Genomic DNA, 563,124 nt, shown 5'->3' with positions numbered 1-563,124 from the left:
CGGCAAGAGCTCGGGGGTTTTCTGAAAAGCAAATACTGGAAGCACAGACTGCATAGGAATTGATTGCAAGAGACACTGTGGGCTTCCCACAACGGTGAGCTGTAGGGTAACAGCCGTGTCCCTCCCTGGGGTGACTTGTGGGCTGTTGGCTTTGTCTGCCATCAGAGTGGCCTGTGGACAGCCATCACCTCATCCCCTGCCGCCTGCCTTGCCTGCTCTACTGCACTTTTCCTTATGGAGAGCTGCTGCATTTGAGGATCAGCCTTACAGAACCTACCACGCTGCTCGCACTGCCCCAGTGTCAGGATGGATTTGGTTTAAATTCAAATGCTGTGGGTCTCTGTTGCTTGCAGAAGGTCTGGCTCTCACTTTAATCTCCTGTGCAAGTGGCTTTGGCAGACACGGTGCACAAAGACGTAGGAGGCAGCCGGCAGCTCCCTGTAAAAGCAAAACATGTTTTGATGGGAGGAAAAACCTACAACGGTGCAAGAGAGCTGGGCACGTGCATCTGCTGCCACAGCTGCCCCGTTCTGCCCACATCCCGTGTATCTGCATACTTTATGCAGTCTTACGTTACTTAGGAATTGCTCCAGGGCTGGGTTATATGGGTGACTAGAATGCAGGGTATTTTTAGGTATGATAATTTATGCATGTTATTGTTTCTTCGTTTACAGCTAGCTGTTCAAATGTTGAAGAACTTCCTGGTATCTGAACAGGCTGATTTTCCTTTCTTGCAAAGACAGCAGATGGAAGGAAACAAACACTTCTCTGCAGAAGAAGCTGAAGTTTAACCACAGCATTCTAACAAGCACAGCATTTTCTTTTTCTCTGTGTTGAAGAGATTAGAGCCAACAGCGCCCAGAGACCAGGGCTTTCACTACCGGGAACTGCTTGGGAGCACTGGGATTTTTTTCCTAAAAATAGCAACAATTAAAAAATTATCTGCATAAAGGACTCTCTCTCCAAATCCTGTAATTAAAGAGTTTTTTTAATATCCACCATCTGTCACCTCTTCCTGCTCCAGCATGTTCCACTTACCTTCTCACGCCTATTTGTAAGAAAAGGAGAAACAAGATTCCACGTTGGAGAGATCTGAAGGGGAGCTGCTCTTTTCTGCAAGCCCCGCTCACTGCTTAGCTCTCTCAGCAGCACCCAAATCCCAGTTAGGAGTTTGTTGGGGTGTCACAGCAAGCTGACGCGCTCGGGCAATGCATGAACAGGCAGCTCCAGAGAGCACGCATGCCAGCCCCTTCCCGTTTTTGCAGATGAGGCTCCCATGGGAAAGCTGGCAGAGCTTCACTCTCTCCTCACCGGAGTTAAAAACTGCTAGGCTATGCAGTAAGGGGGGATTTAATCTGGATAGCAAGATTAAATTAACCATTGGTTAATCGTGATTTCTCCGGTAAGCTGAAGAAATAATGGAGTGACAAAGATCACTGGTGAAATCAGTGAGCTAGGACTCCAAAAATCAGGCTCAGACAGAATTGGCTACACTAGATTAAGGTAATTTGGAGCTCAGCTGTCTGCCTTGCCCCATTCTCAGTCAGCACAAACTTGGCTTCATCATGCAATATCTGAACCTCAGTTCTGCTGCTGAATTTCAGAAGAAGAGAAGTCCTGTTGGGAGTGTCTTCCACCGCAGTGCTGCTGCTATCTTCGTTCCCCTTCGTTACAATACCTGTGGCTTATTGGGGCGTAATTTTGTGCACCAGTAAACAAGGCACTGCTTACGAAGAGCTCAGCCTGGGCTGTAAGAGCGTGTGTGGTTGTGCTCGCTGTGTGGGTCCTCCTCGTTACGGCAGACCTGACCTGATCGAGCGGCTTTTGTTGTTACAACAGGCAGTCATGGAAAATTGCAGCTGCGTGCGTGTTCAAAGCTGCGTACAGTGATCCACGCCTGCATCTGCCGTGCCAGGGAACCTGCTATCTGCCGAGGCTGGCCAAGGTGTGGTGCAGCCTGTTTGGCCAGGGGCTGTCCTGGGGCCCCCAAGTGCTTTTAGAGGCTGTGTCAGAGCGTGTTTGACCAGGCAGCATAAAGGCAGGCACGTCCAGAGGTGTGAAGCCATGCTGCCTGTGAAACAGCTGGGGTTCATGCTTGCATAGACCAGTCATCACCAATTCGGTTTCTCTGAAGAGGCAGCAAAACCAGAACGACCCAACGAGGCCCTGAGCTGCTGCAGATACATCAGTAACATGGTTTTAAACCAACTTGAGATAAGAATAATACTGTACTCTGTCAATAAAGCTTTGAACTGGCAAAAAGCTGAAAGATGATTCAAATACAACATGGTAGTGAGTACAAAATATTAAGAAACTGAGGAGCATCGAGGTATATCGTGGTGTCTCAAAGCAAAGATAACTTCCTATCAGTAGATTGCTAGGAACAATTGACAACCATATCAAAGTTAACGTAAGAGAGACCCATCTCCTGTTTCTTGCCCTTCCTTTACATTTTCACGGCTGCAGACATCTTTCATGATGTTTTGGGGAGGAACATCTGTTAGGCAGTATTTATTAATCCTTAACAAATCTCTTCAGCCTAATTATACAACTATAATTCAGGATGTTATTCCACAGTGTGAAAACAAGACATGACACGTATGTATATTCAAACCCTGTGATTCCATTTCTTGCATATCGAGTATGTATGCCTCTAGGGGCACAGGAATACTCCTCACTTTATTATTTATAGTTGATGACAAAAAAGTTTTTTCAGTAAGAATGTAAATGTACCGACAACCAGTGAACACTACAAACAGCTACTGGGACGGAAGGAACCAAGCGGACGGCAGCAGCTCAGCTCCCAGCCATGCTGAAGCACTCAGGTTTTTGTGGGCAGCACGGTGAAGTTTCTGTTGATACCAGCAGCCTTTGGATCAGAGTTGTCATAAAGTTTCTGTCTTCCTTGAGCCCAGCATTGTGAATGGGTGCATAATCCGGCCTTTTAATGAACACTGTCACTTTTTCTTAACCCACCAGTTGCAGCCTGCTTGCATGTGATTAAGCTATTAAACTGGAGAGCTTCAGAGGTACAATCTGACCCATTAGCTCATGTGAACATTTTTTCTTTGCTTCTTTCTTAATTGTGTCATTTATCACTAAAAGATTAGAAGAACGATCTAGTTTAAATGTCCTGCTTATTTCTTATTAGTCTAGCTTTAAAATGCTCTGCCTTTGAGGTTTATTATTTAGCTTTTAAGGTTCAATATTTATTACAAAGTGTAGATTAAAAGCATTCCCTTTATTGCTCAGTCCTACACAATAATTAAAGGAACACTTGCACAGCACTAGGATTTCAGAAGACTCACAGTACTGCAATTCTGTAATACTTTCAATTACTTTCAAATACTTTCACAGTGCATCCCGTGTGGAAGTCACTAAAAAGCAATGACTTCAATCTTCAGAACGTCTCTTGGGAGAAAAGACATTTTGCACTAGAGGAAAAGTCAAAAAACAGAGAGGCGTGAAGTGATTTGCCTAAAACCATGTGGGAAATTAAAGCAGAACCAGTCATGCACTGTAACCACAGCATCATCTTTCTACAGAGCTTCCCCACCTAAGAAAATAAAATATATACACAGAAAGCAGCTGGAAGAAATTGCCATTGCCCCTCCTGATTAGTCTTGCTCAGACTAGATGGCTAATTAGCTTCCAGCTGTCCCCAAAATGGCTTTGACACAAACTGTTTCACCGTTTCTTCAGGATACTTTGCAGCATCTTTTCTGAGGACGCGTACAGGTTGCTTCTTATTTTAGTCTCTACGATGTCCAAGTCAATCAGTGTACAGCTAATTACCACTGGCTATAGCCTTACTTAGGGATATAATCCCACATCAATGGTAAGTAAATCCATGCATGTCATCAGCACAGCTTCTTACTGCAGAGAGATTCTTAGTGCAAATTGTGAATCTTGTGGAAAGGTGAAACCAGAGAGTCTGTCAGTGCCTGCAGCTCTCATTCCAGCTCCTTCAAAGGTATCTATCTCTGTTGCAAGAAACCTGCATTCTCCTTGTGTCTCCAGCATTTCTCAGGAGCCACTCTTTGAGGTTACGCCTGGCTAAAATCCTTTACAATTCCTGCCTCTCATTCAACGTGAGGACTGTGATGTTCATTCATCTCGCTAAGACATCAGTGAACTATCTACTCCTGCAAAGGCAAAATGCAGAAAAAAAAATAAATCCAACCTGATGATGGTACTGAATAATGAGCATTAAGGCATGTATTTATGACTGAGTATGCAGTTCAAAACCATGTCCTCAGTTTTAAATGCTTGCGACTCTGAATTTGCGGCTTGGAATCCCAGCGGGGCTGATTCAGCCTTCCTCATCCTAAAGCTGATATATTTAAGTCTCATCAACCTTAGGGATTGATGTGGGTAGTTTTGTACAAGCCTGACTATAGCTGAACTATGCATGTAGAAAATAAAGGTTACACAAGCTGGGAAGTCTCTTAACCAATGTAACATTCAAGGCAAAAACTCCCTGAATAATCAAACTTCTGTCTCTGCATGGTTTCCTACGCATGCTTCTTTTGGAATGAGATTTTGAATCTGCAACGCCATCTGCGTTGTGTGGATATGAAAGATCTGACGGCGCTTTCGGAGGAGTTGGCCAACATCTCATGTTTGCTTCAGCTGCAGTGCAGCACGTTGCAGGCCTCTTCTCTGCCTGCCGGGAACGGTGGTGCGGACACGTATTGGCATAACGATGTGGTGTTGGTGACAGGGATAGCTGATGGGTGTATATCGTAGAATCATATCATAGAATCCTAGAATGGTTTGGGTTGGAAGTGACCTTAAAGCTCATCCAGTGCCACCCCCTGCCCTGGGCAGGGACACCTCCCACCACACCAGGTTGCTCCAAGCCCCGTCCAACCTGGCCTTGAACCCCTCCAGGGATGGGGCAGCCACAGCTCCACTGGGCTCCAGCCCCCTGATCATCTTCATGGCCTGCTGTGGACCTGCTCCAACAGGTCCATGTCCTTCTTATGTTGGGGGCCCAAGAGCTGGATGCAGCACTGCAGGAGGGTCTCCCCAGAGTGGAGCAGAGGGGCAGCTGACACACAAGAGGGAAGGGATGCCATCCAGAGGGACCTGGACAGTCTCGAGAAGTGGGCCTGTGCAAACGTCATGGGGTTCAACAAGGGCAAGTGCAAGGTCCTGCACATGGGTCGGGTCAACCCCAAGCACAAATCCAGGCTGGGCAGAGAATGGCTGGAGAGCAGCCCTGAGGAGAAGGACTTACGGGTGCTGGTGGATGAGAAGCCCCACATGAGCCAGCAACATGCGCTGGCAGCCCAGAAACCCCCCACAGCCTGGGCTGCATCCCCAGCAGCGTGGGCAGCAGGGCAAGGGGGGGATTCTGCCCCTCTGCTCCGCTCTGGGGAGACCCCCCTGCAGTGCTGCCTCCAGCTCTGGGGCACCAACAGCAGAAGGACACGGAGCTGTTGGAGCGGGGCCAGAGGAGGCCCCGGAGATGCTGGGAGGGCTGGAGCCCCTCTGCTGTGAGGACAGGCTGAGAGAGCTGGGGGGGTTCAGCCTGGAGAAGAGAAGGCTCCGGGGAGACCTTGGAGCCCCTTCCAGTCCCTCAAGGGGCTCCAGGGGAGCTGGGGAGGGACTCTGGAGCAGGGAGGGGAGCCATGGGACGCAGGGGAATGGTTTTAAAATGAAAGAGGGGAGATTTAGATGAGATCTCAGGAAGAAATTGTTTGCTGTGAGGGTGGTGAGCCCCTGGCCCAGGTTGCCCAGAGAAGCTGTGGCTGCCCCATCCCTGGAGGTGTTCAAGGCCAGGTTGGACGGGGCTTGGAGCAACCTGGTGTGGTGGGAGGTGTCCCTGCCCAGGGCAGGGGGTGGCACTGGGTGAGCTTTAAATTTCCTTCCCACCCAAACCATTCCATCGTTCCATGGTTCTGTGACCGCTCCCCTGAGTGCTGCCCCGCCCGGGCGGCCCCGGCTGCCGGCAGGACGCGGCCCCGGGCGGGCGGGGCGGGAGGCGGGCGCGACCGAGCGTGACGGGCGGAGGGCGGGAGCGGAGCCCGCAGCGAGGAGCCACCCGGTGCCTCCGCCTCCGCAGCGCCCGTCGGGAGGCGGCCGGGCAGCGCCGCCGCCGAGCCCCCCCCGCCCGCTCCCTCGCCCGCCCTCGCCCCGCCGAGCGCCATGGCGGCCGCGGCCGCCGAGCCCAGCAGCGGCCGGTACCAGCAGGTGAGGGGGGCGGCGGGCTCCGTAGGCCGCGCCGGGGAGGACGGACGGCGGGGCCGCGCGGTGGGTCCGGAGGCGCTGGCGCCGCCTCCCGCCGCGGACGGGGCCCGCGGACGGGCGGCGCCTCAGCCCCGGCCCGAAGCCGGGCGTCTCCCGGGGCCTAGGGCCGGGTCGGGCCTGCGGGCGCGGCCGCCGCTGTCCCGCTGCGGGGAGGCGGGGGGAGCGCGGCGGCGAGCGGGCCCGCGGCCCCCGGCGGCGCCCGGGGCGGAGGCCTCGGCTGTCGCTGAGGCGCTGGGGGCCGGGCCGGGGCCGCGCTGCCCCAGGCCTCTCCCGGCGCCGGTGCGACCTTGTGCGCAGGGCGCTGTCCCCGCCGGTTCGAGGAGGGAACTTGTTCTGCTTTGTCTTGAAATTAGCGTTAATTCGATTTATCTCTTACATGTGGACCCCTCTGGCTCGGATTGAAATCCCTGTAGGCCGGAGACTGGCCTTAACTGAGCTCCCTCGTAAATTTGGGGTCGTTCTTCCTTCCCGGCCTCCTGAACGAGAGGACGTGTCCTGCCATCAGCGCCAGCCTTGCAGAGGGGGTTCAGGGTCGGTGGGGTCCTGCTCTGTGACCCAGATCATGCGCGTTTCTGTCTTTTCTTGCTTAAAGTAAGGGAGAGAAATCCCTCTAAACGGTACACAATACCGAGGTTCCCATAAAAAAACCACTGTGTTATGATTTGGCCTTGGCAGCGTTTTCAGCGTGGGTAGGCTCACTCTCTTCAGGATATGAGATGCACCTTCCCGTTGGGAAGGGATATTAATCTCATCATGACAGCTGGAGGTCTCTGTTTTTTACATACTAGAAATGTAAAAGTGAAGTAAAACTTAAGTATTATTTTTTCTTTGACTCTGTGTAATACAGATGTGCTCACTTACAAAGACAATTATCTTTCTTGTTGTTCTCGGAAATGGTAGGTACAGATAACCAGGCCTTTTCACTTATCACCTTTCCTACCAGAGTCCTGCTGTTAGTATCGGACCCCGACAAACGCCTTCACAAATGTCTCTTACAAAGGGATCTAGCTTCCCATCGCCTTGAGCCCCTGGGGATACGTGACGGCACGTGTCAAAGGACGCTGTTGCCTCGTTCTTCAGCGACTCTGTACCTGACCGATATGCCCAGTCCTGGTTTTCCTTAAAGAGAAAAGTGTAAAGCTGCTGTTTCGCTAGCTCCTGCTAACACATCCGACAGCCAGCAGACACCGCGCTCGCTGCAGAGTGTGACTGCCTGGTGCTGCAGAGATTAGGGAGGCAGGCTGGGCCCCAAAGGATTTATACTGCCAAAGACAAACAGATAACGGAGGCCCCGTGAAATGACTGATGTAACTGGAGTGCGGAATCAGAAACTCACATATAAATATATTTACTTTTGTGTAGCAGTTTAGAAATTGCTGCTTTTTTCCTTGCCCTCTGCCAGGAAACTGGTATTCCTATTGTTGTAAGGTGTGTTACTGCTGAACTGGCTCTTAGTGCTTGTGTTGCTCCAAAAATCTCTGCAAGCTATTGAAACTAAGGATTCGGGACTGATATTTGGATGAAGAGGAGATGAGAGGGTGGGTCAGTCTCTACAGCATTGAATGTGTCATTTTTTTTTCCATACATCGAAATATATGGAAAATTGTACGTGAATGTACAATTAACGAACATTACATGTTTCAACGAGGAGGGACTTGTAGTGAATTGATAACCTTAATGACTAAAGCTAATAGAGGATCCAGTAAGTAGGGGTAGCTTGTAGAAATTCAGAACAAGCTCATTTAATCTTTAAGTTACTGGATTATGAGGCAGTGGAGGAGAACGGAGAATTTTAAAACTTGATAATTTTTTTGAGGGGGAAAGAGGGGTAATGGGGTAGTGGGGTTTGTCACATCACTGGCGGTTCCTGTACAGCTAGAGGTGATGCACTGTCTGAGCATGCCAGAGTCCAGTAACTCCGGCTCCGGGAAGTGTTACTGGTGTTAGACCTGTGTGTAGGAGCTGCGCTGTTGAGGTGTGGGCACTATTTGAACCTGTAAGATATTTGTAGGATTCTCTGAGTTTGTGTATTTTCAGGGAATGAGGTGATAGTTAATGAGGATAAACCGAGGACAAGAGAAATGTATAACTGAGTTGGGAACCTGTGCATTTATCCTTCTGCCCTGTTCCTTGGCTCATGTGGCCCTGCAGATGGGGGGTGTGGGGTGGGCCGTGTGCCCCCAGGAGCTGCCTCTGCTGCAAACTCACAGTTGGTGACCTTTCACTGATTCGTGCGGTGTTAAAGGGATGTACGATGGCATACGATTTATTTCCTAAAGCTAACTTTATAGCCCTTGTGCTTTGTTCGGGCATTAGATAATCTGATAAAAAAATAGCCTGTGATGACGCCTGTGGATGATGTAGCGGTCTGATCTGATACACCGAGGAAGTGCAGCTTGATGAAGAATAAAGCTAAAACTCCAGAGCCACGATCTCGGCTTCCCCCGGCCCCTTTCGTCGGGAGCATGGTCTGGGCAATGGGGGCAGATGCTGGCTTCGGTTCCTACTCTGCTTGTGGAGGTGGGAATGGGAGATTTTTGGAAGGCAGGAATCGTTATTCTGGGCAGTGCTGGGTCCCAAAAAGGGACACTGGGAGGCTGTTGTCATTCAGACTTGCCTTTGGGAAAGTTATACAGGGATGTCGTTGGGATTAAGTGTTTAAAGCCTTTTGAGCGTAACCCCTGGATTGTGAGTTCAGTGGCAGAACTGTATTTCATCCTCGGAATAGAAACTGGCCTCCATTCCGGAAAAAATAGCCAGGCTTTTAATAGGTTTATTTACACTGTATGTTAACCGAGGCATGCTTTTTACTTGAAGCGTTTGAAAATATATGTGATGTATATGAGTAATGTAAACGCACTTAGAAAACGGTGGGTGTGTTGAATAATGAAGACATATTCCATTTTTAGTGATATTTCTTCCTGTTCCACTTGTTGAAGGCTTACATGGATCATTTTGTAAAGGATGGTGTCCATAGGAAACATAAGGAAGAAAGATTTTTCCGTTTGTTTAGTTTTCTTTCTTGCTGAAGATACAGTGTGAATACCGTTTAAATCCGTGAAGGACCACAGTGCTTACTTAATATCTGGGAAGGCTGGAGTGAAATAGGAAGGCGGATGTCAGTTGTCACCTTGTGCTTACCTTGAGCTTGTATTTTATTTTTTTTTCAGTTGAAATGGGCATGCAGATTGAAACTAAAAGATGAGAATATACCATGTTTTTTGTAATGTAGGTATTTAGAATTGGTAATGTCAGTGGCTACTTGTTTCCTTGGTGAGGTCCTGGTAGCATGCAGAAGATGTGCTTGCCAAAGGTACAGGCATCTGATACGACTGGTCAGGAAATTTCCAGGGTAGGTCATTTTCACATTTTTTTCTTTTTTTTTTGTGTAAGTAGGGTAGGAGGTGCCTGTAACAGTAAAGATTTTTTTAAAGAAGTTGCAGAGTGAAGTCTGGTCTCTTGCACAGCCACTGCTCCTATGTTCTGCTGCAGCTGGTGGGGGCCACACGCTTTTCCTGAAGCTGCCTGATGTCCAGCCCGGTCTGTGTTCAGGTGACTGAAATCTCACTGGTTTGTTCTGAAACACCCACTTCTGTAGGCAATGGCACCTGTCAGGTGAGTGCGCAGGGTTTTAGTGTTTCTATGGGAAAAAGTAATTATAGAATGAAAATAGATTCCATCTTTAAAACTCAAAGGACTTGGGAAATGCTGTTGAACAGTAGTAGTCCAGTCTTATCATGTAGCTTGTGTAACAGCAGAAAATGGCCTTGCATGCAAGCTTTTTAAAAAAAAAATATTATCATCTTGGGTATCAGGATTGTGTTGGACTCGTATCTGGGCTTCTTTGGTGACTTTTCTGTCATCACTGAAATTCAGTGGGGCTCAGTAGTCCCCATCTGGGACGCAGATGTAGGAACAGTCCCTCAGGCCATCGGTTGTTATGTGGCCCACAGGAGGTGTGGTACCTCTTTGTGTGGGCTTGGCATCGTGTTTCGAAGGGAGCCGTACCGAAAGCAAGCAGCAAAAGTGGTGTGTGTGTGTGAATTCTGATTCTTTGTCATTGGGACTAATAAGAAAATTTCATTATTAAGATGTATCTATTCGTTCTGTTTCTGCCTCTTCTTGTGAGATAGACAAATTTGATATATGGTGGCACAATGGGATTTTTTTTTTTTGAAGATAGTTAACATTCTTCATATGAGAATTAAAAAAAATGTGGTACTTTAAAATGTTTAAAAGATACAGAATTCTTTCTGTGATGTCTTAATGTCCAGAAAAAAGGTTAATGTGATCCTAAATACTACAGTAAGGCCTTACGCGTTGTCAAGCGTTTGAAGTTTAATTACAGCTATCTAAGATTTAAACCTACTTCTTGTGTATTAAGACCTTGAACACGCAAACCCAAGGACAGTCTGTACACAGGTTTGTACTGGCCCCAGTGCTTGTTTACAGTCTTGCCAGACCAGTATAATTCCCCGTTTGAACAGGGGCAGGGGAATTAGATCAGCGTGTTTCCCAGGGCTGAGGTGTATTTCCATGTTGTCAGGCCATTAACTGCAGTGAGTCAGTGAAGAACGACATCCTCGTGAGCACGGATTGTGTTTTTGATGGACATAAAGCTGTTTTGATTGGTGTTTTTACCTTGGTAGCTGGGAGGGTCGTTGCAAACGTACCCTTCAGTTGGATGCTCCCACTGGTTTCTGGTCCTTGCCCTGTGTGTCCCACTGCCTGGGTGCAGCTCTGTGCTTGCTGCAGGGCAGGGAGCTGGTCCAGCTGGGGGGAGAAGAAGCGTTTTTTGTGAGGGGGGAGTGGAGGCACGTTTTTCAGCCCTTTATTAAAATGAAAGAGTAGCTCAGGTTGGCAGAGACCTTGGGAGGTCACTCCCCAGAGCTGGGCTGTGCTCGGGGCCCTGGGGAGAATTGATTCCACAGTGGGAGGCTTGGGCAGGGGCATCAGCATCTCCCGGTGCAGGGAGAAGCCTGGGGAGGGTTTGGTTAGACAGTGCGGCTGCCAAGCGTGTCCCCCAGAGTCACACTGCACACACCTGGGTGCAGGTAGCTGGGGGAGACACGCCATTCGTGCTCTCACTCTCCATCGGTTAAACGAGCTGGAAGTGCCCATGGGAGAAAACAGTTATTTGCTCATCAAGGAAAGGAGAGGGCTGATGCATGTGGGTTGACTTGTCTAATAGCTTATCGTTACTCCTGCTGATTAATAAGCTGATATTAAGTTATAGGAATCTGCAACAGCATTGGGCAAAAGTCAGGATTTCAAATCAGAGTATGTTTAAAGTGAAGCGTAAGTCAATAAAAATAAGTCTCCTCTTCTTCAGGGTTGGCAGCAATTTTCATTTGCTTCCAAAGGGCCAGAGAGATGGAAAGAGAAAAGTAAGGGGTGTTGCAATGGGAATGAAGTGTAACCTTTTTGCGGGCAGGCTTTGCCTTGGCAGAGTAATCTCAATTTTAGTAGTGATACACATTTCTATTTATTTATTTATTTTAACGTTTTCTTGCAAAGGTTATAACTTCGTTGTTCTGGAAAAAATCAATCCTATCACCTTTTAAAAAAAAAATATTGATTCTCTTTCTGTCGTTAGCCTAAATATCTGCCTTTTTTGAAATCTCAGAGAAACCCTAGTAACAACAAAAATGAGATCCGATTAGGGTTATCTTCAGTCTAGAATTCCTGTGGGATTTCTGTGCAGTTCTGCCTTGTGTGCCAGAATAAGAATCGAAATGCAGTAAACCTTGATGATACATAGCTGAGTTAATATATTACTGATGATACATTGCTAAGGCAAAGTTTGTAGTAATGCTGATTTAGTGTAGAGAATATTTGCATGCAGCCTAAGGACTTGGGGCAAGGGAAAGAAAAAAAAAAAATCCAAAACTGTGTCAGCAGCCTATGTGCTAAGTTTAGAAAATTTGGAAGAATTAACAGACATATTTAATGGAAATGCTTTCTTCAAAGTTTACACCAAAGTATTTCAAAACGTTTTGTAAGTTTTAAACTTTAATGCTACTGTGCTGTGTGTATTTACACGTGATGTGTCTCAAGCAGGGGGAAGTGGCGATGTCTTCTCACAGCCAAGATTCTGATGGTGTTTGTTGGGGGGGGGGGGGAAAAGTCCCAGGGATTTATCCTGTTCTGCCAGGCAACTTTCTGTTGTTATATCAATCCAGTGAAAAAATCACAGCCAAACTTCTGTTTTCATAACTGTACGCGTTGCTGTAAAGGCTGTCTACTTTTTAAGGCCACAAATACAAGAATCCTGCTTTAAAGGCTAAAATCCACCAGTGACTCAAAGAATATCCCACAGCCTCAGCAAAACAGACTTCAGCCAAACGCCGCTTTCATCAGGTTCTCCGGGTTCTGAAGACTCTTGGCAGTGGCTTGGAGGGGGGGGAATTGCCCGCCGTCCCGAGTAGCGCAGCCTTCCTCTTCCTCATTGCATGTACCCGGTGCTGCAGACGGCGTCTGGGCCACGCAGGGAGCATGGTGCAGCAGTGCTGGGCCACGCGAGGCGAAGGATGACTCATTCTTCCTGTCACATGAACCCGGACTGCTTTGCTAATAAGCACTTAGTTGAATTTTAGATGCCTGGAATCATTAAAAAGGCTGGAAGGCATTTGTGTACCTTGTCCATTAGAAGAAGAATCTGTTCTCTGTAACTGTATACCTTCTACAGCCTCTAGCTCAACTTTAAAAAGTCACTACATTTTTTGTGTCATTACCTGAATTGTAATGGTTTGAAGCCAGCAGTAAGTTCATGTGGCTTTCTCCCGCACAAGGTAGTTGTAAGAATACATGTTTCTTTTTACTGTTGAAGGAAGAACCTTGTAAGAATTCCAGTGGTAGGAATTAATCCTCTTTTGTTTTGTCTCTTGCAGTGTTGTCACATCTAGTGTTTTCCTTTTGCCCTCCTTGGTGATTTGACTGTTAGGTTGTATATGTCTTTTTTTCTTACAAACATCAGGGGTTTAATTTCTGCCACCCCTGATGAGAAGAGTAGGTGATGCAGGGCATGCGGTACCCAGAGACTGTCCCTAGTCTGTCGGAGCCTTTCCTCCGTCGCTAACAGACTAGGTCTTGTGTAGGTGGAAGAAAAAAAGGGGAGAAGTATTGAATTTTCATGGATAGACTAAAAATAAGCATGGTAGAGAATTACCTAAAAATTCATAGATTACAGAGCTGGAGAGACTGAATCAACTGGTTTGACTCTGCATTTTACTGGGTTATTCCTTAGGTTGCCCCTCTCGTGCTGTGTGCAGGCTGCTCTTGAATTTCTATAGCAGTGCGCTCTTTTTTTTTTTTTTTTAATTTTTTTTAAAGCTTATTTTAATAGGCAATTACTTCACAAGTTAGTTTGCATTTTCTACTAATGACTGAACTCCATGGGGTTTATAAAAAAAAAAAAAAGGTATTTTTATTTCTTGGTAAGGGCTCATGCTGAATTAGCTGGTTTGAAAAAGATGAAGATGAATTTCTGTTGTAGGAGTTTCTGCAGCTTATCATGTTAATTGCTTGGTGCCCTGAGGCTAATTAAAGCTGCAGCCATTGAGGCAGGTACCTGCCACCTCCACCCTGGTTTGTGTGGGTGCACATCTGGCTAGAGCCAGCATTTTAGATGTCTCCTGCCGGCAGCCACAGCATCTGTGCTGGGAGGTGCTCTTGGTGTAATACGGATTAAGTTTTCATCCGGATCACTTCATTTCTCCTCCTTCAAGGAGGCAGTTCAGCTTTGTGCCACGTGGGGAGTCCTTACCCAGAGAGCTTGGGGCTGACCAGCTCCCTCTTTTTTTTTTTTTTTTTCTTTTCTTTTTTTTTCCACCTCTCCTGTTTGGAAAATGTGACTGGGCAGAGGATGGAGACTTGCTGTTCGAGTAGCGAGGTGAGCTTCGCCTGCCAGTGAAAGAGCGGAGGGCTGGGATGGGCTGTTGGTATGGTACAGCTGAGTGGGTGACAGTGCTGCTGAATCTTTTCCAGTGCTTCACAGTGTCATTTCTTCCCTTTCCCCTCTTGGCCAACCCCTTGGACCTGCCAGCAGAAACGCTTGTGTCGTCGCCTGTTAACCCAAGTCATTTCAGCCTTACTCGGTTAATGTCCTTTAACAGCAGGTGTGTTTAAAATCTTTTTGATGTAACTGGCGTAGGGAGCCATGACACGCCAGCTACGCTGGCAGCCTCCACGCGGAGGAGGTGGAAGGCTGCGGGATGTTGTGTCCGGCTGCAGTGCGAGGAGGAACCATGGGCTTGCAGCTCCCCGTCCTGTGCATGCTCCCGGGTGTGCAGCGGGTGGAGGCGTGCGGCTGTCGGTTAACGGTGAGACAATCCACGCTCTTCTCAGAAAACTGAGTAGTGGGACTTGGATGTCTCTCAGTTCAGACACGCAGCTGTGGTTGGGATGCAAATGTCCAATGAGTTGCACTCCATACATCTGAAAAAGTTTTGGCTTTGCTTTGACTTTCAGAGGGGACATGGATGTAGTCTGGTCTTTGATCATAGGCAGCAAAAGGAATAAAAACCCAAGAGGCAAAATGGTTATGTGTAAACCAAGACCTTCATTTAGAAGTGTGAGCTGATTTGTTGGTTGTTGTTTTGTTTTGTTTTTTGCTCCTGATGAAACATACAAGTAAAATAAGAACATATCCCCATCCCCCTGCATGAAATGCTTAGGAAGGACTTGAGTGGCAACATATCTGTCCAAAGAAAAGAAAGCAAAATGTCATGGATGGCTTCACAAGGGTTAGCAGGGGTGTGCAGGAGGGATAGTTCAAGAAGACATTAAGGAAGAAGTTGCAGGGTTGTTGCTGTTTTGTGGTGACTGCGAAAGAGGGTAATGTCTCTCTGTTCAGGCAAGTGGTTCAGTCCCAAGGTGCTTTTTTGAAATGAGTTGTCTTTCTGCATCAAAATTCGCTTTCTTTGGTGATGAGATGAGAAATGGGAAGAAGAAAAAACCAAAACGGTGGCAGTTGATCTGTAAATTCCTTTCTGGTGTGTTCTGCTTTGAACGCTTCTGGCCTGGTATTGTCAGCGCCTCTGATCAAAGCCCGTGTTTGTGTTACCTGCTTCGTGCAAGTGACACTCTGTATTTGATAAGCTGTGTGGTTATTTATACAGAGCCTGTGGGAAGCACAGTGCCAAAAATAAACTGTCTCCTTTTCAATAATACAGTGCGAAAGGTTGAAGGGAAATGGCAAGCTTCATACTTATATGTGTCATTATGTAATGTATCCATGAAAAACCCCTTCCTTAGCAAAGCCACAGGCAGCAACGGAGTCTTTTGTTGGGTGTCTCCTGCTGTTTCTGCGACTAAAACAGATGCAACTGCAGCTCCTAAGCAGTGTGAGCTGAGGAATCTGAGGAAGTGCCAGGGAAATGGAAAGGTACTGAAAAGATGTCTGCTGTGCTTTGTCGAAGTCCAGGTGTGTGAGGATATGACTTAAAAACACATTAAAACTGAGATGGCATATTGATCATTTCAAGTGGGAGTGCTTCGGAGGGAAGCTGAGCAGCTGCTCGAGTGTCCCATGGTGACGTAGAACAGTCCTCTTCCAGAAGAATCTGTTGGGTGCAATTAAAGCTACAGGGGTAATTTGACAGAATTTGAGAAACCCCATTAACCTCTCTCGTGTGTGGGTCTGTTCAGCTGCAGAATGAAGAGGAGCCAGGCGAGACTGCGGCAGTGGTGAATGATGCCCCTCCGCCTTACAGCAGCATTTCTGCAGAGAATACAGGTAAATGTAACTGAGAGGAAATAGCTAGGTTCGCTCTCTGGTCTTGCTTAATTGTTCTCCTTATTGACGGATGGCATTGCAGCATCCTTACCAAGGCTGCGAAGGATCAGAATTGATCCAGAGAGAGACTATTGTTACTTGTGGTTTAGAAGATGCGTTTTGGCTGCATTCATCTGATGTCATGCCATCAAGCAGTGTTCAAGTTGCATTTCACAGTGTTCTCAGTAGATTGAAGGCAGTTAAAAATCAAAGTGCTACGAGGATTTGTGGTTCTCCTCATTATTTGGCATTTGGATGATGCTGTGCTCCTTCCAAAAGGGACTTGTTACTTAAAAGCAATTAAAGAATTCACTCTTTCTGCAGTTTTCAATAACTAAGGACTTGGTCATAAGGATGACCTTCTGAACCATCGTACTGTCATGTCACTAATAGCTTTTAGCAAAACAGCTTGTTTTATATATCCGACAGTTTTATTTATAACAGCTTGGTTACATATCAGAGTATTTTGACTTAGGTAATTCTTTTCACTTTTTCCCTCCATAAGTTTCATAGTCAATTACTCAAATAAGATTTGTGAATCAAATGCAACGTACTGTCAGTCCCTCAAACAGCCAGCCAGGTTTGGATAACCATAAGCTTTTACTAACCGTAAAGGTGTCCCATTAGCTCTGGTTCCTTAGTGCATCTCGGCAACAGGCTCAGAAGTGCTATGTTTGATTTCTGTTCCAATCCCGCTTCCCCTCCATCAGAAAACACTTTGGAGTCTCTCTCTGGAAAAATGGGTCACCAGTGGCCTGAGATCTGCAGTGATCCTTTTTTGACTCACTCAAACAGCTTGCATTTGGAAATATGACTACTTCTGTTTATTGAAGTCGGGAGGGACACAGCATATATCTTTATTTTAAAAATAAGTACAGCCAAGCATGTTAAAGTAGTGCTCTGTGTATTACTTTATATTAGATAAGATGCTCCCGTGTTTTTTTGCTTTCTGGTTTGGGATGGCAGGAGGCTGGAAGGGTGGGGAGGGGACAGGAGGAGCAGGATTCAGCAGTGTGGGATAGTGGGGTATTTTGAAGTCATCTGAAATGCTTCTCATTCCCAACATGGTGTTCTTAAGGAACTAACAAGATACCTTCTATGTAACTTTTTTTTTTTTCAGCTTATTTTGACTACAAGGATGAGTCAGGATTTCCAAAGCCTCCATCTTACAATGTGGCCACAACACTGCCTAGCTATGATGAGGCAGAGAGAACCAAGGCTGAAGCTACAATTCCCTTGGTTCCAGGAAGGGTGAGTGCGCTTGGCTGGCTCTGTCCTTTGCGTTTCTTCTCTAGAATTTCTGGTTTGACTCCTGCCCATCAAGTGTCATGACCATGACTTTTTTTTTTTTTTAAAAGCTTTTCTGGGGTGGTGATATTACACACTTCAGAGTTCTGTAGCTGATTTGGTTGTTGGGTTTGGGTTTGTTTTTTTTTTTTTTTTTAAATTATCCTCTGGGCGGCTATGATGATGTAAGACATCTCAGTAATGCCAGCATGTGCTGTCCACATTAGTTTGGCAAGCTGACAGAGGAACTGTCCTGTAGCCCTGTGCACTGTCACTGTTTTTTAAAAAGAATATTTAGGATTAATTGTTCAGCTATCTAGCATATCTACATTTGATACTCCCGCTGCTTATTTAGTTGACTTTTCCAGAGGTCGGTGTAGCTGATACAAGGCTAAAATCATTGTCAGAATAATTATTTTTTAATTTTTTTGTGTGTTTTTTTCAGCATTCTCTCTTGTTCAGCTTCTTCCTCCACCCCTGCTAGCATTAGTTGTCTGCTGCTCATTATATTTCTTCATAGAAGCCAAATTCCTTGCTGAGATGATAAGTTTAATTTTTTTGATGAGTAAGGGAATTCATTAAAGTGAGAACAAGAACATGCCCAATCATGACCATCTTTAAAAAAAAAAAAAAAAAAAAAAAAATTAAAATACTGCCACTGAGGTAGTATTTCATGCCCTGTATCATCTCAGGATGAGAAGCAGGAATTTTTCCTGTTTGCATTTGGAGCTATTTGAGATTTAGGATTCCCCTCTGCCCCCACAGGGGGCTTTCCTTAAATGTAAACAAAGTGCTTTGTATCCCTCCATCATACACCGCTTTTTGCGGGCTATACAGTTTGCTGGTCCTTTTTTGAAGAGCCATGTGCCTAAATGGAATTGCTGTATGGACTGGAATGACTCAAATCCACCCCCGTCTTGCCTCCCTTTGCTTTACAGGATGACGACTTTGTGACACGGGATGATTTTGACGACACCGACCAGCTGAGGATAGGAAATGACGGCATTTTCATGCTAACTTTCTTCAGTAAGTACATGATGGAACTTAACTTTTTTTCAGGCAGTGACCCAAAATATCTGGAGTTATTTTCACACTTAGGTTTATGTAGCATCAGGAAAAACCTGTGTGCAAGGGTTTTATGGTTTGTTTGGTTTTTTTTTTCCCCTTTGGAATATAAAGAGGGTTTGACCTGCTGCTTTTCTCCTGCTTTTAGTGGCGTTCCTCTTCAACTGGATTGGATTTTTCCTGTCTTTCTGTCTGACTACTTCAGCTGCAGGACGATACGGGGCCATTTCTGGGTTTGGTCTTTCTCTTATTAAGTGGATCCTTATTGTCAGGGTAAGTTGTTTAGTGCAAAAACATGTACATGGACACTGGTGTTGTTTTCCCTAGCTTGTTTTTATCTCCCTTATGCTGAAGTTAGTTATAAACTTAGCTTTTTATAACAAAATAGATTTTGAGCCCCTTATTCACTGAGAACAGAGCTTTTTTCATGATTCTGTCCTGTTTGTATGCTGGAATTATTATTGCAATAAAAGAGAACAAAGATTGCTCACCCAAGTATGGCACTCTCTGACAGAACCACAGTATTGGATCAAAATGTGTTTGTGTGTTGAGCAGTAACAGTGATCTCTGATCTTTGTAAAACATGTATCCAGGCAAAGCAAGGTCTGCCGTTAGCATAGGGATGTTTCTCTCCAGTATGATGTGCCTTAGGTGCTCCTCTGAAAAAAAATAATTCTCTAAAACGTGGGATAACCGTGAGTGTGATTGATGAGAAGAGGGAAACAAGGACTTGAAAGTTAGGAAGCGTGAGGTTTGCTTTTCGTTTGGGGAAGAAGAGGCAGCCACTGCTTTGTCACATGGATGGGAGAAGCCCTCTGGTGCCCTCTGGTGTGATGTGCCTGCGGCACAAGCAGCAGGGGATCAGGAGGAAACACATTTTCCCGTTTTATTTCCGTATAAACTCAGTTAAAACATCCACTGGGCTCTGCTCCACCAGATCACACGGGGAGAGGAAGGGGGTGACTGATCAGAACTGGTTTGTGTTATGGGAACCTGGCTGCCCCTGCTGGGCACAGAGCTCTGCCTACAGAAGCAAGTAAGGCTGACGTAGTATTTTTAAAACTTGAAGGGGAAGAAAGAGAAACCTTTCCAGGAAAAAAAAAAAGGTACGGATGTGCTGATGCTGGAAGGAATGGAAAAAAATCCAGCTATTTATTGGAGGGACTGTGAGAAAATATGAAAAAAGCTTTATTTGGAGCTCACGGAAAGAAGGTGTCTATGAAGATGGCACACAGACATTCCAGGCCAAATTTTGAATTTCAAGCAAACGATACTAGTTGTGCACAAGTAGAAGTAGAGAGCATTAGTGTTAGGGCTGTCACTTCATAGCTAATTTGTTTGGGCTAGGAACTGTAATTTGTAAATCCAGCATCTGTTAACTTTTTCTGTAGAAAGTTAAGATTTTTGGGGTCACCTTGTAACAGTGGTGTTAACTATTTGCTGGATTAAGTGGTGTGGCAGTGAAACAGGTGACCTTAACTGTGGATTTGATTTAAACCTTGATAACAAGCTTACCTTTCCTTAGGTTTTTAAACTTGAATAGAATGAAAACAAAAAAACTACACTGTATTTATCACTGACATAGTGAACTTCAGTGCTCTAATAGTGTCAGTGCCTTTTATAGGCAGTAATTTTTCCCAATAGAAAATCTTGTCAGAGGGTTCCACAGGTCTGGGATTTCTTTTTTAACTATACTTTTGTTGGATATACTGTCCAGCCTTACAGTGTAATTAGCGTGGTACAGCATGCACTGCTGTAAACCTGCTCTTCCCTTTCAGAAGCTGCAACTGTGGTTTATAAGCATTAAAGATGTCAGGGAAAATAGGAGTATTTGCTCAGTGGTGCCTTTCTGCTCCACTGCTTGCGGGAGTTTATGGCTGGGTATTAAGTCTGTTCCATTCCCCTTGATTAGAGTTGGTCTGACATGTGTAGAAAAACCTTAAATGCAAGTTTGTGGAGATGGTTTGTTCCCTGCAGTCTGTGCAGGTGATGAAGTGTAGCACTCTCTACGCAATTGGTGAGAATAGATTTGGGTTCAGAAATCGACATGTATGGTCTAACTTGTTGTTTGTGTGGGTTTGTTCTTTTTTTCAGTTCTCCACCTATTTTCCGGGTTACTTTGATGGCCAGTACTGGCTTTGGTGGGTCTTCCTTGTACTAGGTGAGTGTTTGTTCTGGGGGGAAGAGGGAATGCATGCTTCAAACTCCGTGAAGTGCAGTGAGGGCTTTTGAGAGCATAGCTTTACTGGCTACTGAAATATGTGTGCGTAGATGTAAGGTTGAAATGTCACCCTCAGAGTACTCATCCTCTTATTGAATGAAAGCCTGCTATGTTTTAAAGGTACACGTAAACACTGTCCCTTTGTTGTCATTTCTTGGTGGCAGCATCCTATTTATCATCCAGAAGGAGTAAGGAAGAGAACAAAGCTTGTTTTCATAGTAACTGATGTTGTATCTATTCTTAAATAGAAGAGTGGGTTGAGGTTGTTCATTTTGGGTTTTTTTTCTTTTTTCTCCTCCTTTGGAAGTAACTGGATCTTATTTGGAGGCAAATGTTTTGTGACTGGCTAAGGAAAGTTTGTTTTTGAAGTTGCATGAAATTGAAAGGTTAGGTGTTATTGGTACCAGAAAAATGCTTGTCTTTAATCAGCTGTTGTGCATCCCAGTGACTTAGTTCCCTCTGTACTAGGAGTGGTGTGTTGAACTGCTTGTTTTCTTATTGAAGAAGCAAAATCTGTGTTAACTGGACAAACGTGTTTCTTTCATCTAGGTTTTCTGCTGTTTCTCAGAGGATTTATTAATTATGCAAAGGTTAGGAAGATGCCAGATACGTTTTCCACTCTGCCCAGAACCAGAGTTCTCTTTATTTACTAAAGGTAAACTTTCTGCTTTCCTGAATTTGTTCTGTTTTGTTTTAACTCCAATTTAGTGACTCGTTTAGGCTAGACTTTTCTTTGATTGGCTATTTTTAGAAAACAAGGCAGGAGAAAACAGTTGTTTCTTGGCATCCCGTGTGCAGCTCCTGTTTCTACAGAGTCCAGACTGACCTGGTGGGAAGCAGAGGAATACTTGACATTTCTTCCTGAGCTTTTGCTTTGAGGAACTGAATATTCATTAGATTGCATTACTTGAACTGTAGGAACAAAATCTTTGCCCCTTGGTGTTGCGCTGTATTTGGCAGGTGCCTCTTTCAGAATAAATAGCATACGTGGTATGTCCTAAACATGAGTAAAGGTCACAAAATGTTCTTAGAAGATTGTACCAGTGTCTTTGGCTTATGTCCCAGAAAGAACAATTTGTCTGAATTTTGCTTGCTGTTTAAAGTTTTTGCCAAGTTCCTGAAGAAATTAAACTCTTGCACACCTTTGCTCTTTGAAAACCCCTGCCACATACCTGAACTACTGTCCTGCCTGAGCATCCTTCAAAAACATTAATGCCAAAAAGCCTTTTGCTTTAAGGCCGAACCTTAACATTTCTGCTGCCTTAATGGGACTTTAAAGGAGGAGGCTTAAGTAGCTGAACCCTTCTAGCATAATTTCCTGCTTACAGCAGATAATGGCCTTGCATTAACTGTCCCTCCCTGAGGGGAAGGAAATCCTGTAATAGGTTGCTTCCCAGATGGCAAGTGCAACACGATGCTCCCTTTAGAAATATCATAATAACACTAGATTTCCCCAAGATGGGATTGAGGCAATTGCAGCTGTGACAGCGGTATAAAGAAACCAAACAAACCCCAGCGCTAAATTGGGGGTCATTAAATTGTTCAGATTTTAAAGCCGAGGTTTGATTTTCCAAATGCACTTTCCTTTTATTAGAAACTGCAAATTGCGTAAGATTCTGCTGCTTTTCTACTCTGTAGAGAGAACGTGCTACACAAAACGGGCATTGTGCAGTGTTTTCCAGCTTGAGTTTTCCACTGGTGATAGTGTATAAAAATAGTTCAGTCAATTTATTTAAGTGTTTTGGTTCTGTTTAACAAAGTTATGGTTTATGACCTCCTCCAGGATTTGTAATATCCTCTCAAATTCCTGCTGAGTCACCAGCGGGTTTATTTCCCCCAGTTGTATGGTCACGTAGTGTGAGCGTTTAGGCAACAGCTTTATCGTCTGTAGTTTGTTCTTACTGAACTTCTTTTTTTTTTTTTTTTTTTTTTTTTTAATTTTGCTTCTTTGCTGAAACTTAATTTTTCATTTATTAAGGAGCTGTGTGGTTTCTTGTTGCACAGGCTTTTCCTACATTTGGGATTTGAAATTATAGAGACCTTACTTGACTCCTTGCTTGTGAGGATGGAGGTGTAGAGTTTGTTAAATTTTTAAAATTTTTTTTTTTGTCATTTTAGAGCTTTCAAAAAGCACTCTCAGATATATTGAGATAAATGTCCAGAATAATTTCTAAATATTACAACTTCGACACTTCTCCTGAAAATAAATCTTTAATCCAAAATTCTGAGCAGGGAAACCACAAAAGACTTGGATTTTCAGTGTATTATTGTTCTGAAGACTAGATTTTTCTCTGTTGGGCTTAATGAAAAGAGCATGGTGAATGAACACTTTCATTTTAGAGCAGGAATACACTTTAGAAAATTAGGAGGAGAGGAGTAATTAGTGCAAACCAGCAAATAATAACTGTGAAAATGAATGTAATGGCAAGCTTGGTGTTTCCTGTTCCATCTGTGTGTGCCGGTAATGGACATTATCCCATGAGCACATCGGCTGTGGGTGGTTTCTGTTGGATCTGGGGTTCCAGCGGTTGTGTCCAGTGTGGACGGGCAGGCGCTTGGTGTCGGACCAGGACACTTGGTACAAAGATAAAAACCTCACAATTATCCTGGCAGGATGCAGCAACTGAAGACTGAGTCAAATTTTCTTCGCATAGTGCAAATGCAGCGTAACTTCAGACACCTGTATATTTTTCTGCTAGTGTTTCTAAGAGCATTGTCTGATTTGGTGTCTGTTTTCCCCTACGGAATTTTAACTCTTTAAAACTATAAAATATGCACAAAACTACTGAGTGTTTTGCTAGAGTCACGTCATTGTGTACTGAGATACTTTATAAGCCTTAGACATCCTGCACTCTTTGTGAACTACATCCTTCTGTTATCCGAAATAACAATCTAACTATAGTTTCAATATTCAATATCCTTCTCCGACAGATGTTTTCTGGCAAATGTCTTCCTGCGTTAGTGAATTCTCCCTCAAGAAGCAGCAGGACACCTGCAGGAAGTGAATCAAGACTTTGGAGCAGAAGAAAAAATAGTCACCTGCTTTAAAATAAATGAAAATAAAAGTACTGTTGGAAAAAAAAAGTACAAGAAAAAAAAAGGAGAAGCATTTCTTTCTATTTGTTTCTAGGTGTAAAATTTTAATAATTAATGCAGAATACTGTAACCATTGAATCATTAGTGGCTAATGTTTGACAAAGCTATTGCAGTCCAGTCCGTGCCGTGCTAATGAAGCCTTCCGTAGTTTGTGCTGTAGTGATGCGGGTCGCCTGAGCCCTGGCCCCGGGGCCAGCAGGGGACAGACTTGCTTTGTGTCCTCCTCCGGCCCGGCAGGATCGGGGATGGACGTGCTGGGAGCAGGGATGGATGCGGCAGGAGCCGGGATGGATGCTCTGGGGAGTGGGAGCGATGGCCTTGCCACGGCTCCCCACCTTTCTGCGGCTTCCAGCCAGTGCCCGAAAGGAAAAGCGGGTCTGTGCGGTATGGATCCCTGAGGTGGAACTGGGAGAGAGTATTACTTTGAAGGTGGCACAAGTATTAGGGTTTTTTTTTTTTAATAGTCTATATTCTCAATGTTGTAGCATACTTTGCTTTCATACTACCTACTTTTTGGACTATCTAGGGATTTTCACAGTACACATTGATAGTGTAAAAATGAAAGATCACGTTGCAACTTTGTATAAAAAAAATTACCTTGCAAAACAAAGGCCTTTTTTTTTTTTTTGTTTTTTTTTTTTTTTGTTTTGTTCCCCCCCCACTTCGGCTTGGGACTTTTGAGACAATTCCTAACGTACCTGTAATTCTTGCTTTTCTAATTTGTGTTAGCAGAGACTATGATGTGTTATAAATGTAGATTGAATGTGCACTTCTGTGCTTTCTGCCAAGTGGTAATTCACTTTGGAGTTTTACTATGTTAAAACTGTAAATATAGCAGAACATTAATAAATGTCACTTATGTAGCAAATTTTCCTGTAGAGCAGTGTTTAATTTAGTTTCAATGCTTTATTGCACCTGTTTATTGATTACAAATGCAGATGATCTGTGCGAATTTCATGACTTTTCCTGAGAAGGTGTAACGCAAATCTCCATTTCGAGGTGTCTGGCTTCCCCTTTGTAACCAGGGCTTCAAACCCAGAGACAGTCTTTGGCGTCAGCCTGGCAGATCAGGAAACGGCGATTCCCTACATTTTTGGGGGAGTGTTGGGTTTTTCTTGTTCTCACATATATAACTTACCCGCCTCATGAAAGGGTTTGTTGGTGGTTTTGGTTCATGGCTGAACTCCGATGTATAGTCCTCGCAAACAAGCAGTCGGGGCTGACAAAGACAGATGGAGGTTACGCAGAGGCTTCCCTTTTTAAACAAGAATAAGTGTACACAGAGAGAATTATTAAGTTTATCCTGTGAGGCAAAATCTGCAGCACTAGGGAACTCTGAATCACATTTGCCCAAACTTGGTAGATCAGCCTTGTGTTTACTCTCCGGGCATCTGGGCCTTATTTGGTCTTGTATATTCGGAGAACTTGGAATATTTGGCATTCCTGTTCCTCTTCATTGGGTGGCCTGCCGCTGCAGACACCTAGAGCTGAGATGTTCCTCCGCAGACGGCGGTTCCGGGAGCGCAGGGAGGGATGCCATGCCCAGAGCGGGGGGCTGATGGCTCTGAAGACCCCCGCGGTTGTGGTTGGCAGGGGTTAGCACCGCCTCCAGGCTCAAATAATTATTTTGGGTCTGTGACAGCTCAGCCACTTTATCCCACGTAAGTGGCAGGTCTGTGGTCATCTGCAGTGACCCACTAAATCCCTTTGGCCTTCCTGCCTGCGCTTTGCCAGCCAGGTTGTTCTCTCTTCCAGCACTGTGAACCTCTGGGCAGGTTCAGACAGGATTCAGGCTCCATCTCCCGGGAACGGGTTTCATCTTTTGAGTGTGGAAAGCAGCATTCTGCGTCCTTCTCTGGAGAGGGAGCAGCTGGACAGACTCAGCCCTTGCCATGGGCAAGACTTGTCACTTCCATGGCGGTTTTAAAATGTGCTGCCTCGCGTGGTGACCTTTGCGGAAGACTCAGTGATGGGATTTTGCTGGAGCTTGCTGGGGTGAGATGGTTTGTGTCACACCTTTTGTACTGCGTGCGCCTAAAGTGGCATCTCTGAAATGTCAGTGTCACATCACTACTCCCCCTGTTTTAGATTTGCTTCCGCTTTGATGCATTTTGATAACCCCAGAATTTCTTGGACTCTGACCGTCTCTCTGAGCCTTACCCGGCTGTGATGAGCACGCTGAAACGCGTGGATGCAGCCTCTGAGCGAGGGACTGACCTGAACGAAGGCAGGACCTCTCCTTTGGCCGTTGGCCTTGGAGGGGATAACAAGAAATGCCAATAGAGATGGAGATTTTGTAGCAAATCACCCTAAATTTAATAGTCTCACCATTTCTATGCAAGAAGCATCAAGCTCTCTAGTATCGCTTTTAGCCAGCTGTGCCTGGAAGAGGGATGGGGCTTTGTGGGCTGTTGAGGGCACGCACAGGATGTGCCTGGGTGGGACGAGAGCTCCGAGGGACACACATTGCTCCCTGCTGCCCGCCCTGGGGCTTGTGCTTGGCCCTGGCCCAGCTCCCAGGTGCTTTGGGGGCTTCCAGGTCCCTCCTGCCACAGTGGGGTCCTGGCAGCCATCCTGGCACTGGGTGCTGGGGTGAGCCAGCGGCTCTGCAGAAACGCCGGTTGTTCCCGATGAAGGCAGAGGTTGGTGTGAGCCAGGATGGGAGATGTCGGTGGGGACGGCGTGGCTGCTGGCACAGGTCATTCCATGGCAAGTCTCAAAATGATAGAACTCTTCTGCATCAGTAACAATCTTGTTTAGAAAAGCTCGTCTGTGTTACAGAGGAGTTGCTTTTCTTTTGGTCCAAATACCAGAATTGTTTGTCCAATTCGATTTTTTAAAAATATTTTGCAATCATTTGAAAGTCGCTCGAAGGTTATTTTTCCAGGTCTTGTAGGAAGCACGTCTTGAGAGCTGATTTCCAGCTCCCATGAAAGCAGGAGAGCAGCCCGAGGGCAGAGGGATCCAATAAGGGAGGACAGCACGTGCTGGAGGAAACCAGCTCTGCCTGTGGAGAAGGCAGGACGGCCGTGGAGGAAAGGAATGGGATCTGCCCATTGTCTGGGCTCTTCCGCCCGCTCCGCTCCGGCGGGAGCTCGGCCTCCAGTGAAAAGATTGGTGCTAATTGTCCGTGGCATCCATGTGAAACAGAGGATTAAGCTGAGGAATAAAACCCCTAAATGGGAGACCTCCCAGTTACTTAAAAAAGCCTTTTTTCCCCCTCTCCTCTTGCTCTGGCTGATGCACAATTATATTTCCAAGAAGCTGATAAATATTGCCAGATTTAGGAATGATTTCTAGAAACCCTTTTGCAAGTAAAGCAAAAGTCCTTTCTCACAAGCAAAACGCTGCAGTGAATTCATTGCTTTGTGTTTTGGCCACACAAAGCCCAGGACTGACTCATTTTGGGTGGCTTCGTTAGTGGAAATGATTCCCGGGCTGGATTGCCGTGCCCCTGGGCTGCTGCGCTCTCCTCTTTTCAGATACTGGTGCGGGCGGAGGGGATGCCCCGGAGATCCTGAGGCAGGGGGTGGTAGGAAGCACCTGGAAGGGCCAGAAGAAGTAATTCAGCCAAACTCTGCAGCCCAGCCCAGGGCTGTGGTGCCTCCCTGTACCCAGACCCTGTCTGGAGGGGCTGGGGGACGTGCTGATGTCTTTTTACACGATGAATTAAGTTTTTATAGTACCTACTGTTGTTTCCATTGCCTCGTCTTTAAAAGATGGCATAGCTTTAATCGGAAGGAAAGAGAAAGAAACATGTTGCAAAAATACACACGATAAGCCAAACCCGGCAGCAGTTGGATTAATGAACCTTTCTAAAAACTCCTCAAATGCAGAACATTTCCAAGGCCGTTTTAGTGGTGACACTTATCACTCACCACATCAAACCATCCCGCAGTGTGGGTACCGGCAGCGCCCTGGCGCTCACCCAGCCCGCTCCTGTTACCGCCCGAGTCCATTCCCTGCTCCATCTGGGAAGTTTACATCCATTCAGCGGCTGTTTCTCAACACCAGGTCAGTAAAGTTGCATATCTTTTCATTTCAGATTGCTCCTTTCGTCCAAAGGGTTGTACTAGGAGTCTTTCTTACCGCGTGTATTGCTGAGAAAATACGGTGAGAGTTACCGTGACCTTGGACAATGAGGAGTTTCTCTCTCCTCCAAATAGTCCTTAGCCGGTTTCCTTGCAAAATAATTGTGTATCGTTTGTTTGGATAATCTCGTGTGTGTAAACACCAATGAACATTTTGGTGTGGCTTTGTTTTCTTTCTTTTTTTTTTCAAATTCAAACCAACAAAAGCCATGCTCAAACCGTCCCGCTGGGTGTGTTATTTTTGCAGTTCGTCCCGTGGGGTGTTTGCTGTGTCCCCGCAGCAGAGCGTGCTGCGCTGGCCCCCGTGCCCTCTGGTCCGTGTGCTCTATGAAGAAACTTTAATTAACGTCCTAGGCCTGCTTTGCCTTCACGAGTCTCATAAACGTACGAAAATGCAAGAAAAAGTAACGGTGAAGTTCATGGTTTTCTCGTTCATTAACTGTTGGATGTCTATAGCAAGTTCCCATTCCTGTGAGGTGCTGGGGTTCCAGAGGGGTGTCGAGCTCCGGCACGGCCGTGTCCGTCGGTGTTCCTGTGAGGAAGGCAGAGGGGCGTCCAGTCCGTCCCTGTGTCCCCAGGAGCAGCTCGTGGCTGGAGCGGGTCCCCGGTGCCTTGGTCGCCCTGCAGGGACGGAGGTGGGATAACCACCGCGCACCCGCCCCGGCGCTTCGCCCAGCGCAAAAATCCCGGTCGGCTGCTGGCCAGATGTGGCTCTGGAGGTAGAATTAGATGTACAGAGTTTGGGTGGTGGAAAAGAGATGGCGGAATGATCACCTGAAGGCTTCCCCATACGGCAGCCTTCCCATTGTGTGGCTACCAGAAGCAATTAGAGACAAGCCAGGTGATCAAACCGGGCAGATTTTGCTGAGGTTTACAATAAAATGTAAGGTTATAAAAGCACCACACGATGTGGCTGCAGTTGGAGTCATCCTGCCCCCGCTGGGGGTTGGATTCCACCCATCCCGCAGCCGGGAGAGGGGACGCGGAGCCTCTCCCGCACGCGGCTCCCCATCCCTGCTCCCACCCTGCCATGAGGTTCCTGCGGCAGCAGCTGGTGAGGGGAAACGAGGTGCCAAAACGGAGACTTAATCCACAAGCACCTAAATAACGCAGCCTCCTGGTGACTGGGGCTCAGGCGATGGCGAGAGCGCCGTACCCAGCTGGTGGCAAATCTATCCAGGCGCTTACGTACAAAATACGCCCCGTGCGTTTATCTGTGCTTCGGGTTTTTCTCCACCTTGATGAACTGAATTCCCAGGGAAGGGCCGCAGGGGGTTGGATCGAGCTGCTTTTGGGCACCCCCAGGTGAGGGAGATTCTAGGGTAAAAGACGGCACCTTTGGGACACGCGAGCGGTGCTGCTGCGGGAGAGGGGCCCCGCGGGGCTGTGGCCGCTGGGTCCCTGTGAGCACGGGCTGCTCCTGGGGCAGGAGGGACAGGGGAGAGCCCCCCAGGACCCTGCGCCCCACCGGGATCTCACCCCGCTTCAGCTGCTTGCATGTGCCCGCACCGCTGGGGCACTCAGGATGAAGATTTCCATTTTGCTTTTTTTTCTACAATTTTGGGGGAATGGACAAAAGCCAGGCAGCGAAGGAAAATACCAGGGTTTAGTCATTGTTTAACGCAAAAAATCAATCACAGGATGTATCCTAGAAATGATTTTTCAATCATAGGACGTACACAGACACAAGCATTATTTTGCTAATCTTAAAATATGTTAATAAAACCTAATAGCAATGGATATAAGAAATAAAGCAAAAGGCAGGCGTCTCTGCCGGGGTCTGGAGCATCAGAAGGGGGCTGCGCCGGGAGCCAAAGGGTGCTGTAGTCCCCAGGGGCGAGTAAAACACCCGCCGTGACCCAGCGCCAAGTGGAGCAAAGTACAAGCACACTCTGGACTGCTTTTTTTTTAAAGTTGAATTACTCAATAGAAGTTATGTTAAGTAAGAAATCAGTGTTACCAAAATATCCACCATCTCTCGGTGAGCTCTAATGGGCCCCTGAACTGTAACTTTGGGTGTTTGTCAGCTGGAGCCCCCTGGGCACCAGGAGACAGTCCTTGGAACATCTTTTGAGCAGTGGTGGGTGCTGTGTCAGGGTGGTGGGTGCTGTGTCAGGGTGGTGGGTGCTGTGCCGGGGTGGTGGGCGAGGGCAGGTGCCTCCTGCCCATGGGCATCACCCCGGAGTGGCGTCACCTGCAGCAGCTGCCGGGTCCGGAGGTGACACGAGGGACTTTGTGGGGCAAAATGCCCCACACCCGCATGGACAAAGCAGACTGAAGAGCCGATGAGAAGCAAAGCCCATCTTTGACCAGATTTTGTGTTTGTTTTTGTTGTTGCTTTAACTGAAGTGGCTGCAGCGCGGTAATTAAAGGCTCAGTGTCTCTAATTGGAACAGGTTTAAACTCGAGGTCAAAATCCCTTCTGGCACTTCCTCTGCCTAATAACCATCAACAGAAATCAAACAAATCCAACTGGCTCCAGCCCCTAATCTGCGACCAGCAAAGGTCGCGGCGGCGATAAGGGAGCGCGGCGGTGGCAGACAGCCCTGCGTGGCAGCACCCGCACCGCGGGGCCGACAGCCGAGCGCCCGGGGCAGACCAGGACGGGTCATCGGCCACGTGCCAGTGCCGGGGGATGAGTGACGGTGTGGCAGCCCCTGGCTGCGTGGGTTGGAGCCGACGCTGCCGGGCTGGGGGATGGAGAGAGGATAGGGCACCCTGTGTGTGAGTGAGCAGCACTGGGACGGGCGCTCAGCATCGCTCGGCGCGGCCGTTTCACCAAAACGCCTGTTTTCTTTGAGCAGATGAAGAAACCGAGGCGGTGACGGGGGATGGAGAAGGAGCATTTGTTACCAAGTGGGGGTTCCCGGGCGGCCGGCGGGGGTTGTGCAGGGTGCGGGGCTGCACCCCCAGCCCACCCACCGCTGCCGCTTCCTGCCACCGCCCGAGGTCACTGCCCTCGCCAGGCCGCCACTTTAACTGCTTTTCTAATTATGCCCTAATCTGGACCTTTAAAGTGATCTGGGAGGAGAAAAAAAAGAAAAAAGAAAGAAGAAAAAAGAAAAGGGGTTGCAGATGTTCAATGGTCAAGTACCATGAGGCTGGGATGCAGCCGGGTGTGTGCGGGGCCATCCCTCCCTGCTGCGGGTCTGCCGTCCTTGCTGGGATGCCTGAAGGAACTTTTGCCTACATATTGCATTGTTTTAATGTTTTGGGGCTCTTTGTCACTGCTCTTCTCTCCACCAGTCCCTGTACACACTCATGTTGTGCTGGCCAGGTTAAAGGTATCTGGTGGTGAGTTATGGCACTGTGCCCTGTGTTCACTTTGGAGGGTTCACTTTCAACACAAAGACGGTCCCTGTGCTGTGCCCGTCTGAAAACTGGGGCTGCCCTGGGTTTGCTGCAGTGGCCATTTACCAAATGTACTCTGTCATGGGATGGAAACACAAGGTCCTGGGCTGGGAGCAAGGTGGTGGCTGCTCCGTTGGGTTTGTGGCATGTGGCTCCTCCAAACAGCATCGTCCTGCCCCAAAACCAGCCGTTCCTGCTGCGGGTGTCAGGGGAGGGAGAAGCTGAGGCCGCCCTCCTGGTGCCACCGTGAGAGAGGGTCTGGCGGCAAAAAGATCACAGTGCGGGGCTGGGGCTGGGGCTGTGGGCCGCACTGTGACCGCAGACACGGCTCCTGCGCTGGCGTCACCGCTTCTGATGGGTGCACAGAGCAGCCAAAAAATGGAAAAAACGCAAGAGCGGTGCTGCCGTGTGAGGCCATGCCGTGCCATGGGAGCCGGCGGTGCTGCAGGGAGCTGTGCCGGGCTGTGCCGTGCTGCAGGATGCCCTCCGAGGCCGCACGGTGCCGTGGCTGGAAGGCAGCGGCTGAGCCCCTCCATGGCCACCCAGGAGCCTGCGACACAGCTGCAACCACTGCCGACTCCCTCCCACAGCTGCCACCGGGGCAGGAGTGCTCAAAAGACCCAGCTGTGGGTGGGTGTTACCTGGTCTGGGGCTTCTGTGCCTGCAGCAGGCGATGGGGAGCGCTGCTGGGGGGAAGGCAGCTCCCCCTGCCCCAGCAGACAGGCTGTGACCTGCGGCAGCGGCCTTTGGTGTGGGCCGCGCTCCTTATTTGTGCAAGGGCAGGCTTGAGTTATTTCTCCAAGTTGCACGGAGGTAAGTGGGACCAGCACAAAATCTTACTGGTAGCGTGGAGCGCTGTTGGGATTTGCCCCTCGGCTCGGGAGCTGGGGGTGAAGCTATTGATGGCGCTGGGTTACTGCCGGGGCAGCCGCTGGCAGCAGCACCCCGCGGCTCAGGAACGGGGCAGCAGAAACACAGCGACTTAACTCTACCCAAAGCCCTAACTCTGACTTTGCAAAAAAACCACAAAACCAAAACCCCAAAGACCTAGCCCACCGATGCCTGGCAAATCTAAAGATTGGATGGAGTCTGCAGGTGCAAGCAGTGATGTAAAGAATAACAGAGCTTGGCTTTGACATGATGGTGTTTTAAAACTCCCCCCAAAAAAGTAAATTTAAACCACCGGAACAACTGTATGTTATAATATAAAGTACAGGACAGTGACTGCAGTAACAGTGAGTGAACTGGGGTTCACTTTGGAATAATTAGCCGGTGTAGATGTGAGCTGGTTCTCCTGAGTTTGGCTGGGAGCTCTTCGTGCCAACACCCTGGGTTGAGCCGGGACTGGTCTCTCCTCAGCCCAGCCCCTGGTTTCAGGATCGGGCCAGGGGCTGGGCACAGGGGGACCGTGGAGCCTGGAAGGGTAAATTCTCTTCCAGTTTCCAGAGGAGAGAGATGAGGAGTGGGATCCTGCACTGGCCAGTGCTTGGTCTGGGCTACCAGTGCAGAGCTGTGGCTCCTGACAGCCTCCTCCTGCTCTTCCCAGGGATGTCACTGAAGGATGCTGCCAGCTATTTCACTAATTCTTCATTTTCAGGTGTCTCCGTGGGAGGTGATGGGCCAGGTCCCGGCGGAGGAGGCTGCAGACCTGGCTGGCTGAGCCGGCGGAGGTGAGCACAGCACCGACGCGGAGGGGCCGAGTGCCCGGTTCGTACCTCGGGGCGGCCGCCTCTGCTCACGCCTGCACGGGGGCAAGCGAGGCCGGGCTTTGGGGCTCGGGTCTGAGCAAAGCACAGCTGTAGATGCTGCTGCCCTTGGCAAACGCCCGGGGAGGAGGAGACAGCAGAGGAAGGCTCTGTCTGCTGCCTTTCCCCTCAGTGATCTCCTCTTTGTCCCCACAGTGTCCCTTTATTGGGACGTGGCTTAAATCTCCCCCCAGGAAGGCACCCGCGTTCCTCTGCTGAAGGTGCGTTTGGGCAGGAGGCAGGACTGACTGAAACCAAAGGGTTATTTTGGCCCGTCTCTCATAAACCAGGCTTTGAAAGTTCAGCAAGTGCCAAGAGCGGAGATGCAATTACGAAAGCTTGCTTTTTTGGAGATGCAATACTTCTATTAAGCAAGCGCTCTGTTTATGTCCCTGCTAATTGAAGTAAATTGCTTTCTGCAATCAAATTGGGAAGTTCCCCTTCCGATCATGATGCGAGCTGTGCTTTAGTACATGATTTCCAGTATTTAGTCTGCTTTTAGTGCTCTCCCTTTAATTAATTCCGTGTATTCAGTCGATTTCTGCGAGCCTGTGGTGGCGGTGTTTGAAGGGCTCGTTGCTCTGTAGAACGGGAGGGAGACGGCGGGGATTTTTCTGTCGTGCGTTTCTGTTCCTCGTCCCCCAGCCGCTGTTCCCGGGTGCGTCCCTGAGGTAGAGCTCGGGTAATTCTGAGGCTGGCTTCGTTCAGCCATTAAACCCCAGCAGCGGTCGGCGCCCTGAGTGTGGGCTGCCGGATCCCTATGGGCTATGGGCTCAGCAGGAGGAGAAATATTTTTATTCTGGTCCAGCAGAAAATTACTATTCCAGATTAGAAATTAAGACCATCGAGTAGGCATGAGTCATTCTATTTGCTGCGGTCGCAGTTTTTCCTCTCATTAATCTCACGGCCTGTTTTCACTGCTGCACTCTGAATGGGAGAGAAGGCTCCTAACCATAATGTAAATGTCGTCTCCCCACTCTAGCGGCTCTCGTCTGCTGCTCCTTGGGCCGTGCAAAATTGCCAGTATCCCTTTTTCATTTTAATTCTTTCCGTTCTGTAGAGTATCTCGATGTTGTCCCAAGTGTTTTGCAATAGCTGTATTGAAAAACAATGCCTTATCTACAAGCAAACATACACCATTTTAATTTAACTAGTTCAACGCCCCGTTTCAGATTAATATTGTTTTATTTTGTTGGATTTTGAATTGGCATAAAACTTAAAGGAAAAAAGCACTCTTGAACTGAAAGAAGAAAATGCACAAAAGATTTCACACCTACACAACTAAACCAGTTGCTTTTGCTTCTGAAGCCAAAGCGGTGCCGGTCTCTGAGGATGCAAATCCCTGATGCAGAGGGACTCGGCAGGGTGAACCGTCTGTGGGGGAGCAGTGAGACACAGACGGGGAGGGGACAGGGATGGTGTCCCAGTGCTGGCTTTGTGGCTCTCCTCTGGCTCTCAACTCAGCACGGCACTTGCAGGGCCACGCGAGCTCTTGGTCCACCTTGGAAGCTGGTTGTGTGGATTGAGGAGTTCAGTTTTGTCCTGTGGTTTCAAAGTCTAAAGCCAAATCCATCCCTGGGACAATCCCACCATAGGCACTGATGCCGAATAGGCACATCCCAGGATTTTGCTTTTGCTTGCGGTAAGAGCAGATTTGGGTTCCTCGTGGTGACTTGAATTATTGTCTCTGTGGCCAGTAGTCAGAAGAGAGGAGCCAGTTGTATTCTGGACTGCAACAGCCCTGTGCTGTGATGACATGATCAAAACATTAAGGATCCTGCTTCTTGGGGAAATGCAGGAATCCAAAACATCTGGTAAGTTTGTTTGTGCTTGTGTTGCCTTCCTTCGTGCCTTTGTTCATCCCTTCCAATTACTGCTTCTAAGTATAAACTTAAAACAGAGACTAGGCTGAGTTTGTGGGGAACATATGGACAAATGGAAAATAAACAGCGTGAGGAATTCCTGGCTAATGAGCTCTTGGATGATAAGATACCACCAAAAAAAAAAACCAAACCAAAAAGAGTGGTCTGAGCTTCAGCTCTGTCATATCATGAGAAGAAAATTTCACTAATGATACCCAACACCACTTTGATGCTGCACAGTAGCATATCTCTCTTAGGGTCTTCTCGGGCTCCAGCCTGCTGAGGACACAATTGTCTGTTGTCTGCTCTGGGCCGGTACTTGAAGGCTCGTTCCAGCCATAAGGGCTGGATTCAGGCCATTACAATGGTTTTCAGCCACCAGCTGGGCTGGGCCAGGCCCCTGGAGCCTCCTGGTAGAGCCTCAGCCCAGGTGATGGAGGAGTCGCATCTTCCCACCATCACCCGCCAGTGGCACTGGCTCCGTGCTGGCTTTCCACGAACAGCACGTGTTTCCCCTTTTGGCCTCTCTTGATACGTATGCAATTAATTACTGCAGTTGAACAACAGGAACCCGGTCCTTCCTCCTCAAGTTCAAGGTTTGCGTCTCTCTTTCTTCCTGGCAGAAGAATAGATGCTTCCTTACACTTGAGGCAAGAGTCTCCCTACTAGCTTTGCTATTTATTTGTGCTTAGGTGGCTGGTTGCAGTATTTTTGGTTGTGGGGCTTATTGGAATACTGTATTATCAGTTTCACCCACTGCAAGTCAAGGTGTACATCTCTGCCCAGCGTAGGCACCCAGACCTCATCCTCAGTGCTTCTGGAGCTCCCGTGACCGTTAAAATCTCCTGGAGCAAACGGAAGGCAAGCGCCTCGCATCTGAGTGCGTGTCTTGTTTTCCAGCACGGTGATTTATGCTGACAGATTCTTTGTAAGTTCAAGGAAATGGTGTTTTCCCATCCAAACACCCCTGGGGACAGTGGAGGGGACAAACGCGGAGGCCACGCAGGAGATGCCCATGCATGAGGTCCCGTGTCCCCATGGGGCGAGCAGGGACCGCGACCTTGCTGGGTGTCACTGCTTTGGTTCCCAACTCCTTCTGCTGGTGCCCGGAGCTTCCATGGCAGATGGTCACAGATACTGGTGGGACAGCCACAGACACTGGTGGAGGAGGCTGTCCCTGCGGCGGGACGTCTGGCTGTGGGGCAGGGGACAGCCGGGACGCTGCCCACGGGGAGAGGAGCTGTCGAGTGGGGAAGGGGATTGTACTGGGGGACGAAGGTGTCCGGGGATGGGAGGGATCCGAGCGGGCGGCACGGCAGGTGGAAAAGGGAGACAAAAGGATGAAAGCCCTGAAAATAAAAGCAAAGAATAGAAACGTTTCGCAGGAGCATGTGTAAGCGTCGAGGAGTTTCTGCCCCAGCAGCTGGTGTGGGACTGTAGGACTGCGCCGGGCACGGCTGGGGGCTGGCCGTGGGGTTTTTTTGGAGGGGAATATCTTCCAAGCCACTCCTGTGATATGAAATAGCAACTGTTCAATAAATGCAGCGCTAGGCCATTTCCTTTCAGAGGGCAGGAATGCAGTATAAATGCCTCTATCGTTCTCTCCTCTCTGGCCAAGACACTATTTAAGCATTAAACCATGCCGACGAGAATGAGGTGGCAGGTTTTGATCCAACTCGAAAACAATTAGTTAAAAATCAAAGAAGCAAGCGCATTGTTTGTTACTGGTTTATGCTTTTTTCCAGGGGAAACTGGGATTCTTTAATTGGCTCAGCTGGAGAAAAAAAAACCCAGATCAAACAGCGAGTGAGCTGGAACAACAAAGGAATGTCCTGGTATTTCTTTTTCCAAGTTTAGAAATGGAAGTCAGGGCAGCCTTGGGATTTGTGGAAATTCCTCTGTGCATTGTTCGGAGGTAGAGGAAGTGGTTTAAAGTTTAGCTACTGGTTTCTGCATTGCAAAGCGGGGGTCGGTTTCCACTTACCCACCTCAGGTTGCCCCTGGTGTGGCTGGCAAGGCTGGGAGTGGGGCTGGTTGCTTGGCACCGAGGGGCCGGGAACATCTCCCTCCTGCCCAAGGCAGCTGGGCAAAGCCCCGGGGGGGTTCACGGGGACCCCTGGCTGCCGAGCCCCCCGTCCCACTCTGGGGGCTCTGCCGTGGCAGGCAGCCTAGGAAAATAAGTGGAAACATTTTTCCATTCCTGCTGGTGTTTCTTTCTTCCAGCTGCTTGGCACAATCAGAGTCAGAAAAGTTGTTTTCAGTCCACTATCAGCTTCGTGAAGAACTTGTCTCATTTCTACACGGAGCAGTTCATGTAGATAAAGATCACGCTCTCATATTTTTACCGCCTGCGTCCCCAAGCCATTAGGGTCATTAGATTAAAAAAAGCTTAGAAGACCCACAGGTAGGTTATAAATATATTGGGGGGTGAAGAGAAGAGAGATCCTGGTTTAAAGCACAGATGCTGTTTGTTTTTCCTGTTACAGTATAGATGTTTTAGAGGTGGTTTTTGGTAGGTTTTTTTTTTTTTTTTAATATTCTTTATTTTTTTTGGGACGGCATGCCCGTGTGGCTGGAGGGTAGAGGCTGTTCTCTGCTGGCCGGAATGGAGTTGAGTGAGGCTGGGAGGCAGGACATGAAATGGGATGCGCCGACCTCAGGGTCCCCTGGGGGGGGATGTCCCCCCGCCGGGCAGGAAGCGAGAGCCCCGTCGGCTCCTGCCAAGAAAAACCTCTCCAGAACGGCCTCTCCGCTCTGCTGAGACCAGATGATTCTCCCTCTGCCACGGCCCCGCTCTCTCCGGTGGGATGGATGTTATTTTCCCATGAGGGCTGTCCCCAGGTTGGGGATGGGGACGCCTCCTGTCCCCCCAGGCCATGCTGCTGCTCTGGTGTAGGGAGGGCTTTATAGCTGTTGCCCCTCACTGCTGGCAGTTACTGGGGTGATGCCCTGGGGCTCCGAAGGCAGGGGCAGATCTCGGATCATCTGAGCTGGCCGGGGCCGAAGCTGTGGCATCCGATGGGTCCCGCAGAGGCAGCCCTGGCTGGCACCACGTTGTCCTTCCCCGCATGCCGACGCTGCGTCCTGCGCCGGGGCTGAGCGTGGTTCCCACAGAACCCCGGCATAGGCTCTCGGGGAGGTTTTCCCCAGAGCTGGCAGGGTGTCAGTGGGGCTGTACTGACCTGCCAAGGCCCACGAGGCTCCTCCATACCATCTCCCGCCCCGGGACCTCCCCTGACTCCACAGGCCAACCTTGCAGCCGTGGCCCAAGAACACCAACCTTTGTCCAAATAAGGGATCGGGGCACAACAGGGCTATTGACGGATGAGCGAGTGGGATTTTTTTTTCTATTTTTTTTTTTTTCTAAATATCTTGTGCCCCTGGGCTCTGCTGGAGGGCTGCAGCTGCCTGCGTCGGTGTTTCCAGATCGGTCACCCCTGCACAAAGGTGCCCCAAGAGCAGCTCTGCCCACAGGGACTCTTTATCAGGGAGTGTAATGATAGGAGATGGGGTAACGGCTTCAAACTGAAAGAGGGGAGATTTAGATTGGATATTAGGAAGAAATTCTTTGCTGTGAGGGTGGTGAGCCCCTGGCCCAGGTTGCCCAGAGAAGCTGTGGCTGCCCCATCCCTGGAGGGGTTCAAGGCCAGGTTGGACGGGGCTTGGAGCAACCTGGTGTGGTGGGAGGTGTCCCTGCCCAGGGCAGGGGGTGGCACTGGATGATCTTTAAGGTCTCTTCTAACCTGAACCATTCCATGATAGGTTTTCTCATTGTCAACTCCATAACAGTGAATGATTTTTAAGTGGGCATTTTTACAAATATATCTTTTCCATACATGGTTGATTTTTTTTTAAATTTTTTTTTGTTCCAATGTTTTAACGTCGCTTATTCCTACAGCCAGTGAAGTGCTTTGGAAGTTAATATGAAACAGTACTACATTTTTGTGTGTTTTGGGTTATTTGTCTAGGCTTTTATTAGGCTTGTCATGCAAGTCATCACGCAAAAATGTAAAAGAAAAAAATTGTGTGTGTCAGTAGTGGGGACCAAACCCAAGACCCATCAATACATGATGCGGGGAATTGTTCTTTGTTTTTCAGGGAAATTAAGTCCCGGTATGGGGAAGCCCTCAGGGCGATGAGTGGTACCTATTGTTTTATTCATGCTCTGTCAGCCCTGCCTCTCCCAGTGCCCGCCACATGCTCCGCGTTACGGATGTACTGAAACCGGGATGTGCCTGATGCCACGTGTGAGAGGGGCTTTGAGACCTCAGCAGATCCCAGGGCACCCACACCAGGGTTTTTTTCCACGGGGTTATATATGAATCTGGGCCTGCGGGCATGGCTTTGATTTCGGGCTGGCCCAGCACTGGGACAAACAGCACGAACTCGATACCTGGAGCGAGGGTCCCCTGCAAGGCCACCCTCGTGTCTGCGTGGCGTGGGCCATGCCATCCTCCGGCTTGCTGAGGGAGCAGAGATGCGTTTTCGGGTGGGCGAGTTTCCCAGCACCTTTGCTAACACGTGATCAACTTTGTGTGAAACAGGAGAAAAGCAAATAAAAAAACTAGGAGAGGAGGAGAGGAGTCGTTTTGTGCGCGAGTAGTGCTTCGGCTCCCCTGCCTCTGGCTGAGGCAGAAAAGGGAATTAATTTGTTCCCACAGCTAAAAAGCAGTTGGAGGTGTCGGGAGCCGGCGGGGAGGCTGGAGCTCGGTGCAGGGCAGGGAGCCCCGGCGTGGCCCCCCCGCCCCTGCTGCTCCCAGCCAGGTGTGGGGCGTGCGGATCATTTTGGTGGCAGTCCGGGTTGTGGGGAGGGTGACGGCATTGGGCTCCCCAGCTCTATACTCCGTTGTCATACAAGTGGTCATATAGTGGAGGAACCTAATACTGAAAGAACAGGCCCATTGCAACACCCCAGAAGTCGCAACTCGTGGGGATGCTGAAAAAATTTACACTATTTTGGTTTTATTTTAACTATCTCTTTAATAATCCTGGGGGAATAGAGAGGTTTCTGCAACATTTCCCGATAACTGCCAGTCTATATAAAGCTGGAAGTTTCAAGTGGCGCTGCTGGCTCTGTGCGGAACGTGCGTCTGTCGCTGCGGCATGGCTCACGTCGGGCACCGGGCTGGATGCTACGGCTGCTTCTGCAGTAAATCACACCCACCTAGGAGCTCTTGAGGGGTAGAAATCTGTAGTACAGATTTTTACAGTGTGCATATGAGTGAAAGAGACTTCCTTGACATTAGAGGGTACAACTTTCTGAATGATTCAATCTGAACGAAGAGTTCAGCTCCAGGCACCTGTCTCACGGAGGCACCGTCCTCCCTTTGGGTACAGCGGGTTCGGTGCCCCGGAGTTGCTGCTCCTTCTGCAGCCATTTGCAGTGGTACAGAGTAGCTGTAAGAATCCTGGTTTGGTTCCACTCCATATCTCACACTGTTAGTATTGAAATAGTTTTTTGTCGGTGCTTTTAGCGTCCCCGGCGGCGGGGTCTCTGCCTCTCCCCAAGCCCCTGCCCTGGGCACGGGGCTCCTCCGGCGAAGGAGATGCTGCTGGTGATGAAAGGGGCAGCTGAAGCATGTCCTCCAGTTAGCGCAAACATAAAATTATAACACTTATGGTTGACATTTCAGGGGTTTTTAACTCCCCTGTTTCTTCCAAAGTCTGTAATTTTGGGGGTAGCCTTTTTGTTGTAGCGTAATCATTATTATAATAATTTTACTTCCAGTGCTTGTGGCATGGAAACCAAGAAATCCAGAGGGAGCAGGAAAACTGTTTTGAGAACTGGCAGGAGGAACCGTGTGAAGTGAACGGAAATCTCAGTGGAGGTGTGCTGCTGAGAGCCCCCGCCACGCGGGCCCCGCTCCCGGCTGTGGGAGCAGCACCCGCTGCTCCGCTCTGTCCTTCCCTTGCGGCTCTACAAACTACGGAACTGGTCAGTGGCCAGCGGCGTTTCCCCAGGAAGAAGGCAAGGAGGGAATTTTGGCAGCGAAACCACAAGATTTAGTCTCCCTTGAGCTTTCGGCAGTGCTCGACACCGTCGCGTCGAGGCGCTGTGTGGGGTTACGTACCGTTCTCCCAAAGGCTCGGTATCGCCTTTTAGTATCAAATGCCGTTTTAGAGCATCTTGCAATCTTTGTTTGTATTTTTATCTCTGCACACAAAGTTGGTACTGAAAGTCCCCACAGATGCAAATGTGTTCAGCCAGTGTGTTCCTTGCAGCTTGGATGAGCTGCTCAAGGCTGGCCCTGCTCTGAGTGAGTCTGGGTGGCTTCTCTTGGAGCCATCCGGGATCCTCTGGTGTGTGAGGCTTTCACATAAAAATCCAAAAAAGCTTGTTGTTCCTGGTTCTAGTTTGTGTATTCCAGTTTTAGCCAGGAAGCATGGGCTGAGCATCCTTCCCTCAGATTAGAGGAAGCATTTGCACAGGCTCTGCCCACCCAAAGGGTGATGCTCTTTGCTCCTGGGGGGTCCTGCAGTGTCTGTCCTTTGCCGGGGGGGGGGGGACTGCACCGTCCTGCAAACCCACCAGTGACCTGGAGGGGAGACTGGGGCTCTGAAGTCAGGGCAAAGCTCAGGGTGATGGTGGCTGTGCGTGGAGGTGTGATGCAGTGGTTGGCATCCCGATGTGGTGGGGTGCCCTCGATGGAGCAGAACGGACACACTGGGAGAGGTTAAAAATGCTAAGATTAAAAAAATTATATTTAAGAAAGAAAATCCTTGTTTGCTGAAGGGAGAAAGGAAGGAGGATGGGGAGAAGTTGTTTGTTAATAATAAAGAATGAGCTTTTTACAAAGCCCTCGTGTCCAAAGCTCTTTAACTTTTCCTGGCATTTCCCATCCATTCCATTGTTAAGCCCTCTGCTGTCGGAAAACAGCGCCGGGCCAAGGCGCTCGGTGATCTCACTGCGAAGGCTTCTGCAGTCGCCTCTGTTTACGCGCCTTGCAGCATTTACTCCTCAGATTTGGTTTCCTACTTTGAAGAAAAAAAGGACAAAAAAAAAAAAAAAAGAAAGAAAGAGGAAAAAAAATATCTTTCATTTGTGCAGCGGGCTCCCCCCGCGCCGGGCACTGGGGCTGTGAGGAAAATAGCACCTCGGTGGTTTGCGAGGAGAGGATGGACCACAGCGGATTCCCACAATTTATAAGAGGAGACAGGAAGGCCTTAGTGACTCATAAACACTAACAGATTCTGTGTATGAGTTTCTCTTTGTTGTTTGTTATCCTTAATTTCATGGTTTTCCTTCTTTTGAGCATGTTTGTATATTTTAGAGGATGCCATCATTTTGTCAGGACACTTTGTGTGTGGTTCCCACACAGGAGCAATGTTGTCTGCCTGACGGCCGTGCTCAGAAAAATAAAAAAAGCAGCCAGTGGAAACCCTTGAGGGCTCTGTTTGGTGCCACATCCTGACATGCGGGTCCTGGGACAGTGAGAAGGAGCGGGAGGGACGTTTCCCTGCCGTGTCTCAGCCGTTGCTTTCCACCGCAGGGGCTGGGACCTCGCGAAGGGGAGCAGCTCCGAGGCTTGCCCTCAAAGCTCCCCAGTTCAACAACCCTAAATCCATCGTTCCTTGGTCACTTGCATGGCGCAGGGAGGGTAAGGGCACGCCGGCCAAGGCCACCCGGGCCTTTTCCCATCCCTCCTAGGATGGCTGTGCCCCCCAGGCTCGGCGCTGGGCTCTCGGCCCCGCTCTCTCTGAAGCACCCGAAGGTGGGGTGCAGCTCCGGGGATGGGGAGGTGGTTGTCCCAGCAAAGGTGGCAAAGTTTTTCCTAATTAATTAAAAATAGTTATTTGTCAGAGGGATGGGATGAGTTTCCCTGGAGCGAAGGAGGTCTTTATTGCTTGGTGTGGACATTTGTGTTGCCGGGCACATCCTGCCTTATACAGGTGCCCATTTTCCTCTTCCCCTTGCCCTCCCACCAAAACCTCCCCCTCCTCTGCCGTCGCAGGGGTTGATGCCCATGCTTTGCCTCAGCGTTGGAGATCGTTTAATCCCGCTGGGAAGCCAGCGTGTTGTAAGGCACTCAGAAGTCCCTTTTCAGGTGAGACATTTAATTGATGTAAGATATTATTTAATGAAGTGATGTAGCTGCCAGCAGCTGGGATCACTGAGCTGTGGTGGTCAGACCCCGTGCGTGAGGGGCAGCTCTTGGCTGCGGGTACGTCCCCGTGTACGCAACGGTCTGAAAGACCTTTTCTCTCCTCTGGATTTGGGGACAATAACAGCGCAGCTGTTTAAATAGGCTCGAAATTTCAGAAACACACAAGTAAGCACTAAACTTTCCCAAGGTGGCTGAGTAATCTTGTTTGCTTTAGCATTTTAGTCCCCCAATTACCCAAGTGAAGGATATTGCCTCTTTAAACAGAGTTCAAAAAGCCCAAGAATTTTTTATAAATAGCTCACATCCTCTTGATAACAACCAGGCTGCTATTTATTGCCCACTTCCCCTCAGACAGACAGGTCGGAGTATTTAAAATCGCACTTCCCATGAAATCCAGAGGAACTTGGTTTTTTAGGTTCCTACAATTGTTTGTCATTCTGGGTTTCCTTTGCAGTTCACAGCGTTTAGCCAGGCTCACCCTGAAAAGGAGCCGGCCGAGGGATCGTTAAGATATATTGCTGCCTCGCCGGAGTCCTAACCTGCATTTTCCACTCACTTCTTTGGGACCGGCAGAAAAGCCCATCACTTCCCAGCAGTGTGGGGTCTTTCCAATTCAGGGTTTTTTTTTTTTATCTTGGGACCTCGGTGCATGCTCTCCGGCCTTATTTTACATCCCCACCTCCTATTCACTCAGAAACCGTGTGGCCAAAACTCTCTCTCCTGGGTGAGAGCGGATGGGTGCCGCGTCCCGATGCTCCGGTGAAGAGGGATGCTGCGGGTGGCAGGGACCTCACCGGGGGCATCGTTGCTTTTCTCAGAGTTTTAGGCAGATCTCTGCCGGTGAACTGGGATTTGTCCTGTCCCTAATTCCCAGTAGCTGAACATCCCCCAGCTAGAGCTTTGCTGCATTTCAGTTGCTCTGAAATACAGCCGGGGAGTTTCTTAGCAGTGGATACAGACACCCATGTAAAGGAAAAAATAAATTTGGTAGTTGTCTTTATAAGGATTATTTATGTGAATATCAGGAGCGCTGGTTCGTGCCAGCCTTGAAGCTGTTTGCAGAAGGGCAGCAGCGCCATGAGACTGGTGAAAACAGAATGGAAACTCCTCATCCTCGAACACGAGAGATGATAAAAATCTGGGTTTGGTGGAGCCCTGGGCACTTTAGACCATAGACCCCCACATAGGGTCTAAAGTGGAGAATCTGTGCTAACAGTTCATTCTTTGTGAAAAGCAATTAAACACCGTATCAACAACAATGGATTTTTTTATTCGTGTATTCATGCTTTACTGTGTCTTTGGGCAAGACGGGTCCAGGGAAGAGGCAACGTGAACCGTTTCCTTCCCAGCTCAGAGCAGGACATTTCACAGTGGAGGATTTTGCTGCTCCGCGCACGGTCAGACGCTCCAGCACGGTAATTGGAGCGAGGGGACGTGGTGCAGAACGTCCCAGTTTCATGCTCCGAGAATATCATGTTTCTGATTAGGAAAACCCAGTTACATAATGGCATCACATAATCACAAACATACCTGGCACCGAGCGGAGCTTGGTTTTATGATTTATTCATAAGAATGTCTTCATGCATAAATTTCTATTTATTCCCCTGTTGTAAGGGGAGAAAAATCGTCAATGAAAGCTGCAGCGCTGCAGAGCAAGCGGGCAGCACGTGTTCCAATTGAGCCTCAGTTCAGGTATACAGAAAAAGAAATTATTTCATAATTCTTGGGCCTTTGTGCTTGGGAGGACAAACCCCGCTTGGGTTTGCGGAGCCAAGCCAGGCTGGGAAGGGAGCGGGAGATGCTGGGGGGGATGCTCACCCTGCCCCATCCCTTGCTGGGGCTGCCCCCAGGGATGCTGCCCCACGGCCTGTGTAGGCTGGTGGGTGACGGTCTGGCAGAAGCATATAGAAACCTGAGAGGCTGGAAATCCTGGCCGCTCGGTTCAGAAACTCTGCCCTATCCCCTTTGCTGTTTTCTGGGTTTAGTAGGCAGTGGGGATTGCTGGGTGGGGGGAGCGCTGAGTCCCGAGCTGTCGTTCAGCCCAAGCTGCTGCCGGGTGACTGCTGACCCAGTGCAAAATAGATGCAGCTGTCTTTTTTTTCTTTTCTTTTTTTTTTTTTTAAAAAAAAATCTTATGAAGAATATCTCCTCTAGTCATGCCTTTGACGGCTCTTTTGCAGCTTGCTGGTTATTTTTTTAACCTGTGATAACCCCTGAGGAAGTATCAGAAGCCTTGGTGTGCCCAGGTTGGGTGCCCAGGGCTGCTTTCCCCAGGGCTATGATGGGCTCCGGTGGACCAAGCAGCTTCTGTGAACCCCTTTCACCCCAATTCTGCCTCCAAACCCAGTACCCGGTGTCCCTCTCGGGCCCCCGGGGTCTGTTGAAGGCGCGGGTGGCTCCATGCCCCTCGTCCCGGAGGTGGCCAAGGCTGAGCCCCACTGGCGTGGGGTGCAAGAGGAGGGGAGAGATCCGCATCTCCCTGCTGGAAGGCTTTGCCTTGACCTTTACAGCCGTCTCGTAATGGCCCTGAAAAGGAAGCACTGGCTTTGTGTGGGAGCACAGGTGCCCTCTGAAGGGTCGTGGTTCTTCTCGGCTCTTTGAGGAGATCCTTAAAGTTTTACAGCGCTCGGTGGGGGTCGGAGCGGGCAGCCCGGTGATTCGCTGTCTCACACAGGAGGTTATTGTCATTAGGAAGTAAAACAAAATGTGAAGGCAATTTATCTTTATCCTGGCCATTTGTCTGCTGCTCACAAAAGGCCAAACTTCATCCGTGGGTGACATGTGCTGGTCTGTGGATCCCCTGCGAGGAGCCGGCTCCTTGTCCGGATGGGGCTTGGGACTCAGGGCTCTCCTTCCTGCTGTCATGCCCGTTCACCACTGGTGTCTAATCTTGGCAATAGAAATTATTTATTACTGGGAAAGAAGCGCCGCGGGAGCTGGTACCCGCCTGTGAGCAGCGCAGCCCTCCTCAGTGCCGCAGCCAGGCTCCTGCTTGCCATGCTTGCCCCAGCATCATGCCTGGAAATTCAAGACAGGAAAGAAAAGCTCCTGAACCAGCAGCATCATCATGGATGTGGTTCTGCTGACTTTTAATAACCTTTTTTTTATTTAAAAGACATACCAGACCTTGAATCCCTTATCTAATGTCCATGTAAACAGAGCAGAGGTGCTCACTGAGGGGAATGGCACTGAATAACCCCACTCCGGCTCCGTGTGCGTACCTGTAGACCTGCAGGCATGTGTACGTGCGGTGGGACAACATTTCTAGAATTGCAAAGAACTGAAAAAAAAAAATATCCCTTCCTGGAGAAGCTTGGGCGGGTTGGTGTTGCAGCCCCCCATGAACCGCACCTGGGGGACGGGTTCTGCCCTGGCCCCGGGGCTGAGGGCGAGCGGTGCTGGGCACGTGGCCTGGGCGGGCCGCATCCTGCGGGTCCCCCATGGCAGGGTGCTGAGCAAGCCCTGCACCCCTTGAGCCCCAGCTTTCCACCGGGCAGCCGATGCCCACTGCAATTCCTGCCTTTTCCTGGATCCCGCCGCGTCTATTGTTCCCCTCGCTCTTGCAGAGGCGTCTCAGCATGGAAGAATGCGTCCTGCTCCCTGGCCAAAAAACAAACCACCTCCCAGCTGCCAGTGAATGAAAAGCCCCATCTTCAGGGCTTTATTTAGTCTTTGGTGTGAAGCCATATAATCGCTGCGTTTGTCTTCGAGGATGGATGCAACTTTGGCCCAGCGTCACTTGTTTGCTCTCCCCGTCCCCTCTTCCCGCTGCTGGCAGCGCCGACAAACCTCACATCTCATCGCCGGTGGCTTTTTTTTTTTAAACCTTTGGAAAAATCTCAGCAGGTTTATTAAGTACATATTTTAGCAAAATAGCTTTAAAGGAAACTTTAAAATTAGCTTTTTAGCTCATTTCTATAAGTTTCAGCCCATTCACTCAGAATTAATGCATTGCTTAATGGGTATTTTGGATGCTCTGATTCACTAGAAATTCTCTTTCTGGTCCGACCTCCAAGAGCTGTGGTTGCTTCGGAGCAGACAGTGAACTGGGAAGTCTGTTATTCTTTTAGCTCTGTATCTCTCTTTGCCACCTTATAACCTGTGCTCGTGCTGTTGGAATTGGTTCCCTTCAATGGCCAATTATTGAAAATGGTGTAAAAAATGATTTAAAAGAGGTGATAATTCTGATTGAAAAAATATTGCTTTAACATCTACTAGCCAAATCAACAAGAGTCCTCTGGTTCGCTTCCAGCAGAGAGACGTGAACGATGAGCTGATATTTTTAATGCTTTATGTGCAAGACATCAGTCAGTGTTGCCAAACTCTGATTTAAATTTATACATCCTGGCTCAGTCTGTTTGTTAAAAAACCAAAAACAACACACCACCACCAGCATAACAAATTCAGCGTCTTCTCCTTATTGCAGATTTTTTGGCATCAGATGTCATGATCTGTACAGTGTAGTTATTGTCTCTTTATCTGATCCAGTGACTAACTCAGCATTATTTTTTCAATAGTATTGTTTCAGGCCAGGTAAAGCACTCAGGTTACCTTCGCGGATGACACAAAACGTGGCGTGTCTTTTAATGAGTCATAGCTCCATAGTGCGTGCAAATAAATAACAGGAATGGTGAAAAATAACCTGGATAGTTTATTTTTAGCAGTCAAATGTGATGCTGGTGAGGTGGGAGGCAGCAGCCGAGGCCAGGGGGAGGTTGGGGTTTGTGTCCCGGTGGATGGGAGCCATGGATGCTCGGAATCCAGCCAGGGCACCGGCAACCGCTGTCGGCAGCACAGCCCCACCGGGGTAAATCATGCTGTAGGAGCAGCTCTGACTTTTTGTCTCTAAAAATAAATAATGGTGAAGGAAACAATGCCCGGCTCTTTGGTGAGGCGGCTGTAAGCAAGTGGCTGCTTGCATTGGCACGTGAGCGGCTCGGTGCTGTCCTCGGCGCGCTGTATGCTTGGTGCCGGTGGCTGGGTCCCCCCCACGCCACCGGCTAGTGGGGCTGGGGCCACATCCTGCCCTGCACGGCCCTTCCCGGGGGGAGTCTGGGGCACCGCCGTAGCTGCGGAGAGCTAATATCGGTGTCAATGCGGGAAGGGTTTTGAATGACTTGGGGAAATGAAGAGGGTTTTCTGTCCCCTCCTGCTCCCTGCGTGCAGAGGTGCCCCTCATCGTGGGTGCCCGAGGGTTGCAGGCACGGGTGGGTGATGGGGGGGATGCGGAGCCCTGCAGAGCACCTTGGGGGCAGCTGAGAGCTCCCCTCCTGTCCTGGACGCTCATAAATTAGGAAAATTATGCCTGCCTGAGGCCATGTACTTATGGTTTTACGAACATTTGAATGAGAGCAAGAGGAGGAGCGGGAGGGGAGAGCCCCCTGGCCTTTTCCTCTGACCTCCAGCCCTGTCCTGCATGGTCCGTCCGTCCTCGCTCCCTCGGGGTGGCTGTGGCGCTCGAGCGGACCCGTCTCGAACTGCCTGGTGTGCAAATACCACAAGCTCTGCTCCTGGCAATGAGAAGCACGACAGGAGGGAGCGGGTCGAGGGAGGCTCTGTGGGATGTGCCTCTCTGCAAAATCCCTCTCCGCGGTGGGTACCACTGACTTTGTGGGTTTTTTTTAATCTCCAGTCAAATTTTTGTACTACATGTTGAGCTCTGGCCCTGTGGAAGAAGCAGCCTGACTTCAGTGCAAGTCTCCCGGGCATATGTTATAGGTGGAGGGAAGGAGAGAATTGCTCCTACAAGTGGACGGAGTAGGGTATTCTCGCTGAGGCTCTTCCCAGCTGCAGGTGACTTGAAGAATATTTAAATGATGTGCACCCTGATGAGCCAGGCTGTAGGGCAGAACAGCCCCAGCATCGCCCTGAGGTCCTCAGCTGGAATAAAATGGGGCTGGAGAGCATCCTGGCGAGGGGCTGTGTGCCTTTGGGGCTCCCCCCAGCAGCGGGGCTCCCCTCGCTGAGGTGCGGGGGGCTCGGGGTGCCTCTTCCCCTGGGAAGCTCTGCCCCGGCCACGGCTTTCCCGTGTGGCACCGGTGGATATCACAACCAACACTGGTGCATAGCGGGATCTGCGATTCCCCTTCCGGTGGGGGGTGTCCGCACCCCCGCGCCAGCGTCCCCGGGGCCAGCGTGCCATCTGTATTACGAGTTCTCCCACCCGGGCTCTCCACTCCCTCGATCGCTCCTGCTGTGCGTAGTATCAAATATCTGATTTTGGGCTACTCTCTGCTTGTATTTTTAGAATAATTGCTATAAACATTCTTTGGGATTTTTTTTTCTAAAAACCACAACAGCCATTTATATATTTAACAATATATATTTATATATATATATATAATTTCTAGATCAGTACATTCATCAGTACTTGTTTTTCTTCACAAACAGAAGAACTCTTACAATAGTAGACTTTCTAAAATAAATACTATTAAAATAGAGCTTCAAAATAAATATTCTATACAAAGAAAACCTTCTGTGGTAACTTTTCAGGGTGTGTATGTGGTGGGGTGGCAACAGGAGAAGGGGGAAACCTCTATCGGCTTGTCGGAGCGTGGGAGGGGAGAGGAACACCCCGTGCTGCGAAAGGGCGAGGGCTCGTCGGGGTGGGAAACCCGGTGCCCGGGGAGCAACGGTGTGAATTTTGTAGCTGGTCCTTGTGCCCGGCAGGTGCTGCGACATAGGGTGCCGTGATGGTTTACTCGGCTGTTGAAGCCACTCTGCTGATGGTGAGCTCCAGCTCCGGGGACATGGTGTGGCATTGCCAATGCGTCATAAAGTCACCCCTTCTTGCTCTCTGGGCTTCTGTGTGTGGGCAGAGGACAACACCCGGATACGAACGTGCTGCAGCAATTAGCAGTTGAAGGTGGTAAAGTCTAATTGCTCTGCCATCCTCCTCCTCCTCCTCCTCCAGAGCTGCTTTGCGGTGGCACAGCACCGGTCCCGAGGAGCCTGCCCTCCTCTCTTGCCTTCATGGCGCCACCGCACCGTGCCAACACGGCCGGAGAGCGCACATCCCTGTGCTAATTAGCAGCCGTTCGTCAGTTTGCAAGGAGGGCACACGACCTGCAGGGAGGATGGCCAGAGCTGCCCCCTCCCTGCCCTCGCCGGGGCTGGGTTACACGGCACCGTGCCCGCGGTACGGCTGAGGGGTGGCAGGAGACCCAAGTACCTTAAAAAGGGATGGGGAACAGAGGCGTTGGGGGGGGGAAAAAGAAGGGAATAAAGACATTATTGACCGGAGACGTACCCTCCGCCAGCCCCGTGGTGCAGCACCACCGGCAGAGCCCCCGCTTCGGCTGCCCCGAGCCTTTCCGAGCCCTCTGCAAAGAGCTCAGTGAGTTTTTGCCGTGTGTTGGGCCAGGAGGTGATGGAGCAGAGTCCGGCCGCTGCGCCGGGAGGAGAGGGAGGGTCGCTCTGCTACATTTACCACTGCTCTAACACATCCACTAACGCTTTACAGCCTTCCAGCGCGGGATCGGCTTACACCATAGCAGGATTTATATATTAAAAGAAACCAACAGAGAAATAGTTTACAGCTATGTACAATGAAAGGAAATCCATAGGGGATTGCTGGGTGTATATACATGAGTGTAGATTGGCACAGTGGCGACCACTCCAGCGTTGTATTTGCTTGCAAGGACCATGCATCTAAACCACGGGCTTTGCTATTGCAGTTTTTCAGCACAGATCCCCCAGGAACAGCCAAGGACAGAGGGTCAAAAAGGCAAAACAACCATAGGTGGAGGCCGTTTGGATATGTATGGTCCCAGCAGAGGAGGGCAGCAGGTAAATAGCTCTCCTGCTGCGTTTTGTAGCCTGTTTGCATCATAGGAAAAGGTTTTCTCTTATTAAATACAATACCTTATACATTCGACCAACAGCTCAGCTAGTTTGGGGTTGGTTTTCCTTTTACCCTTTCCCTTCTCATTTGTGCAAGCTAACAGATACAGCTCTGGATCCCCACCTGCTTCCTTCTTTCTGGTGTCCCCATACAGTCAAGACGAGGATAAACCATAGGAATTGGTATCTGGTGACAGATGTAGTATCCCTTTTCCTATGATTTATCAGACACAAGCTAGCAAATGTTATAAATATAGAAAGTTGGTTGTTTTTTTTTTTTTAAATTCTCCATTCAATAAATATCTACAATTTAGCTTAACTAAACCCCAAGTCATCCAGGTTAAATGAATTCCTAAAACAAAAGACACCAGAACTCCCATCAGCATGCTCCTGCCAACCCTTACGCTCCAACTGTATTGCGGCCAAGCAAATGGGATTCCTGGAAATGCTACATGAGCTCTGCCTATTGCTTATCTAATTAGAGATGACATTTCACTGTCACTGCTGTGCATTTACTGAGGAAATTTCCTCTAATTAAAAAAAAAAAAAAAGAGAGACTAGATCAGTTTTCTGCATGCAACAAGTACCTACCTACATATTACAGTGTTGCATGTTTGGACAAAGATTTTTCTTTAGCACCTTGTAGTTGTCAAGATAAAGGGGTTACTGCATCTCATGAGAACGCAGAACTGGCCCTAGGATGAGTGCACGGACAAAGCCAGTGATATTCACTGACTGAAAACCACGGGCAAATTTCTTAAATACGTTCTCTTCCCTCCCCTGGCTTTCCCTAGCATTTGTTAATACTAAAATAAACATTAAAAGCACTCTCTACATTTAAAAAGACACACTTTTGGACAGAGGAGGCAAAAGTTGAACAGCAGCAATAGAGATGGGGGAACGGGCTGTACTTCAAGCGAATGCCATTCTTCCCCAAGACAAAAAAAAATTAAAAAGAACTTAATATTTAATGAGCAAAGAAGAGCTTGTTCCAGGAGAGGAGGTACTGGATTGATATCCCTATAAAAATACACCTATGTGTGTCCTATGCTTAGGTTTTTGTGACTTCTTAACAGAGCTTGAGAGGTTTAGAGAAGCAAACACTGAACGTCTTCACTTTGTGGAAATTAAGCCGCCCTTTGCTCCAGCAGTGGGGAGCAAGCGGCGTGCTGGGGAAACGGGATTCGACCACCATCCTTCTGGAGCGGGTTTGTAGTGTTGATGTAAAATTAATATTCCATTGAGTGAAACCTGATGCTACGGATCAGCTTACAGGGAGAACGACACGGTGTTGACACAACCGCCTGAACGCATTCTTCCCATGGAGGGAGCAACCCTGCTACCATCTTGCTTTAAAAAAGAGGGTCCAAATCAACGTGGCCGGGTGGGTTCCAAGAAAGCTGAATGTCTGAATGTTAAGAGACCCTTAAGCAAGTGAACTGTATTTTTACTTCTGGCTCAAAATCTTTGAGGGACACAGAAAGCTTTTGAGAAACACGTACTTTGTGTGCAACTGGCCCTTCTAACGGTGTGCGGGTGGGGAAGGAGGGAGTGAACCCGTTGCCTTCAGCAGGCTGCTGGGAGCAAACTGGAGTTTGGAAGGAAAGCAAAACCAAGCATCCCACCCTGAACGCGAATCCAGTGCAGCTTTCTGCAGAAGGGAGTAGGTATTGCTGGTGCGGCCGTGCCTGCCAAGCGAGCAGTTAATGGTTCTTGTGGTATGCAGGCATGGTGAGCAGCCGTCCGTCCCTCCGAACCGGGAGTTTTTAAGCAGCTGTACTTCACGATATACGTAGGTTTTCAGCCTTCACTCTACATTATTAAGATTCCTCCTTTGGCCCCATCTATTTAAATTCTGACCAGTTCCAAAACCCTGAATAACCCAAAGTGCTTCAGTTTGTGGAAACAGTTGCTTCTGCTTTCTCCGAAGGCAAAAGGCTAATGTCATCCTCAGAACACAGGTTATTAAAAAGAGCCAACGCCACCCCCCGTCCTCCCAAACTATCAAAAGGGCTTTTCTGGCCTGCTTCCTTTGCTCTCCGGCAGTGCCTTGCAAATGACACTGTTTGTGTTTTTGCATCTGCATCCGGGCCGGCTCACTTGGTCGTAGCATCTCTGGGACAGCTTGACGCAGCCGGTGGCTGGCAGGTAGCAGAGCAAGCAAGGGAGCACCAGGGAGAGGGCGCTCATGAAGGACCAGCGGGCGCAGCAGTTTGAGTGGGAGCCGGAGCAGGGGTGGTCAGCACACGTGCCCTCGTCATCCTCGTTGGTGCAGTGGTAGAAGACGCCCTTGACGAGACACATGCAGGTGGAGTAGTTGACCAGGTTCTGTGCCGAGCAGAGGCACTCTTGGTTGCACACCCAGCAGGAAGGCAGAGTCCGGGGCAGCGCGCACTCCTTACACTTGCATTTCCCACAGGCTTCGCACAGTAGAAAGTGCTTGTCCAGTTCCTGAGACACGGGTCCCTTCAGGTCCAGGGGTTTGCAGTTAATCACCTTGGGCTGTATGCGAACCGCTCGGGGGGAGGACTGCTCCGCCACAGGTGCTGGGGCCATGTGGTCCAAGAGCCTTTGGTCTGAAGACGTGCTGCTGCTGCTGCTGATGGAGCTGGGACGCCCGCTGAAGGAAATCCAGGGGTGGGTGACATCCTGCTCACACCGCTGCAGGTGCTGGTTGGTCAAGACCAGTTCATGGGGGGCTCGGGGACGCTTCTGGGCTGCCAGCTGGGAAGCGGTGGGGTTGTCGGTGTAATCGTTCTCGATGTGAGTTGTCTTCATTTGGTCAATCGGCAGGATGGTGAGCGGATGCTGCAGCCGCCCATAGGGGATCCGGCTGTCCAGCAAGGGCTGGACCATCACAGAGTTGGGGACAACGGTGATGTTGTGGGGAATCCGGGGCTCCATTGATAAAGCAGTCTGATTACTGGTGAAAAATCTGCTCTTAAGTGTCCTGGGGGAAGGAAAGGAGAAAGAAAAAGGGGTGGGGGAGAGAAAGAGCACATGGTTATTGAGTTACCCTGTGGCCTCAGCCCAAACAGGACTCTTTACTGAGGCTGGTTATTATGCAGAAGGTCTTACAAGGTAAAATTGTGTGCGAGGGAGTCAGAGCACTCGCCCTGGTGTAAAGTGCATCACCCTTCCTTTGCTATCGTGCTCCTCTCCCTAACCTTGGCCATATACAGCTCCTCTGATCCTGTGAGGGCTACCACTACGGTGGGCCCCTCAAGTGCCCAACCATCATTTTTACTGAGGAAAAGCACATCTTAGGGTTACTGGTGTACATTCACACGTATTTTTGTGAGCAAACTGCCTGAAATGCCTTATCTAAGGTTCGGGGTTTTTCCTCAGTTGACTCCGATCCCTAAAAAACCTGATGCAAAATCGTGGCTCGCGGGAGCCTTGGCTCGATACGAAAACGCTGCGGAGCGCGGGGCTGAGCGCTTGTCCTCGCTAACCCAGGACCTGCCTGCGGGAGGGTGGCTCGGCTTCGGCAGGGAAGTGTCCCGTCTCCAGCGGGAGCTGCTGGTTTCAAAGGCTGCTTTCAGCCCTGCTGCGGGAGGTGGAAGCTCTCGCTCAGCAGCTTGTCCGGTTGCAAACCAGGGTGGGAGTGGACAGGTCCAGGGCTCAGACTTGACATGTCACCTCGCGCAGGTAATGAGGCACTCTTCGTCAAAACACTAAGTGGACTAATATCTAGTTGAAGCGCTGGTTACTAGCTATGCTAGCTAAGCTGTGTACTGCCGCAGTCTCTAATTTCATTGAAAGAGTGCAATTTATCCTGGAGTCGATCCAAAGATTCAGCAGCGGCGTAGGACAAGAAACCACAGGAAGTAACTAAACTTAAATCAAAGAACGGAAACGACTCGGTTCAAATTTAGAAAGTGCACATTGTTTTCTAGTAGATGTGCCATTTCCTCACGGGGTGACCTTTATTCATCAATAATATAATGTTGGAGATCAGTTTAAAGAAGCGGGGAGTAAAGCTTCAGAGCGAGTTGCAGGAGGGGAAAAGCTTCTGGTATCAAGCAAAAGGAAATAGCGAACAGCCTAAGGCATTGCCAGTTGTTTGTCTTCAGACAAACAAATTAACCTTTTCCAACAGCATGAAGGATTTTAATGTTACAGTAGCCTGAAAAAAGTCAGGAAAAAACTGCATCCAGCTACGACCAACTCACACATGAGAAATGTGTGTGTGTGACTAAATGTACAGCTCTCCTGCAAGAGCATATCCCCCCCCGCCAAATTTAATACAGTGCTACAAAAATTGGAGCAGGAACTAATTATGCATTTTTGGAAGGAGAAAGGGAAGTGCATTTTTACCCACTGAAAAACGTTACTAGAGTCCACTGTTACATTGGTAAATCGTTGCTTGGATAGATCACTTGGCATCTGAGGGGCTGAAGCTCTGCCAGTTCTCCTGAGATGGATGGGAGAGGGGCTGCCGCCGGGGCAGGGAGGCCGGAGCAGCAGCGCCTGCTCAGCACGGCACATACTGCTCAGGACGAGCAGGAAGAAGCGCTTTATCTAGCAGTAATGAATCATTATTGTAATGCAGCTCCTTATGCTGTTGCTCTTCACTAGTTAAAATTCTCTGCTGGGTCTTGGCCATTCATGCAAATTTTTTTTTTCATTATTCATAGCTCATTGACATCCTGACTCGAGAAACAAGAGAGTTTTTAAAGCATCTATTCTTATTTACCGTATGTAAAAAATAAAAAGAAGCAATGATTCTGACAACTGTGGGACATGCAGAGGGAAAAATTGATTCTCTTTTGTACATCAGAATCCAGCGTCACAATATAAAAAATAGTTCAATAGATAAAAGTGCTTCAAGCCAGAGTTTAACAAAATAGCCAGTTCTGCATCGGCTGGGTGCTGTGTTTGCAGGAAGACTTTGACTTCACAGTTGTTTTGTTATTTTTAAGGAGAGAGATGCAGCTGTTTTGGCTGGCCAGGGTAAGTGCAGCAGTGCAGATCTTAGCTGGGAGGTCGCTGGAGGAAATGGTGGCACGCTGAGCGATGCTCCGAGCCTGTCTGTCTGCTCGGGCATGTCACCGGCAGCGCTGCCTTCGTTGCCCCTCCAGAATTTTTAAATAACCTCCAGCACGGGGCTCTGTGCTCTGGCCTAACCTCGGTCCCACTTGTTACCAAGTCTCTGGAGTCTGGTCCATCCGCAGAAGGTTTAGCCTGGGTGCGTGGACCGTTATTTATTCCAAGGTGCGCTGTGTGCCAGCGCCTGTGTTGAGCAGAGCTCTTTAGCCCTTAGGCAGCATCCGCCGCCTCTGCCGATGCGGCGAGGCTGGTGCGATGCTGCTTTTCCCCGACACGGCAGCTCTGAGCCAGGGTGGCATGTTGAGGGTGTCCTGCATCGCTGGTGGCACCCGTGGGGAGCCCCTCGCCCCGGCAAGCAGCAAGCGGGAGGGCCCCCCCCAATTCCTGAGGACAGGAGCTGGCATTTGCGCTTTCCGTTAACTCTGTAGTTGCACATTCTGCAATGGTGCTGAGCTGGCAATGATGTCATGTAGCAGTTAGGTCATCAGGTTAATTTGGAGCGGGATTATAGCCACCAGCACTCTTAAAACACCCAACCCCCTGGTACACAGACATGGCCATATGCGGGCAGACATTAAGAGATGGCTTAACTGAGATAATGCTAATCAGGATTTCCGAGTCGATTATCACAGAAAGGAGATGAACCCTGGACCAAACACCACACTTTGGGATAGTTAATGCTGAAAATTATTCATAATCTATTTTCATTATAATGCTGTTTCAAATTGTCTAACAGGCAAACTACTGCAGAGCAAGGGGAATGGAAGCCCTGGCTCGGCAAACTCAAAGACCCAGCAGATATTTGGGCACAAGATCTACTTGGATAAAACCTCTGGAGAGAAGACAGCCAAATAAGACCCAGGTCTCCTAATTCCCAGATCCCTGCTCTGGACATAAGGTCTCTCTTGCTGAAGATCACCTTGAAAACACCATACATACACACCCCACCAGTTTTTGGTGCTAGGACACATGGTCCTTCAACTTCTGCCCTGCCTTCTTACTCCTGAGCAGAGGGTTTCCACAGTTAACTGCTCTCCCCTTTTGAGCTACACTTAAGGGACATAAATTTCTGATATTTATGGAATTTTCCAAGGACCGTGACTACATTGCTGCTGATGGTCTTGTTGCTAGAAGTTTCAGCGGTGCAGTGAGATTGCTGGTGACAGATCCAGGTCAAACATCTCCAGTGCTGAACTAGAGAGTGAGCTGGGTGGCGTTCGTTGTGCAAGGAGGTTCTCCTCCATTGGGATCTGCTCAGGTGACAATGACAATATTTTATGGTGTGGTTGCTTCAGTTTTTGTGTCTGCGTGCTTCCACTGGCACGTGCCTTGAGCACACCTTTCCCTGAGCTGTTTCTGCTTTAAGCTTTATGTCTGCATCCCATGAAAAGAAAAACTTCAGCAAAACGTACTAGGTAGCTGTGTATGTGCACAGCGCTCCAGCTCTCATGGCAGAGAAGAGGAATCCAGGGAAGTTCTCAGGTTAAGGACTCGTGCTGGATCAGAAGCAAGTCAAGAAGCCAAACTGCTCCCGTGACGCCTTGCAGGCTGAGGTGTGCCTGCCTGGGTATGTGGATGGATCCTGGGGACTTCCTTGTAAGATCCCCAAAGGCATCAGAACTTGACCATTTTTGGTTGGCGTGTTCCCCACAGGGACCTACGTAGCTGCAACAAGTCTGAAACTGTTCCAGGATGACAGGAACAGCACAAGCAATTCAGCCTTTGAAAGGCAGTTGGTTTGCAGGCAGATATAAGGATACGAGATACTCCTGTAAACAATCACGAGGTAAGATGTCCACTCAGCAGCAGGAAAGCTCATTCCCACTGCAGAAGCAAGACGCCTTGCCCTTTTTCACCTCCCTTTCCATCTCCCTGCCAGGAAACCTTCATGCACACAGGGCGTTTGTCAGCAAGGACAACATTGCCTTGGGCAGCAACGTTGGTATCTTAGAAACTGCAGCTTCTGTTCCAGCCACGTCTCCCCTCAAAATTAGTGTTTGGGGTGACCTGGCAGAACTTAAGACCTTGAAAGGGGTGTAACCTTGGGACTCTGCATTGGCTCTGAAGTCCTGTGCAGGTGAGCAAGGTGGGGTTCATAGTGGTCAACTGTGTCTTGTAGTTGCTGGCATTGGCTCAGAGGTTGAAGTGACCGAATTCAGCGTATGGCACATGGAAGTGGCCACTGCATGTCTGAAGCAGCCCTAGGTAGAAGTGGTGACAAACGTGAGCAACTTTGGTTGGGAAGGAAAGCAAGAACGAACAGGCTGAGATGTCCATGTCCCCCTTTCCCCACCTTTAGAGGGCCTGAAGCTGCCTGTGGCGGCCAGTCTGGCTAACCAAGAAGGGGCTGGTTATTAAAGATTAGCTGCACGTGTCAAACCCCCTAAGAAAGAACATTTCTGCTCAAAGGGCTCATCTGCTGTGGTAAGAAAGGCCTGAAGTCCATTCTTACCAGTGTTGTGAACAGATCTTCTCTTTCTGGCAATGGCAGTTGTGTGCTGCTTGCAGACACTGAATTAATTGCTCAGATTGAACAGATTTATTATAACAAGATGTGTCATTTGAAGAAAACTGAAGCTTAAAAAGAAGAAAAATGGAAGAAGAGATAATAACAAAGCAGAGTAGAAGATTTAAGATACTTAAGCACCATAACTTTGCAGAAGCTACGAAGCTTTATGTAGTGCCTTTGCTGGCCACTGCGCTAACCCAGCCTGACTGTAAATTGCATTTTAATTGAGGAAAAAATGCCATACAGAATACTTGTAAACAAGGTTAGTTAATCTTGGATCACCAGTAATTACAGACATATTATAGCATTAATGTAGGCACAAATTCACTGGTTGCAATTGTACAGGCAATTTTCTGAATGTAGACAACAGGAAGAAAAATTCATGATTATGTTCTTACATTTATTCATTCTTTAGAGGTCGGTGAAACAATGAAGTTCTTTTCAAAGCAGAAATGTCAACAAACTCCCATGTAGAGAAAATTTCTCTTCCCCCATGCCATCCAGGGACTGTATGGTTGCTCACCACATACAATTTTCAAGTCAAAATATACTTCCTTCCAAGTGAGCAAAATTGGATTCAAAAGTCAAGTTCATAAGTGTGCTGCAGTGCTTGTTTCATCTCTTCATCAAGATACTGCCAATTTAAAATTACTATTGTACTAGATAATTACAAGTCCTAAAGCTGTAGGAAACCAACCGTTATTTTAAAGTGTTTTGGTATTACTTCAGAGTCGAAAGTTTTGTAAGATTCTTTAGTCATATGACATTAAAACAGAAGTGATCTTATATTTGAATAGGATTTTGAACTTGTCTATGTAATTTTATAGAAAGCTACCTCCTTGTAGGCAATTCCATGAGAAAGTCATATAAACCCCCAGGAAAGCTCATTCTCATTAATGTCTGCAGAACAATTTCTGAAGCAATAAGGTTCCAGTACTTTTATTTTCCAAGTGGAGTTGAATAACTTGTCTTCCAGTTACTAAAAAAACAAAATGTATCTTGACTTACATGTCTAATGAGTGCAGACATATATAGTGTTTATAACTGGCTCGGTTACCTATTAGTTAATAATTTTAATAAGTTCTTTCTCACATGTTTTATGACATTCTAGATGTATGCAGTAACAAAAGAATAGTGAGAATAGGGGACTTGGAGCCCAGAATCGGGTCCCGTATGGAAGCAATTCTGTAAATCCCAGCCCTGAGAAGCGCTGGTGTGACCCTGACACATCCCCCGTGCCCACAGCCCTGGGGAAGGCAACAGGAAAATGGGAAAACATGCTCCCATGACCCACCTCCTGCCCACCCTGCACCAGGTACGAGGTACTGCAGCTTTGCCCAATGCAAGGCTGAAAGATGCAGAAAATGTCAATGTGCAGATGCTGATGTGCTGAGTCTGAACTCAGTCTTAGATGTCGTAGGACAGAAATGCCCCAAACGTGGTGCCTGGAGCGTGTTTGCTAATAGACAGACCACCAGTGTGATCAGAGAAGTAACGTAGCCACCGTCAGCTCTTTCTATCCTTTGTAATCTGCAAGTACCAGATGAGGGGTCACTTTACCCCCTTCTAATGAATTACGCCTTAATTACACCTCACGAGCAGCCTGTGCCTTCTGTTGTGTCTGAGCAGCACCGGTGTCAGGGAAGAGCTGTTTGCGTCGGCAATCCAGGCCTTCTCCTGGGAGCGCTGGCACCGCATTGTCCCCTGCGTGTTCTGTAATGGTGTGGGTGCCCCCTCTCTTGAGCCTGGAATGTTGGGGAGCTGCTGAACATGCAGCTGGGGCAGTGCTGCCCATCGCTGGGGCAGTGGTGGCTGGCTCCGAAACATCTCTAATGGTTATAATGGTACTAGGTGGGATGGAGAGTAATGGTATGGAAAGAGTTGCCTTCTGCCTTCTTACCATAACCTAGAGAAGCTTTTCTAGCAGGGTAAAACAAACTTGAGTTTTCAATAAGGTTTCCAAGAATTTTCCAAATCCTGAAGCACCACAAGCTATTGTGAAGAAGGGATAAAAATTTGCCGGAGAGAGATGCCGGGCACTGGGGCTGCATTAGGGTCTGATCTTCTTGCTGGAGTTTTGCTTTGGGTCAGCGATGGTGAGGGGATGGACCAGAGACCTCTGGACCTCCTCACCTAACAGCAGGATCACACCTCCTCTTGGTTACTATGCTACTAGACCTGTTATTATCCATGCAAAAGCTGAATTACAGTCTCTGAAAGAGACGTGACAATCACCTCTTCAAGATTAACATATTTGTAGTAATAGTTGCCGTAAACGTACTGCAGAAATTTGCCTATTTTCTTTGCTATATGGGAAATGTGAATTTCTGAGACAATGGGGCAACAGGAAGACAATTAAAAAACAATAGAATCTTTACAGATACATCTGCATACAAAGAAATTATCATAATTGAAAACAATATACTTTGAAGTAGTATAATGTCAAGGGAGGCCATATATTCCAAGGCCTGTGCAAGTCAATGCCGTTCAGAATTGATGGTAAACAATGCAAAATTCCTTTTATGCTTTTAGAACAGCCATGACTATTCTCTCTCCTGAGGTGGTTTGGTTACACAGACGAGAAAACCTTGTCTAGGAAGTGTTGATGACGGCTGCATCCCCCGCTTTGGGGATGTGCACAAGCCCTGCCTCGCTGGCTCTGGCACTGCGCTGGAGGCCAGGACTCCCAGCAGTTTATAGGCGTTTGGAGAAGAAAGAAATACCCTGGACACACACTGAAAATGAATCCAGGGTGTCTGGTGTAAGACCTGTCCTTGCTATCAAAAAATACTTGCAAATTGAAGATCCATAGGGCTTCATAGAGTATATGCACCATGTGGGGCTGGCCTGGTGGAGCAGCGAGCTGGGACCAGGCAGGTGCTCGGCCAGGACTCGCTCCCACCACAGCAAACAAGAGGGATCAATAAAGGACTCAATCCCAAGTCCCCACAGAGGAGGAGCTGGTCACAGGGGAACGAATTCTGCCATTGCCTTTGTCTGGAATTAAGGACATCCTCTTGTCCAGACCTCCCGGCAGCGACGAGGGACATGCTGCTACTGACGGAAATCAAAAGGTTCAATAAAAGCTTTTAATGAGGGAAGACGACACTGGAAGTTAAAGGAGACCTTTCAGTAAGCATATGTTTTTAATGTGCGATTAAGAATAATATATAACGTCGGAGTTCATTAAGACTGAGTTAGGCTGTCTGAATTTTGAGTCAAGCTGTAAATGCTTTAAAAAAAAAAAGAAGCTTTTTTCTATAGTGTGTATTAATATTAACAAAATATTGATGTTAATTCTTTTTATTCCTTGTCTTAGCAGCCTTATCTATCTAAGGACAGCTAGAATTTTCTCTACAAGTAACAAGGGAAAAAAAATTAGAAAGCTTATTAGGGAAACCTGCCATTTTTAAAACGAGACACTAAATTCTTGCCAGAGCGTGGAAATTCAGAAGCTGGGAAATGAGACCTGTAGACTTCCAAGAAGCTGTCTCTGTCCAGCTAAAGCCTGTTCCTGTGATGCGAGTGAATAAAGCACATTTTGGCCTAGTAATGTGCAGATCTCTAGGGACTCAAATTTCTTAGTCAAGGCTTTTTATTGGCTAAGAACATTTATTTTAAGGCCAGAAAACTAAGCTCAGATATGATCTAATAAGCTAATGGTACTAAGTGATAACCGTATTAGAAGGATTTTGTATTTTCTTAAGGAAATACATTGTATCACATTTGAAAAGAATAAAAAACAAACAATATTTGTGCAACTGTTTGCCTATGAAGAGGCAGTTTTCAGTACTGGGCCGAATTTGGGAAATTGTATAGCAATATGATCAATGAATTTTTTGATTTTACAGTTAATATTTGGAACACTATCAGAACTAATTGGAATATGGAATATCAGAACTAATTGCAATATTTGGAAAACTAATCAGAATTAATTATTGCTGTAGTGTTGCAAGGGTTGTAAATTTAATTTCACTGAAGTCTGATAACAGGATTTTTTTTTGGGGGGGGGAGGGTAGGGGGGAATTGCTTTTTGAGATGTTGCATTTCCCAGTATGATTTGGGAATTAGTCACGATTCCATGAAAACAGCTTTTGTTTTGCTGTTTCAGGAGGAGAACAAATAATTTCTCCCCTGCGCATACCTCACAGGGAATTTCAAAAGGACTGCAGTATTCAGAAATAGTCCTTTTAATTTTATAATACCAATATAGAGTCCCTTCTAGCAACAGAAAACACAGTAGCCCATGGAAAACGGCACATTTATCAATGAGACATCCCCAGTGGGGTTCCAATAACTGAGAACAACCCCTCCTCCTGCTATCATTCATTTTTATATGGAGAAGGGGGAAGCCAGTCATCAGGATCATTGTGATTCAGTGCACAAATTGGAGCTTTATTCTTTAACCCAAAATAAAGAGAGAGGGGGGAAGCCTTAATATTGGGAAAGCTGGGTTTCTCTTTACCTAATTAAACAGCAATTCCTGAGCTGATTTTTGACATCCTGTACCCTTAGCATGGCAGGGAAGAAAGGCAGCAGCTGAAGAAGTTTTAAAGAATCTAGAACGTGCCTTTTCTACTCCGGATAATTCAGTGGTGCTTTTCCTTTTCTCTTTCTTTCTCTCCTTCACCTTTTAAAGAAAAAACTTATGGCTATAAAAGATTTAAATCAAGAAATCAGACCTGTGGGCACTTGAAGAAAGAGTGAAGCCTTTTCGTCCTGTGATTAATGCTTGTATTCATTTCCACTTCCATTTCCAAGGTCTGCATTTCCAGTCCTGCTTTCCTCTAAGACCTTTGTGCCTTTTATATGCCCTTTTCTGTTTTTCCCATTCCCCTTCTGATAATGAATTTTCAGAACATGTCGTCTCTAGGCTTGTCTTTCTCCTGTGACGCCAGGACTGGTACCAGAAAATAAAATCCTGGCTTATCTTTGCTACGCAGTTCGTAGAGAAGAGCACCAAGACAGGTTTTTCTTCCATATATAATGTATTTCATATACCTTTATGAAATTATTCTAGGTACACATTTTTATTACTTATCTAGCCTTTAAAATATATAATCCACCCAGATTTAAAACCAAAGCAACCAAGTGTACAGCAAGACAGGGAAGAGAACAGTGATGGAATAAGGCAACGAGGCCAAAAAAAGAAAAAAAAAAAAGACAGTTGCATGAAATAAAATGCTAAAGAGCAAAGGTCATGCAGGAAAGATCTGACACACCAGTGGTTGATCTCTGAAGTGTCCTATTATGGAGACAGCTCAGAACTACTTGACACTAACAAGACACAAGGCTTTGGAAAAAGAGAGGAAATGCGTATAATCAGTTCTCATATTCCAAAGCAAGAAATATTCAATTCTTACTTGTCTGCCCAGGTAACCATGTATTTGTGCTCCTTTTTTGGGGAAGGAAGAAGGGATGAAGGAGAAGACATCCCATCAACAGAAAGAGGAGCCTTATTCTGCTGTAAAAGCCCTGCAAATAAACCCAACGCAAGCATGGTGAAGCCTGCCTGCCATATACATACACCAAATGCAGATGTTGATGAAAGAACACAGAAGAGAGGTATAAATAAGAAAGACAGGAACACAAATGCAAATTCTGCAAGAAACAGGATATTTCTTCAGAATACAAAGTCTCCTTTAGGTTGTGAAGCACCAGGCAGCTATCCACTGTATATAATTATAGATAATTGCTGTTAGAAAAGTCATAGTCAGAAACATGCTTATGATCAGTGATCTTCAAGGCACTAGATGAATACATCTAGAAAGAGCGCAAGATTTTCCCTCAGGGAGCAGGCTTTATTTTTTCTAGTTAAAAATATTTAACATTTGCTAGCAAACACAGATCTCGTACTTACTTTAAGTAATTCAGCTAAGACCATCTCTCCACAGGCGAGTTAATCCTAAATCCGAGGCGGACGAGGGGGGCTGGACCTGGGAAAATCCTGGCAGAAGCCGCTGGAGCTGCGGGAAGGGACCTGCGAGCGCGGCGCTGTCAGCGGCAGCCGCGATGCTGCAACCGCCGCTGCCTGGGAAAATGGCTATTTTATGAATGGGAGGGCAGCGCCTCCTTCTGCGCATGCGCGGCCTCCCGACTCTATGAATGGGTGGGCACCGGGGCGCCACCGCGCATGCTCGGCTGCCTTTTTTATGAATGGGGGGCTGGAGAGGAACTTGTTGCGAGTTGCGGAGGACGGAGACGGCTTGCGCTTTTTTTTTTCCTTTTTTTTCCTCCTTTTTTTTTTTTCTTCTTTTTTTTTTTTTTATGAATGGAGGGTAGCGGCAGCTGCGCATGCACCGCGCCCCCCGCCCGGGGCTGGAGGTAACGGCGGTGGCCGCCGCCGCGGTGGAAGTGGGGGGCACCGCGCTCCCGGCCGTTGGGGGGACCCCACCGACCCCCCCCCCTTCCCCTGCGGGCTGCCCCGGCCACCCCTCTGCTGGTATCGCCGGTAGCCGAGAGGATGTCCCCAGCCCTTAGCAGAGCCCGTCTGTGCCTCCCCGGCCGCTGGAGCCGCCCCCGCCTCCCGTCGCTGTGGAGCGGGGCGGGGGGCGGCAGGTCGGTGGGAGGCGGGGAGGGGCGGGCGGCCGTGCTACCCCTCTGCCGGTATCGGGGGGAGCGGGGCCGTGTGAGGCTGGAGGCTTTGGCGAGCCCCGGTTTTGGGGTGTGCGCCTGTGAATCGAGGAGGTGTTGGTGCTGTTCCACGATCCTATGATTTTCCTTCAGTGCCCGGCTTCATTTTCCTGTTTTTAGACCTGCGGTTCGTGCCTTTTACTGCAGTGTTGTCACACACACGCGTCCTTCCCTTGTGCGATTTGCCGGCAATAGCTGTATGAAAATGTAAGCCAAAGCCATAGCTATATTTGCATGTCACATATGCAATATAAAGATTTATTTTATGGCTCTTGTTTCTTGAGATGGTAGAAGAGGTAGCGCAGAGCTGTGCAGGTTACACAAAACCACCAAGAGCAAGGAGATGGTCTGGCTTGGTGGAAGTGAGGTGATTTCTGTGCTGTTCTCTGCTTTGCAATTTTTACCATGTTTAGCTTTTTGTAATTCTTGTTGGACCTCATCTGCAGGCAACCCGGGGCAGGCCCTCAGGGCCAGATTTTTGAATGAGCTTTAGCAAGTAACTGCTGTTCTGCCGTTGGGTGTTGAGCTTCCCCGAAAACCTTGCCCTCACTGTGTGCTGAGAGCTCTGAAATGTCCTTCTGTGCTTCGGTTCCCATTCAGCAAATGGAGAATCTCTCTCCGTTCTCAGCTGGTGCAGAAGCAGCTACAGGCTGGGTCTCTCCTCATGGGTGCTCTGGGATCCTCAGAGGCAGGTTGCTTCACACTGAAAATGCATTAAGAATAACAGTGTATTTTTAATGTGTGTGAAGAGACATATTCAGAGTACAAACCCAAGCCCCTTCTCATTTCCTGCCATATTTATGGCACGTATACTGAAAAGCTTGCACAGCACTGAAAAAATGTCTGTGTTGTTTATTCGGTGCTAATACGAACATTGTCTGTTACTGCAGCTAAACCCCACAGAAAAGGTTTCTCTCTCTGAGAGCGTCTGCTCTAAGACTGATTGTTTAGTTACGTATGTGTTTGTCTCTGAGGGCAGAGACCTTTCCAAGTGGGAGCAGTGTTCATGGGTCACGGGCAAATGCAATTTAACAAGGAAAGGACGGAAGAAGGAGACTCGCTAAAGAACAGCTTATCTGAGTGGTACATAAAATGTTACTAGATTTCAAGTATACAAGACTGATGCTTGCTTTTCAGAATAAATAGAATATGGTTGTTAAAGTTGCTTTGTTATTGGTCATGTTCTTTGCAAAATAATACTGCTTGAAGGATAGGCAAGCATAGGAATTCTTGTCTGTGATTTTGAAAACTGGCAAATAAATGGATAATGGAAGGAAATGCAATTTTTAAAAAGGTTACGTAGAGGAAAAAATAATAATAATAAAAAAATCTCACAGTATTTAGTGCTGGAAACTAGCTCAAAGCAGAGAGACTCAAATGCCTGGGCAAAAAAAATCTGCTCTGACCCCATCATTTTTCAACAGCCATGTGTGCATAAATTCTGACTCTTGATTTGAGTTTTGCTGTAGCTTTGCAGTAGTGTGAGAGTTGAGCATCTCATAATGAAAGGCTTTTCTACATGAATGCTGAGTTCTGTATTTCAGGGGCACATCTACAATAGACACAGGGGAAGCCCTTTGTTGCAGTACAGTGAGCATCTTCCCACGAGCCCCTGGCCGCCTATGTGGCAACTGCAGACTGCTATGCAGTAGCAAAGAAGGCTGACACTGTAATTACACACTAGTTACAGGCAAAGCACAGCTAGCCAGCACGCTTTTGACAAAAGCCCTAGCAATAAACTGAAGAGAGGAAATAAAAATTATTATTCATGTGTGTGTGGAGGGCTGAGGAGGAAATGGGGTCTGGCCATACGGCTCTAGGGAGAGAAAACGTGGAGCGAGAGAACTCAGAATATTGCTGGTATCACTGCAAACTGTATGAAACCTTTTTAAGCACAGAATTCTGTAATGGGCAATCTTTGAGTTAATCCATTTCTTCTTCCTTCTGCCTCTATCCCTAGCACATATTTAAAACATATTTGGTGTTCTTCCCTATGGACAGAGGTGTTTCTTGCTGGAGTTTATCATGTTTGCTACGCAGCAAGAACGGCTGCTTTGGACTGGAACTGTGGGTCCCTCCCAGCTGCCGTTCCTGTTTGTGCCAGCGGGACCCAGTTTGGGTTGGGATTCAGAGGCTGAACCGTGGGTGACCGAAGCGAAGCCCCAGCACCAGGGTGGTGTGCTGGTTGTCTGCTCTCTGGAACCTCCTGGCTCTTTCCTCCTCCTGTTCGCAAAGAGAAGCCGAGAAGATGCACTCGCTGCCGCGCTGGGGTGGGATGTGCGTGGGAGGGCTGGTGTCTCCCCCCACCTCTGCCGCCCCCCTGGTGCTCTGCTCTGCTTCGCAAATCTCCTTGTTCTGCTGTAAAAAGAAGATTGTGCTGCTGCCTGCGAGGGTGAGACTGTCCTTGTAGCGAGGGCTCTGTGGGGTTGATAAAGACTGCCAGGGAGGAGCGTCACGTTATCATCCTGGGACTCTGGAAGCCGAGGCTTCAGGAGAAATACCACTTATCCCAAGACATGTAATACACTTATACATGTTGGCAGTACCAGTGATGCAGAACTCTACGTTCCTTTCTTGTGCAGGAAATTAGTTGCTTATTCATTTCATGCACATTTACACCCTGAAATGGCTGTAGATTTTTGAATGTGATTTCTTCACTGGGATGAATTGTGGCAGTGCTGCAACTGCATTGCCTGTAAATACTTTGATTTTATTCTTGCATATCCTTGGAAAAGCTGAAAAGTTGCCTGCGCTTTGTGATAGAGGCTGCACCCTTATCTTCTGTAGGGCTTTGTGTTACTTTATCTGTCAGGATCAGGTAATATTATTTGTTTTACTGAAACAGTATGGAGCAGCAGAATGACTAATACTACCTGTGCCTGGAACCTCCACCATTTGCCTGTCTTTTTCCTTTCCAATGAGAACAGAAAATACTCATCATCATCTTCTAGATAAACCCTTTTGCAGTCAACTTCTGATGCCCTGCAATTAGGGGAAGAGCTGTGATGCTATGAAGGGACTACAGTAAGATGACATCTGAAATGGACGTTTTGTACCCCACTCTGCTAACCACTGCTGATCCTGTAAGGTGCATGTTATTAGTTACTTGCATTTGTATTTACTATTGCTATTCGTTACTTGTAAAGCCCTGAGAGTCTCGGGTACTTAACAGCTACTACCCTGCTAAAGCAACGGTGGATGATCTCTTCCCACAGCCACCGGACAGCATCGCCCGGGTGGTGCTGAGCAACCACTTCTGCTCCTCACCCCTGCCAGCGGGACGAGTGTCTTCAGATGTCAGATACCCTTCTGGCCATGTCCCTTAAAGTGCTGTGCCTCGCCAGGCCACAATCCAGCCACCAAACCGTGCGCAGCGCAGGTCAGGTATCCCGGTTGTACGTGTGTGCCTGGAAGAGGGAACGGGGCCGGTTTGGAGGATGGGGTTTCTCAGCAGCTCACACCTGGGGACAGCTGGAGGGCAGTTTTCTCCCTGACTACCTGAGGCAGCAGATGGCGTTGCATGAAGCAGCCATGTGTGTGAGCGCTGAGCAGAGTCACAGATACAGAATATTTAAGGGGCTTTCACACGAAGGCTGTATAGCCCGCTCTGTGCAGCACACTCATAACCCGCCTCTGGAAGCACACAGGGGTTTTGGGGCTCACAGGTTGGGTTTGCCTTAGAGGAATGTGTGTTACTGCCCATGTTTTTAAGGTTGTATTCCTTTTTTCCCTACCTTTTTAAATTAAAAAAGAGTTCCCCTTACAGCCAGGCACATTAGATGGAACACGGGCTTATTCCTCTGAGCTTTCAAATTTGCATTTTTCACTGTCCCAAAATTATTGTATAAAGATTTAATAAAATGCGGCGGGCTGAACCCTGGGCCTGGTTCAGAGGGGTCAGGCTCCTCGGCCAAGTTTTCTTCTTTTGAAGTGCACTGCCGCCTGCCCGGCCCGAGAGTGCTGGCTCCGTGGGGAGCACCGGGCAATGGCCAGTGGCCGGCTCCTGGGCTTGCCTTGGGGCAGCTCAGGTTGGAACGTGGGTCTCTGGATCCGCCTCTTCTGCGAGGCCGGGCTGGCAGGGCTCCAGGAAGGGCGTGTGTGTCTTGGCCAAAAGCTGGCGGTTTAAGGAAATGCACGGTTCCTAATCTACCATCAGAAAAAAGCAAATATGCAGGCAATTTAGTAAAGTGAAAGTGCAACCCCCCGGGGAATGCACGGCTTGTGCTTCTGAGATGTTTTGAATGCGTAGCCATGTTCTGTCTTAAATCTTTGGTCACTTGGCATTTTACTATCTTTAAGCTGGATCAAGAGCACATGTGTAGGCTTCATCTGCTGAGGTTTTCATGTACCTCCAAATCCTTTCTGGTTGGGGTTTCTAGGCTTATGGTAAGGCAGGGTGAGAGCAGCACTCCTGCGTGAAGAAGTCGCTAATTCCCTGCCCAAACTGATACTGCATATGGAATTTTCTAATTTGCTTGCAGTGGGTTCAACCACAGAAGAGGTGGTTTTTAAACTTGGCCTCGCCCCTGGAAACCAAAGGATGTCCTTATGGGTGGTTTTGCCATATGTTAGAGATACAAGGAGGAGAACTTTTTCCTTCTCATTATTTACTTAACCATTTCTGTGTATGTTATAAGGATGGAAACCGTAGATTAAAATTTCCTATGAAAAATGAGAAAAGGGATTTTCAGTTTTTTATCACCTAACTCTTAGAAGTAGTTCATAAAACCTGGATAACTGGATCTTTATCTTTTAATCCACTGAGGTGACACGCCCCTTGCATGGAAATGCATTGCTGCAAAATCCATCCAAGGCAGCATCGTGTATTTCTGATTGTCTGACACTTGTGATGCTTCTAGCCGTAGGCAGAGTAGGAAAAATTGGACCTACTGATGAATTTACTGATGTATTGTGGCAAACATTTGTCATAGATATGTTAGGTAAATTGTTTGGATGTTGCTATAGGAATTCTCCTCCCCTTGTGCACCACTAACGGCAGTTACTGTGCTGGTCTATCTCGCCTGGAAATAAATAAGAGAAGGTAGGTGTGGAATAGCAAAAATATTGGGGAAATGGTGACCGCTGCCTTGGCAGCAGTACTGTGGGCTGTCGGTCCCAGCCTGAACCGGGTCTGTGTCGAGACGCCAAAGAGAAATCAGGTGCTGCAAAGCAGATGCCAAACCGAAAACAGAAGTGCCTGCTTCCATGCAGAGATATTAGGCTTGGGTGCAGTTCTTGCAGGGCTGTGTTTGCGAGCTTTAGCAGATTAGTGGGATCTGGGAGGACTGGAAGTGATCGAGCCTATTGCTCCCCAGGGAGATACCACTTCTCAGGAGCTGCCTTCTGGGTCCCACCCTAGCCTCCGTGGGAAGGGAGAGAGAAGCCCATTCTCGTAACCCAGAGAGATGGACGGATGTGGAAGCAGACCCCATATTTCTGGTGGGTGAAGGGGAGTGCCAGTCCCATTCATGCAGCGATAAATCATGAAAGAGTGTTTCTGAGCGTTATCTTGCTGCCTTGAAACATCCTGGCCCGTGGTGGGGGCTTCTCCCTGGCAGCCGGGCTCCCTGACATGGGGGCAGCACATCTCCTCTTCTGGTTATGAAATTACTTTATAAGCTTTGTAATCCACCCTGGAGGTGACTAAGTATCGTTATCTCTGCTATAAATGAAGCTATCGCTGTTGTCCGCTTCTGCGGCACAGATGAAAGGCCTGGATTTCCTCCTCTCTTATCAGGCACCTGTTGCTTGTATCCAGACATTACTCACATCCTTTAGGTCACATCTTGTTTTGCATAATTAGCACCAACTGCGTTTCATTTCCTTCCTTCTCTCGCAGTCTTGCTCTGTGGCCTTACCTGGCTATGGGAACATTCCGAGTTATTTTTGAGTATTAACACAAGGAATGGCAATCAGCTTCGGGGGCATCGGCTCATAAAAGATGAGAATATTTTAGTTTGGTATAAGGGATGTTCTTTAGTCTTGAACTGGTGCTTTGGCCACAGTTTGGGGTGGGAAATTCCATACAAGTTCCTGATGAGTGGCTTAAAAAAAAAAAAATGAAGCACACCTACAGAAAAGTCTGTGGAGCAATCGCAGGCTGCAGTTGGAAAGTTGTGCTCAGAAAATGGCAAGTCCTCTGTCTGCGGCGGCTTTGCCTCAGAGGGGGGAGCTGGGTGATGGAGAGCTGCGCGACATGCTCTGAGGCGGGTCGGGATGTTACCAAGGGGAACCATATTCCAAAACAAGTGTCACTGTCGGGTATTTTTGGGAGATTTCCAGCACTGACACCACCTGTACATCCAGGGTTTGAGGTGGGAACCATAACACCAGCACTCTTGCTTGCTGCAGTAACTCATGATTCACTTGTGTTTGGTAATTCACTTCAGCTTTTAATAACTATTGACCTGATTTTACATGAATAATGTGGTGCTTAGGAACAATTGTAGTAACTGAACCTACACCATTAACTAAAACAAGCTCATGCTCAGTGAGGTACTATAAAAGCGCATAAAGTGTGAAGCAAAAGGTAATGAGGAGTTTGGAAAGATGGTCTGTGTGAGGAAGATGGAAAAATGGGATTCTTCAATGGAGGGGCAAAAAAGGAGATCCTGAATGAGCAAAGAGAATCCAGGGCAAAAACTCTGCCTGTCCTTCTACACCCCACCCAGTCTCCCTGACTTGCCCTCTCTCCTAGGAATGCCAGCAGCAGCTCTTTCCTTTGCCTCTTGCTGGCCTGTTGCTTCTTCCATTTCCGCTCAGATTAGGTACAAGCAGGAAACAGAACGTGATTCTTGCAGCTATCAAGTCAAAAATCAAGATCAGGGCTAGCGTTTCTTCTGCACTCAGGTGACAATAGCAAGCTCTTGCTCAACAGCTTCTCTTGAAAAGGGGTTTTCATAAGCTGTGGTTAAGTTTGACTGGTCCCCCCACTCAATGGCAAAAATTATTTTACTATTTTTTCTTATGCACTTAAATCTGTATATATTATATTTACCTTATACTTCAGCATGGTATATATGTGTATGTGTCTGACATAGGACTGGGCAGAACCACGTTATTTTGCCTGTGATCCCAAAGAATATCTAACTGCTCAGTATTAAAGTGACAGGATGCTGCGGGCACATATAAACCTCTGGGCACTGGCAGTTAACTGTCATTGATGGGATAAAAACCCCATTCAGGAATTATTTGGATTATTGGGTTGTAGGTTTGCATGTAAGGTTTTTTTTGAGGATCAGGTATGATACTTCTTTATTTTTTGCAATTCTATCCTACTATCTGGCAACTTTAATTCCACCTGAGTGTACCGTCTTTTGCAGTTGCTTTTCAAAGTTTTGCTGGTTTGATGTAGTTTTCTGATTCATGTTTGCTGCGTGCTGGCTTAGTCTCTTAGTCTCAAAATCTGAACTCAGGATATCAGAGCAATTTGCTATTCACTGGGATAAAAAATTCCATTGAGGTAAATGCAAATTCTGAAGCTGATTCCTTACCAGAATACAGATTTCTTTAGACTGGCTGTTCTGCACAACTGCAGCTTGCGCAGGTAGAAATCCTTGGGGTAGAGAGCAGATAGGGCTCGGTTGTGACGAATAAAGAAGATTCTGAAGCTGTTGTGATTGTTCCTGCTGCCCAACTGGCAGAACGACAGCGCTTGTCATCAGGCAGAGACTCTGTAAATCTAAGATATGGATTTTCCCATCATAGGCTCCAGGTCTGAAACTGGATCCACTCAGCCTCCGCGGATGGGCTGTGGGTTATTTTCCAATCTACAGGACTTGGGCACTTGATAGTAGACTGGTGAGGGCCCTATGGGAAATACTTCTGTTTCTGATTGAATAGATCATCTTGAGGACCATAAATTGTGAATATTTCTATTTTTTTTCCTGAGTATTTATTTACAGTTCAGGTCAATAATCTCCAGAAACACAATTCTGCTTACAAACGAAATTCCTGGGCTGCCTTCCCAGGCGTTCCCATGTGACTCAAGCATTTTTAGCAACTAAGTGAACAAATGCAAACATATTTTCAGGGCGGTGGAAGTGTTGCTATCCATATTCCCTCTGAGTGCCTGGGAGACCTGGCCCCAGGTCTCCTGAAAGGTGACAAGGAGGATGTCCCTTCTGTGGAGCATCCTGTGTTGAGGGAGGGCTTGCAATGGAATGCCAGGTCTGCGCAGGGATGTTGGCCATCCTGCAACTTAATAATGCAAATATAGTGCTTTCTCTGTCCCATGGCCCCACTGGAGCTTTGTCCCCCCGGCTGCACGGGGACGCAGGAGTGGGGTGGGCAGGGGGCCATGGGGACAGCCCGTCCCCGCTCTCCCAGCAGTGCAGGCTGTGACGGTGGCGTTCAGCCCAGAAGGTTTTAACAAATCTACTGCTGAAGTACCCCGAATCGTGTCCCCCCTCCTTGGGCCCGCCTGAGGCTTCACTCTTGTCCCTTTGGTCACCGTCCCTTTGGGCGAATGTGCCCAGCTGCTGCCAGATGTGGCCAATGCCCCCGGTTGGCAGAATGTAGTCCCCTGGCACGGCGCAGCCTCTTGTCTCGGTTGGGTCTGGAACAGCTGGGGATTGTCTTTCTAATGGATTTATAGGCTTGTAATGGTTGGTATATATCTATTTTTTTCAAATGCAAAGGAAGAACTGGTGCTACCAGCCTGTTACCTGCCGGCACACCTTTCTCAAAGCCCTCCCAGTTTGCTTGTGACTAAGAAAATGAATTTTCATATGGAGGAAATTGTGTTCCCTGGCAAACAAAGAAACATCATGGAAAAGCACTGACATTAAAAGTCAGAGTGACTATAAAGCGGTGCTTTGCCAGCCCTCTTGGTGTTTGTATTGCTATAGCATGCCAGTTTGAGCCTGAAAAATCGAAGTATTGGGATTGTTCTCACTTCTCTGGCACCAGTCTATAAAGAGAGATACGAATTATTGACAGCAGCCTGAAAAAATGCTGCATCCTTCCCTGAAACCCTCGCTAATACTGAGTTATATTTTGGATAGAAAAAGCTATAGCGCTTTCCTAAAAAGCCAGATAGTTTTTCACTGCGAGGCTCCATTTTTAGAAATGATGTAATTAACGAACAGCAAAGCAAACACTTAAACATCAGCTTTTTTTTTTTTTGCACATATGAAGTGATCAAAAGCAAACAGCAAATCCAGCTTTATTTTTGCAGGAATAAAATCTATACCTTCCACCTGATACAGACAGGGATGCTGGTCACTAGTAGCCATACTGCATGAATTGTATTGCCATAAAACCTCAAATAAGTTACTGTTATGTTATTTTTCCTTCCTTTTCCCTTCTGTAGAATTGAGCTCGCCCTGAAAAAAAGACTACAGCAGAATGATCTCTGAGGTCTCTTCAGTTAAATAACTTATTTTCAGCTTTAAAATATTTTTTGTGGGCAATTAGTTTTGATTTGTTGGGTAAGATGTTGGGGCCATTTCTTTAAAAAGAGCTGAAGTCCTACAACGCGAATGTATAAATCACTTGAGCTTTCAAGTGTTTGATTGCCAAGGCAGCGCTAATGTTTCTTTCCTGTTGCATTTCTGGGCTTAAGTTTATGAAACTTGTAGCAAAAAGGAACATACTGAATTCCAATTTAGCTGCTGCAGTAGTTAGCAGTATGTCTGTTAACTAATTTCTGTTATTTCTGAGGTTAAGGTTTAAAATGCAAGGACTTCACTGGAGATGGTGTCTGGACGCTGCAGATAGCTAGGTGGCTGTGCTGATGGAAAACAATTGTGTGGTTTTGTTTTTGTTTTTTGTTTTTTGTTTTTTTTTTTTTTAATATTATGAAACCATTCTGTATTGTAGTTCTTTGCTGTTTTCCCAGGATTGGTGGTGATTAACTGTGTATTTTAACCACAGCTCCTTTGTGCCCTGTAACACTCATAGGGTTTGATGTGGCTCCTATTTCCATCCCCGTACGGTAATATTTAACTGGTTTTAATTTTTGTACATATAATACATATTACAATAGAAAAGGATGAAATGTAACATTTCATTAATGATTTATAACTCCTGAAATAAGCTGCAAGACAAAATATTCCTCCAAGGCAAGGTTCCTTCAGGAAAGTAACATTCCTCAAGCAACCGGTGCCAGTTTGTTCCCAGTTAACCCTTCGCGTGAACTTCCCAGCGGGTTGGTGGGTGTTGGCTCGCCCTGGCTGGGTGCTGGGCAGCTTTGCAGTTGCACCTTGCTGTGGGAAAGCCTCAGGTAACGCAGAAATCAAAATACCTCCTTATGGAGAGGTGTCAAGCGAAGGTCCCTCTTCTCCCTCCCTGTCCCGTGTGAATGGCTGGAGCGGGAGAAGGACGCCTGCATCCCTCTGGCTTCTCACTGGCCCGCTGAAGGCACTGCCTTCCCCAGAGCTTTTTCCAGCTGTATCTGTTGCTCTAATAAATTATCTCACCTCTGCCAGCCAAGCTGGCTTTAGCACAAAGTACCAGTATAAAATGAAGCCCTGCAGCTCGCTGCCATCCTTAGGAGAGTTTTCCTCGCTCAGCATCTGACCCTCGACGGCTGGGGGGAGCCGAGCTGGTGTGGGTCCTGATTCAACTCATCAAGTGAATTTACAAACAAGAAATCAAAATAAAGCAGCCGAGCGGGGGGGCTGCACCTCGCCCCCAGACCCACGTTGGTGAGGGGGGCTCTGTCTCTCCCTGCAGGATCAGCTCCCATCCTCCTGTTGCTCCATCCCACGTGCATTTACTCTTCCACAGGGTAGGGCAGTAGAATAAAATTAACTCAGCCCTTCCCTCTTTGAAGTATTGCTGGGTATTACAGAGTCACATACTTGTATATAATTACCATATTCTGACACTTAAATATTTTCCTGACCAATTTCCTCCTGTCCCTGCTTTGAAAATACCCAGATTAGATCCATTAAAAAGTTATAGACTGGAAAATATATGATTTCCAAGGATTTTTTTTTTAACACTTAAAACCCACTTTTCTTTGCTGCCTTAACCTGTTACCTTTCACAGAATTACTGGGGTTTGGTGGTGGTTTTTATTTTTTCCCCTCTTTCTTTAAAAATCTCAACCCCCCGGCTCCCCTAATGCTGTATATCAAAATGTTATGACAGTTCTGCTGGGCCGCGTCCAGCAGTCCATGCTCTGTCAAAATACCCATCGCTTCCTCAAGTTTTGCCTAATTAATGGTGCAGTAATGTGGAAACTTAAAACAGCAACAGAAAGGAAAGTTAAATGATTTGCCTTTAATGGATCTCAAAAAGCTTTTTTTCTTGCTTTGTTACTCATAAAAATCTTTTTTGGGCACCCTCATGTTCTTCCTTTCTGCTGTCACTAGTTCTCTTCGGAGTGTTTCTTTCTTCCCGCGAGTCGGTGATCTTATTGATGTGGGGTACTCACAGCCTACGGACGAGCAGTCGGGGCGACGAATTTCAGGCGACATATTTCCTCAGCATAGTAATTAGCCCCGGCTGCTGATGAACAAAACCAGATAGTATTTGAAATTAATAAGTGCTTGCTTCTGCAAGACTTGCTTTTCTGACCTTGCGGAGGGGAGGTGGGGCAGCACTGCATGGGTTCTGCAGTATTGAGGTTAAGGTTGGGAGGAGGATGCGTGGAAAGGCGAAAACGCGGGGCTGGGGGTGAGGGGTGCCGGCAGCTTGGGGCTGGCTGGGCTTTGGAGCTGCCAGCTCCCGTCACCTCTCCGCAGGCTGCAGCTCCTCCTCAGCCCTTCCCAGCAGCCACGTCTCCAGGCCAGCCTTGGGTACCCCTGATGGCGGGGATGTCTCTGCCACACCGTTCTTAATCACCAGGATATTCCTGCACCTCGAAATCCATGTCCTCTGCTGCAGCTTAATGCTGTTACATCTTGTTCGGTTCCCACTTGCTAATTAATGTACCTAATTCATGTTCAGTTGATAGCATCCTTTTGTTTCTGTCCCTCCTCAGCTTTCTGTTCTTTGGGTAGAATATGGGTAGTTTGTGTAAAGCATCCTCCTGAGCCTCATATTCTGGCTGGGATGGAGAGTAGAAGTCAGGCTGTAGAGCTTGGAGCAGGAGGAGAGGTGGGCTCCTTGAAGACCACCAGGGACTAGAGCATCTCTGTGCTGGGGCTGTTCATCTCCAGGGGCTGTTCAGCCTGGAGAAGAGCAGACTGAGAGGGGATCTCATCAATGCTCAGCAATATCTACAGGGCAGGTAGCGAGAGGATGGGGCCAGGCTCTTCTCAGTGGTGCCCAGTGACAGGACAAGGGGCAATGGGCACAAACTGGAACATGGGAAATTTTGTCTCAGCACGAGGAAAAACTTCTTTACTTTGAGGGTGGCAGAGCCCTGGCACAGGCTGCCCAGGGAGGTGTGGAGTCTCCTTCTCTGGAGATATTCAAACCCCACCTGGACATGTTCCTGTGCCACCTGCTCTGGGTGACCCTGCTCTGGCAGGGGGTTGGACCGGATGATCTCCAGAGGTCCCTGACAGACTGTGATTCTCTTGTTTCTTTTAAAATGGGAAGTTAAATTAAATGGTCGACAATGAACAGGATCTGATTAAGAGGAGGTCTGTACAGACCCTGTTTCAAAGAGGGTTTCTCCCCCAGGGTGCCCTGCAGAGCCGTGTTGGCATCATTGGGAGCCTCCACCAGCCCCAGGTCAAGGGCACCGGCTCGGTTCCAGCCCGGGGCTGTGATGGAGCTGGGTGACGACACTTGGGAGGACATGGGGACAAGTGAGTGGAGTTTGCTGATCCTGTTTTATGGTGTTTTGGTTAGCTTAAAAATATTTTGTTGTGAGAAACTCCAGATGGATATGAATGTTCTCAGGGGTGGAGGGAACAAGTGGAGGGAGAAAGTTAGTCATCGTCCTGGCAGGCGAGAGCCGATGAGGGCAAGCACTGAATGATGCACATGGGCAAAAATAGCCTGAATTTCAAATGTAATGGGACGTGACAGTCAAGTTCCTCAGAGGGAAAATACTATGAAGTCCTTGTGCACGTCTTCACTGAAGCTTTGGTGCGCAGTGTAGGAGCTTTTCTTATCTGTGGCATAAATGGAAAATGTTTGGGAAATGGAAAACAAAAGAAGAGAAAAATACATAAGGGCTTATTGGCCCAGAGTTGCAGGAGTTATGAGATTTGTATTTCAGTCCAATCTAACCCCCCACTTTTTCAGTTTAAAAGTGAAGTCTACTGTCCATTGAGACTATTGAGTTATGTACAATACTCTTTGAAAGGGTTAATGTCAGAAGGGAAAAGTTGTTTGTAGAGACTTTGACCTGTTTATTTGTTGTCTTTGCAAACTTCATTAAGGTGTGTGTTGAAAGAGAATTGAGATTTCACCTCAAAACTTGTGTTAATTATCAAAGTCCTCAGAAGTGGAGTGGTTAAAGTCTGGAAATGACTCTGAATTTCAAAATCAAATCAAATTTTGCCACCCCCAAACTGTTGGGAATGTTAAATTCTGATAGTTGACCTGCTAATTAATATCCCTGACAGGAGCTTGGCAGTCAATGGGGCAGGGAGCCCTCATCATTTTTTGTCATATCTAGACAAATTCAGTGATACGATTAATAAAATGAGGTGGATTTGTCCTACTGATAAGATCCCAGGGGTTTTTTAGACAGGAGCCCTCGTCCAGCTGCTGTGGACTCAGCGGAAGGGCTCTGAGGTCGGAAGCTCCAAAGGGTGCCGGGAAGGTTTTGCTGTTGCTCTTCGGCAATTTATAGTGAAATTTGTAGAGTGGTGAAACCCGAAGTTGAATGGGAACCACCTCCTTATTCCCCTTCTGTTTTCTGCAGCCTGAGCAGGAGTCCTAGCGCTGAGCCAATACTTTTCTAAAAAAATACACTTTTAGGGGGATGTCACGTGTCCTTCTTTTGTCCCAGGTTCTCTTATTAACCCTGAAATGACTTGTCAAAGATGCTAATGTTACTTCTGCTTTGTCCAGCAGGAACCCAGTAAGATTGTTTAAGGACAACCCTACCTAGGGCCTTTCTTGCACTTGTGCGTCCCGCTGATTCCTGCGGTGTATCTGTGTTAGTAATGGGCTTTCTTTTATTGCTCTGTATTTGACGATCTTAGTGCTTACAAACACGAATTTAATGTGAATGCTGCAGTATCCCAAAAAGCGCTCAGTGTTTTGTCAGTAGGACATTTGTGATAGGCGTGTTCTGGACGTGGTTTATCCCCATTTAAGGCTTTCATGCTTTAGGGATTGGATAGGCTTTTTTTAACGGAACAGTGTGTATCTCCAGTGGAAGTGTTTTTGTTTTCAAAGTCAAACAGCACGTTGTGGACACATGGAAGTGTGTGGCTTTCAAAAAACAAACCACTATTTATGGATGCTTAAACAGCTAGCGTAGGCCAGTTTGGTGTATTTTTAGCAGCAAAGTAGAGAGTTCACCATTTGATACAGGGGGATTAGGATTTGATGAAGACTTCAATTTCAGGTTTTGTCATTTGTTGCTTGGAGATGGAAAAGTCCTGGACTATTAAGCTACTGTCTCTCTAGTCCTGGAATAGCAAGTTAAAATCTCCCAGGAGAAATTGGGATCTCATGCTACTCAACAGCCCCGCTCAAGCAATTGCGTTGTAAGCTGATCCTAAGTGTGATCTTAGCCCCAAACAAAGTCAAGTCCTAGTCTTTGGCCTTGTTAGTGGCTTGTGGGTTATAAAATAGGATTGTTGTGCATGAAAATCTATCTAATTATAACTACTTTTATTATTAAAATAATGTTATTAAGACATCTAATATTACTTTAAAGAGAATGATCAACATGGTCTCTTCATCTCTTTCTTTTTGGAGGACATGCTCACACTCCTAATTAAAATGTTACTATTCATAGGCATGTGTGTAGTCAGCGCCTAACAACAGCCTGGGATTTAATGCATGCACAGGTTAAATTAATCTGTGATTTTTCTGGAGAGCGGTGCATCAGTATCCCAAGATGAGGAGAGGATTTCCTACGTGCCGTTGTACTTTGGTTTGGGGACGAAGCGTTGGTTCTGTAGCTGCGTGAACTGCCACTCACTGTAGGCACAACGTGGTGTGTGACAATGGAATAACTGTACAAACAGTGCTGGGTTCTTAATGTAAAAAAAAAAAAATGCAGCAAGGAATTTTTAGCACGTTGTCATGCAGCACTCTCTGTTTCCTGGCTTGTACATTCAAGCTGTGTAATAATATTTATATACAAATGCTGACTGTGATTTTCCACCCCGGAAAAAGGAGATGTCATTTAAAAGTGCTGTGTGTGATGTAAAGCAGAGGTTTTTGACTTGCGTACTTGCATATGGTGTGGGTGTGTATTTTAATTGTTTGAAAAGAGATCATTTAAAAAAATATAACATTCTTGCTACATAAGCACATTCTCCTGAAGTAAAGGTCATTTTGCTATTTCAAAGTTGCTCTTGGAAGGGAGGGGAGGTGCTTCATGTTGTCTGTCCCCTGTTCCTGCCTTCTGAAACTTTCTGAAAAACATTAAGTAAGTAATTGTTGGGCTGAAGCAGCTCTTAGACCGTGTTCGAGCTGGGATCCAGTGACGTGAGAGCTGCAATCATGACTAAATGTGCGTTGGCACATGGAAGGGAGTTTTTCCCCCCGAAGAACCACGCTATTCCATCTCCCCGGAACTGACACCTGCGTCCTGCAAACACGCAGACTCGTTTTACTGTGTGAATGATCACATTGAGTCTCTTAAGCTTTTCTGGAGCTGGGATTCATAAGCAGTTCCAAGGCAAAATTGCTGCTTTTCGGCTCCAGCCAAGGAAACTGTTCTGACATCTTGCCAGTTACCAGCACACTTCTGATCCTGGTATCCTGGGGCCTTAGTTTTAATGTCGAAATCTCTGCTCCTGACAATCTTAGTGGACTGTACGTGTAGAAAATAATGACACGCCAAGCTGAGGTGTGTACGTTCATCTTCTGATGCACACTTGACCAAAGAAGGTTGGATCACAGCTTTGTTTTATCCTGCTGCGATGACAGAATCCAGATGTGAGGATCCTAAATCTTTAATGTTCCTGTTTTTCTCCTTCGTAAACTCCTTGAAGCGAGGGCTGTCGTTCCAGACCCCAGGGTGTAGCAGGGCCTTACACCTCTCTGGCTCTGGAATAACGGAGTCATTGGGCTACAAGAGTACCTATGCTGAAGTCGCATTTCCAGATAATCCCTCAACAAAGAGTGATGCTCCCTGTTGACAGCAAAACACAGAGGTCCAGAGAATGATAAGGTATTGTAATAAATGATAGGTGGCATAAAAACCCATCCGCTGACGCGCTGTGAGACCTGCAGGTAACCAAGCTCCGCTCCATGCACAGCATCGCTCCCTGGCCAGCGTTCCTGCTGCACCCCTGTCCTCCTGGTCTGAAATGTGAGTATTCTCAAGTTGGACATCTCTAATCCTGAAAGAGCTCTGCTGTGAAAATGCTGCTGTGATGCACGTGGGTGTTCATAGGCACAGCCCAGCTCTACCTGCAGTCGTAGAGCAAGGCCAGCGCTTCTGGGCAGGCTGTACGTGCCTTAAGCCCTCGTTAACTCTGCCCTGAGTAGAAATATGGGTCTTTTTAGATGAATAGTCTTTAGCCTCTGGTCTCCTGACTGCTCTCTGGACCCTCGCTGCGCAGCTGGATGTGGAGGTGGCAGAGGATGCTCCACCATGGTGCTGCATCTGCGAGGGGTTGGTGGCTCCTGATGCTGCTGGCTTTCTGCGGGGCCTTTGGTTGCCTGGGTGGAGGTATGGCTTATCCAGGGCAGCCGGAGCCTATTTCAGACATTTGTAGTGGTTTTTTTGTTGTACATTTAAGTTATAGATACTGCTTGATATAGAGTAAGTGGGATCCCATTTCCTCCCTCTCCTTTCCCAAAAGAAAGGAAGCACCGTACCATTTGAAGGAATGCAGTTGAGCTGGCCCTGGACCCAAGCGTGGCTCATTTTGACAGTACGTTTGCTTTTCTTCTTTAAACTCAGGAATTCTGCATTCTGGTAATTTGTGTGACTAGATGTGTGACTTTGTCACATTAACAATAACAGCGTTTGTGCCCCCGTGCCACGGCAGGCATGCGGTTTGTGTTTTGCTTGGCTTGCCTGCGGACATCTTACGAATTTTCCATTTTGTGAAGAATAAGGACACTTTGTGCTCTCAAAACAACTTCGCTCATTAGGTTTTGCAGTGCACTGCCTGCCCTGAGCTCAGACCTGCAGGGAAACGAGCATCTCTGATTGCTCCTTGTGCATGTGTATTTTCTTAAGTTTCAAAATATCTAGCCAACAGTTTATCCTGAAGCTGGTCAGTAAAGCCTTTTGGATGGGACTGCTGGTCCCCGAGCACCTGCTGGGGGTCTGGGTGGGAATGGTGGAGCCCTGGAGAGGGCGGGTGGGTTGTGGCATGGCATTTTCCCAACAACAGGTTGTCTGCCTTTCTCAACAAGGGCAAGATGGAGCAGCTGAAGTTTGGTCAACGATCATGGTATTAGTTTTTTGCAGATTGCTTGATTCTGATTCCCTTCGGAATGGTATTTTTAAAAGAAAAAAGTAGAAATAGTTTTATGTGCTAAGTTCAACAGACATTTAGAAAAATACTGTTCCAGATCCACAACACACAAGTGCTCTTTAGCAGTCGGTGCAAGAGCTGCCCGTTGCTGTTGGGATGGCTGTAAGCAGGGTCGTGTTGTCAGCGGGGTTCGTGGCAGCAAAGCTCAAACGAGGGCCAGGGCTTTGCCCAGGATGAGCACTCATTTGGTGGCTCTGGGACCTGCTACGGCAGGTTTCATTCCTACGGGGTTTCATTCCTGTTGGGATTCATATTCCATGATCCGAGATTTGTGTGTTTGTGCACTGGGTGTCCAGGTGTTGCTCAGGCTCCCCGGTGTGTCAACCGTGCGTTAAGCAACTATCTAACTTGCCTTATTTTCAAGTGTTTCTGAGTGACTGCCAGCACGGAGCAGGCGCTTGCTCTTGCTTGAACTGTTCCCCTGCTTTATGCAGTTGAGAGAGAGCTGCACAGAGCTCCAGCGACGCATTAATTAGCGATCAATAGAAACTGGCTGATTCTGCAATATTGCCGATACAAGCATTCTGTTCTCTTCCGTGGAGTCAGGACTTTTGGGACGGCCTGACAGCGATTGGGGTTACACCCAGGGCAGGGGGCTGTGCTGACCCGCCTCCCACCAGTGTGGAATCCTGTGTTGGAAAGGAGGTGGAGGTGGCAACCGCTGTGTGTCCCAGCCCGGGAGGACGCTCACAGGGATTGCCTGTCCTGCTTGGCTTTGGTGGCGAGGAATGCAGCGAGGGATTTGGGAAGCTGGGCAGGGTCCAGTTAGGCTGGTGGTGTCCAACGAGCCATGGCACCCCAGTGGGCCATGTCGTTACCTCTGCTGAGAAAATGAGTCTTCAGGGAGCAAAAGGCTACCCAAATAAAGAGATGTATTAACTGTCCATTTCCAATGGGCTTTATCTCCAGGTGGGATCTCTTGGCCTAAACAACAGCTGCCCGGGAGGGGGACACTGGTTTTGCACAAGCAGAGGAACTCGGCTTTAAAATCCTGGGCTGGACGGGACAGCGAGTGCCAGCACTTCCTACCCTAACACATTCAAAAGCAGTTTTAAATCGGATTAGGATTTTAACAAACACTTCATGGTTTGCTATCGGCAGGGAAGATCAAAGTCCAAGAAAGACTCTTCAGCTGTTTGCTTTTCCTTTATGTAGAAACTTCACTGTGGCCGCCCTAAAAAAAATAAATATCATTAAATACAATAAAAAAAAATCCTGTCTCAGAAAAGAAAATTACTTGACCACGGCCTAAAATAAGGTGTTCATTATCTGCTGACATTTTTTGCCCCATTTCCCGCTTTACTGAGCTCCCTCCCAGAGATGGTGCAGGGAGCAGGTCTGGGATCCCAGCTCCAGCTGGGACATCCTGAGCCTGGACCATGTATTTGCATTAACGGGCTCAGTCATCGCAATTCCTGGGCAAAAAATGAGATCCAGCATTTACTCCACTGAAAAACACAGTAGTGTGGTGTCTCTCTAGAAAAGAGGGCTGCTGCAGTAGGGCGTGGATTTGTGTATGGACTTTCTTTTGCTCTTTGGCGGAAATCTTTTTAAAATAAGAGCAGTTTGTGTGCATATCCCTGTTTGAGATGACCAGGGGCTTATCCTGCCAGGGGGAGGCTCAAGGTCCATGGGCTATGATACCCACCATTTGTTTGTTGGCTAATACCCGTTTTCTCCTCCTCATGTAACGTGGTTTAGTTTAGAATGTGAACTAAATGCAGAATGAGGATTAAACTGTGCAAGCACTGATGGATGTTTTGTAGGTGATGCTTTGCAGAAAATCATTAATTTGAAATGTTGGAATAGCAAAGAACATTTTTCAGGCTTTTCAGATGTACCATATTGTGGAAAAGAGGCTCGGAACAGATGTACTCATAGTTTATTCCATTTATCATATTAAAAATAAAGAAAAGACAATTTCAGCTCATTTACTGCTTTATTAGTTCAAATAAACAGCTTTTCTAATCAATGTGTATGGCAAACACAATGCTTTCATAATTGGCTGTAGTGGTTCCAAAATTAATGAGACTGTCCTTGTTTATTGTCTGGTAATGAGTCAGACAGTTAATACATTGGTCTAACCCTACCCTTCTCTTATTTATTTTAGTATAGGAAAAATTATACTCTTCTTTTTAAATTTTAAAGTGTTTGAGGGTTCTTTTTTCCACCCATCCATTTGAGAAAATGCAGCTAGAGATGAGAAGGGCTGTACAGGAAATGTTCGCGAAGGCAGGGATCTAAACTATATCTAAGGGAGTCTTTTGCTCTTATTTATCTAGAGGTATTTATTGATTTTTCTTTTTCCCTTCCTTTCCAAAAATACTGATTTAATTTATGAAGTGATAGAAGAGGCTGGAAGAATAATTTTACCTACGAGAATGCAGCATTGTCCAACTAATTGCCCAGGAAACAGAGAAAAGATCTGCTGATCTACCCCTGCAGATGTTTCTCATCTGGAATACAGACCGATCCTAGCCATTTTTTTTTGATTACTGTTTATTTTGATGCTTTATTACACTGCCATTAGCAGGAAGGAAACAGCGCACAGAAATCCAGCAAGATGCTATTTGTACTTTGCTAACATTTATTCAGTAACAATTTGGAGTTTAACCCCTTTCTCCCCCTTTTCTTTCTATGCTTGTGAGCCCTTGTTTCCATTCCTTCACCGGGAACAATAAACCGTGCTGATGGCTATATGGGCTGATATCCATCGCGGTTGTTATTAAACTACCTGAAACTTTATAGATACGTTAATGCTCATTTCCAGAGTGTAGCTAATAAGGACCTGTTGGCTTTTTTTGCCACCTAGTGCTTCTGTCCCTGCATTACTGTGAAAGGTTGGTATGTGCGAGGAGTGAGGAACCATGTGCTGCAGCCTTCCCGGCCAGACGCCTCTTTGCCTTCTCACAGAAGTTTCCTTGCACCGGCCGAATAAACTTAAACCTTCTGTGTTTTGCTTGAGAGCTACCGAGGGCTGGGGCAAACCTGTCATTTACTGAATGGGTAGAAGTGAGCTTATATAGTACCTCTTGCTTTTGGAGTCATTGTGATCTGGATTTTAATCCTTCTTTATGAAAGACGCTGAACTTGCTGGTATTTTCTGTGTTTGATAGGGTGATACATGTTCCCACTACGGACAGAGCTTCAGATCATTTAGCTGTGCACATGGAGCATCTTTGTCCTCTGGATCGGTAGCCAGTCATGCTCTGATACACCTACGCCGTCATTCCACATGATTAAAAATGTCTGGAAAATTAAATATAGGCAGAGCCAACAATCCCATGCTACTTTATTTCTCCAGATTTCAGTTGTACACGTTAATGTGTAAGGTGAGTATACCTGTATCTATTGCATACACAGGCATTTACACCCACAGATACACATGTAATTTAAGGCGATGCTGTGCTTATAGCTGAAAATGGCCAGAATCACATCTGTATTTAAATTGGGTGGTTGTGAGAAATGCAGTCCGATCGGAGTTGTGTGTGTGTGTACTGAGGGGCGGGGGAAGCCCTCCTTTCCCCGCGCAGGTTCTGGCTTTGAGCAAACCCCGCGGTATAATGGAGCTGTTCTGCTCCAGCGGGGAGCAGGAAGGTGGGTGGATTAGGAAAAATTTTATATTGGTAATTTTTTTTCCACTGGGACATGTCACATTCAAGTCCCACCATTGCTTTACAGCTTACCAGGCTACTCACCCATCCCTCCCTGCGAGCGGCGGATGTGCGGCTGTCTGTCTGTCCGTCTGTCTGTGGCTGTGGGTCCAAGGCAGGGCTCTGGTCATGTTGGGAGGCTGCGTGGGTCAGAGCTCCGCAAAGCTTTAGTGGGAGGATGGCTCTGGGTTAGAGCAGCACCAACAGACTCCTGCAATGGGAAATATATTGCCTTTTGGTACCTGGCTATGGCATCCAGACCTCCCAACATTTCATAATGCACAAATGGAAAAGTGGCACTTAAAATGAATTTATTCAGGTGGGAGCACTGTAAAACACAAAAATAAGGCTTTTGAATTGCTGCACATATGTTTGAGTGTCAATGAAAAGCTTTTTATTTGGTTGTAGAGCCAGACTTTCAGAAGCCAATGTGCCTTGTGGTCTGGAACCGAGAGTTACGGGTAGCAGATCGGAACGGGACACGGCACAGCGAGAGGGGATGGCCAGTGAAGCTGCACAGCGGCAAGGCAAGAAAATGTTTGGGCATCTCATAGAAGGGGGCGACATGAGAGGGGCAGAACCCAAACTGAAATTCCTTTGGGATTAATATGTAAGTTTTAATTTGCATGCCATCATTTCTTTTCACTTTTCTTCCTGCTGCTTGCCAGCCTGCTCAGAGCAGCCGCTGTGTGCCATGCAGTGGGATTACTCAGGCTGCTGCCGGGCAGCGCGGGGGCATCGGCTTCGGCAGCTCTTCAGCTCCGTTCAGCTGGAGAAGCTGCCTGTGCTCTGCAGACAAAGCAGAAGAGAACCGTAAAACAAGGGTGGAGATACAGGGAGAGCGAGCAGGCGCGGTTTTCCTTTGACTGCTTATTTAACTTGACACTGTCCTTAAACATAAGGTCATTTTATAGCCTGCCTGAGGGCTGCCAGGCGGAGGAAGTTACCTTGTGAAGGAAGGAACTAGCCCATACTGTCTAAATATTGTCGATTGTGTACTGAATGGAGGCCATGCCTTGAGGAATCTCAATAGTAGCTCTTTGTGCCCCTGGCTGCCTCCTGCCAAAGTACTTTCCATAATTAGGCGTAAAATATATTTACATTCCTGTTGTCTTTGGTCCCGGACACACACCTGTATGTGTGCGTACATACATGTATGAGGTGCAAGCATATACATCCCTATGCATTTAGAATATATGCTCCTGCCCAGCGCTTGTGAGAGCTGCCGCAGCAAACGGTGGAGGTAACGGGGATGTGTGCTTTGAGACAGTCCGGGGTCCTGACTGTGAGAGGCAGGAGAAATCCATTGGATTCATCCCTCTGCCAAGCAAGAGTATAATCCCCATATAGAGAGATACTGTATTTTGTCTGAATCGGAAGGTCTGGACTGAATGCTCCCTTTTAAAATTCATTGACGTTTGCATGGAAACCAGAAAAATGGGCTTAAGTCAAGAATGCAATAACCTCACTTAAAACTGCTCTCCATGGCAGACACTCATCCGCTTACAGCCTTTCTGCTTGCGTGAAGATAAATGGTGGAGTAAAATACTGTGTATAGCTCTATCACCAGCATATTTATAATACAGAGGTTGATGTACAACAGCTTGTCTGTGCGCGTTTCTCCCTGTCCCTCCACGATATCGAGCAGACAGACATTGATTAGTTCAGTTCGGGGAGGGTGGGGGGGGAAGTTGTGCAGGACAACTGGATACATCAGCAAAGAGATTCCTGAAACGTGTCCAAGGAAGTACTGAGCGGTCACGTGGCGCTGGCTCCGTGCCTGCTTCCAGCTGCCGAGTTTCATTAGAAGACAGCCAAAATACATTAATTAGTCTTCTAACGTAGCTTTCCTGTGCAGGCGATGCTATAACTTTCACAGCCATGCTGTCGGGACAGAAGACCTGGTCTGTATAATGTGTGAATGATGGCCATGATGCAACCCCCGTGTCAGGATGTGTCCCCACCGTGGTAGTGGGGTCATGCTGGGGAGACAGGGCAGGGGAGGCAGCGTGGTCCAGATTTGGGCTTTCCCAAAGTTCAGTCCCAAAATTGCTGTCTCCTCACACAGATCTTGACAGCAATAATTTTAGACAAATACTCTCAGATGGATAAATCTGTATTCCTATCTGTATGGCGGTCAGAAGAGCCACTCAAATGTACAGAGTGATCCTCACTCCTATTGTAAAACTACTTGTAATAATTCTGCAGAAATTCAAGCAAAAAGTCATGCTCGGTCTAATCGTGAGTTTACTTTTTCTCCGGATGCTTTCTGAGCTTTCAGGCGCTTAATGGAAACACCAGTACTCGCACTTGGAGGGCAGGCCGGAAAGTTTGCGTGGGCTTGTGTGTGTGCCAGGGAGTCACTTTTTTTTGTCCATCGGAAGCCTATTTCCATTATGCTTTTGTCAGACTTTGCCTCCATATAGGGGGATTTGGGCTTTCTGTGTCAAAGTGCTCTGCAAATGTTATCCAAGACCTTTACCTCTAGTGAATGCTGTAGTTTGTACCAGGAACACCTACAAGCCATTGACCAGGAGGGAGGAAGGCAGGGCTGGTGCTCTTGCCCTTTGAGGGAAATGTCTGATGACTTATTTTTTTTTCTTAATTCTTTCCTCCCTCTGCATTCACCATTTCAGATGCACGCTCATGCACATGTTCTCTTTAACAGCCTGTTTTTCCTCTAACCACTTCCAGCTCCAAAACCTCTCTGCATCTTCTCAATGTAAATACATTTTAGCTGGCCCAGCGCAGGCTGGGGAGACAGTAGTGACCTTCAGCTGAGAGCAAAGCATTAGAATTTGACCTAGTTTGCTGAAGAGTGGGTTTGGCGGTAGCAGGGAGGCCGCCGAGCTCTCTCCGTCCCTGCCTTCCTCTTGGTGAAGGTCCTTGGGAAGCTCTGGGGCCAACGGAGCAATATGGGGGAGATGCCCCATGAAAGCGGGAGAGCAGAGCTTACAGAGGGTGAAAACCTCAGGGCTTGAGGTTTAGATGATGTTTGGGTAGCTAAGATGCAGGCAGGCTGGGCACCGGGTTTCTCGGCAGCGCCAGCTTTTATGTTTGTAGCTTTAGATGTTTGAACGCGCCTTAAAAATTCTGCTGTAGGTTAGTAACACAAAATGCCCCTCACGAAACACTCGTTTTTCATTTAACTATGTAAAATTTTTCTCTTTGGTCACTTTACTCAAGCCTGCTTGTGTGAAGGCAGCTGCTGCCGAAGGAGCCAGGCCGCCGCGGCGCTTGGTGCTTGGGTGCACCCAGAAGAGCCGTGGCTGCTTTGCCAGATTTGCTTGTCCTCTGTAAGATCTTCTGGGTAGGATGGCTATTGCTTTGCTTGGGCGTTGACAACGCATGGCATCACAAAGGGCCTGGCCTCTCTTTTGAACACTTTAAGAGGACAATCCTAAGCACAGAGGGGCTATCAGCCCCGAATCTCATTCTCCTTTGAGTGTGTGTGTGTGTATATATGTATACTTAAATTGAAGCTTAACCATGTTGCTGAGTCACAATTACAATTCCTTTATCCATGAATTCTGAGGTCTGTGGAGTTGTGTGTATGAGTGGCTTTGGCCAAGTTATTTTCTCTGTAGATTGAAAGTTTGGTGCCGCTAACATCGGTCGGGGCAGTAACTTATAAATGCTGTGTGGGTGGGGATTCACCAGAACTCATCTGTCAATGGATGCAGTTAATGCAGGGTAATGCAATAGTTCAGTTTTTATCTACATAAAAAGTCAGCCAGTTATTGATTGAAATGCAAGCAACTTTGTGGTTTGTGCAGGGTTTCAGTAAGTTGGCTTAAACCCACATCTCTGAGCAGTGCAAGCAGGGAAATTAATGGCTGCACATTAAGCACTTTGAAAAACTCCAATGCAAGGTTCCACCTGGGTGCAAGCGTGTCTGTGTCTGCGTACACACTGTTCGTGAGAAGCGACGGCCAGATTTTACCTCCAGAGACCTGCTCTGGCTTAAATTGCAGAGCAGAGAGATTGAGCTCCTAGCATAACCAACAGATGCCGGACAAATCGGACAAAATCAAGAGAAATAATTTGAACATGGATATTGTAGTGGGTTTTTTTAAAGACCAAGCAGGGAGGAGTGTATTAAATGGGGATAACTTAATAAATGCACAGTAGAACCGTAATAGCTATTTAGACTTCGTGATTTTCTGCAGTACTGGTTTCTCAGGAGCACCGTGGGGTGGCCCCTTTGGAAATATATTTATCTTTTGTTAGGGGACATGTGTCTTTAAAACAAAGTTCTCCCCTTATCTCAAGTTTAAAGTGCAAAATTCCCAGGTTGGAAGCAAGTTAAAATTTCCTGTTCCAGCTGCGTCTGCATTCAGTCTCAGGAGCAGATACTTGGCTGTAATTTAAAAAAACATTAAAAAAAAAAAAAGTAATTGGTATTGCAGGTAAAAAGGAGCAACTGAGGAAAAACATTCTTTCAAAAGCCCCTCAAGCAGTTTTCAGGATAATTTGCACTTATTTCCGAATAACTCCTACCACTGGTCAGCCTTTAAAAATAACAAAACCAAAACCAACCCCACATCCCTGCTGATAACCACCGCGGACTTGCTTATAGCTTATCTAATGCCTGAACATCTGTTTCTCCCTTGCCTAGAGGTTCTCTTGCGATGAGTTAATGCAATTCCCTACACAAAGGTTAAATAAAGTTGAGCGGCTCCGGCCGGTGGCGTCGTGCCACGGAGGAGGCCTGCGCCGCAAAAACAGCTTCGCCGCAGAAATGTCCAAGTCTAATTCAGAAGGAAACTCGGGTGGGGGGGGAATAAAAAAAAGTCACCTTGGGCTGCAGCTCTGAGCCATCTAGTTTGAGGGGAAGATATTTTAATATGGAAAGTGCAATGAGAGAAATGTGCTTTGCTGGGGGTGAAGAGCTGGTGCTGGGGCATCCGCTTCCTTCTGCTTGGGCAGTTGCTGTTGTCGCAGGCAGCTCCCGGCTCCGCTGCTTTCGGCATCAGCGGGAAGTGCCGGGATCTATTTAAATTCTTCTTTCCACTAGAGCATGAGTTGGCCCTGTGAGCAGAGCTGCCTGTGACAGGACCTGGGCAGGGTGCATTAGCGGATGGTACAGCTGGGGTTATGGACTCATAGAATGGTTTGGGTTGGAAGGGACCTTTAAAGGCCATCCAGTGCCACCCCCGGCCCTGGGCAGGGACACCTCCCACCACACCAGGCTGCTCCAAGCCCCGTCCAACCTGGCCTTGAACCCCTCCAGGGATGGGGCAGCCACAGCTTCTCTGGGCAACCTGGGCCAGGGGCTCACCACCCTCACAGCAAACAATTTCTTCCTATCTAATATAAATATAGAATATTTAATCTAAACTTTACTTACTTTGCTTTCCCACTCCCGCTCAGGGCCGAACCTGTGCATCCCACGTGCTGCACAGACACAGCCCCGCGGATGGGCACGATGGGAGTTGATGGCAGAGGTGGCCCAGCAGTGGGGGAGCGGGGGGATGGGGAGACTGTGACTTTGGCTTCTAAGAGTGAGGGGAGACTCCTTGATGCTGGGAGAAATAAAGTTAGTGCGATTTGATGGAATAACACCTGTTTGCTGGCAGAGTTATTTAGAAGGAGGGTTTTTTTTTTTGTGGTTTTTTTTCCTTTGGTTTTTTTTTTGTTTTTTAAGAAAAAAACCCCTCCTTGTAACTTTGATCACAATGAATTACACAGTCTGCCTGATCCAGGAAATATCAAGTGTATATAATCCTGTAGCACAGATTCTCTATTTAAGTAGCTGTAAATGCAGAATTATATGGTCGCATGTAATCCTTTCTTTGGTCTTTCTGTCTCCCCCTGACAGGCAGATCCAATAACACCCAGTGGCGATCCCACAGCACGTGGCACAGGTGCTATCTGTCATGGCAAATAGTTAGCATCATGTTCGAGCCATCCCTCTTCAGAAGAAGAAATCTCTTCCTTGCGTGTTGGGGTGGGTTTTTCACGAGAAGAAGCAGCCCATCCCCGTCCTGCCCGGCTGCTGGGCACTGGGGTTTGTGTAACAGAACCCCCCCGGGGACCCTCAGGGCTCAGCACTTCGGGAGTGGGGAGGGTTGGTTGGGGTCAAGGACGTCCAGCGCAGCTTGTGGTGACGTTTCAGTATCAAACTGCTCAAATACTGGGAGTTGGGACGTATCTCCACATCAGAGGATTGGGTTAGAATTCAAGGGTTAGAGTTCATAACACTTAAACCTGCAATACGTTTCTATTTACTTGCATTAGTTCATTATTATTATCATTTAATTAGTTTTTGTGTGTTTTCAGCTTTTTTATTTTCCGTTGTTCTGTACTAACCATTGCAGTTAGAAATCTTTTTAAAACTTAAATTAAGATTTTGCCCATGCCATAGGATCCCAACTTTCAGGACTTTAAGAATATCTCCATCTCCTGAGATTTAAAATAAAATTATAAAAGAGGGCACCAGGATTTATTTAAATGTAAGTGACACAGATTTGAGATAGAATAACCAGTGAATAGAGTTAATAATACCGTAAATCTTGCATCTAGCAACTACTTCAAAATAGCCGTGTGTCTTCTCTCTTTAGAATAATTGGGTTATTGGCTGAAGAGCTGCTCTTGCAATAGGACTGATTTGGGCCGGGCAGTTGCCTTTGGCCAGCCCAGACAAACTGGCGGCATTGTGGTTTTGGATACAGAGAGGCCAAATTAAATCCCCCCGGTGGGAGGCAGACAGTCAGGAGCAGGGACAGGACCTAAGCGTGTGCTGCTCATCCCTTCTTCCCCGGGGTCAGCTGCCTCTTCTGGCGTTGTCTTCCTAGATCTCGGGGGTAGGTGGGAGATGGGGATGGCCTTTGGCATGAAGGACTTGGGATGAAGGATGAAGCTTGATGAGGCTCTGAGCAACCTGATCTAGTTAAAGATGCCCCTGTTGACTGCAGGGGGGTTGAACTAGATGGCCTTTAAAGGTCCCTTCCAACCCAACACATTCTATGACTTCCCAGCCAGTGGCTCCTCTGTTTCCCCTCTCTCTTTGCCCGCCTGTGGTGCCTGGGGAGGAGAAGGTTGGGTATCCTCCCACCGGGTTGTAGAGCCCAGAACTCAGCATGTTCGTCAAGAATGAGGGCTGCTGCCTGTGTCTGCCTGCGTGTCCCCAGCGAGTTGCTGACAAACACCGTGTCCACACTTTTACTTTTCTCTCCGTTCCTTCCGTCACGGCTTTCGGCTCCTCCGGCTCCCGCATCCTGTGAGGCTGCACTTCACACGCAGCAGCAGGAGGAGCATCAAAGAGGAGACCCTGAAAGAAAACGCTGCTTTATGACATGTCTTCAAAGCGCCTTTTAAAAAGTTCAAAGGATGCGAGGAAAGGAGGGGATCAAAATCAAAGGAAGGTTGGGGGGAGGGACATTAAGGCCTCAGAGGAACTTGATGGCATGTTTTCTGTAACGCTTTCAATGCCAAAATCATGAGGGTTCCCAGCACTGGCTCTTCTCTTGCCATCAGTCTCCTCCTTTACTTGCACCAGTTTCGGTGCAGCTCGGCAGCTTCCAGGAGCTCTGCCCCGCACACAGGTATACGGGGCACCCACAATTGCACTTTCTGTGATGAATTTCACGTAAGACCAAACCTTCCCATTCTGTTACCTCCAGGCCAGGAGATACTTGTTCTGCAGCGGCTGGGGAGCCCTGGGCTGACAGAAGAGCTGCTCACCCCTGGGGAAGGACAGCAATGAGACGTGATGGCCATGTGTGTGTATCCTGCTCTGTCAACAGGTTCGAGATGATTTCTCCTTTTCTTCTCCCAGTGCCTGCCTCTGACAAACTGCAGCTCCTGGACAAGGAGTTGAATTGCCATCTATGGAAACCTCCTGGGGAACTGGGCTCACCTTTAATGAAAAGCTTTTTTTTTTTTTTTTTCCTCCTCTTTTTCTTCCAGAAATGCATCTCTTACTGTTTTCTATTGCAGGGCCAAAATATTTAATCCATGTTTGGGAGATTCCCGTTATTGGAAAGGGACCTTTCTTCCTGAGCAAAGATTGTGGGTCTGACTCTAAGCAAGAAAAGAGAAGCAAAGCCAGCGCCTCCATATGACCACCCCAGGTACCCTCTAGGGTCTCAGCTTTACTTATAAAGACAGGGAAGAAACCCAAATAAATGACATGTGTACTTCTTAATATTCCATTAGCTCTCATAGTTTGATCATTTTCCTGCTTCTCTCTGCCTATTTTTTAAACAGTATAGTAAAAAAGTGGTGTATGAGGCAAGGGAAAGAAGTTGGGCTATTTTTGACCCAGGATCAAACCCTCTTTACTGATGGGCATGTGCCCACTGAGGTGACCGGGAACCACTTCACTGCTGTGGGGAGCAGAGAGGGGCCCAGGGCTGAAATTAAAAGGGGCAGGGATGTACAGTGCTTAACAGTTTCGCCAGGCTGGGCTACAATTTTGGGAGCTTTCAGGCTTGTCTGTTCAAATGGAAGTGTAAAGACCAAGAAGACAAATTAATTATCTGAGAGAAGAAAGTGGATACTGATGGAGGGGTGAAAGGCTCACGCTCAAAGGAGCTGGGAGAGTTTCCTTGGCGTTCCTTGAGCTGTGGAGGAGCAGCCCGTGGATCCGTTTGCTTCTAACCAGGTTTAAACCATCAGCCAACAAATACATTTCCTGTGTAGGGGTGATGGTGGTTCCTCATCCGGCTGCTTTTCCAGGGTTCATAGAGTCAACACGCGTGTATAGGTCCTGCAGCAATGCTCAATCCTTGTCCCACCCAGGTAAGCTCGCCTAAATGAAGCGCTTTTCCCACAGATGCTTCCCAGGGCAAAGTTGGAAAACTATTGCTGGACGCCCTTCTCATTAACTCAGTCTCCTGTTTTTTTTATATACTGAACTATGCACCTTGCGCTGTGCTTTTTGGTTTAGGCAGTCATCCAAAAATAGTCAACAGTGGTGCGTATGTGGGAGAGAAAATTCAGTGTGTGCTGTACTGTTGTGGAGGTCTCGAACTGTGGTGTGTGGGCGGTGGTCTGGAGAACAACTACTGCAATGAAACAAATTAAATTACTTGTCTTTCACCCAGCGAGATCCTGCTTTCACTAAATATCACTGCAAAGGGCACCTCAAGGTGAAATTCAGTAAGTGTTTAATATGTCTCAGCAAAAAGATAGTTTACAGTTTTATTCATTTGTAACTATAAGGGGGGATTTAAAGCATGTAGAGTAACTAATCAGATTGGAACTTTCTTTAGAGACTGGGGCTGAGACCCGTAAGGTTTGTTTACAAGAGGGGATTTACATCTAAGTGAGATCCTTTAATATAAGCTCTTTATATAAATTGGAATGAAGCGGGCATGTCTCAGTGAACCGTTGGCTTTATTTCCCTCGCGGCCATCGAGGCCGTGCGGGAGGATTTCCTTTCCAAATATGCCGTCAGCAGTGGGGACATTTGCACAGTCACGTCTTGGGCTGGGGGCTGGGGCACGGCAGGACTGTCCCGGCAGTGCCTGGTGGGCAGCGCGGGGGAAGGAGCCCCACGGGCTTACCAACCCAACAGCTTCTCTCTCAGCATCCCATAATAGCATACACGTTAAAGGATGTGACGGGCGTTTAGGAGGTTATTAATGGCTTCCCACGGGAACTGGGAGCCTTGTGATTTCCATCCGTCTCACCCAGGGTCCAGAAATAGAAAAGGGGCTCTTCTGTGTTCCCCCACGTCTTGCTCAGCTGTGGGTCTACCAACAGTAACGTGGGCTGCGGTGGGAAAGGCTCTCGGTGCTGGGATGTGTTTTCCCTGCTGGAGGCTGGGGGGAAAGCGGTGAGTCAGCAGAGCTGCAGATGTCTGTCCGTGATGTCAGTGCTTCCTCCTGGCTCCTCTCTTCTCCTCTCCCAAACGCTGGGCATTTGGGTGGTAGGACAGAGCTGTTTGCTCCTGGGGCAGTAGCGAAGACTTGGTGTTCGATGGCAGCACCAAGGTGGGGCATTCAGAAATGGAAAGGTAGATGAGATGTTAATTTGATAGATTTAAAGTGGTTGGGTCATGCTCTGTGGTGTCCCCCAGAGCAAGGGGGGAGACTCACCACCAGCCTACACACAGGTTCAGACCCTTCAGAGTCATTTGAACCCTGCTTTGAAGAGGCAAGGGGGACACCACCCAAAACATGTCATGCGTCTCCTCCACGGGAATGGACACAATCATTTAATGTAAGGCAATTTCTTGGCTCTGATGTGGGGAGTTTTCATGCTTCTCTGAGCTTAAAAAGCTGGAGCAGCCTGTGTTGGGCCATGAAAATTGGGGTCTGTGCTGTGGTCAGCTGCAGGGTCCTGTCCCTCAGCCTGGAGACGACTCGTACCCCTCGGCAGGGCTTGCTGCGCAAGTTGCGGGCTGCAAGGGGAAAATAAAGCTTCCGTATAAACAAACAAAACAAGACTTTTCCTCAGAGCTCAGCAAGGACAAACTGTCCCCAGATGCCAACCTCGGTACCTCTTAAATCATTCTGACTTGTTCCAGTTTTGGCCGTATCGAGCTTAACGGGTTTGGGACACTTAATAGTGGCTGGGTTGAGGGGGAGAGGAGAAAGACGCCACTGCGGGGAAGAGGCTTTGATGTTCGGGCTGCACATGTGCCGGGGTGGCAGCGTGGGCTGACGTCCCTGCTGCCACTTGCCTGCACCCCCAAGGACAAATCCTCACGTATTGCAGGAAATCGCGTGGCTGTGCCCGCAGCACGGCATGGCACGCTGCAGGGGGGCTCGGCCATGGCATGCGGTGCCTTGCCCAGCTCTTGCCCCTGTGTTGTTGCAGCAATGCTTTCATCAAAACCTGCTTTTCTGCACCTGATTCCCGATTCCCACGGCACTGCCCTCGGCATCACCTGGAGCAGCCAGCGCAGCAGGACGCCGGCAGAGGAGAGGCAGCTAGGCCATGCACGTCTGCCTCCAAAGGGTCTATAGCGTTTGAGCTGACAGGCGTAAAGCCTGGCATCCTGTCAGCGTTTCGGATGGTGACCTTTATTAGGTGCAGGGGTAACCAGCACTCCCTGGGCCATTGGGAGCAGCCTGGTTTGCACGGCCGCAAGCATCGCGCCCGCCAAGCCGCTGGGTTTCCACCCATGGACATTGCCCTTCATTTGGAAACTCGTCCCAGTGCTGCATCCCAAAGCTGTGGTGAGTGTGGTGCACGCCGGCCCTCTGGGGGGGTCCTGCCATGGGACCACGCACCGGGGGAAATGCATCCCAGCGGCGGCAGCTCTCCCAGCCCTGCGTTTTCCTCACCCTGCTCCCTGGGGTGGTGGTCGCAGCTGAAGGTGGTGGTGGTGTGCCCAGAAGTGCTGAGGTTGCTGGTATTTCCTTGCAGTTTGCTGGGAGAGCGTATATAACTCTACTAAGTAGAGATTTTAGGTGTTTTGGTTTTTTCCCCTTTTCCCCACCTGAAAATCCGCGGCTGTTGGTGTAAATTCCCGAGCGCCACCCGTTGCAGGTGGGCTGCAGCGTGGCCTCTGTCTCAGGTCTGTGAGGGGTTTTATTTTGTTTCATTTTATTTTCGTGAGTGTTGCTAAGAGATGATTCCCCATGGAAGCTGCTAGACCTACACAGATGCAAAACTGATGTAAAGGGGAGGGGAGACTCCCTGAAACTCTGACAGCAAGCACCGCAAATGGCAATCTGTTTGGGAATCCTCAGCCACTTATACACAGGCACTTGCAAGAAAACCAGTGCTGCGCACAGGGAATTGCCATTTCTCGGTGAGGATGACGGTGCGCAGCACCTCCCGGCACGGCTGCCTATTTCAAATATTCTTTTGTAATGAAACTGTTTTTCTGTGCTTTTCTTAGGCTGCAAATGGTTATGCAAATTCCTAAATATTTTCCTACTTCCTTTTTCAGATGTCTAACATTATGTATTATTTTCTGATACTTACCTAACTCGGGAAATCTGTTTTCCATCTCATTTCAGCCAAGTTTTTCTTTTTAACTGGTCCTTCCCAGTATTTTCCTTTAACACTTTTGGTTAGCTGAGTGAACTTTGCAATGTGAGGATAAACGAAAGTGAAAATGTATTGCTTGTCACATACTTGCTGTTTAGAGAGGGTTTTCTTTTTCCCCCCTCTGGATTTGAAGAGAGAGATATAAATCATTGATTTAAAAACAGGGTAATTTAACAAGATTATAGGAGAGAGAAAATCCACTTCCTACCCAAAGTAACAGTCTCTTAGCTTTCTCCACCTACACAAGCCATATGCATCCTCTGAGCTGCCTCAGATCCTCTTTTGTGTTTTTCTGGCAAGACTGTGGTATAATAATTAAAGTCCATATGCAAAGCTTTCTCCGTGGAGCCCACGGTGGGTCTTTTAATTACTTTGTAATTGGTCGGAGAGTTACCATCCCTCAACCCCCAGCCTGCTCCGCTGTGTTTGAAAAGCCCCAGACCTGAAGGGATATTGAAAGCTCCCACTCCCAGGTCGGAGGGATGAGTTCAAGGGCTGCCTTTTCTTCCCATCTCCCTTTTTAACAAACATGAGCAAACTGGGCTTTTCTTTGCCGGGAGTGAAGCTCTGGGATGGGCAGAGCAGCGGGATGCTGGGCTGCATCCGTGCAGGGAAACAGCGGGATGCTGGGCTGCATCCGTGCAGGGAAACAGCGGGATGCTGGGCTGCATCCGTGCAGGGAAACAGTGGGATGCTGGGCTGCATCCATGCTGGGGGGCAGCGGGATGCTGGGCTACATCAGTGCAGGGGCAGTGGGATGCCGTATCCAAAGGGCTCCATACCAGTGCAGAGAGATGGAGCGAGGGAGGGCAAAGGGAGCACTGAATACTGGCTGAAGTTGCTCATTTCCAGTCGCAGGGAGCCTTTGTGCTGACCCCGGCATAACAGAGCTCCTCGCTCGGAGCACTGGAACACCTAAAACTCGGGCATCATTTGGGCTTGGTCACATCATCCAAATTTATTTTGCCCTTGCAGGGATGGTCCCCCTTCTCCTGAGGGGCGAAGCGGTGATAGCTCCCAGGTGTTCCGCAGCGCTGGATGCAGAGGCTGCGTGAGTGCAGAGCGATTACTGAGAGCCTTAGGAACAGGTACAGTAGTAGTTCTGGGCAGGTACTGCGTGAGACACCGTCAAACTAATATATATCCAGTTCTTGTGATTCCTGTGCTTGTTGGGAGTCGGGACTCTCACCAGATACAGGGGCTAGAATCAATAACTTTTAATAAACGTAACAAACCTCACACAATCATTTGATTCTGGGAGCTGGAATTCAAAAAAACCAGTTCTCGTAAAACAAACATAGGCGTCGCTTTGGTTGTCAGCTTAGCAGTAACTCGTCACAGAAAAAAGCGTCTTGGAGCCTGCCTAACTCCAAGTGGCAGGACAGGGATCCAGTAATGAATTTTCAATGAAACGTTTTTCTAATTATAGCAGATTATTTTTACAAACATTTTCCTGGGAAGAGAGTCTGAAACTAGAGCCAAAAAGGTGGAAGGCTGGGATGTAGAGAGTGCCTGAAAAAAAAATAATTAAAAAATGGACTGCATGCTAATTTTTTTTAATTTTCAGGCCAACTCGTTCTTCAAAATGCAGAAGAGCGTGCTGCTGAGCTCCTTCAACAACCGCAGTGGATGCTGGTGTAAAGTTGCAACTGGCCTTGTATGAGTGTCCTTGTATGTGTAAACTTCAGATTCATGCGTTCTAATGAACTTTGTTCAAATATGACCAGTTTGTGTCAATTGAAAAATTGGAATAGCTCATAATGGTGCCATCGAACGCAGCTTTTCCCTTTCCTCTCCTGCTGCCGGGGGGTGGGCGGCGGAGGGGTGAAGGGCAGAGATGCGCAGCCAGCAGCCAGTGAATGGAAATCCCTGCCCGACCCGAGCACGATCTCATGCCTGATGGCCCCAGGCGTGAGTGATTTCATCTTTGCTTTCTTCTCCAAAGGTTGCAAATAACTTCTATTCTTTTTCCAGAACAGAGCCACCTGCCTGGTTGCAGACGCTCTCGATTTTGTGTGAAAAGAATGGGTAATTATTAGTTATCACGAAGAGAAGTGTAAGCACCCATCCCTGGGTGCCCCATGCCATACAAACATGACGGCAGCGGGTGTTAGTGCCAATGGGGACGGTTCGGCTGCGGGCAGGCTCGGTGCCGCCGGCATTCCAGGGGAGATTTCCCCCACCACTGCCCTGGGAGCGCGGGGGCTTGCGGTGAGGTGCTGTTTGTGTGCGCGCCTTTCTTCTCCTGCCTCTTATGCTCGGCTGGGGAATTTAATTAGAAGTTAGCCACAGAAAAATCCATAATACTTTACATATAGGTGGTGCGAGCTGTGTGTAACTGAAGAATAATTGTAATGAAAACCTTAACGTTGTTCATCAGAAAGGAGTTAGTTGATTATTTCTAAAAGAAAAAAGAAAAGCCCAGCCCCCACCCAAACCCCCCAAGAACAGACCCCCACGGAAGGTTTTGCAGCCTGAGCCCGGGGGGTGCAGCAGCGGTGCCGGAGGACGTGGTGGGGTGGGTGGCTTTGGTCAGGGCTGTGCGGGGTTATCGGCACCCCGCGCAGGGCACGGAGCAAAGGTGGGCTCAGGGAGCCTTGGAGTAATACAGGCAATGGGTGTTTTCTGGGATGCGCTAATTTGCTTAATGAGGAATTTGAGGTAAAATTGTCTCAGGTGCTGGAAACTCATCTGTAAGCCCACCCTGACCGCGGTCTCTTGGCAAACCGCTGCGATTGCTCTTATTAAAGCACCTAAGGGTTAAAGATGGATGCTTCCCCCCACCCCCTCGCCCCCCCAGTCAGCAAAGGTAATTACACCACCATCTATTTAGCTGCAAAAGAATTTGCCATTGAGTAGATAGGGCCCTGCTTCACCAGAGCCCTTCAGCCGCCCAACAATATCGCATTACCCAGATTGCATAAAGAGCGCGAGCGATTTCCGCTGGCGGGTCCATAATGGAGGTATCTCTTTACAAAGCCCCCACTTCAGGCCAGCTGAATGCCTCCGCCGAGCCTCAGAAATCCCGCAGCCCTAATCCCTTTAGCAACAAAGATCTGTTTCTTTGCTTAGCATGAAGTAGACCTCAGAGGCCGGTGTGTGCCTTGGCCTGTAGGCCAAAAGCCTCCTGTTTACAATTTCCCTATTCCTGTTTTTAATGTTGTTCTGAGAGCAGCCACAAAGGGCCGGTTTTGTCCAGCAGGAACAAGGGAGCTATTAGAGAGGGACGGAGGAAGGAAGGAAGGGAGATCCAAAAGGAGCAGCCCAGGAGGGATTAGCATACACAGCTGTTCCCTCAGGGACAGGAGCTTTATGCTTTTTATAATTTCCCTCTCATTTACATTTTTTAATATCTGGTTTCCTTGTTTCCAGCCCCCCTCCCCTCCACATCTTCAGGACCATCTGCCCGTTTTATTGGATTTCTTGTTTGTCAGGCGGGTGCATCCAGCCCAGCGTGCTCACCGGCGCCGGGGTTAAATCCTGCAATCCCTATCAGCCAGGCTTCACTGGTTTTGCTCACTTTAAGCCCTCTCTCCTGCCTTCTTCATCCTATACCACGTCCCTCCATCCAGCCCTGTTGTCCGGCGGTGGCAGGAGCTGCCCCGGAGGCAGCGGGTCAGGAAGGACACGCCGAGCATCCCCGGGGCGGGATGACCATGGCTGAGGGTTTTTGGTCCCTGAATGCACATTGTTCTTGACTCTGCCAAGGCCAGAGGGGAGAATAGCCGAGCTGTTTACAATATTGTTTCATAGACTGCTAAAAAGCAGCCGTCTGTTTTCCAGAAGTGCAATGAAACATTTATGAGTACGGGCCGTGGTGCAGCTCGCTGCTGCCCGAGCTCTGCGGGGGAGAAGGGGCACTTCGTTTTTACGTGCATCACATCCCAGATAATATAGGCTATTGGCCAAGGAATTAACAGGACACATAGATGGGATTTTTCACTGTCCTCTGACAAGGTGGATATCTCCCAGGTACCCTGATTTGCAGGGGGTCTGAGCCGTACCGCTGCTGGTGAGTCCCTTTACAGCTACGGAGCTCCGAAAACCTGTGCCAGCCCTACCTATGCTAATTCACACTAGCCATCTTAAATCTGGACATTTGATTGAAAACGAATGAAGAGCACAGCAGGTTTTTTTTTTCTTCTGTGCAAGAGGAGAGGTCTCTCTCACAAGAGGCCTTTCCACTTTTATGGCTCCATTTTGGTCATTTCCAGTGTGGCAGCTTGTTTCTCATGTGGAAGTTACAGCAGGTCCTTCCAAATAATGACCTGTTTATTTCCCAACACAAGATCACTCCAAAGCTCATTAAGGTTGTTAAAAGATATTTGTTTTAGGCAAATGGATGCTCTAACCAGAATTGTAACCTGGCTGTAGCTAAATGCAGGAATAAATCAGAATTTGAGTTTTACTGTAATGTCTATGAATGTTTCACTGTATCTTCGGCATAAGGGATCCCATTGTACGTATTTAGGATGTCTACAGCTTTTACGTGGTTTCGTCTACATTTCGCAGGATTTAATATTTGAAGTTCCTTCTAGGGATTGTATCAAAGGAAAAGCTGGATTTGAACTCCATTCAGAAAGTTTTTCACATATTCAGAATTACTTAGTGCTTATAAAAGTAATTTGCTCCTGTGGAATATGTTTAATATATCTCCTGGAAATGGGGTGTTTTGTCCCGTTCGGCAGGAGCCTGGGCTGTGAGCGGGACCTGGGCGGCGGAGCAGGGCTGTGGTTAACATCCTCCCGACTCGCTCAGGGACGTCCAGCCTAAACCCTTCCTTCCTGCCCAAAGTGGAATTATCATTAACTCGTAACTAGTTTTCAAGAAGAACTTTTTTTTTTTTTTTTGGTAGGCTGTGGAGTTCTTCCAAGAATTTTTCAATTTTTACAAATGAAAATACAGTCTCAATCAGATGCCAACTAAAATGCACTTACTTTATACCAGCTAGCCAAGGCAGCGCACCACAAGCTCAGCAATGCGACCTTTAAAATAGCCTTTCTAGAACGAGCTGGGAAGAACACTTTCTAAAAAGCCACAATTGCAGCTACTCTTATTACTCATAATATCCTTGATGGAGAGGAACTTAAAAATAATACTTAAGGAACTTTAAGCTTCAACAGCCCCCAGTAGACTTAGTTTATGTGCAGCGCAGGCTTCCTTCATGGGATTATAGACTTGGGACTCTGATTATAGTGTTGATGATAATGTACATTTTCTAAATCATTGCTTGCGCGAGAATAAAATAAAACACAAGGAGTGAAGCCTTTGCTTCACTTTTCTCATGCAAATGAATGGACCAGTGATTTAGCATTTGTTTCTAAAAGCAGATACGCATTTCCATGTTTTCTCCACGTATTTATTAAAATAACAAGTAGTACATACATACATATGTAAAATGCGTTCGGACAATACTACTTTGAGCCATCAGTCTAAATGGTGCTTTGTAGATGCATAATTGCATATTACTTTCTGTGATTTTTATAGTATTCCAAGCTGTGCTGAGCTGCTATTTAATTAAAACTGCCACTTGGGATCCAATTTCTTTAGGTTTTGCGTATGGAAATCTGAACCCCAATGTATATATTTTCATTAATATCATGCCTGTGGCACACAGAGCTGTCTTGCAGGTGTTCCTGACCCCGCACCCATCTTCTGCTTGCAAAGCTGGCGTTAGGATGCTGAGCAGGATCGGGGCCCTACCAAGGTCAAGAGATCAAAACAACATTCAATACAATTTACTTTAGTAGAACCAGCAAAGGTTTTGCCCCAACAGTGTGAGGACACTTTAGTCTTGATTGAACAGCGTTTTTTTTTTTTTATAACTGTGAATTTTCTGTTCTTAAATTGGTTCCAGTACATAAGTTAAGCTATGGGTAAAAATTGTCCTGCCTCTGCAACTCCTTTAGGGTGGAAACAAGATATGTCTTCCTTAAAACTCTTTATTTTTACTTGCTTTTCCATTCTTCTTGTTACCAAGCGTGTACTGGTATTCAAATTTGTCACCTTGTAAAGATGTGGTTCTGCTGAGACCCTCTGGACCCCCGCCAGCAGCAGGACATGGAGGGATTTGAGCCAGGACCCCCGAGCAGCACCCAGCTCCCGGCTCTGATCCCACTCATTCCCACGCTGGACACAACTCGCTCAGCCCTACCTTTCCTCCAGGTAATACTTGATTTCCAAACCCTCTTGTTTCTGGCTGCTCGATCTCTTTCTTCAGTTTATTTTTACCCTATGAGGGGCTGTGCCCAGGGTGGGCAGCCGGTCCCTTCCCTGGGGGCTGCGGGGGGGCCGTTCCTGGCAGGACCCCCGGCTGCTCTGCTCCCGGCGAGCCCTCTGTGACACCCACTGAGGTGACATGGATGGCTTTTCCAGCGGGGCTGGATGGGGACCACCAGTTTTGTTCTCCCGGGCGATGGCTGCTGGCTCCTCGAGCGCATTGTTCTGCGCTGGCAGGAACAAATTAGGGCCTTGTCTTTGCTCCAGGGAATTTCCGCTCCTCTCTGGATGGGGCACCCAGCTACAGAAAGTGCCCGTCTGCTCCCGCAGCAGCGAATCTCGACACCCACACATGGGGCCAGTGTCCTGGGGTGGGGTGGTTTTTTGGGTTGACTTGGGAAGCTTGCCTGTACAAAATGAATGAATAAATAAGTAATTTGCAGCTGTCTGGAGAGCTGGAACACCTCCATGCTTTGGCCAGGGTTTTGAAAGTTGATGGGGAGAAGGGCTGTTGAGCTGTCTCCTCCTTCATCCCTGCTAAAACTCCCCCCGAACTTTGGCAACCTATGGGAATTCGGGAAAGGATGCTGGTGGAGACCTTGGGATGAGCCTGTGCTGGTGACTGCTCTGTGGCCTCCGAGCAGAACGTCTGTACCAGAGGCACCAGGCTCTCCCAGTAAGGATAGAGGGGGGTGCTGTGGCAGTGGGCACCAGATCTGGAGAGGAGAAGCTTTCCCTTCTTTGCATGTGTTTGCTGAGGGAGCCTGGAGGAAATCAAATAGCAAATCTGAGTGTTTGGTGGAGGAGGGAAAGCTGGAGCCTGGAGTGAAGGCAGCCTGGAAAATCGTGGGGTGTTTGTGAGCCTGAGGGGGCAGAGGGGGATGAGAAGGGCTGGGACAGTGCCCGGAAGATGGGAGGAGGCAGAGAGTGTGGAAAGCAGCTGGGAAGAAGCCTTCTTTGCAGGAAGCCAAGTTGTTATTATTAGTGCTCAGTTTCCTGGACAAAAGATTCTTGTCTATTTAAATACTTCTGCTTCGCGGAGTCACAGTTCTCCAGACACAATAGGATTTGCCTTTTCTCCCCGACGTTTTAGTTTTTCCGTTTGTGGCAGGTGGTTTAAGGCTTCTGCGTGCTGTCGAGTAAGTCATTCGCAGGCTGCTGCGTGGACTCGCTTCACCTGGGGACCGGGGAAAGGCAACCCTGGGGACGAGGGGTTTGCTTCTTGTGTCCCACTGCATCTGCCGGGGAGATGCTGCTCCTCCACAGAAATGCAAATGCTGCTGGTAGAGAGAGTGAGATCTATCAGATTTGAATAAAAAAGGGAAAAGCATAAAAATTCATAAAAAAAATGAAACATCTAGAGATAATCCCTTATCACCCATCTTATTAAACCTCCCTGGGCCATCCCCAGGCTTCCTTAGCCGAAGTGCTGACGATGGCAGGTTTTATGCTCCGGCAGCAAGGTGCAGAATCTCACTAATGCCTAATGATCTCAGCTAATGGCTCATTTGCATTATTCTTTCCATCCAGGGATGCACAAAGAATGCAAGGGGTTTGAAAACAAAAAGGTGGGAGGTGTCCCTGCCCATGGCAGAGGGGTTGGAACTAGATGATCCTTTAAGGTCCCTTCCAACCCAAACCATTCGATGATTGTATGAAATTGCTGCTGTGTGGGTAAGAGATCCAGGATTTGTGAAAGGTGATGTACACACATGTGCTAGAGCCATCCTTTTGGTGAGTTAAATGATGTTCTGGCCCTGCCATCCCCACTTGCTCTTCTCTGCCTGCTTCACCAGTTCAGCCAGATTGTTTTTCACAGAAATTCCAGACCGTTTTCTGTGACAGCAGTTAGAAATACTTTTTCTTTCTGTGTCAAAATGTGAACATCTTCCCCCAAATCATATCTGACAGCAAGAGTATGAAATTTTCATGTAGAATCCTGATTATTTTTTTTTCCTAGATTCAGGTATCTTGAGTTTAGTATCAGATGTATCCCTCGAATAGAAATGGGACTCTTGTTCCACAAAAGGCAGGGAGACACTGCGCTCTGCTCACTTCCTGATTATAATTGTTGCGTGTTCCAAGCCCTTTGTCCTGAATGTATGACGAATATAAATATATATTTATACTTAAGTTACCACAAAAGTGCAAATGTACTTAAAGCCGTGTAAGCGCGCTGCGGTGGGACTCATGCCTGTCACGCAGGACAGACAGGATGCACAGCTGCTGAACCACTAAAAGCACGTACCGAACGTCTCGGCATAGACAGTGGGAAGGGTTTCTCTGTTGGGATTCTGGAAAACTGAATAATCATTCACTCATGGCGAATGAATAAATAAAGCCAACCTACAATCAAGCCAGTTAGATTTTATTTTATTTTTTATCATACAGCACCCTAGTTTTGAACGGTAACAACAGCCATTCTTCCAATGATAGACACTTGGGGATGAGCTGTCAATGTTTTATAGGAGCGAATTTGGTATGGCAATTTTTTTCATGGTAGGTAAAGCTACAGCTGTATATGGCTTTACGCCACATCGATGTTATGTCAGCCCCAACAAGCGTAACTAATACTTTTATTTCATAGCTGTCTGTGGTGGTGTGCCCTGTGCTGGACTCGTGTTTCTGCAGTGGGCTCAGTCCGGTGTCCTCAGCATTGCCTACAGCCCTCAGAGCACGGCGGTGCTGGTCCCCTCGACGCGTGGTTCAGGTCCCAGCAAAGATGGAGCTCCTCTGTCCTTGGGATGAACTGGTCACTCCGCCTCCTGCTCCAGCGGCGGGATGCTTTGCCGGCAGGTAGCGGAGCAGTTTGACTACTGGAGTGTGTGAGCGCTGAGGTTAGCAGGGGAAGGCAATATCTGTTACTGGACCCGATGCCAGCGCTGGTGAAATGGAGGTGGTTTCAGTGGCCAGGCTTTCAGTGGGTCCCTGCGTTCGGTCTGGCTGGAAGCTCACAAGCACTCGTCTTCCCAGCCAAGGGACGCCGCCCCCGGGCCCTTATCTCTCAGGGAAGTGCAATAGTTGGATGGTTTTCTGTGCAGCTTTGTAATTTTTCTAGCGCTTGTCAGGCAGGGCTCTGGCACGCTTCAGTTTTCCTCGTGCCGCAGCTGAGCTCGCCCGGTGGGAGCGATGCAAATGTGCAGACGCCTCAGTGAGCTGTGCCTCTGCCCCCTCGCCCCGGGAGGTGACGGGCTGCCACGACTGCCTGTCCTGGGGCAAGGACAGGTGCCCAGGGACCCCTACCAGCCCGTGGATAAAAAAAAGTGACACACTCGCTATAACTGACAGCATTTCCATCATCAGGAGAAGCAACTGTCTGAGCGCAAGCACGTGGTTCTGAGGAAGAGCTGGGACAAGAGGGACCCCGGCTGTAACGTCCCGCTCATCCCCTGATGGGGTGAAGTGGCGTTAGAGAACTTGTGACTTGTAAATACCGCCGTCCCTTGGATGTACCACCCAGAGTATGGATCGGGAAGGGGCTTGGCAGTTTGCACCTGAGCATGCGTTTCATCTAGAGGTGGGGTTTTTACTAGCGTGAGATCATTTCAGGTCCCTCACAAGTGTCGGTTTTGTTGCCTGTGTATTGTCAGTTGTTCTTGGTGGTACAAATGAGCACCACAAGCAGCAGTGTCGGGAGGCTCTGGGGAGCCGTGGGCAAGCTGGCATAATGGTATCCCGTGCCATGCTGAAGGCAGCAGGTACTGAGTGCAGGCGAATGCATTCGTGTGGAAGCCCATGTGCAGATCCACAGCGTTAAATCACCGTGGCTCCCTAGGCTGTCCCTGAAAGGTTTTAACTGTTCAGAAATAAGAAATCAAAGTAGCAGGTATTTTCTTACTTATCCACACAGCAGGCATCGTTAGGGACTTCAATGGGCATTTTCTTACTTACCCGTGCTCCAGGCGTCATTAGGGATTTCATTTTGCTTTGCATCTGGCTTTGTACAGAAGTTTCTGCAAAATGTAAAAGCCTCTAGTAAAAGTAGCCTTAAGCATCTGCAAAATTTGGTAACCAATGAAAACTCCCCCATGCTCTCCTCTCCTTCCTTTTAACCTCCCTGTGCAATTCTAGGAGCATTTGAGTGTGTGTGTGGGGAGCCTGGGCAGAGGCAGGGCTGTGAGCCGCCCTCCCGCAGCTCCAGAGAATCATAGAATTGCCAAGGTTGGAAGGGACCTTTCAGATCGTCTAATCCAAGATCTAATCTACTCCAGCCTGGGTCATCCTGCCAGGAGTCGCTGGGCAGTCTGGTTTCCCCCAATGTGCCCACAGCAGGAGGACAATTCCTTTCATACCCCTCTTCACAAATAAGCCTCTGGAGTACCGAGTCTTAAGAAAGGCCAAAATATTTCACTCTAAACTATGCCTCATCTTCCACCTAAACAGGGACATGGTAATAACACCCTGCTGTCTCCTGTGAAGTGCTCAGGGAAACAGGAATAAAAGCACCTGTAAGTGTAAAGTATCATTATTTGGCAGCTGCTGCCGTCCTCCTCCTCTGCCTGCGCCGTGTCAGCCGCTCCTTGGTATAAAGGCTGCAGGCAACATCCAGAGCTTCTCCGAGTGGAAATGAGAAATGCTTTGCTAGAAACGATAGCTCTGGGTGCATTTTTTTCTGCTTTTGTGATATCCACGTATGAGCCAAAGCCTGTGATTCGGCAGGAATTTTGCCTGGAGGGCTGCAGAGCCCAATGTGGGGATGCTGAGGACGCGTTGCACAAACCCCATGTTTTCTGTGACGCTCTGGGATTCCTGGCTGCACCCTGGCTTCGCACAGCATTTGCTCCGGTGTCTCCTTTGCCTTCTCCTTTAGCAGTTTGGCTGCTTGCTGTCCTCCTCGCCCCTGGCCCGGGGAGTGACAGCCGGGGACCTTTGCAGGGACAGAGCTCCCGGGGCCGGCGTGGGGACAGTCACCAGAGGGCAGTTGATGGTGTTTCCCCTTGCTTTTCTCCTAAGCCGTTTGTTGGGCTGTGTGGTTGACAGGCTTCCATGCACATCAGGCAGACAAGCCAGACATCCTGTTCCTTTAGTTAGTTTTCTTTTCTCTTTTTTCCTTTTTTATTTTTCACTCTGAAATTTAGGATATATCTAAATATTCTTCCAGCTGCCCAGGTCAATCTCCAAACAGACTCCAGAAACCCTCATTTCCCTTCCACTTTATGCTTTTACGCCTGCTGAAGAAGCAGATGCCTGATTTGGGGGCAATTGCCCAACAAGTGAGAATGACTTGGCTTGCTTTTATTTTATTTTTGTTATTTGTAATAAGAAGTGGAGCCAAACCAATATCCGGCTGGACGATGCTCTCCTGCCTGGAGCCCCGGAGAGGTTTGGATGTGCAGCTCGCTGCGTGCTGAGACCCGTTTCAAACATGGGCCAGCTCAAAACTGCAGCTCTGTGTCTCCCCGTCGCAGTTTTGGCCTCTTCTCATGTCTTTGCTCTGCGCGAGGGATGAAGAGTGGCTGCTGTGTGGTGCAGGGACAGAAAAGGATGGGACTAACACTCAGAAGTGCGCCGTTTTTCCTGGTCTGTGACCCAAAACTTCCTGCAGTCTTGCTGGCTGAATACAGTGCCGTTTGCTGGCATAAAATTAGGATATAGAGTTACCTTTTTTTCCTTTTCTTTTTCCTTTCCTTTTCTTTTTCCTTTCCTTTTCTTTTTCCTTTCCTTTTCTTTTTCCTTTCCTTTTCTTTTTCCTTTCCTTTTCTTTTTCCTTTCCTTTTCTTTTTCCTTTCCTTTTCTTTTTCCTTTCCTTTTCTTTTTCCTTTCCTTTTCTTTTTCCTTTCCTTTTCTTTTTCCTTTCCTTTTCTTTTTCCTTTCCTTTTCTTTTTCCTTTCCTTTTCTTTTTCCTATTATTTTTTCCTATTTTTCACCCTTTCCCCCTTTCCCCCTTCTTTCCCTTTTCCCCTTTCTTTCCCTTTATTTCTCCTTCTTTCCCTTTTCCCCTTTCTTTCCCTTTATTTCTCCTTCTTTCCCTTTTCCCCTTTCTTTCCCTTTATTTCTCCTTCTTTCCCTTTTCCCCTTTCTTTCCCTTTATTTCTCCTTCTTTCCCTTTTCCCCTTTCTTTCCCTTTATTTCTCCTTCTTTCCCTTTCCTCTTTTTCCTTTCCTCTTTTTTCTCTCTTTTCTTTCCTCTCCTCTTTTTTTTCTTTCCTCTCCTCTTTTTTTTTTCCTCCCCTCCCCTCCCCTCCCCTCCCCTCTCCTCTTTTTTCTGGAAACGCCATGCTTTTACCTTTCCCCACTTTCCATTTCCTGGGCATACCAAACTAGCTCATGCCAGAGCTTGCCCGTGGCAGTAGGAGCCCAAGGACTAAGGGACTTTGCACTTCAGACCAGCTCTGCCTCTCGCCACGCCAGGGGAGCTGATGGCTGTGGGGACAGTGGTGGCTCCTAGGTGACTGTGGAGTGCGTGTCAGCCCTGGTGATATGCTGAACCACCCAAGCAAATCATCTTAAAATAGGCTTCATACGTGATGCAGAAGAACCCAAGCAAAACACACAATCCAGCCAAACCCAAATTTATGCTTGTGGTCACTGAAGCCTGTGAGATCAATTTTTTGTTTACTTAAAACTGATTTCAAAGAGGTTTCGGTTTGTTTGTTTGTTGTTTTTTTTTTTTTTTTCCTTTTAATTCTCATTCTTGATCCTTGGGTTGGGAGATGGTCATGCCGGTGATGGTGGCTCAGCACCATTCCAGCTGGGGCCGAGCATCCTGCTGTCACCCCCAGGCAGCCAAAAGGCAGGGGGGTGGGCAGGGGGGCGGGCAGGGGGGCAGGCACCGTCCCGGGCACTGTGCCTTCACACCTGGGTAACTGTGGTCGCTGCCCACAGGAGCAGGCCGTGCCCCCCCAGGAGGCGGAAGGAGGGCAGGCAAAACCATGGGGTCCTTCTGGAAAAGCAGTGGTGCTTTGGAGTCGCTGCCCTTCCATGAGGTCACCAGCAAAGGAGCTTCTCATGAGACAGAACCAGGGCATAGTTTGGAGCCAGGACTAAGTTTTTTGGGAAAAAAAAAAGGTCTCCGGGGGACCTCTGCCCTGTGGAAGTGTTTCAGTGCTGGTGTTTTGTCTGTATCCCCCCCCGTGAGAGGGAGAGGAAACATCTCCAGTTTACAATGTTGGAGTGTCTGTCCCATGGTTACGCTGAATCTCTGGGGTGGGCCATGGTCGGGTTTTGCTCCAAAGTCATGGACTAACGTCCCAGTGCCCACAAAGGCACTTCAGACACAGGCAAAAGCAGCTGGTGGGTAGAAAAATGCCTGTTTCCGGACTAAACTCTGTGTGTAAATGCTCTGTCCCAGAAGACGCAGAATTTAGGTCCTGGGGAGGCTGGTGAGCACGGTTACACCCCGCAGAGCGGGACCTGTGGTCACTGCTCTGTTGGCACATCCCAGCAATCACCCCCAGCGATTCTCTTATTTCCATGAAAATGTGTAAAAATAGATCTGAGCATAGTTGTTTGGTTTTCGGGTTTTTTTTGTAATTATTTCTAACTTTTGAAAAGGCTGAAGCTAGCAAGTGTTAAAAGCACCAGTTCTGTTTAAAAAAAGAAAAGGAAATAAAGCCAACAAACAAAAAAAAATATCCCAAACCCCACAAAGCCTCTGCAGAGCTGGCAGAAGCAGGAGCACAATAATAGCAGCGATGGCTGATTTAGTCTTCTGTGTCAGCCCACATATGCTGGGTTTACCCCAGCAGGATGGGAAAGCCTAGAAAGTCGCACACGGACATATTTCAGGACAAACCGTATAGAAAATAAACGCAGGGGATAAATAAAGGGAGGGCAGGAAGCGATGGTTTCCCAGGACAGAAACCAGAGGTGATGGTGGTCGCAGCCCCCCGGCACCCCACCACCGGCAGCGCCACTTGGGACCCGGCCCGGCTGGGGCAGGGAAGTGCCCACCTATTTTATATTTTTCAGGAATCCCTGGCAGCGAGCTGTGTGGCCCCCATGTGAGCTGAGAATTGCCTGCAGCCCTTGGCATTTCAACTGGCCGGGTCCCCGCGGGGCTGGAGCCAGCAGCTTTGTTGTTGGCCAGAACCCGTCGTCCCTCCGAGCAGTGATGTGGTGAGCGCACGCCGATGCCAAGCCCAGATGGAGTTGTACCCCGGTGCAGATTCCTTCCTCTGGGTCCCGCGCTTTCTTCTTTTCTTCTTCCTTTTGATACTTACTTATTTGCAGATTTGTCAGAGTTAAAGGGTTGCATCCTGGTGACGGTTTGTGTTGGCCCCGTAGATAAATGCCAGCTTTGCCTGGGGCTGCTGGACGCGTGGAAATGGCACCGGCGAGACAGCGAGCGTTTCTAAACAGGCTTAATTAAATCTGAGCGACGGTCTTGTGCAGGCTGCTGGATCCCTCCTGTCCCTGAAAAGCGCTGCAGGAAAGCTGGGTTTTCTTGTCGCTGAGCTGGCCTCGTTGGAGCAGGGCCGCTTGGGGACCCCACGCCACGGGTGGCATGAGGACGGCAGGGGAACGGTGACAGGGGCAGCAGAAACCCCCGCTGTGTGAGGCGGAGGGAGCACAGGCTGGGGGTTCAGTGCTGGCGGCTTAGGGGAAAAAACATTGAATTTGTGCTTGTGAATGGAAATGGCTTTGGGTGAAAGTCCCGGAGAGGACAGGGGTGGACGGTGCTGCTGCTGTCGTGTTGTTTGTCCGTGCAGAACCTCACTGCCACTGACAAAGTCATTGTGCGCGGCCTAATTGCTTTTGGATGATGTTCAGGCACCAAAGTGGGGCAGAAGCAACTCTCCAGGCTGGCTTTTAACTCTTTTATGGGGCTGTAACTTTTGGGTTGGTTGAGGGGGGGTGAGCTGGGAGAGGTGGGCAGCAGCGGGGCTGGAGCCTGCGGCGGGCAGCACCGGAGCCCTGGGGACACGGGCAGCAGGGACGTTAGCCGTGAGGTGCAACCAGAAAAAGTATTTTACAGATCTAAAAGAAAAACAAGGGTTAAAACCTGCGAAGGCGAAGAGAAAGGTTGGGAGTGATGGGCCGGAGCAGCCCCTGGCTGGGGAACAGGCTGAGCCACGGAGCTGTGTTGACCGCGCTGGCGTCCATAGCACGTGCACTAAATAAATACATTAACATCTAACAGGCATGACGAGGGAAGAAGGTACTTTATAGAAACACAGCCCCAGAGCCTATAGCACTAATTGCCCGGGCAGGCCGGGGGAGCGGATGTGTTTAAGAGCTGCGGGGACCTTTCTCTGCTCTTTGGTGGAGACAGTGTTAATCGGACAGGCTTAGCAGCGTGCGGCGGATGTCAGGGAGGAACAGAAGGGCTGTTAAGCACGAGGAAATTGCTTGCTGTCTAGATGGGCTTAACACAATATAAACTACACGGTACGCACAGAAAGTTAAAGCCTGAAATGGGGAACGAGCTGGAGTTACCCAGCACAGCCGTGCGGACGGGAGCGGAGGGTGAGGTTTTCCTGCCCGGTGTCGTTGGAGCCAGCGCTGAAGCACAGCGGCCACGCACCGGCCTCTGCCTTCGGGCAGAAAGGCATCGGCAGTGCTTCAGAGCCTGCGAGATGCTTGAGTTGCCTTTCCCTTCCTGCTACTTTGCCACCATCCCTTTTTTTCACAATAAGATTTCGGAATGGAAGGAACCCATCTAGAAAGGAGCCTGGGAGCAGAGGCGACCCAAGCCGGAGCGCGCAGGCTTTCTGCCGGCTGCCTTCGGGGTCGGCTCTGCCCATCGCGCTCGCTTTGCTCGGATGCATCGGGTGCATCCCTCTCTCCCTCCCTCCCTCCATCTTTACCTGGGCCATGCCGAGCACTGCCGCGGCCGACATCCCCCTGTATACAGGGAATGTTTCCCAGTTCCTGAACTGGGAGGCAGGACTGCAGCGTCTTTGCTCCTTGCTTGGCAGCCCCCAGCCTGGCTCAGCTGGGGGTTGTGAACTGTCCCCGTTCATGCCTTCCTGGCTGTGCCCTTTATTTGTTTGTTCTCTGTGAAAGTCACCCTACAAAACCTTCCTTTCCTAAATTCCTCTCTTGCTCCTGCTGGATTACACCTGGTGTATGGAGGAACCTGGGTGGGGAAACCCGAGTTTTCCCATCTCCGGAGTGTTGATCCGGGCAGGTGTGATAAGGGCAGGCTCTGCCTGCCTTATGGATGCCCGTCTCAACTCTTGCTTAGAAAGGTTGTTTGGCTAGAAAAAAATATGGTTGTTTTGTATTGGGGAAGTTGGAGAAAACCCGTCCAGACTCTGAGGAAAATTGGTAAAACCGTATTTTAGTTGTAATTCATCACTGCAGTGCCTTGTTTTGGAATTGCACCGTTGGCTACTGTGCATCTCGCCAAAGATGCTGTGATACTGCCCCACAGCCTTCCTGCCGGTTTTCATTTGGTTTAGAAAAGCAATTAAAAGAGGGTAAAAAAAGAAGCAGGGGAGTTACTGACTCTCCTTACAAGAATAAAGGGTTTAGGCCAAACCTACTGCTATGAAACTAAACAGAATTTCAGTTTTTTATTGCAAGTTCTTCCCGTATATTGAATTTCCGTGCTCGGTGACAAGGACGGATCCGCCTGAGTGAGCAGCGATTGGATGCAGATGGCTTTGAGTTGCGATTGGTTTTGTGTTGTAAAGCTGGAACTGGCCTTGGAGGGGAGGGTTTGGACCTGAGCTTGAGGCCTTGTTCTCTAAAGAGCAAAAACCTTGCAGCCTGATTTATCTGAGTTGTTTGCTTTTCATGGCTGTGCCTAAATTTTTTCCTCCTTTTTAATTCCTGGGCTTAAGGTGTGTTTTTAATGCAACAAGCTGGCAATTGGAGTTGTCATTCCAAAGGCTTGACTTGCGTTGACTGGCATTTGCGTGCAGATCTGGACACAGGCTCTTGTCTAACAGGTGCATTTTTTCCAGATACCTCCCTAATTCGCCCCAGAAACGCTTCCCGGGGCTGCTCTGCCTGCGCGGTGCGGGGGGGAGCCCATAACCCCTCGGACCGGTTGTGGCTCCGTGGGGATGCTGCTGCTCCTGGGCTGCGGCATGGCGTGGTCCCCTGCCCGGGGCGCCCAGGGGAGCCGGTGCCCACAGGGGGAACACAGCCCCCGCACTTAATGCTGCTCCCCCCGTTGTTCTCTCCCCCACTCCCCCGCGTTCCCCAGTTGCAGGTGGCCGCTCGCGTGGGAGCAGGCATGGCGAAGCCCACGGCAACCACCGCGTACAGAGCACGAGCCGTAAACTGAGACTCATTTGGCACCGAGTTCAGTCATAAAGGATAAATGTGCTTTATGGTCGCATTCAGGATGTAGCTGTAATGGCTAAATAAAACCATACCCCAAGTGATGGAAGATGTCAGTGATGGCCCTGGGGAACCGGGTTTTCGTGCAAGCAAATGGTGACTATTGCAAGTCACTGTTCAGAGAACAGGGAAAAGCACTGAATGAATGGCGGGAGAGCGCAGAGAAGGGGGGAGGTGGGTGTGCTGGTGAGGGACGTTCACGGTGAGTTGACATCAGCAGCGAGGAGCCCCTGCGTTTGTCAGTAACGGTGTCATTCCCTCTGTGCCGCAGGTGACCGTGCAGGTGCATGGCCCAAGAGAGGAAGAGACGAGCCTCACGGTTGCTCCAGGTCTGGTAAAGCCGGCTGTGCACAGCCACGCTGCAGGATCAGGCCACGCTGGTTCCTCGAGGCTGGAGCCTGGGTGCTCAGGAGACGCCAGAGCCCTGAGCAATGAGTGCATGGAGCAGGTAGGACGCAGGGGCTCGTCCCTTCTACCAGGGAACTGGTTTCTCACTAGCTTCGCCTCAAGAGGTATTTATCTCCTTTTTGCAGTGGGGAAACTGAGGCACAAAGGTGGTTGCTGAGACTGGGCACAGTTTTGGTTATGCCAGTAGATCTGAGAAGCATCCCCCCTCTCTGCTGGGGTCTCACGAGCTAAAATTTGTTAATACCTGATAAATCTTGGAGGTGCCCTGGGAAGAAGTGCTTGGGGAGAGCAAGCAATAGGCAGCACACAGAGAAGGTTTCCACCACTGGGTGCTCCCCTGCTCATCCCCACGTGAGTTTGCCACCGAAGTGGGTCTTTGCATGGCCCTTCTGTGTGGGGAGAGGGGATAGCGCAGGATGGTGCTGGGGCTGGGAGCACGCCCTGGGCTGCTCAGCACCTCAGCAATGCAACCGCTGCTCTTCGTACGCTGGCGTTGCGGCTCCTCCCGTGAGTCGGCTCCTCAGCCCCAGGGGTCCGGGACAGGGGAAGCGAGGAAGGAGCCTGCCTGCCAGCAGCCTCGGCAGACCCAAGATGTTTTTCTAATAACATCCAGATGGATCCACAGAAGTTGTTAGCATCCCAGAAGGAAAAAAGAAAGAACATCAGCTGCAGGATGAGTGGGGTTTGAATGGTTTAGGAAGGGCAGCCTGGAAAAGAAGCCCGTTGCTGGCTTCCCAGATGCCACGGGAGGATCTGAAATAACAAATGCTTCCCCTGGAGCCCTGCACAGGCACGGCCGGGAGCAGCACCCTGCCCAGCAGTGCCGTAACAGAGCCTTTCCTTCCAGCATTAGGCCCCTGTTTGCTAATTTGTGTCTAGAAACTTCTTTTAATTGAGGCATGTGTCAGAGGTCAGCTCTTTGGGTACATGTGAGTGCAGGTGCCCACCTGCCCCCTTCCCAGCTCCTGTCCTGCAAAGAGGAAATTCATTTTGGGATAAGAGGGGGAGGCATTCTGCAGGGAAATAAATGGACTGGGGGGGCGGGGAGTGGGTTGAGCTTGTCCCAGACATACCCACTGCCCGGGACCCCCTGCTGTGAGGCTGCACGGGGCAGACGTGAGCCCTGGCAGTGGGGTGGGAGGTGTTTTGGGGGTCACTGTGTGCACCAGGGCTCCCCTGTGCATTTGGTGGTGACAGCAGACAGTCCCAGGGGAAAAGCCTCGGGGGTGAGGGGGGGTGAAGATGCCCTGTGCCTCGGGTGATAAATGCATCATGGCCCAGCTCCGGAAACAGGGCAGGGGAGGATGTGAGCGACAGAGGATTCATATCCCGGAAACTCCGCAGTGTAACAGCTCGGGAATTCGGCATGATAAATGCATTTGCCTGTACTGTTGCAGACAAGCTGCTTAATGTGGGAAGCAGAGTTTCCTGCAGCACCGAGTTAGTATGGAAGGGAAAACCCTGGGAGCCAGGAATGTCCGGGGAGAATTAAGCAGGTAAACCCATTACCAGTGACCACCTCTTTGTGCGGGGATTACGCTGAGGTTTAAGCTGCAGCTTCCTGATGCTCAGTGTCTCGGGAGGAGCAAGGGCTGCAAGCGGGGGCCTCTCGCTCCCTCCCTCCCTATCCTTGAGGGGCTCGACCCCAGAGCTGGGATTAGCGACTGCCACAAGCCACCCGCACCAGCCAGAACTAATTGCTGCACGTGCTTAGAAACGGCTCAACCTGTGCAAACCGTGGTGATGCTTCGAGGCAGAGGTTTGCCATACCTTCCTCCATTCTTCCTATTGCGACTTTCACCATGGAAACTGCTCCTTTTTAAATAGCTGGTTTGTACTGTCCCAGGGCCCCGACCAGAGGTTTACCCCAACTCCCCCCGTAGCTCAGAGTGCTGCAGACGCTGGTTCTAAAACCAGAGTCGCGGCACACGTGGGAACAGACGTGCTGTCCCAAGAGCTTATTTCAGTCAGCACACCATGAAAGGGTTTGGCACAACCCGCGGTCTGTGCTCAAGGAAGGACGAGGATGGTGGGGAGGGAGGTCTGGGGTGCAGCGGGGGGCTGCTGGGGATGGGCTGTGTGGAGGGTGGGGGCACGGACAGTGCTGCTGTGCCCCGGCGCCAGGCAGAGCTGCAGGGATGAGCATCGCCAAGAGCCAGGCTGAGGCGGTGGCTGCGGGGGTTCCCTCAGTCCTTGCTGGAGCCTCAGAGGGGCCGATGCTCCATGGCACGGTGGGGTCCTGCAGCCCTGGTCCTGGTCACCCACTGCTGTGCCATCCCGCGGCACTCGCAGCCTCACCCGCCCCGAGACGTGTGTGTCCTCCGGCAGCCTTTCCAAAATGCCAGCCACAGGAAAGCAGTGGAAACCCAAGCTTTCCTTTTGCTTGGATTCCCATCAGTTCCCAGAGCTTAATAATAGATTATTTCAGGCTTCCTTGCTTCAGTTGTTTTGGCTTTTCGGGCTGGGGCCGAGCGCTGTCTCACGGGCCAAGCAGCCCTCTGGCTTAGAGGAAGAGGAAGGAGAAGCTACTTTGTGGGATGAGGGTTTTGCCTGTGATCAAACCCTCCCTCCAGGCTTGCCAGGAGCGTAACCCCGCTCTACCCACCCCGCTCCCCAGGGGGGTCCCTCACCAGCGCTGGTGCCATGGGGGGCTGCAGCGGGGGGCACCCGGGGTGGGAGCAGCACCCGGTGCCCCGGGCTGGCCTCCCCCAAGGGGATGGGGGGCCGGGAGGCAGCGGGGGACCCGTCGCTTCCCGGGGCCCTTTAGGCTCCGTCTGGCTCCATTTGTCAGCCAGATGCCGATCCAGATGTTGGCGCTTCGCTGTCTGCCCGCTGGCAGCGGCACGGCGCGGGGGGGGGGAGGTGCCCCGGCCCCCCCCCCGCCTCTCCCCGGCCCCGCCGCGCCTCCGCACCGCCATCTCCTGGGCATCCCCGGCATGGGGACAGCCCAGCCGGGCGCTTTGGGGAGGGAAAGCGCGATTCCTGTGTGCCCGGCACCGGGCGAGCCGGGACTGGGCGGTTTTTTTATTTTCTTTGTTACTTGGTGAACTCCCCCGCCCCAGGAGCTCGTCCCTGCCTGCCCCTGGAATCCTGGAATCCTAGAATGGTTTGGGTTAGGAGGGATATTTAAAGGCCATCTAGTCCACCCCCTGCCCTGGGCAGGGACACCTCCCACCACACCAGGTCACTCCAAGCCCCGTCCAACCTGGCCTTGAACCCCTCCAGGGATGGGGCAGCCACAGCTTCTCTGGGCAACCTGGGCCAGGGGCTCACCACCCTCTCAGCAAAGAATTTCTTCCTGATACTTAATCTAAATCTCCCCCCTTTCAGTGTAAAACCGTTCCCCCTCCTCCTATGGCTCCCCTCCCTGATCCAGAGTCCCTCCCCAGCTCCCCTGGAGCCCCTTGAGGGACTGGAAGGGGCTCCAAGGTCTCCCCGGAGCCTTCTCTTCTCCAGGCTGAACCCCCCCAGCTCTCTCAGCCTGTCCTCACAGCAGAGGGGCTCCAGCCCTCCCAGCATCTCCGGGGCCTCCTCTGGCCCCGCTCCAACAGCTCCATGTCTTTCTGCTGTTGGTGCCCCAGAGCTGGAGGCAGCACTGCAGGGGGGTCTCCCCAGAGCGGAGCAGAGGGGCAGAATCACCCCCTCGCCCTGCTGCCCACGCTGCTGGGGATGCAGCCCAGGCTGCGGGGGGTTTCTGGGCTGCCAGCGCACATTGCCGGCTCATGTGGAGCTTCTCATCCATCAAGTCCTTCTGAGGGCTGCTCTCCATCCCTTCATCCCCCAGACTGTGCTGATACTGGGGGTTGCTTCAACGCAGGTGCTGTGTCCTGCTTGACAATTGAAGGCGAAACAGAAGCAGCCCTGCTGCTCGCCTTCGCGGCGCTTCCTTGGCTGAAGATGCTGAACCGTCCCTGATAACAGGCCGGTCTTGCTCTCTCCTAAACCCACTGCTGGGTGCTGTAGCTGTTTCCAGGGTCTGTGCTGGGTTTCATGCTGCAGGCTGGGCACTCTGCAGCCTTTCTGCAGACCCTTGGTCCCCACAGTCTGACGCTGCAGCAGCCCTGGGCTGTGATGAGCTCAATGAGTGCCATGAAGACAGTCCTTTTGTTGCCAAAAAGTCTGGTGCTCACGGGAATAACGTCCCCAGAGACCCAGGGGCCGTGAGGGGCGGCAGTGGGCAGGACATCTGCCTTGCCTTTAAAGGGAGCTGGTGATGGACTGAAGGACCACTGGTCCATCTGTCCTGCAAAGCAGAGGTGTTACTACCTCGCAGCCCAGCCCGGCTCTGCCACCCAGCCCTGCCCAGCTTTTACCTTTCTAGGGCATTTTCATGTCACACATGCAGAACATATGGGAGCCATTAGAGCCAGATTTACGTTCTTCCCTAACGAATGGCAGCATGTCACAGAGTTGTTTATTTAATGTGTGATATTTTTAAAAAACAGCTTCAGCTCTCCTAGTGCAATAGTTTGTGTAACTTTTCATGCCCTTCTTCCTGGTGCAGGGTAAACAGTTAGCAGGAACTGGCAGTCAGGTTTTAAATCTCCGCAGAGGACTCCCGAGCTGAACAGAAGGAGGGAGTGGGCAAGATTCTGAGCCCTCTGCAGTTTGGTGAGCCCTGGCTGATGGCGCGGTGTCGAGGTTGCAGTCTGTTAAGATCTCTGCAGATTTTAGATCGAGCTGACGAACCCCTGTGCCGCGCAGCCCTTTGTTGCCCTTCCCCTGTCTGAGCCCTTCTGGATTGGGCAGGTGTGGAACAAAAGGGCTGATCAGGGATTCCCTCAACCCAAAAGGTTTGAGAGGTGCGGAGGCAAAAATACGACTTTGGAGAGCCCTGGTGAAGTTGTGTGTGCGGATGCCACAGACCTCAGCACTGGGAGAAGGGGTTTTGTGGGATCGCATAGGACCCTACATTCCCTGCACCACCTCTTCCTCCCACTTCTTTAGGATGTGGAAGCCTGCAAGAACCTGGCAAGATCCGCCAGGAAACAGCACTAGGTCGTAGCTGAAAAAGGCTGAAATCTACCCCATGGGATGCCCTTGGCTGCTGCTGGATTTGAATGCTGTAAATTTAACTGCACATCCCAACACCACCACCCCTTCCCTGCCCCGCTGTGCCTCCCCAGCTCACCCTCTCGAGCAGCAGCGCTTGCTTTTCCTTCCCTCCGACACGCTCCAGAAACCCTCTCGCAGCAGACTTGCTCTCACTACGCTCACTGGGAAAGAGCTTCAAGTCTAATGATTTTATTAAATCTTCTAAGTCCTTTTTATTTTTCCCCCCTCACCTCTCACCCTAAGGACAAAACTCTCCAAAGCGAGCGTGGTTTCTCTGGGTAATGTCATCCTTGCTTGTTCGTCTGTCTGAAGCAATTACCGTGGCTTCCTTGGGGATTATTTTTCAGACAAAGTGTTGACATTTTTCCCCAGTTGGGCGTCAAGTGTGTACCTGCGGTGGTGATTTCTGAGCGGCAGAAGTCTGACGAGAGGAATGCCCTGCGGTTAATGAGGTGTCGGAACACAGCACGGCTAAATCCGGCATTACGCTTTCCAACTTTCCAGTTTAATTAGAAATCTGGATCTCCTGGTCATGCGTTATTTCATTTTTTGCCTTGAGTGACAGCCCAGCTTTTCAGAGGAAGGCGACTGCAGTGTTTAGGTAAGGTGGTGATGCTGTTGGCTGTCCACATCGCTCTGTCTTGCCCAGCTTTGTGTTTGCCGTTGGAACATCGTCTGTAGCCTTTCCCAGGTGCCAGTCCCACCAGAGAAACGGTCCAGGGACAACAGCGGTGGCTGGGTCCTTCTCTCGTTCTTTCTCCTCCTGCAGCTCCTTGGCCTAAATCCAGGGTTTTGGCAGATATTCAGTCCTTACTGGACACTGCCAGGTACTGGTTTAAGTGTCAGACTTCTCAACTCTCATCCACTGAATTAAGCAATTACACGTTCGAAGCAGCACGGAAGGGGTTCAGCCTGCTGAGGGAACCGTGTCCCTGCAGGTGCAGGACATGGGCACAGGTAAGGACGATGATGATGCCCCCATGGGGCAGCCCTTGTCAGCTGAAGGGCTGCAGAGAGTCATGCATCTGCTCCTCTCCCACCACTGGCCTGAACCTTCACTGAGAACCGAGAGAGTGTGCTTTACCTCACCGCCCAGGTAATTAAAAGCGTGTGCATGGTTTGTGGTGGCAGCAGAGCTAATGAATCATTACTTGTTCACCTTTTATACTGGGAGTGGGATTGTGTACGCTTGGCATGAGTTATGTTACACGTGCTTACATGTGTAAAATAAGGGAACATTGGAAAACAATCACAGGGGTTTGCCAAGTTAGGGATATCATGCTAGCTTACCTGTGATATGGGGATACTGAAAAAAACCCAAAGTTATCCTACTGCTGTGCTTTATTTTGGTTGGGGGGGGAGGCACCTGTGCGGAGTAGATTTTTTGCAAGCATTATTTTCTTCTTTCTTATAATTAAAATGTTTTAGTTGGTATAGGCAGTAAAAATGTGCCTTTTTGGCTGTTGAGGGTTCTCAGTGAAAACTGGAAATGGATATTTGTGGTCCTTCAAGCATTCGGTGTGCACATAGTAAATACCTGCAAGACCATTCATCTGCCCCCGCCGTGGGCAGCTATAGGGAGGCTTGGCTCTGCGAAAGACAAGAGAAGCAGGTCACATCCCACTGCCCTCCAGGAGGAGCAGGAATCGCCTTTTGCCTTGATCTCCACACGGTTCCTCCAGAGGAGAAACAGCACGGAAGGGCCGTGGCAGCAGAGAGGTGGCTGGAGGGTGCCGGGTGCTGGTGGCCGTGGCTGGTGGCCATGGGTGGGCGATGGTCCCTGGGCTGACAGGCTCCGCAGCTGCTGTGCTGCCGAAGCTCCGTGCGCTCCTTCCCCGCCGATCCCGCACCGTCTGCCTGGGAGGGATTAACGTGATGCCATCAGCACTGGGGAAAAGATATCAGCGCCAGCAATTGCCAAAGTTCAGGAGTACAGTAATTAGCAGAGCAATTCTAAAGTGGTAATTAGTGGCTAATTACTGCAGCAGAAATACGCAAGGCACGGTGCCTTTTATTCCTCTCTCCTGTGTAGAGATGGCTTATCTGGGGTTTGCCGGGAGCAGGGAGCACTTATCCCATGTCCCTGTCCCCAGTAGCAGGAATGGAAAAAGTGGTGGGGGGACCCCAGATGGGATGACCTGGAGACCATGGCAGCCGTGAGGGTGACCTCAGTCTGTTCTCCAAAGCAAAGGCCCCGGGGCTGTGCCAGAAACATGTACTTTGGACTCACACCAGCTGCCAGAGGCCGGGCTGTCACTGTCCCTCCGTCCCATGGGGCCAGGCAGGTCCCCCCAGCTCCCCAGGTTCCCCCCCAAGAGCTCAACGCGGTGGCCGGTGGGGGCTGCCGGCTCATTTATCACTTTCAAATCAGGATGAGATAATGGATCAACCTGCGCTGCTGGCTGTGGGGCAGGTGACCATCCCGGGCCACGTTTGCTCAGGAGCAGCGTGCGTCCTGCAGCCACGGCAGCAAGGTGCTGCCGCCGGGGAAGGGAGCCGGCGGTACCTAAGCAGCAGGGAAAAATAGATTGTGGTATCTAATTAGCAGCTGCCGCAGGCCTTGTCTCCGTGTTCCCAGAAGGTGCCGGGTGTGTGCACAGGAGGAGGCTGAGCGCAGCCAGCAGCGCCGGGGCTGTGGAAACAGGAAAGGTGTTGGTGTTCCCTCCCCAGCAAGTTTGGGACGGAAAGGTGAGCTCCGTTGTTGGGCTCTGAAATACCCTGTGTGGCTCAGCTCGGAGGGGAAATGGTCACTGCGATGCTGGGGGGAGCAGCTGTAACGCTCCTGCCAAATACCCCTGCAGTGTCCAAGGGTCTATTATTCAAAAATCAAGGTAAAATGAATTAGATTACCCATCTTTTCCAAACTGAACAGGAGTGCTTTTCACCACTGACCCAGAATTATTATTTCAACAATGTAATATTTAACTACCTTGAGTTACACTATGGACCTGAATGCCTTTTTTTTAACTCTTTACTGCTGAATAAGGAAAGTCAGGCCCAACAGGCGGGACCGTAGGAGGAGAGGCGTTAGGAAAAGTGTTTATGAGTTGTGAGGATCAGTGCCTGTCCCCAGCCCGGCTTGTGGCCCAGGGTAAAGGAGAGGATAAAGTTCACCTCACCCCTCAGCCAGGTGAAGTGCATCAACTCCTGGTTTTCCTTGGTATTTTTTTTCCCATTCACCAGAACTGCAAAATTGGGATTGTTACTGCAGAAACAATAGTGAGTGCACAGGCCGTGGCCATCCCTCCCTGCAGCGGGAGCGGCGTCTCCAGCGTCACACCAGGCTGCGTCACCCACCGCGGCACAGGGTCCCCCAGCTCCCTCTGCGGGCGTCCCCCATCCGGTGTCCCTGCTCGGGTGCTGCCACCGGAGAGACTGGCTCTTGTGTCTCATCACAGAGCTCAGCCTTCTGGTGAAGAAGCACCATGCTCCATTTTCACCTCCCTTCCTCTGAGAAATTTACTTTTTTACTCAAGCGCCCTTTAATTTAAGACCAAATATAACTTGCTGCAATATTTCCTTATCAAACTTTATTGTCCTGCCACCGTACCAGCATATTTCATTTACAGCTCAAAACCTCATCCCAAGCCCGGCAGAAGGACTGAGCCGAGCATGGGTTTTGGCAGTGATGCCAGGGTTGTGCCGTGCCGCAGCTCCGGCTGCGCACAAGTGCAGGATCCTGTGCTTTTCCTTCCTGGGCTGCCGAATCCGTCCCATCAACCGCAGCACCCCTGGCTATGGCTCAGCCACAGCCGGGCCGTGACAAGTCATGCAGATGCAATGGAGTTAAACCTATTCCTGATTTACTTTTTAATGCGATATCACCAGAAAAGGTTAGTTAAAGGTTTTGGGCTACTGTACACATGAGGAAATTTGCCGTATGGGAAAATGCATTTGCTGCTCAGCACAAAGCGATTAGGGAAGCGCTCGCTCAGCAGGGCTTTGCCCTGGGGGTGCCTGGGTTGACCTGTCCCCCCATGCAGCTCCTGCCTGGTCACCGTCTGTGGGTGCCCGGGGTGGACGGGGAAGGACGAGCCGGGGCAGAGTGTGGTGCTCGCGAGATGCTCTCGCCTGGCAGGAGCGGCTCTTGAGCTGCTCAGGGGATCTGCTTTGTGCTGCGAGGGGAGAAACCCAGCTTCACAGAGGGTTTGGGAGCCACCGAGGGGCCCCAGTGCCATTTTTAGAGCCCCATTTAGCCATACACTGGTGGTTCACCCCTGGGAACGGGGTGCAATGCATCGCCACCGTCACACAGCTTGTCCCTGCTGTACCATCACACCCTCAACGTGGCTCACTCCCACTCTGCCCCATCCTCACTGCGACAACGTCAAGGGGCTTACTTCATGAGTTACTTACGAACAGACTGTAGAAGAGACAGATTTACTCAATAAATAAATACAAATAACATATGGCAGGTACTAGCATGAAATATAACCATATTCACGTGGTAAGGGAGGCTAGGAGGTCTAGGGCTCGGAGCTTTTGGCTGATGCTAGTTTCGTTTCATACGCCAAGGATGCCGGCAAGCATTTAATGGACTGATAGTGCAATCTCAAATTGCTTGAAGGGCCTATTAGAAGCTACATACTTAGATGGATAAATATGTTAATGCAGAGTATCCAGGGAGGTTTTGCGTTAGAATGGCTGGGGACGGTAGAATTGTGCGTTTCCCGGGTGTCCTGGGGGTGCCCTGGGCCCATTTCTGGGTGCCTGCCTGGGGCAGGTTTGTGGGTGTCCCTGGGGGCTGCAGCCTGGTGATGGCAGAGCGCAGGGGGCAGCAGGGGGACTGGAGACCCTGTGAGGGTGTCGGGGCTTTTCCCCTCCTCTGCAAAGCTTCACGTGGTGCCGGGGAGCTCTGCTTGGGCTATCTGTGGTAAAGCCTTTACCTAAAGCTCAGAGATCTAACGTTTGGCTCTGTTATGTTGGCCAAGAAGAGAGCGAGTGAGGGAAAAGAAGGCGGCGGTGAGTGGGTTTCGGGGCTCGGGTTGTCTCTGAGCTCCCCGGATGGCGTTTAGTCGTCCGAGACGGACAATGGGAGGAAGAGGATCGCCTTCTGGCCGTAGTGAGTCCGCGGCCCCAGCTTGCTGCTCCCGTTCTTCTTCAGGCCTACAAACCAGTTCTTATCCGCGTGCTTTTTGGAGACGTACGTGTTGTAATGGTTTTCTTCGATCCTTTCAAGGAACAGGCACTCCTCGCCCAGTAACTGCTGAAAGAGAGCCCGGGGTAACGACAGTGAGACGGGGCGATGCCCCAGGGAGAAGGATGATCCCAGCTCAAGCACTCCCTGGCTAGGATGCTGTCCAGACCCACCTCTGACATCTTCGTGCCCCAGTAAAGTTCATATTTAAGGCGTGGAGGTAAGTAGCCTTTATTTAGCCCCCTGGGCTACTCCTGCAGTAACTTGTCCATGACCTGGGTATTTTATTGGGCAGTAACCGAGCCCAGCTCTGCTCTGACAGCCCGTTCTACTCTGGCACTGAGCTGTGTGGTGGCGGCTGTGGGTTCAAGGCAGGAGCAGGGGGAACAAACCAGCCCCTTGGTGAGGCTAAGCTGCCTACCACCAGGATTATGTATCACACACTTTGCTATAAATGGAACTATTCCCAAAGACCCAGCATCTTAAGGGGGCCTACAAGAAAGCTGGTGAGGGACTTTTTAGGATGTCGGGTAATGGTAGGACTAGAGGGAATGGATTAAAACTAGAGATGGGTCAATTCAGACTGGATGGTAGGAAGTTCTTCACCATGAGGGTGGTGAGACACTGGAACAGGTTGCCCAGAGAGGTGGTGGAAGCCCCGTCCCTGGAATTTTTTAAGGCCAGGCTGGATGGGGCTCTGAGCAACCTGATCCAGTGGGAGGTGTCCCTGCCCATGGCAGGGGGTTGGAACTAGATGATCTTTAAGGTCCCTTCCAACCCTAACGATTCTACGATTCTGTGATTATTTTCAGTGATGCCATGCCCTGCAGTTCCTGGGCAAAGGTGGGGAAAGCTCCTGCCTTGCACAATCCTGCTCACACCAGGATCTTGTGGATGCTGTCACTGCCTCCAGCAAGGGCTCGGTGCAACCGGGATGAGGAGGAAAATTGTGTGGAAGTCTTTGCTGAGTGGCTGTGGGCCATTGCCTGGGGCTGATCCTGCTGGCAGCCCTGCTCGCAGCCCTGCGCCACACGGCAGAGCTGGGGAGGGGCAGTGGGAGGCAGGCAGGGGTCTGGGCAAGGCAATGCTGGGGCCGGACGAGCTGGGATGGAGGTACCGGGGGTCCCCCCGCAGGCCCCCTTGCAGGGCTGGCAGCTGCCGAGGGGATGCAAAGCAGCTGCCACTCCAGATATGAAATACAATCTTTGTCAAGTGTCAGATATCAAATACAATATTTGTCAAGAGACAGGGCAGTAAATGCTGTTATTTGATTATTTATTTATTCCCCCCCAAAATAAAGCCGGATGAAGAGCGGCCGCCCAGCTGCCAAAATAACAGACAGAGGCTAATTGTCGCTTGCGGTTGGCATTACTCAGAGCTATGAGATTTCTGCAAACCTCAGACCCGCTCTGTGTCTGGTCCCACATAAACCTCCTACTTACCGAGCCGTAGAGCAGCCCGTTGGTGTCCATCGCCAGGTACTGCCCAGACTGCGTGCTCTTTATATACACCTCTCCCACGCTTTCCGCGCTTAGCTGGAGTTGGACTGTAAGTAAAAATAAAACAACAATAACAACAAAAAAAAACCCAAAGGAAAACAGGAAAAGGGGAGAAACAAACAAACAGATTGTCAGAGATAATGTCGTAGCTGCTAGGAAAGTTAGCAGGGTATTTTTGTTCTGAAGCCTGGCTTATAAAGAGTTTATAGGGAAGAGTACAGCGTGTAATAGAAATATCTCCTTGTAGCCTCTCCTTCAAAGAAAGCCCACAGCCATGCTTTAGGAACCAAAGACCATTTTTTCCCCTATTTTACATCAAAGGAAGGGCAGCCTTTTGGTTAGGATGCTGGAATGGGACACAGGAGATTGGGGTTTTAATTCTGGCTCTAATTTACAAATTTCTCATGTGGTTTTGACAAGACACTTAAGGAGTGACACATGAAGAAGTATTTCGAGAGCTAAACCAGCAACGGGCAGACGTCAGATGCCGGCTTTGCAAAACCCTGATCCAAGGCATCCCATCCAGCAGTGTGCTGCGTCTGGCGCTATCTGGTGTGTCGTAGGCGGGTAGTGGAGAAATACAAAGGGCTGATCTTCATCCTAAAAAATACCTCCCGGAGGCAGCCGCGCGCCATGTCTCAGGTTGCCCCAGTTTGCGGTGCTAACGTGAATTGGGTCCTAAACGGAGACCGGAGCCTGGCAGGGGGCGATGGGTGCATGGTGATGCTGTGTTGCTTCATGCAGCCCATCAGACACCAGCTTTCCGTCCACGATGCTGGATCTCAACTAGAGACTCCGGGGCAAAAAAAGCTCCTTATTGGTCTTGTACTGTGGGAGGGGAGCAGGTCGGCTCTAGGCCAGGGTGTCTGGGCCACCTCCCTCCTCTGCTCAGCATCCTGCACCTAGCGCAGCAGATTTAACCTTTCTATTTTTCCAGTTACTTTTTTTTGCCCCTTGGGTTCCTTTTTTTCTTACTTTGGTAATTACAGGAGTCTTGGAAAATGATTAGAACTTGGCTCAAGTTCTTGTTTAACGTATTTATCAGGAAGAGGCAAGGGAAAAGGCCGTTTGGTTGGAGAGAAGCTTTGGGCGGACAGCCCTGCGTGCTCAGAGAGGGTCCTGTGCTGCTCCCATGGGTGGGAGGAGAACCGAGGGCTGAGCAATTGGCGGCCCCACGAGCACGTGCAGAGGGCTGCTGTTATATCCAGAGTGTGACCTGCAAAATCCAGCTCTTCCAAATGAGCATTTCCATCTCCTAGTCAGCTTTTTCCCCGAGTTTAGACTATTGAGATTTGTAACAGAAATATTTAGGTTGGTTTGAGTGAACTACGAACAGATGCCTCAGCTCCAGCTCCTTCTTTTTTAATTTGTCCTTACTTGGACGAGGTAAAAGGTAATGTTACCTCTTGGCATGGCAGATACCCCCATCCCAGTGAAATCTTTGCTGTAATGGTTCACATTCTTCGTTTTTTGGCATTTCCTGCTCAGTAAATTACGCTTAATGAGTAAATTGCATGGGTGCAGGTTTGCAGTGATGTGCGGTCCCCATCCCGTCTTGCACTCGCTGCAGGGCTGCAGCCAAGGAGGTGGCCAAGGAGAAGCCCAGCAAGAGACATGATCTCATTTAGTGGAGGGACCCTGCAGGTGCCGATGGGGACATTAAGGTCTCTGGCTGCAGAGGGAGGGCGAATGGCAAGTGTGGAGGAAGAAGCTCATGCACAAGTTCTTGCATTTTTTGCAGGTCTGTACAGATATTTCCTTCCATGCAGTAATGGGACGAAACAAAGGAAATAAGGCTGTCTGTGGAAACGAGCATAGGCTTCATCCTTGAAGGTCTGCAATGTCCTGGTAAGTTTTCTTTTCCCTTTACAGGGCAAGCTCGGGATGCCCACACACGACAGCAGAGGACACGGTGAGGGAATCCTTACATAGGGCTGGATGATGAGGGTTCAGAGTGAGCAACTTCTGTTCTTCTGAGAGGTCCTCCCTGATGCTGGGGATAGTGCCTGGCAAGGTGATTTAAGATAAAAAATACAAATCCTTTATATTTGTCTGGAAGAAAATGCACGTGGGCACGGGCAGTTTGCAGAGCACGGCTGTGGGTTCATGCTGGCTCCCGGATGAGCCGCAGGCATTCCCATGCCTTGTCCCTCCCCAGGGTCTGCTCTCCCTGCTGTCACACCTAGGTTTCCTGTAAGGATCTGGGTGTAAGCAGCTTCCCACGGCGCAGGTCACGGTGCGGGGAGTGGTGCTGAGCATCTCTGGTGTTTGCCCGGCGCGGGGACAGGACCTGCGGGCAGCCGTCGGTGCTCAGAGGCAGGGGACCTCGCCGTCAGGGCTGCTCCGCTGGCACGCAGCCCTGCCAGGAGTTTCCTCTGTAAATATTTGCACGTTCAGATATCCAAGTTTAAAAGATCGTTTACAGGAGGTTCCTTTCTGGCAGAGGTTTCCAAACAGGTGGCCCCAGGCCAGCAGCCGGCGAGGTGCGAGCGTGCCGGGGCGCGGATGCCATGTGCAGGAGTGCTGCCTGCGCTCGCTGCCTGCCTGCCTGCACGGTGTGGCTGTAGGGACCAGCGGCTGGAGGGGAAACACTCACTCCAGGGTGACAGGCTCACTTTGCCAGGGAAATAGGCTGGGCTGTGTGGCAGCATCCGTATCGCGAGATGGTGGGCTCGAGGCTGGGGCGCAGGCGCTGGACACTCCTGTCCTCAGTGGCACCCTGTGTCCCAGGAGATGTCACCTTGCCACCGGCTCTGCAAACCTGTGCTGAGGTCCCCAGGGCACACGGGCATCTCTGCGTCCCCCTTCGGACTCCAGCACCATCTCAGCTCTGGCAAAGTGTGGCAGAGATGCTGGGTGAGCTCGTCCAACCTCTCCAGCTTGTGGGTCCTGGGAGTCCGGTCCTGTCTCCTGCAGGTGCTTTGGGTCGGCTCCTGCTCTGCCTCTCGAGGGGTTTGAAAAGGGTTTAGTGCCCGGTTCATTCCGGGCTGGAGGCTGCCTGCCCCGCGCTGTGTTTGTCCGGCCTCGGTGAGCTCATCCTCGCCCGTGCCCCCGCGCTGCCGTGTGCGGCACGAGTGGTGGGGAGACGGCATTTGTAATTAAAACTCTGCTATAAACCGCCTTTCGTTAAAACAACAATAACAAGAAGAAAGGGTAAGTTTGGGGGAGAAAGCCACATGTACGCTTGTGGTTTAAAGAAAATAAAAGTGCTTTTCTTAGAATTTGCAAGGCGGACTTGGCTCCTCCCAGCCTGATTCTAACCAGCCTGGCTGGTCCCAGTTATATTCCAGTAAATGTTGAGGATATGGTGTACCCAGAGTCTTCTGCCGAGAACCGAGAGCTCCGGCGTGCGGCCGTGGGGAAGAGCCCGGCCCCGCTGCCCGCAGAGCCGTGGGGAGCTTTTGCTCTCCTCGGGCACCGGTTTAAAAAATCCTCTAAGCATTTTGGAAGTGCAAGAGCCCTGAAAGCTTAAAACTTCCCAACCAGTTCCTTGGATTTTGTGTCTTTGTCCTTGCACGCCCGTTTTCTCTTTAGTCTGAGTGGTTTGCCAGGGGTTTGCTCTGCACAGCCCCGCTGGTCCCCGCTGCCGGGGAGAGAGCTCCTGCTGCCTTTGGTGACGTGCACGACTACTGAATAGGACAAACATCCACCTTTCCTTGCTGCACAGGATAATACTGCTAATTTTTGATATTAAGGTTTGCCCTATGTCAGATAGTCTGCAGCACTTTATAGCAGCATTTACAAAAATGGCATTTTTTGGCGAGCGAGCCCTGCCAGCTTCCTGGGGTAGACTTTGATACCAGTTTTGGAGAACGAACATGCTCCTAGAAAGGCAGTGGGATGGGCAAATGGTAGGACAAGTGTTGGCAGTTCATCCCAGCAGCAGGTCCCCACTGTCCCATGGACTGGAGCCACCAGCATCACCCGTGGCAGGGAACAGGGACAGGCAAGAGGGGACTCTGGCCATGGATGGCCTGTTAAATCATACATAAAATGTATTGTAACTGTTTCAGCATACAATAGGCCATACTTGTTTTCAGAAAAAAAAGTGAATGGTAACACGAGTGCATTTCTAAAGCCGTAAGTCACAAAATAACCCCCTCTCACCTGATTCTTGCCTCTGCCAGGCTTTTGCAACCTGCAGGAATTTAATTTGCTGCATAAGGGGAGAGGGAAGTTCCCGAAGGCGAGGGGTAGCTGTATGCAGGGCATACAGATAAAATCCTTCTGCAGGCGGAGGAGTCTGGGCCCGACCTGCTGCTCTGGCTGGCGATTTCATGCCCCAGGATGCCCAGTTTGCACAGCCCCGCTGTTGTGCTGACTCCTCCAGCCCAGAGGAAATGCAAAGATACCACAGAACTATGTGCCATGGCTGCATGTGTGGGGGACGCGAGGCTGCTCCTAAGCCTTTTTTCCCAGCTGCCATCTCAGCGCGCAGGCCAGCCGCTCTGCAATTAGCGCTTCGGTCCTGCGTCGTCTGCCTGCCTGCGATTACGTTGATGACCGGTTTCATATTTAATACTTCTGCAGGTGTGAAATAGCATATGTACCGTGCCTCCCCGGGCTCTGCCTACTGGCTGCAGTGTGTCTGGTGCCTGTGCTGACTCCTGGAAGGTGTGTGCCCACCAGGAGGGACAGAGCCCCGGTACAGGGCACGTCTTCCCCAGCTCCCCCCTTCCTGGCTGATAAAATTGTAGGAGCGAGAAGAGCACCAAAAAGTCCCATTTGCTTACTGTGCTGGTCGCTTCGGTCCCTGGTCCCATCCACTTTGCCGTCTGGGAGGATGCGTAGGAAGTGGCCCCCGTTGCTGCAGTACAGGAGTTTGGGTTTCTTGTAGTTCCCCGGCGGGAGGTTGAACTTTTCGGTGAGGGCGGTGAAGGTGGTGATTTCCCCTTCGGCCATCTCTCAGCCTCTCCCAGCTGCTGGGCTGCAAGAGACGCGGCGGTGTATGGCAGGGGCAGTGGCACCAAGTGCTTGGCACAGGCTGCTGCCACCAGGCTATTAAAGGGAGGAGAGGGAGCCCGGTGGTCCCTGTCTGTCCCCGGGCTGGCCGCGGGGCAGGGGATTCACACCTTTGCGGCTGATGGCACAGCCCCAACGGTGATGCTCCTCCAGCGTGGGAGGTGGCGGGTGGGGGGGGGGGTCGTCTCCTCGCTGGGTGTAGCTGGGCGGCAGGGACTCTGTCCTTTTAATTTTATCGCAGTAAATTCTGTTTTCTTTCTACCTTCTATTGACGTACGTACTAAAATTATACGCTCAAAAAAATAGTTTGAAAAACGCCCAGTGTCTGATCGAAAGCCACAAGAGACAGGAAGGGAGCCCAGGTTAATAACTCTCTCCGCTATTATAACTTTCAAACACGATTATGACTAGGTATTGCAACACGTACTGCATGCCAGATAGCAAATATTACTTCATATCTTGGCACTCTGCATCTCACCTGGCCAAGGCACACACATGCTAAAGATCAGAACAAGCGTTAGGTATCGTGGGAGGTGGACGGGGGGCAGGAGGCTGTCCTGGGGAAGCATTTACCCGTGCGCTGATCAATAGGATACAGAAAAAAGGACTTTTGAGTCTAGATTATACCATGCTTGTGCACCCTTGCATCCCAGTAACAGTGGTTAAAAGGCAAAGCTCTGGGTGATTCAGGAGCGGGGCACGGCGCATTCCCAGCTGCACAGGAGCACCAAGCACCCTCTCCTGAGAGTGCTCCTTCCCGCGGGGCTCCTCTGTCTTCCCCCCCCCGGGAGACTGGAGAAACGCACGGGGATCGCATCGAAACCCCATTTTGCACAACACCGTGCCGTCACGATCCACGTTTAAGCAGCCACTGTGCCAAAACCCGAAGGCATCATCAGCCCGATAAGAGAAAAATGCTGTGAATGCCGGAGGTGAGAACTGCTGCTGCAGCCGGCGGATCAGGAGGTGCCGGGTGTGGGTGGGGACCAGAGTCCCACGCGTATTCCAGGTATGTTCAAATTAATCTGAATGTTTCTAGCCTACAAACTACATTTTAAATCTCCCATGAATATGCTGACTTTCATATACAACGTTCCGCAGCGCTTATAGAGAAGTGGATTTATGAACAGAAAAAGACAGGGCACAGTATAAATCTAGATACGGGAAATTACTTTAAATGTCTTGTGTTCCCAAGCTATATTATGGAAAATATTATATAGTCACTGTTTATATAAATTTATATATTTATAGATGGTAAAAATGTCTCTTTAGCACCGAGTTGTGCTACTGGTAGGTTAGGACGGAGCCAGTTTCACACTGTGTGGGTTTGCCGTGGTACTTAGAGTGACCTGGGAGATATTGACTGCAACTCTTTGCAGTACACACACACACACACATATATGCATATAATATCTAAACACCTGGCTGTAAACTCTTAAGTATTTAAATTTGGAAACACAGCTGCAAGGAGGGGAAACTACTCCTTCAAGTGGATCCCAAAAGCTTGCAGAAGACAAAAATGGCTGCAAGTTGGACTGCTAAAAGCTGAAACCTTGGCCATAAAGACTTCATCGCTATCGCTGAAAACACAGCCAGCCATAGCAACCAGCTTTGGTGAGCACAGAGACTTCATCCCTTACCCTCAGGCATGTCCCCCTGTGGTTTCTACCAGAACAGAGAGATTTCCTAGGACAGGAAAACAACCGTCAAGCAAAAAAACATTCCCTGCCATCCCAGGCCTCAGTTCCTTCTGGTGGTTGTTGGTTCATAACAGCTTCTCTTTCCTCCTGACTATCAGCCCAGGTTTTGCTGCAGATGGAGGTGTTAAATCCCTAATACAACAGCTGATCACAGAGCCAAAATGCAGGGACAAATTATTTTAAACTTTTCCCCACTGCCATTTCTCCAGAACCATTTGGATCTTGTTTGGTAAGTCACCTTTGCTGGACCAACGCTACCAAGTGTTACTTTATCAGCCCAGCGCTTCCTCAGCTGTACGCTGGTTTGCACTGAAGGCTGTTCTGGTTCTTACCTGGGTTTAAAAATCCGTATTGCACATCTCCCCAAAGCTCACTTTTGCTCTGGAGCTATTTGCAAAGCCCAAAGTATCAACGCTTTCCCAGGGGGTCTGGCCAAGTTTCACAGCCGCCTGTGCGGATGCCCCTGCTCCTGAATCGCACAGAGCTGGGGCCGTCTCAGCGCCCGTGAGTTCAGGTTTTGTGTATTTGGAAGTTGTGAAGTTTTGCAGATCCCCCATTCGACACAGACCGGGTTTTTGGGGAGTGGTTTCTGCAGGTGATAGCACAGGTTAGCCCCACCGTCCTGCGGTGAGGTTGGTGAAGCAACCCACGAGAGCTCAGAAGCTTTATGGCTCCTGGTGCCTTTCCAAAGCAGGTGATGGACTAGCTAAGTAGAGCTTCAAAATCCTTCTTGAACACAGTTCTCAGGCAGGTGAAATTAGGTATTTCTCAGAGTGTCTGGTCCCCAAATTTATTTTTCTGTCAAGAGCTCATACTTTTCTTGTGGTAGTTCAGTTTTTAATGCCAACTGTCTGCCAAGCTTTCTCTGAACCGAAGCCCTCAAGTCATTCAACGTGGTCCACAAGGCTTTAGTGCTTTACTGAGCATTAGTCAAGACCAGCGGCATTGCGTAATTTCCTGGAACCAAAGCTTTTCTTGAACCTTTATCTGAGAGCAAAAGGCACTCAGAAGCCTCCTGGGTTGATGATGGATGGAAGGGAGAAACAAATATCCCAAAGCCAAGAGCTCAGATCAGGATCTCGGCAAACTTACGCTGCAGCCAGCACGAGCGAGGAGCGGGCAGGATGCTCCCCGTGCTCACATGAAGGTCTGCGCATTCAAGGGCATCCAGGGATGGCTTTAACAGAGCAGCCCCACTGGCAATGGCTTCTTCATTTACACATATTTCCTTTAAGGTTTTTTTGCTATTTTTAGAATTAATTCAGTGCTCGCCAGCTGCCTTTGATTCCACAAGAGAAGCTGAATGAACACTATTTTCCACTCCCATTGTCTCTCCTTGCTAAATACTATTGCTGTTCTCATACTTTTATGACCGTGGGGTCGGCACTCTACACACCACCACTCATGGCCCTACTATTATACTTTTGGCAGGAACATGTTAGGTTTTTATGGGAATTAAAAAGCATGAGTGAGAGAGAGAACCTGAACCAAAGACAACATAAAGGGCCTTATTTCTTTGGGTAGAAGCCCAACAAAATTATTAAATCGCTCAAAGCAGAACAGAAAGCAGCTCTCTCCAAGATGCTAAGCTGAGAGACACCACGCTCCAGCGGTTACTTAGTGACCCATGGAGAAAGGAAAATATTCCAAGAGGAGGTTGCTGTAAAAGGGGGATGGCTGCTGTTGACACTGCTGGTTGCACTAGGACAGTAAGTTGGAGTCCCGGTTGGAGAGTGTTTGTCCAAGACCAGCTGTGTTCACGGCTTTTTCCTCCTGCCCCTGTGTAACATGCTCATCCTCTTCACTCCTGTAGCTTTCCTGTGCTCTATTGCCTAAGAGAAAACCACCACTGGTTGAGAATGAATGGCATCATCACCGGGAGCTGGACCCAGGGCATCTGCTCCAGGGTGGCCCCAGCTCCATCTTCAGGCATCAGAGCAGAAGGTCCCACCAGCAGCCTGGGGACACTCGGTTCTTCCTCCCGGGCTGTGGAAGGAGATGTCAGAACCCCAAAAGATCAGAAATAGCTTTCTGAAGAAAAAAAAAAAAGGACTTAAAAAGTGAGTTAAACCTGAATGTTAACTTTAACTAGGTCCTACTGACCTTTGGTGGCTGGAGCACTGCAGCGTGCGTGCTCCTTCCAGCAGCGAGGGGAGATGAGCCCTGCGCGGGACCGGAATAGCTGTGAAATTCTGAGAAGTTTGGGTTTGGTTCCAAACTTTATCACCGACCGCTGCCGTGGCCAAACCAGTGGCTTTGATGTGAAATCCCAAACTCTGCAGGCATCTGAGTCTGAACACTGAGGGCCGGTTACGCTGCCAATAACAAGCAAACTCTGTGTGAGCTCCAAAATAGCAGTGCACGCTGGGGGCCATGGAAAAGGAGCGAGGTCCTTTTCCCTTCCCATTTTAAAATTATTGCAGACTTCACTCAATAGTACACTCAATAGTGTTCTTCCCTTTGCTTGCATTACAAAGGCGGCCTTGATGAGAATTTTGGCAACTTGGGGGATTGCTAATGGCCCAAAAGTTTTTTGCATGTCTGGATTGCCAGGTCACACTCAGACCGGGCTGTTTGTGGCTTCAAGGGTATTCTTGTGGCTCTCTTGTGGCTCCTGTGACACAAATTTAGTGGCCAGCTAAGACTAACCTCCCAGCAGTACAGTGAGCGCCCCACGTTTTCGGTAGCAGCCTCAGCAGAGGAGCCAAGTGGAGAAGAGCCACGCTGGGTCCCATGGGGCTCCCAGCAGAGCTGGGCACCATCTGGGCATGTCCCTCTGCCTGGAGGACTGTCCCTGCCGTGGTCCCTGCTCCCCAGGGGAACTAATTCCACGCCTTCTCTGGCCAGCCCTCTGTACACATGCAGTAGCTGCAGACCACAAGGATGGGAAGTTGTTGCTTCTCACCTGGGAGATGAGCATCTTCCACAACCATCCACAAACCTTCACCCACCAGTTAAACTTGTTAGTAGCTTAATGAGCCATCTCATCAGAGGCTACCTAGACCAAGAGCGGTGAGGAACTGGGGGGGAGAAAAAGTCCCTTGCCCTGTTGCTAAAATTTTTCTGCCTGTTTTTCTCTCATGCCCATTTCTCCAACACGTCCTTTCTGCTCCTTTTTCTTTTGACTCCTCCTGACTTGCTTGAACAGATCCGTTTTCCTGAGATGGATTGCAGGAATTTTGCATGTTCAGGTTGCACCAGACGCTGGTGGAGCCCAGCACGGTGTCTGCAGCTGAGCACGCTGGATCGTCAGCACAGCCTCCTCCCAACTCTGACGCCCAGACGGTGCCTCTGTCCCACGGTTTGTCCCTGAGGCTGTCAGGTGACCAGTTAAGGTGAGCCTATATTTTTTCCTCAAGTATAAAATACCCGGCTACTACAAGGAGGAAACCAGAAGTATCTCACCTACCATGGGTTAAAACAAGGTTGGAGACTGACTCATATACATTAAAATTGTCCTTGGCTTTGTATACAATCCTTTATATAGGACTGGAAAGAAATGCTGTGGATGGCCTCTGTTAAGCACTCCTTCAGAACAAGTGTGGATGCGTTGATGAAAAGTGCAGTTAATCCCAGTTGTCATCTATCTGATCAGATAAAGATCATCCAGCAAACTCCAAGTGGGCGAGAAGCCAACTAAACCCAGGAGTCCTCTAAGGTTTTGTCAGACTTCAGTTAATGAGACCAGTGTCTCCTGAATCGGGCTCTGGTGAGTTCAGTGGAAACACTGCAGTTGGTTTCACTTTAGAAAGCGTCATTTTCTCCATTAAAGCAGAAATCATGTTTCTTCCAGGGCGTGTGACTCAGCTGTGACCAGTCCGTGTTGCCTCCTGATGGGCTCCTTTCCCGTTCCCACCTTTGACTGCAGCCACCTGCAGAGAGCAGGCGCTTCCCAGGCAGTTCAGACACGACAGATGGGAACGGGAAGCACTTACAACAGGTAGAATATTTTTTAGAAATTCAGGTTCTGGCTTTCCTCCGCCCATTGCCTGTCCCGAGGCATTCCTGAAGCACCCTGTGCTCAGTGCTGGGTGACAGGTTTGGCTTTGGGGCGATCCAAGAACTGCCTGAGCGTGCAAACATCTCGCGGATAAAGAGGGATTGTATTCCTCATGAGTTTTAGAGATCCTTCGCGTGGGATGGATTTCCTCACCCAGGAAAGGATTAGAGATCAGCGAGAGGTTTCCTTGAGCCCCGGTTGCTCCAGGAGCTACAGCACAGTGGGTCTGGGGTGATCACCAGCACCGCCAGCCTGCAAGGGCTGCCCCCTCCCAAGGGCTGGCGGTGCGAGGCACGGCTTGAATTCCTTCCACTATGAATCCTCTAAGAAGCAGTTAATAAATGATTAGGCAAAGCCTAGATATATAATGGATCTTTTTGTGCATATCAGCGGAATGCATTGGCTCGTTTCTAGTCAGTGTTTATGGCAAGATGATTTTATCTCTAGTAATATGATTAACTGCTTAATGAAATATTTACCAGTCAGGTTTTACCCTTTGTAAGTGGAATATGCGGTATAAAGTGTGGGCAAAACTCTAGAAATTAATTTAACTAAGGCCTGCTGTCATCATCTCCACCAGAAATCACAGTCATTCCAGTTAGGTCACACTGGATTTGTGTTGGGTAAAACAGACAGGAGTGTAAACGTGAAACTTCTGGCAATTTACTGAGTGGGTATCACTAATGGCAAGAGTGAGCGAGTTCTTTGCGGAAAAAAAAGGCTGATGATAAACACCAGGAGCATCACAGTAAAGACAGATTAAGAAAAGGCTGTGTCCTGCCCGGGGGGAAGGGACGGGGGGGGGCTCAGTTACGAACTGCAGCAGAGAGTAACCCACCACCATCCCTCGGGGCAGCATTTAAAAATAAATGACTGTACTAGAGAAGGGCATCTGGCTCCTGGTGAGGAGAGAAATCCTATACTATTCGGAATGCCCTGGGGGAACCCTACGCCACTGGGCCACTGCCAGCCCCTGAGAAACGCATGTTCAGGGGTCAGGTCCCCACGGCTGCCCTCCTCCAGCCCCCCCAGCCCCCTCGCACCTTGGCAGCCCCAGACGGACGCTGTGGCACTGCCCCGGCCCCGGAGAGGAGCCCTGCCCAACCCGAGGTGCCTCTGTACCGCGCCGGAGAGGCATGAGGCCAGTGAGGCTGTATTTAGCCATTTTATGCCATCCCAACGTTGTTTTAGCTCCTGTCTCATCTTTCTGCAGAGCAGAGAGGGCCGCGGGGATGTGTGTGTGTCCTGGGGGCAGAACTGCAGGGGTGAGGACCTCCCTGAGCCTGCCAACAGCCAGACGTCTTGCTTTAAAGTCATGCGTGACTTTGTGTGGCTTTGAGGCTGGGACACCCCAGCTTCTTCTTTAAGCTGGGACATCTACTGCAACATCTCAGCAAACTGGTGGTATCCGTGGGGAGACAGGAAAACAAGGTGATGATCCGCTTTCTAATTATCTTCCAGCCTCTCCCACCTCCCCACCCACGCCCTTTTGCAATCTGGTGATTAATTTAATTACGGTTCCAGATCCAGGAGCTGATCCAGCCGGAGAGCAGGAGCTTTGCCAGGAGGGTCTTGCCCCATGTGTCCTGTCCAGGTTCAGACCAAGACCATGGACGTGTACATGAGCAACGCTGGCTGCAGAAGCAAATCCCATTGCCTCATGTGAGGGATTGAAGCGCTAGCTCCTGGAGCAAGCCAGATGCGTGGGAACTGCCGCATGGAAAGAACACACTGGACAAGAAGTTGCAAAAGCTCAGTCTCTCCAGCAAAGGATGGGGTAGAAGATGTGTTACACCCAGAGCATCCAACACCTCTGGGTGTTGCAGTGGGAGATAATGCAATTGCCTGGTTATTGGGAGGAGCCCGGGGGTGGCTGCTGCTCCCCTGCCCCGTCCCTGGCTCCCTCCTTCCCTCCCCAGGAGAGCTCGGCTTTATTTTAAGACACCGTTCAGGGGTGAGGCCGGTCCAGCGCAGGCGATGCTTTCATTGCAGCACGCTCTGCGCTGGAGCTGCGGCTCTTCCCTGGGGACCGGGGTTGGAGCAAGGACCGTGGGCCCAGGGTTGGGCTGCCAGGGCCGTGGCCGTCACCGCTGTGCCCGTGCTGGCTCGGGTGACAGCCGGGAGCAGCCTGTGACCCAGGGCACCCAGTGCTCGCCCCCTCATCCCAGGGGATTTGTGGTGGGCACCTCTAGCTCTGCTGCCCCAGTAGCACTGCAACAGGCATCCTAATTACAAAAGGCAATTAGTGGAGTGACACCGAGGGCTTCCCCTTCCCTCCAGGAGGCAGCATGCACTCCCTGCCTTTTACAAGTGCCCTTTTCCCCCTCGCAGGCTCACGCTGAGACCAACATAAAGCATCATCCCTTCCCCTGTGCTTTGCTGCAGCGCTGCTTCCCGGCACCTTGCTCCTGCGGACCGAGATGCGCAAGCACGGAGCAGCCACTAACATGTGCCACGAGTTACTCAGTCCTCATGGTCTCATCTCTGGCACCCGAGGAGGATGGCTGTGGGCCACCGAGGCTGCTGAGGACTCAGAGATGATGATCCAGGTACAGGTACCTTCTTTTGGGCGTTTTCCACCAGGCAGCGGGTGGTTAAGTGCAGGGCTGTGCTCGCCTCTCCTCCCTGTCTCTGCCTGTGTTTGCGTCCCAGGGGAAAAGCTTCTGGAGGGAGTGGAAATCACAAGGGACACTGTAAAAACTAATTGCTTGTTGCAGGTTGAAATGTTTTGTGGTGAAGCAGGAAACCCTTCTGGGCAGGGGGCACTTGGCATGCCCTGGTGTGGTGACGGAGGGGTGAAGTGGCATCTCTCCCCTCGGCTCCTGACCCCAGGCGTGGGGGGGTCCCTGCAGCAGGGACCCCATCCACACCCTGCTCAGGACCCACTTCCCGGCAGGCAGGGAGGTTGGGCGGGGAGGTTAAGCTGGGTGACACTTCGCTTGGCTTGTGAATGTCACCGGCCGCCCGCCCCCACTGTCGTTGCAGGACACTGGGCAAAATGTCAGACCACAAAGCGGGAGCGTCGGGGCTGTCTGGGCTGGGGCTGCAGGTGTGGCTGCGCCCACGGACAGATGGACGGACAGACGGCAGTGCCGGCCGTCGCCGCTCCTGGCCATGAGCAAGCTTCTCATGGCTTTGTTTTCCTGCTCTGGTTATGGGCGCTTTTCTCCAGCTCTCCTCCCTTCTCTCTGTCTCTGGGAGCATTTCAGTGCGGGAGATGCAAACGCCTGGCTGCTTGCAGTGGGGAGCTGCTCTGTTCGCCGGCCAGCTCTGCCCAGTAAAAACAGCAGCTGACACCAAATGACAGGTTCTAGCCCTGAAATTTTGCTCTATTCAATGCTCTTATGCCAAGGGGCTGATCTGGTTCTCCTGTTGTATCATATTCTGTCTGAGCCCTGGTCCCACCCCAAGCAAAACCTGCTGCTGATGTCCCCATCTCAGGTACGTGCCTGGTCACTGCTACTCTTCCTCCCCCTCTATCAGCCTCGAGCCCTCGCCAATCTCTCAGTGCTCAGACGGGTCCGAAACCTCAGTGTGCTGCTGCTAATAAGGCATGAGGCTTGGATTAGGAGCAAAAAGCAGGAATTTTCACGTGGTGTCGGATGCAACGCTTCCTGCAGCTGGCCCTCTGAAGGGTGGCCAAGCTCCATCAAGCGCTGGCTCAGGCTTCAAAACTGGGATTTGAGTTTGGGTTCAGACTTTATACCACGTCCATCCCCGAAGAAGCAGAGGATGCTGGAATTGAGGGTTTCATCTCCAGGCCAAGTGAAACCCCACATCCATCCTGGTGGTTAACCATCAGTAGACATATCATCACTCAGAAATCAAACTTCCTCCGGCATAGTTTCAGTCTTGGTTGTTCCAAGGAAAATCACTTGGTTTCTGGGTTCACCATAAGCTCAGCAGTGATTTACCAGGCTGAAAACGCGCAGGCAGTTAATTATGTTCATTCTGAAATATTTGTATAGGGACTATATAGCTTGTCTTCTTAAGTTCTAAGAAAAACTGGCTGGAAGAATTCTGTTCTTAATTCTGCTGCTTGATATTGATCTTATTTTATATTTAGCACCTGGTAGCTGATGCCCAACTTTTTGCTCTGAGTTGCCTGAGTAAATAGCTTGGGCTGTGTTTTCCTGTGCACGCTGTTGCTCAATAACTTAACAATGCAACAAAAGCTTGAGATAATAATTGCTATTACCAGGAAAATCCTCCAATAAATAATAATTTTCTTATCTGCATGACTTTAGGGCTGGAGAAAACGCCTTACGGTGTGAAAGTGCAGTGCATGAGAGCATGCAAGGAGAGTTTCAAATGAAAGATCGGAGCAAGGCAAGATTCAAAGCTGAATCTTGTTAAGTGCAGATGAGATGATCAGCAAAAAACCCCAGAATAATTAGCCGTGGACAACTAGCCACTGGAGTAAACTCGTGAGAGAAGCTGCGCATCTCCACCTCTCGCTGTCTGTAGAGCCAGACAGGTCTCTGCTTTGACCCGTGATCTTTAGGCAAAAATGGGGGGTTCTCAGGTGAAGGCAGTGGGTGGCTCTGGAGGCCCATGACCACCAGGCTGTCCCTTTGCCATCCTCCTTTCCAGCCTAGAAAGGAGCATGAATCACACACCAGGACGTGCCAGGTCTTGCTAGAAGATACAGCCCTAATTCTGGTCCTCCCTGTCCCAGACAGGGTTGTACGGAGGCACCTGCGTCCCTAAAGAGGTGGGCACCAATTTGGTCCTTGCTGTGCCGTCTGTGAAGAAGGCAGCGCGACCGCGGCTGGGTGTCACGGGCAGAAGCTGCCAAGCCCGTCTCAGACACTGCCGCCAGTTTGTTTCCACAACGGTACCCTCAGAGGCAAGGGGATATTTTTTTGAAGGCTCTTCTACCCTTTCTCATCTCTGTAAACAACAAACCACCATAAAAAGCACGTCGCAGGCGAGAGGTCTGCAATTTTAACTACCTGACGGAACTCAGCTGCTGTCCCGAGCGCTTTGCGGAGCTGTTGGCGGAGGGGACACCCACGCCGTTTATTTCCAGCTCCCCAGTGGGCAGCCTAGAGACACGGGGATGTTTGTCCTGCCCGGAGTTTCCACAGCTGGTTTAGGGGAAAGCCGTGGGGTCAGGCTGGCCCACAGGGATGCAGCCGGGGATCCTAGTGATGACGGGAGGCAGAGAGATGCCCTGGGTCATCTAAGTAGAAAAAAAAACCCAACCTAAACCAAAAAACTTTTGGACAAAAAAGGCAGCCTTGTGGCTCCCATGGGATGTGAGCATTGCTGTCCCCGCCGCACCGTGACAGTGCCGGGGCATGGAATAACCGGAGTGCCGGGAGCAGGCTGCAGTGATCTGCTTGCAGGGACTTCACATGCTGATGTTAATGTTTTACATGTTTACGGAGTGTATCCGTCCCAGTGCAATTCATAAGAGATTCATCCTAGCTCAGCTGAATTTTAAAAAATTACATAAATGCCCCCCAGAATAGGCAGTGTTCCCCTTTGAAACCTGGCTGGTCTTGGGGCACAAACGTGGTCCAAACCGTGCTGGCACACAATAACATCCCCCCAAACGCCGGATGCTGCCAGCTGCCCGCCCCAGTCGGCAGGAGCCAGTCACCGGGCCCCAAGGCACCTGCTCGCGGAAGCCCTGGGATGCAGCAGCCCGCCCGGAGAGGGGCCAGGGATGCAGCCAGGGGTACACACCATGGCGCCGCCATGTGCCAGCTCCATGGGCTGGGGAACAGCGGCTGCCGTCCCTGCCTGCCTGGCCAGGGGTGCCACGGCTGGGACCCCAACGGGTTTTTGTCTTTTTCTTGCTCAGGAGCCGCGTGCTCAGCCCCTGTGCTGGGGTGCAGGGTCCCCAAGGAGTAAATGAGCATCCCCCGACCGCCCGCACCATTCCCTGCGCTTTGGGTGGCACCCACAGAGGATCGCACCCGCAGCAGGTTTGGTGTAAGGTACAACCCCCCCCACTGGTAGTTTAGGAGTTAGTTAGGAAACTCTTCCCATCAGTCGGAAGCTTTTTAGAACACCCTGTAGCAAAGGGAGTATTAAGGAAGGGGAAGGGAGGGTGTTTTACTCGATGTTAAATGCCTGTATTTTATGTCCAAGATTTGACTTGCAATTGAAACTCAAGTATAAAGGGAGATGGAAATTCCAGTGGAAAATGTACCCAATTGAGTAGAATTCTTATGTGTAACATAAACATGCCCTGTGAGGATGTGCAGCTGTTAGAGAATTAATGAGTGACCTCTCTGGGGAAAAATATAATCAGAGTGGGTGAAAGGCAGGGCAGTTTTGGGGAGCTGCCAGGCCGCGGCTGTGGGAACGGCCCCGCACAAGGTCTGGGGGAGGTTTGGAAACGTGTGGAGGGGACAGGGTGGTCCTTCTCCTGCTTGGACGGTGCAGGGATGCAGAAGGTCGCTTGTGCCCATGGCCGCGTGTGTGCCACTGTCCCAGGCAGCGTGTGGCAGGGCAGATGTCGTCCGGCACTAAGCTCCAACCACCAGCATCGCTGTCAGGGGGCTGTATGGCGCGCAGAGAGTCCCTGTCAGAAGCAATAGCTTGGATCTGGAGTTCATCTGCTGCTGCACAGGCTGGATTTGTCACGGTAAAGATCTCCCCCTCCTGACCGCCCGGGCAGCACGGGACGAGAGCAAGCGTGTGAGAGAACTCGCTTGGGCTCCTGCTCGTGTTCTCTGTGAGCCAAACCCACATCAGACAGGCTCGGCGTGCAATTCGGGGGCCACCCTGAGCAAGTGAGGGTGACCGTGCCTGGACCCTCGGCTTGCAGGCTGGGCAAGCTGCCTGCCTACAGACCCTGGGCTGGGGATGCTTGGTGGGAGCCAAGCCCAGAACGTTGACTGTGCACCTTGCATGGGCCACCATCGGGGCTGGCCCCACCTCGGGGTTGTCGGTGCCTCTCGCAGGATCCAGGGAAGGGCCCTGATAGGGTAGAGGAGCACTGTCTGGCAGTGCCAGGGGAAGATTTTTCCTGGCCCTGCCATCCTGTCCATGCAGGGTGACAAGTGGAGGAGGCGGAGGAGGTGTGAGGTTGGCGAGGAAGGGCATGAGCAGCACTGGGCACCAGGAGGTTGTCCCCAAGCAGCACTGGGGATGCCTGAGGACACTGTTGGAGGAGAAGCAGTCCAACCATGGTCTCTGGCAGTGGCTTGCACAGAGCAGCGGCAAGAGCTGCTCTGGGAGGTGCTGCTGGCCAGCTCGGGCCTTCTGCAGAAATAAGGTCCCTGCACGGGCGAGTGCTGGCAGGGCTCGTCTGGAGGTGGGACAGGCGGATTTACTAACTCCAGAGACGTGGGAAGAAAAGATCTGAGGTCACGGCTGACGCCCAGATTTTGGCTCTTGAAGGACAGATCTAAATTAAGGGCCAGAAGCAAGGGCAGACACTTTGAGCACAAGAAAGTTGTGAGTCATTTATGAACTGTGTGTCTAGACCGTTGTGGGCAAAGGGCAAACCTCTGGGAGGACAACTCGGACAGGACACCACCACTCCAGAAATGAGTCCGAAGGGAACAAAAGGGTTTTGGATGTCACCCTGTGAATCAGTGGCACGGAGCCAGGGCTGGGGCTGGCACCTTGGGCACTGCAGCCAGCCCGGCTCCCGCACCCTGTGAAACGCTTTGTGCGGAAAACCCTTTTCTGCTTCTTTTCTAATCTTTGTCCTGAGTGTTGACTGTCAGGCTCAGATGCCTCGGGGCTGGAAATGCAGCCTACGAGATGTCTCCTTCGTCCATCCCCAGTCAGCCCGCTCGCTCCGTGTGCTCTCCCTGGGTGAGGGAGAGGGTTTGGGATGCAGGAGCAGCATGTAAGGGGGTACACACCCTGGGAAGGGGGCACACATGCAGCGTGAACCCCAGTAAGGGGGTACACACCCTGGGAAGGGGGCACACATGCAGCGTGAACCCCAGTAAGGGGGTACACACCCTGGGAAGGGGGCACACATGCAGCGTGAACCCCAGTAAGGGGGCACACAGGCAGCAGGCACCCCAGCAAGGGGCTCTGCAGCCGCAGGGGGGCTGTGGGAGGTCGCATATGGGAGCAGGGAGGGTTTGGTGGTCCCATACCGAAGCCACGGGCACCAGGGGGAGTGGTGGCAGGGAGCGGTGCTGTGTCCTGCTGCCGGGCAGAGCGTGGCACCTTCTGCACCTGGGCTTGAAGGAGGAAGATGGTAATTGCTCGCTGACCGTAATTACTGCCCTGTGCTTTAAAGCCCGGCACTGGGCGGTGGAGCGGTGACCCGCGGCCACAGGGAGCTCCAGGCTCTCTCACCCAGCGTGATGGATTCCCATCTATGCTCCTCAGGTTTCCAGCTTTCTGGAACAGCTGCCTTTTTCACATCAGTAAGCGACCCTGTGTGCGGTATTTCGGTCACCAGATCACTTTAATCACTGCTTTTCCCCTCTGCTCTCCTCTCATTTTTATCTTTCTTTCTCCGCTGGCACCACTCTGGAGGCTGCACTTTTCTGGGGTGATTTCATTCCTCTTAAAGTGCCTGTGTCTCATCCTGGGAAGGGTCAGACCCGGGGATTTGGGAAAGCACAAAGAGAAGGGGAAAGGGGGCTCTTCTGAATTCACTTTCGAGTTAGGTAAGACCCAGATGAGTGGGGTTTTTTACCTTATTAAAACAAAGGTTAAGCTTTAAGCTGGACCGTGGATGTGCATTAAGATGCTATGCTGGGGTTAACAGACTAATACTTAGCGCTGGCTGTGTATTAGCTATTCTTGAAAGGAATTTATAAATATTAGCCATGGCACTCTTGGAGGGCCTATGTTAGCCTTTTTCTGCCACGTTTAGCAGCTGGGAAAATGAAGCATTTTTGTTATGCTCTTTTCCTTAGTGAGCAAGCTTTAGGGAAGAAAAGAAGGGCTTGTGGTGGCCAGAGTTCTGTTGCCTTCAGCCGCGGGGTACCCAGCAGCCCTGCCTCTGCCGCCGACCCCGGCACCGCCAGCCCCGTCCCTCGGGAGGGCAGTGCCACCGCCATGGTGAAGACCCCACGCATCCAGCACTTAGAGTTTGTAAAATCTGCAAGTCACTGATGGCTTCTGCAAGGCCTCAGCGTCTGCTTCTGTTCTCCAACAGCATTAAAACAACAGACACTGGTGTTGGAAACAAACAAGGCAAAAAATAGTAACCACTATTACTGAGAAATACTGAGTCAGGCATCCTCTTTAACAAACGGGGAGAGAGGGAGGATTGCTGCATTCATGAAGGCCACACAACACGCCCGGGCAGAGATACCATGACAAAGCAATTGTCCCTCTCTCTCCCGCTGAACTGGTTTTCAACAAATTCTTCTGCAGAGAGATTTCTATTGTGAGCCGTTTGAAAGGCAAACCCAGCCAGGCCTGCAGCCCGGAGGATAATCACTCGCAGTTCTGCAGCGGCAGAAAATGTATACGGGATTTCTAGAAGTGTCCCCCACCAGGAGTCATTGCCTGCCGTGTTCCGGAGGGCGATGCATCCACACCCGGGGCCAGCCGAGGCAGAGCAAGGGTCAGGGCTGGCTCCACCGGGCACCTCCCCGGAATATTCTCATTTAGGGAATGTTTACTGAAAGGGTTTGTAAGGTACAATGCAAGTGCCAACATGTAGCTCAAAGCCCTGGTGGTGGCCTCTCTCAGCTGCAAGGGCAAATACACCCCAGAATATACTGCTCTCCATGTTCTGGTGGCAGCCGGTTCACCTGAAAAAGTTCAGGTTTGGGGCCATCTGGCAGAAAAGACCTGAGCCCCGACCCTGCAGCTCTGCCCGTGCCCAGGGTCATGTCCCTGGCCCTCGCGCTGGCTTTCTGCTGGCACCCGGCTCGGGAAAGGTGGGAAATGCTTCCCTCGGGTCTGCTCCGACTGCAAATTCCTGGTGGCCATGACTCTCCCTGTGGGCTGAGCCTGCGCCCGCGCTGGATTAGAGGGATCGGGGTGATGGTCGGGCTTTGCCTTCTGGGAATTTATCTGTAGCTGGTGATAGGTTTGGTTTGACTTGTTGTTAATGCTCGTCTTTCTCCACTATTCATTGCAAGCTCATATTTCTGGATGCTAACTTAGAGAGAGGTACATCCATCTCATCTAAACACCTGCGATTTTGGGGGTTATGAAATTGAGGATGATCAAAGGGGTGTTGTTTAAGGCACTGGGCGAATGTGCTTGGCATCCCTGAGTCTGGCATTCCTGCGGTTCTGGGGAGGATGGTACTGCTTGAGAAGGCAGACCAAGGCAGCCCCAGCTGTCTTTTCAGAGGTCGCTGTGCAATTACCCCAAACTGGTGTTTAAACAACACAGGGCCAGGCTGACACCCCCACTCTGACAGGAGTTGCCCTGGGACCCCCAAGGCTGCCAGGGGACAGGGCACCACCAGCCGCATTCCCTGCGCCTCCCTGCAGCTCTGCCCCGCTCCCACGGCCGCCCGTGATGGATCCCATCCTGAAACAGCACCAGGCTCCGAGAGGCGTCACCTCTCGCTTGATAATCTTCGTTTCCTGCTAAGCAGAAGCCAAAAGCTAACAGGAGTTTCTGTAATATGTGTGTGCTCCCATGTGTGTGTTTCCCTGGCCCCGCACCCTCCAGCCAGCAGCCTCCAAGGACGTGGCTGGAAGCAGCCGTGTCTGGCACCGCTCCACCGGGCCCTGCTCCCGCTGCTCCCAGAGGGATAAGACGACCGTCCCCTCCCCGGGTACGGGCATGGGGCTCTGCCGTTGCTGGCACCCTGAGCGCAGCAGAGGTTTGCACTGGCTGTGGGTGGCCTTTGCGCCTGAAGGTGACACCAGCATTTGGGAACTGGCAAGCCCAGGGAGCCTGCAAGGGTCAGAGGCTCAAGGAATTTGGACTTAGAAAAGCATATCTGAATTGTGCGCAAGTCCGGTGTGCGCAAGTCCGCTGTTCTGTTAGGGGCAAAAAAAACCCCAAGCTTGGTTTATCTGGTTTATAAGGGGTGCTTGCAGTTAATTTTAAAGCTGTGGGTGGTGGAGAAGGTGCGTCTTCACCCCTCCTCCTCCACCCAAATCACTGTCAGACGTTGGCTGGGAGAGCTGGGAGTCATGGGCAGGGGCTCTGGCGGTCCCACCAGCGAGTGGGTCTGCTGGTTCAAGAGGGGTCTGGTACTCAACCGAGAACACGGCCAGATTGTCACCAGAGCCCAGCCATGGTCTCGGTTGGAGCCCGTGGGACATGGGATTTGGGACATGGGACGTTACAGCTGCCCCCCAGCATGTATGTACTACCGGACACCCTCCTCAGGCACATACTGGTCTTCTAAGCCTTTGTGATGCACCTGAAAATGGATGGACTCTGCCCCAGCACCATGAGAGCCGCCCGAACCCAGCAGCCGGGTCTGGGTGGCACAGTGGGATCCCAGCCTGGCCACAGGCAGCCAACGCCGCTCCTCGCCCCAGCGAGACACACAGCGCGCAAACGGCAAACAAACACCAGAAAACTCTCTCTGTCCTGTGTGTAGGAAAACCACCCAGCGCCATCCAGCCCTGCAAGTCTGGCAAACTGAGGCAAATATTTGCAGACCAAAAAAAAAGACCCAAGGGGCAGAGCCAGGAGTGACCAGTGCCACACAAAGTAAGTAAGAAATGACCCCCCGTCCCCATGGATGTGTGGCACCGAGGGGAGGGGGGTGCAGCACGGGGGAGGGCGTTTACTGCAGGGGATGCTGAGGGTGTGCGTGGCCGCCCCGGCGCCCTCATGAGTGTCACCTGCAGCAAACCTCATCTTAAGGGTGGCCGTGGGCACCCCGAGAGGGGACACAGCCCTGCAAAGCCAAAGCCTCCCACGGCCAACCCGGGATCCACAGGCAGCAGAATGGCACTGCCTCAGTCACCAGCTAGCCGTTCCTATACCATTAAAATAAAAATCAGCGATTGCCTCCTCATTGAAAAGTTACAACTTTCTTTCTCTAATTAGTACCCTAAAGCGAGGCTTATTTCCTGCTGAAATGTGTGTGCTTGTGGTTCGGGATTGCGATGGCTCTTAAAAACCCTTCTTTGTGCCTCCTCCCCCAGACTGCGGCTCGCGCAAACAAGAGCTGGCTGAGCGACGGGTGGAAGCATTTGCGGTTTGGTTGGGTTCCTGCGCTAATTAAGGGCCACATCCAGCTAGGAGCCACCTAGGAGCTGGTGAAAACTGCACCCAGCTGCAAGGAGGCTCGTTTCTGCAGGAAAAGGGCAGTAGTGCTTCCAAAACAACCCTGGGAATGTTCCTTGCGACAGGTAAACGCAGTCCTGGAGGGGAGGAAGAGCCGGGAGCGCAGAGGGGTGGGAAAGCAGCTGTTATTTCTTTAATTTCTGACTTGGCACAAAAGGAGAAAACAAATTTAAGAAGGTGCTTGAAATTCTGGTTTTGGTTTCTTCTACGAGTGCGTCATTGGAAGCACATTGAAATAAGAGGAAAGAGACCGAAATAAATCCACCGCGGCTATTACCCTTATGGGCCTTGTGACTTAGCCCTGACTCCTCATTACAACCATGCTCTGAGCTGCTCACTGCTACCTAAGCCAAACCAAAGATACCAAATATAAAGACAAATTGCTGCAAGCTCTAATTGCCGTGGCTGGGTGGGTGCAGGTGCTGTGCACGGCCGAGCCCCCGCACACCCCCACGGCTCCCCGGGGCCACACATCCTTATCGCTCCCCTTCCACCTCCCTCCGCATCTTGGCTTGTTCCTGCCATTCAGCCAAGGGGAAAACCCTGACAAAGCAGACATAGGGTGACACAGAGCTCACAGGTCACCGCTGTGCCGGGGGACAGGGGTCCTGGGCGCCATGGGGCTTCAGCTGGAGGAGCAGCAGGCAGGAACTGAGCCACGCAGCTGACGGGGAATAAAGTGGAAGGAGCTGTAGCCAGCTGCATGATGAGCTGCCTCAGTTGGGAGGAAGATCAAGGTCTCAGGAGTGGGAGGAAGGCCAAAGTCATTTGGGGAGCTGGGGAGGGAAAGTCTATCCCCCGGGCTGGGGTGGAGCTGGGAAAGAAAGTTTATCCAAAGGGCTTGCAAAGCTCTGGGTCTGGCTGGAGACCTCAGTGGACCCAAACTCTGTCCAGCCCTAATCCAAAGTGCGTGCTCCTGCGCACCCTGAGTGCTCGGAGCGGCTGGAGGAAGCGGGGTTGACCCGGTGTTGCAGGGAGAACAATTGGACATTGTGCTGCCTTATCGCCACCGAGCCCGGTCCTGCCCTTAGGAACCAATTACACTTTAGACCCCTGTTTGTGCAGATCTTCCCGTACGTCTCAGGCGCTCTCCAAGGCGATGGCCGCAGGGCTTGAGAGGTGCCTGGGCTCCCCGTTACCGTCGTTGGCAGCCCATCTGCCAGCCAGCGGGGATAGGGGTGATGCTGGGGTGCTCGCGTGCAGCTTCCCCCGGAGCAAACCCAGGAGCAGGGGGGTGGCGAGGTGATGCTCCCGCCAGGATGGCAGCCATCCAGAGGGTGGCTGAGGGGGCTGGTGGGGAGCGCAGGGAGATACTGGTACATCTGAGCGATAGGCAGGGCTGGGGTGGCAGCTCAGGCACCCACGAGACCTTCGACATGCCCCCCGCACGGCAGCGGCACCCTGGGCTGCGTGGGTCGCAGCCGGTGCTCAGCCTGCGGAGCCCCCGGGCAAGGCGAGGGGTGCGTGCCTGGCACGGGGTGCTGAGCAGCTTGAGGTGCGAACGGCACAGGTGCGGAGCGGGGTGTCACTGGGTGCCCCGCCAGGAAACCAGGCAAGTGGTACAAAATTCATTTAAGCCGCTTTGCTTCCATCTTATCTTGTTCAATCCCTGCTCTTACTCATTTTCTCCTTACCTGTCTCACCAGCATTTCCCAGGCTGGATCCTGACCCCTCCCAGCTGAAACCACCCGTCCCAAATGCTGCTGGGATGTGGGGACACCGGAACAGCCAGGGGAGACATGGCTCCAGAGCCGAGGAGGAATCGATGCTCCGACACTCAGCACTTACCCTTTGGGCAGGGAAAGGTGAGAGGGAGCAGAGCTTGGCTACACACAGTTGCTTCTAGTAAGATCTGAACTTACAAAATATTATGCAAGTTAAAACATATTTTTCAGTAGGACTTGGCTGTCTGGCTAGAGTAGCCCCAAGGACTTATTTTTTTTAAGGAAACATTATTTTTTTTTGCATCAAAAATGAACCATTTTATAATGCTGTGTCACTTCAAGAAAATTCCTATATTTTTTTAGTTGTGGGTTTTTTGGTTTGGGGTTTTTTTTTAGGTTTTTTTTTAGTTTTTTTTTTTTTTTTTAATGGTCCAAATATTGTGTTTTGCAATTTAAAATGCTTTTTAAATTCCGATTCAAATTCTGATCCAGGCTTCTGCCCCAAGCTTTAGGTTAATTTGCAGTAATGTCGAGATTGCAATTTGAAATGACGCTCCCGTTTTTGGAACCCTCCCTCTCTCCGGGGGGGCAGCGGTCTGGGGGGTTTTGGCTAAGTCAGGTGGGGAGCGGCACCCCTGAAATCCTGACTCTGTCCCTGGAGAAGGGACCTGGTTCCTCCCCCGCTCCTGCGCTCCCCCCCGTCCCCGTCCCCTCGCTGCCGCCCCGCGGGTGTCCGCGCAGAGCCCCCCCGGGCAGCCCGGGGGGGGTCAGACCCACCGCCCCCGCCCCCTGCATCGCGCCCCCCCCCACCGCATCGCCCCCCGCCGGCACCTACCGCCGGCTCCGCGGTCCTGCCGGTGTCGAGCGAGGGAGGGAAAAGGGAGAAAATAAATTAAAAAAAAAAAAAAAAAAGAAAGATGCTGCTGCTGAAACGCTGCCTCTGGGCGGCGGGAGGATGCCGGAGGGGTGTGGGGGGAAGGGGGCGGCGATGCCCCGTCGCACCCACCCTCCGGAGCGCCGGTCACCTGCGGGGGGGCTGCGGCGGGCGCTGCCTGCGCCGGCGGGTCGGCCCCGGGGCGGGGGGCTGCCGACGGGCCTCCCACCGCCGGGGACAGGGACAGGCGAACCCCGAGAGTGGAGGAAAAGCTCTTTCTCCCGCTCGCTTTTCCCCTTCCCATCCCTGCTGTCCATGGCATTTCTGGTTATTTCAGACGCCCCCCGCCCCCGGCCCCCATCAGCTCCCGAGGATCGCTGGGGCGGTGGGGACGGGGGTCTCTGCCCTCCCTGTGGGGCAGCCGGGGAGAAGGGGCTCCGCCGGGCATGGCTGTGCCAACGCTGGCACCACGCTTGGGCTGGGAAGAGCTTGGCCTTAATGCTGGAGCGCTGTCGGGAGCACCGTCAGCCCGAGAAATGTGGCTCCAGCTCCCCAAGGACGGGGATGCCTCGATGGAACTTGTGCATGGTGCCGACGCCGGCTCTGCGGCAGGGCTGCGTGCCAGGGCCTCCCTGGGAGCCCGCGGTGGGCTCGTGAGTGCTGGCGGTGGGATCATGGGTGCTGGTGGTGGGCTCATAGGTGCTGGTGGTGGGCTCATGGGTGCCGGCAGTGGGCTCATGGGTTCTGGCAGTGGGCTCATGGGGTGCCATGAGTGGGCTCATGGGGTGCTGGCAGTGAGGTCCTGGGGTGCAGGCTGCACGGCGTGTGGAGGCTGCGCGTTTGCTGGCTGCAGCGCTAAAGAAGCAAGTGCGATGACTTCACAGCTTGGCCTGCCTCCACGCCTGCTTTGATGTGGTGTTTGAGCTGCGTTATCTAAGGCTCGCTCAGAATAGGCTTTTAGCCCGTGTATTTGGCCAGGCAGTCCCCGCTGAAAGTACACTGAGCCCAGATGTTTTGATAAAAAACTTTGATTGCAGTTAGTTGACAGCAGTTAGTGGGGACAGGTCCCCTAATGCATCCAACAGCACAGGTGGACTCTGAGCTTTCCTAGCATGTTGATATTCCTTTTTTTTTTTCAGTTTGAACAAGCCTGCACAAGATTCCCTCCTGCCATTTCAGCCACGTGTTGAAAATAGAAAGAAAAAATAAAAATGATGTAGCCAAACATTTCTGTATCTCAGAAGAAGACTGGTCCTGGCTTTGGCTCAGGTTTCCTGGATGAAAGGCATTTGGGCTATTAGGATATGAAGAACATTAGGAAATGCAGCTCCGTTGTATCATGCAAGGGACCATCCCCCTTGTTTCAGAGCTGTGGGGTGACCATACCCGCTCCTTGTACCCCCAGCCCTCCCTGCTGCTCGCCTGGCCCTCCTCACCCCACTGTTGTGGCCAGAATCGGCAGCTCCGACGCTGTGCAGGGCCCGTGGCACCACTGATGGCATCCTGCCAAATTTAGCGTTGTGTCCTTTCTGCCCGTCCTGAAGGCAGCCGGCCTGGGACCGAGCCAACAGCGTGGAGCAGACACTCGCCGCGACCGCCGGGTCCTGCGCTGCTCACCAGAAAGATGAGCAGAAAGTCCCTGCCTTGGCCGAAGCCCAGATCCTGATGGTGCCGCGGTGGCCCCCGGGCCCTGCTGCCGTGCTGAGAGCTGTCGGGGATGGGGATGGCTGCCCCCCGGCCAGCTCTGCCTCCTCTTGCCCACCCAGCCTAGCCCTGCCCGGGGGGACCCCGTTGCAGCAGATGCCCGTGTTATTTCCCAGGCTTTTGGCACCTGGCTCCTGCTCCTGCCTGAGAATGTCTGCTGGCCTCTGCGGCTACGAGTCCCATAAATAATATATACTTCTTGAGGTTGTTTGGAAGCAGAGTGAATAATTAACCATAGAGCCGCTTTCTGCCCCGAGGAAGCAGTAGGTGCTCCTCTCTGCCTGGCACCCGCTGCCCCAGCGGCTCCTCTCCCCCCGCGCCCCACTCACGCAGCAGAGACGATTTACACAAAACTTTCTCCAAGCCTGGTTTAAAATGAGACCCACGAGATCCCCCAGGTCCCAGGCTTTGCTTTCATCCTTTCCTTGGAGCTGGGCTGCAGAAATGGCTCAGCAAGTGCTGCTCAGCCCAGTATGGGCTGGGAACAGCCCGGGAATGGAAAGTCCCCCCCTCCTGTCCCCCTGCCAGCTCCCTGCCTCCAAGCCCGGCGAGAGGAAAAGGAAACCCCAGTTATTCCCCCAGCGACACACACCCAGCCCAGCCTGCAAACTTGGCCAGGAGTTAACCAGGAACGCGCCGCAGACCATTCGGGAAGGGGTTGCAAAGGCCCCAGAGGGCTGATGCCGTGCCCAGGGTGGGGGACACACAGCGGGGGATGCTGGCGGAGGCACTCACCTGCCAGGTTGGGGTGCAGGGGACGGGGTGGTGCTGCACCGTGGGGACAGCCAGGAGACGACGCTGCCAACCTGCCCCAGGGTGGGCAGGAGTGGCCCAGGATCACCCTGCCCCTCGCCCCGCTGCCCTGGGGGGGGGTGACGCACCCACACCCGCACGCCCTCGCACCACTCACGGGCAGCGTCCCTCAGACGGGTGCGGGCATCGGGGCTGTGACAGATCCCGGGCAAAAGTTGGCGTTGGCCGGCGGGCACCGTGGCGCACGGGGTCCGAAGCGGCACCGCGGCTGGCAGCACGGACCGCCGCTCTGCACCCACATGGGACAAGGAAGTATGGATAATCCTTTGCCTTGCTATTTTTTTCCTCTCATGTGATCTTGTTTTTGGACTGCTATTTTGGGGCTGGACTCCAGCCCAGGTGAAAGAGAAGGATTTAATCCAGCCTCCCCCACCATCCGCAGGCCTCCCAGGACCTCTGCCTGCCCGCCTGGAGGATGGGGTTAAACCCTGCTGCCAGCTCCGGTTCCGTGTGTGCTTCCCAGCCCTTTCCCTCTCTGCTGCGAAGCCAATGGACTGCTTCTGTAGCCGGAGCATGATGGAATGAGGCTGCGGCGTGCACCGTGCCTGGCTGCCCCTCTGCCCCGTGCCCCCAGGACTCGGCACAGCTGTGGAGTCAGAACCGTTTGCCCTCTTTCTGCCCATTTCCCCCCCAGAAAACAGCCTGTCAGGAAGTTGACGGGAGATAAACAGATAAATAAATAAATAAATGTTCGCAGTTTGCAGCAGCCTTGGCACAAACTGATGCGAGGCCTGACGCCACAAACCACTCATCGTCCCCCCCGTGCCGCCTGCGAGCGTCCCACCAGTGCTTGGAGGAGGTGGGTGTGCATGGAGACGGCGGAGGCGGGGAGCTGCTGGGGGTGCCCCCCCATCATGTGTGGGAGACCAGGGCCTGCGCTGCAGCGCGCACGTGTCCTGTCCGTCCCTGACCCAGGATCTCCTCTGGGGGGACAGGTCCTTGGGGACAGGTCCTTGGGGACATCCTGGTGCCGCCGGCCCCACACGCTCCGCACTGCCAGGGCTGACTATTTTTCCCCTATTTATGTCTGTCAGCCCTCTGGATGAAAGCTGAGGGTGCCAGTGGGGCACTGGGGAAGGGCAGCTGGGTTCTGATGGCTCAGTGGGTGGCAGGAGATGCCCCTGGGTGGGCAGGAGTGGGGCAGAAAATGAATGCCTGGGATGAGACACTGCGGCTCGCCTGTCCCCATGTGCAGGAGTCTCATGCGGACACATCTGTGCCCTTTCACTCTGGGTGGCGGGAGGAGCAGATGCTGTCACGGCGCATTTAGTTGCCTAAATTGTGTCTTTGGATGAATAAAACTTGTTAAAGGTTCCTGTGCTGAAGGCCAGCAGTGCCTGTGTAACGGGGCTGATCCTGCTGGGGACTCTCCACCCTGGGCCAGCTGGGCCAGGGCAGGGACAGGGGAGAGGGGGCTTGTGCTGCTGGGAGGGGGTGCGTGCGCACGCACACACACACCCCCCCCACACACCCCCTTTGCCCAGACAAGCCGGGGTCTCAGAGAAACCTGAATTCCCCTCTCCATAGGCAGCCTCCCCAGTTTTGCTATGGAAGCAGCCAGTTTCAGCAGCCGGCTCTGAGCTGCACAGCACCACGGGCAGGCAGCACGGGGTGCGAGAAGGATGGGACCCGCGGTGTGAAACTGTCGTCAGAGGTAGGTATGACTTGGTTTAGAAAGAAATGGGTTATTCCAGAAGCGTGCTAGATAAGTGAAAATTCATGTCCAAGAATTAGAAACCACTCCCTTTTTGAGTCTATATCACAATATTTAGATAAAGTATAAAACTGTTTTCTTTTTCCTGCTTCACATTTAACCCATTTTATGTGAAATAAGGTGTTGCTCTCTGACACCTATTAAATGCTGCGTTGTCTTTGGAGGGGGGAGGATAGGAACTCTTACTGTATGACCACCACCAGGGTAACAGCTTTTCTTTTGCACTACCTGTAAATCCGAGTGTTTATGCGAACAAGATGTCACCAAAAGCTCCTGAGAAGCCACTTGTCCCCTTTGGACCAATTTCCGTGCCTGGGCTCGAGGAGAAAACAATTACTTTGTAAACGTAGCAGAGATTTTAGTGAAGGAGAGGATGAACGAGGTGCCGGAGCAGAGCAAACCGTGCAGAAGAGGGAGGCGGCGGGGCCGCCAGGGGGCGCCGCGGGGCCGCGTGGCGTGGGGCGCAGCTGGGCGCAGCTGGATGCGGGGGGGGCGGGGGCGGCCGGGCACAGCTGGATGCGGGGGCGGCACCGCTGGGGGATGCGGCGCAGCTGGGACACAGCAGGGGGCGGGCAAAGGCGGGGCTGTGGCACAGAAGAGAGGAGCGAGCACCGCTGGGGGAGCACAGCTGGAGCTGGGGCCAGGGCACAGCTGGGGTGGCTGGGGCACAGCTGGGGTGGCTGGGGCACAGCTGGCAGCCACGGGATATCTGAGGCCCATGCAGGTGATGGTGGTCGCGGCTGCAGCATCCACAGCTGGAGCACATCTGGGTGGCAGCAGAGCTGGCAGCTACAGCCCAGGCGGCAGCATGCACAGCTGTCACGCTGCACATCTGGCGGCACAGCCACCTCTGGAGCCACAGGGCCCTGGTTACCTCCGCTGGCTCCCGAAAGCTGCTCCGGGCTGGGGTTTGCTTCCTCCGGGCCCCGCAGGTGGAGTCGGGCCTCCGCTCTTTCAGGTTGCAGCTGAGGTAATTAGGAAGGAATTGAAGATAGGCAGGAAGACTGTTTCTCATTAAGATCATCTCATTCACCCTGATGCCTGTCAAAACCAGTCAGCCTCCCAGCCAGACACGCAGGAAAGTAATTTTGTTTGTCTGTTCCGTGGTCTTGCACATTGCGCTCTGTCCTGGCTCGTTCGCCAGGAGCCCTTTGGTCTTTTCCAGTCACCGTTTCCCAGGAGGGAGCACCCCCTCCTGAAGAATGACTCCCATCCTTTGTTTCTTAACGGATGACCTTATATATTGAAACGAATGTTGTTTACTTGTGCTCAGCACTAGTTCAGAGTCAAGAGCTGATTCCCAAAGGTCTCTCCTGGATACACTAACCAAATGAGGAGTCTTCTCCTGTAATTACATTTCTGGGGCCACAGACATTTTCTGATTCATTTAATATGTGCCATGTTGCATTTGTTACAAATCAGATACGTAACAGAAGCCCTATTACCTTAAAAGTACTGCTGTTATCAAGTACTGACTTAATTACAGTTTTATCTAAAAATAGATCAAATTAGCTTGACAGAATCCATTTTTCCCACTCCTCTGCTGCCTGGCGTTGTTTCCCCACTTCAGTTCCTGCTCCATCAAGCCCAGCATCAATCCGTTGCCCCATGGGGATGGCCGGACATCGCTGCCGAGAGCCCACCGGCGCAGGCGCTTCTCACTCCTCCCATTCTTCCAAAACTTATCCAGCATTAACACAAAAAGCCCGGGAGGCTCCTCCAGGCTCAGGTTACCCAGCTCTCCCCGCTTTTGACCCTTCTGACTCTGGGCGCTGCTGACACCCAGGGAATTCCTAGGGGCAGGGAAGCGGCTCATCGCCTGCCCCTTCTTACATCTGCACTTTTCAAAGTTGCTTTTGTTTACAAAACCCACCCAAGGTAAGGCCCATAGCTGATATCTGCTCGTTATCATCACTTTCCTCTTTCCTCTGATTGTTATGTGGTTCCCATGGCTTTCATAGCTGCCCCCCCTCTTCCTTGGAAGCCAAGCCAAGGCAGCTTTCTTCCAGCCTGGGAAACCACTTTGTTGGCCGGAGAGGTGTCCATCACCGGCAGTGGTGACTCTGAAAGAAAGGTGGAAGAGTCCTGTCTACGTACGGCCCCATCAGAGCCTGCGTTGCCAGACCTGTCCCAGGGGTCACCATGCCTCTGCTGGGCATGCTGGGGATGTCACAGTGCTGCAGCTCTGGGGCTGGAGGAAAATACCGCACCGGGGAAGAACCACCTTCTCCAGACACGTCCCATGCAATTCCCCACCACCCACCAGCATCTCCCACCTGAACCCCTCCTGCCTTGGGAAGGGCCCACCACCCAGCAGCTGCTTCCAGAGCTGCCCGAGGACCTTCCCAGGGGTGCACCATGGGGCTCTGCTCTGTCGGCACCCTGGGCACCCAGCCCGGCCCCACGGGCTGCACCAGGTGCCAGCCCAGCACCCAGAAGGACTGGGTGGCAAATGCCAGACAATGCAATTTTCTGCACCTGGAAAGCTGATGACCAGTCCCGACACATCCATATTCCACTGACTGGTTTCAATTTCATTTCCCACAGGTTTGACAATGGAAACCGGTTTCTCTCTCCTCATTTCGGCGTAGGCAGGCTGCAGCCTGAGGCCCTGTGGTGCTGGGGGGCTGCGGGTGCTGGGTGCAGGCACTGCGGGGGGCACGGACCCCCAGAGGTCACACAGATGTATGGGCTTGAAGCAGCCCGGCTCTCCGTATGGGTGTCAGTGGTTCATCTTCCTGCTTTCGATTTGCTGCCAAAGAAGGTTTTTCCTCCCTCGCTGGATGTGCAGGAGGGGAGGGAGGGCAGCGGGGACCCCGATGCAGCAGCTCCTTCGGGGCACATCATCTCTAGTCATCGTGGCATTTGGATTTTCTGATTTGAACCCCGGGAGCAAAACAAAACTGGGGCTTCAGTGTCCGGGGCCTGCTCCAGGAGATACCTCACTGACCAAAATCTCCAAGAATTCCTGATTTTGTCTTTGTCAGCTCAGCCACTTGTGCAAATAGTGTCAGGCAGGGCTGGCCGCACAAAGCAAGGTCGGTTATAAGCCGTTCTCCTGGAACAGAGGCACTTGGAGCCGGCACAAAGAAATCTCTGTCTCCCCTCTTCGCTGGCATCCTGGCAATTAACCCAGAAAATCGCAGCTTGCCCTTGTCTTGGGTGCTGTGCAGTGCACGGGGGGCGGCCGTCCCGGCCGGGGGGGGCTGGCCGTGCCATGGCCCCCAGCCGCGCAGGAAAATGGAGCGGCCGGTGTCCGACTGGGAAGGATGAAATGAATGGGGAACTCTCCTGCTTCTAGAAGAAGTGAGGAAAACCATTTGGGTTTTGCGATGAGTCATTTTTTAAGAAATGTATGTCCAGAAAACAGTGAAAGTAGGAGTCACCGTGGATCAGAAGCGGAGCCCCGGGCAGCGCTCGGCGGAGGAAGCCAGCCCTGCCCCGCCAGGCTCCTGCTGTAAATAACACGGGAAGCATTTGGTGAGCCAGATAGTCTGCAAGCAAAGGCTGTGGCAGTCCGCTGGAGTATGCCATGGTACTATTATTATAAAATACGATAATTACATGCCCAGACTGGGCTGATGTACTTGCACGGGGAAGTAGTCTTGAATAATTAAGAAATATTCTGTATTCGATTTGCCACTGTACTTCCTACAGATCAAATTAGTGAGAGATGAATTCCATTTCAAAGTCATTTTTTAAACCTTTGGGTTTCTTCTGAAGTTTTTTTTGTTTCATTTTTTACTATGTAAAGTCCCAGGAAAACCTGTCTGCAGCTAATAAAGACATAACGAGCAAGAAAACCAATGATACAAAAAGGAAAGGGAAAGAATGTAAGTCATGCTTAAACAGTATTGTAGAAAATACAGTTCGCCAGAGTCCAACCCACTAGGAAACAAATATTTAATTATACAGTAAATAACATATTTTTATTTGAAGAGAGGCCCATTTCAAACCATATCTCACAAGCCAAGTGAATATAAACAGGCGTCCGGCCCGGCTCGCACAGACCCCACACCCCCCTGCACGGAGGGGAAAGCAAAGAAACCCCAACTGGAGAGGAACGAATAGGGCCAGCCCTGTGAACTGGGAATTGTTACTGGTTTCAGAGGGACAGATTTGCAGGGAAAGGGATGGGCGCGGGCCGAGCAGGCTACGATGTCCCTGGCACCTCCCGGGGCTGCCGCCGTGCCCCGCGTGCCCTTGCAGCAGGTAACCAGATGAGGAGCTCTCAGGTCACTTAATGTTTTTAATAGCAAATGAAATTGCTCCCAATCATCAGTATCTTATCTGTGTGCTCCAAGGGCACGTCCTCTGCAAACACTGCCGCAAAAGTAAACACGGTGCCGCGAAGGGGTTTTCTACAGCAAGGTGAAGCACGAGGAGGTGGATCTGCTTCCTGCTTACTGCCCCGCTGGCGGCGTTCCCTGGGACGCGGGACACACTGTGCTGCGGGTGGACACTCCGTAACCTTGAATGGGCAAAATACATCCCTGGAAAAATAATTGAGATGATGAGGATAATTTTGTCCTCCTGCTCCCACAGCTGCAAGCCTCACGTGCAGCTTCAGTCCCCATGTCCCCAGGAAGCCCGGTGAAGCCACCGAATCTGTGGGGATGGGCAGGTTTTCTGGCTGGGCGATACGTTTAGGTGCTGACACAGTGGAAGCAGGTGAAGCGAGGCGCCAGGATCCGGCCGTGCCTCCTCCACCAGCATCACTGAGACGCACTGTTAGTCCTTCCTGTCTCCTTGGAGAGCTCTGAGGTACAAGGAAATGTAACACCAGAGCGGTGGGAGTTGGTCCTTTACTGGTCTTTACACTTCCCCACAATCAGTTTAACACAATCTGATATTCGCTGGGGCTATGTCCCACCCCACACTGCTCCTCGGGGGCTGCTCTCCCACACAGCCCTCTCAGTTTGCTGGCAAAATGCATCCACCAGGAGATGGTCTGCGTCCCCCCGGCTGCAGGGTGGCACCCGACTTGCTCCCAATGCCATGCTATGGCCCCCGCGCCTCACCCACCGCAAGCCCCCGGCCACGGGCACCTTGCGTGACACCGAGAAGGAATGCCGAGCTTCGGCCTCTGATCTTCTCGGCTCGAAAGAAGCCGCCTCCCTGGAACAGGACAAAACATCCTTGAATTGAAATCCGCGGTCCCTCTCTGGCTGCGCCCGGCTGGAGGGACAGGGGCTGGCACCCCTCCCCCCGGGGCAGCTCCTTGTCTGCCTTCTCATGTTCATTAACTTAAAATGCAAATCCGTTTCCTGCTTCTTCTTCTCTTTTCTTGTAAGGCTGCCTGTTCCTCTCCCTTCCAGTTACCCTCGGCTGGCTGACTTGGGCTCTTCGGAGACCCCCAGGTCCCCCATCACACCCAGCCCCTTGGGCACCCCCCGGCTGACCAGGAGGAGTCACCTTCCTGCTCAGCTGCCCTTCCCTGTCTTCTGCTGAGCGAAGGAAAAGGGAATGTCAGCCCCTGAGACTGCAGAGAAGGGTCCAAACGAAGTGCAGAGCTAATGACAGCCAAAGGTGGCATGGGGATGGGGATGCCGGGGGGTCTGCAGCCTTCGCAGGGTTGGGCAGAAGGAGCCGCAGCGGCCAGCTCCTGCCTCCAAACCCCAGCCCCAGGAGCAAACCCCTTTGTCTGGGTTTCCAGGCAAAGTTGAGATATTAGTGGGGATTTCCACAGGATTTTGGAGATACCATTCATTGCTTTTGGAGGTATTTTTATCCAGGAAAGGTAGTGGCCTTGCTGTAATTATGAAAATTAAAACAATTTCCACTGCAGCCAACAGTGGTTGATGTAAAGTTGGCACCAGGGCAGAAGAAGCGTGTGTAAGGGGTGGTCACCGAGTGCCGGGGGAGAGGAAAATCTCCATCCAGTTTCTAGGAGCAGAGACAGAAAAATAAGGAACACCGAGGTCTGGGACCACTGAGCAGAACCGGGAGGAAATTAATATTTACACAGGGAGAGCCAGCGCTTACATCCATCTTACGGGTCGTACCAGGGCTAATACACAGCAGACATCTCTGGAAACCCTCCAAAAAGGAAACTGGAGTTTGGTTTGGGAACTTCTGGTTCTAATTCCTGGAAACACAGCTTCAGCTCAATTTCACAGTGGTTTGTGACTTTTTTCCAGTGGTTATACAAATTTTGGGGAAACATTCCTCTCCTTGGAATTGTCTTATGATAATATAACCCCACTTAAGTGGTTGGAGGTTTTGTATGGCTTTAAACCACCCCAGAAGGCGCCGGCAAGAAGGAGTCCCCATCTGCCTGGCGCGCCCCAGCAGCTCGCAGAGAGGCAGAGGGATCGTTAGGGGCTGTTTATCCACCGCGTGTCTGTACTTTTATTACAGCCTGCCACCGTACTTTGACATGTGAAGAAAGCAGCCCCATGGCGTCTGTTGGACCAGGGTTGGAGCTAGCTGCGGCGTGCTCCCTCACAGCTGGAGCCCATCTCTGGTCTGTGTGAGCCACACAAAGCTGGGAGCAGCACGGGACAGGCAGCAGCATGCAGGATCCAACGCCAAACTGGGAGAAAACTGACAGGTGAAGGCTCTTCTGGCGCTGGCCAAGGGAAAGGCTTGGTTTAAATGCGACATAACGAAGAAATTTTATACAATGAGGGTGGTGATCCCCTGGCCCAGGTTGCCCAGAGAAGCTGTGGCTGCCCCATCCCTGGAGGGGTTCAAGGCCAGGTTGGACGGGGCTTGGAGCACCCTGGTGTGGTGGGAGGTGTCCCTGCCCAGGGCAGGGGGTGGCACTGGGTGGGCTTTAAAGTCCCTTCTGTGATTCTCTGACTGTGGGCTTCCAGGTGCTCTCCATGAAGGCCTCACCCTCCCTGGGATTCCACTGGGAGAGCTGGCTGGGAGAGGGACCAGCTGCAGGGAGTCAGTGCTGATGGGATACAGGAGGGAGCGGGGTTTAAGTGCTGCTGCTCCAGCTGGCTGTAGCCCTGGGGCTGTGCACCGCACCTGGCCTGGGTGCAGGAGGAAGTACTGGAGTTCTTGCTGTTGCAGCGCTGGGACTTCTCTCCTGCTCCTGTGCAGCCGAGGGCAGGTAGGGGTGTGTGGAATGGGGCAAATAGGTGTTTAGTGCAGGTGGTGGCTAAAAGCCTTCCTGCCCTGGGTTTGGGATCAATGTAGGGGATGTGGCTCTGCTATGAGAGCTCATCTGGGTGAATCCTGTTAGTATGTGCCCTTGCAAAAGCTGCTGCTGTGGGTGGAAAGGTTCTGATGGCTGGGTCTGTGGTGCTGTGCATGAAGAGCAAAGCCCTTCGGTGGGGCTGAGCCCTTGGAACACAAAAGGGAGCTGTGGGTATTGGCTGCTCTTGAAAATAGCACCCTGCTTGTCTGAGGCTGCTCCCCTGCCCTTTGCTGAAACTGAGAGGCCAAATCTTCACAGCCTTAGAAGTTTAGGTTTAAAAGAGACAATTTAAATTCAGCAATCTTAATTCTGAGCTGCTTCTCTCAGCTGTTGATTCACGGCCCGCCACGCGAAGTTCATGACATGCATTATATTTCCAATGCCCTGGCTCCCATGGTTAGCAAGGAGTTTTCAGCAGCTGGTGGCCTGTGATCTGGCAGTGGCTCTGCTGTACCCCAGCATCACCAGAGCCCAGCACCCTGCAGGGGCCCTGGCTCTGCTCCTGTCTTCAGCCTCAAGAAGCTGAAGCAGGCTCCTGCAAGGAGAACCTGCCAAGGAACACAGGACGGTGGGTCTCCTCCAAACTAGGCGGGCTTTGGAAGCTTTGCACAAACAGCAGATCCTGGGAATTGCTTTAGGGATTTCATGCGACACTCGTTTCCTTGCCCAGCTACGCAGCCTGCGGTTCTTCTGGCACAACTGGGCTCTTGAGGCTGCAACTCTGGCTGAATCCAGTGCCTGGCCTGGGAGAGACTGTGATTTTCTCCCTTACCCTGACCAGTTCTAAGGGTGTCACTTACAAAGAGGAGCTAAGGAATGTACAAATTCCTTGGCATGAATCTGTGTGATGGTTTTCAAAGGGGATTCATGGCATGTGTGTGATGGAAAGCAATTCAATTCCAGCCTTTGGCAAGTGCTAGGTACAAAAAAGGTAGGTTACGTCTCCGGGTGCTGATGCTGCTAGTTCATCCCTGTGGTGCACAGCAGTAAGTCTGTCCGGGAAAGGATAGCCTGCTCCAACCTCCCCAGCTCATCGGGGTCCTGTGCGCCCTCTCTCCACCACAAAACCCTCCTTAATGACCTGGGGAAGTGTTTTTCCATGGAGCATTATGAGACCAAAGCTCCCATGTAGAACATGGATAGAGGCTAATGCTTTGTGTTTGCAGAGGAAATGAGTGGCAGCTGCTTGGCTGGGCCTTCGATGAGGTTTCTTATTTCCCCCCAAAAATGAGAGTAAGAATAGACAGACTGTTTGGCCTTTTCTAACAATGAAACTTTGTCATATCTATAATTAACCCTGTTATTTAAATACTTCTTCCATGAACATCTTTGAAGATTTCATAGCCCTTGGTTCACTTATTACTTTTCCATCTCAGCTTCCTGTGCTACAGTGATTCCCAGGGGCATGACTAATTTCACTTTTCCATTTATTCTGACTTTGCCTTTGTGTGTTTAGCCGTAGCTTGGGCAGCCTGCTTGATGCCTTGTCCCTGCCCAAAATGCACCTGTCAGTCCTTTTATTTTCCTCTAGGAAAATCTTCCCAGGGAATTTAGAGAACATCCATGACCAACGTTTTTCTTTCTTTCAGAAACCTTTTCATCACAGTGATGCAGTCCTGTAGGAATTCCATTGTGGCTGTCAGCTTAATCCTTAACTTCAGCCCTCAGCTGCAGGGCCAGTGGTGCTGGAGCCTTGCAAACCTCAGCACCATCCTGCAGTGTGCTGGGTGCTCCCAGCTGCCCTGATGGGGCTGTTGTGGAGGTGCTGGGGGTGCCTGTGGGGCTTGGTGCCACAGCAGGGCTTTCTGCAGACACTGGAAGGGGTTATGGCTGTGCTGGCTGGAGCCCATGGAAACCTGCTGCTCTGAGCCTTCCTTATTCTCAGAGGAGGTTATCTGAGCTGGCTTAGATGCAAGAAAAGTTGTAGGAGAGACTGGGGTGCTCTCAGCCCTCTGAGATCTGTGGGGTTGAATAGGGGACCAGGACAATTGCACTTAGATCTCATGGTGGATTTTCCTTGTGGTGTGCGGCGTGTCTCCTCTCAAGGCATTCACCCAAAAAATCCCAAGCTTGAAATTCTTCTTAATTACATATCGCTTGTCACTTTTGTGTCAGTAAGAACTTCCCTGCAGGGCCTGTAGTAATGTTTCATTTGCTACTTCGGTCAATTGCAGATTTTCTTTTTCTGCTTTCTAAATAACCACTGCTTTGCTCTACAGCATCCCTGCGCTGGTGAGGCCTGGGTGGGAAAGGAGCTCCTGAAGCTCTTGGGCAGCACAGTGAAAAACCAGGGATGAAGGGCAGAGCGAAGATGGACACCCACCCTTCTCTCAGGGGGAGATGTAAACTGGACCATGAGCAAGGAAACAATGATCTTCAGTGCAATTAACCCTGTCGTTGCTTGGAAGGTAATTATATATACAAACACACACATGTAAGCAGTGAAGTTCCTTTATGTGTGTTCTTCCTGCATCATGTTAAATGTGCTAAATGCCTCTAGACATGCTAGTTCCCTGACCCATAACTTCTTGCCCTCATCTTTGTGCTTGAACGATTGTCACATCTCCAGAAGTTGTGACCACGCAGTCACTGTCTTCATGATTTGTAATGCAGACTAAACCATGCCGCAGATAACAGCTAATAATGCAGCGCTTTGTTCTGGCTCTACATGTATGCACAGTGCTGTTAACATTTACAGTGTGAATGGCGCTCTAAAATGAGATAGAGAAGGGATCATTGTGGCTTGAATCAAACAGGGATTTGTGCTGCTGGGTAACTGAGCCTCTGCAATCTGCCAATTAAGGCATTACTCTTTAAAAATAATGTTTCTGGTTTTTAAGTTATTTTATGTCCAACTCCTGGGCATGGCAAAGTGACCACAGAACTGAGCGTGACGATTCTAAAAGCTGTTCTTCTGTGGTACTTCAGCATAAGGATCTCATCGTGCTTTTGATCATCAGTCATCGATACCATCACCAAAGTAAGGGAAGACAAAGGAGACACTGAGTGTAGATGCCCGGCTCCAGCGCCATGAGGATCATCATCCTGGAAACAAAAGTCAAAGCATAACATCAGGCTAGGAAAACCCAAAGGGATTCACGAGTATCCCTGTGCTCTGGGGAAGGTCCTGGTTTGGAATCCTGACAGTGGGCTGCTTTTGGGGTCACTAACTTGAATGGGAGAAGGGAGGTTAGCAGTCAGGGCAGGTATAAACCTTAATGAAGTAGTAAAAATTTAAGTAAGCTGCCACTGAAATTGGGGAGGGAGGAGGCAAGCAGCACTCTGGAGAATTGTGCCAAAAATCAACAGTGCTGGGAAGTGTGCCACCTCCCGCAGCAAGCCTTATTCCTTATTTCCAGTGCGAAAGGACTGGCCCAGTTAACAAAACTGAGGGGTCAGGTGAAGGGTCAAGGATATACATAGCTTCTCAGTCTTAGCTAGAGAGTACTGAAAAAGGTTTGTTTTTATTTTTAACAAGGAATTGAGGCAAACCAAACTCCTAAATTGGCTAAAAGCACAGCACCAGCAAACTCTCAAGCCCAAGGAGCGTTCCCGCTCTCATTTTGGACACGCTGTTGTGCTTGGAGCTGCATCTTGGTCTGTCCGCTCTGTTACCTGCGAGGAAGATGAGAGGAGATGGTGCTATTGTCTCCTGGAGACAGCTTCCCCTCAGATGCCATCCATGCCTGTGGGCTTTGTTCCTGTGATTCCCGCTCTCTTCTCGGTGCTCCCAGATCTCTCCACGGCACGTGCCAGGCGAGTGGCTTGGCAAAGAAGGAGCTGTAAGTAGCTGGCATGTCCTGGGCACGTATGGACGGGTGTGACTGCTGCGGAGCAAAGCAGGAGGAGAAGCCAATTAGCTCAAGACAGACGGCAGGCTTGCAGCAACTATAGTTACAGTAATACGCTCTCTGTGGGGGAGAATAACTGATTGCCCAAGGCACAAACAACAGATAGAGGGACCTGGAAGGAAATAGATGTGGAGATTGTTTCTGCTGCAAGTAGGACACCACAGACTAATAGCATCGCGCGCTGGTATTTCCATTCAAAAAGAAACCACCTTCCAAAAACAATTACCACATCTGTGGTGTCTGTGAAACCCAGGAAGACTCAGTAGCAAAAAAAAAAAATTATTGGAGGTTAACAAATGTAAGCTGGGAGCTGAAGAGATTTTGTAGATTGGGAGCAGGGACCCCAGTCCTGCTTGCTTTTCATTTCAGGGAGATCTGACCCCCAGGCAGAGGCTCACTTATGTCACTGCTGCTCAGTGTAGAGACCTGGCTCCTGGGTTGTCTCGCCCACCCCTGCAGACCTGCTGGAAGCCGGGAGGAATGACTGCAAGGAGAAAAGAAGTTAGCTGAAGAAGGCAAAAGAGGAATTGAGGGGGTGGAAAATTGTGAGTGATTGCTAGAGGTGCAACTTGGGGAACAAAAGGTACTGTTCTGCTCTAAGATTGATATATATATCTCATGTTATCTATATGTAAAAGTCATGAATGCTCAGTGGAGGGAGCACTCTATCATGTTGAAGGTTTCTCTAAGGCTCTTTGCTGCAATCACATGGAAAAAATCTGTCTGATAAGAACATACCCAGAACATATTTCCAGGCTGACACAGCTGCACTGGAGAAGGGGAAGTTGTTGGTGTCTACTCTGGAATTGTACTCACAACTAACAAAAGGTCCAAGCTCAAGGATGTGATCTCTCAGGAGGCCGTCAGTACAATAGGTCAATACATGCCTTTTGGTTTACAACACGGAATTCATGCAGATTCATTGTAGTAGATTAATGTATTATCAGGATCACTTTTTTTTTTTGGCCATATACAATGCTTCATCTGTGCCTAGCTCAATAAAAATCCTTCAGAGCAAGAAAGATGTTAGTGTGATATATAGTCACATAATAAAATAGACCTTGAACGTTGCTGCTCGAGGGCAATTCCAAGAAACCTCTCATGTCACTCGTGGTTTCTGACAGTCGAGATGCCCATTGTAGTCTCCTGGGGTTTGAAGAAATGCATTAGTGTGCCCAAGTGTCTGGTGCTTTGAGGCCTGAGTTGTGGGTGGTTTTCCATCTTCCCTCCCCCTGTAATGCTGGTTTTTACTTTCACAAGCAGTGGGAGTACTGCTGGGACTGGGGGTCAGCTGTCAGAGGGGAGCCTCCAAAATCACCAATGCAAGGCACTTGCAGGTTAATTAGGCTTAATGTCCCCTGGCAGGTACCTCGGTCCCTGTGCATGGATGCCCATGCTTAGCACGCACCACAGCACTGGTCTTGCCGTGGGCGACTGTCAGTCCGAGCCTGCGGAGACGGGGCTGTGAGATGCCATGAGCTGACATGGTGGCTCAGCGCTGATGTGTGGGGACAGGGCTGGTTCCCCACCTCCTGCTCCCGCTGTCACTCTGGCTCCTGCTTTACCTGACTGGTCTCACTTAACTGGCAGAAAGCTTCCCCAGTGGAGAAGTGGCTCATTCCTGCCATGTTAGCAATGATTGCTTCACAGAGGTGCAGTAACCCCTGCAGCCACCACAAGGATGGGGGCAGGAAAATGGAGGTGGGGAGATGCTCTGCTCAGACAAATTAGGGAGCTGATCCAGCCAAAAACTAGCTCTAAAAAGAAAAAAGATTGTTAATTTTCACACAAACCTGCTTAATCCATCTGACTGTGACCCACTCAGAGGTAACACTGGTGTGAGGAAAAGCTGGGAAGAGCAGCTGGGGCTGATCTGAGCTGATGCTATTGCAGCTTCCCTCTTCCTCCTGCTTGGCTGTGACTGGGATGGCCCCCACCCCTGCACCAGCACCGGTGGTTATTCAATCCCAGAGTGAGCTAAACTAGGTAGAAACTGCTCACTTTCCCCCCCCCCCCCCAAGCTGGATTAGTTTTCTGCTGACTTTGCTCCCTGAGCGAGTTAGCTGTGGGATGCAGGTTTGTGACTGAGCAAGGGAAAATGTGTTAATGTGTGGTCAGGGCTGGGCTCACTGGTGGGAGTGTGGGACTGCGGCGGCCGCAGCTTTCATCTGTGGGAAGTATGTGTAAACGCAGCCTTGGAGAGGCACGGAGGAGTGTGGGCTGGAGACCCGTGGGCTAAGCTCTGCACCCATGGGGATCAGCAGGCAGGTTTCTGTTGGTTTAAATGGCAGTATTACTGGACCCCTACACAGCTCCAATTGACTTGGCTCCCTCGGAGGTGAGACAACTGAGTTGCCTAAAAAAATAAATCAAAGCAGGCAGGCAAATACACTGTGATTGCAAAGGGATGCAGCCTATTATCTATGGGCAGGAGGATGTGGAAGTTGGGTTTTTTTGTTTGTTTGCTTGCTTATTTTCCCCTCCGGTGGTATTCTTTTACAGTTTGGATGCGCAATCCTAGCAAAACTGGGCTGGAAGATGTCCGTGGCTGTTCCTCCTGCCCTGCTCTGCTCCCACACTCGGGGCTCAAACACAACGAGAGTATCCTGATGAATGCGACATAAGCCAGAAAAAGGGGAGACAAGTCCATGACCTGGTGCATTGATCGCTGCCTGCCCGAGGCCTCAGTTCCAGACCTGTGGTGTGTGTGGTATTTCATGTGTGACAGAGCTTTGTAATGGCTCGATTCTGTCCTCATCAGAAAATGACAGTCTGAGCATCGTTACTTTCTGTGGTTCTGGAAAGGCAGCGAAAGAAATTGCTTCCAGTCCCAAATATACTGATCCTCTAAGGCAGTGTCCTACAAATCTAGTTACAGGTTCTTCTGTATTAGCTGTAAGTGCTGGAACAGTTTTTAAATGTGAACAATGGCGATGTAGAAGGATAAAACCAAAATATGTGCTCCCGTGGCTTTGTACAGTGTAGAATTAAGAAGCATAATCTAAATAATACTAGTGCTTTTATAGGGCTCTATGCATATGGCGTAAATGACAGCTAATTAAACTTTATATCCTGCCTACAAGATAAGCATGTAATTAGCATTACATCCTTTTTTATAATTAGGAGACCTCATGCAAAAAAATGTGGCTCGCAAACCATATTTGAAGGCAGTGACTCAGCCTGAATTAGGCTGTGGTGTGAAGATTGAGAAAATCGTGCTTTAGACCTGCCAGAGAGTAAAAAAAGCAGAGACAAAAGGTTGAGCTGGCATCAGGTTGCTGTGCCTGGACCCATCCGCTCAAAAACATAGGTGGATTAACTTTTTAACATCGGGCCCGGGCTGGATCCCGTTCTGTCAGCCCTACGCGAAGCCCAAGCTTTGTGCAAGACCATCCATCTTCCCCAGTTTGCAAAAAAGCATAAAGCTGGCACCGGCCCCGCATCGTGTTTCATGGCTGACTTGACAGGAATGCTGCCCCGTCGCCGTGCTCGATCCGGAACGCGCTCGCTGTGCGGCACACAGGCTCGTGTTTGCCGAGCGGCAGCCGCCCCGCATCCTCCTCGCCAGCCTGAATGGCTGAGCAGGGGAGAAAGGGGGAATTCCAGTCATCCGGGGATTATCCACAAATGTGTCTGTTTGTCACAGTCTGGGGTGAGAGGCCATCGCCAGCTCGTACGTGCGTGTCTCTGCCTGGGGGGTGGCTCGCCCTGGACTTGGTGCCATCGTTTATGGTAAGAATGGATTTTCTCAAATCCATGGGGCTGGTACTAACAGATTCCCCTGTTTTATTGATGATTAGCCACTGTCCACCTTATGGCAGGCAGAGCCAAAACCATGAGGAGGATTGATTGTTTCGTGGGCTGCACTTTGCTCCTGCAAACACCCGGCCGAGGGAAGGAGGTGACGAGGCAGCTGCTGTGCTCGGGCCAAATTCCTGGCGTGTTCCTGAAGGAAATGGGATGCAGGGAGACGTGGACGGGTTTGTGCACGGCTCCACAGCGCTGTCCTGCTGGTCTCCATCTCCTGTGCTGGGCTGGGGACGGGCTGGGGACAGGGACCCGCGGTCCCTCCGTGGTGCCAGGCTGCTGCCCGCTGCTGCTGCCGCCTCATGCCCAGCCGTTTCGAGGGATTAAGGGTTTATTTTCTCAACTCACGCCATTAAACCCGGAGGAATAATCTCCGACACAGATGTTTGATGGGAGGGAAAAAGCTGCAACACGGAGAGGCTCAATCAGCCGGGCACTGCCCAGGCGGTGGATGAGTCCCTCCTGCGGGCCGGGATGCGGGTTTCCACCGGCAAGGTCCACGGGGAGAGACGCGGGGGCCGCCCGGGCGAGGCCCTCGAGTGACCCCTCGAGTCTCCCGGTGAGGCCGGTGCGGGCGGGGCCGAGCGGGGCTTGGCCCGGGGCTCCTTCAGGCCGCACCGGGCGGGCTCCCACTCGGGCGCCGCTGGCCCCGCCCCCCGTGCCCCGCCCCCGCGGGCGCGGCGCCTGATTGGCCGAGCGTGCGGCGCGGGCGTGTCCGGGGCGCGGCGGCGGCGCGGCGGGGCGGGCGCGCGCGGGCCCGGGGCGGGCGGCGGCTCCGCCCCCCCCCCCCCGCCGCCCTCAGCGCTCCGCCCGCCCGCCCCGCTCCGCCCGGCCCGGCCCGGCCCGGCCCCGCTCCGCTCCGCTCCGCACACACCGCCCGTCCCCGCAGCCGCGGGCCCGCGCCTCGGCTTAAAAACCCCCCACTTTTATTTTTTTTTAATTTTTTTTTTGGCGGGGGCTGGGGGGGGGGGGTCGGTGCAGCATGGGGCTGCCGGCGCTGGAGTTCAGCGAGTGCTGCCTGGACAGCCCCCAGTTCCGGGAGCGGCTCCGCTCCCACGAGGCCGAGCTGGAGAAGACCAACAAGTTCATCAAGGAGCTCATCAAGGACGGGAAGTCGCTGGTCGCCGCCCTCAAGAGTAAGTGAGGGACCGGGGGGGGCCCGCCGGGCCCCGCCACCTCCGGCCGCCCCCCGGCCCGGCCCGCCGCGGTCCGCCTGCCCGCGCTCCCCCCTGGCCCGTCCTTGCCCTTCCTAGGTGCGTGGCCTCCTGGTCCTGCTCCATCATGGACCACCTGCTCCCACCCGTGTCCCCCAGCCCTTTGTGGTCTGGCTGGTCCATCAAGACGCGCCTGGTCCTGGTCCACCAGGGCGTGCATGGTCCACCAGGATATGCCTGGTCCTGGTCCCTCTGGATGTGCCTGGTCCTGGTCCACCAGGTCCCAGTCTGTGGCCCTCAGGGGTTGGGTGGTTTGGGGACGGTTTGGCAGGGGTGATGGGTTGGTGCCGTGTCCCCCGCAGTTGTCCTCTGTCCTCTCTCTGCTCAGGGTGGGGGATGCCTAGTGCCCCCTTCCTAGGAGCGACGGCTCCGTTCCTGCTCTTCCCCCCACGGGGTCTTTTGGGTTCTTTTCTTTTTGTAAGTTTCTTTGGCCCCAACCACAGCTCGCTTCCCCGGCCAGTGGATTTCCCGTACCGAGCACGCCGGCAGTGTGAGCTGCTACCAAGCTTTCCCTGCCCTGCTCCAGTTGGGCACTGCGGGGTGGTGGGACGGGAGAGGGGCATGTCCACGCACACCTGTGCCGTGGAGCACCCCCGGCATTGCCTGTGATGTGCCGGCCTGGCTCGGGGATGTGGCGGGTTGTTTGGGGAGCTGAGGCTCTGGCCGAGCCACCACCCTGTCCCATCCCAGGGGGCTGATTCCTGCTCCCTGCCCAGCCGACCTCACACCCAGCCCCATGCATGCGGTTCCCCTGTGCCGGAGCAGCAGACTGTAACGTCTGGATTACAGGGACCCCCATTGTACCAATTCTTGGCATTTTGGGTTAGAAAACCCTCAAAACCGACAGCTGTCGGTGTGTGTATGGTTCTGCAGGTCTGAGCTGTCTGTCTGCGGTGCGTTTCCTTGTCTCGCTGAAGGCTGCCTGTGCCTGGCCCTGCCTGGAGCCTTCATTTTATCGCAGAACAAATCCTTCAGCCTCGTTCTTCACTGAAAATATATTTTAGGAATCAGCTGGCAGGTCCCAGGGGTTTGTCTCTGGGCTTGCTCAGCAGGCACCTTCAGCGGGTTGCTGGGCAGGTGCTGGCTGAGAAGGCTGTGCCCTCGCCCCGGTCACGCTGTATGGCAGGTATTTTTGGGTGTGCTGAGCCACTGCCTGCTCCCGGCTGCTGGTGGGCTCCTCTCCCACCGGCCATGGCCAAGCTGCACGGGCCCTGCACTCCGGGCTGCCTGCGCCTGGGCAGGAAGAATGCTCGCCGGACTCCGGAGATAAGGATGTTTTTATGGCTGAATTGTTTTGTAGCCTCTATTGAATGCGTTCCTGGATTAGACCTTAATTCCTGTGCAGGACTGGGGGTGTGTGTTCTACTGATGCCCAGACTGCGGTCGGTAGGGGCATGAATAATGAGGATTTTGCCGGAGCGTTAATTAACGCTCGAGCACCGGTGCTGTCTGGCCTCGTGGCCATGTTGTGTCCATGTGCGGCCGCGGGCGTGGTGGCACGCTCCCCACCGAGGTGGTCTGCAGGCCCTTTGGGGAAGGTTTGGGGGTGCGTGGGGCAGGGCATTGCCTGGGGGGCTGGGTATGAGTGTCCCCTCCCTGGCTGGGATGCTCGGCTGCTCTGTGCATCCTTCTCCTGCGTGTGGCCCCTTCTCCTGCTGTACAAGCAACTTCACTGGCCGTGTGGCTGCTGGCGAACCATGGTGCCTCTGACTTCTCCAGCAGAGACCGGGCACAGGACAGAATCTGGCCCAGCCCTTTCCACCTGCATTACCCTCAGTGCGCGACGGGTCTGAGGTCTGGCTGTGTTGTGTGGGCCATCGCAGACCCTCTGTCTGACCAGGTATGGAGGTGCTCCAGTGGTGCAGAGCTGCTGCGCTGCCTCTTGCTGCGTGTTGTTCCCATTTCACTACCACGGGTGTTTGGGATGGCACCGCCATGCACCGGAGCCAGTGCAGGTGGTACCTGGTGGCCATTCCTGGTGATGACCAGGCACTTGCTTCTCTTACCTGGTATTTCTTTTTCTGCAGTGTCTCCAAGTGGTTCATCTCCTTGTGGCTGGGCAGGATGGCGTTATCTCGCCGCTGACATCGCCTCCACGTGCGTCCCTTGGCCATTGTGGAGGGTGTAGGGATGCGGGGCTGGGCAGGTCCAAGGAGCAGCAAACCCCCAGCTCAGGGCATGCTCTTGGCAGAGCTAGGCGGCCTGAAACCGAAGTTACTTGAAGTCTTGGCAATATCCTCTCTCATTTTCCTTCCTCTTGCATTTTCTGCTGAATGTTTCACATCCTCTTTGTTTTAAGACAGGCGCGAGGGGAACGTAACTCTTTGTGTATCGGTGAGGAGGGAGGTGGAGGGGCAGCTTGGATGGGCTGCGGTTATTCAGTGGGGAGGAAGGTGCAGGAGGGAGCAGCACCCCTCCACTGCTCCGGGCAGAAGCGGTCTCCTGTTCCCCACCACCCTGCTTGGCCCTGGCAGCCCTTTGCTGCCGACACCAGTGCAGGAGCAGCGTGCAAGGACGGTGAGGCTGGTGTGAAGGCACGGGAGACAGTCGCTCTCTGGATTTGGTGGAGGGGCTGTTCTGCAGCCACCCTGCTTTTGCCCTCCGTGAAGGAACGGAAAGAAATGGGAATGATTCACAGCACCTTCTCCTTCATTTTGAAAAAGATAAATTTGGAAGGTTGAAAATACTCCTCATTTGCTGAAGGGCTGGTCTTGCTAAATGTCCTCTGATGCTGAGGACATCTCTAGAGTGTGTGTGTGTATGTATATATATATATATATAAAAAAAATACTGTGGGTTTTTTCCCCCCAGTGAGTATCTGTGCCTATTTCTATTGTCTCCCTTTGCTGCTTGGCTGGTATTAGGAGTGACCTGGTTTTCAGCAAAAACGTGTCCCTCTTTCTCCCTTATACACCATACATAAATTATTCAGAAAGTTTTGCAAATGCAAAGACCTCAAGTGAGACATAAATAATGAACTCGAAGCTTGGGTGCCGTGAAACTTGTTCTCCAGCGAAGGAGCCATGGTGACCATCGGTACCAGGGATACAGAAGCTTTTTGCCCTGTGTCCCCTGTGGAGGGGGCAGGCAGGGACCTGCGTCCCAGCCGGTGCCTGGTCCTGCCCACAGCGCCGGCATCGCCCCCAGCCTCTCCGTGTCGGTGGAAGGGGATATCAGTTGCCCAGATGGTGATGCAAAGATGCTTTGCAGCTTGCTTCGGAGCACGAGCAGCGCATGGAACGATGGGGGATGTGGGGGTGCGGGTGGCTGGCAGTCATCACCTCCCTCGCGCCGCTGCGGGGGGCTGGGGGAGGCACCCTCCTCCTCTTCCTCCTCATCCTTCTCCTCCTCCCGCAGACCCCAGGTCTCCCTGTGCTGGCAGGGGCTGTGTCCCTGTGGTGCTGGGGCTGCGGAGGGTGCGGGCTGCCACCTCCTTTGGGTGCCAGGGCTGCAGCCCGGTGCTCTGCCACGTTTCTGCTGTTGTTTTGTTTTGCTTCTTCCTCCAACTCCCAAGCACTAATTTGAAGCCACTGAACTCGTCCACGCCCCGGCTGCTGCTGCGCTCGCACATCACAGGCTGCAATTTGTGTGGCGGGCCCTGGCCGGGGCCGGTGGGGGCTCTGCGAACCCCTTCCCCATGAGGGGTGCAGGAGCTGGACCCCCGCCGTGCTGTGCCGTGCCCTGGCCAGGCTGTGCCATGCCCCACGCTCCTGTGGGAAGGGCAGAGATGCCTGAGCTCCTGAAGGGCGCAGTCAGGCTGGTTTGAGGTTTTATATCTTTTTTGGCTCTTTTTCGTCTCTGTCACCGCAGAGCTGCCTCAGGTGGCGAGGAGGGACCGAAGGGGGATGCAGAGAAGGGGTGATGCTGGGGCGGACCTGGGTCCTGGGGTGGTGGGAGCTCGTCCGACCCACTGGCTTCTCAGGGTGCATGCTCCATCGTGGCCCGCAGGTCTCGCACCGGCTCTGCCCTCCGCCGGCGTGCCCTGTGCTGGCTGCGGCAATGGTTTCCAGGTGCGCAGCTAGTGTGCGTGGCTGTCGAAGGACACGCGGTCGCCCTTTGGTCTGTGCTGGCAGCACGTGATTTTAATGTGCTGCTGCGTGGGACGATCTGCGTTCACCTGCATAGCACTGGGGTGGTGGATGTGGCCTGTGCTGCCACTGTGGGAAGGACCAGGAGGGCTTTTGCTGCAGCTTTGGGGTTTTTCCTGGGACACGTCCTTCTCTGTGGCTCCCGTGCAGCTAAAAGAGCAAAGCGGGGTGGTTGTGTGGCTCCTGCTGGAGCCGTCTGCGTGCCAGGCTCTGCCCGCAGACTGGGCGCTCTGGGATGTGTGCATGCATGGGTTTGGCTCCACATGTCAGCAGCCTCTTGCCGAAACTGAGCTTCTATGAAGCATGTGTGCGCTCAGCAGTGCCGTACCCGGTGCTGGCACCCACTCTGCAGCTCGCCTGGAAGCGAAAGTGAAACTTTTGTCCAGTGTTTAACCTGAGCAGTTAATTGCCTTTTGATACAAACAAGGCTTAGCCTGGCAATAAGGAAATGTTTCAGACTCCAGACAATCCTTCAGTTGCCTTCAGCCCCAGCTGGCTTTGCTACCATTGCTGCCCATCCCTGCCTGCTCTGTGTGTCCCCCAGTTTGGCATGTCCCCGAGAGAGGCGCCCTGACCCAAGCCAGACCCTGGCTGGAGTGGGCAGAGCTGCCCAGTTCAACGGGCACATAGGTAACATGGTGCCCTACACTGGAAATGTCCTTTTTTGCCTCTCCAGGGTGAAAGCCCTCAGGTGTGTTGGAGGAAAAGCCATGTCTTGGGCTGCTTCATAACCCAGTGCTGTAGGGGGTGACGGGTTCTTGAGCCCCAGTGCCGCAGGCACCCATCAATGCTGGGGAGGAGAAAACTGAAGCCCTCCTTGGATTATTTTCATCCTTTTGCCCTTCTGGTCCCTTAAGAAAGTGGTAACAGGCCAAACCTTCCATCGCCTGTGCACAGAGGAGAAGAGGGATTGAGATGCAGAGGTTTAGGTCTGGCCTTCCCAGGAATGGCCCTTATTTTTGCAGGTGCAGACATTAATGGTTAGGGATGTGCTCCCGGCTAGGAGGCAGCTGTACTTCTGCAGACTTGGGTTTGGGGGAAAAGGAGTGTTACGCTTTCTGGAGGGTGCAAAAATAAAAATAACCCCTCCCTGTTGGGTTGCTGTGGCTGCTTGCATTGAGTTCTGCTCTGGTTGTGCCATCAGACATGGTGTTTGGCTGCCACCATTGAGTGCTCGGTGCCGGCCGCCTCTGAGCCACGCTGGCGTGCGAGGGCTGCCAGGTGAGTCACGCCGTGCCAGTGGCACAGCTCCGCATCCTCCCACTGCTGAGGAAACTGCTGCCCCGTGGCGGGGAGGGTGTCCCGGGGCAGCACCGTGTCCCTGCAGGCAGAAACCCCTGTCCCTTCCGGGGCTGTGGGACCGAGCCGTGCCCAGGGAGCTTGCCCTGTGCCCCCAGGGGTGTGGGGGGGGTCTCTGCTGGCGCCAAGCCCAGCAGTGGTGGGGCATGGCCAGGCCCCCCGTGCAGCTGCCGTGGGCTCTCCACCTTGGCTGGGCAAGCAAACCGCAGGGCCAATATGGGAGGAAAGCACGTGGTTTTGGGGTTTGGTTGCTAAGATTAGTTGCCTCTGATTTTTCCTGCTTTGTTCTCCCAGCGAAGGTGTAATGTGGCTCCCCTGTGTCAGGGTGTATTTTTCCCCTCTGTTCCTTTTGGAGGGACATAGGAAACGTTTGGTGTGGGGAATACTTTGTGCTATGGGAGGGGTACGTGTTTACAGCTCAGCCAGTCCTGCACCAGCAGGGCCGAAGGCGAAGAGGACTTCTTCCTCCTTTGCATGACCTGTGTGGCTTGTGCAGTCACATATTTAATAGCTTGTCTGGTATTTTATTCAAACGAGGGGTAGTACAAATGATAGTACTCTGCTTTATTTTCAGCACAACTTGAAAGCTCCTCCTCTTCCTCTCTGGTGGAAATTAGCAACAGGAATGTGTTCCTGCTCGGGAGATGCTCTGTGTTTCTGATGGTGAGCTGTGGAGGGATGGTTGTGGAGCCAGCGCTGGCTCCAGGGAACTGCACGCTTAGCCCGTGTGGCTCAGACTGTAAGAAGGAAAACTTGAGATGTGAGAGACACTTGCCCTGCCGACGTGTTGCAGTGGCTCACCCCCCTCTGCTGCCTGTGGCCATGGTCTGTGCAGGAGGCTCTTGATGACATCCCCAGGCAACCATTGCCTATCACCCCAGGGGTCCCCTGGGGCTGCCTGCGGGTCCCCCCAGACACAGCCGTGACCCCTCAGAGCTGGTGTGTTTGGGGACTGATGGGGAGAGCCCAGCTCCTGAGCCGGGCGGTCTCCTTGAGTCCCACACCAGCCACGGAGCTGGTGCCATGGGCAGGCTGTGACCTCACGGCTGCCATCTCCAGTGTGACAGAGAGGGAAGCTGGTGAGCAGAAGGGCTTGGGTGTGCAGGAGAGTGTGCGCTCGTGATTACATCTTTTAAATTATGCCAGCAGAAGGTTCATTAACAGGCCTCAGAGATCTCTTTAATTGGGAGCATGCCACAGAGCACCTCTGGGCGCGTGTCCCGATACGCCGGTGGGGTGATGGTGTGTGGAGAAGCTGCTGGCCCTGCGCATGCTGCTGCCCGGCCATGGCACCAGCACCAACTGGGTGTTCAAACTTGGGTTAAACTCAACCCTTTTGGTTTAGTGGGGGATGAATTGGGGAATAGACAGCAGCTTTGCAAGGCAGGGGCTGGGACTGACTGTGCTGCTGAAGGTGGCGTAGCCTCAAGGTGCACACTGTGTCCAGGGAGAAAAACCTGAGCAGGAGGTGGATGGACCTGGAAAGGGGGATGTGGAGGGCCAGGGTGGGATGTCCTGGTGTTCCTCCAGTGCCAGGAGGTGGGTACCTGCTGGGTCCTGATCGTACTTCCAGCATGGAGCAGATTTGCCTGGTTTGGGTCAAGAGGTCATTTTTCCAAGGCTGCAGATGTGCCAGCACAGCCGCATCTCATGTCTCCATTTGTCCCTGCAGCGGTGTGTGTGGTGTGTGTGGTGTTACCTGCGTGCCCTGGTGGCAACTCACAATGACGTTTAAAATGCGTGCGAGGAAATGCCGTTCCCATGGTTGCTGGTTGCTGCCGGGAGGGTGGGAGGCAGCAGTGCTGGGGCCCTGCCGCGTGTCCCCATGCTTTCTGCAGGTTGGCTCTGGTGGCGATTCCCTGGCTGATCCCAGAGCCTGCAGCCGGGCTGGGCCAGGGCGAGCAGGGTCGGCCCTCGCGGTGCTGCCAGCCCCCTCCACGGCTGGCAGAGGGGAACCATTGACCCCTCTGCTCTCACCCTTCCCTGCGGGCGCCCTGAAATCGCCCCGTGCTTCTCCCTGACACCCAGGGAGAAATGCCACGGCCAGAGCAGTGCCCAGGTCCACAACCGGGCTCTGCACAGCACAGGGCAGGGATGCTCCGGGGGTTTGCATCCCTCCACCCAAGCCAGGGGCAGCACCGGCGGCAGGGCAAAGCAAACCCTGCCCGTGCTGCGGCGGTTCTGGTTCAGGGCATTTTGGGCAGCCCTTCCACAATGCCCAGCAGTGGGGCAGCTGGAGGACGGACTTTGCCGGGTATCTGTCGCTGTGCTTGGGATTTTTTTGATCTGTCAGTTTGAAGCAGAGCCAAAGGATCCGTGTTCAGATGCGGCGTGATGAGTAGCTGTAGCGTGACGGGGGTGGGCGGGGAGGGGAGGCAAAGCGAGGGGGAGCTTGGTACCGAAACCCGCACAGCTTGTTCGCTCCTTGCCGTGATTCATCCCTCCCCCGGGCACACAAGCGGCTGTCACCAAGTCCGTCCGAGACGAGGCTGTTTTCCCTGTTTTCCTGGCGTGCTCCCATCCGTCGTGGCGAAGGTGCTTCCACCTGCTCCTCTCCATTGCCCCGTTCAAGCTCCTGGTGGCCCTGGGCCTGCGGCTGCACTCTCCTGATGAGGTGTGCTCATTAGGGCATTGCCCTGCCTCTTAATAGCAAGGATGGTCTCAAGTGTGGCTTGGAGGAACTGGGAATTGCGCTTCTCTGCTGCTGCTCCTGCCTGCTGGCAGCAGCCTGGGGGTCATGGCATGTCTGGGATGCTGAATGTGTGCTGGGGAGAGTCGGTGGCCGCGGGATGCTCTGTGGAGCAGGAACCGTGGTGCGGAGGGGGAAGGGGATGTCTCTGTGGTGATGCCAAGCTGGTTTCTAGCTGTAGTTTGTGGGAAGTACACCAGCCTCCGGACCATCTGGCTCCTGCACGTGGAGTGGCGGGCGCAGCCGTGCTGTGTGGGGGCCAGGGCTGCCTGCGCCAGCACGGGGGCGAGGAGCTGGTGAAGGACCCGGGTGCCAGCCCAGCTAGGCGATTCTTTTTTTTATTCCCAAAAGGCAAAAATCATAGAAACATGGAATCCTAGAATGGTTTGGGTTGGAAGAGACCTTAAAGCCCACCCAGTGCCATTCCCCGCACTGGGCAGGGACACCTCCCACCACACCAGGTTGCTCCAAGTCCCGTCCAACCTGGCCTTGAACACCTCCAGGGATGGGGCAGCCACAGCTTCTCTGGGCAACCTGGGCCAGGGGCTCACCACCCTCACAGCAAAAAATTTCTTCCTGAGATCTCAAGTAAATCTCCCCTCTTTCAGTTTAAAACCGTTCCCCCTCCTCCTATGGCTCCCCTCCCTGCTCCAGAGTCCCTCCCCAGCTTTCCTGGAGCCCCTTGAGGGACTGGAAGGGGCTCCAAGGTCTCCCCGGAGCCTTCTCTTCTCCAGGCTGAACCCCCCCAACTCTCTCAGCCTGTCCTCACAGCAGAGGGGCTCCAGCCCTCCCAGCATCTCCGGGGCCTCCTCTGGCCCCGCTCCAACAGCTCCATGTCCTTCTGCTGTTGGTGCCCCAGAGCCGGAGGCAGCACTGCAGGGGGGTCTCTCCAGAGCGGAGCAGAGGGGCAGAATCGCCCCCTCGCCCTGCTGCCCACGCTGCTGGGGATGCAGCCCAGGCTGCGGGGGGTTTCTGGGCTGCCAGCGCATGTTGCTGGCTTGTGTTGAGCTTCTCATCCACCAACACCCCCAAGTCCTTCTCCTCAGGGCTGCTCTCCAGCCATTCTCTGCCCAGCCTGGATTTGCGCTGGGCATTGCCCTGACCCACGTGCAGGGCCTTGCACTTGCCCTTGTTGAATTTCATGAGGTTCGCACAGGCCACCTCTCAAGCCTGCTCCTGGGCTACAGCATAAAATAATCTATTTTAGAAAGATATGGACTGTTTATCTAGAGACAGGCCATAAGTAGCTCATAAAATAAGAAAAGAAGACTTTTCTTTTTCCCCAGGGTTTGCCCAGCCTCCCGGCAGGTTGCCATGCCATGCCGCCCGTCCTGCCGTACCAGCTCCAGGTCTGGCACCTGCAGCACTGCCTTGCAGGATTGACATTGTGTGTGGTGATGTGATTGTAACCTGCGTTTGGTTGCCATTACCCCGGTGCCCTCAATATGCTGCGTGTGGTGAGCACGTGTGTGCGTGTGTGCGCACCCACCTGCTTTTTTCTTCTCAGCAGCTTCTAATCCTGCATCAGTAGCTCGATGAGGGAGGTGTAAAGGGCTCTCTGCACGGGCCGAGTGACCTGTGAAATAAGCTGGCATGTGCCTTTTTAATAATACAGCCTGGTAAAACGTCCCTTTCCTGTTTTTTTTTTTAGTTTTTCTAGCTGAAACAGCATCTGTCCACAACGATGCCCTCGCCGAGTGCTGGTTGCTTAGCAATGTTTTACAAAAAAACCCCATTGCAGAGCAGAGTGGTTCGGTGGTTCTCCCTTGCTTTTCCCTGCATGGCTGGGGGCAGCAGCAGCTCTGCCTTCGCTTGCAGGGTTTGGGGGAGGCCCTGCCCCAGCTCTGTCCCTGGGGGAGTGGTGGGGTCCCCCGGGAGCCCTGGGCTCCACTCCTTCCACGCAGGGAGGCTGGCGCTGCCGTGAGGAGCGGGGCTCTGCTCCGGGGCAGGAGTGAAGGTGGCCTGCAGGGAGCCGGGAGGCATTTCCCGGTATTGAATTCCCAGTCCTTTCAGTGTCGGTGGCTATGAAGGCTGGGAGAAGTGCAGGTTAAAGGCAGCGATGGGCTCTGGGCCATGCATCCCGTTTCTCACCCTGCGTGCCTCCCCAGGCTCTGCTGGAGATTTTAATTTATTATTTTTTTTTCCTGCCAAAGCAGGAAAAATTGACTCACTTGCCGGTGATGTTCCTGTGAGCACGGTGGGATTTTTCCTGTTCTTACAGCCGAGGTGGAGGAGACAAAAGGATTTCCGCAGCCTCCTTGGGAGGAGAAGGAAGCAGGCTGCTGCAAAACTGCTTGTCGAGGGTCTGGGAGATGACCCCGCTTTCCTGCCCCGGCTGCGGGCTCGCCGGCCCCTCGGGATGCCACCCTCACACGGGGGTGGTTGCCAAGCCAAGGAGCGGACAGACAAGGCTTTGCCCCACGCCATCGGCAGCATGCGCCATGGCCTGCCGATGATGTGCTGGAGAGGACTCCTGTCCTGCCCGCGGGGATGGGGTGCAGGTCCCCTCCCTACGTGAGACCCATCATCCCCCAGGGTGCCCCGGTGCTTTGGCGCCTGCCCCTTGAGAAATCAAGCCGGCTCCATTCCGGGTTGGCTATTAACTAATTAGATGTAATAACAAGCTAATCCAAATGCGTGGCTAGTGCCTAAGGCAATCTGCTCCCGCCTTGGTGTGTGGTGTCTGGCCAGGGGCTCTGCCAATGTCCACCCCCCATGCTGGGACCCCCTGCCTGGAGGGGGTGAGACCCCTGCCCGGCCTTCTGCTCCCCTACTGGTCGTTGCCTCGGTCAGGAGCAAATTTCTTCTGGATTAGCGTCCTCTAAATCGATTAGCTGTCTCGGGTAGGGCACTTTATTCTAATGAAATGTGATTCCAGGCTCCAGTCGATGAATTATTGTGGCAATGAGGGTAAAGTAATCTGCCACCTTTCTGTGGCTCGTTGCAGGTTTTGGAGAGGAGAGAAAAGGAAGAGACTCAGAGGAGAAATTATAATTATCAGGGCAGCGCATTACACTATCATGGACTTGCCTGCGCTCCCCAGTAAGGGAGCTGGGGGAAGAATGGGGAGCTGTGAGTAAAACATGGTATTTCCATCCTGCCTGGCATGATGGAGAGGCACTTTACTTGTAGGCTTAAGGCTGGATGCGTTCGCACGACCTGCCTGGAGCAGCGGCAGTGGGGCAAATGCATTATGTGAATTCCTTGTTGCCTGGAAGAAATTGGGAATATCTTTCATGGTTTCAGGCTTACAGCTAAGCGAATGCGGAGCAGCGGGACAGCGGCTCTCCGCAGGTGTGCAATCGCTCCGTGCGGCAGTGTGTTCCCAAATGCCTCGCCCTGGCTGAGCTACGGGGATTTTCACTGCTGCTTCCTCACAACACTCTTTGCTCTGCAGTCGGCTGCCTTTGGCAATGCCAGCCAGGGCAGTAGTTTTCCATTTCACTACTGCATCCCTGAAGTTTTCCAGGCACTTAAGCCATTGCCCGCGTTTGCTGTTTTGACGCATCCCTCCTCTGTGTTTGAGTGTTGGATATTTATGTTTGATTTTATTCGGAGACCGTGTCTGCTCCCACCTGAGCTCCCTCCCCACAGGCTCTGCCGGCTCAGCCCTCGCTGGCCACTGCAGCGGGGATGGGCTGGGGGGTTCTGCCATGAAACAACACCAGGATGTGAACAAAAATAAACACGGGGAAAAGCGCCAGACATGGTAGTTGGGTGGGGAAGTGGAGAAATCTCGTTTTGTTTTGTTTTGCTGCTAAGCGCACGACACGCTCTGGTTGCTCGTGGCCAGTGCGGGAGAGTGGGGTTGGCACCCTGAAGATGCCGACTTTCCTGGTGCCACAGTGTGAGCTGCTGCCCCTTCCCCAGGTGCGAACCATGGGCAGTGATACTCTGGGGGGCTGTGGGGGCACTGGGATCTTGCCATGTTGATGCAAAGCACCAGGAAGCCACCCAGGCGGTGTGTGCGGGGGGGTCCGTGCCATGCTCGTGGGTGGGAGGGAGGGCAGCCGTGGTGATCCAGCATCCCGATTCCCGACATGGTGACAGTCAGCCTGGAAGCCACCTGCCAGGGTGTCGGTACCCAGCTTTGGGTTCATTATCTTCAAAGACCATCCCGGGAGTTTCGTGGTGGCTGTCAGCCGCTGCTGGGAGGGCTCTGCTCTGAGCCCCAGCGCTCCGTGCTGGGAGCAAGGACCCGCTTTAGGATGTGCCTTCCTGCAGCTGCCGACATTTGTCTTCTCAGTGTCTCCAAAACCAGGAAGCCTTTCCGGGGGTCATTTGCATCATTCATGGGTTTTATGTTCTCCCTTGTCCAGACCACAGGTAGAGATGGCTTGCGGTGCTCTACCAACCCAGCACCTGCACATTGCTCTCACTGCCTGCTCGTCAGTTTCTCGGGTTATTTTCTATCATTTTCCTTCCTCTTCACTTCTGAAAAATCCTGTTTGGTCAAGTAGGGAAAATAGTCCAAACTTTCTGTATAGGGCAGGACAGGACAGACGGGAGCCTCCCCACATCCTCCTTGCCCAGAGGGACGGAGAAGTTGTTGAGCCCATTCGGTTGTTCACATCCCCGGCACCGCAGTGAGGGTCCCTTTGGCAATGGTGAGGACTACTTCGGTAACTGCTTCGTTAACCCAGCCCTGCTGCTTTGGCCAGGTACTCTCTTGCCAGCAGCATGGGGAAGAGGGGAACGGGCAGAGCTGTTCTGGGTTTCTGAAGCGCCTCAGCCACCGTGTGATAAAGATCTGAGTCACCAAAGTCACTGTTTGGGTTTCGCTGTGATAGGAAGTGATGGGCAAGCGCTAAGAAAAGCTGAACAGGAAGGATGGAGAGAGGTGGTGAGGCCCCTGCTCAGGGCGACTGCGGCAAAGCAGGCTCTGCACTGGGCTAAAATGTCCAGAAACTCAGACAGATCAGGGCTGGATCTGGGTCAGAGAAGCGGGGGCAGAAGGGCGAGGTTGCCCTTCAGCTTAACCATCAGCTTCCTCAAACCAGGAGGCGGCCGCAGGAAATAGAAGAGTGGCTGGAGCAGCGTGAGTCAAAGGAAGGAGCTCCTCTCCTCCCGCGCTGCTGACGCCCCGCGCCCCGCTGTGGGATGTCACGCCGGGCTGAGCGGTGCCAGTGGGACACCCGGCAGCACGACTGCCAGCTGCCCCCACGGGCTGCCTTCGAGTCACTTACCAAAACATGCATTTCAGGTGTGGACCATTTCTAGCACGGGTGATGGGAGGAGCAGGCAGGAGCCTGTGAAGCCTCATGCATCCGCGACCAGATGTTTCTGAGAGTCCCACACAGCTCTTATCTCCCTAAAGACGTTTTTCCTGATTTTGAAGTTTTCTGTGAAGTGGCATATTGGCACCAGGGTGAGCCGGTGCCCAGGGCCGCAGCTGGGGAGGGGGGGCTGAGGGCAGGTTGCTGCCTTCCCTGCGAGGGGTCGCTGGGAGAAGAGGGTCTGCTTTTTCCCCAGTCTCTCCAAAGCAAGCAAGAGCCCCAGCCCACAAGCCAGGTAGGGGCTTTCTTCTTGCTTTCTCTTTATTTTTTTAAAGCTGCTCTGTCCTTCCTTGGCACGACCTGCCTGGCAATACACAGGGCAAGTCCAGCACTGCCAGCAAACCCTCCTTTTCCCCGCAGCTGCGCTGCTCCCCTTCGCCTTCAACCGGGGCTGCTGTGGGTGAGGATCGCCTTGTGTCCCTGGGACGCAAAACCTCATCCATTTTCCTGGAAATCCAGACAGCCTTCCAGGAGACCCAGCGGTCCCTCCTGCTTTGTTTCCCATGGATCTTGAGTACCTTTCATCAGGCATCTCAGGAAGCTTTGCAAAAACATCCTGGCCTGGCAAGGCTCCCCGGGGAACCCCAAACTTTATTGATTTGGAGGTGGCAAGATGACGTGGCCAGGCAGGGCGCTGGGCTGGTGGGCAGCGGGGGGATAATTTTAGCCATGCAGCCGGGCAGTCCTTCCACAGGCTGAGTGTGTTTTTCACAAAGCACAGAACTTTTATCTCTTAAAATACCATGGAAATAATTCGTGTCTTTGCCGTGTTACCCAAATCTGATCTGCTATTTGAGCCCAGTCAATGGTCCCATTCATCCTACAATGGGTTCTCTGTCCCTCTGGCAAACATTTTGCCGTCTGAAGCCACGTTGAGTGTGTGAAGTGAGGCATACGGTGATGCCTTGGCTGGGCAGCAGTGCAGTGTGCTCCCTGGTCGCAGCAAAAGGCTGAGCAGAAGCTGTGGCACCTCCTGGGTCTTCAATCTTGGGGCCATCTCAGACAGATTGTTCTGTTTTTCTTGTGCTTTAGCACATCTGAGCAGTTTTGGGTTTTTCCCTTGAAGCGTGGTTCATAGGGTACATGTATTTGTAAAATTTCCGCAGTGAAATGAAGTTTTGGGATTTTGGGAGGCAGGATTTGGCCTCCCTGTACGTTCCAGTGAGAAGAGGCTTGGTGCTGTGTTTTGGCTGGAGGCCGCGCGTGTGGTAAAGGCACTGAAATGGGGTCTGAGGGTGCTGCAGGGCAACGGAAACGACGCTGTCCCCACATCAGGGCGAGTGCAGGGACTGCGCCCCTTGCACTGGTCCTTGGGGTCACCTCCCACTTGGTGTGGCACCTTCAAACCTCGATCTCCAGCATGTACCGAGCCAGAGCAGCCGTTCCCCGGGCTTTGGTGCACGAACACGATGGCAGAAGCTGCTGCCGGAGGTGGGGTTGTCTCCGCTCATCTGGTTTTATATATTTAGTCAAATGATGAATCAGAGGGGGAACCTGCCAGCAGCTGCAGTCCTGTCCTAAACCACTGATTAACTCCAACCGCCCGGTGGAGAAGTTATTTAATAAACAAGTCATTGCTAATTATGTATGAAAGCAGCTTGGGGATTGTGCTGGGTCCAGAGGACCGCGGTGTCTCGCAGGAGCGGGGCTTTTGCTGGCTTCCGCTGGGAAGCGCAAAGAGAGAGGATTTAAACCTCTTGGAACAAATCAAGCATTTAATGACGCTGCCCCAGTGCTTCGTGCTGACCCCAGTGGTGCATGGGCTGGGTCCGTGTGGGGGCTAAAATTTGATGCTGGTGGCTGTGACTGCTTGTTGCTGGGTTCCTGTGTGAGCTGTGGGGCCGTGGTTTGGTCAGAGCATCCCACGCTCAGCGGCGAGGTGAGTGCTCATGTGCATCCATGGGCCAGATCCAGTTGGCCATTCCCAGCTCCAGCCTTAACCATCCGCCCATCCCTGGGCATTCCCAAGCACCGTGGGACGTTGCATGAGCCCATGGCGGCTTTGCTCCGGCGTCGTGCCCGAAGCCCCAGGTCACCAGGTTGTTGCCAGCACCGAGGGCTTGCCGCGGGGTCAGACACCATATTGCCGCTTTCTAAGCACCCTTGGCGGGCCGTAATCCGGCTGTTTTGGCTGCTGATTAGCGTGGCTGTTCCCAGGATTACCCGTCACGCCTGGCCGCTGCCCGCCGCGGGGTGCTCCGTGCCGGCTGCCGTGTCCTGGGGAGGTGCAGGGCTGTGGAGGTGCCACCGGGGTGGCCGAGCGGGCTGTGCTGGGACCCGCAGTCCCTGCAGCCAGGGGGGGTCTCTGTGGGTGACCCCCCAGATCTGCCTTCTCTGGGCTCCTGCGTCTGGGCTCTTTCACAGGACATCCCTGCTGCGCATCCAGGGCACAGATGCTGTAAGGAGGGCTGGAGGCTTTTTCTTAAAAAATAGGCAGAAAATGGATCATGAAGTAGCTGCAGATCTTTTTTAAGAAGCTTTAAGAAACTTGTCAGACCCAGGAGCGGGGAGCTGGTGGCTTCTGTCCTCGTGGCTGTCAGTGGGAGGGTGGTCACCTCCCCAGCGAGGGGGCTGGGACCCCGCCTGGGGTGGTGGGGCTGCGGGGAGGGGACAGGCAGTGCCACCGTTGGCAGCCGGGCAGGGAGGCCCTCGAGGAGGGCTCCTGCCCTGCCGGGGACCCCCCTGTCCCTCTCCGGGGGCTTGCGGGGGATGCGCAGCCTGAGCCTGCTGTTCCCTGCTGTTCCCTGCCGCGGGGGAAGGAAGGGGCAGGAGTCTCGGTTCCTGTTGTCCAATTGAGCATTAAATATAGGCTGTTAAGCAATATTCTTTGCAGGAAGTGTAGAAATACTGTTCTGTGTGAGCGCAGCCTCTGTCAGACACCGAGAGCCCTGGAACTTGCCTTGCAGCATGCAACCGGCCTCATCAGCATCCTTTGCTTTCCCCCTTTCAGCAGCATTAACCCTCCACTCCCAGGCTCGTCAGCAGGTTTGTCTTTAACGTGAGCCGCCCCCAGTGTCCTGCTGCTCCTGCCTCTGCCCCGTAGCACCGCTGAGCCAGCGCTAGTTTTGTTTTTTCCAGCTTAAATAGCAAGCTGGCTGCAAAGTCAGCTTTGGGGAGAGTCCCCACTTTCTGAGGCAGCAGTGTAACTTTTTCCCTGGCCGACCTTATCTTTCAAACACGTACTGCTGGGCCAGGGGATCGCGCTCCTGGCGGGCAGTGGGACTGGGCAGGAGGGGACGTCTGTCTTCTTGGTGTCTCCTTTTGATGTTGTATGGTTCCCCGCTGTGTCCTGTGGAAGCGTTTCCCAGCTGTCCATCCCAGCCAGGAAAAGCACGCAGGTGGAGGAGTTGCGATATCTTCTCAGCCCCTTAGAAATTTTGATTTAAGGGAAAAGCTCCCTGGCTTTCAGGTTTCAGCGCACGTTACGTCTGTGGTCCCTTTGGGAAGGCCTGAAAATGTTTTCAACACTGAGCGCCAAGAGAGGGGGTGATAGGGGTGTTGCACAGAGGTGAGATGTCCAGCTGAAACATAAAACAGGGGAAAGAACTGGAAGCTGGTGATCAGGAGAGAGCGGCTTGTGCTAGGACTGTGGTGGCAGTGACTTCCCCAAAGTGGCCGAAGCTCTGCATGCTGAGTCACGCGGACCGGGGACACGTTAGATCTGGGGCCTGTGCCCCAGGGAGCAGGGCTGCCCTGTCCCACGGCGACGTGCCCCTGGAGGAGACCTGCACCCGGGGCTGCCCCTCCGCAGCACCGGCTGCTGACCTGGCTGGGACAGGGTCGTCCCTGTTGTGCTCGGTGTGCTGTACGCATTGAGGAGTGTTGTGAAATCACAGCCTCTTCCTTCTATAAACGGTCTTTTTTCAATAGTTCCAGATTCCTTTGGAAGGGGACTTTTATGTAAAAAACCAACCACTTCAGTCTCATTGCAGTAACAGCAGCCACTTCCCAGAAAGAAGATTTGACTCTCAATAGCTGAGGAGGAGGAGGAGGGGTGCTGGGGTGATCCCGGAGGACAGGCAGCAGGAGTGTGACATTATCCCTTGGGGCAGGGCGGCCGCGGGATGGAGTAACGTGGGCTTCATCCAGGTTTGGAGGGACCCCGGTGCCTGGAGGTGTGAGGCTGGGCTGGGACCTCAGCCAGCAATTACCTGGCTCCCTGGCTGGTGGAGGGAGGAGAGATGTGGGGTACCAGAGGAGAGGTGGGCTGACCCCTGAGCTGGGCACGAGGGAGGAGGGATGGGCAAAGGGGTTAACTGGGGCTGCTCCAGGTACAGGCACCTGCCTTCTGCCCTGCTGGGAGCCATCTCCCCTCCGCACTGCTCCTGTGGCGGGTGGTGAGGATGCGGCCGATGGTGAGGATCTGGTGGATGGTGAGGATGCCGAGTATGTCTCCGCTCCTGCAAGTGGCTGCCTCTGTGTTGCACGCCAGGGCAGGACGCTGGGTGCCGGCACGGCTCCGTGAGATGCTCTGTCCCCTGCCGTGGCGTGGGGGTTTGAGGCATGGCCAAAACTGAACATTTCTGAAGGGGCTGTTCACAAATAAAGCAGAGCTATGGCTCAGTTGTTGTTGTGCAGGAACTGCTGAAGCTGCGGCAGGCAGGGAGCAGCCGCAGGCAGATCCCCTGCCTGCGCCCTTTGCGATGCTCAGCTTTGCCATGCTGACGGACGAGCGATGCCGGACGCTTTGGGGATGATCAGGGCGGGTTGGTGGGCGTCTGTGATCACTGCTCTCCGACCTGCTGCTGGGAAAAACAGGATCAGACCTTGGAGTTCAGCTCCAACTCTGAAACTGTAAGAGGGGAGATTTTGGTTAGAGATTAGGAAGAAATTTTTTGCTGTGAGGGTGGTGATCCCCTGGCCCAGGTTGCCCAGAGAAGCTGTGGCTGCCCCATCCCTGGAGGGGTTCAAGGCCAGGTTAGACAGGGCTTGGAGCAACCTGGTGTGGTGGGAGGTGTCCCTGCCCAGGGCAGGGGGTGGCACTGAGTGGGCTTTAAGGTCCCTTCCAACCCAAACCATTCTTTGGTTCTGTAATTGTATGAACTTCCTCCTTGCTAGGACAGGCTCCTGCAGGTACCTCTGTCCTCTGTGTGGTCATGTCTCCTTCCACATCACTTGTTCTGCAGTTTTCTCCCCTGTTGCACCCAATTCAGGTCATAAACCATCTTCCAGGAAGGTAAAGTGCTAGGGCAGGGGAATGCTGCTGGGCTGAGTGGGTCACCCTGTATCACAGTAACGAGCTGATACATCGTTTTTCAAAGGGCATTATATTTTGATTATTGGTTGCTGTAGCTACGCAGCTGGACCTCTGGCATGCAGTGCGTGTGCCTGTTTTCTGTCAAGTGGACTTTTCCGAAGGGATCGTCCTGTCCCCGGCAGCCGGGGGGTGTGAGTGGGGAGCGGTGGGAGGGGAGATGAGGAGGAGGCCTGCGACAGCAGCCCTGCTGAGGGACGGTCAGCTGCAGAGGGGCAAGGAATGAGTCGTGGTTGTGGGGGCTGTGGGGCAGGACAGTCCTGCGTTGGAGGGGAGGGGAGGGCACAGCGGGGCTTCGGATAGCAGCGCAGCTGTCACTTGAGCACAACGTGTGTTGACCGGAGACAGTAATTAAGGCAACTCACCACTGCTGCGGTGTGCTGGGCAGAGGAGCCCGGGCTGCCTCAGCAGCTACGTGGGCATTCCCTTGCAGGTGGGATGGAGATCTGCTTTGCTCCTGCTCGGCCGGTGCCTCCTCCGTGTGGTTTTGTCTCGGATCCTGGTTGCGGGCAGATATGTGGCTCCACAGCGGCTGTGTCCTGGACCCTCCTGAGGTGGCTGCAGCCCTGGGGTGGCAGGGCCACTGCTTGCCCTCCCAGTGTTTCAGCAGCTTGTGCAGGGCTGTTTGCACCTCCTAGGATGCCTCTGCCAGACACCGCGCTTTCCTTGCTGCCCCTGGAGATCTTCAGTGCTCTGTGCTGCAGCCACGAGGCGCGATGGGTGCAGGAAAGCTTCATCGGGCGCAGGCTGCACCCCTGGGCTGGCCACTGCTGCACTGTCCCCGCAAGCACGCGGCAACCTTCTGCCAGCACCTGTGCATCCCTGGATCCATCCCAGCCAGCCCAGGACCACCATCCAGTGGTGCCCAGACCCAGAGCTGGTTGTGTGGCTCAGGCAGAAGGATTTTTCTGGTTTTGTGGTGGTTTTCCCTGATGTTGCGGTTGACTGATGAAGTGAGACGGAGAACTTGGAAGCAAAGCTTTCGCAGCCCGGCAGTGACTCATATGCGGGGTCTGGGTGGTTTTACTCGTGCACGAGAGGAAGCAGAAGTTTCTGTTGAGCCTTTGTAGGATTTTGGGTTTGCTCGTCCACAGCCCTGGGAAAGAAGAAGCCTCAGGAGCTGAGCTGGCCCATGGAGGGGCCTTGCCTTCCCCATGCAGCACAGCCGTGAGCTTTGGCTGCTTCCACTGGAGGGGCTTTTCCCCAAAATGTAGATGAGAAGTTCAAGATTTTAGGAAAACGGGATGCTAGGAGTGTGGGTGGGTCTAATGGTGGCACAGGGAGGACGATGGGGCCCCTCCATGCCGCCTCCTTGCTTGTCCCCAGCGGTATGGCGCGGGTGCCCCTCTCTCCTCTTTTGGCCGAGCCTGCTGCTAATTTTAGCATCTGCTTCGCCCCTGCAGCCCGGCCATGCTGTTCAGCAAGCGGCTGCCAGCGATCCTCCTTTATCGCTGTCGCACAGGGAATTATCTCCTTCTCCCCCTGCCTCTCCCTTGCCTATTTATAAGCGCTGTGGGCCATTGCTGATGGATGCCACTGGCTCTGGAGGCTTCTTGGCTTCACTCTGGTTTGTGCATGGTCCATGCCGTGCATAACGTGGGCAGGGTATCGGTGAGGCCACGGTGTGCAGCAGGGAGAGCCGGGGAGAGCGTGGCTGATGGTCAGCATGGAGCCGTGGCAGAGGAAGTCGCTCCTTAAGTCATTAACGTCATCTGCGTTACTATTCCGGAGGAGGCAGGAGGCCACCCGGCTCTGGGGACTGGGTTAAAGTCCCCCTGCCCTCTGGCTGCCCCGGGGAGGGACGGGGGCTGCTCCGCCGCGGCCAGGGGCATGTGGAGGAGTGCGGGGTGAGCTGCACCCCTTGTGTGAAGGCAGCCGGGACTGAGCTGTGGGCAGGATTAGCCCCAGGGCTCTAAGCAGAGACGCTCTGAGAACGGCTTTAATGCGTGGAGAAAGCTTTAAATTCTCTTATCCTGTAGGGAAAGCAAAACACTTGAATTCTTTTGCGGTTATCTTCTGGCTGTTGGTGTCGGAGAGGAGGAAACGGCCTTTCTGTGCACACGCATGTTTTCCACCTGTGCTTGGAAAGTTAAAAAACCACTGAATTTTTGGACTTCGAGTGAAGAAATGCACAGGGGAATTAGCATTACGTCTTCCTAGCGCTGCCTGCAGTCCCTTGCGTTGCTCAAGTACAAGTTCCCGTCCAAGCCAGTGGCCTCGCAGCACCTGGAGCGTGTGTGTCTGCGTTTGCAGGGTTATCGGGCTGGTTTGAAAAGCCAGTCCTGGATCCACTCAGGTCACTGCAAGTAAGATCTTAATAGGATTCAGATCTCGGAGGGAATCTGCAGCTTGGAAAGCAATAAACCTCTGCATTATCACCCGTACAGGGTGCCTTCCTTCAGCAGGACAGGGAGTGCAGAGGTGCCGTCTCTTGGGGGGCAGTGCCGCCCTGCGTCACCGTTTGCCACTGCCTTGTGGCACCGGGCTTGAGCTCCTGCATGGTTCTCATGGTGTTTTCAGGTTGCATCTCCTGTAGTGTATTTTGGTGGGTGCTGGCAGAGACCCCACAGAGCCCTGTCCCTGGGGAGGGTGCAGGAGAAGGGCAGGGCTCTCAGGGCTTCCCTGGTGCCGGGGGCCCCGTTGGATGGGTCCCTCCATGGGGACTTGCCGGCTGGGATTGCGCATCCACCTGCATCATGCTGTTGGTGGGCTTTTTCCTTTTTTGACATCTGCGTTTTCCCCTCTCCCATTCTCTTGGCAGACCTGTCGGCAGCCAAGCGCAAGTTTGCAGACTCCCTCAATGAGTTTAAATTCCGCTGCATCGGCGACGCTGAAACAGATGATGAGATCTGCATAGGTGAGTCCTGCGGCTGGTGCCGTGGGTAGCCCTGAAGGTCCAGACCCCCAGGCTGAGCAGGGCACGGGGGAGAAGGACACACGAGGATGCCAAGAGGCCTGGGATTTTATCCGGGTGCTTTCCTGCTCTCTGAAAATGGCATATTTCTCCTGGTTCAGCATCAGCAAAGCCTTCCCAAGGAAATAAATTGTTGTTTCTTGGCCTAAATCTAGCCCTGACAGAAAGGAAAAGAAGAAGACTGGTCGCATCTGAAACCATCTAGATCATCCGGCCCTTTCCCATTGGAGAGCAGGAATCTGGAGATGTGGTCGTGGCTAAATGCACCCCAAGGGGCTGTGATCTGAAGGAGCGGGGCAGCAGCTTTGCTGCCGGAGCCTGGCAGCACTCCCCGATCTGAGCCCGGCTCCACCTTGGAGCTCCTCGTGGTGCAGGGCAGCAGCTTCAGCCCTTCACTCTGTGTCGTCCCACTTCTGCCCCAGCTGAACTTTTAGAGCTTATTGTGCACATCGTCTGGAGCCGGGAGAGCAAATGAGCTTTATCCCTGGTTTAACTTTGCTTATTTATTTGTGCCTGGTCTCTCAGCAAAAATAGCTTTCCCATCCAAGTCCCCTTGCTGGAACACACATGCTGGTGAGCCGCGGTCCTGCGCCGAGCATGGCTGGGGCCTGCGCTGAGCCGTGGGGCTGATCAGCAGCCAGGCGTTGGGTAGGGCAGGATCGAGATGGAGGTGGGAACGCGGTGCTGGGGATGCTCTGCTACCAGTTGCTTTTGTAGGCAGCTGGAAGCCTTCCTGGGGAGACAGCAAAGATGATAAACGCCTCAAACAAACAACCCCCCAGGCTCCCCAAAACACAAACAAGCAAAAAAAGCCTGTTCAGTCTCTCTCTAAATTTAAAAAGGACATGAAATGCTGTTAACCCATGTTAAACCCCTGTGGGTGTGTCCTTTCCAGCCAAGTCTCTGCAGGAGTTCGCCACGGTGCTGCGGAACCTGGAGGACGAGCGAATGCGCATGGTACGGCCCTGTCTGCAGGGAGTGGGGTGGGTGGTGGCACCGCTGCTGCCGCCAGCAGCTCTGCCCACGGTGGGTGGTGTGGCACCCATGGCTACAAGCCCCACTGCCTCTTCCCTTGCCCATGGCAGAGCTGCAGGGGAGAGCAGAGGGAGGGGAGGGTGAACTTGGTGGGGGGCACTCATGAGAAGCGTCAGTGATGGTGTTTAGCTGTTGGAAAATGGCCAGCGCCGGTGCTGGTGGGGCTCACTGGGTGAGGAGCAGGTTTGGTACAAGCCCCTCAGCCTGCCCCACGTCCGCAGCCAGCGCAGAGCCAGGGGCTGAAGCGTGCGGGTTTCCGTGGGCTACAGGAGGATTTCTGCATGAAAGACTGTTGGGCATCACGGGTGTCTGGGGCTGAGCTGGGCAAAAGGTGATGGGTGATTTGTGCCTGTCTTCGCCCCTAGATCGAGAACGCCAGTGAGGTGCTGATCACGCCGCTGGAGAAGTTTCGCAAGGAGCAGATCGGGGCTGCTAAGGTAAGCTGCTGCTGCTGCGCCCAGCCGCTGTCTCCTCCGGGAGCCCCTGCTCGGGCTCGGGAGCAGAGCCCAGAGCCGCCTGGCAGCGGCTGTGGTGGTGGCCGGGACCTGGAGCGCTGCAGGGATGGGTCCTGCTGGGCATGGGCATGGGAGGAGGTGGTGTGGTGTGCTGCTGCGGGATGGACATGGGGGACGATCCAGCTCCTGGCAAAGTGCCTCAGTGTTCTAAGTTCACCCACAACCAAGTAACATTCCAAGGGACAAAAATCACGTGCCAGTTGAAACGAGTTTTTTTGTCTTACTCCAAGCAAGAATTAGCATTATCTGAGAGGATTTCGCCGTTGCCTGAGCCCCCAGCTCTGTGCTCCCCAGCCCAAGTGTGTTGCTGGGCGGCTGTGTGGGAATTCGGACATTGCAAGCCCAGGGAAGCACCGGTGTGGTTGAGGGCGGCTGTGAGACAGCCTGGCCCCCCCTTTCTTTCCTGCCTTTGTTCTGAAATCAAAAGAGAGTCTGTAGCTCTCCTGTTGTTATAACAACCTGCTGCTGCCTGCAAGAAGCTCATGCCAGCCCGGAGGACCATGTGTGTGCGTGGCAGCGGTGTGCCCGCTCCCTGCTGCCATGGAAGCCGCGGTGGCACCGCGGTGCAGCCCAGCCTGGCCAGGCTGTCCGGGCTCCTGCAGCTCAAAAAAAAAAAGTCAAAAAGGGGCCCTTCAGAAAGGAGCTGGTTATTAGTGGGTGTCGGTGGATTTCCTACTGGGGTGTCAGGGTGGCGAGGCTGGGACGAGAGGTGCGAAAGAAGAGTTGACATCCTGCTTTAACACTTCTGCCACAAACAGCCAAATTACTGTGTCATCATCCTGAGTGGTGGCAGGGGATGGGATGTGAAGTCGTGACGATGCGCTGCTTAGCTGGTTAGCAAACACTTTCCTCACTGCATTGTCTCTGGACCTGGATTTTTTGCCAAGCCTTGGGCTCTGGGAATAGAGGAGAGGCTCCCCAAAGTCTTGGATTTTGCAGCCCAAGCCCCTTTCCTGGAGCTGCCCGACGATCACCCGCTTCCAGTTTATGACCCGTGGCCTTGGTCCCGTCTTGTGCTGTGCAGAAGGGGGTTGGCTCCCACCTGGTGCTTGCAGTCCTGCACCGTGCTGTAGGGATGCTGTGCATCCTCACGGCCATTGTGTTCAGCGTCACACTTTTGGTTCTGTTTTGTAGGATGCCAAAAAGAAATATGACAAGGAGACGGAGAAGTATTGTGGTGTCCTAGAAAAGCACTTAAACTTGTCTTCGAAGAAGAAAGAGTCCCAGCTTCAGGAGGTGAGAGCAACCTCTGGTTTTCCGTGTCTAGCAGTAACTGTGGTGAGCTTTTTGAATGCGTTAAGCAGTTCATAGCATTGGTTCTTCTGGCTGTAAACTCATTTTTTTTTTCCCTCATTCTGACTGCGAGTAGTGGGTTTTCCCCTCTTCCTGTAATCAAAGGGGACGGAGCTGTTTTGGTGAGTAAATCAGAGATCCCAAAATGGACAGCAATCAAAAAGGAGAGACAGTTTATAATTAAAGAGTGTAACAGAAAGGAACTGGTTCTGCTGCAGGCTGCCCTTGTGCCAGCACAAATCATGGATGTCTTTAGTTCCCTCTCTGAAAGTGGCTGCACTGGCTTTGGGCTTCATGGGAGGAGCGATCAGGCTTAGTGCTTTTAAACTGCTTTAGGGGCCTGTTGCTGACGCGGGACATAGTTTGCTGCTGGGCCAAATGCTCTTACTGTATGAGTACACTGAGTTTTCAATCACTTCTTCCACATTTGGAATTCCTTGCACTGGCCCGGAGCTGGGCTGGTCCTTGCAGGGTGCACGTCCTTGCTTGTGGGCATGATGCTGATGTGTTGCTGAGCCGTTTCTGGGGGAACTGGTGGGCAGAGGTGGTATTTCCTCCACTGGCATAGCTCAGGTGGGGGTACGGTGCGCAGCGGAGCTGGGGACTCAAGAGAGCAGATACGTCTGTGGCACAAATAATCATCTTCCACCAAATTAGGGTTGAAAAGGGGAAGAATCAGGGTTGACATGCCTGCAAGCCAGCTTTGTCCTTGCATAGATGTTCCGAGTTTGTAAATCCCTTGCCATGTGGAAGCACCCATACGTCCCAGAAGACAGAGAGTCCCATTCTCATGGCTTTTAAATAACCCTTTAAAGCTCTGTTGTAGTTTGTGTTTGGAATACTATTGTGAGACACAGGAGTGGAAGGATTTCTTTCCAGGGAGGGGAGGAGCCACTCGTGGCTCTTGGGTTGTAGCAGTGACTTTCAGAGGTGTGATCCCATGCCCTGGCCAGAGTACAGCCCTGCGGGGCTACCTGGGAGCCCGGGGCAGCAGGGTGCTGCGATGCGGTGCAGGATGCAGGCAGTGGCTGTGTGCGGGATGCGGTGTGGGATGCAGGTAGTGGCTGCACGCAGGATGCGGCTGCTGGTGCACGTTGAGCAGCGCTGGCTGCTGGTGCCATCTGCTGGCATCTTCCACCTAAATGTTGACTTCGGCAATCGCTGCGAAGGCAGGAGGAGGCTGGAGCCAGCAGCGCCTGCTCCCAAGTTCAGGTGTAGGGGCCTTTTCCCCTGGGGTACTAGGAAGCATACATTATTTTTGGTGGCTCAGGCTCCATGGAGGAGGGGGTGCCTTTGAAAGAGCAGTCCAGTGTGTAGGGTGTGAAATGTGGATGTGGTCCATGGGAGTGCTTGGCCTGTCTGGCACCTCCCCTGGGGCTGCCCACCGTGGTCCCTGCCCGCCGTGGTCCCTGCCTGCCAAGGGTTCTCTGGGCAGGGGGCTGCAGCCACGGCAGATGTGTGTGGGAAAGGTATGGGAGCATTTTAGGAAAGTGAACACCACCCGTTTATGAGCAGTCTGAAGCTTCAGTAGATGCCCTGATGGCTTGAGAGACAAGGGTTTGTAGCTGGGAGATTTGGTGCTTTGTATTTCCTAACCTCCTCTTGCTGTCTGCATCTGGAGGGTGATACCAGGCACAAGGGCAACTGCTGCGGCGAGGCGGGGAGAGGAGGAAGCCATGGGAATTTTCTGCTGCTTTGGCTGCTGACCAATTAAATAACACACAGAGTCTAATCTGCCATTTAACTCCCGCCAAAGTTATTTGATTGCGTCATATTTTCTGCTTTTCAGAACTCAGTTTGCTAAATACCTCAGCCTGCGCACCACGGGCACGCAGCACAAATGCTGGTGGCAGGTCATGGGGAAAACAGGCCATTTCACGCCTGTGTCACACAGAAAATCAGGAGTAAGCCGCTGTTCGAATGCAAGTGGGTATTTGCCAACTGGGTTTTGCAGGGCGCGGGAGCAGCCGTGAGTCCAGCCCTGACGGGGTGCACGGCACGGCGTATCCTCCTCCTCCCCGGAGGTCCGGGTCTGCCTGGGCACAGTGCGGGTCACGCTGGCGAGGACTCCCTGCTGGCCTCGGCCGGGACAGAAGAATTTGCCTCCTGTTGAGCAATGGCTTGATGGCGTTTTGTGCTGGGGGTGAGGCTCTTCGACCAGCTGAGTTTAGTGACGCTGAGATCAGAGGGATGATGGGTCACTCAGACCGACTTCCCTGTGGGCACCACCGCCGTCTGTGATGCCCTGGGTCGCTCTATGCAAAGTGTCACTCGCAAAAGCGGCAGCAACATGTGTTGGGGATGGCAGCCTGGGGATACCCATGTCCCTCACCCCACTTCTAGTGCATCTGCTCTGTGCGTGATGAAGTTACTGTTACACACTGGCATTCAGTGCGTATCCCTATTTTTGTTCACTTTAGCTTCAAAGCAGAGGGGAATTGCTGTCTGCTGAGCCACCGAAGTGACACGCTCGCTGGAGGGGGTGGAGGGGTGCGTGCACTGCCCAGTTTGGCCCCAGGATGCTCCAGGCAATCTCCGGCTGTGGTGCTTTCCAGAAAGCAGAGAATTGCCTTTTATTGTCAAGTATGCAGTGACTTCTCGTTTTTCTTGCTTCTAATGCATGCTTTTCTACACAGCTGTCAGGGAGGTGAGAACATGAGTCATTTTTCAGCTGAAGAAAGGGCCTGTTCATGTGAATCAGGTTTATATTTAATCGCTGTGCCATCTGTCCAGCCCTGGACTGGGGTCTGAAGCTGAATTAGTTCTGCACGGACGCGTTCCCATTAGACCCAGATGTCCTCTGGTCACGAGGCCAAGCGCTGCCGGTCAGTAGTAACTTCATATTTCCTCTTTAATCTCCCTGGCGCTTGCAGGCAGACAGCCAGGTGGACCTGGTTCGGCAGCATTTCTACGAAGTCTCCCTGGAGTATGTCTTCAAGGTGCAAGAGGTCCAGGAGAGGAAGATGTTCGAGTTCGTGGAACCTGTAAGTGGGGGCTCAAGCTGCCTCAGCCTGCAAGAAGTGTGGGATTGCATAGAGAAGCGGGGACTCGTGGGGAGCAGGGCTGCGGGGTGGGGCATCCCTGCGGAGGGGGGGGTCCAGCCTTACCCCACAGCCCCTCTCTGAGGGAGATCTGGGGGGAGAAAGCACCCATGTGAGCCATTAGCTCGGTGGCCATGTGCACGCTGGAATATTTCATTTTTTATTGTGCAGACATCTCTGTCGTGGTGGGCTGGACTGAGGGGCCTGCTGGTAATTAAAAGAAAAATAGGCTTGATTGGGAAAAAAAAAATAGAACTGTAACGTTCCCAAGGGAGGAAGAGTGCAGGAGTGACAGAAATCGGGGAGAGAAAAAAAAAAAAAAAAGGTTTCTAAGACCTACCTTTGCTCAGGTGCTAAGTAGTTGTAGTTTAATGCTCCTCTAGGAAGTGCCAAACCTCCGCAGCTCTTTGCAAAGACAATTCCTGCTGAGCCAAGAGTAACTTGGGGTTGGGAGAGGCACAACTCTGGGAACGGCAGCGTGCTGTCTCCTCTTCCTCCTGGCGCCTTCCCGCACCTCCTGTCTCTTCTCCCAGTGACCCTGGGGCTTCGGGGATGCAGGGAGGAGGGGGGACAGAGGGGACGAGAGGTCCTGGGGCAGGGACTTGCCTTGGCTTTGGGGGAAGGAAGCGCAGACTCGGCTTTGGGGTCAGTTCAGGAGGTTTTGAAAGCGAAACGAGGAACAGAGCATCTTCCCAGGGACTGCCGGCAAGGCCCTCCGTCCCGGGGCGTTGCAGTGGCTCTGAAGGCGGCTGTGGGTCTCTACTGACTGTCCGATTCATTTTACCCCAACACAGCTGCTGGCCTTTCTGCAGGGGCTTTTCACCTTCTACCACCACGGCTACGAGCTTGCAAAGGACTTCAGTGATTTTAAGACAGAGCTGACAATCAGCATCCAGAACGTAAGTGTGCCACGTGCCTGTGCCACTGTGCCATGTGCCCGTCACCGTGACTGGCCTGCAGAGCTAGCTAACAATTTGGTATATTTTAATAAAGGTTTTATTCTCCTTTTTTCTGTGTGCCGTTAAGCAAAGGCTTTGACTGTGTTGTCAAAAGTAAATTCTTTTTTGTAAATAGCACGGCATGGTATATACAGCCTACATGGCGGTTCATTCCCAGCTTCCCCAGGAGCCAGCTAGCGGGCAGACCTCGTTGCCTGTTTCAAATCATTTTGCAAGTGTTTTGAAGTGCTGTTTGTTCTGGGAAGTGCAGCACTCTCTGCTGCGCCAGTCTCCGGGTTGTGGAGCGCAGCCCTTCTGCCGGCTGCGGCTGTGCCCAGGGCGCGGTTGGTGCCTGCACGTCAGACGTGTGTTCAGGGCTTTGGCATGTTGGCATTGCAGTTTTGCTTTCCTCTCTTATTATAAAATTACTCTTTTTCTACCAAAGATTCAGACTTGTTTCCTTCTTTTGAAACAACTTTTTCACAAAACTCATAATACAAACAACTTGCGAATTGTCATAACATTTTTCTTTTAGCTTAAACCCAGGCCCAGGAAGAAAACCTGTCCTGTGGCTGACAGTGGGCTCCCCTGCTCCCACTTCCCACGCGGGCTGTGGTGACCCAGCTCTGGGCTCCCATCCCATCCCATCCCCTCCCAGCCTGGTGCCTCCTCGCTGCAGAGGGGGCCACGTTGGGTCCATGCATTGGAGAGGCATTCCTGTTTTAATTCGAAGGCATTCCTGTTTTAATTCTCAGACAAGAAATCGTTTTGAAGGAACGAGGTCAGAGGTCGAATCTTTGATGAAGAAGATGAAGGAGAATCCTCACGAGCACAAAAACATCAGCCCATACACGATGGAGGGTTATCTCTACGTGCAGGAGAAACGTAGGTGCCGGGGCGGCGGAGCTGCCTGCCAGGGCAATGCGTCTGGGGAAGGTGGTTTATCACGGCGTTGGGCATGAAGGCTAATTCAGCAGGTTACAAAATCCGTGAAACAGAGGGATTGGCCCAACGGGCGGGATATTAAGGTGGGAATGTGGAAGGCAGGTTCTCCCTGGGAGGGAGAATCCCTGCCAGTGCCTGATAAAAGTCTTTCCCCTGAACAGAAGGGGGGTAATAATGCTTAATCCACCTGCAAATTCCAACAAGAACCGTAGGTACAGAAATCTGTCATGTTAAGTGATTGCTAAACGTGCAGGTTATTAATGGGAGGGCACTGAAACTGTGCTAGTTCAGCGGATAAAAACTGCATTTGCTTTGCAGGTCACTTTGGGACTTCCTGGGTGAAGCATTACTGCACATACCAGAGGGAATCAAAGCGGATAACGATGGTGCCGTTTGACCAGAAATCTGGAGGAAAAGGGGTGAGTGCTGGTTGGCAGCAGGATGGCGTCCCGGGGTCTCTGCCGAGGAGTGCTGCGGAGCTGGCAGCTGCACGCTCTCCCGGTGCTCAGACGCATCCTTTCTTAGCAAGGTGACACAAATGCCAGCGAAGTGGGTCAGATTCATTCCAGGCTGAGCGGATGCCACATGGGGAATTAACTCTGCACCTTGTTTAAAAAAACCAAAAAAATACAAGAAAACCCCCAAAGCCCACAGATCTGTGGAAACTGTCAGCTGTGCCAAGAGCAGAGCTGGTTTTTCAAGTGGATACAACCCCTTGGACATCGCTCTCGTTTCATGCCCCAGCTCCATATTCCAGGCTGGTGTCTGCACACAGCTGTTTGTAAGGACAAGTCTGCAGCAGCTGCCTCTGGGCTGAGACTGGGCCTTTTACCTCTCACTTTTAGTCTGTTCTTTATTTACTTATTTCTGGTTTGTGGAAGGAGAGACCTTTAAAAGCTGAAGTGTGCACAGTTGCATCTTCAGTTCCATGCTGGCTGTCCCTGGCACTGCTGGGCACGCCGTGGGTTGTGTGCCTGCCCCGTGCCCTGCGAGGCTGCGGCTGTTCTGCAGGTGGAGGGGGTGGTCGGGGCCGGGAGTGGAGTGGGGTCATGCCACGCACACCCACCGCACCCCAGCTCTGCGTGCGCCTGCGCCCTGGTCCCCAGGCCCTGCTCCAAGACCTGGAGAAGAGAACCTGGTTGTTATTTTGCTCCATCCTCAATGCCTGTGACTTGGCGTGAAGCTGGTTTGTTTTAGACAGAGCCACAGCAGAGCCTGGAGCTGCCCTCGGCCCCGAGGGGGTGCGGGGGAGCGGCAGGAGCAGTGGATGTGGGGCGTGGGGGGTCAGTGCATGCCATCTGCCCCACTGCTCCCGGGGCAGCGGGAGCCCGACTGTAGCCGGCTTTGCTCCTCTCTACAGCAGGAACAATAGACCCCTCCGGAGTGTTCCCGGCTGGGGTGGTTTGCAGACATTATCCCCTTGCAGGGGAGTGCCGGGGGCAGCTGGACAGGCTGCCGCATGGCTCCCTGCTGGCAAAGGGAGTCAGCTGCGAGGAGGACAACTTTTAAAATTAATTTCCTCTTGCCTCGGAGCATCTTCATTATAATTCAGCATTAAAATATCCCAGCCCTGTAATCATCAGCTGCTGCGCTGTGTTTCATGTGGTCTCTTCGCATTTTGTGGCTTCCCTGGCACCCCAGGGTGTGGGCGCTGCCGGCACGACCACGAGCCCTTCTCGTGCAGGGCAGGAGCCCTGCTCCGGCATGCCGTGCCAGCCACCACGCTGGGGGGCTGCTCACCCAGGGTCTCCTGGCTTGCGGGATCCTGGCATGAAACACCGCCTAAGCTGGGACAGCTCTGTCGGAGCCGCAGAGTCTGTCAGCGATGACCGGCATGGGCATCAGAACGTGGAGCAGCCTGGGGGCTCATGGCCGCGCTGCCGGGCATTTCGGGGTCTGGCTGGAGCAGGCGCCAAGTGACAGGCGATGTCGGTGCTGCCGGAGGAGACCCAATGCTCCTGGGTCACAAAGGACACTGCGTGGTATCAGCCCCTTGTGAATGCCCCTCGGGCTGCAGCTGGAGCCGGATATTAGTGGGTTTGAAGCCGGGGCATTCCCTGAATACCGGACAGGGAGTTGGGTAGCTTGGGAGCAGCTTCGTGCCAGCAGTGGGTGCAGGTAGCTCTGCTGATCCCCATGGAGAAGGCCTGCAGGGACCTCTCTCAGGTCTGTCTTCCCGGGTCTGTTCTGGATCCTGAGATGTGTTTCCTGGAAAAATGGTGATGTCAGGGAACAGGGTGGTCAGCCAAGGTGTCATCAAAAACAGCACGGAGAGCACAGAAAAGTGGCCATCTCCAGGAACTCGTTCAGAATGCATTTTCTATTGAGTCATCAGTGGATTTTACAAATTGGAGAAGGGGAAATGTCTGTGCTGGCAGGGACTGAGCAGGGAATTCCTCCAGCAGAGGACAGCAGTGCACGCGGATCCTGCCGGATCCTGCTCGGCGTGTGGAAATCCAGTACAACTTGGCTGCAGACGCCTGGATGGGAGCACGGGTTTGTCATTGCTTTGTTATATAATAAACATTTTGAGACATGTTTGCTCCCGTTAAAAGAGTTCTCATGTGCAGAAGGCTGCCAAAAACGCAGCCTGGAGTGAAAATTGACAGCCAGGTCTATGATGCATTGTTCAGCAATGGAAAATAAAGTTGACTTTGCCCAAAAGTTGTGGTTCAACACTCCCTGCGTCTCTGAAGCATGGGTTGTGTGATGCTTAGTGCACAAATTGAATCGTGTGCGTTCAGAAAGGAAGGCTTCTCGTGAAAGATTTTGGGCTAAACACGTTTGCAAGGGTGAAAAGACAAGTCGTCATGTCAGATATATAAAAATACATATTTTTAGCAGGCTGATATTGGCAAATCCCCCCAGCTTTGAACATGTTCGTTGAAAGCGTGGTGGGTGCTGGAGACAAGCACACGGTTGGTTGGTTGTTCTCAGCCTCATCTGCGATTTTGCCTCTTCTTAGGGAGAAGACGAAGCTGTTACCCTCAAATCCTGCACACGGCGGAAAACCGACTCCATTGAGAAGAGATTTTGCTTTGACGTGGAAGCTGTCGATCGGTGAGTGCCAAGGGGTGTCGCAGCCTCAGTGTACCTGCAGGGTGCATGCGGGGGTGTTAAGCTAGCTGTGCGCGGGGAAAGGTGACACTCATCCGTACTTGGCTTTCCTGGGTAGTTCTTGTGCAGTTTGCGTGTTTCTCATCTCCTTTAGTCATACCCTCCATGAATGGAAAGCATTAGTCCATGGAAACGCGTTCTCCCTGGTGCTTCTAGCCAAGTGCTCTCAGTATATTGAGTTAGTGCTTTGGTTTACAAGGTGCCGAGTTTACTCAAGTCTCTGCGACTTTAATGGTGTTTTAGCACTTCTGCAGTCCCTGGCCACGTAAGGTAAATGGTCACAAGTATGGAAAAGATGCTCTGTGGGTGTTTTGGCAGGGATATGATGGCTCTTTCCAGCATTGGGTATGTGTTGGAATAACTTCAGCTTTTGTGCTGGAGAGTGGCTGTTGCTGGTCCGCTGTGGATGGGCGGTAATGGCAGTCCGGCTTGCACCTCGGGGCACTTCTCATTCATTGCTTTTTCCTGAAGGAGTAAAATGCTTTCTGATGTCATTTATCACGTAGCAGCTGAACCAGATGTATGTGTGGATTCAATCTATAGCGCCTAGGAATGAAAGCCTGTTATCATATCTAATTAGCATCACGCATGGCTTACATATATAAACAGGAAAACCAGGCTGGGGTTGCTGTTCCAAGCGGGATTAGTCACTGCCTCATATCTTCCTCGCTGCAGGAAGTTTACATGGTTTACAAAAGCTCTCTCCAAAGTCACTGCATGTCTGTGCCCTCCTAGTTGTGTGCCTGTTCATGTTCCAGCTGTCCTCCCCTGTGCTGGCCACTGTGGGAATGCCCAGGAGGTCTCGGAAAACCCGAGTTCATGAAAACCCGCGGTGTTGAATAACGCTGGAATAGCCCACGGTACCTCTCCCTGCCCAGCCTGAGCTTCCGCAGCATTTTGCTGCCAGCCCCAGGCTGGCAGGGGTTGGGGTGATGGAGCTCTGCCTGCCTTGGCTGAGGGATAAGATAACCCCGGGGCTGCAGCCCGCTCTCTCTAGCTGCGCTTTCCTCCAGAAAGCTGCAGCGTTTCTGCTGACATGGGGATTTTTTTTTTCCTATGCCCCGAGGATGTATTTTTTTTTTTAAAATGTGAAAATCAAAATAAAACTGGGAGGAGGAGAAGCCAGCCACCACAATAGTTTTCTTCTGCAGCGTGTTCAGAGGCAGCTGAACCTTCCCTTGATGTTTGGAGCCTGCTAGGCATGGGATCAAGAGCTACTCCAGAAATATGCCTGCTAAATGTAAATAATGGCAGGGGAGCGGCAAAGGCGGGGAAACCCGAGAAATTGCTCATTTCTTGTACGCGTTCCTGCTGCAAGAGTTTGCCTCTGCCTGAGAAGACAGTGAGAGCAGAAAACATGAATAAAAGGCTGGTTCTCACCCCAATATACAGGCACCTCTGCATATTTTTGGTATCAGGATTTGTCATTAGTTGTCTAAAATAATGGTTATTTCCAAAATAGTTAAGCTAAGAGGAAGAGGAGGCAACAGGTTTTGCACGGCCCAAAGAGAGTGTGCTGTGCCCAGCCTGTCTCCCCCTCCCTGGGTTGGTCGTGCTGAGCGTCGGGAGATATGGGCACCATCAGGGCTTTGGGTGACACTGTCAATGGCCAGTGTTTGCTGGAGATCACCTTCACCTTTCCCAGCACCCCTGATTTGGCCTGTTCTACAAAGCGGTGTGTATCGAGGAATGGTTTCCTTGCCAGCCCGGGATTATCGGGGATTGACAGCATGTGGGTGCCACCCTGCAGCTGTCCTGCCGGAGCCTGGCCCGGCTTCGCTGTGTGGCCCTGGGAACGCAGGTGATCTGGTGATGTTGTGCAGAGGTGCCCGGTCGCAGCCGGAGGTGCTGGGGCTCATCTGGGCACCATCGGGAGGGAGAACCGTGCCGCTGCTCGGGGGGTCAGCCAGGCTGGGGGAATGGGAAGATAATGCTTTCGGAGGCATCGCTTTCCATTTCGTGCTGGAAGAGAGCAGCTCTGGCGTAAGGACCCGAGCACAGGCAAAAACTTCAGCCCATACTCTCCACCCAACTCCGCTGACCACAAATGATAGGATATCTTTGACCAAAGGCTAGCTGGAGCGGTGCCTGTGTCTCTTTTCGCAGAACGGAGAAGGCCGACTTGTGTAGTGGGCTTTTTGCCTTGCACTGTTTTTTTTTTTTTTCTTTTTTTTTTCTTTTTGTTTTGTGTTTGTTTTTATTGTTTCTACTAATAGAGAAGTTAGAAACTTGATGTCTTCTTCCCATGCAGGAAGTCTGGATATGATTAAGGCAAACATCCCCAAGATGCTTCTCTGTCTCACATATGTACTGTGTTTTGACTTACAGTAATTTTCCCCTTTCTTTTCCGTATGCAACTTCTAAATGAAAGTTAGACTTGTAAGCAACGTCCAGCAAGAGTCAAGTATCTTGTAACTGATAGGTGCATACAGGCACCAGTCATTAAGCCAGCCCAGGACACTGTGACACTGAGAAAACCACGTGCATTTGTGGTGTTCAGAGGTAAGGGTGATAATGGCACTGGAGTGTGCTTCTGCTGAAGGTTGAAACTGCCTTTCAAAAGGTGAGCTTGGATACAGGTGGATTAAGAGAGTGGGAAGATTTTTCCGTACATATCGCTCGCTTCCTACAATTAAATTGGATTGTCCCTTAAAAAAGTATGTGTGGGGAGAGAATATGCTGGGCTACCTGTGTGCTTTCTCGGCAAGGGGCATTGCTGCACTGCTGGGGGTGGCAGCAGATGGCAGTTTGTGCACAGAATCATAGAATCACAGAATGGTTGGGGCTGGAAAGTTTAGGTTGTTAAAGCTCATCCAGTGCCACCCCCTGCCCTGGGCAGGGATGCCTCCCACCAGACCAGGTTGCTCCAAGCCCTGCCCAGCCTGGTCCATCACCTCTGTATCTCTCCAGAGACACATCCCGTGGTGTTCGGTCGGCTGTTCTGGGCTCTCTGCTGCGGGCCCCTCCGGAGCAGCATCGTGCTCGAAGGATCCACAGGCTCTGGGTTGAAACCTGTGACTGTGCAATGCGCCAAGGCCACTGGTATGTCCAGCAGTGCTGGACAGGTGACGCATTGCTGCCACCCACCATTTGGGTCCAAAACATCTCTTATTGCTGCAGCAGATTACACTTAAATAACCTTGCAAAGGCATCTGCAAGCCAGTATCCCGCGTGGGCTCTGCGGCCGGGACAGGTAGCCCGTGCTCATGCCTTTGTGAGTTACCTGCGTGCCTTGGTGCCATGGGGATAGCGTGAGATCTACTTCCTTCCCAGGCTCTCCTGAAGCGTATTCAGTAATTTGTTAAGTTTTCTGTGCACAGACTGGCTTATTTACCAGTTTGGTTTATTATGGCCTGACAAGTTGTGTCCATGTTACTTAACTGGGGTAGGAGGATGAAGCAGCGCCGGTGGGGCTCAGGGACAGGGCTATCCCTCTGTCTCCTGCTGGAGCTGGTGGTATAAAACCTCTAGTAATTATGATTTGCTCATGTGTCAAATCCTGTGCTAACAGCCACACGCATATAAGTACGTATGAGGGAATTTCATTTTCTATTCAAGTATTTTTATCTCCTATCACCATAAAATTCGCGTAGCTCTTCAAGCTCTGTCCATAGCAGCTTGCCGGGTGCTGTAGGATGCGGTAGAACCCCGGGGTTTGGGGGTGACAGGGACACAGGAGCAAGAGGACCACGCTCGAGCTCCCGCATTGCCGTACAGCCTAGAGGTGGCAGCCTCGGCTGGCTCTTCCCCGCTTATGTTCATCAGCACAGAAATGGGCTCGTTGTCAGCGTTGCATTTTGGGAAACTGGTACACACGCGACATGGGGTGCAGGCGTGGAGATTTTTAAATAACACCCGGAGAAGCTGCTGCTTGCTAGGGGGGAAAAAAGTAATGTTTTTTCTCCTTTAAAGATGATTCAGCACTACTGAGCTGAAAATCTTGAGCCTGATCTGTCGTTACATTTCTTCCTTTTCCTATTGTCTGATAAGGAGATGCCGAAGTTCTTAATGCTGACTGAGAAGCTGTGGTACAGGTGTTCGCGAGAGGTCTAAGAAATCCCAAACACTGCATTTGCAAATAGTTCTGATTTTCTCTCTGGGAAGTTGGGAGTATTTTATTGCTTTGTTACAGCACACTTAGCCCCAGAATGGTGTTCAAGCGTCTGGCTGAAATACATTCCCAGTGTGATGGATAGTGTGTTTTACTGTCACTGCTCTTTTTTTTTTTAAACTAAACTTATTTGGAGTCTCTGTGCATTAAATCAGTTTTGTAAACAAGGTAAAGGGGGATGACAGCCTGTGTCTTACAAAATGAGCCTTAGGAGGAGGAGTATCTCATCTGGCTGGTGACAAAGGCTGTGTAATTCAGGATAATGTAGGTCATTGCTCTGGGCCAGAAGCGAAGTGCTTCTCATACCAATTGGCTTTTATGGGAACAGGAGGTATTCAAAATTTGGGGGTTTTGGTCTCTTAGTTGTTCATAAAGGCAGTGAACTCGGCACGTAACGCCATTGCCCTGGGCTGCTGCCCGCGTGCCCCGAGGTGGCTGGCGTGGCGCTGGGTCGGGCTGCGCAATGGTTGGCAGCGGGGTGGGTGAGCCGCGAGGCGCCTGCCCCGGCATTTCCCCGACCAGATGGCATTCAGTCGGCGGGTGGTTGGCGTTGCCCTGGGTACGCGCTTTACAGACCTGTGTATTTCTTTGTGAGTGTCACCTTGCCCATGGTGGGGCACGCTTCCTGCTTCCCAGTGCTGCGCGCCGGTGGCCACCCCACCTCTGCTGGTGTTTCCCAGCGCTCTCGCCCGTGCTTTGCACAGCACGTGCAATACAACTTGTACTTGTTCCTCTCCTGGTGTCGCCTTTCCAATGACCTTTTAAACAAAGCAATTATGGGGTTTTCACAGGCGGGCTGGCAATGAGCAGCAGATAAAGCTCGTTCCCCCCTCAGTGGCCACGGAGACCCACACCAGCCCATGCCCTGCAGAACGTGCTGGTGGCGGTTGTACTAAGAGTGCTTTAAGCTTTACATGGACACGTGAGACTTTCTGAGTTCGGGAACAAAGTCTCCCCCTTATTTACATCTTCTCTTATCTTTTTTTTGGGGCCACGTCTGTCTGCTGGTGCCTGGACCAGCGCCCTATGGCTGTGGGTCCTGTCTGGCGTGCCAGCAGCGTGCGGTGACACTGCCCTGCTCAGACTGGGACGACAAACTTCTCCCTGCGCTCAACTCCGCTCAGCCCTCGAGACCCTGTTATTAATCCGCTCTTATGTTTTTTCATTCAGCAGTTTAGATCGTCTCGGTATGATAAGCTGCTACAGGAGTTGAAAGTTCTTATCTGTTTCTATTGCTTTCATTATTTGTTTGTTTTTCTGGAAGAAGGAAAAGCTATTGGACTTTCTCATTTTCTTTGCTTGCTTAGTCATAGCTCCTAAAAACCAGGTTGTTTTTCACAAAAGCTGAGATATTGAAAAAATTCAAATTTCCTGTGTGGTCTCATATGGAAATATCTCTTTAGTTTTTTAGATTGTAGCATATTGAAAATATACTTTCTTGCAAAGTGTTTACCATGTTCTACCCCGGTCTCACGCGTCCGCATGCACTCAGTTCAGAAATGGATTCCTGCTGGTCACAAAATGTCCCTTTCCTCCCCTTGCATCCCAGAAGAAGGCAAAGGGTTTTGGTGCCTGGAGGCTGAGAGGGATGTTGCAGCCCCTACTAATGAAGCAGTGGGTCCTTTTTCTTGTTTGCCACAACGGTTCACATTTGTGTATTTAGAGGTCAGATCCAGGAGGGTCCCCATGCTGCTGTCCCCATGCCATGGTCTTGGGGCTGGCTCAGCTAGGCAGAGCCACCAGGGTAAAGGAGGCTCCTCCGGTGTGTGTCCGTGTCACAGCAGGCTTTGGGAGGGGACAGGAGCTGCCCAGCAGCACAACCCAGCTACGCTCCAGTATTCAGGATCATTTGTATGCTAGCTGAGGGAGCAAAGATAGGGACGTTTTGTTTATCTTTTGGGAAAGGAAGTCAGGGAAGGGCCTTCCCTCTCTCAGGCTCTCCACTGAATAATTGAGATATCCCTAATCTAATGAGCACACTTCTGGAAACGGTTGATCTTCAAGGAAACCCCATGTCAATGAGGCTGGCTGCAGACAGCGAGTCCAACACAGCGGCGTGTTGATAGTATTAGTAGGATGCTGTTTCAGCGCCAGACATCCTACCTGACTATTAAGCACGTGGTACCCTGTGGGCATCGTCCAAATAAATAATGAATGAGGTGTAATGTATGGGGTGCATTTTAAGCACATCACAACCAGGAAGACGGTTCTGCTCAGGAAAGTGGTGCAATGGATGCCTTGGCAAATGAACGCCGTGGGAGAAAATGCAGAGCTATTTGCAATGTAAATAGGCTTTTAATTCAGTTTCTCAGCCCCTCCCCTCATGCTGTTAAATAAGTTTGACTTTGAAGTGAAGCCCGAAGAGTTGTTATCTGCTCAAAGGCAGAACAAACATTTTCACGTTATCACCTTTTTGCCCTGTGCATGAGGGAACCTGGCACGCCAGATACCAATATTGTCTCCCGAAGACTGCGGCGCCTCGCTGGGAGTCCAGTGTCAAGTTTAACGCAAATGAACAATTTAAATGTCTTTGTTTTAATGTCTTAGCTAAAGAGACAGGAATCCCAATATTTCTTTTTCCCGTGCCTCCCTAGTTGAGCTAGAGCCCTTCCAGGGTTTTCTGCCTGGGATAGCTGTGCCCTCAGCAGCAGCTTGCTCTAAACTCAGACTTAAGCCCAGGCTGAAAGGGGTGCAGCTGAGACCTGTGGTCACCCAAGGAAGAGCCTTCTCCTGCCGCTGGGATGGGTTTGCTTCCAGCTCATTGCCAGCGCCACTGCCAGCTCCTCAGGCACCAGGGATGACTCTTGAATTGCTTTGTCTCTGCACAACAAGGAGCTTTGTTCAGTGATTTGAAAATATTTGGCGTTGGATGTTGAACATTTTCTTTCTCAAATGGGGTGATGGTTAAGTGGTTTCCTCTTCCCTTCAAAATGAGTAAATTTCCAAACCACTAAGCTGGTGAGTATTGACTGACTCACCAATGGGATTAGCAGAGATCAAACATATTATGTCTGGTTTACTTGGACCTGGGCTTGTTGCAAGCCTGAATGCACGGTTTCTGCTGGTGAAACAGTGCTAAGCTGCCGTGTGTGTGCCGAAAGCCAACTGTTGGGTTGGTTGGTTGGTTGGGGAATGGAGTTAGGGACAAGGGTTAATCCTTTGTTCCTTGCCCATATGTACCACAGAAGTGACAGAAGATGGGCCAAACCCACCACTATGGGAGCTCCTGTTCATGTTTTCTTTTCTAACAGAGGATCAGCTCTTATCGAGGACCAAAGACTTCTGCAGAGTGTTGTTACAGCTCACGTTCTCCTGCTGAATCACTGTTGGGAAGTGCAAGTTAGAAATTACCCCTCTTCCCAGGCCTTATCAGTTCTTGAGAATTTAGTACCAAAAAGGGCCTACGTGCTCTGCTGAACGCAATCCCTAGGAATTGCTTCCTCCCCGCCTTGTGCCACGGCAGCCCCGTGCCCCGCGAGCGGTGATCCTGGCTCTCTGCTGCCCTTCTGGAGCCGCTGCGCTTCGCCATGGAGGGGAAGAGCAGTGTCAGAGGTTCTCTGTTGTCTGCTGTTGATGGATGAAACTCCACGAGCGTTGCTGCAGAGGGTGCTGATAACCACCCTGAGCACACAGTCGTGCAGCACTCTGGCCATGCCTGTGTGTCCCCCGTTGCCAGGGCTTCTGCCCGCTCTCCTCCTGCAGAAATAGCTGCCACGCTCTACTAATGCATCTGAAAATAGCCTGGGAGGAAGCAGAACAGCTAGACCAAACAAACAGAATAGATGTTGGCCATCTCACCGAGACTGGGGGCTCTGCCTGCGAGGAGGTTTGCTGGGAGCGTGAGCAGGGCAGGATGCAACCCCCGCCTTGGAGGCTGGAGACCAGGACCCGAAGGCTGGTGAGGCGTAGGGCTGGCTAGGCTGCTTGTGTCTGGATCCGCTGGCTGTGAGATGAGCTGAGATGCCGAGGATGGACAGCCTGACAGCTTGCAGCCAGGCGAGATGCAGTAAATCGTCAGCCCGCGGTGTGCCCTGTGGGAGCACAGCGTTGGCTTTCGCCCTCTGCGGCGTGTTCCTCTCTTTTGCAAACACACAACCACACCTGAGGTTGTGCAAATACTCCATGTTAAATCCATCATGACCTTGGTGCTCATGCTTATCAGAGCTAGGTAATTAAGTTTTAACTCATTTTATGGAAAGGGCAGTCCATGAGTAGACTCAGGGTCCACTGAGGAGTGGTGGAGGTGGCATTGGCCCTAGGGCGAGGGCTGGACCAGTGCTGTCCCCTGCCTCCCCGTGCTTTGTTTGCAGGCACTTGGGCTTGTTCTTTTCCCTTCTCATTAAAATAAATAAGCAAAGACAGAGTTATTTTTGGGGGGCTGGATTTACAGTACAGCTCAGGGGCTGTTGTTTGTGGAATGGTGGGGGGTGGCAGGGCCAGGCAGGACCAGCTGGTGCAGGAGGGAGCACCCCGGGGCACCCCGGGACCCCTCGCAGTGCTTCCCCCGCGAGGCTGCTGGCAGGGGCACACGCGGAGCAGGGTCGCATGGCTGCCGTTACTGCATGTAACATCAGGGTATGGACGTGGTCAGGGAAGTGGTGCAGCCAGCTGGCACGAACATGTTGGGGATGGAATTCTTCACAGAGCAGAAGGTTGCCCCCCACCAGCCGGTGCTTGGGGCGGTGGCAGGGCGTGGGCGGCTGGGGTGCGTGGATCTCCTGCTTGCTCAGTTACCTTCCTTGCCCTCTCCTGCTGCTGTGGGGATGTGCTTAGCCCAAGTGCAGGTGAGCTGCTTGGCCGAAAGCCAGAGGAATAATTTGGCATCCGGCCGTCTTACACTAAAAACACTGAAAATGTGTGTTGATTGTTGGAGATCTCCTCTGCTCATTTGCTGGTCCTGGTTAGGTCCTGCAAGGACGTCCCTGGAGAGGTCAGGCTGGGCTCAGCCCCATGCTGCTGGGGCTTGGCTAGGAAGAAGGATGTCCTCTGTCTCTCTCATGGGAAATTTATCTTTGTCATCTTTGTTTTCCATCCTGCAGTTTATTTACAGCGTTCCCTTTTTCTCCGCAGGCCTGGCGTTATCACCATGCAGGCGCTTTCAGAAGAGGACCGAAGGCTGTGGATGGAGGCAATGGACGGCCGGGAACCGGTGAGCAGAAATATTAGCAAAAAATATTAGCAAAAAAAGCATTGGAGAAAATTGTGGAGAGCTTTTTGTAGCCTGGGGCAGATTGTTTGCTGCGAAGCAGGCTGTCACGCAGCGCCTGCCAGCCGGTGCAAGAGCTGTATCCGTGGGGCAGCTCGCGCCTTCTGCCAAGAGAATAGTTTAATCCCTTGGTTAAATATTTGAGGTAATACTGTATCTCCTGTGCTTGGATTGCTTGAAGGTGCGGTGGAAAGGAGGAGGGTAGGCTTGGCCAGCACAAACATGCTGCTGTGCTGTGCTGAAAGGAAAACATGGCAAAAAGAGCAGTGGAAGAAAATACGCTGTAGATTTCCAGGGCTGTTTGAGTCCTGCAACTCATCTGGCAGCTGTTTCTGGGTCTTGTAGAAAACTGCAGATTTAGCGTGAGCGGAGGAGTGTGGCCCCTGTTCCCCGTACTCAGCGATAGCCTCTTCACTGCCATGTTTGCTCCTGCCGTGCCAAAGCTACACAGGCTTCCTCACCTCTCGAAGGCGTTATGGAGGTTTTGAGAAAACCTCATAGTTGCTGGTTTTTATTTTTTAACGCGTATGCCACGTTCAAAGAGCTTCAGCTGGTTCTGACTGGGTTCCCTCGGAGGAGCGCTGGTGCGGGCGCTGTGCGTCAGCGGCGCGGTGCTGCCCGGTCTCGGCGTGGCGGCCGCCCAGCAACGAACGGCAAACACAGCACCGCCAAGCAGCCTTTGTACGCAGAGCGAGACCAGACTGTGGGCCTCTGTGCCTCAGCGTGGCCAAAAGCGTAGCAGGATACGAAAAGAAACTTTGCGGATAGCGAGAGCAGCCAGGGCTGTTACGGGACAACCCGTACATTTTTGGAGTAGGAGTCTGTGCTTCTGGGCTTGAGTCAGGCTCTGGCAGGCGGAGGAGAGTCCATGCGGGGAGCAGGGTGTTCCATCCTAGCACAACCCCACGGCCACAGACTGGTAGTGATTTGAGCAGATCCCCCCCAAAATCCACGGAAAGGTCCTTGTTTGATGGTAAATATGTTCGTTAAAGCCAGGTGAGATGTGGATACAGGCGGGCTGTTCAGTGAATGCTGGAAAGCACACGCTGGGCTTAGTCAAGCAACTTGCTTTTGAAACGTGCAGCGTCTGGAGGTCGGGAAGGCTGTGTGTGCGTGAGGGTGCTGCTCTCTATTTCAGGTAAAGGATTTTGTTGTGGATTACAGCCAGGTCTGAGCCTGGAATCCATTGAGTAATTCAGGCGGGATGGGACCTCGGGAGGTTTCTAGTCCAGCAGATTGCTCGGGGTGTTACCCAGTCGGGTGCTGAGAGCATCCAAGGGAGGAGACTGCCTCCCTGGGCTCCAGCTCTGCTGCTTCACCGTCCTCCTAATACCCAGTCTGAGCCTCTCCTGTTTCAATTTACACCTATTGTCCCTTGTCCTCCCACCAGGCAGAGCTGTGAGGAGCCTGGGTCTGTCTTTCTGATGCCTTTCTCGCAGGAAAGATGCTGTCAGGTCCCCGCCAAGCTTTTCCTTCTCTGAACTGAATAAATGCTGCTCCCTAACAGAGAAGGTGCTGTATAACTTGGACCTACCGTTGATGGTGATCACAGCTCTCTGCCACATTGTTTTCTTCCCTGCAGCAAAATTGTGCTTCTGGGACAAAAATGCTCACTTGCACCTGAGATGTACCATTTCCAAGAACGGGCATAGTGGGAGGTGCGGGCACAGAGGCGAAAAGGGACTGAATGTGTGTTGTGTGTGCAGGACAGCCTCTGCTCCCTTTTTCTATCATGTGTTGAAAAGGGACCCTTGTCTGGGAGAGCCAGCCTGCTCCTCCGCCTGGGCTCTTGCCGTGGATGGCCCTGCCCTGGGGCCGCTGTAGTGGGAGGACACTGGGGTGTAAGGTGTACCAACCTCTCCAGCTCCAGTGTGCAAGCTCTCTTGTTCCCTCCAAAATTAACCCCTACTTTGGCACCAGGAGGCAGGATAATATTTTCGATTTCTTCAGAAACAAAATGTGCATTCTTGCGCCTAGTCCAAATCACCCCTTGTCCTTCAGGCCGCTCACCTACTTCCCACTGCCTCACCTCCACTGACAACCCTTGTTGCAAGGATGCGAAACGAGGTCACCTGCAACGGGAGCTGCATCAATATGGTCACCCACTTGCATTTTGACCTGCTGATGTTTTTGGGTTTTGGCACAACAAATTAGGATCGGGTTGCAGAAGTGCAGCCAGAGATTTTGCGTGTTTGTGCTATGCGAAAGGTGCTATGAAGTAACAAACGCAGGACTGCCTGGATTATCCTGTTTCAGAGTCTGGTTATGTGAACTCCTTCAAAAACACACAGGTCTTCATGCTGCCGCCTGCGTGTTTCTATTCTTCCCTATCATGCCCATCAGTAGCTTGCTCATCCAGCACATCAAGGATTGCTGCTGCGCATTAATGCAATACCTCATGGCACTTAAATGCTAATGGCGTTTGAACCTGGCCTTCCAGGTGTGGTGTGGGAGCCATGGGAATGAAGCCTGTAGGGAAATGGATCCAAGAGGCAGTTTACCGCTGAAGATGGTGTGTGTTGACAGACAAGGTAGCTCCTTGTCCTCAGTTATCCTCCCTGATCCGTCAAAAGTGGAGTTGTTGATCTGTTCTGTTTGGGTTTTCATCTTGCAACACCAGGGTGTGGGATGTTACCTGCTCCACAGAGATTTCCTTGAGCAAGAGACAAGGATTTAACCTTTGGACTCCTAGAAATATCCATTCTATGCTTTGACTATATTTCTGTAACCAAAAAAACCCTACTGGAAAGAATGTCTGGTTTTCCTTCGATTTGAATATCGAGTGTGGGAAAGATTGGCATGGTGGGGACGGTGATTCCATGTGCAAATTCAGGCTGTGGAGAGATTAAAGTGGACTGGAGTTCGTTTCTTAATTATAGTTAAAAAAACTAAAACCAAATATTGTATTACATTTTAGTAAGATCTAAACATAGAATGTGGGCTACATTAGCCAAGACATTTGTCACAACTTGAAAAGATTTATTATACATCTTACAGTCAAAGCAGTCTCCAGATAGCTATCATCAGTCTGTTAACTCTTACCACTTGTTACTAATTTGACTAAAAACCCTGCGTTGACTTTGGGTTTTCTTTTATGTTACAGAGGCTGGAAATGGAAGAAAATGCTAACTCCGTTAACAGTTAGCAACAAGAGCGGTTGCATTCATTTTTCTTAAGATACTCAGGATAATTTTCCTATGGTTTTTCTCGTCTGGTGATGCAGTTTGCAAGTGCGTATGGTGGAGGCCAGAGTGATTCTGAAACTTCGTTGGAGCCTGAGTGAAGAGTAAAAGCTGTGTTGGCTCACAGCAGCAGCTGTGGCAGGCTGCAGGATTAAGAGAGGCGCAAATTAGGCTGTTTGCTTTGTGGCAAAGAACTGAACAAGATAAGCATTTCAGTAAGGTTGTGGCTTTGCTTGCCAAGTCTGCAGTGAGCGTGCCAGCCAAGAGAGAGATGTCAGTGTCAGCGGTTCCTGCTATTACCTTCCGAGCAGGTCGGTAATCTTAGAAATCATTCTCACATCAGTGAGGGCAGACTGGTGGTGTACTGGGTTGGAAGTGTTTGGGACAAGAAAACCTTTCTCCAGGAAAATGAGCCTCACAATGTAAGGGTAGGTAGAGGGTTTAGGATATGAAACAGGTTAGATCATATCCCTGTTGAGCTGTATAAATCCGCTGTCCGTAATCTTGAGTGGTGATGGAGAAGTTAGTGTTAAATGGCAAATGCAACAGCCTGTGATCCTGTCAGAGGAAATAAGACATGGATGGGATCTGAGCAGTGCTGTTCTGGCACTTGCATCGCGCTGCCCTTTGCTCGATTTGTTTTGTTTTTCTTTTTTGTTCTTTAAAGCAATACAAGTCTATAAAAATACAGCCAGCATTTGATACTGGAGTTGGTTTTGTTAGTGCACTACGGACTGGGGACAAGCAGTTGGTCCCATGCCCTTGCAGGGGAGGGAAGGAGGACTCTGAAATGGAGATACATCAGCAGTACTTTCTCCTTTCCTTCTGCTCCCCTTACCCTCTCTTCAGTTCTTTAACATAACCTGCAAGCTCACAAAAGGAAGAACAAAGTACAAAGTCCCTTGCATGCTTGGGGAGGCTGAAGGCTAGGCACTGAATGGAAAGGCAGCACCGCAGAAGCTGGTGGGTTTTGTCCTGGCACCTCCCAGGGGTTGGACCTGTTGTACTGGAAGGGCCTTGTTCTTCTTGGCACTCGTGTGACTTAGTCTTTGGGTGATTAAGCTCCATCCTCTGGAAAGCAAATAAGGTTTCTGCTCCCATTCTGGAAGGCGAATCCAGGACTTGACTGCTCTGCTGTCTAGAAACCTTCCCAGGGTTTTCCCCCCTGGCCCTGAGGTCTAGTCATGTCTGCCCCTCTGTGTGGGGATGCTGGGCTGCATGGCCACCAAGCTGTGTGGAGCTGAGGGCCGTGGGGGACAGTCGGGTGGCAGCCGCGGTGCCTGGGTTTTGTGCCAGGCGCTGAGATGCCGTGTTCATGTTCCCAACCAGGGGCTGGGCCTGGCTGGAAATGCGATGCTGTTTGTCGGTGCTGGGAACTTGCGGCGTTCAGAAGTGGTTACAGCTGAATTAATGGAAGCCCAGAGGGCAAGATCCACATTTTTGAGATATTATGGAGACACTTAAACTCTCTCAGACCTTCCCTAGGTGCCGAAGGTCTGCAGGCACCAGCAGCCCTTTGCTGAAAGCATTCTTCTGCCTAGATGTGCCACTCCTTTGCTTGGGCAAGGAGCACCTTGTGCCCACTCCTGGCTGCCACTTCAGCAGCACGCTTTATCTGTCTTGTCCGTAATTTATTTTCCTCTGTCTGAGCCCCAACCAAACTCTTTCTTAGCCTTCAGTCAAGACCTGGCTCATACCTGTAGCTATAGGAGATGGCTTAGAGTTTACGGCAGGTCTGTTGTTTATCAGCCTAATGAAAGTAAGCACCAGGTGAGGTCAGTATGTCTAAGTGCCTGTGAACCTGCACAGGCACCCAGAGCCTTTCCTCGGTGGCAGGGGTTGTGATGCTGCCTGGTTTTGCAGGGTGCTGAGGGTTCTTGCTTGCAGCCAGCAGGAGCTCCGGGTGATCAGACGTATCATGGTGGGCGTGAAGGACTCGATTCCCTTTCTGCAGCCGCCTCCAGGCTTCCAGCCATGACTCAGCTCAGCAGAGCCTAACTCCTCCTCGGCTCTGTGGCGGTGTGGGCCACCCTGACCTTCACTGGGGCTGTGGCGGCCACCCCAGTGCCAATTGACAGGCTGGAGTTGTGTCTTGGGTGGTCGGTGCCGCCTTTGCACTGGGTTGGGAGCGGAGGTCGTCCCCCAGCGCCGTGGGCTTGCGGGCAGCACAAAATGGAGCAGGGCGGCGTGGGGGGAGGCCGTATGGCCGGGTCTCCACTAGATGGCAAGCTGAGACCAGCCCGCTCATTGCACTTGTGTGCCAGCGGGGACCAGGGCAGCCCCCCACGTCCCTGGGGGCTCTGTGGGGTGTCGGGGGCTGCTCTGGCCCGGCCGGGGCTGGGGGAGCCCTGTGCCCCCGCAACCGGGCTGCCCCTGCCTGTTGCCCTGCTCCGGGGCTCTTTGTGCTGCACGGCCTGGGGAAAGCTCTCGCTTCCCAGTTTTGTCCCCAAAACCCGGCACAGCCCAAAATTAGAGCCGCTTCCTTCCCCAGTTTCTCTGTCTTCCTTCTCCTGCTGCCCCAAAACGAGCAACTGATAACCTTGGGGGCACGCAGTGTTTAATCACGTTAACTGCAGGGAGGTGAGCGCAGTACCTTCAAAACTTAAAGGGTCTCTCGGCTTTTCCCTCTGTCCCTCCCCAGCCATGGGGGTCCTTCCCCCCTCCCTGTCCCTCCATCGCCTCCAGGTCTGAGGCTGGGTGTTTCCATGGGGACCACTGCCACCATCTTATATCACTTGGGTTTGGGCCTGGGGTGCCCTGCGGCCCTTCCCGGGGTCCCTGCGGTGGGGGCCATGGTGCCCTGCTGTGGTGGGGCCTGTGCCCTCCTCAGAGCCGGCCTGTGGTGGTGGCTGACTTGGTTTGGTGCAAGGAACAGAAGTGAAATAGCCAGCAGCTGGCAGCATGGCTGCTGGTCAGCAGCTCTCCACCCCACCGCTGGCCTGGCGACTGCAGGGCAGGAGCCTTCCCCATGGCGCTCCCCACTCAAGGTTCTCCAGGGGTTCCTCCCCATGGACTATGCAGTGCCAGGTGCGGTGGCCCTTTGGCAGCTCCGGCCATGCTGTGCCATGGCTGAGGGCAGTGGGATGAGGCCCACCAGTGCTTCTGGAGCTCCCGTGGCGGCGGTGCTGGTCCCGGCCCCTCGGCTGCGCTCCCCATCCGACAGCTGCGTGGCGGCGCTGGAGCTCGGCCGGCGTTGCTGCTCTGGAATTGTCGTGTTGTGTTTTTGTAGCAAACCCCAGCGTAACAACAAAGCCCAGCCTTGCATTCCTGTCCAACAGGCAGCACCCTCGCCTCCCGCCTCCTCCTCGGATATTGCTTCTGGGAATTCTTTCTGAAATTGTTTTTCATTTTCCTTGTCTAATTATACAAAATGGTGAGAGATTAATTTCCCAGTGGAAATGATGTCTTTTGAACTCAATCCAGTGCTTTCAACCTCGGCATTCCTGTCATTTTGGCTCATTCAAAAAATAAATTAACTTGAAGGACTTCAGTCCCAATACCCGCGCTGCCACGCGGGGATGTGGTGGGGCACTGACCGCACGCCTTCCCGACCTTCTCGTATCGTGTTGGGGTTCGCTGGAACCCACAGATCTGCTTTATCACTTTAATTCATTTCATCTCCAACTCCTTGGAGGTCACTTTCTTCTATATTGGTTTTGGTACTGCGCTCATTACCTCTGTAGCGAAGTGTTTCCAGCAGAGCTTGAAAACCCCTCTTGCTGGTCCTTGTCTCCATCAGATTTGAGCGTAGGGTGCAGTTTTTGCAGCTGCTGCTGCGCCAGTGTCAGGCGGGATGCGGGAACAACCACTACAGCAACTGATAATGCCAGCTGTGCTTTTCCCTGAGGGCGCTGGCTGTGAATCAGTAGTCACTGGGACAGGACATGAACCTGTTGGAGCGGGGCCAGAGGAGGCCCCGGAGATGCTGGGAGGGCTGGAGCCCCTCTGCTGCGAGGACAGGCTGAGAGAGTTGGGGGGGTTCAGCCTGGAGAAGAGAAGGCTCCGGGGAGACCTTGGAGCCCCTTCCAGTCCCTCAAGGGGCTCCAGGAAAGCTGGGGAGGGACTCTGGAGCAGGGAGGGGAGCCATAGGAGGAGGGGGAATGGTTTTAAACTGAAAGAGGGGAGATTTACTTGAGATCTCAGGAAGAAATTTTTTGCTGTGAGGGTGGTGAGCCCCTGGCCCAGGTTGCCCAGAGAAGCTGTGGCTGCCCCGTCCCTGGAGGTGTTCAAGGCCAGGTTGGACGGGGCTTGGAGCGACCTGGTGTGGTGGGAGGTGTCCCTGCCCAGGGCGGGAGGTGGGACTGGGTGGCCTTTAAAGGTCCCTTCCAACCCAAACCATTCTATGATTCTAGAAGTGAATTATTAGAGACATTAGAAGAATCTTCACCCAGAACATCTTTGACTACAGATGGTGGTCTTTGGCTGTTTTCTCTTTGCACGGGGAGCTTGTGGGCGAGATGTCAGAGCAATCATCACGTTTGCTCTTCTGGTGCTCTCAGGGGTTTGATGTGTGTCTGTCTCTCCATCTTATTTACTCTCAGCCTTTTCCATGCTGATCTTTTTACCCCCTCGATCCCACAGACATGTGTTTCCATGGGCTTTCCAGAGAAAGATGGTTATTTTTGTATGCTTTATCGTGAAGTTTTTTCATGGCCTTCATCTTGCCTGGGTTTGTTTGCTTATGGCGAATTCGTTCTTTCTGTTCTGTTTTCTGTGACCTGACTCATTCCAGTTGCTGCTTCTCCATCTCTCTGTCTCTCTGTCTTTGCTGAACAGAACATTTTTTCCCCACTCTGACCCCTCTCAATCTCTAAGTTTCTATTGTTTGCTTTTTCTCTTCGCTTCTAATCTGCTCCCCGACCCAGACAACCTAGTGAACTTTCCCTGAACCGAAGCTGCAGTCTCACCCATGCTCTCGCACCGCCTGGGAGCATCTGAACTGCCTCCCAGGGTGGCACCTCTCTCTCAGTGGAGGTATGTCCATCACCCATGGCTGCAGTGATGGCAAGCCGCACTGCTGGCTTGGCAGCAAAACCTGCCCCAGCTTCTCTCTTTTGTGTCCCACAGTTCAAGATTTTTGCCAAAAAAGTTCTTTGTCCTTTTTGGGGACACAGTGGTGGAAGAGTGTCTTCAGAGAATCAGCCTGAGCTTTCAGACTGAATGATAACCTGGGCCAGTGGGAGTTGTCCCTGCCCATGGCAGGGGGTTGGATGATTTTTAAGGTCCCTTCCAACTCTAACCATTGATTCCATGATAATTTGTCGCGTTCCACGTTAGTTTTTGTATCACATCACTTAGTGCTGTTCCCTTCTTCTCCCTCTACTGTTTTGTAACCTATTTTAAGGCTATAATAGCAGTAACTTTACGCTGAGTTTATAAGCTTTTATTTTGTTTCTAAAGCACTTAAGCCAGTGAGGTCCAAAGCCTTGACTTCAGGCTTTTATTCCTAGTTCCAGCAAATGCTGGTGCAGTGGTTGATAGCTCACCCAGCCAGAATCGCTGCTGCTTCAGGCTGACAGGTTTTTGTACTTTGCTTAAGAAGCTGTTTGGGTCACAAAGAGAAAAGTACTGAGAGAAGCATTCTAGATCATCTTAGAAAGAGAAAAGAACGCTCTGGACTGCTTTTACACACCTGAAAGTGCTGTCCCACCCACTTTCGGAAAGTTTGTGACTTGTTCTCTTTCTTCTGGCTCTATCGCTGGGGACATCCAGGAGTGGCTCCTGTCTCTGGTTTTCATCTCCTGTGCACGAATGCCTCGTCATTTCTTTGATGCATTCTTTGCTGTAGCCAGTGTTGCCACGGCACTCTTCATTGTGGTCTGTGCTGCACAAATTGGCTATGGAGGTCGGGCTGTACTTGGAGACTAGGATGGTTGGTGCCATGTCACAAGCTGGGTTTCGCTCTCCCTTTGGGACAAGATGTTGGTTCTGCTGGGGAAGCGTTGGCAGCTGCCTGTCTCTCCTTGTATTATCTTGCTGCTGATACCCACAGAGGCAAACGCGCAGAGGAGTGAGGGCTGGGATTTGAGTATTGGTCCAGTTACGGATCCACAGGACATCGTACAACACACATTGGTGTGTAATACCCACCGACTCCGCTGCAGCACAGCATGTTTTTCTTTTACTTTGGTTCAGGCCAGGAGGTGAGCGTGGTGGTGAAGGCGGTTTGAGTTTGCAGAGTCCCTGGGGATAGATGGTTAATCAAACTTGAAAATTGCAGCGTGCTGGCGATGAGCGCGGCGTGTGTGCGAACAGGATAGATCAGCCGACATGTGGTAACTTGTCTGTAGGTCTGGGCCCTGACAGGCGGAACAGCTTAAGAAAAGGTTGCAGAGTGGTTGCATCAAGTGATTTCGTTACACTGCTTTGGTGCGAACCCATCTCTCCGCCCTCCGGCTGCATCTGCCCCGCTGTGCTAGCAGTCTCTGTGGGGAGGCACAAAGACCAAAGGGAGTATGTTGGCTTTCCTTTTCTCTCTGCTCCTATGTCACCTCTGCTTAGCGTTATTTGAGCAAGCAATTCAAGAAACATGTAGAAATTCAGGGAATAGCTCCATGTTAGTAGAACAAACTTCTCCGCCAATTTGAATAGACTATTAGAGTATCTTTTTTCTATTCTAAATTAAAAAGTAAAGTAAATTATTCACTGTACAAATAGTTGCACAAGTAACCTCTTTCTTTATTCCTTCCTTTATTGATCCTTACATTTCATTGTAAGTAGTGATTTACTGTCCCGCTACAGACCCACTACAGTCCCTGACCTAGGCTTTTTCCTTCCCCTAGCTGCAGCATCAGAAGAAAGCCTGCCCTTTGAAACACCAAATATTTTAATCATCTTATTTCTGTACCTCTGGTCTCTCTCCCGTGCCACCCTCGGTTGCTGTTCCTGGCAGACCTCCCGCAGCGCGGTGCCTGCGCGGAGCCGGGCTGGGCTCTGGCAGGAGCGGGCAGGCTGCCGAGGACGGCGGCTCCTGCACGGGGCTCAGGCAGCAGCAGCGTGGACGTGCCCCATGCTGTCTCTCAACCAGGGTTTGTTGGATGCCGCATGGTAGAAATGCTCCTTATGAGTGCCGGGTACATGCTGGGGGTGAGTAGTTTCCCAGGAGGCTGTTAGCATTGTGGAATTTCAGGTCATGTCTGGAAAGGGGTAGATGTCCTGCTGCCGTTTTGGAGAGGGGCACTGAGACCATTTAGATCTCCATGGGGCTGGCTCCCAGTACCAGGGAGGGAAAGGGGCACTGCGAGCCCTGTGTTGCACCCCAGGACTGCTCCGAGAAACCACCTCTGCAGCTGCCCGGGGCTCGCAGAGGTCTCCTGGGTGCGGAGGGCAGGGCTGGCGAGGGTGGGATCATGGTCACCCCTTTCTGCTGACCTTCCCAGGGCCTGGGGGTCCCCGCGATGGTCTGCGCTGCCGGCACACCTGCCTGACGGCCGACCCAGCCTGTCCCCCATGAGCGGCTGTGCAAACTGGGGATTGAAAGTGGTCTCGCCTCAAAGATGTTACAGCCTTGGCATTAAACCACCAGCCATTGTTCAGAGCAACTGGGCAGTGTAAAACCTCTCTTCACAGAGGAGGAACGCGAGGCATGCCTGTGTTACAGTTATTTTAAAAATATAGATGACACTGTCATTTAAAATTAGGTTGGTTTTGATGTGTTCAGGCTCCTTGTTCGTCAGTAGACGTTGAAAGGAGGAAGGGCGTGTGTGTTTGCGGGAGAGAGGGAGAGCGAGAAGCTGGCCGGACTCCAGCACAGATAGCTGGTGGAGGAGGATGTGCAAGTTGTTGCTCAAGCATCCTAGAAAACTTATGGGAAGCTGTTAAACTAGCAGAAGTTTTCACTTTTAATCAGTCACTTGAGTGGTCTGAACATATGTTCTCTGCTGGACTTGCTTAAAAATTCTGCTTTGTGAAACTTTAAGCGCTTTAGTTATTCCAAAAATGTATTTTTTTAAACCAGTTGACCTTTAGTTACATTATTCTAGAGACTGCTGTATGTCTAACATGCTTTGTTCCCTGTCGCTTCTGCCTACCCCCTTATTTTTTCCCCCCAAGCTGTCTGCTGCTTGATTTCCTTTTAACATTTAGACATGGTGGGTTGATAGCTTGACCCAGGTAATTTTTTCCTTGGTTTGACCCAGGTAATTTTTCCCTGAGGTGACGGCCACGCGGGTTATGTAAGTGCGCTGAGCTAAGCAGCCCAGATGGCTGGCGGGCAGCCCGGCCGGCTTCGGCGGCTCTTGGGAATGCCTGCACTTGTAATAAAACGTGGGCTTGTTTTTAATTAGAACCATCATTTAGTTCAGCTTGGAGAGACAGAAGAGCAAGACCCGAGTAGAGGATTCAAACCCCCAGATGCTTTGCTTTTGATAGAGGGTTTTTTTTTAAATTATTATTATTTTTATTTTTTTTTTCCTTTGAATCAGGCTCAGGGATCAGTGTAAGTTCTGAGCTGAAATTTATGTTGGAAGGAAGGAGGGGGAGAGGGGAAGAGGGAAGGGAGGTGGGGGGTGGCTCTGACTGCAATGCATTAGTTCAGTGTTGAACAGTAGGTTGGGAGGGAAGGAAGGAAGGAAGGAAGGAGGGAAGGAAGGAGCTGCCAGGGACCCTGGGCCACCCTCTTCCAAATGAACAGTCCTCGTTTGAATGACATAAACCAGCATTTCACAGCGGGTTTTTGCTGCCCTGCCAAGTCTTTCACTTGGGAAGCAAGGCATATTTTTTCCTCCCCTCCCCCTGCAGGGAGGTTTGCAGGGATGTGGGCTGGGAAAGATCTTGCTCCTATCTATATCGTTCTGGCTCAGAGAGCAAGGAAGGTTATTTCTAGCCACAACACAGTGTAGCCTAGCTCTGAAAATCCTGCTTGTAGTATGAAAACCTGGCTCTCGGACAAAAATAGAACAGGGTTGATAAGGCAGAGCCAGAAACAAGGGCTGATTTCATCAAGGTTGCCAGGTGTCCTGCTTTTAACAAGGAAATATGCTTTTTTGTGCATGAGCCTTCCTCCTCTGTGCTTTGCTGGCATCCTGCTCCTGGGCTGTGTCCCAACATAGCAGCTCTGCAACGGTGTGCCAAGCTTGCTCGGGCGTCAGGTGCAGAGGATCCTGCCTGGTGTGGGATGGATCTGTGCTGATCTCGCTCTTTTCTTTTTCTCTTTCTTCCTTCTTTCCTTCCTTCCTTCCTTTTCCCCCTTGCCTGTTGGTGCAGGAGCAGGGTATACGGTGTCCTCCCCTCCCTGGGCATGCCCACCCCGCCTCGTGAAGGGACCCTCAGGTGCTCAGAGGCTGTGGACATTCCTGTGCACACTGCGGGAGACGTTTCTCTGCGGGGACAGGGCTGAGGAGCATGCTGGGAACCTACTGCTAAGTGAATAGTCCCTGCCCTTCTGGGGTGTCGTGGTGTGGCACCTCATGACGTACAGCTCTGGGCGTCAGCAGGCAGGCTTTGGGTAGGACAGCAGGGTGGAGAGGTGCTCTGTGTCTCCGAGGCTGGAGCTGGCTCAGGGTGAACTTCCATACACCGTTCCATGCACATCTGGGCAGCTGTGGGGAGAGGGAAGCCTCTACCGCCTCTCCATCCTCAACCGTTCAGTCTCTGTTTCTCTGGTGCTGGACCGAATGTTTGTGTGCCCGCGCTGTGAACCTGATCTGGCTGCAGACTGTCAAGTAACAATAATACTGATATCTGGCTTGCTGGGTTGATTTGCAGCTGGACCAGGCTCCCTGCGCGGCTGTGCAGGTGCTAGCACTGTCTTTGCCAGCAGCGGTGGCAGAGTGTGGCTGTGAGTGTGACGAGGGCAAGACGGTTCCCTTTGGCTGCAGGATGGTGTGAGATAAACCAAAGCCAGCTGTGAAACCACAGCGTCGTGCTGCTGCCCACGGAGCTCAGCGGGGCCACCATGACCTTCCGTGGACACGCAGGCACAAGGACGTGGGGCATTTGGCGTGTTTTGTGGCTTTGGTACCTGCTAGCGTCCCTGCCTGCCTAATGAGGGCAAGTGAAATGGCATGGCAGGAGCATCAACGTGACAGCAAGAGCAGCAAAACGGTGTGTAAAATGTTCCTGGCAAGGGAAATGCTTGCCTGGGGAGTGTAAGTTTTTCAGAGCAAGTTCTGGGTCTCCTCTGGGCAAACTGCCGTCCGTCTACAGGGCATCGCCTTCTCCCGTCTGTCCTCCTGTGGCAGGGGAAAGCAAAGCCGAGGAGCCGCTTCTCCAGCATCACTCCCAAGGGAAAGGTGCTCGTGGGCTGGGTGACCAGGTGAGGGGAGGCAGGGAGGGCTGTAGGCTGTCCGTCTTTACGAAAGCCAGGGTTGGTAAAAACGTGAAAAAGGTAGAAATGCAGTAACAGCCACATGAAAAGAAAAGTGAGCACTAACGTGCCTGGCCAGAAGAAATGGGTTATCCACAGGTTGTCCCTTCTCAGAAGTCCCTGACAGTGCTTGCATCCAGCAACGGCTTGAGGAAGTGAGGAGGTAACTCCTTATAGTCTTCACAGTCAGAGAAAATGGGCCACCCATATCTGCTAAAATTATGCTTCAGAATACTACTTTTTCACTTTCTTTTTCTCTTGAATTGCTGTGGAAATAATGGAGGATTTGGCGGTAAAAAACAGTAGAAACAAAATAATGTCTTTTTATCTTTTAAATGGAATGTGCTCAATAATTCACTGAAGTTCGGCTCTCTTGAAGGCCCTTTGAGTTACCCAAGATCTCCATGCAAAACCTGCCTGTCGTCGTTTACAGCACAGAGGGGGTTTTTGTGAGCTACCAAAGCTACAAGTGAATTAAATAAGTTAGCCTTCTCTGGCCTCTTCCTAAGAGCACCGTCCAACACCATCCTGAAGGGATTTTTGTCCAGGCATTGCAGGAGAATTTTCATAAACCTTTTCCTTAATGGTTGCTGCTTCTCAGGCTTCCAACTTCTTGTGTAGATTGGAAACAAATTCTCCAGGACTGATCTTGATGCGTTTCAGTTTCTGTTGCGCGCTGAAGGGGACAAGGACTTTAGGATTTGAACTGCGGGGACCAGGTGCATCATTGGCGTGCAAGTGAGAAAGAGGTTAAGACAAAAGCCTTGTTCCAAGTGGATCATGCTTGTTTTCACCCCATTTTCCCTTTTCCTTTATAAAAAAAGTTGCAAAACACCCGTGTAAAATGTCTGTGCTCCTCCTGCCCATGTCTTCACAGCCTGTCCTTGGGTGGCTGGCAAGCCAGTTGGACTACCAATTCTGAGGGAATATAATGATTTCTATTTATACTCTTTTGGCTCGTGCATCTTCTGAGCTGAAAGTTGAAAAACTCGTTCATGGTTGTTTTGAGGATTTCTGAATATGAATCACAAGGAAATTGCATAACACTGCAGCATTTCCTCCTATTGCTCAGGGCTTTACAAACACTGCGCTCCTCCAGGGAGACCGAGGAAATCTGGCAGGACTGGCCCATTTGGACAGTAGCTTTAGTCTAAATGGAAAGTCTGGGTTGAAGGGCAGGTCCCAGCACTAGCAGAAGGTGTGTAAGGTGGAATCTTCCATGCCAGGGCGTGGGCTAGGTGATCGAAATGGCGGGTTCCTTCTCAAAGGGTGATCCCTCTGTCTGTGGCTGCAGAAGAGGGCTGCTGGTATTGGTTAAGGCGTTCTATAAATCTCCCACCTCTGAGAAACGAGACAATTCTTTCCTCTAGCTTTTAGCAATTTGGGCAGAATTTCATGCTGATGTTGGAACCTGGAAGATTTTGGGAACTGTGCTGAATGCTGTGCAGCCTCCAAGGGATACAGCTTAGCTTGGGCCACTTTGAATTTTAAATAAAACACTGCTTTGTATATGAAATGTGGTGTGTTCATATAAAGGACGTGTGCACACATGCAATTGCCATATGAAAGCTCAGTTAATTTATTGTGGAGGTTAATAGACATCACGGGCAGCCAGAGTGAACCCTGAAATGAGGAAATCAACATAAAATTACTCAATATCATCTTTTCTTAGTTCCCCTTCCAAACCCCAGCTGCTTCCTTTCCCTTTTCTTTTCCCGCAATCCGGTTTCATCCCAACCAGCCCACATCACTGTTTGCTCTTTGCATGCTCCTGTGTGCAATTTATTTAGGATCAGGTTGGAAAACTGATGGATTGGATTGGTTGTGGTTTATTTGTGCACAAGCAGAAGATGGCACCAGGCCATGAATGGTGGCTGTAGAAGTATTTCAGGCTACAGATGGTGGCTATTGGAGGATTTTTGGTTATGAAAATCCACAGCTTATGTTTTTATTACCCTCCGACGTAGGTAGTTATATGTAGTAATGACAGAGGTGAAGTTTGAGGGGGGAATGGGGTGGGTACGGTGGTCTGCATTCCTTCTTCTGCCCATACTTTGGTCCATGTGGTGTTGGAGACATGAATCGAGAAGCAGGGCGGCTCGGCCTTGTTTCCTGGGCTCTCTCTTCTAGCTAGCACATCCTTCAACATCGCAGGCCTCTCAGCCGTCTCTGTAAAACTGTTGCCTCTGCAACACGTGGTGTATATTCGGTGAAATATTTCCCCAGGAAGAATTAACTTGTTCGTTGATAAATTATCTTAAATATTGAGTTAACAATTGAGCTTAGTGCAAGTGTTCTGGGGGAGAAATTTTAGCTTTGCAGGAAAATTTCAAAATAATAATTGCAATTTCTGTTGTGCTCTTACAAAATTTGTGCTTCTGGATTACTTACAGATGAATCTCACAATTTTTCAATAATAGGGTGTAAAGGCATTGTTTTAAGCCTCCAAATCATAGAATCATAGAATCGTTAGGGTGGGAAGGGACCTTAAAGATAATCTAGTTCCAACCACCCTGCCATGGGCAGGGACACCTCCCACTGGATCAGGTTGCTCAGAGCCCCATCCAGCCTGGCCTTAAAAACTTCCAGGGATGGGGCTTCCACCACCTCTCTGGGCAACCTGTTCCAGTGTCTCACCACCCTCATGGTGAAGAACTTCTTCCTAACGTCCAGTCTGAATCGACCCATCTGTAGTTTTAATCCATTCCCTCTAGTCCTACCATTACCCGACATCCTAAAAAGTCCCTCACCAGCTTTCTTGTAGGCCCCCTTAAGATACTGGTAGACCACTATAAGGTCTCCTCGGAGCCTTCTTTCCTCCAGACTGAACAACCCCAGTTCTCTCAGTCTGTCCTCATAGGAGAGGTGCTCCAGCCCTCTGATCATCCTTGTGGCCCTTCTCTGGACACGTTCCAGCATGTCCATATCTCTTTTGTAGTAGGGGCTCCAGAATTGGATGCAGTATTTGAGGTGGGGTCTCACGAGAGTGGAATAGAGGGGGGGAATCACCTTCCTCGACCTGCTGGCCACGCTTCTCCTGCTGCAGCCCAGGATGTGGTTGGCTTTCTGGGTTGCTAGTGCACACTGATGGTGATTCTGCAGAAATGAAGCACCAGTAGCTTCCGCTAACACAACTACAATCTGGTTTTGTTCAGGGTATTTGACCATCTCCAGCATGAATTTAGAAAACTAAGCCCAAGGTTTGCAAATTTTGTACTAGGTTAATATACATTTTTTCCATTCGTATCACTTCTGAAACTTTCTAGTAAAGATATTTTGGTTCTGAAGATACAATCAGATGGGAATAATTAGTAAGAGTGTGATGTTGGAACGATTGTGGTGCTGCAGGGTAGGGATTTGTCTCCAGGTTAGTCACTAGCCCCAGTTTGTGAGTTTTATACCCAAGCCTGTTCCCACTGGCGGTACGCGGGACACGAGCCCTTCACCTCTCAGCACAGGCTCTCTTTGCTCAAATTTCCTACCCTTTGTCAGTGACTAATACTGAAAAGTGAAAGAAGCTTTTTACTTCATGAGAAGCTTTCTGGGTTTAGGTCTGTTTTCTCCAGAGTGTGTTAACAACAGGAAAACGGTGTGTGTGCATACACAAATACATGTATCTTATGGTGTTTTCTCATCGGCCTCTCTCCTGGGTGATGTGTGTGTCTGCAGGACGGCCTGTCTGTGCCCGTCCTGTTCTCAGCACACCCCCAGCATGCTGTCTGCTAAATGCCATGACCCTGCGAGGTGGAAATGTGCTGCTCTTCCCACTTAGGCTGCCACAAGCACCAGTGCCTGGTGCCTTGGTGCCGCATCTTGTGCCAAGCCGGCACCTGGTGCTCACCCGGGTGGCCATGGCGAGGCAGCCTCCAGCAAACCTTAGTGTGGGAATTGCGCAAGAGAGAGGATTTGGGGAGAGGAAAAGAAATATATCTGCCTCTCTCTTCAAATACAGCACTTGGCAGTTTGGAAGATGTCTGTGAAAGCCATGTGCTCCCAGTCTGGCACCCATCTCTCCTGACACTCCTCCCAGGACAGACGTGGCCCCAGCTGTGGGTCTCCGTGCCGTGCATCCCTGCGCTGGGCACGCCAGCGCCCCTGAGCCCCCAGCGATGCCTGACTGTGTGCTGCAGGCAGTGAGCGTGGTCTAGAGCAGAGCACATCACATGGAGATATCACAACTGTTTTCTGGAGCAGGTGCAGAGGAGGCCCCGGAGATGCTGGGAGGGCTGGAGCCCCTCTGCTGTGAGGACAGGCTGAGAGAGCTGGGGGGGTTCAGCCTGGAGAAGAGAAGGCTCCGGGGAGACCTTGGAGCCCCTTCCAGTCCCTAAAGGGGCTCCAGGAGAGCTGGGGAGGGACTCTGGAGCAGGGAGGGGAGCCATGGGACGAGGGGGAACAGTTTGACACTGAAAGAGGGGAGATTTAGATGAGATATGAGGAAGAAATTGTTTGCTGTGAGGGTGGTGAGCCCCTGGCTCAGAGAGGTGGTACATGCCCCATCCCTGGCCACATTCAAGGTCAGGCTGGATGGGGTCTGAGCAACCTCATCCAGTTGAATATGTCCCTGCTCATTGCAGGAGGCTTAGACTAGATGACCTTTAAAGATACCTTCCAACCCAAACGATTCTATGATTCTGTGAGATGCTTGCAGCCAAAGGCTTTGCGTGGCTGGCAGGCGGTGGTGGGATGGTTGCCTGTGCTGGATTCAAATGTGGCGAAGGAGGAACAGCTGTGGTTGTCACACTGGCTGCATCCACTGACCGGTGCAGTGGTGGGCAGCGGTGGGCCTGGACTTCTGGGCGTGGGGAGGTCAGGGGTGGCTGCACAGCATCTGCTGGAAGAGCATCTGTACCGAGAGCTTCAAAGGTCTTTGTTGTCTGGATGCAGCTCCAGTGACCCAGGAGGTATGGGGGTTACTCCCCAGCCTTGCTGAGTTTTTCCACATGCCGAGTTTTTCTGCTCTGGACTGGGTGGCAGAGCTTGTTCACCAGAATCAGGCAGGTCAGAGAGCATGCTGTGCATGGGGAGCACCAGGGAGCATACGGCTTCTGTTGCCTCCGTCCCTTGGCAGAAGTGATTGGATTTATAATTTTCTGCCGTGCTGTAAAGCTGAATTGACAGTGTAACAGTGTGGTGGAGTTACAAGGAGGATGGTGTAGGGGAAAAATGCTCCTGTCTGAACAATCTGTATTTTTGTCAGTAATCAATGGAGACTTGGGTATAATGAACAGTAAGAACCTCTTTAAAATTCAGGACCCTTTCGCAGGGAGGAAGGCTGGTCCATCAACTGGCTGACTTGCATATGCGCCTTAATCTTAAAATGCATCCTTGTGCTTTAAACCCTGCATATTATCAAAGCTATTTTGGAAAGAGCGGAATATTAATATCCGTCAAGCCAAGCTGGGCAGGAGTGACTTGTGCTGTGCCAAGACCCCAAGGGGTCTCTGTGGGATGGGTCAGCCCTGTTTAAGGGCACAATTTTGACAGGGGGGCAGATGATGGCCTGGAGGGTGCTGGGGGAGCTTCGCTCTTGGACCTCTTACACAGCAGAGCTTTCTTCAAACTTGGAAACTTTCTCTTATCCTAAAAAAATCTCTCCCTTCAAAAGGCTTGAGGCGATACAGGAAAAGGATTTCTTTTTAAAAGTAGTGTTTTTCTTGGATAAGGGAATGGTATTATAGAGTTGGGGCTTGGTTATGATGTTGTGGAGTGTTGTTAACGGATTAACACACTGACAATGGATAAAAGGTTTGTCCTTAATAAGATGGATGTAGGATGACAGTATCTCCTTGTTTTATGGTTGCATAGTTGACCTCTGCATGAAATTTCCTTTTCACTGTGTGCATACTTTGCAATTAATGGCATAAGCATATTGTGTTTCCTTGTCTGTCCTTCTCCCTTTTTTTTTTAAAGAACAGTCTCTGATGATTAACAACCTCTCTATTGTTTCATGTAACCAAACTGGAAGAGTGAATATGCAGGCAGACACATTTTTCCCTGTGGCTGCTGTGCTGTGCACTGTAACTTGAGCTGCATGAGTGGTCCTTCAGGCCTGGGCAGCAGAGGAAGCCACTGGGAGAAGGACAGCAGGTAGGGAATCTGTGCCAGGAAGCATCTTAGTGCCAGAGCAAGTGGCTGAAACCTGGGTTGACCCAGAAGAATTGGAAAATATTTTGGTGTCCCCAGCACAGGAACTGGTGTGTGCTCAGCAAGGACAGTGGCTGGGCTGGGACCGCAGTTGTGGGTGAAGCAGGGGGCTGACTGGGTGGGCTTCTTGGCTGGTAACCCAGCTCTAAGTGGAAAGCAAAGCTATGAGAGCCGGGTCACCCTTTTATTGTATATAATGTTAACCTACGTGTCTGGGCTGAGCCAAGGTGGAGTGATGGGCTTGAAGTCTGCGTGGGATCCCGAGGAAGGGCCATGTGTCTGTAAGCCTTTGAATCAGAGTTACCTCAAGCTGTGTCCCTGGTCTCTTCGGTGAGTTCTCGGCAGAGGTACTCAAGTTGCAGAGAAAGACTTCAGGGAAGGGTAGGGCTACTAGGTGGCTCCACTGGCGGAGGAGCCCGCTGTTGGTTTCCTTCCCTCTTTGCACTTATTTTATTTTCTTGATATAAACCCTGTTCCTGGAGGAGAACTCACGTGCTGACTACAGCTGGTTTTGCTGCTGAATCATCCCCCAGTTTCCAGATGTGAGATGATGGATTTCTCCTGCAAACAAAAACCTCTACTTTGTTTTGCATTGCATAACTAGGTGGAGGGGGAGAGGGAAGGTGCTCCTTGGGAAACATTCCAGGAAGGGTGGGAATTAGTGTTGAGGGGTGAGTCTCTGCCCAAACCCTCCGTTTTGAACTACACCATGAGATTTGTGCTTCCCTAAACGCGTCCTGGGTGGCGGAGCTGATGTGCCCCTCCGGATGGTGCCGTGTGGTGGGTGGCATCAAGGGACAGGTCTCCCTCTGTTAAAGATAAGCCTGCAGGAGACAAATGGACAGGTTCATTTCATTCTTTAATGCTGCTTTAATGAAGCTCCCTTGTTTGGCTCAGTGGTCCGACTGTCAGTGCAGCCGGCGTGCGGGCGAGAGCTGCTCACGTCCGCCTTGCCACTGCAGAGGTGTCCGTGCAGTTGCCACTTGGTGACTCTCTGCAAGGCTGGCACGGTGGCCGGTAGGTGGGAGAGCATAGAATAGCCTGTGTTTTGATGACCTCCAAGGAAGGCATCTGTTTAAGTGGCATAATCTCGATGTGCTATGTGACACACAGCCTTTTTGTGGGGTTTTTTTGCTATGGGTAGTGGGGGTATTGGGCTGGTGTTGGGGCACCCAGGGTGAGCGCGGTGGTGAGGTCTCCTGTGGTCAGTAGCATGCGTGCCTGGCTGCTGCTGGCACCGGTCCCTTGAGGACATTATACTGTCAGCTTCCTGGCCTCGTGCTTCTGCTGGAGCTCTCAGTGGACATCCTGACAGCAGGGACCACACTGGAAGCTCACAGACCCTCGCACTCAGGGGCAGCATCTGAGTCTCTGTCTTCGGTGTTAGTATCATATATTCGGAGCCTGCGGTGGGAAAGGTTGAGAAACGCTTGCCTGCAGATCAGAGCCTCTCCTCCCCCCTGTTCCCCTCGGATGTGTCGGCTGTTGCTGCCTTCTGTGTTGCTATCAACATTGCCTTTGGAAACTTTCCTTCCCTGCTTGCTATTTCTGGAAGTAGCATGTGATTAAATCAGCTCCCCGTGCTTCACTGCCCGTGAAAGGGGGCTCCCAGCTTTGTTCCCAGCAGAGGAAGGGTGTGCACAGCCTACACAGCCCTTTTTTCCTGTTTGAATGGATGCTGCCACGCTTGGCTCCAGCTTGTGATGCTGATGGAGCGCCGGTGTGTGTGTTTCTGTTGGGGCTGTGGGTTGACGAAGGATTATTTTAAATGTTTTACTCTATTGAGCTGGAGAAATACAACCTGTCTGAAGGCTGATCTTCTTACAGCCGCGGTTTTCATTATGCTAGGCTTTTAAATCGTCCTCAGACTGTGATTAAACCCTTCTGCCATTGTTTTTCCTCTTTTTACTGTATCCACTGAAACATTACTTTGATCTAAAGTAGCCAAGCTGTAGTTGTGATCGGGACAGGAGGAAAAGCACCGATATTTGAGGACACGAGAGTCTTGGGATGAAGCCCCAGCGTTGGCTCAGAGGGTGGCTTGTCATGGGCAGCGCTGGATGCATTGCCTCATCCTTCTGCACTTCAAGTCCTCTCTAAATTAATGACACGTCTTTTCCTCTCTTACTCTGTGCCTGACTCATTCATTCAGGCTGTACTTGCAAGTGAGGTGCAACTTGCCTGCCTTACACCTACCAGATGTCGCTGTAATGCCCATAAGATATAAAGGGAATTGTCTGCTTTGGTCTAAGTTTACATCCTTCATGTGCGTCTTTGTGAAGAGCCGAGAGGAGAGGAATGCCCACCTTTGTTTTGTTTAAAAGTCCCTTTAGTTTGTGTTTTTACCTAGTCCATCCCATTTGCATTCTCATGTTTTAAGAACTGCCCTAGTTATTTTAATGGAACTCCAAAGCTGTGGCAACCTGTGTTTTGAATGCAGAAGGCTGTGGTGGATTTGGGGAGGTCAAGGCAGGTCCTTCCGACAGCTGTCACCAGTTGGGGTGACACCAGACGTGTCAGCAGCCCCTTACCAGGTGGAGCCAGGGTCTTCATAAGACTTTCTTCTTGTGTTTTCCAGGTCTACAACTCGAACAAGGACAACCAAAGTGAAGGCAGTAAGTATTTCTTTTCAAGGCAGACCCCTGAGAAGGTGGCTGTGCTGTGTGGTGTGCAGACTTTGGTGGGTCAGCAGGAGAGGCTGAGCTGCCGGCAGTGGGGACAGCGGGCTGGGCTGTGCTCCCCTGGGCCAGGGGTGTGGGGTGACAGGGGTCAGCGTGGGGACCACACGGTGGCCCTGGGGAGGAGCTGGGTCTGGCACCTAGCAGGGAACTGGTGCAGAAACTTGGTGGTGGGACCTAGGGCCATGGAGAGCGGTGCTGAGCTGTTGCCTTGGCACTCTGGGCTGCGTCCCCTCCTGCCTGCCCTGCACCCTGCTGTCCCTGAGCCGCAGCAGTGGCACAGGGGGTGCTGGTGTGCTTTGGGACCAGCGGGACCAGCTCCTCTCGCTTATCGCAGCCAACGAGTGCAGGTGGCATCTTGGACCAGCCAGCTCTCCTTTCTGAGCTGGAGTGTGGAGGATGACTAGGCCTTTCCCACAGGGGAACTGGAGCAAAAATATAAAGAGTAGGGAGGTCCCGCCTGATCAGGATTGTCAACAAGAGCCCCTAAAAAAAAGAAGCTGTTTTTATTGTAGTTCAGGCAATCAAAGACTTGGGTCAAGAAAGCACTTGTTTTTCTTGTTAGAGGAGCGGTTGCACCTGGTCCTGGCTCTTATGTCATGTGTTTGAAAACCCTTAATTGAGCCATTTCCCGGTAGGTTTGATTTGCCATAATTGCAATACTCAAAACTGTAATCCCTGCCCTCCTTCCCCCAAAGTCATCGGTCACACAGGAGCCCAGCCTGGGTTAACGGTTAGTAAATAGTTCATTTTTATATGCTGCCTCAGACAGGGCATTTTCATCTTGAGTAGAAGCATTTTTCTCATAATAACAGGTATAATTTGCAGGTAATGTTCCTTGCACCCATTTTCAGCCCTTGCACAAAACAGTCTCTTCCTCCTCTCCGCTCTCTCTGATGTGGCTTCTCCCTTTCTTGTTGGTCCTCCATGTCGTCAGCTGTGCATCCATCTCATCCCCAAGTATTCCTCTTGGCTTTGGGCAACACAGATGGTCCTCACAGAGTTAAATGCTGTGCATCGTGCTCTTGAAGGACACTATGGCTAATGCCGCAGTGCCAATGGATGTGAGGTCTGTGTAGAACATCTTTTCTCCATTTTACAGAGGTGAAAAATTAGTTTTTTGAGGCATGGACAACAGGCGTTGCTCAACTCTGTCTTAGCCTGGCCATGACCTGTCACTGCTCTGTGTTCCCTGCACACAGCCACTGGCTCTGCCAGGACAATACGTGGCGATTTGGCTCAAGAAACATGTTCAAATAACCATTTTCTAAACTTTGTTGAGGCGTTATGCAAAAGCAAAGAAAACATTAGGGATGGGGGTGGAAGGAAAGATTGGTGAAGCAATTGGTGAAGTAATTACTGCTTCTGAAAGAAGTGCTTGTCAAACTGTGACCTTCCCATCTTACGTGCTGTCAGCCAGATATTCTCCTGGGGCTGTGACTTACGCTGGAGTCAGCCTACAAAGTAGCGGCAGCCCTTTTAGAGATGGTAAGAGCTTGAGTCAAGTGTGCCCATGACTTTCCCAGGGTTATTTGTATTGTCTAATCTGGGTTTTCAGCTGCCAAGCTTACAACGGACCCCAGGCAGGGGCTCCTAAATGCCTCTTTGGGTTTTCCTTGGGTAAGGGCTGGGTGATTGTGATCCACCTGGGCTCTTTCTGCACCCTGAGCCCTGGCTCCTGCCTGTGGTTAGTTGTGCACAGCCTCACTGAGGGCCCGCATTGGCAGTGGTGTGGCCAGCACCAGGCTGACCTGCAGGCGTCTAAATAGATTCTTTTCCCATGCTTAATGTGAAATGGGTGTGCTTGTCGGAGGGGAATGTCTTGCTCCGTGGGGCTGTTGGGGTGATGCTCGGCCGAGAGGGTCTGAGTGGGGCGGCTGCTGCTGCTGCTCCTGCCTATGGCGTGTGGCTGCTGCAGGTACCTTGCGTGGTCAGCCCCTGGACGGATCCCTAGCTGGATGCCCACGCTGGGGCTGCTGGAGGCTGGTAGCTTTGAGGAGAGAGACGGTTTGTCCCCGACCTGGGGGCAGCTCCCGTGTCAGTTCCCAGCCTGGCCCGGGGCTGCCGGTGCGGCTTTGGAAGGTTGGTTGGTTGTAGTGCTGGTAGTGACTGCAGCCCCCGCGTCCGTCCTGCCTCTCTGAAGCAGCTCAGTGGTTGGCAAAGTGTAGCGAGACTTTGATGAAGACAACAAATGCCAAGTTTCTCCCTGCGCGTCTTTACCAGACGAGTGCGAAGCTGGGGTTTAATCAGCTGAGGAGGCTTTGGCAAAGTTTCTTATCTTTTAGTACCTCTTCCATTTTGATGGTCCGTCTTAAAAATGAGAACAATCCTCCTTGTCTGCTCTGTAGACCCTGCTCCCCCCGCGCTGGGGAGTGCGTTGGGACCTTCGGCTGAAGGCTGCTTATGTAGCCGCGCTCCTGAACCGTCTGGTGGCAATTATCTTCACATACGCCTCCGACTGGGGCTGCCGCTGGTATGTTCAGACATCTGACTCTGCTTTAGCCCTCATTAAAACCATGTCTGTAGTGAACTGCTTGCCTCACCAGCTACACTTAAAATTGATTCGGAGACTGGCTGTGTGCCACGCGGCCCTTGATACAGGAGCTTCCTATAAGGACTCGAAATGAGTGCAATGATTGAGTCCGGATGCAATTCCTGACCCTGAAAACCTATATACCTCTGCTTCCTGCCGCACTTATGTGAGTCTGAAAGAGACTCGCAGTGCTATAGTGAGTCTGCTTTTTGGCCACTATCTAATTTTGCAGAGCGTTTGGGTTTTACATCCTGCTGTGTGGCCAGATGGCCATCGGCCTACAGGGTGATTTATCTTAATCTTCTTTAGGAGCCGGGAGGAAGCGGTGCTGAGCGGTGGGGGCGAGGGGGTGTCAGTGAACCGCGGGAGCCAGATGAATTTAGATGCACTAGTTTGCAAACCAGGAGGACTTGCCCTGCTCTGTGGAAACAAATCCTCCAGGCCATTTGTGCTTATTGCATGGAAAATTACAGAAGAACTCCTTTCCCTTCCCATCCCCACCATTTCCCTCTCCGTTTTCCATATCCACTTGGTTGCCTATTAGTTCAGGACCCCATCAAAAGCTGTCTTTATTTCCATAAGCTCTTCATAGACCTTGAGTCCCTGGACTGCCCTGTCTGCTGGTGCGCTTGCCTGGGTGGCCTGGCTCTCCCCAGTAGTCTTCATTTCCCAATCTTGGCAGCTCACTGGCAGTTGGAGACTTGAAGTAAGACTTGAAAACTCATTTCTCTCTGGTCTCTGCTGCTTGGTTTCTCCCTTTCTGTGTGGCACTTAGTTTCATGAGGTCTTTGAGAGAATTTGTACCGGTAATCACCGTGGCACTTCACTGCAGGGCACAGAAACGCCTGGCGGGGTTTGCAGAAGAGCTTGCTTTGACCTTGCGCTGCCATGACCGATGCGCACACAGCTGGAGTTACCTGGGGCTGAACAGAGCTGATTCCGTCTTCTTACCCCCTTACCGATGCTCTGATATGCCATATCAGCATAAAGTAAAGGAATTAATGGATCAAATAGAAATAATCTGCCAGGCAAAAATAGACCAGGATGAGACCAGCTCAGTAGCAGTAGAAATATGATGCTGCACGAAGGTCAGATAAGTGTGTGTATGCGCGCAACGGCTGTAATACAAGCGATGTGTATCACCTTGGCTGATATAAAATATTTCTCTGCTAGATTACCATATGAATATGGCATCTCAGTTGTGCACTGAAATGCTGCTCTTGTGTAAAGAGCCTGTGACGTGTATCTTGGCCTGGAGCTGTGTTTCACGCCCTTCCCTGGGATATGGGAGCCTCAGGGGAGAGGGAATAGCAGGAGGCAGGGCTGTGGGCTTTGCTCCTGCAGCAGGTTTGAATGCATGCGCGGAGGAAAATACTGCCTCTGATAACAGAAGAATTTGTAAATCCACTCCCTGTTACAGCTGGAGAGGCAGTTTTAAAGATATAGCATGGGGATTAGGGATACCTGTTGGGAAGAGCGGAGACACATGTTGGCCATGCTTTTCTGTGGCAGCCCCGAGAGTTTGCTCTTCCTCCCTGATTCCCCACTGCCTTCCCTCTCTCCTCTCCTGACCCAGCTGAGGCAGGAGGCAGCTCCACACGGTTTAAATCGTGGGCTGTGTGTCCCATCCCTCCCGCACACACGTTCCTGCCTCTGCCTGGCCGCAGTGGAAACTCTCCTTGAGGTCAGCAGCTGAAGATTCGGGTTTAGTGAGGTTTTTGATAGAGCAGGTTTTTTTCTTTTTTTCTTTTTTTTTTTTTTTCTTTATCTGTTAATCTTGGTGAACCCTCTCGCTGCACTAGCCCTGCTGTCAGGGCATGGAGCAGAGCAGGAAGGAGGACGGGGCCGTAACAGGCCAGGCTTGGTTTGGCCAAAGCGGCTGGGATCCCAGAGCCTGCGTTTCTTCCGGGCCTGCTCCCACAGCCCGGCTCTCCCGGGCCAGCTCGAAAGGCCATCAGTTGCCCTTCCTTTCTCCTTGCTCCTGACCCGCAGCAAAGCTAAGCGGGGTGCGAGCTGCTGAGCCGAAGCTGAGGGCTGTGGGTCACTGTGCTGCTGGGGCTAATGGCGTGAGCGTGAGGGCCAGGACAGTGGTAGGGACAAATCCTACTTTGATCTGCGCTGTCGCTGAACTGAATCATTGGGTGAATGAATGAGACAAAGAGAAGCTGCTTCTGTGAGAGAGGAAATCGAGCTTTTACAGTGCTCATTAAAAGTCAAATCTAAGGATGAATAAAGGCACTTTGGATATTTAATCAGATATTATTTCTGGATATAACTACTGCAAATAAATCCCTGACCTTTCCTGATCCAGAGCTCAAGTGGAAGAGCTTATTCTTCTGCTGGGGAGGGTTATGCTTGGTCACTTCCATCCGGAAGGACTGCTTGGTTTGTACCTCTGCGAGGCGAGCACTGCGGAAAGGTGCGGCCCCAAGCTCTTGCTGAGCGGTGGGTGCCGGAGTCTGCAGGGGCAGGGTACGCACTTGTAGGTGTCTTCTGCTCATGTTCAAACACGCGAGGGCCCGGGGGAAAACTGCTGGTTTACGGAATAGGTTGGCACTTAAAAATGCATGGCAGAGCCTGCAATGGTGAACCGTGTTGGCTGGACAGCACTGTGCAGAGGTACCGAAACATCCGCGTTATGGCCAGTACTAAGCCAAGGCGAATAAGACCTGCTGAACTGGGTTTGCCTGCGCAAAAGGGTTTCTACACCCTTTTGGTGTGTTTTCCTGCTTCTCAGGTACCCCATGCCTGTGTTTGTCAGTGATCTGGGGTACGGTAAGCTGCGCCCCACTGATCGATGACGCATTGGTTTTATGCTGCGTCCGTGCTTGGAGTGGTTGGGAGCGGTGCTGGAGAGCCCCCCCCGCCCCCGGCCCCGAGCCTTGCAAAGGGCCCTGGAGCTTCTGGATATTCGCACATCCTATGGCACAAGCATCCTGCAACTTGTGTGCTTATGTTGGCTCAGCACTTCAGTGTGCTTGCCCAGAAAAATATAATAGAGCTGTTTTACTGTTTCACTGTTTCAGGTTCTTGTGCCATTCATCACACAAGAAACACCACCAGCAGAGAACTCAAAACAAGTGATTAGTGAGGGACTGTGCCCTGCAAGCCATAGGCAGCCAGTGAGCTGGGAGCTTATTATGGTCCAGCAGTGAATCTATGTTTAAATAAATGATGTGAACAGGGGGAATGCAAAGGAGTAAAATTGCACGTGCCTTGCTGTGAGGACACTGCTGGCCCTGGGCTGTACTCTCGATAAAATGCAGTTTTGTGGCTTTTGCAATACGGCGTTCCCTCAAGTCTGTGCAGACGTGAAGTCACCTGCTTTTAAGCTAACACTACGCCTTTTCTGCCTTCTGGAGCTCAACATCTTAAACCGTGCAGCCGTGCTGTCAGCAGTCATGCTGTATGAGCCCCTCTGCTGTGAGGACAGGCTGAGAGAGTTGGGGGGGTTCAGCCTGGAGAAGAGAAGGCTCTGGGGAGACCTTGGAGCCCCTTCCAGTCCCTCAAGGGGCTCCAGGAAAGATGGGGAGGGACTCTGGAGCAGAAAGGGGAGCCATGGGACGAGGGGGAATGGTTTTAAACTGAAAGAGGGGAGATTTAGATGAGATCTCAGGTAGAAATTTTTTGCTGTGAGGGTGGTGAGCCCCTGGCCCAGGTTGCCCAGAGAAGCTGTGGCTGCCCCATCCCTGGAGGGGTTCAAGGCCAGGTTGGACGGGGCTTGGAGTGACCTGGTCTGGTGGGAGGTGTCCCTGCCCAGGGCACTGGATGGGCTTTAAGGTCCCTTCCAACTCTAACCATTCTATGGTTCTATGATTCTCTGTCAAGCATGGCTGGGAAAATCCCCCACCTTCCATGTGGCAGTGGGGAGTGGGCTCCACCCCAGTCCCTGGTGATGCTCCTCCTGCCAGCGGGGTCTGTGCTGCTGTGGGAGCCGGGATGGCGGCAGGGGCAGATGCATCCCTGGCAGCTCCGGGGCCAGCCAGGGCGAAAGGTTTTTGCTGGAGGTGGCAGGAGGGGAGAGGCGGGCGTCTTCCCAGGGTGCTCATCCCAGCCCTGGGGCTTGGGGGCACTTTGCACCTCCCTCTCTCTGGGGCTTCTGCCATATGAAGGGTTTCCTAAAGCCTTATACAGGGAGAAAGTAATTTTTCTTAACAAATAGCTGTCTGCAGGCAGTGTTTTCCACGTGGTGGTAGAAAGCTGACTAAGGGATAAATTCTTGCAGCAGGTATTTGGATCCACATATTAGTAATTTCTTGAAATTAAATATGAAAGCCTGCAATGGCATGAGTTAATTGAGTTTTACATTCCATTAACACAAATGTTTTAGATCTTGCTCTCAGGCAGAGTCAGCTGCCTTCAGGACATCCTAATTTGCACCAAATAAATATTTCATTTGTGCTAATAAAAGACGGGGCTGTTCTTGAATTGTGCACGTCTGCATAGAGTGAGGGTAAATGGGATGTAACGTATAGGGTTCATGAGACAATATTGTTTAGCCGGGTTTTTGCATCGCCGGGGGGGCCGGAGTGTCTGCCTGAAGCGTGGCGCAGGCAGGGGACAGGCAGGGCACAGGCACTGCTGGGGGCTAGTGCTGGCACTGGCTGGCTCCCTGGGGACAGGTCCCCTCCCGCTGGGCACAGGAGATGCTTTGGGCAGAGGTATGACACAAAATTCATTCCCATCTCCCAGTTCCTGTTGCTCTTCCACCGTGACGTGTTGTCAGCTCTCTCCTTTTTGTGTTACTTTTTTAACTCTATGCTTTCACCTTTCTTTTGATTTCTTTACTCCGTTTTCCTTCACAGTTGCTGCTGACATTTATCTCCTGCTTTTTGCTTCCACTTGTTTCTTTCCCAGTTCTCCTTTTACTGTAACTTTTCAATGCTCTGACCTGTCATATGGCTTGTCCTTGAAAAAACCTACGTGTGCACAAAACCACCTAAAAAGCCCCGAGAAGAAATGCAAGGCACTGGCGGCCCCCGCTGCGCTGCCCTGGCAAAGCCTGGGAGGTCGGTCCTGTACCCCAGACACACAAGTGGTCCCCAGCGAGAGGTGATGGAGATGGCCTGGAGATGAAGGCATCTCTCCAGCTCACAGATGGCTTTGTTAGCTGGGTGGAGAGCTGAAAGGATTTATAGGAATTACCAGGGACTCATCAAACAAGCTGCCTCCTGTGCAGTTGCAAGGTTTTGTTGTGTCAAAAATAAACATGATTCCTGTTTTTTCCAAGCAACCTAGTGTCAGCTTCCCAGACAAAGGTCTCTTCGGGTTGTCTCACCTTGATCCTAAATTAATACTTTGACCAACTGCAGATCTAAATCTCTGACAGAGCCCGGGGCTCTGCTGCTCGGCGGGTGTGGGAGGTGCTGGTTCAGAGGGATGCGGAGGCTGAATGATGGATTAGCGTTCTGCGCTTGCCTGGGTTACACCTGGTACAAGCTACTGTACTTGTGCCTTTCCTCCGTGAACACCTAATTTGTCTCCTTCTCCTTCCTCCCCACCTTGTTTGAGGAGCAGTACAGCATTGCTGTGAATGTCGGCGACGACTGCGGGATGAGTGTTGCGCTCAGTGTGAAGCTGTCCCTCCGCTAGGTGTTTATCCCTTCTCTCTTCTCTTCCCTTTCAGCTGCCCAGTTGGATAATATCGGCTTCAGCATTATCAAGAAATGCATCCATGCTGTCGAAACGAGAGGTAGCACAGTTCACCAGATGGTCTTGTTTTGGGGACTGGTCTTGCAGCTGTTTGTAGCGGAGCAATAGCTTACCTGCTCTTTTCATCAACAAAAATGATTCATTAACCCTCGGAGACCCACATCAGAGGAACCCTGTAATATGCTCAGGCAGACGCCTTTGCCGAGACACGCGCTTGCCCTGTGGCCGGGGTTAGCAGGGGCTCAGCAAATCTCAGGGGCAGAGTTGGGGAATAACGCCCTAGACGTGCAAGCTGGGGGAAGGGACCAAAGCTGGGGGCTTCATGTGAACATCCCTTCGTGCGGTACCACTGCAAACCACTTCCTCTCCTGTGGGACAACAAACAGATCCGGGTTTCAATCCTTCCCCTAAATCTCTTGCAAAGACTATTTATATACAGACGGGCTGGCTTGTTAGCGCCTGAGCCCCCGCACAGTGAAATACGGGTCTGGTGCTCACATGGTTTCTGAGCGTGCTGGTGCCTGCACGAGGTAAGAAAGAGGCCCCGCAGAAAACTTTGGGCTGAGCAGGGCTCTGAGCTGGCAACATTGCTGCCCATATTCCTTCACTGGGGTCTTCCTCCTGCCCATAGGGCTATTCAAACGTGATGTTTTCCCCTGTAATACTGGCAGCAGTGCAGAAACTGCTGTCTTGAGCAAAGGAACGCCTGGGAGCTCCTGGGCTTCCGCAGCGTCCCACAGGAAGGGAATACTCAGAGATTTTCATGCTCGCCACAGCTCTCTGTGATATCCAGGTCATGGTTTAAAAGTCATATGGGAGCAAATGAATTAAAAAAAAAAAAAAAAAGGAAAAAGAAACAAATGGGTGGTGGGTAGTTGAGACCAAACCAGGCCAGTGCAGTTCCTGGGGAGAGTTCGGAGAGCTCCAGCCAGGAGGTGCAGCACACCCAACCTAGGGTGCCCTGGTGGGAGGGGCTTCTGTCACCACCACAAAGCAGTCCTTTGGCTGCTCTCTGCCCTAGCAAGTCGTTTGGTTCTCATTGCTTCTTGTATGAAGAACACGCAAAAGTCCCAGACCTCAACCTGAAGAACTTGGCACAGTAAAATTTTCTAAAACTGCCCGTTGTGTTGTATGTACGGTGCAGATCCTTCATGGTGCAGCCATGCTCCCTCGCTGGTAGTGGTGTGGGGGAAAGATGTCCTTGGATCTTTTATTACTGAGCTAGTTGGGGGTTAGGACTTCTAATCAATACATGAAAGCCCTGACATCAAAATCAAATTTTACCCTCCTCCGTAATTTTGTATGTACTTGGTGAGAGGGTTTAATTATTTTTGCTATTAGAGAAGCCAAAGAAATGAAAGAAATGTCGGTAGCTCTTTTGACATTCTCCTAATAAGCTCTTTGTTTTTCGTAGGGATCAATGAGCAAGGGCTCTACCGAATCGTTGGAGTAAACTCTAGAGTTCAAAAGCTGTTGAGCGTATTAATGGGTAAGTATCTTGTATTTTGTTAAAGGCAAGTAGATTGTGCTGCTTTGAAGTCTTGCCAGCCGAGAATGGAGGCTCTCGTCGGGGTACCTAATCGTGGTGAATGTGCTCTTAGGGCCACATGCTGTTAGAGGCCGGGAGGTCCCGGGGCACCACTGGCAGGTTGCTAAGGTAGGACTCATGTAGGACATTGCTTTAAAAGGTCTTCTGGTGCAGTCACTGGTGTCCTGCTCACATGCGCTACGAATTTTGGCAGCCTTCCCAACTGCAAACTAAAATCTTCAAAGAAATAGCTGAAAGCTTTGGTTTTTAATCTCCTACCTGCCACGTTGTTTCCAGAATACTTCTTAATTATTTTCTCTTGTGTGTTGCATGCTGCCCTCTTCTTACTTTCCCCTTGGACCGTCTTGTGCCTGATTTAACACGGTCTTGCCCAGACCTTTCAAGCATGCGTTTCCCTCGTGCCGGAGGCATCAGGTCCGATGGTTCTGGGTGCTCAGGAGGAGAGAAGGTGTGGGGTCACACCACGGCACAGCTGGGTGTTGACGTGGTGGGGCTCCTTTGAGCACTGGCTACCCTGTGCAGCCACCCTGCAGCTGCCCAGCAGCGCTCAGAAGATGGTATGATGGCAAGAGAGAGGCTGTGGTGTTTGCTACAAGTGCCTTTGTGTCCCGAACCAGCATTCCCTAATCAGAGCACGAAAACATGTAGGAGCAAACGGGTCTTGTGATTGTCAGTGAGCTGGTAGTTGTTCCTGGTGCAGGTCTGAGACCACTACGGCTGACTTTTCCTGGAACGGTTCCTTGTCGGTGGTGTTGGGTTCCCATCATCCCATAGCCGTGTAAAGCCCTGTGTTGGGTCATGCTTGTTGGTCTGTGTTGGAGACCCAGGCCAGCTTCTGTGTCAGCTATTGCCCAGGGGTTGTAATTGACCCAAAAAGAAATGTGAGCTGTTCCCCTCTTTGGTCTTTTCACAACCTTCCCGGGCCTTCGCCCCTCCAGCAGAACCTCCCCTGCTCCCTGTGTCCTTCTCTGGGGTCCAGGCTGGTGCTGGGATTGGCTATGGCTGTGTGTGACCAAATGGACTGTTACATGCCTGAAGCTATCAGGTGGCATTTCCATCCCCAGCTGCAGCCCTGCGGCAGTCTGTCTGTCCGGACACGCATGAGATGGACCTTTGAAGAACAATTTTGAGAGAACACACAGTTTGGTTGGAGCAGCAGCAGCTGCCCTCCACCAGCCTCAGCTCATGCTTCTCAGACTTGCCAAAACCACGTATGAAATAGGTGTAGTAATGAGGAAACAAATGCGTAACAATTTGTTAGTGCCCTTGTGAACGTGTTTGCAACTCCTTGGGGGAAATGAGTGACATTTGTCATCTTCTTCCTCTTTCCGTTCGCTTAGTATCATTCCTTTGCAACGTGACTTCCTTTTCCTTGCCTTCAGAAAACGCCAGTGCTCCTTTCTCTGTATTTCTCCTTGTAAAGAGTTTTAATCCGTTGTGTTGCACTTTCAACATCTTTCCTTCTCCTCTTCCGATCCCCCCTTTTCCCACCATTAAGATGTTCCCTGAGCAAAGCCCATGGTGGCTGTTACAGGTGTCAGCGTTAACCTATGCAAAATTGACAATCTAGGGGTAATTAGGAAACAGAAGGGTAAGGTTCTAAATCAGAGGCTGACGCAAGGGGACCTCTCTGCACCGGTTTTGCTCTGGCATTTGGAAAGTTCACTGCAGTCACAAGAGCTGGTGACTGACTCTTTCTCTTTTATTAGCAAAAGTTTGGCATAGGTTCTGGGGCATGTGAGTATGTCCTGCTAGCCACCCAAGTACAGCAGATAAGCCAGAGCTGTCTCATGGGACACACAGTTGGCACTATTGCGTTAGAGCATCGGTTAAAGAGCATTGCTGACCACTGATAAAAATAGGCTGGGGATTGGGTGCCCCAGGGCACAGCAGGTCGGACACGCCGGGTCCTCTGCTCGTGCTTTTCATGCCGGCGTGCATCATCTCACAGGCTGCAGAGCAACAGGTCCTCTTTGCTTCTCGCAAGGGCGGTCTCAGGCTGCGTCAGCTCTGGGTCGAGGCGGCGGGGCCATGACAGATGGCAGAACTTGCTTGGTTTAAGAGCTCTCCGGAGCTGGGAGGGATTCAAAGTTTTGGACACCATCCAGCAGCCATTATCTCCTCAGCGACTGAAGCCACTCAGCTGTCGACCTCGTGTCTCATAATGCAGTGATATATCGCCGGTGGTTTTTCTTTGTCCCGGCATGTCTTCCTTAGTTGTTGGGGGCTGGAAGCTCCATCAGAGGCGAGTACGTGCCAGGGGCTGCTGCTCGGCTGGCTGGGGGGGTGCGGAAAGTGGGACCCGCTTTGGGGACCTCCCATGCTGTCGATCACTAGGACGCTTTGCAAACCTGTGACTCTTTCTCTGAATCACAAGCAATTAAATCATCTTCAACAATCCTAGGCTGTCTGTAAAGCCGGTGTCAAATGGAAACGTGTCCGTTGTCAAATCCCCTTCTGTTCTGGGCTGCCTTCGGCTCACACCTCCTGCCGGCAGCGGCACCGCTCTGCTTGAGCACTCGTGTTCGGATCCAACCCTCCTGAGCGGAGCAGCCAAATTGTGCTTACAACTTCAGGTTTCCCTTATATTTAGAAATGAATGTGGGCAGCGTTGCTGATTCACATACAGTTTAAATGGCAAAAAGATCAAGTTTCCTTGAGCAGTGGCGGGTGTCAGTGACGCTGCTGGGAAGGCCTTTGGCACGAGGTGTCTCCGCAGGAGGTTGGCACTGCGCTCGGCCGACCCAGGGCACAGCCTTCCCGTGGGCAGCAGCCAGGTCGGGGGCAGCGCATGTCCCGGGCTTGGGCAGAACAGCTTGTTTTTGTCTAAACCCGGGTGAAGTGGGACATCATAGAATGGTTTGGGTTGGAAGGGACCTTAAAGATCACCCCCTGCCCTGGGCAGGGACACCTCCCACCACACCAGGTTGCTCCAAGCCCTGTCCAACCTGGCCTTGAACCCCTCCAGGGATGGGGCAGCCACAGCTTCTCTGGGCAACCCGGGCCAGGGGCTCACCACCCTCACAGTCAAGAAATTCTTCCTAATCTCTAATCTAAATCTCCCCTCTTTCAGTGTAAAACCGTTCCCCCTCGTCCCATGGCTCCCCTCCCTGATCCAGAGTCCTTCCCAGATGGGCCTCCTGCAGGGCTGGTGGGAGGCAGGCCATCCATGGCAGAGCAAGCTGCCTTTCCCTAGCCTTCACCATCACCATGCGCCATCAAAATGAGAACAAAACCCAACAAATAAACAAACTTTTATCAGTAGGAGCTCCCATGAAAGGTTTTATTCTGGTAGCTGTATACAGGACAGCAGCTGTACCAGCAGATCCACCACTGAAACCCAGCACTAAGATGAGTGGAGCGTTACAGTGTCTGATCCGCTCTTCTGGCTCCTTCCCAACAGGAGCCACAAGGGCTGGTGAGTGGGGCTTGCTGTGGCCCCTTGCTGCTGGGGGGAAACGTGCCCTCTGGCTGCCTTGGAAATCTCTTGAGCCACCCGAGCCGGGGTGAGAATTACAGCAGGTGATGGGGTGGTTCTCCTTGCCATGTAGAAATGGGTGAGGAATTGAAACCAGCTGTCTTAACGGCAGCAGCAGCTTTCTCCATCCCCAGGAAGCAGGTGGAGAAGTTCCTGAGAAAGGGCATTGGGCAGGGGCTGTGCCTCAGGGAGCATCCTGGCATCGCACGTGAGTGTCTTGCTGAGGTTCCGTCATGGCTGTGGGGTTGGGGGTGTCTGGTCTGTGTGGTGTTGGGGGTGTCTGGTCAGCCTGGGCTTCCCTCCTGCCTGTCCCTGCCCCGTGGCACCCGTCCCATCACCCGGGCTCTGCAGGGACCAAGGGCCAGAGATGAACAGGGTCCCCGTCCCCGCCGCTGCTGTTTGCCTCCAGGACAAAAGCAAACCAGCAAAACAAACTCCATTTTTTTGGGAATGGGAGTGGATTCTCCCCCACTCCCAAGTGTCTATGTTGATCCTGCCATAAAAAAGCACGTTCTAATTTCTTGATTTAGACCTGTGGTGCTGCAGCTCCCTTTTCTTTCCTCAGATGTCCCCCGTGTGAGGCGGCAAGTGACAACCCGCTTCGGTCTCGCAGCCCGGGGGAGCGGGAGACGGTGTCCTGTGCAGCATTTGGGACCACGCAGAAGGGGAAGGGGGTGACGCTGCCGTGGCTGGCAGTGCTGTGGGTGAGCAAAGTGCTCTCTGCAGCCTCTGCTGGAATGAAAAGCTTGGGGAAGTTCAGTTTCCCCTCCCTTTCCCCTTACCCTTTCACTTTAGCCTTTTCCGTACCTGCTAAGAGACATCAGATAAGCAATTTACAGCAGTAAGCAACTTCAGGGTTAACTGAATTTGGCCCGTGGGTGCTTTTACGACCTGGGTTTTGCATTTACGTCGGTTTGTGTGGAAGCGTGTCCTTGTGCGGAGGCAGAACTTGGTGGTGGCGCTGGCTGCAGCCATCTCTGGCTGGGGAGTCAGATGCTCCATCTGTAACCTGCAAAGTAACTTTTTGCAGACTCATAAATTTGAAGGTCAAGGAGAACTGATTAACTGCTCCCAGCCTTTCCATGAGACCGCCCATAGAATTTCACCTAGTGCTTTGTGAATGAATCATGCCTATGAACTCCTGGATGAGCTTTTGAAAAGACATCCAGTCTTGAGTTGTTTGTTCAACTTCAGCGAAGGCCTTGCTATTAAAAAGGGTTTTTTTTAAAAAAGGGTTATTTTTCTTTTGGTTTGGCTTTTTTTTTTTAACTATGCCAAGCTTATCTTTAATCTATTAAAATTGCCTCCTGAAAAGGTAGCGCAATAGGAAGTTGCCGTGGCATTGCCGAGGAGGGATGGTGTTCATTTGTGTGATTGCTGTGACACACACGTGATCTTTGTGTGAATATACATTTCTTAAATGTTTACTTTTTCAAGTACTCCTCTTGATGTTTTTTTTTAATTAAAATAAACCCTTTGCCCTCAGGGAAAGCCTAACTCTTATTCAGTGCATTCTTTTAATTAGTTTTAAAATTACACTATGCTTACCTATCGCTTTAAAATTCAAAAGCGCATTATACGTGTCTGTGAGAAGACAAATACCCACTGAGCTGCATCCGCGGGACCAGATGGCGTCGGCAGCTGTATCTGGCGTCAGGCTTGGCCTTGGTGGCGGTGAGCGCCTCTCTGCGCCTGCTCGGCCTCTCCAGGGACGCTTGGCACGGCCCTCTCACTGAAAGGACCCACGGCCGCGTCTCCCGAGGTCCCCACGGAGCCTTCCCAGGGATTTCGCTGGGAGCGGGATCCCCGCTGTGTTTCCAGGTGCTGCTCACCGGGAGCTCGGTGTGGTCAAAGCCTTCAGCCGCGGAGCAGCTGAGAGATGCCAGGAGCGAGTGAGCAAAGTGCATTGGTGAAGCAGCGTCACAGCAGGAGAGGAACAACGTGCTCACGCCTGCAAACGGGGCACTTTCGTGCCCTGCTCATCCCTCCTCCGCAGCCGCCTGTGGCGCGGGGTCCTCGCTTCGTCGCCATCGTTAGTCGTGGTCCTGGGCGCTGTGCGTGAAGTATCCGCAGCTGGGCCACTTAACGCCGAGCTGATGGTGGCTTTTGAGCTCACTGGCTGTAATTGTCAGCAAAGCTTTTTAAAAAAAAAAAAAAAAATAAGGAAAGATTCCATCTGCCTTGGTGTCTGCTCGGGGTGGGTGTGCAGATGGCAGTGGTCACCCAGGAGCCCCGCGGTGTGGCCAGCTCGGCTCCGGCCCCGGTGGCGCAGGGTCCCGGCGTGGGTGGAGGTGCCGAAGAAGGGAGCGGTCGCTGCTTCCTGAGGGCTCTTTTATTGTCAAAGCATTAAGGCGTTTTCACAGAAAATCAGTAAAAATAGTGCCTTATTGATCTCACTATGGAACTTCGTGCAAACAAGTCTGGCTTCCTGACCTGGGTCGGTGGTTTGCAGAACGCAGGGAGAAGCAGAAAGCTGCAGATCCCCGCGAGCACGGTTTGCAGGCGGCGGGTTCAGATCCGCCTCGGGAGGGAACAGGCTGCTGGTCCACAGCCTCCTATTTACAGCGTCCAGAACAGCTGCACAGTTTTTTGGATTTCTTTAAAGGAATTTTTAAAAGGAAAGATAGGAGGGGGAAAAAAATGCAGAAAGGAAAGGAAGGCCCTGGAGGAAATGGAGAAAAGTACGCTGCAATAATCAACAATAAAAATAGGGGTGGTTTGGAGGCTCCCTGGCCCCAGACACTCGCACTGCGCAGAGCTGGAAACTGGAGGGTGGGCACCAAGGTTCCTGTGGGACCTGCGAGCTGGTGCCGTGAATCCCTGGGCAGAGGTGGGGTGTGGGGTACGGACGGGCAGTGCCGGGGTGCCGAACCCCCTCGGTACGAGCACTGAGAGCGTGGCAGGACGCGGGGCCGGCACACGGGCAGTTACTGGTGATGGGACTGGATTTCCTCTGGGCAGGTTGGCATCATGGCTGTGCGGATGTCTGGCTCCCACAGAACGGTGCCAGGGGCTGGAAGCGCAGTGAGATGTAGAGGTGCTGAGCTGGTCCCGGGCCCCTCGCACCGAACCGCGTCCAGGAGAGCTGCTCTCTGCTGATGCAGAGTGCCAGGAAGGGCTGGCTGAGCCTGTGCGTGGCACTGCGCTTGTGGCATCTCACTGCCATCAGACCCACCGCATGCCCTGTGGCGCTGTTTGACCTTTGCTGGGATGGACATGCTCCAGGGCTGCCCCAGGAGCTATCCTGCTCCCCTCTGCCTGGCTCTGGGAGAGCGTCCTGTGGTTTCAGGATGCTCCTGCCCATGTCCTCCAGGGTCTCGTGTCAAAGGTTGCGTCAGGCCATTACAAAGTGTGACCCAGCGTCGCACCTTTCCTGCAGGTCAGTAACACTCCATGTGGTGGCCCCGAACTGCCTCATGCTGTCAAAAGCAGCCGGGAGACGCAAACGCCGATGTCTCTGCAGAGCCTGGAGCAGCCCGTCCTGCAGCCTGTGGCTGCTGCGGGGACCTGGCTCTGCCTCTCCTCTGGAGGGGACCTCTTCCTTCTGCTGGGGAGGGTACACGGTTCAGGAAACGGCTCCAAGGCTGCGGGGTGGGAGCGAGCCCAGTGTCGCCGTTGGACAGTAACTGGGGGTTCGGCTGCACTGGAGGCTCAGCGGGGGCGTGGATGGAGCAAACGTCTGCTTGGCTTCGGTGGGAAGAGGGTCTCGGTGCCTGGGGCTGTCCCCAGGTGGCACGTTCCTGGAGCTGTCTTCCCACCCCCTCCACAGCGGGTCGAGCGGCTCCAGGGGCTCTTCCCCACCTTGGGCAGGAGAACAAGCCACCTCCTGTCCCCCCACACACCCGGGCAGGGCTCCTGCTGCTGCCACCCCGTCTATCCTGCCGCCTGCCACAGAGGCCGTGCCACTGTTGCTGCTGTCTCTCACGTTGGTTTAGGCTGTGGCAACGCCTTGCAGCCTATGTGGGGCTGGGATTTTCTGCTGAGTCCTGGGTCCATGTTATGTTTGTGCCCTGCTCTGTCACCACTGTCGCTGAACACCACCTGTGCCCTGTGTAATGTCATGCTTTGAGTCAAACTGTCAAGCTCATTGCTCGTGATTAATGTTTTTCTTTTCTTGTTTCTCGACCCGTGGAACTGAGCGTGGCCCATCTCGTGTAATGAACTCTGCTTCCCTGCAGAAGCAGCTGTTGGGGACCAGCTTGTGGTTACTGGGCTGGGGAATAGCAAATAAACGGGGATGTGATGGTCTCCCCCACAGCTGAGCTGGTGTGAGCTGCTATTATCTTCACTTTGGTTCACTTTTTTTTCTTTTTTGTCGTTTTCCTTAGATCCCAAAACAGCCACAGAAACAGAAACAGAGATCTGTGCCGAGTGGGAGATAAAGACCATCACCAGTGCACTGAAAACTTACCTGAGGTAAGGCAGAAAAGACTCATCTGTCCTGGGGCTTCAGGTGGATTCGGTGATGCTCTGGGCTGTTACTGCCTGTTACTGCAGATCCTTGACAATAGCACTTCAATAGAAACAAAGAAGAAACTGCTCTTGGAAAATTTATTCTGGCTTTTCTCTTGACCCGCCAGCATATTTGAATAGGATCTGGGGAACACCATCAGCTCTCTGTCAGATGCATGTTTTGTGATTTTAAAAGCTTGTTCTTACGTCCCCTGCCTTGATTTAAGTTTTTCCCTAAGCTTTTCCCAGTGGGCTTCCACCTATTGAGCGCGTGGCAGGAGGTGAGCGCGGAGCTCCTCGAAGCGCTGGGGCCGTAGTGCTTTTTCAGAACCAGGTGCCGAGCTTTACTGCGGTGGTGACTTCTGTATGCCAGTCGATGCCGTTATCGTCGGGGATTATCTTCCCAAAGAGCTCGTTTGTTGGCAGCCGTCAGCATCTTATTACCCACAACATGCTTCTACCTGTCGCGACAGCAGCTTCTTGCTCGCTGCTGCTGTTCTGTGCATTGGGTTTTACTTGAGAGAGAGAGTGGGAGAGCACGAGAGAGAGGCTAAATCCAATTAGGGTGATGAGTATAATTAGCTTGGTGGATCTCAGCCTAGAAAATCACAAAACGCTACATAATTTTGCATGATTGGCAACCTTTGCTCCAGAGTTTGAACTGTTTGCAAAGCGATGAAGAATGTCGGCAGCACCGAGATGTCCCATTGAAGGATGTGGAGGTGGGAGGGGAGAATGGGGAATTTAATGGGAATGGTGACTGTGAAAGTTTTATGACTAGGCTTGTTTCTCTTTTTAATTTATTTTTAAACTTATTTGGAAATCGTGGGCTCACTAATGTACCGAAACTCTGTGTTACTAAAGGAATGTTAAAATTAAAAATTAATTTAGTGTGGTGCAGAAAAGGGAGGAAGAATAAATCAAAGGTAATTCAATAGATCTTATTCCTTCTGATGGGGGTAATTAATTTGAATTGTTATTGCTCAATTCTGTGCTTTTAAAAATGGAGCTGAATTTATGGTAAGGGCAAAGCTTTATTTCTGTGGATTGTGTTACTGAGATGTGTTTTGTGCGTGTTACCTTTTTATCTTCCAGAATGCTTCCGGGGCCGCTCATGATGTATCAATTTCAAAGGAGCTTCATCAAAGCAGCAAGTGAGTTTGTTGATGTTTATGGCACCGGTCTGAAAAAGGAACATAATTTGCAAGTAACTGAGCATAACCTCTGCCCTGCTGCTTCCCCACCAACCTCCCTGTTCTTAAGTCCCGGAAAGTAGGATAAGAACTGGGAGACAAGGGGCATGTTGTTGTTTGGGGCTTAACCAGATGAAAAGGAAAGGCAGATGGTGCCGGGGAGCGGAGAGCTGGCTGCGGGCAGGAGCTGCTGCTGCAGCTCTGTCTTATTCTGACCATCACCTGCCAAAAAGAGAGAGGCCGTTGATCAAAAACCACCTCCGGTGTTTTGATGAGATCAGTTGCGGTTCAGACGTCTGTGCCGCTTTCCTTTCACTGCCTTGGGAAGGTGCTTTGTAGCAGGTAACTCTCTGTTGGCATCCGTCCAGCCCGTGCGCACGCGGGTGGGAGCAGGGGCTCGGCAGGGCTTATGTGGTCCGTGGCCACATCGGTGGTGGCCTCCTTGAATGGCTCCCGCTTAGGCTGTCGGGGCACCTGTGGACCCCACCAGCCTGTTGAGGAGCAGACGCCCTGGCCTGGCTGGGCGCTGTGCTGGGCTCATCCTGACGGTGCTTGGGAACACACTGAACTGGAACATGTTGATGTTCCCGCTGCTGGAATCACAGAAACACTGTGGTTACAGCCAGCCCCTTCCCTGGGCACAACTGCCTTTCCGCGCAGCTGGCATCTGCTCTCAGCTCGCTGGTTCAGCCCCTTAGTTTCTTTCTTTTGGAAGGAACTGGTTGGAGTTGGTAGAAAGGAAAAGTGCTGTGGAGAGAATCCGCAGCGTGTCTGGGTGCAGGGTGGAGCAGGTCCCTAGGATGTCTGTCGGTGTTAGTGTTCGGGCCTGAATGAATGCCTCTTTCCAGAGTAACCCCCTGATGCAGAGATAAATCATCTTCTGTTTCCAACGCAGAACTGGAGAATCAGGAGTCCAGGGTGTCAGAGATCCACAGCCTCGTTCATCGGCTCCCGGAGAAAAACAGGCAGATGCTGCACTTGCTCATGAACCACTTGGCAAAGTACGTTTATGACTGATATGTTTTTCTCTCTTTTTTCCACTTCCTCTGAAAGTTAATAGTGGTAGAAAAGTTTCCTTGTGTGTGTGTGCGCGTGCGGTGTTGAGTCATATCTGGTTGGCGAGTAACTGGAAACCCGCGTGTGAGTGAAGCGAGGGCTGGCCGACGGAGCGGGGCGGGAGGGAGGGAGGGTGGGAAGGAGGGAGGGGGCTCTCCCGCTGCCCCCCGTCCCTGCCCTCCCCTGCCTCTGCAGCCGTGCCCTGGCCCCGCGGCGGCAGGGGGAACCCAGACGCTACTGGGAACATGGTGTGGTAATGGGGTTTGGCTATCCAGAAGGCAGAGCGGAGGTTAAGCTCCTCACTGGGTTTCAGAGCAAGCCTAGTATTAAAGGACTAAAAGCTATTTCTTTGTTAAATATCAGACTGCTCTCGGGCGTATTTTCCGCCTTTATGCAACCTGATTAATCAGTACTTGCAGGTCACCTTGAAACTTTTCGAGGGCAAAGGAATTGAATATTTTTTTTTTCTTTCAGCGATAGAGCTGACCTATAATTTCCCATCTTCTTCCTGCTCCTGCAGGTTCCCATGGAAACCTTTGATTAGTGTTTAAAAAAGTGAAAGCATCGTCAGGTGTTTGTGCCAGCCTCAAGGCTGCGGGGTGGTACCTGCCCTCGCTGTTCCCCATGGCACTGCGTGAGCAGGAGGGATGAGGCAGGGCTTGGAAACCTGGGGAATGAGTTAATCGGCATAACTGTTTAGAAGAAGGTCTGGGAGAACCTGAAGTTATCCGTTTAAGAGAAAAAATAACAAATGATACTTGAAATAGGCTTAAAAATTACTCCAGATGCTTTCTTATGACATGGGTTTGTATCTGTTCCATGGACTCCCCGGCAAGGCTGTTAAAAACCAAAGGGCTGGTTTAGATCTCGGTTTCAAAACCTTCTGCATTTACAGGCTCAAGCCAAGGGCCAGGTGGTTCCAGGTACTCCCCTCGGCCAAATATGCGTGAGGAATCTCATCACTGCTTAAGTACTTTTCATTTAAAGGAAAACCCAGTGGTGTTTGAGTGGGAGACATGGAGAGGGGAGGCAGGTAATACAATGGGTTTCATGCTGCTTTAGTAGGGAAGGAACTAAAACAAAACACAAAACAAACAATGAGCGTGGCGGTGCGTGCTATATTAGGAAGAGAAACAGCTCGTAGTGGTTATTTAATGGGAAAAAAATTATCTCAGAGAAAGGCAGGAAGCCGAGGAGCCAGAGCCTGCTCTGCTGAGCTCGTTGCCCTGCAGAAGCTGTCCTGGTCCCTGTGCTGCTCCCAGGGGGATGCGGGTGCTGCTCCCAGGGGATGCTGGGCTGCGGGGGTAGAGGAACAGCCAGCCCCAGGCAGGGGCTCTCCCGCATCCCGTCTGTGTCCGTCCTGCAGCCCCGGCTCTCCCGCCTTGTGCTGCAGGGCCACCTGGTGAGGAGGACCTTGTTCCAGGAGCACCAGGAGGGCAGCCTGGTCTGGGACTCGTTGCTGCGGCTCCGGTCAATGAACCACTCAAGGCAGCGGTGCCATAAAGCCGGATTAAAGATGTTGTGGTGGAGATAAAGCGTCACATCTGCAGCAGATGTTTGGAGGGAGGGAGAGTGTGGCAGAAAGGACAGGCCCTGGCTGTTGCGGGGAAAGGGGATGCTCTGGGGTGGGGACCGGTGGGGTTTGGGTGCTGCCCCGTCCCCGGCGAGGGCAGCCGAGAGCAAGGCGTCCAGAGACAACACAGGCAAAACTGTGGGGCCCCTTCCCGGCCGTGCCAAGCTGGGCTGCACTTCTCAGAGGGGATTGCCTCATCTGGTTCTGGTGGGGTTTTTTTAATTCTTTTTTTTTATTTTAAGTAATGTATGAATAATCAAGATTTGCATTTTTATCAGATGAGCTAAAAAAGTATTTCTCACAGTATTACTGTGGAGATCTCTTACACTAAAAGCAGGAGTCAGTCTCTAGCAGTCAAATAGAGCGAGTCTGTCCCATGTTCTCTGACATCTCCTGGGTTTTTGGTTTGTGTGTTCTCCGTTGCTTACTGAAAAGGGACACGAGGCTCCTTGCGTGGCATGGGGCTGCTGTTAATAACAGTAATAAAATGCCCCTAATACAGCTGGTACATTAAAAAATGGCAATTATTAGCACAAATTAAATATGAGCCAGAACAAGTGCCCCTGAGGTGGCTGAGTGGTGCCCTTCCTTCTGCACAGCAGAGGAGGGGAAATGTCCTGGGTTTCCCGTGGCGGCTGGGTGCCCCCGGCAACTTGGCATGCGGCGAGAGGGGCTTGAGCCCTCGGGGTCCCACCGGCTCCCGGGAAAGCGCTGCTGCTCCCAGGGTGCATCAAGGAGACCTGGAGGCGGGGGGAGGACAGATCCTGGGGACAGGCAGAGGCAGGGGGGAGGGAGGGCGGTGTATAAATAGCAAATGAAGTTGATTTCTGCCTCTTGCTGTATCTCTAAGCCCATTTGCACTGCCTCCTGTCTCATGTTCAGGTGTCCAGGCAATTATCCACTGTGAAATACAGAGCGTGAGCAATCCCTGTCCGTGCTCCTGCGTCAGGAATGTAATGCTGCAAATGTTCTCCTCTGCTCTGCAGACCCCAGTTCCAGTGAAACTTGCTATTATGATGTTATTCTTTGACCCATGAGTAGGTGAAACCTTTAATTTTCCTTCTTGGGACATGTTCACGCTGTCAGGATTCCTGTGATAAACCCAGCAGTGATTTACTGTTCCTGAAAGAGAGGAGATCTCTTTGTTCTGGTGTTTTTCCAAGGGGATTTCTGCAGAAAAGCCTGAACACCCGCAGTCCGGACTGTCCCAGTAAGCCCCGTGCCCGCATCCACTGGCCCTGCCAACGGGCATGTCTGAGGATGTGGCAACTGAAGTTAGGGAGATTCTGGTCATCTTAAAAACTGCCTGGTTTCTCATGTCTCAGGCCAGAATAGCCCGTGTCTTTCAAAGAACTGCAAGGCAAGCTGGCACGTTTCTTCTCCTGTTCCTTGTGCCTCTTTAGTTGCCAGAGTGGCTATTGCTTAGTCAGTCTCTTACTCCTTGCAGCTTTAATGTTTGCAGGGGATGGCTGGTGAGAGTGCTCCTCATCCCTGGCTTTGAAAATAAGAAATACACTTTTAAAAAAGCTGCATGAAGACCTGCTGCCAGGAGACGTGGCTCGCTCGCAGTGTGAGCGTGCGTGGGACCCGAGCGCGTGGCTGTGACGCTGCCCCTCACTGCCGCACACTCCCCGCTCTCCCAAACGCCTTTTCCAGCATCATTTTTGAGCGGTTTGTGGCCAGCATGGCACAGGGCTCCTCATGCTGTCTTCAAGGTTTTCTCTTTGTATTCTGGGAATTTTTTTCCCCCGCTGTTTCTAGTTGGGAAAAGAGGAAAACAATACTTCCTCGGTGCTGCGGAGCACCTCGGGTGCAGCGGGCTGTCCCACAGCACGTCACCTAGCAACACACTCCCGCTCGCATGCTTCTGAGCTGTTTTCCTGCAGATATCTCCTTTTGGCCCAGCACCTATCTCCAAGAACGGCTACACTGGAGTTTCAAATGCTTTTTTTATCAATAGAATGTGCCGGCTCTGGTTAAACCATTTTTATTTTTTTTTTTTCCCTGCCAAGTAAGTTAAAGCAGTTCAAGGCACGGCGGAGGCGCGTGGTGCTGCGGGTGTGCTGCCGGCAGCGGAGCTGGTTGCAGAAAATTGCCATTTTTGTTAGTGGAGCTGTGATATCATCTCTGTCTTTTTCTTCCCGTTTAATGTGCTTCAAGTAATACGTGCTTTGGAGGTGCAGAGCTGGAGGATTTTGCTCTGATTATCTTTCAAGAATTTAGGATTTTTTTTTTTATTTTTTTTTTTTTTTTGCAGGGACATAATTTGACATCTGAGCTTTGCTTTGTTCTTGCAGCGGTGAGATCCAGGCTCTCTGGTGCAGGTGGTGCTGTGGTTGTGCACCCCGCGGTGGGGTTCCTGAGCCTGTCCCCATTCGGTATCGCTTCCCATCCCGCTCGGCATCACTCCCTGTCCCTGCTCGGCATCGCTTCCCATCCTGCTCGGCATCGCCTCCCATCCTGCTCGGCATCCCTCCGCGTCCCCGCCGCTGCCGCTCCACGCAGCCCAGGAGGAGCAGGGCTGTCCCTGACTGCGTGTCCGCTCCTCTCCTGGCAAAAGGTCAAAACAATTAAGGAGGCTGCAGAAGAAATGTGTGTACGTGTATTTAGCAGAATTAATTATCTTTAATCATTCACAGCTGTGGCCTGGCCAGCAGTGACTAGTTCCCTTTGTTTTTGCTGCGGTGGTGTTTTCTAGTTTACGTGTTTTAACCAACATGATAGTGATTGCTATCTCTAGCACAAATTGTTTTCCAGTTATCGGTGCGGATGGTTTCCATGGGCTCTGCAGGGCGGCTGCTATCGGCCTCGGCCCAGAGATCTGGCAAAAGCCACCCTCCGTTAGGGTCCCTGGGCCGGACGGGGCAGGGGCTGCCCGCGGGGCGTTCCGGAGGGCTCTGCTGAACGAGAGAGTGTTGGCAAAGAAGAAGAAGAAGGAAAAAAACCCTCCAGGTCTTCTGCCTAAAAATACAACCCAGCGCTTGTTTTGCTTCGCGTGGAGCAGTGCCGTCCTTGGCAGCCCCGCGTGTGCTCCCCGGGCTGTGCTGCCCGCGCAGAGCCCCTGCGAGCTGGGGTCCCCGCTGTGGCCGGCGCTTGCCGTGGGGTGCTCTGTGCCCGGAGGCTTAGGGAAACCCACCGAGACACCTGGGCAGGGCTCGGGGTGGCTGCTTCCCCAGAAATCTGCTTTTCCTTGGGTTGTTTTCCCCGTTTCCCCCCGAAGGTGCAGCAGGCGAGGAGGCTGACGCCTCTTGGCACAGCAGGTCTGATTTCATCCCCGTGGCAGCTGTTTATGCTGCTGTCTGGTAACTATTCATTTGCTTGATTTATGTATTACTTCCAGTAAGTCATTCTTGTCCAGGACATTCTGGAAATTTCCGCTAGCCTCTGAGGCCTCTGAGATGCACTTCTCTCATATGCTCTTCGCCTGATTTGGCTGCCAAAAGAAAATAGCGAGAGAGCTCTCTGACCTCGCCTGGCTGGGCCAGGCCGTGGTCCTCCCGCACTGTTGCTTCCTTGTTGCTCTTTGGGAATGCCATTTTTTTGCCTGGCGCCTGTTTCTGATCCATTTGGATTGTGGCACCGCTGGGTCTCGGATGAATCCCCAGGAGTTCGAGTGACCCAAAGGATCTGGATGCTCTTGTGAGTGACAAAAGGCACATCACACGAGAGGTGACTCCCCATAGTCACGCTCTGCCTGGCAGGAGCTGGGAGAATCCTGCCCGGGGCTCATCTGTCCCAGGTCTGGCTCATGCCGTGCTTTTTTCCCCCCTCTTTCCTTTTTTTTTCCCCTGTCCTCCTCCTGTTTTATTTATCAGCTTTGTGTCTTGGTTTGGAGCATTGAGTCCTGGTACCCGGGGGAGCTGGGATGGGTTCTGCCGGGGGATGCAGCCTGGTGAGCCGCTGTCCCATGCCGAAGCCAGTCCCATGTCGGAGCTGGTGCCACCGGTGCTGCTGGGCATCCCCAGAGCCACTATGCTGAGGCATCCTCAGTCCCATCTAACCCAGTGCACTGCCTTGGGACGGCGGGTTGAGGGGAGAAGCAGAGAGGGGATGCCGTGGGGCTGAGCCCAGCACAGCTGCAGCTCCCCGCAGCTCCATCCCACTGCGGTGGCCAGTGAGCACAGGTGCCTCCAGGTCCATGCCCTGCTGGTGCGTGTGGAAGGGGACACCCGTGCCCGTCCTGCTGTGTGCCTGCGTTGCCTGTACGCACCCTGGGCGGGCAGGGCCAACGGTGTGAACCAGCACACAGGGTAAGGGAGAGGGAACGTTTAAGCTGATTGTGCTACAACAAAAAAAAAAGAGAACATCCTTCGTTTTGAAAATACAGTTCTGAGCAACTATTTTAAATCCTGATTGGAGCCATGAAGCTCAGATCAATGAAGATCCCATTTGTTTTAATGCTTTGCCATGATTAGCGAGTATAGCCAGTTGTCTGTCTGTTTTCAGTGGTGCCCAGCGACGGGACAAGAGGTAACGGGCACAAACTTGAGCATAGGAAGTTCCATCTCAACATGAGGAGGAACTTCTTTACTTTGAGGGTGGCAGGGCCCTGGCGAGCCCAGAGAGGTGGGGGAGTCTCCGTCTCTGGAGACATTCCAAACCCTCCTGGACACGTTCCTGTGCCACCTGCTCTGGGTGACCCTGCTCTAGCAGGGCGTTGGACTGGGTGATCTCCAGAGGTCCCTGCCAGCCCCTGCCAGTCTGTGATTCCTGTTCCTGCCTGGGCACAGCCAGCGGTGGTGGCCATGCAGTGGGGTCCCTGCAGATGCAGAACGGGGTTTGGAGGGAGCAGCCAGGGAGGGCAGGCGGAGGGGAAGGTAACGGCTTCGGCAACACCATGCCAGGGACCCCTCCTCACTCCCGGCCCCGGGAGACCAGCGCGACACATCCTTCAATCTCTCTCCTCCATCGGGTCAGGCCCTCTACAAATTCTGGGTTTTTTTATCACTGGAGACAGGCAGTGGATGAGAGATTGCTCTGCAGATTAGTTTGAAATCTTAGCATGCCCATGTTGCCTGGCTAATTTAATTACAGTCTTTAACTGGAACCACCTGTAGCTCCGTGGAAAGACAAAGGCCGTGAGGTCCGCGGTCCCCTGGCAAGGCTCTCGGGCTCCCCCGCGCTCACACGCCTTCCCAGCGGGAATGACAGCTGCATGCACTTGCCCTGATGTCTTCCATGTTTTCTCAGCTTTTGCATTGGGCTCCTGAAGGTAATTCTACCTTTGACGTAGTTTGTTAGGGGGGGGTGTTCTTTCAAGCCGGGAGCTTTGCAGAGGGGATGGCGCCTGCCCCAGCCTCCCCCCGCAGAAATCCTGCGCAGGTTCAGGTCCCGCGGAGGCAGAGGCAGCGCTTGGATGTGGTCAGTGGGTGCTCAGACCTCCGTGGCTATCGCAGGCGGGCTCTTAGATGGTCTTGATCTGTTTGCAAATGTCCTGCGTCCATTTCTCTTCTACTACCACAAAATAATCCATTGGATTATTGGTAACGTGCCAGTAGTTCGGTTCCTTCCTCCTCCTCCAGGTTGGAGTGCATTACACCAGACACACAGCGGCAGCGCAGCCAGTGCCGTCCCGAGCTGCGTGTGCAATTAGCAGCTGGAGTGATGATGTGAACACATTCCCTTGTTTTCCTGCTATTTTCTCCACTCAAGACTTGTGGTGAGGGGATCCTCTCTCACCACCGAAGCCCGTTGGCAGGAGGCAGCCCGTGCTGGAGGAGCAGCTCGGGGGATGCAGCGGGTCCTTACGAATTGTCCGCATGCCAGAGCCGGAGGTGCCAAAGCCTCGTGGGGCAGCAGCACCTTTGGTTTCCCCTGCCCTTGCCTCATCTCTCCCTCGCGTGCTTTGCTGGAGGAGCTGGTGGCGGGCTCAGCAGGTACTTGGTGGGGGCACGGTGTCGATGGGCATATGCACCTCCCCGGGGACGCGGCCCGGGAATGCCGGGCACACTGTGCAGTGCACGAAGCTGGGCACATGCCCTCCCCCTGCGAGCTCTGGCTCCCTCTTACTCTTCTGGTTTTGTTTTTAATACGAGATTCTGCAGAATTTAAAAAAAAGAGACACAAAAACCCCAGTAGGTGTTTGCTCTGGTTTTTGGGCTTGGCTTCCTGTAATGTGTAAATTAGCAAAAGGTTTTGTTCTACTTTTGCAAGTGAACTTTTAACCTCCTTAGCCTGGATTGTCCATAGTTTAGCTGTTTGCATGTTCTGGTAGCTTTTGCCTCCATGCTTCTCCAAACAGTCCCCATATTTTCTGAAAGCTCCCCAGTTTCTAGCTGGAGCGGAATGCACTTCAGAGGCTGCAGCATCTCTTATCAGACTCTTCGCAACTCTTGTATCTTCATCACGCGTAGGAGTCATCTCTCTAGATATGATAACGGGTATCTTAAATTAGGTTAAAGCTTGCATCACCAGCACCGGCAAGGCCAATCAGTTAGGAGCACGTCCTGTGGAGTGTGCGGGGTTTGCTGGGGAGTTTCTGTGGTTGAACATCTCTGCTGAGCTTATGCCGGACAGCCGGCATCTCCAGGAGAAGCACCAGGACTTTTCTATTACCCAAGCGGGAATTCTTCTGGGCTTGTGTTTGAACTTCACGTTGTTGGATGGAGGTTGTTGATGGCACACAATTAGCTGGATTCTTGTTAATTGTTTATCACAGTGAAACTGAAGCTCTGTATAGAAACTGATTGAATTTAGAGTGAGCAAAAGATTTCCAATAAGAGCTGGCATCTCTCCCTGGTTGTGTCTCCTCGGTCCCCGCAGACAGAGTGGGACCTAGACATTTTAATGAGAGCTTCTCTGGATTGCTCTTTGTGCTGAACAGACCCAGTACTAAACCAAATTCAATTACATAGATTTTAGTCAAATCTTTTTCAACAGAAGAAAGGAGAATAAAAGTCACCAGTGTCAAGATGTCTTTGAGCTGCGGTTTTCTGCAGGATGCTGGGAGTGATCCCCAGCCCAAGCTGGACTTGTCCCTTCTGTTCATCTTCAGCTGACTGAACCACAGGTCTAGTCCTGACCTAGACTTTTTGTGACTCCATTCCAACTTAGGAGGTGATTCTGCCCCTCTGAATCTGGGGAGACCCCCCTGCAGTGCTGCCTCCAGCTCTGGGGCACCAACAGCAGAAGGACACGGAGCTGTTGGAGCGGGGCCAGAGGAGGCCCCGGAGATGCTGGGAGGGCTGGAGCCCCTCTGCTGTGAGGACAGGCTGAGAGAGCTGGGGGGGTTCAGCCTGGAGAAGAGAAGGCTCCGGGGAGACCTTGGAGCCCCTTCCAGTCCCTGAAGGGGCTCCAGGAAAGATGGGGACAAACTTTTTAGCAGGGCCTGTTGTGGTAGGACAAGGGTAGTGGTTTTACACTGAAAGAGGGGAGATTTAGATTGGATATCAGGAGGAAATTCTTTGCTGTGAGGGTGGTGAGCCCCTGGCCCAGTTTGCCCAGAGAAGCTGTGGCTGCCCCATCCCTGGAGGGGTTCAGGGCCAGGTTGGCCGGGGCTTGGAGCAACCTGGTGTGGTGGGAGGTGTCCCTGCCCAGGGCAGGGGGTGGCACTGGGTGGGCTTTAGGGTCCCTTCCAACCCAAACCATTCTGTGATTCCTTGATTTTTAAAAAAATCTTCTGCTATTGCTTGTGAAAGGGGCACCTAGAGGAAAGTGGGGCAGAGGGTCTGAAATGCACCGTTTGTGCTGGGAGGGCCAGGAGGCTCTTGGGAGCTGCTGGTGGAGCAAAACCAAATGCTACCACAGCTTCCATGTAGAAGATCCCTGGTGATGCTGGCACCCTCAAAGGGGAAGGAGCTGGTTTGCGTAGGATGTTCTCTGGCTCGGTGGTGATGCCCTGCGTACTAGGGTGAGCTGAGGGAGCCGGTCCTGCTTTCCATGGGCTTTACGTGTGCATGTACGTATGAATGAGTGTGGGGCATGGGACTCTGGAGGTGCGTTTCTTGGCTCCTGCTCCCTTGATTGAAGTCACACCATGGAGACTGGTGGCCGTTTTCTTACTGCAGTATGAGAGCATTGGTGATTGCTGTTTTCAGTGGAAAACCCGCCTGTGCAGCGGGGTTTGCTGGGGAGCGGGGCTGGCAGCATGCACGGGATGGCTGCGGCTGTCACTAATGGGCAAAATAACTATTATTTTTGTAAAGGGGAAAGATGTAATTGAGTGTAGCAGGCTGAAGTTGTAACTGAATGCTGGGCTTGCACACGTACGGCCAAAATTCAGGGAAGAAGCGCAAGGCTGGGGTGTGGGAATTGCATTCGCCTGGTGTTGTCCTTGGTTGCGTGCTGTGACCGTGACGTTTGCTGGCGTGGCATGGGGGTTTGGCCCCTGTAGGAAAGGGGGCAGGTCCTCTGCGGTGCCTGTCGTGCTTTCCCATGCTGGTCTCAGACAGGGCATCACGGCACAGGGAACAGCCTTTGCAGCCCCGGCACCCCCGTTCCAGCTTCACCCCCAGGGGATGTTTGAGGGTGAAGTCCCCTTTGGCTGGCTGTATTTCTGCAGGGGGAAACCACAGTGACATTTTAACATCAACTCGTGGCTTTCACCAGGGCATCAGTGGAAACCCGCGGTGCTGCTGATGCCATGCCGAGGCGTGGGGGACGTGCCACCCCCGTGGTGGTCACACTGGCCACAGCCTGGGGCTGGGGCTTGGCGAGCAGGTTTGGGATCCCCCTGAGATCTCGCACGAAGCTGAGCTTGCCCAAGGCCAGAGGTGATGGCTTTGGAAACCCAGGCGACTTGGTCTGGGGAGCCTGAATCAGAGGAGCGATGCAGCACCGTATGTGTTTTCCTTGCAAGTCACAGCACGCAGGGTATGCACGCTGATTAGGCTTACCGATACTGAACTGCACATTTGGCCTCTGCATCTGTTCAGTGCGATATGAGCACGGTTGTTGGTTTGTTTTTTTTTTTTTTTTTTTCCCTGGGAGTGAACCCAAGAATCCAGCTGTGGCCAGATTCACCCGGGAGAAAAAGAGAGTCTTGTTGGAGCAAGTCAAAGCGCCCAGAAATGGTGCAGGCGCGTGTCTCGTCCCAGCTGAGCAGGGAAACCTGAGAGCAATGCGACTGCTCGCTGAAAACCCCTTTAATTCTCGACATTGCATCTGAAGGTTTTGTCAACCGCGCTCAGAAAGTTTCTCCTTGTCTTCGCTGGGAGGTTTTGCATTTCCCTGGTGATCTGTCCTCCTTTCGGCTCCGCTGGCCTCCATCTGCATTCCTCAGCGCTTGGCTCTCCCCGCCAAGAGCTGTAGGAGTTGCGATGCTGCGCGTCCCCGCAGCAGCCTGGGCTGCGCATGGCGGTGTTTCGCCCGTGCTCCCGGCCCTGTTCCCGCTGGGGACACGCCGTGTCCAGTCGGCGGCTCCAGGCTCCTTTGGCCCTTGCAGGGCTCCCCTCATCCCCGAGCAGCCCAGAAGAGCACAGGAATACCCCGAGCCCTATTGAACACGGCAGCATCAGTCAGGGTTATGCAGTTTGTTTGCGGTATTGTTTCTGCGCCTGCACCCTGACCTGGCAGATGGAGCGGAGCCGGTTGTGCTCCCCGGGTCGCGTTCACGGCCACTGGCCACTGCGAATTGCTGTCCCCGTCACCTCCCACGCACGTGTGCCTTTTCGGAACCATTACCCAAATGCATGATCGACCAGTTTAGCTACCTGGGACACCGGCTGTTAGTGCTGCAGGTATAATTTGTTTTTTAGTGTGCCACAGCCTTTTTTCGTTCTCTTTCTGTGAGGGATGGGTGGCATTTGTGTTTACAAGGGCACTTGATGAAGAATTTCTGTTTCCAGTCTCTTGTTTCTGATATTACAGGAGAGGAGCTTTGATTTTTAAAAAGTCTCCTTTTAGTAACTTGAAATATTTTTGTGATTATTATTTTAAAACCTGAGCTCTTTCTTTCCTGACCCGAGTTTGCTTTTGAGAAGACTCAGCGTTGGGCTTCTCTGGTTGGTGTCCCAGGCACGGCACAGATGCTGGCGCCCTTCAGGCTTCCCAGCACAAGGAGGTGCCCACGCACGGCCAGCTTTCCCAAGCTCCCAGCCCTGCGTTGCAGCGCAGCGTTGTACAATGTGCCCACAACCAAGCCCCTGCTGCAGTGCCAGCCGTCGGACGGCGTTCCCGAGGCCCGCAGGGATCCCGCATTGGGATGAGCAATCCCCGGGGAGTCGCAGGGCCGCTCTGTCTGGGACATGGCTCCTCTGGCCTCGGGAGAGGGACGAAACCGAGCAGCGGGAGCCCGGCCCTCGCCCGACTCTCCACCTACACGCTCATCAGCTGCAGCCCAATTAAACTCAATAATGTGCAGGGATGACTTGAATGCTCCCAGGAACATTTCCCAGAACTCATTAGATTTCACCCGATAAATACCAGCGACTGTGTGTGCTAGCAGCTGCCTGCTCTCCGGCCGGCAGCGTGCGCCGTCCAAATTCAATGGGTGGAAATGGGGGAGCTGTGGGGCAGGGACAGGGGCTGCGGGGTTTCGCCTGGTGGGAGCCCCACAGCCCGGACGAGCCTCTCTCCGCGCAGGGAGCTCCTCTCTCCGATTCTCTCTGTGAGATGGCAACGCGCTGCTGCCGTGGCCGTGCCGTGGCGTGCCGGCAGGGCTCGGGGCAGCGATTCCCCGTCCCACCTCACTCGCCCCAATGGATGGGACCCATGGACGCCCCTGTCACCCCGTGTGCTGTCTGCAGTCGCCGTGCTTTTTGTCTTCTGTTCATGTCCAGATAATATGTAAGTGTTTTGTTTGTAACATACCACCCAGAGCAGCCTAAATAATTTTGGGGATTGCTAGCCCTCTGCGTGATTGGCTTTTCACATTAAATAGAAGCTCTAATGGTGGTGGCAGACATGAAATATATTTTTACCTGTAGCAATACGAATTAGCTGCATCATTTCCCATCCTATAAGGTCTCGTTAGGCCAGCCAGAACAAGCACTTTGTTTTCAAAGGTTTGTCCCAGGCATGGAAATAGAAACACTCCAGACTTTGCCTTTGTTCCCTTTCAGATGTTTGTTTTCTCAGAGATTTTTCTCTGAATCGGGGGAGATATTTGAGCTAGTAACAGCGCTCTTTGGCTGAGGCTTACAGACGTGTATTTTGGATATAAAACACATACACAAAGTAATTCCAGCCACAGAGAGCAAAAGTCCTGTGGGGAGCAGAGCCCGGTGCCCACACGGCATCCCCTGGTGACGCGGTTGCTGCCCGGTGTGTGGTCCCCAGTGCCCGGCGCAGCTGGGGACACTGGCTCGGAGCGGGGGGATCCACCCAGGTACCAGCACCTACCTGCGGGACCGTGTCTGAGAGTATGAAATAATCCCGCTGATGCCAGTTCACAGCCCAGTTCATACATTTATTGTTCCCCTCAGCTCTCTGCAGTGCCGGCAGCTGCTGCTCAGCCCCCCGTGCTGGGCTGGTGGGAGCTCGGGAGGCGTTACTGGGTGTTACTGGGAGGAGTGGGAGGCGTTACTGGGTGTTACTGGGAGGAGTGGGCAGCTCGCACGTGCTGCACCCCAGCGTTCTCTGCTGCTCCCGCAATACAGGTTTCTTTGTGGGTCGCTGGAGAAGCAAATGAGTTCTTTAATTGGATTTCGATGGAAATAAACAGGAGCTGCTGAGCAGGCTGAAGCAAGGGAAGTCACTGATGGCTGTAGAACAGGAGAGGGCCAGCGCAGCGCTGCCCCAGCCCGCGCACCCCCGGCTCCCCCGCGGCTCTCCTCTGTTACACCACGCTGATCGCAAGCCCGTGCAACAAAGAAATATTTACCGTTCCTGTATGCTTTCTCCGCACTGAACCTTGACTACCAATTACTCTGTATTAAATTATGTTTGGTCATGCCGGTGATTATACAGTATCCAGGCAACCCAGGCATAATCTAATTTAACACACAACATGGATTTACTCCGCTCCCGTTCTCCTTTGTTTTTCTGAAAGTGAAGGTAACGTGAGCGGGCGCCCACAGACACCCCCGGGAAACGCGACCTGCCGTTGAGCTGCAGGGACAGCAGTCCCACGGGAGCCGCAGTGCCCGGCCCTGTCTGTCCCCGCGGGTGGCAGGGCTGGGGCTCTGGCTCCTTTGGCCGTTGGCTTGCAGAAGCCAACGCGCCTCTGGGGCTTGCACCAAGTGGGTCGGGTCGCCACGGAATGAAGTCCCTTTGCGGGGCTCGGTGGTGGTGCACAGCAGGTATTCCCCCCCCTCTATCCCATGCTGCCGGCCCCATCTCCCACTGATCCCAGAGACACGTGGGAACCATCATGTGCTGTGAAGAGGAGGAAGAGCCCCGAGTCCAGAAGCCAGGGAGAGCCCGGCATGTTGCGAGCACCAAGCAGGATTTGAGAGGTTGCTCTGCGCCTTTCTCCATCAGTTGTTGAGTTCCACCTCCTGCTTGTGCTGGAAGCGACTTCTGCAAAGCGTGGATGGAGAGAGAACTCAAAAAGGACCCATCTAAATTAATATTAGTCCAATTGCTTTCAGAGCGCACCGGGGCCCAGAAAGAAGCAGCGGGTTAAAAGGAAAATGCAGCAAGTACTTGGAAACCTTCTAAAGGGCAGCTCAGGAATGGCACTAACGACGCCTGCCGAAAAGCACCAACATTAAGCACACTTCGGGATGAGAACACCCCATCTTTAGAAACTGTGGCATTATTTTCTAGTACGAAGGATGATGAAGAGGTATAATTTATAGGAAGTTATCATGTGGATAATGGATGTGGAATTTGAAGGATGCGAAAGGTGAATCATGTTTTGTAGCATAGCTTTGGTAACCGAGCGTTGTGAAGCCAGTAGGAAAAGTACCCGGGGTGTGGAGCAGGAGTTCCTGTGCCACCAGACCTGCCCAGCTGCAAAATGGGGCCACGCTTTACAGGTTCACAGCCAACACGGAACAGAGGGGTTCGGTGCCGGCCGTGGCACGGGGGCGAGGGGCAGCGCTCGCGTCTGGGCACGAGGACGTTCCTCAGGCAGAGCCAGGGCTGCGGCTGGTGCTGCAGGACCCTCGCCTAGGTGGGAAGCCATTAATAGTTTGGTCTGAAATAATTAACAGGACCGTGCACAGCTGCCTAGCCGTAATGAGTCGATGACAGTGCAATTTATTAGAGTGATGTATTACATGGTAACGGTAATGAGAAATGGAGGGACCTAATTTTGTAAGACTTAGATCAATTCAGTTGTTTTTTTTATAAATGAACATTGTTTTACCAACCACAGAAAATCATTAAAATTATTATTTTATTAGTACTTTTCAAAACTATTTGAATTACAGCTGCATTTTTCAAAATCCAAATAGGAGCACGTGGACGCGTGTCTGAAGTATAGATGTTGTTGCAACGTAAAAAGGTCGTTGGCATTTGTGAATGTCTTGACAGAGAGGTGTGCTGGCGCGGGGGAAGAGGTTTGAGCCCCTGTGGAAGTAGGAGGTTTTTTCCTGTAAGTGAGCAAGTTTTTTTCATAAGAAAGAATTTTTTTCCTATTGGACTTCTGCCTGTCTCCCCTAAGGAAAGCGTGCTTCGCACCTTCCAGCTCGGTCGGTCGGTCAGGCTGGTGCTGGTGTCGCTGTGTGCTGCGGTGAGGACAGGGAGAGGCTCTGCGCCCCCCCGGGGATGAGGATGGGGACGGGCTGGGTGCCGGCGGTGGGGACAGCGGGGTGGCAGCTCCTCCAGTCGTCGTCTATAACCAGAGCCGTTCTCTGGGGCTGCCCATCGCCCGCAGCGCTGCAGTTTACTGACATGGGAGGTTTCTCGGACACTTATGATAAAATATTCAGAGCTTCCTGACAGCGGGAGAAGTTACGGGTAAGAGGGAGGTACCGCAAAGCTCCCAAGGGACTTTTCCAGGACCTCCACACCTTTGAAGTTGTAACCCAAGCCCAGACTTGCTGGAGGTGATGGCTCTGCGTATTATTTGCATTATATGCATTATATGGTGGAGGTGACAGCTCTGCATATTATTATATGCCCCATCCCTGGAGGGGTTCAAGGCCAGGTTGGACGGGGCTTGGAGCAACCTGGTGTGGTGGGAGGTGTCCCTGCCCAGGGCAGGGGGTGGCATTGGGTGGGCTTTAAGGTCCTTTCCAACCCAAACCATTGGTTTTCTGTGATGTCTCTGGAGAATTCTATGATACTCTCCAGAGACATAACGTGTCCCGGTGTTATGGATCCATAACAAGCATCCAGGCTTCTTGCCTGGGTAGAAATAGGGCTGAAATTGCTGTTGTGGGGAGCTAAGCCAGCAGTCCTGAGCCCCTGAGCACCCCTTGGTGATGAGGTGGTCTGCTGCGTGAGCAGCGCTGTACAGGGGAGAGAAATGAAGAGTTCTTTGCTGGTTTAAGTGAGATTTGGATTAAAAAGGATGGAAAGCATCTTTTTGTTTAAGCCAGGCTTAGGTTACACTGTGCTGAAATAAGCTGAGCATGCACGTAAATGTGCGCTGTGGTGTCTTGGCCCTGAGACAGCAATAAAAGCTCATGGCCATAACTTTTTGGGATGAGTGAGTCTCAGCCTCACTTTGTGCTAGCTTAGTGCATTTGTCCAGGAAAAACAGGAGAGAAAGTAAAGGGAAAAGCCACTTAAAAACCCCTTCAGGCTAAAATAGTGTGATTGCACCGCCTGAAGTCGCTGAGTTTCCTGGTTGAAGAGGTCAGGAGAAAACCACAAGAAAGAGTCGCGGAGACGGGGTGGTGGGGCTTCCACCGCAGGTCCTCGTTGCGTCACCCGCGCACGTGTCGTTGCATTACTTGTCATTGTGTGACTCCAGCACAGGACTCAGCCGGAGCCCACGGTACCTGGCGAGGGTGGTCTGTGCCTCAACCAGGCGTTTGCCACAGAGCAGCCAACCCCCGGGTGCCCCGGCACTCGCGGTTGGACACGGCCCTGGGACCTCCGGGCTGCATCCCCCATGTCAGCCTCCCGTTTGGCGCTGAGCCAGGGCAGAGGATGTGACCCAGGAGGGCTCCTGATGCTTTGCACCACTAAGACCAGGGGCAGGACCAGAGCTACTCCAGAGTAACCCCCCCCAAACGCACGTTGGTGCCGGGGCCTTGGCACAGGCTGATGCACTTTGCTGAACTGATGTGCTCCCGCTGGGCTGCGATACTTGCCAACATAAAAATAGCTGGAGATGACAGGGAGGAAGGCTGGAGTGTTGGTGGGTCCCCGGGAGAGCTGGTGTCCCTGTGGGGTGGATTCCTCGGTGGGGCGGAGAAGGGATAAAGCCCCACCTTCCCTTTCCAGCCTGTTTTGGTTTGGCTGGATGGGGCTGACCTCTGGTGCAGGCAAGAGCTTAAATGGGCGAGAAGGAATTGGATTTTGGAACATATTAGGTCACTCATTCAGTTGGAGAGCAGCGTGTGTCAGAGGTCCAACAATTTGTTTTTAGAAGGGTTTTAAGCATTAATGATTCAAGATGTTTTCCTGGGAGTGGTTTGCAACATGAGACTCGGTGGCCGGCGTAGCGTCGGGGTTTTGTGGGATTAGTCAATTCACTGAGGCTGAAAGGTCTCTAGTAACACAATGGTTAAATTTGTACTTTTCCACATGGCTGAGCCTTCAAGGAGCTCACCAGGAGTGTAAAAAATGTAAACAGCGTTGTAAGCTTTGTGCCAGCCATGAGGCAGGGAGGGGGTTTCCGTGCCGATTAGTTCTATCACCTACTTTTTTTTTTCTTTCTTTTTTTTTTTTTTTTTTCTTTTTCTAGAGTTGCAAATAATCACAAGCAGAACCTGATGACTGTTGCTAATCTGGGCGTGGTATTTGGGCCGACGCTGCTTCGACCTCAAGAGGAAACAGTCGCTGCCATTATGGACATCAAATTTCAGAACATTGTGATTGAAATTTTAATAGAAAACCATGAGAAGGTAATGGCTTCACTTGCTTCTTTCAGTGCAATTAATTTATGAAAATGAATTTGTCGCTCTTTACAAACTGCAGCCCCCGCTCCCAGGGCCCTCTCCTCGTTCCCCGTGGCCAGTGGCACTGGTTTTGCTGCAGACGGTGGGTTGTGCTGGGGAGGTCAGCAGCTGGTACCTCCAGGTGTTCCCACCAGCGGTGGCCAGGGCGTAGGATATGGTGCAGAGCTAGTACCTTCCAGATATTCCCACCAGTGACGGTTGGGACTCGGGATATGGCATAGAAGCTTCAAAACTGTCGGTTCTTGGGCTATAGTTGTGTAACCAACACTGCTGGTTACCAGCCGCTCAGTGTGAGTCAGCGTGTTCTGTGTCTCCATTACAGAAATCCCCCTTTTTTTCCCTTTTTCGTTGTTTAATAGGAATTTGTCCTTAGTTTCAAGAGAGGTGAACGCTAAAAGAAACTAGTGCGAGATGCACGCCTAGGCTGGCTTCCTGCTTTTCTGACTAAATCCGTGTTTATTCAAGCACTGGCTTTATCCACAACGTTGATCTCCAAAATTATGATGCATTTGTGTTTGCGGGCCGTAAGGATGCTCGTGTCTGTCAGCGGCGCGGTGGTGGCTCGGTGGGGCCACGGCGCTGGCTGTCCCTCCCGGCCAGCCGCGTGGGGTGGCTGCATGCAAATGGCAGCACTAAAAAATGCCATTTTCTTCTTAATTCAAGCAGTTCCCTGTTTACGATCTTTTGTTTGTCTAGTTTTGGTTGGAAAGAAATAAGTAATTTGTGCATTCAGGCTGCAAAGAACAAAGTAGCGGGAAGGTTGTCCCTGGCTGGGGCTGCCGGGGCAGGGTGGCATCGCGGCTCCGGTGCGGGGTTTTTCTTGTAGATACCTTGAACATAAAGGGTTTCTTGCAGATTAAGGTGATGGCTGAGCCGCTGGTATGCGCGGTGTGGGCAGCGGTGCCGTGGGGCTGCAGAGGGGCATCAAAAGCACAGCCCATGGGAATGGGGAGGCAGAGCCCACAGTTGTATGTTCTTGGAGAAATTGCTTCCATGGCCACCTGAAGGCCATGGTGTTTATTTAGGATAGAGGAGCTATTTTATTCTCCTGCGCATGGACTGTAATGGCAATGATGGCTTAATTACGAGCTGCTGTGCAGAGGGGCGCGCGAGCAGCGGTGATGAACCTGCGGTGGTGGGCGAAACCCGGCTCCCCCAACCCTGGTCCTGCACGGAGGAACCAGCACAAGTCCTCGTGTCAGCCCTCGTCAGTCACCTCCGCCCGTCTGTCATCGATCCGTCGGGACAGAGGAGCATTTACCGCCTCTCCCTGGCTCTCGGTGGAGATGAGCTCCTTGGCTGTGTCACCCACGTTGCGAGCAGCACAGTGTCGCTACGAGCGTGTTTTATCTCCCTTCCCCTCGCTCTGCTTTATGGAGCCCTTCCCTCGCGGGCCCTTACAGAAACACGTCTTTAGACATTGATTTTTATGTTTTTTTTCTGCCTGAACCGAGCCTCTTGCTGTGCCAGCCGAGCCCTCCGTCAGCTGGCATCTGTGAAGGAATCGATGCGAGATTTCTGCAATGATCGCACCTGGGAGGGCTGCAGGGCTTGTCTGCGCCCACTGGCCAAATTACAGCTCCTGCCCCAGGGGGTCCCTGATGGTTCCCCCTCCTTAGAAGTAATTTATGGCACCGGCAGAAGGGTGAATCTGCAAGTGGGTTGCATATATTTGTCACCAGTTAGTTCTGCGGGTGGGTGTACCTGTGCGGGTGCTGGGGTGCAGCGAGGGCTGGAGGTGCCGGTGCCGAGCTGGGGCTCGCAGGACTTGCAGGGCTCGCGGGGATGGGGACGGCTGTGGCTGCCACTTCCCAGACGGATGTTGCGAGCTAAATGCCCGTGAGCCCCCGTCCCCATTTCTCCAGGGCTCTGGGGAAAAGATCCTGGGAAGGAGGGGGATAGGCGGAGGTACCTTCAGGAGAGGAAAATCTCCTAAATGCAGTTAGTGCCACTTCAGCTCCCGCTTTAGGACTGTTTTCATTTCAGTGTATTTCTTAATTTGAATTGATTTGAGCTCGTTGAAGGCTCCCCGCAGGAGCTGCCGTGGGTGATTAGCAATATGCAAGTTGCCTGCGCTTCTGCTGCTGGTGCTTTATATTGTTTTACACCGGTGACTCACAGACACTGTTTATGATTAAGTACATTCACAGGGAAAATGTAATTGATTTGAATGGTTCCTGGCAATCAGCAACTGTCTGGTATTACATTGTATTTCCCCCAGGTAAGTGGAACGCCTCTCCCGTCAAAATTACTGTTGTCATTGTGTAACCAAAAAAAAAAAAAAAACCAACCGGGCTTGGTGGCTTGGTGATAACATCTCTTGGTCTGAATAAGTGCTGGCAGCGTGTTTACCCCGCCATTTCAGTAGGTTTATCTGATTGCCTGGGCAGTGGGGAGGGTTTCGGGGTGGGTAGTCAGCGTTCCCCGCTTGCCTGCCTGCATTTGCTGTCACCCCACCTGAGACTGGGCTCATCTTTCACCTCAGATTATCCCTGGGAAAAAAAACATTCGTCCTGAAATCGTACGTTTCAGAGGAGGATGCTGCAGGTTACGGTGCGGGTCGCCCGGTGTCTTCACTGGTTACCGTGAGCTCGTGCCGCCTTCGGCGGTGCCGCTGGGTTGTCCTGTGCCCTGTGCGTGTGGCGCTTCCCGTGTGCCATGGGAGCCATGTGAGTTTGGAATTGTAGTCGGCAAAACAGAAACAGAAACAACAGACTTTCTGAAGGTTCCCGGAATGGCTGGTAAATTATGGTTTGCTCTTTGTTGCCAGAGCGTCCGACACAGACCATTAAACCCTGTCTGTAATCCAAAAAGTTAAATCGTTCCTGGAGATGTAACAGGTTTCCAGGTCTTGGATCTGAATTGTTTGTTGTACTCGCAATAGCAGCAATAAACTCTGAGACGGTTTTTAAAGCTTCTCAGACACGTTCTCCTCGAGAAGGTCCCTGTGCATCGAGGTACCGCAGCCCTTGAGTTTGTCTCTGTGATTGCAGCTGCCACCGGGAACTGCTGCACTGTGGTGGTCTCCCACGGGTTGTACCCACACCGGGTCTTCTGGAAATGTGGGATAGCGTTGGGATCAGAGTAGGATCAGGGCCTGGGGAGAAGGGGACGACGGCTCCATTCGCCTGCCAGATATTGCAGTGCAGCAAACAGGAACCCTGAAAGAGCCGAGCAGGAGCAGCGTGCTCTGCCCAACGCTACCCAACCAACCAGCAGAATGTCAAACTGCTGCTTAACAAGATTTATCCGTTAGCAATTCTCGGCCTTTTCTGTGTGTGTTTGTGAATCCAATACATTAAGGGAATGTGTTATAAAATATATCCTGATTATATATAATTAAATGGATAAAATGATTATTCTTCTATGGCTCTGGATGTTGCCGTGACAGGCAAACCAAGAGCGCACCCTGTACAAACGAAAATAAGGATGCTGTGTTGTATGTCTGGTTACTCAAGCGCTTGCTATTTAACACCCTACTTCTGATTTAGAAATTAAATGTTAGCCAAAAGTAATATTGAAATACTATTGCATCTGACAATTGCAGATGCCCATCCATGTTCTTTTCCAAAGCTTAAATTTTTATAGCTCTCTGGAAAAGGCCATTGTTCTGAGGTGTTACAAAATTAAGAGATCGATTTACTGTCTTGATGATGTTCCCTCCAGACAAAAGCTTGACCAGGTGAAATGTTAATGCAGCCAGTAGTGATGACAAATGGGAGACTAGTTTATGCAGGGAATTACACAGACTCCAACACTAACCTCAGCAAATGCTAAAGCCTAATACTGAAGTCAAGGCCCTCAGCACCTTGTCTTCGTTTTATTCTTTTCTTTAATTACCTGAAATGTTTAGTGGTGCTGTTGGTAGTTTTAGCCGTGTATAAGACTTAGTACCGCTGGTATTTTGAAAGTCACAGCAGGTTCTTATTCCTCGAGTTCCCCGAGCGAGCCCAGACACAGCTTTGTGCACAGGGATACACCAGGCTGTTGGCCGGAGCAGAGACCTGGGGCTGAACACCCATGAGCTGTTGTGTCGTGTCCCTCTGCTTGGGCAGGGGACCCAGCCCACCTGGTTTTCGCCTTCCTGGTAATAAAATGGGTGTAATGGGGTAATTAATACCAAGCACAAGGCGATCCTGCAGTGCGTGCCGGCGTGCGGGGAGGGAAGGAGGGCTGTGACGGAGGGGGCACCATCCCCGGCCCCACCAGCACCCCCGGCTGTGCGGAGCGATTCCTCCGACCCCAGGGAGAGGGGGTGCCTCATCCCTCCCCTCGCCCGGAGCAGCATTTGGAGCTGGGCAGACGGCGCCGGGATGGGGCCGTGGTCTCTCTGGAAGAGGTGCAGGGTAAAAGATGTGGCAGCACCTGGATGGGTTTTTTTCAGAGGTGGGAGAGGGATTTAAAAAAGCCTTTTAACTAATGGGAGAGGAGGTGCTGCTGGGTCTTTGCTGTTTTTCAGGCAGGGAGAAGGTGGTATGGAGCAGCAGAATTGCTGCTTGCATCAGGCTGAAGGAGCGAGCGAGCGACATGGTAGGGCTGTAAATGTGATTTATGAATCCTGGCTGCTCCTCTCCCACTCCGGCTATTAAACTGTCTCTCTCTCCCTGTTAATTGGACTCTGTGACTGGGAGAGCTATACAACAGGTTTGCGCAGTGAGGAGCACGTCTCGGCTATTCTTGTTAAATTAAAAAATGAAACAAACCTGAGAAACTTTCCTGTGAAGAGGAGGAGGGGTTTTGTGCAGGCGATGTCTGAGCTGAGGGAGATGGAGTAGGAGGTTTTGGTCCAGCAATGCTGGTTTCTTTCGCTGCTGAACAGATCTGTGCCGTTTCCCTGTAGACAATAATGGCAAAGCCGCATCTACAGTGAGCTATTTGTCTTACAGGTCTTGGGGTCTCTCCTTAGACCTTCGAAATCGGCGTTGTGCTTTTTTAAATGGAGCTGTTAATTGACTTTTCTCCATTGTGAGCTGCTAAATTTAGCCTGTGTGCTTTGTGCGACTCAGAGGTGGTGGAGAGAGCAGCTTTTAATAGCCCTGCCTCCGCCTCCACATGGCTTCTGCTCCCCCTCTCCACCCGCAGCTCCGTGGAGATGCCATGGCGGCTTGGGATGCTGAGGAGATCTGTGGGTGAAGAGCTCTCCGGGAAGGGCTGCACTGGTACTCCATAACGCATCCGTGGGTTTTGCAGCGTGCCCAGCTCTGCACAGAGTCAGCTGCTCCCATGGTCAGGGACCGGGCATGCTGGTGGGGTGATGGAGGGGCTGTTGTGGTGCTGGGGGGTACTGGTGGGATGCTGGGGAGGGCTGGTGGGGTGATGGAGAGGCTGTTGGGGTGCTGGGGGGTACTGGTGGGATGCTGGGGAGGGCTGGTGGGCTGCAGGGAGTGGGGTGCAGCAGCTGTGCAAGGGGCTGGGGAGGGGCTGGCCCCCAAACTTCCGTGGGGAGCCTGGGAAACAGCCGCTTTGGAGGTGGGAACAGCCTTCCCCAGCACCCCAACAGCCCTCACAGCACCCCACCAATCCTTCCAGCACCCCAACAACTGTCCCAGCACCCCAACAGCCCTCCTCAGCACCCCAGCAACCCTTCCCACACCCCAACAGCCCTCCTCAGCACCCTGACACCCCTCACAGCACCCCAGCAATCCTCCCAGCGTGACAACAACCCTTCCTGCACCTCAATAGTCCTCCCAGCACCCCAACAACCCTTCCCACACCCCACCAGCCCTCCCCAGCACAGGCGCCGTGCTCAGCCCATCTGGTGGGTCGTGGTTCGAAGGGCTGTTCGTAGCACGCTGCTCGCCACACCGAACCATGGCCCCGCTGCCCACGCTGCGGGGGCCCGGCCCGTCTGCGGGGACCTGCGCTGTGAGCCCCCCGCTCTGCATCCCCTGCCTCCCGCGCATCCCCCGGCCTCCGCCAGCACGGCCCAAGACCGTGCACAGGGGTGCAGGGTGGACCAGCTGCGGTGGGGGTATTTGGGCTGATTGGGCTTTTTAACAGGAATGCAGAGTTGGTTACGGTAAGTTGGAGTGCACAAGATCTCAGGGGCTGAAGCTTTTCAGTAAAATTGTTTCATAGCGATGTTCCAGCTGCATTTAAAAATGTGGCCTCCTTATAAGCTGAGGCTGATTTTAGTCACTGAGTTCCTAATTTAAGAGCATATATATCTTCTCTTATTAAAGACCCAAAAAAAAAGGAAACGAAAACCTGGAAGTTTATTTTGAAGTGTGCTGTGGGAAATCATTGCATAAAATGCAATTCATAAATCAATACTTTTATCTTGCTTGATTTGTATATTTCATTATATTTCCCAAGTAGAATTTACTATTGAAAAGCAATTTGAAAGCAAGAGCATGTTAAAGCAGCCGTGGTGGTGCTGGGGATGAGGAACGCAGCCCTGGGCAGGCAAGGTGCCCTGGTACCAATTTTGGCCCCCCCGTAGTGAGGATCCTGCCCCAGAGAAGCTGTATTTAGCAGGCAGAGCAGGGGGCTCACGGCAGGGATCCCCGCAGCCGGGACTGGCCCCTGAAGCATGTGCAGCTGTGTCGTGTTTTAGCATGGTGAGCAATGCGCTGCGAACAGCCCTCCGAACCGGGATGGGGGGTGCTAGAGGGGATGGTGGGGTGCTGGCGTAGACTGGTAGACTGTTGGGGTGCAGGGAGCAGGGTGCAGCAGCCATGCAAGGGGCTGGGGAGCTGCTGGTCCCCAAACCCCTGTAGGGAGCCTGGGAAACAGCAGCTCTGGAGGTGGGAACAGGGGTGAAAATGAGCAGTGCTGCATGCGGAGAGCACGGCTTGGGCTGCTGCTCCCTCCGCTCTCCCATAAGCCCGGGAGGAATGTGTGAATGGCTCGGTGAGCTCTCTGGGAAGGGCTGCAGTGGGACTCCGTAGTCCCTCCGTGGGTGTTGCGGTGTGCCCGGCTCTGCACATCAGAGCCACGCGCTGCGGGGCCGGGCCGTGGGCGCAGGAGCTGGCGGCAGTGATTCTCCCCCGCTGCCTGCGCCTCCCCCCAACGCGGGCTCGGATGCCGGACCTAAGCCTGGGCAGCGAGTCCCTACAGATAGAAAGGTTGGGGCACGATGCCCTTAGCTGCGAGGTGTTTGATTCATTGAGAACAGTTCGTTAGCTCCTCTCCGAGGGCTTAAGGACTGCCCTTCCCACCCACCTCTTCCTGCTTTGGGGGAGAGATGTGACATTACAATTTTTGGCTAATGCATCTTGGCTTTTTCGCATTTATTTGTGGAAACGGGCATGGAGGGTTTATGTGTGTGTGTGTGTAAGGATTTTGTTGTTATTACACGAAACAAACCAATTAACCGCTGGCAGCCGCTCCCGCGAGCTGGCAGGCAGCACTTGATGGCTTTCTGCAGGGCAAAGCTGTCCGTGAGCAGCGGCGAAGGCTGCGGGCTCCAGAGGGTTCCCCCGGCCCTGCCACTGCAGCAACTGCCTCTGAAATACGGTTTTTCTATCGGCAACCCCCGGCAGCGCCGGTCGGCTCTCTGGCAGGACAGGTAGAGCAGGGAAAGACACGGAGGGATGGTGTTTAATATACTGTAGCGAAGGGAGACCTTGGGAGAGCTGGTCTTGAGGCAACACTGATGTTGTCTGAGCCTGGGGGTCCAGAAAAGGAAGAGTAAATAACCAAAAATCAGCAACAAACGAAGCTGCTGCTCCTTAGGTTTGTGCAGTTTTAAAATTCCATTGAGAAAAATGCGATTACTCAGTTTGCTGATGGCTGTGGCTGGACATGGCGAAGGCTCTCCCAAGCTGGTGGCCTTTGGTGGGTGTGAGGGCTGGGCTGTGGGGGGGCATACGGGGGGACATGCTGGTTTCCCTTCCCCAGGGGACTCTCACCATCACCTGCTGGGGCACCCCATACCCTTGAAAACTCAGCAGAGTGCCCAAGTATTGAGGTTCTTCACATCTTTCAACACACATCTTGGGTGAGGAACAGGGAAAAGGAGCGCAGGCAGGGTAGGAATGTGGAATTTAGGAAATTGGACTCAAAATGTTGCCTTGTTGAATGCGTGTCTTCCTCAGACACTGCTCTGTGGAGCGGTGCAGACCAGGCAGGTAGGCAGCTCTTCTGTTCAGAGGGGTGATGCTAAAGCGCAACTTGTTTATTATTTTTAACAGATATTTAACACGGTGCCAGAGACTCCGCCATTGAACTCGCAGCTGCTGTTATCTCGCAAGAAGAGCATGGACTCGAAGCCTCCCTCCTGCAGCGAGAGACCCCTGACGCTCTTTCACACGCCGCAGCCCAATGAGAAGCGTAAGTGTGCTGAGCCACGGCTCCTGACAAAGTTTTTGCCCTAATTGTGACTAACGGATTGTAATTCCCATGCCATTCCCGTGCAATTTGACTGGTGTCAGTGGAAGAGACGATTTCCCTAACAGGCTTCAGTTTCCCCTGCTGTCACGCTGGTGGGGAGCGTGAAGATTCCCTGGCATCCCAGCCCTGGACCAGGGGCTTGGATCGAGGCTGCCTTAGCACAGTATAAAGTGTTGCTGTTCCCTCCCCACCTGGCGGGCCCCTGCACAGTCCCCTTCTCATGTTCCCGGAGCCCCCTCCTCCCCGTCACCGGCTCCCGCACGCGGGGCACAGCACATGCGGCGAGGGTGGACACCCTCCGGCGTCTCCAAATGGCGACCCTTTTTGGGTGCCCGCAGGCACTTTGCCTTTTACAGGCATGAAAACTCGGCCAGGAGGTCCTGCGTTTTTCTGAGGATTATGTCCCATGACAGTTGGAAAATGTTGAAAGATCATCTTTCCATTTCTGTCACTAATTGATGCGCCAGATATTTAGGTGAGAGGGTCGATGCCCCATCCCTGCTTATGGAGTGGCAGAAATGTCTTTGCTGGCTGTGTCTTCACGTTACAGCGTAAGCCCAATGCCCAGCTCTGCCCTTCTCCTGGCCACGCGCTCCCAGCCCTTTCCTTGGGCTGCGCCGGGGAATGGCCGCTTGCACAAACTGCCCCAGTTTGCTCAGAAAGCAGCAGAGTGACCTGGTGAGCAGAGCAAGTGACACGGGGGGCGAGGAGCGGGGCGAGGCTGGAGTTATCCCGTCTGCCCAGGACCTAAAGCTGCCGGGTGGATGGAGTGGCTGCCGTGAACTTTGCTGACTCTCAAAACACGTGGGCTTCTCGGCCTCTGATTGAGTTACTGTTAATTACCAGGCACTCTCATTTCGGAGGATGTCATGACGATACACGTGGGTTTAAGGAAGCAGTGGTAGCACCAAAGCGTGCTCTGGAAATAGCGTATTACTCAGCCCTCGGTGGAGCCTCAAATATCAAAAGCTGCTTTTGAAAAATTTCAGCCTAAGTAATTTATTTGGTGCTAACTAAGCAGTTGCTTCTTAGACTCTAGAGTCACCCGGCTGCCAGAGCCTTCGCGTACCATCCTCCCCTTGCCTAGAAAAGGAACTGAGTTCATTTATTTATTCCTGCATTTATTTATTCTCACACAAAGCAATGTTTTCTCAATTTTCCTCCTGACAGCTTGTAGTCTCCTGTGTGGAGCCACAACCATTTTATTTGGTGTTTGCTGTCCCTGCTGCACGCGTCGGTTGAGCAATAATGTGAGGTTTCTTTTCTTACTGTTCTGGGGATGGACCAAGGCTCTAAGTCAGGCTGAAGCGCAAGGGCTTGGGCAGCAGCTCAGGCCGAGCTGAGTGCCATGTCTGCATTGTGTCCTGAGCTGTGACACAGAAATGTCTCTGCTGTGACACAGAAGCAGCTGGCACCTTCGGCAGCAGTTCGTTAGAAGCGCTTCTCTCCTTTGCCGGTGGCTGTCCCGGGGGTGAGGCACAGGGAGCCCTGAAGTCGGTGCTCACGTTGGCACTCGTGCCTCAAAACAGGTACTGGAAGAGGGAGAGGTGGCTCCCAGGAGCCCCAGCCCAACGGGAAGAGCGAAGGCACGCTGCAAGAGCCAGCTGGCCATGAAACAAAGACATAGAAAGATCTAATAGCTGGAAATCAAAGCTAGACTTGTTCAAAAATGGAAACAGAGTGCACGTTTTGTAAGACTGAGCGCAGTTTAACCATAAGAAGAAGTTAAGTGGGACAGTGGATTTTCCATTACTTGAAATCTGTTTATCGAAGTCAAATACCTTTCAAAAATTTTCACTAAAATTCATCATACAAAGCTGTGCGTAAGTCAAAAATTGTAATGTTCAACAGACAGGATCACGCCAGAGAGTAGATTAGATAATTATAGTGATTATTTCATTGTTAAATATTTGCTGTTTTGTCCACAACTGACCCAGGAACTGAGTGGGTATTTTGGAACAAGTATCGTTAACAGCAAATATACCAGTTTGTTCTTTATCAGTTCTTCATTATAAACAGCGTTTGGGCACTTTGCTCATATTTTGTTGTGCAGAGTGCTGTTGTCATCACTTCTGTGGTCCCCGTGGGTAGCTGCTGTCAAGGTGCCGTAGATGAGGTTCTGAGGCAGAAGCTGCTGCTCTGCTGGTGGTGGCACAGGGCGGCCTTTGCTGGGGGAGAGCCCCCAGAAGCCTTTGCCTTCGGTGAGGCTCCCGCAGCTCTGCCCGACTGACTTTCCATTTGGATTCACAAGCGTTTGGGTGAAAACTCAACCTGGCTTCGGTGTGTTGCTGGTTCTCGAGCTGAGAGAGAGGGACCGAGACTGGCCAAGCAGTTTGGCAGCGGGAGGGTTTGCTCTTTAGCAAGGGGAGGGCTGCAAAACATGTACAAGTCCGGCCTCTCCTTTCCAGAAAGGTAGTTGTGGTGCTCCTGGAGAGAAGTTGCTGGTTTGGTTTATTAATGGGAGCTGTCATCGTTGGGAGCTGGGCCACGGTGCCAGCAGAGAGGAGATGCAGCCAGGAGCCGGGGCTGTGCTGCAGGGGGGCGGGTGTCAGTGGCTGCCGTGAGCCCCCGCACCCGGCTCTGCCGGCGACTCCCGAAGGGGCTCTTCTGCGGGACGGAGAGAAACAGCCTTTATCTGATGGGCAGTTCTGCTCTCGTAGCTGTACGACCAAATTAAATCTCACAGCGAAGAATCCATCACATAAGCTTTTAAAAACACAAAGCAAAACACAGTATCAGCCTTTTAAAAAGGAGGAAATAAAATAAAGCAAGAGGTTCAGATTCTGCCGTTCATCTCCCTTCCTCTTTAGATGAAACACTTCCAGTTTCTTGGCTGATAGGGACTTTAATGCAATATTGGCTGGCAGCTAGCTCTGAGATTAGGCCGACAACTGACACTGATTTCTTAGGCTTACTGGGCTTATTTTCGGACTTCAGCCTTGGGCAGAAAATGTTTGGAAATAATCAGATCTAGCGTTAGACCACAGTCCATCAGGTCCCCACTCCTCACGGCCTCTGGCATGGCCCTCAGCCCGGTGGGCTCGGTGTGGGCAGGCCCGGGGCTTGGCGACCTTGCCACGCGCGGAGGTGGTCTGCCATGGCACTACTGAACCTCTACTGGGAGATGAAAAAATAGAGGAGTCATTTGGGTTGGCCTTTTGGGGTTTTTAGGTCCATTGGTAGCTTAATTTCTGCCTTATTTCATCTGCTGGCTCCCACGTCTGCCTGTCAATGATTGTGGAGGTCAGTGCTCTGCTTTTCTTCACTTTTGCCTCTTACCTTCTGCCTGGATAATCTTTTTCATCACAAAGTGCTTACATCCTCTGGGTCCCAGGTGGGCTTTCGCGAGCTCATAGCTTCGTATCAGAGGACCTGCCTCTCTGGGGAAAGCACTCTTCTTTATCAACTGTACTCACCACCCTCACAGGAAAGAATTTCTTCCTAATCTCTCATCTAAATCTTCCCTCTTTCAGTATGAAACCGTTCCCCCTCATCCTATGGCTCCCCTCCCTGCTCCAGAGTCCCTCCCCAGCTCTCCTGGAGCCCCTTGAGGGACTGGAAGGGGCTCCAAGGTCTCCCCGGAGCCTTCTCTTCTCCAGGCTGAACCCCCCCAGCTCTCTCAGCCTGTCCTCACAGCAGAGGGGCTCCAGCCCTCCCAGCATCTCCGGGGCCTCCTCTGGCCCCGCTCCAACAGCTCCGTGTCCTTCTGCTGTTGGTGCCCCAGAGCTGGAGGCAGCACTGCAGGGGGGTCTCCCCCGAGCGGAGCAGAGGGGGCAGAACATCCCAGGAGCTCCTCTTGCACCCTTTTATCCTCCTTTAAATGTGTGCAGGATGGGGGTGAGTGTTACGTGTTCTCCTTGTAATGCAAGCAGAAGCGTACAATTTAAAGGGATTGAGAATACAGGATTCCCTATTACTATGTGCTTTTTGGTGGTAATTTGATCATACTAGTGTGCACTGGAAAAATAATTTCTTTGAAAGATTTATCATTAAAGTAGGACTCATTATGTTTTCCAGCAGGTGCCTATCTTTCAGGAAAACACCATCACCGACGTAGCAGTTCTGTGCAATGGGGCTGCTTTCCGTGCCATCAGTGATGATGATTGCTTCTCACAATTACAATTACTGCTTATGCGGAAAAGGCATCTTATGAAAATGAATTAATGTGGTTTTAGGTAATTCGGCGTAGAGCTGAGGAGGGAGCTCACGCTGCGGTGTCGGTTTGGGATGCGTATTATTTTCACTCCTTGCTGCTGAAGTTACACAAATAAGGGGGGGAATCTCCTAACAGAACATGATCGTGGGAAACGAGAAGTTCTAAGAAACCTCCAGGTTGTCAGCAGAGCGGTGCCAGTGTTTCCCGCCGTAGGAGGGCCAGCACCGTGGCCGGAACAAGCACCAGGCGCTATTGCGGATCAGTAACGCCAACTTTCTGGCCCAGAGCTGTTTCAGTGTGTGATTCAGAAGGACAGAGCTGAAATGGAGCAGAAAAGCCCCGTCCCCTGTCTCCTTATAGACCTGGCCAGGAAAGAGCGATAGAGGTTGATGTCAAGTGCTAGGCTGGCGCATTTTCTTGCTGAGATAAACCTTACCTGGGTGATCTGTCCTTTTCATGTTCTAAGATGTTGCCTTGCTCTGTCACAACATGCACGCTCCCGGGGCAGCTGCTTCCACTCACAGAGAAATCCGTTCTTCTATGTAGTTTGCATTTTAATTTTTTTCAGGTTGTGTGGTACTTTGGATGTCTTTGGGAACATAAAATATTAATGCTTTGAGAAAAATGAACGTTTTTCTTAACTAAAGATGGTGTTCATTTAAAACATAGCTGCACCTTAAGAAAAATGAAAAGAGTACCTGGAATTTCTTATAGTTTAATGTAAAATATCTAGAAAACATGACTGTAAACAAACTGCCTGTCTTCTGGGGTCTGGTAAGACGCTGCCCTGTTTGCGTTAGGGCAGGGATTATCAGCAGGAGCGGCGGGTGCCTCGGCAGCAGTACGCTCGTTCCGTTTGTGCGCGACGGCAGCTGTGTGCGATGGCTGATGGTTCTTGGGTTTTGCTGTTTTTTTCAGAGGAGAACAGGAACAGTATCATCAACTCCAGCCTGGAATCCGTCATCTCTTCAAACGTAAACAGCTTCCTCAACTCCAACAGCGCTCCCCAGCCCAGCCTGAACTCGAGTGATCTTGAGCTAGAAGTAATTAAACCCAACAGGCCAAATTCACTGTAAGTACAGTGGTAATTAGTGTTTTATAGGCGCTCCGTCCTTAATCTTTAATCAGGGCTGTTTCTTACTCTGAATCCCAGCAGTTTGTTGAAGAATACAATTTAACATTTGAATTTTTAATGGGCACCTAGCATGTGCCCTGCATTTTTAACTCTAAGCGGCGGAATTAGTTATTGGGGGTTATATCTGCCGACGAGTTTCAGCTCTGATTATCTTGCACATGTGGAATATTTCTGGAGCAGAACTCCATGTTGCTGCTTGGACTGCTCAGCCCATCTGGTGATAACTCCAGCAAACACAAAGGACTTTTCTTCTGAGTTAAATTCTGTGAGTGTTGTCAGTACAGTTGATCTCCAGCCAAATCTGTGCCATTGCCTCTGCTATTGCTTCCTTCATCTGGAAAGTTCAAGGGAAAAAATAGCGACCTTAGCAATGACTCCCTGGGGAGGGCCGAGTTATTTATGAAGTCCCCTGAACTTGACGCAGCTGAGCCCTCGCGCCGATGGCCGTCTCTGCTGGGGGAATTTCCTTCCTGCCGTGGCTCTGCCGGGCCCGATAGCATTTTCCCACAGAACCTCCCCTCCTCATACATGTGAAGATCCGCTCAGATCTTCACGAGCCATTGCAGTCCTTGCAAGCCGAAGCCCATCTTCCCCCCGGCCTCCTCAGCTCGCCCCTGACCGTCCCCGCGGACCAGCGGGAGGAATTCTGCTCCCGCCACGGCACTTTATGGCTTCGCCGAATGCGGTGACCTTTGCGATTAAAGGAGACCTTCCTTCCCACTGCTGCGGTCCTCCCACAGGCTCCGAACACTTCCAGTTCCCACTCAACCATAGAAACCCCCAGTCCCTTGAGAGCAGACAGTGAGATTTTTGCTTATGGTTATCAGTGGAAAGATTACTAAGGGCTTGAGATGGCTGAGTGCCAGCGTGAGTACTGGTAGAGATGGTGAAACTGGTTGCTGTTGGCTTGGTTGGCAGCAGGGGTTGGGGTGTGGGGGTCTGGGGTGCAGCTGGGGGGATGTGAGCCCCTGCCTGTGGCACGGGCAGGAAGGTAAGTGCAGACGCTGCCGCCCGTGGGAGCGTGCGGGCGAACAGGGGACAGGCTCTGGCTGCCATCCATCCGCTCTGCCTCTCTCCTCTCCATCGCTGCCACTAAACCCGCGAGCTGCACGAGCACCAAACCAGCCTGGCCTGGGCTCCGGGAGCGGGGTGGGAGGCTCAGCTCATCCCTCGCCTCCTCCCCACGGAATTTACCTGCCACCAGAATGCGCCTGCAGGGAGTGTTGTGGTGGCAGAACTGAGCATCCGACAGGTAGGACGCCTCTAAACTTGCGCATTATGTATGTTATGTACTGAGGAAAGACGTGTTGACATCTCATGCCCATACTGTCGGTGGAAGCTCTGGAAGTCGGTCACATACCATTCCCCCAACAGGATGTTTAGAGTTTATTTATCCTTCGATGGGAAAAAAATGATGTGACTTACAATACAGCAAGGTTTGTGTGCCTGAGTCTTGCTGTGACCTTACATGAATTGTCTGCGAAATTTGCAGTTTTTCAGATTTCAAGAGTTGCCTTTTCCTAATAATTTATTTTTTAAAGGAAATTGTAAAGAAGTTCAGCAGAATGAATCAGTTAAAGCCATGTGGGGCCTGGGGGAATGGACCATCTTCTTGTTACCCAGGAATTACTTGAGCAGACCAGCAGTGGAACCATTTGCTTGCCACCAATTAAGGGGCCGTTACAATTTTGCAAAGTGAAATAGTGATTAGCAGGACATCACCGGCAGCTCTTATGGCTCTGACAGTGTTTGTGGCATTTGGTGCTTTTCCTCAAATCCAGGGATTGTGTGATCACTTTTACACATGCAGGAATACACCAGTTGTCAGTCCACGGTGAGCTAAAGATTGAAAAGTCTTAAGGTGAATAATACCACAAGGCAAATATTTTCTTCTCTATAACTTCAAATATTTGAATCAAATATCTGTAATCCAGTCTTTCAATGAGAATTGAAGCGTCTGACTTCATTTTATTCTTTTCAAACAGCACATGTGGGTGTCACTTCAGCCCTCTGTGCCTGCTTACCCAGGAGCACAAGTCTGTGCCCATGGCTTTGGCAGGTCCTCGGCGTTTTGTCCCCGGTGGTCAGCTCTCTGGGGGGGCATCGTTTTTCAGTGGTGAGGATGAGGAGGGCGAGGAAGGCTGCCAGCAGCAGGTCTATCCCCAGCCTTGCCCCGCGGCTGTTTACAGGGTCGGGGCAGGGTGTCTGAATGGTGCCAGTATCCCGGCGGCTTTGCCGTTGCTGCTCTGCGGGACTACCCAAATAATATCTGTATAAAGCTGTGTCTGTTTTTTTAACCAGCTGAGTAATTTGGGCTTTGCAGGAAGCCTTGGGCAGCGACGCAAGCTGCAGTCGAGCCGTAGGAACCGGCTGGGGGGCTGCCGGGCAGGGGGTTCTGCTGCTCCCCTGTAGTTACTGGGCACACAATTAGGGTTACGGCAGCGGGGAAGCCCTCAGGGTGCCTTGCCCTTTGCGATCCTTCAAAACCCTGCCAAATTCTCTGCTGGCTCCTGTGAGACACATCTTTGAGCTCTGCTTCAGGACTTTGGGGTTTTTCTTGCGTTCTTCACAATTTTCTGTACTGTTTCGGCTGTGGATGGGGGCCATCCTGTTTGAGGAGGCGTTCGGGAGGGGTTGGATTGCCCTCAGCCTGCCCACGGGCTGATCAGCTGGGAGCCAGCGCTCCCCGAAATTCAAACCCTGCAGGTGAGAAGCTGTAAAATTCCTGGTGTGCAGAGGCCAGGAAAGCCCGCTTTCCTCCTCGAAAGAAAAAGGGATTTCTTTCTGAACAAGAAAAACTCTTTAAGAGAACCAAGTACAAAAGAATCCTGGATTCGGTGTTTCCTTCCCTTCAAGAAAGGGATCTCTGCTTCCCGAACGGGATGACAGCAAAGGTTAGTAAATTAAAAACTACTCCAGCCCAGAATTTGACCTAGTCCTTATTTTCTTATTTTCTAATCTCACCTAGTCCTTATTTCAGCGGCTAAATGCACCGCTGAAAAAAATGAGCTGGCGGATGTTTCTGTGTGGGGGAAATGCCTTCATTAACGAGGGCCTTTTCCTGCTTTATTCTGGGCTTCGGTGCCTGCAGGTGTTGGTGCGTCTCTTGACCTTGGCCCGCATGCGCAGGGTGGGCAGGGTGACCCCCGCGTCCCATCCAGGCCCCGCTCATGGCCAAAGCTGTCCTGAAATGGATGTCCGCCCAGGCAGGGCGAGGGGCAGAGTGGGCACGTGAGGAGCCTTTCAGCATGGCTGTCTCGTGGCATCAGTGGGTTGCCCATTGGTGGCCCTGTGTCACCTTCTCACACATGCCATGAAGTGGGCAGAGCGCGACAGCTGTGAGGAGGAAAATGCATTTTTTGTGCCGGTCACAAGATACCAAACTGGGGTCAGTGCCCAAGGAGGGCTGCCACGTTGTGCTGCCCCAAAGCGGTGCCTGCCTTGGAGCAGGGACAGCGTGTCCCGGAGACCATCAAACCTTTCTGTTGTGAGTTGACTCCTCCCACAGTCTGCAGCTGGATTCCCTGCTTCCACCTGCATCCCGTAAGCCTTGGTGGAGCCCGGGTGGGGTGTCCCTGGTGTGACGCTGGGCACGGTGGCTGCTGACTGCTGGGGAGCTGTGCCACAGCTGCTCGCCCTCCGCAGCAGCGCTTGGGAAACTCATTTGGGAAACAAAATGAGTTGGCTCATTTTGATGTTCTCGCTTCTTATGAAGCTGAAAACTGATGCTCTTGTGGAAATAACTCCAGTTCGTCTCGGTGGGAGACTTGTTGGAGTACAGAGCAAAGACTGCAAGTCTGGGGGATTTCTTGTTTTCTTTTTGCCGCAATGAGCAGCGACGCATTCAAAGGTTGCCTTTAAATGTGCAATGCTAAAAATTGTGACCTCTGCCTGTGAAATCAGAGCTGTTTTGTTGAGCTTTTGTTTACAAAAGCTTCTGGTCTCCCTTCTGAGTGGTCGTGGATCCCCCAGGTCTGCTCCTCAGGGAGCTGAGCCCATTTTTGAATCCTCCTGGTGAGTGTGAGCTGCTTCTTCCCCAGCCTCGGGCGCGACGAGCATCACGGCTGTGCTGGGGACAAGGTCTCCCCGCCTCCGTGCCATCACCCCTGTCCCCCTCCCAGGGGCGACGCCATCCTTCCCTCCAGTGTGGTCCTCCTTCGCCAACCGGCAGGGAAATGGTTGTGCCGCGGGGCGAAGGTTCTTCCTTCCCAGCCACCAGTCGGGGTTTTACTATGGGAATGCATTTATTTATTAGGGCTGGTTTTATTTTTATGGAAAAACTGCTCTGGGCGGGAGTTGTACTTGGTGAGTCAGCAGGACTGCTGTCCCATGCCAGGAGCTGTCACGGTGCAGGGGACCGGGGCTGGCTGCCGGGGCCACCAGAGCCCCCGTGGGGGGGTTATGTTTCTAAATAAGTGCTGGGTTTCTTTAGCCTGCCCTTGCAGAGAACGGCTTCCTTCGAAAACACGGCAAAATGAGAACCAGAGAGCACTGTGTTGCTGCAGAATTCAGCTGAAGCGGGGGAAGTTTTCAAACTAAATTGTGCGGTTATGAAAAGATTTCAGGTTGTGGTTTTTTAAAATCCTTTAAAAGAAGCCCCTTGCTCTGGTGGCTCTGCGATGCATACCTGGGAAGCCTCCGGCGTGGGGTGTATCACTGCAGATAACCGACACCTCCATTGGGGTTTGCTCTGTATTTTTTCTTCCCTGCTTTATTCATGAGTCTCATCTGTGTCCCCTGTGTTATTCAGAGCCCTCTGCTGTGCTGGGTGCGTGGGCGGCCGCTCCGAGTGCGTACATCTGGCCGAGGCCAAATCAGAGGTGGGTGCTGCGAATGCAGGCAGAAGTCCTGTTACACAGCCTCATTAGAGTCACCTTCTAGTGCTTAAAATAAGCGTAATACATCAGTCTTAAATTAGCTGTTGGGTATATTACTGGGTGGTTCTGGCTGGCTTCCTACCTGCCACTGGCTGCCGGCTTTTACAGTTGTTTGTGAAGCTCAACAACTGATGTGTTACAGTTTGGAAAATAAACTGACTGGAGGAGGTAGATGGAGCCGCGAGGGTTTCCGTTTCTCCTCTCACAGCAATTTCTTGTTGTGCAGGGCTGTTTTGAAGGTGGGGTAACGAGATGGGCTGCATTTTTGCATGGCGGCTCCACGGAATCGCCAGCCTGCACTTCTATATGGATGAACGTGCAAACAAGACTAGAATATGGAAGCTGGTCACGTCCTTGCAGTGATGTTTCCCAGTGGTGGCTCTGAGCACTTACTTTATCCCCCCCACCACCATTTTTAATTCTTTGCTGCCACCGGAGGACTGCTCCGCTACCTCTGCCGAAGGGACAGCTTGACAGGACTTCTGGGATCATGTCACATCGTCTAGATGGTCTTTAAGGTCCCTTCCAACCCAAACCATTCTGTGATTCTATGCGTGATATGTCCTGTAATGCTTCTGCCTTTCCCTCAGGAGGCGGTGGGGCCGGGTACGTGCCCTGCCATCAACAGCCAAAGGGTGAAGCTTCACCAGGGCTTGTTTTGGCATTTGGAGGCAGTCATGGGAGTCCTTTTAACGTAGGATGGGTTCATGTTCTGTCGGTGTCTGCTCGGTTTTGTGACAGGGTGGAAATTACAGAGCAGCTCCCTTTACAAAATCAAGGCCTTTACTGGTTGCCCCAGGAGTTAGCTTTGTAGGCAAAAACCGAATCAAAAATAAGGATTGCAGGAAAAAAAATCAATTGATGAAGGAATATCATCTGTTACTCTCTCAAAATGAAATATTATCAGGCATTTTGACCCAATTTCTCAAGGAGATACCACCAGCCCAGTGGAGCTCCCCCTGTCCCCCTCTCCCCACCCTTCGGGCCCGTTGGCCATCCCACCCGGCCGGCCAGCCCCAACTGGTGCTGCTTGCCGCTCCTTTGCCCGGGGACTCTGCCTTCAGGGAAATAATAGCTTTGGGAAACTTGGATTTAGTCATCACATCTCTATTTACATTTTATGTTATTTTCTCATTGACCAAGTATGGCTATTTCTTGCCCTCCATGGGCATGGAAAGACATGAAGAGCGGATCTAAGGTCTAGTGGTCATGAAAAAAATAACCCAGTTAATCTAAGGGAGAGAGGCTATTCCCACGTGCTTTTGATTTACAGGACCAGAATAAATCTTCATTAGGCATCCCAGTTAAAACTTGAACAGCGTTTCTCCTTCCCTGCCTGAAAATGAGATAAATTGCAAGGATCAATATATATTTGCAGAAGAGCCTCCATGAGTGGCTTCTCCCTGGGGCTGGCCCGAGCGGAGGGAGCCCTAGGCTGGGAGGAGGAGAGGGCTGACGGCTCGCTGGGGCCGTGGTGCTGGTGGCCAGGAGCAGGTGGCTGCCCTGAACGCCCTCACCACCCCAATTCCGTGTCCAGCACCAGGGCAGCATCACCCATGTATCAAACAGGATAGGACAGTATTTTTTTGGAATAAATAATCCCTTAAAACTGCAAACAGCTTTGGCAATTACCAGCTGTGACACACATAAGCAAAAGCAGGCGAGGAGAAGTAAATAGACCTTTAAATGCTGCTGGTTCCTCACAGAATTTAAGTCACTTTTTCCACTCTGAAAAATAACTACGTAAACATGACACAGCCTTATTCAGCAGCTCTGCTCCTTGTACCCACGCAGAATGCAGATCTCTGCAGCAAAAATAAATTGTTTAGGTTTGCTTTTCTTTTTTTTTTTTTTTTTTTTAAAAACTTTTGTGGAGTTGGCAGTAGTGGGAGTGATGTGAACTTTACTGTACCCTGCTTCGTTAGTCAAATTACTGTAAGAACAAATCTTTCTTATTTTGGGAGCCGCGTCCCTACGCTGCCAGCAGGAGATTAGCCAGGTGTAAAGGGCAGCAGAAGCTGGTGTTGGTTAGGAATTCAGGGGAGAGTTTCTTGGTTTCTGTATGCCATGTGAAGTTGGCAGCTAGAATAAACTTCTTTTATTTATAGAAAGACCCCCCTGAAGGCGCACAGAGAGCTTGTCGGGGGAGGGAGCTGCAGGCTGTGAAAGCCCAAGAACTCTTTACAGCCGTGCTCAGCTTTTCTGTTGTTGGGCGGCAGAGCAGCGGTCGGACGGTGGCATTTTATTCTCCGCGCAGAGCCCAACAAAAGCCCAGCGAAGAGGCCGCGTGCGCGGGTGCTCCGCGGAGCGCTGCTCCCGTGGGTGATACGGCGGCCGCCTTGGCACCCCAAATCGCGGACGGTTGAACTCACACAGGGGAAAAAACCTAACCTCAAGAGTGGGTCTGTTTTCCTATAAAATACAGTGCTTTAAAACACGGGTAAACGTGCAGTCCTGGCGAAACTGAGCTTTCTCGTGGCCGCAGAGTTAACCCGTGGTTGCTATCAGTGATGATGATCACACCTGTCAGGTGCTCTCACAAAATACTGTCGTTTCTGCCTTTTTAGTTGAAGTTCTAGAAATGCTCAGCTGCTTTTTAGTTTCTATTTTTTTTTTTTCCAATACTTGAGATATATTATATGGAGTGTCTAGTTGGGTAAATAGCAGCGGAGAGGCCAAAGTGGTTCGTCCAAGGGGCAGCAGCAGCAGCGGCAGCCTTGACTCTGCCCTGGGATTTACATCCTAAAAGTAAATCCCGTCTTTATCACACCGGATTCGGCAGTGAGAGCCGAGGTGGCAGCTGCTCAGAAGTGTTCCATTTCAAGCTAGGAAAATGTCCGGTTGCAGCTGAAGTTACTAATTCCGACAGCGGTGTTAGATGAGCCGTGGGGTGAAGTGGAACCAGCTGGTCTTGCAAGGGAGACGCTCCTGAGTCCCTGCTGCGCTTTTCACACCTTTAAAACGCGAATGAAGATGGTTAATAACGAACTGTTGCACTCGCCAGATAACATCTTGCTGACTTGGCAGAAAGGCTTGCCATCCTTGTCAGCTGAATGCTTCTGCTGGGCGTCGGGAGGAGGAAAATGATGTCACCCCGTGTGATGAATACGGGGTGCGGTGCCAGCGGGCTGCTGGGGTGCTCCTCAGGGCCCAGGGCCAGCGGCAGCACAGGAGGGTGTCGGGGCTGTGGTCCAGCTGCCCCTCTTCATGCGGAGGGACATGGTGGCAGGACTACAGCGCTGGGGACGTGCTGCCAGCACTGAGCAGGATCAGCCCCATCTGCCCTCGGGACAGAGCTCTGTGCTGAGCCACAGCCTGGCACTTTTGTTTCGTCTCGGGCTGTTGCTGCCCTGTTCGGTGTGGCCCAGTCCTCGCAAGGGCTTTGGGAGCTGGCAGGTTATATCTACATCCTCAGTGACATCCATGACAAATGCCTCTTCCCCCTTTTTCTCCCTCTTTCATTGCCTGTTCCCGTCTCCTGCTGGGATTGTACAAATAATTCTGGCTTTAACTGCAAAGCCTCGTTAGTCTCAGGGTCTGAGCTTTGGACTGATCCAGAACCGCCACTCAGCAAACAGCAATACGGGATTTCATTCTCCTGTTTCTGACGTACAGGTCAAGTTTTGCACAGTTTGAGGTTCAGCTGGCTTTTTTGGCCAGCACTGTCATGTGCTGAAGGTGGCATCCCCCATCGGAGTTGCCCCATCCCGGGAGGTGTTCAAGGCCAGGTTGGACGGGGCTTGGAGCAACCTGGTGTGGTGGGAGGCGTCCCTGCCCAGGGCAGGGGCTGGCACTGGGTGGGCTTTAAGGTCCCTTCCAACCCAAACCATTCCATGAGTGTATGATTCTATGTGTCCTCTCCAGACTCTGCATCCCTGGAGATGGATGGATCCCAGGGGATCCCGCATCCCCTGGGCAGGGTACAGAGAGCACGGCAGTGCCAGGGGCTGGAGGAGCCTCTGAGCAGGGACCGGCCGGGGAATTTTTGAGCTTCTGTTTCCCTCTGTGTGCCAGTGTTTCTTGGAGGTCAGGCTTATAGGGCAGAGTATTTCTGAGATAATCCCTTCCCTGTTGTCAAATTATATGAGTTGCAGAACTCATGCTCTTTGTGATTTTGAGCTGTATTTTCCATATAAGTATATTGCCTGTTTCAGAAAGATGAATAAGGTTCAGGAGATAGGAACCCTGCATTGCTTTTGAAAGGAAAAAAATTATCTATAGATTAACATAAGACCATACAGAGACTGTCAGCCAGAGGATCTGCCCTGCACATGGCAGGGGAGCTGGCGAGCTCTTGGCACAGCACTGATAGGGGGCTCGGGGTGGCTGGTGGAGGGTCTGGCCTGCCCCCTGGGACAAGCTGGACGGACCAGGCAGGAGAGAGCTAGGGCTACAAAGGGCTGCAAAGATGGTCAAGAGACTGGAGCATCTCTCTTGTGAGGAAAAGCTGAGACCTGGGGCTGTTCAGCCTGGAGAAGACAAGACTGAGGGGGGAATCTCATCAATGCTCATCAATATCTAAAGGGCCAGGCTCTCTTCAGTGGTGCCCAGAGACACGACAAGGAGCAATGGGCACAACACAGGAAGTTCCATCTGAACATAAGGAAAAACTTCTTCACTGTGAGGGTGGCAGAGCCCTGGCACAGGCTGCCCGGAGAGGCTGTGGAGTCTCCGTCTCTGGAGATACTCAAACCTGCCTGGACGCGTTCCTGTGCCACCTGCTCTGGGTGACCCTGCTCTGGCAGGGGGCTGGACGAGGTGATCTCCAGAGGTCCCTGCCAACCCCTGCCCGTCTGTGATTCTGTGCTCTCCGCCTCTGCCCAGCTGCTCTCCAGAGCGGGCTGCGGTGTGTCAGAAACGAGCCCTTAACCTGCACGACCTCTGCAGGTCCTCTCCCTTTTGCTCACTTGTCCTTGTTTTGCAGAAGCTTTTGTGGCTCTCTTTTATTTTGCTCGTGTTGTTTATATTCCCGAAGAATAACAGCAATTAGAGGTACAGGAGGCGCAGGAGTGGGTCCCACCCTCATCCTGCCTTCCCGTCAGCCACTTTGGGAATGGCTCTCTGAAATGGTATCTCTGGGACTTCTGTTTAAGAAATTTTCTCATAAATCAAGTACTTCTGTCCCTGGGAAACCTGGATTCTTACCCGCTCTCCCCCCACCCCAGTATTCAACCCCACTTTTAATTTGGAAAAACACCAGGAAAACGTACTAGGGTTTTGTATTGATGTGTGTTGCTATAAAAATGGGGTAATTTGTTCTCAGAGGGGTCCTCTTCCTCCTGGGTGGGAGAGCTGGTGCCCAGGGCGGTGTCCCAGGGATTGGCAGCTGGTGGGGTTGGAGCCACCAGCCTTCTCGGGGAGGGTTCCCACGTTGCATTGGACTCTTAATGCCATCCTAGCTGTGCTTGCCGTAGTAAAGACGTTTCTTTTTACTTTAGCTTCATTTTCTGGTTCTCTCGGTTCATACGAAATTGCAAAGAAAGTCTCGTGGCAGGCGCAGGGCGCCTGGACCTTTACATGGTGATAGAAACTGCCTGGGGCACTTGGGGTAGATAAAGCGGGACCGCGAGGAAATAGGAACTTGATTAATTGCAAGGCTTTGGGCAAAACAAAGCTGTTTCTTCTTCCTTCCACCGCATTGTGGCCGGCTGGCGGGGAGCCACTGTGGCTCCGGTGAAAGCCAAGAGCCGGGAGAGGCGTTGTCGGGGCCATTGGCTCAGGGCCGGGGTCCCCCCCGGGACCCTCCTCCGTCACCTCCGGTCCTCACTGCCCTCCCGCGGGGGGGATTAGAGCCCTGAGCACCCGGTGTGGACCTGTCGCCCTCGGGTGACACGCGGCAAATCACGGCTGGTGACTGCCGGGGCCGGGGAGAAGCGTCTCCCACCAGCCCGGCCCTGTGCCGCCACGCAAGGCTCAGCCCAGACCCCGAAACGTGGGACTTCTGCCTAATCTGGGCTTTAATCACGAAGGCCAGCCTCAAGGGGCGGATCCTCTGGCTGCCAAACAAAAAATGGCATTTTTTAGGGATTAGGTAAAATCTTGTAGTCATAGCTCCTCCGGAAAAGCCTTATCTAAATTTCTTTTTAAGACGAGCAGACCTGTTCCCACTGGGGGCTCTACCCTCGGTGTTGTGGTCCCAGTGGGGTGGAGTGGCCCCGAGCTGGTGGGAGAGGTGTGCCGGGCGGTCCCCAACCCCGGGCCACCAACCCTAGGGCCCCAGGGAAACTGCTGCTCGAAGCTTTGCCTTCCAAGCGCTGTCGTGATACACAGTTATTTCGTCTTTCCCTCCCTCGATGCCTCCTGGTGCGGCTGGTTGGGTTTTGCATCTTTTCCGTCTCCTGCCAGAGGTGGAGGCGCTGCCACCACGCTCGTGGAAATGGGGCAGGGCCCTGGGACACCCCTGACAGATCTGAACATCATCCCATCCGGAGGGACAGGGCTTCTCGGCCATGAAACTGCCCCTCAGCAGCAGAACGCCAACCTGTGGCATTTGATGCGGACTGGGCTGAAGTTCCCCCAAATGCCATGGTTTCCTCTCCTGTTCGGAGTCGCAGGAAAGATTCAAAGGTTACAGGAGCAAGACTGGGGACACCCCAGCAGAAATGAGGTGTCAGGTTCTGTGCCAGGCAGAAACATGAGCTTTCTGCAGAGACTCATGGTGGCGGCACCGCAGGAGAGGGAGGGGGAAAATGCCAAATTTCTGCAACAAAAAGGCAGATACTCCAGCCGGCAAAGCCAGTTTCCCACCGCGGTTATCTGCTGGGGGACCCAGGGGTGTTTCTCTGCGCCGGGCAAGGTGGGGAGCTGTGGGCAGACGTCTCTGGGCTGCGATGCGTTTTGTATTTTAGACATGGGGTTGGCTTCGTGCTCAAGAGGATTAGAGATTATTTGCAGTTTAAACCAGAAACCGCCTATCTCCTAGTTTTCTTGTTTGAGAAAAGATCCTAAAACTCCCAGTCTGTTGCTTGGCTTATTCCAGATGACATAATATTCAAAGTATCTTATGAACTTTTCTTTTTTTTTTTTTTTTTTTTTTTTTGTACAGACTGTTACAAGGGTGTCTGTATGTTTGTTTTTTCTGAGGCAGTTTTAACTTGTGAGTCGCAGATTGTGCCTGCAGTCAGAAAGCTCCATAAACTTTAGTGATTCAAGGGTCTGGCAAACATCTTTAAACCTGTTTCGTGAGGAGCACAAGCAGCGTACTCGGTAGACTCTGGAGATAAATATACTTGAGGCTCAGTTGCTGATGGCAATACATTTTAAAGCTTGCATATATATACATGTCTATGTATATATTTCATAATTCTTTCCTATGTCGTGCTTAAATAATCCTGGATTTATTTGCGAAGCATCTGTATGCTTCCATGAAGTGTTTTAGGATATGTGAAAAAGACTGATGCCTGTAGGCCACGAGAGCAGCGATCTTGTTTTGGGAGGGCAGAGGGAAATTACAAACTTCCATCTGAGGCGAGATATCGGAGGCTGTTTGGCCAAGAGGAAAAGTCCAACGCTGAAGGGAAGCCAGCTCCTCCTTGCTTTGCGCTCGCAGAAGGAAAAGGTCAAAGCCGGATGGTTTATCTGTTTTTCTGCTGTGTGGGCTTTTCATATCCCCCAGAGTTTGGCATAACAAGTTTTCAGAGCCTCAGCTCTTTCACTCCTTAGTTGGCTCTTGGTCTAGAAACTTTCCACAAATTGAACTTGAAAATTAAGCCAAATATTCTCATAAAATGAGTCTCCAGTTCTGTGGCTAACCCCGTGTGAACTAGTAGTCATACGTCAAAATATTTGCTACAGGCTAATCCATTAAAACAAAGGTAATTTGTCAGGCGAAGAGCCCTTTTGCCGAGGGGCTCGGGCGCCTGGCTTCCCTTTCTCAGCAGCAGTGAGTTACGTGGGGCTTGGAATCTGCTGCTTTGGTGTTCCCACGGGAATGCTCCTCTGGGCGCTATCACCCACAGGGGGTCACAGACGGAGGGATGGACGGACAGATGGATGGACGGACGGACAGACAGCCTCTTCAGAGGCTCCGCGTCCCCCCAGCCTGACTCCTGCCATCTACAGCTCTTCCCGGTGGTGCCTCTCGGGAGACTTTGCAGAAGCTGCTGCCTTTGAGCAGCACCGCTCCGTTTGTGTGATGTGCTCCGGGAACATCTAAGGGTGCTTCTCGCAAACTGAATTAAATTAGATCTCCCTCCAGGAGATCTAAACAAGCGCCTTAAACTTCAGCGGCACATACGCTTAAAAGACAGCTTTCTTGAAAGCCGGGGCAAGAAAATACAGACATTGCACTTCCATTGCTTTCTTAATTCATGTAATTAGTGTGGAGATAGCCGCATAGCAGTATTTTCTTCAAAGAAACTGCTTCAGACAAATATTGGCTAATGGAAATTTTACTTTCAAATAAAGGAGTATTTGAAAATACATTAAGGCCATTGTGGGGAAATGGATGCAGGAATCAAAGATGCTACAACAAAGCCTTCCCCGGGGCAGCAGCAGAACAGGCTGTATTTTGTTAGGAGCTGATGTGCAGATCTCAGACTTGCTGGTCAGTCCTTTCTTTTTGGCTTTCTCCTCTCCGTCCTCCCGTCCCCCTTCTTGAGAACGCCTTGATTGTGGCCAAGTGGCAGGTCCGGTTGTGTTCTGCTCCGTGGCTGCGCCCGCTCAGCCCCCGCATCCCTGCTGCCAGCCCCCGCTCGCTCTGCATCTCGGTTGCTCTCGGGCAGAAGCTCTCCAGCGTGAGCCTAGCCAAAATTTTTATTGAGATTGCTGAAAGCGCAATGATAATAAATTAGGTCTTTCTGCCACCTATAAATGTCACCACCGTCAAAAAAATTTAAAGAAATGGTCGAATGCATTCTTTGGTTCCTCTTTCTGCAGGCAGATTTAATTCAAAATCAAGGATGCAGCCTAGACTCTGCCTTGTAAAAGCCTTTTGACGAATGTGGGAGTGTTTTCTGAAGGCAGTGCTGGGTTCCAGCCGTACCACACAGGCACTGAAAATGCTGAAAACGTCCCAAAGCTCCGCAGTCGCCCAGCAGCCCCAGCTGCCAGGGCTGTGAGCGAGCCGGCGTGGGCGCGTGAGCGGGGTTCAGATGGGGACCACCTCGGGGGCGGCCGCCCCCTCCTCCCGCACGATCCGATTTCCCAGCAAAACGCTGACAATTTCCCCCGAAAGGGGCAGGAGGAAAACAGGGCTGCTCGCTCACAAAGACATCCTGTCTCCGTCTGAAAGAAGATCCTTGTGCCTAATTAACTTCATAAATTAGCTGGAGCTGTAACGCCGCCACTTTAACCTAAAATGGAGGTAACCCAATCTCCCCGGTCCTTTCTGCCACCGTAAGGGATCCTGCCCGCCGATTAATTTGCCCTTGTCCGCTTTCCGTCCAGCTGCGCGTTGGCCGTGCACAAGCGGCTGTGCAGACACTGTTGACAGGGCTGTGCTAAGCTGGGAAATTATCAGTAGCGTAAGAACCGCCGCCAATTATTAGCCCGCCCCCGTGCGCTGGCATCGCTCCCCCCTGGCCCCGCGCGGCCCCCGCCTGCCGGCACCTGGCCGCGGTGGCAGCCGGCTATGGCGAGGCCAGCCGGGTTGGAAGCCACACGTGGGTCCTGGTTGGCTTTGGCGGGCGGTGGGGAAGGAAACCACGGGGGGAAGGAGCAGTATCGCATCTTTTGTTGATCTCTGCACCGGCATGGGGAAAACCAACGCGAGCAAACCGCGTCTGCTGCGGTGGACAGGGCTTTGAGCAACCTGGTCTAGTGGGAGGTTTCCCTGCCCAGGGAAGGGGGGTGGAACTGGATGGGCTTTAAGGTCCCTTCCAGCTCAAACCATTCAGTGATTCCATGAAAATCCCCTCTGGCCCCTGTGCCGGGTTGAAGGGGCGGGAGTGGGGAGAGGGGAGGGAGCGCAGGCATGGAGCAGAGCTTTGAACAGATGCCCAAACCTTTCTCCTGGAGACCCTGCTGGGGAACTCCGAGGAGCAGAGAGGATTTCTCCCCTTTTTCAGCACAGCCGGCATGCCTGTCCTTCTGCAGTTGCCGTCTGGCATCGTGGTGGTGTTGGATGTGGGAAGGCTTCAGCAACTTCTGCCTTCCACGTGCATGGACCTTCGCCCTGCCCCCCTGACAGCTCCGCTGGGCTTTGGAGGAGCGGTGCCTTGGTCAGGAAGGGTCTGTGCAGGCACCTTCACCTGAGCTTGAAGGCAAAGAGGTCTCTGCATGACAAAGCCAGGGCTGAGGCTGAGCTGTGCCTTGAGGACCACAGGGGAGCTGGGGCTCTTCCAGCCCATGCTGCTTCTTCAAACAGTGACGCCAACTAATCATCTCTGTCCAGTATATCTGTAGCTTTTAAGTGTGGCAGATGGGACTTAAAATTATGTGTCTTTCTGTAGCTTTAGTTGTGTTTGATGCAAGAAAAAGTGTTTTTCAGGTCTCTTACAAGAGCTAGGCTCTTCCACGTGTCATGGTGTAATACTAAAATGGTACGAGTGCCTGCAGTCTCCAACCTCAGAGGCTTCCAAGCGCTGGTGGATCCACCTGCCCCAGTCTCAGCCACCCCGGCTTGAGCGGGAGGTTGGGTCAGGGACCTCCCGGGGTCCTCCCTGAACACCGCCGGGCCTCTGGGCACAGTAGCGGGAGCAGGGATGCTTGGGAGAGCACATGGAATGTTACAAATAGCAGTGGAAAAATAACCAACCAAAAAGAAAAAGTGAATTGAGTGTATTAATCTTCACTGTATTTGATTAATGGGAAGGGAGACAAGGCTCCGTTTGCAGCTTGGTTGCAGGCAGAGGAATTGAGGTTGGGCCAGTAAACCGGGAGGGTTGTCGTGCTCACACCTCCCAGCTGGGCTGCACTGGGAGGGGATGTGCAACTGGAGGAGGAGGATTTTGCTGATGAGAGCTGATGAGGCAAAAATGTTATTACAAAGTTTGGGTTTTTCAAGTGAAAAAAGATGGAAAAAAGAAAGAACAGAACAAAGCCGGGACTTCTTTTGATAAATACGATCAAACTGGATCATTTCAGTATTGTAGTGTTTGGATTTTGGAGTGAAATGTTCTGATCAGCTCTCTATAACTGATGTGTGCAGAATACTTGCAGAACAAAGCCGTACAAGAACAAATACACAAAAGGAAATCAGGCAAATCAAGTAAATGCATAAAATTATTATGCGGTGACTTTACTCACCCGTTATTCTCAAATCACTTTTACAGGCCAAAATAATCCTCATTGTTTTTCCCAATGTGTATGACTTATGTGGGCAGGTGTTAGTTCTTTACTCTGCGTGAAGAATATTTGCACAATACAAAAATAAGAGTTGTAGCTTGTGGTGCTGATGAAGGCTTAAATAAACGCTCTTTGTTTTTTTGTTAGGGTTGAGTCTGGAAATGGCCTTCTATCAAATTATGCGAGGCAGATTACTTAGCCAGGAATGAATTTTTTACGGTGTGGAGTAGCTTTTCTGACCATTTCCAGAAATTACTCAAAAAGTAAAAGAAACTTTTCTTCCTCCAGAGAGCTGCCAGTAACAGCTTGTGGGGTGGGTTGCTGCTGCCTGTCCCGTGATGCCTGACCTCCGTGGCTCTTCGCAGAATATTACTTTTGGGGGGGCTCACGTGAGAGTCTGAGAGTGTGGGGGGCGAAGCGGTCAGCTCCAGACGTCTCCCTCCGTAGCTGGCAACGCGGGCCCTCCGCTCGTCCCCTCCTTGGCTTCCTGCAGCACAACGTCCCTGCCAGCGAAAGGGGGTTTTGTTTTGGGGAAATAAAGACCGATTCCCCTCATCAGGCTGCTGTGGGGTCCCGGGGCCGGGGTGCTGGGGTGCTGCGGTGCAGGGTGGGGGAGCCCTTCCCCAGGTCCAGGGTGAGGGTGGCTGGCAGGAGGGACACCTTTCCTGCAGCTCCCGCTGCCCCTGGGCACCCTCCGCTGTGTAAGGCAGTTCTGAGCCGCTTTCGGCTGGCAAAGCCCGCTGAGCAGCGAGGCAGGGCCGCCCCGTGCGCAGGATGTGTTTACCTCAAATATTTGATCCTCCCAAACACCCCCCGGCTGATCTGGGGGCTGTGATCCCGCAGGGACTGTTAATTGCCTTCATTTTCCAAGAATCCCATACGGTTGCTGGGGTGGCAGATGGGAGAGTTTTCTTTTCTGGGGGACGTAAGATGGCAGTGGATTGAATGCCAGAGAAAAACGAGAGGTTTCTGGAGGACTGTTGAGTTCTCCTTAATTGTGAATGCAATTTGTTGGTGACTAATGTATCCAGACTTGCAGAATTACCTCATGTATTAGAAGCAGTGGCGCGGTGGAAAAGATGTGACTAAGATGCTGGCTCCTGATTTACCAACACTTCCCTCCGAAACTGTTGTTTGGCTTCCTACTGGCACATTACAACTTTTCTATTAATAATTAAGAGATTTAATATGGTTTGAAAGCACTTGCTTCAATATAAAATCTGCCAGCTAGATTTTTAGTCTGCTGAGAGCCTTTTGAGCAGCGAGGAAGGAGGGAGGGGGTTATTACTGGAGCAGAAAATACAGCTGCTGAGCAAAGGGTGGAGCGAGGCAGAACATGTCGCCTCCAGGCTGGGTGCCGTGAAGGACCCCGAGACACGTTAGCGTGGACCCATGGTTGCCTCCGTTCCACTGCCCTGCCCCAGTTTCTTCCTGCCTGTCCCGTTTCCAGTGCCGGTATGACATTTCTGTGTGCCGTACACCGTAGGAGCAGTGACTGATGGCTTGGTAACTTGCTAGTGATACTGCAAATTGTCTGTTATAACTGAGTTGTGCAGCTGCTAATGAAATGCTGTTCTGTGTTAAGACGGCACGATGCTCCCATCGCCTGGATCCCGCCTGATGGGGAAGACCCGTACCCGCCAGTCCGGCCGGCTGCCTTTCCCCAGTGCCTCCAGCGCTTACTCATGCTGAAAACCCATCCATTTCTGACTCTTTGCTTATTCACTCAGCCTTTCTCCAGCATTAACATCCGTCTCTAAGCTTCATGCCAGAAGGCTATACCAAAGCAGCAATGTCATTGCATCCCTTTGAAACATCAAGCATCATCTGTCTGTATTTGGAAATGGAAATGTCTATTAAGTGGGACAAGAAAAACTCCAGCTCTCCTTCCCAAAGTCAGAACTCTTCCCATTCTTTCTTTTATTCAAGTGGAAAAGCTTTTAGATTGTTTATGAAATTACTAAAGCAGGGAAATATTTCTACGTATGGGAAATAAGCCAAGCAGCAAAGTGACAGGACAAACCAATGTGCTGGGTATCTTCAACAGTACAGGGAGGGACACGTCCATGTAATCCAAAAGAAGACCCTGTAATCTGTGCTCATGGAGACAGAGGAACTAATAAATGGAGATGTGGGAAAGTCCATGCTGAGGAAGTGGAACTTTTTTGGACCTGTTTGGTCAAGTGGTGTTGACCACGGTGCATTTTGGCTGCTTATTTTCCCAAGTGTGTCATTATTTTCCACCTGAATGGTTATACAGCAAGATAACTCCTGAGAGAATAACACTGGAGAGAGTTTTAGCATCATTTTTCTTGCACTTGAAGTGCCAAACAGAGGAAGAATCCTGCCAGTGTGAAGCCCTGTGAGGTAATGGTCACGCATGGGGTCGTGTGTGGTGCCATCACTAACCTGCAGCGCAGCCAGAGCCTGGGAATCGCTTACTAGAGCCCATCCATCTGCGCCCTGAGCTTTGCTGGGACGGGCAGCGTTGCATGAACTTCATCAGCTTCTCAACCCAAGGCCGCCTCCCATTTCATTCAGCCAACGGAGCCACGTCTGCTGGTGAGCCGCAGTCTTGGCCTGGTGTTCGCAGAGTTTAAGTGCCCTGGCATTAAATGATGCTGTAATATTTTTTTCTGGTTAGCTTTGAGAAGAGCCTGAAGTTCTGCAGCTTTGTTTTATAGGAACGGATCAGGAGATAGAAGGTTGGGTGGTTCTTGATGTATTTTAATGCAGTCAGGTATTGATAATGTCAGAATGGGAATACCGTTATTTAGTCTTGAGGTGATTTCATGAAAGGGCTTTAACTCATCAGGAGACTATGCCCATTCATGGCTGTTAGATGTTGAAACAGCCCCGAGTTCCAGAAAAACAAACAACAAGCTGTAAACATTTTTGAAGTGGAGCTGGTGTCCTCTCAGCCAGAAGAACAAAGCAGCAGAAGTTGTCTGGAAGCCCTGCTGAGAATAACTCTTCAGACCTGTAGATGCCTTGAGGACTCGAGCTGTGTAAAGCGAGTGCCAGAGGCAGCCTGGGCAGGCAGACTGCAGAGGGAGAGGAGCTCAGAAGAGGCAGGTTGTGAGAAGGGACTAGAAAAGAGATTTTTTAGCTACAGCAACTGCAAAGGAGGCCAGAGTCTGGAAACAAGAATTGCTGCTTTTTTCACATGTTCAGGCAGCAAACTAAATCTCAGAATGGGAAAGGCAGCATGTACAGCTGGTGCGGGAGGCAGGGAGGAGGAATTAGCTTCTAAATACATTTCTAAGTGTATTTTTTTGCTGGAAGAGTGGGATTGCCAAAGGGAGTTGAAGGCGCAGGTGCCCCCGCAGCAGGTGGGGCTGGTGGCTGCGACACGACGTCCTCCCGCACCCTGCCCCGTCCAGGGCGGCTGGACCTCCTCGCTGGGCTGTGGGTCACGCTGCCGTCGAGGGGCACAGACCGGCAGGAAAGGCGAAAGCCTCGGGACGTGCTGGACTACGGACTGGTGGAGTTCCCTCTGCTGCTTCTCTTGGGGAAAAGTCCATACCTGCCCCCGAAGACTCTAATTTTACCCACTTCTGTGTTTCCTCCTTCTGGTATTTTTGGTTCTTAGCATTTTTTTTCTCTGTTTTGTTTCCCACTGTGCACCCAACAGGGAGAGCCCCTCGCAAAGTCCTCCAGAGTAAGAAGAAGGAAAAAAAAAAAAGGTCCAGATGAGATTTGCTTTCTGCAGGCTGAACTGAAAGCAGGCAGCAGCCAACATTTCCCCAAAGCCTCTCACCACCTCTGCTCTTTCCATAAGAAACAGAAAGGAAATTGGATCCTACAAGAAAACCGTTTTCCAAAATGCAGAGACCTCAGAATAGTCCGTTCGCTCGCGTGCACTTTCTCCAGCGAGACAGGACTCGGGTCTTGCAGTCACATAAGCTCAGAAAGGTGATACTCAAGCAGAATCTTTGAAAAGAAATACCTGTATTTCACAGAAGGGAGATGAACCCTTCGTGCGCATCGTACCCCGCAGTCTGTAGGTGCTGGGAGGGCAGCTCAGGCGGGGTCCTGCAACGTCCGTCTATTCTTCTTGAGGAAACCTGCTGGAAAGACTGGCAGAGCTGGACGGCGAGGCTGCCCAGGGGTGGTTCGGTCATCGCAGGACCACGTTCATCTCTTCCGCGACCAACCGGATTGAAACAGGATGGTCTTCATACTTAAAAATCCACATGCTGTCATTAGTTCTCTCCATTGTTTTGGTGGGCACAAAGAGTGTTTTCTTTGCCACCAAGGATCCAAAGACACCGAAATCCAGCTCCAAATGATTGATAGCTTCTTAGGTAGAGGCCGGCCTGGGTGCCGGTTCTTACTGTAATGCTTTTTTATTGCAAGATCGCAGAAATAACTCTGTTCTCTGAGAATCGTATTGATTGCATTAGGCACTGTAATTAGTGTAGCAGACCATGCAGTTGGTGGAGCGATGACAGAGCCGACTTTACGAGTAGCGAGAGCTGCATTCTTTTAAGATGATTTCATCTCAAAAAGTGCTTTGGGAATTTCTACTCCCGGAGCACTGGGCGGTTGGATATTCCTTCCCTCATGCCGTGAGGAGGACCGGGGTCAGCAGCGGAGGCAGTGGCCATCCTGCAATGCAGACGCGCATCGCTGGCACACCCAGCGAGATGTCCTCTTGCACCGGAGCCCGCTGCCCACAGAGGCGGTGGCAGCTACGGCAGGAAGGCTGGTGGGTGTCAATGGCCACTCTCGGGGGGACAAGCCTAGCCAGGTTTCGGTCACCAGCTCATCGCCCCCTCCAAGGCCCACCTTGACCGTGGGCCAAGCTTCTCTTTGAGAATGGCATGGCTGTGCCATTCGTTTGCTCTCTCCTACCCCAGTGGGGGCCTTTGTGGTCCATTAGATACCGCTGCCTGCTGGATTTCTAACCAGTGAGAAGATGGGCTGGTGGCTAGAGGTATCTAAGCTGTCTTAGGACTCATCCTGCCCTGCAGATGCTTCAGTTGAAAGGAACCTCGCTGGAGCCGGGGGCTGGACGCCGGGAGGTCTGCTTCCCAAGGCAACGCTCCTGGCCTACAGAAAATCCATGCACGGAGCAGGTAACATGCATTTGATGCTTTTGGAGATCACCAGGGTGGAGGAGTCTACTTGCATGGTGAGAGGCCATGGTAAGAAGAAAGGCACATCTGGCAGGTGCTCTGCCTCCCAGGTGATAAACCCATGCATTCATATTCCATTTGCCCTGCAGGCATTTACCGTCTTGGAGGCTCGTTATAGTAGCTTAGCTGTATAGAGCCAGAGAACATTGCATACAGGTGTTATAACCACTGGGCTCTGGCTTCCAAAATACTGGTTCCTCTTGCAATACTAACAGTGAAGGAAACGTTCTAGTTCCTGCTGCCCAGAGGAGAGCACTCTCCTTCTCTTCAAACGCATCTAACATGCTCTCTCCATTAGAGGGCAGAAGCATGCTTATGCACAGATAAAATAAAACCAAATTACCTGCCCTATGTGCTATATAGCTTGTTGCGTTAAGGGAAGGTCGGCCATTATCATGAATGGCCACACATCTACACCTGCTAGAAGGAAAGAGAAGCAGCAAGAACGGGTGCTTCAGGGGTTAATTTCTGCGATTTGGGCTAACTTGGTGGTCTTTGTAGCACCTCCTTCTGTTTAAAATTGGAAATAGATTTAATATATGGTAAGTACCAATGCCTAACAGATTTTTTAAAGACTAGAGGTAATACAGGTAATTACTAATTTTTCAAAAGACCAACAATTTTGAGGATAGAAAAATGCAAAAAAAGAGATTGGTTTTAAATAGTGTCAATTTAGGAGAACGTTTTGAGGATTTCTGTTTATAGTCTGCCTCTGAACATTCCCTGTTTTACAGCCCTCCTGTGAAAGTTTTGATGCACTGCTGTATCTCATTTCTATATGCATGTAACCCTCTGACGTAATAAAGGTATTGCCCATAATTGCAAAGGGAAGTCATTGGTTTCTGTTGAATCCAGTGACGCAGCTTCTGCGAGGGGTAAAGAAGCCAAGAGTTTGGCCTTAAGCAGATATGGACCTCAGAGGAGTTCAAGCCAACAATTTAACCTTCTTCAGTGTCCTCTAGGTGCCATTGCGGTGGTGATATTTATGACATGGGCACTTTCCCCCTAGAAATTGGACCAAATCCACAGATCTATCCTTTCAGTTTTGAATTGTAACCATCAGAGAATGCCAGAGAGCGCTGGCTGCCAGCTTCATTCGCGGGCGTGTGGAAGGGCACACAGGAGCTGCCGGCAAGAGCCACCGGCCTCTCGGCCAGTGCTGGCACTGATAGAGGACCCACGTACCCAGAGCCGAGCCTGGTGCGGGCGAGGAAGGCTTCAGGGGGTTGGTGGCACAGGCGCATGAACTGGAGGGACGCTGGTGTGCCAAGAGTGACATTTTAGTCTAGAGCTGCTGAATTCTAACTCAAACTGAAAGGAAGAAAATGACAAGGAAACACAAAATTCAAGATTATTCATAAATATTTCCTGGAGACCCTGTTGGGTGTTGGGGGAGGTTGGTTCTTTTTCTTTTAAATGATGGAGGTTGAGGTTTTATATTCAGCTTGAAAGAGAAGAAAAATGTTTGTTATATTCTCTTCTCTGTTAATATAAGAAACATTTCACTCTGTGCAGAAGCTGGGGGCTGAAACAATGATCTTCTGCTGTTGGGATCTATTAGGTACTGAATGCTCATGGGTTAGCCCACTGCCCTTTTTACAGACACTTCATCGTTTTACTAAAGGTTTAAGAGGCAGCACGGGCTGCCCTGGCAGCTGCCCACGCTTCCTCCCACTGTGTGCGCTGGTACTGCTCGTTGTGTTCGTTTGGGAGGGGAGGGGGCTGATTTCATGCTTTTTGGACGTTGAGGTTTTTTTCTGAGTTGGCTACTGGTCCAAGCCATGCTCCTCAGGAGGCTTCTCCTCGAGCGTGAGGGAGGCATATTGCTGCACAGCGCACAGTGATGGGAGGAAATCTGAGTTAAACATATCTAGAAGAGATTTTTATAATCCCGGACAGGTATTTGGAACACATTGTATTTACAGCCTGGAGCTGAGAGGGAGGGCTATGCCTTTCCCTCCACCTCACAGTTACCCTGGTGCTGTCAGAAAGCAGCTCGGCAACTTCATCCCCTTCCCCTCGGAGAAATGCCAGTTCCCTGAGACAGGGGAGAAGAGATGAAGAGGCGGCCTCCGGCATGTGGTTAGTCCTGGTGCAGCCCTTTCCCTCCCTCCAACGTCCATTTGCGCTGGTGGGACCCATAAACCCCCGTCACTGCAGGGCTGAGGTCTTCCTGAATGCTCTGGAGCCTCCCTGACCCCATATCCCTTCCCCTCCCACTGCCTCGGGAGCCTCCAGCTCGGGGATGGGGAAGATGGGGGTGGGAATGAGGATGGGGATGGAATGGGGATGGGGACAGCCTCGGGGTTGCCTGTGGGGTTGCACCCTATCCCCACCTCGTCACAGACCCGTGTGATCAGAGGTACCAGCCCTGTCTCAGGGAAAAAACATAAATCATGTTGCTTTTACAAAACCTCTTGGTTTCACAGAGGCATTCTCTGTGGAGAGAGGTTTTTTCTGGCGTTTTATCAGGGATGGAGTTTACAATCTGATAGAGAATACAGATGAGTTGATAAGCATGGAAACAGGAGAAGATGAATCAGACTCAAATTGGTATTTTAGTACAATAATTGCTTTTTGGTGAACCTGAGAGTAACCTAAATTGAACAGTTCTGAAGGAATCAAGCACTTCTCGCTTGACTTCTGCATGTATTTACTAGTTCAGTAACTTGATTCAACTTCAGTTGACAGCCATAGCTTAGAAGCGAGGAATCAAGGGCAGTTTGCATGAGGGGAAAAAGAGTACTTCAGTGCAAAATGTGGAAAACAAATCAATGAAATTTTTATAGTGTTGACTGTATAAGCACAGCCGGAGCCCCGGTTACCTCGATGCGAGGCGTTTGCATGACCTGTGCGGCGCTGAGGTCCCAGCAGAGCCCTCGGGTGCTGCTGACCCTTGCGGGCTGGTGTGGGCGGAGGATGGGAAAGAGACGCCAGCCCTGGCTGGCTCCGTCCTGGAGACACAGAGCTCCTCCGGGCTCCCAGCCCCTCCGGTCCATCCTGGAGACACGGAGCTCCTCCGGGCTCCCAGCCCCTCTGGTCCATCCTGGAGACACGGAGCTCCTCTAGGTTCCCAGTGCCTCTGGTCTGTCCTGGAGACACGGAGCTCCTCCGGGCTCCAAGCCCCTCTGGTGAGGAATGTGAATGGGCAGTCATGGCTGGGCACCATGGATCGGGGCCCAGATTCTGACATCGCGACAACTGCCAGGCAAAAGGGGGATGGATGGAGGCTGCTCACAGGCATCATTAGTCTCCAGAAATACCATCAACCATCGCTGGCAGCAGTGGGGGAAATAAAACAAGGCAGGTAAGTGGCTGGGCTGCCCGCGGTGAGCAGCGAGACAGCCCTTTTCATCACACAGGGTGTTGGGCTCAATTGGAAGATCCAGCTCTTGTTGTCCAGAGAAATGCAGATCTGGCCTTGAAACATTTCCCAAGGTCTTGGCACTCCATTTCATAGCTGTGTCTCATGCTCTGAATATTCCCAAGGCACTTGCTATCGTCGGATGTCGTCTGACTGTCTCTTGGTTACTGTTTGTTTCTGTGGTTGCACGTTGATAAGGTATCTGGTTATGTCTTGCAGCCCTCAGAATCCAAGCCCAACGTCACCCCTCTCACCGTCCTGGCCCATGTTCTCCGCGCCATCAAGTCCTATGCCCACCTCCTCTACGTCCAGCGACTCATCCCCCATCAGGTCTGTTGCAGAATTCGCTTTGCTTTTTGTTGCTTTTGCTATTTTCTGTTTAATTTACTCGGTTTCCCCCACTTCACTTTCCTTTTCCCTTTGCATCCCGCGCAAGTCGCCCCACTGCAGCTACCTGCACTCAGCAAGAGCGGAGCTTTCAAAGGTCTCCTGCCCCAGGGCAGACCCTTTGAATCCCCCATTGAGCCCCCCGTCAGGCGCCTGCCGGCGCTGGCAGGTCACACTCGCAGTGCTTGGCGTCGCTGGTGGTTTCTGTGGGTTTGCCCAGCCAGTTCAGCTCCTGCGGTTGGCTTTGCTCCTCCCTGCCACAGGTAAGGCGTGTGCTGCCTTCCCAGCTGCTGCGAGGAATGACAAGCCTTTGTCAAATGCTGTGACACCTCATTTTCTGACCACTTCCTTTTCTTACCTGGAATCTGAGGAGGGTAAAGAACATGGGTCAGCGCAGACATTTGCCTGCTGGGTGCCTGTGTCTCAGGTGCTTGGGCATCGCTGGAGGGAATCGGTCCTGAGCGTTACTGACAGACTATCAGATGTCCAGTGGGATGCTGGAGCAGCAGGTTAGGTGGTGCTAGACACCAGCCCGGTGGGCAGGAGGACACGTGTCCCCCGGTGGGCAGGAGGACACATGTCCCCCTGTGTCCCCTGAGACACTGCAGTAGGAGCGGGCGCTGCCTGGGTGGCTTTTGGCACCAGTGATGCAGTCGTGCCATGAGCACAGCATGGCCAGCATCTGGGACCTGCGGGTACCAGGGGATGCTCAGCCCAGGGCAGCGTCGCCTCTGGTCTGCGGATTATCCATCTCTGGTCTGTAGAGAAATCCTCAGATGGGGTTTCTCTCCCCTGAGCCCACCCTGGCACAGTGGAGCAGGAGGCTGTGGTTGCCCCTGTCGGAGCGTGGCTCCCAGCCCCTCGGCAGGTGCCAGCGCGCGGGGCCGGGGCACCCATCCCTCCTCCGAGGGAGACGTGTCAAACCTGTTTATTCGTTACAAACACAGACCGAGCTCTTCCCCCACACCTACAGCCATACAGATGACGCCTGTACAATGGCTGCCTGCTTGGCAGGGTTATTTATTTGTTTTGCTACGCGTCTGCAAAGGCTGGTAACGGCGTAATACCATCCAGGCAGCCTTCCTCCTCGGGGAGAGAGGCTCATCATCCCTGAAGGTGCGCAAGGGCAGATAGGGGAAGCTCCTGAGTGCTTTGCTGGCCTCGTGCCACGCTCGGAGGCAGAAACCTAACGTGAGCCATCGCTGGGGACCAGAGTTTTCCCTGAAAGCCCTGTGGGGCTCTGGCGGGCGCAGTCGCAGCCCGGAGAGCAGCCAGGGGCAGGCTGGGGCCACGGGGATGCCAGGCTGCAGAGGTCATTTCTGGGGGAGAAAAACAACAACTTGAATAATTCCAAGGTAGTAAACCCGAAAATACCTTTTGTTTTTCATCTGACGGTCTCCCCCATGTACTGTGCGTGAGCGGTGCCTCCCCGGCAGCCAAGGACCCTCTCTGGAGCAGGAGGAGTGTTTGCCCATCCTGTTTTTTCAGTGTTTGGTGGCTGCTCGTGTCGGGCAGCTGGAATTTGGAGAGGAGAGACCTCTGCTTCGGGGCTGTCTGCACAGCAAAGCCAAAACCATTCACAGCTTCCCTGATTCGTGGTTTCTGGGTGAAGGTGAACTGCTTTCGCCTGCCGCTTCCCTGGGCTCGCTCGGAGAGAATTCAGAATAAGTTCAAGTCCTCAGAAAGATAAAAGTTGGTGAAAAGGCTGAACTAGGACATGGTGGCACCTTATTCCTAACCCCCGCAGCTCCTCCATCGCTTTGCTTGGCCATACTGTGGCCGAGCAGCCTGCTGCAGTGCTGGATGCTGCCGGCTGGTCCCACCGCCCAGTGCCTGGGCAGGTTGACACCGTCACTGTCCCCACGGCCAGGCAGTGTCCCACCTTGCCACCAGCCTTGCTCGAGCCCAGAGCCAGACAGGACAGGAGGGTGGCCGCGGGGGCAGGGGCCAGGGGACAGAGGACAGCTCTGCGTGCCTGCGTGTTGCCGGTGGGTTCCTGAGCTCCTTCGTTTCCGCCCTGCGTCTGCTGGCGATTTGCTCCATTTCTGGCTCTCTCTGCTCTAATTCACTCCCCCGCAGCGTGGGCACGCTGACACTTCCCCAGTAAAATCTAATGGCTCTTAAATCTTCTTTATCTTCAGGTACAGTCTCTAAAGAAGTGCAGCAAATTCTTCATGGACCTGCTTGTTTTTCTGTGTTGAAATCCCCTTCCCAAGTGCTAATTCTTCCTTGCAGAACTCTCCTTGTGTTTGCAGCTGCGCTGGGAGCGCTGGCTTCGGCAGCGAGTGGGGCCGGTGGGCAGCGGGTCGCTGCCGGCTCCTGCTGCCTCCGGCCTGTTATGGCCCTTCAGAGACCCACAAAACATTTCCAGCTCCCCGATGCACTTCTGCCTGGAGATGCCCTTCTTCTGTCCAGCGTCCGGGGCTCGCCCGGGGACGCCTGGCTCGGGCTGCCCCTGCTGGGCACCGGTCCTGGGCTCCAGTCCTGGCGGTGCCGGCTGGGCTCAGACTGGGATTGCAGCATGGTGAAAACTGGGGGCTCATCCCCAAGAGCCTTCAGCCTCCTCTGGCGCCTTCCTCTCTCTTCCCCCGAGCAGCATATCCTTGGACCCTTGGCAGAGCGGGAGAGGCCCTTGGACCCCTCTTCAACATGCACCACTTACATGGCCCCCTCTTCGACACAGTGGGGAGGGGACTGCTGTTGTGTATGAGTTGAGTATTTTTTATACCAATAAATGCTTTCTTCTTGCAGCTCACCGCTGCGGAAAGCCCGAGCTTTGTACGCCTGTAAAGCAGAACACGACTCGGAGCTCTCCTTCACGGCTGGCACCGTGTTCGATAACGGTGAGTCCTCGACTCGGGGCAGCGCCGGGAGTGGGAGGAGGTGGGCTCATTTTTCAGTGCAATATTCAGGCTGCGGTTCCCAGAATGCCGGGAAAGTGGGATTGAGAAAGCTGCACCCGGTTCTGTAGGAGCCCGGCACTGGGCTTTCCTGGAGCTGAGTCCGGAGCAGGGTTAGCTGCAGAGGAAGGACACGGGAGGGCAAGGGACGTACTGGGAGGGTTTGTAACACACCGTCAAATTAGCTTCCTTCTAACAATGGTGGCATTGCCTGTCACTGGCAGCCACCCACCTTCTGCCTGCCAGGGAAGCACTGCGGGACGCGCTGGTACCTGGTAGCTGGGTGGTGGAGAGGCAGGAGACGTCCCCATCACCTCAAATGGACACTTCTGTCACAGCACCTCCTATTTCATGTAACGTACATGTGAGATGCCACAGAGCCAGCATGAGCAGCAATAGGAACACGGCTATAGAGAAGGACACTTGGCTGTTACTTATTTTGGCACTGAGTTTTTGCAAATTACTGGTTTTCTTTCCATGACCCGGGGAATGATCTGGGCTCTCAGTTCATGGGTTTCCTTTCGCTCCTCTGTTTAAGAACTGTCCCGTTTCCACCACTAGGAATCCCATGAAAGAAGAAAGCAGAAATACTTAAAAGACAGGCATTAAATCTGAGGTGTATCTTGCCTTACTTTTTGTATCCATCCTGAAAACAGCTGATCATCCAGCTGTCTTCAGGATCAGTGTGAAAACTGCCTTTTCAAGATCCTGATTTATTTCCTAAGGGAAATAAATCCTAAGGGAGATGTGTAAAATAAGAGAGATGAAAAGGTGGGATCCCCCTTCTCTCCCCCGGAGATGTCCAATTTGCCACCCCCTGCCCGTCCCCGTGGTGTCTGAGCTGCCAGCCCGGGGTGACGGGTGTTTTGGCCCCAGCACTGGAAGTGGCCGTGCATCCGCAGGGCATGAGGTGATGGTAGACATGAGTGACTGGCTCTCATGTCCTTCTGGATCAGGGCTGGGTTTTGGCGGGTTGGTAGAGGAAGATGCAGCCCCGCATGGAGGGCATGCAGAGGTTCTCCAGGCTACGCTTGGGAGTACGAAGTGCAGGCTCTGATCCGCAGTAGGAAATAAAAGGCAGAAGTCTGGCGAGGCACGGTGTCACCTTTGGGCTGTGCTCTGTCATCCGCGGCCGCGGAGCAGGGACGGTGCCCGGCACTGCCCCTGCTGCCGGCGCTGTTTGCCGTCCTGGCAGCTGCCCGGCGCTCCAGCTGCTCGCTGAAGTTATTCGAGACCCCGCGGTACACACACGTCCCGGCGCTGCACCGCGGCCGTACATGGCTCACCCGCTGCGGCAGAGCGAGGTGCTGGCGGGACCGCGCAGCCCCTGTGTGCCGGGCTTTTGGGGGCTGCCCCACCGCACCACGTCCCTCCCGGGGACACGGACCCTTATCTAAATGCAAGGGAGAAACCGGTGAGCGGGTGACCCACCCCAGCGTTACCATATACAGAGCCATTCCTCACCCGTCTTCTGGGTAGGAGAGATTAGTTTCCGAGTATCAGCACCAGAAATATTCTATGCAGTTGCCATAATGTTTCACGCAGGAGATGGAAAAGGAGCATGTGCTTTTTTGACTCTGGATACTGAGAGCTGGAATAGGTGGGCTCTGGTTAGTCAGATTTTTGGAGATGACGTTAATGAACATAGATTTTCTGTTTCCTGCATCGAGGGAAAGAGACTGTGCCCCGTGGAATTAAGCAGCTCTGGTTTAGATATAATCCCAACGTAAAGAAAAGACTTTTTACAACTTTCCAAGTAGTTCTTGGCTTTTATATGTTAAGTGTTGTCATTTGGGAAACTGCTACCACATGCACTGGTTTTGCCCTGGGATATACATAAGAATATAGCAGAAAGGGGAAGAGAATGAATACATGTGAATTAAAGAAAATACTTTTCCTAAGCAGCTCCATAGATATCTTATAAATAAACATGGGCTCCCCTTTGAGAGGCCGTGGGAATTAGAGCAGCTAGGAGGGGAACAAGTTTGAATTAAATACATTGTGTTTGCTAGATAAAAATCAATGGATTATTCAAGGAAAAAAATATACAGCATGTTCTAATCACTTAGCAGCATAGCCGGGGCTCACGTTAGCTGGGGGAAGCGAGTTAGAAACAGCACTGCTTGGTTAAAATGTTGTGATGATGATGAAAGGGTTTAATAAAACCCAGCGAAAGCAAAATGGGTCTTGGAAATAGTTGGAGACAGGTTCTCGTTTGACTTCAGGGCTGTCTGAGGTCGCGTGTGGCAGAGCAGCGTCTCGTCCCACTGGGAAATCAGATGCTGTTGCCCACACCGAGGGGCATCCCCAGCCTACAGAACACCAGGTTTTGAGAGGTCCCGTTAAACTCCAGAGCTTTTAGTTCCTTTTAGTTACATGAAACCTGGGTTTTCCAGCAGATCTTGTGCACTTGACAGTTGCGTGCCCTTGTTGTGGCGCTAAATGGGAGGGATGCCCGGGGTCTGTGGAGGCCTGGAATCAGGGACAGTGAGAGTCACGGTCAGGGAAGGGATGATCACGTGTGTTTTTAACAAGCAATCACCCCTGAGATGGAAGACTCCAAATTCTGAAGCAAGGGACCCCCACCTGAGCTGCTGCTGCTGGATACTGAAGTTTTATGCTACATTAGGAAAGTTGTGTTGCATTTCTCCTCTAATTCTGTAATAGCAAATGAGATCCTCTCTGCTCACGTGCCCTGCTCTGTCCGAGAGCACCCGCACAGAAATAAAAGGCTGCCTTTGGGACATACGTGATTTTTTAAGGCAAAAGCAGCAGCTGGAACTCACATGACTTTCCGTTAAGGCACTTTCCCAGCCCATTTGCTGAGACCAGGGGGCTGAAGACTCCAAAGACACAGACACACGCATCCCAATTACAACTTCTTTTCTCTTAATGGCCACCATCCGCTGGCGGGGCACAGTGAAACCTTTACTCCCACCCGAAGCGGGGTAACCCAGTAGCTTTTCATGCGTTTTTTCCCCTTGGGGGCTTTCCTTGCAGGCTGGAGGTGGCATTTCTCCTCTGAGCAGACTGCCGTAGCCTTTGGGGCTAGAAAAGCCCCGAGACTTGGGCATGGGAGGGTGTAGGCGTGGAAAAAGAAGCTGGAACAAATGAAACCTAAAAACGTGTAAACCTAGGAGCTGGGACACTGTGGCTCTCAAAACTAGTTAGTTTTCTGTGTTGTTTTTTTTTTTTTTTTCATTAATAGATTACTACATACAATATTCCTCTGCAGGCATACCCAGTAGTGATGGGCTTTGCCACGCTGGGGAGGACTGGTCTCTCCCAAAGCATGGAGATCTTTGGAACTTAAGACACTTCTGTCTTTCTGAATCTTTCTCCCCAGTCAGTGTCAGTCGTGAATTTTGCAGAGAGAATGGCCATGCTGCGATTGATGGGGCTGTAGGGAGGGCCAGCACCGTGCCGATGGGGCAGGGAGTGGGCAAAGGGGGGGACAGCGGGGGCTCCTGTCACTCTTGCGGTCGATGCTGGACACCGTGTAGGCGAGAGTCACAGAAACCCGGGCAGCTCTGCCATGCTGACCCGGCACTGTTCATCCTGGGGCTGCGGGGAATATTCCTCTGCCTGCATTGGCATAACCCTGGTTCCTGTAAAATCAGCAAATCTTCAGTAGTTGATTGAATAAAGAAAGAGCGTAAGTCTTTTGAGGACTGATCAGATTTCTCGTTTCACAGAAATAAGATTGCAGTGTTTGCTTTCCTGCCCGGGAGCGTTCTCTAATTCATTTTCTCCCTCAGCCTGGTGTGAGGCCAGGCTGGCACCTGCAGGGTTACGAGGTGATGGAGTTACCCGCCTTCTCTTGAGCGTCAAAGAGATTTTAGCACAAATGTGGAGGAAGTTTTGAGCCCTTGTTTTTGTCCCAAATGCTTCACTTACATCAGCCCTGCAGCACCAGCTAGTATTTGGAAACGCAGTCCGTGGCTGAGCCTGCAGCCGTGGTCCTTCTGCTGGTTCCACCATGTGATCTTTGGTAAGGGGGAGGCAGAGGAGTCCCATGGGTGAGCAGACAGAGCGCTTCAGCTTCCCGAGCTCCTTAGCACATTAGTTTCCTTATTTTAAAATAAACACAAATCAAGGGCCGTGCTCTCTCCCAAGAGCAACTTTCAGGTTGTCAGCACACAAAGAGCCGTGTCCTCTACACCATCACCCCCTCCTGTAGTAACCTGCCTTTTCCTTCTCTCCTCAAGTTCACCCATCCCAGGAGCCTGGCTGGCTGGAAGGGACCCTCAACGGGAAGACGGGATTAATCCCCGAGAACTACGTCGAGTTCCTATAACTTTGGGCGTGAGAAGCGCCACTGCTGAGCTTTACATGGTATCCATGGCAGCCGCTGGCAGGAGTCCTGCAGACCATTTTGCGCTTTGCCCCTGTGCGACGCAGGGTGAGGACTTCCCCGTACCCGCTGAGATGAATGTTTGTGTGGATAACTCCGTACATGTCCCCTCCCGCGGTGCGTGCTGGGGCAGCGGTCCTGGGGAGATGGCTCGACTCCTCCAGCCCCGAGCAGAGGCAGGCGATGCCTGAAGCCCACATCCCTGCAGGGAGCCCTCGCAGCCATCAAAGCCCCCCGGCAACGCAGCAGCTCCACACCGCAGCCCCGCTGCTCTGCAGGGGCCGAGCCTGTGGACTGCAGCCCGGCATGGGAGAGGCGCTGAGCCCGGTGTTCCCTGCAGCGGGACCACTGGGAAGAGCATCGGTGGGAGCTGAGGGACCCCAAGGCGTCCTCTGCTCCCGGGCCCTTCCTGGCTTTCCAACCAGCCGGAGCGGAGCCGGGAGCGACCAGCCCCTCTCTGGGTGAGGTGCTCTGGGCTGACACCAACCCACGGGCTGTGTCTGCAGCGGTTCGCGTGAGCAGAGCGTCCCTTTGCAGCGGGGACAGCCCCGGATGGGGTGGCCGTCCCACCGTGCGCAGCAGGGCTCTGCTCTCGCAGGCGAGAGCCAGAGGCTCCCTAGGCTCTGCAGGGTGGGCACGGCGCCGGCAGGGCTCAGCAGGCATCAGCACAGTGGAGGGGAGAATATTTTGGACCAAAGCTCTCAAACTTTTTTTTTTTTTTTTTAACAAAAAAAAAAAAATTTAGATTTTTTGCAAGGTAAACATCTGTGATCTGTGCAGCCTGCGTTTCCTCCCTGGAGGGCAAGATGCAGCTCCAGATAAACACCGCTCCTGCCGTTTGACTGGTTTGTATCTCCGCTTCCCAACGCACATTGCACAGAGACATCCATGCTTTCCCGAACGCCCGGGACGCTGACGTGCCATTTTGGGGCTGCGTTTGCCACTCTCCACCGATGCTTTTTAGGTGGTCTCCTTGCTTGAAGCCTGGCGTGTAGTCTGTCCGTGCCAAGTCTGTGCAGTACTGGTTGTGCAAGGTAAATTATTTCCATCCTCACGGGACATTTATTGTTGGTGTGGCCAACCTACGGTCTGCAGAAATCGAAGGATGAGCCCTGGGGCTCCACCGCCCCTCTGGTCCTGCCCTGGAGAGGATGCTCCTGCCTGCCTGGACGTGTGGCGAGGGGTTGGCAGAGCGAGTGTGCAAATCCCGCTCCGTTTGGGGTCATTTTTAAGGGGGAGGGTGCGAGAAGGAGCCCTGGAGGACTGCAGAGCTGGGCTGGCCGGCTGGCATGGCGAGAGCTGGAAAAGTTATATTTTGTGATAGAAAATGGTGAAAGAAACCCCAGCCTGGTGGCGGAGAGACTGTCGTGCAGGAGTGACGCCGTCGCACACTGCTAGGGGATGGATGTCCTGTCTTTTTTGTAATAATTTTAAAGACTCCGAGTGACTGAATTGCTGTATGTGTCACTTTTTATTTTTGAAAGAATTAATGTATAAATAGAGTATCTTAAAATATTATGAGGGAAAGATCTATATTTGATATTTTTAGAAGACCTGTAATGAGAGAAGCGAAGGACATTTGAAACCGGTCACAGAAAAGCACTTGCAGACACACTCGTGTCCACAGCCACCCTCCGGGCCTGGGGCTGCCTTCGCCTTCGCTTCCTGGTGTCACTTAGAACTGAGGGAAAACGAAATTCCAGATCGCTTTACGTTTCTTTCACAGTAATTAAACTTCCTGGACTTTTGTCTTGGGGAAAAAAAAAAAAAAAGAGGAAGAAGTCGTTTTTTTTTTTCCTGATTTCTAGGGCAGGTGCGGCAGAGCTCACCTCCGCGGGATGGCTACCTCTCCATAAGTGACACTCCGTCGCCCCTGGGGACGCGCTGGCACATCACAGCTGGTGCTGTTTGGGCAGGGGTGAAGCCTCCAAATCGTGTCTTCTGCTCTGAGGTGTTGGGTGAAGAGGGCCGAGAGGTTTGTAGGGATAAAAGGCAGCGTTCCACCGGCAAGTTGCTGGTTCACGTTCATCCTTGGACTTAATGGTGAACATTTGTGCCATTTGCTGGTTTTCCTGGAGCAGAGGATGGGGCTGGGCAGTGACTGCGGTGCTCTCCGCTGGCGCTGGGACCTTGGGGGGTGCTCAGAGCTGGCTCTGGCACCCACAGTGCTCCGGTGAGACCCCTTTCCAGGGCCACAGGAGAGGGATGGGAAGGACTAATAGAAAGGAGAACAAAAAAAAAATGCTTAATCATAGACTCATGGAATGGTTTGGGTTGGAAGGGACCTTAAAGCCCACCCAGTGCCACCCCCTGCCCTGGGCAGGGACACCTCCCACCACACCGGGTTGCTCCAAGCCCCGTCCAACCTGGCCTTGAACCCCTCCAGGGATGGGGCAGCCACAGCTTCTCTGGGCAACCTGGGCCAGGGGTTCGCCACCCTCATTGTAAAAAAATATTAATATTTCATCTGTCAGCAGTATTTGCTTGTGTTCAGGACTGTCCCGTCCTGAGCCACTCCTCCACCACGGTCCCTCCTGCCTTCGTGGGACGCTGCCAGAGCCGGTGGCTTTCCGCTTGGATGAGGGTTCCCAGCGCAGCCTCTGTCTCCAACCTGACTCTCAGCCTCTGAAGAGAAAGCGTACTATGGACAAATGAGACTTTCAAACATATTAGAAACACCTTAAAAGGCATATTTTAAGGATATGATATTTAGGGGCCTCTTTAGTAACGCTGCGGGAACACCGGCACAGGCTGCTCTGCTGCCAGTCCTTATCCCCACAAAACTTCTCAGTGCAGCATGTCCCCGCTTCGGCTCCTCAGATGCTCAAGTTATTCTGAGACAGGAGTAAATTCCTTTTCCTAGGCACTCAGGAGCTTTTGGATATACTACCTAGAGAGTAATTGGGAACAAAAGTCCCACGCAAACGTTATTTACAAGATGTCTTCTGGAGGAAAGGAAAATAAAGCATAAGCAGAAGTTATTGCTCTTACAGGAGAGCTAGTGGATTTTTTTTTTTTTAATTAAAACTTTCCAAAAAGAAAAATTTGGCTGAAATGCTTACTGAATGTTCCCATTTTGGGCCAGCTTGAGTACTGGAGTAAACATTGGTTTATTCCGAGAGAAAGTAAAGATAGAAAACATTTTTTTATACCAGCTTGACATGGCATTTGGTGCTTAATATTAAAGTCATCAGTCACAATTATAAAAAAGCAGGGACTGTCAGACGTGCCCATAGGTAAAGTCTCTCCTGTATTCCCCGTCCCATCATTTTAGGCATTAAACCAAAACCACCAGACACAGGGCAATAGTATCTGTTGAAACAGACGCCAAAGGAGGCTCAGGGTGCAGTCCTGCCATCCCGTAAGTCAATGGCAGAAGTCCCACGGGTTGCCCATGGCCAGGCCACCGTGCACCAGCCTTGGTCCCCACATCCCCGTGGCCACCAACACGGGTGGCATTTCTGAGGTCCCCATGGGCCCCTGTTCGAGCTGCCGGCCTGTGTGTCTTCTCTGATTTGGTGATGTTTTTGCAGCAGGAAGTGAATCGCCTCAGACGGTTTGGGAGCACCTAGGCCGCTGCCAGCGCTCCTGTCACCTCCTGGTGTCCCACTGGGAGCATGGGCTGGGCTGGGGTAGGTTGGGGTTGGGATTGGGTTGGGGTTGGGATTGGGATTGGGTTTGGGGATGGGGTTGTGGTTGGGTTAGGATTGGGTTGGGTTGGCTTGGATGCTATTTCTCCAGCAGGCTATTACTCAGTAAGAACAACAATTTCAGACTCTGGCCATGAATTTTTCACATTCCCATCTGGCTCCGCAGTCAGACAAAACATCTTCCTGGTAATTGTCTTGTCTCGAGAATACTTCTACCGAGTTCGGTGGCCTGAATAGCAGCCCAGACCATTACAGCTAATTACAGGCGTGCTCCGTAGCCGCTCGCAGTGCCTGGTTATTGCTGTAACGCGGGGGGACGCGGATGCTGTGACCAGCACTTTAAGCTGCAGACGGGCTCCTGCTGGTCCCTGCTGCTGCTTAACGCAGCCTTAGCCTGAGCGGCCGCCGTGCGCTGGATGGACTCAGGTGCTGTGAACGTGTACCGAACCGTCGCCCCTCCTCCGGGCGCTGGCGGGATGGGACCTGTCCCAGGACGGGATCTCCTCCGGGGCACACACGGGTGCGCGGGCAGCGGCGGGTCTGGCTGCACGGGGTATGGCGAGAGAAACGCCTGCACTTTGGGGAGCGGAGTGAATCCTGCTCTCCGGTCCTGACACGGGAGTCTGCTTGTATTGATTTCAGGCTCTGCTGCCGCTTTATTTTGTAAACTGCAGTAGAAGCACTGGAATTTTCCCTGGAAGAAGGATATCGCTTATTTTAGTTTCACTTCTGCTGACAGCTTAGAAGAGGATGGCAGTGAGGGACAGGAGGAAGATGCTCGTTAGAGCCTCGTAGCGCTGTCACGTCTGCAGCCCGCAATAACCAGCTGATGGCTCTGTTTAAATACTAAAGAGGATTTATTCTGATTTATCTGAGAGATTTCACAGCACAAATCCAAACAGCTTCAAGTAATATTTGTTTCAGTCCCTCAGTGTTGCCTTTCCTTTCATTCCTGGCATGGTCTACCCTGAGGAGCGCTGGGCTGCAGGTGATGCTCGGGCTCGAGGAGCTGCATCCCCATCGGCTCTTTCTTTCAGATTACTTTTCAGGAGGATTTTGTTTGCTGTGAGAGCTCGTCCGCAGCCGGCCTGCACCCCTCGCAGGGCAGCACCGGGGGGAAGCGGGGAGTTCCCTGGGAGCTGCCCCGGGTAAGGTGGGATTCGGGGGACACCCTGCGGGACGCTGCCCTGCTCCCGCGGCGCCTGTGGCCACCCTGCTGCCGGGGAGCCATGAGCGTCGGGAAAGCAAAAGAGCAAAACACAAGGTCACAGGAGCTGCAGCAGGTCAGGGCTTGGGGGAAGGGTTTTTTTTTTCCACAGGTAGATACACCACTTTACCCGACTGCTGTTTCACAGAGATTTTGACGCCCAGAGGCAGAACCTTGCTTTGTGTGAAGCCCTTCAGGCTGTAAGCATGAGCTGATGGCCCCCCTACAAAACCTGTAAATCAATATTGTCCTTTGCCGTGGGAGAACACAGAGGGTCTTCTGCTTCTCCCCCACATCATGGGAAAAGCTGTCTGGCTTAGAGCTACTGCGGCGTGAGGGGGAGAGAGGAATAAGGAAAAAAAAACCACCCCAAAACCTGATTTTTCTTGTCCCAAAGCACTCTCGGAATAGCTCTTTCCCTCTTTGCAGTTCTGCAGTGACACATCTTTCCTGTAGCGACATCATTTATATTTTTTTCAGCCTTCAAGCGCATAGTCCTGAAAAAGGCAAAATAAAAAAAGTTCCTCAGGGCCCATGAAGCCCTTTTCCAACCCGTCAGGCTCAGCCCTGTCCCGCTGTCACCCGGCGGTGTCCCAGCCCCGTGTCCCACCCAGCCTTTGGGGAAACCAGACCCTGACCCCGCTTCTTATCGCAGTCTTTGGTGCGATCTCCAGAAATGACTGAAATAGCACAAAACTCGTGATTCCAGTGCGCTCTGAAGCAGCGCGCAGTAAATCACGGCCAGCCTGGAATAGCACTCGGTAATAAAATCCAGAGCGCAGAAATACCCTGGCGGCAGGGCCCCCGCCAGCGGCTGCGCACGCCGTGCGCCCGCGGGACACGGGACGGGCACCGGCCGAGAGGCAAACCTGTGTTCCTGCTTGAAACACAGAAACATTATTTCGCTGGAAGCAAGCGCAGGCTGATTACACATAAGCTTTTTTCCCCACTGGCCAGGAAGGCGTTCGCTCAGCGTTTTCACCAGCCGGGCTGGGCAGGAGCAGGGCCCCGTCTCCCCCCAGCCCCGACCCCTGAGCAGGGCACCCGCAGACGGAGGCATCTGCCCTGCGGGACGCGAGTCTCTTCTTTTTCCCTGTTTAATCTTTTTTTTCTGCAGCATTTCAACATTGTCGCTTGCTTTGGAGACAGGGATGGAGGCGTGAGCAAGGAAAGTGATGCCAGTAGGGAAAAAAATAAAAAAGGGGCATGTTCAGGCTGTGTTGGGTGTCAGTGGGTCAGCGAGGGCTGTGCATGACGTGCCCTGACCCCAGGGAGCGGAGGTGGGGAACGGGAAGGGGAAGGGGAAGGGGAAGGGGAAGGGGAAGGGGAAGGTGCTCCCTGGGGGCAGCGAGGGACTGGGTGTATCATCCCCGTGGGGCCGGCAGAGACAGGAGCATCCTCAGCATCCCTCTAGGTAGATGTTAGAATTTTATAGCTGTTTATATTGAATGGCCAAACGAGCCCAACCTCTAACGTCACCTCTCTCGGGCTGGGGGGCACGCTCTAAAAGAAGCACTGGGGTATTTTTTCACGCTGCAGTGGTGACACCCCATAGGCCTGATGGACCAAACACAAGCCTGGTGCCATGCCCTGCACCGGTGGGTGCTCAGCCCCCCCCACATCCCCAGGAGCCCCCAGCCCTGGCAGCGCCCCGGCAGACCCACATCCCCGGGGAGGGGAGCGGGGCCGTGTCTCCCCCATCCCGAGGGACCGGCGGTGCGGGAGCAGGAGCCAGGAGCCGTCCAGGCCATTCCCGACGGATGATGGCACTTGGCAGGAGGCGCTGGCTGCGGCTGCGCCCTCCCCGTGCTCAGTTTAGAAGCTCATCGCTGCCGGGACGCTGCTTACTTGCTTTTCTCCAGAAACACCATCGTCTCCCCCAGTTTTTAAATCCCGTAGGTGCATGCAAGATGCTCAGCGCTCACAGGGGCTGTGCAAAGCCGGGCGGTGGGCACAACGCGTCCCTCCCCAGCCAGACCCCCAGGACGGGGGGAGCAACAGCTCCACGCCGCAGCGGGACCGCACATGGCACGGGGTTTAATGGAGCAGGCGGGACAGGCAAAGTAGGTGCGTCCTCGCTGAAGGTGTGAGGAACCGCACGTGTAATTGCTGGATCCATCCCACCCATGGTGACACATGGGGATGGGGACGGTGGATGCTCTGCAGCCAGCTCAGCATGGACCACACGCTCATCCCATCCCTCATTCCCAGTTATTCCTGTGAGCACCAAGCAGTCCCCTGCAGCCATCCTGCACGGGCTGGGACGCATCCCCGGGCTGCTCTCCCCGATGATCCTGGCCAAACCCGGCCGCTTCGCCTAACGCGGGGATGGATCCGTGCCCGGACGGCGTCACCATGGCCACCGGCCCCCGCGGGACCGGGCTACACGGGCGGCTGAGGGCGACAGCCCCAGCATCACCTGCGCTGGCCAGACTTTCACCAGTTTAATGGAGGATTGATTGAAGTGAGACTGGGCTGCAGCTGGGGAAAGTTACCTACGCCAAAAAAAAAAAGCAAGCCCAGTGCTGAAGGGACACGTTCTGCTTAGCAAGTGCATGGTATTTTAATTATTCTAACGAACCAGAAACCTCAGAGCAATTATATTTTGTACATTTGGGCTAATTCAAATTTTTAGCTTTTGGGAAATAAAGATTAAAAGCAAGGTTTTTTTTAAGAAATAGCCATTTAAAGTTCTATTCTCTGGGTGAGGAGCTGATTATTTGAAGACAAGCGCGGCAAAGCAGCTTGTAATTTAGCACAACAGTTTGACGGCTCACGAGGTAGCACCTAGCTATTACTTATTATAAATCCTCCCTTCTGTTAATGAAGCTTATTCCTGCTTCTAAACCCCAGACAAAGGGGTCTAGAAAATCGCACCTGTGCTCTAAAACTCACTGACGCACTCAGGAAGGGAAGCGAAGCCCCAGCACGCTGGAAATCTGCCGTGGGGCTCAGGTTCTGGGGGGGGGGGGGGGGGGCTGGGAAGATGGCCGGGGCCTGGGAGCCCAGCGGGGTTGAAATAAATCCATTTCCACAGGGGGATTGCCGTGGCCCTGTGGCCCATCTCCGCCGGAGCTGCCGGCTCCACAGCAGCATCGCGTCCCGCCTGCCGCCCCCCCCCCCACCAAGGCCCAGCCGGTTACCCTCGCCAATTAGCTAATTACATAGCTGCCAACTGATCAGAGCTTTCGTTAACAACCGCCTGTGAGTTGAGGAGAGAGAAGGTGTCGTGGGCAATGGCAAAGGTGCGGCGAATGAGCCCCACAACGGCTGAAATAAATAGAACCGGAGCAAAGGCAGCCCCCGGTGTGAGCGGTGCTGCGGTGGGGGGGACAGTGCCCGGTTTCATAGAATCATAAAATCATAGAATCACAGAATCGTCTCCATTGGAAGGGACCTTTCGGATCATTGAGTCCAGCCATCAACCCAACACTGACAAACCCACCACTACCCCATGTCCCTCAGCACCGTGTCTGCCCGGCTTTCAAACACCTCCAGGGATGGCGACTGACCCCGGCTGTCATTTCTGACCCGTCCTGCTCGGGGGCACGGGGAGGCTCTTCCCGGGTGGGGGGAGGTGGCAAGGCCACCCCAGTGCTGGCGTGTCCGGGGGCGGCGGGTGGCAGGGTCACCGCTGTGTCACGCCGTGCTCTCGCGTCCCCGCCGTCCCGGGGCTCTCCCGACACCCCGGGTGTCTCGCTACGGCTGCAGCAGGCACAGAAGGTATTAAAATAGAATTAGACGCGAGGTCTCCTGTTAAGCGAAGCAAAACATTAGCTTCGTGCAAAGCTGGCTGGGAGAAGTGGGGTTTAAAAGAAAACTGCTGGAGGCTTACGGGAACACCAGTTGGCATTTCCAGTCGCTGGGACGGCACCGCAGCCTCCCCGGCTGGTCCCTGCTCCCCCGGCAGCCAGCGAGGAGGGTGTTTGTGAGCCGGCGTGGAGAAACGTGGCGGCGGTGGCTGGCTCTGCCGCGGCAGGCGGTGCCCGCGGCCAGTGCGGCGAGCGCGGGGCCAGTGGGGCCGGTGACCTGCCGTGGCCCCGCAGCCCGGCCCGGACCTGCCGCTGCAAGCGCTTGTGGGCTTTGGGTTCAACTCGTATTTCCAGCCGCCGTTGGAGCAGCTCTTGTGCAAACACGCTTATTCTAATGTCGTTTAACTATAGCTCGCTCCTGAGGGAGAACCACAGGCCTGGCCCGCAGCCAGGGCTGGGGCGGCTCCGTCACGCCGGGCCCTCCTCGCCCGCCATCGCGGGGTGGTGGCACCCCTGCCGGGGACGGTGGCACCTCTGCCAGGGTCCAATGGCACCTCTGCCAGGGATGGGACACCTCTGCCAGGCTCTGGTGGCACCTCTGCCAGGGATGTGGCACCTCTGCTGGGGATGGGACACCTCTGCTGGGGTCCAGTGGCACCTTTACTCTGTGTCCAGCTCCCGAGAGGGGCTGGCGGGGGGGCCAGGCTCTGCTGCCTCCTGCCCCCGGCCCCGGCTGCCGGAGCTGTATCCCCAGAGCAAGGAGGGAGGGGAAAAAACACGCCTGCTTGATGTACAGTGGCCTTTTAATTGCCAGCCTGGTAATTCCATAGATGTGGCCTTTTAGAGCTTATTAACTTTGCCACAGTCATAATCTATAAAAAAATATTTCTGGGATTGGGAAATGCACCTGCTTCTTCTGGCCCGTGCCTACCTTTATTTATTTATTTTATTTAATTTTGGTTTGGGTTGTTTTTTTTATTAAATGAATGTCGCTCGGTGTTGGCCTGGCACCTGAAACGCCTGCTCCTCCGAAAGGCCAGGGGCCGGCCCTCCAGCCACAATCAGCAGAACCAATTAAACCACAAGATCATAATCGCTCCTCTGTTTATTATTTATTTCCCCAGCAACAATGATATATTTAGACCATCAGCTTTGAGCTTTTTCTGACCCATTATGCTCAGCAAATCCCAGCAGCCACGACAGGAGCCAGCGCTGGCCGTGGCGGGGGGGGATGCCAAGGGACACCGGTGCCACGAGCCCCCTGGTTCCGAGGAGGATCCCCGACCCCCGGCAGCCCCTCGCCCAGAGCGGGGCCTGACCCACACCTGGGAAGAAGCATCTCCACAGAAGGGGGAGGGTGTGAAAACTACATCCATCGGGTTTCTTTTTGTTTCCTGGGTGTTGGGTTGGTTGGATTTTTTAATTTCTTTTGGTAATTGCTCTGGTTTGAGCCTGGGAGGAAGGTACATTTTTGGTGTGCGGTAGGAACAGAACACCTGCAGCTCTTTGCAGCGCGGCTGCAGAAGTGCCACCTGCAAGCCAGGAAGGGAAAAAAAAAAAAGAAGAGAGGATGACAGAAATGAGGAATTAAAAAAAAATGCTGTTTTTTTATTTAGGATTGCTTCTTGCGGGAGAGTAACTGCGGACACAGTGGGGCTGGTGTCCGGGGCAGGCACCCGCGGGGGGACGGGGGCTCAGCCCTCCCTGCTCCGGTGGCAGAGGCTCCGCGGTGGGTGGCAGTGGTTCGGCCACGGACGCGATTAAAGAGTGACGGATGGCTCAGTGATCTGGAAAACATGAGTCGACCATTTGTAGGCCAGCATTAATGATACCATCTCTAAGGAGAAACGGCAAAAGCTGGGCTTCTGGCAAAGGAAAAGTATTTGTCAAACTATTTGTGAATATTATTTAGGCAGATAATATTTCTTAATAGCTTATTGGACAAATATTATGGTTTCAGAGCTCCTGATTCCCTTGGCAGCCTGTTTTTCGAAGTTCATTACTCTTTCAGTGACTTTATCCTGGTCCATCGTGCTGGGACGGTCGGTGTCCCAAGTCCCCAGCCTCCCGCGGGCAGCGCCGGGGGGGCGAGGGGGCTGAGCCCTGCTGCTCCCGCGGGACGGGGAAACCCTTCCACCCTACGGCCTCGCGGTGCCGGCAGCCACGAGTTCTGTGGGTAAAGCCCTTGCCTGGCGTTTGCCCCATGTCTCCCTGGGGACACCTGGGGCGTCCTGCACATCGGCAGCGCGGTGCTGCCACCGGTGCCGGGGGCGCCGGAACGGGATGCAGCCAGGAGAAGCCTCTCGGTGGGTGCAGCCATCCAGGGTGTCCCCCGCAGCTCCCCCGGTCCCCAGCCCAGCCGGGTGCCCGTGTCCGTGTCTGTGTCCGTGTCCGCGTCTGTGCCTGGCGGGAGGAGCCGGCAGCTCCAGGACACGGGGATTTGAAGGACTCAGCACCTTATGCACGGGCTCATTACCTGCGCGGCTGATTCACATGCGTTCCCAAGGGATGTCCCAGGCAGCAGGAGAGCACGGCAGGACCCGAGCCCGGCCAGTGGTGTTTCCACAGGGCCCTCGTGTGACTGTAAAACTTGGACTTCTCTTTGGGCTGGGCTTTTCCCTTCTTTTTTTGCTCCCCTCCTGAAATGAAGCTCATTTGGGAGGTGTTTGACTAATCCCCCATCCCCCCGTTCCCACACCTGCCCTTCGGTTACGCTGCACAAAGCCGACTCCATCCCCCTCCCGGAGACACCCACTGACACCGAACCCCGGCACCCCCCGCTTTGAGCCCCAGCACTGTCAGCTTTCAGTGCCTGCTCACCGCGATCTTCGAATTAACGCCGCAGGTTTCTATCAAGGTGATTAATTAGAAAGGCATGCACAGCAAACTACACGGGGCACTCACCGGGGGCTCGCCGTGGGGGTGTCACGGTGAGGCAACGGCTGCTCCCCTGGGAAGAGAGTCCCGACCTGGGACAGGGTGTGCAGGGCCGGGGACACCCCTGGGGTGTGGGGCCGGGGCAGGAGGGCAGCGGGGACGCACCCGCACCCGAACCCCAAACACCTACAGAGGGTTCTGGTGAGATGTACAGAGTGTCATCTGTATAGACGCTGCATGAAACTCGAAGCTGTTAATATTATTCTTCAGTAATAAGTATTTTACACACAGACTGAGCTCGTGCTGCGTAGCGTGACCCGCAGGAGGATGGAGCACAACCACAGCACAGGAGACATCGCTGGTACCTGCCCCTGACCTGTGTGTCTCCCCTCCCCGTGTCCCCTCCGGCCCCAGGCGGTGACCAGGGACCCTTTCCTGCGGCAGGAGCAGCGTGAGCTGCCCGTAAATCACTCTCTGCAGAGCGCGGAGGGGGTCCTCGCCATCGTTTGGCGTGGTTAATGCTCTGCTGGGTTTTACTGCGTTATTCATAACTGCTGGGACTCAATTCACGGTGCCTCAGGCCAGCGTTTGTTTTCCCTTTTTTTTTTTTTTTTTTTTTTAAATTTTCCTTCCTCCTCCCTCTTGCAAACACCTCCAGCACCGATGTTCGAGCGCAGGCGGGTGCAGCTGGGGCTCCGGCATCGCTCGTTGCTGCCGGGCGACGTATGGCCGTGGTGGCAGCAGGCTGGGAGGGATGCAGGTCCCCTCGCCCGGCTCCTGCGGCGGCTGCAGCTCCCGGCCATGCCCCCCCCGCTCCACCCCGCGCAACGGGCCGCTCGTCTCAGCGTGTAGCACATCAAGCAGAAAGTATAACCCCTGTCCCAGCGCATTAGCGACGCAATTAGTGGCCCTCTTAGATGCTGCATCAGCAGTTTCCCCTCAATCTTTTCACGTGGTTTGATCTTGAATCAACAGAGCCTATAATTAGAAGGATTCCACCTACTTGTTAGTTTTTAAACTTAAAGTTCTCTGTTGTGACCTCAGAGAATATCCTTAATTACGCTCTGGTGCTGTGCCAAGCCTAAGATGTATTGAATATTTACCCCCATCACTGCTCCTCCAGTTCTGCTTCAGAGCCAGTTTTCCTCAGCTGTTCCACGGGCTCGGGCATTTGAGATCAATGAACTTTTAATCCCCTGTAGAAGGTTTCTCCAATTCCTGCTCCTCCAGTCACACTTTCACAAGTTGAATATTTACATTTTTTTATTTTAAAATGTGCGTGTCCTATATAAACCATTTTCAGGTCCACCAATAGTGGCTGCCCCATCCCTGGAGGGGTTCAAGGCCAGGTTGGACGGAGCTTGGAGCAACCTGGTGTGGTGGGAGGTGTCCCTGCCCAGGGCAGGGGGTGGCACTGATGGGCTTTGAGGACCCTTCCAACCCGAACCATTCCATCATTCTGTGATTCTGTGATTTTTGCCTTTTGGGAATCAAAGGAGTTGCGGGGCCGGTGCGGAGCCCAGGCCTGAGCGGACGCCGCAGCGCAGCCATCTCCCTGCCTGTCCGCGGTCCCAGCGGCTGCCCCCGGGGATGGGGCGCCGTGGGGAGCACCCACCCCGGCGTGGGACTGAACGCAGGGAGGGGCGAAGCAGCAGCACCCCCAGGCTGAGCCGCAGCCGGATGTGAGGAGGACAGCGGTGACTCAACCTTGGATTTATGGACTTGAATTGGATGGGATCCCCCACGGAACCTGAGCCTGAGGAGTCCTGGGTCCCCTCCAAGGCCAGTCCCCAATGGGAGCCTGGCAGGAGCAGCGGCACTGGGAACGCCTTGCAGCGCGGCGGGACAGCCAGCAACTGCGGCCACGGAGGCTCTTTTTCTGTAAAACCCCAGTACTTGCGTCTTACGTAGCGAAACCATCCGTGTGCCTGGAGCAAACAACCTCACGCTGAAGCAGGGAACGGCCAAGGATAAACCAGCACGTTGTGGGCTGTCCCAGAGGCACACACAAAGTCAAGAGTCCTGGAGCTGGGAAATCTTAAATGACAGGACTGTAAAAATAGCATTTAATGGCAGCTTTTCCAAACCATTCTGAAATTCCTTCATTTTATTGGGAGAGTGTGAACAAAACAAAAATCACAAATTTCAATCTCATGCTGGGTTTCATCCAAATTTCCTGTAAGACGAAGACAGAGCCCAAGCAAGCACTGCAAAATGAGATGGCAGGCGAGAGCAGGGCTGCCCATCTCCCTGCAGCGCCGTCCTCCCCGCCACGAGCCCCCCAGCAGGGCAGGAGGGCACCCGGCGCCCCCGTCCCTCCGTCCCCACCGGACACGTGCTGGGTGCTGGCGTGGGACGGGCGTACGGGAGGGTGCGGGGGGGGGAGACGCAGAGACCCTGCAACGAGAAGGGCTCCGGGTGGGTACCACGTCTTCCACAGCCGCTTTTGATGTAAATCATTTTGGAAACGCACCAGGATAAATGGGATTTTGGGTGGGATGGGAGGAGGTCTGGTAACCAACGCGCTCTGCCGTGGAGCGCATCGGAGACCCTGAGCTGGGGCTGTGGCCATAAAGCAGTTATTTCAGCTCTGTCTCCTTACAGCGTCTCTTCACGATTGTTACACAAATTAATGCAGTTGCCATGAATCCTGTTCTTGCCTGGCCTCTGACCCCCGTCCGCAGCCACCTCGCTTGGCAAGTACCAAAGCCAAATTTACGTAAGCCTTTGTTTTAATTGCAAACAATGCGAAGAAATCGTTCCCCGCTGGAAAGCTGGCATTTGATGTTGCTATTAAATGAGATTTCATTATAGCACGAATCTCACACTGCTATCCGATGGGGGTAAAGGCGTGAGCTACGTTAAGGAAAAAAATTTTTAGTTTTTTAGGGAAAAAAAAAGCAGTTTTATTTACTGACGGATATACGTTGCTTTTTAAAAACGGCAACAGTCGCATGGTGGGAGTTTTCTGGCAGCGTTTTTTTGGGGGGGCTGTGAGACTTTCTGAACAGCAACCGTGGTGTCTCCACCACCCCCACTACCCCCCCGCCTTGCCCCCAGCCAGAGGTGGTTTTCAGCAGTGCTAATTTAGGAAATGGGTTTTCACAAGTTTGGTTAAAATCTGTTTTCGGCAAGTTACGGCCTCGTTGGGCAGGGTCCCGTCCCGCTGCCCGAGGGCGGCTCAACCCCTCAGGCTGGGTTCCCAGCCCCGACCCCCAGCCGCTTTCAACCCCCCTCAAACCCAAAAACCCCAGAGCTAACACAGCGTTCGGTGTTTCCCAGCTCCCAAGGGATGTTTAAAGGCAGCGAGGGAGAGCCCAGCATGGGGAGACCCCCCAGACCCACGCTGTGGCTCCAGCTGGGGACAGGGACCCACTACCGCCATCCCCTTATTGCCACAACACAAGTTCAGGCCACGCCACGAGCTGAAATTCTGCGGAAATGGGTCGGGAGGCAGACGTTCACGGCAAACGCCGAGATTTACAACGCCAACACCCAGCGCTTTGTGCTGGGTTTCATTTCCCTTCCATCACGGACTTTTTGGCGTCCTCGATCCTGGGGAGGGAGCGTTTATCACCATTCTGACAAGCACCAAACGGTTAAGAAACATTACGATAACGAAATAAATTTTAGATCAATTCTTAATATATTTTTTTTTTCCTAAACACACTTTGTGTTGGTTTCCTCAGTTTAATTGTCCTGACAGCTTTACGCCGACCCATCCGACGTGTGCGCGAGTCAGCGTGCGCAGATGCCCCGACCCCCTTCCGATGTGGTTAGAAAACGGTGGTGCAGATTCCCCTCCGGAAAACGGATGAGGCGAATGCCACGGCAAATCCAGCACGGTTTGGGAAATGTAATGCAATGCAAGTACTGATTTCCAATTAAATTGTTAATCTGAACTTAATTCTCAGAAATTCTCCCACTCTAGAACTTAATTACGGCAGCAATTAGCTTTAGTACAAATCATTTTTGCATACGAGGTGAGTAAATAAAACAACATAAACCAACTGACTCGGCTGTCAGAACCGACCCTCTCCAGGTACACAGCAAAAACTCTACAAAAGCATTTTGGAGCCATTTAATGAAAAAAGCAGAATTTTATTATATGGTTTCTGTCCATTATTCGGCATTGCTGTAAATGGCTCACATTTACTGCAACTTCTGTACAGATGTGTGGCTTTGTATTACCAGAACAGCAAATTTAAATGAAAAAATAAATGTTCAACAATTCCACACAAGCTTTTACAGTCCAACATTTCACTGAGTAGGTGAAAACTACAGACTTGTTACTACAGAATTATTCAGCATGAATAAAAAACTACAACTTTTATTTTTAAACAGGAGTCACTGGTTTAATTTTTTTTATGCTGTTTAAAATTACTGTGATAAAAATAATGATTTTTTTTTTTTAATAATGCCATACACCAGTATGATATAGGATTTGTCCCCAGTATATATCTTTTGTTTAATATACAAAATAGAATAATGACACATCGCTGACTCTATGCTGTTACGCACGTTAGTTTGGAGGTGGGGTATGTTCATACACGCAGCCTTTCCTCAAAAAATGGGCGCCTCTGGCTCTTCTGGAGGCCCTAATCCTGTCCTGGGAACGCGGTTCCTGCGGTTCCTGCGCCTCAGGGGTGGCTCAGCGCCGGCCGGCCGGGACCCCAGCGCGGGGGGCGAGCCCCCACCCAGCGCAGACAGGCCTTTAAAACCCTCTCTCTAAGGAATGGCCCCGACGTCCTCCCTCGCTCAACTTCCACTGCGGGACACAGGATTTGGCTGACGGTCACCCAGGCACTTCCTCCCCTTTTCTACCTGTTCCAGCGAAAACGGGGAGGTCATTTTTCGGCTCGGCGCCTCTCCCCGGCCCCTCCCTCCCTCCCCGGCCCCCCGGGGCTCCCTCGCGGTGCGGGACCGCGGCGGCTCCCAGGGGGGCCATTCCCGGCGTGCGGCACGCGCGTGTCCTGAGCTGCGGCGCGGCCGTCCCTCGCTCGGATCCATGCACTTTGTGATAAGGCACTGAAGAGACGGAGTCAGAATTCTCCCTGCTTTATCCAGAGTGCAGATACTACCCACTGCTACAAGGACTACGGATACACAGAACATGGACTTCTCACTGCTTACTAAAGCACTACAGAGTTTGAATCGTGAAGTTTAAAACTGAACAGCACGTACAGGACGATTGCTTTCTTCTAACATCACAGTTTCCTTTTTTCCTTAAACCCACGAACTAAAAATTAATACACAGGCCTACAGACAACGGGGGTAGAGAGCCTCTCTTCTCCTACGCTATCACTCATCTCAAGGGGGTGATAATTTGTTCGTGTTCACTAGCGTTACTTTTCTGCTGGGAAGAAAAAAAGGTTTTGTCTCTTTGTGCGTACGAACACACAAACGCTTGCACACACGCTCACACTCACTCCTTCGCACAAGCTCCAATCGAGGTATCTGGGGACAAAACTTTGAAAACCATTCTCGAAAGAAGGAACATTTTTCCTTTTAACTGAAGAGCCCATCTGAAACCAAACGGCGTGAAACTCCTATCTGTATCTCACACCGGGCGCGTGAATGTTTTCATTGAGTTGGGTTGAAAGTTGCAATTAAAATACTGAACTTTACCTTAACTGTTACAAAATGTACATATTCTTTACAGATCAAAGAGAAGAGAATGATTACTTTTTTTTTATTAAAGATGATATTTTACTCCAAAGTACTGAATATAGTATCTTTTTTTAATAGGTATAACATTCAAAAAGAGATTTAAGAAAGGATGAAAATTTAGCTTCCTATTTTTCACTTGGAAACAAACTTTTGCCGCACAATAGAAATGTACTAGTGTATTGTGAACAACTTATCCTCTATATTTACATATTGCTGGTACCTGTATGCATATTATTGCCAAATTTTTCAAGCTGTTTTTGCAGTGGTCCGTGAGGCTGTATATGAAATCAACCCCGCATGTCGAGAGCCGTAGGGATCTCGCCGACTTACATTTTTTGCAGCGGAGGTCGGATCGAGCAATGACTGGTGAATGGTAACCGGCCATACAGATAGGAGTATTCCATCCAAGCGCCGACTGGGAGTTTTACACAGTGATTTGATAAACATAAAAGCCACCCTAAACCCATCCACCGAACGCGGGTTTTCCTTTCTACACGGAGTACTTCTTTGGATACTAACCACCGATGCCGTCAGTGCTACCTCCAGACAAACCACAACTTGTACAGGTTACCATTCAGCATATTTGTGACCCCTACAAAAAATATAATTACATGTATCATGATAAAGCAATCTGTCATCTAAAAATCATCCTTATTATACACTATACAAGCTATTTTACAATCATTTAATAAATTGCTTTTAAAGCTGCAGTAGCCCTTCCCTTCTTTTCTCAGATCAGCGAATATACCGATTATACATATTTGAAACTATAACTAAATATAAAAATATATTAGGTTTTGTATTTCATCGGATGATCTTTCTCATTTCTATTACACAAATAATCTGGCCACTTTGAGTAAAAATCAAATTTTAGAGTGGCTTAGTAAATATTTAAATTTTGAGATACAGAAAATTGTTAAGGTGCACGTAGAAAAAGGCTACTACAGCTTCTAAACGTTTTAAAATATAGTTATCAATGGCAACAAGGAGAAATTCACAGGACCTGTGGTAATTTTATGGCACGCTAGTACGTCGGTATGAAGGGATGCAGCCTTACAAAGACAGAAAGTTTGACATACGACTCTAAGACCACGACCTCAGTAGCAGAGCTTTCCTGCTCTCCAGGAAAGGGGCTGAGCCAGTCGGGGAGGGCTGAGATGTGAGAACGGGCCCCGGACCGCCCCGGTCGGAGTCGGGATATCCAGAGTTAGGGCTCTGCTGCCCGCGCGACGGCCGGCATCCCGCTGAAGAAGAGATTTCTAGAATCGATACGAGGAAACAGAACAAAACCAAACCACTGGGCATAATTACATGCCTGCCTCTTGAGTCAATGGTATTTTTCCATATATACTTGTATGACGAGAGATTTAAGTGTATAGAAAATGTGAGTTTCTCCACACAGAAGTAAACTTTTCTTAAGCTATGCATATTTTCCTGAAAATTTCCTGATGGGCAGTCAGGACTGATCTTCTTGGCATCAATGCAGCCCATGACTCTCATAGTTATGGCTGTTGCATTATATGCAAATATCAGGCTTGTTTTTTTCAATATATAAAATAACCTGCTCATTTACATCCAGTGAGGACTGGGTTAATTTTCTATGAATCTGCATATCCAACGCTTTTGCACGTATACCAAAAGTATTTGTTTCAGTCGCATCTACTGAAATTAGATTTGAGAGTGTTCTCCCACCCACCCTGGCCCTTAAAAAATGCCAAATTTTTATGGTCGCTTTGACAGTTGAAAGCTATTAGGTTAGAAAAGCCCAACCCATTTTCACGTGAATATACTCAAGGATTAATGTCTAGAGGTCATTTAGGAAAGCTACGAGCTGCCCCACCTTAAAAAACCAGCTGTACAATAGGCATCTTGAAGTATTACAAAAAAATTATGTAAGAAAAAATGAACAAGCCTAGTTCACGGTATATAAAGTTAAAGGAAATTGCTAAAACCAGACAGTAATAGCTATAAAAGGCACAACTTCCCTTTTCTGATATACACTTGTAAACTTTCTTCAGGTTACATGCATAAACCAAAATGCTACCTTAACTTTAAAAAAAAAAAAATCCAAAACACTTTACTAAAAAAAAAAAAAAAAAGCCTAGAAAATTGTCTCCAGCCAACTGCAGAAATTAATTAGCAGAATGTTCGTAACACAGCCTCAGATCTTGTCACCGGTGGTTTTGATGCATCCATGGATGTTGCACGAGGGGAGAGATATAATTTCTGACAAATAAGATTTATTTTCCTTTCCTTTCTCCCCAGTTATTTACCAAACGTGAGAAATCCGCTGCTTCTATAGCCTAAATCTTGGCCCTCTGTAAACCACATGTAGTGCATAATTACAAAAGAAACACCGCTGCAAGGACAAAATTAACAAGTTCTGTAGGTTTTTTTTCTTTACAAAAAAAAAGCTATCATTTGACGTTTTCTTAAGGCAACCCTTTTGTATTAAGGCAGTCACTTTTGATGAAATAAGAGCTTCTTGATATTTCCATTTGAATATTTTGGTATCTGATTGCTGATGATTTCTGCCAACATTTCTGGGAACTCAATACTCATGGATTTATCCAAAAATGTCTGGAAGCAAAAGCTCAGAAGATTTTCAACCACCTACAAGTGATAAAGCAAAGAATTATTTTCACACGAACACATACAGAAGAACTCTCAACCTGCATCCTTCCTTCTTCCCAACTTCCTGCAGCGCGGGACAGGCGCTGTTATCCTCCTTTTAATTAGTAAGTCTTGTAACCGGCATTCTAATCCAAAACAAGTGACCAGATCGCACAAGGTCTTTACGGATACTGAAGAGATGATGGACCCATTCCCATTCTAGCATGTAACACACACAGACACATTTGGATAAGCTTAGTAAGATCTTTCCAGGTGCTTGGGACACTAACAAGAAAAAACGCAGACGTTGAGGTCTCAGCGTTTCCCTGGCCGTACCCAGCTCAAACCCCACTTCAACTGCTCTGTGCTACACGCACAATTCAGAGCACATACCGCAAAGGGAGGCAGCCTCCATTCTGGAGTTCCTTGCAAAATGAGACCACGATTAATACTAAAAATAGCACTGATGCATTACTTTAACACAATTTTAAACAATTCCATAGATTCTTAAATAGTTTGTCATGAATTGCTGGGGGTCCACTGCAAAAGTAGTCTGAAAGCACCACATTCACCTCTTCCATCAGCCTTTCCTTGGGCAGCAGGGGAGCACGACCGCCTCCTTCCCATGGCCCTCCCCAAATATTTATCGCTTTAAATAAAAAACAGGATAGAGGAGATGACTGTCATATCCCCAAACTTATTTATCTGGAACGCCTAGAGCATTGGTTTCAGAACTTACATCATGCATAGAGTCCAACAGTTTAGTCAGTTGATAAAATCGCTGCCAGTTCTGGCTTGAGTTCCCTTCTCTCTTCACTATGGCCTTCCCCAGCTCTTTTATGTACGTCATACGGATTTCTTCAAACAAAGATTGACTCTTCAGGCCTTCCTTAGGAACTGTAACATTGATATGAACCTTTAAGACATTACACATCTGTGAACTGTGTCATTATTTAAGTTTTCTTACATTAGTTACACAAAAATGACCAAAAGAAAAAGGACTTAATAAAATGGCAGCTGAGAGACAATGAAAGAGAGAGGAAACTGAGACGGATGACTCACTGAACAAATAGCACAGGACTGCTGGCAGAAGAAAAAAAATAATAAAAAACCCTAAAGGTAATGCAACAAAAAATAGAGGGAAGGGAACCAGACCATGGAGGCAACAACGCTAAGCCCCGGTAGTGCCTTGATGAAGAACCACCAGGGCTGGAGCTCCTGTGTGTTCTCGGTGTCTGGGGAAACGTGACATTGGAAAGATTCCACAAAAATTCTGAGTGTCAAGGGAAGATCAAGGGGAGGATCACAGGGTGGCTTGGCTCAGAAGGGACCTTGAAAGATCATCTAGTCCCAACCTTCCTGATGTGGATCAAATAACATGTCCAGGCAAGGCAGGAACAGAAGGACAGGACAACAACCTGCCTGCCCAAGCCTGGGAGGACTCCAGGCTCAGCAGCTTCTTGGAATAGGGGTGGGATGTTGAGATGACGCTGGACAAGGAGCCGTGGGTTAGAAATCCAAGGTTTGGGGACCGAGGCCTGTATTCAGTCACTCAAATCCATGTCCAGTCCCTGTGCCTACATTCTCCTACTAGGATGGTCCTTCTAGAGGCCAAAGACTAGTAAATAAATCAGGACAAATCAAGTATTTGGACTCCAGTGGTCCATAAGATGTTTGATTTGAAGCCTTTGATTATCTTGGTGAAGTGAATGCAAAGAGCTGAAGAGAAAGAAGTGAGCGAGCTGCGACAAAGCCGAGTGAAAGCAAGAGAGGAGGAAAGAGGCCACTAAAGCTCCTTTCCTTAAAAATCGAACCCTCGCTATGCTGTCAGCATCTGGGAGATGCCAGAGTGAAGGCTCTTATCTGCCTTGGCTACACAGGAGATGACGATGTGTCAACTCTTGCTTCAAGAATTTAAATAGAAAAGGTCTGAGCTATGTCTATGTGTGAGCTACGTGTCTACACCATGTGGGATTCCTGTTTTACTCCTCTTCTTCTTCCTCTTCTCTTGGAAAACTTACACAAAAACACCATATCCATAAATTAAAACTGTGAAGTCATGGATTAAAAAGCCATACAAATTTCAGTTATTCAATTTTCAGAAGTCCACAATGTACCACACTTACACAATGTATGTACTCGAAAAGAAATGTGAAAATATATTGTCTTTCACTGTAAACACACCAGAGAGGCCTGGTTAAGGCCAGTGCTTGCTGTACCTCACTCGTGAATGGGCTTAATTCTACAAGTGTAGTCTCTTCCTCGTTTCTGCTGTGGAAATTCCTTTAAGGAAATTTCCAATTCCTGTGAGGAAAGTTGGCCTACACCACATTCAAAACACTTCAGGAATTTTTGGGAGAGATTTCAGAAACTGCTTTAAATCTGCAGTTTCGGGGAAGTTTCAAGTTCCTACAAAGCCCACGGCAGTGCGGAGCTGAGAGTTTCCTCTGAAAAGAGCCCTTGTCTCCACCCTGGGCTTGTCAGGGGAGGCGGTGTGGGTCCGTGAGGAGGAGATGGGGGTGGCAGTGCGGCACCCGGCTCTTCTCCTGCCCGGCACCTCTCCTCCTCTGCTCACCCGAGGCTTCCCAGTGCCTACAGCGCTGGCTGACAAGATCCTCCCACCTTCATTCTGGAAATAGCCCAAAGCCACCAATTTCTCATCTGTTCGTAAGAGTTAATGCTATCATTCACCGGAAATATTAAAGATAAGGAACAATTCAACCCTCGGTGTAATGAATTGTTTAAACTTTTAAAAATATTTGCTTTTCATCATGTAAAAGAACTCTGCTGAGAAAGCTCTACTTGCATTGTCGCTCTCAGCGATGCTGTTAGAGCGTCCTGGCAAACCTGTCCCTACGCTAACACAAAACCAACCCGCTGCCAGGCAGACGCAGCAAAGGCTCCGGGAAAACAACAGTCGCTGCTGAGATGCAGCTCCGAGTCCTGTGGGACTGAGGGTGTCAGGGTGACGGCCATGGGACAAGGTTTCTCTGGGATGGACAGGGACACGGGGACACACACATGGGCTCTCTACTACTCTACTGCAGCGGAGCCGGGGTACAGTTGAGCCCTGCTGCGCACCCACAGGGAAACCACTAGGTACCAACGGGTATGAACACAGGGTGTAAACAACATTGTCAGAGTTATTTACGTAATGTCTCCTATTAGTCTATTTCTGTATATTCTAAAAGGTCTATTTTGACACTCTACTTCGCCCTTCCATGCAGTGCAGACAACAGAATTTTACTAAGCTGGGCCTTGTTTTAACTACGGCATATTGAAAGACATAAAAACCATCATGTAGTACATTATATAAATCTATCTTATGATATCTATCATAAATCCACCATATACTTTTTAGATGTAAATGCAAAAAGCTGTATTTGTATTTAACAATTTTTATATAACTTCTGGAGGATTTTGTTAACTTTTTTGGGGGGAAACTGCTTCACTGGGTCAGAACTTCCTCACAGGTGCTGCTGTTTCGGGGGATTTTTTTGGTTGGTTGGGTTTTAAGTATTTTATGAGCATGAAGTTATAGCCTGGCCCATTTCTTTGGATCCTGAACTACTCACCCAGGTTGTGATCTATGTATTTTTGAAGAATTTTAAATTGCAATTCTGCGTTAGGCCTCTCTGTTGGAGCTGCAAAGCTTTGAACACAATCCGTAATACCTTACCATGAATGTCTTCTATCTGCTAAAAGCAGAGGTTCCTTCCCTAACCCTGTATAGCCAGGTGCCAAGAGGCACACTTTGACTTTTATTTGCCATCAGACGACTTAACACAATTTTAAACTACACATGCACGCTCATAACAGTGGCAAGTTAAACTCACATTGTTCACATAAGTATTTAACTAATCACCTACTTGTAGAGAGGAGAAGCAACGTTTTCATGCAGAGATACTCTTCATATGAGACTTGAAGCCGTGATAGCTCTCGGGCAACCATAAGCATATGTTTGCATTGTTCATACATACACGGGAGATTCATTCTCTGCCTGAGAAATAAGAGCATAAAAGTTAGTTAAATGTCTAGGTACCTCAAAGTTCTAAATTTAAGTTTTTCCACGCCTCATTCAAGAGCAGTGGGGGTTGTAGAGGCAGATGTTAAGCTGGTACGTGATCTATCCCACAACAAAATTATGTTCGCGTTTTCTCCAGTGAAGCCATTCAGGGCAACTGCCTTGGCCACCACACAGGAACACTGGCTGGAGCAGCAGGAGGGGAGCATGACACGGGAAGTCCCAGCGCCATAAGGGCAGCCTGTCTTTACCGAGGACTTCACATCAAAGTCACGTTCAGTTGCTGTGGGACAAAGTTCTCAAAGTCTGACAGTCCCGAAGTATTTAATCTGTATAAAGAAAGATGATGGTACTAGAGATGAGATTTCTCTAATTCTTTCAAGACTTTTGAGAAGTCCACCTAAATTTAATACATACTTGCTCACTAGTGATAGCATCAACTTTCCATAAGTTCTATCTTCAAAGTGACGTTATACTTCTCGTATCCTTTTACATTCTTCAAGCAATTAAATTTCATTACCTTTGTACTGTAATAATAAGGTTTCTAACCATAAATGGAGAGATGTATTGACAACCAAAGGAAAATCTTGGAAAGCTCTTACTTGGAATCAGAATGACAAACATTATGTATTTATATATTCTTTTCCTTTTATTTTTTCTATTTTAATGAAACCCTGCATCAAGACAGGAACTCCTCCTTTTATTTAGCACCTCGCCTGATGCAACAATCCTCTTTACATGTGCTTTTATAGCTGGAATACTGCAGGATTACAGTTTGGGGTGGGAAGTGAACAAGAGCAGATTAATTCTGAAAAGTGTAAGACAGATTTATGCTTTTCCATGTAAACTTTTGTAGAGAAAAAGGCAAAATAGTATCTTTCAAATGCAGTGACTACACAATCTCTCTACAGTGATGCTAGCAAGTTATTTTGCGTTAATGAAGTATCACCTTTTCTAAGACATCGCCTATTCAATCTTATAATCTAAAGCAAAACAGAGACAAAATTGAATCCCAGTATAAGAGTAAGATTTGCTTATGAAACTACACCAATTCCTCCAAAGCTGCTATCATTTCTCAGTTCTCCCAACCTCAGCCCTTCAAGAGAATTAGATAATGTACCCTCACAAGCATCCTAAGAAACCCCACGTGAAAACAGGGAGAAACACGCTCCCTTTCTCAAGGTGCAAAAACCTAAGAATAACAGGAATTCTGATTGGTTTTAAAAGACTGAAAGAAACACAAGCTATTGACGCTGTATTAAAAGCAAATCAAGTACAAATCTAAACTCCATGATTTCCAAATGCAGGTGGTTGGACAATTCCTTCCCAGTGTAATCCCAGTGTAACTGGACTATGTGCCGCCCTGCCCTATACACAAACGGTCCCTACAGCTCTACGCGTGCACTCACCTCCACCCACCTACAAACACTGTCACCATGTTCGAGTCCATAATCAAGGAGTAACAGCGAGAATACAAGGAGCACACGATTTAAGCTGCATGAAACAGAAGTAAGTGCAACGTGTTCAGTTGTGGGATGTTTCTCAGGGCACTTGACACAAAGCCACTATTTGGCCGTTTGGCAAATTTTCTCCCAACCCCTCTGGGTTGTATCAAAGGGCATCTCGCCTATTTCAAATTGAGTAATTCAAACACATTCTCTGACAGGGCTCAGCAGTTTTCCTCATGTAAAACTATTACCATTTCTGGGCAGAAGGTTAAAATAAACATTATGAAATGGGTCAGCCTGTCATTATTTCTATCTGCTGTAAACGCAATCATCACCACAAGTCTGAGAATCTATATGAAGACATGCCGATTTTTGGCAATACCAAGGCTATGCAAATTGCAGTTCTCAAAAAGCGAGAGTAAACCCCAGCCCATCCCACCAGAGGAGCCGGAGTGCAGCAATGAGCTCTGCACTATGCCCTGGAGGGCAGCGGGTCCCAGGTGGAAGCTGATTCACTGGATAGTCCTCAATGTGGGCAGGGGGCTGGGAAGCGGTCCCAGACACCCCCCCCGCCCAGGTCTCCTGGATGGCGCACAGCAGATGATCCCAATGCAGGGGGGCTGTCCTGGGACAGTACAGTCATGGACCAGAGGCCCAGCCAAGGGCAGGGCTTCGGGGCTCTTCCCTCCCTCTCTAGTTTCACTGGAACCCCTCCCTGCAGAGGGCATGTAGCAACTTTAGGAATTAATTTACCCACACATAAACCAGATGGAATACTTAAAGTAGGTGCTACACTTAGCTAATGAAAATAGATATTATATTTAGTGATGACATCACACACGATTTCTTCTTTGCAGAAGCTATCTGCAGAACCATACTGATGGCACGGAGCCTTCAAGCTCCACTGCGGTGCTCGGCAGGGCAGGTGACGGGGGCAGCCGTAGGGTCTGGCAGCCGCCTGCACTGGGCGGAGGGGGCAGAGCCTGCGCCGAGGCCGGGGGAGCAGCCGGGAGCCCCGGGGACATGGGGCACATCACAGTGGTTCAGTGCTGCAGTTGCTGCCATCCACATACACTGGGACCTTCTGACTAATGGCATTTTACCACTTCTGGAGCGATCCTGCTGTAGCGATTGCAAATCTAGTCCAATTTGAATCCCCTTCTTGTTCCATAAGTACCTAGTATCCCTCTGCTTTTGGAAGCGGCTCCCTCAGAAAGGAGAACGCGCGTCGGGCAGTGGCCGGAAGGTTTGGTGCAGCCAAAGCCCATGTACCTACCACACACGGGCCCTACACATGCGTCCTGTGGGGGATGCATGTTGATGGTAAAAGCATGTGATGATTTTCAACACTGCTGTGAGTCACTCAGTTCAGCTTAGACTATAAAAGAATAAAAATCAGTAAACAAGATGCTGGTAGTCTGAAAAACAGATGATACTGACTCCACAGAATTACAAAAGAATGTTCCGAAAAAATTCTGGGAATAAAAGAACTGATGAAGCATTGCTTATAAAAGTGTAATCACTTGTTATTTTCTTTCTATTCAAATAACACCAATGCAGATATTCTGTACGACATATGATATTAGAAGGACAAATGAGACCAAGGAGTTGACCCCAAACATAAGGAGAGCAAAGAGCTAAGATGGTAAGCACGCAAACGGAGTCAAAATCCTAAGACACGGGACTTCCAAGAACTTCTTACTAAAGCTAGGCAGCAATTAAATGGCATTTGCTGCTGGGTGAACACAACTCTGTATTAGTTACTCTTGCTGCAATTTCACATACGCTAAAGCTGACATAGCAGTAGTGCCGGTTCTAACTAAAGCATGTTTTGAATCACGAACTGTATAAACAGTTATACAATACTACAAAATCACAACTTTATACAGTCTCCAAATACGTAATGATGGTCTAAAGCCCAAGATTTACATATGGTGAACCTTTTTGGACTCAACAAATGCGACAGGAAAGAATTTCTTTTCATACCACACCAATTTTATAATCCACCCTACCCAACCCTATCAGACGTATTAACTTAGGATATCCAAGAGGTGATAAACATTATTCAAATAGATTGGATGATTTCCCCCCCCCAATAAATAAATGATAGGAGTACAGGCATAAAAATGGAATATTCAATAAATATTCAATTTTTAGGAGAAGACTGGTCAAATGACTAGGCTGACAGCTTAAGACTTAAGAAGCACAGAGTTTAATTCTCTTTCCCACCACAGACTGCATTGATGATACTTGGAAAATTCAATTCGGGAAGAATCTACAATGGTAGTAATGAACAGTGGGAACCAGCACTACCACAGCTAAAGCTACCTGAGCACCAAGGAAAACAAATCCTCTGATTTCTGGGAAGCTTTTTTGGGCATTCATGGTAAACATTTATAAATGCTAAGGATCTGCTAGCTGGAAATGCAGCATGACCAGCCTCTGAACGAGTTAGACAGGTTCTTTCCGTACAGCCCAGTTAGACACAGGGGCCCGAGAACTGTCGACATGAGCTACTGGGTCCTGCTGCTCCCTATCAGTCGGCAGTGACTACACAGGAGTAACACTGGGCAGGGGTGCTGCAAGGAGAAATGCATAAAAGACTGATGTTGCTCGGATGCTTGAACCGATACGTGAAACTAAAGAAAGTCTTATTATCCCCATAAAGGATTCAACCTTAAAAAACGTATTCTGCAGTTCTCCACGTAAATCGCCAAGGCTTGGAGAACCTTTCAAAGACAGAGTTTCTCCTTCTGAAGCTGAAGACACCGAATTGCACCAAATATGAGGACAAGTCTCTAAAGCTCAGAAACTGAATAAAGTAAATGGTTTCTAGAAACCCATATAAAACCCAAAGAAAATTAAAATAGAAGTGATTGCAGGGATCTGTAACCTCACAGGTAACTGGGCAGAAGGCAGTGCACGCTCCCCCTACCCCGTTACCACGCGCTGTGCCCAGCGCTCAGCCCCAGACACAAACCATTACTGACGGCTCCGCGGCCGCCCCCCAGTAACTAACCCCGTGTTCCCCTTCCTCAGCGCTTCCCCCGCGCTGCACTGCTGCAGGCTACAGGGAAGGGGGCCACAAAGGAGCTGGTCTCAGACCAACTCCAGTTTATTGCTGTAACGAAGATACAAAGGAATATAATGAAATAATGTTAATTGTAAGATGCCTGTCTGATCCATTTCTTGATTTACATTGTACGTAATAACACCTATACTTTTCTTATGAATCTTCCAAGGGTCAACTGTTTATAAGTAAAATCAATGGAATTTTTTTGGGTCAAAACCAGGCTAAATATATTTTAAAAAATCATACTGAGAATCGAATGTTTGTAGTTCCGTATGTACAGTGAGATGTTTATCACTTATAGCATAGTGGGATACATACCATTTTGTTTGATGCGTAAACTCAAATTACACAACAGAATTGAAAACCCACCCACGTGAATATTTGCCAGTATTTAGTAAGGCTGAAATGATACAGGGCTGCACGGGGGGCTCATGTGAGCCTCGGAAGTTTCTGACAAATCCTCAATGTGTTTATACTTCTATTGAAGATAAACAAGTACATCATCAACTTAAAGGCTGTGGCTTGAAGAGACGCAAGTCCTCCTGGAATTATTGCATTCTAACATGGTATGGGTAAAGACATGTAATTTTGTTCTAGTTCCTCCACTGAACTAATGCTTTGAAACTGCAATTAATAGATACGAAGCCAGAACAAATTCTTAGTTACAAATGAAAAATGTTCACCTAAAGTACAGATCTGTAGAAATGTAATTTGCAGATCCCAAAAATTACAAGTTTGAACAACTTATACCTCTTTATCCACATGCAGAAATTTGATACTACTGAAGAGGAAGCCAAAAATGTGATGCAAACAGCTTTGGTTAACCGTAAAAATGACAATTCTAGACAATCAAGATGCAGGTTCTGATTCTGTTACACACAAACACCTACAGGTGATGCTATTTAGTGGAATCAAGCTCTAAAATTCATGACGAAAAAAATAACTTTTTTTCCTATTATTCCAGAGAATTCACTGTAATATTATGAAATATTACAGTTGTTTTTAGAATTATCAAATGATAAGAGCTGTTTTGATGTTTAGAGGATGCTTTGCCCTCTACCTTGGACCTGTTTCTAGCGTAACTCAAAGACTAAGCAAGAGTTTTTGGGGGTGCGGGCGAGAGGTGGGAAGGAGCTGTTTGGGTCAAAGATCACCAAGATGCGTATCAGAAAGTAGCACCGAATAAACCCCACAATGGGTTTTAGGGGATATTATGTACCACAGTACTATCTTCTGAATGATGTATCGAGCGGAGAGAGCGGACACATCTGATCCTTAAAATCCAAGTGCATTTTTTATTTCATGTTCATGGTGTCTCTCTTGTCCTACCCAACATTCCCCCAGTGGCGCTGCCCTTCTGGCTTCCCTGCTGGGCTGCACTTCATGAGCATCTTATAACTCACGCAGTGGTTTTATGTATTATTCAGTATTTGTCATGCTGTATTTTATTGATGAATGGTACATAAAAAGTTACAACCAGAGAGAGTTTTATGGGGAACCTGTAGCACTCTGGAGATGAAATTGCAGTTCTCCCAGTCTACATATTTTATTGAAAAGAAATGTCATTTTGATGAACAATTTATGTACCAAAACTGTAACTAGAATGCATTTGAGAATTAATATTTAGTATAATAGGATTACCCTTGCAGTTCTTTTTAAGAGTACCAATACATAATTAGCTGTAAAGCTCTCTGGTTTCGACCCATTGATAAAACAGCAGGAGACCCCTGACTTAAAGCAAATTAGATGTTATTATGCTTATTAGTGACAACATCAATTATTTCAATTCCACCACATGGAGACTATTTTACTCCAGAGACATATTCTAAGAACTAATAAACATAAGTAAACAGATGGGTGCTCACCCATCATCAGCTCCTCACCTTTTTGTGAAATATTATTACTATGAAGAAACAATTACAGTTTATAAAAGCCTGGACAAATATTTACATTAAAAAAAAAAAAGCAGGGAATAAATAAACATGAAAAAGAAGTAGCCTGAAATGTAACTGGCTAATCTCATAGAAAATGTAACAATTAATATATTTTTTCTAAACAGAAAAGATTTGAGAGATCTGATACTGAAGCGCAATAGGAACATAAATACTAAAACTACCACCCCAAAGCATGCCAAAGGGATTAACATTGCCTCCATTCTAAAAACAGGAAAACAGAGACATAACAAAACCGTGTCACTTGCATCACTGTTTAAATTATTGTCAGTGAAACTGTGATGCTAAAGAAATTTTGCGATTGTATGTGTCAAAGGCCCTGTGTAATCGTATTTATTAGCTTTAGCCCCCACAAACGCTCCTCGCCATTTCATGAAAAGAGAAATGCCCAGTCCTGAGTGATAGCATCATATTAATTGGCATCTGCAGATGGGTAAACTGGGTTCGGAATGGCTCTGGCCAGCAATCTCAAAGATTTACATCTACAGAATATCTTCAGCAGCTAATTCAGCACACAGACTAAACGCCTCAACAGGCTGTCTAAATACGGCCATCATCTCGGGAACTGCAAGGCAATGATCACTTGAAAAGTTTGTCACAGACTATGCAGATGCTCTTCCACTTGCTCAAAGAGCGGCTTTTGAAAATATGAGCTGAAGGACAGAATCGCTGGAACGGCTGCACGGTACAAGGCAGGAGAGTGTGACAGCCCGCGGGGACCGCTTCCCGGCACGGCCCAACCCAGACAGCTCCAGGCGCAGCGTCTGCTCCCCGTGCGGGAGGCAGAGAGGCATAACCCGACCTGGGCTGCTACACCTTGGAAATGGGATATGGAAAGTAATGTAACTATGCAGATTTCTGCACAACATCTTTATCCCCATTGCATCCCAAATTGAGCCTTCTGCTCATCATCTCAACAATCCCAATTCCTGCCTTCACTCCTCTACAACACAGAATTACTGCATGAGTTTGAAAAATACAAGGGAAATGACGCACAGTGCAAGAAAAGAGAAGTCCAAACATTCTAGCAAATTCAGTTTTTCTTGAAAATTGCTAACAAAGTTCAACAACAAAAAAAAAAATCAGGCAAGTTTTTCCACTTGTAATCTTGTCTTTTTAGCCAGATTTTGATCAGGCTCAGATACAACTGTTTAACTGATCCAGAACTCAGTGAAACTGGTAGTGCCGCATTATCACTTTTATACAATAAACATACAGAACATTATGCAATTTGCCAAACTTTTCTCTCCATCCCAGATACATTTTTAGCTTCAACAGTGTTGGCTCTGATAAAATGATTATAATGAATGGTACAGGAACAGTTACAACATAGAACGTTTTAGTACAAACACCTCCCACAAAACCTTATCAATATAAATACACTTAATATCTAAACCACCTTTCTTCCATTTGACTTACTGAAAAACTCTAAGAAATTTGCTAAAAGAAAACCAAGTGGCAAACGACAGACTGATTTGTGATCCCTGCAAGACCGTGCTGCCCACTGATGCTGCTCTCCAGTGCAAACCCCAGCCACACTGCGGGGACTCCAGCATCACCGCGAGAAACCTGGGGAACAACTCGCGTCTTACTTACTCATTAATAATCAGGTCTGGTGCAAAGCACAGGAGATTTCCATTCGATTGTTTGTACGATCTCCATCCTAAAGCAAAAGCCATTAGGAACATCCAGGAGTACTGCAGCAGGGTCATTTGGTCATCCAGGTGTAAATTTCGGAAACCTGGGAAAATAAAAATCGTGGTGTGACAGTATTGGTTGCAAAAAAAAAGCAAAACTTTCCCGTAACTTGGAAAAGGACCATGGTTATCATCAGTATGGCTTCTGTATTATCTATGTAGATTACCACTTAAAAGTGTATTTGATAACAATTTCTCTAACCGTGACGACTGTACCTAAAATAACAACAACATTTCTTGCCCTATTATGATCGCCTGATTCAGTCAAGTATTTTAGATTAACTTCTGGCAGAAGAAAAAAGGAAATTACAACAATAAGAGGCTTCTTATGAGAAAGTTCTTGCTGGATGAATGAAATGCATTTTAAAAGGGATGCAAAATTTCAAAACCATTTTCTAGCTACTAAAGTTACATTCCAATAGTTAGTATTCCATTAAGGAATCCTTTGCCTATTCAAAATTTTGCATATGTAGAAATTAAGTGTTCGTAACAAACAACTGTACACCAAAGTTACAAAATATCTATTGCATTAGTTACCATCATTAACTGCTTTGAATCTTATAAGAATATGTAGCATGAACGGAGCCAATTAAACCATGAGGAAATGTGTAAAATCTGAAAATTAGTCTCTTAAACAGTCTTAAAATGTAGGCAGCTGCTAATTTGCAACAGTAGTTCCTATGAGATCCTGCCTACATTTAGCAAGAAAATATTGTGCCATACTGAATCATTATTAAAGTCTGAATTCAAGTTGATTTTATTTAATTTTACTAAATATCTGACATCTAAAGAGATCATAACAGTGCTCCTTCCTGAGATGTGCAAATGGGTAGCATTCAGTAGATTAACAGACAACAAAACTTTCCATGTCTAACAACTTCAAAAAAGCGTCTGGCTTTGGAGACAGCAGTAACTACCCGTTACTACTGCAAAAATACAAGCAAAGTGTTTCAAAGCTATTTCAAACTTACTGGGTCAAGTCTTGAAATCTTTGCTCAAACCCTCCTCAGGAAAAGGTTATTTTGAAATCCCAACTAAAGGGTTTGGCAACGCGGGCTGACTGTTACTATGTCTGATGGGGTACAACCAGCAGAAGTACGTACAAATTAAAAACTCATGAAGAACCACCTTAGCAACCAAAAAAAAGAAGATAACAAACAGTCAGAATAGTTCCTATTAATATAATTATTAAAGGGAAGATTGGCATTTTCATCAAGAGCACACGTTCTAACCTGAAGGGTTTGTCTAATTAGGGAAAGTGTTCAGAGAGATTATGAACACAGAACTGTTTTATAAAAACGGTATCTAAATTTGTATTTGTGAATACCAGATGGTCTCCTGAAGACTTGTCCCAGAAGAGGGTGTGCGTGTGTGAACTGTTCCTAAGGTAGAGCTCAGCTAATCCAGTGTATTGCCCTGCTGCGGAAAGCCCTGACACACTTACAGAACTGTTCACATCTCTGCTGGACACATACATTATGAGTTTAGTCTTTCTTCCCTGCTGTTAATTTACCTCCCCTGCCTCAGAAGAGGCACCATTATGACTCATAAATTTCATTATCAGACTTTTTTTTTTTTTTTTTGGCAGACCTGTTACGTGATGTTATTCTCGGGCAACATACGCATTATGGAGGTGTTTTTGCTAGGGTTTGTGAGAGCAGGTAGCTAACGGTGCTGACGGGAAGTGAAAGGAAGAAAACCACCAGTCTCCGTTCAGTCAGGAGCAAACAGATCTTCAGCCTCTCCCAAGTCCAGGGCTGAGATTTGACATCGTTGCTTCTGTAGGGCAACTGCTAACCGTGTCTTCAGGTGGGAGCCAAAATAGCAACAAACCTCCCACACTCCCAGGTGATGGTCAGGTTAATCGTGCAGCTACAGTGCTTGAGAGAAAACGAACATCTTGACTTGCACCCTGGAACTGGACCCTCAAATACCCATTCACAGTCAAGAAAAAACTAAAAATATGGTGAGTGGTAGTAAAAAAAAAAAAACAGAACCACCCATGAACACAGACCCAGACGAGCCAGTTCAGCAGCACCAGTCTATAAAAAGTCAAGAGAACCTCATTGCTAAAAATATTGAAGAAATAATTACCTAAGAGGTGCAGCTAGAGCTAATAAAAATAGTTCTCTATAATACTTTTAAAAACAAATCTCTATTTTAATATGAACTTTAACACTCAATGGTCAAACGGTTCAAGCAAAATGACCTAACTTGTAATCCTAGTAAATAAATTTTTGCATGCGTTTTCTTCTGCTTTTCCACTCCAGTGAGACACGAATTAGCTCAGATACTACTAAAACTTTCTCTGTGACGGCTTTGAAGGATACCAAAGACGAACACAGATTTTAAGTACCATAAAAAGCCTGCCCTTTGCAATTCACGTATTTGAGTATTACCTGGTATCGCCTTAGCCCACTTCACGGCAGCCACCACTTGCCGCCCTCCCAGCATGTTGAGGGTGGAGAGGATCCTCCAGCTGGAGTCGGGCAGGGAGCTGTCGTAGCCCGAGTACAGCACCTCCGGCTCGATCACCTCTAGCAGGGACACCAGCGTCGGGGTCAGCTGTGGCAGTGACGCGGGGACGATGCTCTTGTTGCCAGACGTCTCAGAAACATCGCGCGTTCCCGTTACGTTAGTCTGCTGGATTCCTTTTATCTTCTTCTTTGTTTTTCGAGCTAGGGAAGTGTCGTTAAGTCATAGGTTAGAGAATGGAAAGTGACCACACGGCAGTAAACACGTACCAGAGGAAACACGGCTTTCGCTTTCCTGCAGCTGTAGATCAGGCAGGGAAACTTTTAAAGCATTTTTTCATACAACTGTAAATAATTTCACATTAATTCTAATTAAACTCCCTGTGAAAATAAGTTTATTTTACATTTTAAGGAAAGCCACATTTATGTTAAGGTTTCAGAATGCTAAATAACATCTGCAGGTACACGACACGGCTACTCCTAAAATACAAGGCCTGACCCTACAATTTCTGTTACATGCAAAATTTCAGTGAAACTCCATGTGAGAGCATGACTCTTGTCTGCAAATATCTGCAGGACCGTGCACTTTCTAAGTTCCTTAAAATATTAAGTATAGAAACCATGCAGAAGAAAGGAAAAAAAGTATTTAATGGGTAAGGAGTTACTCAATCTCCTGAGCCAGGGAAAACATTTTTTTGGAAATGCTGGGCAGGAGGAGACTTTTCTCTTGCCAGCTCTCTTGCATATAAATCACTGCTGCATAATTAAACCATAAAACTCATTCGCCAAATAAATAAAACATTACACAGAGATGTTAACTGTAAACTACAAAAAGTTGGAGGAACAATTTTATTAGCATATTGTCAATAATGGAGTCTCCTCCTTGGCTTTGGGCTCTCCTGGATGCAGTCTGCTACGCTGAATGCTGCGCTCTCAACTGAGACCAAAATAAAACCCGGTTCTTTTCCTGCGTCTCAATTAATTAATTGATTTCTGGTTGGGAACTTCCGAGACAAATCAGTAGCACATAAAAGCATCACGTAATGTGGTTTCACATTCAAAGTTTCTACCGACCTATTCAGAATCTCTCATCATCAGAAACGCGCCACCTCTGCAGCTTAACGACACAGAAAATCCCCCCCAACCCTGGGACAGGGACCCCAGGCACTGACTGCCACCACTCAGAAATCCTCTACGGACCTCGTATAAAGTGCCGTTGCCCAAAGACTCATACACTGGCCACGTCTGCCAAGGCTGCCATGGGGGAACAGCCACGGTTATTTCCTTGGAGCAAAGTGCTTCTTGTTTTTCTCAGGTCAATTTTGAAATGGCTGCTCCAAAATCCTTTCAACGTTCTGTCATTTTTTGCCCCATTATCCTTGTTCTCAAAAGCAAACCAACTGCTTTGACTTAAATTTACACGCACATGCCTTCAGCTTAATGCAGACACCTGGCACAGAGCATTCCCAGCCCAGAAAGTCTCATAAAATTATAATCAAAAGAAATTTATATGATAAGACAAGGTATTGTGCAAGAATTTTTATGAGGCTATGGTACTAGACCTGACTTAGATATATAGTTATAACTCACAAAAAAAAAAAAAGAAAAAAAAAAAGAGAAGGTTGAGATAATGTATTTCTTTCCGATTTATTTTAAAATATAAAAATACCACAAATTTAAAACAAGCTCTTTAGGGTAAATTACAGAAAATAACCCATACAGATAAATCTGGCATGGAAATAAATAATCCAAGTTTTTCCTGTTAAAACAACTAACCTCTCCCCCAACCCCCTGCAGTCTGGCATCCAGCGAGGCTGTACATCCCCGCCGGCCGGCGCACGCCACACGCAGCCGAGCCCGGCGGCAGCTCCCCGGCCTGGGGTGACGGACCCTTCCCACCAGCACGCTGCAGGGCATCGCTGCGGGGGAGGCGTGCAGAACACGCACCTCCCTTCCAAAACGGGATTTATCACAACTAAACCCACCGCAGTCACGGAGCAGGGCAGTGAATGTTATTAGAAAGAGATCCTTCAAAAAACTGAAATAAATTCAAAATGAAGATGAGAGGAAAAAAACCCATAAACTGCCAACAGTTTAACTATAAAATGCAGTGAAAAAGGGAAAGGCATTATGATATGATTTTTTACAGGCATAAAATGTAACAATAAATCTGTTTTTCAAACACATCAGAAAGAGAAAGGGTGCCAAAGAACAGAATGCCTAGGGTCAATTAATGGTGAAAGCTGAAATGAGAACCCAAAGAAATAAAGGCTATAGCATAAAATATCATCGTTCTACTGTATAAATCTCTGGTACCTGCAGCTTGATAGTTGTGTGTTCTTCCCGTCCCCTAAACCCAGAAAAACCATGCAATAGGAACAAGAAAGTTCCAGAAAAGGGTGCTAAGCAGGGACAAAGGCATGACTGATGCTAAACCAGACTATAGTAGAAAATTATCAAGTAAATGTTTCTCTACAAGGAGACACTTTTGTCTCAGCACGAGAACAGGTAAGAATTAAAATACTGCATGGTAGATTTTATTTATTTATTTAAAAATAAGTTACTCTTCTAGCCCATACCTCACAGTGACCTTCACTGCAGGTATTATAAACTGAGAGATATTCAAAATGTGGCCGGAGAGATTCAGGGCAGACGCAACCAGCCAGTAAGGCTGAGAGAGGGGCCCTAGACCGACACACTAGGATATTCTGATCTCTTGATATTCATTAACCGATTTGCTTATAATCAGTATTTATGCACGGAGGATACACCTGATGACTTTTCAAAAAGAAATTACTGTCTAAAAAGTATGCAAATTTAATTCTGTTTTAAACAGGAGTAATTCCTGAACTGTGACTCTAAAACAGCCAAGATAAAAGGAACTCTTTTTCAGTCTCTCCTGCGCTTTAAACTGCCTTCCAGTTTTCTTTTCTATGGGTTCTTCTGTACGACCAATTCACCATCTGTTCAGATCTGTCCAATAAATCCTTGTTCTCATGCTTGTTTTTCACTGCTTCACACTACCTTGGGTTCTTCCATTTCCCGTGGCTGAGTTTCTAGATCTCTTTCCCCCCTCAGTCACAAAAGCTCCCCCTCCCCTTTTCCCAGCAACTTATATAACAATATCCATCCTCCAAAAAGTCACTATTCACTAGGATTCTCTGTGCCAAAATTCAGGCAAACAAACTAGAGTTGGAAGGGCTCCCAACTACATGTGGAAAAGTGGCAAGTATCAGGCGTCATTCAATTTCAATTTTCTCTGGTGCAGAACAGCAACTTGAATGACACCTCCTAGAGCCCGAGTTCACATCAATTGATGCAGGAAAGGAAAGGATTACTATTGCAGTAATATACAGAATAAGGCGCTTCATTCATGTAGATAAATACATGAATATGATATATGCATTTTGAAAACAACTATGGAGAGAAAAAATAGAAATGTCTCAAAAAAAAATGTATTCTTTCCCACCTCAAGATGAAAACTGTGTCTTTTTGCATTATTCTAAACTTTCTTTAGTCTTTGCTGTTACCTCTACTTGCCGCTGGCCACACCAGCCCCAGCAGGGCACTGCGTCTCTCCGCCTGGGACACCAAGAGCAGGCAGGGGGATGATCCTGCAATTATCTCTAAACTCTGAAGGTTCAGCCCACAGGGAGCATCCAAAAGCTCAACCAAAAGCTCAGCTCCTTGGAGACGCTCGTTGTCAACCTCATGTACTGTAAGGATTTATTTTCGAACCCACTATTGTAGATTTTGGCTGTTAAGAGATGCACCCTCACCCCCTGCACACGGATCACAATAACCACAACAAACCCACCAGCAACCTCCTCTCTTCCCTGCACACCCCCACCGGGAAGCTGGGGATGCCCACGTAAGCATGGCACAGGAGGGGGAGATGCCAGACTGCTGGGTGCTTCCCCTTTGCCCCAAAGGAAAGGGCACAAAGAACCACCTGTGGGGCAGAAAACCTGGTGATTTGCTCTCCTGAGAGAGGCTGGAAGCAGAAGGGGAAGAAAGGAGGTGCTAACGCAGACTCCAGTATGTGTACTGTGTCTCTCTCTAACACAATTCACCACTTACATTTTATCAAAGGATATTATTACTGACTGAAATGAAACTCAGTTCATATTTGTATCTGACAAATACATTTTTGACATTTTTATTTTATCTGACAATTGTGATTACACAAGTACCACCATAACTATGCTAGCAAGTACCATATTAATCTCTACAGCTCAAGGAAAAAATATCAAGCATAAAAGGTAGATGACACTAATAAAAATGTTTTATGCCATTTTACAACTGCTGCTAGATCACTAGTTGATGTGCTCTTCAGTTCCTCTAAGTCATCCAGGACTTAGTAGAGAACAAATACGTGTTGATACACTTAAATTTATTCATTTAACCTATCTTTTCTAGAGAGATTCCGACAGACATTTAAGAGGAATCCAGAGCATGAACAAAAATAATTTCCTTTTCTTCAGTTTAAAGATATAAACTCCACTCCAACTTTAGGTGTGTGGCTCTGGGCTTTCCCTCTCATCTGTGGCTTCAGTGTCAGGTCCCTCTCCTGAGTAAGGATGGGCAGGCCCTTCCCTACAGTTCTAGAGTTCTGCTCTCTCAGATTCAGCAACAAGATATAAGTGCTGACAGGAATAAAAAATAACCCTGTTTTGTGTGTATGACTCACTTCTGCTGAACATACTGCGAGACAGCGCAACTGAGTGCGGATAGGAAAGCATAGGAGAAATTCTAGAGTAAAAGTGCTCGTACACGCCATAAAATGCAGTACTTATTTTTAACATATTAAAGTGCTGCTCAAATAATTGCCTTAGCTTCATAAGCAGCGTGACCTTTATTGACTAGGACTCAAAAATAAAAAGGGCATTTGAACATTTGAAGTTACCTTCGAGGTTCATGCCAGCCTGAAGACATTTGCGGTAGCGGCACGCTGGACAGTTTTTCCTCCGAATTTTGTCGATAATGCAATCGTTCCTCCCAGCGCACAGGTAGTTGTGCTGCCCTGTATTCACAATGACAAACAAAATAACTGTAAGCTCTACAATGACAGTAGTACACGAAGTCATTTACTCTTTCCACAATGTTATGAATCTGGGGACTACGTAATATTTTTACTTACTGTACTTATTTCTTGCAAAACTAAGACCAGTACCCATATGATTTCACGTATCTACACACCAAACAGATTCCTCATATCTAGACACTAAAGCCAATACATTTAGGAAGAAACACTGTTTTCTGTTTGTTAACATCAGGCAAATTCTATATTTACAACTATTTTTCTCCTACATTCCTCAAAGCTGTCTTCTATAGCATGTTTCTGATTTCCCTAAATAGTTTCACAAGAGATGTAAATAACATTCATGGACACATTTTGAAAGTATAAATATCAACATTTCTCCAGATACACAGACACAGCCTTTCATCACTCTGAGAGTCATGAAGCTTCCTCTTGTTTAGCTCGGAGTCTGAACTGGACAAACCAAGTTCTCTAACACTTTTATAGATTCACAGATTCAGAGCAAAACTGACCCTAGAAATACGGTAACTTGAGCTAGTAAACTAAAATAACTGTATTCTGAGCTGTTCAGAGCAGAACAACAGAAGAGTAGTATCTATTCTTAATTATTTGAATGCTATAATTGTCTCAAGATAAATGTAGAAAAAGGTACTGCCAAAAAATATATCCTTCTCTCAGATAGGGATCAAAACGCAGATATGTCTTTCGAGGGCAGAAAGCTGCTACCTAGGCTTCTACACTGTATTTCCAAGTCCTGAGAGTAGAATAGTGAGAGAAACAAACATGTTTTCCAAATACTGAGTTATTAACAACGGAGCCTAAGAGCCTTCTCACAGAAAGAGAGAAAAAGAGCCTAAGAGCCTTCTCACGTGGTTAAGGAATTTGTCTCAAGTCAGCTGTGAAAATTTTGGGTATGCAGAGTCCATGACTCTGTGGCTTCTCCAGGGAAGCGTTTCAAGTTCCTCGATATTCCAAGGAAGCCCTGAAGGTTTTTCTGAATGAACTCCCCACCTTTCTCATTTGAAAAAGAGGGACCCTCACTGACCCCTGTGTCATCATTGTGCTTAAGATAAGTTAGAAAATAGATCCATGATTCATGATTCTGCTTACCATGAGCATACTAACATGTATCCAACAAATATACATGCACACACGGGAGATACAAGCCATGAACTGACATAACTTCATGTCTCACAGAGATGCTCAGTGAGACCACGGTTTCACACGGTGCACATTTCCCTGAGCTGTTCCATTTTCTTTTCCCTAATGAAGAGCTTCATCTCCATGAAAGTAGTTCGATCTCTTGTATCTACTGCTTACCTATTCTTGCCTTTTTCAGGTGAAAGCTGCACTATTTCTGTGTGTTACATTATATTAAAGCCTTCCTGTCACATGAACGTTTTGTGAGAAATGAAGCTGACTCCACCTTCTGCTTCACGTCTGACTGCTGCCCAGAGAAGATGCCGGTTGCACAAAGCAACGTATTTCAAAAACCAGACAAAGAAACTTCACAAACAAGACACTATTAACAACGGGTAGTGAGCAAACGGAGATGTTTCCAAGGGGATTTATGGCAAACAGGAGCATTTTACAGACAGGCTGGACACTTTACCGCCACAGCACCCACAGCACAAGTAGGTGCCTGGGGCTCTGAAGCACTGTGAGACCGAATGAGTCTCTGCTCATTTGAGCATGCCGGTGTATAAAAAGGTTAGAAATTGCAGGGTTTTCGTAGATGGAATTAAAAATGCTGAAGAAGGAGGACAATCTGGAGCAGAGCGGGAGGCAGAGGTGGTGGGGGAATCTGGGGAGGGGAGGTGTGAGGATGTGCAGCGCGGCGAGGAAGCGGGGGAGGAGTGGGGAAGAGCTGGGCTGGCAGCAGGGGGACACGCTGGGAGGTGAACGGGGTTGGTTCTGGGACCAGAGAAACTGAATCATGAGGGCTCTGGGCTTTAAAGTACCATAAAGAAAATAAGAACAAGATGGCTTTGGCCATCCTGGGATTCTGAAGGAAGGACCTTGTCTGCATGAAGAACTGTGTATAAATATACAGCTGCTGTCCCACACCTTCATCCTTCCTCTTCTCCTCTAGTTCTACTCTTTGTTGAAAGAAATACACTTTATATTGATTTTCTAAATATTGGTACTTTCAGTTTCTGTAACTATTTCCGTCACAGTGTATATGTGTTTAGACAAAGGTACAAAAAAGGGTTTCAGGCTGAAGGCTGGGTAACCCATGTGCAGAGCCAGTTTGATCCGTACACTAACAGATGCCTGGCAGCTATTAATAAAAAGGATACTGCAGAAACAAATTCTTTTTACATGTGTTCCTAAAAAGAAAAATGCCTATAAGAGACAAAAGTAAATTATTTGTTTCTTAAAGTGAATACCGAAACTAACAGACCCTGGAAAAATTCCTGAAAACATCTGCAATATCTAATCTGAAGGATTAAGGTTGGGATAATCTGTGGAACAATAAAAATGAAAGCAGAGGTAAACCTTGAGCAATTTATTGCAATTTTTCAGCTACAAGCCTGCTTCCATTTTTACCATTAATACAGTTGATAAGATGCGGCAAGTTGCACCACTGATCAAAAGGAATTACTGCATTGATTTCTTCATGTATCAATACTTTTGTGATTTCTTAAAGCTTGAGGACAAGCAAAAGCATCACTATGACATATATTCAGCTGCTATATAATACTTCTGGGGGACATCCAGTGACCTTATTTTAAGTAAAGATACAGATGATCATTTACTTCAAATAAAGAGCCTGGCCCTAAATGGGAGTGCAACTGCAGACAGGATCGGCTGGGAGTCACGGAGAGCCCGAGCAGCTCCATGCTTTGCACTTGAGCTCATTTTGTCTCGTTATATTCAGAAACAGCTTCAGCTTCCCACAGAACTGACATCTTTCCCTTGTGACTAGCAAAAACTGCAACGTGAACTTGACTTTTCGGATCACTCCGAGAGGCTCTGCATTTCCACGGAGCTCCCCATTGCATCCAGTAAGCTGGGAACTGGGAAAACATGCTTCTTCCAAAAGACTGAATGGTGGCTTATCTTTGTCCAAACAGCCTTTCCCCTTCTCCAGTGAAACCCAACTTGCAAAAATGTTAGCAAAACAGGACAGTCTAATTCAAAATACCCAGTAACTGCACGAAGAAGGCATGAGGCAGGAAACCCTGTAGGGTTGTAACTAAGAACGACATAATTTCAGACTCAAAGCATCGTTCTCCTTTCAGAGACGCTGAGAATGTACTCAGTATATTATCAATATAACTCTTCTGCATCTCTCTCATCCTGCAAGCGAGGAGTCAGACACTGAGCTACAGCCCAGTTCATTAACACAATGGCTACTTATGCAGCCCAAAAATCAGAGATTACTTATTCTGCTATACACACTACAGATTCACATTTAGTTTTCCATCATCTCTATTTTCCAGAATGATTTTCTTCTTGTGATTAGAGAGAAATCTCAATGATCCAAAACCACACACATGTTCCTGTTACCTAGTTACCCCTGCAAGTAACACACATAGGCACGTATGGAATTTAACCAATACTGCTTACAGGAAAACTTGTAAAACTATCATAACCTCGCACACAATAGATTTATCAAGTTTCACGTACAGTTTTACACAGAAAACAGCTAACACTAAACTTAAAAATCACAAACTTTACAAACCTAATGCACACAGACAATGATTTGTATATAAATAAGACAAATAAACAAAAACAACAGTGAAAGACAACAAAAGAAACAAAAAGCCAAGACAACAATGCATCCTTTTACACTGTGAGTGAATGGGAGCATTTTATAAATGTAAATGGAATCTATGCTTCAGATAATACACCATTATCAATGTTATTTACTATGAAAAGATCAGTGATATAATGGATTGGATTTTCCAGTAGGTTTCTAGCAAAAACATGGATTACAGTAAGATTAAATAGACTGGGTTTGGATGCGGATGATATGTACATGGATTTTATATTTTTAAACAGCAAATTCATCGGAACACGTCTTACCTTCCACAGCTCTTTTGAAGAACACTTTGCAGCTGCCGCAAGTAAGAACACCATAATGACACCCAGAGGCCTCATCGGAGCAAACAAGACAAAGTTTGGGAGGTGGTCCCGTAGTTGCTGAGGTTGTGGATGGAGAAGAGCTTACATCTGATCTCATTCCAGGGCTAAAAAAAAGGCATAAAAATACTAATTAATTAAGATCTCTGGGATACTGGCAAACATAATATTTGGAACTGCAAGAAATAAATAGATTTTATATAGATAGATATATATATAAATAGATTGCCCTTATCCTCAAAGAGGGTGCGGTTCTGCACACAGGGTTCACTAGGCTCTGAAACAGTTAACCAATGAATTTTGTACAGCTGTATGGATTTTTCACTGCCTACTTGACTAGGTCAAGATTGCTTCCCTGACACATCTCTGAAGCCAAGTTTCTTGCACAATTACCCTAGCCTTTAAAATTGACTCTTAAAACATGTGCTTATTCCATATTGTTTTCATTACCGTCACATTCCCTGCTATAGGAAGGGAATTGTTTTCATTACTGTCACATTCCCTGCACTCGGCAGCGAGTCCTGCAAGAGCTTCCTTTCCAGCATCATCACAGAGTTCTCCACTGGGATACTATTATGCAAGAAGCTGCGCAAATTAAGCCATATATTGACATATATTTACAGTAATAAATGATCATTTCACCCTGGCATTTTAGGAAAAGAATATCTATTCCTAATTTCAGGATCTGACACGGCTTTCCTATGTAAAACCTGGCCTGTATACAGGCCATCTACAAATGAAGGGTTAGCTCTTTAACATAGAGCAAAAACCAATCTATCGTAATCACCTTCGAGCTGCTTCTAATCATACGGGCTGAACCCCCAGCGGTTGTGCCCCAGTTCAGAGGCTGATCTCATTCAGCACGCGTAAACAACACGGCCCAAACCCGACGCACTCCCTGTCCCAGGCTGCCTCGACACCTCCTGCTATAAGGCGCATTTTGTTGAATGTATTTTCACAAAGTTTTAAGCTTTTAAAATGCATTTTCTATACTTGTATGCATGACTTAAAGTGATTCTCAGAAAATTTTGTCCACCAGTTTTCCAGACACTTTCTGGATGATGTTAGAAAATAACACTTTGTTAAAGACTTTGGTGCATTTACTCAGAAACTCCCCAGAACGTCCACGCTCCCTACTGTGGGCTTAACACCGGTGCATGGGCTGGCGTTTGCATGGAAACTCCTTTCCCTCTCCTCAAGAAAGTCTGACCAGATTTGGTCACACAATTTAAAAAAACTCATAATTCTCAAACATTCACAAAAACCTTAAATTCCAGCCCAAACTGAAACACTCCAGCACCCGGGAGGCTTTGCTGTTGAAGAGGTCACCTCCCTAGGCCCCATCCCCAGCCAGCAATGGAGAAACGGTCCGTCCCACAGTTCCAAGGACTTCTGCTGCCGCGTCTGCTCATACTGGGAGGGAGGGAGATAATAAAAGCAGACACAAGGAGCAGGAATCCTACCGCTCAAATGCAGAGGGATAACAATCAAACCTGAATAAACATGTCAACGAAGTCCACACTTCAACAAATATGGAACCAGGCGGGAGAGAAAAATGAAAATTACTTGTGTTAGGGAAAAACATGAGACAATACAGGCAAGCAAAGACCTAAGGTATGTGTAGACCCCTCTAAAAACCAGAGCCTGCGATGAGTGAGGGGAGGAGATACCCCGCGCCTAAGCTAGAGCAGAGGAAAGTAAAACACGGACAAGAACAGAGCAACAGCTCAAACATGCTGGAAGAGCTGTGGGAAGAAGGAGAGAAGAATAAGACCAGAACACAGGTGGTGGGAAGGCTTCAGCAGGAAAGGCTCACAGCGGGAATGAAGCAGAGTGAGTCAACCTTGAGGAAAAAGGGAGGGAAAAAAAAAACCCACCGTGGAAAGAACGCTTCTTCCCAGAACTTGGAAAAAACCTCAGATCTATCACATCGCTCCTTTGCGTTCAGAAAATATTTGTGAAATACTGCAACATTTCTACTCTGTCACTGCACAAAGAGGCTGACAACCATCATGAGCCAGTCTGTCAACTTAAGTGGCTGTCACTGATAGTTTATGATCCATATGATGGCTTTTCTGTGTTTTCTAATTAATTCGTCTTCTTTTAAAGAGCAGAAAGCTATAGTAAAATATTAAGGTTGCACAATTCAGCACTCGACATCCAAGTAATGGTAGAATGTAATTCAACCCAGTTACATTTATTTGATGTCCTTACAAATACGCATCGTTAGTTACAGGCTCATCCTAATTTCTCCAAAGCATGTCTGCCTCCCTTAGAGCAGAGTTGCTCTAGGAATGAATCCTGTAACGACGGAAGCTGCCGTTCGCGTGGCCCCATCTCCTCCGATGAAGAAATTGGCTAATCGAGGCTAATGGCTGTGGGTTTGCAGGACAAGAAACCTCATGTTAAGAAAGCTGAGTATTCAAATCTACTTCTGCCTCCTATCACAAAGCTGTGCGTGATGGGATTTGGTTCATACAAACCAGCCTTTTCAGAAACCTGCCGCCTTAACACACAGCTGGAGATCCGGCATGCGCTTTGACGGAAGACACGCCACACCTCAAGTCACTGGGGCTGTGCTTTGCACCCAGCGACACCCAGCTCCTTCCCCGCCACGTGGCTGGAACTGGTGCCCGTGTTCAACACCCATCACGGTTTGGGTGCTCCTGCACTTGCCAGCACATCTCAGCTTCGCTCCGTGCTCAGAGGTGAAGTCTCCGCACCCTTCAGGCTGTGGGGAAGCACAGACCAACCCCACCACTGCCCGAGCTGTTCCCCGAGCCTCCCCGCCTGCTCCTGGCTGAGGGGCAGGTCTGCTTCCCACCAGGATTCCAGCAGGAATCCAGAGACGAGAGGGCAACCCCAGCCTTGAGAACCCCTACTTGGTTCTGTGCTCCCTCACAGCGTTCCTCTCTAATTAGACGAATTATTTTAACTGCAAAGCTTTGCTTCCTTACGTATGATACCTCTAGTACTTTCTTCTGTTGCTTAGTTCAGGTTGGTTTTTTTCCTTGTGTAGTTTTTCCTCTTCCCCCCCCCCGATCCATTACTTACGGATCCACTTGGAAAAAGAATTAAATTGTTTCTCCACTTTGTAGTCTCATATGCAAAAAAAGAAAAACAAACCCCAAACAAAAACCCAACACTTACCTCAAAACCAAACAACCCCTCCTATTAAAAACAGTAATCATTGGCCAGTCAAAAGCTGCAGTAAGTTGCCTTATTTTCTCTAACATTTTAGGCCCAGTAGCTCCTTTTCGTATACTAAAAGTCTCAGTTTAAACATTGAAATATAGTCTGTGAGCCTATGATTTTAAATAAGGAATAACTTGAGAACTTCAATTCATTAAAATGATTAAACCCAGAAAAAGATCAAAACATCTTTCTATGCAGAGTTTTGAAGACAGCTAATTTAGATACAAAAATTAAACTCTCTACCTTACAAATTTCTGACAAAAGCATTCCTAAGGAAACATTCATCAACTGTCACAGAAACTACGGCAGCGCCAAACATATTCCACTGAAACTTTTCAATCACCTTTAATTTTTAAACAGGGCTCATTTTCTGTACCAGTGCCACAGAAAATGTAATATGAGAAAGAAAACAGATGATATGACTTACAAAACTAAAAATAAATTATTACATTGATTAATAAAGCAGTAGCCAGCAATCTAATCTGGGCTTCTGGCGTATCTTTTCAAGCCTGGCTCTATCAGATAAGGCCAATATTTACTAACTGTGTGGAGAGCTGCCAAGCACTGACAGTCCCCTGCTTGTGTAAAACACCATTTTGCTTGTCTGAAACATGGAGAACAGGAGGGATTACAGTGCATCAGGGCTCCTGCAAGAGCTACACCAAAGCAGCTTGAGCTTCAATATAAGTCTTTTGCCTATAAAGTTCTATACAGCAAAAAAGACAAACAACCACTTCCTAAGGAAGAGGTGAGGGAGGGAAGTTAATACTCCGAGATAATCTAACAATAAAAAAGTTACTGTTCAGTTATTTGCAGAAATGTTTTTAAACTCAACAAAACCCTAATAAACTATGATTCTTATCTAAATAAAAGAAAAAGTCAAGAAGCAGAGATGAGAAAAAAAATCAAATTTTAAGGATTCCAAATTTGTCAAAACTTCAAATTTCATTTTGGGAGGGCAAGGTGTTATTTGTTTACGGGTACTAAACTCCATTCCCATGTACTTTCAGAAACTATTTATATATAATCTAATTTTATTCATTTGTATAGATAGATTTATTGTTTCCAGTCAAGGAAACATACGGGGGTACAGTGGAAAGACTTCAAGAAGATGCAGCCACAGTAATGGGCCCTGCAGAAACCAAGTTGTTTAACCACAGCCATTTCTGTGTTAATCATTTACCAGAGATTTTCAAACCAGGCTCAAGGTTCAAACCTTAATAAAGTCGGGTGTGGTAACCTTTATGGCTGTGTGAAGTTTTCCTTTCTCGGGGTCCCCGTCCACGGTGGGTCACGTTGTCCACCCATGGAGGCCGGTGGCCAGGGCCCAGGCGAGCCAGTCCCTCCAGTGCCATGCGGTGCCAGCAGGAGCCCAGGAACAGGCGACCAGCAAAGAGCCCCGTGACCCGCCAGAAACTGCCCTGCAGAAGGATGGACTCGATGATCTTAAAGGTTCCTTCCAACCTAGACAATTCGATGATTCCAAGATGTGGCAGATCCTTATTCCCTCCTCTGAAGAAACCTTCCTCCAGCGCAGTTGTTCATTACTGACCGAAACATTTGCTTCTTCCTCTTTCTCTTTCTTCTGCCTTTACCGTGACAACATCCATCCTCTGCCACACAACACAGCATACGCACGCTCCCTCCCGTATGGTGAACTTCCTAACATTCTAAAATTATTTAAACCCCTTCCTGTTACTTTACGTTATTAAGCAAAAAAATCTCTAGTGAGATAATGAAGAGATGAATACTTTCAACAACTAAAATTATTAGTCCTTTACAGTCTACAACTGACAACTCTTTACCACCAAAGGAAAGCTCAGGACGATCAGCCTCAATCGATTTTGTCCAAGACCATGCCCAGCCCCAGCACTCTTCTGCTGAAGGGTAAGCTTTTTTAAAATGCAAAATAAAGTAGCACCTATAGCAAGTTACACACATGCAATGAGAAGAGAACTCGGTCAATAATTTAAAAGCTAACTGCATTTAAGGAAAACGGCTGCAAGCTACAGAACAGGAGAAGCAGCACCTCGGGAAACCTGGGGGCTGCCAGGCAAAGAAGCTGCTGTCACCCTGGCAATTCCCACCTTTTAAAAGCAATCTACCCTGAAGAAAAGTTCAGGGGAAATGCATAATAATGTTTTTTTCAGCTACACAGGCAGCTAAGCTATTCCCTGGTGCTATTATAAATTACAAAAACAGAACACTTGCAACTGGCTCCTAAAAACCTGTAAGAAAATGCTGTTCGCGTCCAAGTGCCAACTCTGAGAGCAGCAATGGATGCAGCGTGGCTCGGGTTGGAAGAAATGGCTCAGAATTTGACTGTATTTATTGAGACTAGTCTTTTGATAAGACTATTCATTTGGCACCTACTTCTAATGTAATGCTTCACACATGCGAGTCGCATTCCCTCACAACACATGGCACACCGTCAGTCCTGCTTCTCCAGCGGAAGCCACGTCAGGACCCAACCGACGTATTCCCAAAAAGCCAGTTACTTCTCTGTGGAAGGAGTATCACCACACTAACAGTAAAGAAACAATTTTCAATGCCATTGCCATCTGGGCCTCATTCTTATCTTCTAGCAATGAGAACAATGTAAACACTCAGCTGCATACACCAACTGATTACATTTTTTGAATTGCTTACTTATTTCTTTATTGACTAGAGAAACCACTAATTATTTTTTATACCCTTTTAGGCAGTAAAGTAGCTTTCGGTTCAAGCAGGAAAAAAATTTTAAAACAAGGCTATTGATGCTATACTTGTCATCACTATATTAAAATAAAAATATATTTGCCAACTGAAAATCATTTCAAAAATGCATTTTGCTGAGGACCTGAAGCACTGGTTAGGATGGTCTCCTCTAACACACTCACTGAAGTTCAAAGAGCATGAAAATTAGTACGAGGTGGTAAGAACCAACGTGGGCAGCCCCCCACCCTGGGTCCATCGGTCCGTGGGGGGCCGGGGCTGTGCAGAACCCCGTTCCCGGCACCGGGTGTCATGCACGGTGGGTCCCCCCCACCACAGGTGTCCTGGGGTGTGGGCTGAGGCTGCTGCCGACTGCGGGAGCGCGCAGCACCCCCCCACAGCAACCCACCCACCCTCCAAGTAGCTTCATAACAGGCAGGCTCTGTACAAAACTTTTCTTTCCCATTTTGTACTTAAAACAGAACCGAATTGCTTTGGTAAAAGCACTGCTCTTCATTACAAGCATGTCCCCAGTGATGCCATAATAAATTAATAATCTACTTTGGATTGCAATATTTACCAAAGCCTGCGACTAAAAGCACCCAGTATTACTGTTTTACAGCACCTCTGAAAGCCGAGATGATTAACACCATTTCCTTTATCACACACCCAGATAAATGCTGTATCACGACTTGATACACCAGGAAACCAGATTTTGAACTAACGGCCTGGGTTTGCGCACACGCCTGAAACACAACCAAGATCACACCACCGTGAGGAACGGCTCGCCCAGAACGGCCAAATTTCCTTCAGTGCTGGATAGAGAAACTCACAGCAGAGAAACAGCTTATTTTACAACCAGATCGGCAGGTCCCACCAGCCTGCTCCTGACATGCCCTCCGCATCAGCATATATTTTGTCGGTAACTTAAAATGGAGCCCTGGGATTCCAATGCACAGAAAAACTTAAAATGAGATATATCTAGAGCAGCAAAGTCTTGTAATTAGCCTCTGTCTGCAGAACTACATCCATTTTACCATCCCTTTAACACAACTAAAGCAGACTGTAGGATTCGTTGTTTTGTGTAATACCCTAAACGTTTTGGCTTATGTTTCCAACAGCTCAGGTAGATCATAACAAGGACATTGACCAAAGCACCAAGACTTTCAGAACAAAAAAGAGTCTTCAGCTCACACTGAGAAAAGACTTTACATATATCTGTTATGAAAGATTTTATGTATAAAAATATACTTTTACTGTAAAACAAAATAAATTAGAATTTATAAGTTTCTATTAAGTATTGTTGTACAGAACCAGTCAAACTTTGACACTGCTGAGGTTTTGGTCAGTCCAGCGGTCTTGAAGAACCTGAATTGCCAACCTCAGCTCTGTTCTCCGTAAGCGTATGAAGAAATAGTACGGCATTAGAAAGGCAGTAGTACCTGGAAGCACTGACCGTGCGGGATGTGCCGCCTTTTCCTCCTACGACCCCAGCCCAGGAGCTCTCTGCTGCTGGCAGCAGCACCGGGGGCATCAGGGCAGCCTGGCGTGCTGGAGCGGGGACTGCACAGCACACCATGCATACACACCCCCACGCACACCCCGGGCCGGGGACACGATCCGCCCCTCGGGAGCAGCAGATGGAGTAATTACAGGTGTTTAGCGGAGCGTCAATGACATGCAGGCCTTGCTCAGAAGAGGCTTCACAGGGAGCCTGTGTCTCTCTCCCGTTAGGCAGAGGCAGCAGGGACTACCATTTGAAACGCTGTTGCTCCATTTCTCATAAATTATACCCAATTAAATAAAAACAAACCGTGAGAGCACAGACCAATACCAACAGCACGTTAACAGAATAAAAATGCACAGGGATCCCCGACACAGCGCCAGGGAAGCAAACCCGAGCGTCGGGCCCTCTCCTCTCTCCTGAAGCCCGTGGGACGTTTGTCCCCATCCCTGCGGAGCAGCGGCTGCTCCCAGCGCCCCGCAGCCCCGGCCCACAGCCGCCCCGGCCCCGCTCCGAAATGGCGTCCGCTCCCATTTTAGAACACGCACACACACACACACACACACACACACACACAAGTGAGTGACACCACTTCTTCCCCCCCCCCTTTTGGATACTCTCCAGGACATAAAGGTTTCAAGGGCACAGGCAAAGCTTTCTTGGAATGGATAAATGGTAATTGATGTTGCAGCTGCAACCTTCGCTAGAGCTCTTGGGATTTCAAACGTACTACAGCCCTAAAGTATTTATGACCAGAATATGATAATTAAATTATACGTTCTAAACTTTTACATTTATTACGGTGCTCCAGTAAAGCAGCCAAAAAGTCTTACCTTCAAGGGTAGGACTTAATTTCTGTATGAATCAATTTATGCATATTTTTCCAAAGGTCTTTTTTTTTTTTCTTTTAAATCTCATTGCACATCCTTGCTTCCTTACATAAGGAGGCAGCAAAAAAAAAAAAAAAAAAAGAGTAAGGCAGAAGCTAGTATCTTTATATTTAAATAAAAACTTTATATAAAAATATGGAATCAAATCATCCTGGGCCATCCTAATTCTTTATGCTTTGCTGGACAACAAAATATGCATTTGATCTACATATATTTACAGACAGGTCATGGATCATCGAAAAACTTGACTTTGAAGAGATCAATCTCACAGACACATCCAGCTTTACATGCACACGTACGCACTCCGCGTTCACAAACGAAACTGCAAGGAGGTGTCTCTGCAAAGAGAGACCCTAATTGGAAAGGCTGCAAGACTAATATGCACTCAGTAGAAGAAAGCTCAAAAATCTAACCAGAATTAGACTTCTAATTTTTTTTTCTCATTTTAAGCACAATACATGAAATTCTTCCTTGTCCACTCCATCTCTGAACTCACCAAGCGCCGTTTCTGATGGCAGCAGCTACCTAGGTGTGTTTTACCTGTCTGACACCTTCTTGGAAGCAGTTTCTTAGTTTCCTGACCTTGCAAACTAACCAAGAGCCAACGCGCCCACCAAAAATTTATCATCCTAAGACAGGTCTTTTAACGTTCTAATTCCGTTTACTAGCACACCAAATTCAACAGGACAGCAGAGCTCTTGCACAGAGATATTCTGTCGTTACTAGAACAGACGCCCGAGCTTAGATCAGTCACGGCATTAAAGACTATCCTATAGAGTCAGCATACATGGGAAAAGTATCTTACTCCTTATTGCAGCACCCTTATTAATGTGGTACCAGAGGAACTGAACTTAAAGTATGGAACAGGATTTGTTCCATTAATGACCTCGGCGCAGGCTGTGTGCATTGCTCTGTCTTCTGAATGCGAGCGCCGTGTCAATCACAGCACTGCAGCCGCGGCTGCCAGAATGATGCTGCTCGGAAAGAAGGCAAGAGACATCTGGAAAGCTGACTCTGACGGACATGGAAAAATATTAATGGTACTGTAAGAAATGCAGTAAAAGATTAAACTGAACTGCAGCAGTCACAGAACAGATATTTTAAAAGCTGCAGGATAACACTTGCATAGTCAAATTGAGTCATAAAGCTATAAATAAATTTAGACTGGTAATTAGAAAGTTCATTTCTGCTATTTTGAAAAAAAATCAAGACTCTTCTGCTGCCAGTATAACCCTCTAACACTAATCCGGACACTGACCTTTATGAATGCATACACACAGACTTATTTGACACAGTTTGTGCATAACTATTTTCTGCTTTACCAAACAAAATAACAACTGCAAGAAACAAAAATCAATAAACACAAATAAGAAAGTAGAAACAAAACCTTAACTGTGAGGAGGAGGAAGAATAGGAGGAGGGAAAGATGGAAACAGGGCAAGAGAAGCAGAAAGGAATGTTTCTTCCTCAGTTTAAAAGTGGAACTGATACTAAAAGAAAGTCAAGATGGGAAATTCTTCAGTGCACAAACTCCATTTCCTTCTCGGTCTGTATGGAGCCTTGCACAATGTGTCTTTACCCTTGGCATAGCCTTTCACGGTTTTTTGTCAATGAAAATAATACATTTACATGCAGAGCAGTTTATTATGGAATATTAACCAATGTGTTGCGTTCTGGGCTCTGCTTCAGTGGAAATATACGGAGAAGCGGGATGGGGACATGTGCCAATTTTAGGTTTTGGCCTCGGTCCATTTGATGCGGATCCAGGATGACTTGGTCGACTGTTGAGTCATAGGTTGGTTCAATTGACATTATTTTACATTTGACTAGTTATTGTTCTTTAAACTTTGAACAGGAGTCCAGAAGCTCAAAAAACAGCAGTGACCCAAAAAGAAAGGGGCCAGAGCAGAGTTTAAACAAGGTTCTTAAGCAAGAAAAATACTCTCCTTAAATGACATCTACTTTTAGCAGAGATAGCTAAAAAAACAAACCTACTTTGCAATTTAAAAAAATTCTGTTATATTACCACATATCTGTAACACACAATATTAACTTCCAAATGACTGAAGAAGTTGTGAGATATCCCCCTCCTCCATTACCAGAAAGTTGGGAAGGAGACACAAACCTTTTCCCCTCCAGAACAAGTCAGTGAACGAGTACTGTATTTGTAACAGAGGGAACAGTAAAACGTTCCTGAAACTCCAGAGAGTCAATGTGCATACTGTTCATTCACTCAGCCAATGCTCAATCTAATCCTTAAAAAAAAAAGTAATTTAAACGCCAAAAGTTACTGTTTCAGCACTGCAGGTAGTCTTCTACTTGGGGTGAGAGAAGCCCTGCAATACTATTGGCTTGTTTTAAAATCGTAGCTGTGTTTCACATGGATGTGATCAGAAATTAACTTGTTATACAGATGCACCGCATTTAACAATTTCTAGTGAAGGCCGATTCCTCTTATTTTCAACACGCCTACTTGCCTCATTTTTTCCCATTCCGTTTTACCCCAGTTTCAGCTAGCAGGTATGTTCTCATCAGGTTTTGCTCCCCTGTGAGGGAAATTCAAAATTATATCTGCTTGTTTTCAGAAACTGATCAGCAGCCAAAGAAACAGGCAGGAGGAGCTTGAGCTGTCTCTTTAATAAGAGAACTGCAGTGAGAAGGGAGCCTGGGCTTTGCTACAACTACCTAGCAAGGAGGGAATCACCTTTCCCAACAACTTCCAAAAGCACGAAAAAGAAATAAAAACCAATAAAAACATCATATATGGGTACTTTGCTGGAAGACAAAAATACTTCTCATGATTTTGAGATCTCAGTCACAGAGGAGGATGATTGCAAGATGTTCTTCTCAGTGCTGGAGGCCAGAGTTGAGGTTCAGTGCCAACTTAGTGTTAAGAATTGTGTAAGGAGCTACCCCTGATGCATGCGGATTGTGTTCCCCATTTAGTCATGAGCAGTAACTTCCCCTGAAAGGGTGAAGATTCTTTTTTACCACATTAGACAGAGAACAGTACTTCTTGCAGGCAACATAAAGAGCAAATTCAAAATTCTTGGTGACTTAAAAATCAGAAAGTTGCTGAAGGACGAAACCCTGTGCTGGCACACTGCTAAATTCCCTGGGGGAAGGGCTGAGACCTCTCACTCTGAACCCTGCCAAAAGGTTTTCTTTCATGTCTTATGTTTAGTTTTTGGTGCATTTTATCCTTCATATCCAGACCCGTGTGTGTACACGTCAGAGCGTAAAACCGAGCAAATCTGTCTAAAAGGTATTCTCCAAAGTCTTACAAACACTTCCAATGCCCTTAATAACACAATTTCACTTCATTTTCACTGGCCTCCGACTCATCTGATGCAAAGCATATACATAAAACCACTCATCCCCACACATGAACAGGAAGAAAAGCATGTATTAAGTTTGTTTACTGACATAAAATCAGCCACCTAAACTTGTGTAATACTTTCAGAAGGACAAGCGACAAGTACTACCATGGACCTGTAAGATGTGCATAACTACTGTATGTAATTTTCGAGGCGTTTTAAAGTCAATGTTATTGAATTATCTAGTAGAGTGCTATAATTACTTTTGTCAACACTGTTAAGCAATTACAGATAAATTTCTGCTATAACATGCACATGCAGTAGCTTATTATCTGCTTTTATTTCCACTTGGCATCCACATCACATACTCAAGACTATCAAGATGTTTCATCACAACCTTGTTTCATGCTCCTGGACTTTACAAGCACTTCTTGTCTTGGTTTATTTTTTCCCTACGATATTTTCAGGTCTTGCCTTCTTTCTCTCTCCTGGCTTTCTCATATTATTTTATCCCCCTTCCTCTGCCCTCTTCCTCTCCCCCTCCCCGTCCGATGAAGGAAGCTCTATTCCTTCCTTGCTGAACCTCACAGGGCTTCCTGGCCACATTGTTCATCTCTGCCGCTTTGTATATTTTCTCTTCCTGAGCAGCGCTGGGAACCCCTCCCAATTTAAACCCCAGCTGTAAACTTCATTAGCGGGCTGTTTACCTCTCTCAGAACTATCACGGAGGTGAGGAGGCCGATAATGCTGGAGTCTGTACACACCTCTCTCCCCACCACCGCTTTTCCCCGAGAGCATCCTCTGTGTCCCCAGGAGTGCTCTGTGCACAGTCATTTCTTTAAACGGTGGGAACTCCAAAAGTCTTCCACAAAAGTATTAAAAAAATTTCCTGGTGGGAAAACATGGTTTCCTTTCCTGAATTTCAGCGTTCATTACAAGCAGATGCACCCTTAGAAGGGTCCTGATGGCCATTACAAATCTTTTACAACCCATCGCTATCTATCATTATCTTTCAGTGTCTTACACTGACAATTTGGGCACTCAGATTTGCGAGTAGAACAGGTCATGCTATCTCAAATAGAAACTTTTAACTGATTGTGATTAAGTAAATCTTGAACAATGACCATAGTTAATGCAGTATATATTGCATTCGCATCTGCAACAAGCTTTTAAGCCACTGCTGTTCAGTTTGCAAAGTCTGTTCCAGTAAGATAGTTGTAGCATTCCTTATGGAAAAATGGAAAGCTGTTTAGTACTGAAATCAGGTATAAGGCAGAATTGACTGCATGATGATTTTAGAAGAGGCTAGAGATCATTCCACGCACCATTGGAGGAAAACTGGTGTTTAATCCAACTTTCAAACACCACGTATTAGCCACCAAGTCCTTACTTCCTTACAAAAGTCTAATTATAAAGGCTGCTGATAAAACAGGTATTTCATCAGTTTCTCGTACTTTTCATGAAACCAAATATAAAAATACAAAAATACTGCATTTTCAGCTGCAGCTAGGAAGGGTTTCAAAGCACAGAAGGTGCTATAAAAAGCTGAAAAGAGCATGCAAGAGAGGAAAATCTGGCAAAGCCAAAGACACAGGATAGGGAGGAAAAAAAAAAAAGAAGGTTTATCTGCCAATTCCTTCAAACATTTCTGTTACCTGTCAGGTAACAGTCAATCAATCAATCCTACCTTTTAAAAACATTTACATAAAGCAAAGGAAAAAAAAAATCAATGTCAATCAGACATTACGGAGAAAACCCCACTGTGGTAAAACTTCCATTTACCCAAGTCCCCGCTTCACGATCAGCTTTTTCAGTAGCGGTACCACAGACACAAAACGGCCCAGCGTTCAAACTCCCACGCTGCAGACCCCACAGAAGGACAGACAGTTGTACACACACAGGAACGAGCCTTTTACTCCAAATTATTCACTGTTCTGGTTTAAGAGAGTTGAGCACACCTCCTAAGACAACGTCTGTGGACACACCACCACATCCTGCCCCAATGGCCGCGGGCAGCAGCCCCTGCTCATCACACAGCCCGCACCGATGCCCGCTCCTCAGCATGCCAGAGATGCAGCCGGAGCCTCCGGAAAGCACAAGGAGAGCAGTCCCTACACCAAACACCAAACTCCCTTCCTTATTAGTAGGCTGAAGCTCAGCATGGAAAAGAAACCGAAAGGAAAAACCTGAAGCTCAAGAAACTATGGTGTGGTTTTTGTGTTTTTTTAAACACAGATTGTGTAGAAATGATTTTTCTTTTTTCATAATGGTAGTGCCCAAATCGCTAATTGTTTTAAAAGCTGCACCTCTTGCTGCCCCTCAGCATCAGCTGTCTGAGTCTGGCTTTGGTTTCTAAGTAAAGTCCATAACCGATACCTAAACATACAAATCAGGTTTAACAGAGGAGAGATGCTGACATTCAGGAAGTATTAATTTTTCAAATAAAAAGCATCTTATGGTGCTTTTCTTGAGGTAAAAAAACACAACATTCTGGTTTTAAATAAGCATTTCTCGTATTGCAGTAACAATGACTGGTACTGTTACTGCATCTTCAGGGGACATTGATCAAATGGTTCAGCAAACTTCAATGCTGTATGAGATTCTCTCTCATATAAAAGCTTTTTTACCCTTGTAAAGACTCTCTCAGATTGATGGAACTTCAAAGAAATTAATTCAGTAACAAAACATCTTTATTTAAAGGGGAAAGTGGTTAGTCTCTGCTTATTTTCAGTGGAGGCTGAGACCGAAGCAGCACATATGCTTCCAAACACGTCAACAAGAGCAGGGTTCCAAAAGCCGAGGGCAGCCGGGCCCAGCCTCCTCCCTCCGGAGCAGCGCACACTCCCCATCCACATTCTCAACAGCCCCTGAGAACACGGAATTACTGCAGGACTATTTTTAAGGTGAAATAAATAACTGTATGATCAAAGACTCGCATTATTTCCAGTTTGTGCTAAAATTTGTTAAGATATATAGCCTTTGAAGTAAGGACCAAGCCCAATGCTTCTGTTGTATCACTTACATGTTTCATCTGAGAAACATTAAACAAAGGTCAAATTGACAAACAAGAAAGTTTGCTAATAGGAACAAACTGAACATCGATTGCACACTTAACTCTTTGTTTCGGTAAGCTCTTCTGAGAGCCTGTGGTTAAGCCCGTGTTTAAAAAGGGATTCGCCTTGCACAAGTTTACGAGGGTACGTGCAGTGCCGCTGGCGTTACACAATGAGGTGCCGGCTCTGAATCCTGGCTCCGCTGCCCCTGCCCACAAGACAAGGAGCCTTCGCTTGTACGGCTCATCCCCCGGCACACAGGCTGGCTTTAGCTTTCGCCTTGCCTAGGGAAGAATCCCCAATCTAACAGACTCACAGCAACGTAATAACAGGATCTAGCGGAGAGAGACAAACCAGATGTTAAAAATTAAAGTCCTATCTGAATCATGCAAAATGGACATGTTTCAGCGTCTCAGCTGACTGATTTTTAAAATATAGCTAAGAACTAACCCATCCTAAGAAGAAAATTTAAAAAAAAAATAAAATTTAGGCTCAGACTCAAGGTCCAAATTAATTTCACCTAACTAAAAGAGGTACGAATTGTAGAAGCACCGCTACAATGAATGACCTAGTCAATACAGAGAAACACTAAACAGCGAAAAATAATTCAAGCCTGTTTCTCCCCCCCACTGCCTAATGTAGAAAACTGAAGTTTGGATAATTACGGTCTTAAATTTGAGACTTCAGCACACCTAAATTTAGATAAGATTAACCAAGGCCTGAATATAAATTATACTCAAATTGATATGAACTTTTTTCTGAAGTTCCATGTTTTCTTATTTCTGATGCTGAATGCATAATCATTATATCTAGTTTTTTCCTACATGTAATATAGATTTTCCTGTTAACCCCTGTTCTGTAATACAGACTTTCCTGTTAACCCTGGTTCTATTGTTCAAGACATAGGTGTTGCCATACTGTCACTTCTCAGTGGCTCCTAAAGCTATGGATCCTGAGGACTCCCTCGGTCCGGAAGATAAACAAAGCAAGCACCGTGACAGAAATATAATAATTGTCTCTAACTGATAACACTAAAATAACAAAACCACCAACTTCCATTATTTATGCTACTTCTCCATATTTTGGAAGCTGTGGTGTTTCAAAAAGCTTGGAACAGTCACAACTTAAACCATTTTTCCACTGCAACAATCCATAAAAAAAAAAACAAAACAAACAGAGCCAAAGGTCTGTAGTTTTTCGTCTTAGTTGTGGATGGCTTGAGCGAGGCCAAGAACTGGAGATAAGCAGCCCAGCCTTTTCAAGGAGAAAATGATAAGTGTTTCCCTGTATTGCTTATTCTTGCAATTTTAATCAAAAGTCTTGCGGCATCTGGCAGTTTTCCTTTAGCTCCACTTAAGGGCTTACAATTGTGAGAATTTCCCTTTTCTCAGCAAATCTGCACGGAGCTGAAAAGCGTATGCACCTAAGGGTTAAACAGCCAAAGCAGCTCGTCCACTTGGGTATTTCCAGAATCTCCTTATTAAGTCGAGCCGCAAACCATGGTGCTGGTGGTGTTTTTAAGCTTTAAAAGAAAAACTTGAAATCTTTTAAGGACTTTGATGAAGGAGGAAACGCAGTCCATGGCTCACTGCTACCACTGAGTGAGTAATTCCTGCTCCAGACCGACAGAGCACATCGTTAACGGACTGCAAGTGGTTAACAACCAGACTGGAGGGCATGTACGTGTGGCTGCGTACACGTGCACACACCCTAGACATACGTGCAGGTATTTTCCAAACTCTGTGTATTATGGGAATATAATACGTTCAGACGCCTGAAGCCCTAGAGAGATTACACATTGCAGAGCCTGGCAGAGGACTAATTACAGCCTTAACTGCATCCAGTAATGTGTGTGCTCATCTTCAGCTTTCTTCCCCTGAAACCTCTACAGACATGGAAAAAACCTCATCTTTACCGCTCTCCTACTGCAGCACCAGAAGCTTTCTTACCCAAGATGAGAGTCATTTGAGAGCACTGTAAAGTCAGAAATAACGGAATTTCTTCCTTTCAGACTGACTTTCCTTTCAACATTTGTTTTAATAATGCCACCAAACAAAACCATAGTTTTCTCAATATTACAGGGACTGTCATTTATACAAAGCAGGGCATTGAACAGACCAGAGAGACCACTAAGTGATCTTAACTTGATCGTGGAGATGGGAAATGGACTGGATAATGCTTTAAAGTGCTGAAGTGCTAAAATGGAAAACTAATATTGAAGAAAACCATTCAAAATACTCAAAACCAGTTTTGACTAAGTATTATTGCTTTCAAAAGCAGCCTTTAAATTCAGTCCTGAATTACAATATGAAAAGAAAGTTTTCACATGCAAATTTAAAGGAGAGCTTCCTTACATCCTTCTTGTATAAAACAAGCATTTTACCTCACATTTATTTGAGGTATCTGGAAAAGAGGGGGCTCCTATAATCAATCTTTGTTCTTCTAAAAATCTCCGCTATTTTGATTTTCCGAGATACAGAATGTTGGGTCTCTTCCTTAGACTTTCGGAAGCCTTGCATGAAACTCAGAAAACACACCCGTGTGTTAATATCCCAAATTCCACTCCCTCGACCCCATCACTGTGAAGGAGCGCGACCACCTTTGTCACCCCCGGAAAGGCAAAACCAGCCCCGGAGTTGCCAGAAGTGCAATTGCTATTACAAAACAGCAATACTTGGATGAAGATAATCTTATTTTAAACAGATATTCCCCTGTGCAGATCACAGGAGGAGATAAAATTAAGTTGGAAATCAGGTTCTATAGAATAAGCAAGCAAATTAACCACAAGAATACCTGTATTGCTGTTTCAACTGTATTGCCAAGGCATCCTCTGATTTCTTTTTGACCTCAAACTAAAGGCCAAGAAGAGAGATTATATTTAAAACTGCTGTTTAAGAAACAATTACTGTAAAGTTCCCTGCAAAAGCAGATTTACTTTAACATCCAAACAGTTGTAATTCCTTGGTACATGTGACATTGGGTGAAAGGATGCCATCGAAATACCCTGCCCATACGTTCAAACCAGACTGAAGAAGTCATGAGCTGGAACGAATAATCTACACTTTGTGTTGGTGTCTTTGAAAAAATCCTTCTCTGTTCAAAGAAGGGAGCCCCAACCATGAGCCTCAATCCACGTGCTGAATCTTTCCCAGTAAAGTATTTTGTTTTGGAATATGTGAGCATATTTTGAGGGGGGAAGGAAAGGGATGCAAGAAAGGAAGCGAGTTTCCTGGCAGATCTTTAGCATAATTACACAGGCAAAAAGATCAATTACAGGCATTTGTTCAGTCTAATTATTCGCCAGCTTACAGCCTAGACATATTTAACTTAACATTACATAAATTAGATCATTCAAATATTGGAAGAAATCTAGCCACGCAAGTGCAAAAATGCCAGGTTGTTCTGGCCAGACAACTCTTGGTACCCAGAGTGCTTCATTTAACGTTTTGAGTTGTCTCCCGTGGCCTCGTAGTTCAACGTACGCAGAAAATACTGTTGTGAAAGGTGATTTCCCAAGCTGAGTAAGCTCTGTTTCAGGTACATGGAAAGCAAGGCATCGAGGCCCTGAGGAGCAGCGCATGGGTGGCTGAGTGCCCACTCAGCCACATCCTCAGCATCTTCCAACACAGGGGCCATCCCAGAGCCTGGGTGGGCTCGAATACCTCCCTCTGGGGCAAGACCTTCCACAAACAATGAATGTCTCAACTAGGGAAAGGAAATTAGTGTAAAACTGCTCCACAACTCAAAAAAAACCCAAAAAACAGGAGATGCATTTCAAGACTAGCCCATTCTCAACCCACCATTTGCAAGAAGCATTTCTTGAAGGCTTTAGGCAAAGGTCAAAAGCTTCCTTCCAAAATGCGTAAGACCCAATAGCTGAGTAGCTCTACTGTCTTTCCCTAATTTTAATATTTAGACCAGGAAAGTTATTTAATTGGAGGAAAAAAAAGTTTTATTTTTTGTATTTCAGAAGAAAGGAAATGACCAAGTGAAAAGGCATTCCTCTGAGCCTGAGTGCAAGTCCCAAGCTGCAGGAGAGCTGGAGGCCAGCTGGCACCCGGCCCATTTACAGTAAGTTGTTTACTTGTTGTCTGACCACTGATAACTGGAGAGCGTGGATCCACGAATCCAAAAAAGAACTAAGTTTTCTGTTGAGAGAGGAAGGAAGAACAAAACAGACAATGATAAAAATATTCACCACTGATGGCTACTACAGTAATTTCTCAATTGGTACGGCTTTTTTTTTTTTTAAAGGAAAGATAATTAAAAAAATTAATGTAAAATTAAAATCTTTATGTATCAAAGAAGGCAAAACCATTTAGATACAAGCAGAAACTGTGTTATTAAAGAGAGGCAATGCTGCTATGTACATGTCCCCCATTTACAACTCCAGTTTTCAGGGCTCTGTGCTCCTCGAGCAAATACAAGTACAAAGCACTTACCAAACTGAAGAAGATACGCGCGTCATGGACGTTTAATTCCTTCTAAGGGCTCTCAGCTATTTAAGACTAAGTTTAACCGTGTGATTCAACAGAAAATGACCTGCTGACGGGTGCTTATAAATATTCCACATGCAGAAAGGCAGGTGGAGCTGACTGTAGGTGTAATGCTTTCAGGGCAGTTCCATGAAGAGGAGCTCTGGGAACCGCAGAGCCGTTGCTCAGTGCTGGCTCCACACTGTCCTGCCGATGGGAGCCGCGAGAAGGGCCCCTCTCCCTCCCAAACCGGGGCAGCAGCTTCAGGCTTTCCCTAGCGGCTCCTTCTCCTCCTTCTGCAGTACCGCAGACACAGCTCTGGGGTCTGCGCTGCTCGCTGACCCCGTGGGCACTGGGGTAGCGCCTGCCGCTGCAAGTCAGTAATACTACTAACACATAGATATTCTGTTAATAAGCCTAAAAGCCACCACAGATGTAAAGAGAGAGTGAGAAGACGTTTGATCCTTATTCTGTTACTGATTCAGAGAGCAGCAGGTGCTGCTGGGCTGCACTCGCATCTGCGCTGGGTGTCACTCAGCCCGCACCGGTCCTGGCCCACAGCCACAGCCGGGTACCACCTCGTGGTGCCGAGGGGATGAGGGGCTGACAGGTGATCTCAACCTGCATCTCCTCTTGAGTTACAAAAATCATAGTCCGTTTACAAAAAAGACTTAATTCTAAACCATCTTTCATAACAAGACACTATAATCTTGTCCCACACCCTGGGACTGACCAACGGCGTTCAAACTCATGACTCAAAATGTCTGTCTGACATTTGCATGTCTCCATTGAGACAAAACCAGCATGTTACTTTAAATAATATTAAGTATCAAATATCACCCTTCTATATGTATCTTCTAATGTAATTAAATATAAGTTTCTTTCTAAAAATGTTAAAATATGCTTGCATATAGTTTCAGTAATTGCCAGCCGGTGATATAAGGGAAACAAGTATCACTGGGATAGGAAGAAAATTAGTTTTCATTGGCCAAAGTGCTTTATCAAGTGAATTCCAACACGCCTATCATGTCAACTGCAAACCTAGCAATGGCTTATCAAATGCAATAGCACAATCAAGACTGATTTGCTTGCAGAAAGCTAAAATAATAACAAAGATAACAGACAGCAGATAACAAAGAAGGTGTCAACACAAGGTGACATGGTCAAGCTGGATGCCTCAACATGCTCCAGCTCAGAAGAACTGAGGAAGTACAAGGAGCAGAAAAGCTTTGCTTCTAGCTCTCGAGAGGAGCAAAACGCAGAGGACACTGTCCCTGTGCTGCGCTGGCGGCACAGCAGCCCCAGCAGTGGTGATCCATCAGTGATGCGTGGAGATGCGGGGCAGGGACAGACCTGAGGGACTCGCACAGCGGATGGCCGTTTGGTTACTTGTTATTTGCATTTATGCATAAATAAGAGACAGAGGAAGTTGAATACGCAAAAATTACATTGTCTGAATGCTCAATATAGCCCTAGCCTTCTGAATTAACGATCACCATCATTTTTAAAAACTTAAGGTTGGTCTTCTACACTGAGGATTCCCTGCACCCCTCTGAGGACTCACCTGCCCGTGTGCCTGGCAGAGCACAAATCACCTACAACTCATGTTTTGGCTCCATCTCCCCCCACTTACCAACCTGTCTCCTTCTGCCCTTTCTCTGGCCCTCTTTCTCCATTTCACTTTGCCACTCTCCTCCCCATCCTTCCTTGATTTATTTGCAATTTTGAAGACAAAATGAAGTATGGAATTTAACACATGGGGTGGGGGAAATATGTGAATATACCAATATTAACAGTGAGAAAACAAAACTTGTGCAGGAAGACATCACTAATATTTAACACTATCATTGATGCATTCTCTTTGCTGAGACCTTCCCTCTCCATTTTGCCTGTTTGTCTTGTTGACATTTGCGGACAATTTCTTAAGCACTGGAGACAAAAACATCTGACAAAAGTGTCTGGCAGTAAATGAAAAACTTATCCCCCCCTCAAGACAAGGCAGTACGAAGGGAGGAGGGCAGCACTGGGGACACCAGCACCAAGGCTCATAGAGCCAGCAGCCACTCGCTTTATCCTTCTTGGCAATACAAAACTTCCTTTACCTCTGGGACTGCTGTTGCGCACTGAGCTAAGGACTTCACAAAACCATCCATGCCAACCCGGAACACATTCCCGTGCCCCAGCTGCCAGCCCCGAGCTCCGCACTGCATAGGGGTAATATTCCCTAGACACAGAGCCTTACATTTTCTACACGAAGACCCCCCCGTCGGCTCCCCCGAGCGCTCCCTCATTACAGAGAGCTTCCCAGCCCGGCACCCAACCACCCCAAAGAGCTCCCTTGTCAGCTCACCCACAGCCCTCCTGCACGCTCCCTGCCCGGGTCTGCTCTCGGCGCTGTGCAGGGAACCAGGCGGGTGACGACTCCTCCTGAAACGCAACCGCTGAGTCCCCCCCTCAGTTGCCCAGTCTCGAACCAGCTCTCCAGCCCACAAAAAAAATGCTCTTCCAGTTCTATGACAACTTGGGGTTCTTTATTGTTTCTTTCTTTTCAAATGGCCTCTGGCAAGGAAGCATGTCAAAGACTTGAAAGAAAAAAAAAATAATAATTCAAATATATTCAGGTCAATTGGATTTCCCCTGTCCACAGGCTTACTGGCAACCTCATGGAAACCCAGGACATCAGATGAGGCGGTGGTTTCCTTCCAGGAGCAAGGACAGCTCTTTCCCAAGAGACCCACGTGCTCTGCAACCTTACAGCTTTACAGCCCCCTGCCTCGCCAAGGGCAGGAGTCGGACTCACCAGCCCACAACGCTCCAGGTCCCGGGGAGCCACATTTTTAACAGGAGGCACCCCGGCAGGTTTGTCAGAGAGGCCATCTCTACTGGCTGGCAGATCCTTTGGGACTCCCGGGCCAAAGCTGCCCAGGCCCAGTGGCTCATTGACACCGCACTGACTGGCCCGGACCCATGACCCTCCACCACGCTCCCCCCCCAGCCCCTGCCCGGGAGCTGCAGAGCTGCCACCCAGGCTGGGCACCTTTCACAGGGCACTTCGCAAACTCCGTGTTTTAATCCCTCTCAATTTCCTATTTACAGTTGCCCTTACATCTTTTATGGGATTTTTGTTCATCACTTTTGGGCAAGCTATGATAAAATAGCGATTTTTACTTTATTATTTTTTTTAAATGAAATTGAGTTATTTAGAGCTATCAGTGTACCACAAAGCGGTACGTTTCCGGTAGTCAGTCTTGTTAGCCAGTCTCCAAGCTGTTGAGGGGTTTCTCAGTGTTGTTTCTTTAGATTTTGGCTTTTGGCAAGTTTAGTTTTTTAAGCCAACTGCCCAATTACATGCAATTCCCTCTTTTACAGTTGTCTGCTGTCTGGACGTGGCTTGCTCTCTCCACCAACGGTGCCAACGCGGCAGTCTCATGCTGGCTATGGCAAAGCAGCTCTCCCACCAGGACCCTCTTTAGCCAGCTCACGGCACCACCTGAAACCAAACCCAGAAGCTCCGACATGCTGCATGGGGATTTCAGTACCTCTCAAACAAGCTGCACCAAATGAGACCACGCCAGCTCCAGCGAGGAGAGTTCGAGGCAGCTGGTGCCGAAATACTGGGGTAAGAGAGATCTGTCTGTACCACAAACGGAAACTTGCCAGAAGTACAAAGCAATTGACATGTCTGTGGAAGGTTGCTAAATTCCTAACCCCATAAATATCCTGATGCAGTTTAGCGTTTAGTTATGGAGTTTGTTACGATATGATGGTGAACCAGCATTGCTAAACCAGTACTGAGATTTTAAGCACAACCTGGAAAAATCTACCTTACAATTAGCACCTCACCGTGGGGCATCGTTTAGCGAGTTACGTGTGTTTAGAAGAGATACTCCAAAGTCACGAGTAGTCTTACGTGGCACCCAGCCACCTCTGGCATCTTTGAGGGTTTTTAAAACTCTACAGATCTTTTGATTACACAACCAAATCAACTCTGAGGGTCTCATCCCATCCCGCAGACAAACATCATCCTGCAACAGTGGCTTCTAGCAGTGGGGACACGCACCGTGATGCTCAGAACACGTTTTCGAAGTCATTATTTCATCTTCCAATGCACAGACAAGGAGTTATGCCATCTTCACAAAAGCAGAACCATTACAAATTGCTTCGAGTAGCAAAAGCACGAGTGAGCGAAAAACTTCGCTGAATTTATTTCCCTTTTTTAATACAGAACCTAGAAAGAGACTCCCTGATCCCAAAACTCCCCAAACCTCAAATTTGTTCTTAAACAAAGAATGGGCCAAAAGAATATACATTCCCTTCAAGACACCAGGATTAAAAATTTGGGAAATAAACACCTCTGATTGTTGAAAGAGAATGTTTTGGATGCTTTTGATAAAACTTGGAATTGCAGTTTTGCTGTCTATTTCCATGAAGCTTTAGGGCTTCCCTCGTTAGGTAGGTGTTCTGTTTCATTTTTAAATTAGGATGGCAGTCTTGAAATGCTGCACACAGGAAGACAGACCTGGTAGCACTTATAAATGCTTGGAAAGATTCAAAGAGCTAAAAGCTGCATTTCCTTTAAAGCTCTTCCTCGGTTTCTAGGCTGGGGTCAGCCAGGAATAGAAACACCAGTCACTTCCTCCCTCCCCGGTGGCATGTGTGCGCCTGCACCATGGCTGGGGCTGGAACCACCTCGCTCACAAAACCACGGGGACTATTAGCGATACTGCAACCTCCTGATTGTTATTTAATAAACTAATCACATGTTCCAAGCTTTAACACATTGAAGATTCTTCTCTACAGATTCTTTTAAAGTGATAAAATAGGTCCAAGCTCATTTGTCAAACCAGTTGCTCTGGTTGGAAAGTAGCTGTCAAATATCTAGTGTGACTAAGAATGTAATCTTGCAGGCATCCTAATATTAACTGCTCGCTTAAATAAGTAAATAGAAAGAATGCTCTGCCACTCAAAATAAAAGACTCTGGGCATTTTGAGTTTTTACAACATTTACATTTTATATGAGGAGTTTTAGCACTAAATTTCATCTTTATTAAATCATGCACATAACTTGCAAATAACCTGGCACTTCATTTGAACAGACTTGTCTCCTCTAACTATGGAAAGCTAATTCATTACAAAACTTGTTAGATTGGTTTTGTTATAAATAAGGGTGTCAGAATAGCTGCTTTATCAGTTTAGAAAATGGCAGATGTGGGGGGCTTAGGAGAAATACGTGTTCAGGAAAGGCAGACTTCATAAAGCGATACGAAAATGAAACCAGGGGACTTTACAACAGAGCAGGACTCAGATTTTAAGAAAGATAAACTTCCCTCTGAAATCGATGTGGCCAAGTGACCTTTACGAGGCCTGTGCTGGGCTGTGACAAAGTGGAACAGGTTAAAGAAAATGCTTTTTCCAAAACACAGATTAAAGCAGTAGCTTTTTTGTCTATAGGCAACGCCAAGGGAGACTGTATTTGGGATACAGGAGCTCTTCCATACTTTGTGCTACTTCAAATAACAGAGAGAGCGCGTGCAATGTTCATTTTCCTTTTAAACCTTAAGCTTATCAGTATCCTTTGGTCAACGCCAGTAACACAAAAAGCACTACAGGGCTCCCCTTTCCTCCAAAAGGGATTACATCATTTATAAAATTAATGGGCAAAGAAAGACATACTATCATTCTTTACAAATTCAATTTTAATCTATGTTTGGAAATCTGAGTAAGGTAGCGAAAACAAACTTGCTTAATTTATTTTCAAGTAAGTACAACTTAACGACCTTTCACTTTTTCTTTCCTTATGTTTCATTCCATTTTAAACCACTCTTCATAGCAAGTATCTCTTCATTACAATAATTTAGCATATTCATAAAACCTAATTCTACTGAGCCAAATGAAAACACAATAATTTCTTTTACTGAAATTAAAGAATTAAGAAGAAGTGGTGTAACCCTTCAGCCTCTCCTGGAATTTCCCCTGGAATCTACCAGAGATGATCACTGAAAGAAATAAACGAAAACAGCATACTAAAAATAATTCACTAGCATCTCTTCGGAGTTTCCTTATCAAGATCTTAAAACATTTTAAAAGTCAAAGTTTGATAACAGAGCAGTTTTTTGCGTTCATGAGACAACTGTTACACAGAGGTGAATCTGTTTCTAATGGCACTTACGGCAAAAAAACCTAATTTCTTTAGGCTGTTTTAAACAACCCCCCAGCTTTCAGATGTAACTCACAACAGTCTTTAACTCAATTTCTTACCATTGAAACTTCTCTACCTTCTGCTTTTCGAGCACCCCCCCTCACCCCAGCCCCTTCCTGCACAAAGGCTGGCGTCCCCTGTCCCCGAGGCAGGGCTGCGCGTCACCCATCCGCAGGGCTACCACCGCTGGCCTCTCCACACCCGCCAAAGGTGAGACAAGCATAAAAGGCCCTAAAACCTTTAAAAAGAAAGTACTAACAGCGTAATACGTCTGCTTTTCCCACTTTTAGTTTCTCTTTGAATACAGGAGGTACAGCCCCACAGCCCCATATATTGCATAATTCTCTCCGTAGCTGATTTTTCGACCGGTGTTACAGCAGGAGAGCGCGTCTACCCCAGAAACTTGGGAATCTGCAGGTGGTTCAGGCTTGCAGCTTGATTTGAGCTGTATTAAATGCAAGCACCTCGCTGGGGAGCGGTGGCCATTAACACGCACTCGCACCAGTCTCACCAGCAAGCGTCAACCTCTGCACGGCTGCAACACTAAGGTCTGCGGTAGTTTTAGGAGCCTACAAAGAAGTAAGGCACCCACAGACAGCTACTGCTTGGTGCAAGTTCTGTGTCACCACTTGTCAACACAAAAAGCGTCAGCAGGGTTTGGGAGTTGCATTTCTGACAAAGGTACAACGAACGAACGGGCTGGGTTTGAGGACCCACAAAGGTCCTTCCAGTCCCATCATTTGTGTCACTGCAAGCACTTAGAAACAGACAATGTGTTACCCCCCCGCCCTCCTCTAGTTCTTAGCTTACGAAGCGGGTGTTCATAGTCCTGGTTTCCACCCACCACTGCCATGGGCACCCTGCCCAACAGTGAGGGCTCCCGTGCCTGCGTCCCCCACAGCCCGTGCCGACTGAGTTTGTCCAGCTCACCCCTCAATGTCATCTTCATTTTAAGTGAAGTTTTTCCCACTGATTAAGGACCAATTTATAAGGCATTCGGGCATTCTGAAAGAATCTGAATCGGTCCTTTCATATGCAGTCTGCTATTATTTCAATAAACATTTATTATCTTACTGAACTTAAACTGTGAAGTGAAACTCCATACTCCTTCACTTATCTCCAGCATCCAAAAGCTTTTCTGAACACCAAGTTCAGGATCTCTAATTTTTAAAGCCTTTTTAAATGCCTGTTCTCAGATAAGACTGTTTTTCTTAAGTATTTTATATTGGCTTATATTCTGATCTACTCCATGTTTTAGGAGAACCAAGATGCAGAGTTCTTTAAAAAAAAAAAATCTAATTATATCTACAAGTACATCACCCTCATACTGGGACAATGCAATTAATTTTGGAGCATTTCATACATAACACAAGATAAATGGAAATTCAACAGGCAAAACAAACCATGAAAGGACCTGGCAGCAAAAGTAACCCACAAAAAAAAATATGAGAGAGAAAAGAATAGCTAGGTAATATGCAAACTGAAACCAGGACATGAAACTATAAAGTCTGCAAGTAAGTAGGTTTTTTTAAGTTAACATGCATGGGCTGCATTCTTGCATAACAAATCCACATGTGTGCATGTGACATGCACGTTTTCAGTACTGATTTATTAAACACCTTTAGCTGATGGCTTCAGTAAGCTATTGCTTCAGAAAGGTAACAGAGGAATCTTAGAAAGAAACAAAATTAAGCAAGAGGAAAAAAAATAACATGGCTACACAGCGATACATAATGTGCCTATGGAGTAGACGTGTTGATTTAAAATATATTGTTACCGGTTTACATCATCTGATCAAATGCAAAGTTAGAGAAAACTTACATTTTATTTATGATAGCACATTGTAACTGTATTTGTACACACCTCATTTTTAAGTGATAGGAGAGATCACACAGTCCCTTCCTGACAACGCATCGATTTGACAGTCAACCTCCTTCAAAGCCGCACCATGCGTCCCCATCTCTTCAAAGCGTCAGTGAATGAATTAAAAGCAGTTAAAATCCACTCAGGAGAGCGGCACAGCAGCAGGCTCCGTGCAGACTGCAGGAGCCCAGTGCACACCAGTTTACCATGGCCTGACTCCTGCTTTCACAGCGACGCTCCACCATGAAGCAATTGCCATTTGCAGGGGCTGACGTGTCCCGGCAGCGCTGCCTTGGCACTCGGAGCCGTACCAAAGCTGTACCAGACCCTGTTACTCCATTATGATGTACGATCACACACACCCCAGACAAGCAGGTTCTCCAAGCAATGACAACAGAAATAAACCGCATCAGCTGCTCTCTTCTGTCACAGACCCCGGCTCTCGGCTCAGGAGGGACGGGCATGCAGCAGAGCAGCCCTTCTGCAGCCTGGCAACAGAAGTCACAAAGAACCCCAGAACTTCAGACTTGTGCCCTCAGAAGCAGCTTCAGGTGGCATGGGAAAGCATTGTTTAGAGACACACCACATGTGGTTTGGAGACCCCACAGATGCGCTGAAGCCAATAGCAAGGCCAGACACCCACATACCCCTGGGATCAGTGTCCCTTCTGAACTGCCAGCTGGGAAGGAACAGAGTGAACGAAGCTCTCTCCCGTCACACACAATTCACACAGTTGGAAAGGAGCCGTGTAACGGCCAGAGGATTCTCACCTAAGACCCAAAACTCATTTTCTAAAAATTTCACAAAACTTCCAACCACAGGCATCCTGTGTTTACACCCCTCTCATCCCAGAGGGATGCAGCCAAGCTACTGCCTACCTGCAAACAAAGAGGTTGCCCACCTTCAAACCACTCTTTGCAGGGACGGCTGCCAGAAGAAGCAGGTATTCCAATAGTCAGAGGCGGGAACTCACACAAAAAAAAAAAACCTCAACACACCGCAGCCCACCCTCCAAGTTTCTCACACACGATAAGATCGAAGTCCCTGATGCAGCCAGAAGCCCACCGGAACAGATCTGTTAGATAAGGACAAATGCAGGACTTTTCCCAGTCTTCTTGAAAGGCTGATAACCAAAGTGTAAGATCTCAGATCAACAAGGGGGTGGGGAAATCAAGTCACAAAGCTATGAAATCATTTCCATTATTTGCTTATTTGAGTAAACTACATAGTTCAGATATTAAATTATTTGCTTTTACCTGACAGTACAGCGAGTTTCCTAATTTTCACAGGTAGTATTTTGAGGCAAACTACTCATTTCTGACCTGATTTCTTTTTTAAAAGAAAACTAGCACCCTGAGCAGTATTTACTTACTTAAAACTTATTGTTATACAAATGAAAGCAACCAGAAACATGAAATATCTGCATAAAGCAACAGAAGAGTAAGTTGTGCCCTGCTGCTCAGAAGTTTCATATTAAATCTCATGTGACCATGATGCATAAATAGGATCATGATCTCCAACTGTTTTCTGACACACAGTAACTGTACAAACCTATTACGAATAGCATGAAGAATGTATTACTGTAAAATCTAATATGGAACTCAGTTTCTTAACTAAATTACAGTAGCACTGAACTGAATTCAAGAAAGACATTACTGTCACTATTTTGGAAATCCTTGCCTAACTGCAGTTTTGCCTTCGCAATCTCAGGATAGTTGAGATCTTTGATCAAAAAGTGGACGTTGTGTATAATATTGCATCTCCACAACAAAGTATTAGCAGCTTATTGGATATTAATTTTCAAATGGCATCAGAATTATAGTTTTCTAGGAAGACTTAACATGGACTGAGAGCTCCGTAGGTACATACGGAGTATGGAGCTTTAATTATAACTAATTGTCGTAGAATCATAGAATGGTTTGGTTGGAAAGGACCTTAAAGCTCACCCAGTGCCACCCCCTGCCCTGGGCAGGGACACCTCCCACCACACCAGGTTGCTCCAAGCCCCGTCCAACCTGGCCTTGAACGCCTCCAGGGATGGGGCAGCCACAGCTTCTCTGGGCAAACTGGGCCAGGGGCTCACCACCCTCATAGCAAACATTTTCTGCCTGAGATCTCATCTAAATCTCCCCTGTTTCAGTGTAAAACCACTACCCTTGTCCTACCACAACAGGCCCTGCTAAAAAGTTTGTCCCCATCTTTCCTGGAGCCCCTTCAGGGACTGGAAGGGGCTCCAAGGTCTCCCCAGAGCCTTCTCTTCTCCAGGCTGAACCCCCCCAACTCTCCCAGCCTGTCCTCACAGCAGAGGGGCTCCAGCCCTCCCAGCATCTCCGGGGCCTCCTCTGGCCCCGCTCCAACAGCTCCATGTCCTTCCTGTGCTGAGGACTCCAAAGCTGGACACAGTACTGCAGGTGGGGTGTCATGAGAGCGGAGCAGAGGGGTAGAATCACCTCCCTCAACCTGGTGGCCATGCTTCTTTTGATTGATACAGACTATGTTAAGAATGCAGCTGGCTGGCACAGAAATACACTCTACAAGAAGATGTCAAGATGGCTTCTGAAGAGCACGATTTCCTCCAGAAATGCACACAATTGTAGTGATTATTGATTTAAGGAACCATTATTACAAAACTCTACATGATATCCTGGATAAGTAACACCGTGTCCTGGAATCCAGGGTTAAGTCTCCTGTAAGAGCAGCAGGAAAAGCTGCCATCGCCTGCATTACAGAACCAGCAACACCCCGGGTGCCAGCCAGCACTACCCCTCGCTGAATGGGAGCTGGCGAGGCTGCGCCCACATCTCACCCCGTTGCCGAAACACACCTCCGGGACACACCAACCGGTCATGGGATAAATCCAGCAGCACAGCCCACAAAAGTAGAAGCGACATGCTTTTGCCACAGCACATATAGTTATATTTCCAGCAATACAATACATAGCTCACATGCAGGAAGACATTGTTTCAGGCAGGAAAATAATTCTGGCAGAAAACGTCACAGCGGAGATTAGTGTCAGCTGAGTCAGGTAAGGACGTAGGAGGCATGTGCACAATATTACACCTTCTTTGTAGTGAAGATGAGGTAAGAAGAAAAACCTCCAAGAGAGACAAAGTAATTGCACTAAATTATTTTCCCCAACCCAACACACTACTTCTGGAAGCACAATTACTCACCCCTCCAGTAACTACCATAATTCAAGGTGCTGGACTTGCTGTGCACAGGGGAGAGCCTGCACCTTCCTGCGCTCCTGCGGGAAGGCAGCCAGAGTTGCACACCCACAGTCTTTCGGTTTCCTTTTAATTAAGCCTGCGATACTTAAGTGCTCCAACACACGGCTGGAGTACTGTCTGTGCAGGTCACCCTCCTGTGGGTCTCTTTGCAGGTGACCAGCAAAGCCGTAGTCACAATTCCTCTACCCTCACATACGGACAAAGTCAACTGTAATTTTTTCATTTTATTTTTTTCCTACAGATATTTGAAACTAGCTGATGTAAAGTCAGTGCCAAGACAATGAGCTGAAATAATTTCTTTTTTTCATGTGTCATCTGTTCCAGCTGTGTTGGTTCACTCCTGTCCCATGGGGATGAGGCTATCCACTGACAGTATCTGCCTAGTATTTCCAGAACCCAACACTGAGAACAGGATTAACTCCTGCTCTACAAGTGTTTTGGGTATTTAAGCAATGGCTTTATTATAAATGGGTATCACACTATAGTGAATCAGTCAGAAAACCACTGTGATGAGAACACAAATAATCTGTACATGCAACAATGCAATACATTAATACTGCAGTAAATAAGATTAAAATTTGTGTCTACTGCCAGACTCTGGGAGACAAAGACTATAAAACCAAAGAGAGCTTAACGCAACAAGCTCCCTGGGTCTGTGGCACAGTGTACTTACTGTATAGTTAAATATTTTTTCCCAGAAACTACCTTATTGCGCGCACACACTTGTTTCTGTGTTTCTAAGAACAGTTAGAAGTTGATCATTTTATGACTGCGATTTAGAGTTTATTTCTGTATGCCAGAGGCTACAAGCTTTCAGTTATTTTAGTAACACAAAACCAACACAATTGTAACTACAGCTCTAGAAGGATTTTCCCATTGCGTATAACATGGATTGAAAATAGGATTTTATTGGTATGTTGTTTATCTCAAGAACAATGGCACTGAACCCGTTTGCTGAATGTACACGTTATGTATACCAGCACAGCAGTGGTAGGCTATCAGCTCAGGCAGTCTTCATCTATGCCAGAAAATGAATGGAGATTTAATTGTGTCTTGCAATATTCCACAAGCAAGGGTTTTGTGAGGAGAAAAGTTACTACCAAGAAACATATGTTCATTTTCTCCCAGGCACATTTCTGAGTGCTGAGTACTTGCTCTCTTGTAAGGCTTGTGGAGAAGACACTGATCACGACATCCACTGGTGGGAGAATGGATGTTCCCCAGGCCAGCAGTAAAGAACTTTAACAAAATGTCCAAAGAAAAAGGCTCCAAATCACATTTTGCACTAAAGTGGCAACACTGGATCCCTCATTTGCACTCCCAAAGAGACCCAGAAGCCACAGACTACTAAACAAATTTAAAAAATAGATCTATTAGCTTCTTTTTATGACCAGCTTACAATACGAGGATAATGACTTAGAAGTTTGCTTTCTTGATTGGCTAAAAGTTTTGCAACCAATGTATTAGAGGAGTCAAAGCAGTCAGTCCAGCATCTGTTCCACTGAACTAGATCTGACTGGTGAGGCAGTGAGAAGCTGCAAAGGTGTCCTAACTTGAGCCCAAAGACGCACTGGTAGGAGCATCCCCTTTGCCATCACCCTCGGGACTAACTGCAGAGTTTTGGTTGCTAGAAAAACAGTATCTGCCTTGGAAACTCAACTGGGATCAGCACATGCACTGGTGAACAGTAGGGACAGAGATACTGCATCTAGTGTGGAAATAAGAGAAACAACATACCGAATTTCTCCAAGTGTAACAAACGCAACCAGTGGGTTTTTCACTACTTGAAGTTAGGCAGCATTTAAAAAGAAAAAGAACTGAAAAAAATGGAGGAAGTCCCCAAAGGCCCACCTGCTAGGTGGTGGCTCTAAAAGGGGACCTAGGAAGAGAGGAGAACTCTCTTAACCTTTTAAAACGTAGAAATAATTCCAGTTTGCAGTTACATGTACACATAGAACAGTTACTGCTTGTTCGTTTCCAGAATGAGCAGTAATAGTCAAAGTAAGAAGGAACACTTACACAGTGACAGCAAATTTTCTTGGAGATGCAAAAGTCATCTTTAACACAGGAAATGTATTATTTAGAAGTTGTGTGATACATGTATTTCGCATTCAGAGAAGATTCCTTGAGTAGAGCTGGTTCAACTATAGTTTTGCGTTCACTGCCAGGAGAGTACAACGGGGTTCAACCATTGTTTAAGATGGATTAAAAAAAAAAAAAAAAGTAATAGGCAACAAAAATCAACTTATGTTTTATAAGCTAGAACTAGGTTTAAAATAGAGATCATTGTAGGGGGAAATAAATTAGCAGAAATTAACAATCTGGGTTGGACTTGCAAAAATCTACTCAGCTCTCAGCTAGCTGAGTGGATCAGCTAAAAGTGGATTACACCTTACATGGCCTATCATTTACCGAGCTACCTTTTCACAGTGCCTTACGGCACATGTTGCAGGACATTCCTGATTCATCCCTTCCTGCCAAAACAATTAGATTTTTTGTCGTGCACTTCCAAGACTCAAAACCCAAGTACAGTATTACATTAAGCTGACAAATCACAACACAGACTATTGAAACCTGGAGCACTCCAAATAACAAGTCTGGTTTTTATATCAAAATAGAATTATTAAGAGAGACATTTTTCCGTATGTACCATACATTATATACTGCTGAGTCAGACAACATTTAAAGTACTACCTCCAACCTGCCAAGCCAACGGCCTTGGCCAGAAGCCAAGCTGAAACAATGCAGTAAGACAAACGGACAACTGACCTTTACCATTTCTAGCAAACGATCACTCCCGCCCCCCCTTCCCCATCCGTTCCTTCTAGTAAAACATCCGAATGCAAGAAGAATCCCGGTGGAAGCGTGACGGCAGAAAGGGAACTTCTCCTGGAAGTAAGGTTCTGGACTGCAACTGACCAGCAAAACTTCTTCCCCCTTCCAGATTCTCATCTTTCATGGCTTCACTCAGCTCTTGCCCTTTCTTCGACTTCCTTAATGATCCTTATCCCCCACAAGCTTAAGTACTAGGAATGATTTCAAATGTAATAAGAGAAGCCGTAACACTGCCAATGGGGCCCAGTTTTTGTAAATTCTGGCTGTAGGCTAAGAGAAAAAGCACACAGAAACCCCTGCGTCGCTGCGCTGTTTCTCATCGTCCTTCACTCCCCCCACAACAAGCCACATCTCCAGGAAGTCAAAGGAATAAAAAAAGTCAGGCAATGGATTTTAATGTATATACCACGCAAGAGTCCTATGAGTGTGCGTTGCTAAAATCATTTCCTTGAAATTTAACAATTTTCATTGGCGCTTGTGTAATAAATCAGAAATAATATCTCATCAGAGACAGACACCATCAAACCCTCTAATTCTTCAGTGAAGCAATTACCAAATGCTTCCAGCCTGTTTTATTCCTCTTCCAGATACTGTCCCACTTCTACTATTTAAAAAAAAAAGAAAGTCTAAAGCAAATTTTCTCAGTTAGCCTACTTTTTCCCCGCCTGTTATTCTCTCCATCTTCCCCTTCGGCAGCTCGCTGGCTCCAGCAGGAGCCCTCACCAAAGTAGCCCCAGAACAACACTGTCTTGCCGGCTCTGGAGTTCTGCTGCCGCTCCAGAAGATTTGGAGGATTCACTGACGAAACACGGAGCTGCAGCTCCAAGTTCTGCACATCAGCGCGAGCACCGGCAGGCTCTTCCTCAACCCCAAGATCCAGACAGCAATTTATTGGCGATTGGCAATTCATTCACATCGAACACATTGATGAAGTTCCTATTCTGCTTGTTAACTTCAGAATACCTCCTGCCGTTCACAGGGAAATTGATTAGTTTTCTCAGTCCTGATTATCACTTGTCTCATTAAAGACAGCATGCTGTGCTATCCTTAGAAGCAAAATCACTCAAAAATTGCATTACATCAATTCAAGACTGCGTGTCTATAAAGAGACGTTACATGCTTTCCATTATAACAGTCAGCTTAAATACTACCTGAACACCAGGACAGAGCTGCAGCTTTTCTTCCCATATGTCTCGTATATAATTAATATGTTATGAATAGTCAAATAATTCTACCAACACCAAGAAATATTTCCTATTGGAAACTGAATTTTAGCAATTCTGAATTCTCAAAATCCCAGCCTTCACCTCACACAATCAGTACCTAAAATAAAAAAAAATAATAATAATAAAAAAAAAAAGACCACAGGAACCTGGCAAGATAGTCCTTCCTTTATTTCTACAACAAATGCCAATTTTGTTAAGTCTTCTGTAAGATAAACAAACAAACCCACAATACATCACCTTAAACTAACCCAGTTTAGACCAAATATTTCTGACAAGGTTCAGGAAGAAAGAGAATTCCTGCTTCAAACCCAGGGTTCATTAGTAGCTCAAACATTTTAAAAGGGAGATGGAGTTGCCTCTATTTTATAGGGGGAGGGTGGGAAGCAAACCAAAACAATGTTGGTTTTAAAATTGGACTTGGTAGTTTTAGGGTGTAAAGATCCTTGGGAAGTAAGAACAGCTTCCATAAAGGCTAGAAATAATTAATTTTTATGCAAAACTCAACTAGGAGCCACCCCAAAATTTCTTTACACATTGCTTAAATTAATTAAAAAAAAAAATCCATAATCTTAAGGCAAAAGGTGGCAATAAAATGTAAGACAACCTCACAGGAAGCAAGGAGGTAAACGCTGGCAGCACAAGGCTGCTAACGCTGCCCAGCGGTGGGGCAGGCTCGTGCCGATGCTGCGGAGGACGCTCTGCCGGGGGCTTCTGCAGCTCCTCTGCCCCTTGCCACCCGCTCCTCTCCCACACCCCCCAGCACGCTCCTCACACCGCTTCAGAGAGCGACGACAGTGTCTAGCACTGCTCTCCTTTTCACTCGAGGGTCACATGTATTCCGTACACATTAGTAGCTTGAGTGGGTTTTCATCACATTATCGGAAACATAGTATATAGTATGTAAAATTGGTGTTATGAAATTCCCCAAAAGCCAGGCAAACATCTACGTGTAAACCATTCACCTATAAATGCACTTAGTTCTATCCAAACAGTTCTGTAAATAAAAACAATGCATTAACTTTACAGAAGTATTCTCAAAAGTGATGTTTCCATGATCTACGAGGAATCTGCTTACTTAAACAGTCACTGAAATTCACCTCCCAAACCCAGATATGGGTTTTATAACGATTGCCATCAATGATATAGCGAGAGCAAAATAAAAAAAAAAGAAATCAACAAAACAAAACACCACCAAAAAATCCCCATGAAACAAACTGAAAACAACACAGAAGTAGGACTTCCACGCGAAAGGTAAGCACACAGGATTTCTACTTTCTCAAAATAAATGATAAGGCACATTCAATATTCATCTATCAAAGTGCAATTTATCCACAAATCCAATTTTCCTTTCTGGGTTCCTTACATTACCCATTGCTTTAAACACTTCAAAGGAAAAAAAATAACAAAACAAAACCAATAATACATCTTCAGTATAAGAATCAAAAACTACGAAAGAAATTTAGAATGAAAGCAAGTTAAAAGTTATCTTCCTGAAACAAAGAAGAAATCCTCACACACCTCATTCCAACCGTGGGAAAATGGAGCAAATAATGCGTGGAGAGAGCCCCACCCCGGCGGGGCTCTGGGGAGCAATTGTCAGTGGGGCAATAAAAAAAGAAAGTTAAAACAGATACTTCATTAAGAGCCTACGATTACTGGTTTTACGTATGTGGACTTCGAGAGCCATCTTCTAACTGAGACTCCGCAGAAACACAGCAAAAACCTCTTCCTCCGTTGAGACCAAACACCGAGCTGGTGCAAGCGTACACTGAAGAAAGACTGGCTAAGAACACATCCACCCAGGTGCTCCTACCCAAATCAGAACCCATCCCTGGCTGTGGGGGACAGACACGGCCAGCCACCGAGAAAGCTGCCACCACCGCGCTGACTCTTGAAGGGCAGAGGAAAAGTGTTTACTTGAGTATCTGCACTATTGAATTACTTGTAGAAAACATTGCTACAAAGTGACTCAGAATACATACCAACCAGCTCCCCTAAAACACCCTGCTCTCAAAAAACCACCTATAACCAAGCCCTCCTCCAGTTCTATTTAAGAGTTAAATTCTAGGTATGTTTAAATCTTACTGCAAATATTCTTATCTCTTTAAATGCAGTTATTAAACAAACTGCTGAGTATTTCCTACTCAGAATCTTCTTGTCCATGTAAGGTAAATGCAATACCAAGCAAAGCTAAAACTCCAGTTCAGCTTCAATGTAATTCTAGAAATTTACCCAGCAACCAAGTTATTTTTGGGCATAACATTTAAGTAACACTAGGAAGAAAAAAAAAAAAACCCACCACAGAGCGATTGATCCTCTAACCCCTGAGAATGAAGTAGCTTTTGTATACGCTTAAATACTTCCTTTCCAGACTGCCTTGTGTATAGATCCTTCTACCACGTACTCAATTCTCCCTCTAGGTTGTGTCTTAGAAGTTTTTTAAAATTATTATTTACTTATTTTTTTAAAGCATACTGGCTCCCCTCCTCTATTCTTCCCTTTAATACCAATAGATGAGTACCTGGCTAAAGCTACTACCGTACTACAGCACAAACACACAGCCGTGATGTCTGACCAGACAGCCACACGTAACAAACGACAAAGGGATGACTGACTTTGAAAGGTAAAAAAAACCCCAAAAAACCACAAACCAGCATGCATGCAGTTGTGCAACACATACTCGCAATATTTTAATAAAGAGCAACAAAAACTAATTACCTTGAATAGCCATTAGAGAAAGCAGGTCTGCCAGAAAGGTTGAGCGTTCCCAAAGGAGCTAACGTCTCATCCCCTGATCCCTGGCACCTATTCCAATTTTCTGAACCGGCAGGAAGAGATGGAATGATATTAAAAATTGGTTTCTGATCCTGCTGCTGAGAGAGCGATGCAGTATTTAAATCATAGTGATACATTTGTCCCCCAGAGGTACTGACACCATGGATAGATATGGCAGAAACTTTAGTACCCAGCAGATTAGACCCAGAGAAGTTTGCCTGACAGTAAATTGGGCCCATGTTTTCCTGCTTTATGCCAGGAGTACAGAGTTCAATGAAGTCTTCCTTTTCTGTTTTCACTTGAGGCATCGGCATTTTGGAACTGGGTAAAAGGTCACCACGGTCATTAATTTTAGGCTTAGTGTCAGATAAAATAGGAGGCTTGCAGTCTTCACCGAGATTTCCTTCCAGGAGAAATGCATCATCTGCAGAGATAGGGGAGAGCAAGCCACCATCATCTAGCAATGGGTCAAGCCTCCACGGGCTCCCATTGGGCTCTTTGCCAGGCGATACCGGCGGCAATTCTAAATCCTGGAGAATATCCAGGGTGCTTTGGTCTTCAGAGAATAATTTCAAGTTGCCACCATTTGAGCCAACCTGGCTCTGGACTGCAGTCCCTGACTCTAAAGGGATGTTGTGGCCAGCCATGGCTGGGAAATCCGGCTCAAGTGGATTCACCTCAGAAGATACTGCTCCCTTTGTGTCCTCGGCCAGGCTTGAGGACTTGTTCAAGCTCGCAATACTTTCTTCCAGGAGCCTGAAGTCCGTTTCTCCAGAAGAGATGCCGATTTGGCCCTGCTGCGAAAATCCAAGGTCGTTTCCCATCACTTTTGTGTCTGTTTCACCCATGTACAGTCCCATCGAGAGCGATACAGCCTTGGAAAGGTCTGGCTGAGGCACATTGTTTACTAATCCTTTTGAAAAGTCAGCCAGAGCAGGTTGCTGTTTGGAATCTGACTGAGAAGACGCAGGGAGAGGAGATGTAGACACAGGGGCTTGTACAGTAGCTCCACCCCTGAAGGGTGGATGAAAGTCCATCACAATCCCTCCTTTGGTACTGATGAGCGCATTTTTCCTTGTTTCGTCTTGATCCGACGAGTTAAGCAATTCTTTGGAATCCATTACTTTAACATTAGCTATAAAAAGATCAGAAGCATTCAAAGTTAGCACAGCAAGGATATTTTAATAATAGCTTAAAAAAAAAAAAAGTCTAAATCATTAGCCTAGCAAACCTGGTTTAGCTACTCTGAGAATGAAAGCCCAGCAAGTCAAGCTACAAACTGACATGTGCCACATCTTTCTCAAACCTACTGGTTTTGGTACTTGGGGGTTTTTGTTTGTTTGTTTGTTTATTTCTGACTGGTAACAAGGAAGAATATTTTTTAAAGCTTTGCTAAACCTGGATGAAGCGGTAAGTCTGCCTGCGTGCAACTCGGAATCAGGCTACAGCATGAGATGTCTTTCTGAACAACTCTCTGGCTCTGTTACTCATCCTGACAAGTAAGGAAGCATAAGAATTGTTAAAGTATCCAATTTACAAATTCTGGAGGGTAATTTTCCCTGCTATTTAACTACATCTTGAGCAGGGCAGGGTAGAAGGCATTCACCACCCTTCCCAAGTCAGTTCTGTCTCCCTGCATCGCCCACAACAGGTACCGAAACCTCCCAAGCCGGCTCCCAAACACGGTGCCCACCAGCCAGCCAAAGCCTAAGGGGTTTGTTATTGTTCAGGAACGACACAACCCCTCCCTCACAAAACATAAAGTTTGCTATCTTCACATAGCTTCAGCTTAAAATACAACTCATGAATCTTGAAATAAACGCAATTCTTTAAATAAATATCAAATTTATAAATAAAAGCTAACTAAAAATAAAGCAGAATTTTTAGTAGCTTCCAACACTTCAACAGCTCACGGCTATTCTCCAAACACATGTAACACTGAAAACAAATCTCCTAAATTTCATCTGTTTGTATTTACTACATTTATTTTCAGCACAGAGCATAAATATTTGCAGAACAACTGTAAATTCTTAGGGAAACTTTCTATACTGTTTGCCTATGGCCTAACACAACAGCAAGTAGCCGACAGCGCTCAGCTCGCACCCCCCAGCCCCAAAGGAGAGGCAATGCCCAAGTTAAAGCCTGACCACCGAATTATCCATTAAGCAGAGCGACCCCAGAGTGCTCACAACAAGTTTACGGTCGTCTTAATCAGAAACCCGCCAGCTCTGTCGCCCATTTTCTCCAGGCTGACGATGATGAACGCTGCTGCTGCTTTCTCTATGCCAAAGTTAAGGCTGCGATCAACAAAAAGTCCCCACGTGTGAAAATTTTAAGGTGGCCCCAGCCAGCTCCGGCCTGGGCAAAGGCGTCCCGAGCAGGAGAACCTCAACGCCAAAACCCTTCTTGGTCCTTCGACGCCACTTTGCACAGCCCCTCGTGGTCCCGAGCCGAGGGTCCCTGGCCGTGCTGGCCCAGCTCTCCCGGCTGCGGCTGGTTGCCACGCTGCCGCGGCCGCCTGCCAGCGGGGACCAGGGCACGCGGCGCAGGGCGGGGGGCAGCCCCCCAAAACCTCACCCACCGCTCCCGGCGCGGGATACTGCTCGGCCGCTTAAGGTGGATGCCACAGCGATGACTGGAAAAAAATTGTACCTATCTACCTCCAGTTTTGCCTTTTTTTTTTTTCTTTTTTTTTTCTCACATGAAGGGGAGGAAAAAAATGTAGTTATTCCATTTGACAATTTCCCCAACGTCAAAAAAAAAAATAAAAAAAAATCAGCGAACCATCCAGCGTAGGAAACGTGTCAAAAATCAGATGCAAGAGCCTGCCCAAAGGAGGAAAAAGCTGCGAATACTTAAAACTGCCAGATTACAACAAATTCTCCCGTGCAAAGTATAGTTTTCAAGAAATGTGTCGAGACCTGTTGAGCTGTCTCCCTGGCACACCCACTTCTGCAAAATAAGACCAGCCCATGGCTGCAAGGCTGCGCTCCGGGCTCGGTCCCCCCTCCTCGCCCCCCCCTCAGGCCGAGCAGCCCCCAAGCCCCAGAGCGACGCGGCGGCCAGCCGCGGGGCGGACGAAGGACGGGGGCTGGCAGGCTGCCGGCCCAAGGGGGGTGGTGTCCCCCGCCGCCCCCCCGGGCACCCACCTCGGGGGAGGCCGCGCAACTCCGGGCTCCGCCGCCGGCACCGTCCCACCCCGGGATCCTTCCGGGGGCGGCGCGGCGCGGCGCGGCCCGGCCTCCCCCCCCCCCCGGCTCGGGGCATTCCTGTGGGGACGACGACGCCCCCCCACCCGCCTCCCGGGAACTTCCCCGGCCCGGGCGCTGTCCCCCGCCCGCCCCGCGGGACCCCCGCCGCCCTTACCTCGTCCAGGGGAGGGCGCTGGGGCTCCTTCAGCCGCCAACTGCCATCGCGCCCCGCGGCGGGGGGCGGCAGCCGGCTGGAAGGAGCGAGGGAGCGGACGGGAGGAAGTCGACAGCCGCCCCTCCGGGGGCCGCGGCGGCCAGCACTGCTTTCCCCAGTCCCAGTCCTCCTCCTCCTGCCGCCGGTCCGAAACCCTGATCTAGTGCCCGCCCCGCCCGCCGTCCACCACCACGGCGGCGCCCCCTCCGTTAATTAGCGCTAATTGCCTCCGCGGACTTCGCTCCCCCCCCTCCTCCTCCTCCTCCTGCCGCCGCCTTCCCCTCCGCCCCGTCCCTCCGCTGGGCAGCGCCGCTCTCGGCAGCGCTCTGCCCCCGCCACAAAATGGAGGATGGCGGCGGCCTCCTCCCCCTCCCCCTCCCTCCCCCCGCCTCCCCGACGTGGAGGGGGAGTGGAGACAGCACCGACCGGGGCGGCAGCACCGACGCGCCCGCTCCCGCCGCCCCGTCGCTCGACTCGGCACGGCTGGGCTCGGCACCGCACGGCTCGGCACAGCCCAGCCCGCCGCCCCTCGCTCGGCAACGCCGGGCAGCGCCCGCCGGGCCCAAGCGAGGGGGAACGGTGCAACCTGTTGGCTGAGGCGGGCAACTGCAGCCGGCGCGGCGGGGCCTGTCAGGCGGCGCTCGACCCCTCACCGACGGCCCCGGCTCCCCGCCGCCGCCGAGGGGCAGCGCGGCGCTGAGGGGCCGCCGGCGGGCGCCAGCCCGGAGTGACCGCGCCGAGGAAGACGCCGGGCCGCCCCGCTTCTTTCCCCTTTCACTTCCTCAACTTGCTACCGAGGGGGGAGCAGCTACCCCGGGGCGGCAGCTCGCATCAGGGCGGCCGGGCCCCCCGACCCCCGCCGCCTCCGCCGTGCTCCAGCGGCCGCCCCGCCGCGCTCGACGCCGTCCCGCCGCCCGCCGTCCACCGTGATGGCCGCGCAGCGCCTCGGCCAGGCGAGGTTTGAGGAGAGGCAAAAAGTCATGGGGAGGCACCTTGGAGCCCGCCGAACAGCCCTAGAGACGGGAATCCGCTGGAATGGACGATGTGGGGGCAAGTCCCTGCAAAGAGGCAAAAAGGATCTCCTCAGAATAGCTGAGGGAATGAGAAGAAACACCGAGGGGTCAGGGAGAGGGACACACGTTTGTCCCCTGGTGAGCACTGGAAGTATAGATGTTTTCATTGAGAAATACGAGTAAACTTCACAAATCACAGCACAGAAGCATTTCCCTGAGAAGTTAACAGATTTTGTCATTTTTTAAATAAAAATGGCAAGCGGGTCGTGTGCTGGTCTGATTTAGACTGCAGGGGCATGGAAGAAGGAAGCGCCGGTGGTGGGACGTGCCTGGCGGCTCAGTCTGGTCCAGGCCTGCTGCCCCCCCCCACTCCTGCCAACACCTTTCTGGGCAAGAAAAGGTCAGAAATGGTCAGTACGGAAGCAGACCTGAAGTTAAAAATATCAATGAAGTAGACCATAAACCAGCAAAGTAGAAAACTCTGCTGCCTGGGAGAAGTGGAGGAAGAGCCGGGGGGAAGAGGTTGCCCTTTCCGCATAGAACAAGTGTTTGGGTTTTTCTTTCCCTGGAACTGACAGAAATTCAGGTGATGGGGGATGAGAAACGGCGCTCGTCCGGTAGTGAAGCTATCCCTCGTTCTGATCTGGGACAACTAAATGAGCTGGGAGGTAATGAGCAGATAACGTGTGCCCTGGGACTGTGTTGACAAGGAGTTAGTATCTAGAAATGGTTATTATGGCATCCAATAAATCACATAATACAGGCTACATCCATGAAATATGTATTTGTCATTCCAGCTGTCTAAATGCAGATTTGGGGATTCTTCTACAAGGAAGGGAAAGAAAAGGCCAAGTAAAAGCACAGATTTTCAAGCACAATTGATCTGCCCTTATTTTTTTTTTTAAGTAATAAGTTTTTTACACACCACATTAACTTTTTGGAAGATATTGGTTTACATTTAAAAATGCAAAATAAATGCATGTGGTGTTAGCTTAATATTAACTTATGTTTCACAAATGGTAAAAAATGATTGTAAAAATTCTAGATATTCCTCTGCAATCTCCCTTAATTTAGTGCATTTTTGAAAGATGTATTTAAAATAGCACTCAGAACTGTCTCCTGGTGCTTTTTGAATGAAGCAACAAATTCCCAGCTAACAGGAAACACTTCTTCCCATACAAGGGGAATAGAATAGCAGAAGTCGGACTATTCACAAATACGATGAAATCTTTGTTACCAGGTACAGGAATGTTGCCGAGGCCCTGGGTATGAAAGGCAGGCAAGAATGTCGCTCGAAGCATGAAGCCCTTCAGGGTCTATACCTGGAAAATTTACTTCAGTTTATTGCTCTGTGAATATTCTACCCGAGGGACTGCCTTGCATTTGGGGACCCCTCCTGCCGCTGAAACTCGGTAAACTCGAGCGTGGGGTGCGCTTGGGAGACACCAGCCTGCGGAGCAGAGCTGCGACGCTGCTGCGCGGTGGCTTCACTTGGCTGTGGCTAGTTGGAACGGGTATAACAAAGCTGTTTATTTCTAAGACATTTAGATGAGAACATCTGTTTATAAACACACGCTCGGATGCTTAATTACAGCTGGTTCTGCACGGTAATGGGTAGGACATTCCTTCTCTAATGAATAATTCCGTATCTTAATGTCATCTTTTATCCGTGATCTTAGGTTATCCGTACAGAATTTGTTCCCCAGCACCAGCCAGGGACACCGTACAGCAGTGCAAAGCAGCAAGCAGGGGACACTGAGGCAGGCCGGAGTGCAGGATGTGCAGGAGCAGGGTCTGCCCAGGGCAAAGGATTCTCGTTCTTACTCTCCTGAAGGATGTTTTTCACTTGTTGCTAAGCGCAGCAGCATTCACTGCAAGGTTGTTGTTGGTAAAACTCACAATTTGTCGGTAAACTGCACAGCACCCCTCATGTTCAGATACAAAGTTAGATTTGTTCTTCGTCTTCAGGTTGCTACAATACAGACGAGTTCTGTCTCTTAGATTGGTTCCCTGTTAAATGTTTTGTATTGAATTGAGTAGGTGAAAAACCTCAGGTATTTTCTAGTATGTAAAACAGTATATAAAGCTGGGAAAAGAGTATTACTGTTTCTCACTTCTTTTAGCTGCAAGTGGTACTGAAGCAAGCGCAAAGCCCGCAGGATGAGGCACGGCAGTGACAGAGGAGCAGTTCTGCAGTCTTTCTGGCCTCCTGCGAGTTACCCTATGTGACTGCACAACCCCAACACACCGTCTCCCTTTGTTCTCCCTCAAACAGAAATGTTCCCTAGGGCACTCCTACATTGGAAAAATAAACGTAATGTAAAAAGTCGGTAAGCGTGCATGTTTTGGCTAACATTTTACAATAGTAACGTGCTACCCTGTACGTAACTTAAAATGTGTTATACGATGATGGCCAGAGTTAAATAAAGCCCATCTTTGCTAGTTTATAAAAAGGTATGAAATAAGTTAGGCTTTAAAAGGCTTGTGATTTTTGTTCCTGTTCAAGTAAATGCCTAGAAGATGACGAAGGTGACGGGCTGAAAGTCTGTGGCTTGCGTTTTGCTGATGATTATTTTTATCCCTTCCCTAAAAATCTATGAATTTCTTAAACAACTGGCGTTGACAACTCTTCTTGGAACATAATCAGCCTTCAAAATATTTTCATTACTGAGCATGAGTGTTATATTCCTTGAATTCAACCTGTTTTCTTTTATATTCATATTTAAAATACAAAAATTCTTATGATCAGAAGAAAATGAAGGTGGTGTTGGGTTTTAGAAGGGAATGCACTGTTGTGACAAACTGTGTCATCAAAATTCTCTGTTAATAAATTTCCCAGCCCTGGTATGAAGATCTCTTGCCCCTGCTCAGAAGCACACCTCGTGCCTGCCCAGCGTGCAGTGGCAGCAGCACAGCTGCGCTCTCGCACCGCAGGGACCTCACTAGTCCCCGGAAGAAAAAATACTAAGAAAATTCTTACTGCAACCTCGGAATATGTGGTTCCTCTTATCCTGTGTCTGTCCAGCACAGGATTTCTCCATTCTGCTGAAAGTGTCAGCATAGGTAATGAATTTTGTTTGGGGCAACAGTTTTTATGGCTTTGACTCATGTCTTCCACAAAATGTCAACACTTAGATCATTTTCTGCTAACCTGAGCAGAACGGTAATTTAGTAAAATTTGTATATCCTTTCTTAAAATTTAGAGGTGGAGGTTTAGGGTTTGGTGGGTTTTTGTTTTGGGTTCTTTTTTTTTTTTTTTTCCAAAAATTCCACTAGTTGTCTTCTTCTAAATACACCAGTTATGCCCTATAGCAATCATCATAAAAATACCGTGGCTGTTTTACAGATGAATAGTTAATTAACTAAAGACTTCAGGAGTTTTTTGTCCATCTCAAAATGTCTACAAATGGCACACGTATTAGTATTCTGTGTAAAGAACAACATATATTTGGACAATAGAGTGAAGAATTATTTGCACTAGGAAATTTGAATTTGAGGAAGAAGTAATAAATATCCTGAAAAAACAGGATCAAGAGAAGGACTGGAACACAGTTTTAGCTGTGGCATTGTACTGACCATGAAAATTCTGGCTGCAGATCAATGCCTGATTTTGAAAGGGAATTTCGGCAAGTGAGACTGCAGGTCTGGTGAGTGTCCAGCTTACGCGGTGCTTCTGCAGAGCCGCAGGAAGAGCAGAGCAGAATGGACTGTCATGTAAGACATTTAGATAACATATAAATGACTGCACGTTCCTATGCCACAATGTAATAGTATTGCAAAGATAATGACCCTCAACCTTAACAAACACTAAATATAGACATTAAAATATACATCTAAGTGGAGACCATTATTGAATCGTTATAATATAATTATGACTCTCATAGAGGAGACCAGGCAATTTGGAAACCGAGACCCGACTTCAGCTGTGTGTGCGGCGTTGCAGCCCCAGTGTCAGCAAGCACCATGTGAAGCACCGAAGGGAGCTCTCGTGGCTGCCAGATGCAGACAGAAATCTGTCTGTCTGTCTGGGGCTGGCGAGGATGGCGCAGAGCACCCAAAGATAAGCAGATGATGCTACACAGGACTTTGGAGCGAGCACGCATATTGTAATCCACAGGGAGCATCTAGGTATATAAATGCCCTGGAGCCACACTGGGAAAAAAATTGACCCCCTCTAGACTCAAGGAAACAAATAACTGTGAAGTGATCATACACAACTCCGCTTAGAATGTGGGGAAATTTCTTTGGTTACAAACTGCTGACAGGCCCGGTAAGAATAGAACTGACACATGGGTCCCTCTTGGCAACCAGATATAGGCCACTGTGGATCTGTACTAAATCATTTTTAGTGCTAGAAGCAGGCTAGGAAAAAAAATGATTGAAGTTTTTCCAGATGAAGTGATGTGCTCATGAAATAGAATAGCAACAACTTTCTCTGTAACCTTCAAGAAATGAGTGTATGAAATGGTGCTAGCAATTAACGGAGAGCAGGTTCAAGTGGTCGGATCTACGTTACTTTGGTAGGACAGAGAAGGTTGCAAGCTAAGGGATTGATTTACTAGTATTTCACTCAAAGTACTGAAATGGACACAAATGATGTCTTTGATCTCTGAAGCAATTAATAAAGATAAGCTAAAGGGAGAAAACAGATGCCAGAGAACAAGAGCTACTTATTAAAGACAATGGGGAATGGAAAGAATTTAGTCAAACCAAGGACATGGTCACAATCCGTGAGCAAAACTCATGTCAATGAAATAAAATCTTACTAAATAAATATTTGCAGAGATATCAGGAATTGGAAGATGATTGTTCAGAATTATATAGAACAAAGAATTTGCACTTTTGGAATAAATACTATATGAAATCCAAAAATAACAAACCATGAAGTCCTTAAGCCTACTTGGAAGTACTTCCAAGACTAAGGGTTGCGTTGTCTTTTCCTGTGAAATGCTAATTCTGTAGCTGTGCATCAAAGACAGCTCATGTAAAGCTACAATTTTACAGGAAGAACTCTTTCTCCCTTTGCAGTCTGTTCTCTCTCTACAAAAAGGCAGTGACATGCCCAGTGTCTAATGCTCTTCACAAACACAAATCTTTTAAGATCTTGGTTGTCTTGTAAGGACGTCAGTTTTGTTTCCTGTCAGCTTGTAAGTAATTCTGTTCAATTCTTGAATATACATCAAAGTCATTCAGGCAGTGACTGCAGCCTGTCAATAGTTTTCCAGCTAAGCCAGAATGGAAAATCCATGTTCCCCAGCTGCTGATTCCCCAGGCGCAGGAGCACGCTTCCGTGCCATGAGCAGCACCCTCATGGCTGCAAATGTATTTGTTGGAGGGGACTCCTGGGTCCAAACTCAATCTACGAATGCTCTTGCTATTAACTTTAGTAGGTCATAGACTGATGCACAGAGGGTCTGTGCCATGCCCTCCTGCATCCTCTTTCGGTTAATAACTCTTTGTATTTTTTCTACTTCCTTTGTGGTTTTTCCTGTCATTATTTCCTGCACTAGTCCTTCTTCTGCCCTGCTCTGCTGATACATTTTATACTTGATTTCCCATCAGGTCCTTCACTTCTACTTCAACCACTGGTTTAGTTCTTCTACTGTGCCATTCTCCTTCTAGATCCTTCCTTGTTACGTGTATTGATCTGCTTCATCATGAATCCCTGTATCTCTTCCTGTCCTCTCCTGGAGCATCCATCCTTCACGTGGCACTGAGAGAACAGAATACATCTACTTCTTCTTCCCTCTCCCAGAGCTGGAGTCAGACACATCCTTCCCCAGAGCACTGCCATCTTCTACCTTCTCTGCCTTTAACGGAGATGTCTTGGGGCACCGGGCTCTGCTAGCTTCTCAAGGCATGCACGAGCTTGCATGAGCTGTGGTTGGGTTGAGGCTAGCAAACGTGTTAATCTGCTAATTAGGAAGAGTGAAAGACTGCATGGGCATTGCTAATTGCAATGTAATGGTACTAAGCACTCAATGCGGAGAAGTGGAGAACTGCAGCCAGGGCAGAAGTTGTCTGCTGGCCCTACTCAGGCTCATGACTGAATAGAGAAAAATCTTGAAAGAGTACAGAGGGAAACTTTGTGTGTAACAATACAATGCAACTGAACTCATCGCAAACGCCTGAATAAAACACGTCTCCAAGCTTTGTCATAAACTGCAGAAAACTGAAGCCTGTATCCAATTGATAAAGGCCCACATAGGGTTAAATCTCCTTCTGGCATGATGTGATATCAACTCCTTCCAGTTCCATCAGCAGCGAGTTTGGCCCTCAGTGTTTATTGAAGCCATAAGAACAACTGTGAGCGCTGAATCCGCCCGGCTCTGGGTCTACATTGACAAAACATGGAGGGCTGCTTTCTTCTGCAGCTGTTCCGTGTAAAAGAGATCACAGCTGCAACTGGAAATTAATCTGAGGAGGTTACGGTCCTATTGAGCCTTTCTGAATGCCAGGACAGAGGTCTGTAACAAAGGGCTGAAATTCTACAGTGCTGTGACAAACAGACAATGGAAATGCCCTGTTCAGAAATGGGGGGAGAATTAATTGGGTTAATTGAGGAGGAGGAGGAGCACTTTGAGACAGACATTGGGGTGAAGTCATATGTAAGTACACACAAATAACTTTGTTGTTTTTAAGTTTTGCAGAAACATCTGGCAACAACATGCAAGGAAGAGGAAACTTTTGTTTTATGCATCAAGACCTCTCTATGAAGAAAAGAAAACTTTAGCTAATTACAGGATGCCTGCAAGAAATGAACCACCTTTGATTTCACCAGTATTTTTTCCTGCAACACAATGCCTAATAAAAATCAGTAGCCAGTGACACACGGATCTGCTGGGGCCTGGGCTATGAGGTACAAGCGATGCATCTCCGCCGCCAGCCAGGAGGCTGGGCAGCAGCCGCCTGCTGCTCCGTGGGGCAGGGAGCAGGGTCTGTTCACCCCCGACGTGCTCGTCACCCCCCATGGCAAAACTCCCGGCCGGAGCAGCAGGGAGCGTGGGGCCGGGAGCTTTGCCCTGTGACTGCTGGAGGCGGGGGGTGGGCAACAGCGGGCTCTGCACCTCTCAAAATCCCCGTGGGAGCTCCCCGAGCTGCTGCGGGGTCTTCTTGGCCCCGTTGTCCTTTGGCAGAGGTAGAAACGACCCGGGCAGGTAACTCTTGGCACGGGATGAAGGCCTGCCCTGGCCAAGCAGCTTCTGTGAGAGGTCCACGAATTGCCATGTGTTAAGAGCTAGTCAAGTGGGAATGATGAAAAACAGGATTTGATATTCCTTTGTTTGCTCTGGAATGGTTTGATGGAATGGTGCAGCAAAGGGGTAAATTACCCCACCATTCCAAGGCAGCCCCCACGTGCTGGGAACTGGAGCGAATGGAGGTGTGTGCCACCGCGTCATTCGGGCATGGCAGGTACGGGGCAGGGGTACAGAACACAGTAGGCTTGTACTTATTTTGTTTTAAAGCAAGACGTACCTTCCCGTGTTAGGGATTTCAAGTCACGTTCTGTAAACATAGGCCTTGTCAGCAATAAAACAGAATTATATGCAACTGGGTTCGCTAATGAAAAGGAATTCAGGATTTGACACTGTGCAAGTTTTAAGCTCAGACTCATGAGTAAAATATATAAGTAAAGGTATAAGCAAAAGAGAAATGTTGCCACTAAAAACGTGTTTTATGAAATGTCATATAGGTTTTAAAACATCTGTCTTTACTGTGAGAGATATGACACCTCTTTAAATTGAAAACATAATTCCAAACTCTGCCGCTTTTAGTACCGCAGGTGGGTCCTAATTTAGAGTCCGAGCCGAGCCCAGGAGCCAAAGGGAAGAGTTCTGTGAATTGCAATAGGTGCTATGTACGAAGAAAAGATTTTTAAATCTTCTCTTAAATATCACACACCTGAAATGGAAGAATTCATAGGGAGTTAAGTAAGGAGATGGGACATGAAAATTAAAATGCTTTTTCTTGAAACAAGAAGAGAACACAGTATAAATGAATTTGATGCAAGGTCTTGATCTTTTAAGTTCTTATGGAAAAAGTGTTGGCAGACAATTGGCCTGATGCTTTGTGTTCCATCTTACTTAGTCCCTGGGTTTTATTGCTGAAGTATTTACATGACTATACTTTTAAAGGACTTCAGTTTTAAACAGGCTTCTTCTGTGATTTTAGTTGGGAGATCAGAAAAAAACCCTGAAGACTTAAAAAGGTATTTCCTTGGTGAGATTATACCTGGCAGTCTGACGTACGGAAATTGGTGCTGAAATTGCAGTGCCAAAAAGGACAAATAAAAAGAAAATCTTATTGTCTCATATTTAGCAGTAAGACAAGTTTAAAGAAACCTAAATGTTATGGTAACGCAAAGCCCTTTAGAGCAGGTGTTTGTTTTGCCACCAGAGAGTTTCTGCATTGCTGGGAGCACTGAGACCCAGGCTTGTAAGAGGATCCTAAACACTTCAGCGTAATAAACAGACAACTCCATCAGAAATCATAGAATCATAGGGTTGGCAGGGACCTCTGGAGATCATCTCGTCCAACCCCCTGCCAGAGCAGGGTCACCCAGAGCAGGTGGCACAGGAACGCGTCCAGGTGGGTTTGGAATGTCTCCAGAGATGGAGACTCCACCACCTCTCTGGGCAGCCTGTGCCAGGGCTCTGCCACCCTCAAAGTAAAGAAGTTCCTACTCATGTTTAGGTGGAACTTCCTATGCTCAAGTTTGTGCCCGTTATCTCTTGTCCTGTCACTGGGCACCACTGAAAAGAGCCTGGCCCCATCCTCCTGACACCCACCCTTTAAGTATTTATAAGTGTTGATAAGATCCCCCCTCAGCTGTCTTTTTTCCAGACTGAAGAGACCCAAATCCCTCAGCCTTTCTTCATAAGAGCGGTGTTCCAGTCCTCTCAGCATCTTGGTAGCCCTTTGCTGCACCCTCTCCAGCAGTTCCCTGTCCTTCTAGTTTCACTTGTAATATTTTCGAGCGTAGTGCTTCTCCTAGCTTTTGTTCAGAAATAGCCTGAAACCAGCCACCTTCAGCTCATCTTTTTCTCCTCCAAAGGTGTGACGGTGGTGCGGCGGGGGATGTAACGCCAACACCGTGAGCTGCAGCCTGTGCTTACGCTGGGCTGCACATCTGCGCTCGGCTCCGCCTGGGCACCTGCCTCCCTCTCCAAGTGTTATCGGAGGATGTGGGACAGTGGCACCCCTGCGGTCAGGCTCTTGCCCGTGCAGGGGTTATGTCAGGCAGTATGTCACCAACTTCACCTGCCGCAGTCGAAAGGAGCCTCATCCTTATTTCCAACACCAGGGATCATGAAATCCCACAGGAATGTAGTGGCTAAACTGGATCAGATCCAGCTGAGGCTGAGAGCCCATCCCTGAGAGCTGCCCATGGCAGCAGCAGATGCCCATGGCAGCAGCGTGATGCTGCTGGGCGGGTGGTGGCACTTGTGGTGGCCATAGGGAGCCATCCTCAGCCAGGCTCTGCCCCCTCCCGCCAAGTTAAACTCTCCTTTTCATCCACGCAGGCACCCAAGCGGCTGTGCTGGCACCAGGGGAAAGTCAGGAGAGGGACAAGCGGACAAAACTAGGAGGCAGCTGGGCCATTTCTTCATGGTGGCAAAGCCGAGGGCGTCAGACACCATCGGTCCCAGGGGCACATCGATGTGGCCTCAGCGCTTCTGGAGTCACAGTCTGGGAAGCTGGGGGCAGGGATTTTTCTTTCTTCAATTTCTCTTTCTAAAATTTTTTATACTTAGCTTTCTGCTACATCTTGCAGCATTAAGTTCCACAGTTTAATTACACACTGGGTGAAAAAAAAAAAGCTTCCTTTTGTTTGCTTATGCTGCAAATGCCAATGCTGCTAACTCTCGCTTGTGCATTGGAAAGAGCAGAGAACTCTTCCCCATCCTCCTGAGAGATCTGTCGCGAGGGTCTCTGATCTTACACACCTCCCACTGCCACCCCTTTTCTCCTCCAAGGCTTCCCTTCCTTTCAGACTCGCAGAAGCTGTTCTTTTGCTTTAATTATAATTCTTGATGTTTTCTACACCTTTTTTTAGTTCCAGCATTTACTTGCTGAGAAGGGTGACCAGAAATACATACAATACACAAGACGCAGTAACACAATGGTCTTCTCTGTTTTGTTCTCTTCCTTCCCTCATAATTCCTAACATTCCAGTTGATTTTTCTGACAGCCAGCAGTGAGTTTATGGTTCCATAGAACTGTATCTCCAGTATCTCTTTCCTTGGTGGTAATACCTAATTTACAGCCTGTCATAGCACATATATTTTGTGCATTTTGCTTTTCCTTGTGTGCATTATAATTTACTGGAAGTAAATTCAGGCCGGCATTTTAACACCTGGTCACTCAGTATGGCGAGATGCTTCTGCAGCTCTTACTGTAAAGAGTTTGTTTTTGTTGCTTTGAATGATTTATTTTCAGCAGCCAAATTTGTCACCTCCTGCCACCTCCTCCCCTTTTCCAAGTCATTTATGAATACTGGAATGGCCCAGTCCCTGTACAGATCCTTGGGGGACTCCACCAATAATCTCTTTTTGCTGTGAAATGATCTGTTTCTTCCTACCTTTTGCTTCCATATTTTAACCACTTTTTGACCCTTTAAAGAATCTTCTCACTTTCCCTGGATAGCTCAACTCATCTAACATGAATGTTGTCTTGAAGCAGCAAGAAACAGAAAGTAGAGGAATGAATCTGACCTTTTATTTGAAAACCAGCAAGGACGGCGGCTGGGCCCAGTTCTGCTGTGCGGGGTGTCAGCGTGAAGCTGGAGTAACGTCGAGGAAATCACCAGGTTCATGCTGAGATGAGCAAGAGCCTGACTTACCCCTGCAGAGAAATGACAGCAATTCTCAGATCCCAGCTGATTAGGATGAATCCAATGTTTTGCCCAAGCACAGACTCACTTGCAGGATTTAAACTTCCGAATTTGCAAACTTTTACGCGAGAGTACGTTAGTGAGGTTAATTGGGTTATAAAAACTGACAAAGCTGTAGACTTGGACTCTCCTGGATCAGCGCAAAACTTCCTAAACAAAAGCTTGTCCTATGAAACAAGTTCTCTCTGTTCTTCCAGGTGTGGTGTGAGATTGGCACCCGTTAATTGGCAGGTAAGAGGCAGACGTGCCCGCGCTGCCACACAGGAGAGGGCGCGTGATGGCGCAAGTCCTGCTTCATCTCTTGGGAGCTGCTACATCTCTTGGGAGCTGGAGCCCACTGCGTGCTTTGAATGGTTAGATATTGAGCCTAACTACACCATTTGTCTACAAGAGATGATCTGATGCCAACCAGACATTAACATCACTTGTTTTTTGTGGTTAATTAGTTAGCAGTCCTGCAACGTCACCTGCACCCATGGGCACAGTCTCTTCAAAGTATTCCGAGGGCTCGCAGCGTGCATCTGGCTCGTCTGGGACAGCCAAGGGAAATGTCAACTGCCGTATGGTTCTGATCAAGGCCATTTGGGATGTGACAAATTTCTGGAGTGCAAAGTAAAACAAACCAGAGAATAACAACAGCGAAAAAAAACCAAACCAAACAAAACAGAAAATCAAAATGGATGCAATGGAGCATGTTTCCAAACGAGAACTCCCAGGGGACTGCAGGACAGTGGGATCAAAGCATGGCACATCTATCCGACTGTTTTCTTACACCTGAACACCCTCGGCCCCTGCAGCACGCTATTATTACCCACAGCGGGTGCCCGTGGGTGCGCAGGAGCAGCCCCAGCTCTGCCTGAGCCCCGCAGGGTCCCGTGCCACGGGGCGAGTGGGCAGCTCCCCTCCGCGGGGGAGCGGGGCTGGGGCCCTTCTCCAGCCCCAGTCACTGCGCACCAGTCGGGGTCACACGGATAAAGTGCTACGGAGAAGTGGAAAAGGGAAAGAGAAAATGAGCAGTTGACGAGGATGATATCAAGTGAAGGCACCTGACTGAGAAACACTAAATCCCTTCTCTCCCAAAGCATTCCTTTTGGTAACACGGGAAAGGCGTGGGGAGAGCGGAGGCTGAGGGTGGCCACTCGCTGCGAGGGGGTGCCACTGCCCGGGACCCCCGAGGCCATCCCCAGGGGCACCCATGGGGCAACCACAGCCGGTACCTCTGCCCTGGTGGAAAAACGAATCTACAACCAATGCAATCCAGGAAGGGACACAGTGAGAAAATTACCCACGATCTTCTCACTGTGGATTTACACCTCACATTCACACCCCGGAATCACCGTGTTGGTCACAACTCTTTGTTGTAGAATTTAAAAATGGGAGGAACACATTGCACGATTGGTGTTTGATGCCTCAGCTCTCCCTTCTATAAACTTGCATTGCTTCACCAGTTTAACGTAAGATTTATAACGGTTTGTAACCGTGAAGCTCTTTGTGATCCAGAGAACGCAGAGACTAGAGAAATATTTATTAATAAAACAATAAATAATCATTTTAGAATAACTTTCAGTCACCCTCAAAGAGGAAGGAAAGAGCAGATTATGAACTGTAAGTTATACACAGACTTCTATAGAAACTACAGGACTCATCAGAGGTTAATATATCACCCCAAAAGGCTCTTTTGTGCTTATACAAAAGGTCAGTAGTTGACTTCTTCCATTACTGCCGAACAAGGCACAAGGCTCAAAACAATTTCAAAAGGAAAAAAAAAGGCATTACAGTATAGTCTCCTTGCCAAAACACTGTTACGCCTGTAGCCCTCTAAGAGCTGAGATAACGAGACAAGAAAATTAGAGGCCGGATGACAGCAAATGCCATCATCGCCCCGATCAGGCTGACTCAGAGCTGGGGGGGCTGGGGGCTCCCTGCCTGCACTGCCCCTGCCGCAGCCGCCACCGGCTCCTCCGGGACAGCCCTTCGGGAAACGCCAAATCAACGAATACGGGAGTTCTCAGTGGCTTTATTTCTGTATTTCTACAAAGTGACACTGTATCTGTGAGCATCTATCCCTCTCGTCACCCAGAGCGAAAATGAAACCCGACGGCTGATTTTTGTCCCCCCTCCCAAGCCGGCAGCTCACGGAGCCCCGCTGTGCCCCCTGCCTCGGTGTCCAGGGACCTGCTCTCGGAGCGGGACCTCTCGGGGATGCGGGGCTTCAGGAGGAGGCATCTCCCGGCAGGGACCAGTGACTATTTTTGTTGAGAGACCTTTCTAAATAACTGACAAAGAAAACAGGAAACCACAGCGCTGCGGAGCCCGGCGCGTTCCCATGCGCTGCTCTCCCCCGAGCCTGTCGTGCTGCGCGGGCGGCGCGAGGCAACGGCCACCAACGGGGATGCTCACGCGGAGGCGAAGTAAACGTATTAAATCCCCGTATCTTCTTACCTGTACTGCCAGCGGCCGAGTGGGATGTTCCCTCAAAATTCATGCCACTGGTACAGAGGCAGTGCTCCAGAGGTACCATCGCAGGTAACAGTCCCGATAAGTCATAAAGAAACGGCCTCGTTGGAGCTGAACGGGCAGGAAGAGCCGGAGCAGACGCACGGCAAATTGCCTGGGCAAGGGACAGAAACGATGGGCTGCAGGAACTGGAAAAGCAATTTGCTGTCAGCGTCTCCACAGCGCATCATACACCCTTGGCATTTCACAAACGGTTAATAATAACTGGTCAGGAGAACAGTAACACAAATCAATGTACAAATTCAATTAGGAAGAGAAAATAAAAATATGATGTGAATTACTGAGCTAACCCGATTCATTTTAGCCTTGAGTTCAGAATTTGTTTGGTTTAGATGAGAAGTTCTAATCAGATTTAAAGGAGGCTTCAAAAAAATAATAACAGATGTGAATAAAATAGATAATGATTTTCATTCCTGATTATGTGACCAAGGTTATAGATAGGGGGAGGAAGTTTAATGAAAATAATTTGGCTAGTGTGCTTATAGCTTTTCTGATAAAGATTAACACTTTACAGTTTTCTCTAATTTAGCGAGGTGAAGAGTGATCAATCCCCAATTGATCTGAACACAGATATAAAAATTGACGGCCTGAATTTCCTACTGCTTTCCGCAAAATTTAATCAGTATCCGAATGATGTGATTTGGTCCTGTTGAAGGACAAAACACTTTCTCTAGAGGGAAGCAATATCAGGGTTATCCATCAATATGAGAGGATGCTAAATCTTCAGACCCCTACATGAAGACCTGCATGTTGCTTAGATGGCCAGTAAAGCAACTCACAACATGTAAAAGGCAAAAGAAATGCAGAAAATATGGGCCAGACCCTTAACCAGGGTTAATCCTTGCATTTTCCTGACACGGAGCTGCATGCGTGGAGCATATGGAGTTTTCAGCTCAGAGGCTGAGGGAGCGCACGCACGCAAGGCATCAGGACCTGCTCTCCGCAACCAAAACTTTCTTGCTGAAAATACCTGTTATTATTCCAGAAAGGAAAAAGAAACGGTATATAAAGCCATGTACAGCAGAGTGCACGAAGCCCTGAGGGGATCTGGGAACTGTCACTTCAGAATGGAGGCCCAGAGAGAACAGAATTTCTGAAACTATTTCATTCTGCATGTGGAAGAAGAGAATTTGTGGATTGTTGCATTTTACCAATGAGCGCAGCTCGTAGAGGGACCAGTGGGGCTCAGTGGTGAGACACCATCATGTATTTCCTGGCATTCCTCCCCAGTCCAAAAGAACAAAAAAGTGATGTTAAAAAAAAATCTTCATCAGCCCCTGAAATGGCTGAGGAATCACTATGGAGGTGACTGGTGAAATGCAGAGGACGATAGCATCATTTCTGAACATCTCCGGAGTCCCTAGCGAGCAGCATCAGATTATTGTGGTTTAAATAATTAACTTGGAACAGGACTGCTACTCCTTATCCGCTCTTGGAAAAGCCTCTCATGATACACTTGGACACACATGGGTAAAAGCCTCAGAGCCCTCATGGCTCCGACGACTTCAGCCGTGCAGGTGGGACAACAAGCCCGACCCCTGCATTCTCACACTAATTCCTATTATTTTACCAACTGCATTTTTCAGATGCTTTATAATTTTTTGAATGCTCAAGACTACCAGAGAAATTCCGGTAAATAATTCAAATCATCTCTCTAGAACATGACCAAGTTAATAGACTGAGGGGTAAGTGATTTTAACCTTCTCTTCCCCTCCCATTTCACATTTACTTAGTTGTGTTTAGGATCTTTAAGCATCGGAGGGAAGAGAATACAGAGACAAATATGTTGTTTGTTTTCCCAGTGCCAGATGGATGGATTCAATTTTCAGATTCCTTAAACTGCCAACACTGAAAAGTCATAAAAAAAAAAAGGGCTTTTTTTTTTTTAAAGATCTGTCATAGTTTCTATAAAATGCATAGGAATTTTTTGGCATTTATAACAGAACTGATGTCACATGTGCATTCTATCGTTTGCATTTGATGATGTTGTATTAGTGAGAAGTTTAAGTAAGGTTAATGGTTAATAGAAGATGAATATAGTGCTTCTTTTTTACTACCCCTTTCATCTTAACCACAGGGACAACTCTATCCAGGACCTTTAGATTTTTTACAGAAGCCCCTTTACATTCACTTTACTGATATCCTGGAGGCACGGGGGACACAAGCCCCGACACCGATGTCACTGGGCAGCACCCTTCAGGACACACGTGTTCCATGGCAGCCTCTCCAGCGAACGCGCTCCCAGCCTGTTCCCCAGTAACGATGCTGCGATCAGAGTGATTCCCGGGGCTTGGGGAGGGCCAGGGGCACTGCGTCCCCCCTGGGGCACGCTGACCTTCACGGGCGCTGCCGTGCCCCTGCCTGCAGTGTCCCGGGGAGGATCCCCCCTGCTGTCCCCATCCCCATCCCACATGGAGCCACGTGGGGCAGCCGCAGCAGCCGCGTCCCCATCCCTGCCTGCGGTCCCCAGGACAGGCTGGGGCTGGCAGAGCCGCCACGGGCACCACTCAGAGGGCAGAAACCAAGCTGGAACACGTTTAACGGCAAAGAGAATAACTTTTATTATGTATCTGACCAAAGCAAGGCTGCTTTACAAATGAAACACCTCGTGCTCGTGCCAGGCTGCCGCTTACCTTCACCGAGGTGGTTCGACGGGTGCAGCTGGAACAGGGGTCGCAGCGACGCACATCACACACTGCTCCGAGGAAGAGGTAATTTTTTCCCCTCAGCACTGAACACTTTTCCCAGCTGTGCACCCAGGCGAGAGGCAAGCTGGAGCAGACGCTGGGGAAGCATGCAGAAAAGAGAGGTCATTACTGTGAAGCTCTTTGCTTCCCATCTTTAAATTTGCAGTAATTCAGATTAAGATTTTTAAACAAAACTTCCAGCCACTGAGAACTGGATGAAGTTCCTCCGCTTCCCTGACAACTTTCCACCTTAGACAGGGACAAACTCGGTCTTCTTTATTTTCAAAGTTAACTTCAGGTGGTATTTTTCTTATGGTGCCAGTGTCACAAACCCCAGGCTTCCCTGTAGGTACATAGAGGGGTAAAGCCACGGGCGTGAGAGTCCCTGGGCAGGATGGTGCCGGGGCAGCGCCGCCCCCAACCAGCCAGCGCCGGGGGAAAGATCAACCTTGCTTCGATAAAAGGACTGGTTCAGTTTAAGGGCCGACTGTCGATAGGAATGAATGTTTATAAGAATGCTAAAAATAGCTCGCAGTATAATATATGTGCTGAAGGGATAATTTACCAAGGATACAGCGAACAACTAGGGCTATGCAATTTATTGACTACAGAGCCGCTTGTGATCATGCACAACGGTCACCAAACGACCAAGGCAGAGCAATTAATTTCTTTATTGGGGGTGTGTATGTATGCGTGTGTATCACACACACACAATAGCAACTTATCTATATGTAAAAATGTCTCATTTTAAGTTCATTTATTTTCAGTGGCAGAGACTTCTGCAGAGGCATTTTAGTGTCTGCTGTGGCAAGCTTCCTTCAAAATTAAAAATATTGGCCCATCTCGCTCAGAAGTAGTCTATGTCTCACTTCTAGGCGTTGGGTCTCATTGCACCTTTGGTTTCAAGACAGAGGGCCATCAATCTAACAATCCGACGGTAAATCCATGTACCGCTGCAAGGGCTACACATTTCATTGTGAATAATGTAGATCCAATCACTTGGAAGGAACAGCGCGAGTTCTGGAGCAAGTCTGATGCATTTAAAGTGGGGGTTGATGCATTGAATCTGCTCCTGCTCTGGAAGGCCTGGGAAGCGCTTGTGAGCCTCGCGTTGCTACATCCGAGAGTAGAATCCTTGCAAAATGCATGAGCCGAGTCCCTCAGCCTCCGCAGAGTTACTCTGAGGAGACGTTGGTACCCAGAACCGCAGCGCTATGGACTGCTAATGAAGGTTTGCCTTGTTTCTTGCTATTTGTTAGGAAATAGAGATAGCCAGGTACAAGCTGGACCCATTACTTAAACATCAAGAAGTCACACCAGAGAAAAAATGATTACCAACAACAAAAGATGTAAACCCCCAGTTTTCAACCCAGTTTTCAAGAACCAGACCACTTTAGTCTTTGCAAACTGACGGTGAAAACATTTCTCGTTCTTTCTCTTGCTGTTAAGTCACAACATCAGTTTTCCATTCTGCCTTTAATCTTAACTCACACGGACTTAAACAAAAAGGGTTTTTATGCACTGGGTAATTTTTTTGCAGAAGAGTATTTGAGAAAATCTAAGGAGATAGAGCAAACCCTATCAGCTTCCTCTGGCACACATCTCTCTCTTTTTTTTTGTTTCCTTAAAGGAAATAGACTCATTCTGCTTAGAGACCTTGCATTCCTCCTGGGTGTACATGCCACAGAAAGGTAATTAATATGTAATCACAGACTAATTAAACATGTTCTTTTATGTTTTGCATTTATGAATCATGCCTGAACTCCCAGGTCAATGGACATCTTTACCCACTAGTGCTGTCACATTTTCTGTGTTGCTGTCATAGTCATACCCTTTAGATGCTGTATTTTATTATATTTTTAAAGTACTCTGCCATGCGTTTCCGACAGTTAGGCAATAGTGCTTATTGATCTGTGCAACCCTTCCAACAGAAGAAAAGAGGGAGCAAAGACAGGATGCACCGTCCTTGGTTGGTGCCTGGTGACCCTGCAGCCCGAGCGCGTCTGAAACGCCTTCAGAGACTCGCCCAACAAGCGGAACCCCTTGTGAAGTACTGAACCAGATGAAGATACACGGTAACCTGCCTCAACCTATTTCCCTCTTTCTTAAGCATAATTTTCTGCTTCCTAATCGCAAACACTTGGGGTAAATTTTCTTCTCCTCTGCCTAGAGGGTGTAAAGCCAGACGTTCAAATAAAGCACGAAGCTGGAAAGCACAGGGCCTTGCAGCCTGCAAAAAATGGAACTTCCCTCTCTGCCTGCCTCCACCACATACATCACAAGCTTTTATGAAATAGTGTCCATGGGGGGTTTTGCTTGGGGCTTTTTTGGTTTATTTTGGGGTTTTTTTGTTTTGTTTTTTTTTTTGTTTTGTTTGTTTCTTTGTTTCTTTGTTTGTTTTTAGTTTTGGGGGTTTTTTTCTTTTTAGTTTTTTGGGGGTTTTTCTCTCTTTTTTTTTTTTTTTTTTTCCCCCAAGGCGGCTTTTGCCGCAGCAGAGCAGTAGGTGAAACCCTTCCCACCCTGCCTAGGGTGCCAGCAGCAAACCTGGGCTGCACAAACCCACCCGTCAGGGCCCTGGTCTGTGTCCCGGGGGTCCCGTGCCCCCCTGCACACACCCGCAGAGGCTCCATTCAGCTGCTGAAAGCCCTCAGGCGGCAGAAAAATACTGCATGGAAGACTTACTTCAAAATGTGAATGCTTTATTCACAAATATGCTTTGTAACCCGTAGTGCATTTTAAAGAGAAGTTCTCACTAACAGTCGACTAAAGTCTTGTGTGAATCACTAAACTATCACAACAATCTGGAATAATTGGCAGTTTTCCACTTGAAAAACCTATTTTACTTTGCTTGTGTCTGCTGGGTCTGAAAAGAGCTGTTTTTGTACAACATCCAGAATTCCAGGAAAACCTGCCGTTCCCATTACACAGCCATTTCTCCGTTTCCAGAAACAATCTGCCACTAACGCGATAAGAAACTTTCTAATAATTCTGCTGGGCTGTCACTTTTGCCTTCTTACTGGGTGATGCCTGGGACGGCGGTGACATTCGCCCTTCCCTTTATAACGAAGCTACTTAATGAGGTTAAATGCCTCCTGTTAACCTTGCAGACCTCCGCCAGTTCCCCTCCGAGTCGCCCGCATCCTTTGGCTCCCCGTCGGGGCTGGGAGAGTGCTCTGCAATCCCACGCAGTGGAGGGGGAAAGCTCCAGCCCCGGGTACAAACCTGGCCCTGCCACCGTCGGGGTTCCCAGTCCCGACCTCCCCCAGACCCTGTCCCCCATCTTCCCAGCCCCCAGCGGGAGCCCTGCCCTCGCGCCAGGGTGGCCCTCACCAAAACTCACGGCATCACTCAGAAAAGGGGAAAAAAGGCTTAAAAAGATCAAATATAGTTGTGAAGAACGGAATAGAGACGAGGGCAAAAGCGTTGCCACCTTCTATGAAGATGTCCATTGCCACGTTCTACGAAGACGTTCCTGCCCAGGGCAGGGACTTTGGAACTAGACGATCTTTAAGATCCTTCCAACCCCAACCATTCTGTGTGATTCTGTGATCATAAACCATGGAGCTAATTACAGAGGGATTAATAATCTTAATGTGTGTGGTTTAAAATTGCAGTTCATAAGAAGCAACAAGATAGGAAACAATTTCCATGGGATTGCTGGCCGGGGTACCTCGGCCGGTGCAGGTGACCAGCCCCATGGCCCCCCCGCCATCCCGACTGTCCCCTGTTCCCGCTGTCCCTGCCCGGCCATTTGCCTTGCGTCCCCCTGGGCACCCATCCGTCCCCTGAGATGCCGGGCACCGAACCCCGCCCTGGTCACCCCCACCCAGTGCTCGCGCTCACAGCGGCTCCTTCCAGGCACAAAAACCTTTCTCTCTCCAGCACAAGGCAGATTTTTGCAAACCAGCCCGTCCATGGAAACACAAAATATGTTGAAAGTGTAAATACTTGACTTGCTACGGTTTTCCCTGGGGCAGAGGGTTTTGCACGCAGTTCTCTGGACTGGGCAGCCCAGCAAACCTCAGCAACCAACCGGTTCTTCACCTATGGCCTAGTTTGGTCCATGGAAATTAGATCCTAACAAGTAACTTTCCACCATCGGGATAAATTGCTGCCCCGTGGAAGTCAAGAGGAGTTTTAGCACTTGATATTTTCAAAGCAAGCTTATATATTATTTCAAAACATTCTGTACCAGGTGTTGTGCTAAATTCTCTATTAAGTGGGATTATTTGGGTCTTGCCTAGATAAAGCCTCCTGCCTTAAAAAAAGGTAAGAAAGCATTTTACCTTCTCTTATCTTGCTTTTTCCATTTGCTATTTAGCCCACTTCATAGTAGACAGAACATCACTAATTAAGACAAAGTTGAGGTTCAGTCAGCAATGTGTCTGACAAGGCTGTGCTAATTATGCTGCTTTATCTAAAAAGGCACACACACAGGTCGCCACGGGGCCGGCTCCGGAGTTTGGGCAGAATTCAGCGGTTCTGTGATGCCTGGCCGTTCCTGCTCCGCGGGGAGGAGGAGGGCAGTTGGAGCCCCACGGGAGACCCTGCTCTGAGGATGGAGGGGGAGAGCGAGGAGAGGAGCTGAGCGGGCCCGGGGAGACCTCAGCTTGGTTTTATCCGGGTAAAGCGCTCGGGAGGTGTGTGACAAGACAAGGGGATCACAGGGCAGTCTCCAGGGTTTGGATGGGAACATGATCTAGATTTTCAGATTCCAGACTTTTTCCTCTGTCTAGAGAAAACACGCACTCCAGGGTGTGTGGGTTTGCAGGATCGGGCCCTTTTCAACATGGATGAGGTCAAGCAAAGGAAGCAGAACTGAAACTCCTCTTCCCCCAGCGCGATTTCCAGGGCAGCATTTCTCTGCAGAAGCTGGTAGGACGCGATGCCCGGTGCCATATCCCCCCAAAGCCAACCGGGAACCGGGCTGATATAACCCAATGGATGCCTCTGGCTGGAAATCACGGCACAGGGGCGTCTGCTGGCCCTTCAGCAGCAGTGTAAGGACTTCACAGGGCAAGTGATGCTGCAGATCCAGGTGCAGAGTGCACCAGCAACACCCAAGGGACGCACGAGCCACAGCCACCACGCGACTGGAACAGAAGCCGCCCCAGGCCTGGGGTCAGGCGTGCCCAGCAGTGCCACCTCCTGCCGGGCAGCGATTCCCAGCACCCGGGGCACTCCCTGCGCGGCGAAAAGAGCTAACGAAGGGAAAGCATGTAGAGGTCACGGGGAAAGAACAGTTGGACTCCAGTCATTTCATTTATGGGAATTTAAATAGTCGCTGAATGACATTGTGGGCTGGGAAGTTAATTGCCCAAGTGACCTTTTCGAAAATGTCTAAACTACTTGGGGAGGGAGCAAGTGGAAGGGCGGATTAAGCAGCGCACACACACATACGTACGTTGGTACCCCCAGGTGACAGGCAGCGGCAGCAGATGACGATGCACCCACCCAGAGGGACCCAGCCGGGTCAGGGGACACGATCCCCCACCCCACCCTCGGCACGCCTGGCCCCTCTACTGGCATTCCTTAATCCCCCCCCAAATCAGGTGAAAAACATCCCCTGGGAGCCGTTTGTCGGAAGGAGCCGTATTTCCACACGAAATTTTAGTGTTTTGGAAAATCCTTCAAAAGTATTTTCTTGTCCCGTTTTACTTATCAAAACTTTCTTCACTTTACCAATTACAGACTGAAAATCTACCAACATGTTTCCAATAAGCCAGATCATGTTTTTTGTCCTTGTGGAGGCGGGTCTCAGACTACTCTGTCACTAAGATAAGGCCTAAATCGTTTTACTTTCAATAATACTGTCACCAGTTCTGCCCTGAGACTTCATTAACTAAGAGTTACACATCAGCAAAGTTACAGTGAAAAAAGAAAGCACGGCGACAGAATTGGAAATTAAGTTTCATTTACAGTTTGCGCTAAAAATTTAACGTTTTCTGTAACTGGAACATTTTGAATGAAATAAACCTCCGACATTTTCTGTAAAAAAATGAGGATACTTCCAAGTAGATGCAAGCGAGAGCTCAAAGAGTTAAGTCAGATTTTAAAGTAGGACTGCGAGGGCTCAGAGGGAGAGTGTAAATTGCTGGCAAAACAATTCACTGCTGTTCAAGTAGAATTATATAAGCCGATTTATGTGTATGTAATCAGATAATAGTGCCAAATGTAAGGTGCTCTCAGGCTATTTCTATATAGAATGTGGATTTTTTTTCCCCCCTGTGAAGAGAAGTAGGATAATACAAAAGGCCTGTTGGTGCTAATGCTGATGTTTGCTCTGCGAAGCCACGCGGGAAGCTTTTGGGGGTTTGGTTGCTTTGTACAGTAATTGAACAATTCTAAATAATTTGTACAGTAATTGAACATTTCTAAATCTGCAAGGCAAAGGAAGCAAAACTGGATTTATTTGAATTTAACAGTTAGTCTAATGCATTTTGTTTTGGTTTGGTTTGTTTTTTTTTTAAACCAAAAAAGCTTTGACCGTGTATTGGGAAAGAAGGGTTAGTATTGCCTTCAGCAGCAGTAACTTATGAATCAGACTTACACGGTTTACACTTATTACACTTACACTTATTTGCTATGATTACATAAAAAAATGCATATTTGCCATGGCAACCTCTTCATTTCATGTCAGGATACCAATTCAAATATAAAGGGCTTCTCTTGCAAAGCCCCTCTAAGGTCACTGCTGCACTGAAACCTTTCAGGGACAGAAGGTACTCAATTCCCTGAGAGAGGGACTTTGGATGTATTTTAAAAGCAATGTGGGCTCTCGCTGAAGAAGTAATACACTAAAATTCTTCCTTTGGTAGAATATTATTTTTTTTTCCCAAACACGTAGGAGAATATTTGTAAAAGCTCCCGCCTGGCTAAAATACATATTTTAAAAAAAAAAAGGAAAACTGTGTATATATGTATGTGTACATACATTTATGCACCAAATACATATTTGTATGTATTCCAAGGGTTTAGAGAGATATTAATTAGCGCTGGGAAAAAGCAAAAAAGAACAGGCCATTTAAATTAGTACCTTAATTAGTACCTTAACAACTTTAATTTATGGTGGGAATGTTTGATAGAATCTAGATGTTTGATCTAGGTGTCAGATTTGCTTTTTCTTTAAGGAGCTACCATAATTGAAATTCACCTTTGCCAAACCAGGATGTTGTCAGCAAATCACCCGCGACTGGGGAGCCTGAACCTGGCTCCATGCACAACTCCTACTTCTGCAAAGATCTCTTCCAAGAAATGAAGTTATGATGAATCACGGTAATATTCAATGGGCAACAGCCCAACATGATAAGTGAGAGAAGACTTTGCAACTGAAATAGCTCTTCTACAGGGCATATTTAATTGTTATACAATTAGGTAGCTTTAGAATATGGATAGCAAGAGGGACAAAGTGAATTTTCCCTAACCTAGAGAAGCGGAGCTTGCTGAGAGTGGGACTGCGGTGGCCAGGAACAGGTTCAGTGAAGGGCTGGGCGAGTTGGGAGATGACAGGTCTACCCATGGCTATGAAACAGTGCTTCAGAGGCCACGTCTGACTCTGGCGGTCTACAGACAGGAGTGGACGGAGGGTTGGCGTGGGGTCCTGCCGTGTTTGTGCTGCCCCTCATGCTCAAAGCCTTGGCTGGGCCTTGGTTCGGACAACCCAGGTGCGGGTCCATGGCCTCACCCTGACGTGTAATGCAAAGGGAGCGGGGCATGGAGCACCAGTGTGCAGGATGTATCCGAGGGCCGTGCAGAGCAGCTTTGGGAGTGCAGAAAACCACAACAGTCCCAGCCAAAGCTGCCTGTGCTGGTAGGAAGGCCGAGCAGTGCATTGGTCTGCATGACTCATGTGTGACCACCGATACAAAGGAGATGACTCCTCTCATGCAACCACCACATTTCTGGGCACTGCTGAACTTTGCTGCCAGAGAAGAGCTTTTTTTTTTTTTGTGAAATGTCCTTTCTGGAAGGTGCGGGAGTGGAGCTGGGTGGAGGCACGCTGGGGCACCGTGGGTGCAGACCCACTGCAATCACCACCAGAGTTTGCCCGTTAACAAGCCTGGAATGACAGTACCCGACAGTGGTGCTGGCTGAAACAGGAGTAGGGGTTGCACTGCACTCTCTGGGTCAAGGCTGGGGTGGGCATGGCATTTTCAAATGGAAAAGGTCTGTGTCAGAAACAAAAAGGCGTTTTCTGTGGCTGCTCCGGGGAACAGCATGGCTCCCTCGCCACAGCGTGGTAGGCAGAGCTGTGAGGTGCTGCTGTGTCCTGGCCAAACCTCTCGCAGTCAAACAGCTTCTCCCCCGGGACACGAAGCTGGTGAAGGGCCTGGAGAAAAAATCTTATGAGGAGCAATTGAAAGAGCTGGGACTGTTTAGTTTGAGGAAGAGGAGGCTGAGGGGAGACCTCATCACTCTCTACAACTACTTGAAAGGACAGCGTGGAGAGGTTGGTTCTGGTCTCTTTCCACAGGTAATTAGCGATAGAACAAGAGGGAACGGGTTCAAGCTGCAACAGGGTAGGTTTAGACTGGACATTAGGAAAAAATTCTTCCCAGAAAGAGTGGTCAGACACTGGAATAGGCTGCCCAGGGAGGTGGTGGAGTCACCATCCCTGCATGTGTTTAAGAGTCATTTAGATGTGGTGTTAGTGGATATGGTGTAGGGGAGAACTTTGTAGGGTGGGGCTGATGGTTGGACTCGATGATCCCAAGGGTCTTTTCCAACCTGAATGATTCTATGATCCTATGATTGAGGCACCACGGCCTTTGGTGTGGCACCGGTTCAGCTCCGGGTCGTTCCCGGGATGCTGCCTCTTGGCACCGGCACTGGGAGCCTCTGTCGCTGTGCTCCTCAGAAGGCCTGGCCACCAGAAGAGTACATACTAAGTCCATATACACTGCAACGTAGTGTCCACCGGGTTGTTAAATATTTTAAATAGAGAGATATAGAAACACTGAAATGGTAAGCACACTGCTGTTGCTTAGTTTTACTGGCCACCAGGCTGTTCAGGGAGGTTGCTGTGTGTCCATCGGGAAGGCAGCATCTTCTCACAGAAGGACTATGAGCTGGTTATCACACTCGCCGCTACACCACGGTTCCCTGCGTACGCTCCCCTCGCCGGGCAGTGCTGGGGGAAGGCAGCCGCGCAGCCCATCTGTGTTTTCCTTACGTGCCCAGTCTGTTTTGACAATCTGTTCTCCTTAGGTAAAAGCCAGCCCACAGCCGGCCCCAACGGCTCCTCGGCGACGTCCCGGCCAGCGCGGACGGCAGGCAGGGGGCAGAGGAGACCCCCCGTCCTAGTGCGGAGGTCCATCCAGGGGACACGGGGGCTCCTGACAGCCCCCGCCTCGGGAAACAGAGACATTCCACCAGCAATTACTAACTCCTGCAAATTCTCTGACCACGGTTAATGTCACGAATGAGTGAGCTAATTATCTGCCTGAGAGACTGTAGGAGCAATCCTAACAGCTTGGCATCCCGAATTTTCTCAATCCCAGATTTTACAGTTTAGAATAAAACACAGGCTGGACACCAGCTCCATCTCCCTCACTGCCCAGTGTCTAGCATGGGAGTTTTCCAGTTCTTACCCTGGTTTTTGTTACTGCCCCGGCCCATTTGCTATGGGAAGGAAACACAATGAAGTCTGAGGCAGCAAACGTCCGAGGAACAAGCCTGGCTTTGTGTCATTTGCTTTGTCTTTGCAGTAAATTGCATTCTAACTTCCCCAAGCCAAAAACCAAGAGAAAACAACCTACGACACTCACAAAATTTTGCAAAAGTTAAACCGCTTTGTAGATCAAGCGTGAACAAATGCGCATTGAAAGGCGAAGCAAGTTAAAAGAAAGATGGTTTTGCTCAACAAGATTATGCATTTAATAAGAGCCTTCTAAAGAAACGGCTCTTTTCATCTTTAAAAAAGGAGTCAGCGTGTCAGAGTGACAATCCTCTGCTGCCGAGAGGCAGCTCTGCGCAAAATGGGAGCGCGCTCAGTGCACGCCAGCATCGCACGCAGGAGGAGGGGAGGCAGGTGCACGCTGGAGGATGCTTTAGATCTGAAAACAATATTACTGGGTAATGAAGAGAGTAAACATAATTATGACAGGTCTCGGTGCTTAAGAAGTTGTTTCAGGGATGGAAATGTCAACACCCGAGAGCATCGCAAAAGCAGTATCTATGCTGTGAGACGTTCCACAGCCTCCAGGTGCTCCAGGGACGGGGCTTTCCCAAGCCAAACTCCCATCTGATAAACTTCAACAAGCACCTTGCCTGGTTGTTGACTTGGGCATTAAAGCTGTATTTGGGATTTCAGATGACATGTAACCCGAAACAAAGGAAAATTAACTTCTTACCCACGTATGAGATCAATCAACAGTCATTTGCCCTCAGAAGAGAGCGGGCTTGAGCGCAAGGCAGAGGCAGTGCCCCCGCTCCCAGGGGATACACGGCAAGGGATTACTGTTCTCAGGATGGAGGCTGGAGAGCACACTCCATAAACATTTGCTTTGGCAAGTACACGGACCACTGAAAAAACCAAAAAAAAAAATCAGAAATGGCCTCCATAAGGGTTAAGCTGAGAAAATTTTTGACAGTTGCCAGCCTGCTGTGTTTGAGGTGTCACCTGAAGGTGCCCCAGAGCACCCGGAGAGCAGCCCTTGGCACCTTCCCTTCCCCCTTGGCGCTGCCGCAGCTGTCCCAGCGCTCACTGCCCGTCCCGGGGGTCGGCCAGGCAGCGATGGTGGCCCGGAACAGTTTCTCGCAAGTTCCTGGAGACCTTGGTCTGTTCTTTAAAGCGTTGCATGTTTCCTTTCATTCTCCTGGTCTCCTTCAGCTGTTAAAGCTGAATATATTTTGTATTTCCGGGGGTTTTTTTGTACTTACAGATTAGCTAGTAATTATGGAATTGCACTTATGGGAACCAAGAAACTGGCCCAGAACGTGTCTTTAGTATTTTTTTAGAGGGACTCTGGGATAAAACATCTTTTAAATCTAGAGTATCTACAATTTCGTCTTCAGAAAACAAACCCGAGTGTTTTTAAATAACATCTGTCACTGGCCTTAGAATAACATTAATTCTAGTATATTGAAAAAAAATATTTGAAAATGAAACCTGATTCCATGTTGCAAACTCACTCCTCTGTTCAGAGCCACTTTGATGTTTTTTAAAAAAAATAAAAAAATCAATGACAGAGCACACTCACTGATCCTGACTTTGTTCCCTGAGCCCACGCAATTATGGAGTTTCATTTTCCCAGCACAGAACAGAAACCAAAGGGCCAAGACAGGGAGCGGCTGGGGCCATGGCTGCAGGGGGCCAGGCTCCTGCTCACCCCCCAGCCCTGAGATGGCACCAGGCGCCGGCAAGGGACCAGCTCCCCCCATTCTCCCGGGTGGGTGTACCACAAGGACCATGCTCTTGGCATGTACTGGTGACTCTCAAACGAGCGATGGTCAGAGAAATAGCTCTCCTCACCACCGCTTATTGTAGAAATAACTTTGAGAACATTTTGTGCACCAGCCCCAGAACAGACAAATACAAACTACATGGGTTTGATCTTTGGTGGTTTTTTTTTTTTTTTTTTTTCTTTTGCTTCTCTCTGAAGTTTCTGAGAATAGAGGCAACTAACTGCAAACAGGCTGGTTTGTTCTTGCACTGGTCCTTCTAAGGCATTGTGTGCCTTCTGGACAGAGGAGCAACTGCTGATGCCGTCCCCACCGAGAGGGCAGTGCTGGTGGCTGGTGCCCTCAGGACCGGTACCTCCAGGGCAGGTACAGCCACCATCAGTGTTTGTGCCGTTCAAGGTGCAGCACTCGGGGCATGGGAGCGGAGGGGTGGGACTCAGTTCTCCTGCAGGGAACTGCAAAATGGCAGAATTCCCCGGGGATGAGCTCCGGGTGCCTCAGCAGTTGGCACAGTTACAGAAGGAGAACGTGGGAGAAGATGCAGACACTGGCTCGTGCATGTCACCAGCACCTCTTCAGCCTGTCCATTGAGTCCCAGGCATAGCTCAGGCCATGAGCCAAGCCTGGGCTCCTCATCAGTCAGGATCATCTCTCTCTGCCTCTGAATATTTGTTTATACAAGCGTAATGGCTCCAGGAGACACAGAGATGCTTTAACTCGAATGGCCAGAAGCCCAGTTATAGGAGCACTTGTTTACTCTGAGGCATGTGTTACGGGCTTAAGCATTTACCAGACGCTGTTTTCCTCCGCATCCGCTGTGGCGAGGAGCAGTTTATACGGTGGCAGCAGAACCGTAGAAGCCCATGGCCCAGCTCAGCACCCAGCCACCCCCAGGTCCTTGGCGCCGGTACTGCTCGGTACAACGCGGCTTTGCAAAGGGTGACGCAAGTTTTTTCCTGGACTTGGTGGTCCTTCCCCCCAGGTCTATCAGATAAACCCACGCATGAGTCCGTCCTATTCTAAAAAAAAAGATCGCTGGATGTGGTATCCCCGTGGTATGACACCACCGCAGTGCCGGAGGGCGCAGGTGCCCCCCTCCGCTCACGCCCCAACGCACCCCCCAGCGCCGAGCTGTTGGGACAGGTCCTGGTTCTGCCAGGGGCGATGGGGACAACACCGGGCAATACGTTGTTGACCACTGAAATCGCATTTTAACAATTTCTTTCTGGAATAATTTCTCTCTGGCACATTAGGAAGTCACTAAATGGAACTGTGCTAGAGAGAAATAATTGCCTTCCCATCAAAATGAATGCAGATGTATGATTAAGAAGACATGGTATTTATATAATATTCTCGTATCATATAAATAGAATTGCTGTGTAGAGACAGAGCCTGTGAATCACTCATTTGGTTTATGAGACTGACTAAGCTTTGGCTCTATCAGCATTATCAGCACTGAAGAAACAAGACTGACACTGGGAGAAGCTATTTACCACAGACCCATTTACCGGAATTATTCTTTTCAAGTTAGACGTAAACCAAAATACATTATTTCAAATTATGTCCAAAAATAAATACTTCTGGGTTAAACATAACAGATGCTTCCAAACACTGACGTTCTGAGCAATGCCTTACATTCCTTAGGAAGGCTTTACCTGTGCTGAAAGTCAGCAGGACTCCGAATTAGGTGGAATTAGGCATCGAAACAAAAATATTATTTCTGAAGCATCCTGCCACTGTTTTTCAGACGAGCCCATCCCTGGAGCGATGCTATGGATGCTCTCAGGATCTCCGTGCGATACCAGCCCTGCAGCAGGCGCAGCTCACGCTGCCTACAGCTGCAAGAAGCAGGACCCCAAAAAAGGCAAAAATACATAAAGATAAAGAAAAGCTGTACAACACTGGCCTAGAGATGTATTTGTTTTTTGGCTTTATAAATAACCACACTAAGATTCGAGTGCAAACAACCCTCCCATAGAATTACCTTCCATAAATTCCCAGAGGTAAAAACCCACAGGAGGGTCAGAAGTCTGAAATGCATTTTATTTACTTTATTCAGCACAAAGGCATTAGCTACAAAGAGGGGAAGACTCACGCTCAGCAACCAGCCTGTCGCCTCCAGCTCCCCAGCGCTGAGAGACGCCAATGCCCAAAATATTTCCCTGGGAGCCAGTTTCCACTGGATCTGGGAATTTGCTTTCTGTACCTACAGCCGAGGGTCACACTGACAGGACCAGCAGAAGGAATCCGAGCGGACTATACATGAAAATAGAACCCGACAGAAGGCACATTCTATAAATGCAGCTTAATGAGGGTCTCCCAAACTAAACCCAGCCAAGGGAAAACCGCCGCTCGCTCAGGGAAGGGGGGGTGTCCTCTCTCGCACCCAGACGGCCCCCTCGCCCTCTGTTTCCCACTGTGGTTTTGGGGGAAAGCTGTGAAGAATTTCCCTCAGGTTTCAGGTCCGGCTCTGACCAGCACCCTCCCTCCCACCCCAGATGCAGACGGTTGGACTCAATGACCTGAAAAGTCCCTTCCAACCTCGACAATTCTGCGATTCTGTGAACCTCCTCCTGCAGTCACTGCATTTCTCCGCCACAACAGCCTTCTGCCAAGCAGGAAGCGACCCGAGCCCTAAAAACCAAATCTGGATGCGGGTGTTTGCTCACAGTCGCCAATTAACAACCCACCTGTTGAGGCCGGTGGCCTCGCGTCGCCCGCGGTTCATGGCGTCACCTCCTGCTGCAGCATCCTCTGCCTTCGGCACGAGGCCTTGGGCTTTGGCGCTGCCCTCCCCTCTCTGCACAGCTGCAACCCAACCAGAGCTTACTCAACCGTCCCACGTTAGTTGCGATACTGCGACAAGCAAACTGGTAGCTTGTCAAAAAGATCAAGTGCACTAAAAGCTTTAAAGGGGAAAACGTTCATCATAACAGGAAACCCAACTGCAAACTGCACCAGGAATTGCTCTAATTTACGCTCACTTGGGTGATTTTATTTTTTTTTGTTTGTTTGTTTCCATTTCAACCACTTTTCTATTTTGGCTACAAAGTTTGAAAAACCTGCACAAGTACCACGGGCAGCCCTGGCTGGCGGCTCAGAGCACACACGGGGAGGGATGCAACGTATCCCGGTTATAGCTAATGACCGCAGAGGGCTGCCCTGCAGCCAGAGCGATACGTATTCCCCGGCTGCTTTCGTGCTGGCAGCAAAATCCATTTCACTCAATTAACATTGACCTGAGTTGTTCGGCCGCTGACCCCGCTCCTGCTGCGCCGTCAGGAGCCCAGGGAGGGTCGGGATCCCGGACCCCTCGCGGGGCACACGCAGGTACCTGCTTGTTTCGGCTCCGAGCAGGCAAAGACCTTGGCATACTTTTAAATCCCAGGATATTCTTTGATGATTTCCTTAATTAGGGCTTGGAATTTTTTTGAATTTCTGGCTACCTGGGATAGCTATTCATTAAAAAAAATAAAATCTTTAAGTCTGCCGTGACTTACAGTACGATTTTATTGACTTAATATTTTTGTATATATTACCTGACTCCAATGAGGCTGCGGAGGGAATTACAAGTCAGGCCAGAAGTTATTTCCAGCTAAGACGAGCATAAGAACTTTTAAAAATATATAATTCAATACTAAATGCATCATTTAAGAACTGCAATAATTAGCCGAGAGGGGAAAAGCTGCAGAACAATAGCTGGGAAATGAATGCCACAGCCCATATTGTTGGAAGGGCCTAAAGAAACCAATGCTTGTATTCTACGGGAGTACCCGTTAGTATTTTAAGGAACATGGAGAAATATTTAAGCAAACGTTCACATATGGATGGACTTAAATACGATTAAGTGTATCTCTGCAGTCACTGAAGATTAATGGACGGTATTTAAACAGCTTTACAGAAGTTCCCTCCCAGGGTCGAGTCGCTGCTGGGTGCCCGCAGCTTGGACGGCACCGTCTCCTCCAGCCCTGCTGCCAGGAGGGGTTTCTCCCCGCGATGGAAATCACCCTCCCCTCCTGCACGGCAGGCGTTGGTACCAGCCCAGCCCCTCAGCCTGTCGGCTTTTCCACAGCAAGTAACAAGCACGTCTTAAAAATCAGCTTGAAATCCATTTCGGCGATAAGGCAGATAAGCACAAAAAAATAATCTGTTCTATTCCACCAAAAAAACCAACCCTAATTATACTGGGAATAAAGTTACAAAAAGGGGAAACACCACCAGGCATTGCCAATGGCTACCTGAAGCTTCAGCTCCATCCTTGGCATCCGCTTCAGAGCTTGAGGGCGGATGGGCCAGGAGGGGCGAGGAAGGTGCCGGTGGCCCTCGCCTTGTCAGGGCCTCACTGCGGGAAGAAACAGGTCATCACGGCCACCGAGCCGGGGGCCTGACTCCCCCGGCAGCGTGCGATGGGCGAGATGCTGCGAGAGCCCGGGCTGCTGCTGCGCCCGCCGCCCCCCGGGAAGAGCGGGGTACAGCAACGGAGCTGCTCCCACAGACCGTGGGGAGAGGCGGACATGCGCTTCTCAGCTGGCGGGATCTTTGCGACGCCAAGCGCTTCTTCAGAAGCTATCAGGAAACCATATGAATCATGCAATGAAGCAGTCATCCTATTAAAAAAACGTGAAATTACTCTACAGTGCAAAAATGACAATTAATGATGAGGGGGTTTTTATTTGTTTGGGGTTTTTGGTGTGCGGTTGGGTTGTTTTTTTTTCAAGTAATTGTGGCCTTTCTCTGAACTACTATTGACAATTAGCACAGACAGGAGTGCTCCATCCACACAAGCCCTTTCCAATGGAAAAGCTCAGCCTGGGGAGCAGCGAGGGGTTTGGGCACCCTGGCCATCACAGGCTGCTTTTTACCACCACGTCTCTTCCTGGCACCGGCGCACATTTGCCGTTTCTTTTCCCGAGTACCAGCAACAGCCAAGCAAAGCTCAGACCAGTCTCCATTCCCACCCCTGTCCCTCACCATGTTCTGGTCGGGGCTCCCAGGAACCCTTTAACAAGGGTTTTGCTTGTTCCTAAATTGAGTGTTTCTGTTGCCTTACAATGAAGAAATATCAGTTCCCCGAAGGAGCTGCATGCTAGAATTTGGGAGGACAGCTTTGTAATACAGACTTTCAGAGAAGCAGAACACGGTCTCTGAGCACAGAGGGCTCTGCAGCATCCAAATGCCAATTCTCCGTTTGGAGGAGTTTTAACTGAAGGGGAACTTTTTCTTCACTCAGGAGAACTTTTCTACTCTATTAGTGGATGGGTTATTGCTTTTGTACAAACAAAACCGGAAATTCAGTTTTTCATGCATCGGTTGGAAGTACTTACTCATTGCAAAAAGGGTTTTCTCGTAAAAGAAAAAGCAGAGTTTTGTTTTTAAGCATTTAAAAAATTGATTAAGAGTTATTGACTGGATTTATTTCTAATGCTTATAACTGGCCAAGAGGGGATAAACGTTTTATTGTCCTAAATCTTTCACATCTGGCATGCCATTTCCTATTTTTCCTCAGATGAGGCTGGAACCAGGCAGCAGAGGCGCATACCCCACACATCACAGGGACGAGGAGTGAGCGCATGAGCTCAGCCTCCCGGCAGCGCGGTTGTGCAATTCCGAGCCGCGCCAGCCTGGCCCGTCCTCCACCGCCAGCGCTCCCTCCACCCGGGCAGCTGAAGAGGAGGTGGATTTGCTTCCAGGGGAAGGGCCCGGCAGGACCAGGGTCTGTGTCTTGGGTGCCATCCTGCGGGAGGGTTCTGCCTCCCCCAGCCCACCAAGGGGCTGCTGAAGGATTCCTCATTCAGCGCTGTAAAAGGGGTTTTACCAATTTGCAAAAATTACAGCCCAACTCAAGCGGTTTGCAAAGCCCTGCTGACACTCCTTTGCTTGTTCCTAAGACCTGGGGGTTTTCTGGACGATCCCCCCCCTCTCTCTCGGCACTACGCTGTAAAGAGCGCCCGGCCTGTCCTCCTACCAGATCTGCTGCTTGCATTTCTTCTGCCAGTGGTTATCCACTCGGAGGAGTTACCCACGTAGTAGGAATGAACTTTACACAGTTGAGAAGACACCTCTCCTTTGAGATTATCTTACTTCTACCTTCCAACAGTGAAATGAGTCAACTCCTCTTTCTTTTAGGATTTTTACATATGTAAATGCACATATATAAAAATATATTATCTATTAAGAATATTATATAAAAATATACATGCTACCAAACATAGTTGCATTTGTGACTGATCCCGCCAGGTTTAAGAAGAGCAGGGACAAGGGAATCATTCCCAGGTGCCAGAGAGAACAGGGAGGGTGGGCTCTGCCCTGGGGGCAGGAGGCCGTGTCGGGGTGGCCTCCCCACGGACCCTCTCCCTGCGAGCGTGTGCAGGCAGCGCGGCTCTGTAGCAGCCGGCAGCCTCGCTGCCTCCTTTACCCACCCTTCAGACCAAAACCCAGCACGCTCATCCCTATTGCTCTTCCACCCATCGCTCCCGGGAGCGAGCTGATTCCTCCTGGCAATTAAGTAGATACCCTGGTTTACAGTGCACAAGCTGTTCCAGCAAATAATTAATAGAGAGTAGAGTACAGCATTTCAGGTGCCTGAGTATTCCCGCAGATGAAGAGCTACACTGACTTGCAGGCAAACCCAGGCACTGACAAAAGGGGTTTCCTCCCAGCACTGCCCCTTTACCCTCGGCACCGCAAGGAAGTCGAGCGCGAGCGTGCAGTCCTGCCTGAGGATTTCACAGTGAAATGATTTTCTGTTGGAATAAACTGAGCTTTCAAAAAAAAAAAAAAAAAGTAAATATCTCGCAAAGAGCGGAGGTTCCCCAACACAGCTGCTGAGGCACGTGTGTGTGTGTCTACAAGCCCTGGGCAGGAGCACGCTGGGTGCAGAGCGGGGTCCCTGCCACCCTCCGTGTTTCCCAGGTCACAGCCCCCACCTGGCATCGGGGAGCTCAGGGCTCAAGACCCTCTTTGGCATCATTGCTTGACTTCACGCCAAGCTGCGCTGAGCCTGGGAACAGCACTTCACAGCCGCTTCTCCGTGTTTCCGAGGGACGGGGGGCAGGGACTTCACCCCGGCCCCAGGACAGACAGCCCTGCTCACCTCCAGCAGGACACGGCACCCCCGTGCTGGGGAGATGTGGCACAGACCTGTGATGCTCTTATTTGGGATGTGCACGCGCATCCACAACTCACTTTTTTTTTTTTTAAAAGCACTCTGTTGTGTTCAACGCACATTGAAAAACAAATTTCAAAGTCTTAAAATTATCCAGAAAATGACATTCTTGTGCTCTAGCCAGCCCAAGTCGATTCCAGCAAATACAGTATTTTGATAACATGGTCAGGGCTTAGCATGGTTGGATGAGTAATAAATTGGCCAAGAAATGAAACTGATTTTAAAAATCACCCTTTCAGAAGAGACACCCTTTGAAGAAACTCCTTATGTCCTTCTCAGACTTCAAGAAATGACTTGAATTTCTCATCACTTTCATAACTTCAGACAAGCAGAGAGAAAACCAGCCTTTTATGAAGACAGAGATGATTACCTTGGTGGAATTACATGTCAAAAAGCACATTCATTAACCTCCTCATGGGACGGGGGAGCAGAGGCTTCGTAACACCTCACCCAGGCTCCCCTGTCCTCCCCTGTGCAGCGAAAAGTTAACTGAAGGTAATTGGAAAAAAGTTTAGTTGACAGAAGCAGCCCGTGCTTTGCTCAGCACAGCTGTCAACGTTTCAACCTAGAAATTGGTCGCAGATAGCAGCTCTAGTCACTGGTAAGCAAGGGGACCCAGTAAGAAAGAAAAATTAAAACGGCAAGAAAGGAAAATGAATATTGGGTGAGGAAGTGAACGGAAGGAAGATCCAGGGTAAGAGTTCTCAGATACAGTAGTGGAAAACACATCTTTAAGCAGTAAAAGAGGGTTACCAAGCCACATTTATGTATTATCTGTCACATGGGGAGTGATCTCCTTCCTGCAAGTGATTATCTGCCTCGAATTTGGAAGGGGAAATCCCTTCCCTTTCCCCCGAAGCGTATGCTAACAGACAAGGTGCTCAGCGGGAGCTGGCAGGCGCCGCAGAGACAGGCGCTTGCCCCAAAGGCAAACGCCAAAAAATTAACGTAGGGAAAACCCCACAAGGAGGTTTGGAAGGCCAGATCAGTGGGAATAACTCCATGTAGCACCCTGGAAACAACCTGCTCCAGAAACTGGAGTCAAATCCGCTTCCAGATAAGTTATAAAAAGCTGTGAAATCTAATTGCTTTATGGCCCGCAAAAGTCAGCGACGCTCAGTTCCCGCTTCCTCACATTTGACTGCACATGGTTTGGATTGGAGGCGGCGCAGCGCTGGAGGAGAGCGGGATTAAGAAGAGAGGCCTTAGAGCTGAAGGTAGCGAGCGTGGCGTTGGTGACACACTCCAGACCCCCCGTGCCCGATCCCGCATCCCTGCGGAGGGATGGATCCATCCGCGCAGCGGCTCCAGCGGCTCATCTCCGAGCATAGCTGAAGCTTTCTGGAAGGTGTATAGTGTCCAGGCTCCCGGCTGCCAAAGAGTGAGGTCATTTTGGAAGGAATTTTATTTTTTCAGGAAATATTTCTGGAAATATTTACATGTCAAGATTACATGTTTAAATTCCTTGACAAAGCAAGCTCTGGGCCACATGCAAAATTTCTAAAGAGCTCACAAGTATTTCTTCAGCTTGTCCTACACACAAAAGGCTTTTACTGTATCACCATTCTGGTGGTGGTAAATCACACCATATTGTAATCCGAAGTGACTTATTCTAATTAAAACTTACTTATTTACGCTAAAAAAACTAACATCCCTTAAAAAGCAGCAGATCCTTTCTCTAAAGCGAGGAAACGAGCCCTGTGCTGAAGACTCCAGTTCTCAGCTGGGCAGGAGGCTGCAGTTTCTTTTCCCTGCAAATGCCAGGGAAGGGAGTTGCTTCGGACACTCGGGCTTAGAGCAACGAAGCATCTACAAGGAGAGCACAGAAGCGGCCATGGGGATGTGTTTCTAAATGCCGGGGTGCAAACACCTCCTTGGGCAGCTGGGAAAGGGAACTACAAGATGTCATGGCATAGGCTGCTTGCTTGGCCGGGTCACCTATGAGCAATCTGATGTAGTTAAAAACGTCCCTGCTTACTGTAGGGGGGTTGGACTAGATGGCCTTTAGAGGTCCCGTCCAACCCAACACATTCCATGATTCTATGTCTGCAGTCAGACCCTCCCAACCAGCGCAGAGGCGTAAGCTCAGTGCAGCATCTCCACAGGAGAGGGCACCCAGACCTGCCAGGGTCAGCACGTCCCAGCCCAGGAGCCCTGGGAAGCCCCCCCTGCCCAAGGCACAGCCAATATTTAGTGAATAACAAGCTCTCCCAGGTATTTTAGATTTTGACTTGCTGATAGAACCCAGGCAGTAGTATGGGGGATAAAATCCTATCCTCTCTAAGTATATATTTTTAATAAAGTAGTTTGCAACTCTGCAAGACTATTACCCAGAACAGGCACTTGAAGGAAACACTCCTGCTCTGGAATCAACTCCTCCAAGGTGCTTTCTGTCCATGAGAGTAGCTTAGTATTTCACTTGATCGCTATAGGAAAGAGGAGAAAGTTGAGCAAAGGTAGGAAATAGCTTCTGCATGAGAAGTTACTTGATAGACTACGACTTCGAGCTGCAAGAGAGATTGCTGGGCAGGGGACAGGCAATATGACAGAAGCCTGTAAAACTAGAAGTGGGAAAGGGGAGGATAATAGGGAACAAGTTCATCACGGTGTCTCACAGCCCAAGAGCCAAAGGCATGGGATGAAGTCATCACGCAGCAGTTCCCATGTGAACGAGAGGACGCACCGCTGCTCGCCACACCGGCCGTGGAAGGCTGCCACGGACGATACCACAAGTTCACATTTGCTCAAAGGCTCTCTCGTGGTTTTTAGAAGAGGAAAAGAAAAGTCCACCTAAGCCTGGAACCACCACCCTGGTTTAGGAGGGCCCAAAGCAGCACACGAGGGAAATGCCAGCTCCCATCCGCCTTGCTCTTCCCAGGCACCCACTGCTGGCAGCGTCCTACACGGACAGCCCCTTATTTGTGCTAAATTATTAAATTGTTTTAAGCCGGAAAATGAAGATAGCATGAACTGACAGCAGTACGCGTTGGCTCTAGTTTTCCAACATGCTGTGGTGTCTACTCTACTCTTCCTCAATTATTGCCAAATTTGTGATGTGGATGCAAAATTCCCAGAAGTACAGAGGAACTGTGGAACAGCACAGTCTTTTAACAGATTCAGCAGTGTTATTCCTGGAGTCATGTATAATATTTCTAAGTTATATCCAGATCTAAGTCTCTATACTCTGCCTGAAGGGAAAAAAATTAGGCTAATTAAATACCGGAACAGAAGATGACTGCACAGTAAGAGTGAGATTATTCAGAGAGCTTAAGGCAACACCACTTCATCTGGTTAATCACAAATCACAGTCGTTGGCATGAGAAAGACACAAACAATTCTTCAGGCTTGAAAGCTTTGGACTCAACCTCTATTCACGGCTCAGCTTCACCAAGCACAAACTCACCTTGAACAGACTCAAACATATGTACAGAGTATTTATGGACCCCCTTTTTTTTAAAACAACAACAAAAAAAAACCCCAAATAACAAAACCAAACCACAACAAACACACTGCCAAAACAACTCCCGTGTTTTATAACCCTAGGATGGTTTTGCTTTGCCCAAGTAGTGGTAGTGAGGGATCAAAAACATTCCCACCTGAGGAGCTACAGTTCAGTGAAGATTTTCCGTTTGAGCTGCTGACTTGGAGACTGCAATAAGCATCACGCGTTTCCTCTCCCCAAGTCAAAATCATCTCTGAACACTTTTGTTCGCCTGCCGTGAGCCTGGGACTTGCTCAGGACGTACAGATACCGGCAGCCATTTCCAAGGCATACAACCACCAGCCGACAAGAACACCAATAACAGCTCTGCTTTGTGTTACGCTTGCCCCAAGCAATGGCATTTACACAGAAGTTATCTGAAGGTGATTACGTCATGCACAAATACGCTTTTTTTCTTTTTAGTGCCTCTTACCTGCTAGCTGGGTACTATTCCAGGCCTTTGGCATTCCACTGGGAGACGTGCAGCTATCAGCACAGCATATTGGCTGGCACTAATAATGGCTTTATTTCCCTCATATCTTGCAACTCTGAAAAAGACATTTGGAAAACATACTAGAAGGGCATTTGCTCGTAGGAAATAGCTTTTGTGTGTTTGACAATGAAAACCCAAGTTTGTTCTCACCACTCTCAAAAGCACGCAACTGAGAGAGGTTGTGACTAAGCAGTCTCAGGTTTACCAAAAGAAAGAGATGTTTAAACAAGACTCTCAGCAAAAAAAAGACTTCACACAGCCTCATGCAATGTCATCACTCTTGTGTCAGCAGCCACTCAACCAGCATCTTACACCAGTTCTGGCAGCATACGGCAGGAGGAGGGGGGCAGAGGGTCCTGCCCACTGGCCAGCAGCGCTCCCCCCGCAGCTTCCCCTCATTTAATCAAGCACTGGCGGGGCTGTGAGGCTTTGGAAGATGACTTGCCCACCCAGCCCAGCATAGCAACCTTGTTGTTCGCCCTGTACAGTCCCTGTCTGGATCCTTCAGAACCAGGGATGCCCTTCTTAAATTGTCTTACAGAAGACTTAAATAATTTTACACAGGGGGTGGTTCCGGACCTGAGTTTTTTTACTATTAAGTACACAAATATCTTACCTTGTTTTCCCAATCAGTTGTTTCCTCTAGTTCTCCAAGCCCCTGCCTTTGAGCCCTTCCTCTATTTGAATTCTTCCCAGAGCTCTTTTCCTCAACCTCCTCCCTTGCCCTCTGCAGAGAATCACTACCGCCCTCTGAGCCACATCACACCCACAGTCCTTTTCCGCCCGAGCCTAATGCTTCATTTCCACCAGCTGACCTTCCCAGGCCTACGATTACTCCTTGATTACCTTCACTTCTGCCCTAACAGCTGTGTTTCCCTTCCTCAGGACAGTTGACTTGCAGTGCTCACAGAGCGCAATTAGCACCTGCCCCTGGGGTGGAGCAGCTATGTATACTTACACTGGGGAATTTTTTCTCTTATAGGCAAAACATGTATTTATAATCAGAATTTACTTTTAATATCAATTGAAACACCGAAAAGTAAAAGAAAGGAACTCTGCATGAAGAAACAGAGCACTGGTTTCCTTTGACACAGCCTGCCCTGATTTGACTGTAGGATGCCCACACGTATCACATAGGGTTCCTCACACCTCCCTGAAAACTTATTCTGTCGCTCGGATGCTCATCAGCATTATTTATGACATACATATGAAGATAAATGCAACAATATATTCTTGAAAGACTATAATTCTGGTGAGATTGGGGAGATGCTAAAATACAGGAGCCCTGGGATTAACAGCCTGGACTAATATCGCAATTGTCATCACATTAAGAGGATCTCGGGAGACTGGAATGTTGATATAACTGTGGTGTGAAATCAAAATCTTGTCATTTATAAAGGAAAAAAAAATGTTCCTGGCATGCAGACAGCTAGTTATGCATGAGTGTAGCACATACAAACCACAAGGTTAGAAAAGCCCCAAGAGATGCTATAATTCTGCAAATATAACTATTCAGTATATTCAAATGAAAAAAATTTGTCTTTACCACACTCCTCAATCAGTTATTTACATAATTTTAGGGGCCTGTTATGCTATCCATTTTTCCTTTGATATTCCTTATTTCTTATCATCACGCATTTGTGGTAATTGAGCGGCATGAAAGACCTTCATAAAAGCTAAAAAACATTGTCTACTTGACTGTGAGGGACAGTAAACAGCAGCCGTTTGCTACCACAAACAGCTTCGTTATAATTATCCTTTAACGAAGAGTTGAATTGTGAACATTTTCATTTCTCTTAAAAGAAAGCCATGGAGTTCTGCCTGCACAGTCAATTCCTCAGACAGTCCACTAAGCAACATTAGCAAAGCTACTTTGCCCGAAAACTCATTTTAACACCATTTCACCAGCTCATAATTTCTAAAGAAAAGAACCAACCAGGGAAACAGGCTGCTCGTTATTTCCCGGTGATTTTGAGTGCCGGCAGCTGCCCGTGGGCTTATCGAGCTCCTGAAAACGTGGTCCAAAGCGGCTGTGCTGCATCGTGACGAGCTGCGATACCCGGCCCAGGGGAGTGTGACCCCAGTCCAGCGGGTTGGCTTCAGATCCGATGTTCTCTTTGCCCTTCTCTCTGCCTACAAGTTGCCTGTACACAGTGATTGCATGAACTCACATCAACTACGCCTCTACAGTAGGCACTTTGGGGGCTTAAAGTTAGTTTTCCTGCCACATCCAGTCCAATCTAAAGGGAAAATGCGCGTCTTTGTCTGGGATCTTGCTCCAGGGCTGTCTCCTGTAAACGCGCCGCGTTGACTCAGGAGGAGGAGTGAGGGTGTCATTTAGAAACGCCCGCCTCAGTAGTCCCTTGCTCCGGCTTTTCTGAGTTGTCACTTTACTCAGCAAGTAAAACACCAAAACCGACCTTCTATTGAGCCAGAAAATATTTGGTCTCTGACTAGATGAGATCACGATTTGCGATAACAGTTGCATTCTTTCTAGTCCCATCCCCACCCAAAATCTGGATTGTAGCCACCAGCGTACAGAGGGCTCGCTGCCCCTGCAAGCCCCAGCCCAACCTGGGGGGCTGCCACCCCCCGCACCGCCCGAGCCACCTCCGGCCTGCAGGCAACAGGGGAGAAATGCCAACGCTGGCATAGCCCGGGACCCGGACAGAGGGGGAACGGACCCTTGGCAGATCCACGCTGGGGACCTGTATTTTGTGATTAAGCCTGGGGGTGAGTGATCGCAACTTCACCACCCCCGTTTTCTCTTGTTTCATGAAGATCAGGACACAAAACTGAGCTAGAAGGTGGTTTTTCACTTTAGCTAACTAGGTTTCTGTTGCCCATAGAAGGCAGAAGGCTAACTGTCTTTTAAATGTCATTACAAGGGAGGTGGGAAAAATGCAGTGACTTGGATACTCCTGAAAATGCCCCTTCTGAATAACTGCCTGAAAATACGAGTAATTTGAATAGAGATGCTAAACGGCACCTGTGTGCTTTACATTTTTCCAGTCTTAATTATAATACAGACATGAAATCTGGTAACTTACCTTAGAAAACGTGCATCTATAATGAATAGAGCTAACAAGTAAATGAAGAAAGTAAGTGCTCATTCCTTCATGACTTGAAGGTAAAATAAGCGAATAGGTATTTTACCTGCTAATATTTAATGCAACCTAAAGCCTAATTATTCTGGTTGCTAACACCCTGAGTGAAATTTGTATTATATCAGCTGTTTTATTTGTATTGTCTCACCTTGGAAAGGAAAACTGATTTTGGAACTCTCTGATTTTTCCATAAGGAAGGCCCAGTGGAGCTGGGAAATGCCAAGGTCTAGGGATGGAATAAAGTACTCCAGCTATTCTAGCGCGCTCTCTTAGAAACACATCGTTGTAAGTGGAAATGCAAATACCGTATGCTCTTATTGAGGTTGTAATTAATGTATTTGGGAAAGGAACCAATGTAAATGATTTTTTATAACAGTGAGCCTTTATATAAAGCTGGACTATTTAAAAGCATGCCCACTATGCAAAGGCAGAGAGGGAAGTGTCAGGCCATATTTATGAACAGTCAAGGTTGAGTTGATTTTCATAAAACTCTTCAGTAATGGTTTCTAATTCGGACGCTCAGCTTAAGGGCTCAGGAGCTCAGGTCTTCTCAATGGCTAATAAAGCATCTTTCACATTCACATGTGAGTTATGCTCTGCCCCCTCGGGGGTGGGAGACCTTACCCATGCCCAGGCCCAAAGACGCTGGACAGCTTGGTAAAAGCTTTAAAAGTTTAGTGGAGAGAGTGTTATGAATAGCATATATATATATATATGTATCTCCCCTTCCAGACGCTAAAGGGGCTCCAGGAGAGCTGGGGAGGGACTGTGGAGCAGGGAGGGGAGCCATAGGATGAGGAGGAACAGTTTTACACTGAAAGGGGGGAGATTTAGCGCGTGTGTGCGGGGGTGGCTCCATGCCGGGTACCAGCACAGGGAAGGTGGGGATGGGTGGGAGATGTGCGGCTGGAGGCACCCGCTGTCCTGGTGTCGGTGCGTGCGGTGAGACATATATCTGTTCCCGTCCCCGGCGCAGCCGCTGCCCTGCGTCCCCCTCGCTCTGGCACCTGAGCCCCGCACAGCGGGGGGACACCGAGACTGGCAGCGTCGGCTTGGGAGAGGCCACCCCAAAACGGAAATCAAAGGAGCAGGTGGTGCTTGGTGGTACTCTTCATGTTGAACTATGTAATTAATATTAATAGAGTCATAATTTGATTAAATGTGTTTTTTGTAAAAAGGATTAAGTGTACCCTTATTCCATTGGCTCGTTGCAACACAGAGAGGTTTAAAATTCTTGCCTTTGCAGGCAAAGGAGGGTTCGCGTCCCTCTGTCCCTGCAGCAGGAGACGGCAAAGGCTGAGGAGAGGCTGAGCCGGGGGAAGCTCCTCCTGTCCGTCACCTACACGGGAGCACGCAGCCATGGCTCTCCAAAACCCTGGCATGCACTTCCCAGGAGAGGAGAAATCAGTATTAAAAATTTCATGCATCAGAAGGAGATGATTAATTATCTTCCGACTAATTAATAAAATGAGATAATTTTCCACCTACTGATCCGGAGTCCAGCAAGATCAGCAAAAAGACTGGTATTGACTTTGGAGGATTTTGCACCAGTGTCATTTTATGGTTCACTTCAGCAGAATGATACATTTATATTGGGAAAGGGAGGTTATAGGATTTGCTAGGAACAAGATCATTTTTCAGAAAGAAGGATGTTTACCTACATTTTCTCCGCTGCTAAGGCAACTGAAAGAGAGCATTGTTGTTTTGTTTTTAATTAAAGTTTTTAGCATTCATCTCAGCCACCGTATTGACTTTTTAATATATGAATAAATATTAAAAAGCACATATATTTTATACTCCCTGCTCTGCATTTATTCACTGCAACTTACAGGATTCTTTCCAGCGAACTGAGTTATACATTTTCAGCAGCATCCTGCCACATCTTAAAAAAAAAAAAAAAAAAAAAAGTAGGGCAGAAAAACCACCACATTAACCCACTGTGTCCCGAAATGAGTGTGCGCTCCGTTCAGAACAGACCTCATCATTAATAGGTTTCGTACCTATTTATAGCGAGGAGGCTACGGCATTTCTGAAACATCCTGTAAACACGAATCCTCTGCACGCTCCCATAATGTAGCCAAGTATCATTTTCCTACTTTCAAAACACGGGGCCTGATTCCAGACATAAATATCCGCGCTCAGATACCACAGTGATGGGCTCCAAGTCAAAACCGCCTTCGCCATGTCAGTGCCTCCGCGCAGAGCTCAGGGATCCTGAGTGCCCTGGGCTGGGGGTCTTCAGAGAAAAAAGAGGGTTTGGCCAGAAAACGCCACTTGGTCAAACCCAAAGCAGTCTGCAGAGATGTGCCGGGTTTGAGACGCTTTCCACAAGCTGGTCAGGCATTTGCCCGCTCTCCTGCCCGGCGCCCTGAGCTGCCCCGGGCGTGGGGTCCAACCCACCCTCCCAAAGCCTCTTTGGGTGTTGAGGGGCACCAAGGCACCCAGAGCCCCTTCTAGCCTGAACATCTTCAGAGCTGACCCCTTATGCCTTTGAATGATTAGATACACATGAATAAACAGTGCAACAGTTTCAATTTCCTAAGAAATCGGTTTTCTCTGCAAACAGCCCACTCGGAGCTGGGCAAGGGCTAGGAGACACAGCTCGGGCTCGGTGGAGGTTGCCGAGAGCGGGTGAGGTGGGCATGTCTCCTCCCACCTTGCTGCGTACGTGGATGGATTTGCTGCGTTCGTGCCTCGCAGAGCCGGGGCCGCGCAGCTCGGTTTCAAAGGTGTGGAGGGGACAGATACCGCACAAAGAAAGCGACAGCTGTTAATAAGGTGATAAGCTGCCAAATGCAACGCTGGGTGGGCTTCGTGCTGAAAGGTTAATTAAACCAGCAAAGCTTACCTGCGTTGTGCGCAACAGAATTGCTACGGCTCTTTTCCCTTTAAATATTTTGCATACTAAATTAAACCTTATTCCCCCCCCTGCGCACACACAAATAAATAAATAAACGTAGTGAATCAAGCCAACCATAATTCCAATTAGTCCCAGCTGTTATTTCACCATCCTTTCAGGCCCTGTCTGCAGCGCTCAGAAATAGGTTGCACATGGCCTCATGCAAGGCGACATGAAATAGTTGCTTCAATCTGAATGAAGAGTAACTAATTTTGTTCATGTATTATTCAGAATGACAGGGACATTACTGTAATAATTCCTGACTTCTTCAATATTCTCAAGAATGGTGGAGAAAAAAATGCATTTGCAGCCACACGAAGTGGTGTGAACTGTGTCTCCGGGCTGAACCTCCGCCTGCTTCCCTGTTTATTTTTAACAGCATTTCCAAATCACACTGCTTTTCACAGCTAAGATTCATTTTGACTGGAAGAGTAACGAGAGCTCTTCTTGAGCCAATGCGACCTGTTCCTGATTTAGCAAAAATAGATGATGTCACTGGAAATAAATGACTCTTCAGTATTTCTTCTTTCACTGTTTTTCTCCTAGAGGAAGAAAGAAGGACTTTGGTAAGTCAGTTAGCAGTAAAATTAGTAAATGACTCCAAGGAAACCTGTTTGGAGAGGAGACCTTTAGATGCTGATAAGCAAATTTATTTGTTAGCTATTTATGGCCGTGCAGACTGTAGCCTAACTTAAAAAAAAAATGCATTATGATTTAATGAACTGGCAAAGAGTTTAAAAAAAAGATGTTGTAAATTGTCATTACTTGATAAAGAGGAGAAAGAATAAAAGCAGGGATAAAAATAAAATGAAAATCAAAAGAGGGACAAGACATGAAAGATTACAGTGGGTGGGCTTAGACACACGTCTGTATGTCAGCTTTTTAATGGAAAGAAAAATGATAAAAATCTTAAATAAGTTTCTTTATATAAGCTTCAAAAGTTGAACTAATTTGAAATCTTTCAGTGATTGATCAAATGCTGTTTTTTTTTCCTTCTCCCCCCCTCCCCTTGTATAAATTAACAGGGATGAGGAGCAAAGAATGAAAAGTAAGAAATACTAAAATTACAGGTTTGATTACAAAAGGTCACGTGAAAAGAAGTATCTGCAAACGGTCTGTTTGTGATGAGAAATTCTAACTTAAATGGACGCGTGCCCGTGTACACACACATGCGCACGCAACATCGCAGCGCTCGGCCGCAGGCGTGCAATTGCTTTTTCCTGACTTGATTTCGGTTGTCACGGGATTGGGTCTGAACCAGGTGCGGCAGCGCAGAAGGATCCAGTATTGAAGCCATTGTGTCTGACGCTCCGAGAGACCCAACGAAGGGGTAACCAGCAAGTGCATGGAAGGATGCTCGCGGTTTCCAGTTATGTGGTACGCACCGGTTAGGGAAAAGTAGAGCTGAAAAAATACTTTGCTACTTGGTCATGAATGTTGACATGAAAAACCAAAGGCATTTCAGGCCCGTCTGGGTTCCCTGGCCATTGGTTCCCAGCTCAAGAAGTTGAGCATGTGCAGATAGAGCACACGGAGCTGATGACAAAGAGCCCGACAGACCGAGTTTCCAGCTAATCGATTTGAACATTTACCAATTAGTTGGTACACAGGGACCCTGAAAGCCGTCAGCACGTGGCGGGCTGTCTGGTCAAAACTAACCAACAGAAAAGAGATAAACAGCTGAGCAAAACCAGAAAGATAAAGCCCGTTCCCTAAATATCAGTGTTATGCAAAAGTTTATAAGGCATCAGAAATCAGCTGAAAAACAACACATGTTTTTTTTAAGAAGCGCAGATAGGCAGATGCGTGTCAGCGCTGCACACATGTAGTGTCAGGTGCTGGTTTCCAGCAGTTCTCAGTGACTAATTACAGCCTCTGCAATTACCACAGTACTGCTATGATTCTTTAAAACAACAACATTTTGTTCACAGAATGCCGAAAACTTAATTGACTTATCACATTGCTTTCAATAGCGAAACAATAAGGAGACGGAGAGTGACCCACTTTTTTCCCCTAAGCAGTCACATGGTCCTTCAACAGAGAAAGGTCAAAAAACTCTGCTACCAGAAAACCCGTGGCTCCTAAAATCTCACTCCCATGGGCAGAGCTTGCTCACACCAGGTCAGTATTAGCTCAGCACTAAAAGTTCACCAAAAGTTCTCTATGGAAAATGTGCAAGCTGCAGGATGGCTAGCTCTGCAGGATTAGACGGTGTCTTACGGACGGACCACCCAGCTGTGAAAACTTTTGGCATTTTCTTTTCTGATGCATTTCCCAGTCACAAGTATTTTACTGCAATTTAAGGCCTGAAGTAATATGTTAAAACAACATATTGTATTAAAACCAAAAGAAATTTACGTATCATATGAGTCTTGGAAACACAGCTAAGAAAAACACCACCGTGAAATTCATGATAAAGTCGCACAAGTTGGCCATCCTGAGGGTAAATGTGGATAACTATCAAGTTAGAAAACAGAGATGCACCTTGCTGACAGACCGTTTCCAAGCTGGACGCTTTGCCACTGTTTTCACCCCGTTCCCAGTACAAAGTGCTCCTCTCGATGCTGCCTTCTATCGCAGGGCGGATCCAGTTTCTGCAAATACTGAGATTTCTTTTTCCTTGTCTTACAGGATACCAGAGGAAATGAAACCATGTTGTCAAGTAACCTTCTTCTGCTTACGCAATTTCTATCCCCTTTGATTTTCAGCAGTAACCGGTGATTTTAAGGGTTTGTGTGTTGGAGTACTTAGTGCCGGGTCTCGCAGACCACTCTGCGACGCAGGAGCGTTGGCCCTAACGTATTCTGGGGTCCTGCGAGCACTGGCTGAGCTGGGGGTCCCCAGACGGCCTGAGCTCACCCACCACCCACCACCCTGCTCCTGCCCCAGTGCTCGGCATCAGCAGAGTGTGGGAGCCACCCCAGCCCCACCTCACCCCATGTGCCCGCTCTCGCCCAAGCCCTGGCGCCCGTCCCACCAGTTCCTGCCCCCCAGCAGGTCCCCAGGATCCCCCCGGCACTCCCCCAGCACCCGCTGCTGGCCCGGGGCGCCCGCCCAGCCCCGTGCTGCCTCTGGTCGCCCCGGGTGCTGGCGGGGGGCTGGCCATGGCTCCCCGGCACCCCCAGGACCAGCTGCTGCTGGAACCTGAGCGCAGCGCGGGTGGGAGCGCAGCTCCAACGGCGTTTTCCTGCAGCCTGTGCCTCCTGGAGCCAGTCCATACTGCCTGTAATTTGGGATGGCTGCTCGGTCCCAAATCTAACCCTTACGTAAGCCAGTATATACCAGTTGGCTCCGGCCTCAAAGGCGAGCTCGTGTCGGGTAAGGGCTCAGCTATGCAGGACGGTCTCAAACCCCCCCAGTACAACAGGCAGCTCCGCCGAGCGCACGCTGAGCCCCGGCCAGACGCTCTTCACAAATGTATATGCAATTATCCTCCTCTTCCCTGGCCTGGCGTGAACCTCCGGAGTGTCTGTGGGGACAGGAGCCTCCCAGCACAGGTGGGGTGGGGGGCCCCCGCTGCCCTGCCTGGCCACGGGGCTGCCCTTCGCCCACCCCACGGCATCCGCTCGCGCTGGCGCTGCATGGAGCGGGTAGGGGCGGCAAAAGCAATGAGGGTTTTTTTCCCCAAAATAAGTACTAAAGAAGTTTCTTTTCTCGCGATCACCACCAAAGGGCTGTGTAAAGCCTCTCCGGGCTCGTTACCTTGCTCAGATGCACATCCCCGTACGGCTCCACACCCTCGCCCCATCCGTGACAGCCCCTTCAGCCTTGCGTGGGCTTTAGGAATAGTAAGTTACTGTTTTGATCCGGGTACTATCGCTGCTCATCTCCCCTCCTTTCCTCTCGCAGCTGCTGAGAACATTCTCACACATTTGTCAGGTAAGGCTTTATTCCTTTAAAAAATAAATCAGAAAAAGCATCTGGATTATTTTTTTTAAAACCAACTCAAACTCCTCCAGCTGTTGTGTGACCTCATGCTTTATTAATTTCTGTAGACTCGTATTTACCATTGAGATCAACCCTACAAGTGTATAATTTCCTGATTTCTTTCCAGCTACTTTATTAAAGATTGGGGTTAGAGATTCGCTCCCCTCGAGTCCCTCGATAACCCTCCTTCTCTCGCAGGAGTTGTTAAAGAGCAGATGATGCATCACAGGTTCCTTTATAGCAACAATTATTGTTCTGCTTCGGAAGCAACCGTGGCTTATATACTGCAGTTTTTCTGAAATTGTTTTTCTTCTTTCCCTTATTGCTAAGGAAGATATTGGCACCAAAATGTGATTTGAGAGCTCGTGTTCTCTTATTTTCTCCCCTACCTGAAGCCAGTGCAGATGCTACGTTTGCGATGCCACCGCTGACATCTGTGTAACCGAATCCAGCCTTATAAACAGGAAGCAGAAGTGACAGCAGCAATTTCAATAGGTGCTTTTCTTCTGCTGAAACCATTATTTCAGACAGGATATATAAATCACACCGACTCTGAAGTGCCCAGTTCCAAGTCCAGGGCCACGCTCAGCTCCATGGATGTGCCCCAGCCCTTCGCCTCGCTGACAGCCCGGCTGCTTCCCCGAGGCATTGGGAGCTGGCAGTTCCCTGGTTTGGGGGGGGGAACAGGGAGGATGATCGTCATTACAGAAGACCGTCAGATGATTTTTGTGTCTGTCAGCGAGGGCCCTCTGTTTCTGCAGAAGCGGCTCTTCCTAAACACCCCCAGTGCGGGTATGGGTTCGGTACCCAAAGCCCAAACTGGTTTTCCTGCCCCAGACGTGTCGCTGCTCTGGTAGTGCCACCAGCCTCCCGGGCTGGGCCACTAGCCCGGCCATCCCTCAGGGAGCCTCATTCATTCCCTGCTCACTCAGGTTAATTGAGGCACCGATCTCCCACCTTTGACCTTGTAGCTGGTATTTCCCGCTGCGGGTGTCAGACGGAGCTCGTGTCGGACCTCAGCACTCCACAGCCCGGGACAAACGAGTCTCTGCACCCGCATGCTGGTCCTGTGCTGTAGCCATCATCTCCCTTGGAGGCAGGGCCACTGCCCTCATCACCATGGCAAGCTGGCAGCTAAGAAATGCAGAAATGGACAGGAATAGAGAAAAAAAAAATGTGTGTGAAATATATAAAGTCTGAATCGGGGTGAGAAATCTTACTGTTTGTAATATGTGGGATTTACAGACCACTTACGATCAAGCGTCTTATCTCAATTTGTGATTCCCCATCTTTTCTGCACTAGTGGCAGGAGACCAGTCAGTAGCCCAGGGCAGATCTAAAAATGGCAGTTTAATGACATGGTACATTAGTTGTGTAATTTATATTTATCAAATTTTTCTTTATATAAATACAATTTGTATTCACATGGGTCCTCAAATAACCGCACAAATGGTACTACACTAGAAATGATCACATTTCCTTGCTTCTGGCTTGCAGAGCAGGGAGAGGAAAGGCTGCCCCAGCCAGGAGAGCCGCACCAGAGCCAAGCAGGAGAAGTCGGCGGAGCTTCAGCAGAACGGGGCTGGGGGGGGCGGGCAGAGTGAGGGGAGGGTGGTAGCAGTGAAACGGGAAGTTGGGAAATGATTTTTTTTTGCGTTGCATTTCGAAACCTGGAGCTTTGAAGAGATTTTTTTTTTTTTTATGGGTTTTTTTTTGGTTCTATTTTCCCAGTGCCTCACTAAAAGTTTAAGGAAGAGGACATCTCCCTCCTCCTCCGGAAAGGCAGGGACCCAGCCTGCATCTCCGGCTGGGAACTGCAGAGCCCGAGATGGGCACAGGGGCTGTGGGAAAGCATCCCATATCCCAGGCAGTCGATGGGAGGAACGGGTCTGTCCGGGCTCGCCGCCGGCTCAGCTCCCGGAAGCAGCATCCATGTGGGCTGGCACCCGGACAGGGACGTTCTCTGGGACCCCGCTTGGCCCCACCACAGAGAGGGAGGTAACGGGCAGCATTTGTTGGAGCTTTATTGGAAACATAGAGATTGCGTTTAACATATCAATGGGCATAAAGTAAACGGGTGATTTATAAATATTTGCATCCTATAATTGTCTTTAGGAAAGATCAGCTGGGTTAAACCGCACTGGGGCCATTTTTCTGTGAGGAACAGCAGAATAGTTAACAAGTTTCATTTCCACCACTCAAGCAGCTAATGGGCAATCTCTGAGGCTGGTCACATTCTGCTTCAAAATGGCACTTCACGAGGGAGCACCTCTAATCGCACATGTTCTCTCAACACTTTCTGTGGGAAATGACTTTCCAGCCGATCCAAAGGTTGCTGGGATGACTCTCACTGCTATGAGACGGTACTCCCGAGCGACGGGAGGCAGAGCGTAGGGCTCTTCCCGGCGAAGAGACAGCAAACAGCTGGGAATTAATGGGGACTCAGCTGCTAATCTGCAAACTCTTTCTGGGAACGGTGAAGGCAGCTGAACGGCTCTGGGTCAGACCTTTTAAGGTCTTAACGGCTTTCAATACCATAATACATGATAAAACTACATCTTGACTTGTGTTTAAGGGTTAATTCTGAGTTTAACGGATCAGTTCCAAACAGTGACTGAGGCCAGTCTAAGGTAGGAACCAGTGAAAGTGGCACCACGTTACATTGCATTTCTCCTGGCTGTGAAGATATGAGCCGATGAGACTTTCTTGAAGACATTAAAGATAATGACTTATGGACATGATCAAATATTTAAATCTTCTTCTGTAGCTCTCCTCTTTCTGCTAGGAGGTACTTTTTCAACATTGCAACTACATTGTAGAGAGCTGCAAATGGAGAAGAGAAGCAAAAGTCTGGGGAAAAGGTGAGGACGATGTAACCCTGTAGGTGACATTAACCTTATGAACCATTTTTGCATTTAGATCGCCATGTCAGAGGAACATGAACCCAAACCCAAACTCCTGGCCTTGGGAGAGCGTGGGTGCAAACGCTGGGGTGTGGGCTCAATATGGAATCATGGAATCACAGAATGGTTTAGTTTGGAAGTGATCTTAAAGATCATCTAGTTCCAATCCCCCTGCCATGGGCAAGGGAAAAAAAACGGTTCAAAAACCCGAGTTTCTCCAGTTCCGAGTGGTAGATCTTGCAGTGCTCACTCTGTATGACCCGCAGGCGCATCACCAGGTAAGAAAGTCGGAAGGACCGGAACGGATGGAAGGAAAAGCTGTCATGGTAAAAGAGCTTTCCTATATTTATAGACAGGAATAACTATAACCAGCGCTTCTGGGAAGAGGCTGTAACTGACACAGTATTTGCTAACCTGATAATAAAATAAGAGCAAAAACTCCTCAGTCAGAGAATGAACAAAATTTGTTTCTTTTCAATAAGCAATAGGAAAAAAATGATGCTAATTGCCCTCACCCCTCCTGCAAGCTGAGGATCACCATTTTTAGCACCTTCCTGTATTATGGGCATATTTCATTGATCCAGAACTTCACAGCTGAGGGATAAAGCCTGGTGCCAGCGAAGCCAGCTGTCGTTCGGCCTCGTCCCCAGCCCAGCCAGGACGCCAGGACTCCACGCTCACACTCTGTTCCAACTCTGCACATCTTTGGCTCGGGCAGAGAAGTCTGCTGTTGGTACGACTGTGGAAACACAATGTGGGGTAGGGGATGAAATACCAAGGGAAGATTGGAGGATTTTAATAATGCCTATTTTTATATCTAGTAGATGCCAACCATCTGAGCTAATAGAATATAATTGGAAGACTAGATTTAGTCATTTTCTTTATTATTAGGTCTTGATGTACTTCTCTCAACTCCAAAATACTCATTACATGTAATTAGAAAGAAGATTAGAGTGCCGTTAAGATGCAGAATAATGATGCAGCTCAACAAGGGCCAGTGGAAAAAACAACCCACTTAGGAAAATGTCTCAAAAGTGCTGAGCAGAAGAGGGCATTTTAAAAAAATGATAAAGATGAGAGCTGGTGCTAAATAATAAAGATGAGGCTTTGAAGTGGGAAAGAGTTGATATGCAGAATCAAAGCATTTGATGACTATACCTCCCTCTAAAATGAATCCCTTGTGTTTATTTAGATGGCTGAAGTAACGTTAGTAAGATAATTCCCTAAGAACCACCCTCTGTGTCTTTTTCATAAACTCCCACCCCAAATAGCATAATTAATTTCACAGTTGTATAGAAGAATAATAAGAAAAAATCCATCCTTTGGGAGGTAGGTGGTAATTTCTATCTGATAGAAATTGTGATTAGACACAGCATATAAAACTTTCTGATAATTCACTCACCAGAAATTGCCATATTATACCTATCAGAGGGCTGCTGATATGAAACTTAACAAGCTGATATTTCACTCTGATTTCCTTGAGCATGGTCCAATTTATTAAATCAAAATTCTAGATTAGCTTTAATATGAAATAAGATTTTTAAATTTCAGAGTAAGGTATGTCAGAAGGCACAAAAGAGATAATGGGACAGCTAACAGAAATTAAGTAAGTCGTATGCAGTGCTGAAAGACAGGTTAAGAAGAAAAAGAAGAAAATTTCTGAAATTTGTGTTGAACTAGGGGATAAAAGAGAGGAGGAGGGAGCAAGCCTGGGTCTGTAACACCGTACGAAGCAGCACACCACGAGACACTGCCCGTATGGGAACCTACTGCTGGTTCTACCACCAGCTCCCCATACGACATCAGGTGAATTATTTCAGGACAGACTGGCTTTTCCAATAGATAGGTATTAAATACCAAGAGAGCTGTCAGAATGCGGCCATGGTTTTCCTCCCGCGGCACCCCAGCTGATGCCTGGCCGTACGCGCTGCCCCACCATCGCACCGCAGCCTCCCCAGTGGCCAGCCCCGATGGCCGGCTGCTCCCAGCGCGCTCCTCGCGGGCTCCACATAGGCCTTGCGTTCATTCTGTTGTTGCTTCTTTTTGGTTTCTTTGTTAGTTCGGGTAATTTTGCGAGGCCACTGGCTTTGCGCGCTCCATCACTGCCCCTCAGTAGATCTGGAGCGAGGGTGGAAGGAGGAGACAGGGTGGCTGGAGCTGTGTGTGCCGTGCAGAGGTGCTGGGGAGCGATCTCCCATGGGTGGGAGCAGGGTTCCCCTCTCAGACTGGTGCTGTGGGTGCTGGGGTGGCACCCCCAGGGGCAGGATGGTGCCTGACTCCCCCCCGGGGGCTTTCATTTTCAGAGGTGGGGATGGGAAGGCAGCAAGTAGCGCAGAGCCGTCTCAAACCACCCCCTAAAAATAAAGGGAACGTGTAAATGACTGCTAAGCCGTGTGGGGAGCCGGGGACTTGGGCGAGAGCAGGGAGATGAGGCTTCCTCAGGACACCTCCCTTCCAAAACCTTCCTGCACCAGCTCTGCCAGCGCAAGGGGGGAGCAACGACAGCCCAGCCGAGCTTCTTCCAGCCTCGCCGTTCTCCGCGCGGCGGAGCAACGAACGGGAAGAGTGTGGGGCAGAGGGAATCCTCTCTCCTAGCAGAGACACAGCCTAACACCAAGGGACCATAAATGTCCTTTTCTTTCCTTCCTCAAATTTGCGGAACAGCCGTCGCCATCTGGTCCCTGCCTGCAGCTGGCGAGGCACAGCACACCCGGGGCTCGCAGCGGCTGCGTGGGGCGAAGCAGGCTGTGATGCTATTGATGCCAATCACTGCATCAGGGCTGGGAATGGACCAAAAGGCAGGCAATCAACCCCAAAATGTCACCGGTGGGGCAGCCATTCCTTCAGTGGCTCAGGCCAGCGGTGCTGCCGCTCCCTGGGCCGCGCCAAGCAGCTGGCCATCGTGGCCACCACGCTGCCCGCACCGAGCACCGCGCCGCGGTGGGGACCACCGAGTGCGGGTGGTTACTGCTGCAGCCCAATCAATCTCCTCTGCTTGTTTATAAGTATCTGTGACTCACAGTCGTTTTTCCTGCTCCTTAATTGCCAGTTTCCTGAGAAACCATTGCAGCCAGCCAATCGGCTGCAGAATTATGACTTAGTGACTAGATACAATTGGGAAAAATAAATACAGCATTATTGGTAAATTGAACAGCACTTTTCTAAGTACATCACGTATTTATAAACAACACATACATCTGCAGAAACTGAGAACTCCTTTGCCTTGCTAAAGGAGGTCTCTGAAGGTCTTATTCTGAGAAGCAGCACCCACTCTCCTCTGCCAAACTACCTGTCTGTGTGATGGAGGAGGCGTGCGGTGGGTACGTCAGTGGCCTGTGCTGGGGGACCGTGCGCTCCTCACAAGCCTTGGCAGCGTGCACGGCACCGGCAGCTCACCTGCACTGGCACCAGCAGCCGAGTTACCCCGGAGAAGCCTGGATCAGGGAGGTGATCTGGCCGATGATCAGCTCTCCTGCCCAGGGTTAGTGTCCAGCTGGAGACGTTGCCTGCGCTGGCTCAACACCTAGTTGCACGGAAGGGAGAGGACTGGGGAGGAAAAAAGGGACAGGGTTAGAGAAAAATGGGATGAGGTTAGAGATAAAGGGGATGGGGTTAGAGATAAAGGGGATGGGGTTCTCTAAAAATGGGACAGGGTTAGAGATAAAGGGGACTGGGCTAGAGCAGTGCCTGGCACAGCAGGAGGGATGCTGGGAGCTGTGGCTTCACCCCAGTCACTGAATCACTGTATTTTGATCTCCACATCTATAAAATGGGACCAATAATGCAGGGATCTGCCAGAACTGGGCACCCGGGCACCACATGCTTTTGGCCTGGGTTTTGCGCTTAATGACAGATCACGGAGGAGGGCAATGAGGCACCGAGTGTACTACGGCTCGCTGGAAGAAAACCCTGGCAGCCACCTTGCGGGGCAGAACCTGCGGCTCAAGCAGATGCCGTAGCCAAGAACAGGCAGAACCTCCCGCCTCGCCCCGGCTTGCTCCCCCCGCTCCCCTGCCCCGCTCCCCGCTGCACGGGGGCCAGGCCCGGGTGGGAGCAGAGGTACGCACCCGGGCACACAGGCAGGGAAGGGGAGCTGGTTCTGGCGAGCCGTCCCACCAGCTCCTCTGCCTCATCTGGCCCTATGTTTCTTAATCCCGATTTGAATCCTGTATCTCCTAAACTGTGCCGGCTTCCTAAGAGCCCTTATGGATTGCTACAGTAATTTTAATAAACAAATTGAAATCCTTGGAGTAACCAAAATACAGTATTATTATTATGACTTTTATTATTCAGCATTGTTATAAAAGTGATGCACAAGATCTAAATAAGAGAAGATGACAATCTCTGCCTTCAGTATTAGTCACTGCTCAATTACAGCTTCATTCAAAGCCATTAATTGGTAGAAAGAAATAAGCCTGTGAAGTCACTCTAGCACAGCATGTTATTTCCTTTATTCTTTTAATACGTGATTATGTTTGGGAAGCTTGAAAGTTTTTTTTAGCAATCATTTGGTAAAGCCACTCTAATAGTTGTTAAAAGGCTAGGAAACACAATGCCGGTTAATTTTGGGTGAGATCATAGGGAGCTAGGGGAAAGGATATAAAAAATATAATGGCGTAAAAGAAAATGATAAGTTGGAGGAGTGCAGCACCTAAACAGCTGCATGATCCGCTCCATGATTCAGCCAGGCAGGCAAGGTAATTGGAGAGTTGCGTACCGCGAAGTTTTCTCCAAAGAGTACTAGCAGGCAATGTACCCGCGTCCTCGCTCCCCGCAGCTGGATGTCGGAACTGCCTGTCTGCAGACCTCAAACGGCGAGTACCTTTGGTACTTCGCTTATTGAACATTGTGATAGTGGGCAGCATGAATCCTCTGCTCCTTCTTCCGGCACCTGAATCAGACCCACAGGAAACCCTCTCATCCCCTTCCTGGTGCCGGCTCAGTGGGGAAACTGAGGCAGGAGGACAAGGGACTGGCCACCCCGGGGAACGCCAGACAGCCCCGCGAGTCTCGTGCTCACAGAACTAATGCCGACACTGACGGGCTGAAGGTGAAGAGCTGGGGCACCAGCTCTTCTGCCCTGGAAATCCCTCTCTGTTTGGAGGATAACTTTTACCAGCTGTCTAAAATTCACATATCTGCTCCAAAAGCTCTGAAAACCTGGGTGTTTCAGCTGGGTGTGGAGCAGACTTAAAGTCCTGGACTTGCAATAATTTCAACAAAGGGTCTTCAAAATAAGGAGTTCAGTTCCTTTCTTCCCCCAAAGCAAATACATCATTTCTCTGCAGGATGACACTTAATCTCTGTCTTTGCCCCCAGACCCCGAGCTCAAACTGTGGTTCTGATCAAGATCAAAATAATTTCAGCTGGCCAACACTCACCATTTGACATTCCACCTGTTTGAAGCAAAATTGGAAATGGTATTTATGATGAAGATTAGCTCATGGCCATTAAGTGGTCTGGGCTGAAGATGGATATTTGCTGTCAAAGCGGCGGTGGTGATTTATCTCGGCTGACTGTTTCCCCGGCTATATGAAGTTACTGCCACAGACTCTTCTGGCAGAAGAAATCCGTTAATGTTCCTGAGCTGCATTTTTGCAAAGCTGAAGAACTGACCCCAAAACGCTGTTGTAAAGACAAGAGGGGAGATCTTGCATTTTCCTTTCCTCAGACTGAGTTGTCGGAATTACTCAGTACTGGACCAGTATCAAACAGCTGGGGGGAAAAATAAAAAGGAAATGAATTGTTTCTACAGTCTTCATCGGTCAAAGAATATGGGTTTAAAAATAAACATGACAGTTGCAGAAAATTCAGAACAGGTACTAAGCTATATATTTTTTTTTAAAATTGCCCTGCAGGTGATTGCACGAGAGTGCAGCAGACCATCCGTGTGGGACCAGCCCACACGGTCAGCCCCTTCCAGCATCTTCTCTCTGCTGCCAGCAGCAGGGAGCGGGTGCTCTGACAGCAGCACTGAGCTTTTTCCCCAGCACGCTCCTGTCCTCTGGCACTCAGGAGCAGAAGGGCTTGGGCAGCAGCAGCTGTTACCTCTTTCTTAATCTTTCAGAGTCACCATGTTTAGCATGTGCTCGGTGGAACAAGGAATAATAAACCTCTTCGCTGCCCAGTCTTTCCCTCTGCACGCTGTAAGTCCGTCCTTCTCCAGGCAGGGAGACATAAACAGGCACGACTAACCAGCATGGAGAGCGGAGCTGATGTGGAGACGGGGCCGGGAGAAGGACACGTCCTGCTACAGACCCTCCACCAGCGCTGGGGACGAGGGAGACGAGAATCACCACCGAGACGAACGGTCCTGTCCACACCTCGCTGTGGTGCTGTTTCAGGCAATATTTGCCTTTCTTTCAGATGAAATCACTCTATTGGAATGGATGGATTTCTTCACGCATCTCTTAAAAACCGTTTCTGTTTGAGTGTCTGATTCCCCACATACCAGACCACTGACAGTGCTACTGCAGATTCCCACGGGAGAAGGACATCACGGGAACAGGTTATTGATCACATCATTTAGATCATTTGCGCAAGAGATTTCCAAAAGACAGACCGTTCCCTTATTTCCCACAGCTGTATTTTTGAAAATCTACCGCATTTTTCTTTTTGAATAAACCAGACCTCAGGAGGGTTTTGCCATCTTTACATTTACTCCAGCATAGAAACCTTTTTTCTTCTATGGAGAAAAAATTGCGAAGCAGCTCAGTGAAGCGCTGAGCAGACAGACGAATATACAAGTTCAAACCTTTCAAACAGAAAATAAATCAAGATGACAACAGTCCCAAAACATCAGAAAACCTCAAACTTATGAAAACCAGAATATCATAAGTTAAGACATTTCTAGCTCAAATCTCTGGAAACTATGAAATGTGTTTCATATCGCATAGAGGCGGGAAGCAGCAGCCCGTCTCCCAGCGCCTGCTGGCTGCCGCCAGCCCTGATCCCGGACGAGCAGGGAGAAGCCGTGGGTGGTGGTCAGGGAACTTGCTCTGCCTGTGTCAAACCTTGCAGGAAAGCCAGGGAATCTATGCCTCCAGCTCCACTGCTCCAAAGGCCAACACTCACCTCTGAGAAAGCGGAGGGGACAGTGTGGCATTCCTGGGATAATGCCTGGACCCGCCATTCTTTCCATAACCTGGAAGTATCATGCTCTGCAGGCGACACGTGCGTGCTGAGCCCCGGTCAGGATGCCTGCGGGTTCTGCCGTACCAGGCAGGGAGGTAGCTGTGGCAGTGACGTGCAAAGCCGGACCTGGCAGCCTGGCTAGAGGCTGTGTGCGTTGTATCACCACGGCACACCATCTGACATGATCCCGCATCAGCCGTCGGTCCCCTTCCAGCAGCCCACCTCTGCTCCAGGGCTGTGTCCTGCCCAGCAGAGCACCCCTGCCCAGAAAGGGCTTCCCACCCAGCCGCCCTCGGCTTCGCTGCGGCTCTCAGGTTTTGGTGTAAAACTCCGTACGGAGCTTACCCTGTACCTAAACTCACACCTCTATTCCTGGAAAATTTTGTTGAAGAGGATATTAAAAGTGTCTCTTCCAATTCTGTTCAGGGAATCTCCAACCAGTATGTCAATAAGGCCACATAATAATAATCAGATGCTTCAGCTTGGCCTAGATAAATCAGCTATGGGAGAGCAGCCAGTCTGCTTTCATTCATGAAAGTTAGATGCCAACTGGTAATGAAGAATGATGATAAAAATCAAATCTCTTCAGTTTTATCTAAATGTTAAAATTAGGAACCAAACCAAAATGCATGTTCTTGGGCAAAGTCTTGTTGACTCGGTTTGGATTTGGTTACAAAGGGTGGAATAAAATGCATGCAGATATTTCCTTAACGTAAAATTGTATTCAGTAATGTCAAGGAAGAAACTCCTGCAGTCACGTTTTCCTAACACATCTCCCACGTCCCGGGTGCCACAAACCTCGGCAAGACCGAGTCCAAGGGCCATCTGTACCCCTACGCTCGACTCGCACAAGGGTTGACTTGTCCTTTTGAGTCCTAATGCTCAAGATTACAGATGTTCTGCAATGAGATGGAGCCAAAGACTCAGTACGAAGCAGTTTGATGTTTACAGCGAAATTGCGGTTTCTGAAACTTTAGTTGGAGAGCTGACTATATGTGATATAAATAGTTTTTTATTTGCTTCTGATTACTCCAGGTTACACACAAACTGGAGGAATGTTCATCTTCAGTGAGAGTCATCCTTCATGGGTCGTCATTTCTTACGCAGGGTATTTCCTATCACACATGTAACCTTTGTTAGCATCTAGACACGAGCAGTTAAAGGCTCAGTAAGCAACAAAGCCTTGCCGAAGAACTGAGGGGAAACAGAGAAGAATGTGCTCTGCAAACAATATTCTGAAAGATCTTGAAATTCCATTAAAGCAATCTAGTCTTTTTCGTGGATGCCTAAGCCTGTAGCCACATAACAATTATAATGACATATACTGCAATCAGTTGTTCAGTATAAGTACACCAGAATTTGTGTTAATCTCATTATTTGATTGCCTTCTCTATTTAGACTTAGATTAAATATAAACAAGCAAATGGAAAAGGATCATTGTGAAATTCTAACCTTAATATGAGCTCACAGTCAGTCACAAAAGTAATTGGAGCAGTTCAGGTGCACCAGCCACTTTGAACCGTGTTTTACATTTTCTATAGATGGGGAGAGTAAAGGGTTCTATTCAGCGTCAATGTTTAATGACCATAGTAATTTCCATAACTGTGCCTCTGCTCCATTATCGCACTAACTGCTCCCCATTGCTCAATAGCATTTCCTTAGGCCTTTAAAAGGGTAGTCTATTTAAATTAACTTTAAAAACCTATTTCTTTTCACGCTTCTCACATGATTTTGTACCAACCTGGCTTGTGCAGATGGAATATGAAGTAATTTAACATTAGCCTCAAAGGATGGACAATAGCTGTCATTGCTGACGCCATGGGAGAGCATTATGGGCTTTGCTTATGGCAGAGGGTTGCAAATCCTGCATGTGGTAGGGGTCTGCTCAAACCTGAGACTAATCATTCCACAAAGTTCAGCTAATTGCGTTGATTAGCTCTGCATTGACAAGCCAGTTAGCAGTGAATTGTTTGTATCTCTCTCCTGAAGCATCCTTTGGATTTTGGAGACACTAATATGTACCCCGAGCCATATGAAGCTTTTTTCATTTGACTTTTACCCAGACTTGATCCCACTGCTCCATCGATAGGCAACAATTGCAGAGAGAAATTTTAGCGTAGAAGATTTTTAATTGCCATAAAGATTCTGGTGGTGCCTCAGTTTGATTATTTTAGCAAACATAATTATTTAGTAGATGTACATTAATATTCTTTATTACTCTTTAACTGAAGCCCGAAGGATGCAATCCTACACTTCTGTTACTTTTGCATAGGGCAGCCTCCAAGGTTTGATCCTCGCGTACAGACACTGACATGAAGCGCATGCAGAATCTGGCTCTGCATCTATATTATAGCTTGCAACAAAAACTGTCTTTTGGCGTTTTGAGGACTGGAGAGAGCAGCAGTTTTAAATAATCACCCATCACACAGGAAAACATTCAGCTGTAAATCTGAAGTAGAAACCGTAAGGCATGAAGCTGCACAAACTTCTTGGCTGAAATCCACCATTAGGATTGTCAGAGTAAATATTAAAAAGAGTTTTGTATTCAGCTAAAATATCTGTTTACAGATTTCTTTTGCTGAAGCCGCATATTGTACAATGAAATGAGATCTCCTAAAACATTTTTGTTCTAATAACTTTATAAACTCTGCTATATATTTTATGGAATTTGAATGTATGAGTAGTTGGCCCAGAACTACTTCTGCAGGAGATTATTGGGAGAAAACATTACCATATGTCAGTAGAATGGCAACATCCCATAGATACTCAAGAGGATCTCGGGCTCAACCCAGCTCTTGTGTTTATAATGTGGCAATATTTCCATACTTCATATATGGGTACCTCTGCTTATATAAACAATGTTATGGCAATGATTCTCAAAGACACTTGCAGGATCCAATGAAAACAAAAGTCGATTTCTTCTTACATATTTCCCCCAAAGCCTATGTCTGCCAGCGCGGCTCTGCTGGTGGGAGAGCACGGGCCACCAGCCCTATGCCCACCCGGCTATAGGGGAAAAAGTCTGTAATGTAGACCTGGCCCAAATGTATCCCGCATGTTTGCCTGGGTGGTCTATCCCTAGGACAGAGTTATTTCTGCAGGGCTAGTCTTCCTGCAGTTCATGACTTTTCTGGGATGACCATAATTTTGAACCCTTTGGCCATCACCAAGCTCATGCAAGGGCTTTACGAAAACTCTTTGGCATTTGGTGTTCATTGACAGGGTTCTCAGAAGAAAGTTACTTTCCTCCTCCGAACGCCTCTGTGTTCTCCTTCACCGCGTAGCTCAAGGCCGCCCCTGCCCTGCCGCGTGGGGTCAGCGGCAGAGCCCGCGGCGGGTTGGGGTCTCTGCCCTCCCGTTGCCCACAGGTGCTGCTCTCGGCGCCTGGGAAGCCGCGGGCAGGGCCCTGCTCACCCCAAGGTGAACGTCAGCCGCAAACTGCCTGATCCAAAATGTTGGGAAGGAGGTGCCAGCGCAGTACGCATGGAGTACAATTTTCCCTTGCACCGAGTACACATTTCCCTTGCTCAGCAGTTTTTATGATACTTTTTGAACAAACCCAAGTCATGCAGCTGCATATCATTCCAAATGAATTTACTATTATAGTGTCTCGCATTGTGTAAGTGCAAAAAATGATAACAAGAAGCTTAATCAAACCTTTGTCTCCTAAAGGAATAAATGAGGTATTTTTTCCAGCTGCTCCGGAGCACACCTCAGCACAAGAGTGGCCATTTGTGTTTGAGCACACAACATACAGACAGCTGTCTTGTGGTTTGCTTTCAATATCAAAAAAAGACAGTTGTAATGACTAAAGATTAATAGTTACACAAGCATCACCTCAGGAAAGGACTTTAAGGAAGGCTTTGTCATGGAAGCACTGTAATTGCACAGCTCATGCTATGCTACACGAGAACTGCGCTAAGCATTTATTTGAGAATCAAACATATATTTAAGAACACTGAACACAGTCTGGACGAACAGAACAACCTTTCCTATAAAACAATAATTGTACAATGTCAAAAATGACAAGTAGTAACTTGTTAATATGGTTTTCAGCAAAGATATGAAAAATGTATGTGCTAACAAAACAGGTATGGGAAAGCAGCGCGAGCTGAAGGAGGATCTGGTGAGAGATGGGGAACCGGGAGATCGATTGCTCTTCCTTGGACACTGGGGTGACTTCAGAGAAAGATGGACCTCACAAAATACCCTTTGCCAGGTAACAGCTGAGAACTTTGGGACAATTAGCTTGATGCCGCCATTTCTAATCCGGCTGGCAAGAGCAAAGCTGGGCCGCGGTGGAGAAGAGCTGCCAGAACTCCTCGTAGCCAGAGCTTTGCCCAAAGGGGCCAGTTCAGACTCTTGAGGAACCAAGACCTAAAGGTGGCCAGAAACATCACTGGGGATTCGCAAACAGTTCTTACTCCCAACAAATGCAGTTGCAAATTCTGAGGAGCTGCTTTATTTCTTAAGAAAAATTAACAGTTTCCCACTCTGATAATAAAGCACTTCACTTAGATTTTAATGGTTTCCACTGGACGCATTTGATATGCCCAATTAATATCACTAATTAGTATCTGATCCTTTTTAATCAAGTAAAATTAGGGTCTGGAAGATGTTTAGGTTATTTATTTGACCTTTCTGTGTAAATTCCAGCAGTTCCCTAAGGACAGAACAGTGATGGCGGCCGCAGCAACTGCTCCGTTGTGTTTACTTGGACAAACACCTTTTGTGCGCGGGCAGTGAATGGGAATGAAAAGCCACATTATCGTCATCCTAAAGCCCTGTCTAGAGGCCAGACCAGAATAATCCAGGCAATTCTTGCTAAAAGCTTGCCTTTTAGTGTTTTTGCATGAAGTGATTTCACTTCTGCACTGTGGCGAGCTCTGGTCCAGTACATTAATTTGCATTTCTAGAAATAATTGTCTCCGAGACAGGAGCCAAACGGAAGTCAGATTTCGTGCTTTCTGTGCAGATTATCCCTATGTAAGAGACAGCCTTTTCTCCTACTTACTTAACATTTATTACTAGGCCAAAATTCTTCACTTAAAGATCAGGCCAACCATGTAAACCCTTCCATGGCTTTTCAATAAAGCAACAACTACTAATGTATATTATCTAATTTATGCTTCAAGCAGGGATCTGTTCCAACCTCACCACCACCACTACTTTGGTACAACTGTAGGGAAGCAAAAGTAAAAGCCATGTAACTAAAATGAGCCAGAATTTACTCTCCTTTTCCACCTCGGGGGAAGGTCAGGTCCCCAATTCTAGGTGTTCTGGGTCTTTTATCAATGTTTATAAAGCAGCGTATGGTGCTTGTCTGGTTTTGATGTAAATTGTTCATATAAATTGTAGCTTTTTAGGGAGGAAGAAATTACAAAACTCAGACCATTAAATTATTGTTCCTCTGAAATTTCAGAATTGTTTCTTGGCAAGAAAGAATTTTTCTGCCTTACATTACTTGTCAGTGTCGGAAATCCCAAAGAATGGTATCCAGCCACTGTAAACAAGGGTTGATAAATGGACATAACTCTTACATACTATCTTATGGCCTGGCAATCCTCCTGACCTAACACTGAAAATATTTGGAACACGAGAGGTGAACTACTTCAGAAGTAGGGTTTATGAAACTGCTATGATCAAAGCATTCGAGTTCTCACCCCACAGCGCACTGAAAAATGCTAATTAATAGGGCTTGTGGAGTACCTGGCATTTACTAATGCTAACGAGGATCACCTGTAATTCAGAGATTAGCAAGATAAGATGCTGAGTTGCTAAGGGAGGTGAGATGGAGTTGCTCTCTGCAGCACCCTTTAAAACAGATCAGTCACCTCCCATTGCAGCGCGCGACGTGCCCACTGCCGTAGGAGAGCAGCAGCCTGCTATCGCGTTTTTTTAAATGCACAAGTGATTTCATCCCCAAAGGAATAATCACATTGATTTCCCGTAATACTGTAATTTGCTCTGCTACCATGAGCAAAAGAAAAGCCATGTTCTTACATCACGAAGCGCAAATCCATGAGGGGGAAGTCATTTTGTTGGGTGCAAGCTTCGGGTGTCCCCAACTTTTGGCAACCCATCGCCAGTTGGAAAATCGTATCCAAAGCAGCCATTGGGAGAGGAAGGTGCTGCCTTAGGGAGCCGACTGCCCCGGCTCGCTCCTGTGGGAAGGGAAAAAACTCAGGGAAAGCTGCGTGGAGGGAAGGCTGACACAGGAGAGGGCAAACTGCTGCGGGGCCGGGACTGGGGGAGCAGAGAGCCACGCAACCGAAAGGGCAACGGCAGGTGAACAGTTCAGCGTGGATAGTCGTGTTGGTTTCAAAAAACCTGATGCGTGTTTCCTGTGACTCTGAGGTAATGAATCGTTCCTCTGGCCTGAAGGGTTTCATCTTCCAGCTCCTGTGTTGTGGGTAACCATAGAGAATGCACAGCTCGCGACTTCCCACTGGTAGCTCTTTCTACTAACAGATGTGCTGGCGTTACGGCACAGGCGTTAGATGCCTGTCACACCAACGGGCTGTTAAACACCAGACAGAGAAATGGCAGTTGCCTTTATTTTTGGAGCTTCTATTCAATCAGATGGATTTAGAGTAAATTAGAAATCTGGAAAAATATGCCCCTGTGTGTGGGAGACATGGAGAGAGAAAGAAAAGGAGTCAGAGAAAAAAGAAGCCTACTCCCCTTTCTCTGTGAGAATTTAAAACCCTGGTTGTTCTATTTATTTTTCTCCAGGTCCATCCAGTGGGTTCACTGCCCAGGCTACAAACCGCGCTCAGTGACATTGCTCCCATACGCCCCTAAATTTCAGGTTTGTCCCAACACATCCAGTTTTTGAGGACACAGGATGGTGCTGACCTTTCTAGCAGCCCTTTGGTTTGGAAAGAAAGATATCAGAAAGAGGAATATATTTTATCAATGCTTTCCACTCTTCTTCACCAGTGTAGCAAGATTTAGAAATTCAGAGTTTATTCAACAACTCCTCATTTCACTCCCCAAGCGATGGTGGTGTTCTCTCCTGTGACTCCTCGTCAGAGTTCGATTTCAAATAGACGGTGTCGCTTTCTAAGGGATGATAAAACATTCCTTGGTGTGTTTTTCCATCCTATAGCTGGTGATGCCAGCAAGAAAAAAATATTTGCTATCAAAACTCTCAAACAATAAGTGTCTCGTTGTTCCATGACCTTTCCTTGCATCCACATTTGAAGACACCTCGCTCTGGTGTGAAGTACAGTAGAAGGAGCAAAGCCAAAGCAAACAAGCCCACAGAGAGCCTGCGTGCTGCATGCGTGATCCAGGGCATGTGCCTTGGAAGGTGGAAGACAGAAATGGGTCTGAAAAGGTCCTTTAATGGGCTGTCAGGTAGCAGAAGTTACAGACAAGGCTGTTCTTTTTGGTATTTAGCATGGGAGCTGGACCAGAGAAAGACTCGCCAAAGGTGTTTTGATAGTGTGGGTCACCGTGGGCCACCCCTGCCCTGGTGACTCTCTGCACCCTCACAGGACCACCAGCTGAGATACACCTTGAGATGTCCTGCAACCATCAGCATCACTTTGTGGGACTGAAGATACTGAGTCACGGATGAGTCTGCATCCATAACAACTAATGCAAGAGCTTCTGCAAACACCTTGTGCTTTTCAACCAGTTTTTGAAATAGCTGTCATTAACCAAAAAAACCTCAACTAACCAACCAGGAACTGCTGACAAAGCACGACAGTGTGTGAAACTGCACTATATATGAACAAATGGTTTAATTTGTACTAGACGAAACAGCATTAGCCTGTGCCTCAGCCGTCCATCTCCTCATTAGAGCTACTCCATCAGCACCCAGCATGTAACAGAGCTGGTATTTTCACGCTGCTCCGGTGGCATGACCCTGTGTTCTTTACCTTGTTTCAACTTGTTATTTACCTTGGACCCAAAATCCAGATCTTGCCTGCTGCTGCTTTCACCTAAGCAGTGTTAATCTCATCTGGAGTTCCCCGCTCTCAGCCTCAACCCACAATCACAGCCGGGCACCGAGGCGCGCGGAGCCTCCCCGCTGGTGAGGATGAAGAATCTCTTTCCTCCTGCGCCGCAGGAAAGGGCTGTTCCCCGCAGCCACCAATGGCCCCCGCACACGCTGCAGCAACCGGCAACGCGCGCAGAGCCCAGCCTGCACCTCACCAGTGGCCACTGCTGTACCTTTTTTTTTTTTTAATTATTTTTTAAGCAAATTTGCAAACACATCAGGACTTCAGGACGATTCCTTTTAAGCTGCATGTTGCTGAACTTGGAGCCCTCCAGCAAGGTTTGCGTTTTCTGATCCGAGAGACGCCCCTCCAATTATTCGCAGTATCGATGACTTCTATAGTTTGCAAGCAGCCCGGCTTCCCTAGTGCATGTGTAGGGAGGGAGCAAGTCTGCGGACAGGCCTGAGAATCCCCAGGCTGCGCACTGCAGCCCATCTGAACTCACTGCTCACTGTCGGTCACTTTTCCATCACAAGGAACTCACAATATATGCCTCTGCTTTATGTGTTTTCAATTAACCACAGTCAGATCTTCCATCGGTTATTTCCGTTGGCAGCCCCCGTGACTGTCCCAGATTTCTCCCTGCACACTTCAGTACTGGCACAGATAACAACTCATTTTTCACTTGAGCAAAGAGTCTAAATACACTTTACATGGTGCAAAGACCACAGTTTATCCTCAACTACACATAAAAATAAAAGAATGACCAGGGAAAATGACGAACAGGCAGTAGCGTTTTAATCTGGCTTCAAAGCAGACACAAGAACCATCCAAAAACTGCTTCCTTTTTAACATTCCTTTTTACCCAAGAAAAGAGAAGGTGCTTTACCTAGCAGGTGCTGCATGCTATTTTCCTCACGGTAGCACAGAAGCGGATCTTTGGTTAGGTGTCTTTCGATCACCCAAATGAAGACATTAAACAAGTTAAGGATTTCTGTTCCTTGGAGCTGTCACCAAGAGCAATGTAATGGCTCTGGAAATAAGAAACAAGTGAATTGCTCCATTTCTTGCAGGAGATTAAATATACGCTATCCAAAAATAGCTAATGTACATAGTTTTCTCTGGAAAATGGAGACAACTTCCAAAATCAAAGGTGTCAGCCAGGGATAGAATTGATGCTGCAGAGGCAGCACAGCCAGTCAATGGAGCTGTGAGCAATTTTCATAGCAAAACCCTGGCAAAACATCTCCAATTTTGGATATGAGCACAAACCCAAACCTTGCTCAGGCTCATGAAGTTTTCGGCCAAGCTAAGCCATAGAAGAGTGAATTTCAGTGGGATTCTGCCTAGCTGCGGAGCTCAGTCCTGAGTAGGTGGGGAAGAAGCAGCTCAGCGCTTTTCCAAGGCTGCCCTCGGGTCTCCTGCGAGCACCCCGTCTCTGGGAGCGGTGGCCACGTCTCTGTGCGGAGCAGGAAAGACAAGCCTTTACGTGGGGCTTATGGACAGAATGATGCACGCTTGCTAAGCATGGCAGAAATTGGCAGATAGCTCTGGCATATAGAAAATGTAGTTGTTCATGAGATATATTTGCAGCCAGAGGGGAGAGTAATGACTTTCAGACAGGTTGATGATTAAAAGTTTCCATTTTGCAGGTGGGTCTTCAGCTGGCAAAGAGGAGCCATGGCTGTCTCGAGGAGGTGGCAGTGGCTCACGGACACTGCAGGTAGGGATTGACTGTGGGCAAGACCCCCAGCAAGGTGGTCCCAGCAACGGACCCTCTGTCCTCACGAGCAGGAAGATGGACTCAAGACCTCCGGAGGTCCCTCCCAACCAAAATTATTCCATGATTCTGTAAGGTTTCATTCCTTCCCTCCGCACTAATAAGATATATATGAGGACAGAAAAGTGCACATTAATACTTTCCTTGTTCCTATTGCCCATTTCTCACCTACAGCTACGGTTTTTAGTGATCACACAATCATTTCCACAGCTGCTAGCTGAGATGTCACACACACAGAGCATAATGAATTCCAGGGGGGAAATATACAGCAATGAAATACCAGGACCGAGAAATACATTAAAAGTATGAATCAGTAGAAGTGGTTTCAATCAATCTTACATCTGGTTTCATCATTTCTTTCACCATATCTGACTGCCTTTAGCTATTCTGCGATGCCAAAGTCCTAGCACATCCATCTCACGAGAGGCAAGGCACTGACACGTCGTCAGCTTCTCCGTCATTCCTTGCTCTTTTCCTTGGGAGAATTTTACCTTGAGAAATGGGGGAAAGGAGACTCAAATTTCAGGGTGAAGTCTACGAAAAAATAGGGAGAGATGAAGTAATTTTTAACATGTTTAAGTTTTTTGCAGCTGGAAAGATGAGGAGCTGAAGCTAAATTCTGAAAGACAGTTAATGCATGGCTGCAGCGTTTTATAGAGCAATCCCTGCTATGCTTTCCTACCGCCAGAAGCAGAATGCTACCTTAGTGACCCAACCACAGGCCCCTTCTACTTGTATTTCCAGTTTGAAGGCAAACAGTTCATTGTAAGAAACAGCCGTATCTTTCCCATGTCTTTAAAAGATGTTTATAGCGAGCAAGCCATTGGGAGGAGGGACTGGGCCACGTGCCTGATGCCTTCAAACCTCAGCTCTTTGTGCACCTCCAACGCCTGTGCAAGGTTGCAGATGTTCACAGAGCAGGCGGTGAAGTGCGAGTCACTTGTGCACAATTCATGAGAAATAATGGGAGATGCCGATCCTTTAACTTTCTCAAAGGCTGGACCCTCAAAGGCTCTGGAGCTGGGTGGGTGGAACTCTTGAGTGTGTAGCTCTGGTTGATTTGGCCAGAAATATTGTATAAAAGATCTGAATTAGAAATGGAGAGAGCTGCTGCTTCATCATCAACTCGGGTTCTTCTCTACATAGATGCCCCACGCTTAATGTATGTTGTGAAGTGAATGGAGAAAATTAGGGTCTGAACGTAGCTGATTAACTGCAGGACTTCATGGAGACGGAGCATTTTTGAAAGTCTGATCTTGTGAGTACCAAGCATATTTGGCACTGGTCCTCCTGCTCCCTGTGGCAAACTAGGGATGAAAATTATGTACTGGACGTAGCCATTCACTCAAAAAATTGAGAAAATGATTTTGCGCATAAGCTGTTACTAACTGTTCAGGTGTTTTGCAGACTTTCAGGACCGTGAGATAGCTCTGAGGTGGGAAATGAGCTTTGCTGCTCTCATGTGATCTTGGCTGCGAGTTCATGAGTGTCAAAGAGTGATCTACCTTGGATTCAGTGAACTTATATAAGGGTGGATTTGAATGTTTTTAAAGTTACATGGTTATAACCTTTACGCACCCTTCCCTCCTTTTTGGCCTGGCCTAGGTCAATGGATTTCATTTTCTGAAAAGTATCCTCGCCTGGAAAAGCTGCCGCAAAATAAAAATCAGGGTGGTTTTATTTGGCCAAAGCTCATCAGGCAAGTTTTTCACATCCTAAAGCCAAAATCAGTTGTGTGGTTTGCATAAATACTCTATTTTAATTCCAACCTGCAAAGTCACGGGGATTTGGAAAGTAACTCAAGCTTTGGCCCATCTCTATCAGGAAATATTAACTGGTGTGTATCTCTTATTAGTATTGCAGATTTCACTGGTTATTGTCTCAGGCTTGCAAAGCCTCCATTGAGCAGGACTACCCTGTGCCACCAAAAGGCCACCTCCTGGCCAGCCAAATGCTCACCAAGAGCATAACCCTTTTCCACAGCCACGTTGTCTCCTTCAAACAAATCACACCCAAAGTTTCCCACTTCCACACATCCACCGACCCCAACTTTGGCTTTTCACCAGGTACGGCTTCTGTTCCTCAAATCTGGAATCCATCCATCACCACCAGCTTTACCGTCATAGAAGAGATGCTGCTAATGACCAAGTCTGTGCCAGATGGGCAACTCTCCAGAAGAGCTGCCCGGTGTGTTGGACATCTCTGTGTCCGGTTTCTGCAGCAGATGGTGTTTGGGTAGTGTCAGGCCACGGACAAAGCTTGCGATGGAGGCTACAAACACTCATCCCTGCTATCAGGGTAAACCTATTTTTCTCTGAACAGTAATATTTGAACTTGAACAAGCTGAAAAAAAATGTCTGAAAGGATGATAAATATGTTTAAGAGAAGGCACACAATATTTGTTCTGATTTGAGATTATTTGGTTATTCCGAATAGTCAGAATGCCTGTGCGAATGAATTTTAGGTGTGAAAGGCAGTTGCTTTCAGATTGCTGTCTCTCTTCTGTCCATCACTGCAGTAGGAGAAACAGGAAGCAATCTGTACTTTTTACAACATCTTCTTTTGGATGCATCTTATATGCATTCTAATACACAAGGTTAAAACACTGATTTTGAATGTATAAAGTTGCATATAGCTATATATATGTTCATTGAGTTTGGAGAAGCAAATGTAAAGAATGACTAATGTTATTGCTTTTTAAAATTAGAAAATGAGCAAATTATAAATTTCATCAAGGTTTTAAAGGTCAAAGACGCCATCAGCATTCTGCATCGGTTTTGCTGTTAGTCAGTTCACTCATGTATTTAATAAAACAGCCCTCAAGACAACGTTTCAAGGTAGTGCATGCTCTTCGCCTGCACAATGAGTCATTTTCTGAATGCTCAGCTCTTCCTTTAAGTTCAGTTGAACAATATTTGCTTAAAACGCTTTCTGTTCTAATTCTTATTTGTGGAAATAAAAGGCTTGGCTCATCCTTGCTCTGAAAGGTGGCTGCAGCTCTGCTCCTTTCAGTACAATTCCTAGGTTTTGGCATCGGTGGAGAAAGAGCAACTCAAGGTAGCTGTTTGCAATACAACAAACCTATTAAGCAACAAGAAGAGAAGGAAAAATATTTAAAAATTTAGGAAGGTGGAGCAACGTCCTCAAGAGGTTTAGGTCTTGACATGTGACATAAATTACAAAGTGTGCTCAACTATTTGCACGTTCAGTTGAAATTTAGTAAAAAATTCCCTTAGAAAGAGGGAAAGGAACATTTGGTAATACTGGACCATCTAAATTCAACTTTTTTTTTTAGAATTTCTTGGAAATCATGCAAAACAAGAAAGAAGAAATCATCCAGTCTGTTCTCTTGCTCCAAGTCAAGATCAATTATAGTTAAATCATTCCTGATAATAGCTGCCAAACTTATTCTTAAAGACTTCCCATGATGGAGTTTCCTTAAGCTCTCCTGGCAGCCTAAAGCAGTGCCTCACTATTTTAATCATTAGCTAGGTTTTCCTGATGTCTAGCCTAAATTGCCCTCGCTGAAATGGGATGTTTCATCAGATCTGCTTTCTTGAATAGAGAGCTTGATTGTATTAAAAGGGATCTGCATTTACAAATTAAACATTTCATTTGTAAGAAACAGTTCCATTAGGAAAAAAGTTCACAGATGCTCAATGCAAAATCCAAAGGAACGGCATGGCTGATGCCAGTGTTCATCTAAGAAATGAGAGTCCAGTGAGTCAAATTGTTGTTTTGCTTGCAATTAACACATGAAAGAAATATATTCACATTAAAATTCTGGAATATCCTGTAGCTTATTAGGTTACTGTTTGGATGGATGAGCTTATAACCTGGGGCCAAAAAAGGGGTCTGGGATAGGAGAGCAAAATAAGTTGAAATTATTTCTCCAAACTCAGGGTGTGCAAATTAAGCAAGATCAGCCCTTTATCTGGGAGAAAAAAAACCTGACACACTTTTGCACCTGAGCTTCCCAACTTGTTCCAGAAGCACAACTTATGGCTCAGAACAAAGACTAAATCTCTGCTCCTGCCTGACCCAGCAATGGGCATCTTTCCCGGAGGAGCAACGCCCCAGCCCTCTGGGCACAGGTCCCCTGCCTGGCCGGGAGGACCCCCTTTGGCCAGCTGCCGGGGTACACGCATGCGTCCCACCCCGTGTGTGCGACGTACGGCATCTGAGATGGAAAGGGGACAGTCTGGCTTTGGCCAGGCTGTGTCACAGGAGAAGATGGATATTTCCTGCAAGAGTTCATCACACATTTCAAAATAAACTGAATTCACGGGTTGGAGGTCGTCGCATTTCCCTGCAATGAACACGTGGCTGGTTTGCAGGTAGCGAGCACTGGCAGCTGCCTGACAGGTACGGTACCTCTGTCTGAGGCTCTTTTCTCAGCAGCCCCCTCTGAGTGAGGACCAGCAGGTCCACCTGCTCTGGGCTCTTCCCTGAGGCCACCAGCCGAGCTACAAATGTGTGTCATCAATAATAATATTCAATAACAAGCGCACGCAACCCTGCCCACCATTTCCACCAGCGCTTTGAGTGAACCCCATTTGCAGCTCTCCAGGAGGGACCGTCCTGCCTGCGGTGCTCCCCAGCAAAGAGCCTTCCTTCCAGCAGGGTTGGGGACGGCACCAACCACAAACCTGCTGATTTTGGAGGATGGCAAGGGGATGAGTGTGGTATCAAGAACATTAACAGGTTAAGGCATGTTTATAATGAGGATAGCTTTTGGATTAAAAGCATCAAAAATAAATGAGGAAATCAAACAGTACTTGATATAGCAAGCAGATGGAGGGAGGTCATCCTCCTCCTCTGCTCTGCCTTGGTGAGGCCGCACCTGGAGCACTGTGTCCAGTTCTGGGCTCCCCGGTTCCAGAAGGACAGGGAACTGCTGGAGAGGGTGCAGCAAAGGGCTACCAAGATGCTGAGGGGACTGGAACACCTCCCTTGTGAAGAAAGGCTGAGGGATTTGGGTCTCTTCAGTCTGGAAAAAAGACGACTGAGGGGGGATCTTATCAACACTTATAAATACTTAAAGGGTGGGTGTCAGGACGATGGGGCCAGGCTCTTTTCAGTGGTGCCCAGCGACAGGACAAGAGGTAACGGGCACAAACTTGAGCACAGGAAGTTCCACCTAAACATGAGGAGGAACTTCTTTACTTTGAGGGTGGCAGAGCCCTGGCACAGGCTGCCCAGAGAGGTGGTGGAGTCTCCGTCTCTGGAGACATTCCAAACCCGCCTGGACGCGTTCCTGTGCCACCTGCTCTGGGTGACCCTGCTCTGGCAGGGGGTTGGACTAGATGATCTCCAGAGGTCCCTTCCAACGCCTGTCATTGCGTGGATCTGTGATATTTGCTCATGGGAATGTGTATGGCTTCGCACATGAGGTGTCCTGGTGAGGACGAGAGCCTGGATGTGGCTGCAGAGAGACTCGGCGCGCGGGGCTGTGTGGCACAGGCGGCACAGCCAGGAAAGTTCTGGCATGGCACGGCAGCAATCGCCCCCAGATCTCCACTGAAGCCAGCACTGCTGCCTGCAGATGGCTTTGCTGCTATTGTTTCGGTTTGATCTACCCACCTCTGTCCTAAAATGAGTCTACGGTAGCATGCCAGGGTGCAAGCAAGCGCAGACAGATGGTGCAGCGTGCAACAAGTGGTACGAAGCGCTGTAAACCAGAGACCAGTTTCCCCACAGTCAGTGGAACTGGGCCAGCCCATAGCCAAAGCAAACGAGATCAGAATCGGGACCACATTACCTACTTACCACCTACAACGATTAGGCAGTGCAGAGTTAGTTGAAGGGGTTTGGCTTTGTTTTTTTGATATAGTGATTTAGTCCAATTCTTCATACAGTTGAAGTAAACCAGATAAATACTATTGTATCAAGGATTTCAACAAATGATAAATCTAATGATTTAAATACCATTTAGTGATTCTCCGCCTGCCCCCTCCTTGTTTAGTGCTTTACAAGAGACAATAGCTCTCAGAATCCTTGAAATTAATAGAAGCTGCCTTTGTACTTTAAAACTAGTCTAGGAGAAGAAAATTACAAGAACACTTTCAGGTTAATGAGTATGAATTACAAAATTCAAGATGAACATGACACTAATCGCTAAATCAATGCAACGCAGAGCACAGTTTCACCCTGAAAGTCTCTTCCTCTAGTTATTGTGACACAGTGCAAGATTAGCAACAAAAGAAATATTTGTCAAATAAATTACATTTGTAAAAAAGAACACGGATTTCATCAAATCATGTAACAATTATTATGTTACTAGTCCAAATGATAAACACTTGGGGCAAATTATGACAGATTTGGAGATAGCTTGGCAAGTATCTTGCCTCATTCGAATAGAGACTGCCTGTGTCTCTGTGCTGTGTTTATGGCAGATCACCTGCTGTGGAGCCGGTGCAGAAGGAACCGTGCAGAAACTGGCCTCAAGGACAAGAAGCATCCAAAGCAGCCGGTGACACGCTAGCCAGGGTGGCCCTGGGCATGCGGACATAACTGCTTTGCCAATGGCAGGATGTGGTAGAGACGCCACTAACGAGCTGAGGACGACCTGTTCTGGAGATGGGCGAGTGAACCCTGCAGTGCCACAGCCACATTCACGGTGACACACTTGCCACCAGAGAGAGAGCTGGAAGAGCGGTGCCCGCGCTGAGGTTTATGGGGATGCCAAGCACAGATGGAGTAGCATTTGCCCAGGTCTCCATTTAAAGTTACTCTTTGGCCACCGCCAACTCTTTGACAAATAAATTATATATTTTTTCCCATTGCTGAAAAAGCCACTGCAGCATCACTACCTATGGGTACTGGGGCGGGCCAGGGTGGAGGCGGGTGCAGGTGCCAGCATCTCTTGGCACAGTGGCTGGACCACTGAGCACCACCGTACATCACCTCCTGCTTCAAAACAGCCCAGGGTGCCTCAGACCCCACATCTCCGCAGGGCTTTCAGGTAATGGTGGGGTTAATGCACAGCAAAGCCTGTGCGCCTCCAGAGCTCCTCACAGCAGCAAGGGAGAGCTGCCAGGGACGACCACTTGCCCTGTAGAGCACCAGGTCCTCCCAGCCCCAGATGTTAGGCTGTGTATTCTTGAGTGCCATCTACTGGCACCGTCTCCTATACTAGTTTATATTTATACGTGCACACCCCCACCTTCCCCCGTCCGCAGGGTGATGAGAAGGCACCACAACAGCACAGCTTTCAAAAAGGTCCAAGTGCAGGAAAGAGCAAGTGGCCAAAAGCCCCCGGCTGTGACGCTGCCCCAGTGCCGGGTCGCCACGCACCCCCGGTTCCCACCGCGGGATGGGGGGCACTGGCCCAAGGCACTGGTCTGGGACGTGGAGAGCACTGGCCCAAGACACTGGTCTGGGATGGGCTGTTCCTCAGGAGCTGCCTTCTTCCGTACAGACGAGACCAGGAGGAAACAGGAGCTACAGCTGTCTCTGTAGACAGCTTAAAAAGAGAACACTGCAGTCTCTAGTGGTCTAGCTCTTATTTTTACAGATGCTTTAATAGCAGCAATATATTTAAGAATTTGACAGGTAAACCCCATCATCGCTACTCAGTATTACCATTTTGTCAAGGAACCAAGCAGCAACACTGGACTCTGAGCAGCCAGTTGCCGTTGCCTACAAAGTCACATCTCTGAGGGCCAGGGATCCTCCTGTCCTCTGCTTGAAAAAGCTACCCATCGCCTGTCAAAGCCAGGAGCTGTGATGTGGTGAATCCAGGAGGAAGGCAGAGCCAGTGTGCAATCCAGCTAAAACCCCAGGAAAAGGCAGATTAAGGCATTAAGTACCAACTCTCTTTGGGATGCAACAAGCTCTACCCAGTCACCTTCTAGCTGGACGGGTTTCACTACACAATGTCCACGCAGCTCTTCTTCCTTTTCTAACAGCCCCAAACACTGCCAAGGGTTGCTTCATTTTTGCCTCTTCCCAGGTGGGATGGAGAACCAGGAGGAGCTCCGTCCTCGCCGCCAGCCTGCTCTTCCCAGGAAGGAGAAGGTGGAGATTGCTCCGAGATATTCAATAGGACTCTGAGCGCACCACAGAAATGCCTTTGTTTGCCCTAATTCAGTCCCAGTTTCAACAGCAGAAACGCTCCTCAAGAGTGGACGGTACGGTTTGGTGGCAGAGCCCCTCGGAGCTCCTGCCAGGAGGCATCACCTCCTCCTCCGTCCCCTTTACTGCACCTCAGCACAGTGCTGTGCCTGGAGGAACACTTCTCTGCCCACCAGTACGTGCTTGCTGCAGCGTTCAGCCAGTCGGAAAGTCTCCTCAAAGCAAGAGGCGCCAATTTTAAATATAAAACGAAACATACTGTCTTCTTAGGGCAAAAACTCAAAGCAAAAATGAGTCCCGTGTCGTCCTTCAAATAGAGGGTCAGAGTTTGTAAGCTGCGAAAAGGGAATAACAATCTTTTTACTGAGGGCCACCTTCTGCCATGTTCAAACCCAAGACAGTCAGCAAAAGCACCGAAGCTCATCGCTCCTTTCCAGAGGGTAGAAACAAAAACCCAAACCCAACCAACCTAGAGTGGCCCAGAATCCCTAGAGCTGTTACAGAGTTTGGTTATTGCTTCTTAAAAGCTGAACACAGCAGCTAAAAGCAAATGGGAAATTGTCCTAGGAGACAGGACCACAACATAACTTCTTCTAGCTGCTAAGCAGATAGTTGACATTTCCAAGTACTCTGTATTTTGAAAATACCATTGAATAAGTGGTATTTTCCGTGAGTATTTTTTGCATCCTCTCCTCTACCCAGCAAACGTTTCTCTCATGCACTTTTACTACTAGAGAAGCATCTAGGACTGGAGAAAACTCAGCTTTGTACTTTCAAATGCAAATATTAACACAAGCAGTCTGGCTTATATTTCTTCTTTTGGCAACATGAGTTTTTTTCACCTACAAGCAGAGCTGTTACAGTCAGAACAGCAAATATTAAATAATCGTGGAAAAATACTCAGAATGAATTCAGTGAAATAGAAACAAGGAAAAATGATTGTCCCAATATTATAGGAGGAGGAAAGTAGAGTAAATTGGTAAAATTAGAACAACAGAGCTCAAGTTTCATAGGTTAGAGGCTAGAAGACACTTTCCAAATTGTCAAATTCCTATGGGTCCAGTGCAGTAGGTTGGAGCAGTGGGTTTCTGTCTCCCATTGAGAACATTCTGGTCTTGTTTTTAGTCTTTTCAGCCCCTTTTTAATCTGATTCTAATGTGTTTTTGAAGCCAAACCGGTCAACTTATCTACAAAAAGCCTTTTGTTATTCTTTTCAGTTTCTAATGACACACACAGAGTAGGAAACAAAATAATGTTCCAAGGATGAGCTGAAAGATGTTCTTTTGGAAATGCATTCTGATTATCTTCTTTTCTCAGAAACCACCCAGTTTCCAGGTGGCACATGAGGAAGCTCCATCCCGTAAGAGATAAGAGACTTGGTTAAAGAGTTGCTCATGGCAGGGGTGGGCGTGGGGTGCCCCTCTGCCAGCACAAGAGCTTGGTACTGCCTGCGCAAGGCTACGAACGCTCACACAACGGCAGCTTCAAGACACACTGTGCGTCAGCCTGGGGTGAGAGCAATGACCTCGCACACAGAGAATTTGCCCAAGAACTAGTACTATGTACGCAATTCCCTCTATTGCTAACCGTACGGGTGTCGGGTCCCACGTGGCCCCGTGCTGAGGGAGACCTGGCCTGCGCGGCGCAGCCTGTCTGGCTCTGGGCTAGGAAGGAAAGCTGGGTCTTTTCCTAGAAAGGGAATTGGTCCAATGGCACGCTGCAAGTTTTGTAAAGGAACGATTAAAAACCCGTTTTACCTCATTTGCTTTTGCCAGCATCAGCTTCCAGCTATCGGTGGGTCTTGTGCTTTCGTTCCTAAAGAGCGTCTTCAGGAGCATGCCAGACTTTGCATTATTTTTCTTATTCATTCCTGACATTGCTTCTAGACTTTTAAACATTGTTTTAAACTTGAGGACACCAGAAGCCAGAAAGGCGCTGGTGCAACACCAAAGCCCTTGCTGGTGGAAGGCCACAGGGCAGGAGGTCTGGCCGAGTCCCCACAACCACCCCCAGCCAAGGTCCGCGGTCCCAAGCAGGGAATGATGATATTTATCACCCCACACAGACTCATGGACTGGAAGGGGCTCCAAGGTCTCCCTGGCGCCTTCTGTTGTCCAGGCTGAACACCCGCAACTCTCTCAGCCTGTCCTCACAGCAGAGAGGCTCCAGCCTTGTTGGGTAGATGAAACTGTTTCCATCATTTCCCTGGCTGAGAGTCCAAACTTTCTGAGAAACATATTAACACAGAAAATCCCGTAGCCAAGCGCCAGTTTGGGACATCTCACTAGGACAGGGAAACCAGGATCGGTTGATGACAGTTGGTGGCTGCGGAATGAGCACCCTGTGCCCAGCGGAGACCTGGGTGAGGTCTCCACGCTGGAGGAGAGGAGCCCCGGGCACGGGCTGAGCAGCACCAGACACACAGACAAGGGACACACCGACCCCACTCCTCTTCCGCGTGGTTTGACCCCGTGTTTTCTCAGCCTTTATAGGTCCAAAGGAACCTGAGTTAGAAGCAAAGCAGAGCCATGCCCCAGCCCTGGGCTACCACCCCACAGCCACGCCGGGGTCAGGTTGCTGAGAGGAACTCGGGGTGGCTCCTAGCCAGCATTTAATTCAATGCCGCCCTCCTGCTCATGTGTGTTGGTCAGAATGCCCTGTTTGATGTTGTCTTTGATGACATTTTATGATGAAAAATTATTTTCAGAAGGCAGCATAGTTTAAAATAATAATTCAAATTTTGTTCTGAAGTGGTACATTTCAATATCTACAGCATTCTTACATGACTATGAAAAAGCTGCTAAAAGTTGAGACCCCCTGTTGGTTACTTATGAACTTTGAATTTCCCTGATCACAGCTGAAGTTTAATATACTCAACATGCAGATTGAAATGAAGTGCTGTTGAGAGCAGCGTTTAGCTTACAAAATCCGATTTTAATTCTGACTTTTGCAGCCATAATAATTTTAACTCCGGGCTCACCTTCAGCTCTCTTCTCAGGACTCGGCCAGAACAGAAATATTCCTCTTCCCTTCCCAGCAGGAGCGCAACCCCCCGACGCCCAGACACAGCCGCCGCGCCTGGCGCGCAGCCACGGGGCCGGACACTGATGGAGGGTCACTCAGTGGTCACCTGTCCATCAGCTGCTTGTAATGAAGCTTGAAAGCTTGTCCCTCACTTAAAAGAAATACCGCGCTTTGCTTTTAATAGAATTCAACTTAGTTCAGAAGAGAGAAAAGCCGGGAACAAACACATTCATAAAACCCTAAGCCAGCAACTAAAAATTCAGATGTTTTTTTCCCTGCCTACCTATTTATGATCAAATAAAGAGCCTGGAGTTTTAAGAGGTAATTTGAAGAGCTGGGTTCATGGTCATATAAGAAGAAACATGCCTTTCTATTGATTTGCCACTGTTACTCATCATCTTTTTACTGTTATCAACAAGACAGGAATAGAATGAACAGACAGCTAAACAATACGGAAAAGTTCTGCAGCTGCTTAAAGCCAATAAAATAACTGAAGTATTGACGAGGTTATCAAAATGTCAGATGTGCCAGCTCAGCTGGCATTCTTCGCCGCCGTTTTACTAAAATCTCGTTACAAAGTAGAACAGGAGAGCGGAGAGTTTAACAATCGGTTCCTTTTCTGACCGAATTGTTTAAGAATATCTTTTTTAAGGAATTGTTTTTCAATTTGCATCTGTGCATAAATGAAATGCCTGCAGGTTACCGGCCTCACTGTTTTTTGCATGTGTGCGTGTGGGGGCCGCGTCTGCCGCAGATGCACCCAGTCTCTGCCAATGCCCCAGCGCTCCGGCGGGGAACAGCAGCTCGAGGAGGAGTATTTTATTTCCGGGCTAAGTTTAAGATGTCTGTTGCTGCTGGGCACGAACACGCTCCTAAGATGAAGACAGGCGCGATGTGAGATGGGCGGGAGCGAAGCCCGCTGCAGGGGCTGCTGGCACCGGGAGGCAGAGTTTCATGGCACCGCTTTTGTTGCGACACGAGTTCCTCCCGTGGCTGCTTTCACCCCTCAGCCAAAAAGATGAGGAAAGCCAAAATGCACCACGTTTAGCCACAGAAAGCTGACTTTGACTCTCCTCCCCTTGTTCACTAACCTTATCTAAATAAGTGAAAAAACCTCAACCAACTAAGCCTACAAAAAAGCTGAGTTTCAAATGAAGATGCCAACGACAACAAAACACATTACACCTCTGCTGCCTGCTGTGAAAGTCCTAAAATTTGTAGTTCCCAGCACAGGTCTGTCTGCCGCGATCTGTGGCAATAAATGTGGCATTGCCTTGGCAACATTTTTTATACTTTGATTAAGGAGCAACTGATGCAATATTTCAGGAGACGGGGGAAAAAAGGTTTGATACTGAGAAAAACATTCTGGCTGTTCTGTATTGTCCTTGAGGACTTTACTGTGTGCCGTCACTAACTGCTTAGCAACAGATTGATAGTGGCTGGCGAATCAATCTTTTCAGAGCAGAAAGCACAGTATACAATGCTGCATGTTCCAATTCAAGAGATGCTATTGGGAAGCTATATAAGCATCAATTATGGTTTTTTAGATGTAGTTAATTATAGCAGGGAGAACTCTGATCACAAATCAGCTTTCCTTGCTCCCCCTTCTGCCTTTTAAAAATCACAAGGGAATTACTGTAGATTAGCGAATTGGAAATCGCAAAAATGTGATTATCCAAAATTAAAATGAGTTGACAAGCACTGTTTCTGAATGGATTTGTGACGGAAGAATTAAGGAAAATAAAACTGGCATCTTTTAAAAAGTTTTAAATTAAATTGTAGTTATTTTGCTGTTTGGTTTTTGATTTGGTTTTGGTTTGTTGTTTTGTTAAAGTTTAAAATACTGTTCTTTAAACAGGGTGCTATTCCCAAAATGTACACAGACATCAAAACAGAAAAAAAAGTGGACAATTCAAGTAATATGAAATGGAGATAAATTAAGGAGAATAAAGCCCTCAAAAGAATATGTGCCCATCAGGAGTTAGACACCAGGAAGGGGCTGCGCAGGCACCACCACCTTTGGCTTATGAAGGGATGAGGATTTGAAGCAGACGTGAACTCCACCCAAAGAAAATCACGTGCATCCACCCAGCTGGACTCCTTCCGTTTTTCCCCTCGCTTCAGGTGGTTCTGCGACGGCAACGAGCACGCGCAGGTCCCACACTGCTGCTATCGCCGGGGGATGAGAGCAACACACCGAGACCCCGGTCCTGCTCAGCACTGCCAGCATCCTCCCCCGACCCCGCACCAGCGTCCTCCTCTGGATCCGCACCAGCATCCTCCCTGGCCCTGATGGCACTGCTGGGCACCCGCCCCAGGGGACGTGGTGCTGCGGTAACCTCAGCCAGGCTCTCCTTCCCAAACCTTCCCACTCCCTCCGCCACCCAGGACCCAGCAGCCCTGGCCAGCCCCAGAGGCATCCAACCGCCAAGAACCCTGGGGGGCAAACCCCTTGGCTCTCTCCTGGCACACCCCTCGGGCAGCACCAGGATTTTTGCCCCCAACGGTGCAAAACGCAGGTTCCCCAGCCCACGGCTGGATTTGATTGAGCCAAAACCGGAGCGAGGGGTGCGGATGGAGCCTTCCCCACGCTCGTCCTCCCTGGTGAGCTGCTGGCCAGTCCCTCCCGCAAGGTCCGCTGCTGACAGTCCTTCCCACTGCTCGCCGGTGCCTTGGCTCGCCTGGGAAACACAGTGGGAACATTTCCATAAACTCAGCAAACACCTTCCAGCCCTGCTGGCCACGAGCGCCGCGCTGGCAGCGGCGGCTGAGCGATGCCGGGATGCGGCAGGAGGGAAGTGCTCACGCATTTTGACACAGATGTGTCTGAGCAATTCCTTGATCTACATCAACATTTACCTCAAAATGTAAATATTCCAAATCATAGAAGAGTAGCACATAAATGAAGTGGGTCCATGTACTAAGGTACACCTGATGAGCTCCTTTCTACCTGTTCAGAGCAGGCAGATCCCTATTTGGGTGCTTCACACCGGCTCATGCCATGGCACACCTGTTTTCCACTGATGAGCTGCTACAGGAGGGGAAAGGCTCATTCTTCCTTCCTCTGGGAAACCGCAGCACTGCAAACACCACCACAGTGGCTCAGAGGCATACTTCTGCCTTCAGGAGTGTACTTGCACCTGCAGCATGCAAGTGCGATCAAAATGTTAAAAAAAATAGGCTGAGCAGGAGAGGCAGGAGAGCCGGGCCAGGGCACGCCGTGGTGCCGGCACAGGATGCTCTGTGTGGTGACCGCTGCCACCCAACAGCATCCGCAGCTCCACCAGAGAGAGACCGCGACACGCTCAGCGCCTTCCAGAGCTCTCTAAAGAACGAGCATTTACCTCCCGGAGAACAGGGTAGTGGCGATACCTAGCTGAAAGGCTGCAATTCCAAAGTCTATGTGCCCAATCCCCCCCAGAGCAGAGCCCCTGGACCTTTTACGGGCCTTGGAAAATTCTATCTAAGAGCGAGACACAAGGCACACCAATCTCTTCAAGGTGCTGGTGCGCAGAGTGATGCAGCTCTTCATAGAATCATAGAATCTTCATGGTTGGAAAGGACCTTTGAGATCATCAAGTCCAACCATACACACACAAAAAAAAACCCCAACAAAACAAAAACCAACCAAAAAACCCCACAAACAAACAACCTACACTCTCTGCCACTAGAGCATGCCCTGAGGTGCCAAATCTAGATGTTTCTTAAATACCTCTAGGGATGGTGACTCAGCCACCCCCCTGGGCGGGCTGTTCCAGTGCCTGGCCAAGGCACTGGTCATGGGGCTTCCAGAATGAGATTTTGCTACAGGTGAACCCTACAGCACCCATTTCCTATTTCCTTTCCAGAAGGCACTACACCTGCAACACGAGCTCTCTTTATACCAGACACATTTATCATTTAGCACATAATATACGTCTCCGCATATTGCTTCGGTGGCTTTGCTAGAAGTCTGGCACACAATTTAAAATCTGCACGAGGACCGGTTCATATTCTCTTCTACTGATGAGGACAGCTTTTCACTGAGTGAATTTTATTATTTTTTAATAAAGAAATCTTAAAATATAATTTTAATGGTAGCTTGAGCATCGAAACGCTATTATTACTGCTGCAACTGCAGGGCAGCCATGCCAGGAGTCAGAGAGAGCTCCACGGTGCTGCTGCGGAATATTGTCCCCAAGCCAGATCTTGCCTTGCAAATCTCCACCCCACCTCCATAAACCCACCGGCAGCTCAAAATAAAACATGGCTGCATTTTTGTGCAGAGAAAGGAATACAGTTGGCCTCCAAACTCATTTCTGACTGCTTGTCTAAATGTCTTGCAGTTGCAAAAGTATTCGGGAAATCAGGCCACCTAATGGGATTTCTCCTCTCTCTGGCTTTTGATCGAGTGAAAAGGATGGAAGTGGCATTTTGACACTTTGAAGTCTGAGCCAGTACCAAAAGAATTCAACAACGTGAGAACTGACAAATACACCCCCGTGACTTCTTAATTCCTGGAGGTTTTATTGGTTGGTTCAAATTCTGGCTGATTAATAGTTTGTCTGAAATAACAAAATAATTACAAATTACAGTGCATTAACATAAGAGAATCTCATTTGTGCACATGGATTCAAAGGGAATTTAATTTCTCTTGTGGAGTTTCTCTTGTGGAGTTTCAAACCTTGAAATCGAGAGGAAAAGCTTCCCTTTCCTGACTGCATCTTACCAAGCACCTTTTCATATCTCTGCAGCTTTCTAGAATCCCTCAACTATATCCCTTTAAATTCTGCGCTAATTGAATTTAAAATTAGTACCCAGTGGGGACTAAGTAGAAGCCAAGTAATTTAATGGTCAGACAATTAACAGCTCTGCATTAACTAGAGCTTCTGAACAACAAATGTTTGAGAGGAGCCGGCAGACTGTCACGCTGGGCGTGATTTTCCTTTCCTTACGAAGAAGTGAGAATCACAGTTCAGTGCTATTAGTGAAAAATGCCAGTTTCGCTGCCATGGAATGATTAAATGTTGATTTTTATTTATTTTTTTTCCCCAGACAGAAGCAGCTTTGTGGGCTTCCTCAGTTGGATTTTCTCTTAGAAGTTCCTTGCTCAGTTTTCATGTCTGATAACCGTATCTGTGCCATTTTGAAGTATTTTCGTTGCAGACCAGGCAAAACATTATACCTTCTGTAGCCAGCAAATGTTTGGTCATATCACAGCATTAATTCAGCTCAGCTTTTGAAATGGAGTTTCCATCTACGCTGAACATTTTGGAGCCATGGAAATGTCAGCATTTTTAAAAACAGAAGACATCCCACATGGATGCAAATATAACAGCATAGCTGCACCTCCTGTGGGTATGCAAAACCACTTCTAAAACATGAAATAAACTCTTCTGGAGAGGTTATTCCTAATAGCTGCTGCTACAACACAGGCTCACTGACATCTCTCGGGGTCTGTGACTTTTTATACGCTTCATTAATTTAGCTACAGCGGTGGAAATGTGGCATGGGCTTCAAGTTGAGAAGGGATCTCCACAGAGGACACAACAATTTGTTCAACTTTTTCCAAAAATGTTTCCCCATTTTTGGCGTGACTTCACCACATTGTCTTTTAGAAAAACACCCTCTTATACTTGCATTTAGATACATTATAACAAAATACTATTTCCTAGAATAAGTTACAACTCTATTTGCCACTGGTTAGACACGGTCTGTTACCCCAGAATATGCCCGGTGGGACCAGCCTGGCTGGGAAATAACCAACCCAGCGGTGCCCTGGGAGCCACCATCGATTACACCCTGCCAGACCCATTGTTAAGTCTTCACTTTTCAAATGCTCCCAAGTATTTTAATTTTTCTTTCATGACAAGTTTCATTTATTTGGAAGTAATGAAGTTAAGACGTGTGCTCAAGAGCCTGTAGGGTGAAAGTCTTACAGCTTAGAGAGTTATCTGGGTTACACAGCCCCCTCCCTACCTGCTCCACAGGAACATCAAATTCCCTTCCCCTCCTCCCAAAGTATCAAAAACATCCTAAAAATTTCCTAAGCAAAGATCCAGCAATAAATTCGGCAAGCCTCTAATGCTGTCTTCTCTGATAGAGTGGACTGCACCACCTTCATAACTCTTCAGTTGTGAAACACACAGAGACAGCAAAAATAGAAAACGCTGAGAGTCCTTCCATGAAATACTTTTTTAAAAAAAAAAAAAAAAAGTCTTATTCAATGCATTATGGCTTAACCAGGAATGAAGGCGCATTTAGTATATTAGGTCTGTTTTCCCACCACTGATGCTGCTGTCTGTACTGGTGTGTGATGGTTTGGCCATTACGATGGGTGTTGAGCACAGCGTTTTTCCCTAACCGGGAGGGAAGGCACAGTCATAGTGGAGCCTGGCCTGCTGGAGAGCCTTCTGAGTTTGGAAGGATTGTATAAATAGAGGTGGTAAATACCTAATAACATTGTCAAAGAGAGCAGCTGAAGGACCCTTCCGCTTAATCCCCCCGCGAGCTGCCCCACTTCTGCCCCCGGCCCCGGCTCCCAGCTGCCCGCACCGCGGGCTGGGGCCGGCTCGCCCAGGCTGCACCCTCCACCCCCCAACACAAACCTCGTTTTACTCATACGGTTTTCTACATTGGTTAAGAACGGGTTACCCGCACAGATTCTTGGAAACGCAGCTTTTTTCTTCTTTTTTTTTTTTCCCCCGCCAAAGAAAACCTTGCTCCCATGCACCGTTGTGGTGCTTCTGACACAAGCGCCTTCTTGCTCCTGAAACAAACCCATCCTCACACTGCTCAAGTCAGTGCTTCTGAAAACGAGCACCCAGCACGGTTTCTGTGTTTATTCTCTTCTCTCTTTCTCAAAGTTACAATATGCCACATGTAATACACTTAAAATTTAAAATGAACTTCTGCCATCAAATATTCTATACAAAGCACAAAAGCATTTCTTAGCTGCCTTGTAGGTCTGCTGCTAATTGGAAAGAGACAGTGTTATTAGGAATCCCCCTACTGTCTTGCCTACAAATAAACACCATCAAACACAAGCCCAAAATATTGTTTCTCTATGGAACGTGTATAAAAATGGAGGATCTTAAATTTAGTAAGGGGAATTCTGTGCTGACTTCGTATTATGAGAGCAGTAAAATTACCAGGATTCGCTGGCGATGATCCAGCGACAGCTTTGGAGGGCTTCGAGCCGGGCTGGGCTGACTGGCCTCTCCCAGTCCCTTCCAGTCTGTATTTCCGTGTTGCAGTGGCCGTACCTCCGGAGCGCTGGGAGCAGGGCTGGCACCGAGGCACCGACAGCCGCGCTCTGCAGAGAGGAGCTCTGCGTCCGGGCTGGCAGGGCAGCTGCAGCCAGCGTGGCAGGGCTGGGAAATGGGTATTTGCCTTAAGTGAAAATGGTGGGGCTTCAGGAAATGATAAGAAATGGATTATTGTTGTATAAACGCTTCATAGGTCAGCTTTTGTCTTACGACAGAGCCCTCGCTATTCTCTGCACTCTGTTCCATTGACTCCTTTCTTCAGGCTCCTGATGGTAGGAGATGCGTTTCTCATGATTTTTATTCTACTGGCAGCAAGTGCCATTTATAACTCAGACAGACTGTTTCCATTTTTACTTAGACCAAACTCCATTGGTTTCTGCAGAGAAATCCCTGAACTACTTATGCAAGAGGAAAACTGAACATCTCCAACTTGATATATGTCAACTTCCATAACCTGAGGATTTGAGCCCCGTTTTCCTTCTCTTTTCTACCCCGCGTTTAAGGATGTGAGTTAAAGTCTTGGGTTTTGCTGAGATATTTATTCACTTTTGCCAATGTTCCATCTTTTTTGATGGTTTAAAATGCACATCTGAAGAAAAAGAAAAGGCAAATGGAACGAGCTTAGTGTGAATGTAGGAGGTGATAAATGGGCATATAATCAATTTTGCAGAAGGAAGAAAACTGATGTAATGCAATGCTAATACAGAACCATGTAACGCAGCTTCCCCACTTACACCGTGCAAATGCCAGTCTCCCCGTCGTTCCACCTAACGCGCCTCTCACCCCGCTGTCTCGGCGTGCAGCGGAGCATCCCCAGCCAGCGGGAGCAAAGGCGACGTTTGGGTGGAGAGCAGCGCGTCCGGGCCTGGCCTCAATTTGTGGCTTCCTCCTGCATTCCCGCTGCGGGGAGTGCCAGAATCGCGGAGCATCAGCAGCGTGGGTAACGCTACTGACATCTGCATTTCATTCTCGCTGAATCCTGCACAGCGACTCTCTAACTCCTAAACTTGCCTTTGAAGCCACAGCCTCATAATTTTATAAGAGAAGCAGCAAAAAATAGTTTCACTCACCTGAAAATTAATAAGGATTCAGCATCACATGCTAAAGCTTGGTTTAGCCGGTGTGTTCCCAACATCTGATAAGCAGCTCCTGATGTACACCCTCTGAAAAAACAGGTAAAGTGAGGAGAAAATAATGACAGCGTCCTCCCTCAATATGTCAGCACTTTACCTTGAATTTTAACAGCAAAGAAAATAGTGAGCAGTAAGTATCATCTCAACGCACTTGCACAGTTCAATGTGTAGAAAAAGCTCTGTCCTGCCACCAGAATGGATAAAAAGCGACTGTAGGGGTGCGGAGCTGGCGGATGGGGTGTGGGGCTGCACTGGTTGCTGCTCCTGGAAAACGCCAGGAGCATGCCCGGAGCCCCGCAGGATACCCTGATTTCTGGGGGAGCCCCGCTGCAGCCCCAGCCCCTCGTTCAGGGCCCTGGAGGGGACGCGCTGGGCTGGCCCTGCCCCCACGGCAGGGTGCTGGGGGCTGCTCTCAATCCATATTTTGGCCCAGCCTGTTCCCAGGCGAGGAGGCAGCCAGGGACAGGCAGCAGCAGCAGAGGGGCCGCTCGCGAGGGCAGCGATGGGCTCCTCTGAACAACAGAGAAAGAAGGAACTTGGGGGAATAAGCCTGGGGGCTTTCCCCAGGCCTTCGTAATTGTTTAATGTCTTTAAAAAGCTGAGTGAATGACCCGGGAAATCTTACGTTCGGAGGAAGTCATTGCAAGTACCAGTTATCCATGAACCGGATTTGCTGAATGCATTTTTTTTATTCCAGGACTTTGGATCTCCTTGTTCAGGGATGCACAGGTTAACTGATTCTTGTAAAACTCTTATATCTGTATTTCAGTTTATAGGTTAAGAAATAATAATTTTGCATCACATTATTTGTTTGTGTAGCCGCTGGTCCAGACAAAACCACGGAGATGCTGGGAGGGCTGGAGCCCCTCTGCTGTGAGGACAGGCTGAGAGAGCTGGGGGGGTTCAGCCTGGAGAAGAGAAGGCTCCGGGGAGACCTTGGAGCCCCTTCCAGTCCCTCAAGGGGCTCCAGGAAAGCTGGGGAGGGACTCTGGATCAGGGAGGGGAGCCATGGGAGGAGGGGGAACGGTTTTACACTGAAAGAGGGGGAGATTTAGATGAGATATAAGAAGATTGAAGGTTTTGTTCTTAAGTCTAGCCAGGCCTTGGTTTAGATCTAAGCTTTCAAACTGGAAGGAAGACTTTGCGTTTGAATGCTGGTGTTTTTAATGGTTTTTAATCAACACAGCACCTCCTCACCTGCTAAATGCAGAATCAGCCCAGCGAGCTGACTGTGCACAAACTTTTAAACAAAACCTGTTCTTTCTCCCCAAACCTCTTGCTCTCTTACAGAGAAGAGCAATGGAAGTGCAGTTCCCTGTGGGTCTCACAGATCAATGGCAGCAGCTTTCATTATCAGAATGACTACGTGTCTTGGATAGAAATAAGGTGGTAGTGCATGAAAAATAAGTGAAAATATTTTATTTAAGAGACATTTTTAGGTGAACTAATTTCCTTTTGCACGGTATTAATTTTTGAATCTTTCTGCTGCTGCTCTTCTTCCACTTCTCTTTACAACAGTTATTTATAGCTTCAGTTTATGGTTAAAGTCCCTATGCAAAATTTTAAATAAATATTAATGCATCATTAAATATCAATTAATAAATGCTTTCCACGTGTCATTGCTATTAACTCCCATTTGAAGTTAGCTCTTAGCATATCTGCATGTAGCAGATTTTGGCATTCCAGCAACACTGATTCACATACGGAACCGTCTGTTTGTGCTGCTCCGTTTGCAGTTGGACTGGGCATAAGACATTCTGTAGAGTCAAAAAAAAGAGCCCGAGGATGCGCAGGCTCACTCAACATTTCAGTCCAGAATATTCCTCAAAGAAACACCCTGTATCGATAGCCTTATGTCAGAGCAGACGGAAAAAGTTTTCCTTTAAATTACTTCACAGTGAAACATTTAGAATTTCCCATGCCTTGTCGAACCGTTAGCTACAGAGAAAATACAGCATTTTCAGCCCAAGTCCATGAATTTTCCCCTAACTGAAAGAGAAACTAACTCTTGCTGGCAAAGCTGTGACACTTCCAGCTCACCAGGAGAGGTAATTTTAGCCCTGGGTGGCTCCGAGGACACGGCTCTGCCGACCCCGGCACCGCAGGCCAGTGCCTGGGCACAGATTTACCGGCACGCTCTCGGTGCTGCTGTAACAGAAAACTTCTTTGATTGCTGATTCGCCACAAAAACTGTTTCAAGAATTTTATTCTTAGAAACCATGCTCCCTAGGTTGATGTTAAAATATCTGCCCTGTTTGCATGCTGCCTTGCAGCTGACAATCTATCAAGGGCAACCAAGAAAATTCTGTATAAACCACAACAAGCCTTATGCCAATGATGATTGCTGTCTTTACTAATACAGGCAAAATAACATCACCATTCATTCTGAGAAACACACACTTTCCACTTCTTTTTAAGAGATGTGCCTTGGAGAAGTTTTTTCTGTTATGCTGTTTTTTTTTTTTTTATTTGAGCTGTCAGCGCAAAAAGATGCATTTGCGGGCATCGCTTTATTTGTACTCCAGGGGTACAATGTGGTCTCATGAAAACGTGCAGAATTTTTTTTTTTTCCCCAATTTTGGGATAATTTCTGTCACAAGACTGGGGGGTCTTCAGGCTGAATTCTGCACTAATATAATAATTGTATGAACAGTCACATTTCTTAGTGTTGACTCCTACAGGGTTTTTACTATTTTATTCACTTAACTTTCCTTCTGCTCTCCACATAATGGAGAAAATAAAGGATGTCCTTTAAGATAAATTATGGATGGTCACCTTTCCTGTTCCAAACACAGAATTTCCTGAGCAGCCAGTGACTGATGCTTTAGTTACAGTGTTGAGGACTGTCGGATGGACGCTACTGCAGGAATTTCTCTGGGCATACAGCAGTGACTACCAGGGTGTGCTTCCTCTCGTAACACCTAGTACTTACGCAACTGCTTTCACTTCTGACCTAATTAATTGCCTCCAGTTAAAAGGGAACCCAAAGGCTGTAGTTGCCACTTTTAGTTAATTGACCTTCTAGGAATATTAAACGCGGAGCTGGTTGTCTTTACCTGCTCTGGAGCTCTTCTCACATGCTGTAGCTGGTATTTCCAAATCTTGGATTTTAAAAGAATTAACTCATGGGCAATAATTCCAGCATGAGGATTGATAGACGTCAATTATTTTTAAATGAGAGGAACCTGTATTTGTTTTTTTTTTAATTACCCCTAGTCTTCAATATCTTATAATTTTCTTTTGTGAGAAACTGGGGTGAGCTTCCATGCACGCAGCTTTTGCAAACCGTATTTCCTAAAGGGATGTTTTCAGCCCTGACCAGGGAAACCCGTTCCTGCAGTGACCCAAAGGAAATTAAGTATGATATGAAAACAGTGGAGCCTTGTCGAGCTTTCCCTGGTGTGTGGTTATTGAGGCCAAAGCACACTTCGGCCCCAGCAGCAGCTCAGGTAACTCTAACATTTATTTCCAGTGCATATAATTTAGCATCTGTGAATTGGAAAAATGCAGAGGGGCACGTGATGAAACCCAAATGAAAACAGCACTTTTCACTGAATCAGAGTGGTGGAACAAAAAAGCTTCTGACACGTAAGAAAGAATGAAGTTGTAGGTGTTGGAAAAAAGCAGTAGTAACTGTATGTTCTGCACAGGAAAATACCCCGTGCACATATGTGTTTGGTAACAGGGCGAAGCGTTGCACACCAACTCTCTTCACAAGACTGAGTGGCAGCTGAGATATTGAGTGCTGGCTGCCTTGGTACCTTTTATCCCCCCCCCTCCAGCCACACACAGCCCAGCTGGGTTTCAGTAACATCCTCTGGAAAGAAAGTGCGCAACAGAGGTTGCTCTGGCATCGTCCTGTCCTTTGGAGATGGAAAATGATGTCCTCGCCACTGGAGAGGGCTGAGGAAGGGAAAGAAGGAAAATCTAGCTGCAGCAAACGTCCCTTCTAATCAGAGAGGGGAGCAACCGACCCCCAAAGCACCGGACAGAATATACATTATGGAAAAGAAATGGTAAAAAGTAAAATCCAGCAGTGCTTTGTGTATCTGGTGTCACTCTTCATCTGAAGCAAGAGATTATTTTCTGATAAGGCTACTTCAGATAAAGGAATGAGACCCAGCAGCGTATTTTGAAAGTTTAGGGTAATTGGAAATGATTTAAGGGGATTGCGATTTACCCTGCAGTGGTTAAGAGTGTATTTAGAGTACACTTTCCAGGTTAAAAAGCACGCAAGTATTTTTATAATCTGAGCAAGAAATGGACACGTTAAGGTTAACTAAAGTTGGAATGACTTCATTTGCTTTTAAATACTTTAAAGGTAAGCTTTTTTTTTTTTAATTTTTTTTTTGTGTGTGTGTATGGTTGGACTTGATGATCTCAAAGGTCCTTTCCAACCATGGAGATTCTATGATTCTATGACTCTATGGATATCAGAGCGTGCCTCGTTGAAGAGAGGGCCCTGGGCAGCCTGGCTGGGGGCAGAGGAGCAAGACGAGCCCGAGAAGAGCCGCGAAGCTCCTGTCAGCTGGGCTGGAAGGGCTCTAATGAATAGTGTTTAGATATTTTACAGATGCAGTCACTTAACCATGAGGGATAAATGTTTGCTCGAGATCTCACAGAAAAGTCAACAGATTAGGGCAAAAATTCAGGGCTTCCTAATTGCATTGTCGTCAGTCTCCCGGATCAAAGAAATCCCAACCTCATCTTCACGCAAGCGCTTGTGGCCAAAAGCCAGCGCCTGATGTTAATAACTAATAAGCTAATCTCAATTAACTCCCTGAATGTTTCACAATCGCGTTGCATTTCTTTCAGGGGTCAGGAAGCGGGGACCCAGCACCCTGTTTGGCTCTGACAGTCTGCGGGAAGACACCTACGCTTTACTGTTCTCCGAATTCTCACCACTGCTGTGTAACAGGTTCTAGTGTTAAAAGTTAAATTTGAGTTAAATACTTTATTTGACCTCAAACTTTTAATATATTTTCATTTCAGCTGTTGAATGATACCTAAATATGAATAAACTCGAGATAAAACTTTTTTAAACATTTCTTTCATATTCAAAAAAAACCCAAAGCTAAAACCCTCTCTAAAACTAATACGAGTCTCACTTTCTGAAATTTTTATCCTGCTTTTTAAAAGAAAACAGCTGTCCTTTAGTCAGCCTGGATGCCTCATTTAAAAGCAAACAAACAAACAGACAACGTAAATTTTAGGAGAAATTGTTAGTGCTCAACCTGTCGCAAATTCTATACAGGTAATTTTGAATATGCAACTATCTTAAATAATTGTATTAAGAGCCACTTTTCATAAGTTTGAGGTATGCACAGCATACATGGCGGCAACGCAGAATATAAACCAGAACATCTGGGAGACAGGGATGAACTGGCTGGTCTACGACATATGAATAAACGTCTGGTGGTTATGAAAGCTATTCTTTCCCTGTTCCTGGAGCCTTAGCCCAGGTTCTGTGCCGTCCATAACACTTTAAACTGGAAATCAATATATTTTAAGTAACCTGAAGGTATTTTAGTGCCAAACCACGTAAGAGAGAGAAGCTGGCAGCTAGTATTTTTGAAGGACTTGGCATCCAAGCTGGTTATCGTGGCATTTTTGCTGATCAGTAAACACAGTGTAATTTGTGACATAGAGATGATTTGCAATTAAAAACTTATTAACAAAGTGCAATGATAACAAGAGGCATAAAATGCCAAGATGTGGAATTGCTTAATTATGTGAAATAGTTCTACCAAACCCAGGGCTCCGTGGAACATTTTTTCCTCTCTCTAATGAACAATCAGTTCTCGCCGAATTCTAATTAGCCTCAATAATGTTGATCCCACTCAAGTATTAGTGGCAGAAAATGCAAACTGAATGTTTCCATTAAACAACTGCCTTCAGGTACAACTGTGCTGTGCAAGTTGTACAGCAAGCGGCGGAACATTTGCGTCCCAGGCAATCCTGGAAAATGACTGAGTTATCTTCGGAGGACAGGAGGGCGCCTGTGATCCACGCAGTGATCTATTGTCACGTCTAGCGTGTTGCCCAATCTATACCTTTCAAACAGATTAAGCCTGCGAGCTTATCCAGACCTGTTTCAAAGCCTATTTGATCTTGAAATAGGACTGAAGAATCTAACAAGAAGAGGCTTGTAGCAGATTTTCTTGTTTAATCAACATTGGAAATACAAGAATTGGAAACTCAAGAACAGACCCCCTTCAGCACCTTCCTTTTGCCAAGATTACAAAGTACTGAAGCACATGAAAATGAGATGACAACAGTTCTAATCTGCCAAGCCTGAGCTGCTCCCCATCCCCAGCAAGGAACAACCAAATCAAAATACGACTCTTGAGAAAGTTCTGGCAATTTTCGCGTTACAGATGCCAGATCCCTCACCCTTCTCTCTGGGTCATGTTTCGTCTTCGCTCGGAGAGACGAGCGCTAGCCTCGTTACTTCTGCAATTCCCTTTGCTTTAGCATTTGCCGTAGCAGCAGCATCACGCCCAGCCACCCCCCGCCACCCTTCCCACCCTCCGTCCCCACCCCGGCACCAGGGACGCTGCGCTCCCAGGGCTCTCCAGGCTCTTGGGGATGCTCTTGCAGCGTCACACGCCGGTGACCACAGCACGGGCAGTGCCAGTGGCTCCAGAGCTGTGGAAGGATGCGTTTCACACTCACGCACGTAGGCCAGCCTGGGCAAAATCATCTGCGGCTAAGGAATTTCCTTCCTCTAAAGCCCTTGTTATATTTGAGACTCCCTAAATTCTCTTCAGGCCTTTCTTAGAAAGCAAAAGCCTCCCCCCGCAACTCTCCCAGCGTCTTCCCTGTGCCTCCCCATGAGGAAAGAAAATGTAATGTATTAAATAGGAGTGGAGATCTAAAATGTAGGTTACAAGCATTAAGAGAAGCAAGAAATAATTCATATGCTCCAATGTAGTTCCAGCACTGTTTTATTCCTGAGAGCAGGAGGGAATTAATATTTCAATATATCTATCTGCAAAATACGTAAGTGATTGGGTCATTAGTGGTGTCCACGGTAATGAGGATCAAGATTTTAGTGATCTCCTAGTGTTGAATACCCTCAGTGTTCCAAGAAAGTTTTAATTTTGCAAAAAAAAATTTGTTATGGCAACCATCTCAAATGGTGCAGAAGACAGCAGACGAAGCCCCTACACAGGAAAACATTTGCGGAAAGGGACCTTCCCACATTATTGGGCTGGTCGTCAGAGACACTAAATTTCAAACTGAAACAAAATCAGATCCCATCCCTTTAACAAAATCCTTTCAGTCTCCAGTAACAGCATGAGTCGCTCCCTCATACTTCAAGCACTTGAACTGGAACAAAGCGCTCTCTCTTGATCTACTTTCTCCCACTCCTCCTTGCCAGCCTCTGCTTTTTTTAGTGTACTGAGGCATTAACCCCATGCAGATTTGCTGCTTTAAATGTCCCAGCAGTGAGGAGAAATGAAACACATGCTAAAAGAGGAAGAAAATCCAATTTAAGCAAAAGTCTATAAGAGGACTGGGTTTCTTTGTATTAAAAAAAAAGGGGGGGGAGGGCGGGGGGGAGGAAAAACCCCCTCTCCCTATAATAACTTGCTATGGGTCACACCACATTAATGGAGCGGTGAGTGCTGGAAGTCCCCACAATATGTTAAGCCTTTCCACGGAGATGGAAAATAGCTGTTTGTGTTTAATGTCACAGTCGGACATGCTCGCCGCAGAATACAGGCTTTGTTCTCCCCCATGCCGAACTGCCTCCCTCCAACTCTGAAATATTTTACCATAGAATATTTTTAGTTATGTAACCATACTAATGAGATCTAAATTAAAATAATTCTTCTCAAGGCCGTTTCTGGTGTTCAAGCAGAAGCACAAGATGAAGTCATGCCATTTCAAAGCCGTGTTATGGTTCAGAACAGTTACTGGAAAAGTGCTCCGGGGGCATTTTTTCCTGTCTCTGAGGCTGTAGGAGACACGAGCCCTTACAGCGGTGCCATTAGCATCGCACCGCCAATTCTGCACAAGGGCTGTAAGGATCTTGCTTCAGGGTCTTTACCCGAGCGAAAGAGCAAAGCAATGGCCAGCTCTCCCCAGATTTTTTACTGCAGCGACTGGTCGTGATCTCAGCTTCCTTCCACGTCGAGGATGATGTAGTTAGATGGGTCAGCACTCATTTCTCTCCATATCATTCATGAAGGCTTTCAGACTTCAGACATAAACCCCTTCCTATTGCTTTGGCATTTCAACCCCATGTGCGATTTTCTTCCTTTCTGGGTTTTGTCCAAAACTCATAAATTAACGTGCGTTAGCACCTAATCTCTGTACATCTTCTACAGCCTATTCACACTCTTGATTACCTCATCTCATCCAACCTACAGCTCATCTCCCTTTCCAAAATGTCTTACCTTATTTACCTTCCATGAGGCAAACACTTTCTCAATTTTTCTTCTCTTTTGAGGCTCAAGAACTCTTTGCCATTCTCAATTTTACTTTTGACAGTAACACAATATGGGAAATAGAAGAGCTCGCTGTTTTTAGCAGACCTCAAATTTCTTTCATACCTGGAACCATGGTATTAGCTCAGTCCTTTCCCCACACGTGTATATATATACACCTGTGTGTGAGTGCAAGTGAAAACATGGTGATTTCTGAAGTCTTCAGCAGCATACATTTGTGTAATAAAACGCGCTGACACAATAGCGATAAATCAAATGCCCAATTGACATACTCACACACCTGCACGGCTTTGCTGCTCCCGTCCCCAGGACACCGTGGGCGCTGGTGGGCGCGTTACCCAGACGCTCCGGTGTCAGACTGTCCCCGAGGAGCGAAGGGCACCCAGGCTCTGCCCAGCAGATGAGGGGTTTGTGTCCAGCTCCTTCCCCAGAGCACTTCACTGAGCATCCTCCAGGCATCAGTTTTACCGAGGCCACTGGAAAACGTGTGTTGAAGTTCACAGGCCGTGCAGCTGCTTCAGAGAAAACATCAATTCAGTAAAGAGCACAGCAAAATACACATCCTTTGATTTCATGTTTTAAAATACAAAGTTTATACAACTATAAATATATATTCTTCAGCAAACTATCTACATATGCATGACACCTTTTCTGGAATATTGAAAGGGAAAAGCAAACAGGAAGCTCAACAGAAACAAACTCAAGCGAAAAAGAAGGTGAAATGGCAAAGAGGAGCACGAGTGAAACTTTCCTCCTGGCAAGTTTGTATGTATCTCCCGAGGGATTTAAAAGTCAGTTTGACTCCTGTGAACTCATACATCAGTAGGGAAACAAATAGCCTTGTAGCCCACTTGCCCAGCAAAAATTTGTTGAGCCAATTACTCAGAAAGTCAGCAGCTTCTCATTTTTCATATTTAAAAAAAGCATGCAAACGACGACTTCTGTTCAAATCAATTATTCAGACCTATTGACTTGCAGAGTTGATACATGTCCTACAGCAGCAATTTATGACACAGAAAACCAGTGCAACTCTCTGTTGCTGATATGGGCTCTGGATGAAAACTACTAAGTTTTACGAGACAGTCCTGAACACTTGTTTGAATACAGGCTGTAAAGTGCCTCCACTGCTGCAGGTGACGCCCTGTCCTTGCTCTCAGTAAGTTCTGCTATTAGCACAGTTCCCTTTGGAAAAGCATATAGAGTGGAAACTTTTTTCAGTAGCCCTATTAATGCAAAGGCTGTGACTCTCCCTCGGCATCCCGAAGGCAGAGACGGTGGCCAGGGCAGGGCAGGGGCATTGCCACCATGGGAGCAAAGGGCTGGCCCTGGCCAGGACCCACACTGGGGTGTCCTCCCCAGATGCATCAGGTTCTTTCAATAATCTCTGGTTTCATTTTAGCAAAGCATACCATTTTTCAGGCTTGACAATGCTTTTTCCTTTTTAATTTGTTTCAGTTTTATTTTGAGGTCTCCCCTCCAAAGCCCCCAGCAGAGCTCAGCAGGAGAAGGTTACAGAGGAAAACTGCTACGAGAGCGGAGGCAGAGCAACATCACGATTCGCAGTCGCCTTTCCCCCGCCGCTGCCGTATGCTATATGACAAAGTATAACAACTTGCTTCACTGCTGATTTTCTTTCTGTGCTACTTTTCCTCCTCCTTGTTTTTAAAGGATCGAGGTGGACCCCTCACTAATGCAAGCAAACAAAGGACTGACCAATGCAAGCGGCATTTTTCTCCTGGGCAGTCTGTTTTCATTGAGCACTTGTGTGATACAAAAATAAACCAATAACGAGACCGAAAATCAATGACAGCAAAGCTATTAAAGACACGAGGTCATGAAGAGGGCAGAAGTTCAGTTTAAAAAGTACATGGTGCTGCAGTAAGAGCCTGCCAGTCTGGCTAGAGCGGCGAGTCACGTCCTTCCAGGCTGAAGTCCTTGGAAGTTATGGGCATTTGCTTGAAAAGATTTTAAGAGGCCAAATTTTCAGGTGGCAGATGAAAACCAGACACGAAGGCTTCCCCAGGCTGGGCACCAGGATATTCCCACACGGTCCCCTCTGCCAGGTGAATCCCAGTGTCGCTGCAGATGGGCGCTGAGCGGTCACAATGGCTTCTCCCTGGAAAGCTTTTATTTCTCCCCTTCACCTCAAAACGGGGACACTCGATGTGACAGCGGGGCGGGCAGCCTGGCTGAGGTCCGACCTGAGGACCATCACCCCCTGAGCCACAAGGAGAGCACGAGGAGGTCTGCCAGAGAGCAGCTTGGAACCAGAGGGTTAACTGTAGGCCACGGGACAATCATTAATGGTATCACAGATGTTTGTGATTTCAACAAATTACATTTATACTATGTCATAGAATCACGGAATTGTCTCCGTTGGAAGGGCCCTTTCAGATCATCAACCCAACACTGACAAAACCCTCACTGCCCCATGTCCCTCAGCACCACGTCTGCCCGGCTTTTAAATACCTCCAGGGATGGTGATTCCACCACTTCCCTGGGCAGCCTGTTCCAATGCTTGACAACCCTTTCAGGGAAGAAATCTTTCCTAATATCCATCCTAAACCTCCCCTGGTGCAACTTGAGGCCGTTTCCTCTTGTCCCGTTGCCTGTTCCTTGGGAGAAGAGACCGACCCCCCTGGCTACACCCTCCTTTCAGGGAGATGTAGAGGGCGAGAAGGTCTCCCCTCGGCCTCCTTTTCTCCAGGCTGAACACCCCCAGCTCCCTCAGCCGCTCCTCACAAGACTTGTGCCCCAGACCCCTCACCAGCTCTGTGTCCCTTCGCAGCCGGGCAGAGAGCTGACGGGAAGCTCTGCACCATCCCCACCAGCGCTGTCTCTGCAGCGCACCGCGGCCGTGCTTTCGGATCAGGCGCTGCTCGGAGCTGTGACACAACCCCCGTGTCCGCTGGAGATGGCTGCTCCCGGCACCCCCATCCCACCAGCAGCGCCGGGCGCCAGCCTCTTCTGCCATGCCACGGGCACCTCAGTGGGGGCTCCGGGGCACGTTTCCTACTCACTACGGCACGTGGGAAAAGTAAGGTGAAGACATTCATGTATGTGTTCTTTCCCCAAGGAATCGTGACATAATTGCTTACAAGCATTCGTTTATCCAGTGAGTGAAGTAATTAACTACCAAACGAATCATATTAGGCAATGCACGGTCAATTACCCGCCAGTTTAGAAGAAAAGTAGTTATGTACTGCAGTAAGCTAATTAAAATTTTTGCTATTTTTCTTCTCAGATACTTAGATCAGAGTTAACAGCGTAATTAACTAATTAAAATCAGAACCAAATGAAATCGAAGTCTGAAATATCTAAAATAAAAACTGCTTCTCTGGTAAAATCAGGTGAGTAACCCAACCAAATATTGCTTTGGAAATGGTTTACGTTACCTCCGAACGAAAGCACATCCTACGGTGAGGGTTTTCTGGCGCAGTCACGTGGCACCGGTAAAAGCTGAGAAAATTCACAGGAAACCTGGGCGCGCGGGCTGACGCGGCTCAGAGCAGCGAGCGCATCTCCCTTGTGTGCTTTGAGTTACGTATTTCACGCTAAAGATGATGAAACACAGAGCGTACAAAATCCCTAGCACTCAGCAATGACGTTCTATCCGCCCCGGTGGTATCTCAGCAGCCCCTTTTTAAGGCTAAGCTCTCCCCAAGCGCCGAGCAGGTCTCCCTGCAGCACGTGCGATGCCTCACACCTCCCGAGCGCCAAGAGCAGCTTTGTTTTCACGGGGTTTGAAGCGAGAAGCGAGGAGAACTTGACAGCAGGCTGCTAATGCAGGGCTTGCCAAAAGGTCATATTCAGTGTGATACCACCCATTTCGCAGACACTTGTCGTCTTTAGCATCGCCCACAGAGAAAATCCTAAATTTAAATGCTAAGTAGTACTTACAAGGGTGTTATAAATTCAGACTCCCACTCTGACACAGTTTAAGGCAGGCTAATGCTGAGTTTCCTATCATTTAAAGCTAAAACTTTGCCTGGTTTCTCCTGCTCATATATCGCTTTTCTCCCTGAGCGCATGAGAGCGGCTTTGCTGCACGGAAAACGGGCGATTTTCTACCACGGGTATCACGCGAAAATATTTGCAGTTTGATAGCTGTCTCTGCTTTCATACGCACATCAGATGAAGGGGAATCATTAAAGAATAAATTGATCATTAAGCCAGGTTGCACATGGGAACTGAAGAACCTCCGATAGCTGGGTGAGGCTCTCAGCAAGGCCCCGAGATGGTAATGGGGATTTTGCGCTGGGTTTTTAGCGTGTTTGGTGGGATAGAGCCGGGCTCGGCGACTCCAGGCCCCGCTCGGGTACCAGCACTAAGTCCCTGTCCCGGTGACCACGGGGAGAACCCCGCGGAGATGATTTAATCGGGCTCAGCCCTGCGGCAGCCGGCTCCCTCCTGCCCCTCCACCTTTGCTCTCATGCTCGGAGCATTGGGTTGTTTTTTTTCCCACTTGTCCAGGCAAAGCCGACCAATTTGCAAAGTTCCCGTAGAGATGCCGCGAGAGATTTGCCAAGGTGAGAAATGCAGCGAGTGGCCCCCGGCAGACGCGCGGGTCCCGTCCCCCAGCCGCCCCGGGGTCTCGCTACCGGTGGTTTCTGAGCCGGCTGCCCCTGGACCCCTTCCAGCAACGAGCTCAACTCCTCATACTAATGACCTGCGCCTTATTAGTAAACCGCGCCGCGTCGCTGGGGGATGAAGGCTGCCTAACGCAGGCAACGTCACCTCCCACTGACAAAGGCGCTGCTCACACCAGATATGGTTATTCCGGTTATAATTCCTAAAGTCATCTAAATATTTCTAAAGTGTATTTTTTAACGAGGAAAAACGCTAGTGCTTACATACACTCTGACAGTAGGGACACACAGCGCTTAGCACCGCTGCCTGTGTTTTCTCATACAGTTCTTCGGATATTTCCTTTCCAACCTGCACAAACCAGTCGGTTAATGGGAAAGCATACTGAAAATCACAACCGACTGGGAAATTCCCAGCAAAGCGCATTCACACCCTCGCCATAATCTCACACATCCCCTTGGCAAACAGACAGGTATTTTTCAGCACATCTTTCATGCATCTGTTTACTTTAATTAGTGACTACGCGTATTCCTGGCCCTATCCGAAAGTAGGAATTAAAATGTAATCCCTAAATAAAGAGGAGTCAGTTATTCCGAGACCGGAGGCTTCTCCGCCCCTCAGACCACTCTGCCCCGGGGTTTATCGGATCCTGCCGTGCACAGACAGACTCTCCTGTCGGGAAACGCCGTGCGGAGCTGCGACCCAGCGCCGTTCCCTGCGCTCCCGGAGCCGGGTCCGGCCGTGGATGGCTTCTCCTGGCCCTTCCCCTACTTGGCCGCTTTTCCTGGAGCAGCGCTGCATCCGCTGCCCCCCGCTCTGATCTCCGACAGGAATTCCCAGATTTGCAATAGGTACAAAATGGCTCTCTGCTCCCCCCAGCCCTGAAGAACTGCTCACTTTGTGGGACAGAGTAAATACTTTAAAGCGGATTTTGTTCCGCAGTCCGTGGGTCAACATGCTGGGTGGCTGCAGAAGTACAATCACCCACTTGTTTCATTTTAGCAACTGCTAAAATAAAATTTAACCACTAAAACTTTGAAATGACCTGAACCAATCTGCTAGAAATTTTATAATCCCTTTATCTGATGAAGCATTTTGACCTCTGAGCATTGGATGGATTAGTGCCTTGACTGCATTTGCAATAATTAGTCCTCAAAGGCTCACAGAAAGCAAAAAAATCTCAAAATGGCAAGTTTAGTCTAAACTTTTTTTTTGTCTAGTAAAAGAAGCCCCTACCTTTTTTTCTGAGGTTAACAATCAATTATCCCAGATTTTCTTTTCAATTCACTTTGCATTACGTGTTACAGCCTGCTCTGCCACTTCCCAGAGAGTTTGAAATGCAAAAATAATACGGACGTTGTTTTAAGTTTTTCATTAAAAATTATGAAAAAAAAATAATCACACGTATTCATGTTTTTTTTCTTTTCACTTACAGCAAGGAGCCAACATCTTTTATTTCCTGGTAAACATCACTGAATATTACTGGATTTAAAATCATCTTTTCCTAATAGAGGGAGCTTGTTTTCATCAGCAGCTGGTGAGACGTCATTAGCACGACACCTGTTCAAGGCTTTTGCTAATTTTTTACCAACTTTGAACAATGAAAACTTTATTGATTTGGATACCTGTACCATAGGAAATACAAAGCATTTATGCCACCCTACGAGCCAGATCGCAGTAGGAGAAAAATCCAGTAATATCTTTAGATACTGAGAAACTGAAGTCTGCAAGTTAAAAATGGGGTTAATTTATATTCCCCTTTTTAGAAAGGCCAAAAGGCTACATATCGCTAAGGGAAAGACTACATCCTGAAGGGAATGACTACAGCCCGAAGGGAGGGAGTACCTCCCGGCTGCCCGCGGCAGGCACCACCTGCAGCTCCCTTCAAGGAGAAGTCATGGAAGATGGTGAGCACCAAGCTGCGTAAGATAATGTTGATTATCCAGGTGATCCTGTTGGTTTATTCCTCCATCATTCCCTTCTTGCGAGTGTGAAAAGTGAATCTGCATTAGGCTCATATTTAACCAAAAACAATTTCCGTAACTTTCGGTCAGCCAAAAGGGACATTCCAGGTGCAGAAGCCTAACGCGTCTCCTGCTCACAGGGTGGTTTGCCAACAGCTCTGCCTGGCTGCGGTGCGGTGGTACGAGCAGATTCAGCCGCCTGTCTCAGACTTGCACAGATCCCTCGCGGATCTCTGCAAAGAAATGGTTATTGCAGCGCTTCAAATATTATGGATTTTATTCCAGGCTCTGTGAAGGATTTGCAGAGCGACTTCGGTCAGGGCGTTTCACTGCGCTGAGCCCCAGCTGCTCCCAGCAAAAACGTGATCCCTACATTTATAAGTCACTTTGCCACCTCCTAAGAAAAAAAACATCCAAATTCAGGCATTATCAATTCTAAACCACAGTGCACAATAACTTTGGAGGCAGTCCTCCTGCCCAATGAAGGTACTGACACACAGACTCAACTTCTTCCCTTCTGTTTTGCTTCCCATTATCTCGTTATTCGCCAGTAACCAGCTGGAAGCTACAATTTCCATTCTAAATTGCAAGGATGAGCCGAGGCTCACTAGACCATTTCTGTCCGCAAGCCATAACAGTAAGAGAGAGGTTTGTAATCTCTGTCTCCACTACCCAGCTCCAGGAGTTGGAGAAATGCAGCAAAGGCAAATACGCGAGGTCTTTTGGCCAAGCCACATAACGTTACAAACAACATAAAGCAAAAATTTTGACATAGTTCAAATTTCTGTAGTTGTGCTGGTCATGTTCTAAGCCACAGAACAAGCTCTGGCTAGTACTCTTAATTAATTCTTATTTACATCATCTTACTGCATTTATAACATCTTTAGACCAGACCTTGGAGGAAACACTCTTTATTTGCTATTGTTGTGTTCATGATGCCCAGACACATTCTAAGACTGCAGCCACCTTCACAAATTAATACATTGCTCCTACAACCGTGAGGCTTCCTCATGGGGAATAACAAGAGTTGATCTACAGAGAGATCTGATTGATTAGGGCTTGATTTCTTTATTGATTTCTTATATTGATTTCTTCATCTCCAACAAAATGAAGGTGCACAAAGCCCCAGACTGAGATGAAAGCTCACAAAGGAGCCTTTATGTTATTTTGGCATCAGGCTCATCTTGTGCATACCTGTTTTGTGTTAAAAGCACCTTTTAATTCCAATTTGATACAGCACGCCAACATCTGGCCTTGCTCAGATGCCTGGTCATTCTCAAAGCAATTTTTCACAGAAGCAGAAATATTTGTTTTGCAGCTACCGAATGAAGCAGGCAAATTTCTGTGGTCACCAAAGAAGTCTGCCTATGGATTGTGGATCTCGTAATCTAAATTGCACTGCAGTATACCACTGCCTGAAAAGGGGAGAAATTTAAGTTAAATCAGAGTTCTTCCCCATTCCTTTTGTGGGGGCCTGAAGTTTCCTTAAACAAACTGTGCAAAATTATTCACTGAACTTTTTCAAATGCCAGAGCCAGCAAAGGAGAGGACCTTGCAGGCTATGCTGTTTGAAATTAGTAAAGTACGCGTCGAAGTTATCCAGCCAGGAAGCTGTGGGCAACGCAAGCACGTGGGGATTTTGGAGGGCAGTTTCTTCCTGCCGGGGGCTGCTCTCCCAGCACACCCAGCGTGCGAGGAGTCACCCAGCTGGGACACTGAAGCGTTTTCTATTCTCAGTCATATGGTTTTCAGCTCATAAAGTAGGACTAGTATCAATCCTGTCTGACATACCTGATTACCCCTGAAGACAGGTCATCTACCATCCTACAAAATCCTGAAAAATCCCAAGATACCATAAATTCAGTCCTCCCAGGACCCCTCTCTGGTCCCCGCTCTCTTCCTGGGGAGAGAGACCTCTGTTTCTAGCTGGGAAGTTTGTCCTCACCTGGGCTGGGTCTGCCATCCTCTCTCCTGGGAAGCTCAACAGATAAACCCCTCTGCTCTTCATCCATCTTTCTTGAGGGTGCTCCTGGAGAAGACCTGCTGACACCCGCCTGCCGCCTGCCCTCCCAAGCAAATCCAGCCAGAAAGCATGTGTCCTGAAGGGGGGGTGGACATCTTCAACGGGGCCAGCCTCGCTGCATTGTCTAGATTCAGGGCTTTATATCACAACCCCAGCACAGGTTGCTGAGAGCTCTACCGGCTGTAGGACATGAAAAAGGTGAACACTGATCTTCTGGCAGGAGTCAGTGGTGCAGATGGCTTTTCAAATTTCCCACTGGGGGGGGAAAAAGCTTGGATAAACTTTTAATATAGCAGTATCTTTAATTTGTATTGCAATATCCATATCAAAAATACTTGGACTGAACATTTACAAATAAAAGGCATCTAGCGTAGACACTCCTTAAGGAGCATAAGAGCAGAGAAAATTTTTCCTTCAGTGGTGACTGACTCACTAGTGTTTTGCAGGTAAATCTCAGATCATAAAATGAAAGTGCGAGCTTTATTGTAAAACCTCTCTGCACATGGTAGTTATTATATTTCAGGTTTTCCATGTCGTTCAGTGCCGAGGAGGACAAGAAATCTTGTTGCTGTTCTCTAAAAACCCAAAGTCCCAAAATTCATTATTGGAGGCAACAACTCTCCTTTGAGCACTGTGCACCATCATTCCTTTCTCCAGATCCCACCTGGATTTAGTTAATGAAAGTAAAACTTTTAGGAAATATCTTCTAAAATCAAAGAAACTATTGAAGATGATATTTAATTTTATTGCAAGTAGTGTCCTCTATTTGTTAAATTGAAAAGTATTTTCACCTGGTACTTTGGAAATGAAGTCATGACCTTTAATAACTCCATTTAGCCCAAATGAATAAATAGAGCTAGAAGTGAATTGAAAGTCTTTCCAAGTGCTAACCAGAGTATATTCTATATATCTTGCAGTCATTAATAGCTGATGAATTCAGCTAATAATGTCAGAGGACATTGTCAAGGTTGATGGACCCAAAACTTGTCCTTGTTTTGACAGAGCTTCTGTAGAAGAGGGCTCTCTTAGGGAAAGCAATTACCCCAGAGAGCGAGACTGGTTAATGGTGGACTTCTTCAAGAAGGTTTGGATGGATGGGCAGCAGTAGATGGATATAATAGGATTTTTCTTTTTTTTTTTCTTTTAAAAGAACAAATTGTGATTCACCCTAATTTTCAGTTCTGGTTATTTGCCAGTATTCAGTGATAACGAGTATTAGCACAGCCCTTTATGACTCCCCATGGTGTCATGAACAGCAGAGTAGAGAAAACTCCTCCAAAATTTTGTCATGATTTGTTCTCTCGTCTTCACTTTCGTAACCTTCTTTCACCCAGGCCTTTTTGAACCCCTTTTCAAGAACTATGGACAAGTTTCCCTTCCCAGAAACACAATCCTACATAAAAAGGAAGTTCAAGGAATTATAAAACATAGTGTGTTGATAGAGTGCCTTTCTGACTTGCAGCAGAGTACGGTTTTGGTGTTTCTGAGAGCTCTGGGGGTGACTGAAGGGAGCGCTCTGGGGACAATGGCAGTGCCACCGGGGTGCAGCCTCCTTCAGGAGCGAAGGCTGCACCTTGTGTGGAAAGGGGGGCAGAAGGGAGCAGGCACCACTGCAGGGAAAGGGGAGAGAAAGGAGATTCAGCGAGAACCAAGCACAAGCCTGTTGCAATGCTACGGGGGAGAGTTCCACAGTGGGGAAATTTCTGCTCCAGACACGGGGCGGCACCAGCACCCATCCACACGGACAAATATTGGGTGCGCAGGTTAAATTTGAGCTAATTAGAATCATAGAATCATAGAGAATCATTTCATTTGAGATGCCACCTTCTCTAAAGCATTTTGGCAGCCGGATGACCACCTGGTAAGGGGCCCCGTCGAGGAGCTTGGCAGTGCCGTGCAAAGGGCTGGGCACACGCGTGTGTACATCTGCCTTCAGCTCTCCTCAATGTTCATTAGATTAATTACTGCCTGGAACCACCTCAGTATCTCCACAAGGATTAAAGCGGTGCCCCCGCAGCTGACTGCTGGCACACGGCTGCCGTAGGGCTGAAGCTCACGGTGGCACCGTTGGGTTCTCACGCGCGGCGGGCACCCCTGTTCCTCCGCTGAGCGCTTAAATGCGTCGCCACTGGTGGCGTTTGGAAAACATTCAATACCATTTGAAAATAAATAAATGGGCAGGCCCTGAGGAAACCATCACTCAAGAGGAACAAAGACTAACTACAAAGATTAAGCTGACAAGTTTAAAAGGATGCACTGACAACTCAGATAAGGTGAAGTGCAAAACCCCGATGTTAGTAACACCAACTCACCTGACTATATCGCCAAGACAGCGCCTGCTAATCCAACTTTCTATATTTAGCACAGTGACCTGACTTCAACCAGATATTCACATCTCATTAAACCCAACGGGATTTAAGCGCTTACCCAAGTGCTTCACTGACTGTGGGTGGCCCGTTCATATTTTTTGATGTAACTAGATACTAATTGCATTGCTGAATCGGGGACTATGATTAGAATATGGACTTTAAAAATAATCTACATTAATCTAGAGGACCTTTTTACAGAAAAAAAAAAATCATTTTGCCAAATTTTTAATCTAAAGCCACTTTATTTGTCAGGGAAATAAGAACTGCAACTATAAATCACTCGGCATTGGTATGGAAAAACAAAAGATACTGGACATGTTTGTATGTTTTTCTTATTACTCGGTGCAAGATAAGGTCCTACTTTATTAGGAGTAATCTCTACCTTGATCTTCCCAATGAAATAAAAAGTCTGGGTAAAGTCAGGAGAAACAAAAAGTATTTGTAGGGTTATTGAAGAATACTAAAGATGGAAAAAAATGGAGCACAAAGAATACAGACTGTCAGCAAGAAAACTGTGTTGGTGTTTGTTGCCTTCTGATTCCCAACAGAGTGCAGCAAAGAAAAGCAGATGCGACAAAAATATTGAAGTACTTTGATTCCATTACAGAGTTGTAAATATCTATTATGGTCAGAGGAAATAAATCTCTAAAAGGGTGTCACTTTGCTCCTTTTTCTGTTTTCCTTTTCCTACTTTCGGGTGTAAAAATGAAGTGTAACACCCACAAGCACAAAAAACCCGTAGGAGTGCTCGCTGGGGCAGCGCCTGTGCTCCAGCATCCCTTCAGTGCCGCGGGGAAGTGGGGCACGAACACCTCCCTGGGGCCACCCTGCTGCTTCCTCCGAACCACGGCGCACCTGCACAGGATCTCCAAAAAAAGCTTATTTAGTATGGGAATCAGCTTTCCTATTTCCTTACCAGAACGGACTTTCTCTCTTAAAAAAAAAAATAGAGTAAAATGTGCAAGTCGGCAGCTTTCTGGACTTGCTTCTGGGGTCCAGAAGTTTGGATTTTTTTTAATGACATGATAATGTCATCTAGAGGGTGGTCATGCGGGGGAAAAAGCTATGCACATGGAAATACACAGGAATTTTGTCCTTATAATGTGAAGATTTTTCTCATGTTTTGCCCTACGAAAGGACTCTGTTTATGGAGATTTAAAGTTTTGTGGCACGTGCTAAACTGTGAATATGTTATAAATTGAACTTTTATACATCAGCAATCATTAAAGGTATTGTTTTGAACTGGCAACTGTTAAATGCCATTATACGACGTGCGTTCTAATCAGTTAAATTACAGGGGCCAGATTCTCATCTCGATTGCAGTATCGGCTCAAAGTAAATCCATTATTATAGTGGGGAATTACTTTAGACCTACATAAGCACAGCTGAGATTAAAACCTGGCCCCTGGTTTTCAAGTTCTAATGAAGTTCAATTGCACAGAGTACTTGAAAGATTTTTTTTTTTTTTAAGTCTGTAGTGTGTACAATCAGGAACATTGGTCATTTAAAAGATAAAAAAGCTAAATACAAAACCTGAACATATGTAGATGTTTAGGCCACCGGGAATAAAATTCTCCAATTAAAATACTAATAAATGCAGAATATCCCCTCCCTTAATTAATTGGTTGAATAAACAGTGAGACTAGGTGAAATACTTCCATGATTATTTAACACAGAGAAAAATCAAGAAGGTTGACTGAATAACAATTCGTCAATTAACACACAATGAAGAACATTTGAGTTTTAATTAATCCTTATTGGCACTGCAGTAACTTCCACAGAGAATCTATTCCGACTCATTTCATGGGCAGGCCTTTCAAGTTTAGGCAATTTCAACATTTGGTGCCCAATATAAATCTACTTATTAAAACTGATAGAAATACACGGGATTAAAATCAGACACAAAGGGCAAGTACACTCTGGGAGTTAATTTCTCCCCACAGAGCGTCGCTGCTGTTGACAGAACACAGCACTGTTTATTTCCTTGCTTCGGTTTTCTATTATTGTTGCTGTTATTTTGGGGGTTAAATCCTTTCTTGCAAACGGTCAGGAATGGACAATCTGGCCCGGGCTGAGCTGGGGGGTTGGACTGGTAGCAGCGCTGGGGTGAGGGTGCTGGGCTGGGGGGGTCGGGGATGGGCAGGAGGGGGCTGCGCAGACCTCCGGCACCTCGGCGTTTGTGGCGGACGTGCTGCGGCCTCCGCGCGACGCTGGCACCATCCCTGCGCACCCCACCGCCGCCGCTTCTCCTCCAGGTGGCTGCCGGTGGGAGCAGCTCTCGCAAGGCAGCCTTATGAAATTTAATACCCTTAACTAATAGGTTGCCCCAGAAGTTTATTTAAAAGTCATATAAATTTAATAGAGTTCACTATTTTATCAAAGGCATATAATTTTCTATTGCGTTCTTCAGCATCGCCCAGAACACCTATGGCTTTGTGGCTGTCACCCGTACAACCTTTTTTGAGTTAGGAGCTACTCGGCAGGGGACCATGAAAGGCAACTAAAGATAGCAAAACTATTTTCAGTGGGCCTAAATTCACAACAAAGAGCTCCATGCTTCCACCCGAAAAAAAAAATGAAAATGACTGATCTAAACCCAGGGTTTTCTACTGAGCTCTGTAAAACCCATTCTGCTCGCTAACATCCAAAATCTATCAAACACCCCATCACGAGGGCGCAAGCCTGCCGTCAAACGAGCGAGAAAAGAATAATTTTTATTCTGTTTTCTGTTGACGTAAACACGGGTAGTCTAATGGAACAAATATTTAGACACGTTTCATGACAACACTCATTTTACAGGTAGGACTAGATAATAAATATTTTAAAAGACCTTTCAAATGAGATATAATAACTCAACAACTAAATCTTGTTTTTATGAAAAGCACCTGCAGCAGTTTTGCTGTTGTGCTGCATTTCAATCCTCATACCAATTTTCGAGTTGTATGTTATGAAGGTTAACAAAATACCTTCTTGTCCTTCAGTGATATAGCTGACTTTTTTTTTTTTTTTTAAGTTCTGATTTTTCATAACCTTAATTTCTTTTTCTTGCAATACAAAAGTATTTCTGTCTGGACTTACAGCTATCTCACAGAAATTCTTTTTATATTGTAGATTGGGCGAACAAAGGGAAACTCAGGAAAGCCTGCGATACATCGCACTGCTGATCCGATCTAGAGACAGGATCGCGGTGGTGCTGGACAGGGATGGGCAAGTCTGGAGACTGGAGATCTCTTTATCTCCTTCAAACCCAGCAAGGTGGGTGCTGTCCCCCTCTTGACACATAGCCAATTTCTGTGTTTTTCTTGGCTCTGATCTTACGTTATTACCATATGTTCGCTTAGGGCTAAGACGTGCTCAAAACAAGTCAATAACAAATGAAATTCAATACCATACTAATTTCATAAACAAAAGTAGGAATGGCCAACAGAAGAGCAACAAAAGTCTTCAGAAAAGCCACAGAGAACACATATTCCCCAAACCAAAGCAAGCTTGGAAAAGAGCCCATTTGGAAATGAAAAGCTCTTGTTTGTTTAGCTCTAGATGCTGCATCCCACTTACCCTGTTTCAGACCCCACGTGGAGAGAAGCTGTTGGGTTTAGCCAGGGGTCTGCTCCCCTCTCACAGTGAGCAGAAACATCCTCCTGAACCGTCTGCCCGTGGCAGCACCCAGCGCCTGTACCGGGGTGTGCAGGGGGGGCAGAGCTGCCTGGGCTGGCATTTAGTGCGCGCTTGTTGGGTTCCTGGAGGTTCCGTAACATGGGCCATTCACAGGAGCTTGGCATGAGGTGGAAGGGGAAGACTTAACATCCATTTCTGTTTTTTTCCAGGACAATGCAAAACCTCATAGGTAGCTCTGACCCAGCCTCTTGGTTCGATTCTACTTTAGACACGTGAGAGCAAGGCAAGGGGAAATACAAAGATCCAACGGGAGGAGTCGTCTCTAGTTCCCTGTGAAGTCCCTGAGACTTCCCAAGCTGCGCTTGTCAAATGAATTTCTTTGTGCCCTGTCTATGCACAGCCGATAGCCTTGTCTACAGCAAACACAGCAATGCGTGTGCCTTCGCAGCCACCCGGGAAGGCACCCTGTGCCCAAGGGCAAGAGATGGGCGAGGAGAAGGCCAGCCAGAGCAGACAGATGGGCCAGCAGCACCCAACGAGGGCCCGTGGTGAAGCCTCTGGGCAAAGCCTCGCGTCATGATCCAGGGCCCCCTCTCCTCACCTTTGGGATATATCGCTTCAGTTACGAGGAAATTAATGCATGTTTTCACGCTGGTCAGAGGAATCACCCACTGCAATCGTCCTTTCGGACCCAGAACAACCTTCAGCCTGGCAAAAGCGCTGGCCACACCATGGCCGTGCCGAGGGCCACGCCGGCTCCCGTCCCGGCAGCAAACCTCGCTCCTGCCTCTCACAGGGAGCCCAAGGCGGGATGGGGGAAGTGGGAGCCATCAAACCAGGTGGATTTCAGTTCACTTGTTCCATGCGAGGCCTCCTATTTGCACAGCTGCAGCTCTTTGCTAAATACAAGCACTTTCTGAGGGGCTCAGCATTTTCACCTCACCCTTTTTTACAGGAAACCTAATGCCCAAATGGGAAAGCTGAAAATATATCCGCAGTGGGGAGTGGAAATATATGAACCAAATCACCCCTTCGCAAAAAGGGGCTTTTATACAAGAAATGCCACAGCAGATTTTTTTTTTTTTTTTCCTCTTCAGGGGCATGTTTGCATTTCAGATGAAAAAGCCCGTCTCGTAATCAAATAGGAACCAGAAGAACATGGCTTCCTCGAAGGCGTGCTTGTCTAGACAGCCCATCAGCCGCCCAACCACAGGCTGGGCTCGGTGGCAGCGGCAAAGCCGTGAAAACATCCCCTCGCGCAGCCCGTCACCGAGCCTTCCCCGCGGTGCAGCCCCGGCGCTCGGCGGGTGCCGTGCGGGGACAGGGAGCGGCAGCGACCCAGCGGCGGGGGGAACTCCCCCCTGCCACCGCCTCTTCGGGCAGCTCCTTCCGAAACCTAATCACAGCCCTGACCAAACTCCTTCAAACGGCCATCAATTACGGTTGGCAGCGGCACCACAAAATCCTTCCTAAAAAAGCCTGAACTTAGTCATTACGCCTCATTAAGAGCCCTGCGATACTAAAGTGAGAGCTGTGTGGAAGCGTTTGCAAGCGGCAAAACACTTGAAATCCATCCTCGACTGTAACTTGGTAAAGATCAAGCACGAGGATATTTGTTGGCTTTTCTGGGAACGTAACTGCTTTAGGAAGGACGGCTTGAAAAGCTGCCGCGCTCGAAGCGTGCTGTGCCTCCGTCGCCGCGCAAACACCGGCTTGGTCTCCCCGGTTTGCACACCCGCCTGCAGCGGGGAACGCTGGCACTGCTCCCCGGCTGGCGCGCTGGCCACGGCGCAAGGGGGATTAGCTTTATAGGCATATGCTACTTAACTGATTCTTTGAGAGTGCTCTCACAGCCATGCTACTCTCCGTCTAGCTTTTTTTTGCTTATACATATGCAAAACATACCGAGTGATTTATCCCACACCCTTCCCTGCTTTCTTGTCCTACCAAGTTCTGCGCAGGTTTTTTAGCAAGCGAGAGCAGCAGCCTGTGTTGAATTACTGAGCCCGTAAGAGCCTGTTGAACTCAATTTTTTCAAATCAGTCCAAAAAACATACACGCTGTTGAAGCGGGAGCATTTTTTCACCCCTCTTGTCTTGTTGCCTTAATCCTGTTGGATGGTTTCATTTCAAAGCTTTATTTTGCTTATCTTTCATTTCCAACCCCTATACCCGGACACCCCCTTCCCCATTCTTCATCTGGAGTGCAGCGATTTCTTCATTATTAATTTCTTTCAGTAACGTGACTCTCTGGAAGAGCTGAACCCGTGCAGAGCTGCTTCAATAGTTTAACATGCAACTTGGAGAACGTTAAGCGATACCTGTGCTAACGCCTTGTCAAATTTGGTCTCTTGTAAAATATCGTTGTGCATCCCACAAACATTCAATAACAGAAATATGAGGTCAGGCGCATACAGTTTAGGGGCCCTGAAAAGGGAAATAAAAATCACAAAACTATCTCAAAAAAAAAAAAAAATCATCTTAAACTTTAGCAGGCAGGGGAGTTCTAAGCAAATAAAGAGATCTCGGGGAATCTCTGTCACATGTCCTGCACAGGTTTCACAGAACTGGCTGCGGAGTAAATGACTTTGTTTCCTACAAGCAGAGTATTAAGGCGAAGCGTAAGGAATGAGAAGGACACACTGGGACTGGAAAGCAACCTGCCAAAAACCTCAGGTGTTGTTCCCAGTGTCCCACTCGGGCTTGGGCTGAGGTTTGGCCTGGAGGAACCTGAAGCGATGGGAGGGTCTCGGGCCACGGACAACCAAGAGCTGGCTGATAGCAGTGACTGGCTGGCGCAGGCTTGGCACAGGATCTGCGCAGGTTGGTCCGACGGGACTCTGAAAATCCCATTTCCCTGTTAACGGCACCTGGAAGTGGGGGAGTTGCAACACGGAATAACCCTTTTCAACACCCACACTCCTCCCAAAGAGAAACAACGCTCCTGTATTCGCAGCCAGGGATTCGTGTCACGTTATGTCATAGCTACAAGGATTTTTCCAGACTCAGTCAGGTTTGAATGATTTATGACTGGGTGAATTTAGGAGCAGTTTCGGTGTGCAGAAGTCTCCCTTTTGCAGAGAGACTGCAGACACAGTCTACAGAGAAAGCAAGAAATTCAGACCCTGGGAGACTGGAGCTGCAAGAGAAGGAGATTAAATTCCCTTTGTACTTAGTCATGTCCATAAGGAGGGAGGGATGCTCCAGAAGTTTCAGAAATACTAAAAGAACCTGGGTCCAGGCCCAGGGGGAACCTGTCGTTGCTTGCCAACTGGGTCACATAGGTCAGAAAGGATTTATCTCCATCTTTAAACCTTCATGATAACATGAAACAGCTTGTGAGGAGGATTTCTGTTTTATTTAAGTGTGTCCTCCAGCTGCTCCTTAGCAGCAGAGCTGCATTCCTATGAATCCTGCCTGTAAATGATGCAGCTCTTTGCGTGACCAGAAATTGTAAAGAAATCCATGTAAGGGCGGACAGGCAGTATTGAATGCACAAAATCACTAACGTATTTTATATCCTGTTTTAAGGCAGAAAAGAGCCTGAGTCTGGTAGAACTTTGTTGGCCCATCCAAAAGGCTGATCTCAGGGGAGGATGCAGGGATGGGGCTCAGTCCCGGGCACCCCACAGGTACGTCTCCTCTTTGGACTTCCTAACGCTGCTGTTTCAAGATGCGGTTCACACACTGTTCCCTTTTGTGTAAAAAGAGCTGTTTCCACATTAACTCTATGAAACCTGTTGCTTTGGTGACCGGTCATCAAGCACAAGCTCGGAGGTGAAGCATCAGGGGACCAACGGCGTGTTATCCACAGAAAATAACGTGATCGGCTCTAACCAGGAGATGTGCACAGATGGCTATATTACGGTAGTAGCTTAGGTGCAAGATGACAAAATATCTCCAGAAGAAGCAGGTAAAGGGATCTGGTGTTCCACCAGAAAGCTCCAGTTTGAAGAAGTATCTATGGCTTCACTCAAAGGTTTGTGAGAGTGTAAAGTCTGTAGGCTTCCACGGACAAAAGTGTTTACGACAGCTGCGTAAATCATAGAAATAACCGGAGATACTACAATACTGAATCTGAGAAAAAGAAATGTTTGACCTAGGTTTGAATGCCAGCCATCGTATTTGACAACTACGGTGAGCCTATTTATTTCTTCAGCTTTCCCAGCATCCACGGCAGTGCGCTCTACTGTTTGTGTGTGGAAAAAAGCGGCATTTTTTTGTAGACTATCAAGCTGTTAGGCAGCAGATTAAATTATCAACCTCTAGTTTTGGCAATACATCAGACACATGAATATTCGTTCCTTATCCTTTTCCTCCCTATGGTTCACAATCCCAAGCTGGGGGCACGGCACACACACAGCTGTCTATGTCTGCATAGACATAAGCCCTCCCTGGTGAGGCACAAAGAGAAGACCTTTAGAAGAGGGATTGCCGTATCCATTAGTTATGTTTAATATTTCTGCACTGTCAAGAAACCACGAGGAAAGAAATTGCAACTAATTTCTGTCAACCATCACTACTGCTGCGCCCTTTTACAACATATCATTCAATCTCAAACCTCATTTTCTTAAACCTCTTGTTCTCATTCTGCTGGTACCTACGCTATCATTCTCATCAACATGTGTGACTCCTTTCTGTGGTTTACAAGCCCCAAATTAGTCAGCTTTCTCAGCTTCCCTTACCAGCATCTTGCCCCTTAACACAGCAGTAACAGCATCCCACTCACTGTAGATAACTGCTGCAAATATCCACAGAAACAAAACCCAGGAGCAAAGCCCTTTTGGTAAATGGAATTGAATGATTCGTGTCTCTTAAAGCTAAAAAATCTAAAGGAAAATAAATTAAACACCTACCTAGAAATTAGAAGGTTTTAGGCCCTAGCAACAACAAAGCATACAACACATGTTTTGATTTTAAGGACCCGTTGGGCTCCATCCCCCAGCCGCAGTGCTGCTGGACGCGGACCGAGGCTGCCCCCCCAGCCCCAGGAGGAGCCACGAGCCCCGGGCTGCAGGGACTCACGGGGACACAATCCCATCTGCTCCCCTCTGGGCAGTTTGCAGCACTTGTCTCAAATCCCGTCCCTCCCCCAAGCCGAGTTCAAAGGAGCCTGAATTTTATAGCCAGAAGAGACTCCAACATTTTGTGAAATACCGAGGAACGTCAGCAAAATTCCTGGCAGTGCCGCAGAGTCACGTTTCTCTCCACCTGGGACACCTGGTGCACCTTCAGGCTAAATGTTGGGCACAGGAGGTAGAGCGTGAGGAAAGGCTTGAGAAGACTCATCTGCGGATCTTAACCCCTACAGCCACTATTCATCTGAAAGATTTGCATTGATTTTCCTACAGCATAGGAAGAGCCACTGCAGGTCACACCAGCTCTCTCTGCTCTCCCTGTGGTGCCCAGCGCCTTCCGCAGAGACCCAGGGAAGGGTGGCGGGGCTGGGACAACCCATCCACAGCCCCGGTCACCTGGATGGACACAGGGACTCTGTCACCTGTCTCTAAAACCCCTTGGGTTTTCTTCCACCAGGTTACCCAGATCCCTCCTGAATCCATGTCAGCCTTCAGCCTCCGTGACACCCTCTGGGAAGAGGCTCTACAGCTGCAGAGCACGCTCTGAAACCACTATGGTTTGTCCAAAACTGCTAGTTTTATTTGCTAACTCTTAGTTCTACAGCACACACTTGTTTCCTATGAATCACCTCCATGAAACAGATGATGTTATAGACCACTCTTATTCCCCATCCGTCATCGCTCTTCAAGGCTGAAAAGCCTTAACCTATTCAGATGTTCCTTTAAAAAAGTAAATAAAAATTACACAACTTTTGTCCGCAATAACTCCCTCCATACCTTTTTTACTTCCAGATTCTCTTATTTAATACAGGAGTATCCAAGATACATCAATGGCATAACCACGTATTCCATGCTCTTTTCCTTCCCTTTCCTAATTTTCCTAATCCTCTGCATGGTTTGTGAGCACCTCTGAGCACCGAGTTGACATTTTTGTAAAACTATCTCCTGCAGCCCTGAGATCAGGTCCTTCAGTGGAACCAGTCAGCCTAAATCCCATCCGTGTATTTCTACAAGTCAGACTGGATTTCTTTCCCCTTTTACATTAATTTTCCACTTATTTACACTAAATTTCACCTTCCCTTTCATCACCTAGTCATTTGGCATTAGGAGGACCTTCTGCATTTATTCACAGTCAGCTTTTACCCTTGCTGACCTGGTTAACTCAGTAATGTCAACAAACTTCATCATCATCTCCAGCTCAGGCACGTCTTGCACCGCGCATCCCCTACCCGGCTGTTTAGAAAACAGCAGCGTTGTCAGGGTTAAAGCGTGTTGCTCCGTTGCTGCAGCACAATTACATCAGCAGCAGGAAAATGCAGACTCTGCAGATTGCTACCTCTTCTCCCAATGTCATTTCATTAATTAGACCTTACGTCACCACAGTGAAAATAGTTTTGCGACCAAGCAAATGCACTGCTTTAAAAATAATTACATAAATTACATCAATTTTATCCCTTATTGCGTTTCTTACACCTCTCGTGATTTTAACTTCACGGTAAGACATACCTCAAACTTTACTGCGCTGGTTTGGCAATACTCGGAATCAAATATTGATCTCTCATCATGTTCTACGTCTTTTTTATGGTACACTTGAAGGATAGCAGCACCTCTGTGGAGGAGGTGCTGCTCTCCGTCCATTGCCCTGGTGGAGCTCCGGGCAGGGGCTCCCTGTCTCCTGGCTCCTCGCGGAGAAGGGAAGCGACGGATGGTGCTGCCCCACCAGCATGCCCCGTGTGCCGTCATTCCTCCAAGACAGCATCACCAACAGGCTCTTCCCTTTCCGTTATCCCTACAATCTAAAGACTATCAATGGCAGCAAGTTGGGTTGTGTTTTTTTTTAACTGATTGGATTATAAACCAAAAATGAATTTACATATATTATATTAAGCCAAAAGGGAAAAATTAAAAGTAGACCTTGAATAAAACAGGATGTCTCCTAGTAGGTTAACAAAGATGATTCATTAAGGGGTGATTGAAGAATATGGAAACATCTTTCAGCTAAATATTTAATTCCAGCTGAGACTTTAATGAAGCTCCTAAAAAACATCTCCTAAGGCTTCACAAGTTGCTAAAGAGAATTGCATAGGTAAAAAGCACAGCACTGAAAATAATTGGTTTTAAAATGTCAATAATAAATATTTTTGTTCTTAGCCTTTTCTTTTTTGTAAAGACAAGTTTATGGTGTTTGTAGGACTCCTGTACTGTGTTCGGAAAAATCAAAGGAAGAGGTGAATAATGAAAAGACAGCACTTTCAATACATAACAAAACCAAAAAGCAGCCTATTTATGTCATTATCAATCTCATGTCAACTCTTATAACACAGCAAAATTCCAATTTCTGCCATTCTGCATAACTTCCAACTGTTCTGAATGAACAGAACATTTTTTTACATTAAGACTGGATTAATTTTTGCTGGTTGGCAAACCGATTCCCATGAATTACCATGCTTCAGTTTTAAACATAAACCTGCAATTTTGTAGATGCCACAAAAACGCTGCACAAATCGATGAATAATAACAATAGTACTTAATATTTTCTTAGCTCTTTACAAAAGCACGCAGCCTGAAGCTCCATTACACTGTCCTGTTGCACACCCCTCTCCAAAAGGCTTCATTTTCACTCCTTCAAGATTTCCTAAGAACGTGAAGATTCTGAAATGAGTATCAGTTCCTAATCTTTAAAGCAATTTTCAAACATTAATATTTTATTGTAAATACTGAGTAATCTCCCAAAGCAACGAGAAGAGCTGGAGTGAACAAAACCCAGTCTCGGCCAGGCTTTGGGAGAGGGAGGGCTGTGTCGCACGTGGGCAGGCTCCTGGGGAGCTGGGAGCTCCACTGTAACCCCGATACGTTCTCAGAAGAGGATTTGAACCAGCACACACCCAGAGGCAGACGAGCAGAAGCAATTCCCCTGGTGGGAGCATGCAGCGGGCCTAGGGCAGAGCCGGGGCAAGCCTGTGGGCACTGGCCATGACTTTCTCAAGGTTGAGGCATCCTCTATGGGATTTGCATATTCAGCACGCTTCTTACTGCACGGTAAACCCAACTTGCCATGCGTTGACAACAACTTTTAATCTGGCAAGTCAGTGCTGGCCAGCCAGCAGCCTTTTCTCCAAAAACCAGGAATACATCTTGAAGGCAATGCAACTCTGGCAGCTTCCTCGTCCCCTTCGGGTAACTGCTTCTGAGAACTTCGATCAGTTGCCTGGCAGATGCAATCTTTTTCACCACTTCTGGTTTTGTGTGTACGGCTATTTTATACTGCATTGCTCACGATTCAAATGATAGTTTTCATGATTCAAATTCCTAGTTTCTTTACAAACATGTTACTTCTTGTCTCTTAGAGGTAAGACCCTGCTCCCCACTCTTTTGCTGTGCCCAACAGTCTCATGACAAATGGGATGGTTTTGTGTCAAACATCCTCCTGCTGCAACAGGAGGTTCGTGGTCACGCTGCCACCTCCAGAACATCTCACACCCGCGATCTCCAAGAGCGCGATTAAGTTGTAACCACGCATACAACAAGAAATAGGAGGGAAGCATTTATGCGATAGAAGTGTAGTCAAAAAGTACTTGGAAGTAATTGCTTAAAATTAGATGAGGAAAGCTAATGCGGTGCAACAGCTACCGAGACTCTCCCAACCCCAACGGGTTTCCCAGCAGAGGTTGCATTGAGGGGATCTGCTCAAGCTGAGCGATGCTGTGTGAAGACCAGCCAAAATTCCCTCTTCCCAAGTCACTTGCCACATAGACACAGTACGACAGGCACAAAGGGAGCTCGGCTGCAAGCGGGAGACAAGAACAGCACGGGGTGTCTCCGGTGCCGATATATACACTCACCTGCATGGAAATGCTTTTGGTCTGGCCCTTTTCACTTTTAAATTGCTTATACAAAATTATCTATTACAAACAAGGCAATGCAAAAAACAAACTTTAGGACATATGGGTCTGAGAAATCACCTCATCCTGAATTCACAGACAGAAGAACAAACCCCCCCTTATAAAAGAACTGCAAAAAAAATTAATCTGGCCTGGTGAAAACTGGAAGACAAATCAGCATGAGCAATTCTGAAAGCATCATCAAGCACAAAGATATTCCCTGGTCAGAGAGCTTCTCATCCCGCCTTTCAGACATAGGAAAACCAGACCTTCCCAACGGCAAGGCATGTTCTGTTTTTCAGAGAATACACATCGTTTCATGGCTATTTTTTGCAGAAAAGTTTGAATTCTCCATAGGTTTTAGATGTGAACATGCAGAATTACTTCCCCAGAATTGAGTCATTAGCTTTTATAGATCCAGTAGCAACACTTTAAAATAATGACCAAGCCATTATTCATTCCCATGACATTTATTTTAATAACATTAATCATAATGAACTCATTTGGTATTAATGTAGGTGTCATAAGGCCTTCTATAGAATTCCTAGGGCATTAATTAGCTGGGCCATTATTTTTATTATTTTTCTAAAAGTTAATCTAAACGCGCCCGAAAGGTGCTGGACTGGCAGAACCCGGTGAAGAGGTCTCTGTTTACCCAGGGAACAAATACAAATCACTTCCCAAAGCGGAGCTGCATTTTGGGTGGATTTTGATGGGATACGGGGTCAGGAATCATTTCCTGCCCCAGTGCCCAGCCGCGCAGCAGGGCCCCCGGCGTCGCGCTCCATCCCCGCAGCAGAGCAAGGCGTCCGGCCTCCGGCTGCTGCCTCCCTCGGCCCCTACGGACCCGAGCCCAGCATTGCTTCTGGCATTCAGGTGCTACTCTGATTGTAACAACTACCGTATAAGTGTATATATACGCCTAACCTTTCTTTCCCATCCTGGGATATCTTGCCAAGGATCTGAGGAGCGGTGCCAAACCCTGTTTCTTTGCAGGAAGCTGTAAAATGAACCTCTTCTTTCTTTGGGCTGCTTTTTAATCAAGCGTGTTCTGCGGAATCAAAGCTGTGAGATGTTATCTAAAGAGTATACCCATGCTCGGAATATTCATTCTCTTAAAAAGATAAGCAACGCAGCTGATCCGGACTCTTCAGTCTCTAATCCAAACACTGCCTCGGCCATAAATATTTGTGTTTCAAAGCTCCTCTCAGTGCCAGGAGCTAGCAGGCAGGAAAAAAACATACTGGACTATTAAACTGAAGACTAGAAATTCTGAGAGAGAAACCTTCTCTTCAGGTAAATCGGTTTTGCTTTTAAGGGAAAAGCGATCACAATTTGACATGCTTCTCTAAATATCAGGGCGTAACCATCTAACGACGGAAAGCTCAATCAGCATTCACAACTCAGAAACCCAACACGAGGACCCGGGTAGAAGGGATAAATTAGGCTAAAAAACACAAAAAGATCCCCCCTGGTACTGCTGAGGTCTCTTCAGCTTAATTTTAATTCGTCATTCGCGTGCCCCTCGGACGACAGCTCCTTTGAGGTGTAGCACAGCAATGAAATAATACAAATTCTGGCTCCTTTTTCTGCTTTATGGCACATTTCAAGAGATAGTTTATAACCACCCACATCTTTGAAATTCTTGGATTGTCATAATCTTGGAGAAAATTCCTGAAACATCCAGCAGTAATGCATTAAAAGACTGTTTTTCAACTAGAAAAAAAGCTAGATGTGAAGAGAAGGCAGACTGTAGATTTTTTTGTGATGAGAATCTCAATTTTGGCAGTTACCAAAACCACTGACATGGTGGCAGGAACAAGTTGAACACTTACTAGGGTTTTTGCAGTTGTGGAATTAGTGTTGCACAGACAGGACCTGCTTTTATGGCAGACAGCGTATTGTTTTAGACAGTTTACAATCAGAATATTTTCAGTTTTATATTCCAAGCCGCTGCAGAAAGAACTTTCCAGTAATAATACAGTGAATAAAATGCCTACATAATCCTGGAATGAGTCAACCTGAACACAGCAGATAACAATACAGGAACCCAAACTGCTCAGTAGTTAGACCGCAATCCGTTTTCCACCTGTCCCTGCACAGGCACAAGAAGAGAGAGATGCTTGACAGTTAGACTTCGCTGATGTCTATCACCAGAGTGGGAGCAGCTCTGTACCCAAATACCCGTGTGAGCTACGGTTCAGCGATTTTCCTGCCAGATGAGACTGGCCCCGGTCCCCGGGAGCGAGTGGAAAGGCTGTGACCGGTGGGTAATGCTCCAGCACAACCCACCTTCAAGGGACAGACTCCCCCAGGAAGGAGGCCCGTGGAGAAACCGCACCAGGCAGGACTCAACAGGCTCCATTTCTGGAAATGGGGGGGGGGGAAGAAGAGTGGGGGAAAAAAGCTGTGCTCAGTCTGCAGCTCATTAACGATCTGAAGCATCTTTTCAGCTGGGGTTATGACACCGAGTGTGACAAATTTACACCTGCTCTTTCATGCCTCAGTCTGCTCACTGCCGCCGAAGGGCTCGATCGAGCAAAATTCACCAGGCAGAGCACAGAACTGGGTCTGCAGAAGGAAGAACCGCTATTGTCTTTTCACATCGCAGCCGTAAAATGCTCTTTGCAGGCAGGTGTGAGCTTTGCTTTGGGTGACGGTCACACCGGGAGGTCGGTTCAGCACAGAAATTGGCCACGATGTGGTCCAGCCCCTCGAGCCCTGCTCACTGCAGCTCCGCAAGCCCTGGGCCCCGAGACGAGGGCAGGGACGTGGCTCGGCAACCCCCACTCCTGTCACCAGGGCAGGAGCACGAAACGAAAGCGTCAGACCCAACAGCACTATGCCGTCGGGGAGGGGGACGCTGGGGCAGGCTGCCTCCCTGCCACTCCCAGCCTGCCCGTCCCGGGATGCTCACGGGTGTGTGCGATGTCAGACTGACTCCACTCGGGCGTTTACAAGGTTTTCTCCAAGTAGACTAAGAAAATGATCTTGCCTAACACCGCTCTGCCTTTTCTCCAGCTTTTCTCCCACCTATGGAGCACGTCACCTCATTAAACCGCCCCAAGGCTCAGCACTGGAGTTCCTGTAATTGCTACAGGCTAGGATGTGTTTCCTTCCCCCTCTCCTGTGCACCTTCTATTAAACTATGGCTGTTATCACAAATTTGTTAGCAGACATTGTATACACAATCTCACGTTTCAGGTGTTTCAGTTTGCATAAGCGTTACTTTACACTTACCACTGTATATTTTATTTAACAGTGATAATGTTTGCCCAGACAAAGAGGACACAAAGGAATAAAGAAAACCTGCAACTTTTTGTTGAAAAAGAAAGAACCCAATAATTATTTTTTTTCTAATAGATAAAAAGAATTTATGTGAAGTTTGGGGTATTTCATTATTTCACTTAAGGTCGGTTGTTCATTCGTTAGTACTGTTAACTACAAAGACAAGAAAAACAGCTTCATGGGCAGTGCCAGGCAGGACACCTTCTTTGCTTTGGTTCGCAAATGCTCAAGAAACAATGAGAAGAACTTAAGCATCAGAATCTCAAAACTGATCATTTTCTCAAGGTATGAGAGAGGCATATTTAACAGGTGTCCAGGTCTGAACTTTACAATACTGGACTCTGATATATCCTGACACTTGCTTATGAAAAAAAGATAAAAAGATTATTGAGCCTTAAAAAATTCTTCCAAAAATGAAAAGACAATTTGAAAGGAAGTACTGAAACATTTCATTCAAAAAAAATGTTGAAATGGGATGTTTGACATTACCCAAATTTATCATCTCCTTAGTACCTTCACCCTCTTAGAAATTAAGTTTTCAGTGGTGACGGCGTGATTACATGAAGCATTTTCATTTCAACTGCTCTGCACTTTGACAGAGCCATTCACCAGTTGTTCCAGCTAGCTCCGCACGTAGCACAAAGGGAGGTTTTGAAATTTTTTGATGCGTTGTCCTGTAGGACAGCTACTACTAAATCAATGTCTAGCTTTTGGGGAAGGGTTCTGGACACCTGTGGAGTCCAGGAGGATGTGTTTCCACATGCCTGATGACAAAAGAAGCTTCATAAACACGTTCGTTAATTTCTATTTGTTAGGATAAAATGTTTGAGGATATTTTATTAGAGAAGCTTCAGAAATAAAACCATCATTAAAGAAATCATATGCTAAGGAACTGATGTAAACAAAAAACTTCATTGTTGTATATTAAGCAATGAAAGTTTCTGATTTACATCAGTTTCTTCACATCAATTATTTATCCTTTCATCAGTACTTGCTGCCCTGGGGACACTACCTATTCCTCTATCACAGGCAGCCAGAAAAACCTTTATATGTTTTTTGGACACTTCTTCATTAACCAGGCTTAGAAGAGAAAATATTATTGTCAGAGTAGTTATTCAGGCATCCTCAAAAAGTTTTTTGATAGGGGAGATGAAATTACAAGAGCAAGCAAGTTTTAAAATATGCTCTCACATTTTGGCAGTGGCATTTGAAATCAATATTTTCCATTACCTCTATAAACGGTGACGGAATGTAAGGTAACGTTTCAGCACTAATATCTTACAGCCTGATCTATACAGAATATCTACTTTTTGAGGCCTGATTGCATTGATTCCTCATTCAACATACAAATGAGGCTATGAGTTCATTAAAAAAGGGAAAAACAATTGCGCGGTAGTTTATACTTGTCACTCAGGAGACCGAGTCAGATTTCAGCAAACTTACGGGTGAACAATAATTGGGAGCATGTGCCCGCTTGTCTTCAGAAGCTGCATAACTCTTCCTATAAAACCTGTTCCAGGTTTTCTCTAACCTCGCTGCCTGAAACACTGCAATAGCGTCTCTTGGCTGCGGTAAAAACCACGAGACACCCCCGCCAGACCCAACACACGCACCAATCCTCCACGAGAAGTTTCCCTGACTGTCTCTCTCACAGCCACGTTCAATGAAAAGGCAGCAATACCGTAACGCTCCTCCCAGGGATTTGTGGAGACAGAGGAGGGAGGAATATTTTCAATAAAAGCATAAAGCACAGAGGAGGAGCATGCCAGTCCTCCTCTTCTGCCTGAGCGACAAATGTTTTTCTTGTACAATTGAAACTGAGCCTCAGAGGTTGAAGACTGGGAACCTGGAATTCATTTTCTATTTTAGGGCCATCCACAGCACCACTCTGGTGTTGTACAAACATCCAGAGAAATCTTACAGCAGGGAAGAACAATCGATGTGGGACTAAATTCATATTATAACTGTCACCCAGCGTATATCCAAAGGAAAGAAAAGCCTCCTACTGACAACAAGTCATAATTTGCGGTTGTGGTTCGTGATTTGCTCATTAAGATTCCTGGTTATGTACCTGGTAACAGAGACGCGTGGCTCAGACGGCCTCTCCCAGAGCGTTTCATGGCCGGCTCTTACAAACCGCCAGGCTCAGAGAACCAATCTCATTAGCAGAGATGGATTTCACTCTCGGGCAACGCGGCGCAGGAATCGGGCGGTTTCCCATCAGTACTGCTTGATACAGCCACAAGGAAAGTAAATCCTGCGACTTTTAAGGTACATTGCACACTGGTTTTAAACATCGTAACAGGAACCTGTTAAACTGTCAACTTTGGATGAAAAAAGCACCTATTTTTCACTCTTGGAATGAAGAGATGAAATACCAGAGGGAGGGAGGGATGAATGGGCGTCTGAACCGAGATTTCAGGAAAGACAGTTGCGTTTCCAGGGCCCAGGCTTTGACCTCTGATTTGAAGCTGACGTGTGTCAGCCCTGTTAGAGGCTTAGGCTGGTCGAATACTTAATGGGGTTTAGATCTTCTGAAAACTCCAACCCCAATGCGCCCATCAAAAAAATATCCCTCAAAAAACACCCTCAAAAAATATCAGGTAGGAAGAATCTACCTCATTATGGAGCTGTCCTCATTTGGATTAATAAATCAGAAGGGAACACCCATAAATCATTACCAATTTTGTACCTTTCCTTGCAGTAGGAACAACTATACCAATTTTTAAAATTACAGCAACCTGGAAGAAGAACTTGAGACGAACCACGAGTACATAACGAACACAGCCGTGCCATTTCCAAGGCTCTGCATTAAAGTGAGAGAGATGCATTAGGCACCTTTATGTCTCACATCACAGGAGTTTCAGTATACTCTGGATAGAAGACTCCCGATACCTTTAAAAACTATGTCCTTGGAAAGGTAACGACTATGTCAGGCAATGAAGTTAAAATAAGAAATGTGAACGTAATAAAACACTATCCATGAGTCGCAGCAGGTGTCCAACCCTTTCACCTGCTGACATGCTGAAATGTCTTTTTTTCCAGAAGATAAGCTGTGAGAGATGACTATTCTGGAAATTACATTTTAGCTCCAATGAATCACATTTTCCAGCTTGAAATCACTCACGGCAAAAGTACTATGTGCCCGAGGACTCTTCATTTCCAGAAATAATGCTTGGAGTGGCTGGGAGAAAAAAAAATGAGGCTCCAGTGGCTCTAGGGATGCACAGATGCTATTTAGTTGTATCTCAAAGTCTCCCGAAAAGACCACGATCATCCTTGTATTTTTTATTTTCCAGAGACTTTAGCAAAGGGAATTTGTGTGCCCCTTTACAACGTTACCCCACAGACCATTACAGATATCTCCTAACCAGCCATGAACTATCCAAAATCGTCTGAGAAGCAATACCACGCACCTATCCTCCCTTTCTCGCCATGCTTTATTCAGGAATAACTCCATTTATTTTCTTCCCGTGCCCACAGCAGTCACCCCACGCATGCCCAGCTCCCTCCAGGGCCTGCCCTGTGCTGGTTCGGGTCCCCAGCGGTCACTGTCCGCCCTCGCACCGTGGCATCCCTGGCCATGCATCCTCCCACAGCTCCCACCCCCTAGCCCCCCCGATCGCAGCTCCACCGCCGCCTCCCTTCACACCCCAAACCCCCTCATTCGCCTTCTGATGCTCTGCCCAGCCCAGGCTTATAAATACACGGGTGTAACGGCGGCGGCAGCGCCGTCTCTCCAGGGACACCACTACAGAAACAGCAAAGAGTAACACAGATAAACTACCTCGTCTTGGAGGCTTTCACGTAATTTACCCTAAAACTTCCTTTCTATACATTGCTTTCTCTTTCTGTTGTCTTCTGCGTGTTCTACTGATGACGGTAATTACGGTTTTAAATGTGAGATGGAAGGGACTCAGCTGGTTGCAGAAAATTATAGCGCTTTATGTATTCATGTAATTGAATGTTTTCCTTTTCTTGGATATTTACATGAGCTATTAATTTTATTTTCTTTTAGGTATGGAAGTTGGGCTTCAAAATAATCATTTGGCTTGTTTATTTGCAAGAGATCCTCTGATTTAATTATTTATAAGAATTATGAATTGAGAATGATGAATAAACATGCGTGACAATTAATAGATTCTTTGTCGAATTCTCATATGGAACCAGATGGTCTACTGATGCATGTAAATAGATCATTTATTTCATTTGCAAATCTGAATATTGAATAAGAAATTAGATATTTGCAGTTAAAGACCTTACCAAACGTTAAAGCTAATTCAGAACAGAATCGGGGAATGGATTATACTCTGTCATATGGAAATAAATCCAGGGGCCTCTTCAGAACGATCGGCATAGTTTAGCACATGAGCTCATCAGAAATGCTCAATATGCATGGAAGAAAAATATTTGTCAATCCGAACCTTTTAATCATCACTTTTTACATCAGAAGTTATTTGTTTTGTCCCACTAGTCGGCGAGCTGCTGACAAGTACGCAGACTTCACTGGCGGTTATTAACCTCCAGTTTTTACACGGCTGCTTCAGACAGAAACTGTTTCCAAGTTGATCATGCTGCGAGGAGTTTGAGTCGGATGGAAAAAACAAGACAAACTGAACAGCACCGAAGGTACGTTTGTTCTGTGACATGCCAGCATCACTGCTTTTCGAGCCATATTTTTTAAGAAAAATAAAACAACGTGTAAATGAAACCTTGAGGCTCGGCGAATGATGCTGCTGTGACATGTTTGCAAATAACCACAGCAACAACAGTCACTCAGATACCAGTCGCTGTGGTGTAACGGCTGAAGAGTACACACGTGCCTCGAAGTCATTGATAAACAAACTCATGGAGCCACTGTAAAACTGATTTTCACTGCGCACTTTAACAGTAGAAAAAGTAAATAGGACTGTGACCTTTCCGCAGATCAGTAGAGTACCGGCACTCTAATTAATTGACTCTCTATATTATTCAGAATTCGTTATCACTGTGACCCCAGAAAGGTAATTTATGTACATGAGTAGAAAGAGCCAATTCTCATCTTGCTAAAACTGGTATAAATCAGATAGTGGTGCGTGTCTGCCAAGGCCAAGCAGTGTAACTGAGAGGAGAAGCAGGTCCCACATCTGCAGTCGGAGCTCCCAGGGCTTGGGGCCACAGAGGCCACTAGCCACACGCTGTCCCTCCGGCCGGGACCCCCGCCATGCTCCGGAGGTGGCTTTGTTGGCTGGGAGCCGGGGAGCCGAGAGAGGGGACTGCTCCCACCACAGGACACCCCTCCACCAGCTGAGCAGATTGATGTTTCTTAAATGGGAAGGAGGAAATGACTCCTCTGACTAAAGCTTTTTTGAAGCCCATCTCAAGTTTAATATTTAAAAAGATGAGCGTTAGGCACATTAACACCTCTCAGCTTTACCATGGAATAAAAGCTGACAGTGCATTTGTAGCATAGCAACACGTCTGCAGGCACACGCGACTTGCCATGGGCACAGATCAAACCCTCACCTCCGCTCGCACCGGCTCTTTCTAGGGAATAGAAGGGAAAAACACCACTGGTGGGTAAACCTAAGTTGGCTCTTCAGTCCAGGGGGTTAATCTGGCTTTCCTGTGGTATTGCCAACATAAAGTAATCTTATTTTCTAGGCTTTCTAAGTATAAGAGTTTGGTACCTGGCACCTTGTAAAGAGCCAGTGACTCTTGGATGTGATTTCCTAGAGCACGACTCTGTTCACCATGGCCTGCCCTTCCACAAAGACCAGTTTTCTTTGTTTTCTTTCCTCTGGCGTCTTATGATGAGTGTTACTTCTGACAGCAGAACAAAATCCAGTTAGTAGCCAGTTGTAGCACCCCCCTTTTACCCAACCAGACCACCACCCAGCAAACCTGTACCTCCGCCCTCGTTGCTGTAGCAGAGTAACCGGGAGAGGACGCCAAACCAGCACCCGGGGTAAAGCCTGAGCTCCTCTCAAGTGCAAACACGTATTATTGTAAGTATTACATCTTCAGTTAAAGCCATTGTCATTCTTTTATACTCACATCACTAACTATAAATTAGATTTTATGACACTTAATGGCCATAGCAGCTGTGTAGATCCAGTATCATCTCTTTAGGTCATAACAGCCTGTAAGGCAGGGTTAATTCTTCCTCCATGTCAACCAAGAACTTCAATACAGGAAAATAAAGAAACTAATTAGTGTAGGCCTTCATTTAGAAGGTTTGTGCTGAATGGTGAGCGGCTGCTGCAGGGCAGGAGAACAATCCCTGGGGACGGGGAGAGCCCAGCCCGCCCTGGGGGACCCTCCGTCCCGCCCCGGGCACCCAGCAGAGCTCTGCTGCCGGGGCACTCCTGGGGCTCAAGGGCAAAAAATGCAGCCAGGGGATGACTTTGTGAGTGTTTTGAATACAATTACAGCAGTAGTATTACGTACACACAAACAAATAGCTTGGCTCTTCCTTCGGAGACAATCAGAGGTGGAACCCACCTGTTAGAAAAAGCCATTTGTATTGGAAAAATCTTAAGAGATCCTGTGTCTTCTGACTTACAGCTGCCAGTGCAAGTAGAGCCGGGTTCTTTTAGAAGACAGAATTGTCTGGGGGTCCCTCTACACTGTCCCTTCCACCACTGCACAGGTAGTTTTTGAGTTACTCATTTAGGAACTTACGTGTTTACTTTGCCATGAAGGCATTTATTCTCATGCAAATTTCTTATAAAATGTGGAAAATCAGACAAACACTGAGCCCAAGCGGACAATTAAACTGCTTGATATTCCCCTTTTCCAGAGAGAAATTAAAAATGGCACAAGGAAGTTGAAAAATCAAGTCCCCTTGATTACGGTCTATCCTCTGCTGCAAACATACAGCTCCTGAAGTTCATTTTCAGCAAACTTTAGCTCTTCAACATGCCGAGCTTCGTTTGCTCTGCAGTCCCAACTTGCCTCCCTGTGAGACGCAATAACATTTACCTGCTTCAAAGAAAATTATGATGTTTAATTAAGGACTGTTAAGCCACTTGAGACGCTTGGTGGCAAAGTTTATTCTTTGTTATCAGAATAATCAGCCCTTAATGAGTAGAAGTGCAAATTACTGCAAATAAATTCACACTCGCAAGTCCATCTAGCTTTTCTTTGAGGTGATTATTTCATATTAGGTCTGAGTGAGCCCCTTCCACCTGTTGAGCTCACCTACAGCCACCGCTCCCCCAGGGCATACACACATCCCCCTCCACCCAAAGAAGAGCAACCAGCCGTTGTAATGACTTGATATTTAGTGCATGTTCCCATGTTTACCAACGTATCATCTTATCAGACCTGGGAAGCTTCAAGTGTCCTCAAATGCTTAAAGTGACTCAACAAGAACAGCTCAAATTAAGATGGAACTGGCCAGAACTGAAGAGGACAAACACAACCATTCACTTTGTGGCAGAACTAGGTGGCCGCAGCACACAACCAGGGTGCCCTGGATTCAGGAGCAGAGATGATTTTACCTTCCACAACCATAGAAGCCTGCCCGAGCAGGTTGTGCTCTGTCTGCATTCAAACTGAACTCCCCCTGGCCGCTTAGGGACGGGATGGCAGAGACGGGGCTGTACCCACTGATAAGCCAAGATACAGACCTGAAACATGCCTGTCCCTTAGCTGCTTCAACTCCTGCTGCCAGCGGCTCCCCCACCAGTTACACAGCCTGCTGAACTCTTAGAGATAAGAGTTCTTATCTCTACCAGTGCAAATACTGATCTAGTCAGCCAGATTCAGGAGTCGTCCCATCTAGTGTCTAGACATCCCTTGGCTAGTGGAGCCACCGCCTCGATTACACAGGCTGCCCTGCCGAAGCCAGATGGGGACAGGTATCACACAGGAGATGAGATTAAGGCTTATGTTTTAATTCTAGCAACGCTTATAAGACCTCAATAAAGACCAAGCTCCCGTGTCGGGTCATGCCTAAGCATCTACTGAAAGAAACAAAGAGTTTGCGAGAGATGAGCCAAGCGCAGGGGGCAAAGCGCAGGATTGGAGGGAATTGCCCGGGGTCACAGGACAGCTGCTGAGCCAGAGTGGAAAATAACATCTCCACAATACGTTCTCATGTTTTACAAGCTGGACCTCAATGCCCCACACAGTTCCTTGTCACTTGTTTGGTGGTGGGCCAATACGACTGAATCATATCCTCCCTCTGTTTTGTCTCTATTTTCATTGTTTTCCTATGTCCTAACACTTTACAGATCACCACTGCTGCCATGTAGTCATGCCCATCTTCCCCTCAGCACACACACATCACATAGAGTATTCTACACACGTTATTACAGCATGAGCACAAGCTTTATCACGAAGAATAAACATAGATGCTTGACATTCCTCACTAACGTGAAAGAAAATATTTCCAGATCTGCACGTGCTGTTGCCAATTTAGACACGGCAGAGGCAGTTTGCAGTATTTTAGGTGCATTTGGCGTTCCTGGGGATTCACAAGCAGCACCACTGCTAAGGCAGACAGGGCACAGACGCTTTGTTCCAATTCTGCACTGCCGTAGAGCAGTTTTGTATCGACTACAACATGATTTTCCTTAGCAGTTACTGGGATGAAGCTATTGGAAAGGTAAGGACTTAAAGAAAAAAATAATAATTTAAAAAAAAAAAGTAAATCAAAGAGTTAAAGACTCTTTAGTTACATAAATTACACAGCTTTTCACTATAGAAGGAACATAATCTTATCTCCACTAATGGCCAGGCTTGGGAGCACCAGAAGTCCAGCTGGGATGATCGGAGCCAGCAGCACCAATGGAAATCAGCTCCTATTCAAGCGCTGAACACACAGGTTTAAAATGCCGGCGTTATTGTTTATTTTGACAGCTCCTCAATTTTGTTTTTAAAATTCTAGGAAAGTCTCAGCACACATATAGAAGCACCTGTTCCTGAGCCAAGAGCTGAGAAAATCTGTCCTTTGTAGGATGGTCTAGACAGGAAGAATTTGATACCTGGTATACAAGCAGTTACTGCAAATGGATGTCCTGCAGATTAAATTATTCCCCCTTTTCCCCCCTCTCCCCATAAATTAAACCCCACACTGCTATTGCAGGAGAAAACCCCATTCTCACTTACCCATGTTACAGGTTGTTTTTAGCTGTGCAATGTAAATTAAAAATAGTATAAAAATAGTAGCGGACAATGGTTGCAACTGAAACCTTAACATTAAGGACGGTTTGGGGTGCAGTCACACATAGCGGTTACTCACAGGAACACTCACAGGTCCTGAGCAACAAGCCATAGTTCACGCAAACCTTTCCCTCATCCGCACTTTGTAACTTTTGTTTTCATGAAGATCTCACAGAAAAGAGTAAAACCCTTTGCTCGTATCCCTAGATGAATCTTATGACAGTAACTGCGCCTGTGGAACCAAACGTATCTGGAACTGCAGGCTTAAGCTCTGCATGATGGCAGGCACATAAATCGACAGGTTTTGAAATACTCTTCAAACGCAACGGTAAGTGCCCACTGCAGCAAGGCTGCATCAGGAAATCCTTAAAATGGAGGCTGTGTTTAGTAACTTTTATTTCCCCCAGCAAATATCCTGAAGTCTTCCTGCATTTGATCAGCAGTAGGTGTTTTTACAGCAGCATTCCTGGGCAACGTCTCATCTGCTCCTGCTGAACATATTAAACGTTCCCACGATTCATTAGGAACACGCTATTAGTTTTCTGATTGAAGATTTCACTTACTGACCACATTTTCCCATTACCAAATCAGCATCCTTCATTACTGCACCCCAGAGCCTTATCTGGCACCGACCGCAGGAAAAACAAAGGCTGTGCATCCCCGGGTGACCTGCTGGGTCAAACACGCTTCGCCAAAGAGGACAGGTCAGCGCGGCAGAAAGGAGCGGCACTTTTATCCTGCTCCGCATGTGCCCGGACACAGCTTTACCCAGAGCACCGCTGACCTTCCATCACCAGCCCTGGCCCCGCTCGCCCATCACCGGCGGCCAAGTTCTCCAGGAGGGGCTGTGGGCCAGGCTCTGCACAGGGCTCAGATGGCCTCAGCATCACGCGGACAATGAAAACAGCTGAACATCAAGCAATAACACCAGACACCAATATAAACCCCCCAAACCACCCATTTACTATTTAATTAAAACCGTCACCTCCGCGGCAGACCTGCCTGCGCTCCCAGCAACCGCTCCGCGCACCGCTGCGGCAGCCAACAGGCACCGGCCCATCGCAACGGCTAGGGCAGCAAACCCAGCACTTCCTAATTAGCTGTGTTCATAAAATTGATTAACTGTAGGCAGATAGGCAATCAAGAGGAATTTATGGAAGGCTGTTTTACAGTCAGCGCGTGTGACATTGAAGTCGCTCAAACGTTGGAACATGAGGCCGGCCCTTCGCAGCGCTGGGCTCTGTGGGACGACCGCCCGCCCCTCTCCCCGCAAGACCCTCTGCAGCCTCCCCGGCAGCTGACCGCTCACCTTTTCACCAACACACTCTTTAGAGAGGTCTCTTTGATTCTTTTGTAATTTTAAAGCTAATTAATCCAGCGATAGGAAAAGCTCAGCGAGTTGTTTTTTTTTTTTTTGTCATTTTTGTTTGTTTGTTTTTAATTTCTAACTTCTAACTTTTCTTCTTGCTGTCTGAAGAACTTCAATTCCCTTTAAAATACAAATACGTTCCAACTAGACCTCAGGACTTATGTTTGTTATTGTAAAAACCCTGTAATGACTCCTGGCTTTCTTATTCCAGGGCCCTCTTGCCAAACTAGGACTTGCTCCGTGCAGCAGCCGAAGTTGGCAGCCACGGCTTTCAGAGAAACCTCAAAACTTCGCAGAGGATTAACGAAGGTGACATTGAGATTCAACAGCATCTCAGCACCATCTGTTCCCCGATAAAACCTCCCAGAGGGGAAATGGCACAACCCAGCTTTGTCTCGCCCCAGATGCTGCCGAGTCCTGCCCCCCCGCTTCCCCCCCACCTGGGAGCACGGCAGGGACCTCGGACCTGACATGGGGTTTGTCACCTCTGCTGGGAAAGGGGCACCTCACCCAGGTTGCTGGGTCATCCTCAGGCATGTTTGCAGCCTCAGAAGCACCTAGCATCTTCCTTGGTGTTTCCAGGCAGTGTTTAAATCAGACAAGTGGGGTTTTGCCATTCAAACACCCCAGAAATAGCCGTGCAGACCCCGGTTTTACATCAGCACCTTTGGGTCCGTGCTGTGACAAATACCGCCTTTGCCTCAAGACACATCCCAGAATTATTATTTGTAGCTGTTCTTGGGGAAAATGCTCAGATGTAACCATTCTCTCACAATTTAACAATAAGCCTGGTTTGTTTGGCTCTGCCCTCGCGGCCGGCCCTCAGCCGCAGCTCTGCCCCCCCAGAGCGGTTCCTTCTCCAGCAGCTTCCCCCTCTTCCCAATCCCCACGCCTCATACCGACGTGGAGGGTGACTGTAACCTCTTTAAAAGGAGATAAAACAAACCGTGCCCCTCCATCGCCAGAGGTACCTGGTTGAGGCCGGGTCCTCGGGGAACCGGCTGCGTGTGCCCTGGACCGTGGGTCCCTGCGCAGCATCGTGTCCCCCAGGAGACCCGGCTGGGCCAGCCCCGCGCCCCCACAGTCACCCCCTTCTCCCACCACAGCCAGCTGGGCTGCCTCTGTTTGTTTTTTTTCTTTTTCCCCCTATTGTTTTGCCTTTTTTTTTTTTTCTTTCCAGAAGTTACAGGATACATAGTAAACAGCTTGCAAGTAGCCGCACTGAGGGCTGGAGAAAAGCAGTGGAGTTAACAGAATTTGAATGATTAGCTGAGCTCAGGAGATCCAGCTACCTCCTAAGTGACTATGAATATTCAGGTAAATATGTTTAGCTGAAATATTGAGTCATCAGCAGACACTACATGCACAAAATGTACTCCTGTCTATTTTCCATTAATTTAAAACACAGTACTGGCCAGCGCTCTTGACAGCTCGCCATGACACATCTGTGTGTTTCTCAGGTACGTTATCTTTCAGGTAGGTTTGCTTTCTTCTGGCATGTTACAGAATACATAAGATAACAGCCCTGTGTACAGCAGCTAAAACTATATCGATAAAACTCAAAAGCTGGGGTTGGAGCAGGAGGGGAGAGGAAGAAAACAGCTAGATATCAGGTTTTTCCTTAAAGAGAAAAGACTTATTTACTGTAAGAGAGTGCTCCTTAAGCGAGGAGCTTCAAGGATTTCCAGACAGCACGGATGGAAGCCTGACCCAAGGCATCCACCCTTCCCTCCCTCGTATGGGCAGCGTCTGCAAGCAGAGAAATGGCCGATGAGGAGCGGGACGAAGGGGGAGCATTGCAGTGACAGGAGCAGCAGGCACCGTGCAGAATAAAATTTGAACAGAAGTAGGCAATGCTTGAGGATTAGGAAATGGAGATAAAACCATGCAGAAAAGGAATGTCTGCTGGAGGCAGGGGGGAAGCAGAACAGTGTTTTCAAGGTAATATTTTTCATTAATTGCTGAGGAATGGGGAGAGCTGAACTGGGTTGGATGAAGTTCTACACATCAGCAACGGAATAAAAACAATACATTTCTGGAATCCTAGAAAAAGGGAGAACAGGTGAAATTAGAGGAGGAGCTAAGCAAGGAAGAAGTCTGAAACAATGGTCATAGCTATTACAAGCATGATGGAAAGGAACTAGAAAGGATCACAGTAGAAAAGCTGAATCCCCCGTTCAGCCCGTTGAGAGCCAGTTGGCAGCTCAGCACTCGGAACGGTACAAGGACCTTTCGAGATACACTCCGTGAACTGGCAGGATCTGCCTTGTGTTTCTCACTAAACTGTTGGAAATGGGCTCTGCATTCATTGTTCCAAGACAGCATTTTTTACACATCGTTGTCCTAACAACTTGTTAGGAGTCGTACATTGTCTAATCCCTCTGACAAATCTGGCCCCATACGCTGATGCAACAAATTGGAGACCAACACACAGCCTGGAGAGATGATGACTAAGGGTCAACTACCAGCGCTCCGCTGAACTTTGGAAACCTACAGCAGGTGAGAGGCGAGTGCTGCACTGATTTTCGTTTATTTGTTTTAAAATACATCATTAGTGGAGACCAGGGCCAGGAGCAGCTCCTGCAGAAGCCCCGGCTGCTGGTCCCTCACCGCGTGGCTGCCAAGCGGGAGGCGGAGTGGGTCACGCTGCTGCAGAGACCTGTGCCATCCCATGTATCATCTCCACTGACCTCTCCTGACAGACAGCATGATGTCAGCTCACGGTGGTGGCAACATGTGGAGAAAAATATCATTCTGGTAACTCCAGTGTTTGGGCCTCCGGATCCCCCGCTGGTCCCTGCCGTTCTGGTTCAGAGCAGATGCTCAAGCTGCAGTTTTACAGCCCGCTCTGAACAGAGGCCAATAGAACTCTCCGTCACTCTGGGACAGCACTAGGAAGTCAGACAAGTAAAGCAGGAGGTAACGATGTGACTCAGATCTCAAAGGGAAAGTGCTTAATCCATTTCACTTAGAAGCCACATTCTCCCCTCAGAGTCTGGAAAGAGCTTGGAGGTTGACGCTCAGCAGGGCTCTGGCAGTCGGCATCGCCACCTCTGCCCCTTGCAGCACACCCAGGGCTGGCTGAGGGAAGGGGCGTTTTCTTTTTTTTTTTTTTTTTTTTTTTTTTTTTTTAAGAGTCTGTCTATTCTTCTAGAAGGGTCTACAGCTACCACATCTCTCCTAGCTCTGTGTTCAATTTGGAAGCCATGCATTCGGAGCTGGAGAAATCCCTGTTCCTGAAGGACACAGCGTTTGCCAACGTCAACAAGTGGTTTGTGTTTGTTTCAGTAAACTCTGCCATCTCATATTTTTAATGTGCTCATGGACTAGGACCAAAGCTTTCCTTACTAGCTGGTGTAGACTTCAGACTGCCTGTGATCTATTTCTATAGCTTGGCTGTGTTAACTTTTCCTCCCAAATCTCTTGTTTCTGTTGCATGGAATTTCTGCTTTTGTTCAGCTGTTGCTGTGCAATTCCAGTTCTTTCTGAGGCTACATATGGCCTTTGGTCAGTCTGTGCTCAGCTCCTTATGAGAAAACCTCACCTACCGTACAAAGCCTATATTGTTCTGGAAGAACATCTCAGGCACTACATAACCCAAACTATCTGCTGCCGCTTCTCCAAGGGCACGTTAAAAACACATGCTCTGCATTTTCAGAGAGTAACTCATCAGAAAGTTACCACTATCAGAAACAAACCTATTTACCCAATATCACCCAGAACTTACTGTCTTACACGCAGCAGAAGGTGTGCCCTGGTTTGGGGAAGGAGTGAGATGGGGAGAGGAAAGGCTACGCATTTCACTAACAGGTCTGGACTAGAAGGTGCACAATGGGGTTTCTTTAAAGCCTCCTTTAGCATCTTAAGAGAACATTATCTTGAAATTTGACCTCTCATCCCCAAGACATTTTTTTTTAATCTTACCAATAGAACTCAACTCACATAGAAGCCCAATTTACTGTTATTAATCCATGTCTTTACATCTCCCCTCATTTTAACAAGTGGAGGCCAGTGTCTATTTAGTGCAGATTTAATATACAATACACACATCTCAAAAGTTTTCTGATACGCAGTTATTCCATACTCTTTCTTACTTGAAGTACAAGTGATGCGAATACACTTAAAACAAAATTGGCATCCCCTTGCCAATTTAAAGAAGTCTTCTGAAGATGAACACTAAAGGACCTCACCCTGCCACAGGGTAAGTGGTATCTCAAGCCGGTGAGCGTGTGGGCTAGATAAAGCAAGGAACCACAACAGAGATGTCTGCATCCTGATGTGCTTCTCAGAACTACAAAGAAAACGAACACAGACATGCTAAGCAGCTACCGCTGCATCACAGCTCACCCCACGAGAGAACGAAACCCCAGACAAATCCATACGAGCCATTCGACCCAGGAGGAGACAGCTGCTTCGGCGTGTCTCCTCCCCTCATTCAAAGCAGCTGCACTATGCAACAGTTCAAGCACTTTGTACAGCTGATGCCTGGGAGACGCTGACCTCTAAGGACTTGTGCTCAGAGCAGAGTTGCAGGTACCCAGCAGCAGGGAGCGGACGGTAAGTAATGATGAAACGAGAGCAAGACACAGAGTCCTGCCCTGGTAACTGCAGGGGAAGGGGCCAGCGCTCAAGTGGGACAGCTCGTAGGGACACGCTCTGCTCTCACAGCCTCCGGCAGCCACTTAGTCCCCAGGGAAACCACAGAGGCAGTGGGGCAAAAGGGAAGATAAACTACAGGCAGTGATGAGCACTAACAGTCCTCAAGAGCTAGTAAGCTACTATTACTAAATGATAATTAACAGAAGGCAGAGTAGAAGCCTCAGAAAAGTAAGGCTTCAGCATTTTCCAACACTCAGGCACTTCTCCATCCTCTCCAGACACCAGGCATCTCTTCTCCCAGCTCAGCATCTGGAGGACAACCATCTCCTGAACATCCACAGCAACTGAGGCTCTCCACAGCTTCTTGTCTGAACTTGCCGCACTTGGACAGCAATCCCATATCATCCTCCCCAAGAGGTCATCAGCCTCAGAAGTCCTTAGGGCTTGGCCCCACAGCCACTGCAATTTCAAATCACTTAGCAGCCTAACAGTTTAAGGAGGAAGCTACCACTAAGGCTCGAAGTGAAGTTTTGGCAATAAACAAAAAATTTAAAAGACCCACACCACCTTTAAATGAAGATTGAGCCTGCATAGAGCATCTCCCTGGGGAATTGCTTAGCAGGTGGTTAACAGCCCTGGAAGACTAGTTTGAAAGTGAAAGGTACCCGTTACTGCAGTTAGCTAATGAACCAAGAGAAGCGCCGGGCAGCGAGGCTGGTGACAGCCCAACGCACTGAGCACTGCACAGCCGGCTGGGAAAATAAATGTTTGATGAAACAAAGAATCCCTAGATAAGCAAAGCTGTTTTACTGAATAGCAGTGAAAAAATACATTGTTACAGAGCAGAGTGTATTGATAATTAACCTCTGGCACTTCATCATAATTGTATTCAGCAGAACTTACGATTTGTTTGTTATCAGCTTTAAAACAATCTTTGCTAATAACAACTCAGGCTTGTTTTGCTATCGCTTTGTTTGACTTGCTCCTTTAAATTTGTATTCTGCCATTTCTAAGCACTTCCCTGCTCTTCCGAGCCAGCACTAGCCCTGTGCAGGCTGCAGTGCCATCACCAGCTGCGTCGCTCATCGGCAAGAACTGGGAAATGCTACAAACCATCTCCAGATCAAGTTTGGTACCCAGACACAGCTACTGCTGTGAAGATTTCCATCTTTTATAAAGATTTCCATCACTCTAAGGTCCATGATAGCCTTAATCACTTGCAATGGTGACAGTAAATGGAGCTGAACACAGGCAAGCACTGATGAGCCGGGTGAAGCACAACAGCAGCACCATCCTCCTTCCCCCCGATGCTGCAGTGGTTGTCCTTGTGCTCCAGGCGGTGCCGAGCTCCTGCACAGGATTTTCGACCTGAGGGCCATCCCTGCAAGGCTCGCTGCAGCTCACCCCAAGGGCTGGCAGCACAAACCCAGCAACACAACACTGCCTGGAGGGGAAAGGCTGGAGCTGGAAGGGCTTTTGTTGATGGCAACTCTGCTGCTTGGATTGGGTTAGTCAAGTTGTGAAGTCAAACCACACCTTGAGAGACAAGTTACACATGTGCAAAGACAACTGTTGTAGGCTCATTGAACATTATCGTGCCTTTCACCTTAGTAACCCCGCAGTATAATGTCCTGCTTACAAGGGCAGCTCTGATGCTCCTCTATCCCAAAGCTGTCTGACTTCAGCCTGTCTGGAAAAGCCTAAACCCTCGCCAAAGAATCCATCCCTTGGGGCCTATAGAGCTGGCAGATGTTTGCAGCAACACAGAAAAGCTTGTTTCAGAGAAAGACCACCTTACCCCCGCCCCAACTGGAACCAGATGCTCAGGACCTTAAAAAAGCAAGGTCTGTGCAAGCGAGAGCTGCCTCCTTCCTGGCCAAGGCGTCCCGGACCCGTGACACTCTGCTCAGCACCAGCACTTCTACCACAGCCCCAACACCACAGACCTTCTGGGCCAACAGTCAGTGAAAGTTAAACACCCAGACGATGGTTTCAATTACTGCTAAAGAGCAACTTCATTTGCATACTGGCAGCTCTTTACAGATTAACTACATTCATCCTGATGAATGGATATTTTCATCCCCGATATTATGAAAGGGAGCGAGAAAACAGAGTTCTGTAATTTCCTTTAAAATAATCCAGCCCTTTCTCATTATCTGTGTGCTGGGGGGTGCAGAATACCTGCATTATTGCCTGCAGAGAAACAGCTGTATTATCTCTAATCTTCGAGGAAGCTGTGTTGTAGCACTCAGTGAACATTCTCTTTACAGTCCACAAGCTCTTCTCACTTCACTCAACACATGGATCTTATTTAGCCAGGCTTAGTGGTATGAGGAGTAAAGGAGAACTGGGAATAAAAAGTGGTGAGGGGCAAGTTCGGAGAACAATGAAGTAACAAGTTTCCAAAATTTTACATTTGTTTGCAAATTTCTAGCAATTTCAGATCTGCAGGGTACAAAAATAAATGCTTAGGAATACCAGCCTGCAGAAGCGTGACAATTAAGAAAAATGGTTAAAAAAAAGCAAACTTGCAACAGAAAAGAAGGGCAAATCCAACAACTAAGCACATGCAAATTTCCATTAACTTAAGAAAAATCAGGATTTTTCCCAAAAGTTAGTAGAGATTTAGCCAATAAAATGGCCAAGGAAAACAAGGTATAGTTAGGAATGCCCGTAGTCTTCCAAGCACTGGTCCAAGTACAGCGTATGGATAACACTGGACTTACTTGAATCCACTCCCACTTGGCAGGAAGCTAATCTTTTTTCCTCCCACAGCTGTCTATATGGATGTTCTATCTTTTTTTTTTTTTTAATATGTCTAACATGTAATTTAATGCCTATTAAGTGTTCTCAATCAGATATCATTTCTTTCATGTTGGGGGGCGGGGGGGGGGGGGGGGGGGGGGGAAGAGATATATCAAACACAGAGTTTGCACACACCACAGAAAGAGCATAGAGATAACAATGAGAAGATATTAACAGAAATCCAGTTCCCAAGGAGCACTCCTGCGGAGCCACCTCTATCCAACCAGTGGGACGTGGCAGAAGCTGGTGATAAAGCTGGTGGAAGGACACCCGTACCAGCGGCGGGCAGCGAAGGGCTGCAGGTCCTGGGGCGCTCAGCGGGCATTCTCCAGGTCCGGAAATCCCACAGCACCTACAAAGCATTATAGTAACCAAATATCTGAAAAGATTTTGTAAAAGACAAGCCATTGGTTATATAGCATCACTGTGGAGAAAAAGCTGGTCCACTTTTTTTCTGATGGGTAAGCCAAGAGGGAAACTCACTGAAATGTCTCATTACAAACATTTTAAATGTCTCTCTTCAATTTCAGCCTTCTCCTTTTAACGTTTTTCCCCCGTATGAGTTAACTACTGTTTCAAACAAACTGTTACTTGCAGCTTAACAGGTCATTTTGAAAAAGATCCTCTTGTAAGAGCTTAAAATTAGAAGACTTGGAAGAAACATACCCTTTTTATGAATAGTTTTTGTTTTAGAAATGAGTGTTTTCCAATGGAAAAAAGTTCTTCAAAATTTTCCAGAGACTGCCATACACAAAGTAAATGCCGTGATTACTTTGGTGATTAGAAACATAATGACTCCTATCATACTTTCCCTCAAATTCTGGTAACTGCACGCTGCTTTTCCGTATTCTCCCAATAGCTTTAAGTCCTGACAGCATCATTCTTCCCTGCCTGTCCCAAACAGCTGAGCGTATCTGTAAGATATCCAAACTTCCTTCCCAGACTGCGGGAGGCGGAAACTCCCTCTCATGTAGGAAATAAGCCTTGCTGAGTCCATCCAGATCAGACATAAATAAATAAGGCCAACATTATTTTGAAATGAACATAAGAAACAGTGAGATTGTGGTGCTCATTGCCTAAGGAGGCTGTAGCGGATCGAGGGCACCTCTCCCTGCCCAGGCAACGGCGATTCCTTTTGGTTCGGGTTTAATACTTTTATGTTTAATACCTTTATTTACACAACATTCTCAGCAAAAGCATCTAGCAAGAGGCTAAAATTTGAGGACACCTACAAAGTTAAAGGAAACAAATCTTACTGAAGAGATGTGAATATATTTAGATGAATACGCCAAACTTTATAGAAACACACCCCACACATACCCTACATAAAACACGACTGATAACAAAGGGTGCCGTGCTCCTTCTCCCACCCTACCCACGTTATTGGTGTCAATGACAGTAACACAATATTAGAACAGCAACTAGTTGAAACACCTGGATACGCAGCTTTTTGAGCCTACTGCACCCCATGTTTCAATAGTTTTGGCTCTGCATCCAAGTATTCTGTCTCTTCAGTACTACGCAGAGTCTTCCCTGGCAGTTCTAATAGCACATTTGTGTGCTAAATAATGACACCTCATCCATCAGGCTGCTGGCTTTCAAAGTAGTCCTAAAGGTAACATCATGTTTTTACTAAATGTTCGGTTTAAATCCAACTGGTTTTCTACATTTCAGCAGTGTATTACCGTCCAGCAAGGGCACTCGAGGAGAGAGGGGTCACCGTGTGGAGACACAAGTCTTGCTCCAGAGAGCAAACACTCTTAATAGAAAAGACTGATGGAGTAAGTAGGGCAAGAGTTCAAGCAGCCTCTTGGTTCAGCATAAAATGCAAACATTGGAATGCAGCATTAAGCATCACACTGGTTTAGATGTGTGGCTCTCTGCCATTTCTTTGGATGTTTATGTAGCTGCACAGCACCACAAAGTAGAGACCACTACATTCTTGACCTCTTTTAGGTGCACCAAGTGCCTATATCTTATGTTGCTTCCTCTTAAAATGAACTCTAGACAATTCTATAAACTAAGGGCTGGCATTTATTATTGGAATTTTTTTAACAGAGTAAAGCTATCAGAGAAAAACAGTCTTACAGTTGAAAGACAAGGTTGGAGACCTTGAAAAGTAGGTTGCTTTACAAATCACGCCATACATTTTATCTGTCATCCAGTAAAGATGGCAAGATCCTCTGGACACAGACGCCTCGCGCAAGAATGAAGCTGCAAATGCCTGTATTGCCACAGACAGCTGCAAAAGCTTTGACAGATCAGGTGGAAAATGTTGAAGTGTTACTTTAGGATAACCCAAACTGACAACGTTTAGAGCATGAGACAGAGGATAATTCCCTGGGTTTTAAGCTGGGGAATCAGGGCGGTCACTCCCCAGGCTGCCCCCAGTAACCAGCGCTGGGAGCACAGGGGAGTCTGGCAGCATCAGGCTGGATTCTCTCAGGACACTCAGAGTCCCCGGAGGGTTTGGGCTTCCCATTTAACAGCAGCCCCAACAGACCAGGGTCTTCTGCTCATACCCCTCCCAGAGCCCTTCCCTCAGGCTCCAGCAACCCGGGCTGGGGCGTCTATACCCACACCTAGGCCCAGACCCCCTTTTCATGATGGATAAAGGGCAGGAGTTGCAGGTCATTAGGAAAGAAAGTACTCTGGATTCAACGCCTCCTGCTCTAACCCAGCCCTTGCCAACAGGGCTGAGCCCGTCTCCCCATGCCCACCCCCCTTCACCGCTGCAGCCCCCCCTGCCCCGGCACACCAAGCTGCTGGGGCAGAGCCAGAGAGCTGCCCCCGTGCAGCCACCAGCTCTTAGGGGCCCTTTCATCCCAAAACAGCAATAGAAACAGAGAAAACGAGGGATGAAGACAAACAGAGCAATGGTATAACTGTAGAGACATCATCAACAGGAGATTTCAGAGCCTCATGCAGAAATCACCAGTTTTGCTGTATTACCCCAGAACGCCGCATCCCACTGTAACGAGGGAAACGGCTGAGACGACCAGCAGCCATTTGCTGCAGTCTCGGAAGGACGATCGAACAGACGCAGCAACAGTGATGGCTCAGAGGCTCGTTAACAGAACACGAATCAAAGCCCAAACCCAGGAGGGGCTCCTCAGTTGTCAGGGGACAAGACGTACAAGGAGAAACCTCAGAGAAGGTGGAAAAAGCCCGACTTCTGCAAGCACAGCACCGCTCTTGGGCCATCGCTTCCCCAAGTCAAAGCGCTTCCCATCAGGAGCAGCCTCTCTCCTCCATATTTGCAATTTTTCATGCTGTTGCAATATAAACAGTAATGACTATGGGTAAATGTTAGCTTTCAATGACAACCACTGTACATATAGATTCCGTACAGTTTACTTTTCGTGTTTTGGTTAAAAGGTCAGAGTAGTGCTCAAATATTTGGAAGAGGCATGAAATTTATAGCACCTAAGAAATTACAGCACATAGTAAACACACATGCACCCTATTTATATGTCTATACATATAAAGAGAAACAGCACAGCCTTGGCAGTTAATTTGTTCCTGCAGAAGGCAGGGTACAAGAAGTGAACTCGTGTGCGCGGCCTCACCCCTCCCTGCTCCTTGGAAGTGCCTTCGTTCTATGGCACACATTAAGCTAATGCCTATTTCTATTTACATTATATTTAATTAAATGCCACTTTTCATACGCACATACTATTTAGCTGACACTCACAGCTCTCCCTCTGAATCGAGGAAAATTTCCTTTCCGTGGCCCCTTCTCCAGATGTTTGTCTCAGCAGCAATGCGGGATCAACCCAGCTGCAGGAGGAGCAGGCGGGTGCCTGCGGGCATCCCCTCCTGTCGCAGGGAGGTGCCTCTTCCACCCACCTCGCGAGGTGCTGGGGGGGTAAAGGCAGCAGAGGGACAGTGGTGTGTGTCCCCCTTCCCTGGGGCCAGCTCCCACCACACCAGAGGGGTGCAGGAGGCAGCTCCCTGCACCCCTAAACCCCATCATCTCCTGAGCTCTGCTCCCGGTGGGGCCACCTGACCCCCCCTTTTCATCTGCATACTGTACTACCAGCAAGAAAGGCACAAGTTTTCCCGACTTCCACATCGGCAGCTTCCCAGGCCACAGCTGCGGAGGGGACACCCCAATATCAAGATGACTTGGCTGCCCCTCACCACTCCCTGAGGCTACGGGGACACTTGACCCCAGCATTGCCCACCCCGGCAGCACACAGCCCTCCCTCCTTTGTGCGCTGAATCCCCAAGAAAGGGCAGGCGTGAAACCAGGAGAAATCCCTCCAGGGAGCCCCGGGCACCTGCTGCCATCCCAGGGAGGTGCTGCCTCCAGCCATGAGGTACCCACCAAACAGGGAGCTACAGGCAAGACAGGCAAAGCACATTGAATTGTCTGCTCCGGGCACAGCGAAACATGGGGGGCTTTACCCCCACACGCGGGAGAGAGCGGGAAGGGGCTGAGCCGCGTCCTGCTGCTGCTCTCAGCCCTTGGGCACAGCACCAACCCCAGGATCTCCACGTGGGACACTGCAATCTGCCGGGACAAGGATGGAACCCCCATTCCCCAATGGCAACCACTGTGACCGAACACCCCTCCCACAGCCCAGCCCCCCCCGCAAGGGCTCCGCCGCTCGCCCAGGCCACGCAGCAGAAGGGACGCCCGCCTTCACTAGCAACTCCATGGAAGTTTAATTATGATTAATAAAAGGATTGCAGCTGCAGCTTGGATTTTGACATAATAAAACTCATTTCTCCAGTTGTTCCAAGAATGACCTAAGTCCACTGTTCTTTGCAATTCAAACGCTAATTCCCAAGCAGCACCCAGCGGTGGGAACAGGGAGCTCTCCTGCTGATAAAGCAGGGCCTGAAGATTTTGCAGTGTAAACCAGCTATGTTTAATGAGTCCACCAAAGCAAGAATGTGTTTATTACTATTATTAAGAGGAAACAATATACTCGGTTTCAAGAATTGCCTTTCCCTACACAGAACTAGCAGAAAAAGCAAAAGAGTAAAAGCTCCTGACCTGGGGTACCAGGGACGGGGGAAGGCAGCCAGTTCTGGACAAACACAGCACACACAGAGTGGTGCAACTGGGTGAAGATTACCTATAAAGTCACTTGTTCATAATGCCATACAATTATCTGGATTAGCCGAATTATTGCTACTATTTGCCTATACAAAAGCCAGCCCAGGAGCTGTATCCTCCACAGTATTTGAGGATAAAACCATAAAGCAGCTATTGCTGCTGCCCTAGTTGCTACCACAAAGTACAACTGGTAGGTTTCTGCTCAGAAAGATTTTTTAAGTTATCCCAAAGATAAAACTCCAATTTCAAAACTCCTCAAATGGAGTTTTATGACTATATATTCAAATTCTGAGCAGGAAGCCCCAGTAGATGTAGTATCTATCCTTTATCTTCCAACATGGCAGCTGCCACCATGGCTGAGCTGCTTCAGACAGAGACACATCAGAGCTCCCACTTGGCAGCCTCTACAAACATTTTTGCGGTACCTGACTCCTTACAGGCTGTGAGTTACATAGAGAAGGAAAACTTGAACATAAACTTCAGAGTTCTTTGCATAGAAAGCATTGCAAAATCCCCTCATAACTGAAATAAAATGTGGCCCTTTTGATGTACATCATCTCTTTTTCCCTTGGTTTATTTTTAGAATTTTAGTTGCCATAACAACATAAAGCATTTTACTATATAGTATATACTGCAATGAGTTTGTTCTTCCTTTTAGCGCACAGCGGAGCCCTGACCACTATGGTGCCCAAAGGGGAGGACACCCCCCCTGCTCCAGGGCACTCCCAGGGTGCCCCAGGACCAGCCCCGTGCTGCTCGGGGCCAGCAAGACCCAACTCAAGGGCTAGGACAGCGGCTACCAAACCTGGGACCACACAGCACTAGCACATGGAGAAAATGGTGTCCAGAGAAGCAGACGCTGCAGCCCAGTGGTATAAGCCCAGCTACTTTCTGGGTTGCAACAACCACTGCACAGTCCCCAGGAGCCCCCCCTCTCACAGCTCAGCTCCCCAGGCAGCCCTTGCCCCCCAAGAGAAGCCCTTACCTGCACCCAGCACCTTCTCTGCAAGTGGAGGGACCCTCAGGAGAGGGACAAGCCCCCCGGCTGGCTGCACTGATAAGCAGGGCTGTGGGGATGGGGCACACCTGCGTGGATGGGGCACACCTGCAGTCCTTCTGCCCCTTTTCAGCCAACACCCAGAAGAGAGCAGGATGCTCCCTGCTGCCCAGGGCAGCGCATGGGGTTGCTGGAGGTCTCCTGCAGTAGATCATGGTCTGAGCTGCAGCTGGATGGGCCTAAAACAAGCAGTGCCGGGTCCTGCCTCAGCTTCCAGGGCCTCATCCTCCCCATTTGCCTGCTCTGGTTGCACGTGACCTTTTGAATATATATTTCTGCTAGTAAATAGTGTTGTTGCTGTAGCCACAACGACCTAAGACTATGAGCAAGGGAGGAGGAGATGCAAGAGTGCCTCTTGTGCTGATGCTGATTGTGTGCAGCTGGGGACCCTGGGGCTTGTTAAAACTTGTCCTGCTGGCTAGAGAGCTCAGGAGGGGGAGCCCGTAGGAGAGGAGGGACTGAGCTTTAACCTGGTCACTGTGGGCTTTGCTCCTCATCCGGTAGGTGCAGGAGGACTTTGATGAGGGCTGCTGCTGCTGCAGACTCTGGCAGCCCTGGGGCCCTCTGCAGCAGGCAGAGCCTCCTCAGGATTAGTCATGTATATAAACTGTTTGTTGTTTCAAAACATGTTTTATCTGAAATGCATTTCTTCTGCTTAAACAGTGCTTTGCTTCCCAAGAGCTGCCTGGTCACCAGGTAACTGGAAGAAGGGAGCTTCGGATGCTGAACCCAATTCAGCGAGCTGAGTGATTGCTAAATACAGCTTTTAAATGTTTTCAAACACTTGCTTTCTTCTGTATGCCTTTTTTTGCAAGGAAAATGACAGTATTATTTTCAAACAAAATAAAGCAGAGGCAGCTCCTGGGTACTCCTGCTGTTCCAAATCCCCGTGGAAAAGCTCAGCCGTGCAGCCCCCGCAGCAAACCAGGCTCCCCATCCCCGTCCCGTGGGGTCGGACGCATTCAACCACACTGCACGGCTGAAGAACGCACGTTCCATGCTCAAGCAACTGAGGGACTTTAATAAAACCCCGTGAAAAGAGTTTTAAGTACAGAAAATACTGATCATCTCCAAAATTATTTGCTCTGCTTGGAAGCTAATGCTCTGCTTTAAGTCTGTTTTTATATGTCTCTTGGACTTGAATTATGGCATGTTAATTATGGCCAGAGGCAATGGAGAAGTGTTATTCCTTCACAAAGAAGATAGAGAAATTCAGTTAAAAATAGATTATAGAACTGTGCTGTCAGGCACAGGCATTTTCCTGCCTCTGCTGGATTTCTGTTTTCCATAGACCAAGGAGGAATTTGCTCACAGAACATATGGAATTTTTGTATTACTCAGCATAATTAAGTGTAACTGGTTAAATGAGCGCAGCAACCGTGGAGGTCACTAGAACAGCCATTAACTTTTCCCTGCTAAACGAAGTGGCAGTTGGCCAAAATATCACTATTTTCTTCCGCACCCCGCCTCCCCCTTTTTTTTTTTTTTTAGCATTGTTACACAGAATTTTTAGCTTCAGTTGGGAAGGGCACAGGGGAGCTGTGTGCACGTCACACCCAAAACACTCCAGCGTTCCCAGGACGAGACAAAATTTGTTGCAAGATCTGAAATCAGCCCTAGAACACCGGACCCAAGTGATCTGTTGAGTCCTTGGAGGAGCTGGTGCCACCTGGAAGACACCATTGAGCTTTATCGACAGGAACAAGAAACGCCTACCGCCTCCTTTGGAAGAGGAATGGACTTCTTAAAAAAATTAAGCCATAAAGCAAATGGAAACTTTTGATAATTCACAGATCAAAGTGAGGATTTCTTTCCTTATGCTCCAACATATTAGCAAATATTTTTAAAATAGCATCACTACTTCAAATATCTATTATCCGGGCCACACTGTCATCCAACAGTGCTGAAGGGGATGCTCTGCCTTGTTGCCCCACCCCCACCTTCTTGTCCCCTCCTGCAGTGTTCCTGTGGCCCTGCTACCAGCTAAGATCAGGGAACCGATTCAGCTGCAGATTAACCTAATCAGGTTAAAAAGCAGTTCCTTGGTCCGGCTCCCCCAGCCCCGCACACCGGCTTTGGCGCCCCCAGCCAGCGTCGGCACCTCCCCGGAGAAGGTATCCACAGCCCCGGGAGCGGACCCGCTGATCTAGCACACATTAGAGCAGCTGAGAAAAGTTGGTATACACAGATTGCCATCTAGTGGCATATGAAACGGGGGTTCGTAACTTCGCTCACCCGAGTTTTGTTGACAGTGGATGCTGACTGACTCTAAATATCGCTGGGAGGCTGCTCTGAGCTCGTCTTGCCCTTCCTCCCGTGGCCTGGAACAGTCCCTGCCACTGCGATCAACAGGCTTGGAGCTCGAATTATACTTGCTCTGCTTTCTTCCTTTATTAATCCTGTGTTCTAAGTTTTCAGGATATTTGGGCTGGAAAGTAAGGCCAAAGAGTGACTTTAGGAAGAAGGTTCATTATTGGTGCGCTTGTCCTGGGTGAAATACAGGTTCGAGGTCAGGGATGCTCTGACCTTGCTCACACCTTCCACCAGGAGGTTTAGGGAAACCCCAGTGGCGGTGTCAAAACCCTCACGCATGTGGCCAGCGAGTCTGAATTTGTAGGACGTGGCATTTTCAGGCAGCCAGCCTGAGTTCAGCAGTGGCACTGGGTCGGTGCGTTGCTGCCCGGCGTTAGCTGCCTGCGGAGCACGAGGCTCCTGCTCACCCTCCACTGCCCGGTCTCGCTGGAGGTGCCGCATTGCACAGGAGATCCCCTCCCGCGAGGAAACATGGAGGTGTGCTGTATGAGCCAGCCTTGCTAAGCGGCGATCGGCATACCTCCTCCTGCCTGGGGAAGGATTCATCTCGCACCTTACAGAGGTCTCGCGTGTGCCTCTGAGTCACCCTGGCTTGCCTTTACGGTCAAAGGGTGTGACTCATCCTGCTTATTATGGTAGTCGACTTTGAGATAAGAAAAGTGCCCCATAGAGCCTGTTTATTTCCATTGCCTGTAAAGCCTCAAACGATTTACTCATATATCTACATCTGTAATGACAGATATCTGTCCGATCAAGCAAGTCCCACAGTAGATGAGTTGAAATAAAGGCTGAAAACAGTGAGAAGTGTTGACAACTACAGCAATATAAATACAGCAGTTAAAAAAAGTTTACTAGTTCAGAGAACTATGCAGATAAGTTGCTGATAATGGTATAGAGTAATGAGCAAGAGGCAAAGATACACTTTTGTTCTGGTTTTGTTTTTTCAGCAGAACTGGAGACCTAGACCGTGGCTCTGCCATGCCTGTTCAGTGTCCTCCAGGCAACCCATTCCCCTTCTCCATGTCTCAATTTCTCCGTCTGGGATATAGAAATTATAATAATTAACCAAAGTCCTTGTAAACTGGACTCACTAAGACTGGTAAAAGGGAAAAAGGCATTTCATAGTAGGAGAGAACAGGAGCAGAAGTACAATCCATGATGCCTTGTTGGCTTTTAAGCTTCATCAACTGTTGCACTCATGGGTTACTCTTGTGCTTGAAGATCAACACTCTTGCCGAGATGCAGATTTGCAGATTTGCCACCTTGCTTAGCTACAGGCTGTAAATAAAAGAAACTTGACTTGATGATAACAGAAAAAAGCTGCAAGGGCCTGAGTGGGGTGAAGACACCAGCTTTTTGCATTGCAGGACCTGGATCTGAGCCTGCCATGAGTGTGCTGCCAAGGCACCTGCATGGAGCCGGGAGCCGTGTTCTCCTTGGTGGGCGAGGGGCTGGAGCCGGGCACGCGGGATGGGCTGGGGATCACCGGCAGCGCAAGGGTCTGGACTGGGTGAGCGGGATGGGCTGGGGATCACCGGCAGCGCAAGGGTCTGGACTGGGTGAGCGGGATGGGCTGGGGATCACCGGCAGCGCAAGGGTCTGGACTGGGTGAGCGGGATGGGCTGGGGAATCACCAGCAGCCCGAGGGCTGGGAGCAGGCTCTGGGATCAAGCCGTGGGGTGGGGATGGGGGCTGAAAAAAACTCTGCAGTGAGAAATCTTGGCAGCGGCGCGAGGGGACTGAGATCCTACACAAGCACGGGCCAAGGCTGTTTATACTGCCAGAGTTTCTTGGAAGAAACTCGCAGCGTTTCTGCATCTCACAAGCCCATCTCTACCCGGCGCACTCCATATGGCGCGTTCATACACCAGTCCTCCAACTCCTTTTGGTGGTTGGTGTACTAATCAAAGGTTACATGAAAAAGAAAACAGGACCATGGCAACCAGACTAACATAGCCGGGTGGTATCTAAACATCAAGGCCATATACATTAGAGTGAAGTGAGTTGTTTGGGGGATTACACTTCAGGTTTCCATGGAAAAAACTCCTGTAGAACATACGTCCAGCCGAATTACTGTGTAAACTGAAGAGAGGTTTCAGAGCTTCAGCTTGATGTTTTTAATGAATATTATCTAGCTGCTGCCAGCACTTTACAATTTCAAAATTTAGCTTAGCTGTATTTTCTCCAGGGTCTAGAATTCTGCTGGTATTTGCTTTGAAAATAATGAAGGAACAAGAAATGGCCTCTGCAGTTACTCAATCATCTGCTTAGCAATCCTGAGTGAGAACAAGCAAACAAATGTGCTGGAGGTAGAAGCAGGGAGAGCTGAATGCGAGCGCTTCAGCGCAACTCACAGCACAAAAACATTCGTACCTCCTCAAAAATGCTGCACACACAAAGAACACGCCAACTCGTTTATACAGACAAAATAATCTGAAATAAATGGGAGCAAAAATCCCTACAAACCAGTGAAGCCAATTAATTACAGTTTGTGGCAGAAAGATGAGAACTGTTGTTGCGTTTCTCCCATGTATATCCAAGATGCTTTCCAGTGCTGCGGTTGAAGGGGAATTCATCGTAATTTAAGGCAGACACCTTCCCTGTCGAGGGCTGCGTTGCCTCCGCTCAGCAGCGCGCTGGGACGGCATTGCCGTGGTTAAACGAAGCCTGGATCGTGCACAAAAGGAAGAGCCCGGCGTTGGCAAGGAAAGGGGCCACATGATTTCAAAGATGTTTTTTCCCTGCCTCCAGTATTTGAAGTCCATCGGGAGCCCCAGTATATCAAACTCTGTTGAGTTTTAACTGGTGAGATTCTCCAGGTCAGTAAAATCAGTTTTCTCACCTAGAGCTGGACTCCAGGGTAAGGATAAGGTATTGTGCGGCAAAATTACTGTACTATTGAAAAACAACATTTTTCATATCAACTCGACACATATTTCTGGCTGTGAGTTGCAGGTACTGTACAGTATTACTGGGGTGTATTTAATGATAAAATAAGAAAGTCTTCCTTGCTTTTAAAAACAGGGTCTGAAATAACCTAATTTGAATATTTTCACGCTACTCAAAACAGGATAATTTTTAATAGATTATGAACACTTATCACATTCATACATAATTCATGATGGAGAGAAATTATTTTAATAACATTTATTACGTGAGAATATGAAAGAAGGAATATTTGGTATGATTACTTAACGCTTACAAAAGTTAGGCTGATAGCGGTTTTAATTCCGCTTCTGTGATTCAATTGGAAATAATTATTTTCATCGCTCCCGGCCAGTTCTTCCTCCTCCTCCCTCCTCCTCAGCAGCCACAGCCCTGGCTGCAGCTCCTGCTGACGGGCGTTTGGGGAGGCAGTGACGCCGTTGCCTTCTCCCTGCCCGGGACGGGTCACCCCCCACCCCGAGAGGAAGGCAGCTGGGTAAGGGCTCAGGTGAAAGGAGAAAGTATTGGTAAGGGTGCTCACAGGCAGCGGGTGAGACCAAAAGAGCCAGCACCGCATCTGCAGGAGTGGGGATGTGTTGAGAACTGGCAGATGTTGCTACAGCTGCTTGTCCAACAGAACTGAAAGGGTACGCGCAGCTGGGGGGAAAAAAAAGAATAAATCTGTTTTGCTCGGGGGGAGCGATGGGAGAGGGAGGCAAGGAGGGGTGAACGCCCCACGGCAGCGTCCCCCTGGGCAGCGCACACCCCCACACTCCCCGCACAGGAGCCGGCCGGGCTGGGAAGGCCCACCACGGCATCCCAGCTTGGGCTGGAAACGTGGGCTGTGAGCAGCCAAAGCTCATAATAAAGGGTGTTATTTGAGCACAAGTCACACACGCACCCCAAGTCAAATTTCGTTGATAATCGATAATTTGCTCTTCACCTCTTCTCAATTTTGTCCTTCTGCTTTTTACCTGTAATCCACAATAGATGATCTGTTCACAACCCTGCTTTGATTTAATGGCAAATTAACATTCTGTTCTTCTACCTGTTTGGTTTGGTTTTGTTTTTTCCCCCTGATAGTGCAGCTTTGCTGGGAGAGCTGACGATGGACTGTTTCGTAGCTGCCAGCTCCACGTGCCGGGAATTTGCTGCGCGAGCACTGAGCCGTGTGTGAGCGCACCCGGCTGCTTTCAGACTGAGTATCTCGCTGTAAAACTCTTCTGCTGGGCTCAAAGAGAAATGACAACTGGCTAAACGTGCCAGATCTAGGTTTGAATCTAAAAATATGTCACTGTCACAGCTCTGTCTGTAGGAAAATTTCCTTGTAATTTATGGGAAAACTCCTTCAATTCCTCTGTGAAGCCAGGAGACAACTCAGCTCTTTTTTTGTCATCCATGTCCTCCATCCCAAACAAAAGGAACCTACAAAGAAAAAAAAAATTAGTTGTTTCACCATTTACGTGAACAGAAACGGCGTTGCTGTTCTTTTTGTCCCATATTCCCTAGTTAAACTGATGTTTGGTGGTTGGTTTTTTTTTTTTACCAGGTAAAATTTTTGGATATCTTGTAAAACTATCTGAAAGATACCGAATACAGAAAGTACAAAGAAGAACCAAGGGGTGTTTTTTGTTGGTTTGTTTTTGGTTTTTTTTGACCATTTATCCTCAGCGTCCCGTCTACAGATGCAGGCAGCCACTGGCAGGCAGGAGGCAGAAACCTGCCTCAGACCCTGTTATACTCGGATGGAGAGAGAAACACTTGCTGTCTCTTAACAGGAGGTTTGCTCTCAGCTTTGTGAGAGCCACGCAGTTCACCCGGGCTTGCTACGGGCTCTGCTGCATCCCCTGCGCTGCTCAGCCACCAGCCCTGGCCCCACCGGTGGCCAGATGCAGCCGGGAGCATCCCCGGGCCACATGCCAGGGCACCATCCTGCGGCTGCATCCCACGGCACTTTCCCCAGGCTGCATCCCAGGACCACTCCGCACACCACGCCTGGGGTCACGCTCCAGCCCAGCATCGTGCAGGCCTTGGTACCATGACGGGGAGGGGAGCGCAGGGCTTTCAGGGTAGGATTTACTACGTATCGCCATCTCCACCGTGTATGCTGTGATGATTTATTTATGCAGGGAAACACCAAGAAAATACTCCCACCTGAGCAGCGCTCCTGACTCTTACATTTAAACAACTTCATACCCAGGGAATGTGTTTTTCCTCTCTCTCTTCCTCTCTTTTTCGTGATCATTTGTTAAATATATTATGGCCTGCTATTTACCTCACTCAGAAGCTCTGAGGCCTTTTGTGGCTTTATTCCCTCCTGGCACTCTCTAAATAAATCACCCTGTATTTGCAACAAATCTTATGAGAAGTGAAAGGAGTAACACGCGGAAGATGCAATCCCACTCCACCCGTGCCTACGTTGGGGTGATCTCCGTCCCCCACCCGCGCCCCAGAGGCTGAGCCCCTCCACGGGATAAACCGGCACTACCTGACGTGGAGACGGCAGCATCGTCTTCCAATTTAAGCTCTACATTCACTCCAGGTCTGAAAAAAGAACAAGAATAGATTTGAGGCAGAATTAGGCCTTTTGCGCTCAACTAAGGCGCAGGCAGAACAGTAAGATCTTCATACTCACCACACGAGTTAAGATTGCCGCAAATTTATTCCGAATTAACTGTGGTGCGAAGGAGTGAAGAATTAATCCAATGATGTGGGCTTGGATCAATCAATCATTTATAATTGTGATCTTCTTGTCTTTTGTCAATATGCATATTTAAAATTTATTTCTGATGCTTTATTCAGACATGACAGTGAAATCGCCAGAGATTAAGGAGTGAAATGAGAGGCCTGTTCAATTAGAAAAACCCAACCCCCCCTCCCTGCAAACCTTGATATTTAAAGCAGATGATGTCATTTAAACATTAAATAAATGAACGGAAATAAACTACCCCATGGCATCAGAACTGTTATCTTGATTGTGTAAACATGTGAATAAATAAAAGCATTCAGTCCAAAAGATACTGAAATTAAGTTAACATGAAACATCTGCATCTCTCGAAGCTGTTACTGACATAAAACTGTGAATTCTCAACGTCCAGCTCAAACCTACTATTACATGGTAGTTAAGCACATCTAGTTTAGATAAAAAGATTTACATTATAAGAGTTCCAGGGGAGTATAAAATAGACAGAGAAAACATTAAAGCCAGTTGCAGCTAATCAAGCAGATGTTCTTGCTGCCGCTGAAACCCGTACGCTGGGCATTCTTTTTCCACCGAAGATTATATTCACCAATCCCTTTTCACTCTTTAGCTTTTAAGAACAATACAATTGCTGTGGCTTTTATTCAAATAAATGTAATGAGATGATTCCATTGTTTTACTGAAGTGCACATTATTGATGGGAGAAGCGCTGGATTGCCGACTTGCACAAGCGGATTCCGCCCGCAGTACGGGGCTTTACCTCCCACCGCTGCTAAAAATGACTTTGCTCTGGTTTGTTTCTGCTCCTTCGCTCTGCCTCCAAAGCACCCCATACCCGCCACAGACCGTTGCCACTTGGAATTAGCAATCCCATTTTATACCTAATTAACTGAACTCAGGCCAGTTAATTCCCACATTCGTTTAACGCAAGGCTGGCTGCTAAAGTCAGCGACCTGATTTGCAAAGGATGGAGCGAATATTCCTCCAAACAAACAAGAATTCAACGGGAAACAAGGACCCTCTTCTCACATGTTGCGCAATCCAAAAGCACTCAAACCCACCATCTCGCACGCATTTAAAGACTGAAGTAGACCCAAAAAATTCAGTGGCGAAATTGTATGTCTGAAAGGCATTGAGAAGGTTAAAATACCGAGCGCTATTTTTATAATGCTCTTGTCTGATTATCTCAGCTTCTTCTGTAAATAACATCTCAATGGTTGACGACAGTAAATGAGGCCATCAAAGAAAATTTGATGCATGTTCTTCTAGTAAAGATGATAAAAAATAAGCAGCCTATGCTGAGGTAAGAAGAAGATAAATAGGTGATCAATAAACGAAGCTGCAAATAAGACTAACAAAAGTTTTTATGCATATATTAGAAGAAAATCAAAAGCAAAGTACATGACCATTACTTAACTGGGAAGAAAAGCAAGCGCTGCATGATGGTAGGGAGGTTAAATGCCCTTTTTATGTGAGCCCTCACCAAAACACCAGCTGTGACCAAACACTAAAACCCTTACAAGTTTAAGACAATTTCTGTAAATTGTGTGTCCACGGAGGCTTATTAAACGATACTGGGGATTCTCAGGGCACTGGGTACGGCGATTGCTCAGCCACCCGCAATCAGCTTGAGAACGTGTGCAGCAAGTGCAGGGATGGGGCCACAAACCCTGTGGTTACAGAGGGACAAATAAAGCAGTTTTTAAGAGGAGGACCTGAGGAACAAATATTAATGCCTCTCAGGAGGCTAGAAAATAATTAAAAGAATCATTCTGTAAATACTTAGAAGAAAATGAGATGAGAAGAAATAGCCAATGTGGGATAGTAATGGAGAAAGCAGGTAAGGCAAACCTAGTCACCTTCTTCCACAGGTAATTGGTCTTATTAAAGATGGGGAAGCAGCAGACGCAATACCCCGATTTACAAGAAACACAGTTCAGAAAAAGTTACTAAAAAGGTTGAAAGGTGACTGCAAAATCATGACTGCATCACTATTAAATGCAGGTGATACACCCCACCCTCAGTCTGCACTATTCACTATTTTAGTCAACGTGGGGGATGAAATGTAAAGATGATAAAAAAGTGGAAGGCATTGCAATCACTTTGGAGACGGGATTAGAGTTCAAATTGATCTACATAAATTGGAGAAATGATCTGAATTGTTAAGATGGAATTCAGCACAATGCTTTTTAAAAGAAGAAATGTCAATGCCTGTAAACAAGATGGGTAACCATGGGCTCGGTAGCATTTCTGTAGAAGAGGATTTGGGGATTGCAGGGATAGTCAAACAGGTGGTTTTTTCCAAGAATAAGAATAATGACGGGAAATTAGAATGAGTTCAC

General features: G+C 49.2%; 5 protein-coding genes and 1 long non-coding RNA gene across 19 annotated transcripts; 3 read left to right on the top strand and 3 right to left on the bottom strand.

Moving 5' to 3' along the window:
• Positions 1–5,931: 5,931 nt before the first annotated feature.
• On the top strand, positions 5,932–24,567 carry NDFIP1 (Nedd4 family interacting protein 1). 2 transcript variants are annotated; one of them, XM_063349280.1, is made up of 8 exons: positions 5,932–6,198; positions 15,904–15,991; positions 17,151–17,281; positions 18,256–18,343; positions 18,531–18,655; positions 20,477–20,543; positions 21,153–21,258; positions 23,535–24,567. In XM_063349280.1, exons 1-7 carry the CDS (start codon positions 6,154–6,156, stop codon positions 21,254–21,256), a joined length of 648 nt encoding a protein of 215 aa, XP_063205350.1. In that variant the 5' UTR covers positions 5,932–6,153; the 3' UTR covers positions 21,257–21,258; positions 23,535–24,567. The 2 variants fall into 2 exon arrangements, with proteins under 2 accessions (XP_063205350.1, XP_063205352.1); XM_063349282.1 differs by lacking the exon at positions 5,932–6,198 and adding an exon at positions 14,105–14,146.
• A 24,733-nt stretch (positions 24,568–49,300) lies between these two features.
• SPRY4 (sprouty RTK signaling antagonist 4) lies at positions 49,301–64,286 on the bottom strand. The gene is made up of 2 exons (XM_063349456.1): positions 64,117–64,286; positions 49,301–53,645 (listed from the first exon to the last, which is right to left on the bottom strand). Exon 2 carries the CDS (start codon positions 53,597–53,599, stop codon positions 52,700–52,702), a length of 900 nt encoding a protein of 299 aa, XP_063205526.1. The 5' UTR covers positions 53,600–53,645; positions 64,117–64,286; the 3' UTR covers positions 49,301–52,699.
• Positions 64,287–125,301: 61,015 nt separating this feature from the next.
• Positions 125,302–155,680, bottom strand: FGF1 (fibroblast growth factor 1). Of its 4 annotated transcripts, none has more exons than XM_063349136.1 (4): positions 155,366–155,680; positions 132,307–132,500; positions 127,517–127,620; positions 125,302–126,143 (listed from the first exon to the last, which is right to left on the bottom strand). In XM_063349136.1, the coding sequence occupies exons 2-4, from the start codon at positions 132,473–132,475 to the stop codon at positions 125,949–125,951; spliced, it is 468 nt and encodes a 155-aa protein (XP_063205206.1). In that variant the 5' UTR covers positions 132,476–132,500; positions 155,366–155,680; the 3' UTR covers positions 125,302–125,948. The 4 variants fall into 4 exon arrangements, with proteins under 4 accessions (XP_063205206.1, XP_063205209.1, XP_063205207.1 ...); XM_063349139.1 differs by having other exon boundaries at positions 125,302–126,140; positions 155,366–155,666; XM_063349137.1 differs by having other exon boundaries at positions 155,541–155,665.
• Positions 133,816–150,430, top strand: LOC134521974 (uncharacterized). 3 transcript variants are annotated; one of them, XR_010072919.1, is made up of 8 exons: positions 133,816–137,570; positions 137,723–137,944; positions 138,029–138,175; positions 139,449–139,666; positions 139,760–139,852; positions 140,567–140,784; positions 149,694–149,806; positions 150,247–150,430. It is a non-coding gene; the product is annotated as an uncharacterized LOC134521974 (long non-coding RNA). The 3 variants fall into 3 exon arrangements; XR_010072918.1 differs by having other exon boundaries at positions 139,760–140,784; XR_010072917.1 differs by having other exon boundaries at positions 139,449–140,784.
• Positions 155,681–172,835: 17,155 nt separating the features above from the next.
• ARHGAP26 (Rho GTPase activating protein 26) lies at positions 172,836–322,249 on the top strand. 4 transcript variants are annotated; one of them, XM_063348638.1, is made up of 23 exons: positions 172,836–173,101; positions 194,547–194,642; positions 195,595–195,656; positions 196,100–196,171; positions 197,384–197,485; positions 200,416–200,526; positions 201,378–201,482; positions 202,277–202,406; positions 202,785–202,885; positions 205,432–205,526; positions 214,765–214,843; positions 237,111–237,147; positions 245,370–245,435; positions 246,810–246,884; positions 254,751–254,838; positions 255,970–256,028; positions 256,963–257,068; positions 274,382–274,541; positions 282,731–282,869; positions 288,004–288,157; positions 313,048–313,158; positions 315,967–316,058; positions 320,324–322,249. In XM_063348638.1, the coding sequence occupies exons 1-23, from the start codon at positions 172,948–172,950 to the stop codon at positions 320,410–320,412; spliced, it is 2,283 nt and encodes a 760-aa protein (XP_063204708.1). In that variant the 5' UTR covers positions 172,836–172,947; the 3' UTR covers positions 320,413–322,249. The 4 variants fall into 4 exon arrangements, 3 of the variants coding, with proteins under 3 accessions (XP_063204708.1, XP_063204709.1, XP_063204710.1); XR_010072866.1 differs by lacking the exons at positions 315,967–316,058; positions 320,324–322,249 and adding an exon at positions 307,958–309,404 and having other exon boundaries at positions 313,048–313,104; XM_063348639.1 differs by lacking the exon at positions 313,048–313,158.
• Positions 322,250–337,624: 15,375 nt separating this feature from the next.
• NR3C1 (nuclear receptor subfamily 3 group C member 1) lies at positions 337,625–404,960 on the bottom strand. Of its 5 annotated transcripts, none has more exons than XM_063348842.1 (9): positions 404,659–404,959; positions 401,236–402,427; positions 363,980–364,143; positions 359,813–359,929; positions 354,832–355,110; positions 352,332–352,476; positions 344,108–344,238; positions 340,978–341,135; positions 337,625–340,238 (listed from the first exon to the last, which is right to left on the bottom strand). In XM_063348842.1, the coding sequence occupies exons 2-9, from the start codon at positions 402,411–402,413 to the stop codon at positions 340,086–340,088; spliced, it is 2,325 nt and encodes a 774-aa protein (XP_063204912.1). In that variant the 5' UTR covers positions 402,414–402,427; positions 404,659–404,959; the 3' UTR covers positions 337,625–340,085. The 5 variants fall into 5 exon arrangements, with proteins under 5 accessions (XP_063204912.1, XP_063204913.1, XP_063204915.1 ...); XM_063348843.1 differs by lacking the exon at positions 404,659–404,959 and adding an exon at positions 404,442–404,508; XM_063348845.1 differs by lacking the exon at positions 404,659–404,959 and adding an exon at positions 404,214–404,234.
• Positions 404,961–563,124: the final 158,164 nt, after the last annotated feature.

Source organism: Chroicocephalus ridibundus, chromosome 11 (genome assembly GCF_963924245.1).
Source record: "Chroicocephalus ridibundus chromosome 11, bChrRid1.1, whole genome shotgun sequence".
Classification (NCBI taxonomy): Eukaryota; Metazoa; Chordata; class Aves; order Charadriiformes; family Laridae; genus Chroicocephalus; species Chroicocephalus ridibundus.
The sequence above is the reverse complement of the archived record's forward strand: the minus strand, read 5'-3'. Positions and strand labels throughout refer to the sequence as shown.

Coding starts and splice junctions, on each gene's coding strand:
- SPRY4 (XM_063349456.1), bottom strand. CDS start 53,599: ATGGAGCCCCGGATTCCCCACAACATCACCGTTGTCCCCAACTCTGTG.
- ARHGAP26 (XM_063348638.1), top strand. CDS start 172,948: ATGGGGCTGCCGGCGCTGGAGTTCAGCGAGTGCTGCCTGGACAGCCCC. Junction 173,102..194,546: donor GCTGGTCGCCGCCCTCAAGA/GTAAGTGAGGGA, acceptor TTCTCTTGGCAG/ACCTGTCGGCAGCCAAGCGC. Junction 274,542..282,730: donor TAATAGAAAACCATGAGAAG/GTAATGGCTTCA, acceptor TATTTTTAACAG/ATATTTAACACGGTGCCAGA.
- NDFIP1 (XM_063349280.1), top strand. CDS start 6,154: ATGGCGGCCGCGGCCGCCGAGCCCAGCAGCGGCCGGTACCAGCAG. Junction 15,992..17,150: donor CATTTCTGCAGAGAATACAG/GTAAATGTAACT, acceptor TTTTTTTTTCAG/CTTATTTTGACTACAAGGAT. Junction 17,282..18,255: donor TTCCCTTGGTTCCAGGAAGG/GTGAGTGCGCTT, acceptor TTTGCTTTACAG/GATGACGACTTTGTGACACG.
- FGF1 (XM_063349136.1), bottom strand. CDS start 132,475: ATGGCCGAAGGGGAAATCACCACCTTCACCGCCCTCACCGAAAAGTTC. Junction 127,621..132,306: donor GGACCGAAGCGACCAGCACA/GTAAGCAAATGG, acceptor TTTTACTTACAG/TCCAACTCCAGCTAAGCGCG. Junction 126,144..127,516: donor ACGGGCTGCTCTACGGCTCG/GTAAGTAGGAGG, acceptor GCTCTCTTTCAG/CAGTTACTGGGCGAGGAGTG.
- NR3C1 (XM_063348842.1), bottom strand. CDS start 402,413: ATGGATTCCAAAGAATTGCTTAACTCGTCGGATCAAGACGAAACAAGG. Junction 359,930..363,979: donor CTTCAAAAGAGCTGTGGAAG/GTAAGACGTGTT, acceptor TTGTGAATACAG/GGCAGCACAACTACCTGTGC. Junction 340,239..340,977: donor TGTTGGACTCTATGCATGAT/GTAAGTTCTGAA, acceptor TATCACTTGTAG/GTGGTTGAAAATCTTCTGAG.